We start from the raw sequence: 506818 nt of genomic DNA, 5'->3' as shown, positions 1-506818 counted from the left end.
TAACACACAACAGTTCAAGAAGCTCCTCGCCCCGGGAAAGATCGGCCAGACCCTCTGCCTGGGCAACTTGACGGACAAGCACACGTACGAGTATCTTCGCACCATTGCCCCGGATCTCAAGATCGTCAAGGGCCGCTTCGACGTCGAGGCCACTAGCCTGCCCCTGACCCAGGTCGTCACTCACGGCTCCCTGCGCATCGGCTTTCTCGAGGGCTTCACCCTAGTCTCAAACGAACCCGACCTGCTTCTTGCGGAGGCCAACAAGCTTGACGTCGATGTCCTCTGCTGGGGCGGCACCCACAAGTTCGACGCCTTTGAATACATGGACAAGTTCTTCGTCAATCCCGGTAGTGCCACGGGCGCCTTTACCGCGAGTTGGGGTAAAGACGGCGAGGAGCCTATCCCGAGCTTCTGTTTGATGGACGTAAGTGTACCGTTCGTTACCAAGGGGGCTTGACTGTGCATTGTGGACTAGGACTGCTTGCTGACTGTTTTACAGGTACAAGGCATCTCCCTCACTCTATACGTTTATCAACTACGGAAAGACGACAAGGGAAACGAGAACGTGGCGGTGGAAAAGGTGACATACACGAAGCCCGTGGAGCCGTCTGCGGCGCCATGAGACAAGATGAGGGAGGGGCTGCGATGAGGCGGATGCTCGCAGAGGAGAGGAGCCAGCAATCAACAGCTGGTTATCATGATTCAAGACCACACGACACAGGGCAACGAAGATCCATTATAATAATATAAGTTTCAGCCGGCCGTTTCCCGTGGCTCTATGCCCTCGTGCCTATATGCGCACAAAACCCAACAGCGTCTCCCTTGGTATCCCAACAAAACCCACCCTGAAAGCTAAACCGGAAACAAAAACAGAATCAAACAAAACGGATGGTATTGACGAAAGTGTCCAACTCCAGAAACACCAGTGTTCATCAGTCAGTCATGTGGTGGTCATTACAGCATCATGCTCCGTCTCCTCATCGAGACTTTCGACTTCTTATCTTGAAAGTCACCGCTCTCGACGCTCTCGACGCTCTCGACGCTCTCGAAGCTACTATCCTCGAGGCTTTCTGCGTCCACGCGGTTCCTCTTGGGTAGGACCATTGATGCCCTCTTCCTGGGCCCACCGGCTCTTGTCCGCTCCAGTACGTCCGTGCTGTCGGCTTTGAAATCTTCCCCCATGACAGACGAGAGGCGTCGCGAAGACTTGATATGACGCACCGGGGCGGCATTCTCCTTTGGCTCGACTCGAGAAGTGTCGCTTCCCGGGGTTGAGGTCGTGAACTCGTAGGGATCTAGGTCCCTTTCAGGCGACGGAGTAGGCTGACTACTGTCAACTTTCTCCAGACTGGTAGAGCCGCTGGAGGGTTGTTGGGGCGCCCTCTGTCCTTCGTTCTCGCTAATGGATCCCGACATCATCGAGGACGAGCGTTTCTTGCGCGGGGGCTTTGCCACGCTGAGAACCGGTTCTGGTGTGTTTGTTCCATCGGCCGGACTGTGGGGACTGTTGTCGCGCTGTATGGCCTGCCGTGAGGGTGATAAGGCTGCTGGAATTCGCCTCCAAGAGCCATCGTCGCTGGACTCGCGTTTGACCACAGGAAATCCCTCGGCAAGGAGCTGCTCCGCGTTGGCACTCCCGCTGCGCTGGAGGTATCTGGTCTGGCCGGTGACGGCGTCATATAGTTCTTTTGTAGGGCGTCGCATCTTGTCACGCAGATTGGGCTCAGCGTAACTCACAGACGCTCGTGCCCGCCTGCTTGGTCGTGATGTTTCTCCGTGAGAGGAGATATCTGTGGGTGGGGGCGTATCGCGGACACTGGGCAGGCTCATCCTGGATGTGGGTTCGGGTGATGCCGGGGACAGGAGAACGGCTTCCATAGAGACAGTCTCTGTGCTTGGTAGGACGTCGACCATGGGCGCAGGTGGCGGCGGCGATGCCAGAGGCACCTCAATAGGTTCAGGCTCGGGCTCGGCTTCCTCTCGAATCTTCTGGGCCGCCCGCTCCCTTGCTGCCCGCGGCTTGGGCTTCTCTGGAGCCTTTCCATTATCTGCTGCAGTCTTGGCACTCTTCACTGGCGAAGCCATGTCATCATTTGTGCTTTTGGCAGAGAGCGGCTTCCTTGGGTTCACTGGCGCCGACATGCGTTCCCTAGCTTCACGTCGTCTGCTGGCCAGTTCCTTCAGGGTCTGCCCGCTGGGTTGTTCGCGGGCTGTGGTAAGGCGTTCCTCGGTTTCTTTTGGTTTCGTCACGTCGGCGACTGGCTTGGTGGTCTTGCTCGCATCGTCACCCGTGCTGTATTTCCGCTTCGAGCCGACCTTGGCGTTCATATGCGGTGCGATGGGGGTATCTTTGGGGGTTTGTTTGGCCTCGACCTGGACGTTCTCACTCGTAGGAGCAGGATCGGGTCGTACAGTGATGTTCCTCTCGGGCTTGTTCGTTGTTCTAGGCGCTGATGCCGATGGCGGTGCAGGCGCCGGCAAGGGTGACACCTTCGGCGAACCGTGAGTAGCTTCAGGCAGTTCAGCTTCCAAGGGCTGACGGGGAGACCCAATACTGACGGGATCTGTATCGACATATCGTGACAGTGGTGGCGGACCAAGTTCAGGGGAATCGGTGGTATCGGCGGTGTCTGTCGTGTCTGCGGCTTCTGAGCATAGGGCAAGTATCTGCTCACGGCTGGAATCTGTTAGTATCGTGACAACGACGCAGCCTGCTCAACTTACTCAAGTGTTGCTCTGGGATATGACTTGTTCTCTGCAATGGGAGGGAGACGGCCCTCTTGCAGCGCTCGGGCCTCCGTGTCCTTAGATGACTCCCTTGGTGGCCGTCTCTGCGGAGGGCTACGAGGCGACAGACTGGCTCTGGCGATCCTTCGCCCTTGGGGGCTCGCATGTCGTTTGGTCGGAGGCTCCTGGCCAAGGGTCTCAAGAACCGACAGGCATTCTTTCAGCTGAGATTCGAGCTGTGACCTAATATCCCGGGCGTGGTCCGCTACCCGTCGGGTGTTGCTGTTTTTGAGCTCCTCCTTCAGCTCAATGATGTAGCTGTTTAGTTTGAGGTTCTCCGATAGTGATCGAGCGAAGTCCGCTTCGAGGCTCTTGATACGGGACAGGTGAGTAGCGTTGGCCTTGGCGAGTTCCCTGTTTTGGCGCAGCAGCTTTCTACGCACTTCAATGACAAGAGTTAGCCGACACGATGTACTGGGAGAGGCAAAGTAAACAAGCATACTAATGTCCATGCTATCTGCAGATACGGGGGGTTCGTTTAGTCGGGCCATGGTGCATACTGGCAGGAGGGAAATGAGGCGGCGCGGTGGAACGAAGAGCGAGGAATGGGAAGTTTAGCGAAGCGAAGCACGTCGCAGAGGTGGCTGGGACAGTGACGATGGGGTCGGGGAGAGGGAGAAAATTTACCGAAGTGTCATTTATTTACACTCGGCCGAATCAGGACTAGTGTAAACAGGAGTGCATGGAAGAGGGGTTGCTGGGCGCATCCAGATAAGCCAGTTCCCCACCGCCTGCCGCATTCTTTTGCATGTGCATCCTCACCAAGTCTTGACGCTTTCCTCAGACTTGCAATTCGCAACCAGCTACCATCACCCCGCCACCATTCCCGGTATCTCGAAAACAAGCTTTACACACAACGGCCTCTCCAACAACGAAGTCCGACAATCCCGATTCGGCCCAGTATGTCCTTCCCGACAAGGTCCCTTTCTACTCGGCTCCCGGGCGCGGGGTCACAGAACGCCTCAGCAGGCCCGTCACCCATGCTGGTAGCGCGTATTGCCGAGAAGAAGGCCGAATTGGAACATCTGAAGGAGCTGCGCGACCTCAGTGCCGCCGTTGCAGGTCAAATGGAAGCACTGGAGCAGAAACTGGCGACCCTTTCAGATGGCACGGAAGGTGAGGACGGGCAGTTTTCGTGTGTCAGTAACTGGCGACAAGACTGATGCATCATAGCTATTGCCATGGTCATTGGCAACTGGCATAACGTGCTGCGTGCCATTAACATGGCTTCCGGTACGTCAAGACAGACTGAATGCGCAAACAATAGTTTCCAGACTAACGACTTTTTGCAGCCCAACTCGCCAAGCCGCAGGGACAGGAACCGTTGGAGTCGGAAGACGCCAGCCTCCCCCTCCCTCAGACGCTGGTTCGCATTCCAACGGAGCACGCCCCGACGCTTCAGGCTCAGGCCGAAAATGTGACAGAGTCCGCAGAGAACAGCACAATCACCCCCTGATTGGATGGATCACTTAAGAATAGTCTGCGACCAAAAAGCAGCATGTCTTGTAAGACGGCGCTGACACGGTTGCGTTCACCGGCACCATCTAACAACGCTCGTCAGCAGTCGTTTGGGATTGCGGATGCGAAGAGTAGCACTCGGGCGTGGCAGGCAGTCTGGAAGCTGGCACGACGTTGGAACCCGTTATCGGAAGTTGCCAGTGCTACGCCGTCCAAGGCAATGAATGTACCAGCGTCCTGCTTCCACCCTCTTCCGGGGCGGCCTGGACGATTGGGCAGGAGTGCTCCACCCAAGTCAACAAACGGGTGCGGGGTCCAAACGGAAAGACGCGACCGAGTCAGACGCGTTACTTAGTCATCGCGTCGTTGCTGCATCGAAACGGGTAGTGCCTCATGCCATAGCCACCCGAGGCGGCATTCGACCCGATCGAGCCTGCCATGGCATGGCGGCCGTGCCTGCAGGCCGGCGTCGATTTGTGGCTCTGTTGGCGGGAACTGACATGTAGTTCCCACGAGGGGAAAGACCAGATAGAAGCCAATTGCCGCCGTCATGGTGGTATGATAAGCTAGAAAGGCATTCCGCCACGACGCGCCGTTTGTCTTGCTTCCACCATACGCATTGAGCATATTTGCCCATCATCGTCGAAGAGCTCAGTTTTGGACTACCATCAGCACTCCTCAATACTGTCTTGATCCAAATCATACGGTCTCAATACTGCATAGTGTTCCAGCCAATAATCCCGCCATATCTACACGCACCCCGGCTGCTCCCAAGCGAAATTGTCCTCAAATTCGAGACAGCCCACCGAGGCCCCCCAATACGGCCCCCCTGTCGTCCAATTTGTCTGGGTTTGGCAGTTCCCTGTCTTGAATTTAGGTCGGATCCGGAGATTGTCGAGCACAATGGGGCGCCTCTCTCGATCCATGGCTACGGCCCAGTTCCACGGAGGGTTCGGCGTTCTTGAGGACACTACCACGTCTTGCCCCGACCACAATGCTTCCACCGACGCAACCATCGCGCCCAGCTACAATTACTTTACTGTTCACAAAGACCGTGACACTAATAATGATCGAAGCACGCCTGATTTCATCGATTCGCTGACCATCAAGCTCAGAGAACTTCACATCTACAGTCCTGAAAAGAACCGTGCCGACAGATCACTACTGCCCCTCGTGCGACCCCGTTTACCTCAACTAACCATTGATACCAAGACTGTTCCAACCCTCAGTCACATCAGGGAAGACGCCCAGTACTGCACCACATCGACTACCGTGACCACATCGACGCAGGGACCACTCTCTGGCGAGCTGCCTCACGAAACCGAACCAGACGAGGGTATCCCGTCGTCGTCTGAAACAAACGCTTCCTCAACCGTTCACTTTCGCCAGGCACCTGACTTGATATTTGAAGCCAGCGAGCCCAACTTTCCTTCTCGAGGTTCGCTCGTCTGATTATTACTACTATGTGGTTGATTTACACTACTAACCAACAAAGTCTTCCGCGCAGCAGACCTCTCAAACCACTCTCTTTTCACCGATACTGACTTCCATACGTCCATCGCTCGACACAAGGCAGGTCAGTATGACTATGTGCTTTCGGTTCTGGACCCAGACAGCACGGCAAAGCGCGACAACTTGCCCAAGAGGCGGGGCGGCTTGACGATGGACTTTGGCTGCAACGTCTTGGTGCAGGCCGATCGCACGTGGGGGGGTATTTGCAATCAGAGCAAGCCAGCTAATGCCTATAAACTTCTAGCCACACCTTTGGTGACTGAAGACGTGGCTCAGGATACGTCGCAACTATCTAGAGAAACAGACGACATGGCCGTTACGGAGACGGTGGTTCGATCGGCCTCGCCGACTCCCTTCGGAGAGGCTGCAATGAACAGCCCTGCGCACTCGGCGCTAAGCGTCTCTGTTGTCGAGCGCGGCAATGACAAGGAGTCATCCCTGGACTACGTCGAAGATCCTAAGGACAGGGTCATTTCCATTTCCACGGACGGGAGCAGTGAGCCTGTTGTCGAAGCTCCCCGTACTCCCTCTCGGTCTGTCTCAAGCAGCTCGCGGTCTCGGATTGAAGACTCGGTCGAAGCTATTGACAGGCTTGAGGAGGAATTGGAGGCCGTTAACATTGCAGCACGACTAGCGACACCCAGCAAACCGAGCCGTAATCGGTCAAAGACAGACGATTCCGCGAACACGGCCACTACGGTTGCCACGAGCAGCACAACCATCAAGCGAACTGCCTCAACATTGAAGCGTACTCAATCAACTGGCGCTGGAGCAAAGCCAGCACCTCGAGGGCGTGCTGCAGAGAGGAAGACGGTGTCGACAGTGAACAGCGACGCTACAAAGGCATCACCAGGGAAAGGGCTCACTAGAAAGTCCACTGTAACTCGTCCAACCAGCTTACTGCCGCCCAAGCCACCTAGTAAATCTACAAAGGCCCCTACGAAGCCATCCTTTGAATTGCCGGGAGAGGCCGTCGCCCGCCGGATCAAGGAGCAGCGCGATGCCCGCCTTGCTCAAGAGGCCGAAAAGGCTGCGCCGCAGACCCCACAGCGAACCAGGTCACTAAAGGTGCCAACGCGACCCAACTTTGAGCTTCCCGGTGAAGCGATCTCGCAACGCAAACGGGCGGAACGAGAGGCCCGCCTCAAAGCACAAGAAGAGGAGGAGCGCAAGCGGCGTGAGTTTAAGGCGCGCCCTATCAAGGCGAAGCTTGGCTCTGTCGCATATCCTCGAGAGACCCTGACCAGTCGTGCTCGTCAGAATAAGGGATCCGAGGCGAGCATTGTTCGAGTCGAGGAGAGCCCTTCCAAACGTACGTCGATGCTCGGCATACCACACACTCTTGTGAGAGCTTCCCCAACTAGATCTCCTCAGCCCCGCGGCAGAGGCACGTTGCAGACAGCGACTGCAAACCAGGCCAGCCGTGCCACGTCGACATCCACAGGTAGCATGAGTGGCAAGCGAAGCACGCTGTCGGACGAGGAGCTGGAGCAGCAGAGACTCAAGGGTCGAGAAATATTTCAACGTGATAACTGCTACATCGAAGACAAGGAGCGAGAACGTCGTGAACGTGAGTGGAACGCCAAGATGGCTCGCGAGCAGGCCGCCGAACGCTCTAGGCAGGCTAGTAGAGAATGGGCAGAGAAGCAGAGAAGGAAGCAGCTTGCGGCCGTGGCCGCGATGGCCGGTCAGGCGGCGTGACATGGACGGAACTCGTGGTTCATTGGCATTTTCCGGCCCTGTTGTTGTTCAATATTCAGCTGATCGATAGGGTTAAGCGGGATTGCGTGGAGTTTAGGGGCTAGATATCAATTGGCCGGCCTGAGGGTCGACAACCAGGCGCACGCTACTTGGAGGTTTTTTATTCACTGGCATTCAATTTGGGTGCCCTCACTGTTTGACGTTGGTGTATGCTCCTAGGGTCAGAAAAAGATAAATCATTCACTACCTTATTGAGCCTTGAATGTTGCGCTGGTCTTTGTTTCGCACTACGGACCGCTAATCAACTCTGACAACTCATCACCGAGCGCCGGCCACACCGTGGAGAAAACGTGGGGCCACACGGCCGGCTAGCGTTCCGGCACTAGCGGAGCACGCCAACGACATCCGATTAAATGGGCCAGTCGCTAACTTCCCACCTTGCTTCGCCAGTAATCCGGGCCGATCGCATCTCGAGCTGGCAGGAATTTCCGAATACCCCGAGACGGCATTTAGTCTGCCAACCTGAACGGTGCATCAAAGCATACTTTGTTGAGAACTTCACCGGCTTATCAAAGAATGAGCCCCCCGGTGTCAAGCCCGGTCCGCGACCAGCGGCCCACGGTACGTCTGAACCAGGGGACGTACATTGGCGCGACGCTCGCCGAACCCACGTTCCCCCGCAGCGTCGATGCCTTCCTCGGTGTGCCTTACGCCACGTGTCAACGTCTTCGGCGTGCAGAGTTGCCCGGGGCTTCGCGGGATACCTTTGACGCATCAGACTACGGCCCGGCGTGCCCGACGGCTGACCCTTCGTTCCCGTCTGACGAGAATTGTCTCAATGCCAACATCTTCCGCTCGGTTACGGCAGGGCATGAAGACGATGTCCAGCAATCTGGGGCGAAGAGGGAAAAAGTGCCCGTTCTTGTCTACTGTACATCCGTTCTATGCTCCGGCACCCCGGACATACATACTGACTGATGCTAGGCCACGGGGGCGCCTTCAACTTTGGCCGCGGAGGGGACAGGAACCTGGCTGCCTTCGTTGCCTTCGCGAAGCGTGATCTCGTCGCCGTGAGCTTTAATTACCGCCTCGGACCGCTGGGTTTTCTGCCCTGCGGTCTCGCCGCCGCCGAAGGCATTGCGAACCTAGGGCTGCTGGACCAGAGGATGCTGCTGCAGTGGGTCCAGCGGAACATCGCCGCGTTTGGGGGTGATGAGAAGGACGTCACGGTCATGGGCTTCAGCGCCGGTGCGCACTCGGTTTGTTCCCCTCAAGCCCTCCCCAGCCCACCCTCCATGCAGGAAAGGAAGACACTAACACCGACCAGCTCGGCCATCATCTCCTCTCGCCGTCCTCCCGCGCCCTCTTCCGCCGCGCGATCCTCGAGTCCGGCGCGCCCACGGCTCGCTCCGTCCTTTCGTCGGCGCATCCCCGCCACGAAGCGCAGTTCACCCAGTTCCTCGCCTGCGCCTCGCTCTCCGGCGTTTCGCCCCCGGAGATCCTTCCCGCCCTGCGTGCCTTGCCCCTCCGGACCCTCCTGCACGCCTCGCTGGCGACGTGGACCGAGTGCGCGCCCTCTGTGCAGTGGCCCTTCCAGCCCTCCGTCGACGGCGATGCCACCGAGGACGGCATAATCCCAATCCCGCCCATCGAGGCCTGGGGATCCCCTTCCCTCCCTCCCCCGCCGCCCCTGATCACCGGCTTTAACACCTCCGAAGGGACAATGTTCGTCCCGGCGGCCGCGTCCTCACCCACTGCCCTAGCCGATTTCTTCTCCGTCCTGATTCCCGCTCTCACCCCGCGGGACCTCGAGCTCCTCGAGTCCCTCTACCCGCCCGCGTCCACCTACCCTCCCCCGCCGACCCCGGCCCACGGCCCTCAGTTCCGGCGGCTGGCGCAGGCGTATGGGCACTACGGCTACATCGCGCCGCTCCTCCACTCGGCGCACCTCGCCTCCCTCGCGGGCGCCCCAGTGTGGGTGTACGAGTACGCCGCTCACGCGGACCTCGCCGCCGCGAACCACGGCGACCATGTCCCCGCCGCCACGCACGACACTGACGTCCTCTCCGCCCACACGACGCCCGGCCTCCTCGCCGTCTCAGACGCCATGCATGGATACTGGTCATCCTTTGCAACGGCCGGTGCCGCCGCCGCCGCCAACAATGATGACAATGGTGACGCCGACGGGCCCAACGCACTCCCGAACACCAGCGGCGTCGCCTGGCCGCGCTTCGTAACCCCCTTTGGCGACGCAGGGGATTCGGCCCTTCCGAGCTCAGGCCCCCAAAGCGCCGACGAGACGCCGCGCGGCCGCATCCTGGTGTTTGGCGAGGGCAACGACGAGCTCATGGGAGGGAGAGGAGAGCGGCGGAGGGGTGCCGTGGCGCGCGTGCGGACGCTGACGGGGCTCGAGTTAAGGCAGTTCCGGTTCTGGTGGGATCGGGTTGGGTTGAGCGAGGGCAACGGGAGTTGCTGAGGACGTACCAGTCGGTGCTACCGCCCAGGCCCGTTGGGAGACGTGTATACTTTGCAGTGCCATATGAGTGACTGCAGCAAAAATGCCGAAGACAAAGATGGGACGCTTATTGCGCAACACGTCGCAGCCCAGCGTAATCACATCGGGACAGCGTGTGATTGACAAAGGAATATTCATTCATACGTGTCTAGAAAACCTGGCTCCGCGAAGGAGCCGACCTAGCTAGTCCTAGTTTCCTTACTTCCTAGGTAGTACTTTACTGAACCCTCAAACTTTTCTTATGCAGCACCTCCCGTGCCATCGAGACAGTCCTGTTTGCTTGTCCGACGCAGCAGCGTATTATGTCGCCTGTGCGCCTTCATAGTCTTTATGTACACCACATTAGATTGCAGCGGCACACGCTCTCTGGTAGCTTTGCCGGGAAAAGATTCCCCCAGCATGGTGTATGTATATGGCGAATAAAATCATGTGCGTCGAACTAGATTATGAGCTCCGAGGTGCCGGTGCGTCCGTTTGGAGCACGTCGATCGAGCCAGCGGAGTGGACGGTATTAAAAATAAAAAAAAGGTAGGGTTCCAGTGACGGTAAAATGTGCCGCGGTAACACATGATCCCGTGAGCCTGTAACGCCGCATTTGCATCTCGAATTCGAGACCGTTGGCCTGGTGGGGATGGTGGGTATCTTCGGAATATAACCCCAGCAGACCGATAAACAACAACACAACCTTGGGGTTGCAACGTCAGGCTCTTCTTCTAAAAGTTCTGTGAGATGCCCGCATTCTGTTGTTGGGGATAGTGGGAAGGGTTCTCGATGCGGGTGTTACGCCGGGCTGGGTTGTCGCGGATGACGGGCTGGCCGGGAAGTTCGGTGGCTCGTTGATCATAGGGGCCTTCAGAGTACGGGTTGTTGGCGTATTGGTCGTAGTAGCCGTTGCCGTTGCTGGTACCGCCACTGTAGGCCATACCGATGCCGTCAGAGGTGTCCGAGTGGTTACCGGCACTGTACGAAGACGAGGCGTTGGAGGGACCACGCTGAACACCGACGCCACGGTTCAAGGCCGCCGAAGGACCCATGGCGCCAAGAATCTCGCCATCGGGGGAGTACGAGCCGTCGTTGATCAAGGGTTCTCCTGAACGGGTGTCAGTTCCGCGACTGGGTGACGTGTCTGAGTAAGCCGCACCTGTGTTGCCCCCAGACATGGTCGTCGAGGCCTTGCGTCCGGTGGATCCGGCCAGGGTGGTAGATCCCCAACCACGGTACCCAGACGAAGCAGCATCTTCCTTCATCTCGTACGAACCGCCATCACCCATAGACGGGATTGTGGGGTCGGCATTGGGGTTGTAGGCATAATCCTCGACTTCCTTGCGACGCTCCTCCTCGGCGTCCTTGCGCTGCTTTCTCTTTCTCCAGAAGTACAAACCAGCCAGGATGAGCAGGGCGACGGCGGCGATGGGCACCACGACGGCAACAGCAATGGTGCCACCGTTGCTGAGACCTCCTTTGGAGCTGCCGCCCGCGTTGATGGCGCCGCCGGAAGAAGTGGATGAGGCAGAGGTGGTGGCGGTGGTCGGGGTTTGAGTGACGCCCTGAGTCTGGGTGATGACAGCAAAAACAGTACTCGTCTTGCCTCCTGCCTCTGTGGGCGTGATGACAATTGTGGTCGCAACGAGGGTGGTCTGTTGCTGTTGCTGTGTCGTCGGCTCCGCTTGCGTCGTTGGGGCCTGGCTCTGTTGCTGCGAGGTGGTAGGCGCTGGTGCTTGGGAGGTTGTCGGTGCTGGAGCCTGAGTAGTCGGAGCCGGGGCTTGGGTCTGCTGGGTCGTGGGAGCGGGAGCGGCAGAAGTCGTGGGGGCCGGTTGGGTGGTTTCGGCGGGCGGGGCGGTGGTGGCAGGGGGAGGCGCGCTCGTCTCGGCGGGAGGAGCGGAAGTGCCCGGAGTCGCGACGGGAGCCGTCGTCGGGTCAGTGCCCGGAGTGGTAGCGTTGGACATTGTGTTTGCCTGTCTCAGAAAGAGTTGCGGATACCGACTATGGAAAAGAGCCATGTTAGCGGCGGGCGAGGGGTAGAAACGGTTACATCGCCAGAGCGAGGGATAGGTAGATGTGAGATTCAAGGCGGGAGATGGGACGACGAATCCGACAGGCACAGGCCGAGGCAAGCAGGCAACCGCATGGTTTTGTGTGCAGCGAGCACAGCAGATGCAGCCGGTTACTCGGAAGGCGAATTGGTGATGGGTGATCGGCAGAGATGCCGTAGTGGGCTCAGCAAGAGCTGGGGAGCAAGCACAGCGTCGCACAACGTACCTACCTCGAAAGGGAGCGATTCGCTCACGCAACTTCACTCACAGAGCGGCGTTTCAATCCACGCGGATCTGCAAGCGACGAGTCGTGAATTGGAGAAGCGCAGCCGACAGGAGAGACGCCACGGTGATACACGTGGGAATGGCAGCGGAAAGAGGCCTCTATTTGCGGCTGGCGTGGATGCGTCGGGTGTCGTCTAAGGTGGTGGTGGTGGTGGTGGTGGCTCTGGTGAAAACCGTGAAGGAGTGGGTGGTGGTGGTGGTGGTGGTTGTCGTTGTCGCGGTTGGACGGTAGCAACGGCGATGGATCAGTGCGTTGGGGTGGATGGTGCTTTGGTGCTCAGACTGGACGAACGGTCGATAATTGGCGCGGGTGGCTGAGTCAGGCTCGGCGGTGCCAATGAGAGCGAGCGATGCTGAGTTCCCTGACGGACCGTCGTATCCTGACTATTTCGTGGGTCGGCGTTAGGCCGGCGGTTGGCAGTGGCTAATTCGAGTAGTGCCGCGCGAGTTTGGTCGACCCGCAGTGACGAAGTGGGATCGATCAATGGGCGACAGACGGGAAGAGGGAATAAACACAAGAGATTACAAGGGACGTAAGAGCGAGGGCGAGAGGGGAGAGAGTAGGTGAGGTGTTAATAAGAGGAGAGGAGAAGCGGGAAGAGGGGGAAAAGGAGGAGAAGGGAAGAGAGAGCAACAAGTCTCGATCCTTGGAAGGGTTACCGACTGAGACGATGATGCTGCTGCTGCTACTATGCTGCTGTTGGTAGATCGAAAGAGGAAGGACCCGGGGGGAGACGAGGGGAGGGGGGAGAGGGGAATTGAAAGAACGGACCGGGGTGTGGAAGGACGATATTGACGGGAGGCAGCGAAAGGGAGGGAGAGGAAAGGAAAGGGGAGGGATGCTCCGAAGGAGCGACAGAGGAGGGCGGGAATATGTATGTTTTGAGCAAGTGCAAAAGTGAGATGTCGCATGTGGAGCTGTCTGGTACAGTCGTCCGTCCCGAATAGCACAGCACAACATACACAACATAACACTCCGACAGTACTTAGGTACGCCCTTCCTCCCGCGGGTTCGGTTGACAGGCAGCCCGCGAAAGCCTCCTGTTCGTGTGCCATTCTCGTGTGCCCTTAGCCGGCAAGAGAAAAATGCGAGACTCTTTTGACATGCGGAATGGCTGACAGTCCACCAGGCGGGACTGGGTGGGTGGCTCGGCGGGAGTTAAGCCATAGCTTCAGTGGGAGGGTGCTGGGCTGGGCTGGGCTGGGGCCGGCTGAGTTATGCCAGGTAAGGTACATAAGTAAATGGCCTAGTCCGGGTACTTGTTCTGTGGCACAACTTGCGCCTCTGGCCATGTACCTGTGCATCCTGCCGCCGAGCGGAGGAGCTACAGTATACGAATACCGACCTAATAATGGCCTCAGCAGTTATAAGCCGACTAAGAAATGGCCGATCTGCGCTTCGCTCGATGTATGGAACGTTGCAACGAATTGTCAATTTACCTCGGAGTGCCTTGCTGAGTCGTGACTGTGTGTGTATGTGTGTATTTGCCGCAGATCCCCTACGCCCTAGAGGGTCGAGGGTTCAAGACAACGCCAGGCAGCGCTGTCATCTCCCATGTCTCAATCATCTCGCAGATGTTGCGGCACATGCCCGCTTAAATTGTGAATCGCGGCCTCTGGCCCTCGAGGACTGCAAGGGTTACAAGGGTCGCAAGCTCCTTCAGGGACCCTAGCACAAGAACAAAAGCCTAAAAGGCTTTGCAGCACTAGAGCTTGGAGCCAGCCAGGGGCAATGGTATCACTACCTACCTAGGTACGGGTATGTTCACTGTATTCGTAGGGTGCCAACACCAGACTCAGGAATGTTTGCCTTCCACTTCATGTCCTCCAGTTTTCTGCTCTGGTCCAAGGAGGGCAAGTCGCATCGCGTCTTCAGTAGACAGGACGTCTGTAGACATGCGGAATACGACACATCAAACGCGCCGCGCCAGGCAAATACGCAAGCAGCTCGAAGCATAGCATGTCCTTCAAGTTTCATCTCCTCTCAAGATTCTTCAGACGATGGGCTTCCTCCTCCTCCCACTGTCCCGCGTCGCCCGTGCCTTGCTCACTCCCTCGCTGCCCTGGTCGACATTCTACCTCATCGGTGGGATTTGCTCGCTTTGCCGGGGTCTTCAGAGGGGTATGTCCGCCGCTCTCGTATCCAGAGCGATCGATGGTCGACGGCCCCAGACGCTCATTTCCCAGCTGGCAAGCCTCTTCTTGCCCGTACATGCAGATACATAGTAGTATGTACGCTCCCACGAGCAAAAAGACGAAGAGCAACGAGAGGGACCACAGCCTGTTCGCAACCAACGTACGCAATGCCGGCAATCGAGCTCAGGAAATGCCGATGGAAACTGGCTGTAGGTCCATCCGCCGACTGCATTTCCAACGTCCCTCGGGATGCCTGCCACAAATTAGAGGAAGCCTTGTTGGGAATGCATGCCGTCTACAACACGGCCATGTCGCCCAATTTCCATGCGTGCCTCTTCGGCCCCGTCATTTCTTGGCCCTTGCCGGCCTTCAATATTTATCAACTACGGATACGGAAACACAAACAAATCCTATCCCTTCGGAATCCTTTGGCATGAGACGCATTCGGTCTCTCGCTCCATCCCATCCATCTTCCACCAACGGCAGCAAGCAGTGTGGCGTCAATTGCACGCTCCCGCCCGCCAGATCGGCATGCGTTCGACCCGCTCGGCCAGGAACCAATGCGCGAATGTGGGAAGCCTGGCCGGTCCAGTCCAGTGGCAATCAACGACCCTGTCGACGGTAGTCCCGCGTTGGATGGATGCTCGATGCAGTCGACCGCGGTTGCACAAACGATGCTTGGTATAGTGTAAACGAACTTCCCGAACACAAGCTTGGCAAATTGTCGTCACACGCGGATACTCCCTCTCTCTGTTCTCTGCCCACTGCCAGCGATTCGATGGCTAACCCAAGAAAATATCTGGGTTTTCCCGGCTGCTGGGCCACCCCGCCGAAGGCCAGTCATAAAGCCCAACATCAGACACTGTCGCTCCGCCGCCCACCTGCGAGTCGCGACCTAGAATCGCTTACTGTCTCGTGGTCTCACTTGGAGCGTTCTTGTTTTTCTCGTTGTACCCTCCTCTGCCGATAAACTCGTCAAAACGTCGCCGATGTGTCATCACGAACAGTCTGCCTCACAAACGGTGCACCTTTCCGCCGCTCGCTATAATTGCTTCGTTGGCACATATACCTCCACATGACGCCCATCGTCTCCAATCGCTTGCTAGCCGAGCACCCGCAAATAACACGTCACCAACTGGGCAACATTGCGAAGGGGAGTGGGCGAGATGGTTATACCCTCAGTTTGGCACCTCTCCCTCGAAGCGAAAGATCAGCAGCGACCCGGCCGACAGAACGTCATGTCCCCTCACGTCCCTCCACATCCCCGGAGCATTGACCAAACTTCGACGGGCCTCTCTCTCTGTCCTTGGAAAATGAGCGGCGATACCTGCCAAGGTCGATTCGTCCCTTTCATCTCAGCACTAATACCCCCAACCCGAATCCAATACCCTGCCTCTCGCACTGGAGTCTACCTTCAGATTGTAGCGATGACGGCGGCGCCGGCACATCGGGTCGTCTCCGAGCGGACGGCTCGATTTCGTGTCACCTCAAGTCGTATTGCAGTGCTCCGTCTTCAGCCGTGAACATACAGGCGGCACGACCCAAAAAGGAGCGCGACACTTGTTCGCAAAACAACAAAATGAGAAAAGACTATCCGAACTCGATATTGCCGTTCAAGTTCGTACAGAAACTAACACTCTCTGCTTGCGGCTGGACACATGTGTAATCCACTCAGCGTAAAATCCCGGACACGAAGCGCGCCTTTGCCGAATCTTTCTGTGTTCCAATCGCCCCAACGAACTTGCCTACTGCCCCCAGCTTCTTCGCGCGCTACCGTCCGTTTCCAGAAGCGCCACACACACACACACCCCCCGCTGGCTCGGGCTCGAAGCAAACGCCACCTGGCACGAGCCGGCCAAGAGTGAGCACTCCCTCCCGCTCCGCACAAGTCTCCTCATACGAGGGTGGTGCCGAACAATGTAAAAATAACTTTGCTTTTTAAGCTCTTTCGAGGATGCCTGTAAACCATGCCGATCCCAGCTGTCGTCTCGCCCGGTCGTCTCTTGGTGTTCCCCTCTGACGGGCTGCAGCAGCTTCGGCTCTGGACACGAAACCAGTCATGCGGCTGCCGAGGAGAACCATACCGTCCTTGAATCGCCGGGCGCAATGCCAACCCATTGTATATGTAGGTAGGTATCAGTAGTGTCGCACAATCCGTACGGGTCAAGGCTTGGTGTGGTTTCCCGCACCAAACAAACACCAGACCCCCCTCCACTTGCCAACCAGTTTCTCGGAAACGTCACGGACTCACCGCTGGACGGGCACGTGCCGCACCAAACGCTGCCGACGGCGGCCGGAGCGTCTGAACTTTTGAACCTCTTAACCTCCTCGAGGAGCGGCGCCGCCGTGCTGTGGCGGCGGCTGTGTCCACATGTATCGCCGCGCCTCTTACCCGTGCCCCGTCGAAGGAAGCGACAGTTTGCCACGGAAGTTCTGCCGTCAGATATCTGGTCTGTCTTATGTTTCGGAGACTGCGCCTCCTCTCTTTCCGGCTCCGTCCGCTCTGCGATGCCTACCCGGAGCATTACAACTGTGAGAGGATTTCTTGGTGTTGCTGCTGTTGCCGCTGAAGAGTTAGGCTTGCGGCAACATACCTGGGTTGCCCGAGAGAAGGAGCGAAATGAGCATGACTTGCTTAAACTTCCCTGCCAGTCGTCTGAATAACAGGGGCATCCGTGGAAGTGACAAGCCTTGTCCCTTCATCACCATGAGAGCGGACCAGCAGTCTCCCAGGGCTGAATGACACCACGGTCCGGCCATGATTATCGCGCGATCGCTGCCACACACTCGGCTCAAATTCCAATCGCAACGAAGACGGTTAACCCGCCACGGACCGAGGCTCAGTATACTTGTGTAGTATTCATCATCTAACTGTTGGTGGTCGAGGAATGGTCCAAGATGTCCCGATCCTTTTTTCTATGTGCAAAAGGCGCCCCCATCGCTAACAAAGCTGAGGGCGCAAATTTGGTTTAAAAATAAAAACTAAACAGATGTGTCGTGACCCGAATACTCCACGCAGCGAAACTCGAAAAGGGAGTTTCGTCGGAGAAAGAGAAAAAAAAGACATTAGCAGTACATCGCTACTAAATGCGAGAAGAGATAACACCGTTATGCAAATTGCAAAATGAAAACACCCCCATGGGCTGGTCCCTCTTTTTGTTTGTGCGCGCAAATTCATATACATGGATGATCCCTATGCGTGCGAATATGCTATAGTCATGAACCGTGGATTCGGCGCTGCCGTATCAATACGCGTTGGTCTAGGTAATGATATCAACGACTAGAAAGACGCCGGTACTTGATTTACGGACGCATGCCCCACTGCGGCTTGAGCTGGTCCTGGAGAGCGTTCGTCGTAAACACTGTATCGCCAGGCAAGCGGCTGACTCGGCCCGCGCCACTGCGGAGGGCCGCGTTCTGGACGGCTGAGATGCCACTGCGATTGCTACGAATGCTTCCGGCGTCGCTCATCGTGTCCGAGTCTTTGAATTTTCGGGGAGGGGCAAAGTCAAGAGCGGTAAATGTTCCGGATTTCCGCAACAAGTGCCTGTCCATTGTTAATAAACAGGCTGCGCCGAAAATAACACAAAACTATTTAACTTACGGGCTTGGCATGGCGGGCATCTCTTCAAAGCTGCTCACCAATGGGGAGTGAACCGGAATCTGGGGGGCGGCGTACGGGCGTCTCTCTCCCGCCGGGCTCTGAGACCTACCGCGAGCGCGAGCGGAAAAGGTCTCCGGGGGGGCGAAGTCGAGAGGGTTCAAGATGGAGAAGGAGTCATCCTTGAGCTTCGAGGGGTTGGGCAACGTGGTCAGGTCGGCGGGAGGGGGTCCCTTTGGTTTGGGTCGGCCACCGTTCGTTCTGTTGGAAACCGACGAGCCGGGACGGGGCGTGTACTGGCTGGACATGTCGGAGCCCGGCCGGGAGGGGCCGAGCCGGCTGGACATGGCCGAGCCGACACGGGGGGGAGGAGGCCGTCTTCCGCCAGGGCCAGGACTGGCCATACGACCACCGCCCATGGACCCATGCAAGACCCGGGGAGGAGGGGGGCCTCGGAAGCGGGAACCGTTAGGGGGCGGCGTCATGGCACGACGAGTGACGGGCTGCGCGTAGGGCATGACGAATGAGTTTGTCTCGGGATCGAAGTAGGCGTCGCCCGCGGGAGGACCACCGGCGTAGCCCGGGTCGTAGTCCTCGTAGTACTGCGGGCCGCCCTGAGGATGTCCCCTGGGAGGGCCACGAGGCATGGGCGGCGGGGGCTGCTGGTTGGCGTGGGGGTTGTCAGGATCGAAGTACTCCTTGTAGAAGGACCTGATCCTGTTGGCACGCTCTTCAGGGTCCTCCGACTCCATCACCTCATCGGGGGGCAGGGGACGGAAGCCGACAGAGAGTCTCTTGCTGTCCTGGGCAGGGACGCCAAGTGCACGGGACTGGCGGTTATCGTTGAGATCGACTGAGCGCCTCTGAGACCGGCCTCTGTCTTCAAAGTCAAAGTCGTGATAGTCCTGATGTTGATCGTAACTGTCGTAAGCATTCGTTTCCTCTGGAACAATGGCTGGGAGGGTGGAAGGAGCGGCCTCCTTTTGTGGCCGGGGGCTTGCGGGTAAAGCTCCGCCAGCAGGGGGTGAGAGGCGGTGTGAGGGAGCAGGGAAGCTCAGGTCGTCAAGGCCTAGGCCGACGGGGGCATCGGCCTGGCCGGCAGGGGTGCTGTCGGGCTCCCGGGCCTCAGGAATTGTCGGGTGGCCGGGGGACGGACGGGGGTTGCTGGGAAGTCCTCTCCGGGCGACGGGCGCAGGTTCCGGGATATCGGGAATTTGGACGTGAGAGCTCCCGTTTTTGTCATCGGGATACGGTACCGTCTCGATCTGGGGGATGATGGGCTCGGCGACTAGCGGGCTTCGGATGACCGGGGACGTGGGGGACACAATGCCGGGGGAGATTGGCGCCAGGACGGGTGAGCCAGACCTAGACTTGGGCGTTGCAAAGGGGTCGGCCGTAGCAGGAGGCGGCCTGGGAAGGGAGTCCTGTCTGGGCAGGGAGTTCTGTCGCGGGGGCAGTGTGCTGCTCTGGGTCATGTTGGTGCGGCCGGTCATGGCAGAGCCTCGTCGGCTCGTGGTCTTGGTGTAGACGGAACCGGCATCGCTGTTGGCGTACTGAGCGACAGGACGGTAGGGATCGGCCTCGTTGTGCAGGGTTCTCGCGAGCGAGTGAAGAGACTCACGTGAGCTCTGAAGGCCCGGCGGGAGGAGGTAGGGGCTGGACAGGTTCATGTCCATGGACAGCTGACGATGCTTCGTGTCGACGCCCGTGCCCCCCTTCTCGCGAAACATGAGACTCTTGCGCTTCTTGCCTCCCTTGTCGGGAGAGGTTTCGCCCATTCCGAAATCCAGGCCGCGGTTCGGGTCAGTTGCATCCTCGAGTGCCTGTCTCTTGACGTTCCTGCGGTGAAAGTAGAATAGCAGAAAAAGCGCGCCGACGATGGGGATTCTAAAAACGTCAGCCCATGGTCGATTGGTCTATGAGTCTTTCCTAGACCTACGTGATACCCAGGGTAATGGGCAGAGTCAGGCTGGAAGGGTCGACGGGCTTCTCGCACTGGCTGGCGGAGCCGGTGCACTCTGCTCTCGCTCCAATGATGCGGGAGGCGATTCGGACGGGCGAGGCCGAGGTGGGCTCGGTGTTGATAGGGTTGACGTCCCGAATGGGGATGCGGGAGCCCATCACGTAGCCATTGCCGCTGAAAGATGTCGAAGCCATCGGGAACTCCTCTTAACCACTGGACGATATGATATCCCCACAAAGCTCTCCGGTAACAGTTGCTGTTTTCTCAGCAAGGTCGACGGTTGACCTCGAGAATTTTCTCCTTCCTTCTCTGATTGGTATCACGACAATGCCACCATAGCCACGCGGAGAATGGGTTCGTGCGTCGTAAGGAGGCTTTCGACAGGACGGGGGTTGGGTGAGATGGGTTATCCAATGGGCTGGAAAGCAACCTTTCGTCGAGGTGTACGGGTCTAAAGCCGAATATCGCGAAAAGTGAATTATTCCGAGGGCCTGGGCGGAATGATGAGACAAAAGAGTGACGGGCCACCGAGGATATTCAGTCGGTGGGTTGTTTTACTGGGTTTGAATGTTATTGCTGTTGTTGTTGTTGTTGTTGTTGTTGTTGGTAAAGAACGACTTTCGAGTTGGACAATTGATCAGCTCCAATGATCCCATTCGCACAATCCAAGAGGTGCTAAAAGAGTGACGAGCCCGCTGGCAGGCGATGTGGTTTGGATTGTGGAAAGTCGGCGGATGTCACTGGCCGATGAAGGGATCAGAGTAACGACCGACGATGGGGTGGGAGGATGGAGAGAAGAACGAGGGCAAGTCCCTTTTGGGGGGGGGTGACTGGAGGCAAAAGAGAAGGCGAGAAAGACAGACACGCGAGAGAGTGTGGGAGCGAGCAAAAGGAGACGAGACAAGCCGGAGCACGACACCGGCGACGAGCAGGAGCGGGAGCAGGAGTAGGAAGCACGACCAGGAGCAGGAGGAGCAGGACCAGGCTACGAGGTCAAGCGAAGCGAAGCGAAACGAACCAACGAGCGGACGGGGAGGAGGAGATTGAGGAGCAACGGGCCAATAGGATGGCGGCAAGCGACTCCTCCTGGAGGTAAGATATCGTACCTACCTAGCCTTGACCATGCTCTGTGTTCCGTACCTAGGTATTCTACCAGTTCCGTGCTGCTGTGCCAGCTGGGCTCCTTTGCTCCCCTGTACCTACCGAGAACAAGAAGAGGGAGAGAGGGAGGGAAAGAGAACCTTGACATTGACCCATGACCCTGAGCCTGGCTGGACCTTGCCGACCGGTGTCGTACCCACGTCGCTGTCCTGTCCACCGCCGGACGCGAGAGCGAATGCAGCAATGATTGGGCCGAATGGAGTTCAATAGATAATATCCGTATTCGTAGGTCGCAAGAAAGAAGATTGGCGGTGGGAGAGCCACATCGCAAGGAGACGAGAAAGGGGTGGGTGTGCATGGATGGTACCTGTGCCAGGGTACCTCTCAGTGGTGCTTGCGCGCTTGCCTCGTTGTTGCGCCTGTCAGGTATTGGATGGCACCTGGGATTGAGCTGGAGGGTGGGGGGCCACATTTGTGGAAACCGGCGAATGAAAAGCAATTTCCCCAAATGGGCCGGATGCCGGGGGCCGGGGCTGGCGCGACTTTTCCTTCCCCTGGCTTCTCTCCTCCTCGTCCCTCCTCTTTTTTTGCCCATCCTTTTCCCCCCCTCCTGCCCAGGCGGCCGTCCGGCTTTTCTCCTAGGAGAAGACGTCCGCTGGTCTCGTCCAGTGCGTCGCCACCTACATACACATTTATCAAAGACAGTTGTCTGCTGCCACGAGGTTTTGACTTACTTCTGCAACTGCTAAGCAACCTGCGCCATCCATCCATCTCATCTTCCCAGTGCCACCCATCATCGCATCGCAGCCGCAACTCAGGAACGTACGCCCGTTGACTGGCTGACGCCGCCTGTGCCTTGCCAAAAGCGTTGCACTAAAATCGATACAAGCGCATGGCCTTGCAGGGGCTCTCCTCGTCTAGCGCAGGGATTTACTGCAGGAACGCGCCCCTCCCTTTGGCTTTAGGTGGAGATGGTTCATCCTGTTGGATGGATCATTGGACGAACGGGAGTCGGGGGACGGTGAAGTAAAGTCTGAGGTTCTGAACGGTGCCAGTCAGTCAACAGCCAGAACACACGGTGCAAGAGATGATCGCTTCTCACGGCCCATCGCTCACCCGAACAAACCTACCCGCCGACCGCCGTTGCTTCACACTGTGATCATCACAATCTTGGGAAGGCAGAGATAGAAAAGAAGAAACGCAAAATCGGCGAGCCCTTCCCTCGCGCGCGTTATTCGTCCACTCCCCCGCCCGCGTACAACATTCCATACACACCATTGATACCATATCGCACCCGCACCACCTCACAACGCTAATCTTCCCGTCAAGCTAGTGGCTTTCGGTGGCTTCTAGATCCTCGGCCGCTGTTTTTTTGGATCGAGACTGGTCTCAGTCACTGAGACACCCCCGCCATCTGTAAGACTGACCATGGCATTGGCGGCTTCTATGAATGCACGCCGCTTGTCCTTGTGCATTGAGCATCGGAGCACGATGTGCCTATGCTCCGCACAGAGTACACCGTCCAGACACACTATACCACCCAATCTATGATCTATCGAGGAGCCTTTTTGAGCCACTCCGCCGAAAGTCAAGCCCAGGCTCTCTCGCTCGCCTACGAGACGCGCCCTGACCCAACCAGGCCTCCACCGAGTTTGAAGCCGTGCGTGCCCTGGAGCTGGGTTCGTGTCCTATCCTTGAAACCTGCAACCTGGGATCTCGCCTCAAGAGAGAGGGCCTGATGGCGATGACGACGACATCTCTGCGCCGTAGACGGAGGTTCTCACAACTCGCAGGGTGACCAGCGGGCACCCCCGGGCATAACGCGAACTCCTGATAACCTCAGTGTGGGGGGGGGGGGGGGTCGCCTCGTCAGTTGCCCACCCTCCATCGCAAGTCTCGCGCACGGCTTGTAGCGATTTCTGTTTGCAACGACGGTTGACTCAGCCAAGAGCACAACAGGATGGAGGACGACGTGCACAGAGAAGCAAGTTGGCAAGAACAACAACAACTACTACTACTACTACTACTACTACTACTACTACTACTACTACTACTACTACTACTACTACTACTACTACTACTACTACTACTGCTGCTGCTGCTGCTGCTATTACAATAACAACGGCGCAGCATCTCAAGCCGTCATTTCGGCCATGGGCGGGGATGGGCAACACCAGCAGCGGTTTCAACGACGATCACTCCCTTATTTCCATGGGTTAACAACTCCGCTCGAATCAGAGGGAAACTAGGAAACAGAACCCCCCTTTCTATCCCAGGGTCTCCCGGCTTCACATCATGCTGTCGCCGCGTCGCAGGTCTTTTCCTTCACGGGGGATCCATACAGCGACAACGGAGAGCCGGGTGAAGGGGCCGGTGGTCAGAGATACGGCAGTTGTCCGGATCTAGGCTGCACCTGGTATCATTTCCTGCCGGCGGCGACAACTGAGAAGGGCTCAGGTTGCATGTCGTTGCGATGCATCGCAGTCCACTGAGTATGACTGGCCAGGTTTCCAGCATGGCCGGTGAGGGTTGGCCGGCTGTTAGTGCTGTCCAAGGAGAGGTTTCCTTGGTTTTTTTTTTATAACCCCTCTTCTCCCGTCCGAAAATGACTTTATTCGGACTTGTGGCCGATGCCAAGGCGGGCAGAAAATGTAGCGACTCGCCAGGACAGACCATCCATGGTTCCATTGAGATTCCAAAGTCCCCGTCTTTTCTACTATATATGAAGAAAGACAGTTCTCAGACGCATTCGTTCTGTCTGTGGATGTTTCCGGGTAAAAAGCATACAACGTAGGTATTGTCTCACGTGTGACGACCTTGCCCGAGATTGAGGCCGAGAACAAAGATGCCACTCCCCTACCGCCGTCGTCCCTCGTGTCATGGCTAGGGTAAGACGGTTCATCGTTGGTCATGGGCGGGCGGGTAACCAAGTGAGACGAGACCATACCTCGAAAACTCAATCCTGTTTGCTTGCTTTCTTGCTTGGCCAAAACCACTGACCAGTGACAAGGGCCAAATCGCCCATTGGCATCACCCCCGGTCGGGTGGTTAAGCTAATTTCGATGGACCCTTCAAAGCTTGTCATTGGCCGAGGCGTCTTGGGTCTGCTCCAGTCCCCCGGCCTTTACGCACCGCCACCAATCACACACTCCTCGGCCGTCTCACAAGCCTGCAACGCTCGTAAAGGCGAAATCGTGATTACGTGAGTATCGTAGATTTCATAAAAGGTTGTGCTATTCAACATATCCCCCTTTTCTTTTATTCAACCTCCCCACTGAAGGACTCCGTATGACCTGTCAAATATCAACCTCTGCTGTCAACGCCACCGTAAAGGAAGAAAAAACGATTGCACCTCCTTCGAATCTATGGATGTTGTAGCTAAAGTCCATACGATTCGGCCCTGCCTTGGTATCGCCATGTTTGCTGCAAGACGCCACCATGCCTCAAACCTCGTGGGATCATCACATCTCTGCTATGGACCGCAGTAGTGGTGGGAGCCTCTTGCTCACACCGAGACCTATTCACCCCCTTTAAGGCTCAAGACCGCCCGGTCTCATCCAACCCTTCCCCCCTTCCCCGCCAGCGTGTAGGTCAATCTCATATCGTCTCGTCTCATTGGGACACATATGCGCCCCCCTTACCCCTCCCCTCTCATGTCTCCCGTTCACCTGCCCTCTCATGACGTTTCTGCTTCAGCCTCGCGCGCTCTCGCCGACTTGTCCACGACCTGATAAAACTCTGGGGCGTACTCCACCAGCCAATTCTTGTCAATCTTGGTGACATCCCGTATGAAGATCTTTGTGCTCGTCTCCATGACCTCGTGAAAGATGACCCAGTCAGCCTTGCGGTTGAACATGAGCGAGCTCGGGTGCGCGTGCAGCGTTGTCTCTCCCGACACATTGCGGAACGTGCCGTCCGGCTGCATCCTCGCCGCATGGGCAAAGTAGCCGCTCGTAAGGCACCTCCGGATCTGTTCCGCCTTGACCATGTTGTTCTCCTGCTGTCGCTGTTGCGCCGCCGCCGCCGAGCTGAGCGACTCGTCAACAGCGACGCCGAACCGTTCGAGATATCGCTTCAGCTGCGCTCGTATGCTGACAGCGCGCGTCATGGTCTTGAAGTTGAGGTTGTGCTCCCGGCAGAACTTGGCCTCCTTCCGGCCCTTGGTCACAAACGCGTGGTAGACGTTGAGGAGCGTCAAGTGGTCGCCCTCGTCGGCGGCGAACTTGCGCCGCGACGTCTCCATTTCCTTACGCTCGCCGTCGTGGTGGAACCAGACGTTGTTCCCGCCAGCGCTCGTCATGGCCGCGATCGTGAGCATCTCGCTCAGGCACCCGAACGATGGCGCGCTCAGCAGCGTCTTACCCATCATCGGCTCAACAGCCAGCTCCGCCATGCGGTAGCCCAGCGGCTTCGTCAGCTTGGCGTACTCGTCGAGCGCGCCCAGCGAGTAGAGCAGCTCCAGCGCCTTGGCCATGAGCTCCGAGGGCGGCGGACTGAGGAAGTTGAAACGCAGCACGTTGTCGATGCCGAGGGCTTTGAGCTGCAGGACAAAGGGCGCCAGGTTAGAGCGCTGGATCTCGGGCACGTTGACCTCCGGCAGGCCAAGGTAGGCATCTTCGGTATAAAGCCGGAAGCACTTGCCCGGCCGTGTGCGTCCCGCTCGGCCGGCGCGCTGGGTCGCCGAGGCCTTGGAAATGGCTGTCGAGGTGAGGGAGTCGATACCCGTCTGCGGATTGTAGGCCCGCATCTTTGCGAAGCCGCAGTCGATTACGTAAACGATGCCATCGATTGTGATGGAGGCCTCGGCGATGTTCGTCGCGAAGACGACCTTTCTTGTGCCCTCGGGGGGTTTGTCGAAGACGTACATTTGCTGCTCTGTCGTCAACCCCGCGTAAAGGGGCAGTGCCTGTAGTGTTTGCTGGCCTTGCGGTCGCTGCGTGTCGAGGAGGCGGTCGGCGACGGCCTGGACTGCGTTGTCAATCTCCTCGCGACCTGTGAGGAAGACGAGGATGTCGCCCTCTACTTCCCGCGCGTGGATGTCAAAGACGGTCGATATGGCCTTTTCGACGTAGTTTTCCGTGGGCGAGTCGAGGTAGAGTATGTCGACTGGGAATGTCCTGCCCTCTAGGCTGATGATTGCACCCTTTTCGTCGTCAGCGCCGGCTTTGGCGTCTCCATCTTCCGGTGCTGCTACCGGCTTCTTCTTCTCGTCCCCGGGGTTCGTTGTGAAGAACCGCAGAAACTCCTCGGCCTGCAGCGTCGCGCTGCTGATGATGATGCGCAGCTCGGGCCGCTTCTTTTGAATCTTCTTTAGTAGCCCCATAAGGATGTCGGTGCCGATGGAACGCTCGTGGGCCTCGTCGACCATGATGACAGAGTAACGCGTCAAAAGGGGGTCGACCAGTGCCTCTCTGATGAGTAGACCATCGGTCATAAACTTGATGCGCGTCTGGGCCGATGTGAGGTCCTCGAAGCGGATGGCGTAACCGACCTCCTGGCCTATCTCACAGCCAACCTCCTCGGCGACGCGGAGGGCTACGGTTGTGGCTGCCACGCGCCGGGGCTGCGTGACACCAATGATCTTGCCGTCGGAGCACCATCCCGCCGCTTCGAGGAATTGCGGGATCTGCGTCGTCTTGCCAGAGCCTGTGTGGCCCACGACAATGGTGACTTGCTTCGTCTCGATAAGATACAGCAGGGCGTCTCGGTGCTTAGCGATGGGGAGAAGGGCCGCTGGCTTATGCAGAGCCGGAATGAAGGAGGCGTTCAGGTCGAAGTCGGCCATGATGGTGGATATCGGCTGTTGCTGAATGTTGTTGATATGTATATATCAGTCAAAAATATGTAAATGTTCAATTGGCAAGAGTTGACTTTGATTCGGTGCTGTGACAAAGACTATGTAGACCTTATCAGACCTCATCGGGCAACAGTCTATCTTTATACCATCTCAATACTGCAAGTTGCTCATGCTGTGATCAGTTCGGCCTCCAGATTGGCCTCACTGGCCTCACTTTGTCGTTGGATGCAAAAGCTTGGGGTGGGAGGCAGCTAGGAGCTGAGAAGACGGCCGTGGACTGCTGCCACCAGCTGGCATTTGGCATCACCCACTCGTCGTGTTCTCAAGTCCTCCATCTGACGACACCTGTGGCGAGTATTGTGGCTTAGCTTTTAAGCTCAACTGGCACCTGGAGTCCCCCCGAGTCTCCCCAAAAGGAGGCGCGGCGTCATCAGCTTCGCAACCCACTTTAATATCATCTCGCCAGCTCTCCAACCCCTCCGTCCGGGCGCGCGAATCCCAACGTCCTTGCCCGATCAATCTCGCGAAGCCAAGCAAATTACCCATCCTTGAGGAAAAAGGGACCCGAGACTCCTCCTTTCCCCGGCGATTTCAATTTTGCGACACGCCTCCCCAACAGCTCGACCGCCAAGGAAACACAAAGACAAAGACTGTAGTAGACATGTCTGCCCCAAACGAAACAGTGCGCTTGTCCCCGTCCCGAAACACCTTGAGTTCATGCCATGTTCCCTGCGACTGACACCTCATCTCTTTTGTGATTTTCCAGAACAAGACGAGCGCGCCTGAGTCACCTACCACTGTGCGCCCCTTGGATCTATCCGACGACGACGACGTTCAAGAAACGGGTGTGCTCAGCGGTGAGGCTCCCAACCAGAACTCCACCACCACCACCAACACCAACACTGCCGCCTCGTCCAACATGGCGTCGTCGACGACCGCCGCCGAAGCGGCCCCGCCGAAGCCCCCTAGGCCCTCCACCGAGACGCAGAAGACTGAGGATATCCTGAAGGAGGCGTTTCCCAGCATTGACATTTCCGTCATCAAGGCGGTCTTGAGAGCTAGCGGCGGCAAGATTGACCCGGCCTTCAATGCCCTTCTGGGTATGTCGCTTGACCATCGCGATGAGGGGTCTATACTAACCGGGTTTGCCAGAAATGACCGACCCTGATGCGGCCCAGAACGAGACGAGCGATGAGCAGCCGCCTCCGCAGCCCCCTCGCCCCCAGGGTGGCGCTCAGCTATCGCAGCTCGAGGCTGACGAGCTGTACGCGCGCCAGCTGGCGGAGCACTTTGACAACGTCGGCAGCTACGAGGCCAGGACCTCGAACCGAAGCCCCGGCGGCCGCGTGCGGCGCCAACAGACCGGCCTTGAGCCCCGACCGAACGCCGAGGACCGCGAGTCTAACTTCTTCGAGGACGAACTGCCAGTTATCCAGGAGAAACTCAGGAAGGGGTTCATCGAGACGCAGGGCAAGGTCAACAACTGGATCACGACGATGAAGAAGAGATTCGACGAGGAGTTCGCCGACGAGGACGAGAACAGCCAGCGGCCCGGCCAGGCTCAGGCCCAGGGCCAGTACGGTGCCCGGCGGCCCGGGGAGTCGAGTCGCCGAAGCGGAGACTACGAGAGATACGATGCCGATCCCCAGGTCCTCAGCGATGACTTTGCTGGTATGAAATTCGCCGCCGACGGAAGTAAGTCCGGCCCTCTAGCAATTTCCTCCTTGACCGGCAATGAGCCAGGTGCTGATGGGAGATGCAGCCCCGCTCCGTGACAACAATAGGCCGTTGTCCAACCCGGACCTCTACAAACCCCCTCCACCCTCAAAGTCGCCCAAACCCCACGACGGCCGCAAGGTTGCGTTCCGGGAAGGTGCCGAGGAGATTGATGTGTATGGCTCGTCGCCCCGGCGTTCCGCTGAAGATGTGTCCGGATCTAAGGCCAAGTCTAGCAAGTGGCAGCCCCTATCGACGGTCGATCCGAACCCCATCAGCGACAACGACCCCTTCAGCCTGGGCGACAGCGAGGACGAGCGGGAAGCCAAGGAGAAGGCGACCTCGAGCAAGGATACCAAGGACGCCAACTCGGAAGACAGCGAGAGGCTGAAAAAGGCCGCTGCTGAGGCCATGGCGGACAGTCTGGTCGAGTCAAAGGGCAGCGAGTCGGCGGGTGCCGGTGCCAAGAAGAATTGAGCGACCTCGTCGTGACCGGGAGGGAAATGGTGGCCTTGCGTTCGTTCCTACGATACTTTCATTTCAGATACCAAAATCCTCCAGGCTCGAGCCACGACGCAAGAAACGAGCCTGGCAGGCTGGGGGGTCTCCGGGAGGGCATGGGGAAGCCCTGTGATTTCGGGATCCCCCCCTTTCATTTCATAGGAAGCGTAGTCGGGACATGCAATTGATTGGTCTTTTCCACTACGTTCGTCGTCTTTGCTCGCCAGGCCCACCCAGTCGCCAACGCGGCTTTGGGCGGCGGTTTGTGGTTGGAGTGAGTGATGATGGTGATGTGGGACAGGTAGGTAAGTAAATGAATCCCTAACGTAGAGACCGCAGAGGCCGGCAGGTCGCCTCCGACTTGAATGCTTATTGCGACGGTCCGCAGACACGATCCCTGAGCTAGGCAGGGGGGCGCTGGCTCCGAATCGCGATGCGGCCAGACGCGGATGTGAACGGGGTCTCGCTCGGCCTTTGGCCTGGTGTACTACTCTTGGATCGAGCTGAGCAAGACGCAGAGTAGGTAGGTAGCATGCAGATGCTACCCCCCCCCCGCACTGCAGCCGTACCATTTCCCGAACAGCCGCATAGTGTTTCACGAACTCTATCGTGACGGGATTCACGGAGGGCTTGTAGCCAACTCACCTCGGCTCGACAGACCCTGCGGACCACCACACATGGTCCGATCGACACGCGAAGCTCGCTCTCGCACGAGCGTAGAATAGTCTCCCACAGCGACGGATTTTTACGATGTCCCAATGCGGTGGCCTTCTACGTACAGTATATGCTCCGTTTAGAACCCCCACGGCGGGCCCTCTTGTTTATTGGCTGCTATTTCCGAGCAGACGAGGACTCCCCTCATTGGCAAGTGCCAATGAAGTAGACAGTAGTACGAACATAAAACGAGCTGGTACGGTAAGCGAGGAGTGCAGCGAGAATAGTGGGCTGTTGTTCTCCATCAGCCGCCCTTCGGATCGGCCATCGCCCAACGTTTTCTGCAGCGAAAGAGCGAGATGGGGATTTGGGGGGGCCGAGCCGGACGTGGTCGCCCTCATAGGTTGCGACTGCCCCGCACCGGACGAGCGTGGTTAGATGTGGAGAGCCCTTTTTCCTCTTGTCTCTTCTGCCTGGCAGCCAACGTCTTCGGAAGGTTCCGTCTTGCTGCAGGATGCTGGAGCTGGACCAGTTGTTTCTGCAAGTCCAGGCATGGAAGGAAGCTTGCAAGATGGCTAGAGGGTCTTTCCGGGTCGACCGTTTTTCGAGTGGATGGGCCTGTGGGTTGGTCAAGGCAAAGTAGCTGGAACGTTTCCAGTGAAGAGAATCGGTGGCCACCACATGGGAGCGGCCTTTGCCCCAGCGTAGTAGTTCTCCATCGAGATGTCTCAGTAAACTCAAGAGTATGTATGCCGTGCTCTCTCAAGAAACGGGGACTATGCTGCCTAAAGGAATCATAAAAAAACATACAACACCAGGTATTCGCTGGTCGTCACCGACCCAACTACTAATCCGGCCCTCATTGGCTTATCTATGGGAGAGCGGACGGGATCCCGAGTTCTCCAATGGGTATGGTCGTATGTGTCAACATCATCGCAACAAGTGGAATATCAAGGTAACGCAACATGCGTTCCAGACCTCACCAGGGCCAAATCACTCCAAGTTGCAGATGGAGGGAAAGGGAGGGAAGAGGGTGGTGAAGAATAAGAATAAGAACACGAAGAAGAAGAAAAAGATGAAATAGAAGTTGATGATGATGATGAAGACGGGAGGATGAGAAAACGAGGGGGGCCAGGTGGAGAATCTTTGTACTTCTCCGTGGGTGTCTGTTCGACTTACATTCTACTTGTTTTAGAGAATAGGCCTGATCCCCCGTCTCTGGTGATCTTCAGAAGGGGCATAAACTGTGAGAAATAGACCAATCAGGAGGGCGAGCAGTGACGGGGTACGAAAGGGACAATTCAGTAGCAGATGAGTGGACAGATAATCTTTAGATTGTTTCCCGCGTGGCTTGCAGGCCAGGTATATTGGTACCAAGTGAGAAGTCCATGGGCAGCGATGCGAATATGGAAAAGCAATGCCGAGAATCTGAGGGTTTTTTCCTCTTCGTTTTTCATTCTGGTGGCTCAGATCGTCACATAACACACAGATTATGCTCGCTCAGTTCAGCCTCGTACTTGGCATGTCGAGGAAAAACGTGGTTCGTATGCGAGCCGTCATTGGCTGGCTGTCTGAAGACTTGGCTTTTAGGGGAAGCGAATCGAGTGCATTTGTGGCTCCATTGGGAGGGGTTTCCACGGGTATTCCTTGAGTCCAACGTAGTGTGCACGTGCTCGGCCGCTGTCACAAGAGGTACATGCGGTCTACGTACAGCCACGTTGGTGGGCAAGGTACATGCAGAGATGCCCTGTCGTGCTCATGTCTGCAGTCATCCAGGAAGACAAAAAGAAATCAAACAACAGTGATTAAAACTAATCATAAAAGGTCAAGACTCGGTCTCGGTGCCTTGCCGGGTGAAGAGATTTTGGGCGCGCAAACTGGGTCCCACGGAGAAACGGCGTGCATACGACACACACGTGGTCAACATCTTTGGTATTATAGACTCTCAGATGCAATGCGGTTGCGTTGTCAAACAGGCGACGAGACGGCGGAAAGCGGGTATATTGGACGGGCCAAGTGTCCCGATTCTTCGTGACTTCGCGGGGGGGTGTGGTGTTCCAACGCCTCGCTGTGATGTTGACCCGGACGCCTTCGTATGTTCAAGGGCAGAAGTGATGCAGCATCAAGGTAGCTTAGGCAACTTTCCAAATATGTATGGCATTACATACCTACTTACCTAGGTAGGTAGGTACAGTCTACGGAGTACCTATCTGTACGGGCAGGCTACAGTTAGTACCCCGCACCAGCCCAGCTTCGCAGTTTCGGCCACGACGGGCGGTTTACAGGGGAGGAGGAAGGGGGCTGATCGGTGCACCGTACGGGCAAGAGGCCAGAGGCGTGGGCCAAGAGCCGGCAGACGGATCCGTAATTGGCCCATCACAGGCCGACACGGGGTCCTCCCATTGGACAGACCGACACAGTGGTTGGCCAAGCCACCCCGGCCGCCGCCCATTTGCATTTCACGACTCCCATCTAGCGTTTGCATGCCCGCGCAGGCCCGTTCAAAGGTTGTCACTCAGTCGCAGTCTCAGTCTCAGTCTCAGTCCCGACTCCCATCTCATCCCACACACTCTTACTCACACCCGACCCGAGCCTCACATCCGGACCGCTGCCGTTGTTCTCACTTGCTGCCGTGTCACAGAACTCGACTCAAGGTATCTAGTCAAGACGGAGCCTTCTTCACTCTTTGCTCGGCTTCGACTTGGCTTTATTCAACTTCATCCCCCCGGTCTCTCCCACACACTCCATACAACGACACATCCCCCAACTGCATCGTCATCGGCATCAACTCTCGGTCCACGGTCGACCGTCCAAGCTCAGCAGATTCAAGCGACGCTGATCATCGCCTGAACCTTCCTTTCTGTACGGTAAGCATGACCGTTTCTCTACGTGTAGCAACCCTCGTGATCTACTCCGATTCGTTGCAGTCTGCAAGTTTCTCGGTGTCTGCCGTGCTTTCCCTCGCGTTGCGTCAGTCTCTTGTCTCGGCTCTCAGCTTCAGTCCCGACTATGCACGGCACCTGTCATCTACCACCTCCTTCAACACCCCTCCTCGGTTGTCTGCCTTTCTCCCAGGCAAGGGAGGGAGGTGGTGGTCAGGATCAACACCCCCGGACAATACCGAGCCCAGGTTCCCGACCTTGTCTCGTCCACTTTGCTTGAAACTCCCCATCCGAGCCCAGCCCATCACCGGATCTGGTTCGAGACCACATAATGCCCTGCTTGCTCGTTGGAGACAACTCCGGATAGAACAACAGACCAGCATCGCTCAAAATCAACTGGCGATGACATGGTATATTGTCATCCACTGCGAGCGGGTATGCGCGTCCATTCACCGTCCCTGTTGCCCCCACGCAGTCTCTACTTTCGATTCCTCCTAACCTGCGTACCACCCCGGTTCCAAGCATTCAACCCGGCCATGCCCATGCCACGAGAGCCGGGTGCGCTGCGACCCCTCCTCTCGATCACCAGATCCTGGTTGGCACCGAGGCACGTCCGGGATAGCTTCAGCCTACCCCCCACCTGTAACCCATTCCGCACGCTCTACGGATACACCAGAACCCATATGGATCCCACTCCAATGTTCAGGGGTCCCTCTCTTCCCGCGCCCGTTCCGAGTCCAGAGCCCCAACTACTTGATGGTTGTGTCGGCCAAGCGGCCAGCTTGCTACAGAACGGGCACCTCCCGAGGCTTGCCCAGCTTCCTGTTTCTTCTCGGGCCAACCGTTTCCTGACTCGATCAATAGCTTCGAGTATTCGACTCCCTCCTCGAGCTGGAACTACTACACTTTACTTTCCACCCTCTCTAAGCTCGATTCCCCCTGCAGGCCTCATCCACCGGATTACTTCTGCTGAAAAGGCTCACCGAAGGCCTCGGCTCCTCGAGTTTGATCACTTCCCGAGCAGCTGACGCCACCCAGGAGCCCTCCCACGTGCGACCATCCTTCATCATCCTATAGTTGTCTCAAGGCACTGCTGCTGCTGCCAGTCGACGTCACTCAGTGCATCCTTGTGCGAGTCCCTCACTTCTCTTGCCTGCCGCCGACGCATTCTCAAGCCGAAAGACCTCGACGCCATCGTACCGCTCTCGCCTCCTTCTGCAGACTTCCACTTGGACAGCTCGCCAGCACCAAAGAAATACCGCCGTTTTTGACAAGTGCTCTATTGTCTTTGGACGACGTGATTCCACGGGCGTTCGCCCACCATGTCAGTACTCCGGGCCACTTGTTTCGCCCCCTTCCCCCCTATGGATGGCCACGGGCGAACGTGCGCTAATAGTTCAGTAGGAAGTTCGGCAAGCAGATCCAGAAGCGTCAGCTTGAGGTCCCTGAGTATGCCGCGAGTTTCGTCAACTACAAGGCGCTCAAAAAGGTATGTCTATTGCCCATAGCTCACACAACTCACTGTCTCTATGCCCCATGCTGCCCCCCGTCCCATCGTTCTGTCGTTTCTCTTCCGCATTGGTAGCGGGTTCGGTGAAGAAACCCCAAAGAGACAAAGGCACCCTGCCAGAGTTTAGTCGCTTCGGTACCCGGCGCTGTCCCCTCCCCCCAGGGGTAAGGGAATGGAGCAAGCCCCCATGACATGAACCAAACATACGCGACGTTGCCACTGACACCCGCTGTTAGCTCATCAAGAAACTGTCGGCTACTCCCACGCTGAACGCACAAAATGACACTCTCCGCTCCGCAATATCTATAGATTCCCAGGCTGCTCTCCAGGCCAACAAGGCCACGTTCTTCTTCCAGCTGGTAAGTATCCCACCATGGGTCAGTGCGATGAACTTCCCACCGTACTTACTGACCGTCGAACAGGAACGAGAGCTCGAAAAAGTCAACGCCTTTTACCTTCAAAAGGAGGCCGAGGTATGTAATTATCTGTAGCTGAACGCAATGACTCGCTTGTTACTAAGCGTGGCCCCCCGCTCTGCAGCTCAAAGTCCGGTTGAAGACCCTTCTCGACAAGAAGAAGGTTCTGCAGTCTCGCAATGGGGTTTCAAGGCGGTCAGCCAAGTTCACAACCCTCGAGGAGGGCTTCCAACAGTTCGCTGGCGACCTGAACAAGCTGCAGCAGTTTGTTGAGATCAACGGAACGGCCTTTTCCAAGATCCTCAAAAAGTGGGACAAGACATCAAAGTCGAAAACAAAGGAACTCTACCTGTCAAGAGCAGTCGAGGTCCAGCCCTTCTTCAACGCTACCGTCATCAGCGAACTCTCCGACCAAGCGACGACTAGTTTGCAAGATCTAGGTGCTTGGGCTGAGGGAGACAATGTTAGCTTCGAGCCTCGCAGTGACCACATCGTGAGCAGTCAGCACCTGCTCGGGACCGACGAGGGCGATGCGGATACTCTCCTGCTCGACACGGTCATCTCGGGGAACCTGGAGGCGTTGAGGGACCTGCTGATCCGCATGAGGACCGCCGCCAGCTCATCCTCGGGCTCGGGCTCCGACGTTTCGTTGATGGAGAGGATAACCCGGACGTTCCTCGCAGCAATCCACGAGGCGCCCAAAGAGACTCTGCAGGTCCTACTCGATACTGGTCTGGTTGACATTCAGTCGGAGGACGACATCAACGAGCGGAACTGCCTGCACCAGGCCGCCATCTACGGAAACACCTTTGTTCTCGAGTACGGCCTCGCCAAGGGCGTGGCTGTCGATCGCACCGATGTCTACGGCAGAGTCCCGCTGCACTACGCCAGCATGCATGGACGCCTGGATATGCTCGATGCCCTTACCAGCGGTAAAGACCAGGTTGCTCGTTGGAACTCTGAACGGAATGCTAACGTGTTGTGAGCAGCGAACCCTCAAACGATGGATCTGATCGACCACGACAACTTCACACCACTAGTACACTCGATAATCCACGGTCACCTGCAGTGCGTTGAGCGGTTACTGGCCAAGTCCGCTCGTATTGACCCGGTGTCGGACGCAGACCATGTGCCGCTGAATCTTGCGTGCGAGCACGGGTCGCTGGCAATCGTCGAGATGCTGCTCCAGCATGGCGCACAGATCGTTCCTGACGCCGAGGGGCTCTACCCTCAACACCTTGTGGCTCGGTCCGGCCAGATGCCAGAGCTCCTGTTGCTGCTTAAGAACTTTGGCGCAGATCTCGATCAGATCGACAAGTTGTATGGATGGACGCCCCTGGTCCACGCCGCGAGCGAAGGCAACGTCCCTTGCCTCCAGGCCCTGCTGGACGTCGGAGCGGACCCGAACATCGTTGACGAGAAGGACCTCCCGGCGATGTACTACGCGGCGTGGGAGGGCCATCTAGAGTGCATGCAATTACTGGCTCCTTTCAACGCGAGGACCAAAGCAAGCCCCATGATTCTGCAGCCCGGGCTGGGGCCGATGATGGCCAGCAGCGGACCCGACCCGATGGCTCTCGATCCGGACGCCATCCCCGAGCTCGAGCTGCCGCCGCCCATAATACCGCTGCGCCGCTACGGGCACAATTTCCTCGACACCAAGACTGTCATCCAGATCAGCTTCGAGGAGAACGGAGACCAGCCCCTAGTGTTCTTCCACGACGGAAAGTACCCGGCCGCCCGCCTCACGATCTCGTCCAAGGTTTCCGACCTCATCCCGAAGAATATCATGCTGCCTTTCCAAGAAGATACCCGTATTGTTTCGTTCCAGATCGACAACCTCGAATCTTTCACTCTGGACTTTGACGTTTTCCCGACCTACGGCGCAAAGATCATCGCCAAAACGGTGGCCCTGCCCAACACGTTTAAGGCGCTGCTCAGCAGCTCCGGCAAATGCTGTCTACCCCTGTTCGACCCGAGGTTACGCGCAATCGGCCAGATAAGCTTCCACACGCAGGTCATCAAGCCCTTCAACGGCAAGCCGCTCGAGATCACGGACTTTGAGACGTATTGGAAGGCCACGAGCCAGTTCGACCGGAGCCCCAGCACGTTCGTGACGGGGTCGAGTCTGTCTGGCGACTTTGTCCGCCTCTTCGTCCAGCACACCAGCGATGGCGTGCCTGTGCTGTGGCCGAGGTGGACGATACCGTGCGGGGGAATCGACCTGCCCATTTCCCGGCTGACGATGGAGCAGTTTAACACCATCACGTGCAAGAGCCCGAGTCGCGCCGAGCTGTCGTCGTTGCGCTCGAGACCCCTGGATGACATCGCCGACGTCCATCGCGTCTTGGCGACGGCGGGTATTCCCCTCGACGAGGCGTTGGCGCTGCTTCCGCACGGCATGCACGTCAACATTCAGATTCTCTACCCGTCGCTGGAAGAGGAACGCGCCATCGGCCTCGGCCCATCACTGGACCTCAACACCTTTGTCGACTCCCTCCTGACCATTGTATTTGACCACGCCCGCGCCCAGAGGGCGCAGTCCCTCGAGTCGGTCCGCTCCGTTGTCTTCAGCTCGTACAACCCGAGCATGTGCACGGCGATCAACTGGAAGCAGCCCAACTTCCCCGTCTTCCTCTGCAACGACCTCGGCCGGGAGGATGTCATGACGCCCCCGGACGTGATCCAGAGCCACGGCCGTAGGTCTGCCTCGATCAAGGAGGTGGTCAGGATTGCGCAGGGCAACAACTTTATGGGATTGATCTGCTGTTCACGCCTACTCGTAAGTCTTTTTCTTCTTTTCCCCTCTCGCCTCTCGTTGTGTGTGCTGTGCTGACCGCATCATCACAGGACATGGTCCCCGCCCTGGTGGACGCAATCAAGTCAAACGGCCTCGCCCTTGTCACGGACAAGTCGCTGGAGCCTTCGTCGACGAATTCCCTGACGGATCCGTTCCCGCGGTTGCCCAAGGGGGTAGACGGCGTTCTAAAAAGTCACGGTGTTTTGCGCTTCAATGAATCCATAGACGTGTAGATGATTATAATTACGTGCCGCCTGTAGTAGATAGACTTGCGCACTCTCCTGAATTACATTTCGTAGCCCCCTCCTAACCATAAGAGATACCATTCAGTCCAATATCTACGCTTTCAACTGAGAATAACGTTATCATTCCGGCATAAGTCGTGTAAGCAGGCCCAACTAGAGTTTTCGTCCCCTTGGTGTACATGACGTTTTCGTTACGGAGCAACAATCGCGGTCGTCGATTCACGCGCCCTTGAAGTCGTATCTGAGCGCGGCCAGCTCCTTTTCCGGGTCCACGCTGCCCATGACCACCTTCGCGATGAGAATCACGACGTATACGATGGCCGGTAGGTTCCCCAGCCCGACGTGGCCAAGCGCGTGTCTCTCGCCGGACCGTGTTACGAGACCCGTCAGCACGAGCACGACGCAGAGCCCGAAGTTAAGGTAGGGCAGGTACGTCTCGAGCGGGGACTTGTGGTCCTCGACGAACGAGAAGGAGCTCCTCCTAGGTCTTGTCCGCATCGGTGCCCGTATCGGCTGGTACGACGATGACGAAGACGAAGACGACGCGGCCGAGACGGACGAGGTCGACGAGGCGAGCGAGGAGGAGGGGCTGGCGCGCGGCGTCTTGGGGCGGAACCAAACGTCGAGCAAGGTGATGCCAGTGATGCCCGGGGGCTGGGTGCGCAGGAGGTAGGCGGTCGAGAGGAGCGATGTGATGGAGAGCAGGGAGGTCAAAGGGGCGGACAGGCGGAGGATGGAAACGATGTAGGGGACTGTCGTGAGGAGGGGTAGGGCGAGGAGGAGGGTGTTGAACTGGGCGTTTCGGGCGGCGTTTTCGTCTGCGAGGCGTTGGATGAGGATTTCCTGTTCTGTCGAAGGTGTGAGCGTTTTGGTCCGACAGAGAGAGGTCTGCACAGCTGGGTACTGAGGGTTACCTTCTTCGTCCATGGCTTCGGGCTGAGAGTCTGCGGAGTCGTCGTCCGTGGGGTAGTGGAATGTGCGCCGCAGACGGGCAGCCGCGCCTCTGGGTTCTGCCATCTGGGCGTTGGGGTTCCTGTCGTCGTGATACGGTATTTGAGATCGCCGGAGGTTGAGAGAAGAGATCCGTATCGAATCGCAAAGTACGCGATTCTTCCTATCGTGGGGAATGCGGATGGTTGCGTTGAAGTCGGATTTTATACGTGGCTGGTTAGGCACGTACCTTAGGTAGGCAATTACCTATATTCAACAGAAGTTCGAAGAGGAGGGGGGCGTGACCGTGACAGTTCAGCCTTATGACGCGCGTGCCAGCTGGCCATGTGGAACAGGGATACGCTTGTCGAGCGACTGGAGAAGCTCAGCGAGGCTTTTAGTGGATTGCAGTGTCTCCAATGGACACAGTACCGCCTGGGCCCCGGGAACTTTTTTTGCGAGGAGCTTGGCCCGCCTGCCCGCCGAGACCGACCGACCACCGAACTTCTTCAATGGCCTGATTCGGAGCATCCCCGAGAATTTGCTAGGCCAATTCGACATCACTACCACTGCCACTGCCACTGCCACAGCGACCACTACCACCACCGTATACGACCAATTTCCTCCGGCGACGATTCAAGAGTGACGCCGACTCCCCGAGCATGCTTTCCAGAACGATCCCAAGGAGATGGGCCTCCTCGCTGCGGAGCGCCGCCGCACGACAGACGCAGCAGCAGCAGCTCAGAGCGCAGACGCAACGGAGATGGGCGACAGCCGCGCCGAAGCCCGGGTCGGGACCGCTGATGGAGCGCCGCGCCGACCGAGAACTCCCAGGTTGGTAGTCCTTCCGCCGTCCGCGTCCATCTACGCACGGGTGTCCGTTGCTGACCCCTTTCTCTCTCACCCCAGACCTCAGCCAAATCACCTTCCGCTGGTCCCGCACTCTGCCCCTCTTCGCTGCCGTCATCGCCGCCTGCAGCGTCGCCATTTTTAACTACCAAAAGTCGTCGTCCCCAGTCATCGCCTCGACGCTGTACGCGCTGCGGACGTCGCCCGCCGCGCGCGAGCTGCTGGGCGACGAGGTGCAGTTCAAGCACCAGATCCCCTGGATCTCGGGCGAGATGAACCAGTTGCACGGGCGCATCAACATCGCCTTCAGCGTCAAGGGCACGCGCGGCGAGGCGCTGATGCGCTTCGCGAGCTACCGCACCTCGCACAAGGGCCTCTTCGAGACGACCGAGTGGAGCCTCGAGACGCCCGACGGCCGCAGAATCGATCTGCTCGACGGGGCGGACCCGTTCCAGGGCATTGTGGCGGATGAGCTGGATGACGACGTGGACGAACAGGCTGCAGCGGCGGCGGCGGCGACGAGGGGGTTCAGGCAGACAACTCTTAAATAGAGGCACTCACTCCATGGGTCTAATTGACGCGGAGGGGAGATAGGGGCGAGGCGTCTGTAACACGATGCCGAACGAGGACGTTGGTTAAATGGAGCGGAGCACCTCGGAAGTTACAGCTTAAAAGCACACACATGGTGGTCATTGGGTGGTTTATGATTTGGAGGGCGAGATTGCGGCCCTAAGCTTTGCGCCTCTCGTAAGAGGGGCGATGGATGATGGTGGTAAATGTACAACATGTATAGTACACGGACTTTTTCGTGAAAAGCAACAATAACAACGGTGAGGAGGGGGAGAAAAGGGGGACATAGACGCCATGACACTATCTATACAAACGCCGGCACTTCTCTCCTCTGCTTCTTCAGCTCCAGATGCCTCTCCCTAGCCTTCTGCAACCTCGCCTCGGCGTCCTCGTTGCTCTCCAGGAGCTCCTTCAGCTTCTCCTGCCGGTAGGGCAGGGCCGGGGCCTTGCGCTTCTTGGCGTCCTGCAGCTGCACGACGCAGTTCTTGGGCCCGGCGACGGCACCCTTGACGAGCACGACACCCAGCTCGTTGTCGACCTTGAGTACCGTCAGGTTCTGCATCGTAACGCGCTCGTTGCCCATACGGCCGGGCATCTTCTTGCCGGGGAGGACTCTGGATCCGGAACCCTGCGAGGGACCCGTAGTACCGATGGTGCGGTGGTTGAGCGAGTTTCCGTGGGAGGCCTCCTGACCGGCGAAGCCGTGGCGCTTCATGCCACCGGCGAAGCCCATGCCGCGGCTGTTGGAGCGGACGTCGACGTACTGGCCCGTCTGGAACCAGTCCGGGAACAGCTGGACGCCGACGGGCAGCAGGCCGTCCTCGGAGCGGACCTTGAACTCGGCAAGATGGCGCTTGGGCGCGATGCCCTTGGCCTCGTAGTAGCCCAGCAGTGGGCGCTGGACGTTACGGGGCTCCTTGGTACCGGCGCCGACCTGGACGGCCCAGTAGCCGTTCTTGGCGCGCGTCTTGTTCGCGACGACCTGAACCTGGTCGAGCTGGAGGACGGTACAGGGTACACGCTTCTTGCCGTAGTAAACCGCAGTCATGCCCTTCTTAATGGCGAGCACGCCGGTCCTCAGGGGTGTCGTCTTCTCGCGGCGGGCGAGGGCGGCGGCGGGGCCGGTCGTGAGGGCTGGCAGGCCGGCGGTCGTCTGGTTGAATCGGGCGGGCTTGCTGCGCTTCGGGAGCGTCGACCAGCCGTACTTGACGCCGCGCTTCGCGGTGAAAGGGAGGAGGTGGAGGCGGGGACCGGCGAGGACGGACGAGGCATTGTTGGTGGCCGCGGCGGCGCAGGCATTGGTTATCGTCGAGGATCGGAGGAGCTGGAGGCAGCTCGCGGGCAGTCGGGGCGCCATGGTGGGATCGGCCGGGTTTGCGGGCGAGGCGAGGCGAGTCGAGATGGTGAGGATTGAGGAAACCGGTCGGCGTCACTGGGTTCGCTCGGTGGATGGAATTTTTTGGGATGAGGTCGGACGAGCCGTGCCTGGGGATGGAAATCTCCATATGGCCCGTGCGCTGCCCGGGATTGATCTGTACGCACGCTGAGCTCAGGAAGCTCCTGGAGAAGCAAAGGGTCGGTCGGCCTTCCTCTCAATTTCTCATGCCCGTCACATTTTACAACCGCTTACTATAATCCACCCTTGCTCATCACAGCCCGTTACACACATACGGCCTTGCATCGCATCGAATCATCCTTAAAGTCCCCTTCTTCTATGTCTTCCCTAAAGAAGATCCGTGCCTACCGGCACCTCTACCGCGAGCTCCTCCGGGCGGTCCAGTTCGCGGCGCCGTACAAGTATGTCGTGCGGGACCAGCTACGAGCGGCATTTCGGGAGAAGGGCGCCTACTGGGACCAAGAGGAGTACAAACGGACCTTGTGGTTTCTGCAGGCGGCGGCGCGCGAGGCCGGGCTCGAGCACAAGATCCTCAAGAACCTCGTCCACGTGGCGCATCAGCGCCAGAAGACTGAGCCGTGGAAAATTAGATCCCGCAAGGTCGAGGAGACGAAAGAACCTGATCTGTAAGGCTTGCTCCCGTGCCCATGGCGAGGACTCACGCTGATCGAGTCGCTTTTAGGCACAAGGCGGGCCAAGAGATAACCTCTGTGGCCTTTGATCACTATGACATGACGATAGCCATGTTGAACAAGACGATGGGCATCCGATTGAGGTGAGGTTCTGGGAGACCCTCTCCTCTTTAACGCGGTAACGTCAGTCACCGCCTACAGCCGGGATTTCGTCAACATCGAGACCCCCTCTATGCCCAAACGCTACTGCTGCGGCGTGCACGTTTGCTGTTGTTGTTTTTTCTTTCTTTCTGGAAGGCCCCATCCCGCAAGGCTGTGACATAAACATTCAAGTCACATCTGCATTGAAACCGGGCAATGAGATACGTATTTCGACTCCGGCTACGAAGAGGTCCACGTCCGCTCCTTCATGCTGGGACAAGATCTTCGACCCATACATGACGCATCGAGGTTTCTCATGGTGCCGGGAAACCAGACTGGGAAAATGGCGAGACGAAGCCGGCTGCGATAATCCCGGCCGCGGCGGGCTACACAGTGCTACGAGGCTTCCTTACCCTTCCCACAAGTATCCGAGCGGAACCTATTGGAGGAATTTGGCTTTCCCTTGGGAAAGATCGCTCGGCGACGTTTGCCAGCCGGGCGATCTGCGGATGCGTGGGGGCTAGTGAGTGTGCCAACGATTAACCTCTGGTTGGCTATCTGCGTCTGCGAACTGGCAGCAGCAGTCCATTTACAGTTGAGGGGTTTCAAGGGGGGGATGCGCGGGAGCACATCTGTCAGACCACGTTCTGTCGCCACTTTAAGGCTGGATGGAGCCGAAGTTGAGCTCAAGTAAGTACTTCGCCTGCAGGAGCCAGGTAGCCAGCCCTGACTGCGCGCAGCTTGTATCATCAGTACACGCTGGTTGCACGTGTTGTTATATCAATGTTCAATTCTCCTTACGAGCCGAATTGGTGGTTTTAAAGACATGCCAATTTTTAATCTTATGATTCCATGGAAATGGCCTTGGCTGGAGACTATATCTACACTGCACACGATTTACATTATTTACGACGCGGACTGCTCACTCCATATGTTGTGTGCTAAGTTAGACGCACTCATCGAATTCAAAACAGTCATTACGCAACACTTCAGTGTACGTATCATTAATGATCACTTGCCGCTTTGTTGGCTCATCTAGGTATGGGACCTTTTATTTGGGGACACAGACGACCGTTCTGCGTCACGTAGGAATCGATCTGGCCTGTGATGTGCCAGTCCTCGCTGCCCCCAGCGGTGGCGGCGCAGAGGACCCCCCAACGATCGTACTTCTGCTTGAGCTGCTACAGGTAGTCGTAGTTGCTGCCGTAGTAGGCCTGCTGCAAGTCCGGCTCGTTGATGTCCGGCTCGTCCAAGTACCCCCCCGCGCTGGGGCTGGCCTCGCGCCACGGCTGCAGCTGCTTGACCAACTTCTCTCTCTCGTCAGCAGAGTCTCTGTGATGGCTTCACTCACTGTACCACTCACTGGTAAGAAGGACTCAGCCACTTGGTGGTGACCTCGTCACACTAAGCCTCGTCGTGCTAAGGCCAGTCCTGGTAACACACGGCCACCGAAGGGACACCATCAACCAAAGCCAGGCTCGTCAAGAGGTCGAACAGGAACCATGTCGTAGGCGACGGCAAGCAACGATTACCGGGAATCGCGTTGCATGAGCGGGCGGCTCTCTGACCAGAAGCAGCATCCTCGTCACCAAAGTCAAAGAGACACTCGCGTCACCTAGGTTGTAGCTTGTCAAGTTGGCAGTGGCATCTTTCACAAGTTGAGACACCCCAAACTCGAAATATTCGATGCCCGACAACGCGACGCTGGTAGCGAAAGCGGAAAACGTCACCAAGCAGGATGACGAAAGACTTGCCAGCTGTTGATGTACGAAACCCTTCATCTTTATAAGTAATTAGGATTTCCCTTGGATATGGCTGAATGACACCTGTCAAGGGGGGCAAGCCTGTAGCTATCCCCTCCCTGATGTATTTCAAAAGTCCACATCACGATTCCTAATCAACCAACAGCCTGCCGGGGGCAAGAGAAATGCTAAATCGCTGAACAGAAGCATGTGGAACACCACGTGGGTCAACAGGGCTGTATACGAACGACTGATGGAACCAGCACCGTGCCAGACGCGGGGCATTTGATCAGGGTAAACGACATGGATGGACGAGGGGCTCAGGCTGAAGTACGGCGTGATACTGGGTCTTTCCCGCATGATTCGGACGAGGAGATGATGAAGGATACGGGTATCATCCCGAACACCAGCGTCACGAGCAAGGTGGCCTTCAGGAGGGATACAACCATCCAGGAAGGGAAGGTGGTGCAGAGAACGTCCAACCTTGGCTCACTCCAAAACCTGACCGGTCACAAGGCACAATGAATATAATCTTCTTAGTGAGAGATGAAACGGGGGCGCCAAATTGGTAAGGCGAAGACTTGGCAGCTCATCTCCTTGGTCTGAAAGAGCATCAAGTCATACACAAATAATAATAATAATAATAATAATAAAAGCCCGGCGATGCTTCTCATAGTACACCGGCTGACAACCACTGGAGCGAATTGGCTCTGTTGTTCTCCAATCAGCTCTGCCACGGATCGAGAGAGGCGAATGAAGAGAAGGACCGAGGATGACTTGAAGCCTCCCTGCGTATGAGTTGGTTAGTCCACAACTCGTCCGGATCGAAGGGGACGACAGCGACGACAGGCACGTCAGGGCAAGTCCAGTATATACTTTTGTTGAGCTCAGGATGGATCTATCTCTCGAATTTCGAAGAAGTCGACTTTAAACATTTTCGACTTTGTGCTAACACGGCGCTACGGGCGCTGCCTGCTTGCACAGACTGGGCGTATCTTGTAGAGAAGACAGACCTCAGTCGAGCACACGACTATGTGACGGTAGATTGCCCCCTGTTCTCCGTGTCAAACCGTCTAACCCTTGGTCCACATGTCCTACGTTGAATACCATGCAGCATCACTCATCACTCTTGTACAGTAAAAGTACAACGTTGTTGTGCTGAAGTAGGGAGTGACGTACAAGATCGTTGTGACCGAGGTACATGAAAGTCATCGTTGAGGCGAGCCCGAGATAGGGCGGCGAACACGCTAACCAAGTCCGGACAGATACACTCGCCTCATCTACGAGACAACCAAGCACGACTCACACTGGTTGATGGTTGCATAGTTGATGATGAGTCTGGTGAAGCGCTGCTGGCGCCCATTTAATGCCGATGGTTGCTGTCCATGAGCTGATGGCCGCTTCCTGGGGCGGAGTCCTGCCACGAGGCATCCGATTAAGGCATTTGTAGCACTCGACAATGAGACTTGTAACGTAAGGTTTGCATTGGAACGTGAGTCGAGGACTGCGTGTTGGGAGACAATGACGTTTTCGCACATGGAGCGGAAAATCCCCCAAAGGTTGGAGAGAGAGCCAACGGGCCTGTACAAGGGGTATGGAGAATGTCGAGAGCTGAAGATGGTCCAGGCGTATCCGCCGTGCCCGTGTCGGAGCCAAGGGTCTTTCTCGGCCGTCAGGACCGTGTCGGCAGCCCCCTTTTTTGGTCGGTGCGGACGGGATAAGCTGTTCCGTATAGATCTCGTCCTTGGAACTCCCAAAAATATCCAATTCGGAAACATCGCACGCTTCCAGCCCCGTGTAACCGACCCGCCATTGATGTGAGATTGTCGGTCGACCCCTCGTTCGAAAGACGGACAATAGATCAAAGTCAGGAGAGGGAGGGAGACAAGACAAGAGACCGCTTGGGATTCTGGCTTCCATGTGATGGTGGATTCCGACAGCCAAGGGCGACGGCCCAGTGAGGGAAGTGGGGTCAGTTTCTGTGCGGTTTTGTACGTATTCTCAGCGGTCGCTACCAGGAGAGGCGAATGAAAAGCGCACAATTGCTGGAGATCCTACCCAGGCCCTGTCCAGGCTCGCTGGACCTGCTGCTACGGCTGCTGCTACCTCCTTGCTGTGTAATCCAATCAGCGGCCGTGTTACTGGTGTTGGGCAAGGAGGGCGGCCTCCCATCTGCAGCTTTCCATCATCCATGAGCTTGCCCTGCAGTCTGGACTGATGCTTTCTGTTTGCTTGAGTAGGTACCTTGCAGCACAACTCTTGCAGTACAAGTACCTTCCCCAAGAGTAGATTGTAGTTAGGGTGGGGTGCTGTACCGACCCATGAGGTCAGACCAAAGGTAAGGTTTGGTGCTGGAATCGAACCGTAGCTGACCTGGGCCTGAGTCTGATGCGGATGTACCTTTCCACGCCGGAATTCACACTGATTGACTCCCACCACTGCGGCATTGCCGACCCCGCAATCCACCGTAGAAGTACAGAGGTAGTTCGCGTCAACCCTTCAAACAGTCAATCCCCTTCCTCCCTCTTTCAACGCAACCCGCAAATCTCTCATGGTCAGTGGGCACAACAGCGTCAATTCCCGGGGGTTCAGCTCTCGATTCCCCAGACTACCGTAAAGTCGCTTTCTGTGCCTGCCATCTCTGACCGACCACTCGACTCGTCATCGCCATCGTCCCCTTGGCCCGCCCCTCGAACCTCGCGAACCCTCGACAGACATCCATCCCCGTTCGTTGTCACAAAACAACCTCCACCTGCGGTGGTCTGGATGGACCTACCCCCAAAACAAGTACAGGGCCGTATCACGACCGCGCTGAAAGACCTTGATCTCTCTCTCGAGATCACCGTCTGAAGGTGCTGCCACATTGCCATTGCTAGAAGCATGCCAGCGACAGAAGCCGAATATCAATCAAGACACCATGTTCCGGCCCGCCAACCGACTGCGATCATGCCTCGAGCTCAGGAAGAGCGCCCGCAGAGGCTGGTCAAGCGGTACCGCACCGAGATCGCCGCAAGCACCTCGAGCATGTTTTCCACCGTCGTTGCCTTCCCTCTCGATAGCGTGAAGACGCGAATGCAGACCTACCGGTACGAGGGCTTCCTCGACTGCGTGAGGCACACGTACCGCACCGAGAAGCTGAGAGGCTTCTTTCGGGGTAAGGCACACCTCCCTGGCACCCGCGGCCCCTCACCATGGCCACAATATTGATCGCATCGCTAACCTTCTTTCGCGTCCCCCCTTCCGTAGGCGTGCTCGCCCCAATGGCCAGCATCACTCTCGTACGGACCATGTCCTTTTCGATCTACCAGCGGGCCAAGTACAGCTATTCTGGCTGGATAAAAAACGCCTTGGGGTTCGACGTCGTGCAGCACGTCAACAAGAAAGGCACCTACCCCAACCTTTACTCGATTGCCTGCTTTGGAGCGGCCGGCGCTACGGCCGGCTCGTGTATCACGCTCCTTGCCTGCCCGTTTGAGTTGACAAAACTCAGCGCGCAGGTGTCTGTTCTGCTGTCGGACCAGCAAAAGCTCAAGGAGGCTAACTGCCGCGCCACCAATGGCCACCAGGTCGCGGCCAGCTACCAGAACAAGGGTACCTTCAAAACCATGCGAAACATCATCCGCCACAGGGGTGCTTTGGGGCTCTACACTGGCTTCAACTTGCACTTGTGTAAGTCTGCCCAGGCGTACAACCCCATCAAAACCCTCAGCTGACCACTCTAGTGCGAGATACGCTGGGAACGGCCATATACTTCATGGTTTACGAGAGCGGGAAGCAACTCGGAACCACGTTTGGTGGCGACCATCCAACGACCAACAAGTTATCGGTTGTTATCTCGGGGGGTCTTTGCGGAATAGTATCCTGGGCAATGATCTGTAAGCACATGCAGTACATCATCCATGACGCCTACGGCACATGCTAACTTTGGCAGACCCCATCGACTCGGCAAAGAGCATCTACCAGCGCAACTCTCTCCTATACTCCAAGGGGCAGCAGGTTGAGCCGCCCCCCAAGATTGAATTCTTCAAACGACACATGTATCGCGGGCTCGGCGTGTCCATGGGACGCTCGTGCGCTGTGAACGCCATCTTTTTTTCGGCCTTTGAATTCATGAAGAAGCACGTCAACTCTCTGGATGATAACTAAGGAATTGTGTGATATATGAAATACTCGCCGGCGGCCATGTCGGCATCCTCAACGGCCGCATCCAGTATGTCCATTGGCGTTTTGGCTCAGGGATTAGGATGGACACCACCAAACATACCAAGATGGGAATACGGAACGAGAACACACAGACAGGACCTATTTGTAGCTTGGAATCGAGCGCAATTGATCAATCATTCAACGGCAAATCAACAGGCGCAATGGCCAGGTTTGCAGGTGACCTCGTGTTACCTTACCGCTGTACTCAACGGATACGGCGGCCCATTCACATCGCCAGTGATATGGTTATCTGGTAAATATATGTCTGGCTGAGGAGTCTAGACGAATCTTTCTTATTATAAAGTTTGTGATTGAAACATCCTCGGGTGACACCAGCTCCTTCTAGTATGCCGAAGGACTGGCTGCGAACCAACGCTTCGGTGAGCCGTACTCGGTGCACCCGCCAATAGGCAAAGCGAAACATCGGCACCTGCCTCTGCCGCCGCGGCCTAGGTAAGCTTGTGCATAAAGGCCCCGCCACTATCGTCACGTGGCGATAAGCTAGAGGCTCTAGGTTGCGACCCGACCCAGGTCGTTGGGCGGCTCTGCATCTTCTTCCAGAACCCGAACAACACACTACTCTGCCTCAACCAGCCCCGGCGTCCAGTCGTGACTTGTGACCTTGTGCTTTCAAAGCATCCAGCATCCAAGCATCGCCCGCGCGCCTTTCCCCCAAGTGCAACAAGTCCTTGCTGCACCTGTTTGACGACGAGTCGCAGATTCAGATCTCCGCCGCCGCCTGGACGTTTGAACTTTCTTTGCTGTCTACTACTACCTACCTTACACCCTGCGTGACTACTGCTTTTTTCCCTCTTCGTACGACAGCAAGAGCACACTTGCTGACGTCGTCGACGCCTTCGGGAAGAAGGTGCTACTACATCACCAGAGGCGCGCCTTTTCTGGCTTGCAGTACTTGACTTGACCACCATTCTGCGTGTTGGCTTCAGTGCAAGACATTTGCCGCCGTCATCCTCACTAACTGTCATTTATCATCCTTTTTTTTTTCCTCCAAAAGAAAAAAGGAGAGAGAACGGACAGTGTTAGAAATTCTTGCTTGGTCCTCGACCACCATGGTAAGCTGATAACAAAGGGAGTCATCAGACATGGGGAGAGAAAAACGTACACAGCCTGGCCCTCGTGGTGCGGCCAAGGATCGACACAAGAAAGCTGGCAAGGTCAGCAAGCCCATTGACCGCAGCGCGCCGCTGCCGCCAGGGCTTGTCGCCGCAAAACCAGTCAAGGCGATCACCAACACCAAGCATCAATCTTATTTCGAGTTCATCGAGAACAAAGAGAGGAAGAAGCCGTTGCTTCTCGAGGTACGCTTTCGGGGCGAGATTCTCAGCCTCTATCAACCGTCGGACTAACCATCGCCGATCAGAACACAACGAACACCGACCCGCCACCCGGCATGAGGTACATTCCCATTGGGAATCCTGAACTGACCGAACGATGCCAGGACATCTCAAGAGAGCTGGGCGCTTCGGTTTATATTGTGGTAAGGCATATTAACCACCGTGACGCACACACGCAGTGGCTCACCACGCGGGATACAGACAAAGGCCAAGAAAGATGCATCGGACTTAAGCCTCCAGATCCACCGAGTCGGGTATCACATTCGCGAAAACATCGTGGACCGGGCCTTAGCCGAGCTTGGGCTGCATGATGTCTACGTCCCCGAACTCATCGGGCAAGGAGACGGTGGGCTGGTAGAAAAAATTCCCGACGGCCAAGACGAAATCGACAAGCAGGCGGACGCCGCGTTGCGCGAGCTTTTCCCCCGGATCCCGAACACCGACCGACAACAAATCATCGATCATGCCTTCCAGAAAGTTGGTTGAACCACAAGAGTAGTAAGAGGACGACGGGGGGCGCTGACAGATCATCACAGGGGAGACATTTCAAAGGCGACCTGGTCGTAGGGTTGCAGCAGGATCTTTCTCTTTCACGGCGAGTGCAGCTTGCCGTCCTGGCGCACATTCGGCACAACCACACCAGATATGACGAGCTTCTTAGGGAGACATCCTGGCACAATGCCAGAAGAGCCACGGAGCAGCTTTGCCTGGACATCCTTGTCAAGTGGCGAGGTGACGACGAGAACGGCCGCAATCAGCTTGACGAGATTCTTCGCGAAGTCGTGGTGTTATCTGACGACTCAGATGATGAGGAATCGGGCGAGGAGCCCGACTCCGAATCATCAGAGATACTCATTGACAGGCCGCACAACACTGGCAGAGTGTCGGCGCCAGCCGCATCTCAGAATGTTGCCAGCCACCGCAAACGCTTGTCGACGGCCATTTTATCCCGTCCGGGGTCCCCAGTGCCCCATGCGACGCCCGGAACATCTAAGAGAATCGCCAAAAGGGCGCGCAAACGCGCTAATCATCGTGAGCGCAACTTCAGCCGATACGAGGCTGCCAGGGATGCCGCCTGGGATAGCGCCATGCGGAGGCAAAGAGCCCCCGATTGTCGTTCGGACCAGCCAGGTATGGCGGACAGTTCCGCAAGTCACGGCCGGCCTGCTGCACCTGTCGACAACAGAGCTCCTGTAAATGATGACGGCCATCCGTATCCGCAGGCGAGGCCTCTCCCTGGCCAGTTCGGCAACAACTTGTATGAAGACAGGCAGCATATGGACGGTGCTTATGCGGCGCGGTCCCATCCTATGCGCTCTCTGTATTTGCCATCCAGTTCCACAATGCAAAAGGTAAATGACACTAGCAACACTCTCAGCCGTGGCCTTATGAATCATGGAACCGCTCGGTCACCGGAGAGTCACCAACTGCAAGACTTCTTACATCCCTCTATTGAGCCAAAGTCCCCCGACTCTATCCGATCTCCATCACGCTATACTCGTGGCATGGTGGAGTACACGGATCGCAGGGGTGACGATCTGCAATGCCGCTTGAACTCCCCACCTCGTGGCCCAGTTGCGCGAGAAGATCGCCACTTGCACCGACCTCAGATTCAACAGAGTTATTCCGTACATGCCAGACCTTCGGCCAGAGACCAGGACCTCGTTCGAGCCCCTGAGATGTCAATTCACCGTGTGCCACATGATACCACTCGAGCGGCAGGCCATCAGCCAGTACGGGATTATGGTTCTGCTAGACCACATGGCTACATTCACAGGATTGCGCACAAGGAAGAGCATTACGGGCGACTTGACAGGGTTCTTGGCGAGAAGGCCAATCCCATTATGATTGAGGACCAGACCGTCCATCCAGGCACAGCCTACCGCACGGGCGAAAGTGCCAGGGACAGATTCGGGCCCGGTGTCGAGATACTGGCCGTTCGCCGCCCCAGACATGATGATGGTTCGGAAGTTTACCAGCCCATTCCCATGGATGAGGGCTTCATTCGTCTGCGAGAGGATCGCCCTACAGAGCAACGAAACGGGCTGGCAGAGGAGGGTTTCCTCAGACTCAGGGAATGCCCTGTCGCCCGCCCTGGGCCTTCTTTTGGTGATCATCGGGCCTATGATATGCCTCAGTTCCGGCCGGTCGACGTTCCTGGACAAGCCGTTTACGTGAGGCGTGCCGAGCGACCGCTCCCCGCTGAACTTTCATACCATGGACCTGGCCATGGTCACGGCGAGGGATTCAGACCCGAGAGGGCTGTACAGGGCGACTTTCTATCTTCTGCGAATGGTGGAGTGTAAGTTCTGGGCGTTGATGGAGGAGTAGGATTCTCAGACTGACAATGTAAACCGTGTAGGCCAATGGAACATCGTCAATACCATCCATCGCAGGGAACATATGGTATTCCTGTTCATCGACAGGCGAGGCCGATGCTACGGGGAGGGGACCCGTTCAGATTCGACCAATACCCACCATCATCACCACCTCCTGCACAGCGCTACTGGCCACGTGCAGACGACGGCGTGATTGTTCTTGAATGACGGAAAACTGGATATGCAATCCGGTTGCAACAGTTTACATACACAGCATGGGTAACGGATTAAGCATGGAGGATAGCATTTACGAGGCGTTGAGGGAATAGCATCATTTTCTGTGGAAGAACCCTTAACCTGCCTGGGCGGTAGGCATGGACTTCCCTTCTTCGTTCAGGAGACAGAGGATGCGGGGATTTTGTTAGGTTTTGATACCCAAGCTTTACGAGCAAAACTGCTCCAGTCATTGTTTAGCAGAGGAACAGCACGATTCAGTGGGTCCGCTGGATGGAATACGGCAGTGTCAACGCAATAGAGAGAATCATCAACTTGACTGAGCTGGTAAAACTCTTTCTTTCCAAAGTGGGCCGACGACTATCATCAACTACAGTTTCAAGTGTCGTCACATTGGTGAGCATCAGCTCGCATAAATCCAGCTCCTAAGGGGCGTTTCTAGTGGCCCTGAACCCAACACTCCGAAACAAACCGGGCAACGTCGGGCAACGTGGTTGGAATAATCCAGAAGAGTAAACAAATATCCAGCCCGGCACCCTGTCTATTGTCGTATTGCCGCCGCATGATGATGGGAATAGGTAACAACAGGTCGTTAAAGAAACAAGGCGTGCCCCGACCTCAACTCCTTGAAAATGCAACCAAACCTCGGGAATGCTCTCCATTGAAAATTAGAAGCGCCGCCCACGCCACCGATCGCCAAAAGCAATTGTGAAAAGTGAAAATAGCGAAGGAAGATAAAATAGAGGGGAGAGAGAAAGAGGGACAGTCAGGCTATGCCGCCAGCATGGGCTGCCTCGTCCGCACGCGCTGCTGCGCTGCCGGCTCCTCTTCTTCTGTCGCATCCGGCACCGGCAGTTCCGTGTCGGGTACCGTGGGGAGCTTGTGTTGTCTGGGTGGGTTGCGGGCAGCGTCTTCGGCGGCGACACTGGCCTCGAGAGCGGCGAGCTCGTCTTCGACCTCCTCCTCGTCCTGGACCGAGATGCGGCCGCCAAGCATGTCGCTGACTTCCTATGAGGTGGGAAGGTACTGTTAGCACCATGTCTCTCACGCAGACAAGACCTGCACCGCGCCAAGCCTTCGCATGTTCCTCCAAGAAGAGGGTTCGTTCCCGAAGGGCGAGTGGACGACCAACCTTTTGGTAAGCGATCGCATCAGCTGTCTCGCCCATGAGCTTCTCGACATGCTCGATGCCGCCCATCTCCGAGTGTATCTCCTTGAGGACTTTGGTGCCCTGTTGCAGGCCAAAGACCACGTCCTTTTGGATCATGGCGAACTCAACCGACGATGTGAGCTTCTCGAGCTGCTCGAGCTGGGCGTCGGTCTTTTGGAGGAGCGACTCCTGGTATTTCTTGCGGCGCAGGGCGAGCAGCGCGCGCGGCTTGTCGCCCTTGGCCAGCATCTGCTTGGCAACGGCCGTCTCCTTGTCCGTGAGGACGGTGATGCGGCGCTGGTACTGGTGGAGCTTATCGCGTTGGAGCTTGAGGTCGAGGATGGCCCTGGTGGGGAAGCGCTGGTCAGCAGGCGAAGGATCAAGGTGGTTGAGTAGAGTTGGGATGCGCGCATTGTTGATGCGGTGTTACGCTGGTGGTCGGAGGGCCCCAAGGAGTTGACGGGGACTTACTTGTCCTGGGCGGTGACTTTGCTCGCGTTGCCACCCATTTTGAGGGGATTCGAGGTCGGAGAAGGGAGAGGAGGGGAGGAGGCTATGCGGGCTTGGAACGGCGATTCCTCTCGTGGAGAGGGGACGAGATGTAGACTTTCGAAGTCCAAGTAGGGTCGGGTGCTGAAATGAACAAGATGTTGTGATGCAGAGTGGCCGGACGTCGTCGGCGGTCGGGCGCTGATCGGAGATCGGTGACGGAGGGACGCTGGCGGTGGTCGTGGTGGTCTCGTGCCTGAACCCGGCTCAGTTTCGAGGCGCAACGCTGCGACGGAGAGCGGGCTGGGGTGACCGCTGGGGAAGCGGCGGTTCGTCATTGTCACTCCCCACATGCGTCAGGAGGTGGGACCATGCGGTCGTTGATAAGATAACACATAAGGAAAGATACGAAGGTACTTAGAGGTTGCTAGGCCAACGCAGTTCGCAACTTCATCTCGTCAACACTTCAATACGCTGAGCCTAATGCTGTAGGTCAAGACTATTAGCCTTACAGTTTTTGTTATTTATTTCCTAATCAAAGTTAGTAGGCTAGAGATTTTACTACGTTGTTTCTGTGTATAGTAAATGTTAAAACAAATAGGTCTAGCATATCAAAAGAGTTCACCCCCCCGGTAGGGGCTACATCTCTGGTGCACATGCTGGGACATCGGTTGCCGGTTGTCTTGCGGATTGTCGTGTCGGTCGGTTGTTGTGTCGGTTGTCGTTGTCGTCTGGTCTTTGTCGTGGTTGTCGTGGTCGTGGTTGTCGGTCATCGCACGCCTGGCGGAGGCTATACTTTGTGCGGTCTCGAAAATTCGGGGTTGACGACTGCGGCGTGGTTTGAACTCTCGACCTTAGTGATTCGACGATATCACACAGTTTGACCGGAACCCTTACGCCTAAGGGCCGCCCCTGTGCTGGTGATATTCTCTAACGAATTTGGCAATTAAGTATTGCAAGGAGGGCGTTGGTGCCTCGTAGGTTGAGAACCTTGAGGGCGGTTAGCGAGGCGGGATGAGATGGGATGGGATGAAAGGCGGCAGACGAGGTGGCTAGAGCAAGTGGCTGCCTCGCTAGGAAGGCGCAAACTTATAGAATAGGGCGTGTAGGCCCCTTCGGCTAGGTAATGTATTCATAGACGAACGACATAGAACGATTCTAAGACTTCCCTCTATATTTGCTAGCAGGTTTCTACATCTTTTAATCTAACTAATGATCTGGGTATCTATCATCACGGCCTCCTTTGACTCGACACTCAGCCCCTTTCCCCCTCGATTCGGGAAGCTACAGGCTCACATAGTGGGTTCTGCAGAATATAAAACTACTTTGAACTCGTTGAATAGGGGTAGTCACCGAGTGGTCAACAACGTAGTCAAGTCTCGGTTTTAATGGGGTATACATGAATGGGACGTATTGACATGCGATCTGGGCCGTCAAACTCACGTGACGAGAGATGGTAAAGATGACACCAAATAAAAAAGTAGCTGTACCTGAACTTGCGTGATATTTTAGGTGCATACCTCTGTCGATCTAGCGAGTGAAGAGGGTAGTTGATTGCTCAAGAGGCGCAGAATCATCTACTGCCCTATGTTCGGCGACTAACTCACTAAGACCAACATGCCGCTTGGTTTGTAGATAAAATCTTTAAGTGAATGGAGCTACACTGCATGATATACTTAGGATGTGCCGGGAAATGTAATTTGAAACGAGATGTGTACTCGAATGCCCCCTATTTCTGGAATCATGCCATGCTTTAAAGTTGTCGAGTTTTGCCATTCAAGACCGATCCTATAAACGGACTGATAGATTGCAAAGCAAATGAACAAGTTTATAGAGCATCAGCAAAGTAGACCATACCAACTGATCACATCCCGCGGAGGCCACCGAAAATAAAGATCTTGCTCTTTGCAGCAAATACACTGTGCCGAACAGTAACAAGCGCAGACATATCTTTCTGTGAGATTCGAGTAGCCCTATTTGTCTACGCGTACTTGGTAGCGGAACTTACGACAGTGGTCGAGCAATATGGAAAGTGCAGGCCGATAACATCAAAAAAATATACCGCCGCTCAGGAAAGCCACCCACAAGCGCAACATGTTGATAAACTTAGAATAATGGGAAACAGCAACCAAATTGGCCATGTGTAGGACTAAACAGCTCTGATGGAAGAGGTATTGGACAATAAGAGCAATTATGAATGAGAAAAACAACGAAGGTCTCTTGGAACGAGGCCGGTATGAAGAAAAACAGGCTTCAGGATGCAGACTCTTGTTATTGATAGGGTCTGCACAGCTGGTAGTGAGAGAAGAATGTGACTTTGACTTCCTCGTCCCCGACAGCCCTTTGAGGACTAACAAACCGGTCCGTGGGAACCAGTGTCGATACAGCATGCGAATTTTGCAAACACAAGAGACCTCCAAAGATGTAGCCACAAATCGTTTGTGCAAACCAGCCACGACCGGAGTCTGCTACTTGATCACTGCCCCAAAAGATCATACCCTCCATGAGATTGGGGGCGTAGTGGATTTGATAGACGTTCATTCAAAGCATCGATACGATTTATTACTGGAATGTAAAAAATTTGGACCGGTGCGGCGGAGCCGTAGTGTACACAGACGTTGTTGATAAGACAGTCGCACCACCCATGCCACAGAACCTACTCACAGACGGGGATTCCAAAAGTCCACCACCAGATCATTCACCAAAGCGGGCCCTAAAGCCGCCACCAACTCCGCGATGCCGGCTTTCAAAGACCCGCTGGCCCCAACATCCTGACGCTGCCAGGCCACCAAATCGCCTGTCTCAAAGAGCATGCCGGAGCCGTCTATACGCAACTTGAGGTGGTCCATCTGATCGAAGGAACGGATCTCATCCAGAGACATGACACCCGGCATGCCTGTATTGAAGAGGAAAGTATCCACATCGTCGTCGTCGCTCTCGTTCATGGGGGTTTCTCCGGTAAGCTGGCTGCCTCCTATGGCCCTTTCCGCGGTTTCCTTGAAGCCATCATTTCTAGGACTATCCGGCTTCTCTTTGGACAAGCTTAGGTACTGCTTCTTGTCTAGAAGGTCCGTGACTCGTTTGTCCACTAGGTCCCAAGTCAGGGTCTCTGGGTCCAGAATGTACTGCGGTGTGTAGTCCATCTTGTAACGCATTTTGGGACACGTGTGGATATAGAAGCCGGGATACCAGTAACGATAGCCACCTTCGCGTGCCAGGGCGATCTCACGAATAGCGCCTAGCTTTCCCGGAGCATACTTGTGAATGGACTCGTGGTAGAGGAAGTACACGGCGCTGACGCAGTGAGGAAGCAGATCCAAGACGCCGATGGCCACCAATTTACCATCTAATCGGTAGCACTGATGAAAGGAGCCGAGGCGTTTCTCTTTGCCATCGGCCGTCGTAATTGTCTTGCGCTCGACGGGAGACTCGCACAGAAAACGTTGGAAGCCACGCCGGGAAATTTCTCCAGGCTGCTCCTTGTGAACGACGCGCTGATAGTTTTCGTAAACCAGATATTTTTCATCGGTGAAGTCGTCATGCTCCAGTGTGACAGTGAAGACGTGAGCAGGCTCGGGAGGTATGTGCAGCGAGTCGTACTCGGCCTCGTGAACCCTCTCGATCAGATCAAATTCGGAATCCCGCTTCCTCGCCTGCTCACGTGTCAGTGGGTGGAGACGGGCCGCCTCCTTCGTGTAAGCCTCTCCCGTTAGAAACTTGTTGAAGCGGTTGATCGTCTGACGCTGATCCCGGGTGGGCTTGAACTGGGTGGAGTCCAGCCTGAGGGTATAGTGAACACAACACGCATGGAGCTGATCCGGCCGGTAGAGGGTCGTCCCGGAGCGCCTCCAATAGTGGTCCAGCAGGGTCTGGTAGTATTCGGGTGTGAGAGATGTGGCTTTAGCATAGTAGGAGAAGCCTGCAGAGTGATGGTTCATGTCAGTAAACCGCTCGCATTCTGTTTCCTCACTGTGGCCAGCTACATATCACCGTTTGACCAGTCCACGTGCGGCCAACATGATAATGACATGCGGCAACACGCCCTGATGCGGGAGGGGATGGCATTCACGTTTTGACTGACTCTTGCCTTGACGGCCACAATAACCACAGCGGGACGAGTTAGAGTAACCTAGACAAAGAGTCAGTCGAGACGGACATCACGAGACTATAGTTTACCAAGCCATCGTTGCTTTACGAAGGTTGGTGGTGCGAGTACGAAAGCTACGAACGCTCGCTCGTTGCATCTACATAGGACTGAGGTATCCCCTCCTAGCGCATTCGGGCATGTACACCCGAACTACGAGAGTGTGGCAAGGAATATTTGGACATGACCAGTGGAAGATACAAACATGCTCTTCGTCAGGTCTGCCGAGAAGGCGGCCCAAACTTTGAAGACGGAAGGCCGAGTAAAGCATGGGTTTTCAGCCGGGCGCATCCATCGCGTACCCCACCCAACTTGGGCCGACGTCTCGGGATCCGAGATACGGAGGGCCAGTGTGACAAGGGGCTGCAGTAACATCGATCGTCGCAGGAAACGGGCAACTAAGCCAAATGTGCATGTGGCGTGAGGTCGACGGGAGCTTCCCCATAAATGCCACAAGCCAACAGCGGGTGGGCAATGCTGCACGGGGGCAGATGGTTGGAGGAGAGAACAAGACGAACGACTCACCAATTGGGGTTATATAGGACAGTGCATCACCAGGGGTCTGCATGCTTGTGTCGTCCATGAATGTCTGCTGCTACTTGGACGCTTTAAGGCACCAGGGAAGCAGCCGGTCGGCTAGCGCTGTTCAAGTTCGGAATGATGGCTGATGTCCGTTATAAAATGCTCCCAAGGCTGCTTGATGTGCAACGCCTGGCGGAGAGGGGTAGCGCGTGAAGGTCGAGGGATCGCTCGTTGTCGGACGTTGTTGATGAGTTGTCCGATTTGTGTTGCTGCGGAGTCAAGTTGCGAGTGTACTTGTGGACGGAACCCTCACCTCACACACGCTACAATGCTGGGACAAGGAGTGAGAGGTGGACTGGCGGGGCGCTGGAGCTTGAGAAGGAGGGAGGAGGGGCTGGCAAGTCGTCAAACGCGGGCAAAAGGGCGGTTCTTTTTTTCACCTTAACGACGCAGCAGCCGGTTGGGCGTGACCTTCCTTGCATGCCCTGCGCCCAGGGCAGTGAGGCAGGTTGTGATGCGAAACAGATGGGATGCGTGTGAGTCTTGCCTTCAGGAATACCAAGAGGCCTGCTAGTATCGTGGACCGGTCTATATTTGTAGTCTGTAGTGGCCAATCAACATCTAAACATGGCCTTGGAGCTCCCAGGGCGAGGAGGTATGACGACGTTGCTTTTGCCTACGTGCCCGCCTAACCTACCTCAGTTCCTGACCACTGAAAAGGCCCTGCGAGTCCAGATTGCGGCGGCCTGCCTGCCTGCCTGCCTGCCTGCCTGACTGTTGAATGGCCTAGGAGATCTGGGCTGTGCCGCTCTATCTGCTGTCTCTGCTGGTTCGTCACACGACGATGATGGAGGCACGGATATGCAGGAGCTCAGAGCCTAGAGCATGGGGAATGTGAGCTGCCACCGTTACCCCACGGCAGATGATCAGGCTCGCAATCTCGTTGGGTGCCAGGATAGGGCGCCGGCGGCTCTGTCGGATCGGAGAATGACGCGATGAATTAACTGGGAAGTTGATATGCGATAGCGTGGCAGAACGGTACTGCCTGGTCCCATGAGCTGGACGGACTGCCAGTGACAGAGGACTGTCGGGTCGGCCGTGTCCGTTGTTAGCAAGAGGTAGGAGGGACCGACGAAGAGAGAGAGTAAGAGACGCAATATCGAGCTGCACCTTGTGATGAATCCAGCAGGTGGTGAAGTTGACGAGGCTGTACCCTGTTGGACTGCTTCTAGGTGGGTAGGTCGCTGCTGCTCAAGGGGCAGCTCTGTAAGGAAAGAGCAAAACGCTACCTAAGGTTCGGGTGGACAGTGAGAAGCCAAAAGTTGTACGTACCCGTCAGAAGTCCCCCTCGGAAGGGAAGGTCTGCGTGGTAAGCTTGCTCGGCCGCCAGCTGTATTTGTACATCAATTACCTAGGTGAAGCATCCAACCATTCACCGTCGTACTCAATCACTGTGAGATGAGACGGCCGATTGCAGAGAAGGTTATAAATGTAAACCGAAGGGATTGCTAGGTTCAAAGTTGGCTCACGCTGGCATTGTGTGGAAATATGAACCCCCACAAACCAAGCACACCTGGACCAAGACAGCCTGAGTTTTCATCACCAATGAATATAGGTAGTTGGTTGTCGTGCAGTAGCAGTGTCTTACGATGCGGTGTGGGATGCTCCCCCCCCAACGTCTCAAGTCTATGGACCACGATGGATGGTTGGCTGCAGGCCCCGGAACTACGAACCGGAGCAATAGGATCGCTCTTGGAAGAGCCACGATCAAATGGACATTAGCCCTGTACTTCTACACATCTTTGCTGCTTCTGCGCTCGTGGATCATTTGCTAACGTAGGAAAACAGTGAGTGTTGCGCAGCAATGGGCTGGCCATCTTGCATCGACAGTTGCTGCTCGTCGTACCAGTGAGACTCGGTAATTGCTGCCAGTGTCAATATAATTCCATGTTGTCAGTGATGGGCTTTTGTGGTCTGTTGCTTCTGTGGTCTGTTCTGTGCTATTGATAAAATGGCTTCAGAACAGCCCCTAGCCAGCGGTCTCTCGTGATCGGTTCGCAAAACGAAGTCGAGTAATATCCACCGCCACGCTGTTCACACGTCAAATTGTGGCGCTTGAGTTGGCACTTCGTGAACACGTATTGTTTTATGGCGGAAGCCTCGCCGATTCTACAATCATGTCGGCGCTGACGAATGCCGTCCAAACTGACGCTTCGGCATTTGCTTGTTTTAGTTGGAGCGGCACAAATTCGCTTGTATTGGGCACATCTGCCAGAGAGATGCGTGTTTCTTGCGTCGGGGCCAAGACACGACGAGTTCGGTTCAGTGATGTTCCCGGCTCTGCCTACCGAATCAAGCCAGCAGAGAAACGTAGACAGCGCGTTGGGGTCGTGCCAGGTTGTGAACATAGGCGATGGACAGATGGGAGAGCCGTGCGGAGTTGCAGTAGTTTGATCGCCTAGCCTTCGTTTTTCTGGCAGGCCTGAACCTTTTTGGAACGCCGAGAGTGAGCTCAGAGGTAGGCAGGCCAAGTTACGAGCCTTGGACCTGCTCATATAGATACAATTTGGAACGTCCCAGTTCGAAAACCGCTGCTGGGTTCAAGGCTGGCTGCCTCTTGCTATGTGGCGACACGGCTGGGACTGCGAGCGACAATGCTAATGCGAACGAGTTGCACGTTCCAGGGTGGTGTTGAGATCTCCATCCTGGACGAAGTTCGTGGGGGGGGGGGACGGTGGGTGCGACTCAAGCATACGAGAGCAAAGAAGCAACAAAACGTCGAAACGGTAGACAAAGGATATGGGCGGACTAACGGAGAGAGGTAAACTGCAGATCGATGAGTTGTTGCTGACGCTCTGAAGAGGTACTGCGTGTGTACGAATACTTGGGTTCCTATCCGTCGTTCAGCAGGACGGGGACGGACTGGGCTCGAGTCGGCGGTCGCATCACGACAGGTGTAGTACACCCCACCCCTCTAACGCAGCTTTGGGAACATGCCTTGCCGCATGTGCAGTGGGTACCGAGCCTGCAGGGCATGCGGCACATTTGGCATCCAGTGCTTGAGCGTTGAAGCGAGCCGACGACGGACAAGCACTTGATGTCCAAGGAACAGCGGGGACCATCGTGAGAAAGAAAGTACTGGGAAACTGGGCCTAGATTCTGTCCCGTTTCTCGGCATAGACGGCGAAAATGGGAGCTGAACTGGCTGGCTCATCGATCGAGTTGCTGTAAAAGATTGGTGGCAGGGCTCGTCGAAAATTGCCCGGCAAGTCTTGTAGCACCGGGTCATTCGGGCTTCTTCCTCACGACGCTGAATACCTTCCAACCTCAATAGCTTCGGTTGGAGTCTGGTTGCTTGGGCCTGGCGCGTAAAGACGTTGAACAGGCGACGGAAGCAGCTGACTGACGGGGGCAACTTTGCCTGGCCTGTTTTTGTGAGGATGCCAGGGAAAATAGGTATTAGCTAGCCTCCCAACTTGCCCTGCCTTCCAGAGCACCTAGGATGTACGTCCCTGATGTTCCTCCTGGCCGGAAAGGTCAAAGGGGCTGCTCCCCCACTTTCTGCTTTTCTCGTTTCCCGACTCAGAGCCTTGGAGCTGTCCCTGCCCTGAGTCCAATAACCAACAAGGAACTTTTCCATGCATGCATGTCACTTCTCACGCCCGTCCCGTTGCCTTTGCACACCCTGTTTTGTTTTGTTTTGTTTGTCTCCTAACCCCGACTGTGGACTACCATAGTACAGTACTTTGATTTCTGTCGACGATGTTCGTGCCTAAGGTGAACCCACGCCTTGTCTTCGCTCTGCCCACCTGCCCATCCATCCTTCCCACGCGCTGCTGCCACACCTGCCTGCCCACCCACCACAACCTGGCATCATACCCTGGACTTCTTTTTTCCTTCTTTTTTCCCGACCTTCTTCCTCCCCCCTAAAGGCGGGTTTGGTCTGTACGGAGCCTGCTAGCTAGACCACATTCGTAGTCATCCCCTACCTGCTACCTGGGTGCAGTGGCCTGCTTGAGGAACAAGCTCCGTCTTCAAAGGGTTAAGTATATAAATCAACTTTAATTTCCGCTGGAGCCCGTTCCTCCCCCCCATCTGCCTCCTACCTATGGCACGAGACATGCCACGCTCTGGCTTGCACCAGAGCTCCTCTCAACAACTATTACTGCGACGGCTCCAGCAACTTCTGCCCATACGGGCTCTTCCACCTCTTGACTTCTTTCTCCTTCCACGCTGAACCTTTATTGCCCCGTGCCCATTGCGGCCAGGTCGTAAGCCAAGCAACCGTTTTTTATCCTCTCACTACCTACCTACCTAACTACCTAAGTACCTTTGGGTATTTCGTCACGAGCTAGTGCCTCAGTCATATCTACCGCTGTCTTGCTGCTGTCTCGTCCTCATCGTCCTCGCGCAACCACCCTCCGCCAACCATTGCCTCGAAACCCCCAAGGAAGACGGACGACGAGCCTCTCTACTGCCTGGTCTCTTCTCCGTCATTCGACTCCCGCCCGCTTTCCCTTCGCTCGTTGCAGTCATTGAGCAGTTCGGTTGTCAAGGTTAACCCTCTGGCCGGAAACGTGTGACTTCCAGCCCGCCCAGCACTGACTGGTCCCACTCGTTTCTCCAGCGCCGTGGTGAATTCATCCGAGCGGTCCCCCAGTCTCTCTCTTTTTCTCTCTCTTCTTTGCCGCTGCCGCTATCGCTGCCGCACCTACGCTCACACCTTGTGAGGTGTACCCTGGCCAGACCTTAAGAGGAATCTGGAAGCTCCAGCTCTCCCAACCGGTCGCATCCGAAGCTTCAACGCGCCCCAACAACCCAAGATTCACTTCTTGAGGCCGTGGGTTAGAGAAGAAAGAGACCTTCCACCACCAACCGCTTCATTATACAAACGCGACCATGTCGTCGAAAAATATTTGAGCCCGTATCAAACCCCGACGCACACCTCTCCGACTTGACAGCTTTCGACTTGTGAATCAACTGCGAGAGGGGGAAAAAAAAGTTGCCGGACCTACCGCCCACCGCAGCATCTGAGAGCAGCCCACACCACCATCTACCCTCCAACCCCATCCTACAACGAACCCTGCGACAGCCAGGCTGCCAGACATGGCCTCCTCTCACAAGGAGCGGACAATGGAATCGCGCACGGGAAGAAGCAAGCAGCGTAAGTGCGCCAACGGGACAAGAGGCGATGCCCTTTCCACCCTGAGCCTCTCACCCGACCCTGGTGCGCCTGCTCGCAGCGCGGGACCCACTAACACCTTGGTAATGCAGGTTACAACTCCAAAGGCGAGCGCTTGGTTGCTGGTGTTGTCCCCTTGACCAAGGACAAGCGCTACGTCCTCCTCATCCAGTCTACCCGCCGGAAGGGCTGGGTGCTCCCCAAGGGCGGCTGGGAGACGGATGAAGAATGCACCGAGGCGGCGGCACGTGAGGCCTGGGAAGAGGCTGGCATCACCATCCAGATCGACTATGACCTGGGAGACATCGTCGAGACACGTGCGCCGAAGCACTCGAGCAAGGACTCGGCCAAAGCCTTGTATCGCTTCTACGAGGCCACCGTCACCACGCAAGAGGATGACTGGCCCGAGAGACACAAGAGGGAGCGGAAATGGATGACATACGAACAAGCCACAGATGCTCTAGCAGCTCGGCCTGAGCTCCTCGAGGCCTTGACTAGATGCACCATGAAGAAGTCATGATACGCGTCGGGTGCTTTGGCGCCTCGGCTCTCTCATCCCACCTTCCCGCCCTTCATTACGAAAGCGAAAAACGGGTGCATCTTTGCCGCGCGCGGTATCACGAAGAACACTCCCGGCCGCCATCTGCGAGGCCGCACGTCTGCTGCTACGTTTCTTTCTTCACAAACCATCGGCTCCTGACGAAAGCTTCAATTGCCGGATTTTCTTTTCTCTACGAAAGCGCTTTCTTATCAATCCATCGTGGAAAACAAACAAACAATTGCATTATGACTCGGGCGTTGTTGGCTGGCTTGCTATAGATGACGAAGAAAACAAAAAGGGGCCGCCCACGGCTGGGCATGGCTTGGATGCATGGGAGGGTAAACTACACATACGAATTGGCGAAGCGGGAGGCATGATTGCGGCAGGTCGGCATGGGCTCGCCTATGACCGGAATGAATGCACTTCTTGGGACCTGCCGGTTTGATTTGCGGGAACAACAAATGATTCTCGGACCTATAGATAGATACACACACACACCACACACATGACACACAAAGTAGGCTGCGGAGAGCAGCAGTATCGTGACAGAAGCAACACAAAGCTAGAAAGAAGTAAGCATGCTACAGCCCTTCGAGTTCGTGTGACCCAAGCTCGTTTCTCCTGTTACCGTCTCCGCGCGACACAGAATTCTGCACCGACAAAGCCAAAAAAAAAGCCAAAAGGCCAACACATGCGAGTCAGACTGGTGACTGGCTGCCAGTACCCCTCCGCAGCATCGGGGACTGCGACTGCGACTGCCCCGCATGCATCTGAGATCATCAGAATTTTTGACGGCAGGGATTAATTAGTGCCCCGCCTTTCACGTGCCCGCCAGCCGCCGTGTGCCAACCAGCCAGCTGAACCAGCAAATGATCCATGCTCAGGAGTCCAGCTGGGGCCACCCACCCATCTGTTGCTCTGTATTGCTCGGGAAACGCAAAAACCATGCTTCCGACACTGGACTGGGCTTGCCGTCCACCACCGCTCTTTCGTCAGGCCTGAGGTGGGGACAAGGAAGGACCCACGATGATGATGGCTTGATTGAACACACCTGTGACCCATCGTTTCTCCCAAAGAAGCGAGCCCGGTGGACGAGCCAAAGCAAAGTGACGACTGGCAATTTGACTCTGATGATGCTCCCCTGCGCCACTTTATAAGCTATCCGCTGCATCTTCCTTGCCTCACGCTCTCTTGAACGAAACCGATGGACTGGGACAGGTCCGAATGCAATAACTCCAAAATACCAATGCCAACGAGATAATATGGAAAACCTCACCATCTCCGATGCCCCTCCTCAAGGGGGCCAGCCCGTTCTCGGCGGCCGCGCGCCGCCGCCTCAGCAGACCCCTCAGCTGCCGCCTCAGATGTTCACCACTGCGGCGCAGCTGCTGGACATGACCGACAGTATGGGAAAACTACAGCAGCCTTGGCCGCATCGTTGCGCGGTGCGAATAGCGACACAACGCTAACCTCCCCCGCAGAGAAGCTCATGGTCGCGCTCCGCGACGGGCGCAAACTGATAGGCGTCCTCCGCAGTTGGGACCAGTTCGGTATGTACACCATGCATGCACGATACCGCCACCCAGTCATGGGCGCGAGGCAATCTTCTTTCAGTACCAGTATCCGGACGGCTGACCAGGCGCTCTCTAGCAAACCTCGTCCTTCAGGACACCGTCGAGCGCGTCTATGCCTACCCGGACCTAGAGGCCAATCCTCCCCGCGAGGGCGGGATGTTCGCCGACATTAAGCGCGGCATCTTCCTCGTGCGCGGCGAGAACGTGCTCCTTCTAGGCGAGATCGACCTCGACAAGGACGATGACCCGCCACCAGGCTACGAGCCGGCCGACCTCAAGCTCGTGCAGGGCCTGGCGGCCGAGAGGAAGGACAAGGACAAGGCGCGTGACAAGGGACGGATCAAGAAGCTGAGCACGCTGGGCTTCGAGGGCGAGAACATGGGCGAGATCTTGCTCTGATCATTGGCCTCCTAATCCGTCGTGGTTTGCAGCACGCCACACACACACACACACACACACCACCGTACGCCCTTATTATGATGAATCTCTACGCCGAAACTTGACTACTACGCAGATTACTCCGTCGGGCTTCTGTGCCCCTTCTCATTACCTGACAAAAACGAACAGACGCCGAATGAGAGTGTATGTTTTAAACTAGAAGAGGGAAACGGAGCTCCGAGCTGCTGATGCGGAGAGAAAGAAGGCCGGTCTCATCGATCGCGAAGTGATGCAATACACACTGCCTCTCCTTGTCTTTCGACGCCGCGGTGGAAATGGCTGGTTGGATGGTTGAGCAGAATATTGTGAAATGCTCGTCACCCACGGGTCTGGTCGATACGACAGACGCCAGCAGAAGAGGAATTTAACTGTTTATATTGGGCCATTGTCTGACTTGTCTGAGCGTCTCGGCGTGCCATGCTGGCATTCGCTGATTATGTGAAAGCCTTTTAGAGCCGATAGTCTCTCAGTATTACACAGGAAGGCCACAAGTGAGAGAGTGTTAGAGCAGAGAACCATCTAGGTGGGTTGGGAATTGCATCCTAATGGAGGCCGACTTGATGCTGATTCCGGCAACTCTGGTTTGCAAATCACAGTCCAGGGGCGAAGCCTTCCACCACGACATCCCATCCCTCGGGGAAGTGCGGCCCCTCCCCACCATCCCACCCTCCAGCCATCATGGCCATCGCAAGCAGCAGGCTACTCGAGCTCGGGAAGTACGGCGTCGGCACCCTGGCACCGCCAACGGGGTAGCCTGCGTCATCAAACTGGAATGTCGGGTGCAGAAGATACTCAACCGCTCGCTGTGAGTCGCCCAGACGTAGGCTGTTCATCGCGAGCATGGGAAAATCCCAGCCAAACGACTCGTCGAGGTCCCACAGCTCCCAGATGCGCGCGGCCGTGTTCTCGAGTACCGTGCGGTTCAGCGGCGGCCCGGACGCAGGCGGCGGCAGCAGGCCGAAGATCCCTGCCATAGCCGGGTGGTCCTGCACCGTCTTCATGCTGGTCCACATGTCCGGTATGCCCTCGTAGACGGGGTACGTGGCGTTCACCACCGGCAAGGGCGCGAGGTTATCCCGCACGGTTATCCAGGACTTCGGGGCGGGCTTACCGAGGCGGAGTTTCCAGGCAATCGCGACGTCGAGTCCGAAACGCCAGTATGCGAGCTCAAAGGTCGGGTTCACAGTTGCGTTGGGGCTGGTATTCTCCGAGACGGGGTACATTGGCGGGCCAAGGTCGTAGAACCCCGTGGTCTCGTTGCGGAAGGCGTACGAGGACATGAAGTCAGCCGTGGCTGTAAGTACTTCTTCCCACCTTGTCAGGGTTTCTTGGGAAGGTTTGTGACGGTATTCGAGCTCGGCGAAGTACATGGTGTGCGGCTGCTGCCATATCAGAAGAGTGTTGATCTCGCCGGGGGCGTCGGTGGCGGAGGGGTCCGTCATCTTGCCCCAACGGGCGCCAGTGTAGCCTTGCGTCGAGGCACGAACAAGAGATGAGGGGAGGAGGCGGGTATAAGTCTGAGGGAGGGAGCGGGCGAGGAGGTCGTGGTGATTCCAGCGGGCGAACTGCAGGGTGTGCCAAAGGGTCATCTCCATCTTTTCGACTTGTTAGCAGCACGACTCCTTGCGAACAGCGAAAAAGACAGGGCAGGGTCTCACGTGGAACTTGCCAAACCATCCGTTGTTCACGAGCCCGGACTCTGTTGTTTGTCAGTTGTCTACAGCGGTTCGGCACCGAGCCCGTGTTCATGTACCTTGTGGAGGATAGTCCGACGCCGAGTTGACCGCCGCGAGATACTGAGACTGAACCGTTCGCCTGTGGAGCTCCGTCGCCCTGGGATCTGCGGCGCCTGTCATATCGATGAAAGCCCCCTTGGACCAGTAATCAGGCCACCACTCCCGCGACGCTGCAACAACATCTTCGAAGGTGGGCTGCCTCGCCGGTTTGGAGGTTGCAAATGTGGCCGTGAAGCGGAGTGTGTCCGTACTCCTGATGGATAGGACATGTCGGTGGCTCCCGTTAGTCGGCGCCTTAACCGTGCCTTTGCCGCCCGCAACGTCCCACTCGAGCCCCAGGTCATACGCCGCCGTGCTCAGATCATGATGGATATTTGCCCGGTTTTCCCCATCACCACAGGTCGATAGGAACGTCTTGTGCTTGTCCGTCTGATTGAAAGCGCCGACAAAAGGCGCGCCGAACTTGTCGTTGGTTGGGTAGGGGAAATCGAAAAAAATAGATAGCTCGCCAGAAGAGAGCAACTTCGAGTCGACGGACACGGCAACGGTGTCTGAGGCCGGGTCCACCCAAGTTTCGACCTTGACGGTAATGTTATTGTAGGTGAAGCTAGAGCGGACGACGCCCGTCCACATGTCCAGGATCTGATCCCTCTGGTCGAGCATGCCCTCCGTGACGGTTACCTTGCCTTTTTGACCGTCCTCGAATAAAAAGCCAATGTTGCACAGATTGATGCGATGGGGGTTCTCACGAAGCCAGTTGGCGATGTCGTTGTTGGAGGGATTGGCCATGTTGTACTGGACCAGCCGGCCGTGGGTCCACCATTCCGTGCCGTGGTAGTCTGCCGAGTTACGCTGTTAGCACATACTCTCTGGTCTGTAACAGTAACGGCTGCTGACCCTCGATCGAGGTTTGGCCCGGCGTTGTAGGTAGGCTGAAGTTGTGCCAGCCCCAGGTTGACATCGTCGCGAAGGGGCTGAAGGTCTGCAGGCCGGTGATATCGGCGCCAAATGCGAAGTTGCCGTTGCCTACCTGCAGCGGTGTCGTGGGGGAGCTGGCATTACGACGCGGGTTGAAGATCTGTACTATTTTCTTCCGATCTATCCTGGCTTCGACGAGACACCATAGCAGCGGGAGGAGATGTAGGACACGCATGGTTGTTACTCGTGAGTTTGCATACACTGCATGGGACTCGGGGGGGCTCTCAAAAGCAACATGGGGAGGTCACAAGGGGTCTAAGTAGCACCTTTATCCCCTGGTTACGTGCTGGGCCGGAAAACTAATTCTTTGTGGCAGATCTGCAGTGCGGTCATGAATGCGCTGAAAGTCATCACCGGAGGTCATGTGGTGAGAAGAGCTTGCGCCAACAATTCATCAGACTCGGGATGGTCTGCACCGAGGGGACCAGCGGGTTGCAGTGCGAGACGTCGATTTCCTGCTCCGAGACTCTGGCGTGGAGGAACGATGAGGGGAAGGAATAAAGTGAGTGCGGGGATCGCCCTCGTCCCCACTTTGGAATTGAGGCTATTCAAACCCCCGACCGGCAGAAGTCCTCGACAAAATTGAGTTTGGTGGTGGAAAGACCGGCAAGGATGGACAGTCATTGGCCGAGCGAGTAGCACACTGTTGTTGCATGTACCTACCTGTTGTAAAGGTTCTCCTACATATCCGAGTGAATTCCCAACACGGTCTTCGTGACACATGCACCGTCGCTACACCCCCGTTGCTGGAGAAGAATACTACCGTTGTTCCGGACCCTGGGCTCCGTCTATCCAGAACCCCGCCCGGAGTCATCCGGCAGCCCGTCATTGCGGGATACGGAGGGGCACCGTGCGTTTAAGTCCACTTCAGCCACACTTGGGTTGGGGCCGTATGTGGCTCTAATTTCCCACGCCCAGCACCTGCAGCCCAGCAACCGCACCGATTGGGCAAGCGCATAAACACCACCCACCCCATCAACGCAGTAGGGGGGTACCCTTTCACAAGCACCTTGCCTCATGTCACCCAAAACAACCAACAGCGCGCACCGTGGACCCTTTGACCTCTCGATTTGACATTTCCCTCCCCAAACATATCTTCCCAGCCCGCACACATTGGTCACCACCATCCGTCAGTACCTGCCTACCCTTTGACGCCATCAAGTTATTTGGTATGTTCTCAAATACCAATGGCATCTCTCGGCGCCTCCCCTTTGGATTTCAAGTGTTCCATTACCCCGCTAACCGTTGGAATGGGCAGCCATTGACGACAGTATTAAACAACGAACCCCTTTGCGAGCGCGTTTTGATAACAACTGCCGCACACCATGGACAGGGTCGCGGGCCTCACAGTGTCAGTATTACACCCGAGATCACCTACATGATGTCCCTTTTGCAATATCTCAGCGTACGGACGGGTCTGCTGGCAGAAATCCCATCGCTGCCGCCTCCCGTCGTACCGCCAGCAGCGCCCGACCCCCCGTGCAGTTACGAAGGCGGTCTTGTCAGCCGGGACATGACCGTCATCAATCTGTCCGAACTTCAGGTGCCCGAGCCGGTGTTGACAGCTGCTGACGACAACTGCGCCGATGACAGTAACCAGAAGGCGGCTAGGAACCAATTCCGAGCGCGCACCGTCAAGGGAGCCAACAATGGCGTCGCGTTGCGGCAGTATGCCGAGGCGACGCTTGGAGGAGGCAGCCTGCGCAAGGTGGTCAAGCTGCCAGAGGGCGAAGACGAGAACGAGTGGATGGCTGTCAATAGTAAGCCTTTCCAGGTGGGCGGGAGTGTGACTGACGGAACGAAGGGAGAATCGCGACTAACGGAATTCAACCGCAGTGGTCGACTTCTACAATCAGATCAACCTCCTATACGGCGCCATCACCGAGTTCTGCTCGCCACAGTCATGTCCCGAGATGAAGGCAACCGACGAATTCGAATACCTGTGGCAGGACAACGAGAACTATAAGAGACCTACTAAGATGGCCGCTCCGGACTACATCGAACACCTGATGGCCTGGGTGCAGAGGCACATTGACGACGAGCAGATCTTACCGAGCAGAATTGGTGCGCGCTGACTCCTCGTGGTGTAAATGGGAACGATTGCTGACGGGCTGAAACAGGTGTCCCCTTCCCCAAGTCATTCCCGTCGACCGTGCGACAGATCTTCAAGCGTATGTACCGTGTTTACGCTCACGTCTACTGCCACCACTACGCCGTCATCAGAGAGCTCGGCTTGGAACCTCATCTCAACACGAGCTTTAAGCAGTATGTGCTCTTTGTCGACGAGCACAAACTCGCCAGCGGCAAGGACTTCTACGGCCCGCTGAACGATCTCGCCGAGAAGATGATTGAGAGCGACTGAGCTTGACCGCGACCAGCTCTCGAGGTATGATTGCATGCATTGTCTGGGCGTTGGGGCAACACGGATGGCACGCCAGTTGGCGAGGTAATAGGGAAGGTATGATGAACGGCGCGTTGGGCTTTGTCACTTTCGAGCCTAAGGGAATAGGGCAGGGAAGCGGTTACTGTGATATCATTGTAGACTACACATAGGAGGGTTACGGACAATACGACTTTGGCTTGAGAATCGAGGCAGTAATGGCAATCGCTATACCCGTGTCAAGTTGATTGGAGAGTCTTTCGAAGGACATGAATGGAGGCGTTTCATCCCAACCACGACGGCATGCCAGAAAAGAGAAGTCAATTCAAGTGGAGCTTGGACCTGCAGCGCTAGACACCTACATATGGAACAATGTGCTGAGCGCTGACAACAACACCGACGAGCGACCAGCTCCGATTTCCACCGATCCGAACCCTTGGCCCGCTTACCTAAGTTGATGCCTCACATTTGCACCAGCGCCAGCAGCAAAGCCCCAAGGCATCAACATCCTAAATTGCCGAAGTTCAAACCTGAACCTCGAAAACCGAACGCAAGCTATCATCTCTGGCCCTACTCGAATCCAGCCATCCCTCCCTCCGCCCGTCTCCCATCAATTGAACTCCACCACCACCACCCACCAAACCTTCGCCCGACATGTTCTCGAGACAGGCTGTTCGTTCCCTCCGCGCGGCGGCTCCCGCGTCGCGCCTTGTCGCCTCTTCCGCCCGCGCCCCGGCCGTCCGCACCTACGCCGCCGCCGCTTCCTCGGCCTCGTCCGACAACGTCAAGCCCCCCGTCGCCGTCTTTGGCCTTGACGGCACCTACGCTACTGCCCTGGTACGCCCCATTCCCGCTGCAATAGTTCTGGGGTTTCGTTTGGATTCAATTGAGGGAGAACAAGAAGGAACTGCGGGAGATCCGTCAAGAGGGACAAGGAGAATTGCGGACGGGGAAACTAGACGAGCGAGAGAAAAGTGAAAACCGGCAAGACTAACTGCGTCAATCTCAACAGTACACCGCGGCGTCCAAGACCTCCTCGCTCGACCCCACGGCCAAGGCCCTCTCGACCCTCGAGGCCATCTTCGCCAAGGACCCCAAGCTGGCCACTATCCTGGCCGCGCCTACCCTGACCGCCGAGGACAAGGCCGCCATTGTCACCGAGCTCACCAAGCAGGCCGGCGCCGGCTCTCAGGAGACTGTCAAGAACTTCCTCTCTGCTCTTGCCGAGAACAACCGCCTCGGCCTCCTCCCCGGCATCACCCAGAAGTTCGCCGAGATCATGAGCGCCGCCCGCGGCGAGGTCGAGCTCATCGTCACCAGCGCTACGGTATGTTGGAGATCCGAGAAGGGGGCCTGTCCCATCCGATATATCCCTGTGGACGATTCGCCTCCGTGAATTGGACGTGGTGCGGAATTGCCTCATGTATCAGCAGTCGCCTTTGAGCGACCGAGCATGGCAAGAGCTGTCGCGGCATTTTCGGAGAGGGATATATGGCTCAGCGAGCGGACGCTTGAAATGCATTTACTAATATGCTCTCAGCAACTCGACAACAAGACCCTCAACCGCCTCGAGACTGCCATCTCCAAGTCGGCCTACGCCGGCGCTGGGAAGAAGCTCAAGGTCACCAACCAGGTACGCTCACCTTTTGGAGGCGACACATCCAACATCGTTGAAGGCTTCCCTCCGAGAACCCCCTCCCTGGACATGTCCGACTAACACTGTAACTCAGGTCAACCCTGACATCGTCGGAGGCCTCATCGTTGAGGTCGGCGACCGGACCATCGACCTCAGCGTCTCTGGCAAGATCGCCAAGCTCAACAAGCTCCTCACTGACACTCTGTAAAACAAATCATCCTCACCGACACAACCTAGCATGAAAGAACCCGACTAGCCGAATCCTAATCCTCCCACCAAACCTCCCTTTATTTTTTTCTCTTTGTGTGTGTGTGTGTGTCTCTTGTAAACTTGACCAGGGCGGGGTGCGAGGAAAGGGATGTGTGCTGCTGCGGGGGTGCTCCAACGTTTTGTGAGAAAAGGGCCGTCCATCGCGGTCCCCCATCCACAAACCCCGCGGATGCCGCGAAGCGCGAAGCTTGGGAGACGGTCTTTCGGCTCCCCCTCCCAATCGAGAGGGAGAAGGAGTGGGATGGGTTTGTCCAAGTCGTCCCCCTCCCCAAGGGCCGAACTGAGACGATCTGTGCATAGTCTACAATAGAAGCATTCACGGAACTCTTTTAAAACATAAAACTTGCACCACCCCATTCCCTCTCCCTGTCAAGCTCAGGCACTTTTGTTTCCCTTCGCTTGAGGACCTCCCCCATCTTTCTCTAGGAATCAACGCGCAGCACGAGGGCACAGCCGCAACCTCGCAGCGTGAGACGGCCGAGCTGCAAATAGCCCTCATTCCACTTCTAGGCCCGCGGTCCTGTGGACCGCCAGAGAGATGATCTACCAGGCGATGTTTGTTGCAGCGGGCTTCTGTCGGCGAGGCCATGGTTTGATTACCGTTCCAATGAGGAGTTTGTATACACTTAACCCACCCACCCTGCTGCGCGGTCGTGACCTCCTCCTCCTCGCCTAACTGAACGCAAATGCTTTAGCCTCGTGATGGGAATGGAAGCTCGTGTTGTTTCGGTCACGTTTCCTGGACTACCGCTCGACAGACAAGTTCAGGCACGAGTCACACGAGCCACGACATAGCGTCATGCTTTGAACCCCATTCTACGTATATTAAATCTGGGCGAGTCTACCTTTGCAGTCTAACAGTCCTGTATATGGCTCTATGTGCACTAGTGGAAGGTTTTTATCATTCAAACGCAAGGAAAACAACCCATGAATACCCTCTAGCACCACTGATTGACGTCCGCCAGGCCGTCCGCTTTGGAACAAGAGCATCAGCCTTCCCCCAGTCCGACACTGTATTTGACCATTACTGTAACGAAAATCTAGGCACCAGCCTCATACTCGTTGTCTTGCCCGTTCACATGCTCCTTATCTTCCTTGAAACGCTCGAGCTGGTCCGAGATGTATCGGTGCATGTGTGCGTCTGCATCCGACTTCTCCCTCATTCGCTGGCGAAGCTTCTCAGGATCATCCAACGTGGCCGAGTTACTAAGCGAGTCATCGCCATTGGTTTCATCAAAGTCGCTCCTCGCACCAATGGACCTTGCTGTAGAAGATCTCCGCATCCGAGGCTTGCCACCGGGGCCCGGGGTCATAGAGCCGCGACGTTCAGTGCCGCGAGCAAAGATGTCATCAAAGTAGTGCGACATTCCCGCCGAGGGAGTACGGGGTGTGTGAGGAAGACGACAGTTGATACTGAAAAAATCATTAGCAAGAGTCTTGGTAGATTGCAGCAGGTGAGGGAAGTCCTACCCGGTATCGTGGATCATTCGTGCCATCAGACCGGTCCAACCACACTGATGCGTAGCGCCAAGTCCGCGACCGCTGTCGCCGTCGAAAAACTCGTAGAACCAGAGGTAGTCCTTCCAGTAGGGGTCGAAGTCGAGCAGGTCATTGCCGGCGTTGATGCTGCGGCGGCCCTCGTCGTTGCGTGTCATCAGATGCTGCAGACGGTGCTGAATCTCCTCGGAAACGTGGCCCAGATGCATGTAATCGCCGCTTCCGGTGGGACACTCAACCTGGAACTCGTGACCGTAAAAGAGGAAGAACCTTTGAAGAGACTCGACCAGGAGGAAGTTGACACACAGCCAGATGGGGCCTCGCCAGTTGCTGTTGCCGCCAAACAGGCCGCTGTCGGAATCGCCAGGGACATAGCCGACAGAGAACGTCTGCCCGTTGACCTCCATCGAAAACGGGTTCTCCTTGTGATACTTGGACAAGGACCGAATACCATGCTCGCTGAAGAACTCCTCCTCGTCAAGCATGCGATAGAGAATCTTCTCCAGTCTGTCTTTGCTGACGATCGACAGCAGGATTCTGTTGCCCTTGCCACGCTTGGCGATGCTGGCCATGTTCCTCTCCGCCAAGTCACAGCGGTTCTCCATAAACCAGTCAACCCGCTTCTTGAACGACGGCAGCTTGTTAATTAGCTCAGGCTCAAGGGTAAGTGTTGCGTAGAGCGGAATCAAGCCGACGAGCGACCGGACCGGAAGCTGTTGAATCCAAGGACCTCCCCACGAGATGGCATCGTAGTAAAAGCCATCCTCATCGTTCCACAGAGACTTCTCGTCCTTCTGGCCTGTCCTGAAGGTCATGGCGTCGCTGATGAAGATGAAGTGCTCGAAGAACTTGGACGCGATGTCCTCGTACGTCCGTCGGTGCTTCGCGAGTTCAAGCGCAATGTTGAGCATGCTGAGGCAGTAGAAGGCCATCCAGCCAGTGCTGTCAGCCTGCTCTAAAGAGCCACCGGTAGGAAGAGGCTCAGAGCGGTTGAAGAGGCCAATGTTGTCGAGACCGAGAAATCCTCCCTCGAACACGTTCTTGCCCTCGGCGTCTTTGCGGTTAACCCACCAAGTGAAGTTCAGCAGCAGCTTCTGGAACACTCTCTCGAGGAAGTCAAGATCCTGGCGTCCGTAAAGCTTGCGCTCAATCTTGAAGACGCGAAACGTGGCCCAAGCGTGCACAGGTGGGTTCACGTCACCAAAGTTCCATTCGTATCTAACAGAAAGTCAGCGCCCGCTTCTCCATGTTGCCCGGAAGATTTTGGGGGGTTCACTCACGCTGGCAACTGGCCGTTGGGGTGGCAGTACCACTCTCTTGTGAAGAGATCGAGCTGCTTCTTCGCAAAGTCCGGGTCCATCATTGCAAGTGTGATGCAGTGGAACGCACTGTCCCACGCGGCGAAGAAGGGGTACTCCCAGGAATCGGGCATGGACAGGATGTCATCGCAGTGCATGTGCTTCCACTGGGAGTTGCGAATGTCCTTTCGACTAGGGGGCGGAGGCGGCTGCGTTGGGTCGCCATTCGCCCACTGGTCCCAGATAAAGAGGTAGTGCTGCTTCGTCCACATCATGCCGGAGAAGGCCTGGCGCTGGATATTGCGGAGGTCGTCAGCCATGGGAAGAGGGCTGAGACGGTAGTAGAAGTCGTCGGCTTCGGCAATTCTGAGGTCGATCAGGTCATCGAATTCGCCTTCGTCAAAGTAGGTCTGGTTCTTCTTGGAAAAGCGGAAACGGACAACGGCGCACTCGCCGGGAGGGACACCGCCATCTTCGTTGAAGTTGAACCAGGCGGCGCACTTGGTGCCCTTCTGCTCGGGGTTGACAGCGCCCTTCTCGCCCTCGCAGATGTGGCGGTGGAAGGCATCCTTGACGTAGGGAGTCTTGTTCTTCTGCTCGTACAACAGCTCGTAGTTGGTGTCGTTGTCAGTGAAGAGCATCTTGGGGATAACGTCCTCGCCGCTGGAACCGACGCCGGGCGAGGGCGACATAAGGAAGTACCGGTCTCCAAGTGAGTGGTGCTTGGACTTGGCCAGGCCTTCAGAGACGCTCTCAATGGATGGCTTCTTGTCCTCGGATTCGCGGCCCCAGGCCCACGTGTTGCGGAACCACATGTGCGGCACGATATGGAGCGGTGCCGGATCGGGGCCTCTGTTCCAGGCGGTGACCCGGAATAGGATCTCCTCGGGGTCGTCCGTCTCCTTTGCCGTCTCGATAAAAATATCCCAGTAGCGGTCTTCTTCAAAGATGCCTGTGTCAACAATCTGGTACTCCTTGTCCTCCTTGCCTCTCCTTGCGTTTTCGTCCAGGAGGTCCTTGTAGGGGAACTTCTTTTGCGGGTATTTGTACAGGAACTTCATGTAGGAGTGCTGTGCGCAATCCGTCAGTACGAGCCATCCGAGGCCGGCCATTGCGAGCTTACCGTCTATAGTGTCTTGTTAGCAATCGGACAGCAGATGTAAATGCGAGTTGAAGCTACTTACGGGTGTGTTGTCGACGTGGAAGTGGGCTTCCTTGATACTCTCGCCGTGGTTGCCCTGCGGGTTCGAAAGACCAAACAATCTTTCCTTAAGGAAGTCACTTTTCGCATCGTCAGCAGTTGACACACGACCAGGACTTGAAATTTGGCAGCGCGGGCCGGCTCACTCTTCCTCGTTCCAGAACGCAAAGCCAAGGTTCTGGAGGCCATGGGTGTCAGAAACGCCTGCAATTCCATCCTCACCCCATCTGTAGGCTCGGGATCGTGCGTCGTCGTGGGTAAAGTCTGGGGCTTCCTGTCAGCGGGTTGCAATTGGGGCCCTTCGTGGAGAATGGCGGGGGATCCTTACGACTCCACGCGTCTCCGTCGGGACTGTAGTCCTCTCGCACTGCGACACAGGTCTGATTAGATGGCGTTCGTTACGAGGTCGCGGTTGCAGCAGCGTAGCCGCAGCAGAGCTGCTACTCACCGGTGGCCCATTGGCGCTCAGCGACATAGGGACCCCATTTCTTCCAGTACTTCTCGCGTTTCCTGTCTTCCCTAAGGCGCTTCTCCTCCTCGGTGAGGTATTCGTGACCGTCAAAGACAACCATGATGGTGTTGGTGACGGCAGCTGCGACGGCACGGGTGGTCGAGATGGCACGCTGCGGAGAGCACAGGAGAGGTGACTGGCGGCAGCACGACCGTCACGACAAGCGCAACAAGTGAAGAAGAATTTGAGGGGGTTGCGAAGAGAGGTTTGTGGGCTGTGCCGATAAGAGAGGGCGAAGGTTCTGCTCCGTAACCAGTTGCGGGATCGGGACGGAGGTGACCTTTAGTAAGAACCACACACCCCAGCAATGCTACTGAAAACAGCTCGGCAGGGCACGTCACGTATCACGATGTCTTCCAGGCGGTCAGCTTCACACCTGTGACGTTGAGCTAGCAGCTCAGCAGTGGAGGAAGTCGGCGACGCGGAATGCAAGGTGGCGTAAGAAGGTCAAGTCAGTAGGCGGTTGGTTGTATTTGGAGAGAGGAGAGAGAGCGAGAAAGAGAGAGAGAGAGAGAGAGAAAGAAAAGAAAAGTCACAGAGGAAGAAGCATGCGGCTGCTACCAATGTGCCTCACTGTGCGATGAGCAAAAGAAACCCAGCTACTGGGAAGGACGGGCGACGACGGGAGCTCTGGTCCGCAAATGGAATGGCGGCGCCAGCTGAAGACAGTAAGTAATAGGTAGGTAGGTACCTGGCAGCAGCAAGCGCTAGCGGCCAACCAAGGAAAAAGGTAGGCAGATAGGTAGGTAGATGGATGCATAGCTGATAGGAAGAGTACCTCTCCTCTCTTAGGGGGGAAGAAGCTGTGCGGAGTCTGCGGGGGCAACAATAGCAGGTTGTTTGGCTTCTGTAAGCTGCAACACGAGTAAGAGCAGGTTGCAGCAGCACGCAGTGGCATGCAAGCACGTCGTAGAAGCCATGATTGTTAAGGGGGCGACCGCGGGGCATCCGAGCTATGCCATTCTGTTTTTGCCCATATGGCATTCCCGAGTATTTCTTCTCCGCCACCGCTTCCACTGATACTCCAAAGTGCGTAATTACTAACACTTACTGACAACCTAGTACTCATTGGGTAGGTCATTTACTACGTCCAGTCTACCGATCCTCCTCCGCCTCCACCTTTGTCCTTTCAGAACAGTAGGTAGGTGGTATGGGCAATTTACTGCGTTCGCCGCTCTGTCAACGCATTGACCCCGTATCTTGCCCAAGGCATTCCGCAAGACAAGACGCAGGAAGCCGCTGCTCCATAAAAGTTATGCCCATCACCCATCATCATTCTTTCACCACCCAGTCTACCTTGGATCCAATGCACATTCCCTCCCTACCTATCAGTAACCTACCTCTCCTCTCTCTCCTTGCTGCCCCTCTCGTTGAAACGCTAAAATCAGAGCTTTCAGAGGCATGACGTCAACCGACTCTAGCGCACATTGATCCAACCTAGCGGGGCATCTCCTCGCTGGCCACCATGTAATGCATTGGGCCGTCGCTGACCCTGGCACTGGGCTGGACCGCGCCGACCGACAAGGGGCAGGCAGAGGAGGTCCAATGGCCCGTGGATCGCCGATGAAGTGCTGTTTTTGACATGGCTGCCGCTTTTGACAGTTCCTCCAGGCACGCACTCAGACACGGTGAGAGACCGTCATCTTCCGGGGCGTCCAGCGGGCCGCTTCGGCTCAGTCTTGCGTTGAACTAGGTAGTAGTTGATATATGCATGGCGAAGGGGCAAGAACCGCCCGTGTTGCCATGACAATCATGACGCCGTCGCGTATTGTGAGGAATGACAAGGCCGTCATGGCCCCGATATCAATTGCTGAACAGGATATCTATATCGCCGGAACCGAGCCAAATCGCCTTCAAAGTTCAACCAGTCCTACAATGCTGCATGAATCCGTCTGTTTATATATACGCCTGCATGCGCCCACATTCCACGCCCGAGCTGGCCACTCATCACGAGCTGCCTCCCGCCCCTGGAGCGTTACGCCATCGGGTGCTTATGCGGTCCGATGCTATGCACCCGTTAGAGCCTCCCCCGCCGACACGCTCCGCCGGCTCGCCGACTTCTATTTGGCGAACCAGGGAAACTTCTTCTTGCTCATGTCCGCCCCGCCCCCTGCGATGCTCTCGACCTGGACGCTGCGTTGGTATATCTCCTGTGACGTTCTGGTTAGCCTAGCCTTGGCACGACCGCCGCATCCGCTCCATCACTTACTTCTTCGTCCGTCGGCATTCTGCAGTCCAAAATCAGCTCTCGCGCGGCCTCGTGCTTCGAAAGGTTTGGGTAGGCAGTCCCTTGGCTCTTCATGAGCGGCAGAAGAACTTCCCCAAGCACCTCAAACTTCTTCCAATTGACTCGGTCACCATCCGGTCCCACGAATGTCTTACTTCCCTCCTCGGCCGACACCAGGTCTCTCCGGTGCAGTGGGATGTATGGGATCCGGGGCAATGGCGAGTTCTCCCATGCCAGCCGGTAGGCAAAGTGACTCTTTTGCGTCCCCATGAGAATTCCCAGCTTGGCAAACGACTTTTGGGACTCTGGCGGCACCAGCGCCCACGTCTGAGACAGCCGGTGCACGGCGGTGCCGTTGATGCCCGCAAGGATTGCCGCGAGCCCGTTGTAGTTGTTGAGCCGCCGTAGTTTTTGCGCAATGTTCATAAATTTCTCCAGCATCTGCGCACGATGTTTTGCCTTGTCCCGCAACAAGATGAGATTCGCAACCCACTTGGCTACGTGGTTGAAGTGGTTGATCATCCGGTTGACGTTCTTGAGACTTTTGCATTTGGATCGTTGATCCAAAGACAGGCTCACGTGTCGTACAAAGTCCCTGATGCGAATGGACGAGAACATGACCCAGTCGATACGTGTCATTTCGTCGGCAATGTCGTCGTCCGAAATGTCCATGAAAATGTGGTAGCGGAACTTGTTCATGGGCAACACGTCGGTAGGCTCCATGTTCGCCGCTTCACGCTCGTACTCGTCGTACGAGTGGAAAGAGACGTGCGTTCCAACGCTGCTGGTCCTGTCCACTTGCGAAAAGTCGGAGCTGCCGGATGGTCTCTCGTCGATCGGCTTGTCGTCATCGAGGTGAAGGCTGCTGATGCCGTTGGACACTTCGGGTGTGGATGGCGTCTTGTCTTTGGACAAAACTTTGCTCCCTTCCTCGTCCGCCAATTCATCCGATTTCGCCCAGCCGGTATCGTCGTCCTCCACCACACTGTGTTCGAGGTGTCGCCGGATTTGCTGTGCTGCGATCGAGAAAATGGGCTCGGTAGAAAGGTGTGCGATGAACTCCTCTAGATTCCGCCTAGTCCCCGACCGTGCAAAATCTCCAGGGTACAAAGACACCCATTTCGCGACAACCTCTATAATTCGAAGTTGGGTCGCCGTCTTGGAGAGATAGTGTGCCGACTTGTCATCTCTGACGCGATCTAGCCGTGTGAGGATAGCCGAAAAGAGCTCGCCAGGCGCAGCAAATTTTCGGTAGAGACACAAGAAAACATCTGAGAAATTGTTGTCGGCCTTGGTCATGCGCGGGGCAATCAGGCGGTCGACCAGCTCATCGAATGCCACACCGGCCGACTTGACCGGCTTCTCCAGGAAGCTCTCGTCGCTCCGTTGCAGGATAGGAACCTCGTCCGAGTACCTGAAGGACTCGGCGTCCGACTCCTCCATGTCCAAGAACGAGTCGGTTGGTCCACGGTCGAGACGAATACCGGGCGTGCGAAGCTGGCTCGAGACGGTTTGCTGGGACTCTTCCTCGATGGTTTCCGATGTTCCGAACGAGCCCGAGCTTGAGGGCGCGCCACCAAAGTCGGCTATACGAGGACTCCTTGGGGGTGGTGGGCCGCGCAGGTGGTCGGGGATGGGAGGGGGAACACCTCGAAGGAGCGACAAATCAGAGCTCGCTCGGCTATGTTTACTCTGCTGACTTAGCGGCCGACCGTTGGAGCTGTCGTGGGCCTCGAGGTTGGCTGCCGAGGCTGCACGACGGCGGGACATACCCGATTCCGAGAGCGATTCTGGCTGATCATCAGTATTACGTTGGCTGGTGCATCTGGAACCGAGGCTCAATTTACCCTTACGATAAGCAATGGCGGCTTTCAGCGTCGCGTTCAAGCACGCTCTAGCCCGTTCTGGGCTGCTCGTCGAGAGGTTGAACACCCCGACGCACGACTTGAAGTATTCGTGGCTGGCGACGCGTTGCGAATCGACTTGTCGTTCGCTCTCGGGATGGTCGCACTTGTTGGCGACAAGGACCGCAGGGAGGCCGGACTTTGTAAGTGCAGCTGGTACCGCAGGTTAGCGTGATGCGAAGCAAAGCGATGCGATGCGGTACAATGGGATGGGGCATGTCGAGCCGAGACTCACCGATGGTCTGGGGCAGTTCCTTCATACTCTCCTTCTTCATGACATCGTAAAGAATGAGGGCGCCATCGACGCGAGGGACGATGTGGCCGTTGATCTGCTTGGGCCACTGGATAGGCTGCAACGGGTTCAGCTCGAAGTATTCGAGGTCAAGTTCGAGCAGTGTCACGCCGTAGGTGACGTTGTCGACGATCATGCGCACGCTGGAGGCATTGGTTATGGGAGGTCGAGATAAGCCAAGCACGCGCTGGACGAAGGACGATTTACCGACGCCCGACGCGCCAATGACTGCAATGTTGAGGCTTTCCATGATGGCGGAGGTTGGTGGTTGCTATGATCGTCAGCCCCTTTTTTCCACTTCCCGTCTCATCAGCTACCCCGCAGTCTGTGTCTGGTGGGGCATCATTACCCAGTACAAGGAATGCCCTATTATCAACGACTCTCTTCTTGGGGGCGGCCAGCGCTCGTTGGGCGTGTCTTCATCGCGGAATTGGAGGCTATCAAGGTCGGATCCGGCTGATTCGCCGTCTTGGTTGCCCTGGCTGTTGGCCTCGTTCTCCTCTTCGTCGTCTGCGTTTTGGTCGTCGTCGTCGCCGGGGCTGTCTAGGGTGGTGGTGGTCCAGCGCGAGTCAAACGCAAGGGCAGCCTCGATGTTGTGGTCGTCAAAGCGCAGGAAAAAGGGGTCATCAACAATGGAAACAATTGAGTCGCGGTAACTTGCTGACTGTTCTGAAGGCCGCAAGGGCTCGATTGACGACTCCCGGTGGACTGCGTAATGGGGAGTGTGTCGCTTAGGAGCAGCCGGGGCAGATCGGTGGGCAGCGTCGCGGTCGGCTCTTCGGGGGGATGAGGACGAGGAGGGAGCAGCGTCGGCGGCGGTGGATCTCTCGGCGTAGTAGTATTTCGGGGGGAAGTGGGAGCCTTCTGAACTCCTGTGAGCCTTGCGAGCTCCCATACGATCCGACGCCATGGCCACGACCGGGGGCGGGTGAGGCTATTCGGGGGAGGCAGACATACAACGATGCAGAGAAGAGATTTGGAAAAGGAAAAGAACCAGAAGAGCCAGACAAAAACAGAGAAGGCCAGCAGACGTTGAGTGAAAACCAAACTTTTGGGACAGTGGATGCACTGACTAAAAGTCGGGATTCCAGAGCCTCAAGGAAGGCATGGCAAACCCACCGGGACCGTTCTTAGTGTGGCCTGCCTCGTGCGAACCTTGCTCGATGGTGAGGGACCTTCGCGGCAGATTGGGCTAGGTACAGTGTAAGGTACGAACGGGACTGCGGCTCGTCAGGTACAGAGAGTATCCGCCAGGCACAGGCAGAACCGAACTGGACGGCACAGAACAGAACGGGATAGGTAGAGCTTCGCGCGCGGTGGTGCAATAGACCAGGGTTCGCCTTTCCCCCCTTCGCTAGGAGCTCCACTGGTGCGCAGATGTCGGGCTTCTGAGAAGTGACGGGATGGGAGCGGCGGTCGACGATGCTAGGCACAGACAAATGAGGTCAGTCGCAGATCCAGGCCAAGGGCTTCGGGCCCCTCCAAGCTCCAGGGAGGAAATTTAAGAAGGGTGGGCGTCAGGGCGCGGCAAATGCAGGGCCGGGGGCTTGGTGCGATCCTCTGGGGTGCTTCATGGTGGACGGTTTGCTCTCTCTCCCCCTCCGATTTGACCAGGGGTCAATAAACGGACAAGACCAACACCGATAGCACCTCCGTTGTTGCACGACAGCCGGCCTTTCTCCTGCTCCTTTGCCTCTTTGGGGGTCGGGGATGGGGTTGGTTACGTTGCCTACGTACCTGTATTGTAGGTCTATGGATGGCCGGTTTGAATCCTACCTATCTAGACTGCGCTGGCTCGCACCGGGCTGGTTCAAATAAGATGAGGGAAGAGAAAGGGGTAGTAGTGGAAGGGAGGAGGAATACGATGGAGGGAGGAAGAGCACGAAGACGAGGGGAGGGCTAGCGGGCGAAGCGTACCTAGCCAAGGAGGTAAGGAAGCAGTGTACCTAGCGAAAAGAAGGGGGGGGGATGGACAGAGAGACTAACGGGAGAGCGGGAAAGGGCCGCGATGATCAAGCCCCAGGGCTACTGGATACCTAATAGTGAATGGAGAGACGAATCGACGTGTACCTCGCCTCGGAGCGTCAGGCACAACCAAGAAAGCGACGGTGCGGCACGGTTGTTTTTCGTTCGTCTCAGGGATCGCAAGAAAGGAAGAAAAAGAGTATGGGTGGTGCAAAGACAAACAAGCGTGTTTGCATTGAATGGCTGACTGGCTTGCTGGTGGAAATCGCAGTAGCGGACGATGGAGGATAACGGGGTTCGCAAGATATGGAAGTGGACGGCAGCGAACTTCGAAGAGGGAAAAGCGGAGAGAGATGTACAAGGAATGTTCCCCACCGTCTCCTGTGCGCATCCACCCGAGTCCACTCCTCGCACTTGCAACCAGAAGTTCGACCACCAGAGTTGAATGGAGAGAAGGCAGAGCAGGTGCCAGGCCGTGGCAGAAGCTCGGGGTCCCGGGGCCGCACCGTGGGCCCAGAGCCGTCTGGTCCGGACTTCTGCCGCCCAATCAAGAGGTTTCAAGGGAAGGGTCTGCTATTCGTCCTCCCCGCCCCGCGACCCTCAGTGGGCTCCGGCCGCCAGCAAAATCAGGTACCTTTCCTCCGTAGAAGCCGTAGTACTTGGCAAGTATCTGCATGCCTAGGTACCTGCCCACCTTAGGCACCTCCCTTAGGTACCGAACAAAGTGTTGCTTGTTTCTCTCGACTAACGGTTGCCAGCCCTGCTCCTTAGCTAACCTGCCTGACAGTTTGCAGCGCTGCGCGTTTGCTTTGCCTTTACCGCCTAGTTATCCCCACCGAATTTCGCCAAACTCAGAGTTCGTGGCCATGTCGTTCCGGGACCGACTCCGGTTCCTGCTTCCTCACTGCGACCAACATAAATTGGCGGTCTGGAAACCTTGCCTTGCCTCACGACTCGAACCGACCCCGGACGAACATGGCCCTTTTCGCGTACACCGAACGTCGAAATCCCCCAATTGTCCCAAAGACTGATTTTTCCGTGTTTTCGCATGAAGTACACTCACCCGCCTTCCGCCACCAACATCGACTTGCCGCTGATGACGTACCCGGTGTCTTTCCCCTCCAGCTCGCCGCCGTTCTCGCCTGCAAGGTCAAAGTTATGTTCAATAAGCTCCTGTCAGACACGACGCTGGCGTGCGGATGGATACTATTCGTGTCTCAAGATGAAGCACACCGGCTGGGGCCATGATCCCACAGCGCCCATGCCATCGCCATCCACAACCTCATATGGCCGGATGGCCAGTCATGCCCCACGAGATGATCTGCATGCAAGGTTCAAGATGATTTCCGCTGCCATTGTCATGTCGTGTTCTTCGAAACGTCCAGCTGTCGCTTTCCTTCACACTCAGGGCGGTAACTTGACTTGCTTGCAACAGCTGACTGCTGCGAGAAAACATGACTCTGAGCATGCTTCTGAGTTGGTCCAGGTCCGACTCGCCTGTCTGCACAATTCACCTCGCTCATTAAACTAAGTTGAGGACGATACCTTCTGTCTTAGCACGGGTCCGAACATCTTGCTACGCAGAAATTGAGTTAAGGAAGCATCAACGGCCGGTACTCACGGATAGCGGTGGAAATAACGTCGTGTACTAGCTTCTGGCCGCGCTCTTGGCATCTCTCCACTGGAGAACCCTTGTCTACCCGAATTGTCTTGTGGCTGTAGTCATGTGGCTGCATTCCAGATGGAGGGCGCATCAAACCATGGATCAACCAACCGCCGCGGCTGGAGCCGAACATCAGCCAACATCGAAAGCACGATAGCCAGCTACTTCCGGCCAGTGTAACGCGAGGGCGGTCACCGATCAGGACGATAACTCGACGAACGGTCCGGTGTGGCATTGGCCATGTCGATAGATTAGAGCCGCCGGCCATGGGCTTGCGGGCGGCGTTCGGCTTCGAACACTCGCTATCATGTTGCACTCCTACGGACGGGTTATCCTTCCAGCAATCGGATTCCGATTCTCCTCCCCAAGCCAGCAACATTCTAGTCAATCACACACGGCGACAGCAGCAGCTCGCCGGCTACTGAGGATGTTCAAGTTACCTTCGAGATGTACAGGTGTCACGGTTGAGCTTTTGATACCCAGAGGGCAAGACGACAGAGCTGGAGAGGTGCCGAAACGGCGCAGCTACTTCCAAGCGGATACCAGAGCTTTCAACCACCAAGCTCAATTCGAAGACACGCCGTCGTGGTGTCGCAAAGCGTTCTTCTCGGCCAGCCGCTAGCGATGCAACGAGTGAAGCGGCCTGTGGGGTTCGTGCGCGGCAGTCTAGTGCCGCCTAGCAGCAGACAAAATGAGTGGTGGCTGCATCGCCAAGCCCCGTCATATGGCAAGACAGCCCTTGGTGAAGTGCATTGGGGGTTACATGGAGAGCGATACGAGGACGATACCTGCAGAACGTGCAGCAAGCTGCAGCCAAAAGCAGACGCAGACTCAGCAGTATCTCTCCCTCTCTCGCGTACAATGACACCGGGACATCCATTCGTATTGTTTTGCCTATAAACCGGGCCGGCCTCGTCGCATATACTGTGCGGCTTGTAAATTGGCGGAGAGATGATGGATCATGACAGGCAGGCAGGCAGGCAGGCAGGCAGACAGAAAAGAAAAGTAAGCGCTGCGATTACCGTTTCGAATTCACTTCCTTCGGATGGCAGGTTAAATACCTCGCTAACGACAGGAACTCCTTGCCTCGTCATCAGCCGAGACAAGTGCGTTGGCTCGGCACGCCTCGAGATGGAATGTTCCCGCCGTTCATTGAGAACAACGCCAAGCGATGAACCGCGCGCAAGGGGTGTGTTAAGAAGCTACACGCAGCGCCGTTGTGGTGTGGTCGGCAACGATGGAAACGTCTCTGGGTTGGTTGGACCGGTTACCGGTTGCGGCAAGAGAAAAAAAAAAAGAAAGAAAGAAAGAAAAAAGAAGAAGCAATCTTGAAAATCCAGAGTGGCTGGAAAGCTTGAGGGAGAGCCGGACAACCACGCCATCGATCCCATGAATTGAAGGGGCATCCCGGTTTTCATACACATCCATACATGTCCAGCATTCTGGCCGTGACAGATCAGTCGCCCTGTTACGTCGCCCTGTTAGCCGTTCCACCATAAGCGACCGCCAAGAGCAGCCGTGGTGACTCTTTTGCTTCTTAGTCGGGGGGGGGCTTACGGTGGTTCTGAGACATCGGGCGAGCCCAAAGCCAACCTCACCCTCTCCCAATGGCTGGGGGATATTGAAGCCTTCGCGACCGTGCATTTGGTGTGTTGGGGTTTGGTCATCGAGAGATCCAGCCCATTTCTGGTGCTTATTGGGGAGGGGGCGGAAGGGTTGAGGAACGTGACTCTCGCACACACTCACTCACACTCACACACGCAAACACGCAAGCTCATCCCGCAAGTCATAAGCCAAGCGCGCATAGGGGACTGTCAGGGAGCTCGGGTTGACCCTCCTCGCCCTTCGCTCCCGTGCAGACTGCCTCCAGCCGTCGTCGAGCATGTTGCCTGTATCTGACCCTGGGAGTACACCGCAGGACGTAGGCCGCCCACTTATACTTCACGATGGCGGCTCAGAATGTTGGTTGTCTGTCCGAGAATGGGCGTGCGCTTGCTTCCGTGCTATCCCCCAGCCTTGCCCCCACAGAGACAAATACACATGCGCGTGCACACACACACACACTCACAGAGGGAGGGAGGGAGGGAGAGAGAGAGAGAGGCGGGGAGGGCATGGCTTAGACGATGTCAGTGTTTCAGACCAAACAGCAATATCTGTGTACCAAAGCCAAAGGGGAAGGAAGGAACGTGAGGATGAAGATGAGGACTGATGAAGCGGTCCGCATCCCCTAAGTGCACACGCGCACAGCTAGCTGTGGGTGCTGTCGGTGGAGCGTGTAAGAGGCCGAGGACGGTGTCCCAAAACAGCATCCAACGAGCGCGGCTGGCCCCTAGCAACTCGGACGACCAACGAGGCGTCCGCTATCTCAAGCCATGCCGTGTTGGTCCGGCCGGTTCATCCCAAGGATGGATAGTTTGAAAAGGGCACCATGGCGGACGGAGAAGGGGCACGTTACCTTATTTCTCATTTCCAGGCTATATTCTTGATCGCCTTGGAATGGGCAGGCCCGTTTTGATGGTCGTCTCCCCCGCGCCAGCAACCCTCGTCTCGTCTTATCATGCGACCTGACCTTAGTCGCCCGCTTGCATACACACCATGCCGCACTTAATCAAACCACATGGACTAGCACGGAATTCGGTTCGCGGCAAAAGCTAGTCACAAGTTGAGGGTGCGTTGCACTCTTTGTACTCCTGATGATGGGGCCGCGAAGGGAAGAGCAGAGTGAGAGAGTGCTGGTAGCTTGCTAGGTGGACTGCAGGTTTGATGGTTACCTTGCTTTGCTGCTAAGTATCGCGTGTCGGCCGGATGGGAGGGTAGTGGGCTGGGGATAGGAGGGTGCTCCCCAGGATGCGCCTTCCTCATATTTGTTCGTCACCTTCGTTTCTAATAGGTAGGTACCTCAGCTAAAACCCCAACCCCCACCTGCTTTAACTCCAATTGCCAGAGGGCTCCAAGCGGAAAGGAGAAGTGGGCGTCTCCAAGTATCAAGCCATCACACTGAGATTAGCAACATGAAGAATGTACATAGAGGGAGAGAGAGAGAAAGGAGAGGGGGAGGATACACCCCCCCCCCCCCCCCCCCATCCAACCCAATCTGATATTTTACTGATTTCAGCTTAGAAGCAAAGCACATCCCAAGCCAACAAAAGTGTCTAAAAATGCACCCTATAGAACGCTCGTCCGTCAAGACATCCGTGACCACCCACCCCCTCTCCTTCTGGGTGGTTTTTAATTCTTTACCTTCCCACTCACGCTCTCTCACCTTCTCGACATTGTCTCGCCCTCTCCCTCACAGCCCAGCGGTCCCTGTCTCTTACCTCTTTCCTCTTCGTCTTGTCTTTCACTAGACAGCACTCGCATTTCTCACGATCACCGAGCGTGTTGTCTCTCCTCCTACTGCGTCGTCCGAGCTCGGCCATACCATAGCCATTCTGCTCCCTTCCCCTTGACATTGCTGGAAAACGCGCGCGTGTCTGGACGGAAACGAGTCTCGCCCGTGAGGTACATATTGTCTGGGACCCTGCGGACTAGTGACGCACACCCTCTTACCACACACCTCGGGCGACGACGACAACGACGACGACCAGCACCACCACCACCGCTGCCAACCACACCAAGGCACGCAGCGACGCAGGTCCATCGCCTTACACGTCCAACAGCCGACAGAACACTTAGGACCCTGGCTGGGAAAGGCCCTCAGCCCACATCACCTGCTTTGGCCCTGCCACTGAAGGAGTGCGTGCTGGTCGTATGACATATACAACAACAGCCCAGGCCCCAAGACCGCTCTCTTCCATACCCACGCTGGATTCCTTTCCCTCTTTTCCAGGGCACACTGCATCTCAAACCGTCGTTGACGCCAGGGAAACAAAACGCCCGTCGTCACCGTCCTTCCAGCCCATGTTACATCAACGGCCGGCCTCATACACCCCTGCACTGCCCTGCCTGCCCCCCCGTCGATAAACAACCTTAACTGCCATCCATACTTATTTTGACCATCAACCCACCCCGCTCACTCGGCTCGCCAGCTTTAGATAAGAGTGCCGCCGCCATCATCCGCATCCACTCTTCCTGCTACCTGCTCCGTGTCGCGAGCAGCTCCGGCAAGCGTATTTCACATTTGCGAGTCTCGCCGAATCACTCTAGAAAGAACGTTCAATCGCCATTCTGAGATTTGTAGTGACGGTACTTGCACTTCATTGATCGACATGTTATACAACATGAGCTACCCTCATGACCAGCCCACGGCACCGGCGCCGCAACCCGTCAAACCCGTGGCTGCCGCCCCTCGGCCGAGACCTCGATGCTCTCAGCCGATGCCTTTTGACCCGGAGGAACTATCTCAGAAGCTCGCCAAAGTCCTTGCCGAGCAGAAACTCCACGCCGAAAGGAGGAGGCGGGCCAGAGCGGAGGCCGCTGTCGCCGCCGCCACATCAGTATCTGCGGTCCCCGAGGTCCAGAACACTCGGCCGCCGCACGCAAGCCTGGCCAGGGAGTACCTTGATATGGGTTCTGTCAAGCCCGGCCACTCGACCTCTAGACCTCGCGTTCAACCGCCTGCTCTGAAGCCCAGGAAGGAGACAGCAGACTCCGGTTTCGCACGGCCAAAGTCCAAAACGTCCGATGGTGATCACCGCGACTCCCAGACGAGCGGGAAGGAGTCGTCTCGGCGAAAGGGCTCTGACAGTGAGAGGCATCACTTCGTCCCGCAATTCGCTGCGGCGCAGTTCGCGCGCACAACAACGGCTGAGAACATGTCGGATAATAAGGGCCTCGTCCGCAAGCTGTCAAGGACAGCTCTCAAGCTCGCTCAGGGCCATCGCGAAAGACACCAGGAACGTGGCAACACCCAACGCGACCGGATCCCGGAAATCGCCGAGCTGGGCAATGACCGCGCGAACTGCGACCGCAACCACCACAGGCACACAATCGAGGGATCCCTGGTTGCCGGTCGGGCCGCTGAGACCTACCGGGCCAAGACCGCCAGGCGGGTGAGCACGGGTGACCTTCTCATGACCTGGGACTCTGGCGCCACGTCCCCGCACCCGGACGACGAGGCCGAGATGCCGGAACATGATCCCTATGAGCACCGGGTGGATTGGACGCAAAGCGATGAGATGCAGCCCCGCACAAAGACCAAGCCGTCGCTGCGCAAGGCCGACTCCATCTGGGCGCTGAAGAACAAGCTCGGGGCCTTCACTAAGCACGGGCGGGAGGAGAACAGCTCCAGAGAGAACAGCCCGCCGTCTGACACGTTGAGATCGCCCAAGAGCGGGTTCTTCGCTCGCTTCAAGGTCAATCATTGAGCTTGAAAACAATTCAGGGACTCACAGGGTCCTTACCTGATTTATGACGACATGTAACCAATACCATCTATGCATACACGGTGGTTTCAGCGGACACCCTTCGAATGTGTATGGCTTATCCAACTCAATCCACCGCAAACCATTGGCGGCCCCCTCCCCCTCCCACTCCCCTTGTAATCATGCACCGCGGCTCAGCCCCGATCCTCCGTCATCAGACGCCTAATGAGCTCCGCATCTTTCTCGGCGGCCTGTTTTCGGATCACCTCCTCCGCCTCGGCGGCCGCATTCGCCTCTGACATGAGGTGGTTGATGAGCTCGATGTACTCTCGCACGCCCTCGCCATCTTCGCCCGACGCGTTTCTCGCCTTGTGCAGGGCCTTCTTGCCATTGCGGATGCCGACGTCGTGCGTCCACTGCTCTTTTTTGGGGTTCGCGGCCGCCATCGCCCGCGCCTTCATCATGTCGTTGAGACTGCCCCCCGTGGACTGCATCTCAGGCGGCGGCTCGGTGGCAGCTATGATCTCGAGCAGCCGCGCCTGCAGACCCGGATATCGCCGAAAGAGGTATCGGAGCTGGTCCGAGTCGTCAAGGACGCTGAAGGGGTTCCTGGGGTCGTGGGGCGGCTTCGACGCGCCGAACGGAGGGGGTTCAAGGGCAAGTTCACTAGCGTTGGAGGGGTTCGCGGGGGCGGCAGCGGACGGTTCTGGGTCTGGAGGGTGGTTTTCGCGGTGGATCTTATTACACGAGACGGAGCAACTTGCGGGCCACGAACATAATGTCAGTAAAGATAATGTATATGTAATGAGCGTAACGCAGAACGGGAGACGAAGAATCGAAGAAGATGGCGCCGAGTGTACTTACAACGGCAAAGCGCAGCGCGTGCACTTGTACTTTCCCTCCTTCTCGTTACACACGCCGCACATTTTGCTCCTGGGCGCTGTCCCTGTCGTCGCCGTTGTCGTCGTCGTTGTTGTCGTTTCGGGGCCGCCGTCGTGGGTTTCCTTTCTTGAGGGTTGTGATTCTGGGGCTGTTGCTACACTCTCTGGTGCGGTTTCTGTTGCGGGAGCAGCACGTTGCCCTTCCGCCGCGATATCCATCGTGCCACCCCGCGATTCCTCCTCCTCGCCCGTCAAAGAAGCATTCGCCATGGCAGCCGTCGTGGCGCGGGTCTTGGCCTCGTCATCTGAGGGGCTCGCAGCGCGAGAGCGCTTGCTGGCCGATTCGACCGGATCGTCGAGGTCGGCCTGTGAGCGTTTGGGGGATCGAGGCGGCCCGGCCGAGGTGGAAGATGTTATGGCGGCGGCGGCGGTGGTCTCGTCAGAAATCGACATTTCGGGTGATGAGAACGTGGGAGGGCTTCCTCGTCGCGGCGGCGGGCCCTTTCGTCCAGGTGCTGCCGGGTTCTCGTAATGCAGACCACGCCTGTTATCTTGAGCCGTGTGCGCTTTTGCCTGCCCTGGGCGGGCTGCTCGTGAAAAGTGCTTTGCCTGAGGGGAAGGTTCGAGGTTGGAGATCGGGCAATATTGATTCGGTGCTCTCTCGTGTACGTCGTATAGTCGTAAGCCTTGTGGTGGGGAGACAGTTCCAATGTTGTTTTCTTACCCCCTCCAGTGCGAATTGAAATGCTGGTTAGACAATGATAGCGACCAAAGATGATGATTTCAGGTGGCGGTTCCCCCGTCGGTCTCTCTTAGGTCTGGGATGTACAACCTTGAGTGCTTTCTCCTCTCTTTTCGTTTCTTTTTTCAAGTTGCTCGCTCGGGTTCCTGTGTCTCAGCAAAGGTTTCCCCTGACGATTGGCAACTATTCCCCCTCCTCTTCTCTTCCTTTCTTTTTTCTGCCGTTTTGTCGCAATTGTCCGAGCGCCGCAAGAAATATGCCCGAGAACTTTCCAGCGGGGCAATGTTCTGACCGCCTGGAAGCTGGGTGAGAGCTCCCCACTTTAGACCTCTTCTGCCCACTGGCTCGGTCAAATCGGGAATTCTACGGGCCAAAAATCTTTTTATTTTTATTTTGCGTCATCCTGACAGGGCCCCTTGCATCACCGTCCACAATCCCCGGCGACTCTTGGTCACTCCGATTGGGAAGACCGAGAAGCCGAGGAGATCCATGATTGGTAATACGACGCTTAGGAATTGAGCGGCGACAGGAGGAAAGGTGGAGTCTCGAAAAAGCCCGGCTTTCTACACCCCCCATCCAGCATTCGGGTGTAATGCCGAGGACTAGCTTAGAGACCCTGTAACATATTTGGATAATTGAATGATCAATATTTCAACATCTCCCGTACCTCGCCTCTTGAGCCTCACGAAACTTCCACTTCATCACCCTTGACGTCGAATACTACTCGCTCGATCACAACCCGACGACGACAATAAGAACGACGACGATAACTTTACACGCATACACAATGTCCTCCTACAGAGCGACGAGGACGGCCTTCCGCGCCGTCGCGCGCACATCCAATCCCGCCACCAGACCCGCGACGACACGCCTTCAACAATCGCGGACCTTTGCCAGCGTCCACTCCTCGGCCGCGGCAGGCCTCCTCCAGCAAACTAGTCTGCCCCGGAGCACGACACAACAAACTCGGCAAGCCGCCGCGCGACGGTCCCCGTTCGCCGGACGCCAGGGCGGCATCCGCACCATCTTCATCCAGACCGAGCAGACGCCCAACCCGGACGCCATCAAGTTCCTCCCGAACCACCGCATTCTGCCCGAGAACATGGCGACGCCCTTCATCGAGTACCTCAACCCGCGCTCGACCATCGCGCCGCCCTACCCCTCCCCGCTCGCCGCCCAGCTCATGAACATTGACGGCGTCACCTCAGTCTTCTACGGCGCCGACTTCATCACCGTCAGCAAGTCCGCCGACGCCAACTGGGCCCACATCCGGCCTGAGGTCTTCGCCCTCATCACCGAGGCCATTACCTCGGGGCAGACCATTGTCACCGTCTCGGAGAAGAAGGATGGCGGCGCCGTCGGCGCATCCGGAGAGCAGCAGCCGCACGGCGAGGAAGACAGCCTGGCGTACGACGAGAACGACAGCGAGGTCGTGGGCATGATCAAGGAGCTGCTCGAGACGAGGATACGGCCCGCCATCCAGGAGGACGGCGGCGACATCGAGTTCCGCGGGTTCACAGACGAAGGCGTCGTGCTGTTGAAGCTCCGCGGCGCGTGCCGGACGTGCGACTCCAGCACGGTGACGCTGAAGAACGGCATCGAGGGCATGTTGATGCACTACGTAAGTCGCGCCCGCTCCCACCTGCTTTCGCCATTCCAACCCACCCCCCTTTTTCAAGAGTTGCTCGTAACCAGTGTACTAACACCATCCCGCAGATCGAGGAGGTCAAGGGCGTCGAGCAGATCCTCGACCAAGAGGAGGAAATCGCCATCCAAGAGTTTGCCAAGTTCGAAGAGAAGCTCAAGGCCCAAAAGGGCGCCGAGGCAACCGCGGCATAAAGCCGGGTTTGGACATTGGTTGTGCTTTGCTTCAGAGGACTTTGGAATTATGAGTAGAGGGAGTTTGGGGTGCACAGTTTCCTGTAGTAACAACGCTGTACAATTATACAAATGTCACACCTGGCCTCATGCCGATGACAAAAACACAATACCCACCCACTACACTGCCCTTCGTCGCAGCCTCGTTTGTGCTCCCTTTCCCCTTCGTCCTGCCTCGCTCGGTGAGACGGGAAGAGATGGGTTGTATTGGAAAGCCGTCCGCCCAATAGACGCATCAAGCTTGTGAAAGCCTCTCGTGTTCGCTTGCGCATGACACACGCCATGCCGATGCTGACCGGTTCGCTTCAGACAAACTTACGTTCCAGGCCTGGACCGGTCCGGGCTTGCACGCGCGCCTGGAAGGCCTTCGCCAGCCCCTGCAATCCTCTCAACGGCGCCGGCCGTTTTCAAAGGGGAATACCACTGCACTAAGACACAATGCCGTCGACGACGCGGGGCAAGGGCTGCCGTCGTATGTGCGTATTCTAGACAGTCCCCGTCGGTCACGAACAGTCAGGGTTGGCGGAAGGTTTCCTCTCCGTTGGCGCTGATTGGGCTCTGGCCGCCCAAGGCTTGCTGCAGCGGACCAGGGCGGGGAAGCCGGGAGGGGAAGGATGTGCTTCGCCGCCGCCGCCGCCGTGCAGAGGAACCTCCCTCCCCGCTCAACTCCTACCAGTTTGTCAGTCTTCTCCTGGTGGTCTCCAAAGTATCTCAGTCTCCTTCAACGGCGGCCATGTCCGGCGTGTTCCCAAGCCCCCTCCCTGTCGGCCAGGAACAGAAAGCCAACCCAGCGTGAGATCGTTCGACCCTGTTTGGTCGCATAAACCCAACTTCTCCTCCGGCTTCCGCTGGTCGATCTCCTCATTGTCAGGCCAGCATGCTAGGGGGAAAGATGCGTGTCCCGTTTCCGCACAGAGCACGACTTGCAACGGGAAAGCCCCCTTGCCTTGCTGGCCTTGACCGACCTTTCACTGGAGATCGTCGCGTTGAAGCAAGCTATTTCGAGAGTATCTCACTCGCAAACCGCAAGAGACCCGCAGAGAGGCCATCTTGCGTTGCCAGGGTTGTGGAGTGTCGACGTACGTTGGGGGCCCTCGAGCATGTCAGGTGCACTAGCGCGGCGATGGGCAACGGCCATGAAGAAGACAAAAGAGCACCCTGGTCAAGGCTGTTCCTTCCATGAACCTACCCAGGTGAGGTCATTGCTGGTCGTTAAATGGCTACTGATCATTGATCTACACTTGTGCTTATGTTCGACGCCGTTGGGACGTCTTCATTGGCTTCTAGGTTCCTTGGAGAGTCCGCCACTGCAGTCGCCAAGGTTGAGTTTAATGACGAGATGAGAATCCGGGGTAAGAACCTCTGGCCGATGTTTTGACTTTCGCCCTCCATCGGCTTGGGGTCGTCGTCGTCGATCTTGACTGGGCGATGCGATGCGTTGCGTTTCGGTGCCGTCTTTGGTGGTCGCATCTGGCTGCAGCAGAAACAGCCGCTTTGTCCGTGGTGTACTTCGAGTTGTCTGGTTGCTGGCTCTGCATCGTCATTCGGGCATGTCTCTGCCCTTGTGTAACCTACTTTTGTATGTTCGACCGCCGGGAGCAACTTGCGGCTAGTTGACTACCAACGGTGATGAACCACCGACCATGACCAGAGACGGCGGTAGACGTTGATCTGCCTTTTCTCTCCAATCTGAGTGGCCCCAATCGCACTTGCACCGGCGCGTCAGCATCCAGGCGCGCAACATGGTCTATGGTTGCATTTGCCCATCTCTCGGTGCGCACGCCCGCCTGGTCCCATCGGTTGCCGGCAGTGCGTTTGTACTTACACACACAGTCGACAGCACTATCTCCTTGGATGTATCAGGCCCTTCCAAACGTGCCATATGTCGGAAGTCTGAATGGTGCCACAGTGAGGGGTAAATGATCCATGGAGGTTGCTGTCGCTTGTCACGCGCACCCATCTCGAGCTAAACCCCCTCCCCCCCTTCTCTCTCTCTTCCTCAAAAGGTTCGGTCGATCGAACTGTTTTCTCATTGACCCCTCTTGGTCTCGGAAAGGCGCCCTGGACCCGGACCTTCGACACCAAACCTCCTGCCCGCATGTGCATGCTATATGCGCATCCGCGGCGCTCCTCATCTCGACGACAGAGGTGGCGGTCCGCCTTTTTCCAGTGCCATGGCCTTTGCTTCGAGGAGAAGCTGGAAGGGGGGGTGAGGAGTTGGCCCAATGGTCGATATAGGTGACCAATGGGCTTAGTTTGCCCATCGGATTACCTGGTGTATCGACATTGCAGGGCTGTTTCTTTTCTTGTCATTGACACAGCGAAAGGTTTCTCCAACGTTCCTAGTGGGTGCCCGTTGTGAGAGCTGCTGGTGGTATCGCAACCGGTATTATTACACGGACTTCGGTGCGGGGTGTTGGATAGGAGCAGAAGAACAGCTGCAAGGCCTTTCGCAAAGTCGCCTTCCCCAACGGCAGAACCCCAAATGCTGTTTACAAGGAAGGGCCTTGAAAACCTCGACCGTGGCTCCCGCTTGCCGTCGTGGTCCGGGGCTGATTGGCGGCGTGTGCGTCATGTTGCGCGCGAGGTCACAAGCGAAAGGGATGCCGACTTTGTGCCTCGCGCATGTCCGCAGTGTTGACCTTGTACTGGTAAAGGGTGAGATCCTACAGCGCCAGCTCGGACGCTCCCATGGACGATATATCTGGGACGAAGATGACTAGGAACCAGTGGAATGCTGGTCTGGAGAGGGGGAAAGAGAGAGAGACAGTGAGAGAGGGGGGAACAGAAGTGCTGCGATGATACCTGCTGGATGTTGCGCTATGGCACCACTGACCACAGGTTTGGGCTTGGCCGGGTGTTGATCGAGGGGCAAAACACAACTAAGGTTGAAGGATCGGCGATGGACGAATGGGTGCCGCTTGTTGCAGCCGCACCTGGGTCAGATGGCTTCCCCATGATTGGAGACTGAGGGAAAGCTTACCAGAGGAAATCTGCAGTGTGGCCGGCACTGTCGGGACCATCGTGAGAAGTGTTCTCTCAGCGACACGGTCCTTAGTACTGAGTGATTTGGAGTGCTCGACTTACATAGCATACCCAACCACGAAACAGCGGCTTTTGGCCGAGAAGAATCTCGGGCAGAAACAGTCGATATTTGGCCATGTACCATGTGTGCTATACTATGTACAGGAATCGACCTCGGCGGCCGGGGTGCATGGCCACAGGACGCAGCCGTATCACGTCAACCTCTTCTCTGCAGGCGTTGCATGTCATGAGCGGGGCAAGGGGCGTTGTGAAGCTGGGGGAGTCGAGGGCATCGGAAGAATCTCATGCGAGTGTGCCACCAACTTCCTGCAGAGACGCAGACGAACAAATGGAGAATGGAGACGATGTCGCAGCCCACTTTGTTCGGGAAGCTTCCTGATCGCCGAGGCTGATCTTGATCGAAAAGGGAGCAAAGAGTACATCTCCAGTCTGCGTCGTCCGTTGACCGAGTTGTAGTCGGAATTTCTGTCAATTGGAACGGAAGATGGAGCGGGCATGGAAGCATCTTAAAAAGCAGCTGTTTTGTAGTGTCGCGAGCCAGTTCAGGTGGCTGTAGCTTAAATCGAGGTACCTGGCGGTAACTCACAAGTCGAGTGCCTAGTCAATGTCGGTAGACAGAGAGAGAGAGTCTTGAAGTGAAAACAAGATGCCGTGTCAACAGCGGAGGTAACCCAAAAGCAGGTAGCACAGACGGGATAACTAGCGTCCACACATGTGTCCTGGGGGAAGGAGCCATGGAGGCTTCTGGTTTTTCTGTCTGTGATCGTCTTGGTGGCTCATTCCCTTTCAACTGTCCGTCTTTTCTGTCCTGGCTTTATTTCCCCGCTCCTCCTCTCCTGGATCTGGAATCCAATGTGTCGAGCTCCCATGCTTCTCAGTTCCCGCCATGGCAACAAAGGAGAAGGGAGGGGGTTAGGAAACAATACAAGACGATTGGATCTCAGCACATATGCGGCCCCACTATCCACGACCCCTGCCCCTGCGCGGCCCGGCCTGGCCTGACTACCTGGCTCTGACTGGCAGTCGCATAGGTCATCAAGTGGATCTGCACCTGGAGAAAGTGTGGGGAATTGTAGAGATACCAGTCAGTACGTACCTGCGGGTGATCGATTTTGGCTAGCTCAGACCCGCTGCTCGAGATGGGAACCTTCTTGACACTGTGTGGCAGGGCGGCAGGGCGGCAGGTACCTCCTTCTTGCTGGCTCCTTCCTCGACCTCGCATAGTGCTGCTCTGAAGGTCAGAATCTCTTTCTCGACGGCATCTTGTACGGATTTCATTTATTTGTCGAATTTCGCAAAAAAAAGAAAAGAAAGAAAAAAACCCGGAATTTCCTCTTTCTCCCAACCCGACGTTGACAAAATTCCCGTTTGGACAGCAACCGCCCCTGGAGCGCCCCACGCCAGCTCTTTCATATCTTGAGGGTGGCCCTGGAAAAACAATATTTCTCACCACCACCACCCTCAAGTCAACTTTCTCTCTCGCTACAACTTCTGGATGGATTCTCTCGTCTTTTTATTTTCTGCCTCAATATCCGGGCCACTTGACTGGCTGTCCCCTGGACGATGTTTCCTTGGGTCCGTCTGTTTCGTTCCCTGTTTCACACCATTTTGCAAACATTACAACCATTTAGCATCATTCAGCAAAAAGGGGGATCATCTGGCTGGACAAAAATTAAGGTGCCCTGCCTTTACCCAGACTGCCTTTCAAACATTCTGATATTGTCTTGCAGGTGATTGGATACCTTCCCTCTCATAACTGCTTTACCACCACCACCACCACCACCACCACCACCACGCTCCTCGATACTAGTTTGGCATGGCATAAAGGATGGGCCAAAGAACAGAACCTTGCTCAATTCATTTCAGCAAGTGCTGATGTCTGTCACTTTGGTACAAGGAGAACGAGCAAATCTTATTCTCTATAACAGGACCCTTGTCTTCCTCTTCTTCTTTTTCCTTCTTCATTGTCCTGGCTTCATCGCATATACGCCTACCTAGTGGCTGGCTGGCTGGCTGTTCAGTGTTTCTGACATGCCCTTCCTCCAAGAAAACAACTGCTTTGTCAGTTATTCAGTGCCCTTACCTACTCTTGGGGGGTGGAGCGATGACTATTGCTTCAATGTCTCGGCGCCAGTTAGTATCCCTCTCAGCAGACAAAGGAACTTGCCAGTTGCAACATTGTTGTTGACCCTAGGTGTCATTACTTGCTGAGAAGATAGCAAAACCACGAACAACAACCTCATACCCCCTGTTCGATGAAGACAAACAAAGAATTTTGAAATACAGGTATCCCCGTCTAGCTTCGAGGCAAAGTGCCATACCATCCAAACCTCCTCTCATCAAATAGCTCTCCTTCCTCTTCCCGTTTCGTCAACATAATATTGCTATGTGAATGTACCGGCACGCACCCTCTTCCATACAATACGATACGATGATTCAATGGGACCTATCCACTTGTCCCCCCTCCCCACCGATAATACCTGACTTGATCCACCAGCCCGCACGCACACTCCCGTCCCTGACAATCCACCAATCCTTACAGACACAAGCTTGCCTTGCCTCCCGTGCTACCTTGGCCCCTTTAGGTCAACACCACTACGGTATATGAGCGCAAGGCACAGGTGCCTCAAGGCTAATACCTACCAGGGCATGGTCCGTTCTATAGCTTGCATACCCCAGGCATGGGGTTGGGGTTGGGGTTGGCATTGGCGCTGCTTGTGCAGTGTACAGTGTGCATGCTGCCCTTGGCTTGAAGCACACAGACAGACAGTTGCACCGAACTAACCATACCAACCAAACCAAATTCAGAACGGGATATGCACGACTGGACTGGGACCTGGAACCGGAGCTGGGAGCTGGGAGCTGGAGCTGCAACTTGGGGACGGACACTCACTGCTGCGCACACTGCACATTGCACATTGCCCTACTCCTGTTGCTACCATGCTCGACTTTGTCTTGCGTTCTCTTGTAATTATGATGGCCTGATCTAGCCTTACCGCAACTGGCCCTATTCACCTCCTCTCTCCATCTCTATTCCTAATACTTAACTTGGGTTTCCTTGTGGTGCGGAGGGAACCACTCCTGACATCTCCCTGTCGCTTCTTCACCCTCATCGTCTTCTTCCAAGCTCCAGTCCAATTGTGCCAGCTCCCTCCCCTCACCGTACATGCACCTTGCATCCATCCCCCGTCCCCCTCACTGCAGTTTGTGTTGTCGAGAAGATTGCCACCTCTCACCTCCCACCTCCATAGCCCTATTCCCCCTACCTCTTATCCTCTCAAGACTCACTGGGTACCTCACGGATACCCTGGACTGGACCCTTCCACTACCTATAGGTACGCACCAGCACCAGCACCAGCCACTTGGACAAGCTCTGGTCTCGTGTCGCAACGTCTTTCCCCTCCCCCGCTTCCGCCAACGTATTACATACAACTGTGACCTCTTTCCATTGCTTTCTCAAACCTCTCCAACACTCCCTCCGTCTGTTCCCCTTCCTCCCCCTCCTTGCTTCTCCTCATCTGTCATTCAAGCCCGTCGCACTCCCCCAAGGATCGAGGGCACCGCCCAAGACAATTTCATCTCCCCCCCTCCCTCAAGCATCCGCACCAGCATATCCACTTCCACAACTCTCAACCCGCATTCCACTTTGCGATCGTTCTCTCATCCACTACGCGACCACGATGGGATGCGCCTAACTTCTCTGTCGCACTACCATCTCCATCCCTTCCGCTAACGACATCGGACCTCGATTCTAGACAGCCGCATACAATACACACGTACAGCACACGCATAACCACTATTTGGCCACGACGACCACGGCCCCAGCTTTGCTGCGCGACCCCTCGTCATCCAAAACGTTGATTATTTTCCTTTGGGCAACTCTGGGTCTGGGTTAGACGGACTGGTTTAGACGACTTTTCGCGTTTTTCTCGGCTCCCGTTCTACGCGCGCCATAATCATCTTTGTTTCCAGGCTCTCACACTCATCACGCGCGCGCTCTCCCTCTTCCTCTCTCTCTAACTCGCTCACCCACTCACCCGCTTTCTCTCACTCCATCCACGCCGCCTTAATCCCATCACTCTCTGCCGGAACACCCTCTTTCCCTGTTCCGCCTGCGCTTGCGACTCCGCCAGATCAGCGCTTCCCCATCTGGTCTCGACCCGACTTGCCGCGCCGCGCCACGCATCCGTCGCCTCATCGTTCGTCACCTACCAGCCTCAACTTCAACCCCACGCGCGCTTTCTCACGTCAATTCCACCTCGGCTCCGACCAAACAACTCTTCAGCATTTAGAGAGATCGCGCGTTTCGACACCCTGGCGATAGATCTACCCAGCTTCCAGCAGTTCGGTACGTACCTGATTTCACTTGTCTGCAGTTACCTGTACGAAACACACATTCGTGGTCGCAAAGCTGCTGTTGCTGCTATCAGGCGGGAAATCCTCCAAAGCCAAAGCTCCACAGCTGTTCGTTGGTCCATTGCTGGGCACATCATCTGTCTGAATGGATGCCCTACGCGTGTCGCCTGCTCATCTCACCTCCTCAGCTGTCTCGAGAGGAGCCCCTCTAGATAGTCCACTGGGTCAACGCTGTCTTGTACTCGGGGGACGGGTTTGTCTTTTGTTTGGTTTTCTTCTGCATCTTCTTCCTCAACCCAGTTTCCTTTCCCCTCACCCCCCCCTCTCCTTGATGAGCGCCAGTCTTTGACCGCCTCTGGCTCGTGGCTCGGACCTTGTGGCGCCTTCCAGTTGCCCTTCGCCAGTGGCAGACAGCTTTGACCTACAGCCTAAGCCGCTGCTCGCCGTGACACCCAAGGCTGGTTGCGGCGAAACTTGTCTCTTTCATCTTGTCTCACGGCGCTTGCCTTTAACGTTTGATGACATAGCTGCTAACCCAGCGACTAGTCTCATTCGGTTTTTATCGCCTGGAACAAACCACCTGACCGATTTTCATCAGTTCATCAGCCTAAAACTCACTCTCGCCCGTTTGAACGCATTGCTTCTTGCAACATTTCGAGAGCTACCCCAGCAGCTCGCGCCTGGCAATTTCAACCCTTGACCAAGTCGCGGTTTAAAGCTGACCCATAGTCGATCCTCCACTTGAACCCAGTAGTAGGACAATGAGTTCTGGTACAGGAAGTGCCGGCACTGCCAAACCTGGCCCGCCTTCCAAACAAGGCCAGGGCGCTTTCTCCGGCGTCAGCAACCACGCCATCCTCCTCGACAAGCTCAACCGGCGATCGACGCCCGATTCTGAGGCTCTTGCGAGCTCAGACGACGAGGCCGATTCTCATCGCCAGGAGGCCTCACAACAGGCCAACCAGCCGCAGAAACCTGTCAGACGCGCCTCTTGGCTCAATGATACTACCCAGCCACTACCTCGACCCCGCAAAGGCTCGTTTGCGAGCAGCTCCATGTCTCCCACTGCGTCTCACCCAAGCACCCCCTCCGCCGAAGGAGCCGCCCCTTGGGGCACTCACACCCAATCGTCTGGCGTCATGGGCCGTGCTCCCGTGTCCGGAGGTTCCTTCACCTGGGGAACAGGTATCTGGAACAACGAGAGGAAGGACCCCCCCTCTCGCCTCAGTGAAGTTCTGCCTTCGCCCACGTCCACGATGCCGCCCGGCTCGGCTGGTGGCTCGTTTTTTGGTGCTGACGGCAACTATGGCCAGACGTCTCCTGCGCCCAGAGACTCTGGCCCCAATGCCCAAATCCCCTTTGCTATTCCTCTCCACCCGACCCCCAAGACCTACCGTTCTCAGTCATACTCCGTCGGCCAGTTAGAGCCTGACGCGCCCCCGGCTACGATGAGCAGCTCTACACTCCTGGGTCGCGGCCGTGCTCATGGACACTCTGGTCTGCAGCACCGTCCTTCTCGGCCCAGCATGCTTAGTGAGATGTCGAACGATACAGGACTGCTCGGCAAAGTCAAGGAGGTGGACGATGATGACGATGAGAGTGCGACAGAGTCCATGCAGGGGTCCATGCATCAGTCCGCCGAGGCAAAGACGATTGAGTTGCTTGCTCGAGAAAACGCCATGCTTCGTCAACAGCAGCAGCAGCAGCAGCAACAACAACAGCAGCAGCAGCAGCAGTATCAGAACAGACTTCGCCCGAGAGCCTCGACTGGTGTGGCCTACGGACTGGGCAATGGTTACGCCCTGCGCGAAGCTGTCCCCGAGGAGTCCGACTTTGCTATTGACGAGCTCGATGAGGTCAACGACGGAAACGAGATGGCGAAGAGAGCCTTGGGCCGGAGAATGAGTGAGTATGGAGCGTCTGGATTCCGCTCGCCGTACGAGAACCGGAAGCTGGAGAATGTCAAGAAGGCGTTTTGGCACAGTTCTCTTGGCTTTGGCGGCCCTGAGGGACAGCAGAGTCGAAGACACTCGTTTGCCGACATTCCGACTCGTCAGGGCTCTATCAGTTCCATTAATGAGTCTTTCAACGCGCTCGACAACCCCGTCACGGAGCAGCAGCACCCCCAGGATTTCTCCATGGGTTACTCCGAGAACCAGAACACCTATCCTCTAGGCAACACCGGTAAGTGAAGTCGAAAGCGGAGATGCCCAACGGAGGAGGCTAACCAGGACAAAACAGCTGCTTACTTCACTCCCGGTGGAGGCCTCGCAGCCCCCCCCCAGAGCATGCAATTCAACAACCCGTTCCCGTCGGCGTACACGATGCACCCCCCGTACGGAAACCGTGCACCCTCGCCCCATCGCAACGTCTACGCCATGTCGCAGCCGCGTCACAACCAGCTGTTGCACATCGTCTTGTTCAAGTGCGCTAGAGCCGATGTCTTTTACGTCCAGGAAGGCACCGGCCTCACTGTCAAGCCAGGTGACCTTGTTATTGTTGAGGCCGATCGGGGAACTGACCTCGGAACCGTTGCGAGAGACAACGTTGACTGGCAGACTGCCAAGGAGCTCAAGGAGCACTACGCCGAAGAACAGTATAAGTGGCTGATGATGTATTCCCAAAACGCCGCTGCTGCCCAGGACGGCACAGGCGCCGGTCTCATGGCGGCTGCGAATGGTCTTCAGGGCAGCGCCGTTGGTGGAATGGGCCCGCCCAATCAACACCACATGCAGGAGCCCAATGCCGGCGAGCTCAAACCGAAGCTGATCAAGCGTCTGGCCCAGAGCCACGAGATCCACGCCTTGCGGGACAAGGAGGGCAACGAGGCCAAAGCCAAGCGCGTATGCATGCAGAAGGTCAAGGAGCACGGTCTGAACATGGAAATTCTCGACGCCGAGTTCCAGATGTGAGATTTCCAATACGATAGTGCGCATGCCAAACTAGTGAGACTAACCACAATTAGGGACTGGAAGAAGTTGACGTTCTACTACTTCGCCGACTCGTACATCAACTTCAACTCGCTCGTTACGGACCTGTTCAAGATCTACAAGACAAGAATCTGGATGTCGGCCATTAACCCTGCCTCTTTCGCTAGCCCGACGTTAGGTATTCAGGCCCCTAGCGGTGTTGGGCCTGGAGCAGTCGGTGTTGGTCGTGGATCCAGCAACTCTGAGCGGCGTTCCACGCAGCAGCAACAACAGCAGCCGCCGCCGCAGCAGCAGCAGCAGCAGCAGCAGCAGGACCAGCAATCCGGAGGATTCGGAGGCACCGGTCCAGCTGGTCGTGGATTCCAGAACTCCTTCACACCACCATTTGGTGGAGAACGGCCAGGAGGCCTTGCCGGCGGCTACGGTCAACATAATTATCCCTACTCGCACATGGGCGGTATGAGTAGTGCGCCCCGGCCTGGAAACATGCCCTACGTCCCGGGTGTCGTTCCATCGCTCGACAGTTACAGCTTCCCGGGAGCTGTCGACTACCAGATGCGATCCCGGTTCACGGCGGGAACTGAAGCTGGCCCGCATGAGCCGGCCGGTGGGCCCATGAACCCTCAGAGCGACTGGGCGGCCGCGTTTCAGGGCCTCTCCTTGAACAGTCGTTAACGAAGTGTCTTGATCTCGACAGCTGACTCGCTATTATCATTCTGGATTCATCAACCGGGCGAGCTTTCGGCGAGCGTCCTACTTCTTCTTGGCCCTTCGACAAACTCCAACAAAGTGTCGCCGCAGCTGACTGACTGATCGTAAATGGATACGGTCAGCATGACTGGTATTGTAAGCATAGCTCATGGCTGTAGAGCCCGGCAACGTTTCTTTTTTCACTGGTTGGCGTTGGAAGGTTTCCATTTTTACGTTTAAATTGTTCAAAACGGCGGGACCTTTGTGCTTCTTTCGGAAGACAAAAAGAAGACATAAAGGGGTTGGGAATGGGAAGAGAACATGTTGAACCCCAAAACACTTTCACTTTTTTTCTTTTCTCCTTTTTCGAAAAAAAAATACTCAGGAACCACGGCCTTTCCCCCAAACCCCCACCACAAATCATGATTATGAGAGATAAGAGGAGATTGAGAGAGACTTTCACTACTACTCAGGGCACTACCGACATAGACAGAGAGACTTCCCTATTACTTTTTTTTTTATTACTCAACCCCCCACGAGCATGGTGTAACCTGAGATCAAAAAAGGGACTTGCGGTTCTGGCCGGTTCTGGTTAATGGCTCGGCGTTGGATTCTTGTACGAAAGATTTTGGTCTTCCATCAACTTTAGGTTTCGAGAATATGAGGATAGAAAAACCCGCATGTCTGTCCACTACCTTGTTCTGCGTGGGCAACCCGTGATATGCTCGTCTCCAACATAGCAGGCTATGTAGGAATGACTCGTCTGATTGGCGCCTCGCTGGAGGCCACGCAGGCCGCGGCTCCCCAGCAGATGGGCTTCTTCTTCCACCCTAAACCACTTAGGTAGTCGAGCACGCCTCCTCAACGAGACCAGGGAAATGATGGGAAGAATCTCCCTTATCCCCACCTTGTTGAATTGGCGCATAAGGAGGCTGCTTGGACCATGGAGGCTAGTTGCCGTTTTCCCGACAACTCCATGTGAACAAGGCACAATACGTGTCCCTGTGGTCACTTGCAGATGTTCCAGTCCCAACTCGGTGGATGGGAGAGAATACTTGTACTGTGTTGACATGCTGCCGTCGCCCCTTTGAAAGAAGATGGTGGCCTCCCCCCTTTTCTGTTCTTTGTACGCCGAGCGTCACCAAGTCACCGGGTTTTGTTTGGAAGAACTTTCGTGCGACACTTGACGCATCTCTTGACATTACACCCACTAAATCCTCGACTTATCTAGATACCAATGATCACACGATGGATAGTGTCGTGCCCTATGGCCAGCAAGGCCGTTCCTAGACAGTAACCGTCCCGCGCCGTATCAAATCAAGGAATGTGACAACTCAAACGTTACAGCAGCCAGCTCATAGTAGACAGAGTTTTATATGACGCCAAGAACAAGTCTTTTCGATGGACCACTGCCAGAACATGAAATATCTGACAACCCATGAGGGATCTGGAGGCTTTACCACGAGTGTATCACAGGTAGTTTTACAGAAGTCATAACTGCAATGGGCTTCGAGGCCCATAATGGGTTGAATTCGAAGGTATTGGTTTCCAGAGAGAGGGGGCTGAGCGGCTGAGAAAACTCTGGAGTACGAGGAGAATGATTCTATGTTAGGTAACATCAAGACATGTCGGCAGTGAGAAATTTTCAAAAGAATTCTGCAACCCACTTGCTGCTTCAGAGCACGTTAATTCAAACTCATCTCGAATGGAGAATCGCTAGTTGGTCTACGTATATGGAATCAAGACAAGGGGCAGCTCTCACCGAAAACAGGTAGACACACCGAGCGACTTACCGATCGTTCACCGTTGACAGCGACGGTTCCACAATTAGGTTCGGGGCAAACCCAATTGCGCTAGCCGTATTAGGACTAGTACATCGCTTACTGAGAATCGCACAACTCTCGTCGAATTTTCCCACCTTCCACCTTTCGATCGAACTTTCTCAATCGTCGTCGCCAATTTTTCATCATCACCACCACCAAAACCTCGGCAGCCGGATTTTACGTGAACAGCTGGTTTGTCCCCCTCTCTTCCTCGAGACATTCGCAGTCACTCCTTTTATTTCCATTTCCGTCCGTCATTTTCAAATCGGCTAACCTGACGTCGCCGCAGTCAAAATGGGTGCCCTCAAGTATGTCGAAGAGCTCCAGAAGAAGAAGCAGTCCGATGTGATGCGCTTCCTTCTGCGTGTTCGCTGCTGGGAAGTACGTTGAAACCACCCGATTCCGAACCATGTGGACGCACGACAAGTTACTCCTGGTCTCTGCCCGCTCTCCTCCTGACCCCGATTTTCGAATTGTGTCGCCCGTTTTTGAGGGGTCGATCACTTCGAAGAAAAACTCGGGTCAGATGGAGGGGGGGCGATTCGAGAGAACTTTGCGTTCCTGCTATACACTCGTTGAACATTTGCTGAGAGTGCATCAATATAGCTCCGACAGCTGAATGTCATCCACCGCGCCTCGCGTCCCTCGCGCCCCGACAAGGCTCGCCGCCTCGGTTACAAGGCCAAGCAGGGCTACGTTATCTACCGCGTCCGCGTCCGCCGCGGAGGCCGCAAGAAGCCCGTCGCCAAGGGTGCCACCTTCGGTACGTCGAAATGATCCTTCTCGACGGATGACCCTCAGCCACCGAACGATCGGATGGGGGAGGGCGTCTCCCAGTTCCAAGTAAGATGAGATTGCTAACGGGATTGGAACCACAGGCAAGCCCACCAACCAGGGTGTCAACCAGCTCAAGTACCAGCGCTCCCTCGCCTCCACCGCCGAGGAGCGTGTCGGCCGCCGCTGCGCCAACTTGCGCGTTCTCAACTCGTACTGGGTTAACCAGGATTCGACCTACAAGTACTTCGAGGTCATCCTCGTCGACCCCCAGCACAAGGCCATCCGCCAGGACCCCCGCATCAACTGGATTGTCGCCCCCGTCCACAAGCACCGCGAGTCCCGTGGCCTCACCGCCACCGGCAAGAAGTCCCGCGGCCTCAACAAGGGCCACCGCTACAACAAGACCCAGGCCGGCCGCAGAAAGACCTGGAAGCGTCACAACACCCTCTCCCTGTGGCGCTACCGGTAAACGGTTTCGCCCAGCAATGGAGGATTCCGCAGTTGACGTGGTGGTTCGCCCCATCGACAACGTCATCATCGTCTCGAAAACAACGGCGGCTGCCGGGTGTGGTGTTCACGGATTGCAAGGACACAAGGACGGCTACGGTGGATCGTCATCTTCATCATCATGGGTGGTACTCGGGATGCTGCTTCTTCGACGACAACTTGGGAAAGCACTTGATATCATGCGCTGGAGTGTTCTTCTCCCCCTGGTCTGAGACTCCAGGGGAAAAATTCAAATCGATACGAAAAATTGGAACAGACTTTCCGAGGTTCTTAAATAACGGCGGGCGTACAATGATGAATTACGTGATTTGTGATTTAAAAAAACCCATTCACTATAATACACCGTCCTCTCCTCCCATTATGCTGTGTGACATCTCGTATAACCCGCTCCCTCGGCGCTGTCCTGGCCGAATATGTTCTTGCATTCGGGCTCATACAACGCGGATCTGCCCCCCAGAACCCCCTCCGGAGGGCTGAAAAATTTCGACCAGGACTCGGAACTGGTGGAGACGGACGGGTACGGATACGGATTACCGGCTGGGATAGCTAAAGGGGCGGGGCGCTTTCCATTGCGGCCTCGCAACGATCTTGAGTATTGCAGGTATCAATTCTACCCACTGCTGCACCTACGTAGACACTGGTGACAGGGTATAGCTGGACGACCGGCCACTTCTCTAACATTCCAAATGACAGTGTCTGCACTCAAGTCTGACGAATCACAATAGAAGGCAAGGGACATTTGTTTTCCAACGAAACTTAATAATTACCGACTGTTTCTGTCATCCCAGATCGTCTGTCTGTCCTGTTCTTTGTGATATCTGGGGTTGGCTATGAGGTTGTAGAAAGATCTCCCAATTTCAAATACCTCGATGTAGACCTTGCCATTTATACCGGGTATTTTTCCACTCCAAGCCAAATAAATGTATTCCTCAAACGCCATCTCTCCTCACCGTCGGGTTTGGATACTCTGCTGTGTCGGATCCATTCGTTCTCCGTCTTGATGACCCCTCACCTTTTAGAAGCGTGTCATGCCGCTCGCCTCGCTGTATTTGGTGAAGCGGGTGTTACCAGTATTCATGGGATGCATTGCAGTCGGTGGACGATTTATATCGGGCATGATGGGGCTGCGGCGGTCCTCGTCCCAGTCCCTGTCGGAGTCGGAAACGTGACCTTGCTCGACGTCAGGGATAATGGGGCCGCTGATGTTGGGGCGGACTGAGGCGGTAGTGTTACTCTTGTTCCAGGGAGCAGGGAACTTCTGCGTGAAGCGCTTGAACTTATTCGCCTGCTTCTCATCGCGGATGGAGTTGCTCCGAACCGAGTAACCGTCGACGAACGAGTTCTTGCCCGAGGCGAGGGTGCCATCACTGCGGATATTGCGGGCATTGATACCGTTGTGGCCGTCGCGGAAGATGATGGACGAAATGACGTTGAAGAAGCCGAAAGTGATGGCAAGGATACCCGAGGCAAGGATGAGGCGCCACAGGGGCAGACCAATGGTCTCAGCGGAGAAGGTCGGGTCGGTGGTGTTTGCGAGGACTTGGCAGCCCATGACGATCATGGCGATTCCCAGCCAGCTGAGACCATGCTCGCACGAGAGGACAGGCCAGCTGCGCTCGAAGTATGTGCGGAAGATATTCAGCTCCGAGACGATGAGGAAGACGGCAACGGAAAAGGTGAAGAAGTGCGAGGCAGAGACGAAGAAGGCAAAGTGTCCTTTGAGTATGGACATGACAATCATGACCCAGGCCGAAGCGCTCACAGCCAGGAGGCCAATTATGTTAAAGGCGCGGAAGACGTTGAGGACCATGTGACCAGAGCCACGGAGGCTAGAGTTCTCGGACAGGTTGAACATTTTGCGAGACTTATTGAGGTCGCAGTTTGCGCACTTTCCGCAGCAAAGTTTTCCTGTCGGTCTGGGGTTCGTGGAGGAACAGTTCTTGCACTTCCCGCAGCAAGGCTTCGTGAGCTCTGCAGGTTTCGAGGAAGAAGTCGAAGAGGTCGGCTGAGCTGAAGATGATGCAGGGGCTGAAGAGGCAGAACGACCTGAAGAGGACGAAGAGGACGAAGACGCCGAAGATTCTGAAGACATTGTTAGCGCAGAGTCCGTTGCCGAGGAGCAATTTATCTGACAAGCGAAGGAGTGTTGTGAAAATAAGCGGCTGCTGCGATGGGGTTGGCAGCGAGTTCCTAGTCTTACCGAGTAGACCAAGAAGTCCAGCGAAGTGATGATTCGGGATTCGGTGTCGAGCGAGGAGGGTTTTTGGCTGGTTATTACGAGACAGGTGGGAAACGATGCTGGAAACCAGTCCAGGGAAGTGGTGATATAGGGAAGTGTCGACGGCCTTACGATGAAAGAGGAGAAGGATTGTAGGCGAACAGAATTAACAGATGCCCGAGAACAGAATTGGTCCGCAACTGTTCAATAGAAGGAAGGAAAGAGGGAAGCGCCTGCTAGAGGACCGGTGGGCTGGCTTGACGACAAAGGCAGGAAGGACGGGAGCTCCTTCTTCAATACGGACAAGACCCTTAGCATTAGTACCTTTTTTCTCTCTCGAGCTAAAACCAAACATGGGGTGAAAGGATAATAATGCAAAGCAGAAAACAGCGCTAATGATCCCGAGCATGTCACCTTAAAATCCATCATTTACCTTTAGAAGGCAAAAACAAACTCAGGTATGGGCTGGCCGAGGGAGCCTGCCCAGCGGCCCTCCCCATTTGTTTCGCATTGCAGCCAAAAAGTTTCGAGCAAGCCACAGCCAATCCTTTTGGCAGCGTGAAGGGGCCGTCAAGGCCGGGATGGGTCAGTGGGGGGACGCAAGGCAGGGAAGGAGGAGAAGGGAGACGATGGAGCGAGCGTTCAAGGGTTATCTCACGAACGGCCTGGACGATCTGTTGACGTCCAGGCGTTACGAGGGCTAAGCTAAGGGGGGGGGGCACGAGATAGTCGAATGACGGCGGCAGCGGCTGACGCTGTAGTTCCCGAGCTTGAGGTTCCAGACGATGCTGTGCGGCTGCCTCCAGACGCTGTTTCAACGAGAGTCCCCTGGTCGAGCACTTGCAGCCCCCTGGGTATCTAGGATATGGGTGATCTGTCAGCCATTTGCGGCTTGGCTAGGATCCAAACCGCACGGGTCGAGCCAGTGGCCTGCGGCATGTGAGTGAGCCGATTCTCGTCGTGGAGCTGCTGTCCTCTGGCTCTGGATGCTGTGTGAAATATTCCCCTGGCGTTCATCAAGAGCGAAGACGAGACGAAGTAGGGTACCTAGCCTGGGCTTGCCGTGGGCTGCTTTTCATCCAATCATGTGCTGAAAGTCGGACCGCTGCAGTGCCTGTCGAGGGGCCAGGGAAGCAAGCGCAGCTGAGGTGTCCAATGAAAGGGCGCCAAAGAGGCAGAGCAGGAGGCGAATGTTCAAGCATCGAGGCCCAGAGAATACTGTGGTACTAGTAGCAAGCGGGATCGTGGACTGCAGTCGAGAGCGTAGAGTGTGAGAAACATAGGCAGGTTCTCAGTTCGCGACCTCGACGCCAAATCGATTGGATGAGAGGCAACGACTCTTTGTTTCATGCGAGTTTAGCAAAGACAGCCGCCGGCCGACATGTCAGGCACAGAGGCCCGCTGGCAGACCCCTGTGGACGCAATAAGTACCGATTCGCTGCAGGGCGAACGGGGCCTGACTGGCAATTTCCATTGTGAGCGGCAACGCAGCGACGTGCATGCGCCTCTTTGGATCTCCCGAATGCGACTTCATTCGCGCGGGTTAGCCCCAAACCTCCGCCGGTGCTAGCGGAATCCCCATCATGATGCCGATGAAATGAAGACGTCATGAGTCAAACCATCATGTTCTAGCGAGGCCAAAGTTAACGTTGACACCATCTCGAAAGTCAACAGCAACAGAAGTAGCTTGGTGATGGCATTGCTTGCGGCAGGATGATTGGGTTGGGAGAACGCATCGGCCCGTCAACCTCACTTCTTGTCGAGCTGAACCAGCTGCATTACCATGTTCCCTGCGTCCAAACGATCTGGCAACACGCACAACGGTAGGAAGAAGAAGAAAACCCCTCCCCCAGCCTGTTCTTGGAATGTCTCGTTGGGTACCTAGATAGCTTCAAGGCTTGGCCTCGAGCCCTCCTTCATGAGATTATTGGCTGTGGCCATAGCTCTTCGTACGTCCATCTGGTTGGTCCGTCTGAGGTGGACAACTAGCGCCGCCTCCCAGTCGCCATGCTCATCTGCACACTGCATCATGATCAAATGAAACTCGGTCGTGAAACCAAGAAAGACTGGACAATCCAAGCGGCCGTGCCTCAAGTGACTTCCGGCGTATCGGACGATATTTGCTTTCGTACCCTAAGTTATTTATGAGTCAAGGGTCAGTTGGACGCTCGCCTATTAAGCGCCCGCTCACGTACCACCTTATTTCACGGTTCAACTCTAAAAGTCCTTTGGGATACGGAAAACTACCCACGCGCAAGAGGCGTAGCCGCCCGGATAGCAGCGTCGGTTATCAAAGCAAGCCTGTCCAGCTTGAGCCGCATCGACCGGCGGCATCGTCATGCGAGTTCCAGCTTCCAAATGCGACCTCTGGCGCCAGCACTGCCACGGCGGCCGTGGCGTGGCCCCGCGGCAAAACGTTGCTTTTATTTTATTTAAAGGGTGGTTATGTTTATTTTTAGGAGCGGCGTCTTGAACAAGTAGCGAGCAGATGAGTAAGCCGTCTCTGACATGATAAATAATATGTTCGCATCTCTCCTTCTTTGAGATTTCCACCGCGGGGCTTCACAGCAAGCGAACCAAAAGAATCGACAAAAGAACGAGAGACTGTGATCCAGATAAGATGATAATAGAACTAAATACCTACAGTGATGCAGTGAAAGAAATGGGCCTAAACCCCCACTCTGAACTGCCTTTTCCTGCCTGGGCTGGGCTGGCCTGTGCTCTAAGAGCACGTGAGCAGCTTTGGTAGACCCGTCTTTGACCCAGGCCTAGCAGCTTTGCCCAAGTTTGCTGTGGCTTTCTGCGCCTGCCAGCTTTCTTCAGCTCACCTCAGCACACTCAGCCGTCTAGACGACCCAACTCCAATCCCCTCTTCCACAAATTCGCTACCGATTGAAGCTTCTTTCCCTCAATCACCTCGGCATCAAACGTCGATTTTTCAACTCCCCTACGAAACCCATTTGATCCGACTCGCAACTCGCCGCATTCTATCCGCGCTCACTGATTTCTATCGTTGCGATAACCTCAATTGTGACTGCCCAACTGCAACCTCCACTTGCTCTCTGTCTTCGTCATCTTCGCCATCTTCGCGACGCTCCCATACGCCTGCCCGCATCAACGAGCCTCTCGTTGCAACCCCCAAGCGATTGCGATAGCTTTTCAACGGATGATGTCGTGACGGCGTCCTTGCTATCTGCTTGGATCTGGTTTGGCTTGTGGTGCGGAGGACTTGAGCAGGAAGAGGGTCTGGACGCGAAAATTGGAAACTGCAGACCGGCCTCTCCCAGTTTAGGTTACCAGCGACGTCTATCCTTCAAAGCAGAAGACGGGCGCGCTTCCATAATAAGGGTGGTTTTTTGTGCTTTCAATCACATACGGTGAAGGGGCTTGACCTTGGTCGAAGACGATCTGAATCTTCCCCACTGCCACTGCGTCTTCGCCCGTCCGCGATTCTTGCTCGCCGCCGCGTGCACTTGACAGACAAACATTTTTCTCGTCAGATCATCATCATTCGGTCAAGAACAATCCGCAATCATGTCATACGAATCATCCGCTGCCGAGGTCGCGGAGGACTACCGTCAAGCTCTTGAAGATTTGACTACCAACGTGCGATTCGAAATTAGCAATCTGACAATGATTGCGAGAGAGCAGACCGAGCATGCCCAGGTCATCTCCGAAGTTTTACAGGACCACATCTTGAAGGTAGGCTATACTCCCCGCTGTTCCATGGCGACGACGCGTGTCTCTTCTTCCCAGGCCACAATGACAGCAACGAAGCTCCCTCTCCACCACGACTCAACCAGTGCTGACATGCCCTACAGGCTCCAGCACACAAGAAACTGCCGGCCCTCTATGTTCTCGATTCGATCGTCAAAAATGTCGGCACTCCGTACACGCTCTTCTTTGGAGCCAAACTATACACAACGTTCATGGAGGCCTACGCAGCCGTTGACGGCCAGGTTCGCCGTAAGATGGACGAAATGCTTCGCACATGGAAGGAACCAGTTCCCGGGTCTCTTGATAAGCGGCCAGTCTTCACCCCTGAAGTCACGCAGCCGATCGAGAACGCTCTACTGAAGGCTCGCACATCTGCTCTCCAAGCCCAGCAAGGACGAGGAGGTGGCCGCGGACGACCTCCTGTTGCCCCCTATCGCGAAACCCCGACGCCGCCAGGCATGCGACCCGGATCGAGCCAACCGATGCCATACAGCCAGCCCCCGCCTATACCCCAAGCGAATGGCACCCGGCCTCCCAGCGCGCCGATTCCTCACCACCAACAGATGGCGCCCTATGCGGTATGTCTTTCGCGCTCTCTCTGTGTCTTTCTCTCTCCCCCTCCCTCTTTGACATCTCAGCAATAGATACTAACTGGGGCCGTAGCCTCCTCCACCTTCATATAGTGCTCAGCCCTCAGCGGCTCCTGGCCCTTACCAGCCCCCTCCGCAAATGCCATACGTGGCTGGACTCTCGGGTCCGCCTCATGCTGCTGGGATCAGCAAAGACTCTCTGGGCCAAGATATCCAGAAGTTGATTGATGCGTCGAAGTTGGAGTTTGCGCAGAACCCACATGATCATAGTATTCAACAAAGACTCAAGGCGTTGTTGGATGTGCAGAGCTTGCTTCAACACCAGAACTTGCCCCAGGACCAGTTGGTCCTGATTAAGAATCAAGTAGCCGATCTTGCTGTAAAAGTGAGGCCGTTTTCGGCCCAGAGCTCAACCCCTGTTGCTACACCCGTCCCCTCTCATCCACCGCCGGCTCCTGCGGCGCCCGTAATTTCGTCTGGGCCACCGCAGCAGCAAGCTGCAGTGACGCTTGATGCGCTCTTGGGCCAAGGAGCTCTTGCTGCATTACTGAGACAGTCAGCTGCACCGCAGACTGCTACTCCACCACCTCCCCCGGCCAACATAGCGATTCGATCCCCTCCACCGCAGAAGGTCGAACCGCACCGACAGCCCAGTGCGACGCCTTCAGCGGATCCCATGGCTTTACTGGCCGGCTTACGACAAGCGGGACTGCTTCCCGGACCAGCTCCGAATGCTACACCAAAGCCAGCACCTCCGGGACCGGTACCACCTCTCGGAATGCCCATGCTGCCCCCCGGCCTGTTGCCCCCCAATCTTGCAAGCTTGCTGGCATCGGGTCAACTGCCGCCGCGTCCTCCTCTCGGTGGCATGAATGGCAACCAGCTTGATGCCACAGCCCTCAAGCAGCAGTGAGTTGTAACGATGGCCTTATGAAGTTGATGAGTACTAACAGTTCGCAGGTTCCAGCCACATCTGATACCCTCTGTGTTCGAACAGCTGGGTCCTCAGTGTACTCAGTGCGGTAGGCGGTTCAAGACGGACGAGGAGGGAAGGAAGAAGAAGATGGCACACATGGATTGGCATTTCAAAGCCCATCAACGGCTTGCGGAAGCAGAAAAAAGGGGCCAGCACCGCAGCTGGTACGTCGACAATAATGTGAGATATTAAACCCAATTTGAACAAGCCCGAGTGAGATCTAACACAAGGCAGGACTGGCTCAAGTCACGAGAAGCTATCGACGTCGATCACGTCCAATCAGCGGACAACTCATCGTCCAGCCCCGGCCGGGCGAAGAAGGAAGCCAAGCCTCGGTATATCCCAGTACCGGATGCCTCGAGCGGCATCAACAGCGTGTGTCCTATCTGCCAGGAGAAGTTTGAGAACAAGTGGTTAGATACTGCTCAAGAGTGGGTGTGGTTGGATACCACACTGGTCGGCAACCGAGCATATCACTACAGCTGTCACTCGGAAGCGACACAGGCCAGGGAAAGCACGCCGGTATACTCGAGAGGAACGCCCGAGCCGGTGCTGGGCAAGCGTAAAGCGGAAGTGAGTGGATGGCGGATCATGGAATATCACGGGTGCGGACTGACGATGCCAACAGGGTGACTTGAAGTCGCTACGAGGTAGGGCCAAGAAAGACAAAGACGCAGCCAAATGGCCCAAGACGGAACTCGACTACTAGAAGTATTCTCGATGATGGGCGAAGGCCGTTTGGCAAAGTCGAGCGGCTTCGTTCAAAATCGTTGAACTGCACTGAGGAGCCCACAAGAGCCATCGCTGCGCCGTCGCGAATGAGATAAACCTCCCCGAAGCATTACGCGGTGCCAAGACAGATGTGTTGGCTTGTGACGAATCATGCGACCCCAGAGCGGTGAGACAAGGCGGAAATCTCTTGCCAGAGGAGAGAAGGAATTTTCAATGGGGTTGGTCTGAGATGGAGTCGATCGTAGGAGGGGGGTGATTGATCGGCACGCGCGGAACATGGGAGAGCAAACACCCATGGAGCGTGGTGAGGCTCCGTTAGTCGGAGTTGCCGGGCGAGTGATCGGCAAACGAGCTTCGGTATTGCAGTCGACATACATGCTTGGCAAGGCTAGATAGGTCTGGTGGGTAGGCCACACCAGCGAAAGCCTAATGTTCGTCCAACCTGCGCATTGAGGGAGAGGGAAGGCAAGGCAGGACGAAGGCATGCAGAGAGCAACCCGCAACATCACAACACCGCCCAGATGATGGCGAAGCGAGCACCAGGGGCGACCTAGTCAACTGCTCACGTGAGCACGCAGACATTTCCCCGTGCATTATTGTATGACCAAAGATATTTCTGTTAATGAAATGGGCCAACCCACACCCCTTCCAAGTCAGTGGTGAGCTCATTTGTACAGCCCAGGCAGTGGGAGCAGAAAGGAATTCCGCCTCAAACAAAGCATTGGAAACAATGGAAACCGATTTCCGCTTGTGACTTTTGCCCGAGTAAGCTCCCCACAAACGAGCTTCTTGTGTGGTGTGATGCATGTTTTCTTAGAATGTATGTGAAAGTGTTCCACCCCCACAGTCTTGACGCTGCGCTAACGTATACCTAGGTGGTAGGTAGACGGCGTGATGGGGACCGCTCATCAGCCTGAGTACCCCCGCAGACCGGTGTTCTAATCTGTCGATCCAACAGCAAGGTGGTGGTGAGTAAGGTGGCGGGCCAGAACGGTCCGGAGGGGTCCTTTTGGTCTGGGGCGGACAGGCAATGAATGGTACTTTGGTTTTCGAGATAGGAGGGAAAGAAAGAGAGAGTCCCAAAGGAATCAATGGTTGGGCAATGATAGGGTTGCATGGCGGCGAGAAAGATGGAGAAAATATGGAGAAGTCAGGTACATAGGCAAGGCGATGGCCACCATGATGATGTAAGTAGCGTGCGTACCTCCTACTGTGATAAGGCCAGTTGGGCACCGGGGAAACGGTACGGCGGGGATAGCAGGAGCGGCGTTGGCAAGTCCTGTCTGGATTTGAAGCGGCAAGATAGCCCCGGGCGAAACGGTGGACGTCGAACATGGCCCCTCTCCCGGCCACCGTTTTTCTGGCTTCCCGAAGTTCGGCCTCGGATACGCCCGTTCGTCTCTGGGTGTCTCACCGGGGCTTGGCCGGGGGGAGACCGCTTTGTTCAGCTGAAAACAATCTCATCTCCAGGGGTTTCCCCCTCAATCTTTCTTCACGTACGGTTTCGAGTTCTTGAATCGTGGTCGAGCCCCGTGTGTGCCCACGGGAAATGCGGCTGCGGCTCGGGCCCATTGAATTAAATCGGCTTGCATCAGAAAAGAAGACCCCAAGTTTGGTGAAAACTGGATCGAAAGCCGTCAGTGATGCTTGTTAACTCGTTCCCACGAACGGCAGGTCTCGTATCTCACGCTTTCCTCCGGAATCATGTGGAGAAATCATTGTCATGGTGGGGCCAGAATTCCATGTCCTTCTTCCCCACCTACACTATTTGCCCCCCTCCCCTCCCCCGGACGGCTCGGCGGCTGTGCCATTTGCCATTAACCACACATATCGATACATGTCTGAATGTACACTACGAATTACGTTTTGGGCCCTGGCCGGCCGGGGACCTCGCCAGCTTTACCACTTGCTTCCAGGCTCTCCTCTGGTCTAGGTCATCTGCCGACAATTGCGCTCCGTCATGTCGGCGATATCGGACGTAGTAGCCGGGTACTCCTGAAGCCGCCCCGCGAGACAGCTCGGACTGGTAAGTAGGGTCTGTCTGTGGTGAGTAGGGGAGATATGTATGTAGGTAGGCAGGTACCTTGGAAAGCCAGAATGATAGGCATAGTGGACGAACGGAATCACAATTGACGATTGTGTCCAAATTCGTACAGATCTACTTTGTACTACCATGGAAGCAGGTTTGCAGCTGCAAGTGCAGAGGAAAACATGCAACTAACAACAACTGATGCTCATGGCGTCTCCGGTGATATGTCAATGTGGATCTACCCCTCCCCTGCCCTCCATCCCGTCCGTCTGTGTTGCCCCCGCTGCGAGGGTGAGCCCAGGTGCCCAGCCCGGATAGCGCTTGGAACTGCACGCACTAGATGGCAGACAGTTTCCCCCTTATTTATTTTTTGCCATCCACGCGACGGGTTGGACAGCTCCTCTTGCATCATGTACATGCGGTGCAGTCAACACCAAGCAGGGTAGCTCTTGTCCCTCAGTCTTGCCCCACTCGATGGAGGTGTCCAGATCTCGGGCAGACGCCATACACTGAGGTACCGGTGCACACACACACACACACTTTCTCTCTCTCTCTCTCTCTCTCTCACTCAGCTCGGCATAGGTCCCGCTCCGCGTCACAAGAAGGGAAAAAAGAAACAGGAGGAAGCGCGTGAAGGGTGTGGCGTGTGCCGATAATCGAGGCTTTGCTGGGCTGGTTGACCAGATCTCTGGTGTGTCTCCTGCCTGCGCTCCTGTTCGTGTCGAGGTCCCTTTTTAAAGCAGAGTGCTTCCCGTCCTTTTTTTTTTTTTTTTTGGTTTTATTGATCAACAAACCTGCGTCGACCCCGAGAGCTCTACATTTTCATCTTTTTGCCTCCTTTCTATAGAATCTCTTTTCAATTACACGAGACCATACTTACTGCTCTATCTCCACTTGACTGTGTGTGTTAAAAGGAAGCTCTGTTCTCAAGTGGAAGCCCCTCGTTGCACATCGCCCATCATGGAGTAAGTAATGCTGTCAAAACGAAGCTACTTGCGACCGTGCCGTCAAGCTCCCAAGTCGCAAGAAGCATAGAGAGGTCAATTGACTGATAAATCCTCCCTAGGCCTCCTCAATCCACGGCACCACCTCAACTTCTTGTGAGTTTGGCCCAATTGGCGCTTTGCTTCGTACTCAAAAATGGAGGCGCGCAGACCATTGACTCGATGAAATCGATCAGGACCACTACGTCGGCATTGACGTCGGCACTGGATCGGCCAGAGCATGCATCATCGATGAGACGGGCGACATCAAGGGTCTCGCCAGCGAGCCCATCAAGTTGTGGCAGCCCGAAACCGGATACTATGTAAGACCCCTCCGGTACTTCCTCCGTCTTCTTTCCGCAACTGTTCCAGGACTCGGATAGTCGGGCGTTCCTGACACCCTCACCAGGAGCAATCGACTTCGGACATTTGGGCGTGCATCTGCCTCTGCGTGAAGCAGGTCCTCAGCGAATCGAAAGTCGACCCGGACAAGATCAAGGGTATCGGCTTCGACGCCACCTGTTCCCTTGCCGTCTTCAGTCACGACACGGACGAGCCCGTCGCCGTTACGGGACCCGACTTTGACAACGCCGACGGTTACGACCGCAACGTCATCCTCTGGCTCGATCACCGCCCGGTCGAGGAGACGGAAAAGATTAACGCCACTAAGCATAACCTGCTCAAGTACGTCGGCGGTACCATGAGCATCGAGATGGAGATTCCCAAGGTCCTCTGGCTCAAGAACAACATGCCCAAGGAGCTTTTTGACCGCTGCAAGTTCTACGACCTCGCAGACGCCCTCACCCACATGGCCACCGGCAATGAGACCCGGAGCTTCTGTAGCACCGTCTGCAAGCAGGGCTACGTCCCGGTCGGCGTCGACGGCAGCGTCAAAGGCTGGCAGGAGGACTTTCTGACGACCATTGGGCTCGAGGACCTTGTCAAGGACGACTTCAAGCGTCTTGGTGGCGTCAACGGGGTGGTGAGCCTATTTCATTGAGCAGCACCCTTCTTCTCTTACGCGGCGGATGGGACCGAGTGGCTGACCGAAACCAGAACGGAAAATACCAGAGCGCCGGGGAGCTTGTCGGCGTGCTCTGCAAGAAGGCTGCCAGCGATCTAGGGCTTCCCGAGGGCATCGCCGTTGGTGGTGGTGTGATCGACGCCTACGCTGGCTGGATTGGCACGGTCGGGGCCAAGGTCGAGCTACCCCCGGGGCACCTGGAGGCGGACCAGCCCAAGAACGACCTCTCGCAGGCGTTCCATAGACTCGCAGCAGTCGCCGGCACCTCGACGTGCCACTTGGCTATGTCCAGGGACGCCGTCTTTGTGCCTGGCGTCTGGGGCCCCTACCGCGACGTCCTGCTGCCCGATTTCTGGATGGCCGAGGGCGGCCAGTCTGCCACGGGCGAGCTCCTCCGACACATTCTCGAAATCCACCCTGCCTTTGTCGAGACGAACGCGCTTGCGACGGCCGAGTCGAAGAATATCTACGAGTTCCTCAACGCGCACCTGGAATACATGCGGGAGAAAAGCGGCGCGCCCTCGATCTCATACCTAGGCCGCCACTTCTTCCTATACGGCGACCTGTGGGGCAACCGGTCGCCCGTGGCAGACCCCAACATGAAGGGCGCCGTTGTCGGGCTGAGCAGCGACAAGACGACGGACAATCTGGCGATGTGGTACTACGGCACAATGGAGTTCATCGCGATGCAGACGCGGCAGATCGTCGAGGCGATGAACACGGCGGGCCACGAGCTCAACACCATCTTCATGTCCGGCAGCCAGTGCCAGAACCCCCTGCTCATGGACCTCATGGCCACCATCTGCGACATGCCGGTGCTGGTACCGCGGTACACCAACGCGGCGGTCGTCCACGGTGCGGCCATGCTGGGCGCCAAGGCGGCGACGGCGAACGAGGACGGGTCGACGGAGGACCTGTGGTCCATCATGGACCGCATGAGTAAGCCCGGCAGGCTCGTCAAGCCGGGCACGCTCAAGGGCGAGAAATTTCTGTTCGACGCCAAGTACAAGGTGTTTCTGGACCAGTGCAAAACGCAGCAGGAGTACAGGAAGCAGGTTGACGACGCTGTGGACCAGTGGCTTAAGAACTGAAGCGGGTTTCGGGCCGGGCGGGGGCTTATGATCGAAAGGGATGGACTAGACGACTGACGGCATTTTACGGGCATGTATGTATGTATGGATTATGGTTGTTACGGTGGGCAGGTTTCGTAGAAGGAGTTTACCTTGTTGGTAGGGATAATATTAATCGTCATCCTTTCACAAACAAAATGCCCCTTCTTTTCATCGACACGTAGGTCGGCCCAACTAACATGGTCGATACGACTGCCTCGGTTCTATGCGTGTTTGCGGTGAATGAGCAGGGCCAGGTCAGGTCGAACAGGGGATAGATAGCACTTGCTCGCCCCCAACCATTCCTTTCCCTCTCGTTTCCCCTTCCATAGCCATTCAGAGCCTCGCTGCCCCTGTGAAGCTACATCTGTAGCGAACGCACGTGTGTGCAGTCACAGCAGCTGATAGGGCAATTGATGCTACGCTACGCAACGGGGCAGTGGGACGTTATGGTGCTGGAACGGGAAGACTTAGTGGGGCCGCGCTCGAGAGAGAGCACTGAGCAACAAACACACGCTCGTCGGATACGAATGAGGAAAAAAATCACACGGGAAACCAACCGGTCGTTGCCTCTCTCTCCTATGATCTGTTGTTTCGTCCGCCAAGGCGTTTCTTCTTTTTCCTCTTCCCCCCATTGAATTTAACTTGCTGAGGGAGGATTCCTAAAAGGAGAAAGCGTGCAGCACCTCAGTAAATCGAGGAAGGACGAGCTTGCGTCCGAGCTTTGTTTCTGTCAATCGCGAGGCGGAGACTGGACTTGACTACCTACCTACCTTACCACCTTTGCCGACATCACTTCGTCGCAACCGAAGCTTGGTTTTCCCACTATTGTAACGACACCCACGCCCCCGCTCCTATTCAATCGAATATTTCAACCCTCTAGACCTGTCGCCGCACTACTCTCCCTCGATAAGCACAACTTTAAAGAAAACAACCCACCCGATAGACCTTGACTTCTGTCTGCGACTCCCCGATCCCATCGACCGCCCACCACCGTCGCCGCCATGCGTTTCGGAAAGACGCTGCGGCAGGTCGTCTACGCGCCATGGAAGGACAAGTACATTGACTACGCGAAGCTGAAGTCTCTGCTGCGGGAGGATAAGTACGATGACGACGACGTCGCTTGGACCGAGGACGACGAGAACCGTTTCTGCGACGAGATCTTCAACACAGAGCTCGAAAAGGTTGCCCAGTTCCAGGAGGAGACCTTCGAGGCGCTGAAAGGCCGTGTCGACGCCGCCTTTGACAATCTTAAGGAACTGGCACCGCCCAGCGAGGAGGACGACGCGGGGAACGCCCAGCCCAAGAAGCCCGACGCCGCGACGGCCCAGAAGCTCAAGGATATTGAGGCGGAGCTCGACAAGATCACGACCGAGATCTCGGAGCTGAAGAAATACAGCAATATCAACTACACGGGCTTCCTTAAGATCGTTAAAAAGCATGACCGCAAGAGAGGCGACAGGTACAAGGTCCGGCCCATGATGCAGCTGAGCCTGTCGCAGCGGCCCTTCAACTCGGAGCAGGGGTATTCGCCTCTGCTCAACAAGCTGTCCATCATGTACTACGCCATTCGCCAGCAGCTGGATGAGGGCGCTGCCGACCAGCAGCCGCTGGATTTGGAGAGTCAGGGCGAGACCCGTCACGGCGAGCGGTACACGGCCCACAAGTTCTGGGTCCACCCGGACAACCTGTTGGAGGTGAAGACGTACATTATGAGACGCCTCCCGGCCCTTATCTATAGCGAACAGTCGGCCAAGGAGCTGGACGGAAGCAACGACCCAACCATCACCTCGCTCTACTTCGACAGCCCTAAATTCGACCTGTACGGGAAGAAGGTGGAGCGCAAGTCAGAGGCCTCTTCGCTGCGCGTGCGGTGGTACGGCCAGCTGAGCTCTAAGCCCGAGCTGTCCCTCGAACAAAAGATTGTCGGCGAGCACGGCTCGAGCGAGGAGCGCAAGTTCACCATCAAGGACAAATACGTCAAGCCCTTCATCGATGGCACCTACAAGATGGAGAAGGCGGTGCAGAAGATGGAGCGCCAAGGCCAGCAGGTCGAGGAGATTGAGAACTTCAAGAACACGGTCAAGTCTATCCAGGACTTCGTTCATGAGAACAAGTTGCAGCCTGTTCTGCGCGCCAACTACGTTCGCACGGCTTTCCAGAAGCCCGCGGACGATCGCGTGCGTATTTCCATCGACACCGAGGTCGCCTTCATCCGCGAGGACACGTTGGACAGGGATAGGCCGTGCCGCGACCCGGCCGAGTGGCACCGTCTCGACATTGACAGCCGAAACCTGTCTTACCCCTTCAAGGACATCAATCAGAGCGAGGTCTCCCGCTTTCCCTACGCCATTCTCGAAATCAAGCTGAAGGAGGACCCTAACCGCAAGCGCCCCGCGTGGGTTTCGGACCTAATGGGATCTCATCTGGTGCATCCGGCTCCTCGCTTCTCCAAGTTCGTCCACGGTGTCGCCTCGCTCTTTGAGGACTACGTCAACAGCCTGCCCTTCTGGCTGAGCGACCTGGAGGCGGACATCCGCAAGGACCCACAAAAGGCGTTCGAGGCAGAGGAGCAGCGCAAGGCCCAGAGGGCCGAGGACGAGCAGGCTGTGGGCAGCTTCTTGGGCAATAAGGCTAGCTCGTACAAGGTTTCCAAGAGCTCGCCTGCCGGCAAGTCGTACCTCGCAGACAGGATGGCCGCCGAGTCCAGCTCCCGGTCGAGACCCGCCAACGAAGCCCGGCAGCCGTCGACCCAGCAGACCGACGATGGCCCGTCCGGTCAGCTGCAGAGGAGCTACGGCACGCTTTCGTCCGTTCTCCCCGGTTTCTCCCTGTCCAAGTACTCCAAGGCCAGGCGGGCGCAGAGGAACCAGCAGCAGCTGCCCGAGGGCGTTGTCGAGCCGACGGAGTGGATCAAGAACTCGGGCGAGCTCAAGATCGAGCCAAAGGTATGGCTGGCCAACGAGCGCACGTTCCTCAAGTGGCAGCACATCTGCATCCTGCTGGGTGCGCTCGCCGTCTCGCTGTACACGGCTGCTGGAGAGAACTTCTTGGCCGAGGTCATGGGTATCGTGTACATTGTCATCGCTGTGTTTGCGGGCGTGTGGGGCTATGGCATGATGCGCCTGCGGAGGAAGATGATTATGAGCCGCAGTGGCAAGGATTTCGACAATCTCATCGGTCCGCTGATTATCAGCATCGCATTGATGGTTGCGCTGGTATTGAACTTTGCGTTTGCTGTAAGTTCGCGTTCCAGTCTCATTTATTACTGAGTTTAGTGCTGACTTCGCGTCACAGTACCGCGCTGCTGTCGAGAAGATGGTGGCCAAGCAGATGCCTAGTGGTGGCAACGTCACCGGTGAGCCGATCCGTCAGGAACTCATCTAACACCCGGCATGATCGATTGTGGGAAGCTGAAGCGACCGTTAGTAAGATGTCTCTCTTTGCGCAGCTGTACTGTTGTACTTGGCCTTGCTCTGGTGTATCGCAGTCGGTCCGGTGCTTTTGCTCTTTTGGTATTTATTGTAATACCTCGTCATAGTAAAGAACCTTTTCCGTGTAGGAAATGGTATTCATAGCGTGAGAGCGGGCAGTGACATCAAAAGCAAATGGGATGTGGAATCAACCTGTGGTATGTCTGTGTTAAAGAGTGGGAGTGGTTATCGCGGATGCGCCGCCGAGGCAATTTTCTTCGATACGTCGTTTCCCCAGGTCTTCTCAAGTCAACCAAGACACCAATACCCCAGGGCCTCCTCCAGGATGGAAATGAATATAAAGTATAGGGAATCTTGAGTAGCGTCAGTAGTTCAGTTTTCCCTAGCAGTGATTGGCCCCGGAGCGGCGTCAATTCAAAGGCGAACGTCGTAAAGCACTGTTGATGCAGTGGAAGTAGGCCCTGGTGTTTTATGGCCTCGAAGAACAACTCGGTTGCCAAGGTCAGATGGCAGGCTTGGTCCGGCGCCTTGCTTATAGAGCAATGCCTTGAATTCCTTTCAAGGCCACGCTCCAGGGGAGATGTGTAGTGGGGCAATTGTTGGCTCTATTGGTATCCTAGATGGAAGAAGGTTCTACAAGAGGCAGGGATTTTGGGGGTTTGCAGGAACGGTCTCGGTAGCTCGTCTATCACGCCGTAGGATGGTCAAAAACAGTCGAGAAGTGTTGTGGTGTATCTGAGGTAGGCAGATGTGAAAGGACTCATCCCACGGCCCAGACAGAGGCCGTCTACATATTTCATTAAATAAAACCGTTTGCGTCATGGGCATTATCTAGAAGATGATGAATCTATGACAGAGGTTCTCCCAGATATGTCATACCCCCAAACTAAACACCTCAGGCGAACACATATCACATAGGTGAAAAACACTTGCTCGGAGACGAAAAACTGCACCATTTCCGAGTCACATCTTGCTCCTTCCTCTGAGTTGCGAAAGCTGCCCATGGCATAAGGCCACACAGGACGTTAAACACATCTTGAACACCCTTTTTCCAGGGTAGAAGTGAGTGGGTTCCTCGACTCACAGTCTATAGTTTCCTTTCAGATAGATGTTGAGGGTCCTCAACATGTAATAATAGAGTTCTTGACATATCGCAGTCTTGGCATGATGGCAACATATGTACCTAAGAGAATATTCACCGATAAGGGATCCCGAGGGTCTGAATATACACCTTGCTGGCACTGAGAAGCTGATAGAGAACAATCACAGGCCACGCGTGCTGCCATGGGGTTTCACTCCTCTCTTGGTCGGGCTGTCTCGTCGATGCGGCCAATGTGCACTTCCTCGTGTTCCTCATTCAAATTCTCATCACGATTTTCTTCGAAACTTCTGGAACCCTGGACGTTTTGCGGGCTCATGTAATTGACTACAGCGGCCTACTACCAAATAGTCCAGCATCGACGACATTGGTATATCAACGTGGCAAGGAGGCGGCCGCCCCGGCCTGGGGGATACTGACAACTATCAGGAAACTGCGGCATTCCTTTCGACATCGCACGGCAACAGTTTATGGAGGTATGAGTAGTGCCGTCGACTTCTCGTGCGATTCTCTTCGAAGTGTGGTCGTGGTTCGCTGATAGACTCATCACCACCATCATCCACGGAAGACAAAAGGGCAACCGGGGCACGAGTCATCTATGCCGATCAGCAAGCGGAGGGAACGTCTAAATTCACGCTTGCAGGCTCAAAGCCATTACAGAACTCGAAATAACCCCGCATGCTTCTCGAAGCACTCAAACTCTCGTCGCGTTAGCGGGCGAGCCTGCCGGCGTGGTCGCCACACGAGGCCCAGCCGGCATCTCGTATCCGTGGAGGGCAAAATTAACAACTCACCTGAAGCATCGATGGTATCGCTCGCCCACATTTGCTGGGTGTCACAAATTGCTCGAGCGCCTGTAGTTGATATTAACTGCCTGTCATATGCTATAGTGTGCATGTTCCCAGTGCATGAAGTTGGCGGCCAGGTGGTCACCCTGGCGGGCCCGGAGCGGACCACACTCCGGGCGAACTCCGAAACTCACAGAAGGAATAGACTATCGTCGGCAAGGGAATGAATTTGTGAGTTCCAAGAACAGGCTTGGAACACATGCGAATGTCGCAATCACGACGAGCTCTACTTCGGGCACTGCAGAGGGCTATGTGCAAAGTTAAATTAAGCTCCGGGCAGACTCTTAGACCCTGAAGTTTCGTCCAGGAATGGAAGGTTGAGCTGATGTCTGACCAATATGCTGCCTCGGGGAAGGCAGCTGCCGCCGTCCCCCGACTGTTCGTTCTGTTGGTAGACTTTTGGTGTGAGCCGTATCATCAAACGCAAACCCAGCTAATCGCGTTGGTTCCCCTTCTCTATGGTCGGAGATCGGAGTCCCGAAGACTTACTGTATTTGGGGAACATGACCAGAACATGCGAGAAGTCTCCCACGGCGGTAGAGAGCCCCGGGCGCCGTGATGACCTTTATGTGGATGGACATGTCGAGGTGTGTACAAGGTCTTTGATATGGATTGAGAGGAGCAATTTCCGGGACGCTTTTAGCCCTGGACCCGGGCGTCACACCACTTGGGTGACAGGTCGAAACACCAGATCCAGAGTTACACCAGGAAGATCCCTTAGATCTATGAACATGTCAGACCATGGCGGGGGGAGTGACATGGCGGAACAGTTGGACCACGTTAGGTTGAAAAGGGCGAAAGACAATCGACGCGTGGATTAGTCGGGAAAACTAGCACCGAAAGATGTGCTGTCGATGACGTGCAGCAGCGAGTTCATGAAATGGGCCGCGGCATGCCGCACCCGTGAGGCGGACGGGCCGGGCGATGGAAGTGCCGGATATTGGTTCCTGTACGTGCCACCATCGTCGACTGGTGGCGGGCAGACGGGTCTATTAGACCCAGAGTCGGAGAACCACGACTGATGAAGAAAGACTCTACTAAGACTCTAAGCGAAGGTTTCGACCGCGCCCTACGGGTGCTGTCGAATCAGCCATTGGGAATTCTCAGTGTCGTTTGAGGCTCCAGACACAGGCAGGAACCAGTTCCGAAAGCAAATGTAGCAGATTGATTGGGATTGGATCGCTGGGCAACAGGCATCTCGAGGGTCCGATCTCGATCAAAGAATCATCGAACGGGCGTCGGACTCGTTGCGTGGCCATCGGACGGTGGATTCGGGTTGTTGACACGCATGGTCGAGGGCGGTAATGAATGGGTTCGCCGTTGCTGTCCACGGGGACGAGGGAGGGACAGGTGGTTTGTTATTGGCGGTCATGCTGGACTTTGCCAGGGTTAGGGTTCCTTCGGTCTGAGAGTGCTGCTATAGAGGCGGCGTATAAGAAGCAGCGAAGAAGAGTGAGGCAGACGAGGGACGAGGAAGCTTGGGCAGACAAATGGCCCTGGCCGGAGTTGGTGCTAGGCGAGTCAGCGTGCGTGGAGGGAGCGGGATGACACACGACGTGGCAGGTTTGCATTTCTCGCATGGCCGGCGACCGAGACTGGGTTGTTCCCTTCATCGACACCGCGCATGCAGGCCCATTCGCTGTTGTGCACTCGGCCGTTGCGGCGGCTTGGCCTATCACGACGAGCCTCGTCTGCAGTTGCGCAGTTGACTTTTCCCCCTCACAGCCAGCCACCTGATCTTGATGCCACTGGAGACATGGCATGCTATTTTGTACAGGACCCTAGTGAACGAGGACAGGTTTGTTCCTCTTATTCATATTCTACAATACCTACCTGTACGTGCGCCCAGGCCTTGAAAGGCGGCCAAAGTTGAACCCACTCACTGCCGCTTACATGCTGAGCAAGCAACCCCCCCACCGCCACACACACGGACACCACCAACACAGGGCCAAGTGATACTCACTAGGTAAGCAAGATAGCGTCGCTGGGCCACCTCGTACTCCAACCGAGGAGCCCTTCTTCTAAGTAGGTATTCAGGCGGTGGGATAGAATGCATGGGATGACCTGCCTGAAGCAAGGAACCGGCGACTAATGTGGGAGATGAGGATTGTCGAGACGTTCCGCAGCAACTGGAGCAACTGCAGCCCTGCGTTACATAGAAGTGACAGGAGAATAAGAGAAGAAAAGGGCCTGCCAGCTGCAAAAGGACACGGAAGCTGCAGTGTACCCATGCAGTCGTCCATCCGCTTCCCACTGTTGTGCTGTTTGATGCTTGTTGCTTGCTGCTTCATCCTCACCTCTCACTCTCACTGGCCTGTCTCTCTTTCTCTCACCTCTCACCTCAGTCAACGCGCCTTCCCGTCCAGTCTCTTCCTCTCGGTGCCCACTCGCTTTCACGCCCACTCACCTCTCAGGCTCACTCTCAGGTTCACTCTCACTCTCACTCTCACCCGCCCAAACCCAAAAACCCCAAGCGACCCGCTGCCGCCGCCGCCGCCGCCGCCGCCCGGACTCACTCCGTCATCTCATACTTTCTGCGACACGTGAACCACCACGTCGACTTTGAGTGCGTGTCACAACTGGACACGCCGTTTTTACTTCCATAATTTGACTTTTCCCATCGTTGCTGGAGTGCGGGCGGACCGCTGCGTTGACGACCGTGAACAACCAACTGGGACGGGTACAGCTACACTTGCTTCGCATTGCGCCTACCTACCACCAAGTACCTCCCTTGCCGACAACCCCAACTTGAGATGCACTCTTGATCTCTTTCGGATCATCGCACACAGACATTCACCACACAGACATCTATTTGCTTTCCCAGACCTTCAACGACAACCAAGCGGACAACAGCAGCGCCCTCATCCGGCGGGTTTCCTTTCGTATAAGGCGATGCGTCAATCGCCACTGTGATTGTGAGAGAAGAATAAGAAAAGAAGAGAAAAACGACAGCCGCCGACACCTTGGTTGCTGAACGACACTCGAGCCGATGCTGGACGCCTTAGTCTACCTGCGACAGGCGCATTCCTCGTGACGCGCATGGTGCGCAGCCACCACGACTGACGAACCTCACTTGCGCCCGTTCTCACCCGGGCTTTACTCAACCTAGCAAACAATCGTTTGTTTGTTTTCCGCATCGCATCGAAACATCGACCTCGAGCGCCAGGCACGCTCCCGAGGACTCTCATTTATAATTTACTAATGAGACATGGCCGACGTCAAGGATGAGGGAGACCGAGAGGGCCGAAGTGAGAAGAAGAGCTTCTGGGGCAGTATTTTCCGGAACCGGAGCCTCGCGAAGAAAGGGAGACTGGTTCGGCTCCCCAAAACTTTGCGTTTTCATAGACACGCACGCTGCATCTCACCGACCTGGTGCTGATTTTTATCTACAGGATACCCCGGAATCGCGCAGAGCCAGTGATGGAGATGTCCTCCCTCGCAGGCGCCGCTCACTCACCGATATGCCCAAGGCCTCGAGAACAGTCGAGTCGCCAAATGGTCACCCTGATCACCCGGGCTACCATCGCTCCCGCCGGCGGCCTAGGAGGCCAGATCCCGCCCGAGCCAAAGGAAAAGGCCGCGCGCATCCCAATGGTGTCATCTTCGAACACGGGCCGCTGACCGAATGGCCGCCGTCCGGAATGTCAAGCCAAGAGGAGCTTACCCTCGGCCTTGCCATGGAACTCGTCTCGCGGGGTGTCCCGGCTCACAAGGGCCACAAGCGCCCCGTCCCGCACGCCTCCGATCACTACTATGCGCTGTACACCACCTCCGCGGGAAACCAATCCGAGGACTCGGACGTCGTCAACCTGCACGACTCCATGACCCAGCTCATGACCCTTCGTATCCAGGGTAGCGGTGTGGCCGTCTACCCATGGGAGACGCTCGAACAGCCCAGCTTTGCCTTCTTCTACGGACAGCAGCCGGGCACTATCACGTTGAATCAGTGGGCTTCGCTATCCAGCATCATGCCCCCTACGATCGCCCTAAGGGATTCTGGCGTAACGGCTCGAGAGGTCGATCTGGCCCGTATTTTCGAGCGCCTCAAAGAGTTGGAGTCCGGCCTGGAGGATGACGACGAGGAATGGATGTACAAAAGCTTATATCGCCGCTTTCTCCGCGACCCCGACAAGTTGATGAACCCGCACAAAGGACTCGATAGGCAGATTACCGATCTGATCATGGTGTTGTCCCGACCGGACTGGATCGACTTTACAAACCCCAAGAACCAAGTCGTCACTCGCTTCATCTTCGACCCGGGACATGCTAGCCAACAGCAGTACATCAAGTTCTGCCACCAACTGGTGCTCAGCATGGAGTTGGACCTCCGCATCAACTCGCGACTGCATGGCGAATGGGCCAAGGAGAAATTACTGCCTCAGCTGCCGCCCACTATCCAGTGGGATCTTGCACTAGCGAGGCGTTGGCGGGAGCATGTTAGAGTCGAGGGCTACGGGAAGACGGTGGAGCAAAGTAAGCGATCAAGCCCCTTCCCCTCCCCCCTCTGACAGGATGACCAGTACTGACATACCACAGTCAACTTGCGTTTCAGACTCAAGAAGCGGCAGATCAAGATGCTGCGGCGCTTTGCCCAGATGATGAAATGGCCGAACCTGGGTCAAACTCTTGACAAGATGAAACAGAGGGATATGGAGGCGACTCTCGACATAATCAGCTCTGACGCCTTGGCATTCTTCAGCGGCCTTGTACTCCCAGGTGTAAGTGATATCTGGCATCGATCAAGTCTTTCTGACCTTGGCTAACAGCAGACAAGTCCACGTTCCCATTCCTCATCATGAATACCCTTATCGACATTGACCCTGACAAGGCTACGGACTCGCTTGCCATGATGACGCACCTCCATCCTCATTGTGGGTTTCAGTATAGGAACAGTTACACCTACTGGACCGCCGCCTCCATTGTTGGAAAGGTCCTCGCACCAACCTGTCGATCTTTGGCAGGATGGGTCGGGCCAGCCCGTCCGACAGCCGACCTCGGTCGATCCCAGATCGCGCGCATCCGGTCCCGCCGTCCTCGCCAGCGCATGACGCCCGAAGATGTCCAGTCGATGAGCGAGCGGTCTGACCCCCTTGGACCCCCGGCAGAGGTTTTCCCCGTCAAGGAGTACAAGCTTGTGGCCCCCGACGCAGACGACATTGTTGATACTGTACGCATCGAGCTGCTCAGCTTCAAGACCGTCCCCGACCGATTCCAGGAGCCGCCCCCAATGCCAAAAGTGTATGATGCCACGGTCCAGTTCGCCGTCGACGGTGTTTCCTGGCCCATGCGCCTGACGTACGATGTTTCGTTCATCTCAGCATGGCCGTGTTCAGGAGGACCGCACCCTCTCTTCTTCGATTATGTCTTCCAGACTATCAAGGCAGACGAGATCATGAATGTCAAAGACTGGGGCGGGCTCTATGGGCAGTTTCCGAGCGCGCGGAGCTCGAGGACGAGCTCCAATGCAGGGCCGCACACCGCAAACAGTCAGGAGCAGATCGACGAGGAGCAGGTGTTGGTGGTGGAGGCGTTTGGAGTCAGAGACAATGAGGTCCTGACTCGCGCTTGGTGTTCACACTGGGGTCTGAGTGCCGTGGTCGCAGACATTCGAAATACATGGTGAGTCTCATTTGAAACAGATGCGTCTACGGACGGGAAAGGACTCGGCTGACGACGTCGCACAGCATGGCATGCGCTATCCGCGAGGCGTACGCGGCAACACTGACAGTTGTGATTCTGGTGGATGATCAAGGATACAACACAGACGACTAGCCGACGACTCATGACATTGCATGAATATCTCTTTTCTTTTCCCCTCTCTCCACCTCTCTCGGTTCTCTTTATGATGATGAATCGTCGGGATCAAGGAACAGGAGGTTCCAGGAGAAGGACATGGTCATTTCAGCTCGTTTTTCTCTTTGCTTTGTTGAGATGTAAAAGATACCACAGCGCGTATTGTTTGTCCCAGGTACACTTCCTGGGCCATGGGAATGGCAGAGAAATGCATCAAGAGGGATGGTGTCTTTGCAGAAAGGCCGATTCGAAGGCTCAGGGGAGAGAATTGCGAAAGGAGCATGGAATACCCAGGACAGGAACAGAGTGCATCTCTAGGGCGTTGCGTTGCGGATTTACGGAGGGGACGACGTCTTCTCCGTCTGAATAGACTATTACCGGGTATTTCTTACACCTCATGACCTCATTCGTGTTTTTGCCCAGCCTAGACTCCCTCCGGATCGCCGAGGACTGACTTGAAGGCCGCCAAGCTCTCCTTCCAAACCTCTGCCCCGTCGCCTTCGGACCAGGCGGCCACCTTTTCCACGCCTTCGAGATCCTCCTTCATGCGCGCCTCGTTCGTCGTCCCATTCAACACACTGACCCCCCTCAGTCCCAGCACGAGCCCGTACATGGCAACCTCGTTGCTGACGCCGGCGCCGGCGGCGACCCTGGCGACGACGTGGCCTTTGACGAGCTGCGGGTTTGCCGTCAGGGTCCAGAAGGACTGAAAGTTGATGCCGGCGTCGCGGCAGAAGACGCGGACGGGGGTGTTGTAGGCCTCCTTGGGGTTCAGGCGGTTCTGGACGACGACGGGCTTGACAGCGGCGTCGGCGCAGAGGGCGCGCAGCTCGTCGAGGTCGACGTTGGAGATGCCGAGGGTGCGGATGCGCGAGGGGACGTAGGATTCCAGGGCGCGCCAGGCGAGGAGGGTGTCGGCGTATGAGGGGTAGGGGGCGTGGAGGAGGACGCAATCGAGGTAGAAATTGCCGTCATCGTCGTCGGCGGCAGCAGCAGCGTCGGTGTCCTCCGTGGCGAACTGGTCCCCGGGCACGGCGAGGTTCTTGAAGGACGCGGCGACGCAGCGGTGAACCTGGTCCGGGATTGGAAGCGTCGAGGGCGAAGGGGAGAACTTTGTCTGGATGTAAAGCCCCGAGCGGGGAACGCCATGGGCCGGATTGCGGGCGAGCCAGGCGCGGAGGCCGGCGCCGACACCCTCTTCGGAGTAATGGTGGGAGGCGGCGGTGTCGAGGGCACGGAAGCCGGCGGACAGGGCGGAGGCGACGAGGGGCGCCGTCTGGGATTTTTTCCAGGCTGTGCCGTAGATCAGGCGGGGGATGGGGGCGACTGTGTTGGTCATATTGGCCTGAGTGTGGCTTCTTCTCTTTCTGTCAAAGTGTCCGAGTTCGGTTGTGGGCGCTGTATGACACAATCATTGGAGGTGAATGGTTTGACATCGGCAGGTATGACACGGTGGAGGAAGCGAAGGGAGATGAGGCGGGGTTTCTCACAGGACGAGTATGAAGCCTAGGTAGATACGAAGCCGTGCCAGTCAGCTCGCATTACTACCTAATCTAGACCGTTTTACAAGCCTCAGTCGAGATACGTAGCCAAAGCGGACCTCGAGCCTTGACAGCTTCTCTTTTTTTTTTTGAATGCATTGTAGCCGACAACCACCCGACTCATCTATTAGTAAGTTGTCTGATCGTTAATTTATTCGAGTCGATTTCGGCAGGCAGGTAGGTATGTTGATAGGTAGGTACCTACCTACATTGATAGCTTCCATCGATGACGTCTTATCGCCGGCATGGAACCCCGCCGCGGGGTGCGGACCGACCTCCCACGACGACCCCTCATTGCCTAGTGCCCAAGGTACCTAAAAGGAACCTCGCTCAACATTCTCCAAATCAGCCCAAAAGGGAAAGTAGAAGAGTCGACTAAAGACACCCAGAGAGTGGAGCTCCATAGTCGCTCTCCATCGTCAGGCTCCCGGGCCGACAAGTTGTCGCGGAGTGTCGGGGTTTTGCCGCAGTGTTCCAGCCGAGCACGCTCAATTTACCCGCGTGTGGGAGCTGGGCGGCGGGATCGCGTTGAATCGTCACATATCCTGCTGTAACCAGGGGGGTTTTTCGTGGGGCAATCCCTGTCTTACCTGTGCTACTGGTAGGTAGCTTGACATGTACCTACCAATGCTGTTCTGGTACCCCGCAGCAGCTCCCTCCGAGGATTTCAACAGTGGAGGGGGGCGCGTGTTGATGCGGGATTCAAAAGGGAAAAGGCACCCTCGCCGGTTCGAACTTGGTTTGGGCCATCTACTCCTCCTTCTCTCTCTCCCTCTCCCTCTCAGTTTCGGTTGCTTGCACATCTACCTAGCCGTTGGCATTCTCGTCGAACCAATTCCTGTTTCCAAGTTTCCAATCTTCACTTCCTCGATCGCAGTACCACCCAGACAAGACTTCCAAAGATGGCGCCACACACAGTCAACTGGGGCATCATGGCCACCGGCTGGATCGCCGAGAGTAAGCCCTCTCCTACCACTTTATCTTCGACCACATCTATGACTCTACAATACGTCTGGGTAGGTCACGTCGGCTAACATCTCACAGCCTTCTGCAAAGACCTCCTCACCAACCCGGCCTCCCGCGACGTGACCGACGTTGCCCATCGCATCGCCGCCGTCTCCTCATCCCGCGATGCCCAAAAGGCGCGAGACTTTGTCAAGAAGATTGACGCTCCCGCCGAAACGACCGTCTACGGCTCCTACGCCGAGCTCGTCCGCGACCCGAACGTCGACATCATCTACGTCGCCACCCCGCACTCGCACCACTTCCAGAACGCTATGCTCGCCCTCGACGCCGGCAAGCACGTCCTCTGCGAAAAGGCCCTGACCGTCACATCCGAGCAGACGCGCATCCTCGTCGAGACGGCCCGCGCCAAGAAGCTCTTCTTCATGGAGGCCGTCTGGACCCGCTACTTCCCTCTCAGCATCAAGGTGCGCGAGCTCATCTCCAGCGGCGCCATCGGCAAGGTCTACCGCACCACCGCCGACCTGTCCTTTAACAACTGCACCGATGGCTCCGACAAGCTCTCGTTTGCCGACTCGCACCGCATGGTCAACCCTGAGCTCGCCGGCGGCGCGCTCCTCGACCTGGGCATATACTCCCTGACCTGGCTGTTCCAGACGCTGTACCACCTGCAGCCCGAGAAGGAGTCCCCCGAGGTCCTGGCCTCGGTGCAGAAGTATGCCGCCACCGGCGCCGACGAGTCGACCACCATGATCCTCAACTTCCCCAAGAACCAGCAGACGGGCATCGCCACGACGTCGCTGCGCGTCGACACGGCACCCGACGGCAAGGGTAATACGGCGCCCGCCATCCGCATCCAGGGCTCTAAGGGCGAGATCCAGGTCGCCCACCCTGCGTTCCGTCCGCTCTCGTACAAGGTCGTCAAGAAGGGCGTCGACGAGGTCGAGGTCGTTGACTGCCCGATCCCCACGGACGAGGCCCGCCAGTGGGGCCACGGCATGTTCTGGGAGGCTGACGAATGTGCTCGGTGCCTGCGCGACGGGAAGCTCGAGAGCGCCTCGCTGCCGCTGTCTGAGAGTCTCGTCATCATGGAGACGATGGACAGCGCCATCAAGCAGGGTGGCATCCAGTACCCGGAGCTCATCACCTCCCACGAGTTTGACGCCAAGAGCCCGCTGAACCTGGGCAATGCTTGATGCAGTAGGTCGTGAGGAAGAAATACCAAGGGAATTGACTTGTGAGGAAAGTACATAGGAGCTTGTATACATGTAATAAGCGGAAAGCAGACATGTATATAAATACCTGTGTATATCTGTATGTAAGGGAACCCCGACCATAAATGGAGAGGGGGCCGCACGGTGACCCACTTCCGGGAGCCAGCTATGGCCGGCCCGAGACGGCGGTTCGGGACGGGACGGCGTTGGGCGACGAGTACAACAAGCTAAGCGATTTACGGTCCGCGACCGTTTCACGTCAATGTCTCTCTTTCTGTGCAAGACATGTGCTCGAGGCTGACAGATTAACAGCCTTCCCTCACTGCTGTTTGTTCTGTCCACCCCCCCTCCCCAAGTACTACCCCGGGGCGGCCTTGGTGTGTTGGAAAACAAAATTGATTAGTGTGTGTGCCTAGGTAGGTCGAGTGCCACGCGGAAACAGGCGTGTTCTGTTGACCGACGTCCCACAAATGGCTTCGACGGTTGCCAGCCTCCCAAAGATAGTGGTGATCGGTTTTGTCATACATGGGTCATAATCCCACACGTGGCCACGGAAGACGGGATGAGTTTCGCCAAGAAAGCGACCCTCGTCCTCGGAACGGCCACGTGCTGGAATGCAGAAGAAAAACAATTGCACCGAAAGCAAACTTGCACAAATACCTGCAGCATAACCCTGCCATACACAACCTCCCCCCCAGCACGAATTTGTTCCCGTCGATCGGAGATTAAATCTAAGGTGTGTGTGTGTGTGTGTGCGTGGCGTGTGTCTGGTCACACACAAACAGCGGGTCACCTGAATCTGACATCCATCACACAATGGACGGTATGGGGGGGTTGATTACATGGTGAGAGAGGAGGTACTTAATTAAGGTGCTTGGCCAAGTGTACCGATGAAATTCAGGATGCAATGACCCGCGGTTCACCTAACCGAAGCAAACATATGCACGACTCCTTGATTTCGGCGTCCCCATTTGGCCAACGATTATGAGCAACATGCTCTCCTCTGGGCATCGATGGCTGGCTGACCGATGTCAAAGGTCATGAAGACAAGGGGGGGGAGAGGAGGGCTGGCCGGAATCGACAAGCTGGAACCGAATGAAAGGACTCGGTATCCCTGGCGGCAATCACGCGAGCAATCAGCCCAAGGATCACCTCCATCCGTTCGTACCGAGTGCTCGGGATTCCAAATTTCGTTTGCGCCCCAGTCGGGAACGTGCCGTCCCTCCCCTTATTGTTATTTTCCCCTTTCAGTCTGGCTTCTGCTTTTGTCTTGTCTCGCCCTTCTCCCGTTTGCCGGTGCTTTGGTTTGGTCTGCCTGAACAAGGGAGATTTGGGACCAGGGCTGGACATGGATCACCATCTGCAAACGCCATGGGTTGAAAATGAAGGGTTCGTCCACTCAGGCGTAACGTTGATGATAAATGCATGGCGAACGGCAGAAGATGGCGCTAGAGCGGGACTCGACTCGGACCTCACCGACTCGGACAAGCCCTCCCCCCTCCCCTCCAATGCCGGAACGTAACCCGGTTCGAGGTTGCCAGCACTAAATCGCGCCGCACCGTACCGCGGGATTGCCCTCAGCCCTCAATCTTCACAGGGGAGGGAAAAAAAGGGACGATGGGATCCACTCCCCCCTCCCCGATCCCGTTCTATTTCCCAACCACACCTCATCAGTCAGCACACTCCCCCCCTTCCCCTCCTAGAAAGCCAAGCCTCAGCGGCGCAAACTGGCGGGGGATGGAGCGGAGAGCCACAACGCCAACGCACGCTCAGACACTCGTCATTTTTCCGTCGGGGGGGGGGGGGGGGGGGGGGGGGGGGGCTCTCTTCTCTGTCTCTTTCGCTCCTTCTGGACGGCCCTCAACGGCTTTTTCCCCTTTTCTCCTTGCCCTCTGCAACCACACCCACCGCCACCCACGCGCCGCGTGCTGTCCGCATCTGTAGCGCACAAACCTCAACTGGTCTGCAACTGGCATTTTCCGGCTCAATTTCTCTCCCTTCCCGCAAACCACTCTCTTCCTTGCACACCTAGAAAGGGAAGGATAAACGGGGGGTGTGGGTGCCTAAGTACCTAGGTGGGTAGCAGTTGTACAGGCAATCTATCGCCATACCCAGGGAGACACAGACGGGCTACTGCGCCAACGGAATTCGCTCCCAGCGGGCGCTAGCTACTCCAACGTCTCGACGCGCATCCAACCTTAACGGGACCGCAAACCAGGGGCCTGGTTGCCGACGCCAACGTCAACACCCCTCGTATCTTACCTCTCTCCAGCGCACCCCCTTTTCTCCCGACCGGCCTGGGCAGTCTGTAGAACGGTAAGCATACCTCGCACGAAACAACACTCAGCGGGGCGAAGGAAAAGCTTTTTGCCGCCTACAAGAAAGCCAGGGGTTGTTTTTCCCTTCCAATTTCAAAAAACCCTGGGGGAAAAACGTGAAACTAGCCTGCTACGGTCGGTTAGCCAATCCCACATCATTTCACGCCGCCCATCACCGGCGGACTAAGCTCCATATGACCGTCTCATCCGGCCCCCAACACGGCGCCGGCCACCCGGCCGTGCCCGCCGCTGTAGACGATACGACGACGGCGGACTTGACGAGTCCTCGACAACCAGCAAAGGAGAAGTGTGAGGGGGAGGAGGAGGAGGAGGAAGACGCAGCCGCCTACGAGTCGCGCCATGTCCATACCGTCTACGAGGCCATCGCCCCGCACTTCTCATCCACCCGCTACAAGCCTTGGCCTCTCGTTGCCTCCTTCCTACTCTCGCTGGCCCCTGGCTCCGTCGGCCTTGACGCTGGCTGCGGCAACGGCAAGTACATTGGCGTCAATCCGGCCCTCTACATCGTCGCCTCGGACCGGAGCGCCAACCTGGTTTCGCTGGCTCGCAGCTACCAGCCGCCGCACTTTGACGCCGAAGCTTCTGCCGCCGCCGCCGCCGCTGTCTCCAAGAAGAAGAACAAGAAGAACAAGAACGCCGCCGCGACATCCGGGCCTGCGGCGGACGCGGCACAGACACCACCACTACCACCTCCGCCGCCCCCGGCCCGGGCTCCGAACAACCAGGTCTTGGTAGCCGACTCCCTGGCTCTGCCGTACCGGGCCTCGGCTTTCGATTTTGCCATTTCCATCGCCGTCATCCACCACATGTCGACGCGCGAACGCCGCCGGGCCGCCGTCGCCGCCCTGCTCGACGCCGTCCGCCCCGGCACCGGAAAGGTCCTCGTCATGGTATGGGCGCTGGAGCAGGGCAGCAGCCGCCGCGGCTGGGACGCCGGCGCCGCGCAGGACCAGCTCGTGTCATGGGTCACCAAGGGCAAGAAGGAGCAGGACCGGCCGGCCCAGGACGAGACGTTCCAGAGGTACTATCACCTCTACCGCGAGGGAGAGCTCGAGGAGGACGTGGTCGAGGTGGGAGGCAGGGTCCTCGAGCGTGGCTACGAGAGGGACAACTGGTGGGCCGTCTTTTGCCGGGACGCTTGACGAACATCAACCGACTCTCGAGGGAAGCAAAAGTAGTACCGCATGCATGCATGGAACCGGGGGGAGATGGCAGGGGGAAGGGAGAGAGGGTTTAAAAAGAAGAAGGGGTGATCTAGGGACCCGAAATTCTATCATGACCGTTTCCCATCTCTTCATCAAGTGACACATAGTTCGTTTGCTCCTTGCTTCCTTCTCCCTACGCTCTTCGCTCTGGTCGTCCCTTCCAAGAAACAATACATACAGGTGAAGCAGCACACGCACGCTCGCGCACACACAAACACACGCACGCACGCGCGTCTCTCTCTCTCTCTCCCTCCCTCCCTCCCTCTTCATCTCCCCTCCCCTCCCCCTCCACCTCACATTCCTCACCCCCTCTCGACCATCTCAACCACCGCGATTTTGTCATCCGTGAAGAAGGCGAAGGAATACAGAAATGGTCTCTTTTCTCCCCTCCCATCTCCCACCTGCCGGGTACCGTGAAAACCCAACGGCAATCAGAATTTTGATGTTTTGTCGCCTCATGCGTAAGCGCGCGCCCACCCACCCACCCACTCATCCACTCATCCATCCATCCATCCATGCATAGATCCCCACACAAATCGTGCCGCCGTCCGGCTGAGAGATGACGTGAACACCAAAAGAAGAAAATAAAGAAAACGTCAGGGAAAAGTAAAATGACACGAAGATAAAGGGGAGGAGGAGGAGAAGGAGGAAGACGTCCTGAAGAGGAGAATCTGCTTTCCAACACGGGAGAGCCCACTCAGATGACAATGAGTTGTAAGTATGGGGGGGGGAGAAAAAAGAGACAAAATCTTGCTCCAATCCCGATGCAACATGCCGTGTTCCCGTTTCGTGCTCTCACTCGCGAGTCGTTTTTGTCCCCGACTCCAAGTTCGTCTGCGCCGCCTTTCGCCCTCCAGGATTGCCCACGCTCTGCCGTACAGTCATGCAACGCGCCGCCGATCCATCTCCTCCTGCCGGGGGTCCATGTGTCGTCGCCGACTCGTTTCCCTTGAGCCCATCATCTCTGTGCCCGGACTAGCTCGTCGCTTGGCACCAGCCGACTCGTGGGGTGGCGGGTAATGGAGGGCGGGAAGCAGCGGTCCTGGGCTCGCTCTGGCACTCGGCACCGGGCTCGCCGTGGGCATGCCTCCCATTGCGTATGCGGGGGTGCTGTACGGGCTCACGCCCGTCGTGAGTTCGGCCACACCCGGAAGCAGCCCGGATCCTCGGCCCGGCGGGAGCCCCTGGATCGGTGCTAGCCCAGGGCCGCCTTGTCCCATACCCGTCATCTCGTTCGGTTCCGGGCCCATCTGCGGTCTTCCTGGAACGCTCTCGCGTCGGGCGGCGATGGCTCGTCCACCAGGGATTGGCGATATCCCCGGTGGCGGTCGGCCGTATCGTGGAGAGGGACCGCCCATGTCCCGGGGCAGACTGCCCTGCGACTGAGAGTGCATGTGACCGCGGGAAGGGGAGTGCCGATGACCACCGGCACCGGGTTGGTCGACGTTGACTGCGGTCAGAGAAAACGGCACAACGCCAGCCCGCCGAGCCATGTCAGCTTCGCCGAGCTGCCAGTGCATGGCCTCTGCGGCTCGCCAAGGAACGGCCATCTCTTCCGCAACCTTTGCCCACATTTCGGGTTTGAACCTGACTCGGACGTTAGCTCCTCTTCTGCTACTTCTACTGATACTTTCTCTTCTTTTTCTGTCTAACGATGGGACACGGGGCTTCATCGTCGTCTGCGACGTTGCTGCGCCAGTATCGTACCTCTCGTACAGCCGTGCAAGCTTGTTTTTACGCTCCTCATCCCACTCGCTCCGCCTCTCGAGGTAGTTCTGGTAGTGAAGTCGACAACTGATGGCGCTTCGTCCCGGAAGACGCTTGGATATGTCTTCCCACTTCATGCCGCTCCCCCGGAGTTCGATGATCAAGGCATCTTCCTCCGGCGACCACTTGCTCTGCTTTTTGGCCGGGGATTCGGCCACGTGCGGCGGCATGGCACGTTTGCCGCTCGCGGCCAGGCCCTGTGCTACGGATGGCGGGCCATACGGAGGCAGCCCGCTGACAGGCACCGTGGCCGCCGTGGTTGCGGTCGTGGAGGGGTCTGACGAAGAACGGGTATGCTGAGGCGGAGCAGTGGAGGACTCATCTGAGTCGGGAGCCTTCAAGAGAGACGCGATATCCACGGTGACGGTTTTGCCGCCTAGGTAGGTTGGATACGGTCTTGTGTCATGGGCGCGATAGACGCGCGCCAGCTTTTCGGTTTGCGTGACACCACCCAAAATGGGCAGCTGTAAAGGTGGAGGAGCTGTGTGATTGATGGTTGGTTAGATTGTCCCAAAGTTGGCAACTGGGACCGTTGTTCGATGTTTGTCTAGGGTGATCTTCTGCGTCGCAAGTAAAGTCACAGGCAGTCGAGCTCGTGGCGGGGGGGCGTATGTTGTTGACGGTGGAGAAAGAGTAGCGAAAACGAGCTTGTTGCCGGGCGTGGCGAGACAACGAGTTCTCTCGTGAGTCTAGTTCGCTAAGCAATGGGCAATGGTGACCTGGGAGTTGGCAAGTTGACAAGATGTTTCCGTGTAATTCTGGCGAGTAAGGAAAGGAAATGGGTGGGGTTCTGAAGATCCGAGAGAGGAGATGGGGATCCAAGTTTAGATCAAGATGGCGGCGGAGCTGACGGTTTTGAAAGAAGTCATCAACATGATTGGGCCAGTTCGCAAGGCCGGCAATCAATGATGGGAAATTGAGCTTGCTCGATGTTGAAGCAGGCAGGCAGGCGGGTGGGCGGTCGGACGGGCGGACAGGAAGGGCGGCGGCGGCGGCGGCGGCGGCGGCGGAGGAGGAGGTATACGTCAGTCAAACCAGGCTGCTAGATGTCTTCATCAAAAAGCGAAGCTTTGCCAGAGTCATCCTTCTCCTATGGAAAGTCGGTAGAGGCCAACGAAACAAGGTACAAGCCGGTCCACGTCGGGAACTTGCGGTGATGCAGTTTGTGAATGGAAGAGAAAAGAATTAAAATGGACCAAAGAAAGTCATAGTTGGAGGGACGGTGATGGGTTGAAGAGGTGGAGGAGGAGGTGGGGGAAGGAAACTGGGGTCTGGTTAACAAAGTGACAGCCAGGCCCAAAAGACTCTTGAACTGAAGAGAGGAAAGTCACCGAATAAGAAACAGGAGGGTACGGATGCTTGGGCAGGAGAAGCCAGGGAGGGGCGTGCCAGGGGGGCAAGGGTGTGTGTGTAAAGAATCCGAAAACCAGCACGATAGTGAGCTGTGAGAGTGAGATAGTGAGAGAAACAGAGGGCGAGAGACATCTGCCGCTGTGGAGCAGAAAGAGACGACGAGAAGGCAGGCGGTTTGGGTACGCATGGGATGTGTGTATGTGTGCAAAGAGCGAGAGGGTGTGGATGGGGGAAGCCTGTGTGCGTGTGTGTGTGTGTGTGTGTGTGTGTGTGTGTGTGTATGTGGATGCGGATGTGAATGTGGATGTGGATGTATGTGTGTGTGTGTGTGTGTGTGTGTGTTTGGCAAGGGCACAAGGTTAATTGGCTCGAGTTTCCTTATCCTTTTTTATTTTTACCATTTTTAATTTTCCTCCATCATTTCTTTCGCAAACCGGCACCACCGCCGCGCGCATCAGTGAGCGTAGCAATAGGGCAGAGAGGCCATATATACCTGGCTCGCATATAGGTAGGGAATCAATGACCAACGGTAGCGGATGGCCTCTTGTTGACGCTGCCCGTCCCTTGCCTTCGTCTGGGCCAGTCCACCTGTTGCCCTGCCCTCATTGAAGAATGCGTACTTAGCGGTGGAGGTATTGGCCGAATAGGGCTCATGAAGGAAGGACTGCTTTGCTCAGGCGTGGTTTGGGAACCGACATGGATGGGCGAGTTGAGCATATGTTTGGAAAACACACGCCCCCCCTTCCCGCCGCACACACAGACACCACCAGCTAGGTGGCTGCCATGCTCTCTTTTCTTTTCCAACGCACACCCCTCTTTCTCCCTCCCTCACAGCATGTTATTGCCCAGTCTAGCGTCTGGCCTGGGGCTGGTGTTCTCCCGTATGTCGACACCCTCCGATTAAGAAGGGGGTCCTAGTCGTAGTGCAATGTGGTGCAGTGTAGTGTATCTGTACTGTAGCATAGCGTAGTGTGCAGAACAGAGCAGAGTATGTGCCTTGTAGCAACACCAGATAGAGGAGGGAGAAGAACAAAAAAAGCATCGAAACTCGAGGGCGGCATCGAGAGGCCACTACCGGGCTGGGTGCTAAATTAGCATGGCCACGAATTCATGCATCGTCATTGTGGTTCAAGCAGACCCGTCCACGACCCGTGGTACGCCTGGCTCGGCGCCTTCAATGCCGTGTCATAGCCGAGAGTCAACGAAGCAAGCGAGCTGGACGATAGCTTTTCCGATAGACGGGATCCAAGGGGGAGGAGGAGACCGGCCGTTGGACAATGGTTGGTACACGGTAAGGAAGGGTTCGTGTCCATGTATCATGACCACGACCGCGCATGGTCACAGCTCCCCCGCGGAGCCCCGATTCTAACGAGAGGGCAGGAAATTCGCGAGGTGGTCGAGTGTGCATGGCCCATAATCCTAATCCCAGGGTCCCCGAACAAAGAGCGCGCGTGCTTAGGGCAAGACAACGAGCGGCGTGGGGAGGGGCGGAATGTGGTGGGCAACAGTTTGTCACGAAACCGCATACGGGCGCTGTGTGGAGCCCCCATGTTGAAACCTGCCGTTGCTGACGCAGTGAAGAGTCGAGAGTGGTCATTGCACATTGCACATGCGCATGGCAGCGGCGGCTGAGGTATGGGCCTCCATGGGATACTCCTCGTCCAGGGTGACGATCTGCTGTCTGTCAGGCAGCTGGATGAGGAGACAGATGGCCGGCCTCGCAAGCTGGGACGGCTGCTTGACGTGAGTCCCGGAGGCAGCGGGTAGCTTCGTAGTCGTGGCCTCGTGGTTGGCTGGCGTCCTGGTTCCGGCAGTCGACCGAAGAAGTCAAACGGGAAAGTATGACGGCTCGCATAGTTAAGCAACAAGAAGGCGAGAAGTTAGGAAACGTCTGGAGAATCCGAGACTGGAACGCCAAAAGGTGAAGCCAGGTTGAAAAGGATGGATGGGGTCGGCCCAGGGGGGGACGAACGAGGATCCGATTCTTGGCCAGACGGACACACACTCGCAGGAGCGCTGCTCACTCAATTGTGCCAGCTATGCCATGCACCATGCCATGCCAAAGGTCATGGCCCATAAGCCATGCTCTGCTGTCTTCTTGCCCTTCTCCACCCTGGTCTGGATTGGGGGCGCCTCCGCCACTGCCTATGCGTGCCTTCTGGCAGTTTGCTGGCTTGTGCTTATGCTGTTCGCCGATCCTGGCGGATTCCATGGCGTCTGCTCTGCTCGATCAAGCAACCAGGCTGCATGTGTGTCTCATTATGTCTTGGGCGGCTCTCTTCCGCGGCTAGTGGCTAGTGCCAGCGACTAGTCAACGAGCAGAGCAGTCTGATTTTCTCCATCTCTCTAAGAGAAAAAAACAAAGAAACCAAGAACATGGGCCGGTAGAGGTAGCGCAAGTACTGTGCTCTGCATATGGCAGCGGCAACGGTAACGGCAGCGGGAGAACAGTCGACGAAGAACAGTCGGCCGCATCGAGCCCCAACGTCTGTGCGGTCGACACAATGGGCGTTGGAAGAGGCTTTGTCTCGACGAGGCTGCATGGCAAACGGCGACAACGATAACGGCGACTATGCGCCACTACCGAACGACTCGTTGTCGTCGAAAAGGGCGCTTGACTAGCCACAGGGACGGGCTGGTTGCCGGGTGCTGGGTGCCGGGTTGACTTGAGAAACATTTGATCAATGCATTTCATGCCCGCCCAGGAGCCGTCCTTGACCAAACCTGTATTTTGTCTCGTGTCGTGGTAGTCTCTCTTGCCGTCTTGTCGGCCTCCCTCGCCTCGCGTTGCCCTGCCTCGTTGATGCTGGTGGTGCTCTCACCGTGGCCACTGCTTGGTCTGATGATGAACTGGCGGTCAGATATGCAGCACCGCACAGCGCAGCGCAGCTTGCAGCGTCTGTCCAGTGAAAGCCTCCTAGGACCAGGGTGGTAATCTGTGTACGTTATAGCCTGGCTTGCCCAGGCGCGGGCAGGTGTGAGCTTGGAGTCCATAGGTCCGACTGCATCAACTTGCCATGAACCATGATCGCCATGCAAACTTGGGACATGCTTGCTCACTGCTTCGCTGGCTAGCGGCTTTCGAGCGGCTATTTTTCTGGCCGTCGTATTCGCGGTCCCTCTTCTTATGCTGTTGTGTTCTCTCGAGTTCTCTTTTCTTCGTTTTCTTCTTGTTTTTTGTTTTGTTTCAGCGGCTGTACCGAAGCCATCGGTGTTGTGGTGTTGTCACACCCCCCCACATGCCCACCCACACTATCGTCAGCAAAGGTGGCCACACGACGCCCACGTCGTCTCGTTCATCTTTTGCTTTTGGTCAAGCCACAGAAGGCTTGGGATCCGGCTGGCTCCTGATTGTTTGTTTGTCTGTTGTCTCCCGGGTGTCTCGAACTGTGCCAGCCTCCACAGCATCGGTGCCTGACATGACGACAGGGCTGTACATATGGGAGCGACCCTAATGACCAGAGGCAGGGGAAAAGAAGCAATACCGGAGCGCAATCGGAGTGGAAGGCTGGGCGCGTATGAGAGGAGATGGCGTAGTAGTACAAAGATTGACCGCAGAAGGAGGCGTGGAGCAACTTGGAACGGCATCCATCGTTGGGCATTGTATGTGCGCGTGCGCGTGCGCGTGCTTGTGGCCATGTGCGTGGTGCGAGTGGTGTGAGATTGAGAGAGATGCTGAGAAAAGAAGCACATGTTGTGCGCTGTCAGTCGATGATGATCCTGCCGCCTGCCTCCACCTGCCAGACGCCATGTTTCCCGGTTGGTGTTTGTATTGTTGTTTGTCATTTTCATCTCCCATGAGCCGCTTCTTTCGGTTTCCGAACTACAGATGGCTCTTGCCCCGTGTGGGAGTGAGCAACAGCGAGTGAGATTGGGTGGGAGTGAGCTTGTGTGTATGAGAGTGAGTGAAGAAACAGAGAATTGCGAATATGCCGCCCGGGTACGTACCGCGCCGCAAAGCCTAATGCCATCTCTCTGTTTTGTTTCTGTTGGCACCATATCGCCCATCATGCTGCGACTCTCAGATGCTCTTTCTCTTCTTCCGCACCCCTTGAGCGCAGGTTTTCTTTCCTTCTTCCGGACGTTCCATTGCTATTGACGGCCTGAAAAGGCAATTGCGCTAGGGCATTTTCTTCGCAATCTCACACGCTTGTACTGACTAGCTAGGTACCTTTGGGCTGGTCGGCTTGGGACGAGGACCGTGTGACGGGCAGCAATTACAGAGCACGATCAGAGTACGAGGCCCGACAACTACACGTGGAATGCCTACCACCTGATAGTTCCCGGCCACGCCTTCGCGTATCATCTCTCGGAGCCACCATGCCAATCCGGCCTACCTACCTAGGTCCAATCGACTTTCCTTACATCTATCTGCGGGGACTTAAGGGATGTAAGTCACGGTAGGGCGGCAGTGCGCCCCAAAGTACTGCTTACCTCCCACTGACTGCATGGCCGTGACATTTGCAGCTTTTCGGGTCATTACAGCTAGACGTTCTTGCGCTATTCCGTTAGTCAAGTAGGTAGGTAGGTAGGTACCTTGGGTAGTTTGCCAGCTCGCCAGCTCGCCGGCCTACGTAAAGTCTTGTGCTAAAGAACTGCAAACCCGCCGGAGTGCGTGGACGACCAACGTGAGTACGTGTCGGTCACCTGGCTGCGTCTTGGGCAGAAGTGAATATCCGGGGGTTTGGTGCTCTGGAAGGGCTACCCTACCTAGTGATGCCTTCCTCCCACACCACACCGTACCACCACTGACCGACTGCACCTTCCCCAAGGCGAGCCGCCGTTTGGGGGACCGTCAAACCAACACGAGTAAGACACCTCACCGCCGCTTACATCTGGCATTGACTTTTACACGCCCTTGACTCGGACGAGGCTGCCTGGACATCTCGCCCTCACACTCCCCCAATAACATTGTCAATCGCCCCAGTGAAGGACTTGTTGCTCGGGGTAGGCATGCATCAGGGTGCCCTTGGACTTCCAGCGATCCTGGATTTTCCCGCCTGCCGCTTCGGCCCTTACGTATCGCTCGGTAGATGACATACATACGGCTGCCGCCTGGGGTCAGGACGAGGGGGGAGGGGCTGCCCATCAACCAAGGACCGGGGCTCTAACACATCACGCATGTGGAGGAGCCTAGAAGCTGGCCCAGATGCTGATGGCCATCCCGCCGGTCGGACCGGCATGTTTGTCATGTCGGTGCCCGGAACCTCAAGGCAAGAGGCGAGGGGGGGGGGGGGGGGGGGGGGGGGGGGACGACGTCGGTAGGTGGTGCGCCTGTCATCGTCTCTCAAATCGGTTGTTGCGGAGCACACCTGGTCAGATCTTATCGTCACAATCCCATTCTCATCCATGTTCGATCCGCCCCGGGTTGCGAAGCAGCCGCTCCGGGCCATTGTCTACTAGACGCCAAGATTGGGGTTATGGCAACATAGCACCTGTCGCTGTTCTTTCTTATTCTGCTTTGTGTCGCTAGCGACGTAGGCTGGTCAAGTGAGCTGAAGTATAGATGTACGTCCACTCTCACCCCCGTGGTCCTTCGGGTATCGAGAGCCTACCAAACGCCTCCCGCTGTGATTAGTAGCCGTCTGCCCGCCCACCAGGCACCGCTTCGTTGGGGTTGCATTCCGTCTTGGGGCTGACGTTCAAAAGGAACACTTCCATTGGATTTGCTCTGCAAATTTTCTCCTTGTCCTCGCCGCACCCCTTGGAAGCAATCTCCATTCGTTTGCTGGCTTTGCATCGCAGCTTTTGCGTTGCTTGCTCACTCGTCCTCTCATCGCAACCCATCGTATTCCGGGGCGAGTCACCACAATCAAGGACGCAGGACGGCACGCCACCTTCCCAGAGCTAGCAACAGTAGCCCGACAATGGATTGGAAACACGGACAAGGGTGAGATGGCAGCGTGCGGCAAGAGGACTGCCGTCTTCGCTGTCGATAGGGTTTCCTGTCACCTTAGCTGGGCGTGTTATAGCCCAAATGCGCTGTGCTGGCTATGCACCTGCCCAAATCCCAACCCCTGTCCCGGAGCTACTTCACCACTTGTTCCCGTGCCATGACTAACGCCGACGTCATGGGGCGATCTGCGAGGAGGGATGGACGGATCCTAGAGCTTGTCCGAAAATGAAGACAAAAGATGGGCGGGTAGCTCCCCATACATTGTCGACCGTTAGGGTTGGCCAGCGTTTGGTGAAGCTCGAGCAAGGAGGGAGGGCAGAAAAGCTGCTCATCTGATGCATGCACTCCCGCCGTCCTTGTCTTCGTCCAGTGGCCGTCGTAGTTGAACATGGTTGACTAGAAACAAAATCGTGTTGCCTTGCACCATTTGCCCCAGCGCCAGCGTTCCTTGCCTGGTCGACAAAGGTGTGAAAGACGATCAGATCCGTCCTATTCAACCAGAACAACCAATTGTCGGTGACACAATGAAAACCCAACGTGGCGGTGAACGGCAGCCAGCATTGCAGAACCGGATCTCTCTTGGGCATAACCGGATCTCTCTTGGGCATAGCGGCAGCCCACTGGCGGATCGGGTGGCAGGGGTAGATCTGGCACGCGGTGGAGATGGTTTGTCGTTGACGGCTCCGACGCCGAACACCATCCCGGGACCAAGTCATCAAAATCACTTGGGGGCGTGGCTCAGCTCTCGCCTCGCAAGCTCATGACCAATGATTGCCAAACCAAAGTCGTTCTTCTTGGGCTCTTTCTTCCTCTCCCGTAGCTGAGGATCCTAACAGTCTGTCTTTAATGAAATATTGAGTAGTTTGATAGGTTCTCGTCGAGTTCGGACGCGAAACCTGAGTTGTGACGGAGACGCATAGACAATTGGGAAAGACGAGTCCTGGCTCCATAAGAAAGGTCAGGGGTTGTTCTGGAAAGGAAAACGCTTCACGTCAATGGGCTTGTCCATCCCGAGTTGAATGGCGAACAGGCTTGTTGCCATGATCTGTCGACGGGTGCGCGCGAGCGACTGCCCCATGCCCGCCCCCAGCTAACTACATTGGAGCGTGGGATGGAAGGTGTGTACACTATGTGCGCAGGTGTGGGTCGGTTGTCATGATTCTGCAACGAACATGATGATGAATGTTTCATCTTGTCCGTGTGCGTTGTCCGCCCTTCGATTGCCAGATCCTCGTAGTGCTTGTAGCCCTGCGCCCAAAGGGGTGCACCTCGGAGGTACCAAAGTGTGGATGGGCAAATATGCACCGTCGGCCGGTTGCACACATACAATAGAAGGGTCGGGAGAGAGGGGCCATACATTGTGTCGCGATGCCTGCGATATGCCTTGGACCGAACGCACACCCTGCTACTCATTCCCGTGGCCCAAGCAGAGGCGCGCATCGAATCCATTTGTCGCGCGATGCTGGCTGATGTGGTGCGTGGTGTTCTGATAAACAAGACAAGCAGAGTTGGGCGGTGGGTCAGACCGGAGCGGCGCGGACAAGACGGGGTTTGCATGCGCGAAATCTGACGTTTGACTGCATCGATGCCGCTGTTGCCATGTTGTGCTTCCCGTACAAACGGTTCCCGTCATGTAGGACATGTAAACGGGGACTCGCCAATCATGATCAAAAGGCATTGTTCCCACCGGCCAAAGGTTAAACTTGTCTGAAGCGGCCTCGGACGGCTGCACCTGATTCTGTGCAGCCATGCCACAAAGAAAGAGCCTTATTTTCGCCGCAAGGTTTGGCCGCGAAGGGAGAGACCCAGGTGGGTCTGTTTCGGTCTCGGTGTGTCGTTGTGTCGTGCGTGGCTCACCCCGTGATGTTTGGTTCGGACCGCTGCCGCCCTGCTGGTCGTCCGTCGGGCGTGCTTGGAAATAAGTGCCTGGTCATGGCTAACGATGATGCGGCTTGCGTGTCTAGGAATCCTGTTTCGTTCTTCGCCTTGCCGTGTTCACTGATGTAGCGGTGAGCAATCGGGAATATGGATTGGGGAGGAGAGCGAAGACCAAAGGACGAAGTGGATGGTTCGACAAGTCATCACCAAGAATGTGAGCATTGGGTAGCTACAAATGATCCTTCCCTTTCTCTCGGTTCGATTGGGGGCGGAAGGGACCCACCTAAGTATCTGTGGTACCTAAATACCTAGATATCCGTACATACCTATCGTCAAGACCAGATGTACGTACCGGTCGTGGCTGGAGCAGTGCGCTTGAGCTGTAGGTGGGTAGAGTTGGGATTGAAGACTGTGTGGCTACAACAACAACCTCGTGCCTGCCAGCCCAACGTACTAAACACACGCCCCCCCCATTTCCCAAATTCTGGGTGTCCATAGTAGGTAGTCAGGTGTGTGAGGCTTGAATTGCCGCCTCCACGTTTGCTCACATTCCCCAATTTCGCCCACATCACACTCAAGCACCCGACAGCGACGAGAGTAAACTTTCTGGACAACTGCAACCTCAGTCTTTGTGGCCCGATCCACTACTAGGAGCACGCTTCTTACAATATCGCTCGACGTCACCGGATCGTTTAGACCACGCACCACTTCCCATTACCTACTGCACCCAAGCAGAAAGGTACGTGGCGACGGCGGAACAGCCCAATGACCTGAACCTCTCTGGGCTGTGCATCTAACTTGCATTCAACGGGTCTTTCCAGCCCTACAGCGCAATTTTCTCCCCAGCCAGCAGGATATTGCTCGGTTAGCACCTTTACCTAGGTAAACCGTTTAGTTCCTGAACCCTACCGCTTCCGTCCTTCCGGCAGCCTCTCGGTCTGCCAAACATCTCAGTCCCATCTTCCTCGAGACCAGAAGCCCAACAACCTCCGTGGGACCCCACGTGTTCTTCTCAGACTAGGTACCTGGGCAACGCCCTTTTCTTTCCCCTCGGTTGCCGGACGCAGCCCAACTCGCCAGCCATGGCCGACGTTCCTCTGCAAGTTATTTCCGAAAACTCTTCGTCAGAGCGCCGCATAACCCCATCATGGACCATCAGCCAGCTGAGAACCAAGCTGGAGCCCATCACTGGTATCCCACCCTCATCCCAGAGAATCAGCCTTAAAACGGCTTCGGGCAGCCTTCCGATCGAAGCATCCGACGAGGACAGCGCACAATTGACGGGTTTCCCTTTGGCACCCTATGCCGAGCTACACGTAAGTCCTACATTTCTCTGGCCAAGATGGTAGTATCTTTTCAGTGTGTATCGGTCTTATTTCGTGCCCCCCTCTGTGCCCGGTAGCAGGAGCAAGGCGGCCTCTTCGCCCTTTGGGTTTTCTAGTCAGATTAATACACCGCCCAAGACGGTGGCCTCTCGGGCAACTCACTACCCATTCTCTTGTCTGCTCCCAGATTTCTTACAGCTGACAATTCTCCCATCAAGGTGGCCGATACTCGTCCAGCCGGCGCACGCCCTAACTTCACCGATACCTCGGGTGTCGAGAAGTATGTCATGCCGGAGGAAGAGTATGCCAAAAAGAGCGACTCCGTCCTAGCTTGGAAGAAGGCCCAAAAACTTGGTCGTTTTGACCCCGACGCGCCAAGCCACGAGCAGGCCAAGATTGCCGCTCTCCAGCAGGAGATTGAGCAAAAGGGTATCCAGGTTGGCAAGCGATGCCGTGTCGGTGGCGAGGATTCGCGAAGAGGCACAGTCAAATATGTCGGGGATGTCAAGGAAATTCCTGGTAGCCTGGGTCCATGGATCGGAGTCCACCTCGATGAGCCCGTCGGGAAGAACGACGGCAGCATCGCTGGAACGCGGTACTGGGGTGAAGAGTCGCCGTTGAAGCACGGAGTCTTTGTGAGGCCCGAGCGGGTTGAGGTTGGCGACTGGCCGGTCCTGGACGATTTGGAAGATATGGAAGAGATCTGATGAGAGCGGGGCGCCTTTTCGGCGCGGTCGTTGCCGCGCTTGGAGTTCTCACTCGTCGATAATCTAGTCAGATGATCCCGTGGCTGGGAGGAGAACGAAAAGGCCGGGTTCTTCTAGCATTCCCCAGCTCAGCCTCAACACATACATATCGGACGAATTTCAGATTGAAAATTCGACGAGCCGTTGATTGAATATTTCAACTTCTTTTAATGGTAGATCGAAGACGAGGACTCATCAGTAAACTCGGAGCCGGGGCGTTGACGCAGTAACATGAACCTTCGATGCTTTCTTCTCTTTTGAGTACAGCGCCCTGTGTGCGAAACCGCCGACTTGGCAGTGTTGTCAAGGACCAGACCAAATGTGTGTCATCGACATCGGATGGTGTCCAAGTTCTCGTTATCCCTTTAGACCTCGTTGCTTTCTCCTGCTTTCGGCACATGTTTAGATGAACCTCTTTAGGTGGACAGGTTTGTTTCTCCCCGTCGGAAACCGAAACTGGATTATGCTTTCCAAGAAGGGTCTGCCATTTCCCGCCCAACTTCCATATCAGTCTCCGAATCAGCCCCGATAGCATGAAAATGGCTCGCTCTTTGAGGGGCCGGCTTCCAAAGTCAGGTCGTTTGTTGCTCGCAATATTCCTTCCCTGGCGTCAACGTCCGAAACCATATGGATTTAGGCGAACCCCACTCCGTTCCAGGATTCAACGAACACTGGGGTCGGATGAGCTGTGTGGCATGTACCACAGGTCCCAACCAAGGACGCCCTATATGAGCATCCGGGCTGCAAAGAAGGGCACTCTCTGGATTCACCGGACATTTGGGAAGGCACACGGACATCCTGGTGCCGAGGGTGATCCCGGGTCCGCACAACAGCAAGACGTCACTGGTATCCTGATCAGCTTCCTCTGGTCCCTCTCCCACAAGATATGACAGTACCATTTGTGTCCCTGATCTCATCGCGCAGGGTTCGTTCTCGTCAGGTGGCGCGATCGTGGCGAGAATCGATAAGATCGTTCTCGGCGTCTGAACTTTTAACGGCAGGACAAAGGTAGATGGCTAGGCGGCGGTAAAACAAGAGAGAGGGGGGGGGGGGGAGGAGGGAACAGAGACAGAAAAGGGGAGGGTTTTGCGGGGTATAGGAGAAACGACAGCAGAAAGCTTGCGCGTAGGAATGGCATGAACGAAGACAGACTCGTGTCGCCGACGTTGAGCGGGAGGCGAGCGCCCATTAGGCCAGTGCCGGTCTGTGCTGCAGCTGGTTTTCAAGTCTCGACATGTGGAAGGTCGGTAGGCCATGGTTCGGTCTGAGGAAGCTACCGCGCCCTGGGGTCCTAGCCGACAGTCACGGATCCGGGACGAACAAATCACCTCCAAAGCACAAGATGCGCGTTTGAGCCGGAGCCACGACCACATGCCATGGCCCAAGTAGGTTTGCACGGAAGGCATGAGTGTGGCTGGCGGTCGACAGGCAACACCCTTTCTCTTTTCCCATACAAATTCCCCATCCTCCATATCGCATTTCCAATCCTCATATCGCACCAACGATTGAGAGAAGGCGGATGTTAATAGGGGAGGGGGGTCCTTAGTCCTACACGGTCATATCTGCTTCGAGCCTGGCGGGCTTGGTCAACCAAATTCAGTATCGGCTGCCCGAGGTGTGACATCGAGTAAGGCCGCATGTGGGAAAGAGAGTTCTGGAGGGAAAGGAGGCTCGAGAGATCTGGAGATGGTGCACATGGTGTTTCCCGCCACGCCGGATGGGTTGATAAGAAAACGACGGCCTGACACGCACTACGATGTACTGGCGCCCGTCGATCGAGAAGAGAGAGAGAAAGTTCCGGCGCAGCCGAGTGGGTGGGGAGTGAACCATAAACAATGTTTGCATTGGCATGGTGTTCGCCAGGTTGACCAGAAAAGAACGAGTAAATGGGGCCATCGGAGACGGGCGCGGGATCAATGCATGCAATGCATCGTCGAAGGCTATATAGGAAAGTTGGGACCAAAGACGTCGTACATCACCCCCACCCGGAGTAATCCAGCGTTCGTCTATGGAAATGACGGAGGAAGCTTGAAGTTTGACGTTGTTTGTGTATGTGCGTGTGCGTGCCGGACGGCGTGGCGGAAAAGGGCCGCGGGGCCGGCCGGATTGATGAGGAGGGTTTGCGAGTATCTGAGATGCCCCCGGTTGCCCAGCCTAACACAGGAGGCCGAAAGAGGAGACCGGCCTCGGACGTGGTGTATGGAGAAGGGCTGGCCCTCTATGGGTTTTCCACTCATCTCTCGAGGGACTGGGGCCTTGCTATAATGTCTAGAACGTCTCCTTCACGAAGAATATACGAGTAGCCAGGGGCCGTCCGTACTCTGGGTGAGAGGACGAGCCTCACGTGGTTGTGAGTGCCCTAGGGGGTTTCTGCCGATTATACGAGCCCAAACTGGAAGAGCGGCACGTCAGTGATCGCCAGACGCCCCTTAGACTCGTTAACTTTCTGGCTTGACTAGACTGGCGAAACAGATGCCGCACAAGTGCTTGAGGTTTTGGAGGTTAACCTCTAGGAGGCTGTGTTCCCTGTGGATGACGTGCAAGGCATCGATTCGGAGGGTAGAGGAGCGACTAATTTAGCACCATGGTGATTTCAGTAGTTCTTAGATGAGAAACCCTCAGGCTGCTGCTTAAATGCGACTCAGGCCCTTATTTCATCCCTCCTGCGTAAACCATAGAGGACACTCCTATCATGGCTCATTTATACGTTACGACTTTGTGGTATTTTAGCAAGGTGTTGCAGCAGACAGTAAATGCTGGTTAAGTTTTGTGAAACAAGGGTGGTTCCTTCGCCAAAGAGTCAGTCCGTTGGGGCCCATGAAGGTCAAGCGATGCCGCACAAGTGAAGTGAACGCCCATGTCTGCGGCGAGGTGTTCAGAGCATTATCCCGAATGGCAATAAGCTTCTCGCACGGCGATGAAGCTTCTGCGAAGAAGCAAAAGAAGAAGAAGAAAGGAGGAGAATGTAGCAGAAGACGAAAAGCCACGTGGGAAGAACGGAAGGAAAGGACGAGTAGGACATCGGCGGGTTGCTTCCTTGCCTGCAAGCAAACTGGAGGTCGTTGCGCGCGAGTGTGTGTGTAGGTGTGTGTGTCCAAGTGGCCCGGAAGACCATTGTCACCAACAGGATAGTCGGGTTTGCTACGTATGGGATTGTACCGGATAGCCTCTGAAACCCGACAAGCAAGGGAAGGGGAGGAGTCATCGGTTTAGGCCTCACGAGCCAGTTCTCAGACGTAAAAAAGTTCGTATGATGAATGCCGGACTGCCGAGGGATGGTCCGCAAAGTTTGTGAATTGGCCCATGGTTCCAGCCGATCCGACTAGGGATTACTCTGCTTACTCGATAGCAAGCTGCCGTGGCGGGTAGCAGGGCTACTGCCGCGATGAGGTAATCCACGAGCATCGGCCTGAGTAACAGTGGTGTGTCTGGAATTGATAAAGACCGGGGGCGCGAAAGAGAGGAAGAGTGAGAGAGTTGTGCTGCCAGGGTTGTTGGTCTAGATGCCTGGCGTGATAGGGCTGCCCTGAGACGGAGGAGTTGGAGATGGATCGGAGCGATGCGAACTGCCGGGAAAGCGGGAACGAAGCCATGCTGCGACTTTGACGGGCGATGGGCGTAAAGGAAAGGAATTGGACAGGGTGGGCGATATAGCATTGAGCTCTATCGGGTTTGAGTTGCGCTCAAACGACGCTCACCGTCTCAGCGTGGTCGGAGGTTTTCCCCAGCCTTTTTGATGGGGTGCGCCGGTGGCTTTTGCTGAAACGGTTCTCACTGGTGGCCCAGAGGGCGAATGGGGCCATGCCGGAGTTTTGGCGAAAACGGGATAGCCGGGGCCGGAAGGCAGGGATCTCGGCTAAAAGGGAGGTGCCCCCCCGCTACGAAGGATCTGATTGGGGGAGGGGGAAGAAGAAGAAGAAGAAGAAGAAGAAGAAGAAAAAAAGAAACCGTAAGGCTAAGTAGAGTATCTGTACAGAGGGCGGATTCCACTGTTAGGTGACCTGCTCCCATGAGGCGTCACAGGGCGGTCTCGAAGCGCCGCCAAGACCAGGTCCGGCGGCTGCTTCAGATATCAGATGCGTCGGCGATCTGTGCAGACAAGCAGAGCAGTCATAGATAGACTCATGGCATTGCCGCCGAGTTATCTCCCCGTTGCGCTGCATCAGACACTTGCCCCAGCCTTGGAGCGGCTCTCCTTTAGATGTCCTATCATGCCAGCTCCGCCATCGTGGTTTCGAAGCATCCGGCCACCTCGGCGTTGCGGAAGCTGAGGCTTCTTGTTTTTTCTTTCCTCTTTCATTTTCTTTTTTCGACACGTCTCATGTCGGTGTCCGGGAGCCGGGGACAGGTTGAGGTCCCGGCGGGCCGGCTCGGGTTTCGTGGTTGTGTTGGAATTTTTCATTGTGTTACTGCAGAGCAGTGGCTGTCTTACCTAGGTGGGTAGGCATACGCGACGGGTTGGTCGTCACGCAATGCAATTCCGATAACTGCAGTGGGTTGTGCAATGGTTTTCCCTATTCCTTTTGTTCTTTTGTTTTTATTTTATCGTCATCGCCATAGGCCTAACGAGATCTATCTAAAAGATGGGAGGACGTTGGCCGGAGCCCGAGTCAGTTCCATTGCCCAACCAAACGCCCAGGCTTGGCTGTGTCTCTTGGTCGAGGGGAGCGGGTTGGGCCAGTGAAAACGCGCCAAATGTTGCCGTTTTGTTCGGCAACCTCTTGCCGGATCTCACGCGGGAGATGTTCATCAACTCTCCTCTCTCAAACTCAATCCTCAATCAGGCAGGTAGGGTTGTTTTCATTATGCCAATGGCAAGCGACTCCCTCGTGTTATTTGTCCCGGCCAGATTGTTGCGAAGGGAGGGGGGGGGGGGGGGGGGGGGGGCAAAAGAAGTACCCTCGATCTAATAGGCACTGCCTATCTACACAATAATGACACCCGACGGGCAGGAGGGTGAAGGATAAAAGACTGCATATATATAAATGGCGGAAAAGGTTGAGAGAATGAAGCGCTGGGTAAGTAAGTTTATCTCGTCAAGTCAAAGCCGGAGGAATCCCAAGAGTGTCAGGGCCCGCTCGGCTGCCTTTTGATACCATGTTAGGGAAGTAGCTCTCCACCCGGTTTTAGGTGCGGGTACATTTTTCTACATGGGCTCCAAGTCTCCAAGTCTCCAAGTCTCCAAGTCTCCAGGTCTCCGAGTTCCCCTTGCTTGGATTCTTTCCGCGGACAAAAAGAAAACTGGCCATTTCCAGGACAAGTCGGCGACAAGACGAGACTAATAAACCCATTGGCATTCTTGGTGTGGCCTGCTTTTAGCCTCGTGGTGCCGTGGCATGTCTAGAATCAGATCAGGTTCATCTCAGGTTGTCTGTCGCTGGCTTCAGCGCTTTTCTCGCCGTGTATCGATGCGCCCGCCCTGTGAAGCAACCGGACCATGCGCATCTTGCGTATGCCATCTGCTTGTTGCCGCGCCATATTTTGCCCTGCCATAATGCATACTGTTGCCGTACGGATCCTGCACTTTAGTTCTGCTGTGCCTCAATTGCGGCTCTGTCCACCGTCGTCGGGCCCAATCCCGTCCCGTTCCCCCCCATATATCTATTGTTACACGGAGAAACTGTGGCTTGTCTTATCAGCAGCAGCGCCTGGTTGCAATCGTCTTATCCTGTCCCATGTCTGCTACAGCTGACCAACCCCGGGGCCCGGGCTGGCCTGTGTCGCTGTGACTGAGACCGACCTCCGCTGTTCCCCTCTCCACATTCGTCTTGGCGCTCGTGAATTCTCCATTTGGGTGGATCGGGTACTTCTTCCTCCCGGCCTTCCATCACCAAGGCCACAAGTACCGCTGTGCCGCCATCGGCTCACCTGCCGTACTTCTGGCTGGCCCGCCACTGCGTTCCCATCCCTTCCGGAGCCTTTGTCTCTTCCCTCTCCCTCAACCATATCACAACCCACTACCACCGACCGCCGCCGCCGCCATTGTCGTCAACGATTGTGCCAACCTCCCACCCGCATCTCACCGCACAAGACAACCAACCAGAAGATCACGACAAGGACGAAACCCGCACATTTCCCCCTCGCCAACTCAGCTGAAGGCTCATTTCCCGCGGCCATCTTCCGTTTGACACCCGACGATCAAATCTTGGAGGGAGCATATCCATCTGATATTCACGATTCTGGGGAAATGTGACACGCCAATCCCCCTCTTCCTCCAACAACGGCCTGCCAGCGAGCGAGCCCGAACACTCCGACCTGTCCTGCAATCGACCGCATCGCACTGCCTGCTCGTTGTGTTCCCTCTCTCGTCATACACCTAGTTACCGCATTTGCCCGTCGCCGACGCTTCTTTCTACTTCCACACTCGCCCGTCATCCGAAACCCCGTTCCTCTCCTCCCAATTCCGCGGCCAGCGACGTTGACCGTCGTGAGAACCTGACAAGAAGGAGTGGACAGAGGAATTAAGATGGCGTCTATGCTGCTACGGAGTTTGGCGTACGCCGCTGTCGTCGCCGTGTCCCATGCCGTCACCATCACTCCCGAAAACGAAATCCCTTCGTGGAGCCAGAGGTCGGCCATGCAGATGTCGCTGTCGACAACCGTCGGGGCCCTGCCACTGACCTTTATTGTCATGCCGTCCACTGAGAGCCTGGGTCTGAATCAGACCGACAGGGCCCGCGGGGTACGATTGCAACCATCATCGTCTTGACGGACCTTCATTTGTCCGTCTGTGCAAACCCGCTCCTCTGCTAACATGCACCCCAGGCAATCCACATCGATGGCGCCATCATTCCTACTACTTCTTCGAACTACAATTCGGTCGATGGGGGCGAGGTGGCTTATCTATCCTGCGACACACCTGATGGAGGGGGCTTCATTAGCCCGAGTATGATGTTGGCCACCCTGATGGAAAACAGGCCAAAAGCAATCGTCCTGTACACCACCGTCGGAAACTGGTGCGCGCTGTCATCAAGCACGGAACTACCCTATTACTCGATATTTACGATGGCGGACGGTGCGGATTCCCAGCAGGCCCTGCGCATTCTGAACAGTACGACAGAGAATGAACGGATGAGGGTCATCATCACTGGCAATGCGACAGGAAACACGGGCGAAGGAGGGAACGGCGGAGGCGGTAACAACTCGGCTGTCGCCATGAGCATTCTGTACAGCATTACGGGTTTGATAACGCTGCTCTTCCTGATCATCATCGCAACAGGCGCCGTGAGGGCTCACCGATACCCGGAGAGGTATGGGCCGAGGAGTGGATTCAATGGTCGCCCTCGTCAGAGTCGTGCGAAAGGCCTCGCTCGCGCCGTTCTTGACACTTTGCCCATTGTCAAGTTTGGCGAACGGCAGGAGGCCATGAAGCCGGACCCCAACATGGAATTGGAGAGCGCAACAAACGTCCCCACGAATGACCGAAGCGTCGAGAGCCGAGGCGAAGACGCAGAGCCGGGCACCGTTCCGGTCAACGTCAAGAACGCGGAGGCGACAACGACGACCACTACAATGGGTCATACGGGGATGGGCGATGCGACAAAAACCACAGCTGGTGCCGTGGCCGCTACTACTACTGACGCGGCCGGTTCCAGTAACCCTGAATGTAACCCTGAATCCGGTTGGCAGGAGGACGAGAACCTTGGTTGCTCCATCTGCACAGAAGACTTCACTGTTGGCGAAGACGTGCGGGTGTTACCCTGCAACCACAAGTTCCACCCCAACTGCGTTGATCCGTGGCTGGTTAACGTGTCGGGCACATGCCCCCTGTGGTGAGTGACCGGCATTCATTTTGTGCTGACCTATATACGCCGATGCTTTGATAACACCTCTCGGATTAACGGTTGGGCGTTGAGCTAACGTAAATCTCCAGCCGTCTCGATCTTCGTCCCCAGGGCGAGACTGAAAACACCAGTGGTGAGCTCCCGCCGCCACTTGAGTTAGATGGGCATGAGAGCGATGGGTCGTCTACCTCGCAAAGGCGGAGGACGCGACTATTCGACCTCAATAGACTGAGGAACGCATCGCCGGAGGAGCGCATCCAGGCCCTTCGACAGTACCGCACGCAACACCAAGTTCACGGCGTCCCGGCGGGCTCGGCTGAGTTTGAGCATGATGACAGAAACGATAGAAGTCGTAGAGCCAGATTAGCCGACAAGCTGCGCGACAAGTTCCGTATCCGAACGGGACCGCAGTCCTGAGCCGTCGCTACACAGTAATGTGTGCTATTGAAGAGCGTATGGCCTGGCGGGTAAAGCCGTCGAAAGCTTGGAGGAAGAACGAATGGAACGAAACAACGAGCGAAACAGCATATCATCACGGATATCGATGACTGAGGAGAGACCTGGGCCACAGGCATCAAACCAGGCCAGGGTGGGTCTCTTGAGATTTTCACTTCGATTCTTGTCGAATAGACATTGGCGTTCATGGGCACCAAACCATATTGGGCCGGATACATCGGGCAGCATTGCAAGGCGTTAGGCGGGGAATGAGAGCACAGCGAATCCGTGTCGCCGGCAAGTGCTGGCCTTTTCAGCCGTGAGCGAAGGCGACTGAGACTGCTGGCCAAACACTGGGAATGAACGGGACTGCCTTGGCATGTTGGTCATAGGCCAGATTCGTCACAAAGGCGGCTTCCTCAACGGTACGCGATGGCAGTGAACAAAGGCGTCAACACACAACCATCATTATCAACATCCACAGCATTTTGAATCGAGGAACCATGGCGTTTTCATCCAACGAAGGGGGGGGTTCATGGCATTCGGGTCTAGGGCAAGTATCACGTAGCATAGACAATAGTTGAATGACGATCTGAGTTTTACCTGGCTCGATGAGCGACCTGTGTTTTACACATTTCGCACTATCACACAGGGCTTGGTTTGATTCACCCCAAGAGTCAGAGGTTTGCCCAAGTAGGTGATGATTAAGAGGACTAGGGGACCAGCAAACGCCAACGAGGGTGGAACCCATGCGGTGGGTACTGTAGCTTGGAGGAGGGAGCTTCCAGAGCCCGGCAGAGTCGAGCGTCAACGGGAAAATGCTGCGTAGAGGTGAAAAGGAGCTGGGCCACCACGCGAGCCTGCGAGATGGCCTAGTGGCCAGTGGGAGTCGGCGTTTCCTTCGTTACCTCCGCGCCGACGCTAGCGACGGAGCAGATGGAGGAGAAGAAACGCATAAAATCTCACGTTGCTTCGATCTGCAAAGGGAATCAACTTTCTGCCAGCGGACGTCTGAAGATCCGAGCCGCTGGTCAGGTGGGAGGGTGTTGTGGTTCCCACGCCGTGGCGGATGACGAGATCGCCTTGTTGGGCAGACGCCCAATCCTGTCTTGTTCGGGGGAAAAAGACACACCGCCGGCGGTCCCATCTGAGAAGACCGAAAATGGCATCGATATTGGTTAATATGAGGTGAAAGGAGGGAGGTACATCGATGTTTGGCGACGCTTAAAGCCATTGTAGGCAATTGAGATTCTGCGGCTCGGCGGGTTCAGCCTGAAGTGTTTCTGGTAAGTGGACTTTGTTGCAGCATTGAAATGAAGTCATCGTGGTCGATTGGGGGATTCGCGGCTGGATAGCGGCCAGCTGGCCGGTGACGAACCCCACCTGGCTCGCCGAGAGATGGACTATGTGGCCTCAAGGCGGTACTGCCATTAAATGAAACCGACGACGGGCCAAAATATCGCGGGCCTCGTGACGGTAATATCCATCCGGTTCCTAAACCTGGGCCTCTCTGTCTTGTCCGCTAATGAGAAGACGCGGGTGTATCTTTAGTCTGAGGCAAGCATGGACGCCCAGCACCGGACTACGTGGCGGCGGCGGCGACTCGTGGCCGGATGGGTTAAGAATGATTCTCGGTTGTTCTCGAGGACATGGGGGGTGGATGGGCGAGCCGGGTCGTCGCTCGCGCTGCCGGACGGGGGACTGGGCGCCACGGAAGCACTGATGTCTGCGGGACCCCCGGGAGACAAAGGAGGGAGCGCCTCAGGATCTTGGGACCTCTGGCGCTAGAGAGCAATCGCGAAAGAATGATTTCCGGTGTGCTGGGATTCCTCGGTGGGGGAGCTAACAAAGCCACCGCAGTAGGATCTGACAGGGTCGGCTCCGGCTGAGGGTACATATGGTCAGAACGGCCAACGACATTCGCTCAGTGACTTCATGAATGGAAGTGCCCGTACACTTACAACAGATTGGGGGCGATTCCTTCGGCGTCCAGATTCTGCGAGTCCCCGAGGAATCTTTATGTCTTTGGTGTTGGGGAGGGAGAAGCCGGATCATCCCTTTGCAAAGCAGCCGAAGTGTCTGTTCCGTCCGTCAGCCCCTTTCGGGTCGACTTTATCAAAGACGGCAACGTGGCACGTGAGGGCGTTTACTGTGGAGCGTCGGGAGGTGGCGAGCAGAAGCATCGAGAACTTTTGGGACGGAGAGGACCTCGCCCACGTGCGGATTTGCCCATTCATGGGGCGGACCGAAAAGGGACAAACAAGATCGTATGCTCGTCCGGACCGCCGATCTTGGCTTTCGACTAGAGACCTGCCCTGCCAGAGTGCGGTTGTGCACACCACAAAGGGGCTTCGATTGGCATTCGTACGCAATGTGCCAAAGGGCCACCAAGCTGACGTTGAGGGCTACGTCGTGGTCAAGGTTGCAAGTAGTATGGCGTTTGTAGATGGATGGATGGCATCGTAGTTTCTCGCAGGCCAGCATCGCGCCTCTGACCTCACGACAATTGCAACGTACATGGGTTTACTAGGTACCTCCTACCTGTGTACACTACCTATGAATACACACTATGAATACAGGCCGTCGTTCCATCGCTGGTGGTCGCCCTGCGCTTCTTGGCCTGGGGAAACGATAGGACACGGACCCCCCGTGTTCACTCCGCGGCGAGCGGGAAATAACCGGGGCCCTATTTCGTTTCCCATTCCGTGGACTAGGCCGCGGGTGCCGCATTTGGGACCGCGCCCGGACCTCTGACGGGGTGGTCCATTCTATTGGGGATGTCTCATTGGTTCACTCGCATTGTGGAGAAGACATTGATCCAACGGCGAGCAATAGAAGGGAGGTAGTAATTGCCCAATCGGCCACTATCCTTACTTCCCTAGGCTCACAGCTGCCTTGTCTGTCCTCTCTCAGTCTTTCAGCATCTCCTCGATACCTGCGGCTTGATACATTGGACTCGGGACACAACGCATCCCACCACCTCTGTGAGCTACGCAGCGTACATCTGCGTGTTTCCTCGCCGTTTGGCAACTGCAGCCACATCTATTCGCTCCGGGTTGAGCACGTCGGATTGCACACGGGATTTGCGTCGCCTTCTGTGCAGCATGGCATTCACTCGACTGCGGCCCTCAGCTCGGGCCCCCTTGCCCTTGGGGACATGCCCAATTTTACTTGTTTAATACCCCCCGTCCGAATTGCAGCAGCAAGCCCGTGTTTCCCGCTACACTGCACAACACACACGTCCCAAACACTCCGCTGCCGCCTCGAGACGTACACGACGCCTCGTGATTTCCTGGAGTTGGGAAAACTCCAAGCTGGCCGACGTAAAGGGACCGCTGCCGCGACCTGCAGCAAGGACCCCTAGCGACGGCTGTGCTGTTGTCGGTGCTAAACTTGCGCGAGCGCTTCGTGTCTCATCACGTCCCGGCCGGCAACCACATCTCAGCCATCAGACCGAGCCAGTCTATACCTTCCCCGGCCTTGATCGATACTTGAGTGGTTAAACAGCGCCGGAAGGTGTCTCCGCCGTTTTCAATCACTCGGCTCCCGCCCGGGTCTTTTTTCTTTCTTTTTTTTTCGCACGTCCTTTTTGGCATGGAGCGGCCACCCTGATGCCACGAGACCGCTCGACCGCTCGACCGCCACGGCGGGCAGGAACTCTTGGCGCCTCGACCTAGCGCCTTCGCATGACCATCAATGACACCCAGCCGGCCGGCAAGCGTGGGCAGCCAAAGCAAGAAGTTCGTAATTGGCACGAACAATTGGGTCGGAGGGTGCCGGATGTCATACATACAGCTCAAACAATCGACAGAACTCTAGTCGGCGAGATGATGCACGATGCACGATGCCCGCCCTCTGCCCGGGCTCCAACCGAAGCAAAATCTGGGCAATTGAACTTGGTCGTCATTATGACACATGGTGAGCCAACGGGCTATCACATATCCGACCTTCCGTTTGTTCCTCCCACGCTCTTTTCTGGCTATTTTGCCCTCTTGACCGTCCCATAGTATGAGCCGAACTGTAACTCTTCCGGGCCCTCTGAGAAGGAGGGAGGGGAGCGCATTTGCCGTTTTCTCCAACTGACCTATCGGCGCGGCGAACTCGGCAGCAAAACTCAGCAGTCGGCCACTAGGCCGTGGTGGCCGTGGTGGCCAAGCGGCTACAACAAGCTCGTGGAAACCAGATAAACCAAACCGGTCCCACTCCGGCTCTATATTTACCGGGAAAGCAAGCATCAGGACCTGGCGAGTGGCACTAGGGACAGAAGCGGGTGTTCCACTCCCAGCTCCGTGTTTGACGATGGACTTGGCCTGGAGGCTTCGTTTTCTCCTCGGCCCAAGACTTCTTTTGTCGGAGTGTACAGCACTCTTTTCCCTCCTGCTTCCGGGACATGGAAATGACGACAGCGGGAACTGTCATTGAGATACAGAGTACATGCCGGCCTTTTCCATTGACTAGGTAGTTGGCATGCATGTGCACGGTCTCTCGCAACGAGGACGTGCTCAGCGGGCAAGATGTACGTCGCTTGTCAGAGGCGTGCAGGGAATTTCGAGGAAAGGGCCCATGCTACATATCTTCTTGCAAGCGGTAAGCACTGGAGACGAGACTGGCAAACTTGCAGAGCTTGCGGAGGTAGCATAAGGTATGTGATGAATGCTGGGTAAATCCCCTTAATACGCCTGGTGGACGGGGTGATTTAGGCCCAAAAGGTTCGTGCACGTACGGAGCTGGTTGGTTCAAGGGCCTGATCGGCAGCCAGATTCGACCATGGAACCCCCTGTCCCGTTGCGGAGTGCCAGCCAGAGTCGCACTTTTGGCACCATCTTGGAAGGCAGAGGAGAGCCTAATCCCCCTTCAGGCCAGGCGACTACCAACCTAACCTACTTACCAACTAGGACGACCGTGCCTCCGCGGGCTTTCATTGGCGTATAGGCTTTCCTCTCATCTTCCACCACCAATTACCACCCACCGGACGCTCGGTCAACCGCTCTTCTTGTCTCGGATTTTGCTGACTATGGCAGGCAAAAGTAAAATACAGGCCCAAGGCAAGGCCCAGCGTATGGCAGGGAGAGAGGGAGCGCGCGAGAGAGGAGGACACTTCGGCTTAGAGTTTCCTCCTCGGAACAGTTATGCCCCTCCACCTCGACTCAGTCGTCTCGGGGTTCCGTCCCGTCCAGTCGCCGTGGCATGCGCTTGACGACGAAACATTTCTTTCTTCGTGCTACCGTTTCCTGCAGTCACCTGTGTCTGGGAGCGTTACCCGTCCCCCAACAAGACTTTACAACCGTCGTGGGCTTTACCTCTCCGTTTTACTACCCGTCGATGCTTGGTGGGTGAGCTTGTTCTTGCTTGGGCATGTCTCTCCGCCCCAAATCCTTCACCTCCCCCCTTGCCTCCAACCGACCGCACACTTACATCTCCTTACACACATGCGCGCTCACGCTCGAGAGTACGGCACCGTTTCTTCCACAAACATACGTACTATTTTATTCCAGCTCCCTTCCTTGGTGGCTTGCGTCAGAGGGAGAGAAACTGGGGCGGGACTCACTAATAACCCGAGCTTACCTTGTCGTACCTACATGAAGACTCGCTTCTCAGTGTAAGTTGACGTTTGTTGGTACTTTTCCAGCGCCGTCGCCTTCACCACTTTTCGATTTCTGTAATAGCCAACGCCTGGCTCGTGGCTTTTCCCCCGAGTCAACAAGCTGCGGCCGGAATCCGTACGGCGGCTTCCACCCCGCCAGGAGGAAACCAAATAACGGGAACGCCCTTGAAATCATGCCAAGTGAGCCCGAATCTTATGTCGATGTCAACCGCCCAGTTGGAAGACTCCATTGAAGGGCGTAGCGTACTAAACCCGAGAAGGGCATAGAGGAAGAACAAGAAGCAAGAAAGGACAGGCGGATGAGTCTGCCTTTCCCCCTTACATCTAGCGTGTCGATTCTCCCTCCATCAATGCAGCAGCAGCACTGGCTTGCTGTATGTACCTTGCCCCCCCCCCCCCCCCTTCTCCCGTCTTCCTGCACGCACCCTTCCATCACCTGTTGGACGAAACTTTAAGACGATTGTCCAACGCCCCCTCATCCCAGACGTTGCGAGACATGAGGTAGCTCGGACACCAGTCCCGTCGACTTCTCTCTCTCTCTCTTTTTCTCTCTCTCGCCCTGTTCTAGCTTTACTGGGGTTCGTCTTGGTATATAGTTCTCCTTCTCCCCTTGACACCCCCGTCACTCTGGACCCCTTCTCATGTCAGAAGATCGTGACCGCAAATCCTCATCGACCAAGCGATCCCTCGGTCCTGGGAAATCATGGCTCCAACTGTAGAAGTGATTCCACGGGCAGACCCCGCTGGTCTGCACGCGACGGAGCCCTTGGGGGGCACGATTATGAGCGTCATCATCTGTCTCCTTTCCATCAGCATCATCTCCGCCTTCTTGGGTAGGTGACCACGATCATGGGTTGGGAAAGCGACTCGGTTGGGGGCGCAGAAATAATGTACTGACGAAAAACGAATAGCCCAGAGGAGTGCGGCGCTGAAGAACTGGAGGAGGATACCATTCGTGGTGTGGCGTAAGCGTTTACCTGCTCGATACCTTTGGCACACCCCACGATGCTAACAAGGAAGCAGTCGTGCTCGCCGTCTATGTCGACTCGTATCTCTTCGTCTTCGTAACGGCGATACTCCAGTTCGCCCTCGGCGTCAACACCAACATCCAGATCTGCGATGGCGCCATTCTCCTATGCCTGGTCTGCTACATCACGACAAAAGTGTTGATCTACCTGTTTCTGGTCGAGAAGGCGGTGCGTGTTTCCATCTCTACGCCATGGCAATATTGGGGCAGCCGAGCTAACAAACATCACGGTAGCACATCATCCGAGGAGCGACGAAATCGCGGCTCAAGTCGAAGCTCTACATCTTCAACTCGTTTGGCATGTTGGGTGTCTACACCGTCATAGCCATCTTCAACTTTATCTTGTAGGCCAACTCGAATGCTACCCCTTTCCTGGAAGCCGTGACAGCTGACGACGGCGAAGCCGCATCACACGTATCGACGACGGACAATGCTACATCGGAATGCAGAAGGTGTCAATGATTCCTCTCATCTCTTTTGATGCTGTCGTCAACATCTATCTTACCATTTTGTTTCTCATCCCCCTCAAGAGTAAGGCCGGCCTGTTACCACAAGATGACACTCAGCGAAGCTTACCTTTTCGCAGGTCTTTACTCATTCAAACACTTCCCCAAAACCCCTGCAAACATTCGACTTAGGACAGTCGCGCTCCGTACCTTTATTGGTGCCCTGTGTACTCTCACCAGCAGCATTGTGTGAGTCCGGGGATGGCCTTACCAAGTTTAAGCTCAAAGTTTCTGACTCGCCCTAGTAACCTGACCGTACTGATGGTCCTCAACGGCGAACCCGGCTGGGTTTGCCTCATGTGCTGTAATAGCGATAGTCTGTCAACCATCGTACCCCCACATCCCTGCTCGCATAGCTAACTGTTCCTGCAGTCCTCTTCTCGGCCATAGTCGTCCAATGGGTGACTAACAAGGACAATGTTGCGACCCAGGGCTCGTCGGGGGCCGGTTCCCGCAACGAGCTATTCACCGAGGACTTCCGTCGCCCGGATGGGAATCCTCCGTATTCACCACACCTCGCGTCGAGCCAAAAGCACGTTATGGACGATATGGGCGAGATCTCCCTAAGCAACTCGACACCCTCCGATTTTCCCAACAGCGACAAGACCTCATCCGAAGCAGAAGGTGCGCGGCGAACGTCTTCGACCGGCTCGGTGGCGGGGAGCGGCGTTGTGGTCACGACAACGATTAAACGAGAATCGAAGCCTACACCAGCCATTTTCGAAGAGATGATCATCGAGGACGGCTACGCAGATTCGGACGGATCCCGGCGGATGAGCGAGCGCCAGACCGACTTTGACCGTTACGTCAGGGGCTCGCGGACGAAAATAACGGCCGGCGATCGGAATTGAGGTTCCAAGAAAGGAAATCTCGATAGGTAACGGCATCATATCTCAGAGAGTCGGCACTCTCTCCTGGCGCAAAACGGAGTAGGGGAAGGACAACATCACATACAATCGTGGCGCAATAACGGTCTGCTTTTTCAGGGGGGACGGGCAGGGATTTCGGACTGCCCTTACGGGGGTTCTAGGACGAAAAGGAACTGGCATATTTTCTTCTTCTCTTTTTCACTGTGATATCACACACCACGATGGACTCCATCGGGAAGGCAAGCTTGGAGAGTTGGAGTTTTCTCATCATTACTATTATTGTCACCATCCATACACATGGGTCAAGGTAAAAACGACGGATCTACACACACATTTGACGGACTGGCTTTGGCGGCTTAGAACCACGGGAAATCCTCTTGACGGGGGACATCATCAACGGGACCTCTTACATCAACGGGGGAAACTTTCACGAGTAGTATTTCTGCACAGAGACAGCAGCAGGCTTGTTCGGGAGGATGGTATATCCGAAATGTCAATCTCGGCTTCTTGTTTTCCTTTCTTTTTTTTTTCTGCATAAGAAAGAGACCGGGGGTAACATCATAGGAGTACGTACCTAGGAATAGGTAGTAGGCCAAATTCACAGCAGTCGTTGCTGAATCACGGAGACCAAGCCCATGTCACACATTAACGACGATCGCATTGTTCTGCGCGGACTGCAGCTAGAGAGTTACAAACCACACATGATGCATGGCTAAACTTTCGGAGCAACTGGGTTTACTGAGTAGTGCACAGTTGGACCCGTGAAGTCCACGTCGCCCGCGCGACCCCTCGCCGCGATCTCGATCGGATAGCCCAGTCCCATCTCCGGACGACTGGGTTTTGTCCTCGCGGCGTGGATTTACCGGACGGTTGGGACACGAGAAGCCGAGAAGTCGAGAAGCCGGGTGAAAAGGCCACGGCAGACTGACGGTTCTCGATGATGGGATCCATCAACCCAAGAGTAGGGCATCTACGATGTATATGAGGCAGTATGCTCTGCAGACCTCGCCACCGTTTCTTCCAAGAAACCATTGACACGGGTGGCCACGCTCCACATCCCGTGCCGAGCCTCGAGCGCTGCCCTGTATCTTGTGTGTACTGCAAACTGTTTCGCCCTTCCTGGACCGGGACTCTCGTCGCCCCCCACCACCACCACCACCCCCCCTTCCTCCCGTCCGCGACCGAACGGCCTTCCACGGCCGTTCTAGCACGGAACGTCTCACTCTCGCGGTCTCGCCTGTCGGCTTCCTACGTGCTCGAGTGGGGGATTTGAACGTGTGCGCGCATTCATGTTCGTGTGCTTGTGCAGTGTCTTGGTGGGGGTTTTTGACGTGTGTTTTGCGTCACACAACGTGGCGGGAGAGGCATGACGATTCCAAAGCGCGCGGGCTTTCGCACATTGCCGTTGATTTATCTCTCTTTCTCCCTCCCTCTCTCCCTCTTCATGTCTCTCTTTCTCGCGTTCCCACGTGGGCTTCTTCCCTGACATGTCCTGTGCCCTCGCCCCCCTCGGGCTTGCCACGTCCATGGCGACGAGAGACATGGCATTGTGGGTTGAACTGCCGACCAGGGAGAAAGGGGAACATCTAGTTTTCCCTCTTATGCGTGTTTGCTTCTGGTCTCGACACGTGTATCTCGGCCGTTCCTATGGCGCGATCTTCCCGTCCTTTGAACTTTGACGTCTTTGGACTGTGCGAGCTCAGGCTCGGTCGGACCTTACCTTGGAACACGGAAGGGCACCTCGTGTTTCCTTCGACGTTGCCCCTTCATTGAACTTCTCGTGAAAGAAAGCTGTTTGTTATTTCCCACGTCCCGTTGTCGAGACTGGGCCCTGCTTCCACAACCGGCCCCACCCCCCACAAAGCATGTTAAACCCACGGATCCCTTACCGCATTCCGGGAGTCCGGGAAGCCTTGTTGGTTTTCCCTGTCTTAGCTCTCCCCGCCGCTTATCCACCTCGGATATGTGCTCCGCTGCGGATGTCGTTTCCCGTGGGGCTAATGTGATGTGGTGTGTGTGTTTTGTGTGCAGAAAGGGGACCAGCGGGCCTTGAAGAGGCATAACCCATGAAGAAGGACCTGAATAGAGTTGGCAGAGGTACATCGTAGAGAGGCAACAAGGGTAACCGACCTGCTTGTACCTGTAGAAGAGCTTGCAAGGTCTCCGAGTCAGAGAAGCTCGACTGGGATTTGGTTCTTGACTCTGGCTGATACAGTACGTAAGTATAATGGGATTCTTCCGAATTCCAATCGACCTCCCTCCCTTAGTCTCCCTGGTCTTCCTCTTATCCCCTCCTCCGTGCCGCAGCGCAAGAGACACTTTGTGGCTATCGCGGTTGCGCAGGATTTTGTGATGATTTAAGCTCGCGCCAATGCTTTGACGCTTCCATCCTCCCCAACCCACAACTTGTACCTTCGGGATTTGCCCTTACCTCCATATCCTCAGAACCGTGCGGTACTCGGGCTTTGCAAGTTTCTTAGCGAAGCACAACCCTTTCCCACCGTACCCGCCGTTTTGTACAGACACCCATATTTCACGTTTCGCGGTCTTGGCAGGAGGTCTCTTTGTATCCCCCACATCCCCCAACACAAGAGGGGAAAGGAAGAGGAAAGACGGGACGTGCTGTGTCTGTGTGACGTGGGTGACACTGACAGAATTGAACGCATTGGCGTCTCATTGGGAGGGGCGCTGAGCCGTTTCCAACATGGCGCGCACGAATCCTCCCTCCCCTTTGGCGTTTCCTTCGGTCCTTCTGCTGCCGTGCCCGCAAATGCTGATCTGTCTTCATTCAGAGCCCTGGCGTGTGTGTTGCAACCATACTTGGGGCGGTTTCTTGGTCAAAATGTCGAGAGGTCGAGGTTCTGCCCTTCCGTGACCGCCTCTCACAAGGGGTTTCGGGTCAGAAATACAATTATCACAATGGAGAACCCAAGATCCCCCTCTGGCCCCGTCTCTCGTCTTCTGTTCATGTTATTGCCGTAGTGCGACTACTGTAGCGGAGTCAGCTATATATGGACCACTTGAACACGACGGCTGTACCGAGAAACGAAAGACCCAAGGACGGGAGTATGGGTTGGGAGCCGCAATGAATGGCGCGGAGCAGGTGCCCTGTTCTTTGTGTATGTACTTTACACATGCAGTATCACGAAGAAGGTAACCCAGACGAGGTAAACACAGGGAACATCACGCGGAAAATGGTCGGACTTGACGAGACAAACTTCCAGGATAAGTATTATTGAAGCATGGATGTAAGCGGCTAGGATGGTCGACGAAGCTCTGCGCCGCCATCAGTTGTAATACAACTCACATGCCGTGGTGCTGAACACATACTTGCATGCGGCTAGTTGGAAATTTCTATAGACAGACACCTGACGATGCACGATCGTGCTTCCTAGCCGAAGCAGGAGGAGGGGTAGGGCTGGAAGAAAGCAAGCCCGCCCAATGAGCCCGGCAAACAACTATGTGAAGCTTGGGAACTTTTGCCTCCGCAATCGTTCTAGCACATCGGTCCGGATATGCACAGAAGAAGGGCAATGGAGACGCCGGGCGTTGGTTAGGAAAGTAGACAAGAAGTAAAGTACATCGTAGATAGGTCGAGTTGCAGTTGCGGTGGCAAGCATAAGCCAGCCCACAAAAGGAGACAGCGGTACGTCAGGTCAGCGCACTATGACATATCCAAAAGTAACATCTCGACACGGTCGGACGCCTCTCACACGGCGTATGAATGAGGTAACACCTCAAAAGGACCATGCGTACCTTCCTCCCGCCCCTTGGGCATTCCCCTATGCCAACAACATCGCAGAGAACATGGGGCAGGACTCTTGCTTGTGCATCTATTGTCGCTGTCTTATAACATGACCTCTTTCCCCTCTTTGCTCTGTTCCTGATAAGTTGATAACGGTAGAATGCAGGCCATGTTGCCAGATACAATACACATGGTCCTTGGAAGAGGCTCCGCTCCGCCCCACCTGGGATATCCATCCCTCGTGGGACAGTGAAGACCGGGGACGTACGATGTATGTCTGTCACGGTAACTTCCATGCAACCACCCATTATCCGGTTCAGTTCACCTGTTCCGCCTCTCTAGGTCTCTCGTTCCCCTCCTCTACTCCTCTACTAACCCCCGCAAGAATCACCACAGACGGGGCTAACGCTTTGCCCGTCGTGTGGCAGGTATTTACTTCTACATACATACTCCTGTTCGTAGGTAGGTACTTATATATCGACCCGAGTGTAAAGTTTTGCTCCCGACCTCTTCGAGAAACAAGCCGATGGAGCAAATGTTGAAGAAACGCTCATTCATGCCCTTGACTCGTGATCACTTTCACTTTTCACCACAACAAGCTCTTGACTATATCCCCCCTCTTCTGAGCCGCTACTTGATCTCCTCAACGTTTCCCGAACCGACCGACCCCATCGGCCCAGCAAAGTTCAGAATGTCCCCCTCTTCATCGTCGAAACGCTCTCAAGACGCTTGTCGCCCTTGTCCCCCTGTTCCCCCGAACTAATTTCGACATCACATTTAGCCCAACGTTTATTTCTCTCGCAGGTGGAAGTCTAATGAATTTCCCGCTCAATCTTCCATCTGATAATCGGTTCGCCAATGGCCTCGGAGGTGTCTCCGAGAAACTTAAGGCCAGTATGAAAAGCTGTGAGGCGGGCGAGCAGCATTTCTCCCTCAAGAACGTTTCGAAAACACCGTCCGCCAATCCTTTTACTTTTGACTCGGACGTTTGCATCACTTGTCTTTTTTGCCATGTTACTAATCATTCGACCCAGCTTCTCGCACGAGACTCCGCCATACTGTCCCGTCTTCCCTTCCTGTTCAACATGCCATCCGTCCCACCAACCCTCCTGCATTGGCAGCTCGTCGTTGGTCCAAGTAGCTTCACCACCACGGAGTCCAGAAACTCTCTTAGCCTACGTAATCTGTCCATCTTCCTGCACACCACTTCTCTGTCTGTCTTCCACTCGGTCGCACACACCCACACACTCCGTCTCTCCGTGTGTGTGTCTTTTTCTCATACACACATACATAGTATGCATGCAACCACCGCCACTCTCGGCCGAGTAAAACAAAATCGGAGGGGAAAACAGAGGAGATGTCGTCTTCTCCTCCATTCGTGCTACAGTTCGTCGGCACCCTCTCGTCTGTTCTCACAGTTTCGGCACCAGTTCATCGGTGATGAAAGTTCCCTCGCGAGCAATTGGATTATCATAGCATCTTCATTGGCCAGATTTTGACAAAGACCGGACGTTTGGAAGAGAAAGAAGAAGGGAAAGTGCCATTCCTCGGGCATGGCAAAGTCGAGGCACATCGCAGCAGGTCTTACTCTCTCTTCCTTTCGTGTGCCTGCCATACCATCCTACCGTGCCACCTCACACGTACAGCTTTCCACTCACGGTACCCTCGCAACTGTGTGCTGCCAAGACGATTCTTTCTTTTCTTTTCTCCTCGCCCTCGGATGATCGCGTGTACCAAACAAGCCAAGAACTGAAACGTTTGCGACTGCGGAGGGATGATTCCCTTTCCTTATATCCTCGTGCCGCCAACCGCACCTCACGTTGACATGGATAAAGTCGCCGGCCGCATTGAAGGATGTCAACCACGTATACGGCACCTACACGCCCCAAGCTCGAAGTCCCAAAATGGCGGTGTAAGACGGTGACTTCCATCCGTGAGGACGCCTCCGTCTCCATGTCCACTACCTGCCACCACGCACAACAGCCCGCGTTGTTTGCAGCCATGTTGACAGGCCACGGTCAAACCGGAGCTAATTCCGAAACGAGACGAGATGCCCCCGAGTCCCGTCCGCTCGGTTGCTAGGCGCTTTCCGAGTGCCATGACAACGGGGTCGACGCACTTCCGTGACACAAAAGCTTGTGAGAAATATCTCGAGGTCGACGCAAACTGCCCAGGTGCGAGACGAGCTTCCGCCCTGATCCAAGTATCGATACTACCGTCTCCCAGCATCCTCCTGCGAGCTCATGACTCTGTATAGCAATCGCCCGAGAGCATCCCTCCCATCCACTAGGTAGGTTTGCCCGCCACGAAAGCTTTTCGGGCGGACATGCCACCTTGAGCTGCCCAGCAAGCGCATCATACCGTCGATCGATAAACCCCCCCTTCTCTCTCTCTTTCCATCTGATTCTGATGGGCGCAAACGATCATCCCAAGGGACGCAAACAATTGCTGCCTTGGGCGGCGTCTCGTTTGCATTACATTGCATCACCGTCCGGTTTCATCGAGATCGCGACGCGCAGACATAATGAACTGTGCTCTTCCAAAACTCGATGATGCAGCTTCTGCACAATCATGCGCATCGCTCCCAATGCGTGTGTTTCTTTTTCAGCCAGGGGACCAGCTCTCAGGGCACGAAACAGCACCACCAGCCCCTCTCGCCTAGCAAGGCCGTCGCTGCAAACTAGTCGACCTACGTACATCGTAAGACGACTGGAAGGGATAAAACGCAACACCTTTGAGAAGCACAAGACCGGGCCAGGACCTCGAGACGGCCCGGTCGGCCGCACAGGGCTCGTGATATCCGGCGGAACCTTGCGACCCGCCATGCCCACAACGTCTCGTACCACGGCGTACGATTCGTTCAACCTTCATCGGTCCGGGGACCACACGCTGGTGGCACCGCCATGAATCGGTGCGGAGAAACAGGCGTCGGCCCGAGAGTGGGGGGAAGAGGGCTTCGGCTGGTTGAAGAAAGGCTTCCTAGATGGGTGGCGGCCGCACGGGGTTGTCAACATCGACCCGCTCCTCGGCCGGAGCCGCCTTCCGTTCCATTGTCTCCGGGCCACACCCCAAGTTGCCGACCAGTCCCGCCTTCAGCAAGCCGCGGACCAGCAACACGAAACAGGGGCCAACATCACAGTCTGTTTTGGCAAAGCCAGCCTCCGGGGCAAGTTGTAATGGTGATTTTGGTTAGTGTGTCAATACACACACTGTTTGTTGTCCCTTTAAGACACTTCGCCGGCAAAGCATTGTGAACACCGCAGGGAACAGGTTCAAGGGTAGGGACACTAAAGTTATATAATGTGATAGCAGGCCTCAGCAGCCTGGTATTCCATTGCGTGTTCATTCGTAGCTCGTGAGTCTATCCTTTTGGATCTCGTTTGGATCGTCCTTGAGCCCTATTTTCCCTGTTTCTAAAAGTCCGCAAACACCATTGCTTGTGTCGGGTATCCCTTGAGCCAAACCCGACTCGAAAAAAAAAGAAGAAACCATCCATTTGGGAGAGAGATTCAGCGAGTGACCACCCCTGAATGCGAAAAGCGAGAGTCCTGAAGAAAAAAGAGTAACTGTATGTACAGCAGAAGAAAAACAAAAGAAAGTGTTCATCCACTTTCAGAGAGGCATATCCACCCCAAAAGCCCGATGGCCTCGAAATAAACATGGTTGCTCGCCCATGAAATAGAACGTGTGCCAGAATCGAAACTTGACCATCATTGCTTCAGCCGACTTACGCCGAGGCATAGGCCTGGCCAAGAGCGCTAAGGCCGGAGCCCGAGTTGAGAACGCCGTCGCTGGCCATGAAGTAGGAGTAGCGCTCAAGATACTCGAGGCTGTCCAGCTTGGGGATGTTGGTCTGGACGAAGCTGGTGATCTGCTCGGTGGTGCCAAAGGGGGCGAACTCGGTGAGCCAGACGGGCTTGCCATTGCAGATCTCGTGGACCGACTTGATGTGGTCGAAGAGGGTGGAGGCGGCGTCGGAAGGGGAGTACCAGTGGGTGACGCAGAAGTCGTAGGAGCAACCGGCGGTGTCGCAAGCAGACACCCACGACTTGAGCCAGTCGAGACCCTGGCCGGCAATGTTGCTGTTGGTGATGGCGGGGGCGCCGATCTTGACCTTGCCGGCATAGGGGTTAACGTATTTGATGTGAGCGGCGGCAGCGGAACCGGCGTCAAGGTTGCACTGGGAGGGCATGTCGCACTCGTTGAAGCTCAGGATATGAGTAGAGCCCTTGGCGATGGAGGCGTCGGCGTTCTGGGTCCAGCGGGCAGTGTGGATGTCGATAGGGCCCCAGAGCATGGGAACGAAGTCAACGCCCGAGGCGGAGAGGCCGTTGTCGCTCGAGTCCCAGTTGTAGGCCCAGGAGCACTCTTTGCAAGAGCCGGAGAAGAAGGGGTTGACCTTGGTGGCATCGTTGTAGGCGACACCGCGCTTGCCACCGGTAGTGGAGCTGACACTGGCAGCAACGACCTTGGCCTGCTCGACAACGGGAGGCTGAGAAGAGGAGGCCTGGGGGGCAACCGAAGTGAGGAGGGTGGTGCTGGGGGCAGCAATGATGGGAGTTGGGGTCGGGACCACGACAATGGAGGTGGAAGTGGTGGTCGGGGTGTACTGGACCTCGGGGACCTCGGGCTGGGGAGCAGGAGTGGGAGTGGGAGTGCTGGCAGGCACCGACTGGCCCTCGATTACAGTGACAGTGACCCAGTGGGTGACAATGTCAACCTTCATGTCGCGCTTGTCTGCATGCATGTGGCGATGAGCGTTGAAGCCCAGGGCCTGCTTGGCGAGGGCAAGCGAGGCGACGACAGAAACAGCCTTCTTGGTGTACATCTTGGCGGTTGTTGATAGATGATGGGTGGTACCAAACGTTAATGCGTTGCGGTGAGTTTGATAGGGCAAGTTGCTTGTGAATGGGAGAGCTGTTGGTGGTTCCTTTCTTGAAAAGAGTCGAAGAGGGCTGGAGAGATGAGGTTCCGGGCCTTGGAAGGAGGGTGAGTGGATATCGTTGGATACACACGGAAGGAGTGATGGGTTTGCTGGTTGTTCGGTCTGTCAAAGACGCGAAAAAGGAAAGTGATGCAGTTGTTGTTGGTGGGATTGGATGAACAACAGCTGGGTTTGTACGCGAGGTCGAAGCTGGCGACCGTTGGTGAAGAAGGAGTGTGTTTTGTTGACCGAAGAAGGGACAGGCAAGCCGGTTGATTTGAACAAGGAGAAACAGCTGGATAGAAAGAGTGTGGGGGAAGGAGACAGTATAAGAAGGGAAAGCAACTGGGTACTGCCGGCGGGAGGAAACAAAATCAACCAGGGACGTGGAACAAAACAATATGGAAGAGGTGGGAAGGTGAGGTCGACCGGGAGGAAGGAGCAACCTCAGATGCAGGTGCGGTTGGCAGTTGCCGGATTGGACGCGGGACAAGGTGCGGACTGTGGGTCCGTAATGGGTCGGGGCTGCAGACACTGGAGCCAACGGGGCTGATTTGCGATTCACCACGAGGAAGGAACGACGGTGGCCCCCCTCCGTACCTGCCCATCTTCGCGCACTAGGAGAAGCAGGGGGTAAGCGGGCCGGACGTACGAGGTATCGCGCTTTCCAGGAAAGGAAATGTCGTGGTGGCGGCTGCTTCTGCTGCTCCTGCTCCTGCTCCTGCCAGTACAAGTCACAACGACGATAGGTGGAGCGGGTCCTTCCACCTTCCAGACGTGTCGACACGTTCCCTTCTTCAGGTACGGATCCCTTCCTACCGTCACTGTCACTGTCGTGGTCGTCAGGCTAATCGATGGATTGTTCGTGCCAAACGGTTTGTCGCTTGGGGATTTGATCGCAGCTGGCAGGGTGGTGGTAACTGGCTGGTCTGAGTGGGAACCATCACCTCCTTGGCAGTTCATCGCAGCTTCCCCCTTCCTTCGTCCGATTCTTTATTTTCAAGGTTTTTTTTTTTCGTCCTTTCTTTTTTCCCTTTCTTTTTCCGGGGCGATCAGCGCTTCACAGGCCATGCTTTTTCTCTGCTAATCCCGGTCTTTTTCTTTTTTGTGGTACCCTCCTATCGCCCTGGGAGGGTCTGGACACTATGGATCTTCTTAACCCTGACTCTTTGGCAAGCGGCCAAGCGCTCGCTTAGTGGGCCAGAGGGGGAGGGGACGAGCGACGACACAGGAGACGCACTCCCCATGACGGGGATGGTGTGCTGGCGTTGCGTCCTGATGACAGACGATTACCTAGGGCTTCCTCGACTCTTCCGACTCAGACCCTCAGACTTGCTGCCCGGAGCGGAGGATCCAGGCGACTGCCAGCTTGTCGCAGTGTATCCGTATCTGTATCAGAAACACCCACAATGACATAGCACGCCTCAATCGCGTCCGCAGTCAACCTGCCAAGGGGGGGCAACCAGTCCGTTTCCTTTTCCCCAGCCATTTGGCTCTACACTGTTCCTCTCATACAGGGAGTCTCGGCTTACTTGGCTCTCGGTCATCGGCCACACAATATTGGTCATACCATTTCAATAGCCGTTTGACTGGTGCCAAACGAGGGAGAAACAAACAGTCGCAGCTGGATCATTATGGGTTGCCGCCCACCCACACCTCAACAGCAACAACAACAACTCCTTAGCGTTCGCTTGCAGCCCTTCGCCCTTTTCGCCTCTCTATCCGCCGGCGCCGGCCTGGCCCTTGCGGCCAAGAAGAGGGGAAAGGGGGGACTGCTACTTGGTTTGCTTGGAAGTCACCAACTGGTGGCGGATGGAGCAAGAAAGCGCCATTTTCGACCCCTGGTTTATGCAGGTACGGGGGCAAAAACGCTGCAGGAACCGGCACCACGGCGCAACCTTGGAAACACCGGGCAGACACCGGGCGCCAAGGATACATTACTGGATACGTTGCTGGAAATCGCGATACGACATTGTCACGTACCCTTTGGGTGTCATCGCTGCGAAAAGATACGCCGCCAAGAAAGTATCGTTCCTTGCTTATCCCCTCAACCGCGGGCCTCATCCGATCCAGCCAGCGGTTGCAAGACGATGCTGTACGCACTGGCTGGCTGTATGCACACGAACAGCACAGGTGGCAGTCGTTGGTAGGCAAGTCGATACTACATGCAAGTACACCGCTTCGGTAACGGTAACAGCGGTTGGTTGGCGCATTGCAGGAAACAACGAGAATGAGGTTGATACCTAGTGGCCTCCCGACTCGTGGTGTCGTCGTCCTTTAACCGTTGGGTTTTAGTTCAGCTCACTCACTAGGCTCGTTGCTGAGTGCAATTCGAGCCTCGACGCGGATCTTGACTTGACTTGACTTGACGCTTGGCCACATATAGAAGAGACGGGGGGAAACCTGCTAGAAACCTTAACCCCCTCTGTCTACTGGAGGCCAGTGCCTCCACCAATCGTCTTAGTTGCGGTGCTATCGATGGTAACTCTTCTGCAGAAAATCCCTCTGTTTTCAAGTCACTGCCCGAAACTCGTCAACATTGCCTTAGCTCCCGTCCTCACCCCCTCATCAGTGACAAGAGAGCGCTACTGTACACACACACACACACACACACACACACACACACACACACACACACACACACACACACACACACACGCACAGTCAGCCATCACCACGGAGACGTAACACAATCATCATCGACGCCCGAGACAGATCCGTCGCCGGACATTACCGCTCGGCAAAGCCCCTTCGTCTCTTCAACCGCCCTTGCGCAGCCCCCCTTAGTAAAGCCCTATCGCCAGTCAACGAGTCACTTTCCCTGAGTGCCGTTCTCTCTCACTCACTTGACCTAAGTAACAACGCCCTTGGGTTGGGCAAACAGTCCCAGCTGGCCATGAGGCGTCAGTCAAGGGTGGCAGGCAGAGCGGGCCCAGTTTTGACTTTTTGTACCACGTCCCACAGCGCCAGCATCAGACGAACAAAGAGTCGACGGCAGACTTGGGATGGCAGCCGCCCCGCGCTTGGGGCAGTCCGAGGGACATTGATGCCATTGTCATGGGAGAACGGGTCCAATGCGAGCTCGTTTTGAGCACGACAAGGCCCGCCCACCAAGACCCGTTTCACCACTTTAGGTATGCGGCCCACGTTATCGTCGTCGCTGTCGACTTGCTCATCCTTCCTTGCGTCCATGCCCCTTTCCGCTTAGCGGGTTACGTGGAGCCGGATGGATCGCCTGGACGAATCGACCTGGCACACAGTCCAGACTCTCCCAGGTCCTAGCCCGGCCCAGGCCAACTCGGGAGTCGGAGACTGGGGGGACGAGTCGGTCGATTCAAGAGAGAGAAAGCCCGCGGCGGTTCGACAGCGTCAGACCCAGCAGGGCCTGCAATCCGAACCCCAGGGCGCGCCGGCTGTGAAACCCTAAGCGAAATGAGCATCCGCCGCCACGGGGCAGACGTCCAGCAAATCCCGTCCATCATCCTAGAAGATGACGCCCATTATGGCACTTCACTTCCACTTGTCTGGCCCGTTTCTGACAGCGCCGCCCACATCCCTCGCCCAGTCCGTCCCGTCGCTTCCCTGCCCGCCGAACTACCCAGCTGCCCTAAACGAAAAGCCGAACGAGGCCAGCCCTCCGGATCACCCAAAGTAAAGCTTGTTGATCGAACAGGAAGCCATGTGCTAGGATGCGACAACCAGGGCAACGCAAGACTGCGCCACGCCGAAGCGAGAACCTCGGAATGTCACCCGGCTCCATCACCCGGGACTGCCACGCCGGCCGCTGTTCTCGATCAGGGCAGCCAGTACCTGTTCTGGGCGCTCAGATCATTCTGGTCCATTAGCTCTTCGAGTGTTCGCAGAGGCTGAAGCCGACACCCGCGGCACACGACTCAGAGCCCCTGGGCCGCGCAAGACGAACCAGTATCAGGACGCGGGGCTTTGCTTCGCTCTGGAAGAGGTAGGTATTCATACGGTGTAACCGGACCCTTACTGTAGTGCGATTCATCACGACGTACGTAATCCTTTCGGAACCGCCAGTCGCTTAGCGTCGTTCCCCGCCGAATCCGCCTGATTGTTGTTTAAATGCTGGACACGGATAGTATTGCGCCCACGACCCGAACGACCGGACCTCGAGGTTCAACAATGATCAAGGCAAACCAATGCATAAACCCTTGATCTGAACTCGGGGTTAAGGTTGTGTTTTATGCGTAACGACAATGGCACAGAGAAACGCGCCCGCCCCCTGCGTAACTGTCTCTCATAACATTTGGCATTACTTGCGTTGCTTTACGGCTTTACGGTTGCCGGCGCTGCATTGATAAAACTTTCCATGGGCTGCTGACGGTTACATGCCATTTCACCATTTTTGCCCCGACTCGAAATAACTCAGCATTGTCCCCGCGCCGACATGCTCTTTCTGGTACTCCCACATGGAACAGCACTCGAGGTCAGCTGCAGCCGCCGTCATCCATCCGAGCCCTTCCCTGAGGGGTCACTTGGATCCATGTATGTTATGTCGCTTTGAGGCACCCTGACTTGAACAGAGTGAGGGCGGGTGATTTGACAAGTATTCTTTGTCTGACTCCGGACCGAGGCTGTGGATGCGTAACGGGCTCATTCGGTATGTAAATATGACAGAAGACGTTGGTGACCGTGACACGGTGTTCCTCTCAGATCTAAGAGCGTAAGAAGAGGGAAAAGTCTGGTTTGCCATGCACCGGGCCTGTCATCTGAATTTGGGAGCTTTGGAGCCTGTCGTATGGTAAAGAACGTCCAGATACCTTGCAACGGAAGACATGCGATATGTACTGAGGGCCAAATTATAGCCCAAAGACAGTTGCTTGTTGCCGAAGTTCTCGTTAATCTCATTGGCTGCACCTCCCATCCCCATCAACCGACTAGGTGACGCGTCCGTATCCTTCATTTACCACCGGTATTGGGGGAGTCCCAAGTCTCATTTCTGACTTCAAAACGGGGGTTGTTACTGCAAAAGCTTCGGCATTCGGTTGTAACGGGAGGGAGGGGAGGGGTCATCCACGCATCCGGAGACCAAGCGCCCGGAAGGGATCCACGCCCGGCATCGCCAACCTCATTTGCGGGCAAACCCGATTCTCCCCGTTCATTGCATCAATCCCCTCGCAGACGCCGTTCGGTGAGCAGAGACTGGTGCCTGCAAAACTCACACTCAGAGAGCCTTGGAGCGCGCAGCCTCCACCAAGCCAACAAACAACTGCGGCTGAGGATGCCAAGCGGCCAATGACGTCCCGGCTTGGCTGGATTTGAGACCTGTAGCGGACCATCAATCGCCCGACGCCCTGCGACGATGACAATCATTGATGGCGTTACACGTGACTGTGCTGCCTTGGGCATGGCGTGCCCACATCGAGCTGAAGGCGACGTCAGGTTTGATCTAGCCTGGCCGTTGAAGCTATTGTGTCAAGCTTCAAGACGCTCCTGTAGCTCCAGTTGGTGCACAATTTTCATGTCACGTTGACGAGGGATATCATCATATTGTAAATCTTGGAAAGCTTCTTAAAGCCTACAGCACCATGAATTCTGCTCAACCATTGCTTCCCCTTCTCGCGGCCGCGCCGGATCATAACGACTTTGATTACGGGGTATTCTTTCAGGGTGATGAGCTGCTTCTCGGAGACGAGAACGCCTATTCGAGCGAAACGCTCTCAGATTCCCCCCCAAATGGGGTATCTGCATCTCTACATGGAAACCATGGCGGAGAGAATCCATCACAGAATGCCACCGCCCAGAAGCAACGACTCGAGAGGAGGGGACACACGAAAAGTAGAAGAGGGTGTTTCAACTGCAAGCGACGGCGAATCAAGGTGAGACGCCGAGCTGATGAGATCTACTGCTAGACTAAGACTGCTCGCAGTGCCAAGAGACACATCCGTCCTGCGGTCATTGTGTCAAGTCGGGACTGAAATGCGAATATCCAAATGCCCCAGCTATCGTACACCAGGTATGTCAAGACGATCGTACTTTGGGTCACTCGTCTAAGTCGAAGTCGTGGCCTCTAGCCTCATCATCAAGTGCCACTGTTCAGCCTGCAAGACATGCGGTTCTTTCAGCACTTCATGCTGCAGTGTTATCCACATCACCCCCTGGGGAACGAGAACATCTGGACGCACGAGGTTCCATGCTTGTCCCAAAGTGTAAGTTCTATCCTTTGCTCTTGACGGTATTTTGCTCAGGTTTTATCTCCAACAAGCACGAGTTTCTCATGCACGCCATCCTCGGAATGGCCGCCTGCGATCTGATGAGCACCGACCCGAGCCTTTTGAGCTTTGCCATGGCACACCGCGTCAAGGCCATAAAGGCCATCAAGAAGTCCCTCGCCGAGTTGCCCCGTCAGAAGGGCACGACGTCGGAGCACGCCAACGCGCTGGTGGCGACTTGCTTCGCGCTGACGTTCCAGTCGGTGACGTTCGAGGATGGCATGGCCGAGTACATGACTTTCATCCGCGGCATCCTCATCATCGGCACGCAGATGTGGATCAAAGGCATCAAACCCATCTTCGTGAACCTCGTCGGCGACGATTCGCACGCCGTGCTGGAGCCCAAGATGGAGGGCCTGCCGCTGATCCAGAAAGAATGGGCCGATGGCGCGGTCGAGGCCATCGGCGGACTGCGAGGGCTTTGCCGGGATGTGGTGGAGATTGAGTATTTCGAGATTATCATGGACATGGCGACCAAGCTGCATTCGTCGTCGTGGGAAGGTAAGTCGCTTTCACATACCAGCATCTGCTGCGTTTTATGGCATGGGATATGGCAATACTGATGGATGATGGCGATGCTGCATCAGCGTATCAAGCCCTATCGAAGCACTACGGATGGTGGATTCAGCTCCCGCACGAGAAGTTCCAGCGCGTCATCGACATGGGGAACCAGACCATGATCCTCCTGGCGAGCCACTGGATCGCCTTGAAGCAGATCATGGCCTTCATCACCAACGTAGAGCACGAGTGCCGCGAGAAGGCGCCGTCACAAGGGAGCACGGTCGATCTGGGCATTATTCGCTGGCTGGGGTATCTCAACAAGCAGGTTGACCACGAGCACCTCATCTACAACCAGTGGCCGTTGTGGGTGGAGAGCCAGCTGAGCCGGGATTTGGAATTCTTTGGGAAGAGATTCTGAGGTTGTGAGTGCGTGTCCGGGTCTGTTGTGTCATCCCAGCGGTTTATTTGTTCGAGTCCTCGGCGACGGACGCGGGGATGGTTTCTAGCCTTTCGAACAGTTGCTGTGCTTTGTTTTGTAGCGATCTAAATCGAGGAAGAGGAAAGTCGGCACGTTGGTCAATCTCCATGCCAGCTATCATTTTGCTCCGCATTGTACCTACGAATCCCCAACGAGACATGCGTTCGGAGGGCGGGGGAGTGGGTTCCGCCTTGGTCCAGCCCTACGCAGATTGATCAACGCGAGTAGTTTCCACCAGGCCGTCCGTGTCATTTCCGGCGAAAGGGAGACGAGAAGACAAGCATTTCGGCTCCCATCCAACGATCGCTGGACGAGACCTCGCCGATCCTCATCTCAAATAGCGGATGATCTCTGTGCCAACGCGGGGGCGGGACTTCTCGACCCTTTTGGGTGCCTTGCTGCGAGACCGAGTGCGGTGTGCTCACTCCATCCATCCTCCGAGCCGGCCACCCGCCCCTCCCCGTTACCACAGCGCACCGCCTCTCCGTGGTCGGCGCATTTGATTGGCCGGGATGGGCAAAACGAGGAATACGGCGGCCGAGTGTGGGGCCGTCGACCAATGGGGCCATCGGGGCGGACACCCGTATCATACCTGCCAAAATGGCGTTCCTCCTCCACACTCTACACCCCTTCCCGCCCCCCTCCCCCCCCCGGTTTCCCTGGCGAACCTGTTTGCGTACTAAATCGCTGGTGAAGCAAAGACATGCGAGGAATACGGTGCGGAACCTGGGCGGAGCATGGGGGTCTTTGCGGGGAGGGCAATGGATGAGACTGAACGTACCATTTTCCTCTCCCAAAAGCTGCTGCTGCCTTCGAACCAGCCCACGGGCCTGATGTCAAGCTTACTGCGCCTCTGACGTCCTTGAGTTGTGGTGCTCTCGATTGAATGGACGGCACTCGTCAGAACCAGGAGGACGAAATACCGAATGGCGAGGATGTGCGAAGCGGCGTCAGACGAGGTGCAGCCGCTTTTTGTCTTGCTCCGTACGTGGCATTCCTCGCATTCGCAGCTTGTGAAGGGGCTGTGTCTTCTCCCTCATCCATCCTCTTGCTTCAACCTTCACCCGTCGACTTTTCCGCCATCGAACTCAGCTTGCGTCGAGGCAAAATATACATCTATATAAAGCCCGCATTTGCTCCGTCGGTCAAGATAGTTGAGTTGCGACGGCACCAAACAACTTTGGCATTACCTACCATACATTTCATTTGGAAGGTTCAACACCATTCCCTTTCTAGCTTTGACGAACCCCCACTCGGCCAAGATCAAGCTGTGGTCGGCGACGCTGCAACACCAGCAACGGGCACATCGAACAACCTCCCTCGAAACAGCAGTCGACGTCTGCGTGATTAGCACAGCTGCCCCATCACTCCATCATGCCGGTCCTCGCAGAAAAACTCCACAACATCCCCAGTACGTCGTCCCTTCCTACGTACTCGTCCGTGACAGAGGTCGAGCTCGCCGAACTCTCGCCTTCGACATCATCTTCCAGCCTCCCGCCAACATATGACGACGCGACTGCCACGGCTACCGCCGCCACGGTCTGGGCCTCGACAGGCAGAAGAGATGTAACCGCCAGCAGCTCGAGCGAGCCATCATTGGCAGCCTTCGCCCCCACGGCGCACTTCCAAATCGAAGCCCTGGGGAAGCAATGGCTGTCGCTGCCCGTCGGCACGCGCCCGGACCCGATCCCGGTCCACCGCGTCGAAGCGGGGTCCTGGGACCCCGGGTCCCTCCCGGCGTACGTCTCCCTCCGTTTCTCCCGCAGCGACAACAGCTGCCACCTCGTGCGGGGCGACGACGCATCCCAGACCCCCGTGTGCACTACACTCTACCGCTTTGGGCCCGGCAGGCCGCCCGTCTTCCGCCTTCCACAGTCGCTCGTCTCCCCTCACGGGCCCCCAGCAACCCCGGCAAGAGAATCAATGCAGGTGGACGACAACGACGACGACGACGACGACGACAGAGTTAGGGCTAACGATGGGGAACTGGACCTCCCCATCGTGTCCAATTCACTCACCACGAGGGCACAGCGGCTCAAGACGCCCCTGGGGACCTTCCAGTGGCGCTACGCCTCGAGCCGGGAACGCGCCACCGCCGTCGAGGGCGCTGACAACCTCCTCGTCTGCGAGCTCGTGCGGAGCGTCGCGGTGGCGGGCGGGAAGAAGACCCAGGAGGAAGCCGCGGCGACGGTCGCGCAGTTTGTGCGCGGGCCTGGGACGAGGACCAAGGGGTCCGGTCGCAGCACGGCGGGGAACGGGGGCAGGCTGATGGTTGATTTGACGCGGTGGACGGATCGGAAGGACGGCGCGAGGGATGCGGTCGAGGTACTCGTTGTCGCGAGCTGTGTGTGCATGTTGAAGAAGGAGGTGGACCGCAGGAGGATCCAGCAGGTGATGATCATGGCCGGAGGAGCGAGCGGCGGCTGAGGTTGGTCTCGATCGTCTCCATTATGTGGCCCTGATTGTGCGGATTACGTCTGATGCTTTGCCACCTATGGTCGTAGATGTTGTGCTGCTGCAAGACGCTTGTTCAAATTCTATCTCTCACCATTCCGGAAAGTGCACGCTGTCTCTCTTCATCATTGTATATTGCTCGGTGTTCTCGGCCAATAAAATCCCACGTCATCTAATTGCAGGAAGTACGTTCTCAGACTGCGTATGCCAAGTTGGTAGTAGCTATTGCGTTCTGTAAAACTCTTCCGAGAGCAAAGACATGCAATGCTCTGATGGACGGGCCCGTGGATATGGTGCGAACGGTAGTGGTGCTGGTGGTGTCTATGAGGTGTGTGAGGTGGTGAGAACTCTGGGCGGCCTGCAGTCCGGCCACGCCCTGCTAGAGATATGTCATTTTTCATTACATAGATACACCGGTCGACCTAGACGCAAATCTTTCGTCATGGATCTTCTCCATTGTGTTATTGTCGGTCCTTCTAGAGATGCAACACCATCATCCCTCTTGCAGTAGACGTAGCCCCTTCTCACCATAGGACACAGGCGCCAGGACACGAAGTGGTGTAGAAGAGCGTTGATGGGTCTTGGATGAGTTGGATGAAGGGTATCCTCGCAATTGCATGCTGTAGCACTTCTTCCAGAGTCTTTTTTGCCAAGGCGGATTTGGTTGACGGCGGGGAGTGCGGTCCTCGTCGTCGTAGACGTGCCGATGCATAGATGGACTTAGAAATGGAACAGTATCCAACCGCGGCGGCCACGATCGGTGAGGCATATCTCCGGAGTTCGGACCTCGAGATTCGAGACATACACTCACTCTTTCAAGACATGTGTTCCTCGTCCATGGGGAAACCATCGCGAACCACGTGCTCAAGGCCCGAGGGGGTTCTAGATGGTCTCCGTTCCGCGAGTAGTCAACGAGCAGATCACACAAACCCAAGCCCAATCACGAAGGGAAACGGAGCGCGTCGCGTCGGCAGGCTAGACTTTATATTGTTCGTGTCGTTCGAGGCCAGTAGCAGTACCTTGCTGGGTCTCCATCTCCGACTAGAATCTCACTCAGTCAACCCACACGCCCATTCCGCGTTCCCACCGTCTCTCGATGTAAGCAACCATCTTCTCGCCCAGAGACCCCGATTCCGTTGAACCCTCCGGAATGGGGGCGAAGAAAGAAAACTCCAACACGCAGACACGACAATTCAACCAGCCAACCCCTACTGACACATCTAGGTCAATGAAGCTGCACATGCCACCCAGGCTCTCTTCGAGAGCAGTAACGGACAGAGCAAATGACAGGAAAAGGACATCCGTGTTCTTCGTCCACCCACGTCGCAACCACAGAGATGCCACGAGTGGGACGAGAACCGCAAATGTCCACTACATACATGAAAGAAAAGGAAGAAAAAAAGAGGAGAACAAGCTTCCTCAACAAGAAGACGTGAAATCGTCAGAGAAGCACAGGCCCGGTCGTGTAGGGCCCCTTTGCCGTTCTCTCATACCACCTCCTCCGTTCTTTTTTCTGTTTCCACATCATTGATCGTCTTTTCCGAGTCCATCATCCAACACTCGCGCCCGTTCTTTAAGGTTACTGACACCGATAGGCTTCCCCCGTCCAATCACTGGGTGAGCAGTGCCGCGGACGGGGAAGCCGCGTCGTCTGCTCCTCCTTAAGTCGGGCTCGTTGTGAGGAAATAAAACAAAGTCGTACTGCGGGGTCGATGCTGAATTCTCAAAAGAAAAAAGGAGGTCATTTCAAGTCGTCAAAAATCGTGAGCTCGTCCAGGAATACGTTGTACTACAATCAACAACGCCAGATCTCTCCAGCCCGGCAGGCCACATATGTGTGATGGAAAAACGTATGGTGTCGGCCCGCCAGGACAAGTCCCACCAAGGGCGGCAAACACTTCGCTTGCCCTTAAGTGAACCGCATACCCCTCCAACGGCCAGGCAGCTCGCGCTCTTGCACGGCGACGGCGACGTGATTCTCCCCTTCGCAGCCGAAACCGCGGTTCTTAAACTGCTCGGGTCCGCACTGCATTACCGCGCCGTGGTTCGAGTTGGGTCTCAGACCTAGCGGCTCGGCCGCCTTGCGCGCGGCACGCGAGGTCCACGCACGAGCAGCCTCAGCAAAGGACCGCCGGGAGTCGTTGGAGGCGATGCTGCTGTGGGTGCTAGCCGCGTACATCGGGTTTGGGGGCGTGAGGTCGGTGTCTATGGGAACAGGGCCAAGAGAAGACGAGGGCGCGTGCTTGGCCAGTTTATTGGTGGCCCGGGTCGAGTTACTAAACGACCGGCGGATAAAGACAATGCCACCACCGACGGCTCGAGGGGGCGGAGGCGGGGGCATATAGCTGGGAGGAGGCGGCGGGGGAGGCATGGACTCTGAGGCAGAATGCGCATGGGACCGTGGCTTGCGTAGGCCGGGAATGGAGAGGTCGGCGGACATGCGTGATGCCGTTTTGCGTAACTTCTTGGCGGCCGACAAGTCCTCTTCGTCGTCGAAGCCGCGCTTTCTATTCCCGTCGCGGGAGTCCGGCAGCGGTTGGACCTCTTCCGTCGGCGGAAGAGGCCATTGACCCGAGACGCGCTCGGCGAAGGACTTCTTGTCCGCGGGAGGCCTGGTCGAGTAGATAGTCTTAGCCGGGTTGATCGACGGCGGGGGTGGCTGGCGAGTGGAGCGGATGGCATGCGCATCGAAGAAGCCGTCTCTCATCAGCTGCTGGTAGCTGGCCATGATCTCCTCTCTGCTGGGCATGCCGGCGCCGTTGTTTGCCGTAGCCGCGGCGGCCGACGCGCCAATGCCACCGTTGTTGCCACTGCCGAAACCTCCAGCTCCACCTCCTTGGGCGAGAAGCTTGCCGTCCAGGCTGAGAGGGCGCTTAGCCCCCTTGTCCCTGACGAAGCTCAGCTTCTCACGCAGGCCGCCCCAGAAGCCCTTCTTGCCCACATGGCTGCTGGCCGAGCTGGCGGGTCTCTTAACTTCGCCGTAGGTGACTGTCGGTTGTTGCAGGAGTGGCTGAGATTGCTGATGCAGCGGCTGGTGGTACTGCTGCTGCTGCTGTTGTGGTTGATGATGAGGCTTCTGCGGTGAGAAGACCCCGGCGTTGGGTGCCTCGACGTAAAAGTCCATGTGGAAACGGCGCGCAATCTCGGAGGAGTCCTCTGGGCCGAGAAAATCGATGGGTGGCGCAGCTGAGGCGCGGTCGTTCATGGAACCCTCGACGAAGCGAGAGTTGGCGCGCTGTGCCGAGTTTGCGCGTTTCGCTGTAGGCCGCTGGCCATTGGAGGTGCATGTGGTATTTGCTGTTGAGCCCATGATCGGGTGGGAGGTCAGCGGACCCAGGGCGGGCGAATCCTCCATGTGCATTGTCGATGTGTTTCGCGATACTCTGTGTGTGTGTGTTTGTGTGTTTGTGTGTGCCGACGTATAGAGAGATTTGTTTGTGATGGCGATGATGGTGTTGGCGGTTCGTCAACTCAGAAGCCCGACGTCCTACTTTCGATTTGTATTAGGGGAGAGGCGCGACGTGGCGTCAGACCCTGATGAGCGAGTAGTCGAGAAGAAGGTTGCGACGCCGGCGTGATGCTGCAGGAGCGTCCGGAGAGGTTTTGTTTACTTTTCCGCCGTCACATCTGCCACAGGCTCCGCAACCCGTGCATTTACAACAACCTCTGTCGTCGCAGGCTTCTTCCCTGCACAGCTGCACGACTGCAGAAAGAGGGGAGAAGACGATGTGCAACGAAACACGGCGATGAAAGAAGAAAAAGGATGTGGAGTGGGGTGGGATGTAGGAATATATGGGATATAGTGAAGAAGAAGTTGGATGGAAAACGTGAAGTAGTGGTGGTGGTGGTGACGAGCTGGAGGCGTGTTGATCTTGTTGGACTAAACGGATTGGAAGGGCAACGATGGAACGGGGAGGGGGCCAGGGATTGGTTGATTGGTGGCTGTTGGCCGCTGGGAGCTACTATTGCTTGTTGCCGTTGCCGCCACTGTTCTAGGTAGGAACCTCCTCCAAGAGGCACGAACTGGTTGCTCGGGCAAACAAAACGCGTCCACAATTGTCCTGTCCCCCTGGGTACCTACGCTCCCTATCTAGAGTAGGTACCTGGACGCGATTCTCCCTTGTCAGTCCCACTTGGCGTGCTACTCTTCGCCAAGGCACCCTCACCTTAAAAACTGGCCTGAGCTTTGGCCATGTAAGGTATAGACCTCTTTTCCTCCTTCCTTCCTTCCATCATCACATTGCATTCTCACCTCACCTCCATCCCATCCATCCATGAACACTATCGTTCCATTGCGTTCGAGAGCCTCGCCGTATAGTTTTGGGGGGGGGGGGGGGGGGTCGGATCTGCTGCGTCTCCGACGCCGTGCTACAGGCTCCACACGCCGCGTTGCGATATCCCCGGTTGAGTACAACCACCCTCACAGAAGCACTTGTGTGCATCTAGCCAAGCTTCGTGGAATCTGACGATCAGCACGGTGCATCTCCATCACCACCATGGCCGCTGGTTAGTCACAATGTTCTTCGCAAACATTCGCCTCTCTCTCAGCTTACACTCATCTTGATCCAAGCAAATCTTAAGTGCTGGACGTCTCCATTTTTCTACGCAGAAGCAGCAAGAAATAAATACATGTGAAGCTAGCCCAAGTCCCACGTCCCTTTGCCCTTGTTACTCATTGGCCGACTAACAGTTGCGATTTGACGCACATCTTCATGGGCCTGACATTCCTTTCGTTTTAGAGGCCAATCTGAATAGTGCCAAGGCCCCAGCAACAAAGGCCGTCCTGCCGAAATGGAATGATAAATAACACATGGGAAGAAAGAAGTCCGATCGCTCGTGGCTAAAAAAAAAAAAACCAGCCGTAATGATCAGGTAGTGTCGAAATGTTAATGTGCGCAGATCAAATATAAGAAAATGCGCGAGGTACGCCGCCGATGATTTAAAAGTTCAGTAGGCAATTGACCCTTCCGTCCGTACACCTCGTTGCCCCGGAACGCCTGATGCCGGATATATCCCTTTCCAAAGAATAAGAAAAAAATACCCAAAGAGAAGCTACCAGAACGCGAAAAGTGCCACACCTGCTCAAGGCAAATACGAGTTGTTTTGCCTAAGCTTGCATGAGCCATCAGCACGCTTGTACTCCATGTTTTCTGTCGGTAAGAAGCGTTGATTATAAAGAGCGCTGGCGTGGTGGACGTCTTGTTGGCGTTGTCTGTCAAACAGAGGACGCGTGTCCTCGACGAACGTATCTCCGTAGCCACGCTTAGCGCCTGCACGGGCAACCTCCGGCAACTGGTCGTACATCGAAACAGGAGCGGCCTCAATGGGCTCAGTACGGCCTGTCAAGTGAGAGGGCACCGACGTAAGCCTCTCGATAGAGGGAAGCATGGGCGGAAGCTTGGTGCCCATCTGTGAGGGGGCCTCTGACACAGGGGCCAGCTGCCGAGGGGGCAACGAGTCTCTCCTGTAGTCGGGCTCACGCCTGGCCATGTCCATGTCCTTGGGGCCGTGAGCAGAGCCATAGACGGAAGGAGATGGCGGCATTACCGTGGCAGATGGACGTCGGTCGTAGGCATCGCGTGGTGTTGGCGGCGGGTTGCTCGCTGCGTACTGAGAGCTGGGCCGACTGGAGTAGACGTAACCGGAGTTTGGGTGATACGGTGAAGGCTGGCTCGACTGGTAGGAAGCCGTGGTCGGTGAAATGGGCGGCGGCTGGACTGCAGGTTGTCCGTACTGGTGAGGGGGGTACGGGGCAATGGAGGCATCGGATCCAAATCGCAGATGAACGTTGGTTGATGGTGCCGGGCCATACGACATGGGCGGCGGCGGTGGTGGCGGGGCCTGGAACGTCTCAACAATGGAAGGCCTCCGCTCAGGGACCGGCGGGTATGCAGCGCGGTGTTCGCTGCTGTTGCTAGACGATCGAGCTCGGTATTGTTCGGCGTTGCTTCGTATCTCGGGGGTTTGCGTCCTCCTGCCGTTCCTGTACTCATTCTCGGGGTTGTTCTCGAATTCGTTTCCGGTGGGTTTGCCGTCACGCCTCCTCATGCGAACGTCGCGACGGATTCTTACACGGCAGCCCTGCTCAGATATGGTCTTGCTCAGGCTCGTGCTCTCCGTAAGACCTGGGAACTTCTTGGCGCTAAAGACACTGAAAGGCACAGACTTGACGGCCATTCTGTACAGAAAGCTCGGATTGATGGCCTCGTCGGATGAATCACCTTCGAGATCGCGGTCCTCATCTTGCTTGATATCCTCGTAGAGATGAAAGACCAGGACGTAGCGTCCCTCATGACGAACTGACAGGTCGGGGAACAAAAAGTAGCCAGCTTCGGTAGGTCGGTCCAGGTAGGCCATCCCGGACACAGGCATACCCGTCAACACAGGAGCCAGGGCCGCAGCGGGGGTATTGACGCGCCCATGAGCCATGGGGCGAGCAGGGCAGAGTTCGGCGAACAGAAAGAAGTTTGCCTTGTAGCTGAAAGTGATGTCTCGCGCTTCTTCTCTCGTGGGGCCCTCGTAAACATGCAGCTGTACAACGGGAGGTGGGTCGACAGGACGACGGTCGGCGGCAGCTTAATATCGATGTCAGAAGGCTCATAGAGCACACAATGGGCACATCAAGGTTTCTTACACTTCAGGCCAGAACCACATGCTCGCGCACGCTCGGGTTGTTGCAGAACCTTCAGTTCATAAAACTTCCTCGGGCCACCTCTCGTCGGCCTGTCGGTATAGGACTCCGACTCGGCTACGGCCTCGAGCGGAGGGCGGTGGGCAATTAAAGGTGACATCGCAACCTAGTGGTGAGGGGACTCGTTCGATAGTGGTAGATGATGGATTCGTTCCCGTAAATGGGGTTGGGTAATCTGTAGCCGTGCACCAGCCTGGTCGAGCGTTAGAAACTGGGTGGACGTTGAGGTGGCTCATGCGCCATATGAAGTAGACCTCAATGATGTATGCGGTGTCCTCAATTCAAAAAGAGTCCGACAAGCTGGGCGCTGCCCCGGCAGTATGGAACGCAGGGTGCGAGGCCGTTTTCCTATCAACAGTGAACGACTTACCAGCACGCAGCAGCACGGTACGGTGGCGCTTCTGAGAGAGAGCAAATCCTTCACTTCCTTCCAAAAAAACCAATCAGTCGAGGTTCAAGTCTGGAAGAGTAGGGTCAGCGATGTCGATGGTGATGACAGCGACAGCGAGGTAGGTAGGTTGTCATTAATCACAGTCGACTCGGTGCGGTTGGTGAGCAGGAGGAGAAGAGGAAAGAGCGACGGGTGGGAATGGGGGTTTGATGAGGGAGAGCGATGGGAGAGTGGGACAGGGTGGGTACAAAAGAGTGGGAAGCGAAGGAACGCAATTGGCTTTGGGGTGTCTGATGGCTGGGAACTTGGCTGGACCGGGGTGAGAGAGAACTGGCTCGGCTCGACTTGGAGGGATGAGGGGAGAAGTACAGACACATCACTTAGGTACCTGCGTGGCCTGGTACCTAGATACCTACCCAGATAGGCAAGTATGAGACGGTGGACAGTGTGGATAGCTTGAGGGCTTGGGAGCACTGAACAAGGGACCGCCGAGGGGGCTACAGGACCAGCCAGAATTGGCTCAGCCTACCGAGGGCGGATGAGAGTGGACAGCGACTAGCAAACCGAAAGCGCACATGGTATAGACGGTAGTTATGGACAACCGACACTGTAAGCCAGCACTGGGTGTGAAAGAGGAGTCTGGACAGTGGAGAGGGACCCAACGCCTCGGACTGGGGCCCCAGCTGACTCGGCGGTAATTGTAAGGGATCGGATGACAATCATGGCTGCTCCATGGCCTAAACTCAGAACAGCCGCTTGACTCTTGGTTTGAATGCAGAGAACCCGACCGAGGTGCTCTGCTGAGTCAACCATGTGCTGTCTCGGTCGCCCCTGAGAACCTGCTTTGTTCTGTGTTCGCACAGTCTCTGTACGCCCACAAGCTCGCTCGACCTGGCTCTATTAGGTGGATGGCGCCGTTCCTCCCATGCATCTCACGCCAACCCACCGAGGTAGCGGGCGTTGTGTCTGCTCAACTGGACTGAAGGGGGGGGGGGGGGGGGGGGGGGGCACGGCGAACGCTAGTCTCAGATCTAGTCCCTATCCGTCAAGCACTTCGTCGCCCGCACATGGGGCGATGCGTGTTACGATGCTTAGCGAAGCACTGGCTTGGGGTTCTTTTGCAGGGCGGTTGGCCGTCGGCCGCTTCGAAACCGCCAAAGAGTGACGGGGTGTGTCTAAATGTGACCGCATCACAGCCTTTGACTAGGCAGTTACAGAGTACGGATATACCTCGTGCAATGCGTGGGAAGGTTTGGCTGATTCCCGAGCGCATTGGGCCATCACGATTCACTAGTCATCATGACTGGCCCTTCTTTCCCAGCCTGGTGGTTCAGGGCCTGTCTGTCGTCAGTCACTCGCTCCCAAGTTTTACGACCGTCCAGTGGCAGGCCAGACAGATACGATACTTTTGCTTAAACCTTTTGTCCCCTTCTTTTTTTTTCTTTTTTTTACTCTGCCCAACGTAAAGAGCTGGAGTCTCAGGGTCGCTCTCGAAAGCAAATCTGTTTGTTTGCTGCCAGTCTGTGAGTTGGGTACACTACGCTTCGAGTCTCGAGGAGTATCGAGGCGCACTCTCAAGTTCCGAGATGCGAGATGCATCCGGTCCGCGGATCTCGTGCACACACTAGATTTATGCCTCAGCCACTCACCATCAGATTTCCCGAATAGTTCGACGAGACTGACTGGTGGTTGGCTTGCTGCATACGATGTAGCTTGTTAGCCAAGCCAAGCCAGGGCAGAGACAGAAATACTTCCGCAGACGAGGAAAAGAAAAGAGAAGAAAAGCAAAAGGACAATGTAAAAATCAAATCCAAAGGGGTGATTGGGCGAGCTTCCGTTCTCTTTCCTTTCCTAGCTACCCGAGCCCGCCCATACAATCCAGGGATCTCTTGTCCATCTTGCTGCATCTGCATTTCCATCTGCTGAGGCGCTGGTTCGCTGCAGCTCGCAATCGTGTGTGCAGACCGCAGATGTACTGTTACGACCTCGAAACAGCCACGCAGCCCTTCCTGGCCCATTGTGTCGTTCCTCAACCCTCTCACATATACCAGTCGTTATTCCCATCCCCGGTGGTATCCATTCGGGGCCAGGCAGGCCAATCCCACGCCATTTCTCGTCCCAGCCCTTACCCACCACCCTTGCTTGCCACAATGCAGGCTCAAGTTCAAGCCCAAACTGGAGATGCTGGGGTCTCGAAAACGCTGCCAATAAGAGACGCTCGTCCGTGAGGGTAGCCTGTCACTTGGGTTGCAGTTACAGTACGGGAGGACAGCGGGTGACGGGCCTGATGTGATTGCTTGCTTGCTCCCCTCTTTGGTGTGATGTAGTTCGTCGCGGCGGTCGTGGCCGAGGCCAACATGCTGCTGCGAAAGGCGCCCGCCAGGGTGAGACATTCTTTCTGCGTGCTGCGAGACCTGCTTTTGCATTGGCATGGAACTTAGAAGCGAGCGTTTTGCTCCGTGTGTCCATGTCGGCAGGACTTGGTATTATCCTCAGCGACATCACCATCTCGTCCGGTCTGTCAGTCAAGTCGTTGGCGGAGCTCAGGCTTCGGAGACGCTGAAGTATCCGTCGCGATCCGGATCCCACCGCGTATATCCGTACACCGCGCGCATGAAGCACTCTGTCTTCATTAAAAAAAAAAAATGCCAAACCCACCCCATTTCAAGCCACTTTTTGGGGTTCATTCGCTCACACTGCGAGGCGAGCACACACCGAGAGACGTGCTTACGCTTCGAACTGGGTTGAACAGTGTCGGACGACGGCGTTTGCAGCGGGCGTTCTGTGCTGAATGGAGTGCCGGCCCCTCGGATACCAGTTGGTCATTTGCTCCACCCCCAGCCAGTACGTGCCAATGCTGAAATCGGATCATAGCTCGTGGCTGTATTGGCCTGTCCTATCGACGCTGTCCCCCGAAAAGCCAAACCTCCATCTCATCTCTTTGTGTAGTGTATGCCTCAGATTGAGCTTGGGTCAGGTCTGAGTCGGCCAAAGTTTGGAAACAGCTTTACCGGTCCCAATGGTGGGCCGTAGCACCCGAGGAGCCGTTCCCGGTTTTCGCGCATCCGATGTGTGTTTGTCCAGCTGGTAACGAGTAGTGAGTGTCGGTGGGCTGCGAAGTCCGTCATGGGCAGGGAGGCGTCCTATGGGTAGAGGGCACGATTCATGACCCCTGACGAACGAGGTAAAGTGAGCGCGACCAAGAACATGCCGTTCGCCACCAGCGTTATTTTCGATGACGTATTTTGCGGTGCTGCTCCAAGGGATGTCATGCCGAGTACATCGTATCGACATCGTGGAGAAGCAAGAGACAAAGGCGTAAAACACAACAAAAAGCATAGAAGGAGCTGAGTAGCCATCTGGCATCCGAGGTAGACTGAATCAGTCGAAGCGCTAGCCAAGGGCTCCTCCGTGTGATCAGCATCTACCGAGTTCCCTAGGTCCCGCTAAGGAGATTTAATCACATTGGCATTGGCGGAGGAAGAGTCGAAATGAGAATGATCAGGGTCAAGGCATACGGGGGACTGTGGGCACTGCGGGATGGACTCGAAGGTAGAAGGATAGGTACAGAAAATATGTCTGTTCGGATACTTACGTACATGCTATACGTAGGTACATACGGTGCCAAATTGATACGCCGACAGGTTGTTGCGTACGCAGGCGCCCCCGATTCTTGCAGCCAAACGACAAAAACAAAACAAAAAAAGCAAAAGGGCGGGGCCGATCTTTCCCCTGCCCCCCTGGTCGAGTCCTCGAATGAAATGGGGCCAAGGCGCAAAGCCGCCAACCGGCCGAGGCGACGGATAAGGAATGACTGGTCTTGCTGATGAAGATGATGGCACCCGGTACGTGTGGCAGTTGTTGATGAAGCAGTAGGAAGTATATCCGTACGGTATTCGTACTGGCAGAAGAGAAGAGACTGAGAACTAGGAACAAAACCGACTTGGTTTTGCGAACGGGGACACGGTGGATTCGTCGGGACCGAGTGTGTTGACCGGGCTGGATTGCCAAGCCAAGATGACGGATTCATCCCGTCTTTTTCGGGCAGCAACCAGGCAGCACTTGGAAGAAAAAAAGGCTGAGATGAAATGCATTAGAGCGACGCCGCAGATCCTGTAGTCAGCGTTCCCGACACCATTAACGCCGGGTGTTTGTTTGGTGGTACCTGGCATGGAGATGAAGCTACCGCGTTTTTGGGTATGTGAGAGGTTATCGGGTCGTGGGCCAAGCACCAGCAGACGACTATCGGACCAGGAAAAACGAAGCACAAATTGCATTGCATTGGGACAGAAGATTCTCTCTGTAGTCGAGGTGTATGGGTGAAAGGCCGGTGAGGGCTAGGCGGCGCTCAGAAGAACAGGAGGCTAGAATTGCTTTGCCACTTCCAGTGCCATAGACATGGAATTTTTTCAAGGAGGGGGAAGGGGATGGGGGGGAGGGGGGGCCGCTTTGTCCACCATGTCCAGGACCATAGCTTCGGGAGCTGAGTGAGATGAGGTGAGTGGTCAGAGAAGAGGGAAAAGTGTGTCGGGTCTTGGGTCCGCTTAGGGTGGGTTATGCAATCCGCAGCATCGGGTAACTGCCATCCCAAGGCGTCATCTCCTATTGGCGAGGCGGATGCGCGACACGATGTGCGTTGCGGCGCTGACGTTTGAGCCAGAGCGCGAGCCTGAGATGTGGGTGGGTGGTCTCCCTCCAGGCCCCCCCCCCCCCCCCGCACACTAGAGCTTTTCGAGCAGGATCCGTAGCGTTTAGCCGTCCGTCCCCGCCAGCGCTATTAAGCCTGGCTCGCCTGACAAGGTATGCGCAAGGTGTTGGCCATGGATTTGGGAGCCCTGCATTGGCTTGAGCGCGCAAACCTCCCTGGAAACTCCTCACCAGCCCCCGGCTCCTGTCTTGTTTTACTGTGCGTATTGTACTTGTACGCGGTTTCTTTCCCTTACTTGGGACACAGCTTTGTTGCTCGGTTATCGTCAGTGGTCACAGTCTCTCTCTCTCTCTCTCTCTCTCTCTCTCTCTCTGTTTCTGATAGAGTGGGGATTCAGTCAGACCTGACTGGGCGGGGGAGCCCGGGAGACGGATACGCTACGGGAAACGTCGCTCACCCGGAGGCCTGAGCACCCTCGAGAGACTTAGCCGGCCCGCAGACGGCGGGGAGCCCACAGCCAGCACGACCTCCCTTCTGAAGACCGCGTACAGTGGGACTGCAAACCTCCTTCACGCGCGTAGTATTAAGATGGAGAGGAAACAGCCATCAACCGCCTCAGCGATTGCGCAACGTTCAAAATCTATGCCACAAATCCCTGCCCTTGCCTCTTTCCTCTTGCCCAGCGCCGAGCGCCGGCAGCGACAAAGGATGAAGGGTAGACAGCAGCCGCAAACTCTGGTGATGGTTGTGACTTTTCTATTTAACCCAAACTGCCCCTGACCTTGCTTGGCCTTGATCATGTCCTCGGCGACCTTTGGTACCTAGGCCGTAGGTATCTAGGTACTTGATCGCCAGGTAGCACGGTGTCTAATGCTGCGGCTCCATATGGGATCCATCTGTCACCGGCCCCTGACCCTCGTTGGGCCTTCCTGCCGCCAATCAGAAAGGCCTCTTGTGTCAGTCACTCCTCCTGCTCTTTCCTTGATGGGTTTTGCCAGCGTCTAGCCGAGAATACAGTGCAGACAACATACCGTCCCGTCCCCCCTTGCGACCCTCTTTACCAATCGCCCACACCAAATGTGACCTCCCCCTCAAAGCGAAGGTAATCTGGCTCCACTCCATGATTCGATTCGCAATCCCCAGCTGCAATTCGCTCGCGGGATTCATACAAAGTCTTCCGGACCACATCCGGCGGCCGCCCAATATTCTGTGTGGTGTCGAGGCTTCACCTCAAATGCGACTTGTTCATTGTTACCAACTGTGCAGTATCCGTGTATACTGGTATTTTCGTATTCGGCGGCCATGCCAGCATTTCTCCCCTCTCCGGTTCCGAGAGACAGAATCGTGCCTATCGAACAGCCGCTAACCGACGAGGCTGGAAAGCCCGCATCTTTCCATCTACGGTGTGAAAGCCTTTCCATCCCGGACAAACATGTCAAAAAATAAACATGTACCAATCGACCGGGGCTTCACGCGAAGTCCGAGGCAAAATGCTCAACGTCCTCAGGCGCCACCGCATCGACAACCTCAATAGTATCGACCCCATTTGCGGCATGGCAAACACGCTAGGGTTTTCCAGAACTCATTTGCCATCCTGGCAAGCCCGAGAAAGCAAACACCAAGTACCACCCGCATCAGTCTGTAATCTGCAATCTGTGAGACTGGTGAGGCCAAGATCGACCCCAAGAGGCCCTGTCGACGCCCGCTATTGTCCCCCTACATGCGCCCACGGGCGCCTCCTGACTGATTGATCACATTTCCAGCCTGGCCTCGGGAACGCAAGGCTGGCCCCATCTTGAGTCCGAGCCACGAAGCCTGCCTGGGCCCTGGCTGAATGCCACCCGCCTGAGGTTCTGTTTCAACGACATTGCAACGTGTGGTCACCAAGTAGGAGTCTACGCTCCGTCCCTCCCAAGTGTGAGACATGGCACGCAAGGGAAAGAAATCAACCGCCCATGCCCAAGAGAGCATAAATCTTCTCGTGCCGGGCACATGCACAATTGTTCGCTTGGCCCAGTCGCCAGAAGGACGACGGCAAGTCACACCATCAGACCAGATAAGATCAGGAATCCACCCTCGCTGCATTTCTCGGCAACGCCATCTCAATTGTCTGTAGTCTTTTGTCACCTTTGGGCTTCGCGCTCCCACCGAGACGACCATGTCGCGTAACACGGTCTTGCAGCTGATCTTCTGGGCGAGGGAGCTGTTGGGTTGGCTCGTATCTTGAAGTGCTGTCTCCCGTCGGACGGCATGACCCATATCAACCCCCGCCGCCTCTCCTCCAACCATTGCCCAACCTGATGCGTTCCGAGCATTTGACCGTCCTGCCTCATCGAAGCCTCAGATTGTCTTGTCACGGTGGCACAGCATGGCGCACAAGCACCACATCCCCCCGGTCAAGATATCCATACGCGAAGCAAGCAAACAATGACACACGCTGCCCATGTGCGCGATATTGATGCCTCGAGAATATCAACCTCTCTCCGCATGATATGTTGTACGTGTATCCTGTTGTGTGATTTAGAATCTCATTCCTGTGTTGGAAAGAGGGATATCCATACCCCGCGGTAGGGAGACGTGAATGGCGCTTACTCTTGGAGCTTTTCGCCATCGTCCCGTTGACTGCGGTTTTCACGGTCTTCTTTTTCTATTGGCAGTCAAGGAGTATTTGGGAAACGTTCTAACCAGTGCGTTGCCAGCGATATGCGGTCACCGCCACAATGGGGCAGCTGTTGTGCGAGCCCATCCACTGGACAGGGACTCCCCGCGACGCAGTTGAACCGGTATTGCGCCGTCCCTGGGCCCCGTTTTCTCTTTGAAACCGATCAAGGTCGTTCATTCTTGACCATCGGCCTTTTACTTGTGTCCGAATCAGAAATACACTCAAAGTCTGAAGCTACAGGATACAGCTAGAAACATGTTTTTTGCGTGGTCTTCGACCGGACATGATGCCGGAGTTAACTATCTGGGCGCGTGGTTTGTGTTTTTACTTTCGCAGTGCCGAACCGGGGACTTTTCACAAAGGAAAGTTAATGTGTTGTTGAAATCAGTCGGTTTCTCGGACAGTAGTACCATGGCTGGCCCAAGAGACCGTGGTCCACAGAAGAGGGAGAGAAAGGGGCTGGTGGGTGACGCTGTCTCAACCCACCCCCTCCTTCTCTTCCTCTTCCTCTTGTTCTTCTTCTTCTTCTTCTTCAAGAGAAGGGGGACTTTTTAAAAGTCGTACCAAACAGTTGTTGAGGCATTCTCTCATCCCATATATCTCAGCAGCAGTTGGTCCCTTTTCCCCGTGCTCCCTTGATTGATTGAAACAGAAAGCTCTTGACCAGAACCGGGCACTTGCCTATCGGATCAAGTCACAAACGTTCGGCCGCACTTCTAAAGCGCGAAACGGCGAAGGGGGGGCAGGCTTGACCTCGCGATGGCGTGTGTGCGTGCGTCCCTACTTGTCTGTTCTGTCTCGAATTCTGCATGCAACAAATTGAGACACAGAGAAGAAGCTCAGACTGTTTTGAAATGCCCAAGGCTTACCAATCACTTATTCAACCCTTTGTCACTCTCGGCTGTCGTATGGTGACACTTGTGGTTTTTCTCTCATATGACGGTATTCTCACTCGGCGGAGTGCAGCGCGGCTGGTCGTACGAAAAGCGAGAGAGGGAACGAGAGAGAGAGGCACACTACATGACCATTTGCCGCACTGTATGCGCTGCCAACGCATGAGACGCCTGGGCTCTGGACTCTGGAATCTCGCGGCGAAATGCCTGTCAACGCGTATCGTATCTGTCTGTCGGGCTTCATATGCGTGTTCCCAACATTTGACTAAAGTTTCCATGTTGGAGGGATATAGAGAGGCAATTTGAAGTCTACAGATACAGACACACACACGCGCGCGCGGGGGGGGCACCAAGAAAGGTCCTGGGATTTGAGCATCTGAATGGTTGTGGACCGTGACTGTTCCAGAGTCGCAGTTGAGAGATGTCTCTGCTGCCGTCTTCCCTCCCCCCCATCCGTGCAGTGGTCTGGTAAGAGGGGACGGGGGTCGGATCCCAGCAGAGCGAGACGTGTGACGGTTGAGTCGACGTCGCGTAGTGAGTTTCGGGGGTTTTGTATGCCGAGTGAAAGTCGTTTTTATGGGAAAGATCGCACGGGATGGTGATGGCGACGTCGTCTCGAGCGGCCCCGGTCCAGTCTTGACATTGATCTCGATTTAGGCAGCGGGCTCCTTGCCTTTTTTCTTTTTCCCTTTTCCATGAGGAAGATTTCTGGCTTGGGTCTATAGGCTGAGGGCCGAGGGACATGATGATAGGTCCATGTATATCTTCCTCCGGGGACTCAGTTGGCCGCACACGATGGACGAGTTCTTCTGTGGAAAAGACTGGCTTTGGGCGAGGGTCTGCCCGCAATGCGTTGAGCGAACACGTGGTCGTGGCTGGAAGAGGATAGCCGACGGGTCACTCGGGCGACTTACACGGGATGTCAGAGACTGGTTACGGTGTGCAATTAAGAGAGTGGCAGAAGAAGCGAGTCAATGGGGAGGTTTGTATCGCTTCGTGCCGTCCGAAATAACTGGTCCATTAACTCCATTGAAGCTGTCTCTTATCAAGTTTGTCAGAGTGTTTCCTTCAAGTCGGCGAGCTAATACAATTCGTTCTGCACTCTGCCATCCTCGGGAGGTGGTTCGTTCTCATGGTTGATATCTTTGTCAAGCGAACATCGACTCAAAAGAATAAGCCGATAGCAAAATAGCCAGTCTTGCGCTGTTGTTGGGGACCAATGCTTGGGCGAGCACAGGGGCGAACACGAGGATTGTGTATTTCCGTGGTCGAATTTGGTCGAGCTAAAATCAGCCATTCCTAGTTGTCATTCGTGATGGCTCCAAAGTCTGTCAGTTGATTCAATGTTGCTGAAATCGATTCCGCTCGTCCCAGGCATATTTACTATGGGAATCTCTTGTGACATGCCGTTCAAACTTGGCTCCTTCTCCGGGGGCCTGTTTCCCCTCACCAATGAGCACATTCGCAAATGATGCGTGGGACTGGTGTCGGCAGGTGATGTTGGTATTGATAACATTTATTTGTAGCTTCACCCGCTTCCAGCAGCCTCGCCACATATGAAGATGCAGCGGGCTTCATCATCACCGTACAGGAACGGTGGCCAGACCGGAGGCCTATTGGGTTAGGTTTCAGCGTTGCTGGCTCACGGCAGCGCACTTGTGTACATTCACGGAAATCCTCATCGAAAAGAGGAGGCTAATCGGTATGTTTTTTCGGCGTCCAAGCCAGAATCGTCGATCAGCACTTGATAAGCTATGACGAGGTTTTCGCAAACCAGAAGTGGTTTGTTTTTCACCCGGCTGACAAGTACTAACTTGAGTCTTCACTAATGACTGGGAATCAGCACGCAAATGGCAAAATGGAGATACGTGCCTCTTATGGTGGTCAACAGCGGCTGCTTACTACTTGACGGCCAGTGATGGATACCGTAATGGTTTGGAGTTAAAGTTGAAGTGGAAGTTGTATGAAGATTGCAAGGAGCTCCGGACAGATATGAAGTCGACCCAGAGATACCGTAGCTCCGTCCAAGGGTTTCTTCCCTGTCTTTCGAGTCTTGAACGCCATGATATAACTAGAAGAGGAGTGTTTCGGCGTGGCGGGAGTCCACTCCCAGGAAGTGTTTGATGTTCACTCGTCCGGAATTCTACTCGGCATGGCACTCATGATGACCTGGGTATGGGTCGGGAACGAGCCCCATTCCTGTACTGTCTCATACAATAAGTAGCGTCAAGCGCCTCTTCACTTGTTGTCGACTGAACATTTGGAACCGCAATACCCGTGCCCCCAAGCACCTCTGAAGACACTCTTGCTCCCTCAATGCCCAAAGCGAAGCTGTGTATCTCTCGTTCGTTCAGTCTTTCGAGCATACCGTCAGTGTGTCGCCATGTTTATAGGCGAAACCACGACATAGCCTAGAAGCCTTACTGTTGCAATAAAGGTACTAGAAATGGTGTTTCTATCTCTGCTGGTGTCCATGAACTGCTTAGCATCGGCCATTGATGTGTTGAATTGTAGGGGGCACTGGTTTCCAGAAACATCAATTATCACAACGGATAGGTAGGCCATCCTCAAATCGCCCTTCCAATTACATATTACCGGGTCCTATTGCCCATCAAGCAGATATCGTTCGCAAGCATTAGGGAATATCGAACAAAACAACAACAACAAGGGTATTTCCGCTCCATACTCCGTCCGGTCTACACACCACAACGCGACGACAGTCACTTTTCCAGAGCCCATGCCGAAACTAGTGGGCATATTTCTTGATATGCGGTAGCTTGCGGGTATCATGAAAGAGTTGAACCCGTTACCTTGAGGAGAATCTTTCAAAACGTGCTAAAATTACGGTGCTTCGTCCTAGGATGATGATTAGACTTGCTGGTTTCCAGAAGGATTCGCCGTCGGGGCAGGGGCAGCTGCCGACTTCTCAGGGAAATGTCCGCCCTGAGGAACCCGGCCGTACTGAGTGAAGTAAAGATTCAAAGCGTTATAGTCCCACTTTCTGGAGAGCGTCATGAAGATGACAGCACCGAAGGGGATCATCAAAACATCCAGGATACCGAAGAATATGAAGTGAGGTGTGACGCCGATGGTGTTGCCACCCTCAGAAACGCCAAACGCAATGGGGTAGAGAAGCCACAGCAGGTTGAAGTAGCCGGCAAGGATCCAGTAGTCTCCTTGGGTCCCGACGCGCTTGGCCCCAATCCTCCCTTCGCCGAATATCGAAGCGGCCATGACAAGATAGGCGACGGTGCCGAAGACGAAGAACCCCCACTTGTAGACGGTGGGGGTGAAGGCGGAGACCAGGTAGCTAATGACCCAAACCCAGGAAAGGAAGACGTGCCAGGCAATTGTGGCCCATGACGAGTTGGCGACGAGGCCGAGGAGGATGCATACAATAGGAAAGACCACGACCCAGTTGATGTACTTGTTGAAGAAGATCTGTCGCGAGGTATCTCTGTCCTGGGGAATAACAGACCAGCCGAGATTGGAAGCATTGGCGAAGTAAGTGATGGCCCCGACGAGCAGAGCGATGTTGAGGAGATAGTGGAATATCTTTTCATTGCCTTTGGGCTTGTGTGAGAGGGCGAAGGCGTCGAGCTGCTATGTGTTAGTAGAGCCATTCGAGGGAACCAAGAGGGACGAAGAGAGCGACATACGAAGAAGAACGAGTAGATCGCAACACAGGCCCACAGCCAGTTTGAACCATTGACACTGAGTTCCTCCTCAACACGAGGAAGAGGGTTGATGTCGAGTGCCTCGTTAGCGCGCCGGAGAATCAGACCCATGGTGGTGACTGTTCAAATCGAGCGTTGGTAATGCTGTGGGTCTCGAAAGAATCGTTGGTCAAGTGAAAGGAGAGCTGTGTCTATATCTTCGAAGGCGCGGACGCGTGCCAGTAACTACACTGGGGTTTGATGCTCGCGATGCTGTGATGAAGAGGAGACAAGCCGGAGTGGGAGGAGTGGGAGGGTCTTATACTCCTTAGAAGACGATTGCCCTTGGCCTAATACATGACATGATGCGAGCGTTGATTCCAGAATGGGCTGGCACATGTTCCTTTGCTGCAGGTTCGATGCCGCCTCCGAGCTCAAGCACGCTTGGGACTACCACTAGCCGGCATGGAACCTTGCCATTAGATGATGAGGAGACCAACCCTTGTCCATCTCTCCCAAGAGGCACGGCCATGGACAAGGACGGATGAGACGGAGAGGAAAGCAGGGTGGATTGCAGACCGTGGCGTCCGTCTCGGAAATCCGGAAGAACATCCTGCTACCAAAGTCTTCAAGTCAGGAGATCTTGTCTGAAGTCAGCCAAGTCGAGGCAAGGTTGGTCTGGATGTAACTGTCTGTACCAGAGACCGCGAAAGGTCTGCTACAAGGACTGTTGGGGAGTACCCTAGGTAGATAGTGCGCTTTGTTTTTGGTCCCTACCGAAGCGATGGATGAGGCGAAGACCACGGGACGACCAGGGTTCTGCGGAGAAGGGATGATTCGAGAATGGGGCCAGAAGGAGCTGAGGTTATGTGAGCGAAAGCGCTGCTTACACCGGAAGGTATCTTGGTACACGTTCGCAGCTCTACCTGAGCAGGCGTCAGAGATGGTCTTGATGCCTGGTAAGGAAGAAGATGATTTATCCATTTTATTCTCATCTTGTAGAGCAACTTACCATCATCTCCAATCAATCTCATTGAGCAGAAGGCAAGCTGCCCAACCTTTGGCTCTAGCCATGCACATAATGTAAACGCAAACATGACCGAAATGTCCCAGAACCTCGCTCCTTGCTGACTGCAATGCCGCTTACATGCGCGCAGATGCCATTCGTAACTTTCCGGGAGATCAAACGAAGCTTGCTTCCCCGTAGCAGCCAATGCCGGCAACCGAACGTCAACACGGAACCGGCCAGAAACATGCACAGATGGGCCGTTCGCTGTTATCAACTCACGACTCAACGAGATCTTCCTTGTGGATGCTACAATGTGACGACACGGGCGATGATGGCCAGAAGGGGCACCCTTGCTCCGTGAACCCGTAGGAGGCGGCAATGTTAATGCCCAAAGATCAACCTGCCGACAGCGAGTAGGACAAAGGAAAGAAAAGGGGGCGGGTTGGCGTAATGACTGCGAACACATGGCAGGCTTGACACCATGTGAAGTGCTTTGAAGCCCCTTCCGGACCCGCTCCGGGCTCCCCGGTCGGGGCCAGCCGGCGGACGCTCGGGACCGTCGGATCTGTTTCCACAACCTTACCCGCCCGATGACTAAACAGGACCTTGTCCAAACAGGTGCCATCATCTCAGCGTCGGAAAGCGATGTGTTGAGTCTCCAACACACTACGAGCGGACGGAATCACGCGCCAGGTGAACCGAATCCAACGCCATCGGGATGGAGGGTTGACGTTCCCTTTGACCACGAAACTTGGTCCGATTACACCGCTTACAGCCAACCATCGTCTCGTGTTCCAGCACCCATCTATGCCTGCCCCTTTCTCTCTCTCTCTCTCTCTCTCTCTCTCTCTCTCTCTCTCTCTTTTTCTCTTGGAGTTCGTGAGCTGGCGCACAAGCTCACCGATGAAAGTTACACATGAGAGGGGATACTCCACCATCATAGACCGGAAGGGGAAAGGAGAAGCATTACATTGTGTCTTTTACTCCTTCATAGCCGGCAAGTCATAGTAGTCATTGCCCACCAAGACCCAGCTGGTTACTTTCTTGAGGTCGTCGGTCACAATGCACTCTTTCCACGTAGTGGCCACCCCCTTCGGACTTTCAGCGCGTCATGTTACCAGACCGCCTGTGTTGAGCGACCATAGCCGTCGATCGTGGCCCGATTTGGATCCCTGTCCACCCGTCGTAGCGCCAAATGCTCGGAGAACCAACAGTGGACCGACCTCCATAGCCCCCTGCCCGTTCTGGGCACGAGAAGCCAACTCTATTCTCCCCTCTTTGCCAATCCCAGAGCTTTCTCTTCCTCTCATGATCATCGAATCACATGAGGGACGAACCCATCCGTTGCTTCCGGAAGACATATGGACCCACCTGAGGAGACGAAGCACCGGGTTACAGTGATGGGACGGTGCGAGGAGTTTGCAATATCCGGAAACCAACCCTTTTTTACTTTCAAGCATGGTCAGCAATACAGGTCCTATTCCCAAGACTTATATAAAGATTACATAGTATCGTATTCGAGGCGTCCAGTGTCCGGCATTTATCCCCGAAAGAGGAGAGCAACCAAGTCGTCCCGCTGCGTTGGACGGACGACTACCAGCATAATGGTATGGGCTGCGACAGTCATTGGCAAATCCGATAGAATGAGTTGTCTGTCATGTACCCGTGTCGTAGAAGCAAACCCATCTTGGCTGCTGGCATGGTCCCATAAGACTCGATGTCTTTTGCTATTGCCAGGCTTCCACTAGGATGTACAGCTTCGCACTCACGTGACTACTCATTGCCGCAACTCGACGACACCGCGCAGCTGCACCTCGGGTCCATCACTTGAAGATAACGAGGGACCTTACGCCAGCGCCATAAGACCTCCTCTATGAACTACGTAGCTAGTCCAAGCAAACTACCTACGTAGTGCTTAGCCCCCTCGTTTACGAATGTAGACGACGTAGTTCAAGACTTTGTCGCTTCTCACGTTCCTACTACACACTAACAAGCCTTAAGGCTCATCGCGGGCATTTCCATGCTTTTGCTTCATTCATCATGTACTGTTATACCGTATACAGTATTCCCTACAGCAGGAACTCCATGCACATCTATATCGTACATGCATGTAATCTCTGGAAACCAACGAACCTCCAGCGAAACTACCGTCTAGTAACTGTTGTTCTGCTTCATCTGACACACTGCGCCCTTGGCCCGCTCGCGCACATCTAGTTCGCAATCGTCTTCTAACCCTTCCAACTTGGTCAGGAAACCCAACTTCTTCAGTTCGTATACCCGCTGGGCGCTTGTTCGTGAACCGTCTCCAGGACATGTGAGGTTGGTTATCAAGTGGCAGAGGGCTACCCGCACCTCCTTGTCCTTGCTATTGAAGTGATTCGCCAACAGCTTGAGTAGGTCAGTCTGCGCAACCACCAGTTGCTTGTGACGCGGGACACTGGCCGCCATGTGGACGAGGACGTATACCACAGCCTGGATGATCTTGGCCTGTGGGTAGAGCACCCGGGTTTCGCGCCCAGGCCCAGTGGACCGTCTCGACGTTGGGTGGAGGACCTTGGCCTGCAACTTCCTGGCCAGGATATCGAAGAATCTGTCCTGTCCCAGCTCGCTGAAGAGATAGTCAATCATCTCCGCGGTTTTTGTCTCGTTGTCATCCTCCTTGCTGGTCGTTCCTATCATGTTCCGGATGAAGTCAAGACCTTGTTCCTGGATGGCAAGATCGTCGTTCCGTGCTTTTCGTAGTGGATTGATCTCAGCTTCGCGAAGGGCGGCAAGCTTGGCCTCTGCTTGCCGTAGTTTTGCTGATGACCTCCCGTCAGCGTCCTGTGGCGGCATCGTCGAACTTATCCACGATCTAGACAACGGGTCCGCTTGGTCCATTTCGATGTCGCCGTCCAAGTCGTTCCCAGTTTCCACTGCAGTGTGCTTGTCCATCTTGGATCTCGCGAGGAAAAGCGCATCATCCTCTGTGTCGTCACAGATCAGCTGGACCAGCCAACCGGACTCAAGCTCCTCCAAACAATGCTTCTTGGTCTCGGGGTCAACGTCATGGACGTAATGCTTCAGTGCCCAGAGCGCATTGAGGCGTAGCGCGGGGTTGAGGGAGTGGGCGTGCTCGCACAGAATCTTCATAACACCCCTATCGGCCAGAACCTGCGATGATCAGCGTAATTCAGGTTTTCCGGGTCGCGTCTCAAGATTGATTGTACTCACCTCTCTCATGGAGCTGACACTAGTGACCAAATTGCAGATCGCTGCAGTGGCGGCGATTTGGACATCTACGCTGGGGTGCCTGAGAAACCGGAATAGGGGGACGGCCACGGCATAGTCCACCAAGGATGTTCTGAGAATGCTCACAGACCGTGACAGCATTCTGACCGCGTGGCACCCTGCAATCAACACCGACAGCGGGTTACTACCATACCCAGAGTTGTGGTCAGGTGAGGATCCATCACGAACAGGCCCATCCGGCTCGGTGGGTTTACTGCGATCCTTGGGATTCGAAGGCTTGCCAGGTGTAGGCGAGAGTGACTGCACAATGTGGGCGACAACATCCTGTTCAACAAAAGCCTTACGATACTCATCCTTGCCTGCTGCCAGTGCTCCTATTGCCTTCAAGGCGCTTTCGCGCATCCTTACTCTGTGAGCCAGGAGTGGTGGCTGCCCTCCTGGACCTAGAGCACACGAAGGAGATGTGTTTCCCATCTCCATGTTTGCGTCAACCTGAGGCGACCAGACCTTGGCGTATGCCGACGATGGGATGGGCTCGTACGCATCCTTGAGGAGCTTGCTGTAGCATTTGACGGCCCCGCAATCAAAAGCAGCCTTCTGGAGCGGCTCGCTGTCCGTTATCATTCGAGCGAGAATGGCTGGCGTCCTTTCCAGAATCGTCCACTTCAATGCTGTGTCCGCGTCGATAAGGGGCGACTTGACAACCGGCGGTGCCGCCTGGAGCTGATCCAGCATTGCCATCAACACAGGGACGACCAACAGCCCAAGACTCGTCTCTCTCAAACACTTGGTACCGAATCCAGACCGGAAGAGCGAAGTGAGGAGATTGGCGGCCATCAAGCGTTCCAAGTTTTGCCTTGATCTGACCATAACAATCAACCAAGGGATGAGGGGGCTCTCCTGTTCCTCATCAGGCTCCCCCTCGTTACCAAAAAGCTCAAAGCGGGAAGCCTCCCAAACGGATGCCGTAGAACTGTACTTGCTCGCAGCTGAGCGAGCCCGCTCACGTGCCTCAGAGGAGCCCAAAGCGGGGAAGTGTGATTGTTGCGAACCAGAGACCCGACCCTGTTGGATGGGAACGGCAGGAAGTAGATAGTCTATGGCGCTGAGACTTTGCTGCCGCGCAAAACCTAGACCACTGACCTCGAGAGAATTCCAGGGAGCTCTGACCTCCTTTGAGGGTGTGAACTTCATGGCGGGGAAAATGGCCATGATTGCAGGAGAACACAGCAGCATGCAAGCCCTGAACCGAGAGTCTGAGATGATGGTAGCCAATGCCTCCAGGACCGGGGCCAAGATAGAGCTCGACGGTGCCGGTTCCGGGATGAAGTCCGACATGTGGTCCACACGGCCAAGTATTTCGGCGTAAGGAACCACGTGCCCTTCGGCGACGGCGATGCTCGCCAGCCGCGTTGCGAGCGAATCGAGGACGCCTTGGCTTGCCATGGCGAGTTGATGCCTCTCGTCCCGACATAGCTGGCTGATTATGTTGGCTACCAACGTGACTTGTGTTTGATGCTCGGGCACGGTGGGTGTGCTGCATAATATGCTGTTGAAGGACTCGATGTGTTCGGAAGCAAAGACGGCGTCGGCCAAAGCCTGCGTATCGACTGGCGAGGTCGGTTGTGACAAGGCGGCGGCCTCGATGATGTTAAGCACGACGCGGAGTGCGGCTGTAACGAGCAAGGGGGCATTCGAAATCGGGCAAATGTTGTGCAACACAGCTGGCAGGGCACCGGCAACGAGAAGGGGTTCGACGAAGGCGGTGCCACCTTGAAGAGCAAGTGGTCAGCACGGGGTCTGGAGGCGGCGGCAGCAAGATGGAGACATACCGTTGGCAAAGCTCGCTAGAAGCTGGAGTGCCTGGAGCCTCAGAGTCTCCTCCTCGCTCAACCACCTAGAACTGGCGCTGGGCCGAGTGTCCTTGCCGTTGACCTTGACTGGCGACCGGGCAGCATTGAGAATCTCAACAACGGGGTCTAGGGCGCCCAAGCCAGCCCACATCTCCTTCTTCTGCGCATGCCCGACGACATCGTTCTTGAGGGCCCGCAGCGCACTCGTCTGCTCTGCAAAACCCCTTGCACTCAACAGTTGTGAAAGGATCGGGGGGTTCGACAGGCGCGCCATCGCTGAGTATCGGATGCTTGAATCGATGTGAGGTGTATAGGTGAAAACGCGATCGTCTGCTGCCGTCCTCGGCCAAGGCGTCACGTACTTGCTTGCAAGGATGAAGTGGCGTGGCTGCGGCGACGGATCTTGCGTCAGAGGCCAAGGTCCATGCAGCCGGTCAACAGGAAGGAAAACGCGGCCTGTGCTGCTTCGCAGAAGTGCGTGACCAGGCGCTTCCAAGGTAGTACGTGTAGAAATGAATACCTGACAATGGCGGCTCGTGAGTGATATCCAAGGATGTTGAGGGTGTGGATTGAGGGTCGTTTCTCCAGGAACTGATCAAGCCGGGTTGCCGTCCACGGGATGGATCGCGGTTGATCACATCGCTGGCCACTGGTCTGGGTCTGGGCGACTGGGCGACGACCATCGACTCTGGAAACCCGGGGTGAGGCACGTGCATTTCCCATATCGCAACCAGCCGGTTTCAGGATTCTCACATGCTAGCTGAAGCTTGGGGCAACACGTACTTAGTGGCCCGTCAATGCCAGTGCCAGTGCCGGCGAAACAAAAAAAACACTACTTTCTTCTTCTTTTTTCTTCAAATCTGAAGACAAGGTCGGTTCGTCTGAATGTGAGACACATTCGACGACCACCTCATATACCATTAGTATGGAAAAACACCTCGAATCGTGCCGGAACTCCACTGTCTTGCGAGAGCTTTCCTTCTGCGTCATAGTTCACTGCGCTGCGGGGAGCAATCAGTCACTTGGGAATGGAGAGTGCTGCTGCCCCCTTGCTTCTCCGTGTGGTTGCTTCAGCCATGTTGTCTCTTCCCGCCACGTCGACGCCCCACATGTTGTGGCTTACACAAGGTGCACTTCTTGAAACGGAAGTTTCCCCACGATACCTAGCCAACGTGGCGTGGTGGTGCTGTTCAGCTTCAGTCCACACTGTCAGCTCCCTGGATACACAGCAACTCAGAAACGACTGCCATGTATATCGATACAATTGAATCAGTACCAATGGTTCAGTGGAGACATCGAAACCACCGGAAGAGATCGAAATCTAATACTCGCAGATCATTGAACCTGTCGTGCCCAGCATGCCCGCGAGAAAGGCAATGGGCAACGTCTAAAGGGACGGACTCATCAACGGCAGTCCAGCCGCGATATCAGCCTCATTCTTTCTCCACTACTCCTGAAGTCGTGCGTACCTCGACCGATCACATTGAACTATTGACATATTGGGTAAGACAAAAATGCCAGAGACAATTCTTCACTAAGTCTTTGAGGGTAGTGAAGAGGAACAGCCCACTTGAATGGCCGGGAGACCTCTACCTCAGGGTGTCTTGAGTGTGGATAACTTCAACTGTTCAAACCATGCATGCACCGGGCAGTCACACTTCCAAGCGACAGTGGAGCCGCCTCTTATGATGGAGTCACTGCAAACAATACGGCAAAAATGTACCTTAAACAGCAAAATCATCTCTCCCGATGCGAGGGTCGAACTCGCAGCCTTCGGATAGCTATAGCCAAGCCCAACCTGAGCTCTGGGCTAAAAGTCCGACGCTCTGACCAATTGAGCTAACCGGGAAACTAAAATTCGATGCATTCATCGCTGTTCCCAGTCTCTCAAAGCGTAGACGACGCCATCAGTTGGGCATCGCCACATTTATGCTCGATAACTCCAAGGCTCGACTCCAAGCAAAAGCCGTAGGTACACACACACAGTGCCGGTGCGGTGCCGATGCAGGGTTAAGGAAAAGGGCAACAGAAGCAACGCTCAAATCAATCGAAACCACTCTAGCTCGTTAATGGCCATCAGCACATAGGCTGTATTATAGTGTTCTTGTGCGATCCCAAGAGGGGAACGAACGCCTTGGCTACGTGTCTCGTCTCCGTCAACATAGATAAATACGCCGCGAGGAGGGGTCTATCAGTGTCACAATGTCACGATTGCGAAGCGTCGAGGGGTCTCTGGCGTGAGATGAGTGACATCTAATCACTGGTCCACCATGCTGGGAACCAACACCGAGGGAGGGGGTCCACGATAAGCAGAAGACGGAAATTATCTCAGCAGCTGACAGACGGCACGTGTATCGATGAGAACCCCCTATACGATGATACGTCAAATCTACCTTCCGTCCACAGCCGCTAAGCCAGGCCGGCGAATAACCAGACTCAGCAGATGGGTTCTCAACTTTCTGAAAGAGCAGGCTGGATCCCTCCACGGGATCCTTCCAGATGCACGGCGCCAAGTCCCACTCTCCGCGCTCCGAGGAGCGTCATTAGTTCGCCTTGAACTCGTACGGCGCAAGAAACCATACAGAGGACATGAACAGGAAGCAAAAACATGAGCCGCCCTGAACAGCGGCACCTCCGGCCCCAAACAGGCGTCGCAAACAGCCAAGACCTTGTCAGTACCTACTCTATCACCTGTTGAAGGGTAGCAGTGCCAGGCTCCGCGCAACGTTAGCGGCATTACCTTCGGTGTCCCAATCGAGAACAGCGGCCCACCCCTTCTAGATTTTTGGATGTTTGGATTGGGAGGGGTACCTGGGTATGGTGCAATCAGGCCCCCTGCCCCTAAGGAAAATGAAGAAAGAAAGGAGAAGAAAAAGAGGGTCAGTGCTACCTCTGATAACGACATCTGGACAGCACGCATTTTTTGCTGTTGTACGGATACCATGCCCAACGTCACAGTGTGCCGTAAGAACTGGAGCAACCACGGTATCTGTGAAATACCTTCCCCACTAACCCACAGCAGGCGACTGGCTGGCAGTCGCAAGCGTAATGCTTGGCTCGGTGCCGAGACCGCAAGAAAATCAGATTCGCGCCCCTCCACGTTCCATCCCATTGGCATTTGGCTGACGTCCAGCAGTCCTACTGAGCACCTACTCCGAGGCGAGAATGTGCGGCGACGGATTGCTCCCATTCTTTCTGATTCCCATTGCCGCACACTCTCACACTGCCTCCCCAAGGTCACCACCATAGACGCCCGCAGACTCATTCCGAGTACTCGCTCCGGTCCACTTTTTTTGCCCTTTTATGTTTTTTTTCTGACAGCCTCGTGCTGCTTTGCTTTGCCAGTCCGCTCTGGTACTGTTGCCGATCTGCCGTCTGGACTTCTGTCAGTACCGGTATCTCTCTCTGCCCTACCGAGGGAAAGGGGTGACTTGCCAATATCAAGGGCCTAGTAGCGTCACTCTGGTCATTCTGGTCACTCTCCAGACCATCCCACGTCCACGTCCACCACATCCAGTTCGTCGGCAAAAACAAAATAAAAAAAGGGCCCCTCCTCCCTTCCCGTATTTCCGACCTTGTGCGTGCGCCTGGTTTGCTTCTTCAATGTCAAGCTCTTCGGACAATCTGCAAATCTGAACCTACCAACCGCTGAACCCTCGGCCAGCCAGCACCGCCGCATTACAGGTACACCACACTACACCGCGTACACTGCACATTACCACCCACCGACCGCATCTTATCCTGTCTGTTAGACCGCCAGCTTTCCCTGGAGGACACAACTCGACCGATCCGCTCGTTCTACCCTCCGCAAACACACGATGCGCCCGGGACCATGTTGACAACATCTCCCATCGTCGCCAGCTCCGCCAATGCCTCGCCCAACAGCTTCCACTATGCCCCTACGCGATCCTCCCCGCACTCGTCTCCTGCCCGGCTTTCGGCCCCTCTGCCGCGGCGGCACTCTGCATCCAAGTCCTCCCCATCCGCCACAATGACCTCACCCTCCTCCCAACCACGCCCGCGACAATATGTAGCTGTCGACGCCGGCACCCAATATTCCCCCATGGAGTCCTCGACCCAACAGCAGGCACAAGATGCCGCCGTTGATGTCGCCAACGCTCCGCGCGCCTCGGTGCCCGCGACGCTTGTCGAACCCCCACAAACGCCGCGTCCCCAGCTGTTAGACCCGTCCGCACCGCACTCGCCGCCGGCAACGCAATCACAACCGCACCCGCAACCCCAGGGCGTCGTGGCCCCCGTCATCCGCGATGCCTCGGCTATCATTGCATCACCTGGCAAGCGGCGAAACTCCCAAGACCCGGCTGTCGCGCAGGCGGCGAGCGCGTCCGTCGCAGGCGAGTCGTCGTCGAGCGCCGCCAAGCGCCCGAAGCCCACGGCTGGCCCGCCGAAAATCCTGCCGCAGCGCTATGAGTTTTGCGGCGTCGAGGACATGGTTGTTCTGATATCGCACATGCTCTCTGAGCTGATTGAGACCAACGACGCTCTCGCCCTTCGCTCCGGGAGCCTGACTCGGTTTCATTCGAGGTGAGTAAAAGTTCTTCCCTTTTTTGCCTCCCCCCTCCCTTTCTTGATGTAGCGCTCACCAGCCTTTTCGACCAGAACCGCACCAAGCATCTCGGTCCTTGAATACCTCAATAGATTAGCCAAGCATGCGACGCTGACGCCGCCTCTACTGCTATCTATGGTTTACTACATCGACCGTCTATGTGCATTATATCCAGAATTCACAATTAACACACTTACCGTTCATCGTTTCTTGATAACGGCTGCCACGGTTGCGGCCAAAGGCCTGTCAGATCTATTTTGGAACAACACGACGTACGCGCGGGTAGGGGGAGTGAGGGTCGCCGAGCTCAAGTTGCTGGAGCTTGAGTTTCTTTACAGAGTAGATTGGAAAATTGTCCCAAACCCTGAGGTCCTTGTGGCATATTATCGCGGCCTCGTCGAGCGCTGCCCTGGCTACGCGCTACAAGAGGAGGAGGCAGTAGACTCGGACGAAGATTTTGATGCTGTTGATGACGATGGGTCGACGGAAATTTCAGATGGCGTCGGTGACGACAGTGGAGACTCGCCGGAGGAGGAGAGCCCGGCCAAGTCTGCACATGGCGAAGACGCAGTAGGGCCGTCGCAGGCTGCGTAACCAGGTCTTCACGAAGAAGGCGTATTTCACTGGTCATTTCTGTTTTAAAATGGGTGGGCATCACTGCTGCCTCTAGAGGCATGGCAAAGCGGCGTTTGGTCGGATGGGATGTTTTAAATGTTTATGAGTGATAGCGGTAATGAAATACCACACTTTTTTGAATCCCCAATAAGGTATGGGATTTGATTCCACTTGGAGCGTTGGGTTATTTGTGCTTTAGATAAAATGGTTCTCTCTGCTGTAGGTAGCGACATTTCAAAACCAGCTCGGTTTCTGAGGCGTGGCACACTGGGCAATCAACTGGACATTCAGCCGAGCAAATCCCGACCAACAGCACAGGGCCCGTCCCCATCGATCCTCCCCTCCGCATTCCATCATTATTCTCTTCAGCATCTCTTACGCAAACATACGCCTACACCCCTCGAATACCAAGGCGCTGGCTCCGGAGCGCATCCACAAACACACATATACATAATCAGGCCACGCATTAAAGAGAAACGTCTCGTAACCATGCGCGCGACAACCCTCCTCTCGGCGTTCTTCGCCGCGACCCTCGCCGCTGCGGAAACCCGCCTTGCAAAGGTCTACATCGAGCCTGTCTCGCCTACGCCGCAGACACCCGCCCTCCTCGCTGAGATCGAGTACGATGCCAAACGTCCCGCCGACGCGAGCGTCACCTCCTACGAAGCCCCCGACCTCTCCGCCGGCGCCAATGACGGCCCGGTCCCGAAGCTCGTCCGAATCGGCATCTTCGACCCGTCGACATCGGAGTGGACCTCGTCAGTGTCCGTGGCCTCGACGGAGAACTTTGACAAGGGGTACGCGCCCAACATCATCCTCAGCGTGGACGGCGTTTCCGAAGAGGTCGTGGGCGCCGGGCTCAAAGGCGTGAGGATCGATGCAGGCGCGACGAGGGATTTCGGCCCCCAGGCTGTTATGCGAGTCAGCGTGCAGGGAAAGACGCCTGAGTTGAATAAGCCGGTTATTCTGAGCCCCGAGGGTAGGAAGGTCGTGCAGGAGGAGAAGCCGTTTTGGCTCAAGTACGTTGCCCTTATCTTCGAGGTGCCCGAGAACCGGGGGTTGGGAGAGGAGTTGCTAACGTTTGCGCAGGTACTGGTGGGTGATTGCGATCATCGTGTTAATGACCGTCACGGGTGGAGGAGACGGAAAGTAGAGGATGGCTACGAAGGATACCCAACAATCGATGCTTTGCGTTCTTCACTCGTGCATTGCGAGTCTCTCTCGTAAAGAATTGAAACCCCGACAGACAAACTCGATTGTGCCTCATTTGGCGGAACTGGTGACATTTCCAAGAGAGCGACTTGATCCGACTTCACATGCAAGGTCCTATATCATAGTATCGTACCCGGCGAGCCCCCTTGCGTTGTTTCCATGCCCAACGTAGTTCGGCAGTCCGGCACTATCACGCAGTCGCTGTTTGGCGGAGAGTCCACGTTGGGGAACGATGTCTACTTTTTATCATACCTAGGAGAGGAAACTACTTTTAGCGGCGGATTTTCACTATTTCAATGTGACCTTTTTTCCACTTCAAGGTGTCAGAAGCACCTAGCCGGTTCCTTTTCCGAGCAGCGGGGCGGTTCATGCCTAGACTCACCTCGATACCTCTCAACGATGAAGCTCCCACAATGTTGGAGCTGCTCGAGGGGTCTGCGGCACAGGAAAGGACGGAAATGGTACGTGCACTACGGCCTTAAGCGCTAGTCCATTACTAGACTAGCGGCGCTGCCTAGAAGACACCCACGCGCCTGAGTGGCATGCACACCACACCACGCACGAATGGCCTGCGCAGTCTTAAAAAGCTAGGACCTGCCTGGACCGGGGAAGGTACGATCGGGACTGATAAATCCATCGCTTGCCTGCGCGGCCTGAACCTCCACTTTCCATTCTCAACCTTTGTTCACACACCCACCTTCTTCTCCCACCTACACCCACCAGCAATACAATCAACCGCCTTTGCAATAGCGTGTTGCCTCGATCAGTTTTCGCGCAAACTCAACCACACAAACCAAATCATACCCGACGAATTTCGACACAATGGCCGCCGAGAACGAGAACATCGCGGCTGCCGTCCCTGAGGAGACCAAGGGCAAGGGTAAGGCTGTCGCCGCCGAGGAGCCCGTTGAGAAGAGCGACGCCATGGAGGAAGATGAGGAGTCCAGCGATGAGGAAGAGAACAACGAGGTACCTTGATACATCCGTTGTCCTTATATGTCACTCTACGCCGAAGCTAACACAATCACGACAGGTTGCCGAGGCTGGTAAGACAAACTTGTTGACGTGAACTGTACTGCAATCGTGTGACTGACGTACGGGAATTGCAGTCGAGGAGGAGGACGGCATGGAGGAGATTGACCTGAACAACATTGTCGAAGGCGGTCGTCGCACCCGCGGCCGTGTCATCGACTTCGCAAAGGCCGCCGAGGAGAACCCTGCCGAGGACGACGAGGATGACGAGGACGACGACTTCCAGGCACCCGACGACTCCCGGATGGATGAGGACTAGATCAGCGAGAATTTCTCGTTTCTCTGCTCGTCACCTCTTCTTCTTCCAGCCGTGCTTCACTTTCACGCATAGGAAAACGGCTTATCATCATGACGGTTATGGTGGAAACGACAAATACGCACTCACGAGCGCATGCAAAAGCAAAAATGGAAAACGGGGTTTACATAAAAGTTTTCGAAACCCAGGGCTTTGATATCATCTTGCATGCCCCGCATCATCGACGACAAGGACTTGGTGGTGGTTGGACATGTGGTTTGAGCCGGTGGAATTCTTGCTTTTGATCGGCATTGGGACGAGTTGGTGCTCTACCGTCTGGGACCGCCCTGTCTTTGATTGGTTGGGAGGTCTACTCACTCTACCGAGCCGCTCAGTCCGTGATGTCACTACCTTGCCTACGAGTGCCATGGAAATGAAGATTATGCGATACTGAAAGAGCCCCGGTGATTATGTATTTGCTGTGGTACGTTGATATCGCGGCGTGGGGCATCGCGGATGTAGAGAAGTGGCGCTGCGGTCCTATCTGAAGTGCCTGTGTGCTTGTGTGGGAGGAAAAAAGAAACAGGGGCTTTCTCAATTCACGTCAGCTCGACGGCCCGGAGAGCTATGAACCTGGTCATTATCAGTGGGATCGCTAATTGTCGAAGAAAATTAAGAAGTATGTTAGGTGTAAGCGAACAAGCTCTGCCTTGGCAATGCTGTCTATGTACTCTCTCCCTCGGGGATTTGCGTGCTGCAACTTTGCAGCACGCAAATAAGACGAACAGGAACCGCGTCTCTCGCGCAGGGTCTCGGCCGGTAAGATACATACCCCAGGTACCTAAGCCAAGGTGAAACCGAGACAGTGATGTCTATAGAAGACTGCCAGCTCCGTTCTTGGCCAGCGCCGGACCCAGTGACATGCATCCGCGCTTACATCCCCATCCGACAATGTGTCTCTATCGCAAACCGACTTTTTAGGTTCGTCACCGTTTTCGATTGGATGGTGAGACGACACATTACCTAAGTTAATACACGTACGTAGGTACACACATACATGCAAATAGATATTCAAGGAGATGGCCGTGGCGAGGGACCAGCATGGGGACGCTCCGATACGCTTTTCTCGTCTCCTGTAAATTGGACCTTTCTCGGTTCTCCCTACATAGGTAGGTAACCAGGCACTTTACGCGATAACCTTTTTCAATCCACGCTACGCGCTTCACTTCCCAACGACTCGTCTCACAAGAGACTCTTGTCGACGACACTCAGTCCTCCCCTTTCCCACGCATGAATTACAGCCCGGCTTGTTTTCTGCTACCCACCGCCGATCCCGTCCCCTAATACAAGAGACAGGGGCTGAACGGACCAAGCAAAACGTCAAAAAAAAAAAAGTCAAAGGGGACCGGCCGCTAAAAAGACAAACCAAAGATCGCCCAGCCGAGACTCGACATTTACAGTTGACCTTAGCTTAGAGTCTTAGCCACTGGCATCTCTCGGCGAACCCACCCTGGTCTGCAGCAGCACAGCCGACCTCGAATGACAAGCCAAACCAACCAGGGGGTGAACAGAAGACACAAAATAAAAAGTTACCGTTCGAACGCTCGACAACCAGCGACCCCCTTTTCAGGCTCCTGGTAGCTGCTCCGTCCGCCCCGAGACACCACGGACGCCGGGTTTCATCATTCGAGGCCGAAGGAGACAGTCACACAGTTTGCACGCCATTTCTGGCGACGTTTTCAGGGAGCTTCGTTGCTGAAGCTGCTGCTGCGCGCACGACGCGACGATCCGGACACCATGTCTTCAAGGTGCGTAGTGGTGCATGGACTCTGACGCGGGCATGCGACGCCTGTTCCCCATGCCTCAGGAGCTGCATTCTTACGTTGGCAACGGGGGACACGATCGCGGATGACTCAGGACGGTTATGTGAGCCACGGAATCCGAGTCGGCGCATGGGGGAGACTCTGAAGGCGACGATGACGTCTCCATATCGTGACCTCGCCCACAACCTTCCCCGCCCCTGAACGCCCAGCGACGACTTTCCCCCTTTGCGCGAATGATCGCACATTGAAACAGACGCACGAAGCTGACCTTGATCTCCCGCCATGCACAGATTCGGCGCCTCCTCTCTGCACCAGCGCGACTCCCGCAGCGCCCTCTTCGAGGGCTACACCGGCGACAACGGCCGGCGACCCGTCAGCGCCTCGCCCTCGGGGCTTGGTGGTGGATACGGCTACGGATACGCGGGAGGCAGCTCGCCGCCCGCGCCATCCGTGGGCGGGAGCCATCTCGGCGTCGACGGGGGCCGGGGGTTCCGGCCTGCGACGCCGAATAAACGGTACGGACACCCTACGCCCGGGAGTGGAGGTGGCATGGCAGCTGTAGCAGCGATGAGGGATAGAGAGAGAGAGAGAGAGAGAGAGAGAGACATGGTTCACGGCGACAATATGCTGACGGGTGTCGATATGTAGGGGCCAGTATAGCGACGCCGTGCTGAACGAGCTCGAGAGTCAGAATGACGCGCAGGTCGAGGGCATCATGGGCAAGGTCAAGATCTTGAAGAGCGTACGTCTCCCCCTCATCCCCCCACCCACCCTGGAGGGATGGTTGTCCATCCCAGACGAGCTCTTGTCTTGGAAACTGACAAGCGCCCCGACTGACACCTCGCTCCGCAGATGACGGTAGCCATCGGGGACGAGATCCGCGAGTCCTCGGCGCTCGCCGAGAAGATGAACGACACCTTCGACTCGACGCGCCTGCGCATCCGCGGCACCATGAACCGCATGCTGCTCATGGCCGAGCGCACTGGCGTTGGCTGGAAGGTCTGGCTCGGCTTCTTCGCCGCCGTATGCTTCATCTTCATGTACGTGTGGCTATTCTAAGAAGGCGAGAAAAGCACGGGTGGGGACAGAGGAAGAAGAGAAGAAGAATTTTACAAAGAGAAAATCTCAAACGCAACCCGGTGTCTTCGAACAAAGAAACGCCGAGGAGAGGTGTATCAGAAACAACTTGCTATGGGAAGGGTGATACACGAGAACCGTATCGAGGCTCACGGGACTGCCGCCCATGGTTCCAATATATAGTAGGGCGGCGGTATGCTACCTATATGCGCGGGATTCCTACTTGCAACACTTACCGGGAAGAGGTGAAGCATCCATCTCGAAGAAGTACCAGCGACGGCATGCGGCGGGCTTGGTATCGGTTCGAGGTCCGAGAAGGGGGGCTCAGCTCTGCGTGTGAGGCGTCTCGAGGCGTCTCCATGTCAAGTCGTCCAACCTAGCTTCACCCACCCCACGTCCTGGGATCCGTATGCCAATCGCAAGCGGGAGATCATGAGAGAACGAATGGCAGGGACGACGATCACGAGAAGGGCGTTCCCGCACGCATCGAAAGGGGAGCTGGGATCATGGTGTGGTTTGCCCATCAAGAGAAAGGGTTAGGGTTATGCAAGCTTGGCATCAAGTGGGAGAAGAGAGGTGTCTGTGGTTGTGGATTGGTTTCTTGTTCACTGACGGTACTGGGAAGAGGAAGGCGAGAAATCTACTCATTTCCCGTTCCTTTCTTCTTTTCCCTTTCTCTTCTTCGTAATAACGTGTATGCTGTTTAATGATGTACTTTCTTGGCTTCCAAGGCATAAGACTTCACTGTCCTGGTATGGGCCGCTTCGTAATTCGCGGTGCATGCTATACAGTAACATGAAATAAAAACAAAAGAAACAAAGGGAGGGTATCATGATTCATCCCACTCAGCATTTCCCTCTCTCCCTCTCGCTCACTCGCCCTCGGTACTGAACGTCACCAGTCATCAACGCCTGTAGGCCCTTACGTTCGGACTACTATCCATCATGCTGCTCCCATCCGCGGACAGCAACCCGCTGAGGTCCAGACTGCTCCTCGGCGCCGCCGCGAGGCGTAGCCCCCGCCCGCGGTCCCCCGTTGGACTCAGCGGCGCCCTCAGCGGCGCTGCCCTCGGCGCGAAGCTGATGTCCCCTACATCATCGTCGTCCTCCTCCTCGTCGGAGGTCGCCCCGCGTGCATCGCTGCTGCTGACCATGCTCAACTCGGCTTCCGAGTCTGTGTGCTCGTACACCCCGCTTAGATCTCTGGCCTCAGGGATCTCGTCGTCCAGGTCGGCGTCCATGTCCATACCCAAGTCGTCGTCGGCGCCGACGCCTTGGCCGGGGGCGAGGAGGTCCTCCTCGTCGAGCATGTCGCCCTGGCCCGAGGCCTCGAGCTCCTCTTCTGCGCCGTACATGTCGTCGCCGTCGACGTCGCCCCGGGCCATGGCCTGTCGGAAGGCGTCGTCGGCCATGCGCATCCTCGCAGCGACCAGCACGTCGCGTCTCTCGCCCTCATCCTCATCGACGGCCGTCGCATCGTCATCGTCATCGTCATCATCATCAACCTCGTCATCGTCGTCGCTGCTGTTGCTGCCGCCGCCGCCACCACCGTTATCAATGATACCGCCCTCACTACTCGACAGCTCATCCGCCATACTGTCCTCTCCGCCATCGAACCCGAAACTTTCCTCGGCGTCCGGGATCTCGTCGTCCAGGTCCCGCGGCTCTTCTCCCTCCTCGCCCTCGACAATATCCTCGAGCCCGTCTTGCCCCGCGGCCTCGGCGTCGGCGAGCTCCTGCGCGAGCTGCTCCCGCCTCATGGCCTCGGCATGCTCCTGCTGCTCGCGCAGCTCCTCCCGAATCTGATGTAGGCTCTTGGGCACGCCAGGGGGCTTCAGCCACGTGCTGCCAAAGTTCTGGACGTGCAGCCGGCGACGGTCCATCTGCTGCTCGTCGATCCGAAGCCGTGCGAGCGCTGATCGTTCTATGAGCAGCTGACCGGCGCGGCGCGAGGACGAGCTGTGTTGTTGCTGCTGTTGTTGGGAGGGGCCGCCATGATTGTTGTTGTTGTTATTGTTGTTTTCGCGCTGGTCGTGGGCTTCGAGGAGGGCGGCTTGGGTTACGGGGTTGCGGGAGGAGGTATACCAGATCGAGTGCGACTGTTTGTTTGCGACGGAGTCAGCCGGATGTTGTGACGACAGGGACGTAGCGGTGGGGGGAGTATTGCGGATGAGCTTACGTCTCGTGGCGTCAAGTCTGGGAGAAGGCCGAACATGGCTGTCTACCTGTCCATGCCAGAATTGAGCAGCGCGATGGATTGGCGTGCGGTTCTTGTGGCGTATGTGTACGGTGAATTGACGTCTCCTCGATTGAATTGGCGACGATCGGTAGCTGTTGAGAGCTCTGTTGCGATCAAAAGAATCCCCGCTGTAGATGCCTGTTGCGAGGTTGCACGAGTAAACATTTCGTCGAAGTACGTACTTGCCGGGGCGGGCAAGGGTCTACCCCACATTGGCAGACGCGTCGCGCCTAGCGCGCTTAATCCCTGCTGCCAAAAGGTCACGATGCTTCATTGCGGGCGCCAGAAATGTGGTCAACTGCCATCTAATTCAACGACACCTCTTGGACACTGCAAAACGACATTCACGATGCCCTCGTCGCAGTATGAGGTGTGGATGGCCTGGAGCTCTCCACCTCCGTGGGAGTAGGTAGGCCAACTAGGACCGAATCTGGCCGCCCCGCGCTAGTCGGCCGAATTGACTGACTCTTCCCCCTCTCCATCTCTCCGTCTGCGGCTTCTTCCACCGCCACGATTGCTGCCTCACCTTATTCTCTGACCACAAAACCAGCCTTGAGCTGGCGGCACCTCTCTGGCTGCTGCCAGGTTCCATCCAACCTACGTGGGGTCCAAGGCGGTTACGTCTCCTCGGTTCCAGTGTTAGTATTTCTGTGAGGTAATGGCAATACATGGGTCTCCAAGTGCTTCCGTGTTTCCGCCTCCTTTTCCCTTTTCCCTTTTCCCCTTCGCCTCTTCCTCTCCTTCTCTGCGCTTGTGCGACTCTGCGTCGTTGATTCGCAGCGACGGGGAAATGAGGGAGGGACCAGCGCGCCATTTGCCCCGCGCCGCTCTGGTAAGTCTTTTGTCGGGAAAAGTCGGAATAGCGCTGACATCGGAGTTGTTGGCATTGGCTGTGCTGTTGCTGGTGGAGGTTTCAGATGCATATTTCTGCATTGTGGGAATTCCTTACGATCCCATGGTATGACTCGACTCACTCGGGTGGGCTCGCTGTTTTACTGCCCGTTGTTTCTGCCCTCTGCCATGTCCCCGCCCCCTGCACGCGGTCTGGATAGGGGGTGTGGGCGTGGCCCCTCCGATATAGGGCCCAAGACGCCGCCAGGGGTTACACCCGCCCGGCCCTAGCTGGAGGGGAACGGCCGAGCCGACTTCGGGGGGGCTTGGTTAGCGCGATGGGGTATGTATGGCAGATGCCATGCCGGACACAGGCTCGCTTCGGGTTTGTCATGGGACGAGAACCTCCACAGAGACATGCGCAATGGATCAAGGACACCCCGTTCCCAGCGCCGGCAGAGACATTTTCGATTCCTGTCAGTCAAGTCGCTGGCCAGAAACCCGCTAAACATGCTATGGGCGACGGGGCCGGCATACTGGGTATGACCGTCGACCTGTGTTTGATTTGCGACTTCATTCACAGACTTGTTCATTCGTCGGTGTCTTCGTCCGTACCAGCAGCATGTACGGGCCCGTCAATCCAGAATTGGACACACAGTGTTCTCGCTGTGATGGGGCGCGCCGTTGCGCTCGGATGCTGAAAGGGCAAAGATGGTCAACCGCTGGCACCTTTCCCTTTTTTCTTCTTTTTTTGTTTTTTGCAGCATGCGTCCATCCACCAGGCTGTCTGATAGCTGCCAATGATCAAGATAGTACAGACATGTGCTGGCACATGACTGAGCTGCGAAAACTGCGAAAGCTGCGAAAACCCTAACTCCTGGCACTTACTCCTGGCAGTATTATGTACACATTCTTCACAAAAGCCAAACCAGCCTAGAAAGTCTTTGCACCGACTAGTGTGTGTTTGTGACAGGCTGCCTCATGCACCCTGACGGTGTCTGTGACGTAGGGGATCCGTGGCTCCGTGGCTCTCCAGCGCGGTCTATCCCCGAGCGCGGGCATGTCTCTCTTTTTTCTGGTCACAGCCGCTCCGGCAGGCCATATGGACGTGGGAATTCCTCCAGAGACCCCTCCTCTCCGCCCCCTCCAGCCCTCCAACCTTCCAGCTCTGAAAAGCCAAGAGACCATAAACGTCTGTGCGGCCACACCACAAGGGTAGTGCTGAGCAAGGAACCGAGATCTCGAACTCTTCCGGTCGGCGGGGTCGCATTGGGCATGGGGGGACGCCTCGCTGGCTGGCTGGCTGGCTGAAGGTGGAATGCAAATGCAGCAATCGACCGCCGTGGTTGGTTCAAGATAAGACGGTTGAAGATGCGGCTTCCGTCATGATTGGCCGGCTTCTTGAGTTTCACGTTGTCGATTTTTTGACAGCAACCCTTTCGGCGTTGGGCAACAACTCCTGACGCTGCAATGCTGCCAGTACTGCCTATCGCCCGCCTCGCCCGTCGATGTGCCGCGTGTGAAGGGTGACTTGTTTCCTTTTTCGATTGTCATTCTGTGCGGCAACGGAATGTCGACTGGCTTCCGCCCATCCGCCGTCCTCGAGATGCATGTGCTCGGTGCTGCCCGCCATTGGCCAGCCTTTCCCAAAACCCGTATTGCTTGCGGCTATGGCAAGCGTCTCATCGGGAGCCTCGCTCTGCTGTCTCTGCAGGCCAGACACGAGCAACGTGTTTAATGCCGAGCGGGTTCCTGTCTTGGGGCATTGTTTACCCGCCTCTCCGTCCATCGGCATCCGATAGCAACGACGCCTCGGGCGCTTGAGCAAAAAGCAGCGCACCCCCGGTTTGCCGTCGGCCGCCAGTCGTCCAGTGCTCAACGCCATAACTTCCGGGGATCGGAGGGTTGATAGGCAGACAAGAGATGTGCCACCCGCTCCTAGTCGGTATCGCACCTCGGAAACAACTCGGAGCATGCGCCTCGTCGACTCCATGACGCAAGCTGGTCGAAGATCTAGTGTAACGGGCCCTAGACATCTACTCATGCTGTCTCTGGCGATCCAAGTCTGACGGGTGCTGGTTTGACGCACTAACACAGTGTCACTGTCGACGCCTCTCAGTAGCATGTGCAAGCGGCGCAGCTTCGAGGAAGAAACGGGTGTTCACGGCCCCTTCCCCTCCCCTCCCCTCCCCCAACTTCCTCCCCAATCACCCGCATGGCTCGTAATGCCCTTGTCCTCGAAGGGTCCAGGTCCAGTTCCTTGGAGGGCTTCCTGAGGCCTGTCAGGGGCCCCCAAAGCACCGAGGCGACATCGGCCAAGGGCTTCTTTGAAATGCAACTCGCTGATTGGTGCAAGCTCAAAGCTTGCTCGTCAATGACATTAACCTTTCAGCCACTCCGTTTCGCGAGACGCAAAAAACGACGGGGTAGCCCCTGCTTGGTCTGCATCGAGTGTGTGGGGTGCGTCTCTACCGCTGGATTTGGCCGAAGTGCTGGGTTTTGGTATCGAAATACTCTTACACAAGCGGTTGTCGAAACCCGCGCCGGGCTGGAAAAGAATTCGCCTGATTGATGCGTGCTCGAATGCTGGCAAACAAGAGCGGGCCACGCACAGGCTCTTCAATGTTGCCGCCGGCGCTGCGTGGGAGAGTACAGAGTACAGGATTAAAACTTGGGCGGTCTGGTGTCCGTAATTTGCGAAGCAGACATAAGCCAAGCAAGCGGCCGGTGAGGATACATCCGCGGAAGACGCAGGCAAATGCGTCCGCCTCGGGCCTCATCGGTGCATGTTAGAGATCTGAAATGCTTGCCGATCTGAATTCGGGTCACCGCCATTGGCCAAGAACTTTATGGTGGGATGTGGGAAATGACTCCCGAATCCCGTGGCATACCATTCTCCAGCGCGCAAAACAAATTTTGGTGCAGGACGGAATGAGTATGCTGCCTCAGACAAGGCGATAATGGGTCATACTACGTACGGCAAGCTGACAGTTCGCGCGACCACACCCACGGTCATTCAACAGGTGAGCAAAGGGGGGAGCTAGGTCGGGTTTCTCGAGAGCGTGCGGCGCATATAGACTCATATCGAAGGTATGTATCACCTATGGTGGGAGCTGGAGGCGACGGTATAACAACAATTTGTGTAGCATAGCATTGCATAGCGTAGTTCGGAGAGTGGTGGTGAGTGGGCGGTTGCTGGGGACGACTCTTCTGTTGTCGTGCAGGAGGTCGAGAAGAGGACAGGACAGCACTGGCAAGGCCCCTTCGCCATATACAACGCAGAAGTCGAGACCACATATGATCTGAGGTCGAGGTGGTGCTGGATGGCGGCTGTCAGAAGGTGCATCAGATAGACGTTAATGGTGTCCTGATGTGGCCGAAGTGAGTGAGTGAGTGAGGTGTTTTCTGGCATGTGGTTTTGAAGGCTTCGGCTTTCATTGCCTTTTTCCCAGAGGACAAGGGCCCTCCCCTCGTCGGCGTCAGCAGTATCGGGGTTGTGAAAGTCGTACGCTGGATCGATCGGTCCACTTCCAGGCCATCGCCGGCCATGGACAGGCCACTCGAGGAAGGGCACTTCCAAGATTTGGTGCAGGGCACCAGTGCAGCAGCGCTTGGTTTCCTAGGTGCGTCGTGGTGGGCACGAAGGCTAGCAGGGTGGTGGCATGGTGGTCAAGGTAACATACAGAGTAGTTTGAGATGACAAGGGTAGGGATGAGAAATAGTCCACTGAAGAGAGATGGATCATGGACCGAAAAACGGAGCAACTAGGGAAGGCGACGCAGCCATCGACCGGAGGCGGGGTGGAGAGGAGCCCCCGACATGGGGTGAAGATGTGTGTAGCATCCAGGACAAGAGTCAAATATTCGGAGGAGACGAAAGGGGAGAAGTTCGTTCAGGCTTGGTTCATACACGGCCAATGGCAGAAGGGTGCGTTGGATTGGAGTGGGCAGTGATTGGTCGTTGCGCCGTAGTCTTGGTCTCTGCTCCAAGTTAGACCCCACCAAGTCCTCTATTTTATTTTTACGGTAGCGTAATATTTGGAGACGTACGAGAGAAAAAGACTGATGGAGGAGGTGGAGGGGGGAAGCGAAGTGCTGTAGAAAGAAAGGCCGACTAGCCCGAGAGAAAGGCACAGCGCTGCCTACGCACGGACTCCAGCCCGCCGCCCACGGAGGCTTCCTCACCGACGTACCCCCCGCTTTCCAACTCATACCGTCCCATCTCAGTCAATTCCGCAGCACCACACTTGCGCTTGCAGCCGGTACGTATCACTCTCCCATCCCACTTCGCCTGCTGTAAACCCCCACTGCCAGTTTGGCCCCTCTCAAGCGGAAGAGAGAGGTGGGGGAAAAGTGAGAGGGGACAAAAAAAAGTAGGCGGCAACATTGGAGACGAGACTGCTGTTCGTATGCATCTCGCAAATTACCTCCAGGAGAAGGGCCGCACTTACAGATGCCGCTGGCCAGCATGAAGTGGACCAGGAATTGCACGCGTAATAGCTGCTGGTTGGTTGGTTGGTTGGTTCGACTGTCGGCTCTGGCCGTATTGTCAGAGCCCATTGAGTTTCCTCCCCGTTTTCTCGGTCTCTCGCTCAATTCCCAGAGTAGGTAGGTAAGTAGTCTGCCGTCTTATTGTCGTGCGTATCTTGCAGAGGATTGCCTCTTGAAAACCATTCAGACCAGGTACTTACAATACAAGCTCATTGTCTCCATACCCAAATGTCCTGTTCACCCAAATCATGTTAGCTTCTTGTGACTTGTGGTTTTCCTGAAGTTTCGTTCGGGTGGCCCGCCGGTGACTGCTTTCCTCTCCTCCTCCTCTACTCCTCTCCCCCCCCTCCGACCACCCCCCTCTATCCTCGTCTTGGACCCAGCGCCGACTCAGGACCGACTCCTCCTCCTTCTCCTCCCGTTGCTCCTCACACACACATACACACACACACTTGGACCAGCACCAGACCTTTCATAAAAGGTTGCTCGTCTCCCACTTCCCACCATTTTTCCTTTTTCTCTCTTTCTTCCGCCCTCCCACTCTTCTCGCGCGGTGCTACGACGGTAGTAAAAGAAACCCTCTCGATCCCACTGCGCAACAACCTTGACCACATACGGTCCTTCACAATACCCAACGTTCGTCGGTAAGTCATTTTGTGCTCACATATAGACGCAGACTTCGACACCAGTCTTGGTGTCTGAGACTACTGCAACACCCCCCGCCTCACACCTACCTGCCTGCCTTACACACACTATCCCTTCGACCGTCCAAATTTCCCCGGAAAATGGGTGCACACACACACATGCGAGAAAAGAGAGAGAGAGAGAGTCAGAGACAGAAACAGAGACAAAATTTGGAGCGCAGACCGAGAGACAGAGAAAGCGAAACGCCCGCAGACACGAGCACCGCAACCTGGAGACCGAGGATGCAGGAATACCTACCCAAAGACAGAGAGACGGCCTGAGACGAAAACGGCCATTTCGGCTCATCCTTATCTCTACACGACGCCAATGGCCTTGATCGAGATAAGCAACGGCAGCAGCACAAACAACGCGGAGTAGCGCATTCTGGCAGCATGTCATTGCAATCAGTTTTGACATCTCCGGCCTCCGTCGCTGGTCTTTATCGGGGACAGACGCACATTCTTTTCTGCGCAGCGCTACCTACGCATGCAGTTTTCCTGCGCCTACGGACTGCAGTCAACCCCACATGCACACGCACACGCACACCCCCCCGGGTCTAGGTGACAGATCCTGGCCGCAATCCCTGTGGGAGTGATGTAAGGTCGCGGCAGGAATGGAGCGTGCAATCGCCAATCAGTCAGAGCCAAAACGACCACCAACGCACGAAAAAAAAAAAAAAAAGGAGAAGAGAAAGCTTGGAGGGGGCCGTCGGCCGGTGGCGGCCTAGCGTCGGCGGGATTGGTGTATGCGACCATGTGCTTGTCCCACCATCTATCTCTATCAGATAGTGGTGTAGGCGTGCTACTGGCGTCCACACCCACCCCCCCAAGCCGCCGCATGTTTTGCCAACAGCCTGTCACTCATTGGCCCGCGAACCCTAGGGAAAGACAAGGCAGCGCTGGGCATGGTCATGGCTACGGCACTACGTTCTGCACCGTCTTGCAAGCTGCAATCAATCATCCCGCCTTTCCCCAGCTGCAGTCGGCGACAGCGGATGATGGCCTGGCTGGTTCAGCTTGTTCTCTGCTACGCTCTGCTACCGACTCTCGTTGTTTGAGGTACATTGGGAACCGGGGGGGACTGCTTATTGTGGCTTGTCTTGCTCTGTGTTAGCCGGCTCCTCCTCCAACCCGGTCCCGGTTGCTTGTCGACGTTTTCCTTGCGCATGCTACAGGTGCTGGTGCCAACATTGGCATTGCCACAATCGCTTGTCGCATGCGTGCGTTGCTTGCTGTTTGCTGCCTTTCCAAGTCGTAACTGACGGGGGCGCGGGCTGGGAACAACATCACAACACCGCCAAACTCACTCGCTCCATTCCCCCTTGGCCTGCTGCTCTCTCGCCGCGGTCCGGCGTTGCAATCTGGTGCGAAAGTAGAGTTTTGTGCCGCTCTGGGAAATCCTACTCCGTGCGTCTCTGGTCCAGCTCCGAGCTCAACTCAAAGACATCGCCCCCCGCAGTCCAGAAGGAAAAAGGAGCCTATTCCGCCAACCACCACGTCTCTCTATTGCTCCTGCTCTCTCTCTCCCTCTTTCCCTCTCTCTGCGTCTCTGTCTCTCTGGCCTTACCATTTAACTTGTCTCGACTTCTCGTCTTATCCGTCTGTCTCTCGGTGGCCATTCTCGCCGGCGCAAGATCGCTCGCGTGCTCTGTGCGACTCTTCCTCTAGCCGCTGGACCATCATCACAACCCCTCATCTACACCTCACGCTGATAACACTTTGACGGACACATCTGCGTTGCTCCTCAGCTCAAACCACTAACAACTCCCCCCTTCTTTGGGCTTCGCAGATTAGTACCAGAGCAACTGCTCCTACCGATCGACTGCCGCCGACTGGAATAGTCACTCCTTCGTCGACCTATACCACCCCCCTCACCAATATCCAGGCTCGAATCCTCGCCTAGCATGGGCCTGCACGAGGATTTCGACGACCGACAAACCCAAATTGAATCTGAGAAAGAGCAATACACTCCCTATGAGTACCAGACGGACAACAACTCCTCTTGGGCGGGTGCTCTGCCGGTGAAGCAGTACGTCTGCCCGACTCGCTGGGAAGCCTAAACGGTGCTTGGTGCTGACGATCAATTTTCAGAGGATTGTACGATCCCAGCTTGGAGAAAGATGCATGCGGTGTCGGCTTTGCTTGGTATGCTCAGTCCCCCCGATTCTCACCTCGCTTCGCATCATCGAGACAGACCGCTGACATTTCGTAGCCACATCAAGGGCAAGCCCAGCCACAAGATTGTCAGCGATGGTAAGTTCAACAGCCTTTCCGACTGATCAGTTCCTGGACGTCCCAGCTAATAATCACCTCCCACAACAGCGCGCAACCTCCTTTGCAACATGACCCACAGAGGTGCTGTGGGATCTGATGCACGAGACGGTGATGGCGCTGGCGTCATGACTTCGATCCCCCACAGGTTCTTTGTCAAGAACTTTGAAAAGGAGGAGGGCATTGTGCTGCCCCCTCTGGGACAATATGCCACGGGAAACCTGTTCTTTAAGCCAGACGAGGAGACTCTGCAAGAGTCCAAGAGGCAGTTGGAAGACATTGCCGAATCGTTAGGCCTGCGTGTCTTGGGATGGCGAAGGCCTCCCGTTGACTCGACTTTGCTTGGCCCTGCCGCCAAGTCTCGTGAACCCATCATCATGCAGCCCTTCGTCGTGTTGATCTCGGCCTACGGCCAAGGCAACGCCCCCGAGAACGTCGACCCCGAGCAATTTGATGACAGACTTTTCGAAAGACAGCTGTATGTCCTCAGAAAGCGCGCCACCCACACCATCGGTCTTCACAACTGGTTCTACCTCTGCTCCCTCTCCAACAAGAACATTGTATACAAGGGACAGCTGGCCCCCGTCCAGGTCTACCAGTACTACTACGATCTGGTCAATGCCGACTACGAGGCTCATTTCGCCCTTGTTCACTCTCGTTTCTCGACCAACACCTTCCCCTCCTGGGACCGTGCTCAGCCTCTAAGATGGGCCGCCCACAACGGTGAGATCAACACTCTCCGCGGAAACAAGAACTGGATGAGGGCCCGAGAGGGTGTCATGCAGTCCGACATCTTTAAGGAGGAGCTCGAGGGCCTTTACCCCATCGTCGAAGATGGCGGTTCCGACTCGGCCGCTTTCGACAACGTCCTGGAGCTGCTCACCATCAACGGCGTCTTGTCTCTGCCCGAGGCCGTCATGCTCATGGTCCCCGAGGCCTGGCAAGGCAACACTCACATGGACCCCAAGAAGGCCGCTTTCTACGAGTGGGCCGCTTGCCAGATGGAGCCCTGGGACGGTCCCGCCCTCTTCACCTTCGCTGATGGACGCTACTGCGGTGCCAACCTGGACCGTAACGGTCTCCGTCCCTGCCGCTTCTACGTCATGGACGACGACCGCATCATCTGCGCCTCTGAGGTCGGCACCATCCCCGTCGAGCCCGAGAAGGTCATCCAGAAGGGCCGCCTCCAGCCCGGTCGCATGTTGCTCGTCGACACGCTCGCCGGCCGCATCATTGACGACAAGGAGCTGAAGGAGGCCGTTTCCAGCCGCCAGGATTTCCGCTCATGGCTCGACCAGGAGCTCATCACTCTGCCCAAGGTTCTCGAGACCGTTGGCAAGACTGTCGATGTCGCCGCCAAGCCCGACGCCTCCCGCCTCCAGGAGGACCCCCTCCTGCTGTCGTTCGGCTACACCCACGAGCAGGTGAGCTTGCTTCTGGCCCCCATGGCCTCGGACGAGAAGGAAGCCCTCGGTTCCATGGGTAACGATGCTCCCTTGGCTTGCTTGTCCCAGGCGCCTCGCCTCCTGTACGAGTACTTCCGCCAGCTCTTCGCCCAGGTCACCAACCCTCCCATCGACCCCATCCGCGAGTCGATCGTCATGTCGCTCGAGTGTTACGTCGGTCCTCAGGGCAACCTGCTCGAGATGGACAGCTCCCAGTGCGGCCGTCTCCTGCTGCCCAGCCCTATCCTCTCGATCCCCGAGTTTAACGCCATCAAGAACATGTCCAGCATCCACCCGGAGTGGACTGTCAAGGTCATCGACCTGACCTTCCCCAAGAGTGAGGGCACTGACGGCTACCTTCGCCACCTCGACTACATCTGCAACGAGACCACCGCCGCCATCGAGAACAAGGACCGCATCATTGTCCTGTCTGACCGCAAGACCTCCAAGGACCGCGTACCTGTTTCCGCCCTGCTCGCGTCCGGTATGGTTCATCACCACCTGGTCAGCAACAAGTGGCGTTCTCTGGCCGCCATTGTCGTCGAGACTGCCGAGGCCCGCGAGGTTCACCACATGTGTGTCCTCCTCGGTTACGGTGCCGATGCCATCAACCCCTACCTCTCCATGGAGTGCATTCTGAAGCTGAACCGCGAGAAGCTCATCAAGAAGAAGCTTTCTGATGATGCTCTGATTCACAACTACAAGCACTCTTGCGACGGTGGCATCCTCAAGGTCATGAGCAAGATGGGTATCTCTACTCTTGCTTCCTACAAGGGTGCCCAGATTTTCGAAGCTCTCGGCCTCGATGAGACTGTCATCGAGCGTTGCTTCAGGGGTACCGCCTCTCGTATCCAGGGCGCCACCTTCGAGGCCATTGCTGAGGACGGCTTCCGCTTCCACGAGCGTGGCTTCCCCTCCCGCTACACCGTTGGTGTCAGCGGCCTGCCCGAATCCGGCGAGTACCACTGGCGTGATGGTGGCGAGGCTCACATGAACGACCCTACCTGCATTGCCAACATCCAGGACGCCGTCCGCACCAAGAATGACAAGTCGTACGAGGCTTACTCCCGCTCCCAGTACGAGCAGATCAAGGCTTGCACGCTCCGCGGTATGCTCGACTTTAAGTTTGAGGACTGCACCCCTGTCCCCATTGAGCAGGTCGAGCCCTGGACCGAGATCGTCCGCCGCTTTTGCACTGGTGCCATGTCCTACGGCTCTATCTCCATGGAGTCTCACTCCACCCTGGCCGTTGCCATGAACAGACTTGGCGGCAAGTCCAACACCGGTGAAGGTGGCGAGGACCCTGAGCGCTCCCAGCGTCTGCCCAATGGCGACACCATGAGGTCCGCCATCAAGCAGGTCGCCTCCGGCCGCTTCGGTGTCACGTCGGCCTACCTGGCCGATTCCGATGAGCTCCAGATCAAGATGGCTCAGGGAGCCAAGCCCGGCGAGGGTGGTGAGCTCCCCGGCCACAAGGTTTCCAAGTCGATTGCTCGCACCCGCCACTCCACCCCTGGTGTCGGTCTTATCTCGCCCCCTCCTCACCACGACATTTACTCCATTGAGGACTTGAAGCAGTTGATTTACGACCTGAAGTGCTCCAGCCCCCGCTCTCGCGTCTCCGTCAAGCTGGTATCTGAGGTCGGCGTCGGCATTGTCGCTTCCGGTGTCGCTAAGGCTAAGGCCGACCACATCCTGATCTCCGGCCACGACGGAGGTACTGGTGCCTCCCGCTGGACCGGTATCAAGTACGCTGGTCTTCCCTGGGAGCTCGGTCTTGCCGAGACCCACCAGACGCTGGTCCTGAACGACCTCCGTGGCCGTGTCGTTGTCCAAACTGACGGTCAACTCCGCACCGGTCGTGATGTCGCCATGGCCTGTCTGCTAGGTGCCGAGGAATGGGGCTTCGCCACCACTCCTCTCATCGCCATGGGCTGTATCTTCATGCGCAAGTGCCACCTCAATTCATGCCCTGTCGGTATCGCCACCCAGGACCCTGAGCTTCGCAAGAAGTTCACAGGTACCCCCGAGCACGTCATCAACTTCTTCTACTATGTCGCCAACGAGCTCCGTGCCATCATGGCCAAGCTTGGTTTCCGCACCATCAACGAGATGGTTGGCCACGTCGAGGTTCTCAGAGTCCGCGACGACCTTCGCACCAACAAGACCGCCAACATCGACCTCTCCCTCCTCCTGACTCCTGCTCACAAGCTCCGCCCCGGTGTTGCTACCTTTAACGTCCGCAAGCAGGACCACAAGCTTCACGTCCGACTGGACAACAAGCTCATCTCTGAGGCCGAGTTGACCTTGGACAAGGGCCTGCCTTCCCGGATCGAGTGCGACATTGTCAACACCGACCGTGCCATGGGTACCTCGCTCTCCTACCACATCTCCAAGCGCTTTGGTGAAGATGGTCTGCCTCTGGACACTGTCCACGTCAATATCAAGGGTTCCGCTGGCCAGTCCTTCGGTGCTTTCCTCGCCCCTGGTGTTACCCTGGAGCTCGAGGGTGACGCGAACGACTACGTCGGCAAGGGTCTGTCGGGTGGTCGCCTGATCGTCTATCCTCCCCGTTCCTCCGTGTTCAAGGCCGAGGACAACATCATTGTCGGTAACGTCTGTCTGTACGGTGCCACCAAGGGTACAGTGTTCTTCCGCGGTGTTGCTGCCGAGCGATTCGCCGTCCGTAACTCGGGTGCCACGGCTGTCGTCGAGGGCGTCGGTGACCACGGCTGCGAGTACATGACTGGCGGTCGTGTCATCATTTTGGGCAGCACTGGTCGCAACTTCGCTGCCGGTATGTCTGGTGGTATTGCCTACGTCCTCGATATCCACAAGGACTTCCTGTCCAAGCTCAATACCGAGATGGTCGAGGCCGAAGCCGTAGAGGAGCCCACCGAGATCGCCTACCTCCGTGGTATCATCGAGGACCACCACCACTACACCGGCTCAGAGCTTGCTGCTCGCATCCTGGTGGACTTCAACCGGGCCCTGCCTCGTTTCGTCAAGGTCATGCCTGTCGACTACAAGCGTGTCCTCGCGGAGGAGGCCGCCAAGGCTGCCGAGGCCAAGCGTGCCGAGTACAACCTGCCTATCGTCTCTGGTGTCCACGCCAAGAAGGAGGAGAAGGCCGCCAAGCTCCAGGACATTGAGGAGACCATCGGCGACAGCGCCGTCGAGAAGAAGCGCGCCCTCGTCCTGGACAAGACCAAGGGCTTCATGAAGTACCAGCGCCGTGCCGAGAAGTACAGAAGCCCCAAGACGCGTACCAAGGACTGGGCCGAGCTGTCTTCCCGTCTCGACGAGGATGAGCTCAAGTACCAGTCTGCTCGTTGCATGGACTGCGGTGTTCCTTTCTGCCAGTCTGAGACGGGTTGCCCCATCTCCAACATCATTCCTAAGTGGAATGAGTTGGTGTTCCAAAACCAGTGGCGCGACGCTCTCAACCGTCTGCTCATGACCAACAATTTCCCCGAGTTCACCGGCCGCGTCTGTCCCGCCCCTTGCGAGGGTGCCTGTGTTCTCGGCATCAACGAGGACCCCGTCGGCATCAAGTCCATCGAGTGTGCCATCATCGACCGCGGTTTCGAGCAGGGATGGATGGTCCCCACCCCTCCCGAGGTCCGCACTGGCAAGAAGGTCGCCATCATTGGCTCCGGTCCTGCCGGTCTGGCTGCCGCTGACCAGCTCAACCGCGCCGGACATACCGTCACCGTCTACGAGCGCGCCGACCGCCCCGGTGGTCTTCTCATGTACGGCATCCCCAACATGAAGCTCGACAAGCGCATCGTCAAGCGCCGTACCGACTTCATGGCCGCCGAGGGCATCAACTTCAAGTGCGGCGTTGCAGTCGGCGAGGACATCCAGCTCTTGGACCTAAAGGCCGAGAACGACGCCGTCGTCATCGCCACCGGTGCCACCGTCGCCCGTGACCTCCCCATCAAAGGTCGCGAGCTCGAGGGTATCCACTACGCCATGGAGTTCTTGCACAAGAACACCAAGTCCCTCCTCGACTCCGAGCTCGAGGACGGCTCCTACATCTCGGCCAAGGGCAAGGACGTCATCGTCATCGGCGGTGGTGATACCGGTAACGACTGCATCGGTACCTCGGTCCGCCACGGTGCCAAGTCGGTCATCAACTTTGAACTTCTGCCCCAGCCCCCGCCGGAGCGTGCCCGCGATAACCCTTGGCCGCAGTGGCCTCGTATCTACCGTGTGGACTACGGCCACACCGAGGTCAAGCAGCACATGGGCAAGGACCCCCGCGAATTCTGCATCATGTCTGAGGAGTTCGTCGATGACGGTACCGGCAAGGTCAAGGGCATCAACACCATCCGCGTCGAGTGGACCCGCTCCGCCACGGGCGGTTGGGACATGAAGAAGATCGACGGTTCGCAGCAGTTCTTCCCTGCAGACCTCGTCCTTCTGTCTATGGGTTTCCTCGGCCCTGAGACCCGCATCTTCGGCGACGACATCGAGAAGGATGCCCGCAAGAACGTCAAGACCCCGGCGGGCAAGTACAGCACCAACATCCCCGGCATCTTTGCCGCCGGTGACTGCCGCCGCGGCCAGTCCCTTATTGTTTGGTAGGCTCCCTCTCCCCATCGTCCTTGCATCAACCGGTTTGATTTGATCTTATACTAACTATTCCGCCAGGGGTATCAACGAAGGCAGACAGGCCGCCCGCGAGATCGACCTGTACCTCGAGCAGTGCACCAGCCTACCCGTCACCGGCGGTATCGTCAAGCGCACCGCCCAGGAGATCTTCAGCCAGATCCAGCCCGCTCAGGCATAGGAATTCCGTATAATCAAAAATCACAAGCACGGGACGACGAAAAATTAAGCGAGAGACGACATTTTCATGACCGCGAGGTCCGGGAAGAGCGGGGAAAAGAGATGCGGCAAAAAACCAAGGCGTGGGAGAAGATGATTTGGAGCCCTGGAATACCCACACTTTGGCACAAAATGGTGTCTTTATGATACCCTCAAAACGCAAACCATATTCCTATGCACTTGTAAGGCCTGTTTGTTTGCTTCGGTCATTGAGGGTACGAGTAGCATTTTGATTTTTACCTCTTATACCAAGTAGTCTGTAAATATGTGAGACGATAGCAAATGTGTTCATATGAGTCTCTGGCCCAGGTCTTCGCGTTTATGTTTGGCATCCAATTTTGGAAACAAGACGCTTATAACCCCTCGGTTCTTCCGGTTCTCTCAGTCAGTCGAGGCTCTCCCGTTGTTGCAGGTAAAGAGAGCGCCATTTGGACACCATCCATAAAATGTTGCCTATGGTCTAGAGAGGCCATTCTCCAACCAAGAGCCAGGCTGGCGTCGCCCGAAGTAACAAGACGTAACCCAGGGGTACGGCTCACCCCAAAAGGAAAGGCCGATAAAAAGGGGGCCCAGTCACGCACGCCATGTTCAGATCATCAACCGCTGGGCATGCATGATCCTGGCACAACCCAGACGCCGTATCGAACGCGATGGACACAAGCAAGTCAAAGGCTGCCGGCAAGGTAATGAATGTATCTCGGTGTCGCCATTATTTGGCCTGGACTAATAACGTCTGCCTCTATGTAAAACGGTTGTGGAAAGAGCACTCCGCGCTAATATATACTCGATACAACCTGCTGCTTCTTGTCGGCCCGCAAGACCAAGTGTGCCCGCCTTTCTTGGCTGGGCTACATGTAGTCGACACTCCTTTGCGATACCCCCGACGAACTAAAAACAGAACCAAAAATGGACGAATCGAAGGAAAGATGAAGAATAAGATGCCCAGTGAGGTGACTTACTGGTTCCGTGAAGATTTTCTTCTTTCCGTGCCGGCGGCGCTCCGCAATATCGACGTCCCTTAACCATTGACCCAAGACGGCACGACGTCCCTCTGCCGTACCCGTCATCTCTTTTAACCCAGCGAGTTTGCTATAAACAGAGGATGAACTCTGCTCCACACGTTCCCCGTAGACACCAACTCCATTCCCCCCTTGTAGATCCGAAAAAACAACGAGCAAGATGTGGTGGCGTGTGCCCCAAACGCGTCAGGTGGTTTGATTGAAAAAGGTCGAATCGATTCAGAGGACCTCAACCACACGGTCCTGGACGTTCCTCACAATATCAGGGACTTGCTCGACTCTCGCGATAGACTGAAGCATTGACCAAGCCATGGCAAAGTAGTGAGGAAAACGGCTGTACAACATGGCAGCCAGTATACATGTGAGAAGGGGAATCTGGAACCGCGTTAGTGTGTGAAACTGTTACACGTCTACAAGAAAAAAACTCACCCAAATGAACCACAGGTTCTTGTCGCTCCGCATTCCCTTGAACTTGGCCTCGTGAGCTCTGAGAAAATTTTGCTGTTGTTCTTTCGTGATGGCGCTCTTGCGCCCAATCCGAAGTATGCTTGGGACGGGGGCTGTACTTGAGGAGGCCTCCCCCGTCTCGGCGGTCTGGGTATCGTAGAGCGCGGCACATTTCATGTCGGCAGCAGCCTCAGCAGCGGCCCCAACGGCAGCAGCTTGTTTCTTGTCAAGCTCCTCCTGGGGGAAGATCTCGTCGTATGCCGGCGGCGGCGCCGAGTTGTTGTTGCTGTTCCGGAACGACGAAAGGTCCCACCACTTTCCATCCATCTGCCTGGGAGTCTCGTCGTCTGCCGAACCCGGCCGCGAGCCAGACATGCCAGGCATGAGCGAGGTAACCCTGCCCATGAGAGGGTTTTGTTGTAGGTAGGCATGATAATCTGGAAGCATCGGCATTCTGGGGAGGGCGGGCATTTGAGGCAGGTTAGGGAAATGCATTGCCATGGCCTGCTGGAACTGCTGAATCTGGGCGGAGAACTGATCCCTGACAGCAGAAGCGATCGCATTCGTCGGCGACGCAAGTCCTGGTTGCACTTCATCCCGGCCTCGTGAGAGTAGCTGTCTGTCTGGGCGTGGCGTAAATGCATGGTTGCTGGATCGACGGCGCATATCAAGCCACGAGTCTTCTTCCTCCTGTTCGTCGTCCTCGTAATCGCCAGACGAGTACTCGGGGCTCTCCTCGCCATCGTCTGCTGACTCTTCACTAGACATGGTCAAGGGGTCCCAAAGCGACCTCAGCGACGCGGCACTGCTGGCTCTGCTGTGCAGGGAACCACCGCTTCGAGAGCGGATGTGACGCTCGCAGCGGCGGATGTGCCCGATGACCTTGCGAGACCGAGCGACGTCGGCCGGGCGAAGTCCCGAAAGGCTTCGAATCGTGGGATCGGCACCCGCCTGCATCAGCCTGCGCACGATAGACTCGTGGTCGTTGACTGCTGCCAAGTGCATCGGGGTGAAGCCGCCCTTGTCGCGCAAGTCTGGGTTGGCACCCCGTGCTAACAGCCCAGCAACGAATCGGTGGTATCCCAGGGCGCAGCCCATGTGTAGCATCGTCTGGCCCGTAGACCTTCTCAAGTCGAGCCTAGACATCCTAGGGTTGTCGTCGAGGTCGATCAGCTCCAGACATTTCAGCAGCTGCGACTCTGTGCTCATCGTGAATGTGCTGCCGCCGAAGCCAGTGTTGCCCGACGGACCCGATCCCCAGCTGGAATCTCCTTGGCCAATGATGCGTTGGGCAAGTTCCTTGACATCAACCATCTGACCAGACATCTTGTGGCCCAAGATCGAAAGCGCCGTACGGATGAGCTTCTCCTCGTCGTCATCTACATACTTGAACATCTGGTTCTGTTTGGAGAGCGCGGGAAACGGTGGTCCGGCTTGGGTCTGACTTTGCTTGAAAGTGACCAACACGGGACCAGATACCGGCGATGGCGGCAGGAGGCAGACGAGAGAAGACTCGCCCCAGAATGTGGTTGTAGTGGCCTTTTGATCGCCGAACAACACTTCCAGCCCCTGGTAGAAGCTGGCACCGAGGATCGTAACCTCAATGCCGCCGGATTTCGGACCTTCGTTAGGGATGATCTTGTGGATTGTCGGTTGCGGCCGAGCTGGAGCAACAGCATTCGTTGGCATGTATGACATCGCGTTGAACTGGTTTTGTGACACAGCGTTGACCCCGTTCCGCAGCCCACTAGGGCTCGCTGCACGGCTCTGGTGTGCCGACGCCGGAGCCGAAAACATCGGAACCGCCACGTTGTCCATGCTGGCGGAGCGGTTCGCGTTGGTGAACATGGTTTGGTCGTTGCTATTGGGCGTAGGGGGCCCAGTAGCGTATGCTTGCGACATGATCGGCGCGGTACCGTTCTGGACAAAAACGGTCTCGGGAGGGGTGTGGAAGCTGGTGAGGTTGGGCGTAAACGGCGAAGTTGACGCAGAGGCGGGTGCAGGTGCCGGGTTTCCGGGCATTTGAGAAGGCGGCGGCGTTGTGTCCAGACGTGTCATTGCCATCCCTATCGGTACTCGCGACCCAGTGCTAGCCTTCCGCTTCTTGGTCTGCGGCCCACCATGTGCATTGGGAGACTGAGGTCGCGATAGTGATCGGGTCGCCGTGGTTGAGGGGGCGGCGGGAACCGGCGGTTTGGCCGTCGGGTTCGGAGCTGAGAATTGAGGAGCGGAGTTACGGTGCATGTTTTGGAGATCGGAGCTCGAGTGGGAAAGTCGGAAAGGTGCACCGCCCGAGCTGAGCGGGCTGGTTTCCATCGGGGCGTTCATCATGGGTACGAGGTTGGTGCTTTCGGAGGCTTGCGTCGCAGGGGGGTTGAGATGCTGGGGAATAGGATGCGTCTTGTGATCGTCGGTGATCATAATGGACTGGGACATCTCCTGCGCAACAACCCGATCTTGCCAGTCCTTGATGGTAAAGATGACCTGGAAACCCAACTTCTCGGCGTGGTGGCGGCAATAGCAAGCGATCCGCATTGGCGCATCAACCTGCATAGCACCGGGTGGTGCTACAGGCTCCGGGCGGCCGGTTACCGTCGAGTCGGAGACGACCCCGTTGGGAGTTTGCCATTCCTTGACCTCTTGGGTGTTGAAAACAATCACGCGTCTGGTCTCGTCCCGATTCCACATCTCCTCCTCCTCGACTTTCTTGATCTTCTTCCTCGCTGCCCGCTTACGCTCGCGGGTGATACAGCCAGCACAGATGCGCACCTCACCTCCGTTCTGAGGCTTGTTTTCCTCGTCGTCCTCATCGCTGACGGACCGGGCGTTCATGACAGGATTGTGAGTGGCGGCTGCGGCGCGCTGAAAGGCTTTGCGCTTGTTGTCCTCGTTCTGCATTGCGCTAGTGCAGACTAGCATGGTGTACAATTCCAACATGTCGGGAGTCCGTTCGGCTGGTGGCTTCGCTAGCAGCTTGGGCTTTGAGATGGTGTGTACTGGGAGGTGCAAGCGCTTGATACCGGGAGGCAGCGGGAAGAGAGTCATTTTGATGGGAATCTGCGTTTCGACTCGTGATTTGGAAGGTGTAGGGTGGATCGTCAACCGACAGCCGCGAGTGAGGAAATCGAAATTCGGCTGGGTGAACATAGGCATCTGCTGGGGCATCGAGACCGGAAGACCGTCGTGTGTGTGGTATTGCGGCTGCATAGGCATGTTGGCGACCATCTGATGCGCGGCAGGATCCAGCTTGCCGGGCCAGAAGCCATTTGGGTTCATGGCACCCATTGCGGCGGCGTTGGAGAAGTCGGGCGCGCCGGGTGAGGGTGAGCTGTTGAAGAAGGCTGACGGCGACGCCTCGTGACTGGTTATCATGTTCTGGGACATTGGGGAGCACTCTCTCGAATTGGTCATCTTGAGGCCATTCATGGGTTGTGATATGGAGTACTGCTGTGCCGAATTAGCGGTTTTCCCGCCGTGTCGCGAGGGGAAAGAGACTCACCGAGTTCCGCTTGCCATGGCTTCCGGATCTAGGGTTGGTCGGGGGAATGCTTTTTTGCGGTGCGTTTGCGTGAATGGTGGGCATTTCTGGCGATTCCATGCTCATGGCACCGGCGGCGTTGGGACTGCTTGACGCACTCTCGAAGTCAAAGGATTCTTCCATGAACTTGTCATCGTTGAAGTCGAGGCCGTCGGGCAACGTCGCGTCGCCATTTCCGCTGAAAATGAAGGCGTTGTCCTCCGGACGACCGCCGAAGAGCGTGGGGTTCCAGTCGGACTTGATGTTAGCCCCATCCGTCATCATTACGTCGCCGGCGGTCAAGGCCGTCTTTCCAGAGGCGGAGCTGCCGGTCCTTTTCGAGGAGGCAGAGTCGGAGGACGAATCGCGGAACGAGTCGATGAGGGAGTCGGGTGAGCCGGCGGCGACGGTGCCGGTGGCCAGCAGAGTGGCCTGGGGCTCGAGCGATTTTACTTCGTGAAGAGACTGGGGGAAATCGGATAGGGTGAGGGTATCGTGGGCGGAAAGATCGAAATTTGTTGGCAAGGGACTCGAGTCACCAAATTGGTTGTCTTCGTATTCCAAGAACTCGTTGAACTCGCCGGCGGGGGACATTCCCGGAACGGGTGGCATAGGGCTGGCACCGATCGCGGCACCAGCAGTCGTCATACCTTGGCCAACTACAACGATGAGGGATGGAAAGTGTACGTGCGAGGCCGACGATAACGACAAGGACGACGACGGCGACGGAGAACGGAGATGGCGACGAAAAGGGAGGAGGTGAAAGCTCGGTCTGGGGATGTTGTGGGGAAAAGGGCGTCTCGTGGTAAAGTGGTGTCGCCCAGGCGGTGGAGTGGGGGCCCACTGTCAAGTCTCCCTCTAATGCGAGTCCGACCCGGTTTACGCGAGTTGCGGTTAGGAGGGTTCAAGTGACCGACGTGGTGGTGGTCGAGTATCGCACTGGGCTGGGCCGGGCCTGGGCGGGCGGGCGGCGGATACACGGTGTAACTGGGATTGCTGACCAGAGGCCGTCGGGGCAATTGGGCAGTGAGAAAGGTGGCCGGAGGTTGAGCGGCGTCGGTCGCAGTAGCAGCAGGGCCCTGCAAATCTTTCTCTGTCTGTAGGTACGGTGCGGAGCTGGTGCGTAACAGATATGGTGACCTAAGGGTACGAATACATGGTACTGTAGCGTAGCGCCGCAGAATGCGAGTGGTCTCTTGGTTTTTGCCTGTTGCACAGTGCTCGTGGTCGTCTCTGTCTCTCTCCCTCTCTCTTCGTCTTTCTCGCTCTTCTCGTGGACGGATGGAGGCTGGCTGGGTTGGAAGTCCGTGGGTTGTTTTCTTCCTTCTCTCTTCCCTTTCTCTGCGTTTCCCCGGTCTGGGAGGGGCAGTGGTAATATTGGGTTAGGTTAGGATGAGCGGAGGGAGGGGTGATATAAAATAAAATAAAACAAAGCCCTGGGCGGAAATTGTATGTTCAGATTTCTGAGTCTGGTGGGCGCGGATGTATGTACGAACAGGTACGTGTACCTACGGGACGTGCGGTGCGGGCAGGACAGTCCCAATCCCAGTCCAGTCGAGGCGGTAACAATGTCTCAAAAGCAGCCGGTCCCTTGGAGAGCGGTGACTCGAAATTGGGCTGGGCAAGTGAACAGGGATATGTGAGGGCGATGCAAATCGGGACAGAGGGACCAAACAGTCGACCCAATGCCCGTCGTTCTAGCTTTTGCGTCCAGACCAATCGAGGTTTGAGAGAAGCGCGAAGACCGTTGGAGGGAAGCGAAAAAGGAAAGGCATGGAGGATGACGACCTCGAGACGAGAGGAGACCAGAGGAGACCAGAGGAGGGGGAATAGACTGGTCGGTGGCGGCGGGTGTCGACCGGTATTGTGCGACCTTGACGAATGGGCGCCATTATTTGTCCCGGCGACCGGAGGGAGGTTTGGTATTTGGAGGCTTGGAGGCAACAACACTCGCTGGATTTGCTAGTAGATGATGTCCAAGGGTAGCAGTGCTGACTGGGTCGGGGTAAGCACCGAGCCGCAGAGAACGAATACTCACTCAATTCGCCGGACCGTGGCGACGACGGTACTCGTACACCGAGAGAGACCAGATAGGCACAGGCGTGGAAACGACGAAAAAAGCATAAACGATGGCGAGATGGAACAAAATGTGGACCGAGAGGGTTTTGATGGTTTGGTGATGTGCGCGCGCGCGCGCGTGTGTGTGTGTGTGTTATTCCATTTGTATTCCCCCCTCCGTGTGTCCAAGTCGCAGCAGCCAGCGTGTAAGGCGAGGTGTGGGTTGGATACCACAAGATGCGTTCCGTTCAATCTTGAGATCGAACGAGTACGACAAAGGGCCAGCCAGTATGATGGCCTCTATAGTCTCATTCCCCAAGAAGCACTTGCCGTACGCGTGGGCGGGAGCCCATCTCAAGTGAGGTGTGAGTTGAGAAATAGTGGCGTGTCCCATGGATTTTCCGTGCCTCTCACCCAGGTACGGAAGTTCAGGCACGCAGATCAGAATAGAACACAATGTCAATCAACAACTAGCTGCTTGCACTGGCTGCTGGTACTTCCTTCACTTTTGCAGACACCGAACGCCATGCCATGTATCCGTACCCAAGATCCAAGTCGGAGTCCAAGTCGCAGCTGGCGCTATGTTGTGGCGCCGGATGCCCAGTGCTCAAGCTTCCCGTTTGGGCATGACACTCACCAAGGTGGACGGACGCACCTTGAGCACGCTAGATTCGTATCGAACTCTCGCTGGCGTGCTGGGAGCTGGATCTGACTTACGCCCTGTGCTGTTCCCGCCCATGCGGCCGTGAGCCTTGTCGCCAACTGAGAGAGTGTGTCCATGCCCCTAGAAGCGTCAAGCGACGTCTCTCCCTCTCACTCTGTCTTAGTATCCATCCACCCCTGTGGGCATCTGCTTGCCTACCTTACCCAGACCAGGGTGCTCTCGACACTACGACAAATCTCACTACTTCTCCCGTTTTCTTTTTTTGGTATCGTTCTTCTTTCCACTCTTGCTCTTTCCTGGTATATCCGTACACTACGTCTGCCTGCATCTGCATTCCAAAAGGCCCACTATATGAGTGGGCTGGTATAGAAATCTACAAATGGAGAAGTATGGCAATATGCAATCATGAGCGAGGTGTCGAGATTGCAAGTATCCGCCGACAGTCTGCCTGCCTGCTGTGCAGGGCACCGCATTGGCTCGCGCAGGCAGGGAAGATAAAAGAGTACGTACCCCAGGGAGCACCGTACGTTTGTGACGGAACACTTACGCGAACGCACAGTGTGGCACCCACGCCACGCACCGCCAAGCTATGTGGCAGCCCCTCCCCGGTGCGCTAGATTCCACTTAAGCCACTCATGGTCTGCCCAATAGGAGTTTTGCATAGAAACCTGTCCCTTACTGGGGTCCAGGTACAGTGTGAGCCCAAATTGCAAAATCGAGACATTTCTCTCTCCATCCCACGTCGCCGCCCATCCCTTCGCTGCCATGCCCGACCGACCTCCTCCTCCCTCCCACTTCCAGACTGACTGATAAGCAGGCAAAAAAGACCACACCACTTTTACCACACACACACACGCACACTCACTCCCTCACGCCAGCAAGGCACCGCAACTAAAACACGCGTCTAGTGGCCCCCTCGGGTACCGATACCTGGTAAATTATGACATTACCCTTGCGAGATGAGTCCTCCTTCTGTCGCCCTCTCTACAAGGTATTCGCTCGACCCTTGCGCAGCAAATCTGCTTATCCACCTTCAATCCACTTCAGCCCAGAGGGCACCACACATTCCTCGGATCGCCTCCCCCATTCCACTGTTTCTCATACCGGTAAGGCCCCTTGGAGCCCTTGGTTCCTTGACCCTGTTGCAAGTTGCGATTGTTGGCTCAGCCTGCACTGATTCCCCGAGTCCCTGACGGGTGTCCAGGATGTGATATGCACCGGCGATGCAGAGTTGCAGTGCCGCTCCTTGCCTCACCTCGCGCCTCACACCTTGCCTCTCATCAACAAGCAACGTCAGTCCTCCTCATCTTGCAGCTTGATGCTGAGGCAGCGAGCCCCCTTGGCCTGCTTACGAGTCCGGAGACGATCTCGTTCTTGTTCGTACTTGAGGGTCGGGCGTTCTTGCCCACCAAGTTTCCCCCGATATCCCTCGACTTCTCCACTACGACACATTTGGCCCAGTTTCGTGATGCGCAACGAATGGCAACTCCTGGGAGACTCCTTTCTTGCTTGTCACAATACCAGGTGGTGCAGACGCTTGGTTGGGCCACGCCACTGCGTGCTCGCACGAAAATGGACGGAAGCGGCATCTTGGACTCTTCTACATAGTATTTGTACTGAAATCAAATTGCACCGAACCAACCCGTTGCCGTTGGGAAACTAACTCTCTTGAGGACTACAGTAATCATCGACCTTAACTTACAGACCGGCTCATCTTAGACGTAAACGCTTACACGTCCTCTACAGCTAAACGCAGACCGATGGCCATGTACCGGTTCCTTGACTTTATGTCTCGGGTTCCTTCCCGGTCGATTTGACGTATCAACATCGGTCGAGCGGCCCTCGGTTGCCCTTCTCATGCAGCGATACCACGCAAACTCGCTCAACAACGGATGATGCAACCTCCTTGCGACTTGCGGCGTCTTCTGAACCTAACTTCGGCCGGACCGTTTCTACACCCCAATAAAGCACTCGGCCTTCCAGAAACCCCTCCGACCTTTCTTCACCCATCCAAGACAATCTCTCCAACTTGCCTACGGTCGGGAGGCAACCCTTGGCTAGTGGCCCATCCATGTTTTCTTCTGGAGATGCAAGACAACGATTATCTGCAACACCAGCCATTGCGACCGCTGCCCACCGTTGGCCGCTTGCAGTTACGACGCAAGAACCGGCGGAAGACGGGTTGGCACGATGTAAGCCCGCCGCATTGCTTGCATCCGATGTCAATCGCCAGCCCTCTGATAGGCTGCCGCTGTTCCCAACGTCAGGAACGCGACCCGGTGGTAAATGCAACCCATCCCGCAGATGGTTGTGGAAACCTGCACCGATACAATCACCACGTCCGAGCAGGGCAACTCAACAAGCCGATCAACTTCCCTCTCGCTAGGACGATGACTGGGTTCGGGTCTGGGCCAGCCCAGCTCCAAGCCTGGCAGTCTGAGCGGGATACAACCAACTCGTACCAACCTCCCAATAACCACTACGAAATCTAGCTTACTCTTCAGCCCCGAGGTCGCTCCGAATCTCGCACAAACGCCTCGACACCACAACTCACAATTAGCCTTTGCAGGCGTGTGTCACTCACCATGTCCGGTCGTAACACACCGCGGAGCTTGCGCAGGAAACCGGGGGCTGCACAAACTCTTATGTAAATTATGGCGCCTTCCGGAGCCCTTGCATAAAGCTGCTCTCCCATCTGACCTTGATCGAAACGTCCTAGACTAATCACCTGGACTCGGAAGGCGGCGGTAACCTAGTCAAGAGCTATCGACCAAGAGCGCCAATGAGCGACATCCCAGTACTAACTAGGTGGCTCCCTAGCGGAAATCCGACAGCACGTCTGCTGCATACGACTTTCAAGAGGTGGCGTGAATGAGCGTCAATGGCAAATTGTTCAATGAAGAGCCCAATTACTCTTCAATTGTTCGTTTGATTCTTTCATGGATGTGCCCGCATTTTTTTTCTTCAGGTTTCAAGTGCAGGGAACCCGCACGGACGACGTCGCTCTACATACTACTGACCATACTGGTCTCCTTGCCCCCGTCACCCGTGAGTAGAGAAATGCTTTTGCAGAAAAGTGTGTATTGCAATGTTCCGCATCATGGTGTTTGCAATCCCCGAGGTGCGGGTGTCTCATCCGGGAAGCGGATTGTACGACTTTGGAGCTCTGGTGGCGGTGGCGCCGGTGACTGGTGTTCAGCCGCCTTTGTCTGAGCAATACCACCTCCGTGCTCGGGACCTGGATATTGACCCGGTTGGTCGGGCCGTCTTGGCTCAAGAGCAGACACGTCCGATTCTTCTGCGCCCGCCGAGCGCTGGGGGATGACTGAGCCACCAATTCTGTAAATTGGCCGACTTCCTTCGTTTTCAGACTGAGAATAAGCCCGAGACTCGGCATCAACAGATGTTGGCCCATCGGCCCCTTCGGATCGAGTCCGGCCAAATGGGAACAATACTCGACCTCGGATCCGGAATGGACCGGAGTCGTCGCCGCCGTCGCCGCTCATGAAGGACATGCCCCTGGACAGCGTACGAGGCGCGTAGTAGCCGAGCTTTCCGAGTGGAATGCTCAAGCCGTGGACAACCTAGACGAACGATTATTTCGGACCTCGATGTGTTACGTTGTGCGAGACTTACTATACTGCAAACGGCGAGAAACCAGACGATGACCCGGACGGCCTCAGCCATGTGAGCGACATCAGCGCGGGGCTCATGGCCCTCGTTCAGAGTGTGCAGGAATTCAACGGTCACGTAAAGATAAAAGACGGCCGATACTCCGATGGGACCAAAGAAGCCCACGAAGATGGCCTGCTTCGCCTGCTCGATCTGAGGTATCCAGCGGTGAATCGCGAAGACAAAAGGCAAGCGCCGGAGCAGTAGCACAAGCACGCCTAGCGCAACAAGGCGATGGATCGGGATCACATCGTTGTGGAGGAAATCGTCCCACGGAATGACAGCGCCGTACCAAATAAAGATTGTGACGTTCAGCAACATGTCGATGGTGGGCTGGAACGAGTCGTCCTCGGTTTCCAAACGGAACCAATCGTCCCATGTAAAGGCATTCCCCGCGATAAAGCATGCCAGAACGTCGTCGCTACCGATCATGCCGCATGTCCCGACGATGAAGAGCGCTAGGGAGATCGCAAAGACCAGGAAGCTTTCCCGGTCGACGTACTTGTGTCTCTCGGCCCATCGCAACAATCTCTTGGCCAGCCAGCCTACGACGGCGCCGTAGATGACGCTAAGGACGATGGTATACCCCCAAGTCTCGCCGAACCACAACCCCATCGCGAGGCCCGCGCCGCCGGGCACCTGCTCGCCGCCGTCCCCGATATACTTGATCAGGTACAGCGCGAAGAACAGGAACGGATAGCCCAGGCCGTCGTTGGCGCCCGACTCGCTGATGATGAGGTTCTGCAGCTCCGAGGGGATGTTGTGGTCGGCGAAACGTCCCTTGACGATGACATTGGACAGCACAGGGTCAGTGGGCGTCACGCAGGCGCCGATGGCCAGGGCATGCAGGAACGGCAGGCCCGGCGTCAAGGCCCAGACGAGAAGGCTTGTCGCGATCCACATGCATGTCATGACGGGCCCGACGAGCAAGGCCATAGGCTTCCACTGCGTGCGGAGGTACCTGCTCGGCAGCTGGACGCCTGCGAGAACAAGCTGGACGCCAAGGACGAGGCGCGAGAAGGCGAGCGTGACGGCCTCGACGTTGGCCGGAGTGCCTGCGTAGTCTAGCGGTCTGATGAGATTTGCCGCCGAAGGGGAGAAGGCGACGCCCGCCAAGAGGGATATCACTGCCGATTGTGTGTCAGTCGCTTTGAATCTCGGGCAGGGGAGATCGGAAAGGCAAGGGGACGTAGTGGATGGCGGGACTATTTGCACATCACATCTGTTCTAGGCCATTCACTCTTGCTGGCTGGCAAACACTTACGGGCTTCGGAGAGGTAGTATGTCTCCTTGCATAGGAATGACACCAGCCCAAACAACGAGATCCAGCCCCCCAGCAGGCCGACCACGATGTTGAAGTTTGTGAGCGCGAGGGTAGGCATGGTTGCAATTTGCCGTGATTGTGCACGAAAGAAAGCGATCGAGATTGGGGTTCAAGCTTTCGCCAAGAAGCCAAATCGGCTTGGGTCCTCCACAGGCTTTGTGATTTCACGTATTAAACCCCCGCGATCTCCTGTGACGGATGGTCCTACAAGTGACCGCGAATGTGACGGCCGTGTAGCCACCTCCCTCTCTGCCAAACACAGCAAACGCTCGCCGACTTATCGATAGCCTCTGCGTGAGGCGGAGCGGAGAGGTAATAGCTGGGAAAACAGAATACCCTATATATGAGGTATATCGTTTATGGGGGGAGTACGCGTAGAGCACACCAAGAAACCGTAGTCACTGGCTGAATCGCAGGGTTCGAAACGTCGGCGAGAGGGTATGTATGGCGCTTGCGTGGCCAACTATCATTGGAGATCGTCGTGACGATGTACCTTTCTTTTTCTTTTTCTTTTCCCCCTCCCTTCTTCTTCTTTTTCCTACGCTTGATGCGTGTGCGTCCTCCGGGCTGTCGTGTCCTCGGCCTACAGGGTTTTGGCCCCCTCTCTCTGCGGCCTTGGGACTCGAGATAGCGGTCTGCAAGTAAGTGATTGACGGAGGGGAGGACTACCCAATTGAAGGCAACGGCGTCTTCCCGATTCGGCGTGTAGATCCGGGAAACGTGTGAATGCAGATGACGGTTTTGGGGGAGGAGGGGATTGGACCCAGGAAGAAGCGCGATGTAAGGGGGAGAAGGAGAAAGAGAGTACAGGTAAAAGAAGAAACGTCAAAGTGCAAAGTGGTGGCGGGCCAGGCTGGGCTGGAGCCTGCCTGGCTGTCATCACCGCTGGTTGGGAAGGGGTCCTAGGGTGTGAGGGGCTTGTCTCTCTCTGTTTGTGCTGTTTGCCCGCACACTAATTACCTACATTGTTGAAAATGATAGGCGCATGGGGTAAGGTAGGTTGATTTAGGTTTGGCCGGGGGTCTGCATAGATGAGATGTTTCTTCCCTCTTATCAAAGTCACTACCTCGCGTGTACTAGTCAGCCTACAAGTAGACATGCTGCATTTTTGATATGTCTCAGTACCGATTCCACACGTTAAACTGTTAAGGACATACCAAGTTGACTATCCAGCTGCCCGGCCAGTCGATTTCCCTATAAAATAAAAATGAAAATCTCTCTGGGCCCCTCTTCGGCATGGGGTTCCCTCAGCTGGACATTGTCTGCCTAGCTCGCACGCTTCTCACACCGACTCACCGGCTGGCTACTTTACCGGTAGTATGCGGTCTCGTCGTAAGAGACTCGCGAAGAGCCTAGGTTTTCATCCGGGGCAGGCGAGAAATACTTTGAGGTCTGGGGCAGGGCGCGGTGACCTTGACAGGGTGGGGGAGATGGTCAAGAAGCAAAACAGACGGTGACGGTAAATCACCTTTCGCTAGGCGAGATGTTGTTGTACAGTCGCTACGGAGTAAGACAGGTTTAGACAGACCGATGAGAAGCATACACACGTACACACACTCACATACACATACATATGCCTGATGAAAAAGACCTTGTTTTCTCCCGTGAAGGAGACAGCCGCTGGTCGGTATGTACTTTGGTCAATAGTGAAGCCGAGTTGCATGAAAACTGAGGGATATCCACGGCAAGGTTTACATACAAGGACAAACAAAAATAAGCAGAATCATTGCCGAACCGAGCTCATCTGTAAGCGTTGAAATCACTGGGGGAAAAAACAAAAGACTGCTGCTCTCTCCATCATGCGGCCGTCGCCGACGATCCCGTACTGCAACGACAGCAGGGAGTCGGTCTACGAGTGATGACAATGTCAAAGAGCCAGAACGGTCTTCGACGAGAACGGGATATGACGCGCAAAACAATACAGCCGCATCCACAACAGATGAAAAGTAACGATTAGCAAACGCTGGAAAACTGCCCGCCCCATTGATACAACGATCATCGAGATGCGAACTCCTCCGAAAAGCGACCCCTCCGTAACATATGTCCACATCTGTCCTCCCTCGCAAGTGTGTAGGTAGCGTTGTCCGTGATGCTCCTCAGTTCTCTACTGCTGCAACCCGATAACAGATGGTATCGGGTGTTTATCCGAGGATCGCTGGAAGCGGTTGGTGCCGCCAGGGTCGCTGCCCGTCACCGCTTTCTGCCTCTCGACTGACTTCGTCTACCTGCAAACAAACGTGTTGTCTAGCGTCTGTGAGCTCTTCGTACGCATCGTCGTCCGGGGAACCGCTTCTCGCTGAGCAGACTTCTCCCTCACTTGAGCTTCTTTCGTCCCTTGGCCGGCAAGCCCATACTCGCCCCGGCGACGGCGAGCCCGTCCGCTGCTACGTTACCCGGGTGGCTGTTATGTCCCTTGACCCAGACGAAGTTCGTCTTCGTTCCCGCTGCATCACGCTTCGCAATCTCCTCTCGCACCGCCTGAATCAGGTCCTTGTTCTTGACCTCGTTGTTCGTCGAGGTTCGCCATTTGTTCTTCTCCCAGTTCTCGTACCACTCTGTCACGCACTTGATTGAGTATTTGCTGTCCGTCACGATCTCTATCGGTTGCGTCAACGGGCTCAACTGAAATGCCCGCAGAATGGCGGTGAGCTCCGCGCGCTGGTTCGTTTGGAGTTCGCCTTCGAGGCGCTCAGAGACGTTTCTAGACCGGCTGCGTTAGCTTCTTTCGTGTCTTGCTTTCATAGGGGCGGCAGAACGCAGGGTACAGAGGCATGCGGGATCCATTGTTTGAAGGACTAGATAGAAGAACCTACCGGGGGTCATTGGGTCCGAAATAGACGCCCACGCCTGCCACGGATCCTGCAGTGCCATTGCCCAGACTGCTTCCATCAGTGTAAACTTGCGTGTAGATCTTTGTTTCCGGCTCCACAGAGAGAATATCGTCCGACTGTTCCGAGTCATCATCCGAATCGGAGGTATCCTCTGACTTCTCGGCCTTGACGAAGGTCTTATTCGACGACGGCACCGTCATCCCGTTGCGCCGAGCCTCCTTCTCCGCGATGGCAATTGTCTGCTCATCGCCCCATTCTCGGATGAAATCCAGCGCGTCCTCGTACGTGTCAAACTTTTTGTACTTAGGCCCCTTGGTCCCCGCGATCGCCAGTGACGCTGTTCCCCAGTCCATGAAGATGCCCGTAAAGATGCCGCGCGCGACGGCATAGAAGCGCAGCGGCTTCTCTTCGCCTTCCTCGCTCGGTATCTTCTTGCCCTCCACAAACGCCTGCGCATCCTCTCGGGTTAGGAAGGATTTGTCTGCAGGGACGACCCTTACAGTCAGAAAAATTGTCTCCTGATCAGACTAGGCGAGGGGAGTGGCCCCTCGGCGGGTAAGGCCCTTGAACTTACATTGCGCTCCACGAAAGCCAGCCGTCTGCTTCTGGCACTCGGCCCAGGTCAGATAAATACCTGGACGCGCACCGGTGCGCACAGCATAGTATTTCTGCACGTCCTTGTCCGTCCTGCGCTTCTTCGAGCTCGTCGAATTCGACGACGGGGCGCCTCTCTTGTTAGCCGGCATGTCGTAAAGATCGTTCAAGATGGTGGAGAGAAGCTGCAGCGTGCGATCGCGATCGTCTGGTCTGCCTTGCCAAAATGCGGCGGCTCGTCGTCTTATAAGTATCGGAGGTAAGGGAAGGCGTCTTGTAGTCGTAGTAGCTCGAGCTCGGGGGTTGAAGAGGTCGGTAGCCTTTGTCCAAGGAGCTTGAGCTTGCAAACGCATGCGTCAGAGCCGTTGCAAAGCCACCTGGTCGGAGTCGCGTAGGTAAAGGGAGTCAAAGGAGACTCATGTTGCAGCTGTTTGCTGTAGAGTATAGAAAAATGGTGTCGAAGGCAGCGGGTTTGGGGCCTGTTTCTCAGCGGCTGCCTTTGTTCGCAGGCGCATGCCGAAACATGTAACGGGGGAAAAGAATGAAGACTTCGTTCGGCAAGGGCCGGTGACGAGGGACCACTTCAATGGGCGTGGTGGTTCCGCTCTGCGCGGTGCCGCCCCTTCCATATTTGGCCATGCCTGATAAGATAAGGCGCTTTGCTTCCCCGCAGAAAGCACGACCGCTACAGACAGATCTTACCGACCATTAGCGCTGCTCGCTCTGTCATCAGCCCAACGTCTGTTCTCTGCCGGCAAGACTGTTTCGGCGGAGGACCCGGCACTGGGATGTTCTTCCAGAATCACAATTTGTAGAAAAAAATAGTGGTAGAGACGATATTTGCATCACATAAGCCTAGTAGTAATCTTCTTTGTTCATTGCTAACGTTGCTGCCTTCTACATTTGAGACAGCATGGGTATCATGTCTGGCCACACCAACACCACCACGACCACTACGATACTCTCGAGGCTTCCCTCTACCGATATATGCCCGATTGAAGATGATAGGACTCTCTAACCCCTCCTTTGGCCCTACAAACAAAATGCCGTTGGCTAAGTGTACTAGACAGAGCCCGTAAAGGGGTGGGCGCAAAGTTCGGCGCGCTAGCGATACTGGTGAACCGAGCCTGCAATCAACTTTCATCATTGTTGGCATCTCACTCCACAAAGACTGTTCTGGCCCAGGCCGGTTTGTCGGCCATAAGCACCTAGGTATCGTCGTAAAGTCCCATGGGGACTAAGCATGGGCTCTGTGATCAACCGGCGGCAAAGGTTCCACACAGTCGCTCGATTCCCACTCCCACGCCAGCAAGCTCCAGTTGAGCTCGCGTCTCCAGAAGAGACCAAGGCCCTCTCCGCCACCGCAATTCTCCAATCCAGGGTGGCCGTGGCCTCGGTCTTCCGAGCACATGCCCCCGGTAAGCGGCATCCGCTGCGCAAAGACGACTTTGCCCATTCGCGAATGGAGGATTCCCATTGAGCACTGGACGCAAGGCTCGTGGGTCAAGTACATCTCCATACCGTGGCACAGATAGCCCTCCGCATTGGGATGGTCATCATTGTAGACGGTGAGCTCATCTTCGAGGAGCGGGAGATCTTGGAACATGTCGTACTCGAGGATGGGGGGCGAGTTAGAACGCCCAGCCGCCCGTCTCTCGTGTCGGACGAGCTTCTGCGCGACCATGCTCATAGCTCTGAGCGCGCAGTGACCCATAGGGTTGCCGGTACCGCTGCGACTGGGCTCCTGGTGCCAACGAGCATCTCCGGCAACTGCAACTAGCGTGGACTTTCCTCCCTCGCGCTGAACGATGACAGCACCCATGGGCTCACCGACACCCGCCTTCTTGGCCTGGAAAGCGACTCTGTGGGCCAGCGTCATCCACAGAGACGTCTCATCCTTGATGGCTTCAGTCGAGCGGCCAACCATGCTCGGGTGTGGTCCGAGGGGGTTGTTCTTCCTGTACACCGTGGGCCAGAACTGCGACGTCCACATGGCCGCCTGTATTTGGGAGGTAGGAGGCACTGCTGGAATGGGAATCTTGGTGAGGAAGACGTTCTCGGCCATGCCATCAATGGCAGACAGCTTGGCCATCAAGTCGTGTCGGTCAAAGTCTTTCTCTTCGCCGAGCATGATGTAGATCCAAGTCGACTTTCCGGTATGGACCTGGCGGCCCTCGGGAGAGTCGTTCATGAACTGCGTCTTGAGGTGAGCCGGCATATCGGCAGGCTTCGCGCATCGGCGCAGGTGAGGCAAGTTGTTAGCCACGCCTTCAGGTAGCATCGAGCGGATCAAGCTGGAAGCAGGTCAGCAAGGAACCACATTTATGCAGTTATCAGACTTACTTGACGACATTGTTAGTGGACGTAGATGGCGCTCGGGTGATCAAGGCCTGCACAATGGTGTGGTCTTGACGGATTTCGAGCGTCGTTTTCAACGGGATAAGCACTCCTCGCCCCAGCTGTTGCGGAACAAGCCTATCGATGAGGACATGAGGCTGTATGGCATCAGGCCCAGTATGCTCGACCTTCTCGTCAGACTGGTCGTCATGCCTCTCGGAGCCCGCCTTGGGTTGCGTAGGGCGTTCAACTGCAAGCATCGCGGCGTACAGTGCCTAGGATGGTTTGAAGATTGTACAGAAGCACAGCTTGCATGTGTTAGTAGGAGCATGTGGAAAAGCAAAGTCAAGAGTCGTCGCCGTGTCGTGACTCACTCTAACAGGAAAACAAGTTTGGTCTACCAAGTCGTCAGGCGTACGACTGCCGACAGAAGAGACAGAATTGTGTACTGCGTTGTCGGGCGTTGCCTTTGGAGATGTTTGCCTTCGAATGACTGCGGGGTTACCCTGTCGTATGCTCGAGGCAAAAACTTGTGCCGAGGGAGTGTCCGTGGCTCAGGAAGGAGTCCGATCGGAGACCAGCAACTGACGGAAATATCGCCGAAGTGCGATGTATTCTCTGATGTCGGCAAGCAAGACCAGAGTCGAAACGTCTGGCGAGCAGTCAAAGATGCCAGGCTGACGGCCAGAGCTGGCTGGGTATGGGAAATCGCAGGACTCGCTGCGGCCGGCTCGTCGGTAACAGTAATAAGACCCCGCTCCTGCTTCGTAGAAACAGAAAGTACAGGTCTCTTGGGCTTGATCCGACGCGATCCTCTTCTCTCTTGACGTTGTAGGCACGAGGTCTCAAATCGCTGCAGAAGACCCAGCAAGCGCAGTCGCCAAGAAAGCTGGGAAAATATTGGATACCAGAAGAAACGTAGTTGCCTGGTGTGTTCTTAGGCTGAGTATGGCGTCCTGTCCTCAAATCCCTACTGAAAGGCAGTCCAGGGAAACCGCTAGAGGTGACCTGGCGATGTTGGCCAACCAGGCTGGGGCAGGCTGGATCTGTTAGGTAAGGTACCTAAGGTAGGTAGTAGGATGTTGTCGAGGCAGGGCACAAAGTTGGAAGGCACCCTCACCTTCGACGACCTTTTTTCTCGCCTTTCCTCTCTGTGCACTTGCAGACCTGCAATTTCCTTCCAGTTCTTTGGCTCCTGACTTCGATTGATCAGACTGAAGGCTGACCCTCGATCAACTACCCCCTTTTCTGAAAATCGTGATTCACAAGGCCTTGTTTTATTCACGAGGTAAGCCTGCGTTTGCTCCGATATGATTGCCAAGATATCTGCAGATGCAGATATAATTAGAATCAAAGGTGGGCGGGTCTGGCAGTCTGGTATCTCAGTCGAAGAGTATCAATCTTGGTCTCGGTCTCAGTCTCAGCATCAGCATCAGCATCAGCATCAGCCTTCCATCTATGGTTGGCTCTTTTGGGCGAGGACGGATGTAACCCGGCGGCTGAAGATCAATGTCGTTCTGCCTGGTCCTAAAACGGCAGGGTCCAGTTTAAAGCCAAACAAAGAAACAATGAAGAGAGTACGAGGCCCTATCAGATCAACTGGCGTCGTTCTTCAGCGGACGATACGTCTGAGAGCCCAGCGTTTCTGAAAGCGGTCCGAACTGTGGGTGGGTATTGAGCGGATGGGAAGGGGGGTGAAGCATCAGAAAATTTCTGGCTTGATGATCCATCTAGATGCCCCCCCCCCCCCCAGCCCAGCCGCTCCAGGCACAGAAGGTCCCTGCATCGAATGGAATCGCAGAGCAGAGCCGCCGCCGGGGCATTCGGGGGCTCCAGGCCAGCCGCTACAACGTATCTTATCGATAGCAACCGCCCGCTTAAGCACCTCGGTGCAGCCAGTCCGCGTCCGCCAGTGACCGCCTACCACCATCCAGTTGCATATCAATGGCTAGTGGGGAGAGGTGAGCACTGTCCTGGTATGGATGGAACTGCACCTGGGCGATTCCGCGGCAGTCTAGGCAATTAGGTTTCTTCTTTCTGTTTTTGGGTTTCGCGCAACTCACCGGCGGGGATGGCTTGTGCGTGGACGGTTTGGGGGAGGCGGAGATGAGTGCAAGAAAACACCTCAGCAGTTGGAGAGGGAGCGGGAGGAGGGGCCAGGGGGGGAGGTACGATAGCACGAATGCTCAATGAAGCTGCTCAACTATCTAGATATTTGACAGATTCATCACTCAAAGCAAGACAAACCTCATCTCACCCAAAACTCACCCGTCGGACAAGCCTCACCCTGGAAGCAGGCTTTGGGACCTATGCATTCCTCGACTTGGTTGAGCCTGCATCCTTCATCAACAGCTTGCTTCCAGCCGTACGCGGTTGTCTCACAACAGCTCTCAAGGAGTCGATAGCAGCTTGTTGGACAGTTCCTCGTCTAGATCCCGCAATGTCTCATTGGGTGACGGCCGTTGATGGCAGTACGTATGGAACAGTCTCGCAGCCTAGACTTGTTGCCCGAAGGTGCCGCGGCTTAGAAATACAATTGTCCAACGGCAACTTGACCCCACGTGTGGAAGCCCCATCGATACTCTTCAATCTCCGATGGCGGCACACCCTCTTCCCCCGCCGGCCGCCGCGACACCTGCTCCCCCTGTGTCTGGCCGGGCATCGGCCGTATCCCTTGTTCGCCCTCTCAGGCACCGAACGACACCGTCACCTTAGCAGATCCAGCAGGCGCTCCCCATGGGCTGGCGGCCACGGCAGCTGGCCCTCTGGTTGTCACTGAAGGTAGATGGTGTGTGTTCCAGCAGGCTACGGCCAACCCTGCCGCAAACCCTCATTGGATACGGGCTCAGCAGCAGCAGAACTGGAGTCTAGGAACGCCTAATCACACTTCAATACGGGGCCTCGGCGCGAGGGCGGTGGCAATACCAAGCATGAGGAGTGTAAATGAGGTCCGCGCCGCCGGCGTCTGGAGCATTACTTTCACTCCCCACATTCAGAAATTGTGGGAGTTGGGATTCCGTTGTCCCTGATCAGTCAGTGCTGTACGTCTGCGCCCTACTCCTGCAGTGTAACGAGACCACCTATCGAGCGAATCTCGAGTGGGGGTTTCCGCGTCAAATTCTCCTTCGTCATCCCCGCCAAGTGCCTGTTTAGGAGCAGAGCATGAAGACAACCAGGCCAGTCGAGCATTGCTTTGGGCGGTGATTGGCTGGCACCTCTGGGCTACCAGGTGCCATTCCCATGGCGAAATGACAGGGCGTCGGGCGCAAGCCTCACTCGTCTCGAGGCCGATGACATGGCGCCCTCATGCTTAGGCGGGACATACGGATCAGATGTTGCTGTACAGAGGCGGGTCCACCACGGGGTTTCGTCACAGGGACGAGATCTCAACGCCCAAGAAAGGCATCTACAGTGACATCACCGCCCAGGCCCGAGAAAGAGCCGTCGTCCATCAAGAAACGCCCCAAGGAGGAAACAACGGCTGGCTGGTGCTCGGCGGTGACAGAACGCTAATAGTCACCCTCCAGGCTCTGGGTGTCTCCACATGAAGTCAACAACATGTCTGGTAGGGATTCCATGAGGGTTCACGGTTTACGGTTCACCGAAGACGCAGCAGATCCCTGTGAGGGGCGGATCTCCGGGGCGTGGAGGCTTCCCTTCCAGCCTCCGGACTTCGGGGTGGTTCCGAGGCCAGCCTAAGCGCTATTGAGTTGTTGCAACGCCAACATAATATGTAATGGCAATCAGCAGCACGTGGCCCGGGAGATGGTGTGTCAAATCATGCTGTGTATTCCACTGAATACAGTTCGTTGAGCGCCGTCGGAGATATGTTGCAGCATACATCGGCGGGGGAGCCTGAATAAAAGGACAAGGTGTTCGAAAATACTTTCAGGATGTCTCGAAGGTAATGATAAACCCCCATGAAAGACGAAGCATGAAAAAGGCACAGGGCGATCGATTTACTGTGAGGATAAGCTTTAGTTGGTCGCGAGGCGTGCCTGCGAGGCCTGATCTGACTGGTCTATTCTGGTGGCTTGGCTGTGAGCCGGAATGCTTGAAAGTTGAGATGGGCGCAGGTAACGGCCGTGGTGCCAGCACAGGTTGATACAGGAGGGGCTTGGCGGCCGACACAGGAATACTGAGTCGTGAAACATTGAGTGGGAAGGGAAGTGGGAAGCGCAGATGGATCAACGGGTATCTCCGACCAGCCCGGCGCTCACCACCACTGCATTTATCGAGAGATCAGCACTTGGCGGGGTTGTGGTGAAAGGGTTGTCAGTGAGACGCATTAACATTGCTCCTCGCCATAACTACAATACCACAACAGGAGCTCGAGGTACGGTAAGGAACATAGGAGGAGGTTGGTGGCACGGAGGGGCCACACAGACCGGAGGCCAGACAACAAGAAGAGCACGGCGCGGCCACACGGTAGGATACAACAGGGCCCAGTGGGACGGGGAGACGCAGGGCATGGGGCCGGCCGTCATGACGGGTGTTTTGGGACTTATTTTAGACTACCAACGGGTCGGGGTGATTGTTGAGGCGTTTCCGGCGGGCATGGATGCACGAAGGATTGGCCGGCTGGCATCCACCGCACTGTCAGACGTCGATTGTCAGGACCGGTTGTGGCCTTTGGGAGACGGAGGTGACATTGACACGGACATGTGAGTATGCGTGAGAAAGTGTTGGAGGGCGGACGGTGAGTAGGAGAAGAAGAAGGTGGTAGAGGAGGAGGGCATGGGCGATCATAGTCCAGGCATGGGATCAAAACACCAATAGGCTGCTTACCCGGCGAGCCTGAGCTTCTGGGGAAACAGAAACTGCGTTGACCAAAAAAGTAACCACTGTTACTTGTGCAGGGCAGAGAAACGCATCATCTCGAGCATTCCCTGCGGCCAAGCGGAAGGCTTGTTGAAATGATGCCCAGCTTTACTAGGTACTAGGTAAGATCCAGTCGTCTCCATTTGCCTCTGTTCTGTTACAGCTTGAACTCGAATCTAAAAGTAGTCCAGACACACGGCTGTACGTCGTACACCCCCCCTCCTCAGTTCGCCAATCCCCGCAAAGCGACCGACGTATCGCTCAGCACCTGGTGCTGTAAACACCAGAAATAACACATGCCATGACTTGGGTGAAGGCGGGAAACGGAATGCTGTCAATTTCGAACTGGGCCCGGGTCGTCTTTGTACCCGCTGAGCCGTTTGGATTGTGGGCAACGGGCGAGAATGGGACTGTTAGCTTATCATCATCACTTCACATTTGAAAAAGAGTTGAGGCCACTCTAGTATTTTCCCCGCAGCAGCTACTCTCGTTTGGCTGAGCGCATAAATCAACACGTACGCTACCAGTCTACCAGAGCCTACCTACCGCACTGCCGTGTTACTCGGCTTGGCCCCTGTTTCCGTGTCGTCCTGTGTTGGGGACCAAACCGTTGGAAGCTGTGTAGGCTCAGAGGCTCAGCTATGGCATCGGGTCCATCCAAACGGACGTGACAGTGCCCGTTCGCGACGTGAACGTTTGGGCGGCCGGAAGGTACCCCGCAACGAAGGGGAAGGAAAAAAGGGCAAAGGCTTCTCAAACGCCCAGCCTGTTCCGTATGAGCATGTGCAGCCGATCCAGCGGCCGGACCGGATGCGCGAACCCAATGTCTAATTCTTCATTCTAGAAATCTGAGAAAGAAAAGGAAAAAAACCCCCCAAAAAAACCTAAAACCTCAAAAAACCCAATTTCTTCAAGTAAACCCCCAAAAAGACATCCCACGCTGCTACATCAATCCTAGGATTCCCAGGGCTCCGGTGCCAGGAAAGACGCAGAACAGAAGCTCGGCGACAGGGATTCGAAGACGGACAGGGCAGGGGAGCGGACGCCAGAGGAGGGTAACCCTGCATGCAACTTGACATCCGACTTAGGCAGAAGGGAGGGGCACATCGGCGACCGGTCACCGAGCCTGCAGCACCGACCCAATTGGAGGTCACCCCACCTGAGGGAACCTCTCTCGAAGCAGCGATGTAAGTAGCGCAGCATTTTGGCAAGCCCCGAATTTCGAGGTGGTGTTGGCGTTGGTGTTGGCGTCGTGTTGGAGTCATTGGAGAACCTGGGAAGCACCCACTCAATGCCGCCCCTTCCACGCTGTTTCCCTCCTCGCCCGCTGGGCCTTTCCCTACCTACCTAGGACAGTCAGACGCTTTCCATCACTACACACGCACACACACGCGCGCGAGCTATCGCTCTTTTTCTCTCAATTTTAGTTAGTGCTGGTCCCCTACACCCAAGTACCTTGCCAAGGAACCTCTTCCTTACCCTTTCTAACCTTAGGTAGGTAGTACGACCTGTCCTGTTGAATACAGCTCCCCCATCTGCGTCCATTTCTACCACTCCCGTCTCCATATTCACACACACACCCCTCTCTTTCCTCACAGCTAGTTCAAAATAAATAAATAAAACTAAAGTAGGGAGGGCAGGGCAGGGCAAAGTTAGGCCAAACGAAGCGGACATGAGTAAAGCAGAAACAGGGCAGGATGGCGCTGTGCGGGACGAAGGGCAAGACTCAAGGCAGACGACGAGTCTCAGACAGGCTTATTCGCGTCCTCGACTCCCACCCCTAAGCCGGCCTCAGTGGCCTGGGCTGTCTACCTGTACAGTGCTTCACCCTCACCCTCACCCTCACCTCGCTCACCCCCATCCCATCCCATCCCATCCCATCCCATGCCGTCCCATACCTGCCTTCTCATTATCCGTACCATCCATCCCATAGATATTTATCGGTCCTTTCCTCCATCTCGGGGCTCCATCGCTCTGGCCCTCCCCTCTTCTTTCCATCCTCTTTAACCTGACAGACCCGTCCACCCCGTAGACATCATAATCTTCCTCTTTCTTCTCCCATTGCCTTTTGCCCGCCACAACCACCACCTCCCATCAAACGGTTTAGTTTTGTTTGTGTGTGCTTGCAACTTCCCATCACCAATACCCGCCTGCTTCACTTGACATAGACCCTTTTCTGTACCTTCGGTCTAGGTATAGGCGAGCAGGATAGAGAGATTCTTGGCCTCAAGTCCTCGACTGACCGAACGAGACCCTTTCACTTACACGCCGCCGTGTCCCTTGCCCAGCCGCCTCCCAACACTTTTTTTTCTTTCTCATTCCACCCAAGCGGCCAGGCCATAGCTGCTGCGAACCCGGCAGACCCTTGTACGCTAAGGCGCAAGCTAGTTATCCTCCACGCCACATTTCATCACCCACTTCTAGGACAGCTCAATCAGCTTCCCCGTCCTCGCACAGCGATTGGGCGCAAGTCCTCGAAGCGAACTGAGAAGAAGAGAGATTTCGCGCTCCCCCCCTCCCCCCTCCAAGACCCCAAGACCGCTCCTGCTGTATCCAGCAGAATAAAGCGGCAATCGCAGTACTCCCTGCTCTAAACGGCAGACCCAGCCAACCAAACTCGGTCTGAACACCCTGTGAGGCTGTGACTCCTTCCCTTTAGATAGCTGGAGCTGCCAACCGACCGACGGGACCGCTCCTTCTCTACTTTCTCAGATATTCACGCCCATGCCTTCCGCAGTCTTTCCTGAGCAACCAGGTCCGTACAAACCTCTCTTTTGCCTTTGTTATCTTCCACCTTCCAATCCTCGACAACATCATCCACAGTACACTCACCTCCGCCGCTATTCTTGTACTCACTCGCCTTCACCCGACGATTTCCTCTCTTGAAAGCAACATCGAGTATTGACGCAGTATTTCCCACCGAACAGACCTTGGCCTTATACAGGCCAAACAATCTGCTCTGGCGAAGCTGGCCATGAGTTCCAACAAGGATTCCCGCGCCCCTTCGTCATCGCCCCTTCTCCAATCAAACAAACCATCCGCGCCTTCGATTTCCGGCGGCGAACCCCCGCCTGCGCCCGTGTCGCATCCCCACGATGCCCTCCTCCCGCCTCCTGCGATGGCGCATGCCGTCCGCTCTATGAACGACCTGAACGGTCCCATCGCCCTTCGCGACCGATCCTTGATCGCCTCCTCCGACACCCCCCCGGCCATGCGCAGCGTCGTCTCGACCGCCCCGAATTCTCCCAGAATGTAGGTCTATACCGCGACTGGTGCCACGTCGACCGAGTCCTGCTTGCTTCCTGGCTTGGCCTTGTAAAGTCTCATAATGCAGAGCTTGGCTAACCGAATACCCAAAATAGCCCGCCTGTCAGACAGAATTCGGGAGGCACCACTCCGCGCCTTCGCCCGCACCCCGCCACACTCAATGTTCCCGGCATGACCGTGTCAAGAGTCTCGCCCGACGGAAAGATTAGCGATCGCGATGTGGCTGCGAAGCTCGTCATCATCATGGTTGGCCTTCCCGCCCGAGGAAAATCGTACATCACCAAGAAGGTCCAGCGATACCTGTCTTGGCAGCAGTACAACTCGTGCATCTTCAACGTTGGCAACCGCAGACGGGTCGCCGCCGGCTTGAGCTCGCCCATGAAGTCGGCGCACTCGCCGACCGTAATCCAGCTCGATCCCCCGGCCCAGGCTGCCTCAATCTTGCTTAATGGGCATGTGCCGCAGGGCAACACGGAGCCCGCCGAGCTGAACTTGAACAACGAGTCGATCGACGCAATGGACCAGTCAGCCAAGTTCTTCGACCCGACCAACGAGACCGCGGCCAAGCTCCGCGAGCAGGTGGCCCTGGACACGTTGGATGAGCTTTTGGATTACCTTCTGCACCAGGGCGGCTCCGTTGGAATTCTCGATGCGACGAACAGTACCATTCATCGCCGTCAGCTTCTGGTTGACCGGATCAAGGAGAGGGAGCCCAAGCTTGGAATTCTTTTCATCGAGAGCATCTGCCACGATCAGAACGTTAGTGGCCTCACTCTTCTTGTTGTCTGAATCCGTCTAATGTTTGCGCAGCTCCTCGAGGCCAACATGCGCCTGAAGCTTTCGGGTCCCGACTACAAGGATAAGGACCCCCATCAGTCCCTTGCGGATTTCAAGAGACGCGTCGCCGCGTACGAAAGCGCCTATGTGCCCATCGGAGAGTATGAGGAGGCGCATGATATGCAGTACATCCAGGTATGTCCACCGGACGATGCACTTGTCCCTCCTACTAACACGTGTTCGCAGATGATTGATGTCGGCCGAAAGCTCATCCAGCACAGACTGCGAGGCTTCCTCAGCGGAGGCATTAGCTCCTACTTGACGACATTTAACCTTGCGCCACGGCAGATATGGCTTACCCGGCACGGTCAGAGTGTCGACAACCGTCTCGGAAAGCTTGGCGGAGACTCGGAGCTGACACCTGATGGAGAGCAATACGGAAAGGCTCTTCATACCTTCGTCACCCAGAAACGCAAGGAGTGGCTCATTGAGCAGAAGGATAAGATAGCGCAGTCGTCCTTCCCGCCTAAGGCCGGCGACCACACGCCTCCCTACCCTGAGCTTAACCGCGAACTGGAGGAGAAGAACTTCTGCGTTTGGACATCAATGCTGAAGCGCAGCGTCCAAACCGCCATGGAGTTTGACAACGACGAAGATTACGATGTGAAGAACTGGGCAATGCTCAACGAGCTGAACGCTGGTCTCTTTGAAGGCTTGACGTATGAGGAGATTGCCAGAAGATTCCCTGGCGAGTATAGAAAACGCGCTGATGACAAGCTTCACTACACTTACCCGGGGGTTGGTGGAGAAGGTTATCTCCAGGTCATCGCTCGTCTGCGAGACATGGTGAGGGAAATTGAGCGCATTGAGGACCATGTTCTCATCATTGGACACCGTTCTGTCTGCCGTGTTCTCATGGCATACTTCATGGATCTCACCCGCAATGAGATTGCCGACTTGGATGTCCCCCTGGGCATGCTCTACTCCATTGAGCCTAAGCCTTATGGTTACGACTTCCACGCTTATCGCTACCACGCGGATAAGGGAACTTTCTTTGAGGTCCCTAACTACCGACCCCAGCGCACTGTTGATCGTGCCGCTTGAGATCAGAGCCAAAGAAGGCTTTGACTGTAACATATGACGACTTGTACAACACCAACACACGAATGGAATTCAGGAAGGGGAGTTTTAGGCGTTGAGACAACTCAGCCACGACTACGATTTTGCTATTTTGGAGGGGTAGGACAGAAAAGGTCTTGCACAGATGACTTTTTTCTTCTTTTTTCCCCCGAGACAGGGGCTTCTTCATCCTCAGCAGTGGGGGGGATATCGAAGCATTTGCAAGGCGTTTGGGAATCGAAGACGGCCATCTACCAGAAAGAGGTCAAAAGGATACCCCATGACGCTTAATGAAGGAAAGGGAATAGCTAGATGGCTTCCCTTGTTGCTCAACTTTGCAAGGCTTTTGTTCAGACACAACACACAAGCCATTGGCTTCTTTCTACTTGATACAAAAACAAGCAACAGAAGTGTTTTTTTTTACTTTGAACCTATTGCGTGCTGTACACACAGACCCCCTGTGACCAAGTGACTTTAATTATGACTGAACGGATTTTCCAGACATTTGGATGGCTTGACTAACGACTGACATCCTAACATGCGGCTTACCTTCTTTGGAGAATGACGGAAATAGGGGTTCTTCTAAGGTGTACTAGCAGAAGACGGCCTCGCTGGCAACGAAGGGCCCAATGCATTGTTTCTTTTGGGGGCTGTATAGTTTGTAATAGTTGGGGCATGTGACTAGGGTGGTATGATACTGGGGCGGTTGGATCGTATGTTGGGTAACTGGTCGGTCGTCTTATTTGTGTAAGAATCTGGGGTGTGATCATGGCCACTTTCTGTAATGGCCTTTGTATGGTTTTTCGGGTCGTTCTCGGCGTTGTTTCTCGTGGTAGGGCTTGGTCATCCAGGGTGGTCATGGCGATGATTGACTTGGGTTTACTTCGCTCAGTAACGAAAACACAAGACAACCGACAAACTCATATATAGACTTGAGGATGAAGGTCTTTCCTCAGATTTTGGGTAGTGCATAATGTCCAACGTGGGGATTTCTGAGAAGGCGTCTGGAGCTACGAGGGGACCAGAACGTTACGCAAACTTGCTGGCCATTATCGACCGAAAGGATTTAGTGGCTACCGTCTTAGTCTTGTCCACCATAGGTAGGCAGTCGGAACACTCCGGAAATGTGATGAAGGGAAGAGGTACGAATGCATTGAATGTATTTCACCGCATATATCCCATGGCTGAGAGACCAGGGGAAACAACCCAAATCCACAGGACAATGTTTGTGCTGAGCTATCTGCTATGTAATGCTTTCCGGATGACAAATGGAGAAAGGCAACTCATTGTAGTCATCATCGAGCAGACGTCTTGTGTCGCTGAAGAGCCTGCAGGCCTCTGACTGAACCTAAGTCGGAGAGTGCGCCGGGTTCTGGCGGTGACCGCTCAACTTGGTCTCATTCACCAAGGCAGTTCGCTCCCAGCCACGTGTTTGGATTACCCAGGGTAAATGACAGGTGAAATAATAGGACGCATAGCTGGTGCCCATAGTCTTGTTGAATCTGCAATGTAACCTAACCCTTACTTTTTCCAATATCAAGACGGCAATCTCGTAGTTCTGCGTCTTTCAAACTAATATATCGGTGGGATTTGTGGCTTATATGACCACAGCCTCAGGCCAAGCATGGTAAGGCTGTTTAAGGCAGGACACAGCACAATTTTGTGATGAATGGTGCTGACGCCACTAGGTTCTGACGATTGGTTGTTCTGCTCCGAGTACCTCAGGAATCATGGTCGAATAAAGAGAGGTACCAGGGATGGATTGATGGTGTGGCTCTAGGGTATGTTAGGAATTACAAGTTGATGATGGATCAACTAATGCCTCTGAATGCTTCAAACAAAGTCAAAGGTTCTAGTTTCGTTTGTTGCTGCGCTGCTTTTTGTTCACTTCATTGTGGTGTTGAACGCAAATTATGACTGCGTTGGAAGCAAAAGGAACAGCATTGGAGGTGTCACAGTCCATAATAAATGCAATTCTTAATACAAAGCATTGGGTTGAGAAAAATATGAGATTCAAGCTTGAGACAGATGATGAAAGCATTAGGAGGGGTTGAATCGACATTGAACTTGTCGGTGCCATTTCTTCAATCCGCTGTTGTATGTACAAGAAGTGAAGCTCACCGAGGCTGTTGTCGGTGAGCTTGGCACTTCGAAAGAGGTCAAGTATCTTGTACCCTCCTTCCAGCCACATTTAGCCGCCATGCGATGTACCTAAGACACTCCCTGGCCCCGGTTGCCTGGTCGCTCCCCGCCAATCAGTGGAGCTCTCGCTGGGAGCTCTCCCAAACCTCAAAATTTCATTCCCCCAAGCGCGCCTGGACAGCTTCGATCGCGTCACCCATCTGCATCAAATCTCGAAACCCCCTTCGGTGCAGTGTTCAATCTCGTCTCCGATTGAACGCGACCACGATTCCATCACAATATGTCGCTCTTCGGAAGCAATCCTCTGGGTAGCTTGGGCACCTCGACCAGCGGAACCCAGCAGCAGGGCAACACGGGAGGAGGTTTGTTTGGACAGCAAAACAACACGAACAACCAACAAACGAGCTCGACGCCTGCTTCGGGCGGTCTTTTCGGAAATCTGGGTCAAAACAAGCCTCAGACAGGCGGCGGATTGTTCGGCGGAGGCGCTGCTACAACGGCACAACCGGCATCAGGATCTTCGCTGTTTGGCCAGCCGCAACAGCAGGGCCAGCCGCAGCAGTCCGGAGGACTCACATTGGGAGGCTTGGGTGGACTGGGAGCATCGACGGCGCAGAAGCCATCTCTCTTCGGCGGCAATCAGCAGAACCAGAACCAGAACCAGACGACCGGCACGACCTTCGGCCAAACCAATACCAATACCCTCGGCAGCTCTCTCTTCCCTCCGCAGCAGCAAACCCAGAATGTCAACAACCAGTCACAGGCCCAGCAAGGCCAGCCGTCGGGCGCATACTTTGACAGTCTTTTTGCGAAGAGCAAGAAGCAGGGAGACGGCGAGAGTGGCATGGAAGACCTCCCCAGCCTGCAATTGGGCCTGGGCGACCTGCGCCAGCGCTTGAAGAAGCTAGGAACAAAGGCACAAGAGCGTCCGTCAGATGGAAGGGCACACTACCTTCTCGCTGCGTCGGGTGTCGACCCTGGAATGGCTGCCAAGGACCTTGGGTCCCTTGACTTGCAGACTGGCCGTGTCGAGAGACCGTCTGGATACTCCCCCGCTGAAGTCGACGTTGAGACGTACCTTGCGAATCTGCAGACGAAGACAACTATGAGCATGATCGCCGACGGTCTCGAGAGGTCTGTTCGCGACTTTGACAACTTTTTAGAGGACAACGTGACGATGGAATGGGAGGCCCAGCGCAAGCGGATTTACGAGCACTTCGGAATCAAGGCCCGGGAAGAGACTTCTTCTTTCGGACCTGCGGCATCGACGAGGGAGGCTTCCGGTGGCTTTGGCCGTTCGAGACGAAGCAAGAGCCAGGCGGCTGGAGCCCGCTCTGGCAGAGCCAGTGTGTTGGGCAAGTCTAACATGCACCGCTCTGTCATCGGCAATGCGAGCAAGATAGGTTCCCACCAACCCGAATTCTCTGATGTCGATCGTTCAGCCGACAATGGTGGTTCGTTGACCGGCCACATCAATTCCGACGACAGGTCCCTACGCGAGAAGCAGAGCAAACTTTCCGAGAAGGTTCGCAATCTCAACCAAGCTCGCCTCACCGCCCACCCGTACCCGATTCTTTCAGAGCTCGCAGACGTCGAGCACCGCTCTCTGGATCCATATGCGCCACACATTGTCGAGGCGTACCATGCGGTGCGAGAGATTGTTGGGGAAGATCCCGAAGCCGAGACTACCATCAATGGTGCCACGGCCAAGGAGCGGCAGTTCGCCAAGATGTATCTTGACGAATCCTCCAACTCTTCCAACTCGATATCGATGCGGAAGAGATTACTGGATGGCGCCAACAGATACCTGGAGAAGCAGTTCCTACAGGAGGTTGAGGGACTCATATCAAAACATCCCCACGAAGCCAATCTCGGTGGTCGTCCCGATATTGTCAGCAAGATCAGAGCCTACATCCGGTTGCGGTCCGCAAGGAAAGATCTGGTTCCTGACAACACGGAGCTTCAGCAGGTTGGTGGCGAATATGTTTGGGCTATTGTCTTCTACCTTCTGCGGTCTGGTCACGTCAGTGAGGCTGCGAAGTACGTGAATGATAACGCCAATCCCTTCCGTAGCATTGATCGCACGTTCCAGAGCTACCTCAACGGCTACGCGTCGAATGAGGACCGTCGCCTGAAGCGGACTCTGCAGGACAGGTGCAATGCCGAGTACAGTCAGCGTGTGCGCAACGCTCCTGACAACTCCATCGATCCCTTCCGGATGGCTTGTTACAAGATTATCGGTCGCTGTGACTTGAACAACCGGAGCCTGGACGGACTCAACACCGACATCAACGACTGGATCTGGCTCCAATTCAACCTGGCCAGGGAGGGCGACCGCTCTGTGGAGGTGGCTAGCGAGGCGTATGGCCTTTCTGAGCTGCAGTCGAGCATCAAGGAGATTGGGGCCAAGCACTTCCCCAAGACCTCTGCTGAGGACAACAGCGGCAGCTTCGGCATGTTCTTCTACCTTCAGGTCTTGTCAGGCATGTTCGAGGAGGCGATTGCATACCTCTACCCCTTCTCCTATGTCGACGCAGTCCACTTCGCCATCGCTCTCGAGTATTACGGTCTCCTCCGACCTTCTGACCCCTTTAGCGCTTCCAATGACCTGCGTAGCCTGAACGTCAAGGACTTGGTCCAGATCAACTTCGGCAGGATGATCGGCTACTACACTAGAGATTTCAGAGCAGCCGACGTCGTGTCCGCCGTTGACTATCTGACCCTTATTTGTTTCAACATGGACCTGTCCGGCGAGGCTGGCCGTCGCCATGCCAACCTCTGCTGGGAGGCTTTGCGCGAGCTGGTTCTCGAGACCCGTGAATTTAGCAAGCTCATCGGCGACATCCGCCCCGACGGCCAGCGGATCCGTGGCATCATTGAGGAGCGCGGCTCGCTTATTGGCCTGACGGAAGAGAACGATTTCATCAACACTGTCACCGTCCAGGCCGCTAGCTTCGCCGACGAGAACGGCCGCACCACCGACTCGGTCTTGCTCTATCACCTGGCCGGAGAGTACGATACCGTCGTCTCTATCGTCAGCCGCGCGCTCAGTGAGGCCATATCCCTCGAGATCGGCGAAGATCCCATGCGTCTCATGCCCGTCAAGCCCCGTGCCGCCGGCCAGGAGGCCGAGAGCAGCCTCAGCCTGGCGTCCATCGACGACCCCGTCGAGCTGGCCCGCACCATGATGTCCATGTATGAGCGCGATGCCATGTTCCACCGCAAGATCCAGGAGCAGAACCGGGTTGCTTGCCGTGTCCTGCTCGAGATGAGCACCATCAAGTCGCTCGTCGAAGCCGGCCAATGGGCTCAATGCCTAGATGTAAGTTAACCCCCACCCCTCTTCCCCCGACGCCACCGTCTTGCCCCAGTGCTTTATGCAAAACGAAAAAAAAAATACCAACACGCCAAAACAGAAAATCCGCGGCCTCGAAATACTCCCTCTCGATGCCAGCGGCGACCCGAGCATCATCCGCGCCTACGCCGCAAAGTTCTCCGGCCTCTCCCAGCCCGTCTCTATCAATGTGCCAAACCTGCTCATGTGGACCATCATCTGCTGCACGCGCCAACGTGATCAGCTCACGGGCGGCCAGTTCAGCGGCAACGAGGGCACTCGTCGCATGATGGTCGAGCAGATGAAGCAGATGACGCTCGACCTCACCACCTATACCTCGCAGCTGCGCTACCGCTTCCCGCCGCACCTGCACGAGGCCCTAGCCAGGGCTTCTGCCGAGTAGATCTGACCATGGGTGTCTTGCGGCTGCCTCTCCAGGCAAGAGGCGGCGGGGGCTATGCCGCTGTGTTTGGTTGGCCTGGCCAGAGAATAAGAGTTGATGTTTTTTTGTACGTTTTTATAGCAACAAGGCCAGACAGAGCCTGGGAGTGGAGGAAGGGGAAGGGGGGTCAACTGGCTCGAGGAAAGGGGCGTAAATCTTATTTCGAGTAATACTGCATGAGTGAAGAGCTGAAAACACGCCTGCCTGCCTCCCTGAGACGGTCTGTCACCCATGCTTGATGGAGGATACGCGGTGACGATTCGACAAAATACCACACCATATGTATCGACTTATGAGAGCGTCCTAGTGTCGGCAAATGCACATCTCATTCGTGCTTCTTCTTATCATCATGCTAGACTACCTCGTCCTGGGTATGGCGCTATAGAAAACAGTAAAAGCTCTTGGCGAAATCGCTAGCACAAACGCCTACCACAGATTTACTTCCGCGGACGGCGGAAACAAAAAGCCCATACTCCTACCGTGTCCCTGTACTGGGATAACCTCCTTAGTAACCTCGTCCGCGGCCGCGTCCTCTTCCTCTACCTCTACCCCGGAAAGACACTCCACCAGATATACCAAGGGACTCGCCAATGCCACTCTCGGACTCGGACGACGAAGAGATTTCGCTCTCGGATTCAGACTCGCCGAGCCTCACCACCGTGAGACCGGTCGAAGGCCTACCAGGGCGTGCAGGTGGTGGCGGCGGGCTTGCGTCTGGGATGCCCGAGTCAGAGGAAGACGCAGAGGACAGCGACGCCGCAGGCGCAGCATAATTCGATGCTTCGTCGTCCTCGTCCGATTTCCGCCAAGGCCTGCTGACTGCGCCTGGGGGTGAAGGAGTGTGATCGGGACTTGACACTCTCTGTCTGGCTCCCGGCGGGGGAGGTGTGTGATCCGAACTGAGCTCTCTCTGTTTGCCTCCCAAGGGAGATGCAGGATCCTCGCTCGGTTCTTTGTGTTCGGCTGTCGCGTTAGGAGGGGGAGGCGTAAGATCCAAACTCGGCTCTCTTGACGGTTCCCGAACAGGCTCTTCAACCGGGGCGATGTCCGGCTGTTGTTCGTTGCGTCCCCTGGACTGCCTCCCGGACTCGGACAACGCTTGTGTAGGGACTGGGGATTCCTTAGTGCTCCGATCTCGCGACTTACGCGAAGTCATCTTAAACTTCCCACCACGAGCTGCAACGCGAGCTGCCATAGACATCATCCTCGATGCACCTGCAGGAGGAGGCGGCGGAGACCTATCAGCTGGATCCGTCTCTGCAGGAGTAGCGTTGGCCGCCTTGTTCTTGGGTGGCCGACCACGGCGCTTCTTAATAGGCTGCACAGTAGCCTCCGCTGCCTTGGTTTCAATTGAAGTGATCAGTGTGTTCTGAGGTCTCTCTCTAGCAAGCTCTCTATCAAGTTCCGCCTCGAGCTCAGCTTCCGTCACGTCGTGAGCCGCGTCAAGAACGTCATCTGGCAGGCGGTCTTGACTTCGGGGATTGAAGAAACTGGCACCATCGATAGTCACGACGCGGCTTAGACCAGATCGCCGAGAGGCGCGTTCCTCGCGTTTCTTCGCCGCAAGGTCTGCGGGGGTTGACTTTGGCGCAGCCGCAGCTCTTGTAGCCGATGCCGGTGTCGAGTTTGCGCTCTTCGGCGGCCTGCCGCGCCTCTTAGGCACCTTGGGCGTTTCGGAAGCGGTATCATTTGCCCCACTGGCCTCCTGCTCGACAAGCGCACGTACGGCGTCAGTAGCAAGGTCGAGTGGGTTGGCGGTGCTGTCGCCAGCCCGCAGCTCGTCGTTCTGGATGAGGAGTCTCTGCTTGGTTGCTGGCACTATGTCATCCGGGTCATCAATCATTGGCTCCTCTGGCTCAGCGTAAGAAGCCTTAGGCCTGGCATGCCGAAGCGAAGGGACGTTTGCTGGGTATTGTGGAGCCGCGTAACCGCTTTTCTGACGCTGTCCCTCTGCCGCCTGCGCGCCCTCCCTTTCCAATTGAACCGAGGATGGATCTTCAGGAGCGACGCTAGCTTCGGCCGACCCAGCACTTCCAGCCTCCCCAGTTGCATCCGTGGTGCTGGGAGCAGCAGGGGGAGCGCCGAATAGCGCAGGATCCATGCTCGAGATATCGCTTAACTCGGGCTTCTTCTGCTTCTTCCTGTGGTGGCTCCTGGGTGCATTAAAGTCTGGATCAAATTCGTTCTCGTGCTTTGCTTTGCGCTTCTGCGCGCGCAGAGTCTTTCTGATGAACTCGGCCTCATCGTCCAAGACCATGGCGTTGGCGGAGGGCATCTGGAACGGATCAAAGAGGATTTGATCGGGCCCATCTTGCTCGTAGTAGCCCATGCCGAACATGCGTTGACCGTCCAAGGGATCGGGGTAGGCTGACTGGTCCCACCCGCCATTTGTGCCCATGTCAGAGAACGGCACAGACTGATCATGATCCATTTGGGACAAGTCTTGGTCACCGTCGAGAGCGCTCTGGTCTTGCATTTGCACGTCTTGCTCTCCGAGAACATGGTTCTGGTCGCCATATCCGTCGATACTTCTCTCCACAGACTCAGCAGGGTGGTTGACGCCGTTCGCAATGTCCTCCGCTGTGATGGCTGCCGTTTCTTGAGCTTTGGCGGTGTCGGCCTTCTCTCTCAACTCCTTCATGCGCTTGCTGTTGGTGCTACGGCCTTCTTCGCCCGCTGTCTTGAGCCAGTTCAGATTGTGACTCCGGAAATCGACGAGAGCCTCTACACTTCGATCGTCGGCAATGGCTCGCGTGTCGTGGCCAAGAAGAGTATTCTTAGGCGTATAAGGATTGGTGTCCCCCGCGCGGCGGCATGCACCACAGTTGCAGATGCCTAGACACTTCGGGCAGATCCAGTTCTCGTTCTCTTGTACTGTCTGCGGCATCATGTCGAATGCACGATAGAGCACACCGTAGCAATACCCTTCTTTGCAGTCTGGGTTGGAGCATACATGCACTTTGTATGCATAATCCTTGTGGCAGCAAGAGTGACAGCGGCGAAGCTCTCCTTTCTTCTTCTTCCGCTTGTACTTCCTCTTCTTTGGCTTGCCATTGTCGTCAACTTCTGGCTCGGGCTCGGATTCAGAAAGTTGCTTCTGCTCCTCGAGCTTCGAGATGTCCTTGAAAGGTCGCCTGCGGAGACCTTCTTGGCAGATTTCGGCGAGTGACTTCTTGCCTCGGCGGCTGCGAGCGATCTCCAGAGGCTGAGGCGAAAGCTCTATGTCGATAAAGCCATCGTTCTTGATGATCATTGACCGCCAAAGCTCGTAGTTGTCCGTCAGTTCTGACCATTGCCATTGTTCGCACCACTGAAGCCTAGAGATGCAGACGCATGACCGCCCCATGGTATAACACTCCATGCAGACATCGTAGGCGTCCTCGTCGCCGTTGACCAAAGTTCGCACGCAGGATTTGCAGGTCAGAAACCGGTTGAAGATGTTTGATCTACAGTACGAGCAAGTAACACAAGAGTCGTATTCGACGTACTCAATGTTCTTTTCCTTGGTTGCGAACATTTCGTCAACGAGAACCTCGGTGAACAGCGAGAAGAGATGGCGGAAATCCTTAGCCAGCTGCTTATATCGCGAGGAAGAGCGAAACAGTTCAGACCCGAGACCGAGAATTCCCATCTCCGCCTTTTCTTCTGCTTGAACCATCTGCTGGTAATACTTCTTGAGCGTGTAATAGATGATAGCTTTGTTCTTGTACTGTTCGTCGCGACACACAAGCCGTGCTTTGGGTAAAGCCTCGTGTAGTGCCATGTCCAGGGTCTCGACAGTTGTCCGATTCCACGCAACCTTCATGGTGCGGGTGCCCCTGTTCCAGACCTGGTGAGGAGCCAGAGGGGGGATGAGGATAAAGTCGCCAGGCTTTTGCTCAACAATGTAGACAGGGAAGGTAGCCTTCTTCCAGGCGTTGATCTGCGCAAAGTGCTTCTCGATTTCAATGTCGTGACCAAGCATCGAGATGAAATACTCGCGAACGACTTCCCGATCTTTGGTTTCCGTCATGAACCAGATGGAGCTGCCTGGCGTCTCCCCGTTCTCGCTGCCCGATGCCTCAACCATGATGTTTTGGCCAAGACTGGCGCACATTTCACGATGTGCCGGAGTAAATGTTCCCTCATGACCGATATAACACATGAGGTTCTGTGCTCGCATTTCCTCGGGTAGGCTTGACATGAGGTCGCCCGCGGGAGCCACTGTCGCTCTGTCATCAAGACCGCGGAAGACATCGTTGTTTCGTTGATCGGCAACTCCTTTCTGCGTGACGTTCTCGTTCATATAGAACAAAGTAGGAGGAATAACCTTTTGGAGATGCTCGTGCCATTCGGGGGGGCAGTCAATGTCCTTGAGGTAAAGACGTTGCCGTCTCTCGTCGCGGTAGTTATTTGGTGTCCATTGGTTTGCGAGCTGTTTCATGGCTCTTATGTAGTGGCCCGTAGTCATCGGGATTTCGGTCTGGGCCGTGATGTCGCGGACGTTCTCCTCTGTTCGATTATTAGCTACAGTTGCGGTCGCGAACCAGACAATCGCACTCACGCTTCTTGTCGTACGTTTTCTCCAACCATTCTCCGCTGAAAAGTCTTTGTGGAAGCACGTCGTTCCATTTCTCAATGACTAGCGGCTTCCCGCCTTGAATGACCTGTAACTGTACCAATTTCTCGAACTCTTGAGGGCCGAGGCCCTGGATCTGCGCAGTCGAGATTCGGAGGACCCATTCGAAGTTCGGGGTTCGATCGACAAGCGTGTGAAGATCCAAGTCCGGGGGTATTGGATCGAACTTGGCCTGGGGATGCATCGAGGTTGGCATCTTGACGATCAAGGGTTGTTGCTCATCGTGGAGGCGATGCGAATGTATTCGCCAAGAGGGGTTTCGCGGTGTGACGGGCAAAAAAGACGCACCGCAGTAACAAAAACGCCTTATGACATGTCAAAAGTGGTTGTATGCTGGGGAAGAGGCGCTAAAGAAGAGCTGTTAAGGGAAAGTGTTGCGATGGTCGCGAATGAAGGCGGCTGCAGTCGAGGCCAGGAACATCAAAAAGTGGCGTCAGGCAAGGCTGACAGTCCAAGGTTCGAAAGTGGACAAGAGATAGATAGGTAGATAACTGGAAAATTGGATATGCAGCCAATCATGCACTGGATGCATGCACGGACCAATACTGTAGTACAGAGTACCTTCTTTCCGCGCTCAGGCTCCTAATTTTCGGTTCTCTCGTTGGAAACTGGAAAAGTTGGTGGAAAGGACACCTGGATATCGGATCGTTCTGGTTTTTCTATTCTGTAAGTAAACTTCTCTGCCTTTCACAAATTGCTTGAAGCTTGCAGGACAAGGGTGAAGCCTGGACTATCTAGCTCTTGCCTTTGCTGCTTCCCACTGCATTTCGCGTAGAAGCGACGCGTTTTTCGCTGGATAAGGTTCCGAGGGAGTTTATCCTTGGCGCCACCACTCAATGTAGCGTACGAAGGCCATGCCATTATTCTCACATACCTATTCAGGTGGATGTGCCTCCGTCTCTATTACTCAGATGTTTTGATTGATTTGGTCTCAGTGCTGCATCGCTACTATTAACCACCCTACTTGACCTTCCTGTTACTGAATGGCAATATTTCTGTGACTTAGACTAACATCACGGTACCTAGTGAGGATGAGGCAAGTCAACTTACTGAGAGCCCCCTTGCGGGTGACATGCCAGTCCTCGTTACGAACGACGGCGCTTCCTTTACCATCATCTTCTCGACCAAGGCTACACCCGTACGGGAAGTCTACCGCGGCCCTCACACTTCAGAGCCCGGTCCATTGCCAGCAAATAGCTCTACACACATCGGCAAAGCGACTCACAACGGCCGTCAGCCAAGAAGCTGCCGAACCACCGGCGTCCCCCGAAGCCGTCTACTCACCACCCAAGACGGGCATCATCTCTTACCTGCCCTCATCATGGGTACCGTACGCCGAACTCATCCGCATGGATAAGCCGGCGGGAACCTACTACCTTTTCTTTCCTTGTCTCTGGTCAACTCTCATGGCCGCGCCACTGACAGCGCCTATGGCATCGCCGGGTTCAGTCATTGGCACTTCTCTGCTCTTCTTCTCGGGAGCCTTCATCATGCGCAGTGCCGGCTGCAGCATCAACGATCTTTGGGATCGCAATCTCGACCCTCACGTCACGAGAACCAAGTTCCGTCCCATCGCACGGGGCGCCCTCACCCCTTTTCAAGGACTCGCTTTCACCGGCGCCCAGTTGCTGGCCGGTCTAGGGATCCTCCTCCAATTCCCAACCTCTTGTCTCTTCTACGGCATCCCAAGTCTGCTCCTAGTCGCCTCATACCCCCTAGCCAAGCGGGTCACGTACTACCCTCAGGCCGTGCTGGGACTGACCTTCTCCTGGGGCGCGATGATGGGCTTCCCCGCCTTGGGTGTCGACCTGCTCTCTAACAGCGCGGCGCTGACGGCTGCAGCATGTCTCTACTCCTCAAATGTCGCCTGGACGATTCTGTACGACATGATCTACGCCCACATGGATATCAAGGATGATGCCAAGGCGGGCATTAAGAGCATAGCTCTGAAGCATGACGCCGAGACCAAGCAAGTTCTGACAGGGCTGGCCGCGGTTCAGCTCAGTCTTCTCAGTGCTGCTGGGTTTGCCGTGGGCGCTGGGCCGGCCTTCTTCATCGGCAGCGTAGGTGGAGCAGCAGTGACTCTTGGCGTTATGATCAAGCGCGTCAACTTGAAGAACGTCAAGGACTGTTGGTGGTGGTTTATCAACGGTTGCTGGATCACTGGCGGCGTTGTCAGCCTAGGTCTTGCGACCGATTACACTCTTAGATACGTTCAAGAGGAAAAGGAAGACATCGAAAGCCAGTAACAGTAGTAGTAGCAGACGCGATGCTCGGAGACGGCAATTGCGAAGGGAGAACAAAATTGTACCAACATCTGTATTCATAGCACATAGAATCGAAACATAATGATTCTTGTTCACGCCCGATAACCCCATTTTTGTGTAATGTGTGAAATGCCGCATGTCAGGTGACTTTCATGATGTTTTATTTCATCGACCAAAGTCTACCCGCAGTATCAGGACCATAACCCATTGATGCCAATGCAAGCGTAAAACTCCGAGTGCCGAATTTTCTTCCACTGCCTTCCCATGCTTCGCGAAGCCTCCCGTTTAGGATCTGGGCTTCTCCTTCTTCTCCTTCCACAGAGCGAGCAGACCGACACCAGAGACCTTGACGACCTTGAAGCGGACACCGGGGATATCACCCTTGGCCTTGCCCTTGCGACCGAAACCGGCCAGGAGGACCTCGTCGTTCTCGTCGACGAAGTTCAAGCAACCGTCGTTGGGGACTACAAAAAAGCCCAGTTAGCAGGTCTTGTTCTTCTCACCGTCATAATTCCACATTGGGATATGATCTCATTCTCTTCTTGGACTCCTTCGAGCCGTTGTGGGAGAGTATTCGGGGGGGGGGGGGGGGGGGGTATCGTACCGAAAGCAGTGACCTTCTTGCCGTTCTTGATCAACTGAACACGAACACACTTTCGGATGGCAGAGTTGGGCTGCTTGGCCTCAACACCGACCTTCTCGAGGACGATGCCCTTGGCGTGAGAGGAACCACCGAAGGGGGAGGACTTGAAAGCGGTGCCGAGGGCGCGCTTCTTGTATCCGAGGTCGGCCCACTTCTGGTCCTTACGGTTCATGCGCAACTTGCGCGCCGCATTGAGTCCACGAGGCATATTGGCTGATGTGAATTATCGTCAGTTGCACAGCTCCAAAGTAATCTCTCTTTTCGAGGGGGCGAGTCGGTAGGATTTCGTCTTCGAGGTCGTTGGGGGAGGAATCAAAATTCTTCGGTGATGGGCTGCGAGTGCCTGTGAGAATGGGCGTAACGTACCGGTTTGTTGGGTGGTATCGCGAGACTTGACTTGGTGGTGGTGACTGAGCCTCTCGTGCTGCGAAAGATTGACCAAGCCAGGCTTCCAGGTTGACAAACCACCACCAATTTTTTTGGAAGGGCATGAAAACCCTACGGACAGAGGAGCGAGCAAATTTGGATCACGTGATAATGGTCCGTGCTTTTTCTTCCGACCTTGCCTGCGTTAACGAGTGGAAGAAAACCGGGTCAGGAGGCTTTAGCGGGGGCTACCTTCCTACCCAACCACAGGTTTTGAGTCTTGAGTTCATTCTTCGCACGGAACATTGAACGACCCCACGTCTCTCTGAGCTCCAGCATCCGCCAGGGGTCCCCCCCTCAAAAGGTCCGCAACTTACTTGAGTCTCCAGCCAATCTGACCAGATGCCGCCTGCTTCGAGAGACGCTGTCTCAGATGCCAAGCCCATATTCAGGAATGTTCACGACGACACACAACAGCATGTAGGCATGTCTCAATCAGCCAAGAGCAAAGGAAAGCAGCGCGATCCTCCGCCGACCCTTTTCCTCCATCCGTCTCCCGCCGCTTCTCATGCTTCGCTACCCGGCATTCTCGCGCCAGGAGCGCCGGCGACGTCGTCCGCCCCGGGTGCCTCAACTCTAGCTCAGCCAGCCTTGAACCTCCAACGTAACGGATCTCTTCACACCGGCTCGGTAGTCACGCCGTCCGTTGCTCGTCCTGCACGGAATATTAAGACGGCCGGCAGCACTAGGAGCACCGACAGGACCGACGCATTATGGGCGGAGATGCAGGCGACGCTCGAGGAGGTCGAGCTGTCTGCGTCAGGTGGGACTCACGTCTTTGGCCCGGATCATGACCGCAAATTGGAAGAGCTTAGGACAGCTCAAATTGCTCTTGCGCAGGCCTGGGCACGGAGCGAGGCGGATGAGGCCATTGAGATGACTGGACAACGGTCCAACACGTCAGCAGTTGGGGACGAGGTTCGTAATCTCAAGAGCGCAGTTTTAGGAGAGACAGGCATGTCGCCAGACAGCAACGAGGTTCCACGAAGCACAGGAAGCAACAATGGCCGCCCAGGCAGCAGCGGAGGCACAGAACGTCTTGGTGCCAAGCTTGAGCAAGAGACGGAGGTGGACATCCTGCTGGCACGAAAGCGGCGCGAAGCCAACGATCGGTACTTCCAACGGGTAAACCAGAGCGTTCTTGACGTCGTCGCCAAGCTTGAGGATGTTGCTGTTGCGATGCGAGCTGTTGAACAGGAAACCAAGGACATCTGGGGCGAGAATGACAGCGCGGCAGGCAGTGCAAAGGGGTAAATGCCTCTGACGGTTACTGGGTCATTGACGACAACGTACGGTACTGGGCGTCTGCATTGAACCGAAACAGTTTCCTTGATAGTTTTGGGAGGATTGGGAGTTTGTTGTTTGTGGGTTCTGGGTTTGGCGTTGAGGATCACATGGACGCCCATGCATATAGAGAGATAGGGACACCGTCACGCAGGGTCGACGAGTTGGGGTCCATACCTATCCGCCTTCACCTTTTGCGGACACCGAAAATATCCAATAATTCTTTGAAGACTGTTTCGACTTTCTTGCTGGCAGTTGTGACGAGATCAGCATCTTTCGTGGAGCCATCGAGGATGTCCAAGCGAACATGGCTGTGGAGACTGGATGTCAAGCCGGACCCCGCGAATCCGACCATCGGTTGCGCCTGAGAACCGCTCGTTGTACACATGAGCTGGGCGATGGCAGGCAACCATCTAGTATTCGCCCGAACAGCTGTATTGATGTAACCATATTCGCTGCCTTGTGGCCGGCTCTGTACCGCGACGCTCGGAGGCACTAAACGGCCGATAGCGCCATCGAAGACCAGGTGGTTGCTTGCATCTCCAGGTTCTACACAATAACTCGGTCAAAGAGCACAAGGCGGAACGGCACAACGACCGACGAGGTCGTGAGATGAGAAAGGCTCGTCTAAGAACACCGCATCGGATCGGGGAGAATGGTGTAGCCCAATTCCGCGGGTCCTTCTAGAGAGACACGAAGGCCAAACAAACTCTGGCGGGGCCGACCGAACTGAGTACAGGGAGAGAAAGCAGCTTAGTGGGAACCTTTGCTGCGCGGTCATGACTATGGAGATGCGCCAAGACTATCGCCACCCCACCCCTCCAAGGAGAGAGTCAGACGGAAATGCTGGCCAGGAGTACCTATGCATACAAGTGGCCAGTGTCACTGTTGTCCCCCAATGACGATGCTAGACAGGTCTCCCACCAGTACCTCTACAGGGCAAGTGGTACTTCGGTAGGGAAGGTTCGGCTTCTGACTGCCAATCCCAGTTACCTGCCGCGCTGTGTCTCTGTCCATGTACCAATTAAGCGACGAGCCCATGACAAAAGGGGCCAAACATCGAGGTCCAAGGTATTAGATAGTCCGTCACCGTCCAACCTGCAACTTGCTCCTTGCATCCACCCATTCCTCACCAACCCATTTTCAGTCCTCAGCACAGAACGATTTAATATCCGCGAACTCCCCCACAGGATTCCTGGGTGCATTTATCAACATCTACCTAGTCTTCACCAAACCCTCGACGGTGATCGAACGTTATTGTATCAACGCTACACCGTCGCTAAACGCTGCCCACTGTCGCATTCGAAGCTCGCGACTGCTAAGGATCCCGAAATCCGCCCTTGTTGTCAAAGACGCCCAACTTTCTAAAACCCGTCACTATGAGGCCCTCCGCGTTCCTCGTCGCCGCGCTTGCCGTCGTTCCCGGCGTCCTCGCCGTTGACCAGATGAAGTCCGTCATCATCTGGGCCCAGTCCGACTCCATCAGCGACGATATCATCGCCAAGGCCAAGCAGTCCGTCATCGACGCCGGTGGCCAGATCACCCACACCTACTCCCTCATCAGGTGAGAGAGAGCACCGGCATGCAGGACAGGTATAACATCAAAGAAGCTGACACGGTGCCAGGGGATTCGCATGCGTCACACCCGTCAAGGTCCTCGAGTCTGTCCAGGCTTTCAGTGAAGGTCTCGTAATCGACGAAGATCACACCGTCACCGGCTCGTAAAGCAGGGCATTGTCAACCAGAACAGATGCGCCAGATTCGTCGGCAAGACTTCCGAAACATGCGGTCAGTGAAGGATACTATAATTTGTGAAAAGGACTTTGGCTGGACTAGGTCACTAGGACAGCGATATCCCACTCTCCTTTTTCAGGCACTTTGGCGGGGACAATCAAGGAGGCGCTCATTTCACCAAATTTCAACATAGACGGTTTTACCGCTACGGAGTCAGGAGTTCAAGACTGTTGATCAGTGTGTCCGACGACACTAATTTATGTAGGGTCGCGAGATGGCTCTGACCGCGAGTGGTCGAATCCTTCTCAACGCCGCAAATCAATTAAGATAAACAATACCAGCATCAAAGCTTACCTGCATTCGCCATGACTCGAGCTGTGCTGATTGATTGGGACTGCTACTTCTTCGATTAATGGAGATCTGGCGCTGTCCAACTTCCGGCTGCATAGCGGTTCGTAGCCACTGGAGGGTTGTTGTTGATTTGAATGGCAAGAGCCAAGTGCGGCAGACGATGACATCGATGACATATCCGAGGCTCATAGGAACAATTAACATTCCTAGGACCAATCCACAGGCGCTGTATGCCTGACGAGTGGAGAGGAATCATGAGTGGAAGGAAGGCCAGCCAGCCTGCAGACGTGCAGATCAAAAGCGGATTTTCGAGTATTCTAGCCTCTTCTCCACTGCAAGCCTGGGATCTTCCATCACCTTTTTTGATGAAGGATAGGATCATTCCCGGACAACGGCAATCACATTTGGACAATCCAAAGCATCGTCCTGCGACTGCAGCATTTGATCGTTGTGTAGTGCAGCGATACGGCATCATGCACGATTAGCCGGGGCGGCTCTGAACGGGACGAAAACCAGTGTTTCTGATGTTCGCGTAACGCTCCAATTGCGCTGGGCAGGACGGCTCATGGGTCATGCCGCAGACGAGTCAAAGCGCGGGCTGGAGACTTGATCCTTCAGTTTTGGGTTATCCGCTGGACCCAGTGTGCAAGCACATACGTCCTGTACATGGCCGTTGAAAAGGGACAAAGCAGCCCGGTGCAGCCCTATTTGGCAACCATCCTAACCACTTCCCAAGCGTTCGCGGACAATCCCCTTCGTATGGTCTGTCAGGATCATCTCAGATTCGGATACCGAGAGTTGCTCCGGCGGCTACGGGGAGAGCCGGAGTCGAAGGAAGCGACAAACCCCAAAGAGGATGATGTCCACGGCGCATCTGTGCTTCGCGGACAAGGCTGGTGGTGCTTTATTTGGTACGTTCTGTGTTGCTGATAGGAAACATGGACGCCTTCAACTGATGTTAGGACTCAAAGAATCGGCATTGTTCTTTAATGGGCGCGGCCCAATCAAGCAAATGATTCTCGCTAAGGAACAAGCCTTTAGTCGAGGGTAATCCTGACATGAAGAAGTTGAAGACAAAAAAAAGTCGGCAGGATCTACGGTGTATCTTATGTATGAAAGGCAGCAACCCAAACGCTCTTGATCAGCAGGCCGTTGCATCTTGTGTTTTGACGCTTCCCTATCTCAAGGTACCGACGGATATGGGCAGTATTCGTGGTGAGCTCCATCAGGGGTCCGAGACTTGGGAGTCGAGAATAGAGAGAGAGGGGAGAGGGGGAGGGGGAAACTAGGCGCTGTCAGTGGTTGCTTACAGGGCTGGGTTGGACATCAGGGCAGCTGCCCCACTGTAGCATCCTGGGCTTCCGTCCCGCTTCGCGTCACTTTCGAGTTTCGGACTTGGGGGCGGGAGGTACCTTAATAGAATGATGCATGATGGTCGGTGGGAGGCCAGTACTGCACTCACCAGCCCCCTCTTGCTGGAGGACTGAACGAGATAAACACACATAGTACATGCACCACATCGGCGGTACCTGTTGCACATTGCAGCGCGCTAAGACGGATATCCTTTAGCGGCCTCATGCCAATCGATAAGGGAGGAGCTCAAGACAGGTCATGCAAGATTGAGTGTGGATTACCTAAGTTGGTATCTACCTGGGTAGAAAGACAAAGCCCGGGGGGGGGGGGGGGGCCGTGAACAATGCTGCACCTGTCTTTAGGAGGTTCGGGACGGCAGGCAAAGCACCAACTCAAGACTCAATACTCTGTACGCACCTTGAATTTCCGGACCTTGTCTTCGACTGTGCGCGAACAAGGCTCTGTTCTGCATTCCTTTCACCGCCCTTCCCTCGGCCAACTGAAAGGCCTTCCGACTCGACCTCGACCTGAACCTTTAATATCCCTCCCCCTCCCTCCCTAACACTAAATCTGCTGGCCCCTTTTGCGATGCGAGCTTCCCGGGCCCATGGAACCACAAACCCCCCTACCGCTTTGACTTTCTATCACAACCACAAACCACCACGCGGCGCCAAACACAGTGGGACCGGATGAGAGACCATCTCGCTTTCCCACGTGCTTTTCAGGTTCCCCAAACCACCATCAACGCCTCAAGGATACATTGGCCTCGAAACATCCAACAAACACACGACACCCCAAGGACGCGCCCACGAAAGACCACGAACGCTGCGACCCAGCAGACGGGGCATCATGCCGTATTCAGAGAGCGCGCAGGCCGCGCTGGTGCAATGGGTAAGTAGGCATCTTCGAGCCTCCCTCCAGACAGCATCCCTAATTTCCCCATGACCTGTGTCATATCCTTTTCCCCAGTTTCCCGGCTCCAGACTGCTGCACTGTCACGATATGTTATGCTGACACAACACTTCTTCACAGGCCAACACATTTCCACTCGATAAAAAGGCCGACTCAATATCAGACTTTCTCGATGGCCACCTCCTGTCTCAGGTCCTCCAGGACCTGGATCCCTCTTTCGATTCCAATACCAGCGAGGGCGAGCTTTATGACGTCTACAAGGGCATCTCCAGGCTAGTTTATCGCGAGTGCCCCGGCCTCATACGCCAGACCAAGCTTGCCGACATCCGCCCCAGGGCAAGAGAAGCGCAGCCTGAAGCCATCAGCAAGGTATGCTCCCACCCGTGCCCCTGACGCCCGGGCCAGACCCGCCGTTGTCTTCAATGTCGTGAACGATCAGTATTGCTAACAGTGTGTGCTAATTAGCTTCTCGCCGTGCTGTTCGCCATCGCGATGCTTGGCAGCAACAACGCACGATACGTCACGCGCATCACCCAGGACATAACCGACAAGACGAACCTTATGCAGTTGCAGCGGGTTACGCAAGAGATGAAGGTGGCAATTGACGAGGCCGAGGCTCAGGACTTGGAGGAGGCCTCGGAGCCCGGCCATGAAAGCCATGACGCAGACCTCGCCATGGAAGCCGATAACATCCGCCTCCGCTCCGACCTTGACAAGAAGGGAAAGCTTTTGGCAGACATGGAAACGCGTTTGGGTCACCTGCAGGAGAGTTACGACGACTTGAAAGAGGAGGTTGTACGAAAGGGCAGGGAGCTGGAGGCGTTCCACAGTGCCCAAGATGGTGCGGGAAAGGAGGTCATCAGGTCGCTGGAGCTCAAGCTGCGCGAGCAGGATGAGCTCATTGCAAACCAGGAGGCCCAGGCCGAAGACGATCGTATCACCAAGGAGCGGTTGACGAGCGAGGTCTCGGCGCTCAAGGCAAAGACCCAGAAGCTTGAGATCCTGGACGACGAGGTGAAGGAGCTGCGGTTCAAGAACGAAGAGCTTTCTCGCAAAGCCAACATGGTGGAACGATACAAGCAGAAGCTGGAGGCGCAGTCCACTTTATCCAAAGAGATGGATAACCTGCTGTATGAGAAGGAGCAGATGCAGCGGGACCTCATTGAATACGAGAAGGTCTTGAAAAGGAACCAGGCGCTGGAGCAGACTAACGAGCAGTATGCCTCTAAGCTTCGGGATTATGAGCTGCAGTACGTTGAGCTCGACGCCCAGCGGAGGGCCCTTCACGACGACACCCAACAATTGAGAGCTCGTCTGGCAACTCTCGACGCTCAGCGTCTCTCTGATGAACGACTGATTGCCGATTTACAGGAGCAAATCAACTCGGGATCCCAAGCGGCCTTGTCGCCCGACGCCGGGACTGCAGGTTTCAGCCTTGAGGACGAGCTCGAGGGTGCTGGGGGCAGCACTGCTCCTAACCCTGCCCTCGAGATATCGCGCCTCAAGGCCGAGAACAACTTGCTCCGTAGTGGCATGGGCTCCGCTTCAGAGAACGCACGGTTACGACAGGAGCTCGAGGAGGAGCGCAAACAACGGGAGCGTATCCAAAAAACCTACAACGAGACTTTCGAGAAGCAACAGCTTGCGGAGGCTCAGGTTAGCGCTCTTATTGAGAGTAGCGGGGAAAAGTTAGTTGAGCTTGTCGACGAAGCAATCCGGCGAGGCTTAAATAGAGTGCTAACGCAAGACTACTACTACAGCGAAGTACTTGGCAATCTGAGGGTCCAAATTGACCAGAAGACACTTGAACTTGAAAGAGAAAGGAGACGACTGAATGAGGTTCAAGCGCAACTGGCTGACAAGGATCGCGAGCTCCTCAGCGCGAGGACAGATCTCTCCGCCGTTGCAAAGGATAGTGTCGAAGCTCTCGAGGAGCTCAAGTCTACTGATCAGCTTATCTCAGGGTCCATCCGGGAGGAACTCGATGCGGCACGCCAACAGCTCAAAAACCTTGGCACTGACCTCGAGGAGCAGCGCAGCTCGCTCATTAACGCCCTGCTCGAGAAGGATAAGCTTCGCAAGGACCTGGACGAGGCCAGGGAGGCACGACAAGACGGCACCGAGCCCGCCGAGCTTGTCCAGAAGCTCCAGGACAAGATTGAGAAACTTCGCGTCAGGCTCAAGGAGCGCACTTCGGTAAGTAAACACCGCAAACATCTTATCCCCCGACAAATCGAAGCCGGTGGAGCCAAGATGCCTGCTGTGCCTTCGAAAGTCATCGTGCACGAAGGCAACCCGGATTTTCGGAGTAGTTCCCCTCCGTGTCATTCCCACCTTAGTCTTCCTATGTTGAAAGGGCCAAAAACGAGATGGTGGAAGGTGTTGGGGCGGACCAAGTCGCCGTCTCCGTCTTCGGTTGGGCAGTGACGCGTTTTTTGACAAATAGCTTTCTATGATATTTTTGGCTCTATGCGGTTATGACTGACGGATGAATTTTCCTTTCCCTTTTTTAGCAATTGGAGAAGTCAGAACAAGACAAATACGAGTTCCAGCGGAAGCTCAAGGCCGCTGAGGGCGGAGAGGCCGCCGCGGCGCAAAAGGTATGTATCCAGCCCCCTTTAGTCTCAATGGCACCAATCCGTCATTTATTTGAATCTGTTCTCTCGCCGTGACGCTGTTGAGGGTATGGAAAACTCGGAAGCTGACAGCTGCGGAAAGGCCGCGAGCGACCAGATCATTAAGAATCTCCAGCGCGAGAACGCTCTTATCGCTACGGCGTGGTATGATCTTACTAGCCGTATCCAGAGCAACCATGTTGTGCTGCAGAGGCGGAGCGAGATGCCCAAGAGTTGGTTGGGTAAGCAGAGACAGATGGTCAACGGTAAGTTTCATTCTCTGTCTACCTTGTGCCCAGTTGCAGGCCTTGAAAGACTAACGGATGGAAACTGTAGCCACTCCCAGGAGATGAAATAACTTAAAGCTGGTTCCCTGCGTCTCTGCGTAACCAACAACGACGCACTCTTCCATTACAAATACCCGACTTCTCATCACACCGTATACTGGGTAGCAGAAAGCGCCGCGGCGTCGGTCTTTTCCTTTCGTCCCCTCTTTTTTGCCCTTCTTCTTTCCTCGTCCTGATTTCTTGTTCTCGGCGAAAAACACCGGGGTGGATGGCTTGTGGCTGGCCTGCATCTTAAGAGTGGTAAAGCATTGCATTGCACTGCGTGGTAACTTGGGCGGTATCATCTCCTTGCATTGTTTTTTTTTATGGGCGCTCTTCTCTTCACTTGTGAGGGGTTTAATTAACCTCTTGCTTCTCTTTCTTCCTGCGCTATCCTATATCTTCGTCTTGACTAGGAGTGTTTGCCAGCGTCTGGGGGTATTTGCAAGCTTTGGCCTATATCGTATAGCTTCCGTATCAATATATGCCCACCCCCTTTATTCCGGCTTCGGAACCTGCGGACCTCACGACCCGAACATTTTTTGGCTGACACAGCTTGATGTACGTGCCTGTTCTAGACAGAGGCACTGGTCTTCGATCATGTCGGAAATTATCCGGAGCCCCCCCCCCCGTAATCCACATGGTTTTCATCACTTGGCCTTCGGCTCAGGCTGACGCTGTTGATGAGCGAGCGATGGCGACGGATTTGGGTGACTCGACCTCTACACTCGGAAGACGACGGGGGCGGGCCCTGGAAACACAGTCTCCACAGCTTCGCTCTTTTGAGAAGCACCGACAGGGCCCGAGTCTATTCAGATTGAGTATTCCAGTTCCTTTGGATGTCATGCCTATCCTCAACACGTTGTCACGAAATGCTGCATAGTCAAAATGTGTGTGCGCACGCGCGCACGTATGTATCTTTTCCCCGTTGAATCGTTTGGCCATCCAACTGCAACCCGCTGGTTGTGGTTATTAATGAGACAGTAAGGTTGTGTTCTACATACAAGCGTGCAACGAAAAGAGGTTTTCTACACGGTACAACTGATCCTTGACGGGTTGGGGAGAGCGAAAATGCGAGTTTTGGCCACGTCGAACGCCAAGATGAAGCCCAGCTTGCTTCAAGTCAAGCAGCGAGAACGAGGGGGACCGACGAGAATGAACACCGTCCGATTCATGATCCATAAAAAAAAGGGTCCCGTAAAAAAAAGTTCCTCCGATTCACGCCCTCCTTCTTCCGGCCGTGGGTTCCGAAGGCGATGATGCATCACAGGAGAGACCACCCCCCAAAAATAGGACGTTACGAATAAACCTCCTCGTTTTCTTCGTGGCAATTGCGCGCAGGGTGGTGGCAGCCGGGATGACGGCGTCACGCGCGGGGATTCAGCATGGCCTGGAGAGCCCGTGCTCGTCTAGTTCTTTCCAGCAATGCGGCTAAGGATACCGGAGGAGTGGCCGCCCTTGCGCTGGGACTCGAAGATTTCGAGCATGTTCTTCCAGACTTGGCCGGGCTCTTGCGATGCGTCGAGGCCCTTCCAGATACCCGTCTGCTTGTAGTAGCCGACAACGGGAGCGGTCTGCGAGTGGTAGGTCGCCAGACGCTTCTTAAGGGCCTCGGCGTTGTCGTCGCTGCGCTGGATAAGCGGCTCGCCGGTAATGTCATCCTTCATATATTCCTTGGGGGGGTTGAAGGTGCTGTGGTAGCTGCGGCCACTGGCGGGGTGAACCAGGCGGCCGGTGATGCGGGCAACGAGCAGAGAGTCGTCGATCTGGAGCTCAACAGCGTGCTGGAGCTTCTGGTTGCGAGCCGTGAGCATAGCATCGAGGCCTTCGGCCTGAGGAACGGTACGGGGGAAGCCGTCGAGAATGAAGCTGTGGTTATCGTGGTCAGCAATGCCCTTGCTGCGTGACGTCTGGGACCCTTCAGGCCATCCGTCCGGTTCAGAGACGGGAAAAAGATGCGCCATACCCTCCCTTGCACTCCTTGTTGTTCTCCAGCTCCTCCTTGATCATGCCAATGACGATGTCATCGCTGACGAGACCGCCTTGGTCCATGATCTTCTTAGCTTCCCGGCCGAGGGGAGTCTTCTTGGCGACCTGGGATCGCAGCATGTCACCAGTGGCCTGGAAGTGAATATTGCGGTCAGAAAAACGATCTCGAGAGCGAAGACGAGAAAGACAAGGTCAATTGACTTACCAAGTGACAGCAGTTGAACTTCTCCTTGATCTTGGGAGCTTGGGTGCCCTTGCCTATGCGCAAATGTCAACATTACTATCACCGCGACGCAACCGCGTGTGCGAAAAGACACGGGATCAGAGCTACTAACCGGCACCGGGGGGGCCGATGAGGATCATGCGAACCTCCTCGGCGGTTGGCTTGCCAGAACCACCAGCGGCGCGGTCCTCCAGAGACTTGATTCTGGACTCAAGGCTCTCGACCGTGCTGGTCAGCTTCTTGACGGCTTCCTCGACGAGACTGCTCATTTTGACGGCTTGTGAAGATGTTGATATGGCCGGACCGAGGCTAACGGAAGGGGAAGGAGAAGAGGGGCAAAGAGATGCAGGAAGCAAGAGAAAGAGAGGTAGAGAGGAGAGGAGAGGGCTGAAGTCGCAGGTTAAGAGGGTTGGAAGGTCTGGGGGAGCAAATGCCAACTTGCGGGAAAAATAGAGGTTGAGAAATCGTTGCGAGGTCCCGGCAGGCCAAGTCGCCCAGGTTCCGTCTCCAGTTGTGCCAGGTACCGACTGAGGTACATACACCGTGCCGAGCTTTGCGCTTGTTGCTTCCCGACTTCCAGCACCTGCTTGCCTGTGAAAAAGTGGCTCCGTTGAGTGCAGGTGACAGGCCACTGAGCGGCCCCGGTGCCGCAAGAGGCCCCGGTGATTGGCCAGATCTGGGCCATGGGGGACGACCGCTGGGGGACCGCTGGGCTTTCTGCTGGGGAACAAGGTAGCAGGCGTTCGTTCGGCTGTTTCGCAGCATAAAAGCGCCCTCCATATTTCCGCCTTGGTGCCACTGGTTGCGCTTCCGTTACAGCGCTCGCCACATCATTGGTTACGCCCGCCGTTCCCTCTCCGCCGAGGTCCAGCGCAAATACGTACCGTCTTCATCGGGGGATAGCACCGCGAGTATTGGTCCTGCGAACTAGGTAGCTTGCGGATAAGGGACGGCGTCAGAAGCTCTTCAAAGGCGCGCCCCCGGCGCACCGGATGGTACGCCTCCTTGGTATGAGGTCACTGGGGTCAGGTTTTTCGTGGTTGGCTTCACTGTTCACAATGCCCTTGGTGTGGTTTCTCTCCTTCGGTGCGACAAGTGAGCCACTAGAGGCGGTCCCAGTCACCCGCAATTCTCCGATCGCCTTAACGACTTCATGTTCAGCTGTTACTTGTCGCTTGATTCTAGATGGAAATGGATCCCGGCATCAAGTTCTGGATCTCTATAGGTACTAAATAATGCCAGTGAGCAAGGAATGAACAAATCCAGCGCCGACGCCGGACGGCTGTCCCCAGGTCCTGTTGCCCAATGACTAAGGGTCAGAAGCATCCCTGACACAGTGGCACAGAGCCCACTGTGGCTGACATGTGTGGCTGGACCTTTGCTGACTATTAGGTGGTGATGACACGTGATCCGGCGAGGCTCGAGCTTTGCTTGCACCTAAGCCCGATTCGTAGCTAAGCTGGGTGGGAAGGCAGCCTCAGCAGTTACGACACCACCGCTATCTTACAACATCACGACAACCCAAATCCACCGCCGCCTCACCAACCTTCCTCCATCTCCGAACGAACCCGACCCAATCGACCTCACGACGCTACGACAATACCTCTATCATGCCTGCCACCACTGCAGAGACCCTGTCTCTCGTTCAGCGGAATGTCTCCGTTGCCCCTCTCGTGCTTCTTTCCGTTGTCGACCACTACAACCGCGCAGTAGTCAAGGGATCGAAACGTAGAGTGGTGGGTGTTCTTCTGGGTTCAAATGATGGCAACAACGTCCGCGTATCGAACAGTTTTGCAGGTATGCGCGCTTTGTTGGTTTGTAAATAATTTGACCATTCGCCCGTGAGGCTGACCAACCCATGCAGTGCCCTTCGAGGAAGATGACAAGGACCCGTCAGTGTGGTTCTTGGACCACAACTATGTCGAGGGAATGAACGACATGTTTAAGAAGGTCAACGCAAGGGAAAAGCTGATCGGCTGGTACCACTCTGGCCCCAAGCTGAGGGCGTCCGACCTCGAGATCAACGAGCTGTTCAAGCGCTACAACCCCAACCCTCTCCTAGTCATTATTGATGTCCAGCCGAAGGAGGCTGGCGTGCCGACGGACGCATACTTCGCTGTGGAGGAGATCAAGGATGTGAGTGTCATCGTAGTGCGCGACCGGAGCCCGGGCTGACCAACATCACTGCAGGACGGCACTACCACGTCACGAACCTTCGTCCACACCCCGTCGATCATCGAGGCCGAGGAAGCAGAGGAGATTGGTGTCGAGCACCTTCTCCGCGACATCCGCGATGTTGCAGTCGGAACTCTCTCGACGAGAATAACAAACCAGCTCCAATCCCTTCAAGGATTGCATCTCCGCCTCCGCGATATTGGCGCATACCTCCAGAAGGTTCTTGAGGGCCAGCTCCCCGTCAACCACGCTATCCTCGGCAACCTTCAAGACGTGTTCAACCTCTTGCCTAATCTGTCGACGCCAAAGGGTGACGGAAAGTCGAGCGGCGGCGAGCTGTCTCATGCCATGAGTATTAAGACCAACGACCAGCTCATGGCTATCTACCTTAGCAGTCTGATCCGCGCCATCACAGCCTTCCACGACCTTATTGAAAACAAGATCCAGAACCGGCAGCAGGCTGAAGAGAAGGAGGCCAAGAAGGACGAGGTGAACGGAAAGGACGAGAAGAAGGATGAGAAGGCTAATGGTGTTAACGGCGAGAGCAAGGAGACCTCCGACAAGGACAAGGAGGCCAAGGAGAAGAAGAAATAGACAACTACGCGGTGACGTAGCGGATGGGAGGGAACAGACACACAACGAGACTCAAACACGGGAACGGATACCCGCGATAGACATTGGGGCGTGGGCATGTCATAATATCTCGGCGTCCAGGAGGGCAGGCCGGGGGGAACAGGCATATTCGCAACAAAAGTGTGTGCCTTGTACAATGATAGCATGTTTTGGCTGATGATTCTGAGGTGTTTGTTTGAGGGAGGAGTTTGCAATTGCTCTCGTGATCACATTACATATCGGCGACCAACCCCGCCATCTCCTCCCTGCTCGTTCTCTTCTCCGCAACATACTTCCCCAACGCGTCCCCCCACTGCTCGGACAGCAGGCAAGAAAGCAAGTGCTTGCAGCAAGGCACACCGCCGCTACCCACTCCGTCTAGACTCAAACCTCCAAATTGCCATCCTCCCTCCTCGCCCTGTCTATCGGAGTCCTCGGTCACATCTGCATCCATGACCTCATCCTCGAGATCTTCCCCTGTGGCGGCAGTAGCAGCGGCGGCAGGAAACGCCTCGAAGGCAAAGTTGGCGCAAGTACAGTTCCAAGCTTCGAGCCGAACGAGGTAGGTGGTCGACGCCGAGACCGATGTCGCGAGGGCGTGGCTCCGGCGGGACATCGTCGAGGCAACGGAGCGGACCAGATGGAATGCGGCCGGGAGAGGTTGGGGACGGTTTGTGTGGTGGTATGGGGGCGCTTGAGAAGGAAAGGGTGGTGAGGACCCTTGCCCATCGGCGACGGTACCGGCCCCGTCGCAAGCGCGAGCGGGAGAGCGATGGTGGCGAACGAGTGCGGGGTCATCGGCGGGGTTGTCGTCTTCCCGCCCGTCGTCGCTGGATGCGGCGGGTTCCAGGACCACACGGGTGACGAGATTGCGGTCGAGGAGGTCCAGTGCCGGGAGGACTAGGGATGGGAAGAGGACGTGAAGGGTGACGAGGAGCGCGCGGTGGGATTGGGGGAGAGATGTGAGGGGGTTTCGCGTGTCGCCTGCGTCGGCGGATGACGGCAACGCGAGGGAGGCCGATGCGAGGGAGTTGATGAGGTTCGTGATGACGACTCGGGGCGTTGGGAGGCGGGTTGAGGGCGAAGGTCTTTGAGAGGATGACATTATTGTGGCTTGTTTGATGGAGTGAGGAGTTTGAAACCCATGTGTACGTATCAGTCAGTATGTACGGGTGGTGGAAATGATCGCAAGATGCTGTGTACTTTGCCTCGGATTTCCAATCAAAACAAACTCTCCGGGTTGTGACATGCCTCTTGTTGCTGTCGTCAGTAATATCGGATGATGCCACGGGAAATGGTCGTTATTGACCCCTTATCTCGGATCTGGTGATGGTGATACCCTAGGCTTCAACGAGGCTTTCAAGTTCGCAAACCGACCGACCGAAAAATCATGAACAGAAAAAAAAAGTCTCTTTATGAGTTTTGCCGCCTGAAGGCTTTTGTCTAATCACAATATGTCCGCCACAAAAGGCATAATAGTACAGAAAGTGTCCGCTTGAATCCGTTGCTCCATATCCAATGTTTCAACCTCCATTTCCCTCCTCTTCCGCCTTTTTATTTTTATTTTATTTATTTACCTTACACCCATTCCTTAGGCGCCTTGAGCACATCTACGAGACGCTGCTCACGGCTCTTGGGCTCAGGTTCGTGCATGTATTTCCAGCTTGCCGTCAAAGGCAAGCTCATCAGGATGCTCTCGACTCGCGAGCCGGGAGTGTTGAGGCCGAAGGCGGTGCCACGATCGTGGACCAAGTTGAACTCAACATACTTCCCGCGGCGGATTTGCTGCCACTCCTTCTCGGCCTCATTGAAAGGCATGTCCTTGCGCTTCTCAAGAATGGGAATGTAGCCCGGCAGGAAGGACTTAAGGCAGTCCTGGATAAAGGCGAAGGTGTTTTCGCGGTCCTTCTCGGTTTCGTCGAGGTCATCAAAGAAGATGCCGCCGATGCCGCGGCACTCGCCACGGTGCTTGTTATAGAAATACTCGTCGCACCACTTCTTGAAGCGCGGGTAGTAGCTCTTGTCATGTGCATCGCACGTCTCCTTGAGCGTCTTGTGGAAGTGCACGGCGTCCTCGTCAAAAAGGTAGGAGGGAGTCAGGTCGCTGCCGCCGCCGAACCACCAGGCCTGGGCGGTGCCGTCGGGGTTCGATGTCTCGAAGTAGCGATAGTTTAGGTGGACGGTTGGGGCCATGGGGTTTTTGGGGTGCAGGACCATGCTGAGGCCGGCGGCGAAGAAGGGCAGTGAGTCGACGTTATCGTCAAGGTTCTTGTGGTTCACGCGCATCTTGGCGATGGCGGGCTTGGGGAGGGTGCCGTATACGACGGACACGCCGACACCACCCTTCTCGAAGACATTGCCGTCCTGGAGCACGCAGGTGATGCCGCCGCCGCCCTCCTTGCGACTCCATTCGTCCTTGCGGAACTTTCCCCCGTCGACCTTCTCGAGCTCTTTGACGATAATCTGCTGCTGCTCCTTGATGAACTTCTCCATGCGCAGGCGCATGGGCGAGTCGACGGTGATGTCGGCCTCCCGCTTGGTCAAGGCATCGCGCTCGGCCAAAGTCGGCGGATCGAGTTGAAAGGGCTCCTGGACGGCCTTGATCGGGCAGCAGGTGTTAGCATTTCGGGAAGCTCAATGGTATGCGGAAGCGCCGGTAAGGATGTTGGCGTCGCCGAGCAAGAGGGGGGGAGGGGGCTGCAGTACCATCTTGTAGGCGAAGGGCGCTGCAGCGGCAAGGCCAATTGCTCCAATAAGAAAGCGGTTGAATGATGCGCCGGATGATTGACCCTTGAACTGGGACTTTGCGGAGGATGAGACGAGTCTGCGGCCTAATTGAAGCTGCTGTTGGTTGGCGAAGGCGAATGTGGTACGGGAGCTGCTAAGCTGTGCAAGCAATCTTTGCGCGTGCCGTGTAGAAGCCATGATGGGCGATCAATATAAATAAAAACTATAACGGTATAATGAAGGGGGAAAGGAGTGACTTGGGTGGTGACAGAAAAATCGGATGATTCTTTCTCAAGTGAGAAGCATAAGACCACTGGGTAACAATCATGGACTGACCGGAACGTCGTTCGAGCCAGTCAGGCCAGCTGTAAAGTAAATTCCGAAATCGTTCCACGTTCAATGGGCAGAACCCCCCGGTCACTGAAGCGACCGCGGCCAGAGCTGGGCCGTCTGGACCCTCCGGCCTGGGGAGGTGGGGCGAGGAGTGCAATGCCGTCGGGCGCCGGAGACGCTGCATTGTGCGTTGGAATCTCCCTGTAATCATTGCTTGCTGCATCATCCGCCTTTAATGATGTACTTCCTACCTACACTCCTTTTTTTATGACCGTTGCTGCTTCTTTCGTCTGCTTGCATATCAGCTAGCGCATTCAAATCCCTCTCTTCTCTCACGCTCGGCCTTACCAGTCGTTTAGATCAACAGAGCTATCATTCCATGGCTTTCCAGGTGTTGCATTCATTCGCTTCCCCACGGGTGGTAAGAAAACGCCAAGGGCCAAAGTCACAGCAGGCTCACTCTCCCATTGTCCAACATCCCAGGTCCGGCCTCGTCTGCAAAAGATGATCGTTCTTTCAGATGGTTTACTTCCATTTAAGCTTAACGAGAGGATGAAAAGAGCTGGTGTCCGGCGCCTTGGGTGCATCTTGCAGTAGCTCACAAGAGCTCGATTTCGGCTATCCGAGGTTCAGAGCGGGACTGTATTCATTAGGTAATCTTGCTCGATAAGCCCAGACCGTGTGTGCTGTTGAGTGTTCGAACTGTCGCAGTATTCGTACCAGTAATAAGATGTGAGTGGGCTCTAGCAGACTCCCATCTCTTACCTCTTACTGGGGACAAATGACGTCAAGACGGGGGGATGCTGAGCAAGGCATTGTGGCATCTGGTCCGCAGACGACAATGCACTTCAAGCAGCTTACGGCTTTGGAAGCACAGACAGAAAGTGGTTGCGTGCGCGTATCAGAAGGTTGCGATTCCTGCGATCTCGTGGGACTCTTTTCGTACTTCAGCTCAGTAGAAAGAAACACAAAGCGACAGAGTGTGTCAGGACCTCCTGTGACTCAGGTCGGATCCAGAAGGCGTGACAGACTGCCAGGCTGTGTCAAGTGGCTGCGTGGTCGGTCACCTGCCCTGCCCCTGGGGCCTGCACCAGCCTGGTTGGCCAAGCTGAGATGATAGTCGGTGTATTGCCCCGCTCCGAGAATCCGATAAGGATAAGAACCTACCTAGCTGGCCGCTGTCGAGATGAGAGGGGGGCGTGGGGTTCAATGTACGGCGGTGCCTATCCGTATGCTCTCCCAGGTAGCTTAGTCATTCTATTGGCCTAAAAGGTACTTCGCCCGCCAGGTCGTACCGTGAAAGGTACCTGGTGTCAGCTTTCTCGCCTTCCATTCTAGGTACCCCTCATATGCTAGGTAGAGGTCGGTACGCAAGCCAACCACCCACCCAACCAACCAACCTACCTGCCTGGCGCCTGAGCCACCCAGACACCCAGACACCTCCAGTCAGTGACCGCCCATTCCCGTGTGTCTGACCCCAAGGCACCCAAAGCATAGCAGGCGAGGCGGCAACCGATCCGTCCTTTCTTCTTCCTTCGCAAACGTGCCCCTCGTCACCTAAACTCTCCCTTCTACATACTTCGACACAACTTGTCAACGCTGTCGACGGACATCTCGCCATCTATAACTTGATCATCACCCAACTCCACAGGAGCAGACCATATCCAGAACCACAACCCACTTTCCCGTCGCCCACCCGCAATCCGTCATCATGCGATCCAAGTTCAAGGACGAGCACCCCTTCGAGAAGCGAAAGGCTGAGGCTGAGCGCATCCGCCAGAAGTACTCTGACCGTATCCCCGTATGTCGTCCCCTTTTCTGCGTTTGGTCTCTTTTCGCGGTCGTTCGTTGGGGGATGTCTGCCGTTCGGCGGCCGTCGCCGCATTCGTCAGCTTCGCGCCTTATCGGCGGTGCCCCACGTCCCCCGGCCGTCACCGCCGATCTCGTATCTACTGTCAAGGACTCTGCCACTAACCAAGGCTTTTGTAATACAGGTTATCTGCGAGAAGGTCGAGAAGTCTGATATCGCTACTATCGACAAGAAGAAGTACCTCGTCCCCGCCGACTTGACGGTCGGTCAGTTCGTCTACGTCATCCGCAAGCGCATCAAGCTCTCTCCGGAGAAGGCCATCTTCATCTTCGTCGATGAGGTGCTGCCGCCCACTGCTGCTCTGATGAGCAGCATCTATGAGGAGCACAAGGACGAGGACGGGTGAGTTGTCAACCCTCGTGACTTCGTTTTAGGCAACAGTGTGCTGACATGATGGCTAGTTTCCTCTACATCACCTACTCCGGCGAGAACACCTTTGGCGGCTTCGAAACGACTTAAGCTTCCAACCTTCTGATGGTCCAGTCACCTAACGGCTTCAGAATGTTCACGGCGTTTCGGTCTGCTATGCGCGGTTCAGCACTTTTGGAATGGGGTTTTCACACGGATATCGGTTTCCCCCGAAGCAGGGGTTTATGACGAAGAAACGCAGTCACGTTATCGCGCGGGGTCACAGGACAGGGTCAGGCGTGGCCCTCGGCCGATCGCAGAGAAACACCCGCGCGGCTTGGGAAACGCACCAAGATATGAAGGCTCGCGAGGACGATGCACGGAAACTGGCTTCATGAATTTCAAGTGGTTTCTTTAGATCGCATGGTCAGCTGCTTTCACGCATTTCTCTCATTCTCTCTCTCCCCTCTTTCGCTATGGTGACCTTGGCATTTTGTATAGCATACCATCCATTAGTGCGCATATCAGCCTGGCTTGACTCCTCTCGCACGTATTTTATTTAATACCCTGCCCCCTTCGCTCCGTTTTGAATCGGGCGTTCTTCCGTGAGGCCGAAGTACAAACATCGTGGGTGATGGCGCATGGCCCAGAGCCCAGAGCCGCAGGAGTGAAGCGACACAAAACGTGCAAGTACCTCAAGCAACATTCCCTGAAAGACAACGGTCAAAGAGTCGAGTATGAAATTAAGTCCACGGCGGAAAGGATGAGTTCTCCGAGACCCCGAAAGAGGGATTCGGTTCGCCCCGGCATCATGCATAATCTTGTTGGAAACGCACTAGCGAGTTGAGCTTGGATGCTCGGGCGAACAGATGGCACGTCTGAGAGTGAGATGACACGAGCCGACATCAGATCGCATTGGATATCGGATCGTGCGTTGGTTCTTTTTTCTTAGGTTCATTGCGGAGTGAATCTGTTCAATTTACGCCCCCTTCCCCCCCTCCCACCGTCGACATCCATTTCGCGATAATCCAGATGCTGTACAATTACATAAATCTGTCAACTACAAAATAAAAAAGGAAACCAGAAGCCATGGACTCATCCGACGCTGGGATGGCCGGTGTCAGTGACCGAGCATCTGCTGCATCGCGTTGAGGCGATAGCTCTCGCTCTTCTCCATGAGCTCCTCGTGGCGGCCCTTGGCGGCGACGCCGCCCGCCTCGACGACAAAGATAACGTCCGCCTTGCGCACCGTGTGTAGCCTGTGGGCGATGGCGATAACCGTGATGCCGCGGGCCGCACGCTCCAGCCCGTCCTGCAGCGCCCTCTCGCTCTCGGCGTCAAGGGCGCTCGTGCTCTCGTCCAGTAGTAGCAGCCGCGGCCGCCTTACAAGTGCCCTTGCAATAGCGATGCGTTGGCGCTGTCCTCCGGAAAGCTGCGACCCGTTGGGTCCGCATTCTGTGTCGTAGCCCTCTGGGAGGGCGGCGACGACGTCATGGATATTGGCGAGGCGGCAAGCCTCCTCAATCTCGGCGTCCGTCGCGTCCTGTCCAGGGCGCGCACCGAGACCAACGTTGAAACGCACGCTGCCATCAAAGAGGGCACTGTCTTGCGGGACGACGGCAATATCGTCGCGGAAGCTGGTGGTGGAGAAATTGGAGATGTCGACGCCGTCGACCTCGATTGTGCCGGCGCTGGGCGTGTACATGCGTTGGACGATGGCCATGACGGTGGATTTTCCGGCACCTGATGGCCCGACCAGTCCGCAGAACTGGCCCGGTTGGATCGTGAAGGACATATTGTCGAGAATCTGGACCTCGGGCCGAGCGGGGTACGAGAAGGAAACGCCCTTGAAAGCGACGGACACGCCGCCTCGGCCCGGGGATGGGCGTGGCCCAGGATCGGCGAGGGCCTCGACGTCCTTTTCCCTGCTCCTGGAAGACGGATCATTCTCATTGCTGACCTCGGACTTGTCGAGGTCGAGGAGACTGAAGATCCGGGACGCCGCCATGCGGGCGCGTGTCACCTCAGGCGCCAGACTGAACATCTGGCCCCAGAGCTGAGCGCCGACGAGCATTGCGACGAGGATGATGAGGAACTCGGTCTGCGTTGCGCGGCCCTCAATAATCTGCTTCGAGCCCCACCAGTACGCGAAGGCGTAGATGACGTTGCCCGTGCTGTTGGCGATGGCAAGCCAGATATTGGCGATGGCGCTGGCTGAGATGATTTCCTTCTTTGGCCCTTCGAGGGCCCGTTTGTACTGGCCGAGGACCTCGTGTTCCAGAGAAAGAGTGGCGACGGTCTTGATGGAGTTGACGGACTCCACGGTAATGCCCACGGCTTCAGCATATGCCCCCGCGTGCTTCTCCTCAAACCTTGAGAGTACCCTGATCTGCATAATGCCGGAACCGAGGAGGATAGGGATGATGACAAGACACACGATAGCGATTCGCCAGGCCAGGAAGTGGGAGTAGATGATGGCCACGATGAGATTAACGACAACGGCGAATATCGTGCCCATGATGGAGCCGCTAAAACCACCAATGGCTGCAGCATCCTTGGTAATGACTGACAGGAGCGTCGAGGGGTTGCGGTTCTCGGACTGGTGCCACTCGAGCTCCTGGCGAAAGAGGGAGCGGAACGAGCGTACGCGGATGGCGTACAGCAGCTTTTCGGCGAGGTAGCCAAAGGCGGACCAGCTGGCCAGGTTCGCGACGAGCTCGACGCAGGCGAGCATGAAGAACAGGCCGGCGAAGAAGGCCCCCCTACTCGAGATAAAGCTTGGCTCGTTGCAGGGGCTCGCGACGCCGATGGCGTGGCCGAAAATGGTGCCGGACGCGCTGTAGGTGCAGCCGACGATGAAAGCGGCGGCGACAGCCAGGAGGAGCCAAAGAAGATGGGGGCGGACCATGACGCCGATTCGCTTTGTGATCCACCAGGTCGACTTGTCAGTGTCGAGGCCGCCAGCCTGAAGTTCTTCCGCAGCGGATTTCTTCTTGTCCTTCTTGTCCTTCTTGGGTTTCTCGAGCTCCTTTTCTCCCGCTCCTGTTTCGATGGCATTGGCGAGGTCCGTGGGATCGACGCCGTGTTTCTCAATGTTGATCGAGGCAGCCGATGATTCAACGGCGGTGCTGGTGCGGGATGGAGCCTCGTCTTCTTCAACCCCGTGGATGTTTTGTAAGTTGACGAGGTTTGCGTATGCCCCGTTGCGTGCGACCAAGTCTGCGTGGGTTCCTTGCTCAACGATGTCTCCGGCGTTCATTACAATGATGTTATCTGCGTTCTTGATCGTGGAGAGCCGGTGAGCGATGGAAATCAACGTCCTGCCCTTGGAGACGTTCTCAACGGCCTTCTGAATTCGGTATTCGCTGGCAGAGTCCAGCGCCGCTGTGGCCTCGTCAAGAATAAGAATCTTTGGGTCGCGGATGAGAGCTCGCGCCAGAGCCACACGCTGTCTCTGACCGCCGCTGACGAGCTTGCCGCCGCTGCCGACGGACGTTCCAAACCCGTGCTTGAGACGATCTATGAAGATGGTTGCATCTGCCAACTCGGTCGCATGCTGCACAAGCCTGACAATCTCTACCACTTCTGGTCCGTATGCCTGGGCCGCGGTGTTGAGGTCTGCGCCGCTCATTAGGTCCTCAGCAAGCTGGCCGAGTTTGGGTCCGTAGAGCGCCCCCTTAAGCCCCTGGTGTTCCTCTCTTGGTGAGTTCACGAGACCGAGGGCGATATTTTCTAGCACGGAACGGTCGAGGAGGGATGGTTCTTGCTGGACGAGACTGATGTAACTGCGCACATTCCTCACGTTCAGTGTGCGAACATCATGACCGTCGATAAGCACTGCGCCCGCTTTGGGGTCGTAGATTCTCGTGGCCAGACCGGCAATAGTTGATTTGCCGCTTCCCGAGAGACCGACGATGGCAGTGTACTTTCCACCAGGGCACATGATAGATACGTTCTTAAGCACATCCGTGTCGGCTCGTGATGGGTAGGCGAAGGTCACGCCACGCAGCTCGACCTCGCCGGTAATGGTGGATGGTAGCTTCTCACCCTCGTCGGTCACGGAGTCGATGCTGGACTGCAAATCGATATCCGCGCGGAGCTTAAGAAATGCGGCGGCTGCCGAGCCGAAAAGGGGCAATAGGGGTGCGATGGTACCCAACATGATGCAAGCTAGCCTTGGTCAGCACAAGTGTGCAGCTTGGGGGGGGGGGGGGGATCAACGGGAAACATACCGTCGACGATGAGGAACACGACCGTGTAGATGTCGCCTACCGAAGTACCATTGCCCGTCCCGGCCACCGACGCCGCGATGGCTTTGCTGCCTTGCCAATACGCGAGGGCATTCGCAGAGTAGGCGATGAAGTATAGCAGTCCGGCCTGAGACGCAGCAGCCACGGCTTTCTTGATGCCCTCTTTCTGGGCTACCATGACATGAGACGAGAATTTGGCTTCCAAGCGGGGCCCCGCACCAAAGGCTTGAACTACTGCGACGTGGGACAGAGCCTCGGATGCGATAGATGATGCCTTCGCCATGCCGTCAGACATGGTCCCTGTCCATTTCTGGACATATCCACCGCAGACGATGGACGCGATCAGGTACGCGGGGATAAGGGATACCAGCATGCCTGCCAATGGGGCATACTTGATGAAGCCAATGACGTAGGCCGTGATGAAGAACGAAATAGTGGCGATGAAAATGCCGACTTTCTCCGACGTTCCGGTCTGGATAGTCTGGATATCAGAATTCAGGCGCGAGGACACCTCGCCTGCTTGTCTGCTCTCGAAGAAGCCAACGTCCTGTCTCAGCAGGCTCTGGAAGTATTTCTCCCGGAACCGCTGGGCGAGCCTCTGGCTCAGCACGCTCCAGCAGGTGGTGTAGCAGTATATCAAGGCGAAGCTGCCGATGCTGATGTACACGAGCTTAAGGACCTTTTCGTTAACCGCGGCTTGGTAGGCGTCCGCATCCCCGACGCCCTCGGAGCACGTTGCGCCGTTCATATCGTCAATGAGCTGACCAAAGAGGATTCCCATCAAGGGGAAGGGCACGCCGGCAGCCGCGGCGGTGATGCTGCCCACGACAAAGAGCGTGACGTCGATCCATGTTGGGTCGGCGTAGAACAGGAGCTGGAAAAAGCTGAAGACGGCCTGGAAGCGCTGGAAAGATGGCAAAGGTAAGCCTCGCGATTGGCGAACACCGGCGATGGTTACCCGAGAGCTGAACTTACCTTGGGAGTTACATTTTCTGGCGTCTGTTGCTGTTGTTGCTCTGGCAACGTCGAAACATTATGGGCAACCTGCTCGGCCGGAGCCACTCTCAAGTCTTGGTCGGGCATAATGAAGCGACCTGACATCCCAAAAACCAATAGCGTGTTGCCGGCATTTCAGCAGGAGTCAGTCGATTAAGAAGGAAGATGCATCACGAGACTCGGGCGTACAGCTGTGGCAAGGAAGATCCGGTGTGCGAAGCTAGGGGCTCTGCCGGAGTGGAGGGATGATTTTGTCACCGGCATCCACACAAAAGTTTGGCGGGTAGTTAGGGGAATCATCACGGTTGGTCATGGTCGATGACAACAGATCTCATCGAAGAGAGACTCCGCTACGGCATTGAAAGATGCCGCTCTGCCGGCAAAGTAAAGTTTCCACGACGTGAAATACGGGCGTCGGGGTTCCAAGGGGCGGCGACCGGTAGTCAACGATGGCGCTGATCCCCAAAGAGAGTCCTCGGGGCCCGTCAAGCAGCGAGAGGCCATCATCGATACTTTTGTCAGGGTTCCAGCATGTGAGTCGTCCCCGTGGCATCCTGGTAGGTTGGTACGTACGGAGTAGTGGTCTAGACAATGGAGCTCGCACGATAGCCTCGATAGCAAGTGACGATGGAGGAACTCCGAGGGCTTCCACGCCGGGGAGGGGGGGTGTGAAGAAAGTGAGAAGACGACATACTATGTACGTTGTACAGTGCAGAGTGCGGATAGGTAGGTGGGAAGACATTTCAAGTGGGGCCGATGCCGGGCTTGTGAGGCTGGATCAGATAACTTGTCTTGGCGGGAGTTGATGTCAATTTTTTCCGCATCCGGTAAGGTCGAGTTCTCTCATCCCGAATGACTGAGTGGGTCGGAAGTCTGAGACGCAAGGAAGGGGATCCTTGTTTTCCTTTTATTTATTTTTGCGGATCTACACTTGTACACACGAACTTGTTCAGTGTTCACACCTCTTCCCTTTTCTTCCCACCCTCTCTTTACGCACACGAATCAGATGGGGGGAAAAAACCAGGCGTACGAGTTGCAGGCATTGCGGCAACTCCTGGAGAAAATGGCGCATTTCTGGATGCTGCCCTCGCTTTCCTCCCCGGCCAACGCCCACCGACCGACCGACCGCCATGCCCACTCGCACACCCACTCTCATCTCGAATTTGTCAAAGAAACAGGCCTTTGAAGCACTGATGGCGGCACTACGCATACGCTACCAGGTACCTAGCTTCAACGGCCTCCATGTTCACTCAGGAAGCAAAAGAACCACGAGATGGATCAGATGGACTCCCTTGGGGCCTGAGGACTGCTACCCGCTGAAAACGAGGCGCAGGCAAGAGCGCATGTACATTTTCCCCCATTCTTCTTTTTTCTCATTTGTCCCCTTTAGGTAATGAACGGTCTAATCCCAGCGAGACTGTGCCTGAAGACCCCCCGGGCTAGGGGTGGCTTGCAGGCCTCTGGACGGATCTGATAACTTTAACTCCTCCCACCATCTGATAACTCCCGCCAAATAACCCCCTCAACGTCCAAACCACCCACCCCTCCTCCTCCTCCGCCTCCTCCTTTCATCAACCGGTGACAGGTTACAGCCAGCAATTTGAACCTGACCTCTTAGCGTCTGCCACACGTACATACACACATCATCCACACGTGCTTCCACGAGGAGTCACATTGCATCCATAGCAGCATTAGATAGTACATCGTTTCTCCATGATCCCCTCCTGTCCCTACAAATCCCCCTAGAACATCCCGCGTGTCCAAGCCCATCCAATCATGCCGTCATTTCCGCCGTTGCTTGCCCTCCCCCACCTCCAACCCGAGCCCGCCGGTCCTTCGGCCTCTCTGCCTTGAGTCCCTTCTCCTCGATCGCCATGGCCTGGTGGATCCAGATTGTCCCCCGTCCTGCCGTCTCGGCTGCAGTGCGTCTCATTCTCCGAGCCACCCCTCGGCTCAACTTGCCCTTGTCGTCGCCCTCGCCCTCGCCCTCGCTCTCATCTGCCTCTGCCTCTGCTTCTGTTGCCCCGTTCTTGAGAGGTGAGCCTGGATCCCTGTTGTTGGGAGGATTCGGTGGGATTCATCGGGCAACTTTAGCCAGTCCCTCAACCCCTCGTCCAGAGCAACTCCGTTCCGATACAGGCCCTCCGTTCGGCTTCCGGTGGGCTCTGTCTTTATGTCTACTATTGACCGCGCAACTGTTCCCGTCTGCAACTGCTTCTTCACACCTCTTGTCCGCATCTACTTGCCTTCCCCTCTCCGCCTCGTCACTAGCAGAGTCTATCAGCTTCAACCAGTCCTCTCCCCTCTTCTCACCCTCCTTGGACTTGAACTCTTCCTGCCCCCAGAATATTTTGGCACAGACAGACAAGATGGGCTCTCTTCCTGGTGCTATCCCGCCCGTCAGGGTTTTCATCGTCGGAACCTCGTACGGCGGCGTTTCTGCGGCATTGAACCTGCTCGACCTGAGCAGCGGCAAGCCCCCTCGTCTCGCCCACACGCCCTACGAGCACCACCCGGACTTCAAGAATATCCCCATCGACATCACCATCGCCGACGAGCGTGATGGCTACTGTAAGCCCAAACCCTCCTTTTTGGCTGGCCGCCGAAACGAAAAGGATGCTGCTAACCAGACCTCCCTCAAGTCCATATCATTGGCACGCCGCTCGCCTTCGCCGACTCCAAATACGCAGCAAAGTCTTGGGTCAAATTCGACGACATCCCCTCGCTTCAGCGGCCCAACGTGCGCTTCGTCCAGGGCTCTGTCTCCAAGGTCGACCCAGCCACCAAGACGGCTACTGTCCTTGACCACGTCACCAAGCAACCCCGGAACTACTCCTACGACTTCCTCATTGCAGCCTCGGGCCTGCGTCGCGTCTTCCCCGTCGTGCCTCAGTCCTTGACGCGCAAGCAGTTCCTCCTCGAGGCCGAGGAACAGATTCGCTCTGTCAAGAACGCCCCTGACGGCGTCGTCGTTGTGGGCGGCGGCGCCGTCGGCATCGAGATGGCCGCCGAGCTCAAGCTCTCCGAGCCCTCGACAAAGGTCACCCTCGTCCACTCCCGCGACAAGCTTCTCTCCTCGGAGGACCTGCCGGACGAGTGCAAGGACAAGGCGCTCGAGCTCACGCGTGAGGCCGGTGTCGAGGTGCTCATGAGCCATCGCGTCAAGGAGACGCGTGAGCTCGACACTCCTGCCGAGAACGGCCGCGCGCGCTACGAGATTGAGTTCACAAACGGCACCAAGCTGGTGGCGTCCCAGGTCATCATGGCCATTTCCCGCAGCGTCCCCTCGACCGACTACTTCCCCGCGGCGGCCAAGGACGAGCAAGGGTTCGTCAAGGTGCACCCGAACCTGGTGCTGTCGGGCGACGTGCCCAACGCCCGGGACCACTTGGCCGTTGGCGACATCGCGCTCTGGTCGGGCATCAAGCGCTGTGGCTCCGCGATGCACATGGGCCACTACGCAGCCATCAACGCGCACCAGCTCATGCTGGCCAAGCTGACGGGCCATGCCCACAAGCCCACCTTCTCGGAGCTCGGTCACGTCGAGCCCATGATCGGGCTGGCCATCGGCAAGAAGGCCGTCGCCAGCGGGCCCCTGGTGGGTACCACATGGGGCGAGGATGTCATGCACGCCTACTTCAAGGACGACCTCGGCTTTGACAGTGAGTTGCCGTTCTTTTCTTCTTCACAGCCCACTCGTCGTTGTCGTCAATAGATTAGTTACTAACCGTTGTGGCTACGCAGACTGCTGGAACCACATGAAGATGGGACAGGCTCCCGAATCTTGATTCACATGTTGTCAGAATTCTTTATTAATATTATGTTTCCTTTTTCTGCACAGGGGAAGGGAAGGAAGGATCTTTGAGGGAAAACGGTGTTCTTGGGAGTAATGGCGACGACGCAAATAAGTCCGTCGGGTAGTTTTAGACTGAAGCTGACTAGACTTGTATGCAATGTATCTATGAGAAAAGATATTCAGTAATCAAAGAGCGTCAGCATGAATTGTGCCTACCTAAGTATGCCTTAGTTAACCGGGATTTCACACTTGTGTCTTCACCCTGGAGATTGACAGGATATTCATTCAGAAACCTTGACATAATTCTACAAAAAAAAAAGAAAAAAAAAGAAAGAAACCTTCCCTGGACCCGGCTTCACATTCAGTTCGCACGCGTTCATGTACACGCAAACCCCCCACATTCCGACCGTGGTCAAAAATCTACCTTATCCACTTACACCCACTCACCCACCCACCCACTCACACATACAATCCCCCCTCCCTCATCACCATCATCACTTCCCGGTGTCAGCCTACTCTTTTACGTACGTAGCTTGGCTCACAGCTTGGGCACCAGCTGGATGCGCATGCCGCCGACGACCTTTTCGTTGTCGCCGAGCGGGCACAGCTGGAAGAAGCGCTCGCGCGAGCACCGCACAAAGGCGCTGCGCTTGTGCGGCAGGTCGACGAACTTGTCGAGGCCGAAGCCGTGCATGAAGTCGTACATGAGGACCGTGTCGTTGGTCTTCTTGGGCTCGCCGACGACCCAGCTCGTGCGCGGGTCGTCGAGGAAGAGGAAGTGTATCAGCGAGGACCACCATGCCGTCACGCGGTGCGGGCCGCGGAAGCGCACGTCGCCCACGAGCGAGTGGCGCCCGCGGTCCCAGTCCTGCGCGTCGTAGTAGCCGCCCAGCTTGTCCTCCTGCGGTCGCGAGTGTTAGTCCGATCACTTTCACCACTAAGTAGGTAGGCAGAGCAAAGGGGGAGGGGGGTCCGAGAGAGGAAAGACTAGGAGGAGGATGATGATGATGATGATTGAGATGGAGAAGAGACGCACCTTGGCCCAGTAGACCTCAAAGTAGGCAAAGAAGGTGTCCTCCCAGGCGGCGAGAATGGCGAACTGGTGCGGGTCCTCGTCGATCTTGCGCAGGTACTCGCGGTGCTGGTCGAGCGTGCCCGTCTCGTTCCACCCCTGCGACACGCGCGGGTCGTTCTGCCACTCGTGGAAGAGGCGCAGGTGCTCCGGGTTCTTGTAGTCGAGCGCGACCATGGAGAAGGTCTCGCGCAGGTGCGGGATCCAGCGGCTGTAGACGGTGGCGCCGGGCGCGGGCTTGGCCGGCCGGATCGGGTGCCAGGCCTGCTGGTAGAGGTTGGGGTTTGCCGGGTCCGAGGCCGGGACGGCGGTCATGGTGTGCTGCAGCGGCGTGAGGGGGTACGAGGACAGAGGGCGCTCGAGGCTGGCGGGGGACTCAGCGGGAAGCCAGACGGGGCGGGGGCCGAAGGGGGAGCCGGCACCCTGCCAGAAGGCGGAGCGGAGCAGGACGACGGTAGACAGCTCGGGCGTGGAGGCGGGCTTCTGCGTCTCGTCCTGGGTCGGGTGCTCGATGGCGAGCAGGACGTCGCGGAGCTGCTGGCTAAGATTGCCGGCGCCGGCGCCGCGGAGCTCGAGGCGGACGAGCTCTTCCGCCGGGCGCAGGACGAAGAGGACGTAGACGAGAAGCCATGCCTGGGCGAGCGTCGGCGCGGTCTTGCCGTCCCAGGAGAAGACGGTGCTCGGGGAGCGGCGGGAACGGGCCCACGCGCTGTTATTGGAGTCGGCGGGGAGCTCGCTGGACTTGAGGCCCGCGGGTTCTGTGAAGTAGAGGTTCTCGCTGTGAAGACGCTCAGGCAGGGCGGCCTGCTTTGTGTCCTTGGACGGGGCGAGGGGGACGAGGCGGTAGAAGTGAAGACCGCCCTCGGCCGTCTTGCCGGCGAAGGTGTCGTGGTTGAAGGCGCGTTGGACCGCGTACTCGGTGTGGTACGGATGAGGGAGCTTGACGATGCTCTCGCTAGAGGAGACGGAGGAGAGGGAGATTGGTGCCGACATGGCTGCGGTTTTCTCGTCGTCTAATGACTGACTGACAGACTGTGGACTCGCAGGATCAATCGGGTTTGGTCGTTGTTTCTGCGGGCAAGAAAACAAGCTTCGAGGAGGGAGGGTATCAAGGGATGGAAGCAAAGTCTCCTAGGCTTGGACAGGGTTGTTTGCGATGGTCTTCACAGCTTCAAGATCCTGAATATGACGGACACCTGGACAGTGAAGGTTTGAGGAAGAAAGGACGAGCTTCCTTCGATCTCGCGGAGCTTCACGGGAATCTGTCACCACCGCCTACTCTTTTGGACAGACACGCCGAACCGGCGCCATTGACTCCCCTTTGTCGGCCCTGCAACGACCCCATCCCCCCCCCCCTGGCCCCTCGAAGCAATGCCAGTTGCCCACTCGGTTCCGCTATGCCATGGTTCAGAGATTTTTCGGCCACGAGCTGCAAGACGCAACAGCTCGAAGCGAGGGACCGAAGCGAGGAACCGACTCGACCGAGGCGCCTAGCAGCTCCACGACCGGGCCATGACATCGTTTCCAGCACACCGTCACTCACGCAAGTTTTGAAGACTGGGGGTGGTGGTCAGAGGAGAGGGAGGTTGACGGCGGGGTGGGCTTGTTGTACCTTGACCCCGCGGCAGCTTTCGGGGATGGGGGAGTGAGTGTAGATGAGATTCGTGATGGGTACGCAAATGTACATACATAGTGATGGGCAGGGTGGGAGTGGGGGTAGTGCCTTTCAGGGTAACTAGGTACCTAGGTAGAAAGAGACCTCTCGGTTGCTTGGGGTTGGCCCACGCCGTTCACTCACAGAAAAAGCCAAGACCGTGTATTCGTAGTGTACATAGAGGCTGGAAGGGCTGCGAAATGCTCCGAGGGATTTTAGGCATGTCCCAGTTTTCGGACGGATCTGATAACATAGAGTTCGGTCAGGATTGCGCGGGATGGGGCTTGTCGTGGTCATCCCTCGTGGTTGTCGCAACGAAGCCAGTTGCGTGCGTGGCTTGGCTTCCGGTTTGTTTTTTTCTTTCTCTCTTATTTTCTGCAGGGAAGCCGGTGTGGCACTGGCTTGTACTCAGCGGATCTGATAACTCTATCAGAACCTAGTTCGGTCATATCTCCGACGTCCGAGTGGCGCTTGTCCACTTGGAGCGCGCGCCAGCCGGATCTGATAAGATCAAAGGCAAAATTTTCTCATGGATGGCTCCATGTCAGTGGGTACCGCTTGTAGCCTGTACCGGTACGAAGTACCCACATCGAGGGTCTTCTTCAACCTCTCGAGCCTGAGGTACCCATGCTCATGACATTTAGGTACCTGGATGATTAGGGGTGCACCTAGCAGCAGCTGGTACAGGGTCAGATTCGGGCGAAGGTGCCTATTTTGGTGCATCCGTGGGAAAATCACGCTCCTCTTGCGACCAAGGGACCTGACTCTCTTCCTCCCCACTGCGTGGGACAGGTCACAGCGCCTTTCGCTCTTCCAGAGTCGGAGGAGCAGGGATATTTGGTATTTTCTTCTTACCACAAGCTTTCAGGATTCGTCAATCCGTTGTCGAACCTCGGGCTTCTGTTCTGTATCGAACTGGAGACTGTGCCGTGGCCGGGACTGCCCGTGTGCCAAGTCTCATCTGCCGCCCGTCAATCGGCCGTCTTCGGCCTCGAGGAGTCCTAATGCTGACCGTGCCGACACTCCCTTTTTCCTTCTTCAAAATACCCTCGGCTTGGAACCATGCCATCTCACGAGTCGGGCTGAGATGCGACCCTCTCTAGAAACTTGGCAGAACATCAAGGATATCGTCGCCCCAATTGTCTCCGTTGCCCACGCAAGGTCCACGCTCACCGTCACCAGTACAACCCATCGTACGTAGTGTACTCATAGTGTAAATGGTGGTAAAAAAAAGGACCCGGCCCCACTGCGATTGATAAGTTGGAAAAACCTCGACTCATGGGCCATGGCGTCTCATTGGTGATGCCTCGATGGAGCTTAGGTGAGCTTTAGTGCTGTTGATCTGGTGTCGGTCGGCAATATCGGCGTGTAACAAGTTGATCAGCGTGTCCAGCGGAGGTGGCTGCAGCTCGTTGCAGCTCACAGCGCTAAACATGTACGGTTGTGCGCCATCCAGGTCACCCATCGCAAACTCTGGGCCATCGCCCCCTCTAACTGCACAAAGTACACCGAATGTGTACAGACCGGACATGGTTGTGGAGCTCGTTCCCCTCCTGTGATTGAGCTCTTTCCTCTTCCTCCCCAAACGTTGCAGATGGACTTGCACGCTGCGCCCTTCGTGAAACTGTTTCATTGCTGCGTCTCGTTCATCGCTCGTATTGAGATCCGATAGGGGGGGGTTCTTTTCTCTTTTTGTGCACATGGAAATTGGGTGACCACGGAATTACGGATATTGAATGAGAAACGAGACGCCGTACGACTAAGATGTTGTTGGGAAGAAAGGCTGGCACGTACATTGGGAAGGAACGTGTTTACATGTAAATGACCCAGGCCTGGATGGCTTTCTCTTGCCTTGTCTGAGATCCTTCTAAGGACGATTTGCGCAGTTTACCAAATCGGAAGGAGCGTATCAAGTGCGTACAAGGCCTAGATAGTACCAGGTCGTCGTTGCATTCCTCTTGCCTGCCCACGCTCCGGATCCATTCCCAGCACGTTCGGTGATGATGACCCAGGTACCTCGTTTGTAGACTGCTAACTTACTTGGACCATCCTAAAGATTGAATCTTGCAGCTGCGTAAGCATCCTTTACACACCCTTGGGCCCAGCCCCTATCGACATCAGTATGAGCCGCTCGAAAGAAGCAGATGCTTCGGCTTCCAGCCGGAAGAACCACTCCAGCTACTTAGACGACGATAACATTCCCCAGGACGCCCCCGCTGGCGTTCAGAAAATAGAGGCCACGACGAAGGCCTGGTCTCGGAAAACGCTCATCACCGCCTACGCCATGATGTGGCTCATTTACTTTGTCAATAATACGCAACAGGGCATGGCGTTTGCACTGACCCCCTATGTCACGGGGCGCTTCCAGAAGCATGCTTCCACAGCCACCATACATGTTATGGCTAGTCTGATCGGTGGCCTGATGAAGTTGCCGCTCGCCAAGGTGCTCGATATCTGGGGTCGTCCTCATGGCTACGCCTTCTGCGTTGCCCTCTTGACCACTGGCTTGGTCATGATGGCGTCTTGCAAGAACCTCGCCATGTACACCGCCGCACATGTCTTCTACTCGGTTGGGTAAGTCTTTCCACTCTCCACTGCTCGGCTCACCCTGAATGACCCTTGCTTGGCCGTGGGGTCCTGCAGCAATACTATGTATGTTCATGTCGATGGATATGCGGGGTGAGGGAGGGGCTCATAAGACATATACGGGGGGTGGCACGGCTTGAGATGTTCTGCTAATGCCTAGACCAGATATAGTGGTCTCTCATATACCATGAGCATCTTCATTGCAGACACTTCGGCACTCAAGAACCGAGGACTCATGCTTGCTTTTGCACTTTCACCTAACATCATCACGGCCTGGCTCGGCGGTCCAATTGGGAAAAGCATCCTCGTCGGCCCTGGATTGGCTTGGGGATTTGGCATATTTTCCATCGTCATCCCTGTCGTCACAATGCCGCTCTTCGGCATCTTTGTTTACAGCTACTACCAAGCCAAAAGGCAGGACCTCGTTGTGGTGGAAAAGAGACGCCAAGACACTTAGGAGATCATTCGGCACAACTTCGTTCAGTTCGATGTCATTGGCCTCTTCCTTGTCACTGCCGGTTTCGCCCTCTTCCTGCTGCCGTTCAACCTCTACCAGAGACAACCTGAATTGTGGAGATCACCCAAGATCATTGCAATGATGACTATCGGTGGCAGTCTCCTCGTGACTTTCGCCCTATGGGAGAGATTCTTCGCGCCTGTCAAGTACCTCCCCTGGGGCCTCTTGACCAACCGCACGATACTTGGCGCCTGCGCCCTCGCCACCGTCATATTCATTAGCCATAATCTCCGGGACTCCTATTACATTTCTTTCCTACAGGTAGTCGACGACCTCGATCTCACGACGGCAACTTATATCACCAACATCTATAGCGTTGGGTCCTGCATCTGGTGCATCCCCGTTGGTATTGCCATCCGCCTGTCTGGCCGCTTCAGGTGGCTCGCCTGGTACTTTGGCGTACCACTCACTATACTGGGCGTCGGTCTCATGATCCACTTCGAACAGCCAGGCATCAGCATTGGATACATCGTCATGTGCCAAATCATGATTGCTTTCGCCGGCGGGACGCTTGCCATTTGCGAGGAGATGGCTGTCATGGCCGTCGTGGAGCATCAGTACCTTGCGGTGGTCCTGGCCATTGGGGGAATGTTTGCCAGTATCGGCGGGGCCATTGGCGCCACAGTGGCCGCAGCCATCTGGCAAGATATCTTCCCCAAGAGGCTCATGAAGTATCTCCCCGCTGAAACCAAGGGGAACTTCACCGCGATATACGGGGCCCTTGAGGTACAAAGATCTTACCCAGTCGGATCGGCGACCCGGGATGCCATTGTCCGTGCTTACGGCGACACACAGAAAACCATGCTCATAGCCTCGACGGCTGTTTTGGCTCTTGCCATAGCCTGCGTGGGCGTTTGGAAAGACCTTCGCGTGAAGGATTTCAAGCAGACCAAAGGCAACGTCGTGTAAGGGAGGGGGGGATTCGAGGGGTGCGTTGGAAGCAGCGGTTACACAGTATCATTCTTCTCTTGCATGTCTCTAATGGGAGTCTGGCACCGGGGGCGCCGCGTACTCCGTATCCTGTCCAGGGCTGTCGGTGATGTGTTGCTGTGTGTGACCCAGAGCCCTCAGCGCTCCATGACCACCCACGCAGCATCCAACGTCTCAATCTTCTCCCCGTCCTTCTTCAAGTCGGCAACAGCAGCCTTGATCTTAGCAACACAGCCCAGAAGCTCCTCCTCGGCCTCTCCCCCCAAGCCCTCCCTAATGACCTCCTCCGCCCAGTCGGGAGCAAGCACAGAGCCGACCTCCCACTGCCCGTCCAGCATCCCCGGCGTGTCGACCGACCCCCTCTCCTTCAGCACCCAGCCGGCCTCCCGCGCCAGGGCCACCAGCTCCTCCGGGTCCAGCGCACAGCGGACATTGGCCTCACTCAGCTCGGACTTCCCCCGGGCCTCGCGGAGCGCGTGGAGCCGCGCCTGCGCCGCAACCGCCATCTCGTGCGGCTTCTGGGACGGGGTCCGGGCCTGCGGGCAGTACTCGGCGAAGCACAGCCTCCCGATGCGTCGCGACGAGTGCAGGGCGCCGAAGAGGGCGACGACGGCGGCGCGGGACGGGAAGTACCACAGCGAATGGCACAGGGTCGCCGAGTCGAAGCTCGCGGACGGGTTGGACGCGAGGTAGCTCGGCGCGTCGGACCGGTGGAAGGCGATGTGCGCGCCGTAGGGGGAGGAGGAGAGGATATGGGACTGGGCCTCGGCGAGGGTGTACGGTGCACCGTAGTCACCCGGTGCGGGGTCCAGCGCCGTGACGTGTCCGGGTGTGGGACCGGGGGTTGCTCCGGCTATGGTCCCGGTGCCGGATGCGTCGATGGCACCATCGGGGGTCGACGGGGTCACGGCGTGCGAGAGGACGAGGGCCGAGTCGCCCTGGCCGCAGCCAATGTCGAGGACTTTGGTCGAGGGCGCGATGGACCAGAGGGCTGCTAGACGGAGGCGGTGGGCCAGTTGGGGGATGATGACGCTGTGGAGGTGTGCCGGTTCATGAGGGTAGGCCTGTGCTAGTGAGAGGAGTGTCGTGGAGGGGGTGGTTGATTGAGGCATTGTTGCAGCTTGATCGGGTAAGACGTGCGTGCTAGTGGTAAATTAGCTGATATTTTCACCGAGAGTTTTCAAAATGGTCAAAGTTAAAAAATTGGTTTTGAAAGCAGCCTCTTTTCCGGTGGAGGGCGGACAGCACGGATTGACAAAGATGGGAAAGTTGCCTGTTTAAGTCAAGGTTGCTGGTGGCGATATGAGAAGGGAACCTCATGAGCGGATCGTACTTCTCTTCACGTTCTTATGCGTTACAAGTCAAAATGATACAAGACCGACGATGAGACTGGAATCCAGGTGACTCATTCACTCCGCTTTGGAAGGGGAAAAAAAAACGCTTCTCGTACGTGTTTTTTGGAGGGAAATTGAGGTTGAGAAACTCGCGACCTTCCCAAAACGGAAGAAAGGAGTCACAGCATGACTGCAGTTGAATTTGGCCTCACCTGCTGCACGTTGCAAACCTTGAAGAAATCTTTGTGCATTACTCATCACGCACTCGCGGTAGCGCCAAGACCACCAACACACACACGATTAAGCATAACCTCGGACAAGTGCGGTTTGCGACCAGGCAAACGCGTGGCATCTGCAATCCGGAGAAAGTGGGACACCGAATGCGACGGCAATAGACTTTCCACCAAGTGAGAAAAGGGTTTGCACATATTCTGGCGATCAAAAACTCTGTTCAACGACACGTCTAAACCTATGCAGCCAATTCAAAAACCAGGCAGTCGCGATTGCCACGGCGAGAAACAACAAACAACAGGAAACAAAAAACAAGAAACATCAAAAAACTTTTCGCATGGTATCGCTCTCAACACTTACACGCGCCTCGTCTCGTCTCGTATCAAACCAGGCGTGGAATCACAACTTGGCAGAGACGGTCCTGCTCTTCTTGAGGAGCTCGTCGCCGACTTTTGCCATCTCGAACTTGCGCACCTTGCCGCTGCCTGTCAGCGGCACGTTGGCTGGCACGCCATCCTCGCCGAGCCAGAAGATGTGCGCCGGGCTCTTGTGCCCGCCGAGGCGCTCGCGCACCCAGTCCTTGAGCTCCTGGAACGTCGGCTTCTCCGAGTTCTCGGCCCGCTGCACAAAGGCGCCGACTACTTCGCCGTAATGCTCGTCCTTGAGGCCGACGACGATGGCTTGCGAGATGGACGGGTGGGCCATCAAGCGCTCCTCGATCTCCAGGGGGTAGATGTTCTCACCGCCTGGGGGGAGGATATGTCAGTGGGCGAAGGGAAATCGGTGAGGGACTCTGCTCTATGGCTTACCTCGGATGATTATGTCCTTGAAACGTCCTGTGATTGAGCAGTAGCCGTCGTCGTCGAAGACGGCCTCGTCACCAGTGTGGAGCCACAAGACACCGGCGGCATCACGGACCATGACCTCGTTGGTCTTCTCCGAGTTGTTCCAGTAACCGGCTTGCAGCTGGTAGCCGGCCATGCACAGCTCGCCGCGCTGGCCCATGGGCACGATGTTGCCGTCTCTATCGACAATCTTGGCCGACGCGTGGGGCATGAGCGTACCCACAGTCGTCAGTCTCTTGCCCAGAGCGTCATCCGTGAAGGCGTTGAAGCACGTGGGCGAGGCCTCGGTGAGTCCGTAGCTGCTGGTAAACTCCCGCATGCCGAGACGGTTGACCATCAACTCCATCAAGTACCGGGGTACTGGGGCGCCGGCAACGATACCGGTGCGGATCTTTGAAGATCTAAAGTCGTCGGGCGCCGCCTGAAACAGGGAGTCAAACATGGCGGGCACGCCGTGAAGCGCTGTGCAATCCTCCTCGAGAATGGCCTTCAGCGTCGCCTTTGTGTCGAAAACCTCGGCCGGGTAGACAATCTTGGCACCGTGTGTGATGACTGACAGGAGACCGAGGACGAGGCCGAAGCAGTGGAACAGCGGAGGGGGGCAGCAGAGCACGTCCTCGGGGCTCAGGCGCATGCGGTCACCAATGAAGCGGGCGTTGTTGACGACGTTGCTAGAGCCAATGTCAGGGACATACGATCCAGCAAGTGATTTGGGCAAACTTACTGGTGAGTGAGCATGGCAGCCTTGGGACGACCAGTAGTGCCGCTGGTAAACTGAAGGTTGCAGACCTGGTGCGGAACCACCTTGCTCATGGCGAGATGAAGCTCTCTCGGGCTCTGCCTTGAGCTTGACTTGATGAGTTCGTCGTATGTCTGGTATCCGCTCGTGTCGCCCCTGATCATGATAACCTTGGGCCGGTTGACCTTATTTGCCAATTGGGTCAAGAACCTTGTGTTGTCGAGCCTGCCGATCTGCTTGGTCGTGAACAGGACCTTGCATTCTATCAACACAAAACACATTAGCTCGGGTCCTGCCTACAGCTGCAACAAAAGCCCACCTGAGAAATCAACAGCGTACATGGCCTCGCTGGGCGTGTACGTGTTGTTCAAGATGACGAGGATGGCGCCGATTCTCGCCACGGCGAAGAAGATGGCCGCGTATTGCTCGCAGTTGCCGGCCATGACGCCCACTCTGTCGCCAGACTTGATGCCCATCTTCAACAGTGCTTGGGCGAGCAGCAAGCTCTGCTGGTTCAGCTCGTTGTACGTCCATCGTGCACCGGTCCATGGAATGACCAAGCATTCCTTTGTGCCGTGCTGGTAGGTCTGGAGCTCCAGAAGCTCTCCCAGGCTGAGATCAACCAGAGGGGGGTCACGGGGGCCGTGGAGGATGGACAGTCTCTGCGCCGGGGCGAAGGGCTCAGAAGCCGGGATCGATGATGGTTCTACCGCCATTGTGTCGACAGACGAGTTTGGATACTGGCAGGACTGACAGGGAGCACGGGCTTGAAAGGGATACCAAAAACGCAGTCTGTCGGTTGTTGTCTTCGTTGTGGTTGTCTATGGCAAGTAGAATACTGTCTTCACGATCTTCGTACGACACTGCCCATCCTCTCGGGCCGCATGGCAGAAATAGCTGGCCTGGTTCCATACGGCAGAACCCCCCCCCCCCCACTCCCCATATCCCGGGTCCTGCATCTGCGTCACCGAGGAACGTCTTTCGGGGATCGTCTGGATCCAGCGAGAGGCAAGCGAGTTCTCCTCAACCCCCGGCCGGGCTGGCCTGGCTGGGCAAGCCTGCAAGCATGGTAGAATCTGGCGCTGCTGGCTCCCAAGTCGGGCGCCACACCGCGGGAAGTTGCGGACTCGGTGCACATGTACGGCGCAGAACCTTAGCAGGGTTTCTTTGGGGACCTTAGTCAAGGCATGCAGTCAGCGGCGGGCTAGACCGAACTGGCAGTTGCTTCATGCCAAGTCGAGCGAGCCGTGGACCATGTATCCGTAGAAGGGGGGGCTTTTGCGAACAATTGCAGAGCCACCCTCGTCATGGCAGGAGATTTGCACGCATCAGCCAGAGCGACTAAGTGAGTATGTTAGATAGATGGGACATAGCCATAAATCTCGTGGTCATTTGTGTCAGGGAGTGCAATACTACGTCGTGTAGCGCTGACCATGGACTAGTGTATGGTGTGGGATGTGGGAAGTAGAACGGCGATGGCGATGGCGATGGCGATGGATCGAACGCTTGGGTGGGTGGGTATCATCAAGGCATGTCGGACTTGAGGGTTCTCTTCTCTTGACATGTGTGATTGCATTGGAAGTGGACAAAGACTCGAGGAAGGTCGGTCCCCAAACTGGTCAATGGCGTTTGCAGCTCCTTCTCCCGCCCCTGTCGCCCCACCCAGTAGCCACTGAGAAAATGGAACGGCCCCGTAGGCACAGATCAAAGAACCCACCTAGACCCCCCGCTGCGTCGTCGGATAGGTTAGGGCCATTGATCTAATCAATCAAATCTCTGGATCAGATAAGATTACGGAAAGGAGCATTTTTGCTTCTTCAGCATGCAAAATTTTCTCACCTCCTTCCGACCTCCTTCCGCATTGTCTCCAGCGCACCGCTCGCTGCCATGGTTCATCGCCTTGCTTCACACCCTCCGAAGTCGCTTCTCCCCGCCGACCTTTCCCTCAATTCCGCTCCCACCCGTGGATCGACACCGTTTCGCTTTTACCAAAGACGTCAGGTTGCATTGCCCATCCCCATCAACCGAACACCTAGATACATACGCTACTGTACCTAGGTATTTTGCCAAGGGTCAACAGGCCTCCCGTACCGGTACTTCGTCCCCATTTTCTCACGCCCATCATGCCATCCGCTGGCTGCACTCACACCCACCTCCCATTTCTCTCCATGGCCCCACGAGCCCCCCTCTTTCCCTTTTAGCTCATTCCTCTCGCGTCTCTCGGCCAGCCTCCAGGACACCCTGATCTTCATGCAAGCAAGAAGCAAGGGAATGGCTGCGTTGTTGTCAAATAGTGTACATTCAAGGCCAAGAGGGAAGCCATGCAGGTGTCCAGGCACAGATGACTTTGCTTTCTTCAGACTGCCTTGCAGCTTCGCCTCACCTTGGCGCTTCCAGAATCATGGCGCCTGAAATCTTAATGCCTCTCTACCCTCTCTCTACCTTGTGGTAACAGGAATTCGTTCACACTGCCGGCTTCGCAGCCGGTCCAGCCACGCGCTCACTCGAAAGGCGGGTATCCTCGAGCACGCCACTCCTCAAAACCCAGGCCCTTGGCGGCGGATGGCATTTTCACCATCAGAGGGACTTCGACATCCTTTTCGGCGCCAACCAGCCCTGCGCGGTGCACAATCTTTTCCTTGAGCACCTCAAAACCCAGCCGCTTGTAAAGTGCGAAAGCCTCCTCGGACGACTCGAGGTAGACGGGAAGCCCCGCCAGCTCGGCCATGTCGAGACCCCATTTTGTCAAAAGAGCGCCGGCACCTCGTCTTTGGTGTTCAGGCTTCACTGCAATAATATGACAGTCTGTTCCGAGGGGGAAACGAAACACATGAGTCATCAGCGACTGGGGCACACACAAGATCCCTCGGGGCGCAAAGGGGGGGGGGGGGGGACGAGGACAGAGGTGTTCACGGGATCCACTCACAAACGTATCTTCGGCCGCCCCAAATCTTTTCTTTGGCTTCATTGAGAGGGGTGATCAACTCGTCAGCCCTGGCTCTCTGTTCACCCTGGAGCCAGACGGCGCCGGGACTCTGGTATTCTTCCGGAGTACGCTCCTTGAGGAAGACATCCCACAGGGCCATGCCGACGATCTCCCCCGTCTCGGCGTCGACGCACTTGATGGTGTATTGAGTGTTCGTCTTGTGCCAGTAGTCGACAGTGTGCTTTGTGTGCCCCTCGCGGAAGGCCTCGTCAATGCCCGTGGGAAAGAGGATGTCGAGGATCACCGACCCCTTGAAAGCCCCAAAGTAGGCATCGTATACCTTGGGGATGTCGGGGATTAAAGCGGGTAGGACGGTGAGGCCCATGGCGGCGTCTGGCGGGAGCCGAGAAGGGAAAGGCAAGAATTGGCGACGTGTCGGTTGTTGTGTGTTCTGGTCTGTATGGTCCGACTTTTGACCTGGGCGTTCTCGTGCAGAGCGCGCGTGCGTGCGGCTGTGAAATCTGAGATTGGTTCCGATGTGGAGGGTCGCTTCGGATCGGACTCTTTTTTCTCTTCTTCTTCTTCTATTCTTCTCCCTTTCTTCTTCTTTCTTTGGCAAAGGCGAATGAACGGGCTAGGTGAGAGAGAGAAAGCGTGTGCGTTGTTTTGGCAATACAAGGGCGGACGTCGGGGATTCCACAAAGTAAAACGTCGTCGACCCTCTCCAACCTCGATTTCCGATCATAGTGCGATCGCTATGGGTATTTAGCCTGGATCACGCTTGAAGACTTTTCCACCCTCAGCGGCTGGAGCGAAGCGTCCCACGACGACTCAACGAGATGGACGGACTACTAGATTGTGGACTCGAGCGCCGAGCCCTGGTTTCACCCGAAAGCCTCCAGGGTTGACGCGGCAGTTCAGAATAATACTGGGGGTTTGAGGAAATGCCGCAGTAGGAATGGCAAGAAACCAGCGCCTCTTCTTCTCCACGGTTCACGAGCGCTGACTGGATGACGCAGAACCGTTGCACCCATCTTGCAGCAAGTTGCGACTTGCGAGGAGCCGGTTCGGGGGGGGGGGGGGGGGGGGGGGCTGAAGCAAAGCAGAGCAGAGCAAACAGGAGGGACCACTGATTCCCTCCACTTTCGCATCTTCTGCCCCCCCACATCCGACCCGGAGCCATCAGTCATGTTACACTACGAATACTTGCATCTAGATACGCCAAGATATCCTTGTGCTAGTGGTCACGACAGAGGCGGCCGGTCACACGACTCGGAGGAACGGTAGGTGCGACGGTGCGTTAAAGTTATCAGATCCGCGATGTTTGATGGGCTTTTATGTCCTTTGTGTGTACCTGTATGTGTGTCTTCCAGTCACCTGTACTGTGCGAAATGGAAGGAGGGAATTTCTGTTGCAGAAGAACGGCCATGTCCGGCGTTTGCCCCCGGCCGCTCCCTCCCCCTCCCGCCGGGCTTGCCTCCGGCCCACAAGCGGACGCCCCTCCTTGGCGCCCCTAGGTAATCAGATCCGTTCTGATCCAATTCTTCGCGCCCCCCCCCCCCCCCCCCCCCCCCCCCGGTTCAGTAATGGTCAGGTACCGGTTAGTACCCTGCAGCATAGCATGTGGCCCACCACATCTTCACACGCCCCCCCCCCTACCTCTTTTCCTCCTTCTCTCTTCACTTTCACCCCCTACAAAACGTATGATGAGATGGCGCCTTAGTCCAAGGGACCAACGGACCCGTCATGAAACTCTTGCCTCATTGGTACCGCGAGGGTGTGCTCAGCTCTTTCGCATCTGACGTCCCTCTCGCTAAAGTGCCATCCATCTCTCACTCACTGACTTGCGGTAGTAGTGTATTAGATAGTATCCGTACCGGCTCTGCATGGCGACTCAGTCCTTACGTTTGTTCGCGCCGACTATTCGCACACGATCCTGCTATACCCACCCGGACGGGCTTCATGGATTAGGGGCCTTGCACCGTTGTGCCTCGCATTCGTCCTTCGTCACAGAAACGGGCCTGGCCCAAAATCCGCGCGTGTCCTTCACAAGCCTCCTCCGCTTTCCCTCCGCAGGAACATCGGCTCGGTCTGCGAGGCAGGCCGCTCGGCCGCGGCACCAGCCATGCATGGCCCATGGATGGATGGGGTTCGTCGATCTAGCAGAGTCGGGAAGTCTGTCCTGGCTGCCATGCAAGGATACGGCCCGAAAGAGCTGCAGAGTTGCAGAGTTGCACATAAGAGACTCTTGCGCTTCGCAAGACGGAGAGGCCGTCTTGCTGCACGAAAGGGTGTAGCTCTCTCCACACTGCCCGGCTGATCCTCTCGTCGGTCAAAATTCCAAACATCTTTCACATCCCAGGAACGGAGCAGAGGAAGCCATCGTCTTGTCCTGTACTGTTGGCGCGTGAAATGCTGCAAGCTCAACCTCGCCCTACATCATAACGCTCGTTACTCCTCCCCCCACCACAAGCCCTCTCAACCTCGATCGAGAGGTACACACAAAGTAAACGATGCATTTGCGGGACACCGAAGGCGGCGGAACCGCCTACCAAGAGAATGGCCATGCCGACGGCGCAGACGGCTTGACCAACGGCACCGCCGTCGACCCTTCTTCGACGAGAACCGTTGCCGTGACGCCCCGGACCGAGGCCGGTGGCGTGAGCGACTTCAAACACGAGCTGCTCCTCGCCTGGCTGCTTGTACTCTACCGCAATAACGATGACGGCCTGAGCCGCGTAAACTGGGGGTTCAGGACGCGAGGCGGCCAGCAGCCGTCGTCCGCAACTCACAATAGTCTGAGTCTAAGCGAGGCGCCCTTCAAGAACAGCGACTCCATATCCGAGGCCCTGGAGGTCATCAAGAACCTGGGCGAGAGAGAGCTCGACAGTGACGCGCAACCGGTTCCCGTAATATACTTCAACAATGGAGCACCTCCCTCTCAGGGCAAATTAGAGAAGACGCCATCCAAGAGATCTCGCGATGTACGTAGATCCAATCATAGCCCGTCCCCCAGTTGCTTCCTTTTGACGCTCTTCACTTTTTGTTCAGTATGCTGATAACCCCTTGCGCCAGTGGACATATCAGATCGAGACAACGATCAACGAAGGGCAGATACTCATCAATGCCCAGTGGGACCGCGCCGTTCTGTCGTACCGTCACGCCGCCTTTCAACTCGACTCCTTCGTCGAGATCCTCACCGCAATCCTCCAAAACCCATACCGCCAGATCTCGGACACGATCGGTCCCACCACCAAGGACCTCGAGCAGCTGTGGACGTGGAATGCCGAGCTGCCGGAGAACATGCAGAGATGCATGCAGGACATCATCGCTGAGGTGGCCAGCAACGGTCCCGACCGGCCGGCCGTCGAGTCCTGGGACGGGAACTTCACCTACGGCGACGTGGAGCGTCTGTCGACCCGCCTCGCGCGCCATCTCGTGCACCGGGGAGTCAAGGTCGGCTCCACGGTGCCCATGTGCTTCGAGAAGTCGCGGTGGACGACCGTGGCGCTCCTGGCCGTCATGAAGGCTGGCGCCGCCTTCGCGCTCACCGACCCCAGCCAGCCCGAGGCCCGTCTGCGCACCATCGTCGAGCAGACCGGCGCCACCATCATCGTGACTTCCCAGAGGCAGAGCGAGCTCGGTCGGCGCATCGCCCCCGAGGGAGTCCTCGTCGTCGCCTCCGACGAGACCCTCAACCAAGATACCCTCGAGTTCGCCCCTGAGCTGCCCTACATCCCGCCATCCTCCCCCCTTTACATCCAATTCACGTCCGGCAGCACGGGTAAGCCCAAGGGAGTTATGGTCTCCCACGAAAACTTCACCAGCGGCGCCGTCCCCCGTGGCTGGGCCGTCGGCTACCGCGCGCACTCCCGCTGCTTCGACTTCGCATCGTACGCCTTCGACGTTGCCATTGACTGCATGCTCTGCACCCTCGCCGCGGGTGGCTGCCTTTGCATCCCTTCGGACGAGGACCGCATGAACGACCTGAGCGGCGCCATCCGCAACTCCAAGTGCAACATGGCGCACATGACCCCCTCCGTCGCCCGTGTACTGGACCCGGACGTCATCCCTTCCCTGGAAGTCCTCGGCCTGGGCGGCGAGGCCGTCTCGGCGGGCGACGCCTCGACGTGGAGCAAGACGACGAGCGTCATCATTGCCTACGGCCCGTCCGAGTGCACCGTCGGCTGCACCATCAACAGCAACGTCAGCAGCACCTCGACTAACATCGGCAAGGGCTGCGGCGGTCTCACCTGGATCGTCGATCCCGATGACCACGAGCGTCTCATGCCCGTCGGAGCCGTCGGCGAGCTTCTCATCGAGGGGCCCGTCGTCGGTCTCGGGTACCTCAACGACAAGGCCAAAACCGACGAGGTCTTCATCGAGGACCCCGCCTGGCTCCTCGCCGGTGGCGGCCCCGCCCGCGGCAGACACGGCCGCCTCTACAAGACGGGGGATCTGGTCCGTTACGACCCCGACGGCACAGGGTCCATCGCCTTCGTCGGCCGCAAGGACCAGCAGGTCAAGCTCCGCGGCCAGAGAATCGAGCTGGCCGAAGTCGAGCATCACCTCAGGGGAAAGATGCCCTCTGGCGTCAAGATCGTGGCCGAGGTCATCAAGCCCGGCGGCAGCGAGCCCACCCTCGTCGCCTTCGTCGTCGAGCAAAACCCCGTCGTGAACCCCGACGCGGAAGACGATGTCACAATCTTCTCGCCCGAGTTCAGCCAGGCCATCGCCGAGATCGACATCTCCCTGGGTGCCGAGATCCCCCGCTACATGGTCCCCTCCGCCTACATCCCGCTCCGCAAGATGCCGTCCCTGGTCTCTGGCAAGATCGACCGCAAGCGCCTGCGCGAGCTCGGAGGCTCCATGTCTCGTGAACAGGTCGCCCGTCTGCGCGTGGCCCCCACCGAGAAGAACGAGCCCGAGACGGAGATGGAGAAGGCGTTGCAGCAGGTGTGGACCAAGGTTCTGGGCGGCGAGGCCAGCATCGGCCTGCACGACAGCTTCTTCGCCCTCGGCGGCGATTCCCTTCGTGCCATGAAGCTCGTCGCTGCTGCCAGAGAGGAGGGCATCGCCTTGACGGTGGCGAGCATCTTCAACTTCCCTACGCTCAAGGACATGGCCCAGAACGCGACCAAGGTATCCAAGGAGGACGAGGCCGCCGTCACCCCCTTTTCTCTCCTCGAGGATGGTTGGACCCCCGAGGAGGCGCGCGCAGAGTCGGCCAAGCTCTGCGGCATCGACGAGTCTGCGATCGAGGACATCTACCCCTGCACGCCTCTCCAGGAGGGTCTGATGGCTCTTTCTGCCAAGGTCAAGGAGGCCTACGTCGCGCAGAGAGTCGTTGACCTCGCCGACTCCGCGACAGCAGACAAGCTGCGCAACGCCTTCGATGTCGCCGCCGCAGACTGCGCCATCCTCCGCACCAGAATCGTCCAGGTCCCCGGCCGAGGTCTTGCTCAGGTCGTGGTCAAGGAGGAGATCGCCTGGCACATTGGCGACGACCTCCAGGGCTACCTTGTGAAGGACCGAGAGGAAGGCATGGATTTGGGACGACCCCTCGTCCGGTATGCCCTCGTCACCGAAAAGGAGACGGGCAAGGTGCAGTTCGTGCTAACCATGCACCACGCCCTCTACGACGGCTGGTGCATGCCCCTAATCGTCGACAAGGTCAACAAGGCCTTCGACGGCGTCAGAGTCGAGCGGGCCGCCGAGTTTAAGGACTTCATCAAATACCTCGGCAGCATTGACCGCGCCGCCGCCGAGACGTACTGGCGCGATCAGCTCCAGGGTGCCAACGGCCCTCAATTTCCGGCCCTGCCGTACGAGGGATACCAGACGCAAGCCGACTCGCTTCTGGAGGTCTACGTGCCTCTGAGCGGCCGGCCGGCGTCCAACACGACCGTCGCCACCGTCATCCGCGGTGCATGGGCGTACGTTGCGTCTCACTACTCCTCATCACCCGACGTCGTCTTTGGCGAGACTCTTACGGGACGCAATGCTCCCATCAGAGGCACCGAGGAGATTGAGGGTCCGATGATCACGACGGTGCCCTTCCGCCTCCAGGTCAACGGCGAGACTACCGTCAGCGACTACCTCCAAGACATCCAGGATCAGACCATCCAGCAGATTCCCTACGAACACACCGGTCTCCAACACATCCGTCGTCTCAGCCCCGACGCCCTCGAGGCCTGCGAGCTAAGAACCGGTCTCGTCCTTCACCCGAGCGCCGATGATTTCGACCAAGAGGAGTTCAACAAGTACCCTGCGAACCGCCTGGTTCCCGCCGGCGATGCCGAGGCCGCCGAGGAGGCTCTCAAGTTCAACACCTACGCCCTCATGCTCGTCTGCTCCACCGACCCCAAGGGATTCCTGGTCATGGCCTCGTTCGACTCCAAGACGGTCCAGAAGCCGCTGATGGAAAGGGCTCTCGCCCAGTTCTCCCAGGTAGCCCAGAAGCTCTCCCAGCTTACCGATACGCCGCTTGGCGATATTGCGTACCTGACGCAGGAGGACCAGGCCGAGGTATCTCGTTTGAGTACCGAAAGCGTGAAGTGTGTCCTTGGGGAGTACCCCGAAGCCGAGGCCGTGTGGATCGTTAACCCGACTGACCCTGGAAGCCTCGCGCCTCTGGGAGTCGTTGGCGAGCTCGTGATTGTCAGCAAGGCGGAGTTGTCTCTTTCTACTGTTGAGCAGCCTTCGTGGGCGGCGACGAGCAAAGAGGAGGTCGGCAAGTTCTACAAGACGGACCGTCTGGCCAAGTTCAACGCGGATGGATCCGTTCAGATCACCGGCAAGAAGAGCGATCTCGTTCAGAAGACCAACACGGCCAGCAAAGCTCCCGCGAAACGCATCTCTGCCACGTCCGCCAAGCAACGCCGCCTGCGGACTCTCTGGAGCCGCGTCCTCAGGCTCCCCGAGAGCGATATTGGTCTTAACGACAGCTTCTTCCGTCTCGGCGGCGACTCCATCGGTGCCATGAAGCTCGTTTCCGAGGCCCGGCTGGCCGGTCTCACACTCACCGTCAACCAAGTCTTCACCAAGAGGACGCTATACGACATGGCCAGCGTCTTGCAGGACTCGGAGCCGACGCAACAAGGCTCGCAGGACACCGCACAAGCTCTGGCGCCCTTCGAGCTCCTGGGAAACTTTGGTGCCACCCCGGCCGAAACGCTGCGGCCCCTGCTGGCCGACCCGACGTGGAACATCGTCGACGCGTTCCCCGCCAGGCCGCTGCAGGAGGTCGCCGTCAAGGGGACCATCGACATCCCGCGCTTCTCGGCACGCTACGAGGCCATGTACTTCGAGAGCGACGTCGACCGGCCCCGCCTCTTCCAGAGCTGCCAGGAGCTCGTCTCGCTCAACGAGGTGCTCCGGTCCGTCTTTGTGCAGCACGACGGCACGTGTCTCAGCGTCGTCCTCGAGGACGTCAAGACGCCCGTCACGGAGCACGAGATCGACGGCGACGTCGAGGCCTTCGTCAAAGACCTCTGCAACCTCGACGTCCAGACGCGCATGCCGCTCGGCTCCGTCTTCGTCAAGTGGTTCTTCGTGCACAGCAGCAACGGCCGGTCGGCGCTCGTGTTCCGCGTGTCGCACGCACAGTACGACGAGATCTGCCTGCCCATCATGCTGCACCAGCTCTCGGCGCTGCACGAGGGCAAGCCCGTGCCCAGGTCGCTGCCCTTCTCCTCGTTCGTCGGGCACGTCGTCAAGTCCAACGTGCCGCAGAGCGTCGAGTACTGGAGAGAGCTGCTCGAGGGGTCCTCGATCAACGTTCTGAAGCCCGACACCCCCGTGACGGAGAGGCAGCACTACGCCGTCGACCGGACGTTCGACATCTCGACCCGCTCCAAGGACGTCACCATCGCCACGCTCCCGACGGCGGCGTGGGCGCTGACCCTGGCGAGGATGCAGGGGACGCGGGACGTGACCTTTGGCGAGGTCGTCAGCGGCCGCAACATTGACTTCCCCAATGCCGACATGGTCGTCGGCCCCTGCTGGCAGTACGTGCCGGTCCGGGTCCGGTTCGAGGACGACTGGACGGTGCTGGACCTGCTCAACCTCGTGCAGAACCAGCACATCGCCAGCTCGGCGCACGAGGGCGTCGGCCTGCCCGAGATCAAGCGGCTCTGCGCCCCGCACTGGCCCGCCGAGACGGACTGGTTCGACACGGTGGTCCACCAGGACGTCGAGCACGTCGAGAGCCTCGGCTTCGAGACGGCGAGCAGCAGGATGGAGACCATCTACCCGCACCAGGAGCCGCTGCGGGAGTGGAAGATCCAGGCGTTCCCGCAGGGCGACAAGCTGACGATCGAGATCGTGACGTTCGAGTCGTGGAAGGGGCACGCCAACGACCTGCTGGACGAGATCGAGACGACGTTCAAGGTCCTCTTGGGGAACCCTCGAGCGTCGTTGTTTGAACAGTGAGGGCATCTAAAGGTAGCGAGGTTGGCTTTAGGGTCTTTGCGTGTCTGTCACCCTTGACAAGGGTGCCGTTTGGATGACGAGTGGTTCGGATTGAAAGGGAGGAACCGGACGGTTTGTAAGCTTGTTTATTGTTTGCCTGGAGTTTTGCTCGTTTGAATAAACGCAGTGACTTGGACTTCTCTGGACTTCTCACTTTTCGGCGGAACTAAGAGACATTATGACGACTGAACGCAACAAGGGGGCGACGAGACGGAGGGGAAACATGGGACGCAATCGGGTTTCAACGCTGTGGACGCTACGCAGATAACTATATGTTCTACCAGACAAGCCCACTCAAGCGATCCGTAGATTGAATAAAGAATGTCAAAATATTCGCTTCACTTTCGCAGGCTAAGCCTTAATCAAAGTGGCTGGACAAGGTCATGAATTACTTTCTTGTTATTCTACTGTTTGACTGCTGCTCATGCGAAGCCCAGTTCTTCTATTCTCATGTCTCCTAGTCTGATTGATGGTCCCATGAGAGACTGGAATGTCAGGACGACAGAAGCAGAGACGAAATGCCAATAAAACGAGGGTAAGATGAAAGGAAGCGTCGAAACTTGGGCTGTCTTCGTCCGTTCTCAGTGGTTGTTGGCCTCGGTTTGGTTGTCCTTCAGAGCTTCAAGAGCACGCACCTTCTTGGGTCGATCGACCGAGACCCTCCGCCCATCTTCATAATCGTCATCGGGTGCGTACAGCACCGGGTCAGCACCTCCAGTCAGGGCATGCATCCGGAGGACATCCCACCGAAGGCGCAGAATTTCCATATCGGGGGCTTCGGCTTGGCTTGTTGGGAAAATCCCGAGAACATGGCCGTTCTCGAGGGGCCGGCCGTCAACGTCGTGAACCACGATATTATCCTCCCAATCTTTCCACATCTTCCGCGGGTTCAACTCGGCATCGGGACCAAGGATGCTGTACATGGACTCGTGAGTGGTTCGTTTGAGCCAATGAAACCGAAGCTTAACACCTTCGATGTGCATGATCTCGCGTTCCGCATCACGTTCCTTCTTCTTCTCCATCAACCTATCCGAAGCTTTCTCCCGGAGGCCTTCTTTGGGATCGTTTTTGGCACGATTTGCCGGGGTCGATGTCTCTTTAGCAGTACCTTCCTCTCCGGTGCTTGAAGTGGTCGGGACATGCGCCGGTTTGAAGACAGGCCCGATAGGTTCAAGGGCGAGGAAATCCTCTTCCCAGAGTCGTTGAAGCTCTCCGCTGAGAGTGATCATGTTGCCGGGCTTTTCGACGGTGTTGGATTCTTTGTCGGCAAGCTTTTCTCTGAGTTCAAGGATGCGTTCCATTCCGAATACCAAAGCCAATGCCTTGAGTGAATCGTCGGCTTGGTCCTTCCGGTTCACAGCCCAAAAGGGCCAGATATGGCACACTTCAGGATTATTGTGGCCAGTCAAGACACAATGCATGCCGTCTCGTTCAAGAACCTGCCGGATCGTTAGCAACCGATATCTGGCTGTTGAGATGTCTACCAATCGCTGACATGCCGCTCGCGCCAAGCTCGCGTTCCGGTTGATCATTTCTTCGTCCCCCAACTCGAAAATCGGCCCTTTGGTGACTAGATATCGATTAATCAAAAGATAGAAAAACTGAAAGGAATTGGGAGCATGTGGTTTACAATACCAGACCATTTCTTGTACACCATCAGCAACTTCAGGAAGGCGGAACAGAGTATCTTCCTTCGCATCACCGTCCTCCTCCAAGTCACTCGCGATCTTTCGAAGTCGCGTCATGTCAATAATTAGCAGCAGCGACCATAGAGTTGCCTGGCTGAGCGTCCCACGATCTCGTTCATTGGTCTCTGTGTTCTTGGCGAGACACATTTTGCGAATTCGTCGTATGAGTCCAAGACGCTCGACTAAATTTTCTCCGAAATAATCGATATCGCGTCCCATGTTTCGTCTGACGTTAGACCTCAAGAAAAAATCGCAGAGTCTGAAAGTCTCGTTGCTGCGGTTTGGTAGTCGAATACTTCCGTTTGAGGAATCTGACCAAAAGGTCGCTGAGGGCGATAATTCCGTTCTTGCTGATAGCCGGTAGTATGGCTTTTTGACTTTAGCTGTTAGCGAGTCGGAGGTAGAATGCGGGGTCTGCTTCGGTAATGAACCAGGCTGTCAAGGTTGCAGGACAGCATGACCCCGAGATATCATCCAAGATATCATCCAAGATGCCATCTAATAAACCATCTAGGGAACTTTCTAAAGAAAATAGAAAGAACACTTACTTTACTAACTATGACTAGATCCTTTTGATAAACCTTGCCGAGGATTAGTTGAGAGATGCCGGATGGAATCAACGGCTATAGTAAGACATTAGCAATGTAGTCTCCTAAGTTGATAGCTGGTTATTTATTGTGAAGATGGGCTCTATGCTGCTATATTCCTCACTTCCTTTCCAGGGCAGACCACTTAGAATACCATGTGGGGATACATCAGTCGCTCAAGGCAACTGACTGGTGGATAGGCACCATGAGACCAAGGAGATGAAAATTGATATGTACGAGATCTATGGATGGAAAGTTTAAGGGTTACAGGACAGTAGAGATATCCTGGAGCACCCACCTGCAAGGGACTGATTATCAACCCAGAGTTGAACCCAATCCAATTCACAATCATGTGCCGAGTACAAGAAAGAGAAGCACCTGCTTGCTGTGGAACAAGTGAACAAGGCAACAAGTGTGGACGCGACGTTTACCGCGCTGTATTTGAATTGACGGGAAATTTTGTTTTTTGGTTTTTTGTGCATATAATTCGTTGGAATTGCCATCCAGTCTACACTTTCCACAAGTCTGGCTCCGCTGTAGTATTTGTAACCATCAAAGTTGGCAAATAGTATGAGGTTGGAGATTTCTGTCGTATATGCCGTTCACTTCAGACTGATATAAGTATCGCTTTATCCGTTTGTGCTTGCATTACTTCCACGGCCATGAACCGAGATGGGCCGTCTCGGCGTAGCAGACATGAACTTCTCAGTGGCCATCAAGGAGGTATCATCAGAGGCCGTGAAATGGCCGTCCCGGGAATTCAACCCATTCAACCAAAAGCCGACCCAGGTTTCCGCATCCCCACCCCACCCATCGTCGGCTGGGGCAACCTCCACATTCACCTGGAAACATCCATGTCCTGAACACCCATGTCAATCGCCTCCAGCACTCTCTCGGCGTACTCTCTCCCCGGAGCACAGAGCATCATCGGATCTTGATGAAGACCATCTCCGTCCCAGGGCAGCCTCCGCGGCGCGGGATCAGCTGGTTGTAAGTCGCCGACACGCTGCGGCATGCCCTTGTACCGTTTGCCACTGTCGTCGACCCAGGTGAGCATCTCCGTACGAGCGTCGTGTAGCGGGGCTTTGAAGTCGTCGACGGGCGAATCCCACTCGGGATCGGCGAGAATCAGTCTCGTGATATCGACCCTGTCATCCAGCAGTAAGGCCAGGCGTGGCGCGGCAAGCTCTTCGTACCAGTCCTCGCCGAGATGGCGGACGATTCCAGCGATCTCGCGGTCACCGATACCCTCTATCCACCACAGGTTCCGCGCGACTTTAATAAACATTAGGTAGTGGGCGAGAATGACCAAGGCGCGAGGCCTTTTCTGACGGCCCAGCTCGACAAAGGCCTTGGGGATGAAAGTGAACCACGTGACAACGCGAAGGGTCATGACGGGATTGAAGCCATGGACGAGCGCTGCGTAGAGTGAGCCGAGGTACTTAAGCGTGTCGTAGTACGTCGAGATGTGGTCATAATCCGGGTCGCCGGGTTGGATGGAGGAGATCATGAAGAGCAGGTTGTTGGGGATGTGCTTGGCGGCCTCGTCGAGGTTGATAGGCGGGCGCACAAAGAGGTCGGCAAGGCCCGAGTCCCAGAGGGTCTGGGGCGTGGCCATGTCGATCATGAGACCGATGCCGCGCCAGACAATCATCCAGTCGATGATGTAGAGGTCCTTGGTGCCCTCTTCGCGGAACATTTGCGAGGACAGGGCCGTCAGGAGCAACGAGGTCGCGATGAGGGCGGGGAAGGTTTCGGGCTTGCCCTCCTCGATGGCCTTGCGATAGCCCTCGAAGGCGCGGGCGCGGTAGCGGAGGGCGCGCGAGGGCGCGATGTCCTGTTTCAGATGCTGGAGCTGGAGGGCAGATGTGCCGAGCAGACAGTCCATGAGGAAGGGGCTCTCGAAGGCGTGGCTGGGAATCTTGATCTTGAGGATGTCGTCGACCCGCTTCACCTGCCCGGCCTGCGTCGCGAAGGACGCGAAGGTGTTTGTGGTGTAGAACCAAAGGAGTTTCATGTCGGTGGCGTCCCTGTCGCCGGCAGGGATGTAGAGCGGCTCTCTGAGGACGAGGGCGTTATAGTCATCGTCGATGCTGGCGTGGCTGCCTTGTGGCGTATGGGACCGCGAGCGTGAGGGTGAGACGGCACTGGCGGAGGAGCTAGATGGCGACCCCGGGCCAGGCTCGGAGTGGGAGTGGGACGGTCCGGGGAAAACACAGTCGGCCTTGCGGAGCATGCAGTTACGGCAAATCGGGCGAGACTCGTCGCATTTCACCTTACGGGCCTTGCAGTTCCGGCACCCCGTCCGGGACTTCTTGTGAGGTCGTTTTGAGTGGTATGGCTTGTCGTCGATGTGATTTGCAGCGGCAACGGCGGCGACGGCCGAGTCTGATTGTTCGGAGGAGGGGGTTAGGGTCATGGTGACATCGAAGGGCCCTGGGCGCCCTCTCTGATCTCACTGCCGAGCCAGCAGCTGCCGTAAAGCGGTGACGTGAGAACTACAAGGAAGGATGGCAATGGATGAGTGAGACGGGGTGAGGTTGCGTGAGGTGAGGTGATTAGGGTGGGTGAGATAGGTAGAAAACTCTTGGTTGTGGTAATGGCTGCGTCCGTCACTGGCGTGAGGTCGGAGGTAAGGAGGACAAGGAGACGATGCTCGGGCCTCTTTTTGTCAAGGGACGATGTACAACGGCCGGACAGGGGAAGATACGTCGTCGGGGGTTGAAACAAAGTTCTGTGAGTGGGTGACGTTGCTGACGAAATGATACGCTTGATTATCGGATGAAGCCTTTCTCTCGAGACACGTCCCCCCTTTGCTTCGCACTGAATAGGAGTGTAAGTCAGTCGAGCTTTGCTTCAGTAACCAGTTACGCCCTTGAAAAAGCTGTTGGCCTTGTGGGAAAGGTTTGAGGCCTCACGACGGTGACTCAAATCGCTATTGCATGGAAGCTGGCGTTCATGGCCGCAATGGGAGACACCCTGACGCCACATACGCTGACAAGCTCTGTCGACTGTTGTTGTTGTTGGCTAGCGGTTCCGTTGGGCCATTGGCACGAATCCTACGGGTGAAGGGTTGGTTGTAGCTCAGTGCATAAGCCGGGCAAACACTAGCAGGACATGGCAGGGCGGTAGACGGCACACAGTGACAACAGCGGCCGCAGAAGAGGCTGCTGACACAAACAAGTTCTTGCAGCCTACTCATCATTTCAATGACACAAACAAACGCTGCGCCACCCGCAGTCCTCTCTCCCTGTTTGCCGCCCAGTCCATCCTCCTGCGGGTTGTCCTGTACAGTCTTGGTGTATGTTTGTTTGAACTGGGGACTCGAGAGTCGGGTGTGTGAGAGAGATCAGCAAGTGGGCGTGGTCAGCACTCACTCAGCCCAGTGGAGTTTAACAGGCGGTGGCCCGGCGCACGCCGCAAGGGCGCTTGGGCCCCAACACGGGCCTTCGCCCGAGCTCCCCCGAATAGTGCTGCCTCCCCGCCCGTGCCTCCGCTGTCACCAGTCTCACCATGATGACCCCTGCCACACCCCCTGGGCGACACACAGTCACGGTCACATGATCGCGCGTCTTCCACTGGCTCTACCTTGGCGCAAACCACGCGACGGACCAATCCTATTCTCGGCCGACGCTGAGTTCCCTCCCGAAGGATTTGACATTAGCTTTCGCCGCTTGGGAGCGCCGAACAAGCGCAAGACGAACTCAATTAAAATGGCGTCACTCTTTCAGCTGCCAGAAGAGCTTCTTCTGTCTCCTCTGTATGAACGATTCCCCTGTCGAGAATATCAAATCCGATCTCTAGCCACCCTCCTCCATGTAAGTCAGAGCCCTTTCACCACCAAGGCCTTCCCTTGGCTGGCTTTAGGTGACCAATTTTAACTTGGATATCCAGCCTACAGCAGCGCCTTGTCGGAACCTTGTCGTCTACGGCACCGAGGCCACCGGCAAGTCCACCGTCGTCGAGGCCCTCCTGCAAACCCTCTCCAAAGCCTCCGACAAGGAGCCAGAACCCGAACCGTCTCTCAAGTTCGCTGTCATCAACTCCATACAATGCATCACAGGCCGGCACCTGTTCGAGCGGACCGTCGCCTCCGTAGTGGATGCCATACAATGGGAGGCGCCACCCAAGAAATGCGAGACTCTGGCGCAGCTGATGGTTGAGCTGTGCAAGATGCTCAAGTATACTCAACGTCCCGAGGGCTGGCGCCTTGTCCTCGTCTTTGACGCAGTCGACCGCCAGCGAGACGCTCCCCCAACCCTCCTCACTGCTCTAGCAAGACTATCCGAAGTAGTCAGTCACACATTTCCAACCCAATTCCTGCTACTGCGAACTCTTGAACGCTTACTTTCTCCTCTTCACCTAGATACCCTGCCTGACTTGCGTCTTCATCGTCACCGCCCCTCCGCCGGGCTTCCTCCGCACCTCCTTCGCGCAGCATATCCAGTTCCCAAATTACACCAAACAGGAATTCGTCAAGATTCTCTCCGCCACCCCGCCGCCGCCGACCCCGACGACCACACAGGACGACACAAACTTCCTCTGGAGCCGCTTCTGCGGCGCCGTCTGCGATGCCCTCACGACATCGGCCTCCCGTACGCTGCCCTCGTGCCGCCACAGCTGCGAGGCCCTTTGGCCGCGCTTCACCGCACCTATACTCGCGCGCACCCACGGCCCGCGCGAATTCTCCAAGCTCCTCATCGCCTCGCGCGTTCACTTCCAGGATGAGAGCCTCTTGAACCCGAGCATCGTTTTCGTCAAGCCCGGCGCGGCCTCGTCGGCGACCGCCGTTAACGGCCATGGCCCGGGGCCCGCCGGGACGCCATCGAAGCACGCGACGGCGCAGCAGGCCATGAGCACCGCCACTGCCGACCTAACGACGCTCCTGCCCACCACGACGCGACTGTTGCTACTGGCGGCGTACCTGGCGTCGCACAATGCCGCCAAGCATGATCTGGTGCTCTTCTCGACCTACCACCACGGTCGACGCAAGCGTCGCGGCGGGGGTTTCGTGGCGCCGAAACGGGGCCGCCCCAGCAAACACAAAAAGATCTCGCGCAAGTTGCTCGGCGCGCACGCTTTCGTCCTCGAGCGCATGCTCGCCATCTTCGCGGCCCTACGGTGCGAATGGGCCGCCGACGACGGGCTCGCCGTCGGGAGCGTGGTCGACGGGGACGTCGGCATGGCGATCTCGACCCTTGCGAGCTTGCGATTGCTGATGAAGGTCGGCATGGCAGGTGATCCGATGGATCGGGGCGGCAAGTGGAGGATCAATGTGGGATGGGACGTCATCAGGGGCGTAGGGAGAAGCCTCGGTATCGAGGTGGAGGAATGGCTTGTTGACTAGGGCAGGGAGCATTGGGACACAATGTGCTACGTTAGATGCTGGGCGAAGTTTCTCATGATTACATTACATGAAGAAGGTCCTAGGCGAATCAATACCCTTTCCCAACTTTCTCAACGTTTGCCTGTAGTTGATGTCCCAGAAAACCTAGTTGTGACCCATCCGATACAGTCGGTCGTGTTTTAATTACCACTAGACCATGAAGCCGAGACCCGCTTCTTTTATCCCCAACCGAATGCCCAAGTCTTTCACATCTACCTTCTCGACATTACCCCTCCACTTGTGTCTAGATATAGTGCCCGGTGGAGGGGGGCCTCTCCTTTTTCCCCTCCTTACACTACTTCTTCCATCACAGTTAGCTTAAAGACAGATGACACGCATAACAAGCAAAGACATAGGTTTCATCCATCCATAGTCGCCAAACCAGGGTGGCGCTGATCATGAATCGTACATTTGAAATCCCTACAAACCATCGCCCCCCAAAAGACAAGTTGTACATGTACCCGATTACCGATCCCCAAACCGCCATGTGTCTTCCTGCTTTGTGCCCGGTGCAAGCCAGGCAGCGTTACTCGCGCCGCGAGCTCGGCCGTTGCTAGGACCATCCGACTTTTTTGAATCTTCGCTCCTTCGAGGCGAAGGTCCGTTGCTGAAGGACTGGAACGGGCCGGCCGAGACCATGGGGCTCTCAAAGACCGGCGCATTCTGGCTTGCGCTGAATGCTTCCTTGGTGTTCAGGGGCAGGAGAGGCTCCTCCTTGATCTCCATCATCTTGGCCTTGCGATCCGCTTTGTCCCGGTCGTGAGTTCGGTCGTAGAGGTAAAGGCCAACAAAGGTCAGCAAGATGCCGACCCCCTGGAGAGGTGTCGTCTGGTTCCGGAACCAGATGATTGCGATGACAATGACGAAAACACGCTTGATCAGACTTGCAACGGAGTATGTTACTGGCGAAACCAGCGACAAGAGGACAAAGGCCAAAATGTTCTGTCCGAAATGGAAGGTGCCGTTGAATATAAACTCAATGGTCAAGCGGCCGTGGTCAAAGGATCCCGCTTTCTCATTCAGGTCGACTGCTCCATCGTGGAGGACATCGCCGATTATCCCGGTGCCCTCGCTCCAGAACCAGATGGGTACCGTCAGGATGAAGGCCATACCCGAGGAATAGCAGAGCAGGTTCAGCTTGTCGAGCTTTTGTGACCTCGCGGATTGACCTTCGGCTTCGGCCTTGGCAGCTTCGTTGAAGAGACGTTTAGAGAAGATATTCTGCGTCACGAAGATGATGGTGGCTAGAAGAGCGTACAGAATGCCCAAAAGCTCGCCGCTGTACTTGTTGTGCTTGCCGGAGCAAGCTAGCATAACCCCGAGAGTCAAGGGAACCAGCGACAAATAGGTGTTGATCGAATACCGAATGTTGAACACCAGCCGGTAGGCCAGAACCGTGAACAAGGGAGAGAGACCCTTGATTGTGTGGACGAGCGAGACGGGTATCTTTGACGTCGCTGTCGAGCTTAACAAATGGCCGAAGATCTGGAATGCGGCAAGAGGCAAAGTGGTCGTGATGACGTCGCGGGACGGGTAGCGGATACCATGCTTAAGGGCTGGTATCGTAGTCCTGAGGCTTGGGAAGATGTTGGCGAGCCAGGCGAATAGAATACAGTAAGTCGCTACGAAAGCGAACTGAATGAGGGTGAGGGTCGCGGGTTTGTCAAACGCCGTCAGGATGGATTTTGAGGAAGTGTTGGTCAGGGCAGACGAGGTGTACCACAGAACACAGAGCGCCTGCGATGCGATCGTCAGCGTCAACATAGTCACAAAGCTGCGCGCAATGCACTTACAATCAGTTTGGGAGAGACTGGAGCTCGCAGCGCATCGGCTATTTCATGAGCGTTTTGGCCAACGCTTCCACCTCTCGTCCGGATGTTGTGAATGGCATCGCCCAGACTCTTCTGCCTGCCGTGGCCGTGCCGTGTTGCCGGCGACTGGCCTGCTGCTCCTCCCCATCTTACCCCACGACCCTGAAGACTTTCCTTTCGAGGCTGCCAGCGGTCGCCGCCTGTGGTCGCGCCTGGGAGCGCATAGCCGTTCGTCTTTGCAGGGCTTGTGGCCCTTGAGCCGTTGGTGAGGTAGGAGTCGATGTGATCGGGAAACTTCTCCATGCCGCCGTTGGCAGAGAGGTTGTCGGTGTCGCTGTGCGATCTTGGTGAGTACTGCGATCGATTGACCGAAGAGGTTTGTATCGTAGAGCCGGAGGTGGTGGAGTGAGGCATGACGCGAACACCGGGGAAATTTGGCGGGGACAGATTCTGGTATCAAGATAAAGGTACTGATAATGCGTAATGGTACTGGGTAGATGGCGCAAGTTTAGTACTTTCTGCGTAGCACCTTGGACCTTTCCCCCTTGGATTGCAAACGAGTGACTTTTTGCGGCAACAATGCACGAGAAACTTAGAGCTGGATGAGGTCAAGCATTATTCAGGCTTTGTGGAAAGTCGATATCGGATGGGACCGCGCTCTGATGATGGTCATTCAGGCGTCGTCGTTCGCATAGAAAAGTCTCGAGCCAGGGCGGCATCCGTAATCTTAGACAGGTAGGGGAGCTGTCCTCTTCTCAATCAATCGGAAATCCCACGGTGCTGCATCAGCGCCTGGGAATGGCTAGTTTTCAGTGGCTGGCTGAGCGAATCCCTGCATAGCCAGGGGCAGAAACGCGGCAACGCCCCCCACGGTGCCCACATCGGCATAGGTAAACCAAGTATCTGTAAAGCCGCGGGCAACACCGGCACAATGGGCTGGCAGCTGCACGGCGCGGACGGGTGGTCTGGTGCAGCTGGCTGGATTATCCGTAGTGCCGTCCTCCGAGAGACTACAACGTGGACCGGCAGGCTAGCGTCGAGGCGGGTCCAAGCTTCCCGTACCGCAGCCACTCGCTGGTCAGGCCGGTCTCTTACAGGCTTGTAAAATCAAAGACCCATTTTAATCAGCCTCCAAAAGTTTGGCGCGGTCGTCGTCGCATCGCCAGTCGCCTCAAGGCTGCTAGCCCATCGATACACCCTCCCTCTCCCACATACAACCTGCCCATCTTATCGTGATCTGTTTCTGTCCTCCTCCGCCGTGCGCCTCGCAGGTGAATTCTTGTTTTGCGGTCCCCTCAAAGCATGCGCCCTCGCCGAGACCCGAGACGATTTATTATAAGCGGACTGATCTGCTACGTTGTTACCCAAGCCACACCAAACGCCTTCCGATCAACAGCGCATTTCGATCCAAGATGGCGGCCCCAAAGATGACGAAGAACCAAATGCGGAGGGCGAAGAAGAAGGAGCTGAAGAAGACACAGGTAGAGGTGCGTTTCTTGAGTAGTGTTTGTTGTGCGCGTGAGCGAAACTGACATTGGAGAGCAACCAGACCGCGTCGAAAACCCCCGAGCCCAATGACGAGAAGAAGCCTGAGGAGGCCGACACCCAAGAAAAGGCTGGCGAAGAGCTCGAAGTTAAGAATGACGCCAGAACAAGCGTCAATGGTGTGGCCGATGGCCCGGCCGAAGACGACGTCGACCTCGACGACGAGAGATTTGCCGCGTTCAAGGACATTTTCTCAAAGTTTGGGGTCTCATTAGACGAGGACGAAGTGGCGAAAGAGGCCAATGCCGGTAATCAGGGCGAGGTGATATGGGACGACGACGACATTCCTAGCGAGGACGAGGAGGCCACGGGACAGACCAAGCTCTCCAAGAAGAAGCGGAAGCAGCTCAACAAGCTCTCTATTGCGGAGCTCAAGGCGCTGGTCAAGATCCCCGACGTGGTCGAGTGGCAGGACACATCGTCTTCGGATCCGCGACTGCTCGTGCAGATCAAGGCTCAGAGGAACGTGGTTCCGGTTCCCGGTCACTGGCAGCTCAAGAGAGAATACCTGTCTTCGAAGCGAGGTATCGAGAAGCCGCCCTTCCGGCTACCAAAGTTCATTGCCGAGACGGGTATCACGGAAATGCGTGATGCTGTCTTGGAGAAGCAAGAACAACAGTCACTGAAGCAGAAGCAGCGCGAGCGCGTTGCCCCCAAGATGGGCAAGCTGGACATCGACTATCAGAAACTCTACGACGCATTCTTCCGTTTCCAAACCAAGCCCGAGCTGACGCGGTTCGGCGAGGTCTACTATGAGGGCAAAGAAAGCGAGGTTGATTTCCAGCACTTCAGACCAGGTGAGCTGACCGAAGCTACAAAGGAGGCTCTGGGCATGCCCCCAGGCGCCCCCCCGCCGTGGCTCATCAACCAGCAACGTTTCGGCCCCCCTCCATCATATCCCACTATGAAAATTCCCGGACTCAACGCGCCGCCGCCACCAGGCGGGTCGTGGGGATTTCACCCCGGTGGCTGGGGCAAGCCTCCCGTCGACGAGTTCAACCGACCCCTCTACGGCGGTGATGTCTTCGGTCTCACAAACCAGGCCGGCGCGCAGGTGGCGCCTCCAGTTGCCCAACCCCTGGGTACCGGTGAACCCGTGGAGAAGACGCTCTGGGGTGAGCTCCAGCCCCGCGACGAGGAGTCTGAAGAGGAGGAATCGGAAGACGAATCAGAAAATGAAGAGGAGGAAGACGCGGACGTCCCCGGCGGTCTTGCGACACCGAGCGGTATCGAGACCTCGGGCGGCATGGTCTCGTCCGTACCGACAGACTACCCCGGCCAGGGCGTCGAGACCTCCGTGGCGGGCGAGATGGACCTGCGGAAGCAGAGGCGCGGCTTCGATACAGAGGAGAGCTCGCACCCTCGCTCCGCGTACCAGGTCATCCCCGAGCGACAGCAGCGCACCGAGGGTTTCTTCGGCAGCGACAGGGTGTACGATCTCAACCAGCAAAAAGGCGCCGGCAACGTGCCGGTCCTCGGCCAGGAGGACGACAGTCGCAAGCGCAAGAAGCCCGGCGACGTCGACGTCGCGCTCGACCCGGACGCGCTGCAGAGCCACGACGGTATTAGCAAGGACGAGTTGCGACGCCGGTTCGAGGAGGGCAAGCGTGAGGAGGGCATTGGCGCCAAGTGGGCGTACGAGGAGGACCTGTCGGAAATGATTGCGCAGGAGTCGAGGAAGAGGCAAAAGGTGGACGAGAAGCGCAACGACGAGAAAAAGAAGCAGAGCAAGTACAGGTTTTAGAGACACAGCGATGGAAGCTTACCCAACCTGTCCACTCTCTTGGCTCTCTATGTAATGGTATGATTTTCTGGTGAACTGGCGAATGCTCTGAAGTCTGATGTTTTTTTTATTTTCTCTACTTCCCTACCTACCTACGCATTATGGCAGCGGCGCTAGGCTGGCATCCAAGATTTTTTTAAAAAATGTCTGCAAGTTGAGGGTTGTCTCCAAGTCTTGCATTGTTGTCTCTCCGGACGCGTCCAAATCCGCTTCGTCAGCGCTGATATAAACCTTTCAATGTGGCTGCAGTCATTCCAACATCGGTCCCAGGGCGCGTGAAGAAGACATTTATTTGTCAAGTAGTTATCATTCGCGAGTGAAGTCAATTACTAATCATGTCCAACGCCTGTAGGTATCTATACCTACTGGGCATCTCTCAGTCATCATGCTACGCCAAATGCCTAATGCAGGTAGATGCATCCGCTTGCTAGCTATCAAAGGTGGGAGCTTCCTAAAGCTCAACACCCTCCTCTTCTGAAACCACCAAACATCAAACATGTCTTATAAACAAGCGCGTTTTTGGCTCAAGGGTGTGCTTGGCCTTTGGCACTGGATCCGGCCTTGGCTTTGGTTCTTCTGCTGGTTGCTGGTTGCTGGATCTCCTAGATGTGCTCCGCAACTTGTGTTTCAAAGCACTGGTTACAAACCCAGTCAGGATCCTCGACGTTCATCTTTGCGTTATCTCTTATGCAATCCGAATGATAGAGACGCTTCGCGCAATCCTATTTTGTTCATGTTAGCGGAAGTTCCTTTACATGCCACCATTTGAGCAGTCAAAACAGAACATACAGAGTTGGCACACAGCAGCAACCTTGGTCCGAGGACGACGAGTCCACAGACCTGGCAACCACCAGCGCTCTTCCTAACGTGGGGTCCCTGCGGTGGTTCCTTAGGTGCCGCTGCGGGGTGTTTGCCGTTCTCCATGTCAAGCCTCTTCCTGCAAGCAGCAATGTGCTTGAGGGCTTCTTCGACAGTCTCATGGTCGAGGCTGCCTCGGACTAAGAGGTATGTAAGATGCTTTCCAAACTCCAGCATGCGGGAAGGAGACGAAAGCAGCCAATCCGATTTGATCTTGACGAAGCTCAGCCAGGCAGGAGAGAAATAAATGTTTGATGTGATGCGCTTCGCGAGCATGAACTTGTCCCATTCCTGCATGTACTCCATCTCGTCGGGTGGGACATCTGAGAAATCTGCAAGGGCGTCTCGATGCCACTGGATAAGCCATTCATGGCTAGCTTCTGGCTTTCTGTACTCGGTGCCTGGTTGTAACTCGGCCCTGGTAATCGGGTCATACAGCGGCTGCCCGATATCCGGAATGATCAATTTCGAAGGAGCCTAGGTATGCCATGTGAGCAGTGTCTCTCGCGAAAACCTCAGGGACAGAACAAACCTGTACGGGCTTGGTGAGCGGCTGTCTGCTAGGCCGGCCGCCCAGGGGCGGAGCTCCTGCTGTGCTCTTGTCCTCAGTCTCGAAGCGGGAAGTCACAAATGATAGGTTTCCTTCGGCAAATTGGTCCAAGTCGAACGCCTTGGTGGGTCGGCGGAGAGCGAACGGCTCAGGACCGAACGAATATGTTTCGTAACGATGCGCGACCTCGAACTCTGCGCCTTTTGTACGGGACTGCGGGCGGTATTCATACTCGTCATGTAGGCTTATGAGATGCGCGTGAAGCTGGGGAAAAGAGCCATGTGGCATGCCGCATGTGATGCAGCGGTAGGAATCCAGGCAGACTTTTTCGCTGGGCAGATAGTAGGTAACGCTGCCTTCCTCGACAGCGCTCGCGGCTCCGCGTTTCTTGCGTTTCTTGTCCTTTCCTTGAGCCTTGTCACTGAGAACTTTCAGGTTGTAGTTTTTGGTGGCGCCGCGCACTCGAAGCGACCGGTTGGGTGTGAGTTCTTCTTCGGCCTCTTCATCGCCATGGGCATCTCCATTGACATAGCTGTTGCTAAGGGCCCTGACTGGAGTTCCGGGAGGGCTCTCATACGGCGGTTCAATGATGGTATCAGTGGCCTCGTAGACCAGGGTGTCCTGCCCAGACACAGTGATGGAGGGTTCGACGCCCGATTCCACAGCCCGAATCTGACCTGCCTCGAAGGCGGTGGCCCACGAAGCGTCCACATCGATGACGTGGTCCGTTGGTGCGAGCAACTGTGGACTCTTCTTGACTTTGAGGTTCAGCAACGTCCGCCGCCTGGAAAACAGGTCGGATGAGGCTGCCGTGAGCACCCAGTGTATGGTGTCTGACTGCCGAGAAGAGGCATGCTCATCGCCGGAAGGGTTGTTGATGATGATGGGCGGCCAGAAGGTTGGGCCAGCGGCTTCCAGCTCGACGCAAAGGCGATAAGAGTCAGCTAGGTCGAAGGAGCCGTCGTCATCGCGATTGATACGCATGCTGTCTTCGGGAATGTAAAAGGGGCGCGGCAGGCCTATGCGGGCCATGCGGTATGGTCCGCCGGGATCCTTGAAAGATCTGATATCGCACAGTTGACTGTTACAGTACAACAGGACGTCGCCAGCGTTGGTCACGTGTGAAAGTGAGACCTTGCACCGTGCTTTGAGGTTGACGACATCGTCGGAAGAGGCGGCGGCGACCCTCTTCGAGGCCTTGTGAAAGATACGGTTGACTTGGACGCGCAGATTGCGCTGCAGATCGCCGACATCTCGAGCTTGGAAGATCTGGTCTGCGAGTTGGTGATCGGCGTCAAAGCAGCGGCGCTTGGTCGGGCGGCCGTCGTTGTGGCCATTGGGAACATCTCCGGAAGCGGCGGCCTTTTGAGCCGACGACTGAGTATTGCCCATGCCTTGCAAGATGTTCCTCTGAAGAAACGGGGTACTGCGCTGGCGCCGCGAAGGAAGCGTCATAGCTGGCGAAGGGGGACCATGAGAAGGTAGACAGAAGAGACAGGTCTCGTTTTGGGTTTCCGAGTAAGGCTAAAGACGATTGAATGACTTCAATCTGCCTTGGGCGCGGTAGCCCCTTGCTTCGCAAGCCCACTTGGACGGGGTGAAAAGGAGTAGGATAGTCTTTAGTGCGGGTGGCTCATTGAAGGCTTCCAGGTAAGAGCCAGAGTCTTATGACGAGGAATGAATGTGTTTTCAACCCCCGGTCATTAATCGCGTCTGAAAAGCGAAGACCCTACCTGCCCGATGACCACTGCTTCCTTTTGCCCCCCTCCCTTCTCTGGTAGAGCGTTCAAACGTGGTGTTGTGCTCACAAATTAGTTGTTGTGATGTGATGAGAGATGCGACGGGGTGGCCAGCACGAAGGTGGGACTGGGACAGACGCGACGTTGCTCTGGCTGGAGAGAGTAAGTAAGGTTAGGCCGAGATGGCTGGCTGCTGTGGCAAGCGGGAGAGAAAATAAGAAGAAAAATGAGTGAAACCAGATCCTAAACGGGCGTTCAAGGGCTAGAAAAAGTGAGTTTCAGGCTGGGGGAAAAAAGGGCGGCGCGTTCTTGACGGTTGGTAGTAGGTAGGTAGGCAAGTAGGGGGGATTGACTACCTACCTAGGAGGGAGGTGCTCTACGGGCAGCGAGACGTGGAAGCCGAGGCGCGTCGTCGTTGACGGCTCAAATAACGTGGAAACCCGGCTCCGAAACCAATTGACATGGGCCGTAGGCCTTCAAGCTTAGCTGTCACTGGTCAGCACAGCACGACAGCACTTTCCGGCTGCTGAGTTGCTGGGAAAGGAAAATCCGATTGTTACACATTCTGATTCGCTGTTGATGGAGCCGAGTGGATCCATCTCTTGTAGGCGAAGCGGAAAGCACCCGAAGGAGGAAACTGCTTGGGCAACGCCCGAATCGAGTTGGACCTGCTTTCCCGAGTTCCCTCCCTGTCTAGACTTTTCGTTGTTGTCTTCTGTCCTCTCTCGTGCCAACTTGCACTTTGACATGGCAATTTCACCATCCGCACAGAATCACGACCTTTGCCATGCAGTCGAAAGCTGGGCATTACTTTCCATTTTGCCTGCGGCAAGGCCAAATGACCACCTCGTCTCATTTCCTCTGGGTTAAAGCCGCACGCATTTGCTCCGCGCAGCCTCTTATTGTTGTTCTGCTTTCACTCTCTGCTTTGCGGGGCGGAGGAGCAATGTCAGGCTATGCCAGACAGTGAGCAAATTTTCAGAGTCGAGAGGCCGAACGGAAGAACTGCCAGAGAAGTAGAACACCATGGTACACACAGTTGTTCGAAGCGATGCACAGACCATACGTTTGCGGTGTTCCTTGACAAGTGTCCAGGCAGCCTTAAGAAGCAGCTCGCTAGTGCAAGGCTGCAAATGTACATGCTGTTGGTTCGGTCACTGCCATTGCATCTGCCCCACCAAACCCGACTCCAACGCAAAGCAACCAGAATGGAATGGTGAACCTTCTTCGACCTCGATCCTTCCCAAACCTTCTAAACCTTGATCTTTCCTCAACAGTCTGCAGTACCTCTTCCTCTTGCTCTACTTGCGCATCCGCTTTGTGCGCGCGGTTCATTACGCATGTGGTTTTCAGTCATCGTCTAGCATCTCGCGGCCTCGACGGTCCCTGTCGCAAACGTCATCGTCCGACAATCAGAAGCGCTATGCGCTAGGTCTCGCAATTACTTTGGTCGCCTCGCCGAAAACCCTGACCATTTTCTTCCTTTAGGACACAGTTTTCGCGCAACACTATATTACAGGTAAGACTGGATTGCGGACACTCATGGCTCAAGATGTTGCTTACATGCAAACCCGCAATGCAGGCTTTCCTTCAGCCTTCACACATCCTTGCGCCATGGCCCCAAAACGTCAAGCCGCGGCAACTTCGATGCCTCGCCGCAATCCAGCTCGCAACGCCGAAACCTCCTCTGCTCCAGATCAGATTCGCGTTACCAAACCTCAAATCCGATCCAACACTGTCAAACCCGCTGCAGCCTCCGCCAGCAGGACTCGAACCTCCACTCGAACCCAGAGATTGTCGTACGTTGGAATGGACTCGTCTGACGATGAGCTGTCGGCTGCGATAGATAACGAAGACGCTGCATCTCCCCAGATTTCCAAGTTGACTACACATCGGGGTGCCCGAATAGGAACTGCTGCTGCGCCCAGATCCTCTCGCACAGGCGCCAATGACGACAGTGGTCCAAAGGCTACCTCCACCAGACGCAAGCCGGCTGCCTCTACCCGCGGCTCTGGCCCAAGGAAAGGGAGAAGACAAAAGACTAAGGCCTCGCCGCGCAGAACTGGCAATCGCGACTCATCCGACGAACAAGACGAAGGCGGATCCGCGGACGCCTTTTCTTGCGCAAAAGCTACACCTAAAGCTTCTCCAGCAAAGTCGGGTCGCAGCAAGCATGCGCCCAAGGAGACAGAACCCGAGACTGATTCCACGAGTTCTGTCATTCCCAACTGGTTGAATCCCCAGATTGAGCACTCGATCTGGGTTCAAATCTTTCAATATGCCGCAGTCTCTGGCGACGAGCAGGATACCCTAGATATCAACTGGATTCTTCGTACTGCTCGAGTTTGTCGACAATTCGCAGACCCGGCCCTGACCGTTCTTTACAAGTGCCCACCTATTCGAGATGAGATCAAAGCGTTCGGGCTTGTAGAGTTGCTCGAGAAGTCGCCATCCTTGACGACTGTCAACTATCGGGCAAGGATCGAAGCGCTTCACATCGATGTGCGACTTGTGTCGCTGCAAGGGCTAACCTCTCCGCTCAAGCTGATGCAGAACTTATCACGACTTTCAGAAGTGCTGCTTGTTCATGGATACGACCAAGCCCCGTATCGGCTGCTCAAAGAATCAATCAAATGGACCTACCCTCCGGAGCTTTTCCAGGCGTTCGAGGTGTCGCCAACTGCGCATGTGGAGGCGGGAGACAAGACCACCATAACACGGCTTCGGACATGGCAGTGGAGCTCCAGACTCATGGACAAGGATTGGGAAGCCAGCCTCACGAGAATCAAGCAGGTCCATCAAATGCCCAGCTTCGCCTCTCTGCGCAAGGTGAAGTATGTCAACTACCAGATGCCGTCAATTCGACTGGACAAAGACCCAAGCTCCAATCCCGAGCTGCAGATGGAAGATGAAAGGTCTGTGGCTCTGCTAGCAGACTCCATCTCGGCCTTGGAAAACCTCGAGGACCTGATCTTCGAGTCTTCAACGATAGTCGGATCGTCTTTGTTCGCTCTGCTACCAGCAAAATTGAAGCGTCTTGAGCTGGTCAACTGCGCAGAAGTCATCGCCGATGATCTCGGCTTGTTCTTGGTCACCAAGGGACACCAACTGGAATCGCTTGTCCTGCACCACAACCGCTCGCTCAATCTGGGCTTTCTTACGGTTCTCGGTTCTGCCTGTCCGCATCTCAAAGAATTACGAATGAATCTTCAGTACTTCAGTCTATTGGAGACAATTGATGACACTCTGCCGTCGTACGATACATTGTTACTCCCCGAACAGGTGCCCAGTTGGCCGGCATCTCTGCAGTTTGTTCACTTGGAGAACCTTCGTCACTGGAGCTCCGATGCCACCGATACAAAGGCCGCCGAAGCATTCCTTCAGTCTTTCATAGACAGCGCCCGTAACCTACCGGATCTTCGACACGTTTCGATCAAGGCAATGCTGAACATTTCATGGCGGTCACGCAGCGAGTTCCGCCGATCATGGCAAGAAAAGTTCGAAAATGTCTTTCTACGACATAGCCCCGACCCAGAACCGCGCTTCAATCTGCTACGCCAGCCGCTTCCTGTCGAGTCATCGTCTTCCCTGACCGGTACGAAGCGAAGACCGAAGAAAACGCATACAGAACCCTCTCGTCGAAGCAACCGTATTGTGCCGCGTACATCAAGCACCTCTTCCCTTGCTAGCAGTGCGTCGAAGGGGCTTCGTGGTCAACAGCGGAAGCCCCAGTCGTATCTTGAGCCTGATAGCGATGAGTTTGACTCTGACGGCGACGTCGACATGGAGCTATCCGTGCAAGGCGCGCACGAAGTCGGTGCTAATGAGAACACACAAGGTTCGGCCACAGATGCTCCAGCATCCGACGGGACTTTTGTTCAGGGCATGTGCACTGTCGTCGACATTAGCATCGACAACCAGAAACCAAGGGAGCATCAATACAGCATGGACGACTTCCTCAACGATGAGAGGGACTTTGAGTCGGATGGCGACTGGAACGGTGACATGGATTTCGAGTAGGGCTAATTATCTTTTCCACTTTCCAAGCTGGAATTGGTGCTTGGCCTCGGCGTTCAGTGTCGACCGAGTCGAGGCTGTTTCGCTGCGCGAGGTTTCATCCACAACTGTAACATGATACAACTTGACTGTTCTTTTGCGCGCGCACACACACACATTTTTGGTCTGTTGTTACGAAATTCGGCGACCCGTTCAACAACTTGACCCGGCGTATATGGGAAAGGCTGAGAGGGACTCGCCTGGTTGGTCGGTTTCGGAAGGAATGATGGGAAACGGGTTATGGTTATGAAATGAGAGAGGCCTCCTGTTGATCTGGGCTACAGAACGTACTCTTTCGAGATACGATCATTGACAGTACGGTTTCTCCTTACTTAGTGTACTGAGAAAAGTTAACGATGATGGGGACTGGGTTGCGGGATAGAAAACTCGCTGCCACAATGACTGGTTATCTTCCATTGGTGAACCTAGGTCGTCTCGATGATGAAAAAGATCCACATGCACTTTTGTCAGATGCGCACAAGGGAGATGACGAATACATAATCGAGTGCCTTTGGAGGGTTTACATATCCTACCTTACCAGCCCATACACAGTTTCGTCAGTTGGAGCGCGGCGCTGCACTTCTCGCCATCGGAATATTCAAATACGTTGTTCAAGTCGATAGAATAATCTCTCCTTAGCCCAACCATGGATACACTTGGTTACTCTTGGCGATGAGCTCACATCTTACGCTTTCACTCCAATGGCCCTCTCTTGCACAAAAAGTGACCGAGTAAGTCTGTCCCAAATTGCTAGTCGATTACAACCTTTCGTTGGGGGTATCGTGAAGCTCTAACTAAGCCAACCTACAAATTACAACAACGTATTTCGTACATGCAAAACAACCCAAGTAATAGCAATAGTGGTGGCAGTGGTACATCATCGCCTTCGCCGTCCTACCGACACTCTGTCTTCGTCAAATCCCTGACTTCCGAAACAGGAGGACAAGGGGGAGCCCTCCCAATGAACCCGTCCACTCTTTAAAAGGCAGCACCGCCGACACCCTCACCGGCCAAATTGTTGAGGCTCTGCTCACTGAGGTCCACCCTAGTCTTCCATGCCTTGGACTCCATCTCGAGCTTGTCCCACATCTGGAGACTCTGCCGCAGCTTGTCCTCCTTAGTGTCCAGTTCCGCGCGTGCCTTCTCCTCTTCCGCCTTGAGCTTCTTGTAGTGCGGCTCGATGTCCCTCGTGATGCCCGTGGTCGTCGGAAGCAGAGAGGGGTCAATCTTGCCTCCGGGGATGATAGGGGGGAGTGTCGCAAGCATGCTCTGGGCCAAGGTTGGCCGAGCACCTCCAGCACCGTGCTGTGATGAAGGACCGGTGGGAGGGTTAAAGGCCTTGGATGCAGGAGGGGGGTTTGATGAGATGTTGTTAGAAGGGTTGGCGCGTGGCCCGGTTGGGATAGTAGATGGTGTGGATGAGGGTGAGGTTGTAGGGACAGGAGCTTGACGAGGCGACGGGCCTGACCACGACCCTCGTCCACCACGGGCACTGTATCCGCCACCCCTCGGCGGAGCCACGTAGCCACGAGGGCCAGCCGGGGGGATAGTGGGACTGGTGGCGTCTGCTCGCGGGGGTGGCACGCTCGGAGTCTGCGGGTGTCTAGGTGGCTGGACAGCTGGTGAGCCGGCGGGCGCAGAGAAGTTTCGGGTCGCAGCAGGACCGGTCGGAGGAGCACGTAAAGCGGCAGGGCCTCGAGGTGGCGTCTTTGCTACCGTGGGGGCCGGTTCTTGGGGGGCGGCAACGGCGGCGGCGGCGGCGGCGGCGGCAGGCTTGGGTGCTTCGCGATTCGTCGTCGTCGTAACCGTCGAGGACGATAATGCGGCAGAAGCACCGCCCGTCTGTAGAGGTGTGGGCGCCCGCTCCCGCTCTCGCTGCTGCGGCTGCGGCTGCGGCTGCGGCTGCTCCCGCTCCCTTTCGACACGCTCCCCACGCTCCCTCGATTGCGGCCGCGATCGTGCTCGGATGGAAGGAGGAGGATGCGGTGACGACTTGCCTGAAGCTGATCGAGACGTGATCGCTGACGAGATGCCAGAATCTCGGGGCGGCGACGCCCGTCTGTAAGAAGATCCTATATATCTCTCACCGCCGCGGCGGCTCGTGCTACGAGACCGTGGACGGTAGCCGCCCCGGGGTGCTGGCGCTGGCGACCTCCTGGGTGGAGGGGTTCTATCCCGAGGAGGGACCCTGTCGCGGCCATAAGGCGAACGCGACCGTCTTCTAGCAGCTAATGAGACTTGAGCCTGCGCAAAGGGGGGCAACGATCGGTACCTATCGTCCCGCCGATCAAGGTCCCTGTCTCTCTCTCTCTCACGTTCCCTGTCTCTCATGTCGCGGCGCGGCGGCGATCTGGCACGATCGCTTCTTTCGTCCCGGATAGCGGGAGATCTTCCAATAGGACTGCGTCGCCTCGACGGGCTACGTCTCGGCGAGGGCCGTCTCACAGGCGGACTCCGGGTACGATCCCGTCTGCGCCAGGTATCGCTCTGAGGGCGCGGGTCCCGATCCCTCGATCGATCACGCCGATACCGCTCAGCGCTGCGCGATCGGCGACGCGCGGGGGATCGTCCAGGAACATAGCTGTCCGATGCCAAGGGCGGTGTGCGAGCGCGCTCTCTGTCGCGGTCCCGGGAGCGTGGTCTGTCTCTATCTCTGTCCCTGATGTCCCTGATGTCTCTGATGTCTCTGATGTCTCTGATGTCTCTGATGTCTCTGATGTCTCTGGTGTCTCGATCTCGGTCTCTATCACGGTCTCTAGATCGTGGTCTTTCTCTGTCACGGTCACGGTCACGATCTCGGTCTCGTTCGCGATCTCTCAGAGGGCTTCTGGCTCGTCGAGGAGAGCGGTCTCCGCCGCCGCTACCTCCTCCGCGGGGGAAAGGCCTCCAGGATTCGCCAGCGCCATATCTAGTGACCTCGCCGTCCTCGTACCTATCCGTTTTTTCATCAGCATTTTCGCTCCCTGGCAACCTGAGCGCAAGGTGATATTGTCCAAAAACACGGAGGTAACTCTTGGCCAGCCGGCTGCGCTTTGGGGTTGACGCGCGGGGAGTGATCCAGCAAGCGTCGATCATAGCAGTTAGGGAATAGCGATCGCGGGTGAATAAGCCGTCAACTGAACGGCAGGGGATCTCCAGACACCGCTTCGTGAAGACAACCGGGGAGTGTATCCATCGATAGCGAAGGCTGGGCTCGGCCGGGACGAACAGGGTAGGGAGAGAAGGATCTGAATAGAGAGGGCGTCACTAACCTGCTTCTACGGTCGCGGTCCATGACGTACGGACTGTACCCAACTCGCGACGACTTGCTTGGTGATCGTGATAGCGCGCCGCTCGTTGGTGGTGTTGAGAAAGCCGGGAGTAGGTGCGCAGACGCCAAACGGTCCTGGATGGAGCAGGAGCAGGGTTGCTTGCAAACGGCACCAGAGATTGATTGGGCCGACCCTTGGAAGTGTATGAGGTACCCACAAAGCGGCGTTACTTCCTCGCCGGATAAGATAAGCAGACAGCGCCGCCCTGGCCAATAGCAAAGTGCATTTAGACGACACACTGAGCTTGTGGCGTCTTTTCATGACTGGAACCAATCAAAACCTGGAGGTCTGACGCATGGCCGGGGTCTAAAGTGGTTTGCCGGGGAGATTAGAACAATACACATCCACGAAGAGACGATCCCAAAGGGACAATACAGACGGTTTCTTATTCATTCATTCTCGCTTTTCACATACGAACAAACATGACTAACTAGTAGGCAGTTTTCCCCATGTTCTAGACGAGCTTTTCTAATTAACGGGACTGTTTAGTTATACATACGCATTTTAGGGCTAACAAATTTAGATGGCATGAAGAAGAATTTGAGGTCCAGATATGGCAAAAAGTAGAACCCGAGGAAAGGCTTTGCCAATCGTGGTGAGGATTTGAGCCTCACGCGGGGGTCGAACCCGCAACCTTGAGATTAAGAGTCTCACGCTCTACCGATTGAGCTAGCAAGGCGGGTTATGGATGGGTGGATCCGGAGACCCATTGTTGATGGTGGTGCTCAGATCCAGACTCTTGACGCTCGGAGACGCTTTGCAGCTGCCCGTCTGCCCAAGACCTGGAGTAAGTCGCCGTGCTAAGAGGTCTATACTATCGATAACTGGCGGTTGGGTAGTTACAGACGATATTGTCTTTCTTTGGGGGACTACATTCATGACTGCTGTCCTGCACTCACAGCCTCCTCGCAAAAAATCATTTCCCTTTTCCAGATCGTCTGTTCTTCATCGTTTGCTAGTTACCACCTTGCACCTCCCGGTCTTCCGCGCCATACGGTGCTCCGACAGCCCCCTATGTAAATCTACTGCACAGAATGTGTCGTCCCTCGTGCCAAGTCGATGCTTTGTCCCTTCTGGTGATCGATACTCCAGCGCTTACCTCCCAGCTTCCATTTATTCAAGTCATCTTGTCGTCTTCGGTGGTATCTCCGTTCTGGCGAATCGCTAGCATCTCCAACATCCATTTTTGGACCTCCCCAGCATGCGTTTGCATCATCTTCTGAACACCGTTGGCCTCACTACGGATGACCGTGCCAAATCGTCGTTTAGTCACTCTGCGCAGCGTGTCCTCGCTGTTCCAGCATGGGTGATCATGCGATACGTAAATCTGTGAATGCCCCTTGTACCACGTCGCCAGCTCGTTATCGACATCGGACTTCACTGGTCTTAACATCCCTTCAACGAAGCAGGCAACTCCGGCAACACGCGCTTTGCAATCTGTCAAAAGAGGTTAGTATGAAATTTTCGTTGTGGTGAACAACACATACCTCGACCGGTCAAAAGGGCCCTGACTCCACTGTACGACCGACCCACACCGATGAGCAGTATATCGTCGGCGTCCTCATAGAGCTGCAGGTAGTTGTCCCAAAGATAGTTCGCCAACTCTTGGAGCTCGTTCAGAAGGTCCTTATCTGCTGTTCGGGGACTGTAGGGGTCCATGTCCTCATCTCGTGATACTTTGCTGGGCACGTTGACGTCCATGACTGCAATCCCTTTTTCGACAGCCCAGTCAATGTATTGCGCAACACTATCGACAATCCAGGCGTTGTGGGATTCAACATGACTATCAATCACATCCGGTTGCGCGAGCAATGCTGGTGGGTCGTGAATGATGACAAGGATACGACGCGCACTGGGAATATCAGGAGTTACGAGGACCTGATTCTCGTAGGATTTGAACAAAAGATCCCGCTGGATGAAGAGAGGAATCATCTGGTGACGTTGTGCGAGGTTCTGCCGTTGGCCTAGCCTGATGTGATCGTGGAGTCTGGTCGCGTTGAGATCTTGGATATCAGGCACTGGAACAATGCCGGGTCTCATGCACTCCCAGTAGGGCGCCTGGTAGCTCTGGACTTTGGCAAGAACTCTGGCAGCGTCCTTGTTGAGCATGGGAATCTCCATCTTCGGTGGCGGCTCGCCCATCAACGTTCGAGCAACAGCCACGGCGGATGTCGATATAGCCTGCAAGTTGTAGCCACCTTCCAAGCACACAGCAACCTTGCCGTCCGCCAGAGACATTAGCATATGCGTCATGTGCGCGTAGCAGGTCGGTGTCACGAAGCACCCGCCGAGCTCATCTCCGGCAGCAGCGTCGAATCCGGCGGAGATAACCACTAGATCGGGGTTGAATTCTTTGGCGACGGGCATGATGATCTTTTGAAAAGCAGCCATATACTCGCCGTCTCCCATGCCTTGGTCGTGCCATCCAATGTTGATGTTCTTGCCCAGACCAGGCCCTGTACCGCAGTGCTCTAGACCGCCATCGGGTATTTCTTGGTTGTCGGGCTTGCCAGGATAAAAGATCCCATTCTGGTAAACGTGGAGGGAGACGTAGAGAACGTTGGGGTCGTCGTAGAATATGTTCTGGATGCCGTTGCCGTGGTGGACATCCCAGTCAAGGATGAGAACCTTTCGACAGTCATCCGGGTACTCTTGCTGACAGATCTTGACAGCGACGGGCACGTTGTTGAAGAAGCAGAACCCGAGCGGCTGGTCGTACTCGGCGTGGTGGCCAGGCGGTCTGATGATAGCAAAGGCATTTTTGACGTTGCCTTCCACGACATGCTTGCAGGTGTCGATGGCACCACCGCAGGATAAGAGGGCGGCAGTGAAAGTAAGACTGCCAACGTAGAGCGATGCACGGCCTTGGTCGTAATGCCGACTCGTGTCGCGCAACTCGGTGTAGTTCATCTTTGACAGGCTCTCAACCCAGTGGTAGTGCAGCGGAGTGTGTGTGGTAAGGATCTCTTCTTTCGTTGCCTCACGAGTGCCGATCCTCCACATGTACTTGGTTGGGGTATCTCTCATAACGTCGGCAATCTTACTCTCTGGGCCGGTGTAGACCAGACCGGCCCTTTTGAAGGCTTTGTAGATCTCCTCTATCCGACGAGGATCCTCCGGGTGATGAGGTGTGGTGCCGAAGTCGGCATTGACATGAAGCTTCATGCGGTCATCATAACAACATGCTGTCGGCAAAAGACCTCGTCTGCGCAGCTGGTTCATAACCTGCTGGTCTGCGTCTTCGTCCAAGTCGTCGAAGTCGTCCTCATCTTCGTCGTCGGGAGACGTCGAGTTATCGTTTTTGGGCTCTCCTCCAGCAGGCGTAGTCACACCGTTGGGAGTGGTTGTGTGATTTGACGGCCTATCGTCCCCGCCCATGACAACGTCTTGGTCGCCGCCTTCCATGGTGCAGAGGCAGGCTTCGACTCACCCGCCAAGGCTTGGGTTAGCCTGACCAGGAGATTCGCAAGTCGGAATGATATGTTTGAAACAGATGAGAGATACTCTTGTGACTTGGAAACAGAACGTAGCCCGCGCCGGCTGGTAAGTCGTAGGCTCAAGCCGGTGACAGTTTCAAAGCTCGACGAGTACTACTAGGGCTGATCAGATTAGGACTTCTTCAGATCGATGATTGGCCGAGTGCTGCTCATAAGAAGGCGATATGGGATGGCTCAGATGACTTGCTCAGAAGAGTATGAGGTCCTACTGCAGTGTCAGTAGAGTAGAGGTTCAGCGTAAGTTCTGACAAGGACGGTATATATAGGACGCCAGCTGGACCATCAAAAAACTGAGAGGCTTCCTTCAGAATAAGATGGATCAGAAATAAGGACATGTGTAGGCAAAACTTCGTAAGGGAGCTCGGGGTCTGGGGATATCTCTTTGTTGCCTGGCTCTGATAAAAGAGCAACAATCAACAATGTGAGAAGGAAGGCAGGTACGGCCAAGGATACGCCTTCCTCGTCGGTCCATTTGGTCTGGAACAGTATGCCATCGAAATGGAGTCTTGCGCATAGGGACGAAAGAACCCGAACAGCTCAGAGACCAGTTACTGACCTTGGGAGCTGAGAGAGCAAATGGCTGGTGTTCGAGATGGGATCAAAGATGAGATGGGATAAGCTGGGGTAGCTGTAGGCCTGTCTGCTCCTGGCGCAAGTCGGATTACAGCTGAGCGCTCTGAGGTCCGAGGCCAGATACCGGGTACGAGGAACGAGACGGGCAAGTCGATTACAAGAGAAGAGGAGGCTGGAGATGCGCGCAAAGACAATGCGCCGCGCTGATGGAACGAAGTCGTCGTGTAGGAAACTATTAGGCGGGTGGCCGGGTGTGAGTGAGTGAACAAGATGGCAGAGAGGCTTGGGCCACTGACAAGGCGGGAGCTGGCCACAAGCCGCCGCCTTGCAGAGCGCACCCGCCACAGGTTACCCCCTGTACGCCGCAGCCTTGCACTAAAAGACAAGTAAGTCCGCAACCCACTAATTGCCGTGTTCCCATTTAAGGCAAGTTCAGTTAGAGCTCTTCGCAGGCAGCACACCTCTTGCTTGACTTTCGTAGATATGTTATCTACCTAAGTAGGTGCCAGGTGGTCATAAAATCTCCGAATTGAGTAGCTAAGGCAGGCAGATAGCATAAGGTCCTCATCCAAGTAGCCATCGCCGCCTACAAAAGGTGCCTGAGCATCGAAATTAGTCCTGCCCGCGGTAACTTGCCAGGTCACTTTACGAACACTTCGGATGCGCCGAGGTACATCAGGGAGCCCATAGTAAACCTGACAGAATCTATGATCGCCAATTCCTAATCTATTCTATAGAATGGCCAATTAATTTGAACCTCGGCTTTCACCGCTCAAGAGTCCCGCCAGCCTTGGAAGTGACTCCGCTCCGCGAGAGCTCGACCGTCGTCCCCGGGAGGAGCCCAGTTCCCAATAGGACGCCGAAAAGCTCCTGGGGGTGGGATCGAGCCATAACGGCTGCCATCACGACTAAGCCGCTCATCAACGTCGGAAGCGTCAGGATGCACGATACCACCAGCACTGCTCAGATCGGCCATATCATATAGCCATGGTCGCTCGCCTACCGCCGCCTGGACCGCGGCCACGAGAGATTCTCGGTCTTGAGAGAAGGCGGGGTGCCTGAGGTTGACATCCGTCACCAGTCGCTTTCGAGGGAAATTAAACAAGTTCTGAAAGTAGAACATCAGGTCTCTGGGATCAAGCTTGGCATATGTGTCCACGATGCGCTCGCGGATACTGCTCTCAATCATCGTTTCAAGCGGACTGCTTTCGTCGACCTGTCCGTTGTGTCGTCAGCGTGAGAACCATATCTCGCTCTCAACGTAGCACTTACCGGCTCTAGATTCTGCTCCAGATTGGGGTAAATATAGTGTCTGACGAGGTCCTTCATTGACAGGAAGAGGTCCATCAACTCCATCAACTCGCGAGTCGGATAAAGTCTCATGTGACTGACCCGCACATCATTGACGAACGGTTCCGGCTGATCACTCCGAGGCCGGGGAAGCTCGCCGTGGAAGTAATAGGCGTATAGCCACCAACGATAGAGAGCACGGCGAAGTTTGAACCTCTCTGCTTTACTGAGTTGGCGACAATCTTCAGGGGCCGTGAACCAGTGAAGCTGAGGGAAAAGCTCTTCCCATCGTCGTACGACCAAGCAATACTTCAGCAAAGAATTTAAGTCTCTGTCGACTAGGGTGACTGACCGCCGGGGCGGCAAGGAGCTTTGCTTGGCTGGGGTTCCGCCGTCAAGGATATTGGCAAGCACCGCATGCTCGGGGGCCATGCTCTGGCTGTGCTGGATACCACCGCTAGACAAAGTTATGCCCGTCATGTCACCTGGAAACCGTCTGAAAACGACCCTTCGCGGCTGGAAAGTATCTCCGTACTGAACCATATCCCGGTCCAATGCCGTGAAGACTTGAAGCAACTCTGGAAACGGGCTGAATTCTCGCTCAAGAACGGGCAGCAGGACGACCGCCTTGTTCCTCTTCAGAAGTCCGTGGAAAAGGGTATTGACCTGAGCCATGGAGAAAATACTTTCCACGTCAAGTTGTTGGTATATGTCGAATATGATCTCGAGCGGCAAGCCTTCGAGACCGTTCAGCTTGCCCAAGTCGCAGTCTGGCGAGTCTGACTGCACGTGCGAAGCTTCAAAAAGGGAGGAGTATGTTGACGACATCGCAAAAGCAGCTAGTGACTGTCTACAATGATCTATGTTTAGGTCGCAATAAGGAGTGTCGATGAAGTGTGATTAGTACGGTGATTTGTGAGTTGAACGTCGGTGTGTAACTATCAAGGGATAGGGTGTGGGAAATGGTTGGAGCAACTGATAAGCACCAATCTTTTGAGTTGATCTTTGTTCTTTCTTCGGCGATGAATTCGGACAAACTTCGTCAAAAATGCAACAAATAGCAGTCGGTAGCGAAGATTAATTGATTTGATTCTATCCACGTATCAGACGAAGGCTGTCTCGATGATAGAATATCGTACAACTCACTAGTGCTTTCCAACATATTACTCTAGGAAGTACCCGAGGATAGTTCTTGAGTAACCAACTTATATCCTAGCTTGTTTCTCCCGTACTGTTTGATGGTTTAGGGACAGAAACTGTCCAGGCACTGGCAAGGAGGCTAGCTAATCGACTGATCGTCTAGCGTTGGTGTCGTGGAAGTGCTCTTATTTCCTAGAGAGCTGCCAGCGGTGAGCAAACAGATCAGGGTCCAGTAAGGAGACGGAACGTTGGTTTCGAATGGAAGAACACCCCTGCTGGCCTCGCGGCGGATGACAAAAGTGACCGGCGAGGTGTGCGATTGGTATGATTACTTTCTGACAACCCCGGCGCTGGGGTTATCGAGAATGGAGCAGCTGTAGACCGGCATCGTTTGCTCAAAAGGCGCGACGTTTGTCAGACTTTTCCGGCGATTGTCACAATAGACCATGCTTACTCTACAGACGGATGATGAGAAGATAGGGCGCTGTCGCATAGGGTTTGAGGCAGACACGGGAAGAAAGAGTGGACGCAATGGTGACACAGAGGACATGCATGTTGCCCCGACTGCTGACCTAATGCATACACCTAGCTAGGTACCTAGGTAGTTCAAGCGCTGAAGTCGACTTGTGAGGCAGTGGATTCCTTCCCCCAGACGACTGGCGTCAGGGGTACCAAATCGCTCGTGACTGTGGCTGGCACTGAACAGCCAATCATTGCCTAGCGCTCCATTTTCTTGAGCTCTGTCACAGGACGGGTACGCACTTCCCTATTTAGGTACCTATCAAAAGCTCCATACCTAAGGTTCCAGGTAGGTATACTTCCACATCAGCGCTGTGGCTCATGATTGATGGGGACCCCCCTCAAGCGCCCAGCCAGCAAGGGCATTCATTCCTTCTTTTTCTTTGCTTTGCGGCAGAACGATGCATGATAAGGACAGCTTATCGGAAGGCGGTGAGGTGCTGCCAGTAGAGGCATCAACAACGACTCCCTCATCCATGCACGGACGTTGCATTTCTTATCTCAATAGGTGTATATGTCATGTCCTGCGGTCTTCTCCAGCGGCCTGCTCAGGCCGTGTCAGAAAGTCGAATAGAGGAGCACCACTGAAGTTGGAAGTAGGCGTCTCTGGAGGGGGGCAAGTCCAAAACGCGCCCACCGCAGGAACTTTAGAGCACCTAGCGCGACCTAACGAAGTGAGGGAAAGAGGCTTTGTGGATCGCAGGTAAGCTGGCAGCCCACCTCAATTTTGAGTGCCCCAGCTTCACACTGACGGTCTGCGGGAGGGATCCCCAGATTGGGGGCCGAGACTTAAGTTGAAAAAGGCGCATGATTTTACTATGCTGGCCAGTGGATTTTCGAGCGGCGCAAGACAAGCCACTTTCTAGCTACTAGGGACACCTGTTGCCAAGCAGTGAACTGAGTGCACCGAGGAAAGGATACGTCAGGGAGCTAGACCTCATGAGCGGCTCCTGTGTATAGTCGCCGATGACGCGACGCAAACGTCCCGAGTAGTATCGTTCTTCTCCAAACGTGTTTGCCAACGGGTGCTCCAACAGAACATAGCGTTGCGACGTGCTGAGCGCAGTCCTCGCTCGAGACCACACCGCGCCTCTACAGGCACCTAGATCGGCGAAACAGCCCAGAAGACACTCAAGGCATTAAGATGGATTCATTCAACTACGTAAGCATGGCAGAGCGATCGTCAGAAACGTCAAATCCCAGACAAGCCGCACTGATCGTATAAAGGAGAACAAAGGAAAGGCCGAGACTGTACTCCGTCCCCTCGGAAATCACAAAAAGACTTGTTGGATTCCTAGTCATTCCTCGATGCAACAGCCCCTCCATGACCAAGTGACATACAGATCCCCGGGGGCATATTTGAGACGCCATGATATCGACCGTAGTAGCCCTCCCAAAAAGGCCGTGAAACAGGTTCGCAGAAGGGGTTGGCCGCTTAACAGCACTTGCCGCCCTTCTCTGCGCTGTCGTCCGCAGGCTTAGTGAGCGAAATGCCGGGGCCAGCCCCGATCGTGGCTTGGGGCCCGTCACCCGAGTCGAGGGCCTTGCTCGATACGATTCGGTAGATCTCTGTCGGAAACGGGCCCGGTTAGCGCGCAAGTCAAAGCCAGGGGTATCAAGGGGGTCTCGGGCTATCTGCGAGTGCTAGAGACGTAACGCACCGGTCAAGATGTTCTGGAATGCGAGTTCGACATTGCTGGCGTCGAGGGCAGACGTCTCAATGAACGAGAGGTGGTTCTCGCCTAAGAGACAGGTTAGCCAACTCGGTATCCGCTGATATTCCCCTTGCTCATTCACCGCAACGTACTAGCGAAAGCCTTGGCCTCCTCTGTAGGCACTGCTCGCAGATGGCGCAAATCGCTCTTGTTTCCGACCAGCATGATGACGATGTTGGCATCAGCGTGGTCTCGCAGTTCCTTCAGCCATCGGGTGACGTTCTCGTATGTCTGGTGCTTGCTGATATCGTAGACAAGGAGTGCACCGACAGCTCCTCTGTAGTAGGCCGAGGTGATGGCGCGGTAGCGTTCCTGGCCGGCGGTATCCCAAATCTGTGCCTTGATCGTCTTGGAGTCGACTTGAATGGATCTGGTGGCGAACTCGACGCCAATTGTCGACTTGGAGTCGAGGTTGAACTCGTTGCGGGTGAATCGACTGAGAAGGTTGGACTTTCCGACGCCCGAGTCTCCGATCAACACCACTAGAAGATCAACATGTCAGCCCGCTTCCAGCAGCTTTATGATTACGCGATAACATCACGGGGTCTGCCGGTCGTGGGCGCACCTTTAAAGAGGAACTGTGGGAGCCGTCAGGTTAGCGCAATGAGGGGGAAACAATTGGAGAGGGAGAGAGGGGCGGACTGTTCCTAGGAGAGGTGGGCGATTGCGGGCGGAGAACTCACGTCATATTCGTCGTTGGCCATGTTGTCGGCTTGGATTGAGATGCGATGTATGGTTGTCGGAGCGTGTGTTGGGTCGTGGGTGTTGCGAAACGAGGATACTGCGGCTCGATGGAGGTGTGCGCGGCCCCGAGAGATAAAGCAGTTGAGTTGAGGCGAGACAAGGTGTAAGGGTCTGGAACTGAACCAGACTGAGAGATGTGGATGGACAGTGCAGGCAAAGCCGACGCAGTGCAGTGTGTGTGTGAGGCAGCAACGACTGAGTGAGAGGTGAGGTGGTGTCGGCGCAGCTTTAGGCCCTAGGTAGGTGTTCGCTGGAGGGTCAGTACCCGAGAGAACAGTAACTAAAAAGGGGTAGTCGGGGAGGTAGGTACCTAGGCAGGTAGGCAGGTAGGTAGCCCCTGTAGGTTCTGGGCAGCGGCGAAGGGAGGGGCTGAGGGGTCACTGGGCGCTGGCGTACCTACAAGAGCAGAGGAGGTAAATAATAGGTGGTACCTTGGGGGTAAAAGGGTTTCACGACGCAGCAGCTACAGAGAACGGGCGAGGAATCGAGAGCTCCTCGCGACCACTAGACCGGGAGGGAGAAAAGAAAACCAACGTGTTGGTTCCTAAACCCCTTTCTTGAAAACATTTACATCACCACCCCTTACAACACACTAGCGCGGGAAAAGATACTTTGCTTCACTGTCAGGCTCGAAAGTACTTGGATCTCATCCAGGCTCCATCGACTGAGACTCCCTGCCCACGTCAACATCGAAGGGGTCACTCCACGTTCCGGATGTGCTGAGCCCGCTGAGCCACACCACCACAACAGGGCATGCACCAACCACGTCCGTCATGTTACTGTCTCCTCCGTCTCTGCCTTGGGGGCTGAGAAGAGGCAGGCGGCAGCTATGTTTTCTTACAGCCAGACTAAGGACGGGATCTCCGCCGTCGGTACCCGGTACTGGGACTGTCGCGTTTCACTTTCATGATCACGTGTGTCCCGGGTCGTGGGGTTGACGGTGGGCGATCAGATTCCTCGTCCCTCACTCTGTTCGATCTCATCCCGTTCGACCTCACCGCTCGCGAACGCGGACGTCCTCTGTTGCATATATGTACATGTCCGACTGCACCCGAGCGAACCTATTCGTTCTTCAACGCCGACAGTGTAACCAGGACGACTGGCGCACTAATCGCTACTTGCGTGAACTTGGTTGTGTTTGCATTAGACCATAGTTTCAATACAGGAGGGAAGAAACTGTGGCCACACTCGCCGGGTTGCCCTCTGTGTATAAAACCCAGGTCCTCTTCGCTTCCCAGCTCCGGTCTAGATGTCGGTGTATAATGTTGTCGTTGCCTCTGGTTTGTTAGTCATTTCTAGCAGCGCAGCTATGGACATTTGACCTCAAGTATCAATCTTGCAAGGTCTGAAGTCTCCGATTTGGGAGAGTTGAACCGATGGGAGGCATCGAATCTCGGGAATCATCGATACACAAAAACCATGAGATGAAAAGGCAGATTGTGGTTCGAACGCTTCTCTACAAACATAGATGGGTATATGTAAATGGGGTTGCCTGGCTTGAAAAGTGAGGTTCCGCTTTATCTGTTTCACTATTCCCAATGACGCTCTCAACGTTAAGAGAGTACTTCCTCAGCTCCTCCTGTCTGCATAGCACTCTCTTATTTTTTTTACTCTTCCACTCTAAGCGTTTGATTAGCCTCCGATCTCTCCGCCCCGAAACGCACGGACCCAACCGGCCGGCTCTTCCATACCTTAGGTCAAGGTGATGATGGTACCTAGGTACTGGAGGTGTTCGGAATTGACCCCTACCAGGTAGGTAAGCACCATCGTCGTGTGCTGTCTCGGTTTCCTTTCACACCCAGTTCACACCAGGAGCACTCGAACTCCTACCCACCCTAGGTATTTGACCATTGCCAAAGCCCCTTCGCTGTCAGCAAGTTGAACACGGAAGGAACCCCTTCTCCAGCTTGGTACTTTACCTAGGCTCATTATTCTCAGAGAAACTCGTCGCTAAACATTTCACAGGTTCACTCTTCACTGTCTTGCCATCTTAAGGAAAGCAGTTTCATCCATATCACCAACCCCAGAGCTCGCGTTCATCGTCCGACCAGCATCACATCTGAGTTTGCGATGCTTCCATGCTTCGCACACACACCGTCGGCATTACGTGCGGCTACCTCGATTTCGGTCTGGCCATTGAAGGACTCACTCCGATGATCGCCTAAGTGTGTTTTCACCCCCGGAACTTCAAGCCTTAATCAATCTCGCCTTGATCCAATCACAGGATAAACCGCCCGAGACCGTACTGCAAAGCATGGTTACCAGAGCTTGAGCCCATCATGGATGCATCAGGCCTGTTCGTGGAGGAAGATGGGGCGCCAGATGACGATGCCATCTCCATCAACTCCACCCTAGTATCCGAACATGATTCAGATGAGGAGTGGCTCGTCGAAGGTATCCGCTACCAGACTCGTGAAGGCGGAAAAGACAAATATCTGGTGGAGTGGACCGGCTATCCTATTGAAGAAGCAACATGGGAACCAGAGGAGAACGTAACGGACGAGCTGCTTCAAGAGTGGCGAGATACGGAAGCAAAGCAAGCCCGAGGCGAAGTGGAACCCTTTGACATCGTCGCCTGGCAGGAAGCCGTGGACAATCGTTACGAGGACAAATATCAGCGACACCATAAGCGCAACATTGAGCGGAAGCGACGGGGCCTGCAACTCAAATTGTGGAGAGGCGAAACCAAAGCCGACTACTACGTTAGCGACGAAGATGTCAGCGAGGACGATTACAATGCCATCATTCCGCCCCCAAAGCCTGTTGAGCGACAGACAGATACAAGTCCTATCGAGGACATTCGGCCAAAGAAGCCACTCAAGCAGGCGGCCGTGGCAAGGCCAGTCCACCGCAAGCGGACCACGATGCCAGAGAAGACAACGGATAGTACTAAGTCGCCAACGAAGAAAAAACCCTCGTCGCCCGTTTCACAGCCACGCCCGCAATCATTGTCACTCGCGTCGGCGGCAAACGGGTCCTTGGGGGCAGCGAAAAAGTCGACTGCTAGCAAGCCGGCCGCCAATGCAGCCGTTAGTCGGTTGGCTGCTCCTACGGCATCTGCATGGCCTGCACACAAGGCTAAGAAGACCGCCATCAGCTCGAGGACGATGATCAGATTACAGAACAGTGGAAGTGGCATCAACGTCTTTGCCGCCGGCAAGCAATCCAGGCAAGGTCGTCAATTGGTGCAGAACGTGGCAGACCCAACTAAAGATCCTCGCATGTTTACAAACTTTCGACTGCGGCGGAAGGCCGAGTTACAAAGCCGTGATAAGGCAGATGTGGCGTCTGGCGCTATGCCGACTAAGCTGTTCAGTATCAGCAACGGTCCTCCTGCAGGCTCAAACTCTGACACAAGCTCTGGCACTTCAAGTACCGTTCTTCGGTCTGCTTTGAAGCATTCGGCCGATGGCTTGATGGCGATATCCGCCAGCGACTCCAGTGCTACGGTTTCGGAGATAACCGATACGGCACTTCCCCCGAGCTCAGAGTCGCAGTCTACGAGGCCCATAGTCAAGAGTAGGAGGTCTGTTCAGTTTGCAGACTTACCGCTTGTCAATGAGCCGGAGTTGATGGGCGAGATGGTCACGTCGCCAATCTCTCGCCCGAAAAGACTCAAGTCACCCCCGATGCCATCAGATCCGTCTCAGCCATCTCAGCCACCTCCAAAACCCCGATCGATTCTCCGCAAACTGTCCGTAACAGAATACCAGTCGCGAAGCGCGGGCCAGAGCTTTGAGAAGGTTGTCGTCCTGGGCCCATCAGGCACCAAGGGCGTTCAGATGACGTTTGAAAACATCAGACCTGACTCCGACCCATGGCACTCACACTTCGTCAACAAAGATTCACTCCATTTCAGCAGGACTTTGAATGCCCTTACTTTTACCTCCCAAAGAGGGTCGATCGTGGGGCAGAACCTGTCACACGGGGCCGTCCGACCGACACTGGCGAGCGACCAAGAAATCATCAGCAGAGCCGCTGAACGGCTAAGATTAGGTCCTTTCGGGGTTGCCTGCTTCCACGAAGAGTTCCTCATCATCATCTACCCCGCCGACTGTGAGGATTGGAAGAAGGTGATAGCTGAAGCCGAAGTCAGCAACCCGGCAACCGTCACGTTGAGATATGCCATATTCAAACCGCAGTCAATTGCCACGAAGCCCCTGCCGGCGAAAAGGAGATGGGCTCCACAGTCAACAGAGCCACGCAGTATAATCTTTCGGGATCTGCTCCGTCTCAACTACCGTCAACTTCTATCACCTGGAATGCGAGACATACACCACAACTTCTACCTGGCGTTCCCTCCGTCCAGAAAGCTCTTGCTCGATGCTGTGAGCGAGTGGCTTCATGTGGAAGATCCCTCTTGCAGGGTGTTTTCCACCAAGACTGCTGGCGATTGGGCCGCCTTTACCAATCCGAAGATTGTCGCGCAAGGAGTCATCATTGTTCACGAGGCAGCCACTGATACTCTCCGACAGTTCCCTGGCCTGCTCAGACTACTGACTCACAGCAAGAGTGCAGCTTACGTGTTCTGGTGCATTGGGGAGTCACTTCAGCAGCACCCTTTGTATCCTTCCATCCGGTCCATGCATCACCAGACTGAACCAGGCAAAGTTGAATTGACGAGGTTTTTCCCCCATGGCAACGCGATACTGGTGACGCCCAGCTTTCTGGTGTCGGAGCCAAGACGTGCTCAACAACTCTTTGAGTGGTACAAGAAAACGCATGACAAACCTTATAACAGCCAAAAGATTGTAGCCGCTGCAAACATAGTCGACTACCTACGAGATCTCGCTTTCGAGAGGTCCAATTATCGCGATATGTTGTTGACAGAGGGTGATAAGAAGCGCCATCGGTCCGACGCAGAGCGAGAACAGGCAGTATGTAAGGCAGGCCTGAGCAAGGAAGACTGCGCGGCTCGCTTTAATACTTGGGCTATTGTTGACGGACTTCGGTTACCTGCTCAGACCAGCATTGTGCCGGACGAGCAGCTCGAACCCATCGTCCTCGCTGACCAATCCATCGATGCCAACGATGAGCAAAGCCTGGTAAATTGGTTCGGCTGCTGGTCACAAACTCGATTCGATCAGTTCCGGAAGTTCCATGTCCTAGGCACCGACGGCAGTTCCGACACCAGTCATCTCATCAAACCCTGCGACATTCCCTTTTACCCTCCGGGTGCAGGGCGCGATCCGGGAGCCGAGCCAAGGGGCGACGCTCCTCTTTTGGAACCTACTGCAAGCGACCCCGACCATCCCCGTCAACCCAACGATGGTGCAACCAAGATGCTCGGTGGATTGGCTGCTCACTTCTTTTCCACTAAGTTGATGGAGCTGGCAAAGGAGTGTGACAATGCCAGGTGGTGCCCGTTTGCGAAGCTGTACGGCTTCCCAGTTTCTTACTTCAAAGATATCGCCGATACTGCTGACTCATACGGAGATTTCCATCGGAACTTTGCCACGTTCGAGAGATGGTTGGAGTTTCCCTGGCCGTTCTTCACCCAGTTCTTGCCAGGCTTCCGACCCCCGAGCGACGCACGTGGGCCACCTGTCTTCAACACTTACTTTACCTTGTTCTACACTCCCGACGACGATTCCCAATGTAAACCACCCACCCGTCACCCGTGGCTCGCCATTTGGCGAGTTCAGGCACCTCACAGGCCGTGGGAAGGGACAGAGCTCCTCATCTGGGACATTGCAGCCAAGGACCGGTTTCCCACGGGAGACCGCTTTTACGAGTTCCAGCTCACCTCGCCCCAACAGCATCTCATCGGGATGATACGAGAAAAGGGGGCAGCCAAGCATCGAGGTCTTGATTTGAAGCAGGTCTGGATTGGAGGTTTCGATTCAGTCCCCACCGAGTACACCTCGCCGATCGATGTGACCTTGGCCAATCTGGAGGCCATGATGAGAGATGTAAAGGGATATCTTCCCGCAATCGAATATCTTCTTTCCTCGAGGGGTTTTCACAAAATCTATCCCGGTGCCGGGCCTGCCCCGAGAAGGCCCACCACGCCAGATGGGATGGACATCGATCCGATGGTCCGTCCTCAGAACCACAACAGCGATGGCAAGATCATCTTTCATCCGCCCCGCGCTTGCAGACCGATCCGGCACAGCCGGTGCGAGAACCTGTTCTACAAGTGGGTGGTGAATCTTGACAGACGGGACAAGCGTAAGGCGTACCCCTACACGTTCAAACCGACCCTAGACTGGTATCAGGAGCAGCAAGTGGCGGAGAACCGAAACTTTGAGCACATCAACGTCTCTTCTTGGAAGCGCGTCTTCGAGTTGGTACGCATTCCTCCCACCAGTGGGAAGGACAGCGAGGGGACGCGCGTGGAGAGCAAGCAGTGATATAAGGGAGGGTGTATGCTTTTCTACGAACAGACAGGATCTGTATATTGACGATGAAACGTCGAGGGTGATCGTTACGATGGGCACTCGGCTATGCACTAGTGCACTTTGGGTTCCAGTTTTGACAAAATTGCACTCTAGAAGCAGACTATCAGTATGTCGCAGTACGTGAAATGGGTGGATCGTGAAAGAGTCAATATGTCTCTGGGAGACTTTCGCCACAATGTATAACCGTGTGGAGATCCACTAAGCTTTTCGCAAGACGACCTACTGTATCACTGTATCATTGGGCACCGTGTTTACCTGCAGAGAAGCATCTCCAACGGTCATCGCGCAGGGGGAGGTCATGGTCTGCAAAGGACAGAAGAGAGAGGCAAACGGGAACTTTCCTACAATGAGAGTATCTCTTCGACCTCTTTGGACGTAGCTAGACCCTTGTCCTACCCGTCGTGGAGGGGAAAGCGGCTGCCGACAGTTCTCGGTTCTACGTGCAGATAGGTCTCTTGCTTCGTGCTTAGAAGTCCCGTCGATGTAAGAGGTGACCTCATAAAAGCATCGAGCGCATTGGTGCTTTGGGATTGCGCAAAAACCGCATTGCCGAACAAAACGAAGTCGTCGATTTCCGTCATATTCATTCATTGTATGGTACACAGTCCCCCTGATTATCATGCAGCCGTTCCCGGAGTTTCCCACGATATCCAAGCCCGGCCAAATAGACAAAACACCGCGCCTCGGCATCACCTCGCCGAGGCTGGGAAATTCCTCGTGCTGAGCAACACGCCCTTGACCCTCCGAATGTTGTCCCTCGCCTTCTTGATCTCGTCTTCGGGCTCGTTTTTGCGTGGGCCACCGTAGATTGAGTAGCCGCCGTAGTCCTGCGGGCTCGGGTACGCCAGTTGTACGAGGTCGTCCTTGAGCACGTCCATCTTGGACTTGAGGTCCGCGAGGTCATCGGCATCCGAGACTACCGTCGTCCTGAGCAAGTCCGCCGAGCTCTTGAGCCGCGTGAGCTTATCAGCATGCCTCTCGCTCGCAGACTTGTTTTTATCTTCCGCCGTCGCCGTCGTCCCGAAGCCGGGCTCGCCAAACCTGGGCGTCGAAGGGATCGACGTCTGCGTGCCGATGTCGCGGTGGAACATTTCGGTAGGGTCGTCGGCGCCGACGCTGCTCGCGTCGTCCTTGTATGCTTCCGCGTCCGTGGCGGAGGCCTTGGCGGTGGCGGGGACCTCGGAGACGGTGCCCTCGAGCTTCTCAATGATCTTGGCAAGATTCTTGGATGTGGTGCTGTGGAGATCGCAGCGCGCCTCGGTGAGGTTCTCGACCATGGGCGCCACGAGATACTTGCTCGTACCGTAGAGGAAGGTGGAGAGACCGGCGAAGGCGTAGAGGGTGTTGAAGATGCTGTTGGCCGTGATCAGCGGCGGGGGACGAGTCGGCTTCGTGAGGAACTCGGGATATGTAACGACCGGGGGTTGGTCTGTTTGGCGAGGGATGGAGACTTCGGTGTTGGGCGGTGGTGTTGGTCTTGTTTGTGGTACAGGTGTCGTTGTCGCTACTTGTGTCAAGCTTTTCGGTGCTTGCTGTTCCGTTTGGTTGGCCTGGTACTATGCTGTCAGTTATGACCAGGCGCATGTCGCGTACGGTATAGAGAGACTTACTTCCTGTGTCGGCTCAGATGCCGAGCTGCCCAACAGCTGCTCTATATCTTCAGATGATATGCCCTTGGTCTTGAGGAAAGCCTCCTTTGCTTCCCTCGGCGCGTCCCGGATCTCGTCATCTTGCAGGAACTTGCGGGCGACTTCGAGGTTGTTTTCGCTAGCGGGCTCATCTTGTTTGGCATCCTGCGAGGGCTGTTCGGGCTGCGGCTCGAGTTCGGCATCCGTTCTTTGATTGCGCTGCCATGCTGGAATGCCGGGGGTGCTCTTGTTGCCGTCGGAATCGCTCATGGTTGCGTCTGCAGTATTGAGAACCCCAGCAAGGGTCTCTTAGGGAGATTGATGGAGCTGAGAACCAAGAATTGAGAAATGTCCAGGCGGGCGCAACACATAGAGTGAGTGGCTCAGCCCGGAGGCGGGAGTTGATGGTCGGCGGTTCGGCACCTATGACCACATGCCTCGGTTGGGGGTGCGGCGCGATAACGGAGAGGCTGGACGTTCATTACGGTACTGGCCATACACAAGTAAAACGGTGCCCAACAGGCTGCAGCTTGTCACGGTACGCTACCGTTCATGAAGTGCTATGCAGTACAAGGTATGGTGGGAAGTGGGACCGCATCCGATGCACGGTGCCCATGGTGGCCAGCAGAACGGAGCCCCGTTTTCGACATCCGGCGCTTCAGCGGACTTCAGTGCCTGTTGGAAGCAGGAAAGGCTGAAAGGCGCAGTCCGACGTAGCGTCGACTTTGGATGTTGTGGTAGCATTTCATTGAGAATCGTCTCACTTGTTCGCAGTCGTCCATCTTCCCCCCTCAATTTCATACCGTTTTCACGGCCAGTCCTGTGTCGAGCAGCCGAATCCCGTCATCCACTTTGCTCCTTCGCCCGTCACCGACAATCTTTGACCGCTGGTGGCGCCTTCATCGACCCAACGCCGCTCACAAACCAAGGAAGCGACCGTAGGTGAGATCTCACGGTCCAAATCCCAGTTCTAGGTTCATGGGAAGTACGTCTTGAGTGGACTCACTAAGCAGGGGGGGACAGGACGCAGGACGAAACCACGCGCGTAACACATCGAAGGGGAGAGAGACACACACAGAGAGAGAGAGAGAGAGAGAGAGAGAGAGAGAGAGAGAGAGAGAGAGAGAGAGAGAGAGAGAGAGAGAGAGAGAGAGAGAGAGAGAGAGAGAGAGAGAGTGTGTGTGTGTGTGTGTGAGTGAGAGAGCCAAGTCTTTTGCAGAAATACGCAGGAGAGAAGCAGAGAAACGGCACGCGCAGGAGGCGACGAGGTCCAATCGTTCCCGAAGTCTCAGTTCAGGGGTCGCCTTTTTTTCCCGCCCACGCCCACGCTCGGCTTGGCTTGGCCGCAGCCACCGAACCTCCCAGTAACCTTGCGGTGCTTGGATCCAGTTGTGAGGCGATAGGCCACCAAGGAAACTATCCCATTTGCCGTTTGTTGCCTTTGCACGCGTTTCTATCGCTGCGGCTAGCCGTCGTCCATCACACCCAGAAGTATCACTCGGTAAGCTTAGATGCGACGTTCCCTTTAGCCTTTCTGTTTCTGCCTCTTGACCTTCCTCTTCCTGCCACACCTCATCATCAGCTTTCCGCCCCTCGCCGGGGTCCATTCATCGTTTATATCAGCATCACACCCGTTTTACTTCGCCGAATCAAGTGAGGCAAGCAAAGATCTGGTTTGCGGATCAACGTTTCTGGGCAGCAGGTGATTGGATCTACTCTGCACGCCCACGAATCCAGTTTGGTCTGGTTAGAGAGCGTCAAAAGCAGACCCGTGTCGAGAACCCGGACATCGGGGAGAGTCGAAAAGCGCCCGCACGTGTGTGCGATTCAGTAAAAAAAAAAAGGAAGAGGCGTAAAAACCTACCTTGGCGCGCAACTTACCATCTCGGCCAAATGCTTTGATTGCCTTACCTCATCTCCCGTATCTAGGGATCGGATTCCTTAGCAGCAGTGCCACCTCACCTTTCCCCTTCCTTGTCTATTCGGCCCCCGAACTTACCTTAATTCAACCTCCTCCCAAGTCCAATCTTGGCCTAAAAATCCCCCGCCGTCATTTAAACCAAATCCCCAAAACCTCTTCACCCAAGACATCGTCCAGCACGCCAACCGCATCCTTGGAATTGAGCCTCGCGACGTCGCTCATCTCACAATGGCTTCCCGACCTCGCCGCTCCGCGGCTAAGAAGGCCCAAGAGCAGATTACTGACTGGGCCGACAGCGAACGAAACAGCACCATGTCTGGCCGTCCCCGCCGTTCAGAGGGCCGCACCTCGGGTGTCTCCCGCGGCCCGCCGTCTTCCCCTGGAAGCGAGCATTTGAACCTTACCGTCAAAGTACCCGCCAATAAGCTTCGTGAGGCCACCAGCAGGGGGAGAAACTCGACTGAGAACAGCATCTCGGTCAACAGCCGGGCCTCTTATGGAAGTGAGATTGTCGCCGGGAGACGCAACCGCGGCCCCAAGAAGAGCTACGTTGTCGAGTCGGATAGCGACGAGGAAGAGGAAGAAGACGAGGAGATGGAGGAGCCTGATGCCGAGGGCGATGAGGACGACATGGATGTCGATGCTGAGGGTGAAGAGGAGGACGCCGATGGTGACGTCGACATGGACACCCCTGCCGCCCCCACCATCAAGATCTCGCTGCCCAAGGCTGGCAAGGTCACTCCCCGACGACCAGCGGCGGCGAGGGTTATTGAGGACGACGACGATGACGAAGAGGAGCTCAGCGAGATCGAAGTCAGTGACCCCGAGAACACGATGAACATGAGCATCGATGTGGGGGGTGCGGGCGATGACGATGACGATGAGGACGAGGACGAGGACGAAGATGAAGAGGATGCCGAGGGCGAGGAAGATGAGGCTGAAGGCGAGGAGGAGGAAATCGAAGTGGCCGACGAGACGGCACAGCCGGATGCCGAGGAGCTCGATAGTGAACTCGGCAGCCGCGAGGGTACGCCCGACCTGACTAAAATGACGAGAAGACAGCGTGCTCGCTTCGAGGACGAGCCTCAGCAGTACATGAAGCTTTCGGATGGTACGTCTCGTAATGGTTCGAATCCTTCTTTGGCAGATCACGCGCTAACGACTACGGCCACAGAGGTCCAAGCAAAGAAGGTGTTCACGGCGGAAGAGCTGTCGATGAGAAGGCTGGAAATGGCTCGTCGACGACGAAACCTGTCGGACAAGCGCAATGAAGAAGTCAAGGCAAGCGAGCAATCCCTGACATTAAAATCATCTACTGGACAAATCATACTAACAATGACGGTAGATGGAAACCATCAACAAACTGCTGAAGAAGCAAGCCCCCAAGACTAAGGGTAAGGGCGGAGGCGTGGGCGACGAGACGCCAGGCAACGAGTCTCAGAAGCCCGACGTCGCGTTTATCCGCTGGGTCAACTCAAAGAAGGGCAGCGTGGTCGCGGTGCCCGACGAGATGCTCGGAGGGCCGGCGGGCAAGGTGTTTGTGCCCGGAGGCCTGAAGTCCGGCAAGATGGTTGAGGAGGTTGCATAAGCAGGTCAGGGGGCAGAGGCCTCTTTCCGTAACCCACTGTCATTCCATCAGAAAAGGCGTGAGGCCCCGCAACAAGGAATCGGGGCAGACTCTTGAGGGGCCACTGTGGAAAAAGAAGCGCTTTTGGTGGGCTGCGCTTGGTATCGAATTGCAGAACAGCTTAAGCTGAAGTCACTCACCGGGTCTAGAGTTTACTTTAATGACATAACATGCATGTACTGTGCCGAGGGGTTCTTCGTTATTCAAAATATAAAGGTCGACTCTCGGGAGCTCTGAACAGCCCACCTACTGCTCATGGGATCAGAAACAAATGGCATGGGGCTCGGAGCCGGCCGTCCTGTCATTATTCCAGAGCTCAACGCAAGGACCTGGGTGCGTTTGTGGGGTGATGCAACCAGCGGGCGCCGGCGATCCTGACCGCATCTGCGCTCCCTGTGGGCCACGGAGCGCGTTGGAGCGGCTGGGGTTCTTATGTAATCCGGTCGGTCGTGGTGGGGACCTTGCACAGGCGAGAGGGCGTCATGTGGTCCTCCGTTCGGGGCCTTTCCCAAAGAAGTCGAAGCTTTTCCCGATGGATCGCTTTCTTTTCCGCATTGTTCTCTTGCGCAATTCACTTCGAAGGATGCTGCATATGAACCCCCCGTCTTCTGTTGGCTAATGGGGGAAGGGAGAGGAGGAGGATGACTTGGGAAGCACGAGAGAGGGGATACATCAGCCAAGAGCATTCCCACGCCGAGGCTTAGCTAAGCAGGAAACGGCTGTGGCGATCGTCCTTGCGTGCCTGCGAAGCTTTGGTGTTGCTTGGATTGCTTGGAGGGTCCGATGGACGGAGAAGCCCTGCGAGGTTTGTCATGCCCCGAAGGTTAGTTCCGATATGTGCGAGTGGTGCGTTGCCGGCATGTGGTCCAACTTCTTTAGGGGGATTCAACGCAAGACTCGGCAGGGAGTCTTGGGAAGAATCAACATATTGGTCTTTCCAGCTCGTTGTCGAACGAGCTCTTTCTCTCTCTCTCTCGGACGGAATCAACCAGCATGATCGCTTGTTTGCTTCTCCTGCCAGCATCTTACACCTAGCACAATACGGGTTCGCTGTTCGTCCCTTAGGTTCCTGAAGTGGACTGTGTATCCGTAGTTAATGCCCTCCTTCCCCGGTGGGATTCGAGCCCAGTAGCCAACCAAACCCCGGATCTGCGCCTGCAAGTAGCCGGGAAGGCGGGCGGGCAGGGAACCTAACGGATGGTAGCATGACATGTACAGTATGGAGGAATCAAGCAAAGAAAGAGAGAGATGGAGGGGAGGAGAGCGGGGAAAATAGAGATGCAAGCAAGCAAGCAAGCAGGCAGGCAGGCAGGCAACTTGGCAACCCCAGCCAAGGATGAGGCAAGCAGACAAGCAAGCAGAGTTCGGCATACTGCAGGTCGCCAGAAACGACGTGCGGCACGAGACGGCCGTCTGTCAACCACACACGTCCTCCCGCCCCCGAGCTGGGTCTTGAGCCCCCGTTGTTCCAAGTCAAAGAACTTGGGGGGTGCGAGTGTTGTTGGGCGTTGTCTGTGCAAGACGCAAGACGACCAACAAACCCCCGCAGGTAGTTGACAGGCTTCTAGCTCTCAGCTGGTCTCAAGTACAGAAGAAGCATGTTCCTTCAAACTACAAAAACCAGGATGAACCTCCGGCGGGGGCACCGAAGACGAACAGGTCTTGCCATTGAAGCATGGCATGTCAAACAATCAGGCGTAAGATCAATCATCATCATGTTGTTCAACTGACTCCTCAGAGGTGGTGTCCATTGACAGGGTATATACCCATGCGCAGCCGCCGAGAGGGCACATTCCGACTGCGAGTGACATTGGCGAACTGTGGTTTCTGGGAAGGAACCCACCCACACCCACCCATCCAGCCTTTTTTCCTTCCTCTTTTTTTTTTTTTTTTTGTTGTTGCTTTGGAGGGGGTTAATGGGCCTGGCGGCTTGAACCCGCTCTGTGCCCCAACTACAATGCTAGTGCGAGTCGCAGAAAATAGAGTCGGGATTGCCTTCGGGGTTTTTTGTCCTCGAACTTCATGCCTTGCAAGTTGCTGGATGGACCCTTGACCTCCTCATCCTCTCACATCCTCGTCGCTTTTTAGGTTGCTCGATCACCAACACCTAGGCCGCGCACGACTCGCCTCTTGTCCCCCTCATAAAGCCATGGCGTTACATTCGCCGGTTGACGCCCCCCCAGCAGTAGCATCTACGGCCATCGTTCCTGTGCTCGGCCAACAAGATCACCCTTCCCTTGCTGCTGCATCTCCTAATACCCCCGGCGACGAGGTCACCGCTCCTCCATTTGATCGAGGTGAGTCGACGAGGGGAATACAAGACGCTAAGCCGAGCTTGCTTTGTCACTTTTGCCTCCTCTCCTCCCCTAGACCTCTCTTGTCGCGCCGCCTTCCATACGTACTTCAGCCCGAGTACCAATTGCAGTCTGGCGTTTCCCTCCCCTCCCCTTCTCTCCTCCTCCATCCATACTCAATCTTTCCATTTGCTCCCAACACAGAAAGGGCAAGGAGGGGAAGGGAAAAGAAAGGTTCTGGACCGTCTTGGCCTGCCCGTCGCCGCTCCATTATACGATGCCTGGAAGTGGCACGCACTAAGACTACACAAGCATCCTCCCCCTTCTCTGTACTGTACCCATATCACCCATATCGCTCCCGACCTGGGCCCCTCCAATGCACATTGCATGACGGATGGACGTTGCGTTGCACAAAAACACCACCCAGTGCAAACCTCTTGCACGACAGGATTTAGAAACTGACAGTCCAGCCCCCTTGGAAGCTACCATCAGGCCACCCGCGGCCGCGGCCACCACCCCAGTCCCAGTCCCAATCCCAGTCACCGTCCCAGACCCAGTCCCAGATCGAGACACGGGCGCGCTCCAGCTCCATCACGTTCATCCGCACCCGCACCCGCACCCGCACCTGCCCACCCCGCACGCGACGGCCACTGCGACGCCTTCGTCTACGCCTACGCCTCCCGCTGCTACTCCAGCTTTGGCCAATACAGCCCCGGCTGCCCTGCCCGAGGCTTCAATTGCACGTCGTATAAAGACACCCACCGAGCCGCCCCCTCTCAAGTCGCCTCCCATGCCTACTCCTGCCGTTTCTCCCTCGCCTCTTGCGCCGTCGGCCAACCCCCCGCCAAAGACAATCCCACACCCCTCCCCCTCGACCTCCAAGATGCTGTTCTCAGAGATCTACAAGTCCCCACGCTCGCCGCTATCCAAGTTCCGTCTGTCAATGTCCCAGCAGCCTCTAGCCCTGGACCTGCCCGATTATGATCCTGACCTGCTCAGCAAGGACAAGGTCAAACAGAAGGAGGCTGTCAAGAAGTACCTTGCCGCCAAGGTTCGCAACGACTGGGAGTTTGTTTGGCCCCCCGTCGCCTCTCCCCCACAGAACGGCGATGCAGCGCCCGCAACCGATACGACAGCATCCCAAGCAGAAGGCGTAGAAGAGGCTCAACAACCAACCTCCGATCTCCTAGCAGAGGCGATAGTGACAGCGTCGTCACAAGATGAGGACATCGAGGCAATGGAAAGCGAAGAGGATGGAGAGGAAGAAGAAGAAGAAGAAGAAGAGGGAGACGACAGCGACGCGGAATCGGTATACAGCACTGTCTCGGAGGACCTGGCGCGCTTTAAGCCTCGACTGGAATGGGTGTCTGACTTGTCCGACGAGGACCCTCCCGTGTCACTCTCCCCGTTCCGCTTCGACAACCCCGACGCGATCGGCGCCGCCGTAAAAGCATCTGTAGCGGACAAGCGTGCGCGGAGGAGGCGGGCCGTCCGCGAGGAGATAGCATGGAATGAAGGCCTGGCCTGCTTCGAGGCAAGGCGCAATGCCTGGACAGGCGCCAGGACAGTGCGCGTGCGCACCAAGCCCGTCTCCCCTACGCAAACATTCTCCCCCCTCTCCCCTCGTCGCCTGTTCTTCCGCGGCTCATTTTCCCATCCCTCGGGCCCAGCCTCGCCATCCTCGCCTGCCCATTCCCTGCAGCAGCGGCCCAGCAACGAGGCCTCGGCCGCCGTCTCGGACACTTCCGAGCTCTCCAAGGACCCGTCCAAGGAGCTCACGGCCCAGAAGTCCAAGGAATCCCAGAAATCGGCCGCGTCTCTCACGTCGACGACATACCCCATAGAGACCATCGTCCCTATTTCCGCGCCACTCCTCCCGCCGGGCAACCCAATGCGCGCTTCCATCACTCCCTCAGTGTACATGTCGCTATACGAGAAGGTGATAGTGCACGCCCTTACGCCATCGTGCCCCGTCAACCTGTCAGATATGATACGGGCTTGCGTGGTGGGCTGGAAGCGGGACGGCGAGTGGCCTCCGAAGCCCTCGGCCGCCGAGCCCGGCATCGTGGCAGTGCGGCGGAGGAAGAAGTCGGCGGCGGAAGGCCAGGGCCAGAATGCCACTCGTAGAATGAGTCTTGGTTTCTTGGGCAGGGGCGAGAAGACAGAGAACCAAGATGAGAGTGGCGGGAAAGGCATCAGGAAGAGCCTGCAGAGAGTCCTCGGTATCGGACAACACCATCCTCCTGCCTCGGCCGCCCCGGCAAGTGGGAACAACAACACTCCAGTAAACGGGAAGGATACAGCCGTCGCCTAGGCTCGCTTGTGAACCACCATGATTACGATAAAAGGGATATAATAAGTCTTACGAAGTCTAGTAGACCGGAGGCCTCCCACCTCAGATACCTGTCAGGACGAAGGATGACAAAGGCCTATATGATGGTCTATGACCAAGAGGCTATGTAAGACGGGAAAGTTGTTGCGACACTGATACCCATGTGATGCAGTAGAGAGTATAGTCGTAATGGCGGCTTGCAATGGTAATGAAACCCAGTTCACTTGTCATGCTGCCTGCCGTTTGTGTACAGCTGTTCTAGTGATTTCACCTCTCAAATTGACTTCTTTTTACAATAGAGAGGGAGACGTGTGGTCCCATTGTGGCCACCAGAGAACATTGAACGGACTTTCTTGGTCATCTTGTGACGGCTGACTGAGGCGAGGCTCTGGGTATGATGGTTTTCTGGGCTCACTTGTGTTGTGCTAGGCGGAAGAAGTTAACTAGCAGCAAGCTGACTTCGTAGCAAAAAGGTAAATCGAGTGGCTTGATAGGGATGTTAAATGAGATATCTGGGTGTCGCCATATGCTGGAAATACCGACTTGATAACCTGTTCACTTTGGTTGCTAAGCTGAATTCTGCGATTGAGCTCGACGGGTTGGTGTGGTTTTTCTCCTCTCTCCTTTTCTTTTTGTGTTCTTTTTGTGTTGTATTACAGGCAATACAGCAATGAACAAATGAGCCTGTCATCGAGCGAAGTTCGGCCAGGGGCCAACAATACCTGAATTGTGTCGGTTCCGATGGATCTGAGATCCAGCTGCGCAGATGGGGGCTGACGTGTCCACTACTGAATATGAAAACGATCTCTAAAGGTGAAGACAACCTGACATCTGAACGGATAGCAATCAGCTATGGCTGCTAAGAACTATAAGTAACCCTCCTTCTTTTTGTCGCTCTCGCTTGCTTGCCATCATCGTTGTTAATATGCCAACGGATCAACATGGAAAGCGAAAGTGCAGAACCAGGAGAGGGTTTTTACAACGATGTAAGAAGCAACGATGCAAACAGCCTACCGCGCTGGCGTGTTCCGATAGCAATTCGTCTCAATGGCAGTCGGCCAACGGCGGTCTTTGAAATGAGCCGACAACCGAACGCACTTTGCTACAGAAGGGAGGGGCAGAGAGCTATGGCTGGTTTCCGCAAGGCTCAGGCTTCAAAGACCGAGGTGTAGCGCTCTCTAGGCGATTCCAACCCGGGATGAGGAACGCACAGGCCAGATATTAAGTCACGTGACCCTATGCCTACCCAGTCGCAGCCGGCGTATTGCAATCGAAATTCCAATCATACGATTGCCCGGAACTTCTAGGTAGCCAAAAAAACCCTCTCTTCCCTTTCGACGGCCCATTTCGAACGAACCGCAACCAACCCCCCCGACGTCACCTCAATTGAGCTCCCTCCGCTCTCTCGAACCGTCCCTTTAGCGATTTTCGACTCCCCCAGACAAAACCACGACCGAAAACCACACAATGTTGCGAACCCCGACCGTTTCCCTGGCCCGTGCCGGCCTGCGCGCCGCCCAGCAGACCACCGTCATCCGCCGCGCCGCCACCACCCACGCCATCTCTAACCCGACACTCGCCAACATCGAGAAGAGATGGGAGGGCATGCCCCTCCAGGAGCAGGCCGAGCTTTGGATGGCGTTGAGGGACCGCATGAAGGGCCCCTGGGCGGAGCTGACTCTTCAGGAGAAGAAGGCCGGTGCGTAACTTCATTTTCCGTTCGTTCGAAAGAGGGAGGTGGTCCGATGCTCCGGAAGGAGATAGGAAAGGGAGGGAGATGGGAAGGGAGGAGGTGCTTTAGGGAAGCTATCTCGAAAGCACGACGACACCTCTCTCGCTCCCACCTCGTCAATTGAGCCTTCTCAACAGCTACGGGGGATTTGGGGTCCTATATAACTAAGCTGCCATTGTTTTGGAAGCCCGACTCAGCTGGATTGCAACGCCAATTGACAGCCACCCAACCCATCCCTGGTGCATATGCATTGCATCATACCACAGAAAGCCAAAGACAGGAGATTGACGATGAAAACTAACGCAAATTGACTCAAAACAGCCTACTGGATTGCTTTTGGTCCCCACGGTCCCCGCGCCGGCACCCCCGCTGGTGAGGGTACCCGCGTCTTCTGGGGTGTTGCCGCCTCCGTCGCTGCCAGCTTGGCCATCTTCGCCACCGTCCGCCTCTTCGCCGGCCCTGCCCCCGACACCATGACCAAGGAATACCAGGAGGCTTCCAACGAGTTCCTCAAGGTATGTTGTCGGCGCACCCGCCGCTTCCGACATGCTGTGTCGGATCCATAGCTAACTTTACCCTCTCCAGAACCAAAATTCCGACCCCATCACTGGTCTCTCCTCCGAGGGCTACTCCGGCAAGGGCATGGTCCAGTCTCCTCCCAAGGCCAACTAATCGATATCCTCCTTCCCTATCGTCTCTTAGAATCACAATCACAATTCGACCATGGCAGTTTGCCCATGTATAAAAGGACTACTAGTAGAGCTGGCATGGGCTGGGGGGCTTGCGACGTGACTCGAGGACAACCATCTGCTTGGTGTAAATACTGTATTAAAAGAGCTGAATTCCAAGCATCTTTCCTTTTGTTTCTTCACTTCTACCGATGACCACCTTCGCCTGTGCCGATGTCATGTAGCATGGAACTGTGTGATGCATGATCCTTTATGCGCCCTATTGGTGACTAGTGCTGAACAGCAAGTCGTCTTCCTGCTTTGCTGTCAGGTGACCAGTGTCTTGATATGCCTACTTTGTATGCCGCGTCACAGATATCATTCAGTGTAGTGTCCGCCTTGACGGCTGCATTTATCCGAGCAGGTGATAGATCTATTGAAATTGGTTCTAAAATGACATGCTTTTTGTCATGACAGCACTTTGGAGCAGCTTGTTAAAGTGTGTCTGGTTTGCCTCCTCCTCCTCCTCCTCCTCCTCTGTGATTCTTCACAATTCTGTATCCATACAAACCCTCCACTTCCAAAATCAAGAGTGTTGAGACACGGAAGACTCTAACCCAAGGACCTACAAATTGATTAGCTTTGAAATTGGCATTAGTTATGCAGGAAAACTTACCAGGGCAGATCGGCTTGGAATGTAAACGTGAGTCCAGTTCTTCCGGTTGTTCCACTCCATGGGGGTAGTGAAGAAACGAGTGCCCTCATCAACACGGGCGTGGCCTCCAAAGTCCTTGGAGTCAGTGTTGAGGATGACCTTGTACGAACCAGGCACCTCGATGCCGATTCTGTAATCCGTAAAGCTCTCGGTGGGGTGGAAGTTGAAGATGAAGACAACACCTGCCCTCTCGAAGACGATGACCTTGTCGTTCTCATTCTTGAGCGAGATGTACGCTTGCGGCGCTGCCAGCCACCCGTACTTGGCTTCCGTGGTGTTCATGGCGCGGTCGAAGCTGTTGAGAAATTGGTAGCGAAGCAGCTTGTCGTCAGTGAGATTGAGCTGGCGACGAGCATACCAGAACGAGTTCTGGTTTCCTTCACGGGGGAAGTCGAGCCATTCCGGATGGCCAAACTCGTTGCCCTCGAAGTTGAGATATCCTTCACCGCCGAGGCTGTGGGTCAGGAGGCGGATCATCTTGTGAAGAGCCATGCCCCGGTCAATGACCGGCGTCAATGGAGTCAAGGTAGACATATTTGTGTACATCTCGGCATCGCAAAGATGGAACATGAGTGTCTTGTCGCCCACAAGCCTAATTCTGTTAGCTAGTGTTTGTTTTGCCTCGAAGGGCAAGTACTTACGCCTGGTCGTGACTTTCTGCATACGCAATGGTCTTTTCGCCATGCCTGCGGTTCGTCAGAGTGAAGCAGATATTGCCAATATCCCAGTCTTCGTCCTTCTTTTCCTTGAGGATTTTAATCCACATGTCGGGAACGGCCATGGCCAGACGGTAATCAAAACCAAGACCTCCCAGAGAGAGCGGCAGGCATAGAGCTGGCATGCCAGATACATCCTCGGCAATTGTAATGACCTCTGGGTACAGCGAGTGCAGCAACTCGTTGGCGATCATCAGATACGCAATGGCTTCTTCGTCGGCGTCGGAGCCAAAGTACTCGTGATAGCCTCCAGAAAAACCACTGTCCCCGTCAGCATCCAAGCCTGCAACGTTGCCGTAGGAGCGAGACTTACGTTCCAATACCGTGGTGCAGATACAGCATGCTTGTCACACCATCGAAACGGAAACCATCAAAGTGGTATTCGTCCATCCAGAACCGCAAGTTACTGAGCAAAAACCTCATAACTTCGTGATGGCCGTAGTTGAAGAGTCTGCTATCCCACAGCTGATGGCGACCCCGTACTCCCTCATGGAAATATTGATGGTCTGTACCATCAAACTCGTTGATACCGTCCAGTACATTCTTGGAGGCGTGACTATGAACAACATCCAGAAGCATAGTGATTCCCATGCTGTGGGCTGTATCGACCAGCTCCTTGAGGTCCTCCGGGGGTCCGTAACGACTGCTTGCAGCGAAAAAGTTGTTGATCTGGTAACCAAAGCTGGCATAGTATGCGTGCTCCATCACAGCCATAAGCTGAATGACGTTATATCCGAGGTCTCTGATTCTGGGCAGCATGTTTTTCGTAAACTCCTTGTACGTCGCAACTCGCAACTCGGGCGACGAGATTCCCACATGAGCCTCGTACACGCGGGCGCTTCGAGGCTTTTGTGGTCTCGGGTGCTTGAACTCGTACTTTTTGGACGCAGGCGGATTCCAGAAACGAGCATCGTACGCGGGTGAGACAGACAAGTCTTGCGTCACATACTTGATCCACGCGGGCAGGCGGTCGACGCGTTCGCCGCTGGGGAGTTGTAGGGAAATCTGCTTCATGGTCAACTCAAGTCTTGCCAGCGGGATCTCGGATTTGAACCTACCTTGACTTTGGAGTTATGGGGGATCGCAGCCTGACCATTGACGGCCGGGAGAGTGATCTCAAATACACCATAATTGTTCTTCTTCATTTCATGGGAGTTTCTGTCCCAGTTGTCTGTTGGAACTGTATTAGCAGGAATTCAATCGCTGCGTGGGTAGGACTAACTGAAGTCGCCAGTCAGGAAGGCTTGGGTAGCGTTGGGAGCCCATTCCCTGTAGATAATGTTGTTGTCCCGGTCGACATTGAATCCGAAGAGCGAGGTGCCCTGTCAAGGCCTGCTTAGCTTAAGATTCCGAGAGGACATCAATGATAGTCTTTATACCTTGGAGAACTTGTCGAGGCCACCCTCGGTCTCATTGATCTTCTGAATCCAATCTTGGGTGCGTGCATACCGTCTCTTGAGGGAATCCTGGAATGGCGACAGCCAAGGATCAAGCTTTACCACGCCTGGTATAAATCAGTCAATGATTCTTGCCAGGTGGGGAGGACATGGAGGAGTGTTCACCAGTGCCATCAGTAGGGAAGCCGTCTGCAGCACCACTAGGCCCATTCAGGGCGATTGAGTTGGACGATTTCTCGACAGAAGTCATGTTGGACGATGACGATTGATGATCAAGATTGTTGCAGGTTGGAGTTGAGAGTGCGGGGCAGAGCCGCAGTGGTCTGGATTGGTTTCGATCTAGAATACCTAGGGCAGACGCAGCACGTCAGGTGTCGTCCAAAGGTTATATGCAGGGTACGGTAAGGCGAGAAGTGAGGTAGAGAGAAGTGAAGAAAGAGGAGGAAAGGGAGGTGAATTGGAAGCAATGGAAGCTCCCCGCGCAAAATGTTGAGGCGAGGCAAGGTGGGAGGAGAGAGCTACGTACGTGACGGCAGAGCTACCTAGGTACCTACCTCAGCTAAACGGGGATTATACGCCTTTCCTAACGTAGATCGGTAGGGGTCTGGAGCTAAGCAAGGAATACGCAGATTGGTGGCAATCTCTTCAAGAATGGGCGAGCCTGTAAATCTCGATCAGACGTTGGATTCTTGCAAAGACAGCAAGCGGGCATCAATCAATGTGGAGGGGGAAGTTGGGAAACGAAGAGGCTCCAGAAGGCGATATCTATGTATCTCTGGCTCTGGCGTAGGTAGGCAGATATTGTAGTACAATTGCCTGATTAACCTCCCCCACTGCCCAGGATGAGCTTGGGGGTGACAGGATGGGATGGGCTTAACCTTCCCTCCACCTTATGGGACGCAAGTGATGGAAGCGGAGGGAGCGCGCAAGGTGTAATCGTGGACGGATTGCATGGTATGACGTCGTGGGGCAACACAGCTCTCGAGTTGCAGCTTGTCTCCCTCTCATTGCCAATTCATACAGCAGCTTTTCAGTGGTCTGTCAGTCCAGTCCGGCCCAGCCCCCCTCCCCTCTTGTTGGTTGGTCTGACGCGACTAATTCAACGAGAATTGCTGCAGCATCGGGACCGCCAGGGCGCTAAGGTAGGTAACGTAGGAACGTGGGAAGAAAAAAAATGTGCTGCTGCCACTGCCACCCCTCCACCTTCTTGGAAATATTACGATGCCTGCGTCTCAACAACAGATGCATCAAGCGAATCATAACAACTCAAGGGGAATGAATGATCAAACTCCATGGGCCGCCATCTCCTAAAGGTACCCTCGTGTTCTCGGGTGCTAGGTAGCCCGCTGCCGCTCACCGGCTTGCCTGCTTTTCACCATGCTACCTACGCTGAGAAAAAAATGGGTACCGAGTGCCATGTCGTACCACCAGTGAACCAGTCAGAAGAGGATTGATGAACATGGCGGGAGACCAGTCGGAGCATACAACACCGGCGTAGTGGGACCGACTTGTCGTTATCGTGGCCAAATGCCATCACAGATACGTCGTGGACCAGGTGAGATTTGCATCCCTTGCCCGACGGACGCACCGTGGTGGAGCTGTTACTGCTAACATGAACTCTGGGGGTGGATCAATACCAGCGCGTGTCAAGCACACGATGAACTGACCGATAAGTATAATTGTGCAAATCGACCTGAAGCTGGAATATGCGAGGTCCAGAAGAATCACTCGGACCGAAAACACGTTGAACTTCGAGGACGCGTCGGGGCCGTTGCAGCGGACAGAGGCCACCTTATCACGATCCTCTTTGTCTCGTGGTGTCAGTTGCCGTGCGCCTCGAGCCTCAAGCCTTGAGCCGGAAATAGCTATCATTGATGTCCAAATCTCTTGTTCCTGGTCGTTTCGGCTCTTCGCTTCCTAGTCTTAGGGGGAGGGGGGGCGCCTCGGCATATAACAAGGAAGAGCGGAAGCTATCTGGCATGAATTAGTCCGTCACGGAGCAAGCGCTGCACTAGCAGACTGTGTGACAATTTCTCAATCTCCAATCACACCAAGGGTGCTAGCTCTACAGAGTACTTTGGCCATGCAAATCAATATAGGACCGTGTGTGTAATTGGGTGCATGCCAGCTACCCTAGTTGTCTAGCTACCCAGGTAGGTAGACATGACAAGATCTGACAGACCTCCGTGCATTTGGATTGACTTTGGGACGAGTAGTCGCAGTCTGGGGAACATGGCTTGAAGGCCGAGCTGATAGCAGATGTTACAGGATAGCTTTCTCCAATCTTAGCCGCTCCTAAGCGCTGCTGCGCTGGAGCTCCAGCTTCTCAACCCCGCATCTGTCTACTCTGCCGCTGATAGCTCTGGCCAAAGTTCCTTATCCGGCCTGCTTATCGTACCAGCCACACTCTCGCGGCATCCCATCACCTCCGGTCACCGGACTACCCATCATCATTACCACCACCGTCGCTTTCCAGATCCCAGACAGACGGCACACTTTGGCTGCGGACGAGTTCGTTTCGATATCCATTTCATGCTATGGTCTCTTCGTCGGCCACCCTTCACCATGGCCCTACCCTCTAGGCCCCAGGCCTACACCTGCGCTCGCTGCTTAGTGCTCGCAAGCGCCAGGCGCACCTTCTCCGTTTCCTCCTTCGCTCGAATCCCACCGAGACAAACACAAGACTTCAACTCTGGCTTCACGAGTAGCTATGATCCCGCTTCTGATGCTGGCCGAGGTCCCATGTTCAACAAGAACAGCTTCGGCGTCCCTCAGTTTTACCCTCGGGACCTGAAGAAGCGGGTCGATGACTATGTTGTCGGGCAGGACCGAGCGAAGAAGACGATATGCTCCACAATCTTCAATCATTATCAGGGTCTGCGGAGGAGGAGGCATCAGGATCAAGAGGAGAAGGTCCAGAGGGAGAAGGCTGAGAGACAGCGATATGCCCGGGACAGAGACATCCTCGAGAGACGTGAAATCCATCCTGCCCAAGGTCAGCGAGATCGTTACTCTGCCTTCCAGCGCTTCCCAGCTGATGATGAATGGCCACAAGATGAGTTTCCTGGTCACGCTGAATCTGCACAGCACCTGGATGAGGGCTATAGTTCTTCCACCGGCTTTGACGGCTCTTACCTGTCCGAAGAACCCGCGACGCCTCCGCAGGTCAAGATTGACAAGAGTAACTTGCTACTCATCGGCCCTACCGGCGTCGGAAAGACGTACATCCTAGAGTAAGCAGATCCCAGGGAATCAGGCCAGTAAACAAGTCTAACGCTCGCCAGAACTTTGAGCAAGAAGCTCAACGTGCCGTTCACGATATCCGATTGTAACTCCTTTACACAAGCCGGTTATATCGGGCAGGATGTGGAGGCATGCGTAGAGAGGCTGTTGATCGAGTCCAACTACGACATCAAAGCAACCGAACACGGCATCATCGTTCTGGATGAGTTCGACAAGCTGGCCAAGAGGGAAAGCATGAACGGCCGGGATGTTGGCGGAGAAGGTGTCCAGCAAGCCCTACTGAAGCTCGTCGAGGGTTCCAAGGTGACCATTAACGTCAAAGACAACCGGTCTTCGCGATCAACACCGCCCATCACTACCAACTACACGTCATCGAGCTCGACGTCGGCCCCGCAGTCCACTCCGCCGCAGGGGAAGGTCGACCAATACACCATCGATACCACGAACATCCTGTTCGTCTTCTGCGGCGCCTTTGTTGGTCTCGACAAAGTTGTCGTGCGGAGAGTTTCGAAGCCGTCGATGGGCTTTGGCTCAGAACTACGAGGCAAGCAGAGCCTTTCCGGCAACCATCACGATCTACCGCGTCAGTTGTTTTCGCATCTGCCGCATGTTGACCCGGAAGCGCCCGCAACAACGTACACCCCATTGGACTTGACAACGCCGGTCGATCTCCAAGCCTTCGGGTTCATCCCTGAGTTGATTGGCCGAGTGCACAACATCTGTGCTTTGAGCCCGTTGTCCCTGAGTGATCTCTACCGGATCCTGACAGAGCCACGAAACTCGCTAGTTGCGCAGTACACCGCATTGTTCGAAACCTACCCTTCCCGCTTGCATTTTACCAAGAAAGCATTGTTTTCCATTGCCGAACGAGCTGCCAAAGCCGAGACTGGAGCTCGCGGCCTTAAGATGGAAATGGAACGTGTCCTCGCGGAGCCAATCTTTGACGCGCCTATGCCGTATGTCTTGATCACCGAGGGCTGCGTGAAAGGCATTGAGAAGGCCGGATACTGGGGCAAGGATGGCCGCTTGGAGTTGGAGCGAAAGATGGCGGACGAGGACGCTGAGCAAAGCGCTCGCATCCCCGACGTCACCTTTGAGCAGTACCGAGAGGCCGGCCAGAGCGGCGCTTGAAGACGCTTGCTTTAGTATAATGCTGCCATAACCTACTTTGTGCGCATCTACTGCTATGGTATTAACGGAGTAGGGCGTCAATGATGACACATGTTGAAATGTTAACAACCACGCTGGGCTGATGTGAAACATAATTTTTGAAGCGTATTCTTTGCTATGAATATATGATTGCAAACTCCGAGCTGACTTACAACTGCGATCGCGGAACACTTGTTTACTTGGTGTCGTCTCGAACACCCGTGAGCGACGCGCTTAAATGTCGGTCGGCGGAGGCACCTCGGCTCGGACATGGCGACTTTCGGAGAGACGGAACGGGGGACTAAGACGTGCATGCAGGCAGACTTGAAGGGGTCTCAACTCCAGTTAGGAGGCGGATTTCGTCACCCGGGGGATCGGGGACACGTAGGCACTGAGAGCACCGCCGGGGCTTCTTTTCGCCCAGCTAGCGTCTTCAATGCCTGGAAACCTGGGAAAGGCCACAAGATCCAAAGATTCACCCGCAGTCCCCACACCAAGTGGTGTCTTCTAATTATTTCAGGCATGTTTTGGCGGTTCGAGCCAGGCCAAAAAAAAAGTTTCCATTCATTTCCTGAGTGAAGCTCCCAGCCTCCAATTGAACCCGAACGTGGACCCGGTGCATCCCGGAGGGAGGAGGTCAACCGAATCGAGACTAGCGCAACGAGGTAATTTTTCCTACTCGATTTCCGATCACGTGATACCCCCGAGCAAAGCTCTAACCGACGAAGCGTAGATTCCGAGCAAAACTGCTCACTGTTCCTCCTAAGTCCTCCTCCAACTCTCAACCATCACCTCTCCACTCCCATCCGAAGTCGCCCTTATTCATCTGTCAAGATGTTCAAGAGGTTGGTACCAACTGCCTGTTGGAATTCTTGAACCGTCTTGTGTTCAATTGGGCCCAATTGAGCTAACCGACCTTTCGCAGCGGCATTTCCTCCTTCGCCCGGGCGGCTCGCCCTTCCTTCGCGGCGACCGCTTCCCGTCGCGCCATCAGACCTTCTACCTTCAGACTCCCTGCCTCCAGCAGATTCGCCAGCACTGCCGGTGTCGGTGATGGAAAGATCTACCAGGTAAGTGATGGCATCGCGCATCCCTTCCTCCCACTGGCCCGAGGCGAGGGTGAAGCCGGTAACTGACAACAACAAACCTGCAGGTCATTGGTGCCGTCGTCGACGGTTAGTAGACACCGAGAAAAAAAACCCTTCATGGGGTTCGACTTCATCGCCGGATCATCAATACTAACACATGGATACAGTCAAGTTCGACACCGCCAAGCTCCCTGCCATTCTGAACGCCCTCGAGACGACAAACAACGACCAGAAGCTGGTTCTTGAGGTCGCGGTACGTACCCGAAGTGCCACGAAAATATCAACCCGAAAAGTCTGGTTTCATCTAACATGAATCAACAGCAACACTTGGGTGAGAATGTCGTCCGCTGCATTGCCATGGACGGTTCGTACTCCCGCTAGAAAAAGTTTTTTTTTCACCCGAGCTTGTGCTCACGCCTTCCCAGGTACCGAAGGTCTCGTCCGTGGCCGCGCCGCCACCGACACTGGTGCCCCCATCACCATCCCCGTCGGTCCCGAGACTCTGGGCCGTATCATCAACGTCACTGGTGACCCCATTGACGAGCGTGGCCCTATCAAGACCGAGAAGAGACTCCCCATTCACACCGAGCCCCCCGCGTTCATCGACCAGTCCACCACCGCCGAGGTTCTGGTCACCGGTATCAAGGTCGTCGATCTGCTCGCCCCCTACGCTCGTGGTGGAAAGATTGGTCTCTTCGGTGGTGCCGGTGTCGGCAAGACCGTCTTCATTCAGGAGTTGATCAACAACATCGCCAAGGCCCACGGTGGTTACTCCGTCTTCACTGGTGTCGGTGAGCGTACCCGTGAGGGTAACGATCTGTACCACGAGATGCAGGAGACTTCCGTCATCCAGCTTGACGGCGAGTCCAAGGTCGCCTTGGTCTTCGGTCAGATGAACGAGCCCCCCGGTGCCCGTGCCCGTGTTGCTCTTACCGGGTAAGTTGTGTGGTTCCTTCCTCCAAGTTTCTTAGTCCCGTTCTTTCCCGCCACCAAAAAAAAACGGATCAACCAGCTGGCGTCGGCCCTCTAACCCAACGTCTTCGAGCTTGTTTTTCATCTGGTCTATTCTCATCACATCGTTTTCAATCCCAATTATCATCTTGAACTAACATTTGCTTCTCAAAAAGCCTCACCATAGCAGAATATTTCAGAGACGTTGAGGGCCAGGATGTGTTGCTCTTCATCGACAACATTTTCCGTTTCACGCAGGCCGGTTCCGAGGTGTCCGCTCTTTTGGGCCGTATCCCGTCCGCCGTCGGTTACCAGCCCACCCTCGCCATCGACATGGGTGGTATGCAGGAGCGCATTACCACTACCAAGAAGGGATCCATTACTTCCGTCCAGGCCGTCTACGTCCCTGCTGACGATTTGACTGACCCTGCCCCCGCCACCACCTTCGCTCACTTGGACGCCACCACTGTCTTGTCCCGTGGTATCTCCGAGTTGGGTATCTACCCCGCCGTCGACCCCCTCGACTCCAAGTCTCGCATGCTGGACCCCCGTATTGTCGGCCAGGACCACTACGATACTGCCACCCGCGTCCAGCAGATTCTTCAGGAGTACAAGTCTCTCCAGGACATCATTGCCATTCTGGGTATGGACGAACTTTCCGAGGCTGACAAGCTCACCGTCGAGCGTGCCCGTAAGATCCAGCGTTTCCTGTCCCAGCCCTTCACGGTTGCCCAGGTTTTCACTGGTATCGAGGGTAAGCTCGTTGACCTGAAGGAGACGATCAACTCCTTCAAGGCCATCCTGAGCGGTGAGGGTGACAACCTTCCCGAGGGTGCCTTCTACATGGTTGGTGACTTCGCCTCGGCCAAGGAGAAGGGTGAGAAGATTCTTGCGGATCTGGAGAAGAACTAAACGACTCGCGACGCAAATACCAAATCACGTCGAGGGGCCGGGGCGTTGAGCCTGTGTATAGAAGAGGAACGATGGAACGGGGAGGTTTCTTAGCTCAATTCAAGTCTCTTTTGTGAGCTGTGTACCAAGAAATCTACTTAATTCCTCTTGTAGTTGAGAGAATCTCCTTATTTCTTCATACCGTTTCGTCCCTTTCGCTGGTGATGTCATGCTCCTTTGCACATGTGATGTTAGCTTAGCTTTCCATACGTAGTTGACTAAGCCAAGCCTACGGCTAGCCCAAGTCCTGCGGCCCATGATGCTAGATGAGAGCCCGGGAAATGAGCTGTTTTGATTCTTACATTGCCGAGGCCCTCCTACCACACCAGGGTTGCTCGCTCGAGTCTAAGCTCCTCGTATGGTATCGATGGCAGGTGATGACCGTGTCAGGCATTGAGGAAGAACAGCGGGTTATGATTGAACAAAAAACAAGCCGCACTGCTACTATGGATAAGACTAAAGAGAGAGGTCTCCTGAGTCTGACTCGTCCCTTTGTTATCTAGACTCCCTTGCTGCTATTCTTCGGTTTCGCTAGGGCAAAGATGTCTCGAAGGGCACTTATCTTGATACAAAATGCGGGAGGCAGTTTCTCTAGAGTTGTCCTGACTTCCAACATAATGGCCAAAAACAACAATGGGCTGCGGGAATACATCGTCAGTTCCCTTTAGCCAACTTTTGAATATTTTCAGGGTGTCAAACCACGCTCCCTACATGTCGTTTGTCCGTCTCGCATAAATGCCAGCCATATCTCTGTATTAAATCCCAAAGTGAACTGGGTGTACTTCATACACCTAAGGTTAAAGACGCAAGTGGGTCTGATTCTGAAGACCTCAAGGACAGCGACCGCGCTCTTAAGAGGCCATGTCGGTCCTGACATCACGGTGCAGTTAGACCAGGCTGTGTCGTCACCAGCCGAGCGTCTGCCAAACTTTCGTCTAATCCTTTGCAAGCTCTGTACCGTCCGAAGAAATCGCATACAAATGGAGATCCTTGGATTACATATTGCAGACTCTCAGACTAATCTTTAGTTGAGTCTCAACGCGCCTTCCATCTTGCAGCACGCCTTCTGTCTGACAGTACACCTTCTGTCTGACAACACGCCTTCTATCGGACAGCACGCTTTCTATCCGACAGCACACATTCTGTCTGACAAGACGCCTTCTATCCGACAGCTCGCTTTCTGTCCGACAGCATGCCTTCTGTCTGTCAGCACACCTTGTGCATGCCGCCATGTTCGACGGGAGCTCTCGGTCTCGAGCAAAGTATCTTCAGCACCTCCAGTACAACACCAAGTCACCTGAAGCAAAGCTCTTCTTAACAGGTTCCATAACCCCAGTCTCGCATGCAGCGTTTTCCCCGGCCATCTTCTATTGGAGGCGTTCCATCCTATAGTGTATCTGCGATTGTGTCTGGATAGCTGTCGTCGCCATTTTCCTTCACTACCTTCGAAGAACCTTCGTAATGGCTTGGTAGGTGTTTCCTGATTACAATTTATTCTCCTAAATACCTCAAGTACTTCGGGAGGATCCATTCGAATCGGTGCCAGGTTCGCGCATCGTTTGGTTCGGAGGTTGCGCCTCGTTGTTTCTTGTTTCGCTGGGACGAAAGGTCTCTGGAAGTCCCTCCTTTGATTCGCGCAGTCTCTTCTGCTCTTCTAGACCGGGCTTCAAGGTATAAGTGGCTAGAAAAGTCAGCGACATCGGCATCGTGAGAAGCAACCTCTGCTCGAGTCGCAAGGTCGGAATACTGCATACAGATACCGACACCGGTCACGACAGCTATGACGATGGGTAGAATGTTCCGCAAGCTCATCTTGGAGATAGCGCACAGCCTAAAATGTCTCAAGCGATAGTAAGATGTAACCAACACTCGACACTGCTACTTAGTAGACCGCAGGTGGCAAGTGACGGTGTATAAAGCGATTGTGATGCAATCAGAGTTGGAAAATGCGAAGTTGCGTAGATGCGACTGAGCTGGAGCTCTCGGCCCGTCTCCAAAAATTCCGGGTCCGGCCGGGCCAGTGCGCACAGTATAATACTGCGCCAACCGACGTAAAGTGGCTCGCCGCCCGCTACGGGCGCGTGCCCCACCAAGACGCGTTCAGCAACTGCCCCGACGCGTTTACTTCAATAAAGGTAGGCAAACGACGCACAAGCCTCGAGGCCCTCCTGTTAGGTAGTGCGCCACGTCCTTCCGTATCAAACGACGAAGCCAAAACCTTTGGCCACCAATCCTTTTCAAAACCTTCTCCGTCATGTTTAACGATGTTTAGCTGCTTATGATGAACGGTGTATGCTATGGCAAACTGGAAAGAACTGGGCGAGGTCCCAGATTCGGACGACGAGTTCGACTTCGATAGCCAGGATTTAGAGTCGCCCCCGAACCCCAAACTTCCCTCGAACGGCTCTACCAAACCCTCGCAAACGAAAGACACTCGAGAGAGCATATGGGACGTCCCTGAGTCTTCACAAGGAACGCATGCATCCACATCTGCGAAGTATGGATCGGCAGACTGGAGACATGGCATCGCTCGGTCTTTCGACGATGAGCCGCCCTCTTCGCCGCTGTCTTCGCTGCCAGATATAGACGAGCTGGAAGACCCCTTCGACTTGGAACAGCCAGAAACTCAAGCAGCTCCTCCTCCTGCTAGGACCAGACAGGTGTATCTGACCACCGACCGCGACGACTCTCCCGATCCTTTAGCTGGTGACGATAGCATATCGACTAGCTATGTCAAGATCACAGCTCCCCAACCCGAATTCCCGGCCGAGAACGATGATAAGAGCCTTGCCCCGCTCACGAGGTCCCAGGCTGCTTCTCCAACGCAGAGCCAATCAAAGAGCCAGCAAAGCCAGCAAAAACAGCTAGCCACGCAGCGGGACGCAAGCTCTAGTCAGGAGGACGAAGTCTTAGGATTAGTTGCGCGGCACAATGTTGGCGCCATCTCTCCAGCAAGATCTTCCAACAACGCTCGTTCAGTCTTTTCCGTGGATATTCCAGTGCTGAACCGGGCGAGGGCTCAGCAGCGGCCCCCCGCACTACTGGAGACAAGCTCCAGTAGAGACGAAGAGATGGCAAGACAGGTTGCGGTGCGGTATGAACGGTCGTTCAGGCCGAGAAAGCCCATTCAAGAACACCCCTACCTTATTGAGAACGCTCAGTACAGTAAAGCCCTTAAGTCACATGGCATTCGACCAGTCAAAATGCCCACAGAGCCGGCCCCTAGACGACAGAGAACAGGCGATGATGACTCTGGGGAAAGGGACTTTGAGGACGACAGCCAGGGGATGACAGTAGATGCGCCAAACGAAACTACCGACGAGAGCCAAACCAATGGTATGGATGAGCCACCGAGCTCTGAGCCCCTGCGGGGCTTGTCACTGTCTCCATCTCCGTCCCCGTTACGGACTTCATCTCCCAAGCAGCGTGGCGGGCCGAGCAGCCAACCCAGTCAAGGAGAAACCGACAACACGAGTCTCTCCGGTAACGATGACCTGCCTTCCCTCGACGAGATCCACCGCAACCTAGTTTTGAACCGAACGGCGAAGAAACGTCGGCCTGGAAGACATGTCGCATCCAAATCGAAAGTGGTAAAGCAGACAATACCAGGCATGCAGTCACCATCGCGTCCGGCGTTCCGGCAATATGATGAGATCTATGGCTTGTTGTCTTCCCCGTCTTCGTCACCACAGATACAAGACAACACCATCAATCCACCGACAGAGCCCATAGCGTCGCCGCAGGTGAGCGACCCTCCAGACCCCTTTGCCGAAGAGGACGACAACCAGCCTACCACAAACGGCAATATGAGACCCTCGGAGAAATCCGAGAGACATCATTCCGTTGGCGCACATCCGTCAGTGTTCGACCTGACCATGGAGGATGAATCCGAAGCTGAAGAGGGTGATGACCCTGGGCACCGGGGTGTGGACATGTCCGGAAACGAGTCGGAGGCCGGTGCAGAGGTCGTCAAAAATGTCGGACGAAGAATGCGAGGAGTTCTTCCGGCATCCTGGCTCAGGCTCGATCAACAAGCAAACCGACCCAAGTCTACTCAACATCAGCGGCACGATATTTCACCCGAGAAGACACATAGACGGGGTGTTGCGGTTCGGCGAATTGGTCGTTCGGCATCAAACACAGCGGCAGCTTTCATCTTTGACGACTCGGACGACGATGATGATGATGATGCGCCGGCACCGACGCCTACGCGTCGTGCTTCTACTGTCCAAGCTCCTTTACCTTCCGAAAGCTCTGTAGCTGAAATCATCGATGCTGATGGAAGTGGGTCTGTTGTCGAAGATGACCAAGTTGACCCCATGCTTCCAAGTCGAAAGCGCCAGTTGAGTTTGAAAGACTTTCAACAACCCGACAAACGACAGAAAAGGAACTGCACGGCGCTGGGTAATCAGCCCAAGAAACTGGGAAGATCTGCCAAAACGGCCAAAAGATATTCACAAGGCTCACGTATTAATCCTTGGGCGGAGAGTCTTGGATCGACATCAGTCTACTCTCGGTCTGCTGACAATGCGAAAACACCGCCAAGGTTGAGCATCTTGGATGTTATTGAACCAGACGCGCCGAACTTTCTTAAGGTCGCAGCCCGAACGGCTCAGAACAAGCGTCACCTTGGACGAACCAGCCCTACGAACAAAACGATACGTCTTGCCACGCGAAGAGACAACGTTGATGCCGGTACGGTGCTACAAAAGTGGAAGGGAGGCAGAATACAACCTCGTCGGGGGTTGCAGAGCAAAAGCCAGACCCAATCGGTGGGGAGACGGCCGCTTATCCAGCTGCCCCCGAACGTCTTTTCTCGCGGCGCGGTGTCTTTGCCTAAGACCCGGGCTGATACGCACGCTGATCAACATCGTCGTGAGGGCTCAGCACCTTCGACAGCCTTGCCTAAAGCACGTGCCCAGGCACGCCAAATGTCACGGAGCCATTCGACTACAAGTCACCGCACTCAAGAGACAGCAAACCGACCGGCGCAGCTTGAAACAGACCTGACTGAGCAGCCGGGGAGAATCGGATTCCATGCAAAGAAACGTGCTCTTGATGTCCTTTTCCGGCGTGGTCAGACGCAGTCTCTGTCCTCAAAAAGCGCGTATGTGGACTCCTTCATGGACGATGTATGTTCGGTTGTTTCGGGGCATAGCTTTGCTACTAGAATCTCTTCCCCTGAGCCACCAGTCATCCCAAAGCCCCGTCCGAAGCGTCCCAGGAAGTCTGTTCAGCCGATCCGGATCAACGTTGCTGCTGCCCACTTCCGTCACGCAGATGACCCGCTGCCGACCACGGAGCCGTTGACCCTATTCGAGTCCCCCAAATCCGTCTCCAACGACAACCAACTTCTCGGGCTTGGTCCCTTTGGCACACACTACACACAGCACTTCGAGACATTCCCCCTTGATCGCGGGGTATTCTTTCACGAGACAACACTCATCGGCAGCGGCCGGGTCAAGTCAGCCGTGGATGACCAATTTCCAGAGAAAGTATGGCATCCTCGTCCTCGGATATCCTTCAATCTGGGCGAGCTGGTTCTTCGCTGGGACGCTTGGACCGAGCAAGTTTCTTCCGAATTTGGCATTCTGATGGACGGGATTCTTGATCAAATTCTCAAGCCGACGACATCAACAGGAGTTGGCTTCAACGCCAAAGAGGCCGCACGATTCGTTCTTGACTACGTTCAAAAAGCCATGAACTTCACTAACGATTCTGATGCGTGTTCCTTTGTCACGCGCCTCTCCGATGTAACCCAGGCGTTTCTGGTTCGCCTGGACTCGGAGAATGGTCTTGACTTGCGCCAGCGTACAGAGCTTGTCGATGTCCTATCGAAACTGGTCCTCATACTCTCATCGGCTGTTCGTCTTTGCCAGAAGACACAGTCTTTGGTGACATATAGCTTTGCCACGGAGGCCGTTCTTAGGAAAGCCACGGAAGCCACGACTCAGGTCCTGCTCGATATTGGACTGGATGATGTGACACATCTTTACGACGATCTTCAAACGTTGAGGTACCGTGAGCGTGGTATTCGCTCTGAAAAAGGCGTACCGCACGCTTGGGTACTCTTGATGAAGGTCCTAGAAGGCCTTCGGATACCAAGGATGACTTTCTGGGATGTTGCGTATTCGCGTATGCTTCAACCAAGCATCGTCCGCGGAGTCAATGCACAGGAATTCGAACGACTTTGGAAGAACATGTTTACGCTCTTGCCACTGACCGAGTTTGACCACACCGGCGTTATCGTGAGCGACAGGAGACACCAGGTCCCCATGGAAGGATGGAATCTGCCCCAGCAGATGCTGAAGCGCGTCTTTCAGCTGTATAGGGACAATTCTCGCCAACCCCCCAGCTTTAACGACTACTGCCGAGCAATGGTATCCAGATGTCATTATTTGGTTGATCAGTGGGGTTGGCAGAAGTGCAGCGGCATCATTGGCACTATCTTCGATTTTTTCGGTTCGCAGAGCTTATCCCACTTGCGCAACGAAGAAGCATTCCGCTCGGCCCGGTTCTTGGACAACCTCCACCTCAACCCATCACTCCGGGTCGAGCCTGAGGATCGATGCTTCCACATTTTCCTCAAGCTTGTAGCACTGGCCATCAAGAGGTTGAGGCAGAAGGGCCTGGTCAACGATATTCGAAACTTGGTCGCTCGTACGCTCCCGAACCATGACCGACAATACTCCAAGGAGCAGGACGTCTACCAGCATGATTTGGCCGCCCTCAGGAACCATCACGATCTTCTCTGTACGCTGTTCTGGGCAGCGCCACCTGACCTTCGCCCTGGCATCCACAACTTAGAGAAGCTGGTTATTCCTGCCAGCTCTCACAAGGAAGCTTGCCTGGTCAATTTGCGAGCGTGGAATCAGCTAGCACGATTTGTTGTGCACGAAGAGTCTGCGGCCTCGTTCACCCCATTGGCAAACTGGCAGACCAATGTCTTCAGGCAGCTTCTGGATCAGTACAACTCTGCCGCGGCGGATATTCAACAACAATTCTTGGCCTTGCCGAAGGATGCCAGTAGCAACGTCAGCGAAGAGTTGATGAACTCCATCGTGGTTACCAACAAAGCTGCCACCATGGAAATCATGCTGTTCTCCGTCAAGTCTTCAATGGACGTCGTTCAACATGCGGGCAGTTTGGAGCTGGCTAGGCTTGCTGCAAGCCCCTGTAAGTATCAAGGCCGTATTCAACATTTTCAAGCTGACTTTGCGCAGATCAACTACAGCAAGTCTTCCAGCACTTCTCTACCTTGCCAGCAGACTTCCCGTCCACACTTCTGCAGGCATCTTTGATGACTATCGGACACCTTGTTGGCCGGATTGAGTCGGTCTTCAACGAGGCGGATGATAGCCAAGACAGTATGGCATCCAGGACATTGGAGTCGGAAGATGCCATCCTCGTAGGTTAACTTCCTCCACTTTTGCCTGATAGTTGGTTTAACCGTTTCAGATGCTGGATCGCGAACTCGCCGCTGTGTTTCTCTCCACGGCACGCTGCCTATTGTCAAATCAGTCCCATGGAAACCCTGGTACCTCGTCGATGCCAAAGTCTTGCGTCGAGCAGGCTGTTGTTATTTCTGGCAGCATGGTCGGGCTGTTTGTGCGTTGTACTATGATGGCAAGTACATTGAGGTCTTGTGGGGGGAGTGCAGCATGCTAACTAATTGCAGGCGCTCTCGCAAGTCTTTAAACCTACCAAGTACGGGCTTTTTGGCAAGGTACCAAACAAGCTCAGTTGGGAACAGCGCCAGTATCTTCCCCTGTTTCTCTCTGTGGTTGCACAGAAGGGAGCGGTGATCAACCTAGAGGTGAGGGATGCAAAGCCATATGCGGCGCACCAGCATAATTAACATGAACCAGGATATTGGAACCAGTCTCTTACAGCTGTGGCTCTTGATCATCGTACAGCCAAGCCACTGCTTGAGGTTTGAAAACCAGTTCGGGCAGCAGCTACAGCGCCAGGGATATCCTTTTGTTCCCGACAAAAGTGCAGGGCTAGTTGTCAATCCAGGTTACCTGTCCAACCGTGATTCCTTCGAACGTAAGTACACCCTGTTTTTGATCGGATATGATATCACTAACACTTTCAGATGCGGTGTCCTGGATGCGACAGTCACTACAAACAGCGGATACCGCCGCCAAGAGAAACATGCGTGCCGACTTTGAGAGAGTGCTCAACGCCGTCATGAACCAAATGCGGACCGACGTCCAAGCAATGGCAACCGACTCGTCTGAGCATCCAAGCTATGTCAAGTTTGTTCGAAGTATCGTTTCTCTAATCAAAGCCCACGGCACAGACATCTGCCCTGTGCAGAAATTCTTCCTGGAAGTGAGCAAGGAGTACTCTCCGCCCATGCAGGATCCTCAACTCCAAGCGGCCCTGATCCAGTCCTATGGATTTAAGCTCGCGGAAGGCGATCGCAGAGTCCCGAGCACTCTCTTCCACTTTTTCCTTAACAACTTCAAAGGGGCTCTTCAACGAGATCGACTGCCGAACGAGGTACTCCTTCTGAAGGGGGCCTTAAAACACGACGCCATCATGTCATTCATCCTGGGGAAGATGCTCCCTGCAGTTTTGCATGCCACACTGTCCAGCCATGAGGCCTATGCAATGCTTGACGTACTGTGCGATGCTCTTAGGCTGGCATTGACCGGGTCAACTATAGCTCATCAAGTGAGCGAGGACAGCTTCGCCTGCATCCCTGCCTTGGTAACGACGATGTTGGCCTGGGCCATGGCGGTGAAGGACCCGGCACTTTGCGTTGAGCATGTTCACGTGCTCAGGAAAATTACCTGGCTTCTCAATGCCTTTCAGCCATCCATCGAGTCTTTCTCGCTGATGCCAAGAGCCGTCAAGGGATGGGACGACGTCATGGAGAGACTGCAATGGTTCAGTCTGCTTGCCGAAGGCGCTCAGGAATACATCGGTGCTGAGTTTGACAAAGGCGTCGTACCCTTCATGGCGCCCTCGAGGCTGTTCCGCTACCTGAAGGCTCACAACAAAGATTTCAGGGTCCAAGACACCACAGTACTGACCTGGTCTGAGCATATCAGCAACGACATCAGCAGGAACTGGGTCACAACAGGACCGCTCTTGACGGTGTCGGCGATCAACCGCGGCACACCCTCGACACAATCCGGGCAAGGCTCCCTCAGACCCCAGTGGACCATGCCGGGGCTGACGACAAGTTTATTTGATCAACTGAGGACTTGGCATGAGTGGTGGACAAGGGTGAAGCGGTCGCCTAATGATCGAGACTTGTTTGACTACGGAGAGGACCTGGTCTTCTGAGGAGAACATTCTCAGATAAGTGTTACTTCTCTGACCTGTGGAATTGGTGGAGGGCGCCGTCTTGTCATATAGCTCGTTATCATTGCCTGCAGGCATCAATCCAAATGAACACTTGACAGTGGACACTACTCCGAAGCCTCGTGCGAAGATTCAGTAGGTATTGTAACCGGCCGAGATAATTACCCGGAGCATGCCGAATCTTGTATTACTAGGTCTAGGGCCCACCCAGTGATATCACTGTAACTCGGTGTGGAGATCGGTGAGGCTCGGTGAAGGCTCTGCCGAGATTCCGCCGCTCTCACTAAGCAAAGCGCTTGCACAAAGAGCTTTACGGCGCGAAAGGTCACTCTTCCCATGCAAAGAAACCGCCAATTGCTGGCATTTTCCACCTTGTCCGTCCGAATGCATGCAATCGGGCCCCGGGCCCTTGCCTCAGCCTCCCGAGTCTCTGCGTCGTCAAGGTTAGCGCTATCAGTCGCCCATCGCAGCCAGTGTCGGCAATTCCACCCGTCGTATAGGTTACGGAAAAGTCCGTCCGAAGGCGCAGAGGACGGGAAACCACCAGAGAAACCGGCCAGCGAGCCGCAGGATGACGCCAGCAGCAGGAGCCGAGATGATGCTTTGAACAAGACCGAGACCAACTCGACAGATTCGGCATTCCGACGCTCGAGGGGCGGCGCCTTCGCTTCCGCGAGAGCGCGTCTTGCGAGACCACGGCCCGCTGACGAGCTCCCACCGGTTAAGCTACCGCAGAGCTTCCTTGAGACCGGCGTGTCGTTATACGATCCAGGGAACCGAATCAACACCCTCACGAACGATATCTGGCACCAACGGTACATGGGCGCCCGCTGGCACGATCTGCTGTGGAAAGATTTGGATTTGGTATTCAGCCACGCCTCCTGGAACGAATCGAAGCTGGAAAATGCGCTGCGGCAGGGAAATTTGGAGGCCATCGAGAGGAGGAATCGAATCCTGGCCGAGGCTTCACAGTGGCTGAGCCTTTCCATCGACGAGATGCGGTCCTCGAACAATCTGCAGAGCTCTCGCGAGCCGCTGCCGACGACCGAATTCGCAGACATGCTTCGTTACTCGAACAAGTTCGTCCTGTCCAACCTCTTGTCGCAACACACCCGCGAAACCATCGACGCCGATACCGTACAGGATCCTGGCCAAGACAGTGTTCTGCAGTCGCTGGTTGAGCAATACATCGAGGAGGGACAGCCGAAGCCGAGGCGCGACGGACTTAGGCTATTTGACCCTAGGATCCGCGGCGAGATCGTCACAGCGGTGCGCGCCGAGCTCTCTCTGCGGCCGGATGCAAGCGCGGCGGGGAGAGAGCTCAAGAGACCTCTTACTGTTGTCAACATCCCGAACTACACCGGCCGAAGTCACACCAAGAAGCTCATGAAACACGTTGCGTCGTGCGTCGAGGCCGACCTCATCCACCTTGATGCGCAGGAGTTGGCAGTGCTTGTAGGCGACTACATTGGACAGGATTGCGCCTACTCGCGAGGTCCCATGTCCATGTTGGGATACCGTGCGGCGGAGATGAACGGGCGACTGGCCAAGACCGAAGAGCCGTCCAAGCCTAATGAGGAGGACCTGTCCGGAGAGATCGAGGCCGCCTGGGTCAACCTTCGGGATCACGCTGTCGATGGTGGCTACAACAGCCCCATGGACAACGAGCTTCAGAAGATCAAAGAGGGTGCCAAGGACTACGTTCTTCCTTCTGTAGACCGATGGGAGAACCTCAAGATCAATGCCGTCCTCGAGGAGATTGCCCACTCGGCCTCCAAGATGACGTCGCAGCCCGACCGGAGCCTTATCATCCACGTGGACGACTTCGTTGAGCTCAACATGACGCTCGAGGGAGCGCTGCTCATCGGCAGGCTTCGCGCCATCGTCGATACGATGTGGCGCGCCGGCAAGAAGGTCACGCTCGTCGGCACATCGTCCAACGAGAACCCCTCGGACCAATATGCATCGACGCTGAAAGAAATCGCCGCCGAAGAGTGTCTTATTCCTCTGCCCCTGAACTTCCAGCGCATCACCAATGCCAGCAACACCAAGAAGATTTACGAGGCCAACGACTACCTGCAGGAGAATCTGCGGAACATCCAGCACATGCTGAAGACAATTGCCGGTCACTCGCCTGACACGAGCAAGCTGCGCATCGTCGGCGTGTCCAAGTCCTCACCTCCACAGTTCCTCCTCGACGACGCCGAGGGCTCTTACATGGAAGTCTCACTGATCCCCCGCGTCCTGGCCACCTCCATCCTCCCCCTCGCCGACGTCTATCACATCACCCGCCTCTTCTACGCCTGCCAGGGCTCCGCCGACCCCGACCAGTCGTGGCGCGTGCTCTTCGACGTCGTCGAGTCCAGCAGCTACAGCACCGCCCAGATGCACCGCCTCCAAGACCGGCCGACGCGTTCCAAGACCTCCGTTGCCGGTGGGAGCGCCGCCCCCTCCGACATGCAGAAACCCGAGCCCGAACGCCTCCGCGTGTCGGGTAACTACAACGACTACGAGAAGAAGCTCCTCAGCGGCCTCGTCAACAGCAGCGAGATCAAGACGACGTTCGACGACGTCCACGCCGACGCGGAGACCAAGAACAACCTCAAACTCCTCACGTCGCTGTCCCTCGTCCGCCCCGAGGCCTTTACCTACGGCGTCCTCGCTACGGACCGGATCCCGGGCTGCCTCCTTTACGGGCCGCCGGGCACGGGCAAGACGCTTCTCGCCAAGGCCGTCGCCAAGGAAAGCGGCGCCAACATGCTCGAGGTCAGCGGCGCCAGCATCAACGACATGTACGTGGGACAGAGCGAGAAGAACGTGCGCGCCCTCTTCTCGCTCGCCAAGAAGCTGTCGCCGCTCGTCATCTTCATCGACGAGGCCGACGCTCTCCTCGCGGCCCGCGGGCAGCGCAACCGCGCCGCGCACCGCGAGACCATCAACCAGTTCCTCCGTGAGTGGGACGGTATGTCCGACACCAAGGCCTTCATCATGGTCGCCACCAACCGACCATTCGACCTCGACGACGCCGTCCTCCGCCGCCTGCCGCGCAAGATCCTCGTCGACCTGCCGCTGAAGCCGGACCGCGCCGCCATCCTCCGCATCCTCCTCAAGGGCGAGGATCTGGACGCTTCCGTCTCCGTCGACGACATCGCGCGCAAGACGGTGCTGTACTCTGGCTCCGATCTCAAGAACCTTTGCGTCGCCGCCGCCATGACGGCCGTCCAAGAGGAGAGCGAAGAGGCCGCCAGGCACACGGGCCCGGCGCCCTACGTGTTCCCACCCAAGCGCACGCTGAGGAAGGATCACTTTGACAAGGCGCTCAAAATGATCGCCGCCAGTGTTAGCGAGGACATGGACAGCCTCAAGAGCATTCGACGGTTCGACGAGAAGTACGGCGACGTACGGGCGAAGAACAGCCAGAAGAAGAGGGGCATGGGCTTCGGCGTGCTGCCAACGTCGGCAGATGCCGAGGAGGCCCGGGTTCGTCAAGCTGTTGCGTAGGGCGAGGGGGAGAAGGAACTTTTTTGCCTGCCCTGTACTACCTCCTTCTTTACTTCTCCGACACAAATGCGTGTTCTTTTTAATGGCTAAAGTTCTAGGAAGATGGGGGGGTCCTTGACCCTTGCGCGGTCGGAGGCCTTATGCCCAGAGGAGTTTGTGCTTGTCTGTTGTACGATTTTGCTACACGGGGGGAGGGCAACGCCGCTGTAGAATGAGATGTGGTGGACTTACTGTATCAATACTCACGAGAGAGCTTCGTGCGGGATTTCAATCTCGAAGGCAGGCTACGAATGGCTTATGTCTCCTGTGTATGGGATTAGCCTTACAAAATCATAGATGACGTTTTCTTTTTGTTTGTCTCAACACTATCGAATGCCTCCAGCTTGGCGATGTGAGAATGTGATTTCCACGCTCACGTACGTGGCATGTCTGCTGAGAGGTGCCATGACCGAATATTGTCTCGCGTTATAGGAAACACGTGATGCTGATCGCCGTGCTAGTTGCTCTAATATACAATCCCGCGCCCGCCCCAATGGTGTAATCAAGTGTAGACCGGAGGATTATCTGCTGAACCTTAAGCCTCGGTGGAAAGCTGCACCCCTTCGGCAGCAAGAGCCCGCTGGTAATCCGCCTGGGCCTTTTTGAGCGCCTCGAGCGTGGGTTGCATGATGGCCAGCACGGCCTTGCGCCCGCCCTTCTCGTGCTCCGGCCGCCACCCCCTAATCTTCTTACCCGTCGCCTTGTAGTAATCCATAATTTCCTTCTTCTTGGCGCGGATGATATCGTCTCGGGCCCTCTCGGCCTCCTCAGCGACGGCGTTGATGCGCTCGGCCGAACGGCCCAGCGACTCGACAAGGTACTGCAACTCGTTGGCGCGGTCCGGGTCTCCCGAGAGGAACGCGTTCCAGAACTGGTGCAGGAACTCGACCGTGGTCGCGTGCGTCAGTGAGCACCGCTCGGCTACCTCGGCGGGGAGGCCCATGGGGCGGGACTCGTCCGTTGTTGTGTCGCCGTACTTCTCGGCGCGCCGCTGGCGGATGCCCGCCATGATGTCGTCGCCCGCAGCCTTGCGCGCGGCTCGGGAACCAACATGAATCGGCCGCTGTGCCTCCTCATCGCTGTCACTGTCGTCGAGGATGCCGATGCCCGCGCGGAGGTTCAGGCCGCCTGCGCCGTCGGTCTCGATGGTCTCAAGGTCGGTCTGAATGTCAAAGAGGACGTCCGACGGGTTCTGCTTCGCAAAGGCGAGGGAGTTGGCTGACTTGGCCTCGTCTTTCTTGGCAAAGAAGCGGTTCTGCTCCTTGATGTTAAGGATGATCTTGTTCTCCTTAGCATCGCCTCGCAGGTCTCGGAGGGCGAGCTCCTGCCACGTCGAGTCTTCAGCCTCGGGGCCAGCTTCACGGTCAGAGGGTGCCACGTTGGACAACATCCTCTCGCTGAGACTGTTGAGGGTATTGACGATGGGCACGTTCTTACGCGGCCGCATCTCAATGTCCTTTTGGTTCCCGCTCTTGAAGCCACCCTGGTTCTCCTCGTTGCCGTAGACATCGATGATATGCGGCACACTCTGCGCCATACTCCTCCGCTGAAACATAGCGGTGTTCTCGCTGGCGTCGTGGGCGTCGAACAGGGCGTCCCGCTTGATGCCCTCCTTCCTCTCGTCAGTGATCCTGTCACCCTTGAGGGTGCGGAACAGCTTGCTCAGGAAGAAGCGGGACCAGAACTCGCTCTCGGGAATCTTGGGTACGTTCTCGTCGTACAGCCTCTTAACGAGCGGGTGCTGCGCCATGATGAGCTGGACCATCTCGACCGTGATGTCGAGCTTGAGCACGTCGTTCTCCAACCGCGGCTTTATCGACGGCAGGACATTGTACGCGCCCTTTTGCTGGTTCACCTCGATGGCGTGGGCGCGCAAGAGATTCGTGCGTGTCGACCAGAACTGTGCGTTGAAGGCGGCGTCCGATATCGACTCGGGCTTCGTCGCACGCGCGTCCATGTACGTCTGGTGAAGCGTCCGGTCTTTCTTCATGAGGGACTGCTGCAGCTCGATGTCACCCTTGAGCTGCGCGTCGTCGAACCAGCGCGCACTGCTCGGCTTCGAGTTGACGGAGCTGGCGAATGCCATTGAGCCCGAGCCCGAGCCGCCGCCGGTGGCTCCATTAGATCCGTTTGCCGTTGAGTTCGGGGTTCCGCTACCCGATGGCTTGGGAACGTTGGGATCGCCGGAGCGGATGTCAGCCAGCAACCTTGAGAGCAGATCCTTAATGGCATTGGCCTCGGATCTGGCCTCGGTCGACGTGAAGTGGAAGAGATAGGGCGTCTGCTCCGCGGCTTCGGGAGGCTTCTCAAAGATCTTTAGCATCACCTTGGCCGCGCTGTCTGGTGTTTGTTGCAAATCTATCGCTAGTCTCAGTCTCGTTGCTTTCGGGAAGTTGATGAGTCTTTTGCGGCTTACTCGTGATATTGCTGATAGACAGTGAAACCGTAGGGGGGCCATCGCCAGGTGCTGGAGTCCAGATTACGAACTGCCGGTCCTGCCTCAAGGTTAAGAAGCCATCCTTCTTCTTGAATGCCGCCCGGCCGGACGGCAAAGCCATTTCTGTGTTGGTTGGATTTTCAGGAAGCGCCGTGATGCATTACGGTTGAGAGCCCTTTCGCCACCACCATTCACTCCCTCAATGCGCACTTGTCCACCTCGACTCAGGTGAGTTGGCTAGAGTCCAGGGATGAGACCCGGTACGTCAGGCGCGGCCGCACTGGCCAACGCAATCTCGTCGAACCTGCCTTTGGATTTCTGGAACGGTAAGATTTTATTGTTCGGAAGTGGAAGTCGCGTGGTGACGTGGAATGGGAATCGATCAGTGTCTTGCTTTCACTTGGATTTGAAGTCTCCAAGTTCAAAGCTTCAGCCACCAGAGCTTATGCTGCCTGAAGTGGCGCGCTCGTGCCAACCTGCCAGGTGGTGACACCTCTATAGAGCCGTCAGCGGCAGTAGACCACTCAACCAATCGTCGACTCAAAATTAACATCATCTGGTTACCACGCAGAAGTCACCAAGGTCTCGCATCACACACGACAGCCCAATCTTCTCAACGATCGTAGGGGTTTTAATTGCTACCTATTCTACAGGATGCAAATGCCTGCCAGTCATCTCCCAATGCAAGTCAGGAGCCAGTCCCGGAAAATCCATTGCCGTCCTCAAACGCCGAAATCTCAGAAAACCAGACTCTTTCCCGTGTCTATGCATGCGTGTTCCCGCGTATCTCGTCCAAGTCTCGTAAAAATGTCGTGACCCTCTCGACAACACATCCAAAGGGCAGTAAGGCTATTACTCATGGCCCATGGGCTTAGATGTGGTGTCTGAAGCGGAGCGATCGGCGACCGTGGGCTCTCTTCTTCTGCCAGACCAAGACCTCAGTCGTGCCAGACTGGCATTTGGTGCCAGGAGCCATACTCATGAGCACCGACCACTGACCAGAGGCACAACGTTGGAAATGGGAACCGGACACGCAGTTCCATTGACCCTCGGGGTTGCAAGCCTTGCCAGGGGTCATGGAGCCGTCGGCCGCATCGCCACCGGATCCAACGCCGGGAGAGGGGGCGACGGATGGCACAGCAGACGGTGCAACGGAGGGAGCAACGGAGGAGACTACTGCCGAGGTAGGAGCGGGCCCTGCGGTCGGGACTTCAAGCTCCGAGGTGCACTCTTCACTAGTCGCAGCTGGCTGGCTGACGGTCGCGAAAGTAGTTGGTTGAACGGATGAGACAGCAGGGGCATTGGAGGCCGAGACCGTTATGAAGACACCACCGGGGCTTGGAAAGGTCAGCAAGGGGGTTCATGATGAAGTTATTACGGGGACACCAACAGAGACGGCGCTCCTCCAGCAGCACGAGTGGTAGTGGCCGAGGTGCTGGGCTGAGTGGTCTGGGGAACAGACGGGACGGGGACGACGACGGAGCTCGGGCTGCTGGGAGGGTTGCCGCCGCTACCTCCACCAGAGCCACCACCGGTTCCGGGATTGGGGGCGACAACGGCACCGCAATTGCCGATAGGGGCGGCAGTTCTAGTGCCAGCCGTGGTGACATCTGGGCCAGGGTCGGGGAACATGACGTCGGATCCTTCCAGGGTGCTGCAGCCGTTGGCGATGTTGGCCTTGAAGATCTGGGGTCGGCTGCTGAATGAGGTGGCGACGTTGCCTCCAGCGCCACCACCAGTGATGGTAATGACGGCGCAGTTCATGTAGCTGTTATTGGGGTCAGCAAGACTTGCCTTCGACGCTAGCAAGAAGAAGGCATTAGGGGTAAGAAACGTACAACTCTCGGTTACCGATATTGTTGAACCAGGTCCAGGCGAAGATGGCGTCCTTGGCAGATGGAGTGTCGGCCGGCAAGGTAAACTTGAGAGATGAGGTGCCAGCGACGGGACATGCGCCGATGTAGCTGTGGATGACGGTGAAGGTCTTCCCGCTGTCAAAAGAGAGGGCGGCCTGGCAACTACCTCCATTGTGATTGGCACCACCGGCGATGGTCATGCTGTAAGCCTGGCCAGCCTGCCAAGTGGCGACGGGAGAAGCCTTCTCAGTGCCGAGGAGGTTCAAGGTTCCCTTGCAGGGGAAGTCGCTGCCGGAAGCACTCAGGGGGCTGGTGATGCTGTAGTCAATGTCGTAGCCGGCGAAGGGGTTCTCCTTGGATCGCAGAGGCGGCGGGTAGGTGATGGCCATGTGAGCGGTGGCTTGACTGGCAAGCAGCGCGAGCGCAGATACGAGAGTGGCCTTCATGTTGTCGTTGCTGGTGGTATGAGAGGCCGGTGCGAGATGGGATAGCTTGATTTTGTTTCTTCTTCCGGGAAAGAAGAACGGCGATTGGGGCTTGATGTTGTGATTTTTTTGGTTCAAAAAAGGAGGGGGGCTCAGTCAAAGAATGTGTTTGCTCCTCGTCTTGAGAAGTTCGCGCATGGGATGTTCAAGTTGTGGGATTTCGGTATGTTGTTGGTGAGTGAGAGTGAGTCGCTCAAGTCAATGTGACTGAGACGGAAGGGGGATGTCTTCAACTTGTTTTATTCTCGGAGAAGAGAACAGCAGTTGTAATCGAGCCGGCTCGAGGTACAGAGAGTCGAATGACGGACCCTTGTTTTTCTTTGAAAGGTTGAAGGAATGTGGTGAATGTGCAATAGTGAGGCTGGTCGGGAAGGGTAGTACGTAACCGTTGCGGATTCCAAAGAGGCAGGGGAAGGAAGGAACAGTGATGAGGCTACTTGCTATCCACACGTGGAAAGAGCAAGGTAAAACCGAGTTGGGCTGGATCCGTGACAGTCAAGAGCGTGTATGACGCACCGTGGTAGACGAGAGTGAGCAATGAATGAAAAATGCGCGAGGTGAAGGAAAAAGAAGAGTCCCGGAGCCCAGATCGAGCTGCTGATGAAGTCAGGTGCGGATGGAGTAAGAGGAGGTGGTTGAGGAAGGCGGGAGGCTGTCATGGGGTCTTTATCGTCGGACAGAAAAAAACCATACCACGCGCGGCCAGCCCATCCATCTCGGGCAGGAAGGTACGAACGGGGAGGGAGGGAGCAAGGGTGAATCGGCCAGTGTCTGCACCGCATCCCGTCGTCTCGTCCAGTCGCATACATGGTGCATCATGATCCATGGCCATGCGGTCTGGCTAGCGGTCGCGGGGTGCGCTTCCTCTCTCTACTGTCGTGCCGCAAGAAACCACCCCTGTCGTCTGCGCTTTCTTCTTCTTCTTGTTCTTTACCGTCATCTACTTCTACAGAGGTACATTGCTTTCTCGTCTTGGTCACGTCTGGCCGATGGGTACAGCTACCTGCCAGGCCTTGCCAACCGGATCTCGGATGCTGGCAGCTAGAAGGGCCCTTTGCCATCCCTTCGACGTAGTGTAGGTCCGACGCGGACAACGGCTGGCTTAACGTCCTCCCTTTTCTTCTCCCTCCGGATTCTTTTCCCACGGCCCAAGTCAAGGCGCAAACCTCGGCTGCTCCGTTCCCTTCCTTCCTGTCCAACGGCGCATCGACGACGAGAAACTCGAAGAAACCCAAGTTGCGCCCAGGAGCCGGCGCCGAATTCCAGGTCTTGTACGCCCACCTTTGCCTCCCTTGCGCTCCCCTTGCCCTTGCCCTTGGCTGTATCTGCGCCGAACCAGCCGCCTGCTGCCGCCTTGCCGGTCTGGGTCTCTCCGGTCTTGCATGCGATGCTAGATGCCTACTTGGCCAACATGACCACTAAGGCAAGGTACCAAATCACACAAGGACCCTTGTCCCTTCTCGGTTGCGGTACGCAGCGCACCTGGTAGGTAATGTTAGTCAGTGGGCAGTGTGGTATGGCGCGTTTGTCTCTGATGCGAGGTGCGGATGCGGGCTGGTGGCTAGGAAAAGTGGGAAAGATGGATGAACCAGGGGTCCCGAAAGAGACGGTGCTGATCCAGAACGGTCATTGGCCAAGGGACGGATGCGCGAATGGCAGGCCACAGCGGTAGTTGCGCGGTAAAGATCTGAAGCGCAAGGGGCGCAAACCGACCCTTGGAGGAGGGTGGGCGGGTGGTGTGGTGGTGTCACCGGTCACTGGTGTGTTGCGTGTCTCTGATCCTTTTTGCGTCGCTCGACGTTGCTGCTGCTTCCTTCTCTCCCAAACCCCAGACACATCCAATCAGTTAACCCGCAGGTTGTCTGAACCGTTCGTGAGATGTCCGGCTTGCTGATTGGCCCAGCCCGTTTACTCTATCACCTCACTTAAGTACATATGCTTGCTTTACCTAACAAGCTACGTGCAACTCATCTTCTGGTTGTGACACGACTATTAGATCGCATCATTAGACCAGATCGCGTTGGCAGAAACCAGACGGGGAGGGGAAGGGGGGGGGAAAGGATGAGGGAAAAAATAATAAAAAGCGAGTTTTCAAAAAAGAGATGGAACGGCTACCGCAGCGTGTTGACGATTTCCTTCTGTCCAACTGCAAAAGTGCCTCTGTGCCCGCTACCACGACAAAATCGAGCCAAGCCGCCGAGGGTTCCCCACTTGGACCTTAGGTCCACGCCCGACTGCATTCCGTCCAGTGTACTGGCGAGCCCCTCTAACCAGCGGTCATCCCCCGGGAACCGACTGTGACGTGACTTGGCGAGATGGCTAAAACAGTGTGGGAAAGTCAAAGGAAAGAAGGAAGGAAGGACTCAAGGAGTCCTGGAAGAAGGCGCTCTGAAACATGCGACATGCGCCGCCAAATGGCATGCGTCGTGCAACCGCCACGAATGGAAATGTTTCCTGCCATCCCATTACAGCCGCCAGCCAGAATACCCCTGGGGCTGCAGTCGCATCGGACCTTGGCTACTTCGCCGTGTTGCTATTTTTCCTTCGACAATCCTACCCAGGGTTACAAAGTTAGCACAAACCGAGAGGCCGCTGTCGTCGGGTCCTTTTTACCCATCGAGAAGTAGAGTAACAGCTATGACCAGACATCACGTCATCCGCACGCTGTTTTGCCCTGCTGTTCCGAGGAATGTGTCCCCTCCAGACCGTGGAAGCAGCCCTATGCAAGGCAATGACTTCAACCCGGCCACGCACTGTCATATTCCTTCCCACACAAGACCTCTCTTTTGCTGGGTAGACAGGTACCTCGTGCAGCGACGATGCTAAACCTACCGTCTGAATTATTCCCGCGACACTAGTGTTTCCTCTTGGTCTTCTCCCTTCCATCACGGCCACTCGTGCTGTCCTGATGTCCAAACTGTTGGTTGAGAACCTGATTCATGGCTCACAACAGCAAATTATCTGTTGTCAATACGCCTCATTGTCTTCGTCCACTCACACGCGCAGGACCATCTTGTTTAAAGTAATGTTTTAACATGTTCCAGCCACCTTATGATAGATGGCTCTAGCCTAAGCTACTTCTCAATTCCTACGCTTCTCATCACCAACTTTGTTCAGCTACCTGTGGCACCCGGCCTTCACATACACGTCTGGGCCATGACTGACGTTCTCACATCTCCCTTGATTCCGTATCATGGCACAACGACGTGAAGCTTGGACAACAGTCGCCCTGCTTGTGGCATCTTTGCCAGAGGCCCCTATGTCGCTGCCCTCCCAGACACGAAAACCCATGGAAGCTGGCCCCCAGCCGTCGTATTACCAATACGAAACCTTCAGCCAAGCAAGTGCATTGCCGACAGAAAGCCCAACTTTGCCTCTCTTGGCCTAGAGATTGGCTAGCTCCAGCTGACAAACCACCAAAGGTCTCCAGAGAGCAGCCTTTTTAACATCTGTCCTAGGCTTCGCGGATCAACTATGTATAGTTGACGCTAAAGGAGTATCGATGCCAAGACAGGCGAGGCGGTGTTCCCACGGCGTTATCGGTATGCCCTGGTCATCTCGTCATGCACCTCATTTGGCTTCCTCGGTGCCGTCAGGAGCACGACCGGGTCCGCTGGCAGGCACCGGGGAAACTTGTTGGGGACCATGATGCTGCCCGTGGTTGTTGAAGGGCTTGGCTGCATAGCTGTTGCTCCCACTACGATGCTGCGCTCCGTACTGATGCATTTGCGAGGGGCTTGTTCCGAAGTGTTGGGGTCCAGGGCTATTGTACCCACGGACGTTGCCAACTAAGCTAGGGTGTTAGCACTTTATTGGTATCGAGCGCCGGGTACCATCTTACCCTGACCGCCGGGTTGCTGCGGGGTGAACGCAGGCTGCTGGTACTGCACGTTGGGGCTCATGCCGTACACGGGCTGTCCCTGCTGAGACCCTTGGTGAACCATCATAGGTGCTGATGGGCGTCCGGGGCTGGGGTAGCCGTTGGCCCCGGGGATGGGTTGAGGCGGTGCGCCGTTCGGAGACATGAACTGGGTGTGGCTTCCGGCATACATGGGCATCTGTCCAGGAGCCGGAACCATCCCCTGAGGGCTCATGAACTGGGGCATCATCGGCGCTCCCATTGGACCACCAGGCTGTTGCGGCATGTATTGATGGTTGTTGGAGAAGTTCCGGTAACCACCCATCTGAGGTGTGCCCGGTCCGACAAACGGCTGCATCATCGGCTGATTGTAAGGAACCTGGCCGGCCGAGCTCATTGCCGGCGTGTAAGTGATCGGGACTTGGGTCATCCGAGGAGAGGCGAACGACTGGGCCGAATTCGAATGCATCATCCGGTGGTCATCCATGTTCTGGTACGGCGTGTGGGGAACGTGACCATGCTGATTCTGTATGGGCATGGGCGGCATGTGCGGCGACTGGCGCGGACCCATGCCGTGGGCAGGCTGCTGCAAATGGAATGGAAGCTGATGCTGGTGGGCACTCGGCACCACGTGCGTGTGGTTCGGCGTGGCGATCGACGACGCGGCGAACGACTGGCGCTCCAAGAACTCCTTGGAGGTAATGAGCATTGTAGAGTCGGGCTTCTCGTTGTCCGAAGGCGCTCTCCAGGTCGGCGGAGTGTCGTAAGAGGGTCTTAGCCCCTCGTTATCCTCCCAGTTCCGACCTTGAGGGGGCGTAAACGTCTTAACATGGGCAAGAATGTAACACTTTTTGATATCGACGGCTTTCGTCTTCCGACGAATGAGCTGTCCAGCGGAGGACGGGGTTGACGTCGCTTCAACGGCAGCGGCGGCAGCACCGGTAATAGCAGCAGCCCCGGGTCCGGCGGCAGCACCAGCGTTGTTTGTAGCAGCGGAGCGAGGGCTTGATCCGGCACTGGGATGTCCGTTGGGGTTGAACGAGGTCGCGAACGGATTCGGTCTAAATTCGTGACTGTTTGGGTTCAACTTCCCCCCCATGTGGTTTGGCACAGCGGCAGCGCGCCGGAATGCTTCAGTGTTATTATTCGCGGGCCCAGTTGGCGGCATGCGCATATCCTGGCCACCAGCATGTTGGTTAGGCGACTGCGACATCTTCTGCTGTTCCACGTTGCGCAAGCGCTGGGCCAGAGGCTGACGGCTCTGTTGAGCCATGTGTTGACCGGATCTGTCGTTCCTGTAACCTTGGTTATGGTACTGAGGACTGGCGTAAGACTGGCGCGCATTGGGATGACGGCTCGGGACGTTGGAGGGAGAAATGGTCTGTTGCGCAGGCGTTGGGCGCGCAGCGCTCCTTGTCTCGGCGGGAGCTTGTGTTGCCGGAGCATCTGGAGGAGGCTTTGATGTGCCTTCCTTTGGCGGAGTGTCCTTACCCTTGATAGTCGGCGTTGTCTTTGTGCGAGCAACTTCCTCCGCATTCTGGAGCGCCTTGGCCTGGATCTCCTTTTGTCTATCGGGATCTTTGGCGATAATGGAAATAAGGTCGGTTGGGACAGGGGTCGACAGCTTGAAGGTGTCGGCAAACTTCTTCAGCTCCGTCAATTTGACTTCCTTGTCGGCCTTTGCCTTACTGCTCCGAACCTTCTCAGCATTTTGCCGCTGTTGGCTGGCAAAAGTCTTGAAAGAGTTGAGAACGTCGCGTTCCACAGTCAAAGCCGCGCTTGGCGCGCCCTCTTTGACCTGAGGAGAAATGGTCCGGCTCGTAGCTGCAGAGGGACGGGACGCAGCGGCTGAACTGTCAGCGGCCTTGGCATCGCTGGTCTTCGCAGTGGCTGGCTTCGTCTCTGACGGCTTGACCTCGGGCTGTTTGGTCGGCTCTTGCTTCGGAGAAGACTTGGTGGAGGCAGTCGGGTCGGCGGCCTTGGTTGCCTCAGTAGACTGGGCAGAACTCCCTTTGTTGACGAGCTGGCTCAGGAGCTTGGCATCCTCCGGCTTTACGGTGGTCTGTTTCTTCGGAGGCGCTCTCAACTGCGATGAGATGATCGCAGGATCAATGGGAGCGCCAACAACCGTTGTATTCGCAGAAGGTGCTCGTTTCGCGGGAGGAGTGTACTTGTTCTCGCGGCTGGACAAGGGCGGGAAGTCTTGGCGGCGAACTCCGCTATACCTAAACACGGCTATTAGCTTAGACTGCTCTTTGTAGCTATATGGCAAGCAAGAACCTACTTGTCTTCTTCGTCACCACCACGATCATCGCCGCCGCTGCTGACAAAGTCCATCACGCGCTCCTCCGCTACGTGCGCCGTGGTGGCCAAGCTTCGCTCAATCTCGCGAGCCTTGCGATCCGCAGCGGCCATGCGCTCTCGGTATTGAGGGTGGCTTTTGTCAATGGTAGTGGTGTAGATGTTCTCGTCATAGTCCGTCTTGAGGCCGAAGAGCCGCTCATTCTCGGCGAACTGATCCCAAGTTCCTCCGCTGCTGGAGGACTTCTCCAGACTACCGTCAATGCCGTCGCCGGCGTCGGGGACCCATGGCTGAAGGGTTCGTTCGTTGCCTGGTCGATTGTTGGATATGGCGGTATCGGTTCTGAATCCAGATCGGGCGCCTCAAATACAGTTAGCATCCTTCCAAGGGGTTGATCGGATGTATGTTTTTTTTTCCAAGCGCACCGTTGGGGCCCTTTCCGTCAGGCTTACCACCCATGGCCGATTCTCTCTTGTTGTAGGGCATATTGTTCAACTTGTTGCCGTTATTCCCGATTTCACTCTGGGGTTTCTTAGGAGCGACCATTGCGCAGTCTTGAGCTGTCGAGGTGATACAAGAAAGGGAAACTTGGTCGGCAGTGACACCGTGACTACCAGTAACCTCCAGCCCCCTGCGACGAAGGGTCAGTCAATGTCCTGGTTATTTTTGGAAGCAGGAGAGTCTTGTTTTTGCTCAAATCCACAATGGAAGAGCAACGTAATAGATATTTTCGAGCAGACGGGTTCGCTCGCAGGCGGCACCGCACCATCGACGAGCAAAGGCGGAGATGTAATTCTGTGGAGCTACGCACCTTGCGACGGGAAACGGAGGATGTTTTAAATCGTCGAGCTCGAAAATTGAACAGTCGCCGTTGACTGTTGGTCGGCGGTGCAATCAGACGGCGAGGCCGCAACCGGCCCTGTATTTCCGGGCAGATTCAACTGTAGTAATGACAATGTTGACCACAGTTAGCTTCCAGGGTCGAACGGCGGGGGAGCGGCATGGAGGACAGATAGCTCGACGCAGACTCAAGGACAAGTACCGCGGCGAGAAAACAGAAATAAGGGCGTGGCAATGGTTTGACGGAGAAAAAGGAGGGAGACGATGTCGCAATGTCCGAGGACTTGGGCTCGAGGGGTAGCAGACGAGGATATGGAAGAGGCAGATGGCTGTGTGTCTCACCTGGTTGTGGTCCTGCGGAAAGGGTTCGAAGAGGCCTGTGGGAAAGGGGAGAAAAACGAAGGGCGTCCCAGGATATCTTCCAGCCGGGAAGAGAAAAAAAAAGGGACTGCACGAGCTGCGCCGCAATTGGGCGACTCGATTCGGAGGTTTTGGGGGGAGCGGGCTCAAGACACGAGCGTCGATCGTGGGCGAGAAAAGGGCGAGGACATGGAGGGAGTTGGGATTGGGTGTGGAGGTTGAGGCGATATGAGGTGAGGTGAGGCTTTGTTTTCCACTGCAGGCCAGCAGCAACTGGCGCCAGCAGTCCCCTACAGATGTGCCAGGCCTTTCTAGGCTGTGAGAGGTCGGATGCTAACCCGGGGTACTTCTCTCGCCGGTGGACCTACACTGCCGAATGGTGTACCCTGCGCCTTGTCGGTTTGGACGGGGGCTAACGAAGAGGCGTGGTGTAGGTGCGGGTACGGATAGTGCTCCCGGGGGATGGTCAGAAATGAGTTGCCCCCTTCATTGGACAAGCCCCTCGAGGCCATTGAACCACCCACTAACTTTGTGTAATCTGGATAGGTAGTCTATTAAAGGCACGAGACACCGCCCTGAGGGCTTCGGCTTGTCCACACTGTTATGTTGGAATTAGGTGGTTTGGCGGTAGGCACCTGGACTACCTACAGGCTGCCTCGGAAAGTAAGTAGTTAACAAGGCCTAGAAGCACTGGTACCGATACAATCCCCCTGATTCCTCGTTCGTCCCTTCTGAAACACGTTTTTTGTACTTTCCGTCTCTATTCTTCTCCTCTCTTGGTCGCTCATCTGTTTGTGCATGGTTCCTAGGAAAACTACCCTGCCTAACAAAATCTACCAAACACCACTTCGGCACAGAATCCAGGAGGACCGTGCTCTGTGTTGCCCTCCTTCCCCTCATGTCCCTGAAGTGTCCATGCAGAGTGTTTCGAGCAGTCATTAGCTATTGACTTGCTGTATCTGTGCCTAAGTAGCAATGCTGGCCTCGGCAACAACAGACACTGAGACTCATTTCAAGAGGTATCCTTCTCCAAGTTGTCTGCAGACCCTCATTTCTTAATGGATAAGTAGCTTGTATCTAGATAGGTATTGAGGGGCACTCACCGAAGAAGATCCAAGGCGTCCACAACAGCCCGCATCTGGCCAATCAGTGGGTTCCATGTAGACGGTCGCTTGTTAGGTGTCCCCTCAAGGTCCGCAAGGTTGTTATAGGTTTGGATGGAGAATTTGTGGGTTTCCCAAGCTCAGCTTGGCTCGGCGGTACTGTATCCTAGAGTTGAACCATAGAATCCGAGAATCCTAGAATCCTAGCAAAGAGGGGCAAAGGGAAACACAAGTAGGTATGCAACGTATTGTCCAGCCGTTTGACTCCGTTTGGATCTAGGCATTTGGTGTTCTTGCTGCGGCCATCAGGACAGCTTTCACAGGAAACAGTCAACCTTGGGACTGGATCGCACTCAGTCTCTTGCTCCAGCTGATTCCACCTTACGTACTACCTGAGGCACCGGTCATCACTGACCTATCCACTCCCCGCTAGACTGTCCGTCAGTCAACCTTCCTTACCTAAGACCGACACGCACACACACAAGCACAGGTTGTGCAAAGCTCCCCTGATAATCGTTCTAACAGCAAAAGGATTTTCCTTGAGAAGAAATTAGGCAAGCTAGGCAGACACAAGAAATTCTACTACATATGTTCACAAAGGATACATTTCCCCAATCTACCGCAAATGCTTGACTGTTGGTACACGGATTGTTCGGCCGCTACGTGGTCGGGCTATTTCCCGTCTACACCCGAAGGCCAAGCTCCTCAGCATACGGCAGAGCGTACAGGTCACCGACCGCCGCAACACTAGCCTTACCCTCCAGGATCGTCTTCGTCGCCTGCAAAGACGCTGTCAGCATTGGGATTCGGAAAATGTGCTCGGGAGATTTGTGCGCCTACCGTCTTGAGCTTCTCAGCCGTAACAGAGCCAATAGAGTTGGCGACCTCGGCAGCGTTGATGGGCTTGCCGTTGTGGACGAGGCCGGATCCGGCGAGAAGAATGCTTCCGCTGCGCTTCTCGGTGGCCTCGAGAGCGTCGAACTTGGCCTTGGCAATGGCCTTGGTCAAGTCCTCCTTGCTAATGGTACCCTCAGAGATGCTCTTCAGGGCCTTGACGGCCTCCTGAGCAGCAGTGCGGATGGCGGAGGCGGGTCCAGAAAATTGGACAGAGAGGAGGCCGGCGTCAGAGTAGCTAAGGTTGACTGTCGAGGTGGACAGGCCAGGGGCAGAGCCAACAGCCTTGTTGATCAGGCTGAAGCCCGGGGACCACTTGATGCTGGACTTGCCACCCAGAAGAGCCGCAAGTACCGCAAGCTCAGGGGAAGTCTGACCGTTAGTGGCACCGGGGAAGGCAATAACCAGGGAGTTGCCGGAGGGGCTGTAGGTGCGCTGCTCACCACCATAGTACTTGGTGGCAGCCGTGTTCAGGGCCAGCTTTCCGGAGGAAGCGGAGGGGACAGACTTGAAGAACTGCTCGGCCCACTTGCTCACGTTCGCGGCGGACGCACCGTCGGCGACAAGAGCAATGTTCGGTTTGGCGTAGGCAGCCTGGGCGAACTCAGAAACGGCAAACTCGCTCAGGTAGGGTTGGATAGGGATCGAGGGCGTCAAGTTGGCAGGGGAGCCGAGGCCGGAGTGGAAAGCGACCGAGTGGGCAGAGTCGAGAGCAAGAGCGGCAGCGCTGGTGGCGGACTGCTTCAAGCGAAGGACGGGCTGAACCTCCTCGTGGAACTCGTGCGCTACGGAACAATCAGCGGCCGTGTCACACATTGCATCGTCTTCCGTGAGTCTCACTGGTGTACTTAGTCTGCGAGACGACTTCGGCGAGAAGTTCCGTGAAGTAGGGAAGGTCATCGCGGAAAAAGCTGGCCTCGAGAACTAGGGCTTCGCGGGTGTGGTAGGCGGTCAATTGGCTGCCGAGGAGCTCGGATTCGCGAACGATGCGCAGACCAGAGCGCTTCGAAGTGTTCTACTCGTTGGAACCCATGTCAGCGCACCGTGTCTTCCCGGTTTGGTTCCAAGGGTTGTATCAGGCGTCGCATCGTACCTTGAAAGCAAAGGACTCGAGGCCAACAGCCAGTCCGGGGAGAGGCTGATATCTGGTACCGGCCTTAGCCACGATGGCCAACTTAGTCGTAGGGCCCTGCGAGTCTCTCGCAGCAACCTTGACACCGCCAACGTCGGAGGTCTCGAAGGCGCCGGAGCCAGTAGCAGCACTGGCGAACCGGCGACCCGAGATTGTGCGAGCACAGCTCGAGTGGCGGAGAGCCTGCTGCGCAGGTCTCGTGAGAGACGGTCTAGAGATCATTGCGATGATGCGGTTGCCGACAATTGGCAGATCCAGTTTCGTGACGCTCAATTCGTCGGAGCTTCAACAAGAAAGTGCCTCGTCACAATCCCGACCAATTTTCGATCCATCGAACGAGGTTAGCTACGGGTCACTGGTTCCGTCACGTGATGAAAAACTGCCTTCTCCCCGAGCCTCCAATGAACGCTCGACTGATTACTTACGACAGGGGCTGTGTACCCCACCCATCCCGTCCTTTTCCTATGCAACTGCACACAGTGACCTTAGGTAAGCGTAGTGATGAGGAGGCTATTGCCTGCGGCCTCGAGAATTGAGGCTGGTGACCGCTCGTTTTGCAATTGAATCCCGGCTCCTCCACTCACCAGCCGCAGGCCCATTCTTACCTAAGGCGAGTTCTAGCCTTCCTAGGTACGTATCAGGACAGCGCCGCAGCAGCTCCATATGACTGTGGTGACTAGGCGCTTTACATCGAGTTTGTCCCCCACCCCGCCTAAGGTGGCCCGCCGCTCAGGAAAAAAAGTTCCATAGACGCTCGACATTCATCCCAACGCGACCACTCGACTGCGACCACACCATTTTCTAGCCGAGTACCCTTCTTTCCCTACCCTACGCCGATATTGTAATCTTTCAATGACTTCGCGGTAGCTTTTGTGGCAGCTCTAGGGATATTGAGAGGGTCTCTAGAGTCGATCGATTCCTGAATCCACGTTTCGCGATGTTGGTGGTGAGTTCTACATGCCACCAACGAACTGGGACCAATAGTTCTTTTCTAACACTTCCACCAGACCAAACATGGCGCTGAGCTTTGTGCTCATCTTGTCAACGACATTTGCGGCGAGCTTCCTGCTGTAAGTTTGCCTATGCCACCGCCTTTCCCAGTTGACGTATCAAGCTGGCGCATTCTTGGCGGCGTGCATCGGTTCTCTCTCGTGCTAACGATTGCCTTTGAAGCGGATCCTAGGAGTTCTGTTCAGCAAAGGCAGGTCTACCATTGCGCAGCTCGTACAGACTACAGCCCTTACTCCACGCCAATTGCGCCATGGCCTCGCCGTCCTCGTCCAGCAGAACCTCGCATACCACCAGGCCGATTCCCAAAACACGATTGCCACATACGAGGCCAACCCAGATGGATGCTACAGCCTCATTCGAGCTGGAAAGATTATCGAGATGGTTGGCATAGAATACGGAACCGCCGAGCAGGAAGTTGTGCAGACGATCATGCAACTCGGCCATGCTAGGGTGTCGGATCTGCTACAAGCATTCGAGGGCAGAGATGGGCCGAGCATCAATGGCGACCATGCGACCAACGGTCATGTTAACGGCAACAACTCTAAACCGAGGACCAATGGGCACGCCCTGGTGCACTCGTCTCACGAGTTGCACGCCATTCTGAGCAGGTTGATTGCAGCAGAGATCGTCGACCAAGTCGGTCCCAAAACATTCAGGAACCCTGAAGATGTCTACCGCGAAATCGAGGACGAGGTCACTAAGACGGCCCCCGGTGAGCGAACGACGGCGCGGAACAAAGAACTCATGCACCAAGAGGTTGCAAAGAGATTGCGGGAAGCTCGCGATGAGAGTAAAAAGTTGAAGCGACAAGTGGGACGAGGCGGCATGTTTCCGACCAAGCGAAGAAAGCTTACGAATGGCAACGGCAAACGACAGTCCTCGGACTGGGATGACGATGTTCCAGAGCTCGAGGTGAGTTCTGATGTGCAAAGCACGGAGGGCCCGACCGGCTGACAGTAGCATAGTCGCACATTGTTCTCAGGGTTAATACCGAAAAATGTCTCGTCGAGCTGCGCAACCAACGACTTGCTCAGTATGCGGCTGATGCTTTTGGAGAAGTCACCGGCCAGGTGTACCACACCGCCTTGCGGCTCTTGACACAACAAATACCTCGCTGTCAACTAGACCCAAGAATCGACTCAGATATCAACGATGGCGACGGCCCAGGCTCGAATGTACGCCAGGTCACTGTGACCAGCATGGAAATTCTTGAAAACCTCGACGAGTCTGTCGACGTCTCCTACGGAGTGGGCAAAGCCTCGGCAGACCAGGTAGACCTCAGAAGCGCTGAGAAAATCAGAGCTACGCCGGCCCAACCAATGTACGATTCCGACGACTCTTTTGACGAAAGCCCGCCTCTACAGAGGGCTTCTGCGCGCCCTCAAGAGAATGGCGCAGGAGGCAGAGGCTCTGGTGACAGCGAGGACGACGAGCCGCGGACGGCTTCCGGGTCTCGAGAGGCAAGGGTCAAGTTCGAGGACGGACCTGCACCGGGCGCTAGTCGTATGGATCATGTGCGACAGCATCTGCTCCTCCTGGCGGAAAGCAGGCAAGGTTTCTTGCGGCATTGTGGCGGCCAGGGTCGAGGTCAATGGACCGTTGACTTCAAGCCATTGATCGACGGTTTCAAACAGACTGAGGTGGACGCCGTCATCGAGCAGTCATTCGGTCGACATGGACTCCGTCTGACTCGAATATTGCGAGAAAAGGGCAAATTGGACGAGAAGATGCTCCCTTCCCTTGCTCTCATGAAGAAGGGAGAGGTCCAAGGCAAGATGCTTGCCATGCAAATGGCAGGCTTCGTTGACGTCCAGGAGGTTCCCAGAGATGCCAGTCGAACAGCAACCCGAACCATGTTCTTTTGGTTCTTCGACATTGAGAGGACTGAAGCTCAGCTTGTTGACGATTTCTACAAGACCATGCTTCGATGTCTCCAGAACCTGGAGGTGCACCGGTATCGAGAACGCAATATCCTGTCATTCGTGGAAAGGAATGACGTGAAGGGCAAGGAGGAGGAAGTCATGACTGCGGAGCATTACAATAAGTACAGCAGATACTTGGAGTTGCAGAGTAAGCTTCTCGGTCACGTCATGAGGCTTGACGATCTAGTGGCCGTCTTCAGGGATTACTAGATGGGACCAAGCGTCGGTGGTTGACTCCTTGATATCCGCTTCATAGTATACCGCGAGTTTGCCGTGGAGTCTGTGTGTGTGTGTGTGTGTGCGCCCGCGCGCCTGAGCCGGCAGAGGAAGAGCATCGAAGAGTCGGATTTGGGAAGGAAGGGCAAATGATAGATACCCAACAAATCAAAATGAAAACGCTGTCTTCTGGTTGCAGCGTCTCAGCATTGCACCCGACCGACTACCGCGACATCCGCTACTGGTCGGTATTCACTCGACTGCTGTTCAAGTACCTGTGGTCCAGTGTACGACAGGCACCTAGTCGATATAGGTACGAGCCCCTCTCTCGTTTCTGGACATCAACAATGAGCCGTAGTCAAACCCACTCGGTCAGCGGTTGCAACGGTCGGAGCTAGCGCGCCGGTCAGTAGCTATGCTTCGGCGGACAAACCCCTGTCGTGCCCAGGCATACTCCACTTCCCGACGCTCGGCGGCACTAGAGGGCCCTGTCCCTGCAGGGCCAGCAATTAAGCTGCGAGTTCGGGCAGACGTGGTTGAGTAAAAATTTCCCAGCTGTCTGTCTCCAAAACTTTGAATCGCTCTTCTCTCCCCGTACTCATCGAGTTGCTTCGTGTGATATCCGTGCTCCCGACCCTGACGACAGACCAACCTCCGGAGCCTGCCCATTCTCTTGATCCATTGGAACCCCATTCTTCAAGCCCCTCGCCTTTCCAAACGCAAGTTTTGATTCAAGATGTCTCCGCCCGTTGCTTCTAAGCAGGAGAGGGAGTCGAACACCGCGCGACTCTTGGGTTCCGGTACGCATTTGCGCTCATGCTCTGTCGACACAAGAAGCACGGCGTGCTAACCCTCTGTAGGCTCCGCTGGTATCGCCGAGTTGGCCGTCTTTCACCCTGTGAGTCTTGCGACAAGCTGCGACAATTCGGATGTTGGGCGTGGAACTAACGTGGAGCATTAGGTCGACACCATTGCGAAGCGCTTGATGAGCAACCAGAGCAAGGTATGCTCGACCACTCTCCCCCGGACTTGGATACTTTGGCAATATGGCGTGCGTAAGAGAGCAGGCTGACATGTATCTAAACAACTCCAGATTGCCGGCATCGACCAGCTCAACCAAGTTATCTTCAAGGACAAGGCCACTGCGACCGCCGGCCGCAAGTTCTTCTCTCTCTTCCCCGGCCTGGGCTACGCCGCCGGGTACAAGGTCCTCCAGAGAATATACAAGTACGGAGGCCAGCCCGTCGCCAGAGACTTCCTTGCCAAGAACTATGGCGAGGATTTTGAGCGCGCCTTCGGCAAGAAGACTGGCAAGGCCATCATGCACTCCACCGCCGGCAGGTGAGTCAAGATCCATCGAGTAGGATAGGTGGGGCTTTGTCGCTCACCGTGCGGAATGACAGTTTGATCGGTATCGGAGAGATCGTTCTCCTTCCCTTGGACGTCCTCAAGATCAAGAGACAGACGAACCCCGAGGCCTTCCGCGGCCGCGGTGTCTTCAGGATCGTCGCCGACGAGGGCTTTGGTCTTTACAGAGGATGGGGCTGGACTGCCGCCCGTAACGCTCCTGGATCATTCGCTGTAAGATCTTTCGTCTACCCCGCTAGTAGTATCGTCATAACTGACTTTCAATGCGCAGCTGTTTGGTGGTTCCGCCTTCACGAAAGAGTATCTCTTCAAGCTGGACGACTACAACAAGGCCTCGTGGTTCCAAAACTTCATCGCCTCCATCGCTGGAGCCTCCGCCTCCCTCCTCGTCTCCGCTCCCCTCGACGTCATCAAGACCCGCATCCAGAACCGCAACTTTGAGAACCCCGAGAGCGGCTTCAGGATCATTTCCAACATGATGAAGAACGAGGGTGCCTCCGCTTTCTTCAAGGGACTTGTTCCCAAGGTAAGATTATTCTCATCTTACCCTTACCATACCTTCATTTTCAAGTGATAACTGACACGATCACCTCTCAGCTGTTGATGACCGGCCCCAAGCTGGTGTTCTCCTTCTGGCTTGCGCAGACACTCATTCCCGCGTTCGATGGTATGCTTAAATAAATTAAAAGAGCCTGGATTATGAAGGCAATGGCGTTGGGTTGATAGACGCGGAGTCTTGGGGACTGAACCTGATAGACGGTTGGGTACTGCAAAGACCCGACAAACGGGTTATAGACAAAGATAAGAAGCAAGGTGTTTCGGCTGTCACCCCAAAAGAAGGTGAGATAATGTACAACAAAGTAGGATCCGTTCTGATGAGACAAATCGCCTCTGTTTTTAATACACTCATATATACAAAGTCACTAGAGCTGTCCATAAAAGCCGAACGAGCATTGATCAGTACAGAGCAAGTCTCATATAGCTGTGCTGGCATTTGTGCTGGCATTGCTGATGATCCGCAGTCTCGAAATTTTACAGTACCTAGCTACGAAAAGCAAATGCCTGATGTTAACCTGAGAGTATGCTGGTGAGCATATTATTATAGTACGATGTGCCATCCAGAAATGATTCAAAAGTTGTCAGGTTGCACGTTTTGGTGCCCGGAGCCCACAAAGTCTCTAGAAGGGGAGCAACGCGGTCGTCGCCATTTGAGAAGTGACCCACGGGCAAGACCTTGGGTTCCCTTCGGCCACCCCAGGGACAAGACAGAAATATCTTGGACCAAACTGTGACCGTTACTCGGCCCGCGAGGCAATGACCTCCATTTACACATTCCCCTTACCCGTCGCACTTACGATAACCCTGCCGTTGCCTCGATCCAGTCCCGCCAACTATCCACAACAGACCAGACAAACCCGCACTCAGCATCAGCTACTAACTTGTCATCCTGAGTCCTATTTCCTCCCGGGGATGGATGTTACCATCACTGATATTGATGGCGCTCGAGGTTTTTGTATCAAACAACCGAATAAATCCCAGCTAGGTATCCAACCGACATTGGAGGACGGGCTTCGCCATGGTGCTAGCCAACCTCTCAGCTCTGGAGGGAACTTCTTCTCGGATCAGTCAAGCGACCGCACCCAAAGATTGCAAGCTTGACCTCGAGCGAAAGGATATCAGGCTTCTGTTGATAGGGAACCAGCGCCGGAAGCATAGGAACTGCAAGAACGGCTTGGTGCAGGGCTTCATCTAAACCCCGCAATCTCTCCGGTCACCTGCCGCTAGGCCCTTACGAGCAACTGTCTCCATCTTTTCCAAATATGCCGGCTTTGAAAGGGCACAGCTAATGAGGGCTCGTGATCAGAACAAGTCCTCCTGGCGGCCGCCGTCAAAAGCAGGCAAGGTGCCCTCCGGCCTGCTAGGCACCCTCTGTCAGTAAACACTGCTTCAATCTGCACTCTTTCGGTTCAACAGGATATCAAATTCCCACTCGTTCTTGCTTGTCCTTTCCTATCAGCTTTCTCGCTGCTTCGCTTATACCGGGCTGTAGAGGAGGTAAGTAAGCGCCCAGCTCCAGAGATGTACCTCAAATGGTTGGTAATTCGCAATGGACAAGAAATCGTAGTTCCGACACTCGGCATCAAGACTGGTACCGTTGGCCATGAGTCTGGCTTGGAGGGCCCTAGACTCTCCATAGACGAGATGCCAAGAAGTCCCAGCTCGACCCGCATGCCTTCTGCTTCTTGAGCATAATCTCGAAGTGACCTTGAAGCGATGATTGACTGTCGTACGTTCTTCTCGATGCAGGCAGAAAGTAAAAACAAATGCAAACCGCTCCATCACAAAGCCTGGGGCATTGCATCCGACCAGTTCGTGGAACTAACACTCAGGACAGTAGACCATGACAAGTTTTGGCAAGTAAAAATTCTCTCTTGTTATGCGATATCAATGATGATGGAAATCGCTGGTAGTAGAACACACAGTTCATGTACAGGCACAGTATAACAAACAACCCCCTTTAAATCAAACCACAACCAGTATCCACGACGCTTGACTCGTCAAGTCTTCGTTCTGCAACGCTTCTCTTGATCTTACTCGGAATCCTCATTTCCACGCACCTATGCCAGAACCACATCGAGGAAAGTACACTTTGTTCGCGCTCTCATCGTATGACTCTATCATCCAGCCCGGGAGGCCGACCCTGTGATACCGAGGGCAAAACAAGTCGCCTTCTATATGCAAAAATACCATCTAAGCGTGTTGAGTCTCGTGTAAGTAAGTCCCGCTTCAATCATCTTGGTTGACCGGAGCGTATCTGCCACTGCCGCTACTGCTTTGGTCCCGTGTGCGGCCGACGACTCTCGACACCCACCCACTGATGGTGCTGCTCGCCTCGCCGTCCTGGCCCTTACCGTCCGGGATATCAGGCGGATCCAGGGACAAGCCGGGGATAGCACTATTGGCAGTGAAGTTGCCGGGACGTCCCCGGTAGTCGATAGATCCAATGGGAGATCCCGCACGCATGAGCGAGTCGTTCTCGGCAGCGTGGATCGACGGCGTTCCAATGACGGTGCTGGCATCTCCAAAAAGCGAGTCCATCTCCTCGAGACGAACTCCACAAGTTTCGGGGTAGATAAAATAGACTACACATGTCAGCAAATGTGTTTGTGTTCATCACAAGCGACTCAGCCTTACCAACAACAAAACTGACGGCGCAGAAGAAAGCGTGCACGAGATACAAACGCCATTTGATCCACTCCTGCAGAATGGGCGTCATCTCTCCGACAAGCCAGTTGAACGCCCAGTTGGTCGCCGTGGACAGACTGGCACCCTTGGAGCGTACGCTCAGGGGCAGGATCTCCGGGGGATAGAGCCAGGGGATCGGTCCCCATGAGTATCCGAAAGCGGCGTTGTATATCATGACAAAGACAACGACTAGGGTCGGCGTATACTTAATGTCGAGGTAGATCCAGTACGAGATCAAGGATAGCGAAATTGTCATGATAACGGCACCACTCAGCAGGATTGGCCGGCGACCCCACCTGTCGACCAGGTACCACGGAGGGATGGTCGACAGCAGGTACGTGATTCCGTTGATGCCGGTCATGAGCACAGCATCGTGGCCAACCCAGCCGGCGGATTCGAAAACGTACGGGGCGTAGTAACTGATGACGTTGATGCCATTGAGCTGGGCAAGGCCCTGGGCCGACATAGCAATGAAGACGCGCGTCTTGTACTTGCGGAACATCTCGGCGTAGGATCGCTCGCCTTCCTGTCGCTGGAGAAGCACATTCATCTTGATCTCGCGGTACTCGTCCCTGGCCTTAGGGTTATGGATGTCACCCTTTCCGTAGAGATTGGCAATGACGACGATGCCCTCCTCGTCGTGGTCGTTATCCAACAACCATCTAGTCACAGGTCAGGAATGCTTGCACAGTTCACACACGTTTTGAGAGACAAACCTTGGAGACTCGACAATCACCAGACTGCCGAAGCCGAGAAGAGCCCCCATCACACACTGCATCAAGAGAGGAATGCGCCATGACATGTCACTTTCGATGAAGCCACAGAAGTAATCCACCCAGACCGAGGTGGCGTAGCCGATGATGTTGCCCGAAAACTCGATGCAGGCGAGCTTTCCACGGTTGTGCGGGGGGGAGATCTCGGACTGGTAGACGGGCACGATGGTGGACAAGGCACCAACGCCTAGACCAGCGATGATTCTGCCCAGCATCATCATGGGCATGCCATTGGCGAACGTCTGAAGGGCACCGCCGACGAAGAAGATCATTGAGCCGTACAGGATAGTCTTACGTCGGCCGATGATATCCCCCACCTTGCCAACAATCAGGGAGGAGATGAAGGCACCGATTTCGAGGATGGCAACCATCGTACCGACCTCGGCCTTGGAGGGCTGGTGGAAGTAGTTCCTGAAGTAAGGGCCCCTGCATGAATGCAGGCGGTTAGTGACGATGTTTTCGCGACGGAGGGATATCGGCGGCTCGCATGGCGGTGGACGTACGTGATGATGCCCGACATAACACCTTGGTCATATCCGAAGAGGAAAACACCCAACGATACGAAAATACTCGTAAAGTAACTGCGGCAAGAAAGTCAGTTAGTCAACCGGACCGGCGACAAGGGAGTAAGGTAGGGAGGGAGCGGCAGCGGAACGTACATCAGGGCGCGGCCGGTGAGGCCGTGAACAGAGGAGCCGCCCGACATGATGAGGCCGATGACTCGCTCGGCGCGAGTCGGACGGGGCTGGGTGATGTCTGGGACTTGAATAGCCTCCTTATTGACGGCTCCACGACGGCTTGGTGATGTATCGTGACGATTGGGAGAGAGTTGAATACGGACACGCTTCTTCTTGGAAGGCTTGCCGTGGGAGGGATGCCTCTTGTGGACGCCGGCTAGCAGCTCGTCATCAACGTCGCTGGCGAGCTGGATGCGGAGAGGGTCTTCCTCGTCGGCAAGCTGCTCAGCGATGTCGCCAGTGTCGGTCCAGGAATCAGACTCGGAGGCGAGAGAGTCCTCAGATGATCGGTGGCCGTGACGGTCGTCCTTGTCGCTGATGTAGTCGTGTTGGCGGTTGTGGTGACCGCGGGTGTGGGATGTGTGGTGGTGGTGGTCACGGTGGTGGTTGTGGTCGTCGGCCGGATCAGATGCGAGCAATGACGTCGCCTGCTCGTGCTGGTCTGGATGATGTGGACGGGACTGCAGGGTCCGCAAGGGGATATTGGACGGAAGTCGTCTGCCGTTTGAGGAGGGAATCTTGGGCGGTAATGGGGCTGATTAGCAGCAGCACCCTTCCGCTATAAGAGGAATTGAAAGAAGGGGTTGGGGGTGGGAAGGGTAAAAGAATGTTTAAAAGACGACGGAAGATTGGCGGAGGAGGCAACGAGTCGAGTCGAGTCGAGCGAGAGAGACGGTCGATAGGTGACGGGTCAATCAGGGTCTGGCGGCGAGCAAGCCGAATTGGCATGGGACAGGGTAGTCCTGCAGGCGGTGTTGGCGAGCGGTACTCTGTAGCAGCACTACCTAGTGTAGACAGATAGGTACCTTGGGTACCTAGGGTAGGTAGCGTGCCAGTGAATGAGTGAGAGAACCGGTGAGCTGCGGGCGGGCGGGCTGGCGTGGGACCGCTGGGGGAGGTGAGGGGGAGGAGGAGGGATGAGTTGGGGAGTATAGCGACGGTTGCTATTGGTGCTTGATGGACCGGGAGGGGAAGCCGCCTGGAAAGACGACGGCGGTGGATTAGGCCTGACCGGGCTGGGCTGGCAAAGCCTGGCGACAGTTGGGGCGTTGATGCAACTTGCTGCACAGTGACACACTGTTTCCCCCGGGGGGCCTGCGAACGAGCGTCGAGCAAGGAAACGGCTTGATTTCGGCCCACTTCACTCGCTGCAGCGCTGTGGATACGATACGCCGGCCGGTGCAAGTGCGTCAGAGACCAAAGCAGATGACCAGAATGCCAACCGCAATTCCGTTTCCTCTTCCTCGATAGAAGCAAGGTACAGCTGGCGAGGACACAGCCAGTAGGTAGGCAGTGGTAGCTACCTCGCGAGACCTTACGCAACGGTGCAGAAACTAGTCGACGGGGAAAAGAAAACAAGAGGGAGACAAAAGCGACTTTGTGAGATGCCCGTTTTCTCCCCAACGCAATGGATGGATTCCGCGGCAGGAGACAGGATGGCGCCTAACGGGCTTGATGCGGCAATGTGTCCAAGTAGTGCGGATCTACGCAGCAGTCGACACTTTTTTTTTTTTTTCTTTTTTTCTTTTTGCCTGGGGCACGCACCGGAGTCGGACAGGGAGGGGCTCGTTCTCGTCTCGACAACAATCGGCAATCGTGGCAGCGGCCGATAGCGCACGATGGGTAGGGGGTGCAAGAAGCGATGACGATGGAGGAAGGGGTTGGCTGCTAGTATCCGGAGGGCGGCGCAACGTGTGTATGTGCGCGTGTGCGTGTATCGCCTGAACGGTACAGAGGACGGTGGTCAAGATTGTGGAACAGATGATGCTGAGAAGGAGGGCAATAGCAAACAGAGCATAAAGCACGAGGATCAACGAGCCGTCATGTGGTTGAGCGGTTCGAGTCGTCGTCGTCGTCGTCGTCGCGGGTGTGTCGAGCAACGAGAGAGCGAAAGGGGAGAAAAGGAGTGTCAGGTGGTCTGCATGTGACGGATGGGTTGAAGGTGGTTGAGCTTGTGAGCCTCCTTCGATTTCCGGGAACAGCACAAGACCTCCTTTTCTTCGGCTGAATGAGATCCCTTTCGCTTTTCCCCCTTCTCTCTCCGTCCTCCAGAAATAAGGATGATCCGGGCCTGGCGCAGGGGTTTGCACCCTCCTCGCACTCTGGATGGGGATTGGGGAGCCAAGGGAAGGGATCTGGGACCTCTCACCGGAGGAGACGGCCTTTCCAATGCGGCTGCCAGATTGCCAGATTGCACATCAGCCTCTCAGCCCTCTCTTGGAGCTCCTCGAAAGCAAGTTATTACTGGACACTAAGGGGGGTTCCGAAGGGGGTGTGTGGGAGAGGTTGAGATTGGGGCCACTCAACTTCAGACCAGACGGGCCCCACGGCTTTGTGTGTGTTTCCATTTATTTTAACAAAACCCGCTCCCGGCCGCTGAGCAGACATGCTGCAGTGGTGGGAAATCTCGACGACTTACGTACGCTCTCACTGTCTGTAATCACAACATGCCCCTACCGATAAGAGTCCCAAGAAAGCGACGACGTACGTGAAACCCGAAGCTGACTCGATTTGTGGACCGAACCAAAGGATCATCGGCCATCTTCGGGCTTTCGGGCCATGTGGGACCGCCTTTCCAACATTCCAAGGAATAGCAACCCATCCGCACGACCACCATCGACGTTCCCGACCGGCGATACCGCTTCCTCTGATTCGAAATTACCCAACATCTCGGCCCGGTTACCACGGAGAGACGATCGCGGGTACCCGGCGTTGCGGCTCTCACGCAACCCTGGCTGAGCAATTACACTCATCAAGGTGAAATAGGTTGTCCCCGGCCCGCCCTCCTCGCCGTCCGTCCGTGCCGTATTCTCTCGACGTGGCGAAGCGCATAACGACACACGGCCCCGTTTTCTTGGGCGACGATACCGGGGGTAAAGAAAACGGCAGCTCCCCCAGCGCCTGAAAACCGTAGCGGAAGCGATGCCCCACAGCGGTGCGCTTTTGCTCGCCCGACGCCGCCTTAGTCGCCAATCGACGTCATCTTCCGGTTTCCACTGGAGGGGTCATCCCTAATCTTCATTCTGTATCCGTACTTGTACTCCACAACCGCCTGCGAAAGTAAGAAGGGGGCCACCCGTCAACGGGCATCGAGAGGGTTCATCCCCAGGGATACCTCTACCCCGGACCAAATGTAATCCGCCCCCCAAGCCTTCTACGCAGTAAGATACCTACATCGTACTTCGGATGCAGTCCAACATCGCAAACCTCGGATCCAGGAAAACCAAGTCCTCAAAAGCCTAACCTCATGTGACCGACCACCTGACACCTCTCTGCATGGCCGATCGACGAGTTACAACCACCGACACGCGACGCGCACCTCCACATGGACGACTGATGCGAGTTGACACTGTGCTCCAAGACCCTGAAAACCCGGTCAAACTTCCAGATCGCTGTCGTCCTGCCTGCTCGGCATCCCCAAACTCCACCACTCCCGGTCCACATGCTCTTGAAAGACGGCAACGTGCACCGTTCACGATGCCCATCGCCCAATTCTCGTGGACCCTCTATGCGCTTGCATTGGCACAGCGGGGTACCTGGAGTCCTGACAAACGAGCACACATATGTACATAAGTATCTCTCCTGAAGTCCACTTCTCTCTTGCTACTCACCCCGCATCCGGGTATTCCAAGAGTCGTTACCCGCGAAAGAGGGTCCTTTTCTCACCGTAGAAGAGAGGGAGCCCCGAGTGAGTGTTCTTAAACGCTGGGGAATGCGGACCGTTGGTGTTATCGGAAGGGTAACTTGATAACTTGTACTGTGGATGTCGTGGGGAAACCGTTATCAAACCCTTTCGTGGATGACGACAAAAAGGCAAGATAACCCGCTATTAATGATAAACTCGGGATGGCGCAATGACTTCCAGCATCGGGTTTCTGAGGTGGAATGAACGTTGTCTTCTAGACCTGTAAGCCGTCCAGTTACAACGTCTGTGGAGTCAGTAACCGGGATTGCAGCGCTGCGCCAACATTCACAAGAGTTGTTGAATAACCCCAACTGAAAACAGTAGTTGATCTATTGTGTTCTATCCGTCTACAAATGATCCTTCTAACATTTGTCTAATTGATCTAGTGCGCTCTGATAGGTGCTATGCTAATACCACAGCAGCGTCGTGGAGCCGCACAACGCAACAGCGGAGCAGGACGGTAATGACAGTAAAGGATAAAAAGCAGCAAGGGCAGTAAAAGAAACAATAGGATGCATCTCAGGCTAAGCGTGTGTGTCCATGTTCCACCGAGACAAAGTGAAGCCCAGCCGGGGGCATGGCCACATACTCAATGGGCATGTGTGCTGCGGCCTGTCACACTTCAGTTGACCATCCTGAAAAGAGGTCGCAGATGTCTTGCGGTGATCAAGGCGTGAGACTGCATCCGATGTCGGTGTTGCATCTGTCCAGGCACTTCTTGAAGACGGCGTCGGGCCCCGGGCTGAAAAAGCACTCTTTACGGCATTCGTTGCACTATATCCAAATGTCAGTCATCGTGCTCATATCAGGAGGAATTTGTAACTCGCTTACAATCGTGCTCTGGCGTGCTTCGATAGTAGAAGGAGCAGCAAGGGCAACGCCTGCGAAGAGGGCGACGATCATAGTAGAAAACTGCATGGTGTGACTGTGTAGTGGTACTTTAAGGAATGTGTAACTTTTCAGCCAGTGAAAGTCTTGATATTGACAATAACGATAGGAAAAAAGAAGGAGAGAGAGATGCTAACAACTTGGTTCAAAGAGTGTATATTCTGCGGGCTCTGTGCTACGGACTGGATGGACGGGGGAAGAGTGCGTATCCTTATATAGTTATTCAGGAACGAAACCACCCGGCACGATCGTAACTTTAAGGTTTGATTTAGGGGCTGTATTATGGTAGAGGCTGTATCATGGTAGGGGCCGTATTATGGTAGGGGCTGACTGCCTAACTCAGTTTTCTCCACCTCCGTATTCTTGATACAAAGCTGACACAGTGCCTACTGTAGTTGTAGTCGGTAGCTTTTCGAGTGAGTCAGGTAGGTTGTCAAGGGGCAGCCATACTTAACTCAGCAGCAATATGTCTGGCTATTTACACACGTAGTCTGTTCGCTTTCCAGACGTGTCGCCAGCCCGATCAGACAAGAACCGGGCTAGTCTGACCCGCAGGCAAGACTTACAGTACACCACAGTAGTCAAGGACTTGAAAAACGCCGCGGCGTCGCCTTGACTAGATCTCGAGGACGACGGCAATGCCGGGCTACCTACATTACGAGGGCGACTTTGCCAGGGCTTGGTATTGAGGCCTATCGGAACAATCCCTCCAGAGTGTCAGGAATCATGTCGTCTGCTGCTACGGGGTGAGGACTGTCATTGATTAGTAGGTATACCGACTCGGTTGAGAGATTTGATACCTACTTACCTATGACAGGTCCTGACTCACTCGCAAGTCCAAACATGCACAAACCGCACCTGTGTTCCAACGACCTCAAAACCCCCCGTGACCGGCGTCTTTCTTACCCCTGGCTCCCGTCATCTGGCCCTTCGTCGACACTTTCTCTTGTCAAAGTGAGACAGCTTCGGCCAATCCAGGTATCCCGTTGAGGGGATGGCGCGCCCCGTCTTCAGTGTCTAAGGAAGCGATATTAGTGTTCACTCCTGCCACAGCCCATTTGCCAATTTTCCGATCAAGACTCCATATTCCCGTAGAGACTTTGACGTTTCGTTACAGACAGCCCACTTCTAGAGGCAATGTTCTAATGGTTCGCGGTATTGAGACAGAAATAAGTGCCGTCACTCTTACATAGATCCCACGTCTTTTCTTCACTGGATGATACCCGAGATCGAACTAGGCCAAAGAAACATCTGCAGAAAGCCAAAGTCAAACAACGTGGATAGATACACTGCGAACCGCCGTGCTAGAACCTAACAGATGAAGGGGCCTGTGTTCGTACGAGTTTCTTCTTCAAGTCCGTCAACGCCGATACGGTCTTCCGGATGCGTTGCACGAGGACGTTGCCGAAGATTTGACTACAAGACGGAGACGGAGAGGGAGTCGCTGATCAGCTGAAAAAGAGCGTCATGACGGGGACGATGTTCGTGTTAGTCACGTCGAAGGCTGCCGTGCTGTTCGTGAGGGGCTTTGGAAGAGGTACGCGGCGGGCTTGCTGGCGAGGTTTTTGGAGCCGGCCCATCAGTCACGGGCGTGTCTATAACAAAGGTATGGAAGAGGCCAGTTCCGACCACGCTTAGGGCCGTGCCAGTGGCTAGAAATTGGAGGCACTAGTTCGTGAGGTTAAGGACGAAGCCGGGGAACATAGACACTACGCCGCTGATGAGGAAGGGGGGTAATTGACGCCCAACGCGGACGGCGGTGCTACCAGACTGTGGGAGTAAAAGGGCAGGTGGTAGATGAGGACAGCCACCTGAGTTCAAGAAGGTGGTGAGTAGATTGAGTAGTGTTCGGAACCTCTTGAGTTGCCGACATTTAACGTCGTTCAGGTTGCAGAACTCTTGCCGATCTTGGGGGTTGGGCATGGCCAGCATGATCTAGTCGAGGTTGGCTGTGAACATGCCCATGACCATGGTGAGCCTGGTAAGTGCCAGCCGGGCGTGATGGGTGACTCGACCGTCCATGATATTTTTTGGGTTGGTTCTTTTCGTTGTGGTGACGGTGGTGACGGTGGTGATGAAGATTTTGGAAGAGGAAGATGGAATGAAGGGATAAAATGAGCTCAAAGACTGTGATGAGGACACCGTGAACGAAATGGTCGTGAGTGGTATGATGAAATTGCGAGTTGCTTGTCGAAAATCGTTCTTAAGTTTCCTTAGGAACGGATTCGAGGAGCGAGGCACCACCGGACTACGTTACTTGAACCATATCACAACACGGCTCTGGAGAGTCTGGCCATCTATTGTTCCCGGCAGATTAAAACCTGAGGATGTGAGTCTTGAAATAGGCATCAATTCAGCGAATCATGCAAGGACAACGGTGCAATGGTGGAAATATGCGCAGACAAGAAACTGGGTTCCAAGGTCAATAAGGTCATTCCAGCACCATGTCGGGTGGCACGTTGCAGAGCCCGCCCAAGGAGCGGCTCGTAGCTACGGGCCGTTGCCCCACCCCGATCGCTTTCCTTTTTCGGAAGTTCGTGAGGCCTCTCCCTCGGACACATTATCCATGCTATTTTGGTGCCCTTACATGAAAAGTCTCCGACTCGACGTATATGTTTCTGAATCTACGCATGGTCTTACGTTCGAATTTCTGCATCGCCGACAAGACCCTAACATTGGCATAATTTCCTTCTACCTACCCATCTATTCACCCCTCGCATGCCCGCCCACATACTCGATTGGCGGTGCAGTCCCAGTCATAGTGGCAAGCCTTCCTGCCCTAGCTCTTCTGCCCTTCTTCCCCGATATTTATCACTGTCAAAAAGACACTCCAGTGAACATGTCCGATACCTATGCCCACAGAAACCAGGAATACTGGAAGTAAGTGCGGTCGCTGCCGCCTTGCCTGTGTGATACGGAGTCACACCTTTGTGTATAAGGGATAGAAGGTAGCTAACCGAACACTTTTACCACAAGCCGTGCAGCCGAAGAGGTATACAAGGACAAATGGGTCCATGACCTCCAATCTCAGATCTCGGACTTCCTGGAGTCGCACGTTGACTGGCTCGCTCTGCCCAAGGATATCCAAGAAAACAGACCGGCCAAGATGATGGACTACGCATGCGGCAACGGCATCGTCACACGTGTAAGAAAACCCTTTACCCTGATCTCCCTCTCTGGAACCCTTGATATGCAGTTACAGAGGAGAAGAAAAAGGCGTTCAAGAGTGCCCCTTTCTTAATCAACAAAACTTCTTCCACTGACATTCCCATATCAATGTAGTCACTCCATCGCCTGTTCTCTCAATGTATCGGTGTCGATATCACGGAGGGCATGCTGGACAAATATCGTGCTACAGCCATTGATATTGGCCTCTCCGAGTCTCAGATAGTGGCCGTTCAGGGAAACCTCCTGGGACCCTTTGTGGAGACAACCAAGCCCCCAATGGGCCAAGAGCAGCTGAGCAACTTCGACCTGGTGGCTATATGCATGGCCCTGCACCACGTCGATGATATTGACATGGCCATCAAGCGTCTGTCCGAGAGGCTTCGTCCTGGCGGCGTACTTCTCGTTGTGGATTGGGCCAAACGAGACACTGCGAGCAACAGCGCTGGCAAGGATAGCCAGTACGCCCATCACCAGCACCAGCACCAGTACCATCACCCGCAACATCAAAATCAGCCGCACCCCGCGTCACGCACTATCTCACACGATAGTTTCACGGAGGAGCAGGTGGTGGGTCTCTTCGATGGTGCTGACTGCGGTCATTCAAGCTTCGTCCTGGCGGAAAGACTGTCCGATGTCCCTGGTGCTCGCACCGGCAAGATGCAGTTGTTTTTCGCTAGGGCGACTAAGCTGTGAAGCTTAGAAAGGGGGGTCGGCGCACGCAAGATATTATGCAATATTAAACCTTGTCCGACTTGAGAGTGATGAAAAGAAACACTGTAGCAATGTTATCCATGGGAGGAAGCCCCCAGAAATCAAGAGTGTGATTTGAAATGATACATAACATGATGTTACTGACGATTGCTATGCGTTTGCGGAGGCCCCTTTCGAGGACCACGTTGAGGAGCGCTACCTGGTTAACTTTCAACACACTGTACCCTGTAAGCAGCAGAAACCAGCTTCAATAATTAAGGATGTCATAGGTATGGTGTTTCGGGATTATTTGGAACATCATGAGAATCGAAGCTGGTAATGAATGAGCCAGAGTTTACCATCAAGAAGCAACTCGTAATGACCGCTTCTGTCCAAAATCACCTCACGAACCCAACTGTTGATGTCTATATCACTACTAGATCCAATAATATTAATCTTCTTCTGGTCGGATACTAACCCCTCCTCTTGGCGATGGTGTTTGGTTATTGCTCATTGCTTGGGATGTTGATTTCATGAGTAGGCGGGTTCTTATCAGGAAAACGCGCCGGTATCTTGTGAGGAAGCTTGGTTGCCGTGAGAATATCTGCAGCGCAGAAAAGAGATCGATGTTGTTCCACCAATACTCTCGTTAACTCCTCCTCGGCAATGGACGGCCCTTGATTGTCAGACCCGTCTCCACAATAGTCTCACTCTCGCATTCGTCTCGCCGAATTACCTGGCCAACAACCTTTCTCCCTCATCACCAACACCCATTCCCCTCTTCTATCAAGCCCTCACACTGTCACCATGCCTGCCCCCAGCAACCTGATTCTTGAGCCAGTGACCCTTGAAGACGTCACCGCCCTAACAGAGGTCTGGTTCGCTGCCTTCGCGCACGACCCAGCAATCAACCGCCTCTGGCCCGACACGCCTCTCGTACGGGCGTGGTGGGACGGCGCCAACCGCAGTGACATTGTCGCCAAGCCATTCCAGCGGTTCGTCAAAGTTGTCGACCCGAACATCGCGGACGCCCGCGGGGGAGCGAGGATAGCCGCCTGGGCCAAGTGGGACACCTCCATGCCCGGGCAGAGGGGGCGTCGTTATCCTCCCTGGTGCGAGGACATGCCCGGGAAGGTCTGCGATGCTTTTATAGAGAGCGAAGAGAGGGAAAGGGGACGGTTAATGGGGGAGGAGAACCATTATTGTGAGAGACGATATCACCCTTCGTTTCAGGGGGGTTGTGTGGGTTGGGGAAGTGCTAGCTGCTAATATCAGGATAGATTTGGACACGTTGGTGACGCACCCGGATTATCAGCGACGAGGTGCCGGGTCGATGCTATTGAAATGGGGGTGTGAGCTTGCAGATGAAAACGGGGTTGGGGCCTACGTCGACTCTAGCAAGGCCGGCAGGGGGCTCTACGAAAGGTTTGGGTTCTTGGATATGAGCGAAAGTGATGCAGGCGAAGTTGCGTCGATGGTTAGGCGACGGCGTTCCCAAGACTCCTGTTGTCTACCAGCCAAGTGTTAGAAGGCTTTCTAAGTAGCTGCAAAATTTGCCAATAACCTTAAGAATCTTCAGAATTAAAGCATGGATTATATAACGTCTTTTGTTTACTAAACAGACAGCAAATGATACACAGCCTTTCTCAGCCCATTTTGTTTAAGCTAATCGGGTAGGAATTGCACTCTAGAAAATCCTCTTAAAAGCAAACATCAACTTTTTTAACATGTATCATAGACGGTCTTAAGAAGTCATTAATCTTGATATTCGTTTCTCACAGGTATTCTACATCTGAAGCCCTATAGGGGCGTGGTATCGAAAACCTTTGTAGTATGCGAGAGCTTATACCCCCACGCGGGCCAAGTCAGGTTTAGCCCAGCAAGTTCATCATTCCCACAGCGCTGCCCAAGCGCTCTTCTTGTAATCAACCCCCTCCTCGTACTCAAAGTCCCACCCTTGGTCGTAGATGGGATCATCGATGCATACCTGATCCAAGAGCAAGTCTAGCCGCGTCATCTCATCCAGCTTCTGGAGGTCTAAGTCCTTCGCTATATTTTCATTGTGCCGAGCCTCGAGGGTAGCCGAGAGCTTGTCCTGCAGGGGTCGATAGCGGGTGACCTTCAGCGATTTCCGGCGAAACATCTTTCGGTTCTCTTGCTGCTCCCCTTCGACTTTGGCTAGGAGGGGCTGGGATGGGTCGCCTTCGAAGTGAAGCTCGGAGCGGTGCAGAGCGAGGGTTTGATATGCCGGCCCCTGAACCACGCCAACCGTGGGGTTTCGGTGTCGGACCAGCTGGCCGCTTGCCAGTAGCATTCTTCCTCTCTCAACCCCCGTACGAGGCTCGCTAGTCGAATTGAGAGCTGGAGGCTCTTCATGTTCTACAATCGGCATTGGACGTCGGACTGGGCGGGTGCTTCGCGGTCCCACACCGGATGGCATGGGCGGCATGATGTACTTGGCAGGTGGCTCGTCCTCCTCATTAAGCGACAGAAGCATAACCTTTCCGCTAGCGTCGCCGACAGCCAGTCTCGAGAAACAGGGAGAGAAAGCACCGCATGATATAGCACCAGGAGCCTCCAAGATATCCCGAATCAGGGGCCGTCGTGGATTCCGTACATTCCAGACCTTGACCACACCGTCTGATCCACCCGTGTAGAAGCGGTCCGGTGTAGTTCCCCACGCGGTGAACTTTACACCTACGTCTGCCTCCTCTCGGTCGCCAGAAAACTCGTCAATAGGCGTCTTATGCCTGAGAGCATGGATCGGCTTGTCGCCACGAGCGGTATCCCACACGTAGACTTTACCATCGGTGCAGGCCGCCGTCACATAGGAGTAGATGACGCTATTGGGCTTAATGGTAAGCTCGTTGATGTCCCTGGCTGGACAATCCAAGCATTGGATCTCGCCAAATGCCGTGTCGCCTTCGGGAGTCAGACTAGGTCGGAAGATCCGAATCTGCGTCATCGTGCTGTCGTCTACCATCAACCCAGCCGGCGAAGTTGCCACAAGGAAACTGGGTAGTGTGGGGTGCCAAACAACCTCGAAAACATTCTGTGTGGATGCTGTCAAGACCTTGATTTTCTCGCCAGTCAGGCAGTTCCAGAGGCAGATTTCTCCTGTGTTTTGTTTGTCGTCCGGTATGTCGTTATCATCTCCGGTTAAGCTTCGTGGAGAATAGCCAACAAGAAGCATGTGCTGCACTTCCTTTGCCAAACCCCATCGCATTGTTGCCGGGAAATAGGCCCATTTCTGGGTTACTGTCGTCTGTTCGTCGCCCTCATTCCAGGCTCTGGCGCCGGAATAGGTCCGGTATGGGCTCGAGGAGACGTCGTTGCTGTTCACATCGTAAACACGCACAGCCTGGGTGGCTACGTCCGCAGCGGTAGCCACCATGCCAGACTCGTGCTTGGAAACGGCGACAAAGTTAACGTTGCCCTGGTGGTACCATGTGCCCAGAATTGTCATGTTGCCCCCCGTCTTGTCGACTCTCCAGGCCTTGACTGTCTTGTCGAAACTCGATGTGTACGCGCGATCGTTGGTCTGGTCGTAGTCGGAAGACACCACCGAAGAGTACAGCCAAGGACTCTGGCTTTCCCTCATCGCCTCGGTCGAGTTCTCTCCCTTCTCAACGATCGGCCGTGGAATCCTGTGATCGGGATATGCCTTCAATTGGCCCCTGGTTGCAGAGCACAACAGCAGGTTGCCTGCCTTGTTGTACTGTTGGTTATGCGAATCAGAGTGAGCCGTGGCACCGCAGATGAAATTGGTGTCCGAGGTCCAGACGATGGTCATGATGTCACCAGCGCAGCCCACCCACTCTGCCCGCATCTCCAGATCATCCTCATGAGCATTCCTAAACTCGTTCGAGAGGTTGACGTGGCGTCGCATTCTTCCAAAGCCACGGTTGCCGTCGATCTCGCGAGCGAAGAGAAGCGAAGGTAATTGACTCATACGCTGTGCCTCGCCCTGCTTATCAGAAGCGTCTACCTCCAGTGTCAACACCTTAGGCTGCCTAGCCGGCCTCTTATACCTGTCGACCAACTCGTCCAAAAGATTTCTAATCGCAACTTGGTCTCTTTGTGATAGAGCGCCTTGCAGCTCAAGCTCCGGCGGTATGATGGTTAGCAACTTCGGTTGCTTACGAAGCAATTTTCCTAATTCTCTGGCAGTGTCGCTACTCCGCTTGCTCTTGGTCTTCTTGTCGCACCGCGTCCGTATCTTCTGCCGCACAGCCTCCATCTCGTCGGGCGTGAAGTCGACGTGAAAAGGGAGACAGCCGAGTGTCGCCGCCTCTCTCGTGCGAACAAGCTTGGATGTGCCACGACGGATAGTCTCTCGCTCTTCGGTAGTAATGTATGGCCGCCGTGGCATGTTCATCCACGCAACTTTGGCCTTGCGCCTCGCTGTGGCCAGTGCTGATCGGGATAAGTGCGTTCGCCATGACTTGAATGAATTCGCTCGCGCTTTTGTCCGGTAGTTTGTCGACGAGACGGGAACGATCGGGAAGTCCGGAACATGTGGCCGAGACTCGACTCGAGGTGTGGTCACGGGGCGCGTTGAGGGTCTCGATGCAGTCAAAGGTGCGCGCACAGGGCCTTCTAATGGGCGTCTGGAAGGCGAGGCAGCTGGAGCCACGGGGAATGCGGCCAAGTTCGAGGGTGCTCGCTGGAAGGTCGGTGTTGGTGAAAGCGCCGGCGTAGCAGCGATCTGGTACTCCTGTGAAAAGTCGGTGTCAGCTCGCGCCACGGATGATTGGTATGGGGGACTTTTACGTGATGCCAGCGATAATGTTCAACAAGATCGCGTGCCTTGTCTGCCAATTCCTTCTCTAGAGCTTGCGGAAGAAAGCCGCCATGATGAGTGAACCCGAGCGAGAATTGGGACGTCAAGCCTATGTCGTTCATAACCTGCGGTCGTAGCGTAAGCAGCCGTTGCACAGCATGGTGCAAGCCACCAAGAGCTGAGGAAGATTGCTTCCACTTACTCTTATGCCAAGCTCGCGGATGTTAACCTTGTCCGCAGGAATATCCGCCAAAGAAGCATCGATATAAGGCTTGACCTGTGCCCTCAAACAGGCTGCAAGGTCGCGCGACTTTCTCGAAAGGAAGGGACCATCAGAAACGCGCTGCCGCTTTCGAGGCGGCTCGGCATCGATCCCATTCGGACGCGGACTAGCCGGAGGAGAGTCGTCGAGCGTAGTCAAGTCGATATCAACGTGGCGTTTGTCGGTCAGGTCAATGACGTTGTTCGTGGCCGGCCTGGAACGGTTGTTGGTAAAGGCGAGCATTGTTAAGACAAGCCCGCGGACGCGTCCACAAAGGTGGAGGTTGAGGCGCGTAAAATAGGTGGCCGACACGTAGGTCGTTGAATCAGAGTTACTATAAGATAAAAGGAAGCTAAGACCGTAGACAGACGGATTAAAGATGGGGCAATATTAAAGTGGGCCACTATATCATCCACAACAGTTAGTCGCGAGATTAGATAAGAAAGGGTTTAAGAGAGTAATCTAGCATTATTTAATTATAGCTTTTTTTTACAGATGACTACGATTCTATGTTATTCTAGAGATTAAATACTAGCATACATACTTATTATAGGGGCTATTAAGGCTGTTGTTATGTGTTTCTTAAAGCTAATCATGATTCTAACACATTTTGACTATAATAAATATATTTTCTAGCCTTTAGACCTTCAAGAAGCAAACGGCATTGACCTGAACTTCTTACGTTCCTCATTCCGACATGGTAAGATTACCCCTTTGCAACAGATGGCAATCGCCTATTGTGCGCGTAGTGTGGTTGAAACAAGGTACGCACGCTTAAGATGCTCTCCTAAGCGCTGATGGTCGGCTACGCTAGACGCTGCCCAGCTATCAAAAGTCCAATTACACGCATGCTTTCAAAGTGTAATCAAAGCTTCGTAACGCGATTCTAGAGGCCTGCTTAAGTGAGTGCACCGAATTCCTAAAGCACACGTCCAGAAGTCGCGCGTAGTAATGTAGTCGCAAGTGTATTAGCTCGGTTTAGTACTTCGGCGGCGTTGAATACGGCCGAAGGCTCGCAAGTTTCGGAGACCTACGGCCCCACAAGGAACTACGTCCGGCGAGCTACCTACGTCATACCGTTGCACGGTATTAAAAGCAATACCTCGGGCCACTTCTTAGTTTAAATACGACCATCCCGCATTTGAGTATTGGTAGTATTGTATTCTACTAAAGGCAGTGTAGGGTACATCCTGACGTTTGGAGTGATTCGCGCATTTGAATAGCATTTTATTTGCGGCCAGTTCCACTGGAGTTGGCACACAGTATGTTAGGTGCAAAGATCCGAGAACATGTTTCAAACGTGATCGATTCAAATTCTAGAAAGCCCATAGATCAAGTTGTATGGTACATTATACCCCCGCCCACCTATTGTGACATTACAAAAACAAACGCCAAATTCTCTAAGCTAAGGCGCCTTTAAAGCTTGGGCTTAGCTGAAGGCTCCGCGTTGATTTCGTCGTACATCTGGTCGATCTGCGCGCGGAAGGCCTTGGCGGTCTGTGGCCTCTTCATCTTAAGACTATATCCATTTTGTTAGCACAAGTTCATGAGGGGCGGGTCGATAGTCACTTACGTAGGCGTCAACAACTCGTTATCGATGGTGAAGGGGTCGACGGTGAGATAGACGTTGCGCACGCGCTCGTAGCTGTTGAACTTGTGGCCCCGACCAATCTTGTCAAGCTCTGCGAGGAAAGCCTTCTTGACCTTGGGATCGGCGCCAGCGGCCTTGATCGCAGCGATGTCGGTCTTGTCAATAGTCTTCTTCAGAACCTTGCTGGCGAATGGCGCAAAGTTTTCGGGGTCAACGCCAAAGACAGCAACGAGTGATGACTGGGACGGATCACCATGGACGTAAGCCATGGCGGCCAGGTTGCTGCTACCGAGATAGACGTTCTCGATGCGCTCGGGGGAAATATACTCTCCCTGCGATAGCTTAAGCACGTTCTTCTTGCGGTCGACGATCTTGAAGCGGCCCATATTGTCGACCTCGGCAATGTCTCCCGTGTGGAACCAGCCGTCGGCATCGAGTGCCTTCTTGGTCTCCTCCTCGTTCTTGTAGTATTCCTGGAAGATGCTGGGGCCGCGAAGGAGAATTTCACCACGCGGGTACGGCTTATCGGTGACGAAGTAGTCAAAGTCGGGAACGGATTCAAGGCAAATCTCGTTGCAGGAGGCGGGCGGTCCGATATTGCCCAAGCTGAAGTCGCCCTTGAGCTGAACAGTCGAGACAGCGTACGACTCCGTCAAGCCATATCCCTGTACGAAATGGTTTCCAAAGGCGGCCCGTAGGAACTCATGAACGTCCGGGTCCAGCTGCGCGCTACCGCTGACCATACTGTGAGCCTTCTTCAGGCCGACCGCAGCACGAACCTTGGGAGTCCAGATTCTGTCATACAAGAAGTGGGAGTTGCTCGCCTTGCCAACAGGCAGCTTCATGTTGGCCTTCTTGGTGCTGATGACCTGGCGGGACAGGGATCCCTTGACACCGTCTGCGTCGATGGTGGCGGATCGGATGGCCGAGTTGAAGCGATTGTACAACCGAGGGACGGACATGAACCCTGTTGGCTCGAGAATCTTCAAGTCGTCGACCAATCCGACAATATCACCACGGAAGAAGCCGACGGCCGCTCCCTCGGCCAAGGCGGTTTGGTCGACCATCCTTCCGTAAATGTGAGCCAAAGGCAGGTAGGAGATGTGGACGTCCTTGTAGGTGACAGTTCCGGCGGATCTCGCAGCCGCAAGACCAGCCACGGCGTTGCCATGGGTCAGAACGACACCCTTGGGCATGCCTGTGGTTCCCGAAGTGTAGTTGATGGTGACGTAGTCGGTCGAACGAGGCGGGCGCATGGGGCGGCCCGACTTCAGGCCGAGCGCCTCAACATCGGCCATGGAGTGGATTTGAATGCCATGCTGGGCAGCGATACCGTTCAGGACAGACAACTTGGAGTAGCCAGCCGGCTCGCCGGCGTCCAAGGTGTCGAGACAGACGATGAGCTTGAGGGAGGGGAGTCTTGGCGCAAGCTTCAGCAGGACTGGAATGTGCGGCAGGGACGTGACAACGCACGCCAGGCCGGCGTGATTGATGATGTACTCGGTAGTATCGGGACCGAGAGTCTCGTACAGGGAGACAGTGAAGAGAGATTGGGAGGCAGCGCCAAGGTCTGGGTCCGACCCGAGTTAGCCATGCGCTCTTGATGGATATGGAAGGCCAACGTACCGGTAATGTGCCACTCCGGGCGGTTCTGGGACCACAGGCCAACGCCGTAGTGGTCGCTGGTGATGCCGATGTTTTGGTGGACTTCTACGAGACCAGCGCCGAAGTTCTTACGACGCTCGGCAACCTCGGCATACGTGGCCCAGGTGTACTTGTTCTCCCAATCCTTGGTCGCGGGATTCCAAGCCCGGTGACCCAGGCACCTTGCGTTGGGGCGCTTCTTCGCAGCCTCCTCGAACAGGTCGTGAACGGTCTGAACGGCGGGGTCAAAGGTGGACAGCAGAGGGCCGTCGCGGAAGCGCCAATGCCGGTAGATGGCACTGCGGCCTTCCTTCTCAGAACCCGGGATAGGCAGACCGTAAGGGGAGCCTGGAGGCGGAGGGGTGGCCAGCTCCTGAATATATGCGGTGGTGTCTCGTGTGGGAGCCATGTTCGCGTCAACAGTAGGGTTCTGTAGGCGTGTATTGGCGGCCGAGGGGGGAGTATTTGCCGACTTCGATCTGCTAAGGTATCGCTGCCGATTTGTTGGGGGTGACGGGTTATGCCAAATGGCAACTGTGTGAGATGTGTCAAGGTCGGGACGAAGAGCGAAGAGACAAGATGGAAGAATCAGCAGACTAAGGGGGATGGGACAGCGAGGGGTAACCTTTCTTGTTCAAGGTTTGGGTAGGTAGTTGAGGTATGGATAGAAGAGGCAGACAAACGCCCAAGAGCTCGAGAACCGAATACCCAGTAATAGACCTGAATGTGCAGGAAATGGGGGGGAAGATCCAATGAGAGAGAGGCCGTGTTGGACCGAGGCACAGCTGCCCAGAGTGGCCAGGGATCCATCAAAGGTCCTCGGCAACCCCAGATGATGACTGCACTAAGGGGGGACATGCTACAGCGATTGGAAGGCCCTGATAGGCCTTCTTAGGTCCCGAAGGGTCCGCTAAGGGGGCGCTGGACGCAGTGGCTTGCGGGGCACTGGGGTGGTTGGCAGCGGAGGGAAGGGAAGCTGAAGCTGGGGGGCATGGTCGGAGATTCCAAAAAAACGGGGAAAGCTGCCCCCGTGGACTGTCCATGACCTCACCGTGAAGTGTCCACGTGGAAGAAGTCAGCCGGGTGTGTTGCATGCAAGTCGTAGTGCAACAAGTAGACAGTTAGCAAAACGCTGACAATTGAATGAGAGCCATAATCATTGATACTAAACACTATCCAGCATGTGAGCATTACGATCCAACCAACTGTGGCAAATGCCATCACGTCTTGTAGAGGCATAATTACCTTGCAGGGGTTATGCGAGTAAGGAACTGTTTGCTGCCTAGGTAAGTACTTTGCGAGGATAATCAACAAACGGCGATCGTTCATTAAACGGGGCTAGTCTTATTAGAAACCTCGGCAGATCTTACTTCTGCACCGCGCCCCCCTCGAATGCCATGTTCAGGACTGGAAATTTGATGATGCCGATGTCCATCCTCCTTCGTCTTTGCCGGTGAATAGGCTACCTTTAGTGAGGATCCAGACATCAAGGTCGTCACCAGTTCGACAGACGGATTAACGATGCGACAGCGACCGAGATTCGACCCCTCCAGAAAGCACCAATCGGTGGAAGCTGTCACATGTCAGGGCTGTGCTGTCGCGATCCGGGCGCAATAGCTTCTGTCTCACTCGGGGCGGAGGTTATTGGACACCGTACCCGAATGGGCCGAGTAGGTCCGGGTCCCACCTGCTACGAGTCCGCCCTGACGCCGGGCTGGCGAGACAAACCGCCTCTGCTGTGGCCCACTGCGAAGGCGGTAGGTAAGTGACGCCTCCCATAATTGAGTTGGTCTCGGGTCTGCGCTTCCTCTTCATAGGTAATCCTAGAGGGATCGGAGAAATATTCTGGCACTCGCTCACGGTCATCTCTCGGGTTTGTTACCTCTCAGTTGGTTTGGCCTTCTTCAGTCCACGGAGGCCGACATTTAAGTTATTCCCGGAAAGCCACCAATGGGTGGAGCCGAGTCCTTGTAGCAAGGCAAGCTAACGTGCAGGAAGGAAAGATGAAAATGGGCCCGAAAAAACCTGGACGACACAGTCCGTCAAACAGGTTCAAACATTCCGAATTCTCTTGTTGAACGAAAACAAATCCCTGGTCCAACTGGAGATAATTTGGGTTCTTGTATGACCGGCTGACAGCCCGTTGACAGATTTCAGCTGTGACCTCAACTGTGGGTAAGCCGCGACAGCTTTGACGTGCCAGTTGTGAGAAGTAGGCGATGAGACAGCAAACGGCGGTGATGGAACAGAGCAAACACAAAACAAGAGCCTGCGTTTTGGGTCGTGTCTGATCAGGAAGTGAATGGTACGAAACCGGATGCCCAAGTAAGACGTCCCCTCCGGATGACTCGCGAAGGCCTTTCGAAGATGACACAGCGTAGGCCAGCTGTTCTTTTTGAAACTGCCATTTCGAGGGACTCGGAAAAGCAAGAGATCCAGTGTCCCGTAACGAGAGAGGGGAGCACCGCGCAAGTAAAGACGTGGATGGAAATTATTTTGAAGCTAGCCGGGATGACAAGTCCGCGGAAGCTTTTTCGTTTCTTCGCATACGATGTACGATGTTCAGTGTTCGATCCCGACCATGTCGAAACGGGACGCCGAGACCAGGCGTCATGAGGCTCTGCCGCAGAGCCCCTTTCGGATTATCCCTCTTGTTCTTTTTTCTTTTTCTTCTTCTTCGAAGGCAATTCTCCTCTCTTTGGCGAGGCGTGACACCATCTCGGCCACCTGGGATAAACCGGCCCGAGACACACTCTCACTCACACTATCTAGGATGCGGGCAAGACTGCCGCCCGCCTCTGCAGGAGATGCGAAGACTGTGCCAGATCTGGTCGCCAAGAGCCCCAGTGCTGCGTTGAGGCTCTAGAGGCGGCAGAAGCGAATGATTCTGGCGCTGGCCAAGACTTCCTGCAGAGTGCGTCCGATCAGAGGTGACAACGTTATGGGGGAATCGACGTAAGGGATAGACGGCGGGCGGAGAGTTGGGACAGGGTCATTGGATGCCCAGGAACCCCAATCCTTCCTGGTATACGATGCAGTGTCTGGGCGAGGCGAAGCTTTTGCAGAGTAGCAGTTTCGAGGCTATCGGTAGCCAAGTCTGCAGAGGACCGCTGCCGCAGCCAGTCGTACGTAACAAGCGGGCGGCAGAGACTGGAAACAGTGAAAGAGGAGGAGAAGGTACGAAGGGTAGGATGTGTCAACAGTGGGAAAGACTCGTCACCCCAGCATCAAGAAAGGCAAACAGGGGAGCGAAGGGTCTGTCTCGGGAGGTTCCTTGAGTCTTGGCACTCTGAGTATCGGACTGAGTCTGGGAGTTGGTTGTGCGGCGTCTCACGGCTTTTTTAAGAACAGCCAACTACATGGAGGAGCGAACAGCCGTGGACCCACCACCGAATTGATACGTACCTACTGACTGTGTACTGTAGGAAAGCACACAGTAAGATCTGGGAGAAGGTATAATGATTTTCTGTAAATGTCATATTCTCAAGTTTCCACCACGGCTGTTGGCTGTTTCGAGTGTTCTGCAAAGAAACTTGGGCGGCACCCTTGGCGCTGTAACGTCCGCCGTTCCCTTTGCGCTGAAGATTGATCCTCCACGGAGAGAACAGTGGCCCATAGTTTCTCCTGCTCGCAACCAGCGGCCCCGGAGTGCCCTCTGCTTTCCCTCCCTCTTTCATAGGTAGGTTACGTAGGTACTCTATCATGGTAGGTTTTGTTCCCGTTGCGCCAGCCAAGGCTTGACAGGGGCTCAATGATGCTGGTAGCCCACAACCCGCCCGCTCATGCGTGAATCTTGAGGGGCGATGAAAAAGGGGTGGACCCGGGAGCGAGGAAACAACACACGTTCGGACATTTTCTCACCACTCGTTTTCTCCCTCAACACACTCCCCTACTCTCCCTGCCATTACGTGAGGCACCTAACACACAAATGCGTACACCGTCACAACTGACCCCGTCCTGTGGCTGCCTATGTCTTGTCCATTTACTCTAGTCCCATTTGTTTCAATGCCCACAACACGACATCGCCCCTTGTCGTCGTCGTCGTCGTCGAAAGTTCGGCGACACGCGCCTGGTGCCCAGGGTGAATAATGCTTGGCATCTTGAGACTCACTGTTCTTCAGCCTCAAACCAACCCTCCGAGCACATCTGCAAGACTCGCGTATCTCTGCGTCTGCCGGCTCACTGCGTTTCTCAATCCGAAGATCCCGCTTCACTTCAGCCCTCCACCTCGAGTTTCCCCAAACCCAAACCCAAACCCACACACACCACACTCCTTCTCTGGTGGCTTTCGCACCCTCTGCTAGCAGCTCGCAGCAAGCAGAAGCAATGCAACGTTAATTTGGCCTCCCTTCACTCTATCCCAGTACCGCCCTTTCTGCATAGCAATGCCTCTGCCTCTCACCTGCCTACAGGTGATGCCACACGATCACGCCGTGCCACTGAGGTGCCATGGGCGGCTCTGGTGTCGATTCTTGTTATCCGGCAACTACTAGTGTCGTTCTACTCCTTCAGAAAAGGACCCGTTCGTCCTCCCCTTTCGATGTGAGCCTGCCACGAGGCCACTCCCTCGCTCGCTCGCTCGATCACACACAAAACAGCCGTGAACCAACAACAATCACCCCTCGCAGGTCGTCCAACCAAGAAGTAGGACTGCGCGCAACAAACTGCTAGCGCCAAGCCGTGGTCCGGCACGAGAAGGAGGCTCTGTTGATCTTCGCTACTGGGATTGGTCCAATGGAGCCTTTGGGGACCCTGCCACACACCATCTTCTGTTCGTCTGGACGGCTGCGCATGGCCACGGCTCCAGGGGAGTCCCGTTTCAGATGCATTTCAGAGGTCTCAGGCCGTGCATTGCCCAGCACCACACAAGACCACACATCCCGACAGACCCTTGAGGTGTGTCCAGTAATGGGCCAGGTGCCGCGACCGACATGTTCCGCCTCTCAAACACTCGAGCAGGGAGAGACGAGGAAGATGGGATTGCCCATCCATACAAAAGCATAACTGATTTCCCCTCTTTCGTGCTTGCGTTGCCCTTTTCTTGCCCCTTCTCCCGCTCGACCGTTTCCGCCCATTCTCTCTTGCCAATCTTCCTTCTTCACTTCTTGAATAGCGCACTGGGGGCAGCTTAGACTCATATTGACCATACTACTTTTTTATTTATATTCTTTCCTTGTTCTCATACCCTCAACGACAGACACTACGAGTCTATCATCAACGAAACGATAACGAAAACATCCGACAAGATGGGTCTTATTCTTCCTCTCCGAATCGTCCAGGGCGTTCTGGCATTGGTGATTCTGGGTCTCTCGGCCTTTGGTACGTGACAGAAACTGTCCAAATTTTTTTTTTAAAGAAATTGGTCAACCGCGGTGGCCTGTTCTTTTTCTTGGTGGGAATCATGACAACTGACTGTGTTCGCAGTCGCAAACTGGTACAACATGGACACGATGACATCGTCCCCGTCCCAGATCAATTTCCTGGTCTTCGTCCCGCTCTGGTCCTTCATCTCGATCGCCTACCTCGAGCTGGTCCCCAGATTTGCTCCCAGAGGTGAGCCTCCTGCTTCTCTACATCATATGCGTGTATGAGATGTAAACCGTGTGCTGACCAACCCCAGCTTCCCACCCCTGGGCTGCTGTCGGCTTTGAGGCGCTCAACGTGCTCTTCTACTTCGCCGGCTTTATCGCCCTCGCCGTCTTCCTCAGCAAGCTCCTCTTCTGCCGCGGCTCCGTCTGCGCCGCCGCCCGTGCCGACACGGTCCTCGCGGCGCTCCAGTTTGCCCTCTGGTCCGGGACCGCACTGCTCATGGCCAAGGACGTCTTCAAGACGGGGTTCCGCAAGCCAACCGCCGCTGGCCCCCCTCCTCAAATGAAGGAGTCCGTGTAAACACCTACGCCGACTCCTTTAAGGCCTTTCATGCCGCCCTTGAGGAGCGCCGGCGGGAGGCGTCTGTCGAGCTCATCCGGGTCAAGCGCATGCCGTCGTGGGACCGCAAAAGCGACCGCAATAAACTCTGGGAGATCGATCAGAGGCGCATATACGGCCCGGGGTTTAGTGACGTGAACCTTGTCTAGATGACTGGTTTACACGGAATTTGTAGGGGAAGAGGAAAACCGAACATGCCAAACCTGGAAAGGACGGGGTGTTTGTATTGAGATGGATGTCATTAGGTTGGCACGAATATTGGAAAATATGTGTGGATCGGATACAATTGGGTTTTGGGTTGGTCACTTCAATAAGGACGTAGATGCTATCCGTATTATTATTACTCTGCAGACTTCGGTCTGTAGTTTTTCCTTCCCATAACCCTCGAATCTCGGTCCAGCCAGTTTTTGTTCAGATGCTCTGCCCTCGAACCAGTGCGGCAAGATTGTCGCGGCTTCCGTGGCAAGCAGTGTGTATTTGGGATTTTCGTCAATTCACGCGAGACTCATGATCGTTATTCGAAATGATGTTCCCGACGACACTATCGACGTTCGACTAGACGATATTGTGCTCGGCGCGATGGTGATACAGTTCGACTTGAACAATGACTTAGTAGACGAGCGTCCAGCGAATGCAGACAATATTAAGCGACAAATGTATTTCTCTAGTCGACACTGCCCCCACGTTCAAGTCAAGAGTTGTCTCAATAAATTGGCTGTAGAGGATCGACTGGGCCATGAGGAGGACCTGGAAGCACCTCAGAGAGATAGGTTCGGTATGTTTTATCAGAAGATACAGGGCGAGATTATGGCCTAAGTATGATAACGGCTTCATCTGGGTTATGCCAATTCTCACAGCCTTGACAAAGAAATCCGAAGTGATCGTCTGCAATCAACAAGCGACTGCAGCAGATTTCCGGTAAGCTACGTGGGCTTTTTAACGACATCGAGCTTCCTGACGACGACAAAATAGACGACCTTTGATGCGCATATACTGCATACTATATGGGTGGCAACCGCTGATGTGACAGATTCTCTGCTTTGCTATCATTTTCGGTCAATAGGACTGGCAGCTAGTCCCATACAGCTCCAACTAGTTCACGGCCCACGTAGTGGAATAGTTCGTTGTCAGTGTCTCGAGCGGGCTGGCCGAGAAGACCAAATTCGAGGGCAACAACTCCGGCAGACGGCATCTGACAAGCTTCTATGCCGAAAAGCCATGGAAACCATTGTCAAATGGCCTGGAATGATGCACCAAGGGACGTGGCCTGGGTTGTGGACTGCTCTCAGTTGAGACCAGGGGACGTATCAGAGATGTAGCCCACTGGAACTCGGGCCTGCGAGTGGTTTCCGCGACAGATCGAAGCTGGTCGGGATAGGACATGGGTAAGCGTTGACTTTTATGCTCTAAGCTCCAGGCGTCTGGGGTGGTGGAAAAAGAAGCCGGGGATGTCGAGTCGGCTCCAAGGGCTCGTTCTTGTCATGTTTGACACACGACGTGTCAGCATAGAAGGCGCTTCATCTCACCCAGCTGACACCATACACACCGCGATCGATCAGTAAAGAAGCTGAAGTCTGAGAACATGTCTTTCGGTCAGTTTTGGCCGAGCTACGGCTGCACCCCAGACCCTACCTGTGCTGCAGCGGTGAGGAGTCTGGTTAGGGGTTATCGACCCCGTCGTGCTCACTCGATTGCCGATGCCTCCTATCTTCCCTCGGGAGCACCAAGTATTTATCAGTGCGGGCTTTTTAGGATCTAACCACTGCGAAGTACCTGCAGGCGCTGAGGAAAGGGGAAAGGGGAAAGAAGGAAAGAAATATATTAGTACAGAAGCGTGATATTGTCGTTCTCTGTCGTCACCTGGCTTGAGCTCAACCCTACAACGGTGTAATCTGACCGCCATTGTTGATTCCCGCCCCCTTCCGCTGTTCAACAAAATGTCCCGATTGTTCCACTTTTGAGCTCAAGCGACAGCCGCTGTGGGCCACGGGCTGTTGTCTCTCCCGACCGACAACCGTGGCGGCATCTTAGCCGTGGGGCCCGGCCGAGGTTGTCGGCATTTATGCCCGGCCGGTCTCTACTGCAGCCGTCGTCGGGATTTGTGAAAAACGGAAAGCCTTTCGGCCCCCGAAGCCACCCACAAATCCTCCGTCCCTCGCCCGGACCAATCAATACGTATGAAGCTGGATGCCGACCCCAATAGCTCAGACAGCAAGACCTCTTCTCGTCCTATATTGGGCCTCTCGTGCTTGATTAGGGAGCAGCAAACAAGCATCTTGAACAAGGCCTCCAGGCACTCAGTGAGCTGAGCACACAGCCGGCGACGGAATTACCAGGACAAGCCAAACTTCTCCAGGTCGCGGTGTGGACTGCCCCTCCTCAAAGTTCCCCAATGGCCGCCAACGACCCCCTGTCTTGCCCCGCAAAGTGACATTTCAGCGTCGATTGCGTGCTCTGGCCAAACCCCACATCTCATGCCTGAATCGGCGCCTCTCTTCGTCGTGAGGTCGGCAGCCCCTTACACGACTTTCCGCATCAGCTTCTCACCATGCCAATGACCAGCCAGCCTTTGCCGCAGCGTCGTAAACAAGCCGTGACGAGCTCCATTAGTCGACGGTCAAGCCATTGGATCCCTCCTGTCAAAACCCCATCTGTCATGGGTGAACTAACGACGAGCAGAGGGGTCCTTGACGAGGGGTCGTCCTCCAATTGGGAAAAAGATGCGTGACCACCACCACGTCGCGGGACCCTTTTTCTTCGAAGAAAAAGGCCAAGAGGTAATTATATACATAGATGAAGACCAGCCTACCTATGGTGTGATCTCCCCTCAATGGCATCATTTTGGCTAGCTCGATTCCTTTCTGCCTCTCCTCCGCCGCCCCTCTTGCTGTTGTGCCTCCGGTTGCCGGCCGCCGTTGGGCTTTAAGCGTGTCCATCTGCTCTTCTTGTCTCACACACTCCCAGAAAGAAGAAGCTTTCTCTTTCTCTCTGTCTTCTCTCTCCCCTTCCTGCTACTTACCCCTCCCCCTCCTTCACCGAGAACTTTCCCACTTGCTCCTACCCCCCGCCCAATAGTATCTCTTCATATCTCCTGGCCACAACAAGCCGGAAAGTTACAATGGCCGAAGAACTGAGCAAGAACTTTGAGACGCTGCAGCTCCATGCAGGGTATGTACAAACATGCGCGCGCGCCTGCACGCTGCGCGAGCAAAACACGTCTCTGGGAGAACGCAACTCGAGCGCAAGAGCTGTAAAGACTGACGGGAATCGTGTGTGAAACAGCCAGCAGCCCGACCCGACTACCAACTCGCGCGCCGTCCCCATCTACGCCACCACGGTTCGTTCTGCCTGGCGCAATCACCTGAGGAGCAGAAGCGCGACAGAAACTGATAGCAGCCCAACATGTAGAGCTTTACTTTCAATGACTCAGCCCACGGCGCGAGGCTCTTTGGCCTCAAGGAGTTTGGCAACATTTACAGCCGTATCATGAACGTGCGTGTGCCCTTTCTCTTCCCCAACCTTTGACTGTAGCCGCAAGGAAGCAAAGAAGCCTGTTGACACCCGTTTCCCCGCCGCCAGCCCACGGTCGACGTCTTCGAGAAGCGCATCGCCGCGCTCGAGGGCGGCGTGGCCGCGCTGGCCACCTCCTCCGGCCAGGCCGCCCAGTTCATCGCCATCAGCGCCCTCGCCCAGGCCGGCGACAATATCGTCGCGACCTCGCTGCTCTATGGTGGTACCTACAACCAGTTCAAGGTGTTCCTGCCGCGCCTCGGCATCCAAACAAAATTCGTCGATGGCGACCGCGTCGAGGACATTGCCAACGCCATCGACGACAAGACCAAGGCCGTCTACGTCGAGAGTATCGGCAACCCCAAGTACAACGTGCCTGATCTCGAGGCCATCGCCAAGGTCGCCCACGAGAAGGGCGTGCCCGTCATTGTGAGTCTGCGTCCGCGTCTCTCCTGTCCCGAGAGACGAGGGAAACGTGAACAAGGCTAACAATGCACCGCCCGCAGGTCGACAACACCTTTGGCGCTGGCGGCTACTTCATTCGCCCCATCGACCACGGCGCCGACATCGTTGTCCACTCGGCGACCAAGTGGATTGGCGGCCACGGCACCACCATCGGCGGCGTCATCGTCGACAGCGGCAAGTTCAAGTGGGACAACGGTCGCTTCCCGCTCATGACGGAGCCCAGCGACGGCTACCACGGCCTCAAGTTCTGGGAGACGTTCGGTCCCGTCACCTTCATCATCCGCGCCCGCGTCGAGATCCTGCGTGACCTCGGCGCCAGCCTCAACCCCTTCGCCGCCCAGCAGCTCCTCATCGGTATCGAGACGCTCTCCCTCCGCGCCGAGCGCCACGCCCAGAACGCCCTCGCCCTCGCTAAGTGGCTCGAGGCCAGCGACTATGTCAGCTGGGTTTCGTACCCCGGCCTCGAGAGCCACCCGTACCACGAGACGGCCAAGAAGTACCTCAAGCGCGGCTTCGGCGGCGTCCTCAGCTTCGGCGTCAAGGGCGGCGGCTCCGCAGGCAGCCAGGTCGTCGACGGCTTCAAGCTCATCTCCAACCTCGCCAACGTCGGCGACTCCAAGACCCTTGCCATCCAGTAAGTTTTGAGAGACGACCCCTCACCAGGAGCAATCGCTCTCCGTGGTGCAAAGCGCTAACGACGTTTTTAACAAAACAGCCCCTGGACCACTACCCACGAGCAGCTGTCCGACGAAGAGAAGAAGAGCTCCGGCGTCAGTGAGGTAAGCTTTCCCCGGAAGGAGAAATCCGACCAAGCGCTTCCGGCGCGGAACCGTGACTAACAGGATCCGCAACAGGACCTCATCCGCATCTCGGTCGGCACGGAGCACATTGACGATATCATCGGCGATTTCGAGCAGTCTTTCAAGAACGCCGCGGCCGCCACGACCGCCGGCAAGGCCGCCCCCGCCGCGGAGAACAAGCACGAGGACGCGCCGCTGGCCCCGTAAAACTTTCGTCGAGATAAGACGGGACGACACGAAGAGATAGGGAACGCCCCCCTGAACCACGTTTAGGTGGACAGCGTGCAAGCGTTTTTGCCAGCGCCTGGATGATGAAATTGTTTTGGTTGCATGAGAGAACGAATACCCGTAGAAAAAGCAACGTTAAAATGTTTTGTAATGAAAAAATCCGTTTGAATGATCAAAAAGCTGAAGAGGAGGATGCAGTGCCGTCTGTCTCCCTTGTCTCGTGTGTCGTGCATCGAAAACATGCCGATCCAGCCAACGCCTGAGACAAAACCCACACCCTCCAACCATCTGGCCGCTGTCAGAGCGTGAGGGAAAACAAGGAGAGACACAGACAAAGCGGATGCCTCCTGGTCTTCGACGACGGCGGTCGCGATCCGGATGAGGCGCGGCTGCCAGTGGCAACTCGCCAGGCATGCGAGGAAATCAAAACGTGCCGACGCCACAAATTCCTAGTGGGCAGTTGAGCGGCTTTTATTTGGAGCAGCCGCCTCTGCCTTGCACCCGTAAACGTGCTAAAGTCTGTGGTGCAAATAAGGCCAGCATGGTGGTTGCTGGTTGCTGTTAGCTAGCACTCACAGCTGTGGAATGGGGTCGGCGGGCGGGTGGAGCCCGGCCCCCGGCGCGATAGACGACAATAATCCGTTCGTCGGACATGATTGGTCAACAGCGGCTGGGGCTTCAGAAACCACACGCTTTGCAGTCCACCGTTGCTCATCCAAGCTTCCCCCCGTCCAGTTCCAGGCCGCCGCCATTCATCTACACCTCCATTTCCACCTCGATTAGAACCTCTCCCGGCCTCGAGCTCTTTCCACCCACCTCCTCTCTCCCATCCCACTCGTCGTTGGTATTACAAGCATCCGGCTTCCCCTCGAGTGTCCCGCCCGTTCGAACCGCAGGCTATACAGCTCCTCAACCGTAGACCGCCCCCATCCCTCCCTCGCCCCTAAAATGCGCCTCCTCGAAGCACTCGCGGCCCTTGCGGCCTACACCACGACTTCCCTCGCCCTCGCCGCCTCCCTCACACTCTCGATTCCCTCCTCCCCGGCTCTGCCGAATCCCTATACCCTTCCGCCCTCGACGCGCGCGACCCTCTCCGCCCTGGGCGCCTCCTTCTCCGCCCCGCTGTCTGTCAAGAACACCTTCGTCTTCGCCAATGTCACCGCCCCCGGCTCGTATCTGGTCGACGTTCACTGTGCGACCCACGCCTTTGCGCCCCTGCGTCTCGACGTCGCCGCTGACGGCAGCCTGGTAGCCTGGGAGACGTACCGCGGCAACGACTGGGACAACAAGGGCGAGGTCTACGCGGCCAAGGACTTTGAGGGCGGCGGCAGGGGCTTCGAGGTGCGGGTTCTGGGAGGCAAGAACTACTTCGTCGAAAGGAGCAAGTGTAGGTTTTCCCCTCCTACATCCAACCATGTTTTCCGTATTGGGAGATAGAAACGCCTGGGACGAGCGTGGGCTGCGTCGCCCCTCCTAGGCGCATTCGATTGAACAAGAGGAGAGGCCATGATATATATGCTAACGCACCGATGATACAGTCTCGGTTCTTACCATTCTCAAGAACCCCATGATCCTCCTTGGCCTTGTCAGCATGGGCATCTTCCTCGGCATGCCCTACCTTGTTGACAACAGTATGTCGCCCTTATCTCCTTGCCCATCCAGCTCACCCCTGCTCCTCTTTAAATACCCCCTCTAAGAAAACACCCTCTACCCTCGTATCCCATTCTTCTCTCTTCCCGATATCAACTGACATCACATCCCCAGTGGACCCTGAAATGCGTGCCGAGTTCGAGGAGCGCCAGAAGAGCAACCCTATGAACAGCATCCTCGGCGGCGGCGGCGAGCCTGGCGCCAACCCTATGGGCAACTTCGACATGGCCGCTTTCTTGGCGGGTACCGGAAAGAAGGACGAAACACCGTCAGGCTCTGGGTCCCCGAACGGTGGCGGCAGTGGCGCCGGGAAGAAGGAGAAGGGCGTGCGGAGGTGAAGAGACAATGCGGCTGCTGTGCGATGTGGCGTCGAGGAAAGGAATCATGAAAACCAAAGAAAAGAAGGGAAAGCCAGAGAGGCAAGGTCTTGAATGTCGGACCTGGAAGGCCCGGTACTGCGAGAGCCGGTGATGAGTTTGCAGCTTATTTCCTAGATACATGTTCATTTATCCTTACGGCCCCAGCTCGCCCTCGCACCATCCCCTACGTTTGTGAGTGCCATGCGCTTCATGAGGTAGGGGTTCGTGGCCTCCTCCAAAAGGTAACGTTGACGCGACCCTTCGCCCACAACATACACAAGGGACCAACTAGCTGACCCGCGATGATGGAAACAAGCTGCTTGATGCAACAGCCAAGAGCGGCCCTGTTTGTCTACGACGAAAAAGCAAGCGTACAGATATTATTAGACAAATTTCACGCCCTTCACCCGCCCGTCTTTCCATATTGTGTTCCGGTCTCTTGCGTGATGCAAGACCCATCCGAGTAACTCATGTGGAATGCGTCCATCCACCAACAACCGGCCCTACCTAACCGACTAGAAGTCGCCACCAAAGTCGTCACCACCACCGCCAAAGTCGTCGCCGTCGTTACCGTCATCTAGAAAGCCCCTGTCGTCAGTATCCGCAAGTCAAGACATCATGCCAGAGTGTGCGAAAAAGGGAATCAAAAAGAAAGGGGATAGAAAAAAAATGTGACATACTGTATCCATCGGCATACGCCTCTTGCTGCTCGTCGTTAATGTGGTCCGCAATCAGCGCGCCGCCCAACAGTCCGGCACCGGCACCAAGCGCCATGCCGCCAGCCATACCCATACCGCCGCCGCCGGGCTTCCGACCCCCGCCCATGCCGCCCATTCCGCCCATGCCGCGCCCATAACCGCCATATCCGCCGCCCTGCATGCCGTAACCCCCCGGGGCGCCGTAGCCTGGCTGCTGCGGGTAACCCCCATACTGCTGCTGGGGGGGATACCCGCCATACTGTTGCTGAGGCGGGTATCCGCCGTACTGCTGCTGCTGGGGGTACCCGCCGTAGTGCGGCTGCGCGTGGCTGCTCGAGCCACCCAGGCCGCCCATGCCGCCCGTCTTGGCCTTGCCGAGCAGCTTCCCGAGGAACCCGCCGCCGCTCTTGCCCCTAGCCTCCTGCGCGCGGGGCGGGAGCTGATCGGGAAAGGGGCTTTGGGGCTGCTGGTGCTGCTGCTGGTGGAGGTTGTAGCCGGGAGGCATGGGCGAGTGCGAGCCACGAGAGCGGGCCTCTTCCTCGGCCTGGAGTTGGCGGGCGAGGCGCTCGTCCTCACTCATAGTATTGGAGCCGCCGGCGCCGTAGGGCTGGGGTGTCGAAGACTGGTTCTCGTAGGGGTTGTGCTTCTGGTCGTAGGGGTTGGTCTTTTGGTCTACAGGGGGCGTCGGCACGCCGGGGCCCGGGGCGTAGCCAGGGGGAGGGCCGCCCGGTTGGTCGTCGGCCGGGGGCGGAGGAGGGGGCACGGCGGGCTCGGTCGGCTTATCCCATTGTGACTGTTTGGTGTGGAGGTTCACGTAGAACCTTGTCAAGAGATACAAGTCAGTGTCATGGTTCGCGGTGAAGGGGTTCGCCTGGCCGGACGGTGGGGCCACGAGGGCTTACCATTCTTTGTACTGATCATTCCAGCGGGCGATCCAGCCGGGTGGGACCTCGGGGGCCTTGGGAGGCGGGGGACCCGTCGGGGGAGCGAAATCGTCGGCCATGTGTAGGATTGTGAGTTTGAATCTGGGGAGGGCAAGGTGATGCCGTCAAAAGCGATCCAACGTTTGCGCGCGCAGTGCCTTAGTATGAACGAGGGCCGTCAAATCGGGATTGACACGGGATCGATTGCTGCAGGTACTGGAGATGTGGGAGTAAGGTTGTGTCGAGGTAGGTACTAGCTAAAGGTTCCAAAGCTTTCTACAGCTACCCTTTTGGACAGGTTAGAGAAAACCAAACTTGAAATAAGGGACTGATGTTTGGAGGAGAGGGGAGAGATGGGATGGAGAAAAGTCGCCTCTTTACTTCGCTGAGGGGAGTGTTAGGCGTTGTTGTAATTGGGGAGGCGCAATAGCGTTTTGGGCGGGCGGTATGGGCATTTGGAAGGCGGAAGGCCGGGATTACGTCTTCAAGCGTTCAACGTTTCTCTCTTCCTTTCCAACACCAAAAGGTACTAGAGTACCTACGCAGGTAAGTAGCTAAGCATAAGGTGCGGGATACCTTTGAGGGGCGCGACCCAATGACATCCCGACGTTTCCGCATCTCCTTGGTCTGCCACGGTGGGAGGGAGGCGACGTGGCGTGGCGGAGGCTTCGCATAATCACTGTCGTCCAGACCAGGTGGATTTGTCGACTGACAGCATCAGGCTTGTCCTGGGACGGGAGAGACAAACAATGCGACGGCAAACGGTTCATGTTGGCATGGGTTCACGCAATCGCGGGGCGAGAGACACACGAGGTGGAGCGAGAGAGAGTCTTTGCCTTGGGTTGCGAGCTCGCCTTTTTCCATATTGCTTCTCGAAGTCTCTCTTACAGCATTCTCTATACTGCTTCTGCAATGCTGCAATGCTGCTTCATGGCTCCCGATGCTGCTTTCGCTACTGCAACAGGGCGTTGATGCAAGCTGCGAGCTGCAAAGCACAGCCCCTCCCTCTGATGCTTGCTTGACTTGGACTGACATGATGCGTATTTTGCCCCTCGCTTAATCAAGTAAAAGGTAAGGTAATGAACGGATACGCAAGCGGTCCTACTGTCCCTGCTTGCTGCTTTCCTCCGGGAACCCGGAAACCCGACCGGAGGATGGATAGTGCGTACATGTATGTTCTTCCAAAGTACCTCTTGGTGAGGAACACGGGGGAAAACACCTCGGTATACCCTCCACAAGCCACTGGAAACATCTTGCACGAGCCAGGCTCCACAGCGCAGGCACATTTTCCCCGCTTCGTATAGCTTGCCTCTCTTCATCACAATTCACCCTTCGGAAGCGAGAACATCTTCGAAGGCAATGCCATGAATACCTAGCTAATTAGTGTAAGTAGAGCACGCACAAGAGTTGTGGCTGGTGCTACTGCCATAAAATCAGTCACCGGCTTGAGTCTGTTTCGTGATTTGCTTGCCTGAGGTAGGTGAACAACAGTGACAACAAGGCGAGGCTTGTCCCCGAGACGTCGCCCGCGGGCTGTCCAGATGACAGCGTCCGGCGTGGCGGTGCAAAATCACTTTTGAATCACTATTCTCGCGCTTGATGGGATACGGCACACTCCGCCCTCCGAACCAAACCAGATAGAAATGTCTGCCCCATCTTCTACGGTCGACGGACTACTGCCCTCGGGCGCTGTTTCACGCACAATTTGATTTTTGAACGCGAAGACATCGTGGCGCAGCCGCTCGCCGGCAACTTCCACCACTTATTGCCCTTCGCTTTAACAGGCATGAAACTTGGCAAATGGCCCTCCCATCTTACGATGAACGATCAGCCTGAAAGCTTCAGTGATGAAGAAGAAGAAGAAAAATCGGACCCGCTCCAGGCGTCTATCACATCTATACATGCAAAGCCTACGCTGCACAGGGAACTCCGAAAGCCGTCAACGACTGACTATGCAATCTTTCACTCATACCCGAATACTGCAAAATCAAGATACAACAAACACGACCCCTCTCTCAAGGCAGGCCCCGTTCGTCCCGCCGCCTCTCACCGAAGAGGTAGGCCGCCTCCATGCAGTAGGCGCCGCCTCCGCTGGCCATTCGCCGCTCGCTACCGTAGCAGATGACCACCGCATCCAAGATGCCGCTGAGAATCCCCTCCATGGCTCCCATGACCGAAAACCCAATGAAACTGGCCACTATGCCAACCACATATGCGTACGCCGAACCCCGTACCCCCATCCCATCCGGCAGAGCGATCGAGAGCTGCTTCGCTGTCATGACCCATCCCGCAAACCCGAGCGCCGTGGCCATGATGAACCGTGTTGCATACAAAAGCATCTTTGCCAGTCGATAGGGAAGCAAAGGAGAGTGACTGGATCGCCTCGAGCTGAACACTTGCGGTGTCAATGTTGTCGTCGGCCGCTGCGGCGAGAGGAAGTCCATCTGGCTAAGGCCGCGCGCCGCCGTGTGCAGGTTCTGCGAGTGAATCGCCCCGTACGTGATGGTCAAAGGATTCGTGAGCGCTGCGATAGGGGTCGGAATCCACATGGCTGCGATGTGTTGGAGGATGTTGGCCACTCTCCGAGGCAGCACGAGGAGAGGCGCCCGGATGAGCAGTGCCAGCAGCGTCGACTCGCAGATGCTTCCAAAGATGGTCGTCGTCGCGTGGTTGAGCGCCGCCGTGACAATTTCCGCCGACGTCGGTGCCGGCGCCGCGTTGCGGTGAAAGTACCATTGTGACACCGTTGCCGCCGTCGTCGCGCGCTGTACTGCATTGATGACGCCGATGGTCCACATGTACATGAGGACGAACCAGATCCCAAGCCACCAGCTGGACACGCTGATGATGAACCTGGCGAGCCTCCGCGAAAAGTAGCCCCCTAAAAAGATTCTCGAGAACATCCACATCCAGATCCACGTCCAGCTCACTATTAATGCTAGACAACCGAAACCCAAGATGAGGAGAGCCGTGTTCGCCGCGAGAATCCTGGTGGAGAACTCCAGGATCTCAATTGCCTGGCGGATGGCATACCTGCCCTTGTAGGCCATGTACACCCAGACTACAGCCGAGATGGCTGGGACAAGTGCAGCCCACCGCATGGCCCGGTCCTGAAAACTGGCCCCATGCGACCGGCCCTCGTAGCTGGAAATGAAGGGATACAACGTGAAGGAAAACATGATGATGGGTACCGCAACGAGAATCACGAGCGCCAGCGGCCGTGCGAATGACCGAAGCGCCGCCAGCCAGACAAAAGACACTAGGACCGATATGAGAGTGTCGACGGCCAGCATGTGGAAGGATGCTTGTAATGTCGTGTATACAGTGTCGCCCCATCCCTTTTTAGGCGTGCCCGTGTGCAGCCAGACGAGCACAAACGTAGACACCAGACCAGCCAACGCGATGAGGAATATCCAAGCGAAGAAGGGGTCATACTTGAAAATCTCCCCTTCGGCCAGGGGAACCGTCTCAGGGAGGGCCTCGTCGTCCGAGCCCGCCTGCTGAGCCTCTTCAAAGTCGTCCTCTTGAGTGGCTTCCCTCCTCAGTGGGAATTTGCGGCGGTCCCCGGACTTGGGCCGGAACTTCTGGAATGCAGGCGGGCTAGAGTCCGTCGGCGCCTCGTTCAGCAGAGATGCAGATGGGTCATCGTCGTCGTCGTCGTCGTCGTCGTCGTCGTGACCGCCGTCGGCGTCCTGAATCTGGGAGTCCAACCCGATGTCGACCATTTTAGGGTTCGTGTCCGAATCCCGATCGGAGCCCTCACGCGGGATACCCTCTCCCTCCTCGTCTATGACATCCCTCCCGCGAGTGCGTCCGCCGAAACTCCTCGTCCCGTTCCAGCTGCTACGGATACCCCTCCGCAGGCCGCGGTCCTGGTACCTGCGCCCGGGGCCCTCGTTGCTCTGCTCCAGCGAGCCGCGACTGGCGTCTGGTTCCGTCTCAGAGCTCTCTGCCATCTTGCTCGCGGCGGCCACGCGCCGCGACATGTGAAGAGCGGCCATATCCGCGGCTTCGCGGTCCCTCTCGTCCCCCTCGTCGTCCTCCATGTACTCGTCGAGCGTGCTGTGAAAGAGCGGCGCGTCCTGGGCGGTGGAAATGCGGGAGCCGAAGCCCATCTGCCCAAAACGCGAGCTGCCCGCCTGGTAAGGATTTCCACCGTAGCCTCTGCCGAGGAAGGACCGTCCGCCATTTCGCGGAGGTCGCGATGACCAGTCGTTCGGTTGTCGTGGTCGATTTTCGTTGCCTTCGACTTGGCCTGCAAAGTTGGAGAGTCGGGATTGCGACTGCGCCAAGAACCTGGACGCATCTGGGGGGAGCGCGGTCCTGTTAGTTGACCGCCGCTTGGTGTCGCTCAGAGCGATGATAGTGGCAGGGTAGTAGACTTACATTCCGAGAACATGTTGCTGTCTGTAGCGAGGACCTCGTCCTCTTCGGAAAACTCGCGTGCTCTTCGGGGGCCTGGCCGGCACCGCGGAACGATGGGTATAGATAAAGTCGGTGGCCTATGGAAGGCGTGCGAATGACGATAACGGACAAAGAGCAACCGGCTGGAATGTTTGGGTGCCGGCAGCGGTGGACACTAATGGAGTATACGCAAACAGGAAACAAGACAAGATTGGGGCTCAAAGCAGCTACCGAGATAAGGTTCTTGGATCGGATAGAAAGTCACCCATAGACGGAAAAGAGATTTCAGATCAAGCCTGGGGTGCTCGTGAGAGGAGCATCCGCACCGAGGTGTCGGGAAAGAGATGATTCGAAGGTCATGCGGTGCAGCCCAGACGAAGAGGTGAAGGTGCCTAGTGCACGAAGGCAGGTGAATGAGTGGACCGGTAAGGGGAATGGCAGAATGGATTGCCTGCCACCTGCTGGGTGGGATGGGCGGAGAGGCTTGTTAGGCAGCGGGGATGTAGTAACAGCAGCAGCCTAAACGGTGACATAGCACACGCCCACAGGTAGCCTGGAGCACACGACACCGCCTAGGTACCACAATATAGGACCCTTTCACCTATCGCCTGGCCCCCCGGGTACCTATTTCACTAACAAATCAGCCACTCACAACGTCAGCTCCGGGGTGGCAGGGTAACGTCGGAGCCACCCACGGGGCAGCCGCCGCCGGCACTTATCGCACTTGACGAATGGCTAATCGGGCTTGACTAGTAGGCGATAAGGCGGTAAGTCGATGCGGTGCACTGTGGCATTGCAGCATTGAGGGCCCGGATTGCCTCAGACGGGGGGGCGGGGGGGGACATTACATGGCCATAGCGGCAAGGCCACTTGCTGGGGCGGGCCCCTCTTCTTCCTCCGCCTCCTTCTAGTTCCAGGTTCGCCTCGATTTGAGGCCCCAAGAACCGCGTGTGATGCAGCGGAACACCGATCCGGTCAAAAAGGTAAACTTGCGTGCATTTGAATTATGCACGAAACCCATGGACAGTTCAAGAATGGGCGAACGTTCTCCCTCTCTAGCACCTGTTTGTCCTCTTCCCGCAAACCCACGTACTTGAAGCGTTCCTCCTATCTGCATGGCTAATCTCCCTCGCTTGGTGCATGACACTGACCTGTCCCGGCGTGAGACATACAAGGAAATCGCTGGGCTCCGATCCATCCAGCCTCCCGAGTCACTTAGTCATGATTAGTCGCCATCCTGGAGGCTAGGTCAGGTCAGTCAGTCATTTTCCAGACTGTCGTCAAATGACTGACTGACTGACTGCCTCTCCGCGACCCCCATCCGGTTCGTCCTCTTTTGCGTGCCTATGGCTCTTATCAGCCCAGTACTTGCGTCACTGATAATACCATGCCCGCACTCTCCCTGGTCATCGGTCCAATTTTAACTGGGCCCTCTCTGGTTGTCTTCTGGGTCTAGTGCAGCCTGTGACAAGGGGCCACCATCTTAAACATTGACCAGCGTGATGCCTTTCGATTCGCCGTTTCCTACAAACGCATTGGATCCCGCCTCTCGCCTCCGTTGAATCGTCGGCGAAACTTTTGTCGCTATACAGACGAGGTCATCCATCTACTTTGTATAGTTTGGTGAACCCACACAGCCTTCCATCCTTCTCAAACGCAGTCTCCGGTAGTCATCCGGGAGCACCACGTCGACCGCAGACGACATCTTTCGAGTTCCAACATTCCCGCCGCCCGACCACCCCCCCCTTGTCAGACGTATTCCGAACACGTGCTCCGATAAACCACGACAGCTGTTTGAAGCTCTTCGACATCGGACCAACCGTCAACCGCCAACCACAACCACACCGCATACACAAGCCCACGCCGTCCCAATTCCATCCCTCCGAAACAACCCCATCAGCGTAGTAACGCCCTTGCCTTGCGGGTCAGCTGGAGAAGGGAAGGAGAAGAAGAAAGAAAGATAGGAAACCAACGCTTCATCCTCGGCCTTTCGAACACACCACAGACCTTCACCTCCAAGCCCGCCCACCCACCCACCCCCTCTAACCTCCAAACCCATCCCGCTCAAGGGCCATGTCGTCTCCACCATGGGACTACATCGCTAAACTCGTCTGCATCGGCGACTCGGGCTGCGGCAAGTCCAGCCTGACCATCCGTCTCTGCGAGGGCCGCTTCTCCCCTCACCACGACGTGACCATCGGCGTCGAGTTCGGCTCCCGCATCGTTCCTGTCGGCCCCCCCAACGCCCTCCCTCCCGCTCCTCACCTCCCAGCGTCCTCCAACGTCCAGAAGACCAACGAAGACGGCATCGCCGCGCCCAACGGCCTCCCCGAGCCCCCACGCCTCCCCGAACCAGCCGCAGTTGACGGGCCCCAAAAGCACATGAAGCTCTCCCTTTGGGACACGGCGGGCCAGGAGACGTACAAGTCCGTCACGCGCTCCTACTTCCGCGGCGCCAGTGGCGCCCTACTTGTCTTCGACCTCAGCCGCAAGCAGACCTTCCAGCATGTCACGGACTGGCTCAACGACCTGCGCCAGATCGCTGAGCCCGACATTGTCGTCATTCTCGTCGGCAACAAGGCCGACCTCACTCAGGACGAGAACAACAAGCGTGAAGTCACCAAAGAGGAGGCCGAGGAATGGGCCAAGAGGAACGGCGTCTTCGAGTATGTCGAGACGAGCGCCAAGAGCGGCGAGAACGTCGAGAAGGCCTTTATGAGGGTCGCCGAGAGGATATACAACAACATCCAGGCCGGCAAGTACGACCTCAATGACAGGAGATCCGGTGTCAAGGGACCTGGCGCCGGAGGCAGTAGGCAGGTGAAGATAGGGAGCGATGCCAACAAGGGATCAGGCGGCGGCTGTTGTTAGATGAGCTGCCACAGAGTGTACAAAAAAAAAGCATACACACACAAGGATAGTGATACCCAAGGCCATCAGCAAAAGGTTTTATTTGTTTTTTTAGTTCTCGTCTTCCAACATTGTACTATTACTTATAATCATAATTCACTGCTACAGTTGCTGTCTAGAAGCACGACTTAAGGTTTTGTTTTATTTTAGAAAAAAGGCTTTGTAGAAACAAGGAAACAATTCATTTTGTATTTTGTACGGATGGAACCCTCCGCCGGCTGGTCTTTCTCATCATAGCTATGAAATCCTGCTTGCCGCCCTATTTATCGCTCATATCCTTACACAGGGTTGGATGGGGAAACCCGATTCTGAGAACCAACCCCTCGAGTCCATCATTTCCGACAATAGACCGTCTGCTACTGAAAATTGGTTTGATCAACCGTACCGTAATCTAGTCGGAGATCCTCCAGCTGTCGAACCACTTCAGGTAGCTGTATTGCTTGTTGGGGCCCGTCATACCGAAGCAGATGGGACTAAAGAGGATGTAGAGACCAATGATGGTCGCGTACAGGACGCCGTAAATGGTGTACTGAACAGCCTGGTTCTTGTTACGAAGGAACCAGTCGGCCAAGAAACCAAACGTGAGGATGGCGAAGTAAAGCGCGGGATAGTAGTGGTGGACGTAGGTGACACGTGCCATGACGACGAAAGGAAGATAGTGGAGGAACCAGCCAGCCACGGGGTATAATCCCGCATAATGGATCTGGTCGATCTCCTTCGAATTCAAATCGGCGTAGCCACGCTGCCAGCGGATGACGTACCAGACGACGACGAGAGCGAAAATGCCGAGACCGGCCGTGGAGCCCCAGTATACGAGGGGGTTGCCGAGGAGAAAGTACTTGACAATGTTGTCGTCCCAACCGCACATGCGCAGACCAACATTTAGGATGGGCCACTGCCACCACTGAGATGCTAAGTCGTCTTGCTTGTCGGGATCGGGGACAAGAGCATTGTTGGATGTCATCATGGCGACGTTGAGGTGGATGAAGTCGTGGAGAAAGGGGGACTTGTAAGAACCGGGATCGCCAGGGGGTACTGCATCTCAGTTAGCGTAATGCATCTAGGACAGGCAACAGCGTGGGGAATCACTTACGCTTCTCGTTGGTGTGAGCCTCAACGTTCCAATGAGTGTAGGAATCCTTGGGGTTGTTCTTCTTGGTGCATGTGACCTCAATCTGCTTGAAACCCCATTGAGGAAGATTGACATTACCGGCGCGAAGATAGCAGCCAAGAGTCGGGTGTCTCAAACGGAAAGCGGTGGTGAGAGTGCGGATACGGCTACGGTCACGAGAAGCGACGTCGCGAACAACCTCAACCTGCCAGTGGTCCTTATCATCACCGATGGTAAGGTTGCCGTAGCAGGAAACCTCCTTGTCAGCCTTGGTCATGGGAGCAGCAATCTCGTGCGAGTGGAGATTGCGTCCGGTCTGGGCGTGGATGAGGCGGATGGTGCTGCCGTCGGCGATGAATCGGGGCTCGGCCTCAGGATCGTAGTCTTCATCATGGCGATTGGGGTAAAAGAACCAGTCGTTGTTGGCATCCTTGTGATGGTAGCAAGTGACTTGTTGCTGGGTAGAGCCCTCGGGGTAGGTCTGAACATGAGAGTGAAGCAGGCCACCGCCGTATCCCATATTCTTGATGGTGGCGCGTGAGCCGTAGGCAATCTCCAAGGGGCTGTTCCTGCCGACTTCGGTGCCCTTGAGGTTGGCCTGGAACAGGGAGCTCATCTGCGCGTCTCCGGGACCCGTTTGGTCCAGGATGGCGAAGTGAAGAGCAAAGGAGAGCATGTAGACCAGGAAGGGAACGATGATGAGACCGACAACACGAGTGACGACGTGAGCACCCAGTGTGGTGACGGGCATCTTAGTGTCGCCAAACTTGTTCCACAGATCCTCGATGGTGTACAGGCCGACGAGAGCGGTCACGAAGAGACCGACGAGCTTGACACTGCACACACAGCCGATGCTAAGGCCAGTCATGAACAGCCAGAAGAACCACTCGGGCTCAAAGGCGGAGTAGCGCTGGTTGTGGAACTTGGCCCAGCAGAGAACGGTCGCAACAGTTCCAAAGAGCAGCATCGAGTCGAGGAGAATAAAGCGGCTGATGGTGGTGTACGAGTTTTCGCAGAGGACCATCAGAGTGACGAGCCAGACGGCGGGGCGGCGCAGCTTCAGCTCGCGGGCAGTGAAGTATGCCATGGGGATGCAGAGAATGCCGAAGAGGGCGTTGAAAGCTCTCATGAAGGTGTAGTCAACATCCTCGGGGTACTTTTCGCCGGACTTGAACTCGAAAGATCCGTTGTAGCCAGCGAGAACGCCAGACAGCCCGACGAGCATCTTGCCCAAGGGGGGGTGGACGTCAAAATAGTATTCATGTTTAATGTAGTGGCTTCCGAACTTGCCAAAGTGAGCCTCGTCCCAGGTAACGATGTCGCTGAGGCCAATTCTCCACAGTCGGGTGAAGATGGCGACGGCCGTGAAGATGACGGGGGCGATGACGACCTCCCACTGGTCAAGAAAGGAGCTCTCCTAGGGGACAGAAACGCTTCGTCAGCATCAAGCAGGCTTCGCGGCAGTGGAGTATGGCTTCCAGGAAGGGCGGGAAGGATAAAGGACAAACTTACCTTCTTGGCAAGCTGCTTCTTGTCATCTACCTCGGGAGCAGCCGTTAGGGGAACTGACTGGCCCTGAGGTACGGCTCGGCGTCTAACGCCATCGCCGACGTCTGCGCCGGACGCGACAATTGGCTTGTCGGTAGCCATTGCTGTTCGTAGACAAGGTCAGCAAACGGAAGGCAGCCATGAGAAATGTCGGACAGAGGCATAGCACTGACTTTCAAGACGGGGTGGCCGAAGTCGTCGACGAACGCGGCTAAGAGGGTGTGCGGGAGAAAGTGATGGGTGGTTTGATAGTCAAGCTCTGGGAACAGGAGCTCTGAGCTCTGGGTCAAGGATCGGACGAGTCAAGACTCAAGGTGTAAATATAACGAGTTGGAGAAGTGGAAGAAAGAAAAAAGGGTTTAGGAGGAAAGATGAACCACAGAGTGTAGCCGCGAAACAAGAATCAGCGGGTTTCTCTCAAGGGACTTGGTTTCTGCGAACCGAACCGAACCAGCTCATCAAAAGCGAATGGCTGCTGGGGCTCCTGAAGATAGGTGAGCTTGAGAAGGAGGATGGGAAAAAGGGACCAGACACCCAAAGGGAATCATGCAATTAATATGGAGGTGACTGGAGACTGCCCTCTGGCCAACTGGGAATTTTCTGGTGAGGTGTAAGGTGGTCCCCCCGGTCTGCTAAATCGGGAGAGCTGGGCAAGGAGTGCCCCCTTGCGCGGGCAACGAAATAAATGCCACCTATGCACCAACAAACACGGTCATCCCCTCCCTTGGACCTTCCAATGCACTTTACGCGAATCTCGTCCCTGGGGCCAGAGTACCATTGGGGCCAGTACCGCCGACTCCATTGGCTCAGCCCCCCAAGAACTGGACGAAGTATCTCCTCTGGATGGAATGGCCTGAATGGCCCTCAAGGAGGGCCCCTCTGCTCTCCATTTGTAGGCTCTCCCCCTGCTCCCATACCTCCCTTCTCCCTGCTTGAATCGGAGTCGAGACCCCACGCAATATCGCGGCCCATGATCGTCGTCGCCTTGAGGCTCTAGCAGGTGACAGACACCATCTCACCATCATCACCTTTCCTGTCTCTGCGAATAATCTCTCCTGTCATCCGTTCTCGACGATGGAACCCATGTACCGCCATGTTGCATCATAGTCAAAAGATGACCCAACGCACTTACGGTCGGCCTGCAGCTACTACGCCCATTGTCTCCCACGAGGGCGCTGCTAGTGGCAGGCCAGGACCAAACCCCACGGGCCCTTGAGGCCCTCATCAGCACAATGTCCTGTCTTCAACTTGACAGCTGCAGTTCCTCAAGGCTCAGGCCGTGACCTCCGACCGCGCTAACCCTTCCGGGGCCGCGACATTTATGGAGCACCAGGAGCCCCTGCTTTCGGAGCTAGCCGGTGTTGCCAGCGCCTTTCTTTGACATCTTCCATTCAGTTCCCGCTGTCTTTGATGAGGGACCGCCTGGGCTACAGATCGATCTCCATCCTCGACGCCGCAGAGAGCATCGGCGTGGTGTATTCACATCAAAAGAGTGTGGATCAGGTGTGCCAGAGGTCATGACGCCGTCGCCGTGCTCTGTATGGACTGGAACCTGGCCCTCGAACAACGCCAAAAGCCAATCTCCTATTTGCATCATCTCAGAGTGCTTTTTGGTTTGGCTTCGGTGTCTTAAATAAACACGTACATATGTATCCGTATGTACTTGTTCGGCTTCTCGTCTGAGGAAGCCGTTTCCGATGCGACTTGACCTGCAGAAAGCAGTGTTTCCTCGGGCAGAGACGAAAAGGGGGAAGAGGGCGGGCCACCTCACTCACTGAGTCCAGCGCTACAAGCCTGGCTGCCTGCCTGCCACTACGATGTACAGGCGGCCCAGTTCAGTGTCACCACGTCCTTGGCTGGGCGCGGCCAATCAACCCCTGCCGAGTCAAGCCTCTACAACACCGTGGAAGCCGCATGCGGTACCTACGTGCCTAAGGTAGGTAGGTAAGGTACCCAAGTAAGGTACCTGGAGTACCAAGATAGGTAGGTAGGTGTCTCTAGGAACCTAGGTCCATCACATGTCTTTTTCCATCACATCTCTTCGTCTATCCCGTCCCGTTTCCCCTCCTAGCTGCACATAACGTTCTTAGTGTAGGCACACACAGACATTGGCTGACAACTCCTTCCACTCCGAATCCCATTGCGGTGCAGATGTCGGTACAGGTCCCAGAGACTCTTCGACGCTCTTTCTTTTCTTCTCTCTTCCCCTCCAGTTTAACACCCCCCTCCCCACTTTTGGAACCGTCTCCGCTGACGCCGTCGCCGACGCAAGAGACCGGGTTGCATTAGGGGTCTCGAACGCCTTATGTCATCGCTGCTGCATCCAATCGTCCGGTACCGTACCACATCCAAGCACCACCGACCACCACCCATTACCACCACCGGTACCAATAGCACCACTGCTCCTTTCAAATATCGTCCCGACCGCACCCCGACTAACCTTCGCCTCCCCTCCTTCCGATTCTTGTCGCCCTGGATGTAGACTGAGTTTCACCGCCGTGAATTACTTTCTACTTAGCCGGCTCGGTCCCCCGACTCACGTCCAAGAGGCATAAGACCCCCCAATGTCTTCTCTGGTCTCCGACTTCATCATCAACCCGGTCCTCCGGCAAGCTCGCCGCTTTTCTGAGATATCTAGAACCACATTCGTCTCCGATCGCGAGGCTTCGTCCGACCTCGTCACTGTCACGACCGAGCCGCTGCCTCCTGCGACCCGGTATGCACCTGATGCGCCACGCCCATCCGCTACGACACGACCTTTCAGTTCTTCAACGCTACCAACGACTGTAGACGACGAGCCCCCTCATTCCCCCGAAGCACCTGCGCCAGTCGCATCCTTTCCTATAGCCGTACCGATGCCTCCTACAACGCAAGAATCTCTACCTGCCGACGATGGAATGGGCGCGCTGCGCAGGCGTCTCATCAGCATTCAGTCCCAGGAGATTGCGGCAGAAGACAAGGCCCGACTTATGCACGAGGCCTTGATGGAAGGGTACCGCAAGTCTCGAGACACTGCGCGCAAAGACGATGTGCCAGCCAACGTGATATCCGCAGGCGAAGCGTGGGAGCAGCCGTTTCCGGCTCCCCTCGAATCCTTGAAATTCTGGCAACAATCGCCTGGAGAACCGTCCTCGCCACAAAAGTTCATCTTGACCGCAGACGACGTTCGCCCGACCTTTGCCCCCCCTAAGCTCTTGACAAGAGAAGAGCCCGAGAGCGCGTTGGTCCTCGGCTGTCAGCACTACCGGCGCAATGTCAAGCTCCAATGCTCGACTTGTCACAAGTGGTACACTTGCCGCTTCTGTCATGACGCCGTTGAGGACCACACCCTCGTCAGGAAAGAAACAAAAAACATGTTATGTATGCTCTGCATCCATCCCCAGCGAGCATCCGAGGCCTGTACAAAATGCGGAGAGACATCGGCTCGTTACTACTGCAATGTCTGCAAGCTCTGGGACGACCATCCGACTAATAACATCTACCACTGCAACGACTGTGGCATCTGCAGGCGTGGAAGAGGCATCGGCAAAGACTTCTTCCACTGCAAGGTACGTGACTCTCGCTCTTTTGATGGCCGACACCTGCCATTAACACACACTTCCAGAAATGTTGTGCATGCATCTCCGTATCTATACAGCAATCTCACAAGTGCATCGAGCGCTCAACGGACTGCGATTGCCCAATTTGCGGGGAGTACATGTTCACCTCTCCCAAGCCCGTTGTGTTCATGGGGTGTGGCCACAGCATTCACCAGAAGTGCTACGACGAACACATGCTACGTTCGTATAAATGCCCCATCTGCAACAAGAGCTTGCTCAACATGCAAAGCCAGTTCCGTCAATTAGAACTGGCCATCCTGGCTCAACCGATGCCTCCTGAATTCCGGGACACCCGGGCCACGGTTCTGTGTAACGACTGCAGCGGGAAAAGTTCGGTCCCTTACCACTGGCTCGGTCTCAAATGCGCCATCTGCACTTCGTACAACACAGTCGAGCTTCAGATCAGCAGCGGAAGAGACGGGACGCCCGCTACGCCAACGGTCGTCGCGCCAGCACAACCCGGCCCGGCAGCCGTCGAGGCTGCTGTGCCGGCCAGGATGGAGGTGCCACAGGTCGGTCGGCGAAGACACTCGTCCCACGCCGGCCCGGAGGCGCGTCATTTGATGGTGGATCGGCTCGCCAGATCAGCTTCACCAGCGCCTCCTGTCTTACCACCCAACTTGGCGAGCGGGGTGATCGAGGAAGAAGATGAGGAGTCGGAAAATGACATTCTCAATCTCTGGGGTCGGGGCCGTCATAACTCTGACGACAGCGGTTCAATGTCGACAGATACGGATGAAGAAGACTCCGAGGGCGAGGATGATGACGATGACTATGAGAACGAGATCATGCTCATCGGACATCGATAACCTCGGCAACGACGCAACTACGATTTGGGGCAAATAAGGTCTATCTGGGAGCGGGTGTACAAAGGCTGGCGCAAGGGAATGTGTAGTAGTCTCAAGGTTGGATATATGGGGTTTTCCAGTCATTGCGAGCATCTTCAAGTGGTTACGGGATTTATTCGGCGTTGTCAGGATGGGTGGTCGAATTTCAATAGCTTCGGAGGTTGGGTCTTGTTATCGTAGCCCATGGAGACTGGGTCATAAAGTTTCCATAATAGACAAACTGGAAGGTTGAACGAATCCAATAAATGCCCACAAACGCCTTGTACCCGTGGTTCCTGTCCGTCCCGTCCTGTCGTGACTTTCGTACTAAGCCCTACATCATGAGGGCGAATCTTTCCTCATATCTACCGCGAGGCGATCTGTGCGTCTACTTCCTGAGACTCTTTCCTCAGCTCCTTCACAACAGTCTACGGTGGCCAAGTCAGTCTCCTCATCAGCTCGAACGGCCAAGATGAAATGCGTACGGCGAGAGCCTCAGGGTTGACTCCATTCTCAATCATTGAAATGCATATGGAGAGTGTGCGACGATCCAAGTGGCAGTTCTTTCACACACGGTCAAGGTCAGCGCGAGTTGCGCAGCGCTGCGCATCGGGGTTCTACTCTCGGGGGCGGACTAACGAGAATGGTAGAGATCTCATGCAGAATGTCGACGGCTTGTTGGGCCGCAGCCTGTTTGCCGCTTCGGTCGTCGGCAGGCATGTCGTGTGGGCGATCTGATGGTTCAGTTTAAAGGTCTCATTGGTGTTGTGTCAGCGGGGGGTTGGGGAGAGACAATGATGCGAAGAGCCGAAGAGTTGGGTGAATGAGGTCCCTTTGAGGGTGTTTAGAGAAAAGCGGGTCTGAGTGCCTAAGTAGGTATCTTTGGTGTGCTCCTTGGGCGTGGGTCGCACCATCGAAAACGCGTCTGGCGTCGACGCGCCGGGCGAACACAGGTTGCAAATAAGCAGGGATCAAGCCTGACTGCCGGAAATGGGTGGAGGGTCCATTCTTTTTGCGGTGCAGCCGCGACTGACCGAACTTTTTTGCTTTCCAGTATCGCCTCCGGCCTCCCTCATCCGGTCCCTCACTGTCTCATATCTTGCTTTATCGTCATGAGCTCGGATTTACTTCGACTGTCGTCGGCTCTTGTTTCTTGAACGGCTGCTTTTATTGCATCAAAGACACTCAGTCTCGCCAGGCACCGACCAATCCGTCCGTCCACATGGTCCCCGACTGCCAATAGTCCGTCTCGGCTGCTCCCTCCACCCTTCCTTCGCATGATGAAGCACACGCCGTCGCTCTCTCACGACATGCTCATTTTCTCACGGACATATCGCTTGGACTTACGGGAAACTAACGGGTCTAATGGCTGACGAACGCGAAGAGACCGGCCGCTTGTACGGCCCTCCGAGAATTACCGTCGTGCCTCATGAAGGTCTCCAGGATGGACCGCCGCTGCTGCACACGAGCCGTGTTCCGGGTCAAGGTCAGCCGGCCCACTCGTAGTCGGCTTCCAAAGTACTAACATTAGGTAGCTCAAGCCCTTCGCATCGTTCAGCCTCCGGAATCACTCTTTCCCGCCTCGAGGTCCGCAGAAATAGTACCTTCCTCCACGGTTTGGGATTCTCAGCGAGTGCAGCAACGATGGCTGTTTAACGCCCACCCGGAGGCCTTCATAGGCGGCTCCGAAGCCGCAAGCTTCCTGGCCGAAGATCTCACCAGGCTCATGCGCCCCGAAGCCACGCCCACGACTCAACCATTGCTGGCCATCACTCAGATGGCGGATGTCACCAACCACACCCGGGTCGCGCCGGTCCCCGTGGTGGCCATGGCTGCCGGCGAGTCGGGCGAGCTCCTGCGCTTATCCAAAATCGACGAGATCGACTGGCGTTGGGGTGAGAACGAGAACCCGGCGCTTCAAATCTTTAGCATTGATCAACACGACCGGGAGGAATCGGTGCTGTGGTCACACGATGGTGCTCCAATTCTGCAGATCAAGGCCGCGCTGAGCTTAGTACGATTCGAGCCGACGAGATGGTTGCTGGTACAGAAACGAACTTCGACCACGATCCTCCAGCCCGAGTACCACAAGGTACCAGTTTCTGAACGCCCGCCTGGGATCGACAAGGCCATCGAACGCCCGTCTCGGATCAACCCAAAGCCCGTACTCACCATCACCTCGGAGCAGACTGGCGGCTTCGCTCACTCTGATGTATCTTTCAGCTACGGGTCTCAGAAAAAGCCACCCCAACTGGCCATCGTAGATGAGTGCGGCTACTACAGCGTCTGGGATGTCAAGGGTCGAGATATGGTGGGATCCGCCAGCATGCGACCCAAACTCCGGCATTGCGGCCACATCCAGCTAGGCGTTACGGAGCAGCTTCCTGACGAAGACTCGCCGGCTTTCCGCCCGGAGCCCCACGGCGTGCTGTGGATTGGCGCGGCAGGTCCTGGGGTCGATTTATGGGATGTGCCGACTGTTCAAGACCCTGATACAGGCAACGACCTAGCTGCTCTGACGGCACGGTCAAAGAAGCTCTTGCTGTGGAACCGCACGAAATTTGAGGTCGTCGATATCAAGAACCCGTCTTTCCGTGAGAGTTTATCGATTCTCAGACCCAACGAACCAGATCGCATTCTCGACGTGAAGTCGAACCCACTGAACCAAAGCCAGTTGTTCATACTCACGAGCTCAAATATTTTCTGGATCGAGACATCCTCCCAGGGAGGAGCCACTGCTAAATCCGACAGTCTTGCCGTCCTCCAATCTTTTTCACATCTTCGGGGCTCGGACGCAGACACTTTAAGGCTGACCGTACATCATGGTGGCCATGGGTCGGGCAATGAGACGTGTGCACTGTACCTCTACTCAGAGAAGTCGCCAGAGGTCGGAGTATACTGGCTCTCCATCCCTGAGGAAACAGGACTGCCGCAGTTCGAACATCACATAGTAAGGCTCAGTGACAACCCACCAAAGCTACAAACTGTATGGCCTGCACCAGCATTCCTGCACACCACCTCGTCCGCAGCCCCCAAGGGGCCAGGGGCAAACTACATGGATCAACAGGTCCAGTTTCAACAACTCTTCGTTCTCGGCAGAGACCTGAGCCTGAGCCGAAGCCTCCTTGCCATCTCGGCAGTCCCAGCCCTCGAAGTCGTCCCTCCAGACAACAGTCGCGAATGGTCGAGAGATGGACGGAGACAGGTACACAACAAGAGGCGAAAGCAGTTTCTGCAGCACTTTGAGGACACCTTTATTGTACCTGACGGACTGGGCGACATGGACGAGTTGGTACAGTGTCGTGCCAACCGATACCAGGAGCTCATGAAGATCGAACAAGAAAAAAACTCTCAGCAAATACAGCAACGATGGCCAAGGAGCCAAAACCTCGATTTCTTCATGTCGCGGATCACGGTTTCCATCGAATCCGTCATCATGGCATCGGAGCACGCTACTATCGAGGGGCCGTTGTCTATCTTTGAGGCCATTGAAGAGGCGGCCGCCAACTGTCTGGAGACTGATGGCGGCTACATTCCGTTGCACACCTTGTAAACCTGACTCCTACCGATACACACAGAATGCAGTAACTGACCAGTGCCAGACACGAGTACGAACCCTCATTTGAAGCACCTCCCATCAGCCACGAGGCTGTTGCCGCATGGGACTCGCGTTTTCAGGAACTACTCGGCTCCCAAACCAAACGTATCGTCGCTCAACCCATCATCAACCAGTATCTCTGCCGCGGGGATAGGCCAGCTCCGTTGGCGGATATCCGTGACCAACTTTTGGAGCTTTGGGGTCCAGCAGGCCTCCCAGAGGGAGCACGACAATCTCGCAATGTCATCCTGGCCGAGACGGCCGAGGCCATCGCCCGCTCCCTCTTTGGCGTTGCGATCCTTGACGCGAATCTTCCCACCGAGGAAAGTGAGCCTCCTACCTGGGTTCCTGAACCGCCCCCTCAACCAATAATTCAGCAGCCGAGCCAGCGATCGAGCCAGCGCTTCTCGCTGTCTCCGGCTAAGCGAAACCAGTTGTCATCGAGCCAACGACTCTCACTTTCGCCAACCAAGCTGAGCCAGCCGTTCAGCCAACGAATCTCACTCTCGCCCACCAAACGCGGCCAGGCTTTCGGGCAGCGACTCTCCTTCTCGCCCTCCAAAGGCGCCCGGTCCCAATCTCCCTACGCCCCCTCCTCCTCGATTCCCTTTCCCTTCCCCTCCTCGGGCACTTTTTCTCAATCCCTGGATGCCTCTCAGGCCGATACGCCGCCAACTGGCGCCCCATCACCGTCCGCCGCGCTCCAACGCCTCAGCATGCTCGCCGAAGACCTCGACGTCACGAACCCGCCCACCCGCCAGCACTCGGTGCTCGCGTATTGGCCCACCGCCCGCGGCGCCAGCGCCGACGACTACGTCTCCTCCGTCCTCGCCTCCTCGACGAAGCACATCGACGTCATCAATGAGCGCCGCCAGCGTGCCGAGTCCCGCCGCCGCAAGCGCAGATCGCAGCTCCTCGGATCCTCTGCCGCGGCCACCTCCTCGCAGACGTACGGGACGCAGGACGAGTGGGAGGATTCGGGGCCAGGGACGGGCCCCGAGAGCGTACCACCGCCGGCGACGCAGCCGCTGCCTAAGCTGGCCCCGCCCGTCATCGGATCGAGCCAGGTGCCGCCGGTGGTGCCGTCGTCGCAGGTCATCTTCTCGTCGCAGGTGCCACAGGTCCTATCGCAGCCCGTGTCTGGCCGGCACGCGATGCGGTCACCAGGAAAGAAGAAGAAGAGAAAGTCTGGCTTTTGAAAGATCCGGTTTTTGTTGTTTTCTCCCTTCGAGAACTCGAGGGGACTTTGCAGCCTTGTTCGATTTTGTTTTGTATTTCAACCCATGTTGTTTCTAAGTAAAGCGCTGGACTGTGTTGGAGATACCACAATACCCCCCGTTTTTTGGATGAGCTTTTCCAAACTCAATGAATAAGAATCAACCGCCGTTTTTGAACCGTCTGATCTTATCTCTTTCTCTCTCTCTCATTTCCGATGCTGTGCCCCTTTCACGAGTGAAACCCACCTCACTGGCGTCCCCCGATCCCCCCGCCGACCTCGTTTACCCCCGTCCCCTTGATTTTGTGATCACTCGGGTTCGCCGCCGCCTCGTAGAGAATGTTGGTCGGCGCGCGGCCAAGCTGCATCCACTCCCCCTTGAAGCCGAGGTAGCCGAGGCGCGTCTCGTCCTCGTCGCCGTCGCCAAAGTTGTCGACGAAGAAGAGCGTGAGGCGCTGGACGCGGCCGAAGAGGGCGCGCTTGACGGGGATTTCCTGGACCTGCGAGGTGCGCGAGAGCTCGAACTCCTGCGTGGCGTGGGCGTCTTCGGCGGAGGCGAAGTCAAGGTCGTCGCGATTGGCGAAGAGCTTGAGGGTCCGCGGGGCGGAGGGGGAGTCGGAGGTGCGGAGGAGAAGGGCGTGCAATTTCACTTGGCCCGTGAAGCTAGGTATGTTTTGTTAGCCTTTGGGTGTTGGCTTATGAATGTTAAGGACGCCGTGGGTGAGGACGGTGTTGACGAATGGTACGCAAGTGAGGTGTGCAATGATGGCAAGTTTGATGACATGCTTAAGATGAGGGGTGGCAGCCCCCTCTAAATGAGATCACAAAATGCGAGCCCCCTCAAGTGCTACCGACAGCCAAAGACACGTAACGTAGTGTGAAAAGGAGAAAGACTGGGTAAGCTCACGGGACATTGATCAGCAGCTGCTCGTCCGCGTCGCTCACGACTTCAGGCTCAGGGTCAAGCCGCTCGGCCCACGTCTTCTTGACAACGGCGCGCGCGCTGCCGATCTGCGACTCGTTGAGGGCCGTCACCTCGTCAAAGTTGACGTGGCCATAGAGCGAGTGCTGCAGGGCGGGCGTGATGTCATCCGAGTGGTCGTGCTCGTCGTGGCCTCCGTGGGGGTGGCCGTGGTGCTCATCATGGCAGTGAGACATCTTGGCGATGGTGATGATAGTGGTGGTGGTGGTGGTGGGGTTTGGAATGATATGGCGAGGGGAACCTCTTCGCGGGGTAGCTTGGGAAGAAGCTTCAGGATTGAACTCCGAATGAGCCGTCGCTTCAGAGTCCTTCTGCCCGATTGGTTTGTTTATAACTCGCAAGGAATGAGGGAGACAGCTGAGGTGAGAGCGGATGAGAGGGAGAGTCTGTTTTCGCTTCGCCGATGAGTGCTGAGCGTTTGCAGTCGAGAGCCAAGTGACAAACGGCCCCACTTTCGGCACGCCCAGAAGCTTCGGGGCCGGTCTCGTGATTGGCCGACCCTCCACCACGGCCGACGACGACCACTATCAAGACCGATATTTCCTGGCACACTTTTGTTAGCATTTAAAACGCTTCCTACGGTGTTTTGCATGACATCAGGGGGCAGATATACTTACTCGAGAGAAAGCTGCCCCGGATGGCCTTGGGATGGTGTTGGCTGCAAGTCTCTGCCTTATTTCGGCTTACACGATGTCGAAATAGACGTTGGTGGCCAGAAAGCAGGGGTTCCTAAACATACACTGGCCCCCCTTTCGTAAGCGGAGTCGATCATACTCAATTTCGAGTTCAGACCCAGGAGGCCCCCGGATCTCCGTTTCTTCTTTCAAACCCTGGTGTCCTGGCTTGTTGGTTGGGCTTGAGTAGCATTCTGGTTGGGCTTCTGCCCTTCATACAGCTTTGAAGAGGTCATGTGTGCCACAGGATCAACTATTCCACTTCATAATAGCCATGAGAATATCCCGTCACCTTTCGACGTTAATCCTTGGCCTGATCGATTTGTCTTTCACCAGGAAGCCAAACGAGTTGCAGATCCTTTGCCATTTTCTATTGCAGCAAGCAGAACAAAGATTGCATTGGCTGGAACTCTGAACCCGCAGTCCTTGGGAAAGTACGTGGTCGTCGCAGTATACTCCATTTAACAGTCCAATGACAAAGACAAGTCGATGTATGCAAGGGAGTCTGCAAGTGAGTGAAATCCTGGTAAAGTTGGTACCACAACTTGTATGGAGTACAGCACCAAATCCATCTCGTGGTTTCCTTTTTAAAATTAACGACAGTTGAGGGGTCTAGGATATGGTCTTTTTCTCAAACTCCCCTGTTGCAGATATCACGCCGTCGACAATTGCGCTGCCAAAGATACTGACTGAGTCCTTGAAGGGCGCTAGACGACTGAAGGGCAGGTAAAAGTCAAGCATATATTGCATCCAACAATCACATACAAGGAACATCATCATACGAAATTGTTATAGACCAGGTGAGTCCTTTCTATCAAGGCCAAGTTACATTACAGCCAGGTCATGAGTGAGGCAGTAGTCTACTAAGACCCAGAGTCTGGTTACCAACCCTCATGACCCAAAGTCCGGTGATATATCGTTTCTGTGGATGCCCAAAGTGAGCTCGCATCCCATTTCTCCAATGCAAGTTCAATGCTTTTGATGCGGGTATTTCCCCTTTCCAGTCCGTTTACCATTTCCGCCAAGTGAACGCCGCGTGAATGCACAGCCGTGAATCGTGCCGTGAGTCATGGCAGGCCAATCCGAAGAAGTCGAGAGGCCCAAAGACGCCAAAATACAGATCAATCCTGGTATCCGTCCTATATACAAGGGTTTAAGGACGTGAGAGAACCAAAAGAGATTTAGTTGCCCTTGGAGGCGGGGAACGCGAAGCCAGGAGGGTACGCAGGCATGCCGTTGGGCAAGGTACCGATACCAAATGGGAACTGCTGGGGAAGCGGCTGGGCGTTGGCTCCAGAGACTTTGGCATCTTTGCGGCCACTTTGCCAGTGGCCAGGGTCATCACGGCTGGCATCGCGTCCGCTACGGGTAGAACGAGGACCGTTGTTACCGCTCTTGTCCGTCTTCATGTGCTTGCTGATGGCCTTGGAAGATACGCCAGCGCCAATCTCGATGTCAGGCTCCTCGACCACCATGCCCGACGTGAGGGGCTTGCCGCCAGTGCCGCCATACTCAGCGGTGAACATCCACTTGCGGTCTGCGTCGGTGAGCACATCGATCAGGATGACACTGACGCCTTTGCCATAGTTGCAAGCATCACGAGGACCATAGCCCACGCCCCATCTGACCTGCACACTGTTTGTTAGAATGGTTCAGCGGAATGAATTGTGTTACTTACTCGGAGCGGCGGGGTACCACCACGTCTTCGCTGTTCAGCCAGTTTCTCCATGGCCGCCTTGGCACGGGCAGCGTCGGGGCGGTTTGTCATCTTCACGAAGGCATGACGTCCCTCTTTGTTAATGATGACCGTCTGAACTTGGCCGTAACGGCTGAAGATATCGCGAATCTGACGCTCTGGCATACCACTATTGTTTTGTTAGTCACTACTACCGCGAACAATACACGTGCCGAGCAGTCCTTACTTGAGACCTCCGACGAAGAGGGTTCTGCTAAGAACCTTGATATGGCCCTCAGGGAGAGATTGATCATAGTCGATCCACTTATCGCTCGAACCGTGACGAGAACTGTTGCTGCGGCCGCCATCGCGGCTCGGAGGCGGACTACGTTGACGGTAGTCGCTGCCTCGGCGGCTGTCTCTACTATTGTGACGGCCTCGGTCGGGAGAGCGACGACCATAATCAGCGCCATTCTCACGGGGGTCTCGCGAAGATCCGCGCTGGTCCCAGTGGCGGCCGGGCGATCTCGAACGAGAGCGACCCTGGAGTCGGTCCGGGGATCGCGCGCGGTCATTGTACCGATGCTGGTCAGAGTTGCCGTAGAGCTGAGCAGAGCCGCCATATCCCTGTCCCGAGGTGTAGTAGTTCTGCGCAGCAGTCACGGTTGGGGCCACAGAAACAGGAGGCGCAACGGGAGCAGCACCGCTCTGACCGCCGTTGACCGCGGCGATCATAGCGGCCAAGTGTTCAGCGCTGATACCCTGGTTGAGAAGCGTCTGAAACATCGTCATTTGATCGACTGCGGTGGGAGGGACACCAGCGAGGGACTGGGTAGTCTGGGGAATCTGCGGCATCTGCGGCATCTGCGGCATCTGCGGCCATTGAGGGATCTGCGGCAACTGAGGCATTTGAGACATCTGAGGAAGGCCCGGAAACTGCATGCCACCAGGCTGAGGCTGGAGCTGGGGGAAGGGCAGTGGAGCCGGAGCCGGAGCTAGCGCAGCAGAGATGCCGCCAGACAAGGGAGCCATGGAGTAAGAGGACTGCTGAGAGTTCATGGAAGGGACCGACGGCTGCGGCTGCGGCTGCGGCTGCGGCTGCGACTGGCCGAAAGTCGAGATTTTGGAGAGCAGCTCCTGCAGAGGAGACGGGACCTGCGAGTTGCTCTGGGCCTGGACAGGAATCTGGGGCTGGGCAAGATTATGGGGTTGGCCGTTATCATGACCCTGGCTGTTGTGGCGATTCTGACCTTCATGCTGAGGCTGCCCATAAGTCTGGTTGTGGCCGCCATCATGAGGCCGTCCATGAGTCTGATTCTGGATGCTGTTCAGACTCTGCTCTTGCGAGGCTTTCGCGAGCTTCTGTAGTTTGGCCAGGATATTGGTGGCGTCTGGCGCAGACATCTGGGCAGGGGCAGAGGGCGCAGCCACTGGTCTGTTGTAGCCCATCCGCTCGACCAGGTCTGGAGGGGGGCTACCCTCCGGCGTGTAGGACAGGACTGGGCAATCAAAGGAGTCAGTATGTGTCTGTTGAAGTTGGCAGACGAAAGGATGAAAGCCAGCACTTGAGATGTAGATAGGAGTACATACCTGGAGCAGGAACAAGCGTAATATCCAGCTTGTACTGGAATGACTCTATCATCTCAGGTGGGAAAGTGCCGCCCTTGTGCCAAATCTCCAGCAACTTATTCAGTTTGTCCTACAGAAAGCAAAGCATTGTAAGTAAATCACCTAGGTAAGTAGCATGCTAAAAATAGGTAGACAGGATATGCTTGAGTGCAGATACAGGGTTCGCTGTAGTCCTGTCTATCTTTGCGTCCCAGGTAAGACAGTGGTAAAAGATAAAAGACTGGCTAGTGGCATGAATTTGGTTGACAGTTGATGTTGTGCTGCCACAAGGAGCGCAAGGGGGAAGATTGTAACAAAGGACATTGGTAGTCCAGGATTTAATACATACCTGGTAGCCATCAGGCAAAATTCGAAGCACATCATTGATGAGGCTAGGCATAAGCGTAGTCAGTCGGTACACGCCAGCACCATAAGTGCCATCTGCAGCGTTCTCGTCGGTTGTCTGCTTATGGAACAGAGCCTGTTCACGCCACTTGCGGATCACCGAGTCGACAACATAAAGAATGCCAAGCTTGTAGGGAGGGGTTGCCATCTTGAGGTAGGTGAACAACTTCTGAATGAGGACCGACTCATACTGTGGGAGAAGAAAAATAAAGGTTAGTCTTCACCAGGCCACTTGAGATGCAATGGCGAGTCAAATATCGTATCGTACCTGAACATTTTGAACACAGATGCTGGTCATAGCAGCAATGCGAGTGCCTGTAACGCCAGGAGCCTTGTAGTCTGAGATTGCCTTGAGAGCGGCTTCAAGCTCCACGACAGGGGCAGCAGTAGCCATCTTGCAGGCCGAGGCGCAAATACGGCAATGGCGATGGCGATGGCGATGGCGGTGTGGCTTTCTTCAGATGGTGTTTTGTTGCGAAGTACGAGTGGGAGAAGAAGGTAGGAGGGGCGAGACGGTGCGCAGCAAGGAAAGCGAGAAGTGCTTTCACCTTTGCGACCTGTGGGGAAAAGAAGGACTGCGCGAGGTGCGGTTTACTGGTCGCGCAGGAGGAAGGGAGGTACGCGAGGTCCAGAAAGAGGAAGGAGTCAACGCGAGGAAGGTGCCACAGTCGGTCCCATGGGGAGGAAACAACAGACAGGTACGGCTCGGTCGGTCGCTCTTTCCCTCGATCAACAGCTGTTGCGATTTGGTTTGTTTTACGGACCGCAGGCAGGAGAATCCCGAATGTTGCAGAACAACACCTCTAAATGTACGAATAAATCGAGTCTGGGTTTTTGGATGACTCTCTACTGGGACGAACAGAGCGCGCGACGCCTTTTGACGAGTCGTCCAAGGTCACAGAGGAGATCTTTCAAATGGCAGGAGTCGTCGCCAGGACTACTACTTTTTTCCTTTTTTTCTTCTTGTGTGGCTTCACCCACGATGGAACCTGTGCGATCCTCGAAGGAGATTACGATCCTCTTCAAAGTACGATGGCAGTCTCGATGAAATGAATTATCCTGGGCTTAGGGCGGATGGTAATGCAGGCTCGCGCTGGATGTATGTCAGTTGTTCCAGACACAGGTTAAGGTAGTGAGGGAGAGTGGTGATGATGTGTGGTTGGAAAAGAAGAATTTCAGAAGTGGAGACGGGATGGGAGGCGTGACATCTTTGGACAGTGCATGGAAGCAGCTGCTGGCCCCTCCCAGAAACAGCCTCGGGCATGGCAGATGGCAGGTGGTAGTTGCGTCAGTGATTACCGCTTTATTTTCGGCACAATGGCCAATGGAAAGATGGATGTGCTTGTCACACGATCGAGCTCTCATGCCTGAGGCACTAAATCAGCTCGATGACCTTTTTCGTAGCGAGATGACGGTTCCTGGGCCGACGTTCTACCGCGACGTCGAGCAGATGCGAAAACGTGGAAATAACGGGAAATACTTCTGTGCTTAGCACTTGGATTGGTCAGAGCTCCCTTCGACAAGTTTGCGACACCGGGGCGGACATTAGCGGGTAGGCGAGTCTTCGTTGACGACGGAGCTCTCTTGTATCCGCACCGTCACAGATTGTTTACTGTCCGAAGCAGAAGGCTGTTCCCCAGCAACACAGCAACTCCCAAGTGAAAGCCCCCCGGAGTACTGCGAGAATTGCGAAGTGCTTCACGCTCCGCGCACCAAACAGAAATTTGGGACAGTATCCTACTCACCCAGCATCAGCTACTATTCGTATCGCAACATGCGATTACAACGCCGTTAAGCGATGGCCGGAAAACATCGTCAACCGCCTTGGCTGTGGACGAACGGAACACTCGCCCTGGCCAAGATGAGCATCCTCGGATGAGGCGGTCGAGCTCTGCCAGGGTTGGAAGTGTCGTCCCAGACAGGCAGGAGGGTGACAGGGTCTACTGCATCCGTGGCCTCTATTGGCTACTGTTTCTACAGTAGACCTGCGGCGGGCCGCGAAAGCTCGGAGCTGGCGGGAGACGGGCGAGGCGGGCTCGGAGGAGAGCGTTGAGTTGCTCTCAGGTCGTCAATTGACTTCTGCGATGCCCCTATGATGCTACGGAGTTCACGACATGATTGAGACAGGCACAAGCGGTGCCCTGTTCTTTACTCCAGAGGAGGGTTGAATCCGAACGCGTTGTGACCGGGCCGACATCCTAAACACGGGCGCCGTCGTCATACCCGCCATCCGGTGACCTTCCAGTCTCGCCATGAGACGCTTTTTGGCTACAAATACCTATCAGTACGCTCTCAAAGTCAAGTCTGCAATGTCGTGGTACACGAAGCAGGCATTCCGAACTTCGGACGAAGAGCGGGTACTCCGAGAGAAGCCGCCCAGACATCCATCCATCTCGGCTTTTCGCGCTCGAGAACGGGGCACTGGATACGGGAGACAAAACTGGAGACTGGAGCGAATGTTGGACTCGAGTCTCACATCGCGGCTGGACGTGATTTTTCACAGTGGGACCAAAAGATACGTATAAAAAAAAGACGGGGACATATTAAGCAAAACCAGCAGAGGTGAGATCCCAAGATTGACAGGACAGATTGACTGGAGTCGCGGTTGGGGGATGTATCTTGCACCTTTCCCGGTACGTATCTTTTTCGCGGGTTGCTCGTCTCTCCGGGCGTTTGCTTTCACCCTCGTGGCCTTTTCTATACCTACCTACCTAGTACCTCTGGGCTGAGGTATCGACGGTGAGGTAGAGAGGTTTTCCGTCCCAGCGGATCAAGACCTCCCTGCCTCAAGGGAGGTCAACGGAGTGCCGGATGGCGGCTGAGCCTCTCACTCAATTTCCGCATACCGGCGCAAATACTGCGCTATGGCGTTGAATATTCTGCAGTTTGGCCTCGACCTGCAGCCGCTGGGTTCTGGGCAAGCTGGAACTTTGGGGGAGCTCGAGGGAAAATTCCATGGTTAGACTTGAACGGGCGTTGGGGGTGCTACAGGACAACCGGGTGTGCCAGATGTACCTTTGGCGCCAGTATAGCTAGCGTGTGTACCTCACCGTAACAACCCGTATGCCCGCTGGGGTAGGTACTGTACTTTGTTGGTAGGTAGTCCCGGACACATCTGTGACGTGACCCCCGAGAGGACCCCCGGTCCAAGAGCGCCTTTGCTTCATATTTTTTCTACCATCACCTGCGGCTTTTTTCTTTCCCTCCTTTTCGACCTTCCACCTTCACCAGTATCCGAAGCCTCACGAAACTCTCACAATGTCTGTAGCGCGTCTTTCCTCCTCTGCTCTGAGGACCTCCCTCAGAGCCTCCCCTTTCAAGGTGTCTGCTTTCAACGCTGCCCGCTGCTACTCTTCCAAGAACCAGGTAAGCCAGCCGCCTTCCCGTCGTACCACCCCCGTTTGGCCGGGCACCCCAACCTCGGGTATCGCGTGAAGCTGACACGTTCGCATATAGACCTTGAAGGAGCGCTTCGCTGAGCTCCTCCCCGAGAAGATTGAGGAGGTCAAGGCTCTGAGAAAGTGAGTTGTGGTCCATTGAGCTGCCTTGTCGCAAACCTCGACATCCGCTAATCTCGCTGTCGCAGAGAGCATGGCTCCAAGGTCATCGACAAGGTCACTCTCGACCAGGTCTACGGTGGTGCCCGTGGCATCAAGTGCCTCGTCTGGGAGGGTTCCGTCCTTGACGCCGAGGAGGGTATTCGTTTCCGCGGCAAGACCATCCCTGAGTGCCAGGAGCTCCTCCCCAAGGCTCCCGGTGGCAAGGAGCCTCTTCCTGAGGGTAAGTCTGGGTTTCGCGATCTTCTTTTCCGTCATTCATTGGTGCTGACGATGATGACCAGGTCTCTTCTGGCTTCTCCTGACCGGTGAGGTCCCTACCGAGCAGCAGGTCCGCGACCTGTCCGCCGAGTGGGCCGCCCGCTCCGACATCCCCAAGTTCGTCGAGGAGCTCATCGACCACTGCCCCACCGACCTTCACCCCATGGCCCAGTTCTCGCTGGCCGTCACCGCCCTCGAGCACACCTCGTCGTTCGCCAAGGCCTACGCCAAGGGTGTCAACAAGAAGGACTACTGGGGATACACCTTTGAGGACTCCATGGACCTGATTGCCAAGCTGCCCACCATTGCCGCTCGCATCTATCAGAACGTCTTCAAGGGCGGCAAGGTCGCCCCCGTCCAGAAGGACAAGGACTACTCGTTCAACTTCGCCAACCAGCTCGGCTTCGGTAACAACACCGACTTCATTGAGCTCCTCCGTCTCTACCTGACCATCCACACGGACCACGAGGGTGGCAACGTCTCTGCCCACACCACCCACTTGGTCGGCAGTGCTCTGTCCTCCCCCTTCCTGTCCGTTGCCGCTGGTCTCAACGGTCTGGCCGGCCCTCTCCACGGCCTGGCCAACCAGGAGGTCCTCAACTGGCTCACCGAGATGAAGAAGTCCGTTGGCGATGACCTTAGCGACAAGGCCATCACCGACTACCTCTGGTCCACGCTGAACGCTGGCCGCGTCGTCCCCGGTTACGGCCACGCCGTCCTCCGCAAGACCGACCCCCGCTACTCGGCCCAGCGCAAGTTCGCTCAGGGTATGTGCCCCCCATGTCTTGATAATGAACAAAGCCGTGGAAGGAAACTGACAACCGCACAGAGAAGATGCCCAACGACCCCATGTTCCAGCTCGTCAGCCAGGTCTACAAGATCGCCCCCAAGGTCCTCACCGAGCACGGCAAGACCAAGAACCCCTTCCCCAACGTCGATGCCCACTCTGGTGTCCTCCTCCAGTACTACGGTCTCACCGAGGCCAACTACTACACCGTCCTCTTCGGTGTCTCCCGCGCCATCGGTGTCCTTCCCCAGCTCATCATCGACCGCGCCCTTGGCGCGCCCATCGAGCGCCCCAAGTCCTTCTCCACTGCCAAGTGGGCCGAGCTCGCCAAGAAGCTTTAAGTGTGTAGGCGAAGTAGGAAATTGGAGTGCGGAAAACAGGGAGCAGATGGCGGACGCGAGTAAAGTTGCGTGCGCGGAAAAGGCAGCAGGGTCGCCCGAGCGATCAACAATAGACATGGAAGGCAGTGTGTTGTTTCAGTCGGAGTGGCTAGAAAGGCTCCGGGCGATACGATGCACTGCGCTTGTACAATATCGAGAAGGGCTGCTTTTACCGGGAATTTCTGGGTTGTTTTAGTTCCCATTTGCCGAGGCAGGCTTGCGTCCGGAATACACCTTAACGAATTTGAAGTTTACATCTGAAGTTCATTCCCTTGACAACTCGGACGACGTCTGTTCGTGAAGACCACAGCGCACGGTGAAGGAGACGGAGATGCGACGAGACGCAGAGGAAACAATTGCCGATAGTGAGTTCTCGTGTTTGTCAGATCAAGAGTCATGCACACGCCACGGCCACGCTGTTTGGGCGCGGGCTACGCAAGCTTGGAGTCGGGCTGCTGCAGGCACGCGCACACCAGTAGTTCGTGTCATTTCAAAAAAAAAAAGTGTTCACAGTAACTTAGTAAGCTGGAGCCATCCATACCCACGTCATGTTAGCTTATTCGCCCTTTCGATATAGTGAGCGCAGACACCCCAATTGAAGTCCGACGGAGTGGGCAAAGAAGGCTGCGGACCTGCGGTAGAGGATGCGACTCTTCTGAAAGGAGAAACAATTACAGCGACGGGCCCGCCGAGGGATGCGCCGCATGATGCAGGGGGGGTGGTGGGTGACCTTTTAGACGGTAGCAAGCAGACACTGTAAATGTGTAAATGTGAGGCGCGAGCAAGGCGAGCAAGGTAATGCTTCAGCTAGACATGAGCAGGAGGCATAAAACAAAAACAAAACAAAAAGTAAGGGGGGGGGGTTCCAATAAGTGAGTGTTAATGAGTGGCCGATTGGGAAAGAGAGGGAAATGGAGCAGGGAGGCAGAGGATTGCTGTAGAGGGTCCGGTTGAGGCTTTGCAGTCCGGAACATCCCCACGGAATTTTGCGTTGAGCTCTCCAGATGGGGACAAGGCTGGAGCTGTTGGGGAGGGTTGAGCAGGAGCTACAGGCTGGCCGTCCTAGTGCCCGTTCTGGTGTGGTTGCGGATAGCCCACGGACCATTCAGTGATCATTGCTGGGGGGAGATGCGCGGCCAGCGGACCCTTTTTTTGTTTTTCTCAAAGCTGAGGGAGAGCTCTGTGAGCTTGGGCTGATCTCCCGGCTGAGGTGAGGAGAGATGAGAGGTGAGGGAACAGAAGGTAGCGACAGCAGACTGGTTTCTTGATAGTTCTCGTCCTTTTTTTCGGATTAGGCTGGCATCAGATTGAATTTCGGATATCGGACTGGTACGCGACAACCGTGAGCAAAGGCTGGAACTGGTCTTGGCCGACCTTTTCTCTGTCAATTACGCATTGTGTATGGCGACACTCCCGGGAAGCGAATACAGACACGCACAGGGAGAAGGAAAGGGAGTCTCGTCTTATAGATTGAAGTAATAGAGACAGTAGTGTCCATACGGACGGCGCCATCCCAAGGTCGACCGCACCGTCTCACTTGGTCACATTCCCTCGCGGCCGTCTCAACAGCCGTCCATGAAGATACAAAGTACCAAGGGTGAACCACCCCAAGCGCCCCCGGCCAAGCTTACCTACGTTGTCGCAACCATTGGGCCGGAGACTGCTTGCTTTCTGGCCTCAAAGGAAGCCAACCAACGAGGTGCAGGTAGGTATGCAATCATTGACAATCAATGCCCATGCTGTTTTGTCTATCTTCCGAGTCCAACCCCAACCCGGCTCAAGCAAGCTGCAAGGCCCGCCCTGAGACCAAACGATTGGGGAGCTACGCAGCACCGGCGGAACACCCCCCTGGCTCACTGTTCCCTTTCTCAAACCCACCCGGTTCCCCCAATTCCCACGTGCAAAAGGCGCCTTCTCCCTCGCTCGCTCGTCCACGGAGACGTCCCCTTCTGTTTCTCCTTATTCTCCGTACACTACTGCTGTCCACCCAAGAGAGCCTGCTCCCCCCGACTCAGGCCAATCCCGTCGCCTATTTCTTCGAACGAACACCTTTCCCCCTACCACAACCGTCTCCTAAGCCTCGGTCTTCCTCCGAGACATACTCGCCAATCCAGCTCGGTATCCGAGGTCATCAACCTTTATCCCGCAACCTACCGCGCATTCCCCATTCTCGAGCTCTCTCCCGGCTCCATTCCCAAGCACTCTCCCGCGGCTTACCCCGTACCCCATTAAATCAACTACACCTTGCATCCCCCCGCGAAGAAGCACCCTCTTCCCTTGGTCAGGGCCCCTTTCCGTCATCAACAAGTAGCAGAAAGCCATGGTTGCCGTCGCCACTATGCCCGCCCCCATCGGGGAGCCCCAGAGGCTGGAGAAGAAGCCCGTCAAGTTCTCCAACCTGCTTTTGGGCGCCGGTCTCAACATGTTCGAGGTCACCACTCTCGGCCAGCCGCTCGAGGTCGTCAAGACCACCATGGCTGCCAACCGTGGCGACGGTTTTGGCACTGCCCTGGGCCGCATTTGGGGACGTGGAGGTGTCCTTGGCTGTGAGTACCCATCTGCCCCTGTTCTGGAAATGATACAATCTGTCCCAATCGACGCCTCGAACTGTGAATCGGTGCGACGCCGACGAGCCATCTCCCCCGTTGGCAGATGTCCGCTCGAGATAACATTCGTCACAAACAAACGGAATCGGCTGACACTCTTCCCTTGCAGTCTACCAGGGTCTCATCCCTTGGGCCTGGATTGAAGCCTCCACCAAGGGCGCCGTCTTGCTCTTCGTCGCCTCTGAAGCCGAGTACTACGCCCGCAATGCTGGTGCCTCCGAATTCGGCGGTGGTATCATTGGTGGTATCACTGGTGGTGTCGCCCAGGCCTATGCTACCATGGGTTTCTGCACTTGCATGAAGACGGTTGAGATTACCAAGCACAAGCTGGCCTCCACGGGCGTCAAGCCCCCCAGCACCTTCGCCACTTTCATGGACATCTACCGTAAGGAGGGTATCAAGGGCATTAATAAGGGTGTCAACGCCGTTGCCATCCGTCAGATGACCAACTGGGGTTCTCGTTTCGGTCTCTCCCGTCTGGCCGAGCAGGGTATCCGTGACTTCACCGGCAAGAAGGAGGGCGAGAAGCTCGGCGCCTGGGAGAAGATCCTCGCGTCTGGTCTCGGTGGTGGTCTGTCCGCCTGGAACCAGCCCATCGAGGTCATCCGTGTCGAGATGCAGTCCAAGAAGGAGGACACCAACCGCCCGAAGAAGATGACGGTCGGCAACACTTTCCGCTACATTTACTCCACCAACGGTATCTCGGGTCTCTACCGCGGTGTTGCTCCCCGCATTGGTCTCGGCGTTTGGCAGACGATTTGCATGGTTGCTTTGGGTGATATGTGAGTCACTCCCGCCGGTCTTCCACTCATAAGTAAACGATATTAACCAAGGTGACACTATAGGGCGAAGACTTACGTCGAGAAGCTCACCGGAGACAAGGTCACGGCTAAGCATTAAACAAATGGCGTCACAACGGGTATTCTAGATCCATGCCTGGAAAAGGGGATTGGGCCGGTTGGCGAAAAAGGGTCGGAGGCGGACTCCGTATGGGGGAGCTGCTGCGGCTTCCTCAATACCACAGATGATCCCCGCCATAACCCCGTGCGAGTGAAATCCCGGGGCCTCGCGTCTGCATCTATTTATTTGATTTCTGTTCTAGAGATGTAACGCTGCAGCATGCGCCTTGCGCTCTTGGTGCTATAGACGAATGATCCATGAACCAGTTTCCAGTTGCAATTTCCTGTGACGTTTGTTGCCGTGTGACGGTGTCGCCAGATAGTGTCGACTGTGGCAATATCTGATCCGGAGCAAAAGTGGCCCCGTTGGCGTCCGGTCGATGTCAAGTAAGTGGCTCCCGGGCCGGCCGAGCGTTGAAGAGTTCGGACACGGCCGGCAATAGCTCAACGGGGCTAAACTAGCCGCGCGCTGCGCTAGGGTGGGGGTTGTTTCCCGATGAAACATATATTGGGCGGGACGTGGTTCAACGCTTGTTTGGTCAATGGGACAGGACAGGACAAATGCTCTCTGCGTTGGCGACATGTCAATCAAACGGGGCAGGAAGATTGGGGGCCATGGCAAACTATGGACCTTATACGGAGTCTTGAGTGTTTTTGTTGTGACACTGCTCCGCTTGTTCTTGGCTTTGGGTGTTTCTGTCGTAGGCAAGACCATAAATTGTTGTTGTCCTCAAACGTCAAGCTCACTTGTTCTTAATTGCGTAACATCCAGCTGTCCATCAGTGGGAAAGAACATGATTGCTGACTGAGACTATGTGAAGGGGTCTCCATAAGATTGAGATGTTGTGGGGAAAGAATTGAGGCACGTGTACGGGAGAAATGAGTGTTTTCAGTGAGATAGTCGTGGATGGCGAGTTTTGTACTTAATCAGCAGTACCTCTCCCCATGGAGAATTGGTTACAATGTAGTCGAAGACGGACTCATAAGCAGAATTCAGTGGTTGAGGTTCAATTCAAACCCAAGTCCTGGGTTAGAACTTACGGCCATGTTTGAGACAACAGAACAAAACGACGGTCAACAGAACTGTAATTTTGTACAGAAAGTTGTCTTCCTGTAGCTTGTTCGTAACCCTTTTTTTTTCGAATTGATGAAGAAGGACGAGGTCGACGAAAGCCAGACGACTCTGGATTGTGCCAAACACTCGGAGCCGGAAGGAGGTGACTACACCAAACTAATCACAGGCCATGTTTGTGCACAAGAGGTCCAATACAACCGGAGGCGCTTGAAATACTTTTCATAGCTACAACCATATCCCCTTCTAGCCAGACCTTGTGTCCGATTTGCTTATTCCTGGTCTTTCCGGCCCCACTGGCGATTTGCTGCAGCGGAACTATTTTGAAGAAGCTACCAGTTCGGCTGTTTCCCATAGAGCGGGTCATCGATTTACGTTTTTCGGTTTCACGAATACCGATAGCCGTTGCAAAATCCGTGTCTCTTTCTTATTGACTAGCCTAGGCTTGCCACGGACTATCGGAGAACCTTATACTCCTCAGCGGTGAATAATGTTGACCATTGTCAGTGTCGCTCATCCCTCCTTAGTATTCGGAATGAGAACTGATACGAGACCTTTAGAGGAAGAACAAGATCTTTTGACAAGAGTAGATCCATATAACAATAGAGATCGTTTGCGCAACACTTCCATGGCATCCTTGATGGATAGCCTTTCCCATTATACCACGCATTTGTAAACAGCACCTCGACAGCCAGCAAGTTTAATCCACAACGGATCAAACCAAACCCTTACTTTTGCCCCCATCCCCGACAACTGAAGCCAACTCAAAAGCAAAACACAGTTTGGTGAACTTAGCAGTTGATACCGCCGTATCTATTCCTGGTGGCTTCAAACCAGGCCGACTCGACGCAGCCGGGGTCGCAGAGCATCGTCAGGGTGAAGCCCCAGTTGATACGCCTCACCCCGGCCTCGGAGCTGTTGTCCTCGCACCACGGTCTGGTGATGGCGCCGCACGAGCTGAAGCGGCTGAGGTTGTGCCAGAGCCGGCCACAGAGGCGGGCGGTGTTCTCGTCGATGACGGACGTGATGTGGTAACTGTGCGTGAGGCTCGGCAGCGGGGACGAGGGCCAGCGGGTGAGGTCACACTGGGACTTTTCCCACAACTGGGGGCCCTCCAAGCCGAGCATGGGGGCCTTGTGCGGCTTTGCCTCGGTGAAGGTGCTGGCGATCAGGACGAGGAGGGCGGTGAAGGAGAACTTCATCTTCAGTTTTGGGTTCTGAGTTTTGGGGAGGAGAAAAATTGCGGGAGGGTTGGCAGAATGATAATAAATTGGGTAGGTTTGGCGTGGACGGCCTCGGGACGATAGTACTCGGAGGCTTCGTGGATGGTCTTGCGGCGAACGACGAGGCCTTGACTACGGCAGTAAACAGAAGGCAGAAGAGGACTGACTGAAACTTGGGGGATGTGCTGATAGAAATAGGCAGGCTTGCCTCTGGCCGTGAGAGGGCTGGAGAGCCGACAAGAGGCTCAACCTGCTCCATCCAGGTGTATGGTAAAAGATACCGTTGCGGCACTATCGACGTATCATGCTTGCTAAAGAGTTTGTCTGGCCAGCCCGGTGCAAAAGACCGACGGTGTAAGAACCTCTCTATCGCGAGCGCCGCAAAACGACAGCTCGGCCGGTTCGAGACAATTCGAATGACTGGTCTTTCTTCGACGCTCACGGATATGGTCCCACCAAAAGGGGGAACTATTGGGAGAAGGACGCTTCATCATGGACGGAGCAGCGACAATTTCGAATGAAATGTTTTCTCGCTGAAGTTTAAGTGTCAACAAGGCGTGAGAATCTGACGATATTGCCTTCTTTCCAGCCGATGAGAGTTTCGCCCGGCAGCAGACTGGGAAGAAGGAAGCGGCTGTCGTCGAGGTTCTTGCTCGAAAATCATCATGGAGGAAATTGCAGAGCCCACATATCTCGCCGCCAAGGTAGCTCGGTGCAGAGACCAGCCGGTACCGGACAACCATAGAGGTCGAGAATCAAGAAGCGATGTCGTGGAGGAACAGATCTGTCACATGTTTGATGACTGTTGCTTAGCGAGAACAGACATTCTCTGCTAGAAGGACTCGACGAAAAATGATGCGACAAAAGCCAATACAACCGCGAATCTTGGCTAGAGAATTGCAAAACATACATAGGGGAACGCTCCATGCCCGAGAGAGGGTTGGTTGGACTGACGCTTGAAGAACCCGACTATAGTGTGTCTATCAACGGGCGGCAGTGTCCGCTGCCCCTAAGCTTTGTTCGTCCGTTCTTCGAACTTGTCCAACGAGCCGTTGGAGACTAGAGGTACTAGATGGCTGGTTCTGAAGTGCGATTACTTCACTCTACTCGAGGTCGGCCGAGTTTCTTCCTCGATTCCGAGGCCACCGGTCTCTCCGGCGCGGAATCAGGGGCACCGGGTGGAGGAGCTTTCACGGAAAAATGCTACCTTGTGTGCAAGTCGACCAAACACATGTCTCTTGAACGACATGCCAACATCTGCCCATGTAGAACATCTTAGACACGCTTTTAATTATACCTTGTTGACAGCCTTGATACACAGTTCATGAACTCAATTTACGGCCTGGTCCTTTTGGAATCTATCAGAGTGCAACCGCCAGGTCCATAAAAGGATGGTTTCCTCGCTATCTTCCTCTTAATGCCTCTCCTGTGGACAACACACTTCTAGAACTAAGCACGGTTGACAAAACACCCCCAAATAACTGGCACTCAGCCGTCTCCGGCCTTTTCTTTTTGGAAAACAGCTCACCACAACCAAACGTTACCCCACGACCCCCTTGGAAATGCAAGATGTGATTCTCATCCCAGAGTAGCGTCCCCAGAAGACATTCCCTGTTCTCTCCCTCCAAGAGGATGTCGTCATCGGCCAGCTGTTCAAGAACGAACGCTTTCCAGCCAACATCATGAAGGTGATATCATTCTCTCACAAGGAAGAGCCAACCCACCCATTCGGGACCAAAAGGAGGCTCTGCAGAAAGCAAAACATTGAACTCAGGTTCTTCAATCGAGCCTCAACTTTGAACTTTGAGCCTTAGTTAACTACATACACTACCGTCGTCGTCGTCGTCGTCGTCATCAAACCAGCCGCAACTCCAGCCCCATGATCCATAGACCCCCCCCACAACCACTCCCTCACGCCAGCATATCACATCGCCGTCGCCTACCGTGACCAAAAATCCTTGGGCTATCCGATATCCCTTCCACAACCCTGCCTGACTGAGGCTGACTCCTCTTCCCTCCCATCTAGCAGCCTGCACAAAGCCACAAAGTCAAAAAATACGAGAGCGTCCATGCCCCCTCCGAACCTTCGTAGCCACAAGCCAATGAAGTGTAGTCAGGTGCGCCGAAAAGAACCCTTCTTTTCCCCTCCTCCAAACTGCGAGGCAGACAACCCAACAAGGTCAGACGTTGAACTCCAGGAGCCTTCAGCATTGGACGGAAGAAACGAAGACGACGCTTCGCCACTCGCTGATCGACCCCGCAGCCCATGACATCCCAACACATCCTTCATCGAGTGGCGTCCAGATCCGTCCGATTCCAAGTTCAAGCACAAAGGTAAGTGGAAGGGGAGAATAGACGGCATAACTCAGAAGCCTGCACTTACTCGACCCAGTTGTCGAGGTCGGACACAATCTGTTTTTCAATTGGCCCAGTTGGGGTTGATCTGACCTTCATGATTAATTCCTCTCATACAATAAGGGGAAAGGCTGTAAGAGGGGGGGGGATGGGAAAAGAGAAAAGAAAAAATATCACAGCCTCGAAGGGGGTATCTCGGCTCTTCGCCCAGAAAACGTGGCCAAAACAACGACAAAAAAACCCCCCATTTGAGAAAGGAAAAAAAGGCGAAGAGAGGGAAACAGGAAATGGCAAATGTAAATACAAATGCACAGACTGCTCTACGGCGGCGGATCAAACCATCAGATGAAAAAACATCTTGGTGCTGGTCCTTCTCTGCAAATTTGCACCGGGAGGCACTGTGTGTACTTACATGCCATCCCAGCTATGCCAACAACCATCTGGTGTGTACAAGAGGTCACACCCTCCCCCACCCCGCAATATCAGTGAAACTCGAAACGCGTCGGCATCAAGGAGCATATGGAAGAGCATGAATCGGGCCGTTCGCGTCGGACAGAATGCCACGCGGGCCAATGATTCAAACAGCTGCGAGAAACCTCAGAACAGACGAACGGGTCGGCTGTGCAGTTTGTTCCACTGACCTGCCAGCGCAGGGGGGGGACGGAAAGCACGTGGGGGAGCGATGTCTCTCTGCCTAGGTAGCTTTCTTTTGCTTTGAGCGCACTCGCTTGCTTGGTGGGATCAGAAGGGTTTTTTCCTTGGGCGAAGCTTGTCCAGATTATTCCTCCCACTGCATCAGCACATGCCAATGCGCCAATGTTGCCAATTTGCTGGTGGGTGGGCTTGGCCTGCTCCGTACCTACGCATTTCGAGTTGGTGGTCGGACAGGTGCGCAGCATGTATTGCAGGGAGCCCATCCTCGAACAAGAGAGGGTTGAAAGAGTGAAAAGAATGATACGACGTCGCATGACGACCCCTGTCGTATCAGTAAGTGAGACCCAAGAACGTCCTGCCGCTAGGCCCAGGTGAGGTAAGCCGGTGTCACAACAGTCAGAGATGCCTTCCACTCTTGTTGCCATGGTGAGCCGAGACAGCAGCCCACTAACACCTGTCGAGTGTACCTAAATCACGACAGAAAAACATCAACAACAACAATAACAACAACACACCCGCGCACACACATTGACCGACCGGTCGCCTCCCCTCTCTGGTGGGCACACAGACACCAGCCGGGCGGCGTCCGTCCCGTCTATGAATCAATGGCAGGATGGCAGATTGGCACTGTTGGGTGATCGCAATCGGCGACCGCAGCGGTCATCCCTCGTCCCTCTCCGCTGCCGCCGTAATCCGCCCTGAAATTTCCTTCTAGAAGCCGGGGTGGGTAAGCGAATGCGTGTCATGTACCAACCAACGGCGAGAGGGTATGTGCTGGGCTGCAGTCTGCAATGCAGCACAGTCTGTTGGCGTGCTGGCTGCATCGTGGGAGGAATGTGGAGAACGAAAACGCGACGAGTTCAACGACGCGAGAGCTCCTTCTTCTCTTTGCCCGCTAATGAGTTGGTTGTTATTGTTGTCAGTGAAGCTCCGTTAGCGTCCTGTTCTTGTTCAGTGCAAGACTGGGACACCTGCAGGATTGCCGCGGCTCAAGTCGGGAAGATGGAGACCCCCAATGGGCCCAATCTAACGCGAGCTCCATCCAGCCAAGCAGCGCCAGAATATGGTTCGGCTCCGTGTCTGGACTAGGTGCGGACTGGCAAACCAATCGCCGTCCCCTACAGATACACTTCATGGAATCCGACTGAACCCTTCCGACTGATGAACGGAGCCAGCCAGGCCTAGTGTCTTCACGATGGGGTCCTCGACACGGGAGTCAAGCCCAAGGGCAGCAACTTGGCAAGGGCACAAGGCTCAGGAAACCGCGGCATGCCGCACAGGAACCGGGCCTATTCCCGGCCGGCATTGTAGCTACTGACTCGTCCCGTTCCCCATCTTACCATGGTACCATGATCCCATGATCACATTGAGCAGCAAGAGCCATTGGCCATGGCCCATGCCGACGGACCACAGCAGGAAACGGCCCGTAATCGTTAGTCAACGGCAGCTCCACACGGCGCCGTCACGACTCACAGGGAGTTGGGGTCAAGACGAGCGAATCCTCACCGCTTGATGACGAAGTGCCGTGTGAATTGTCACGAGATATTTCCTGCCGTTGGTTTCTCGTACGACTGAAGCAAACCTGGCCCATCCCAGCCTCGTCCGGGTTGCCCTGTGTGTCGGCTCCCACCGCCCCTCAACATCCCGATCTCAATAGCCAAACAGTAAACACAATACAACTTTGTCTGCCATCGGACCTGTTTATTGACAACAAAAATTTACGTTGGCCAGAAGCAAAGCTTGCTGTCCAAGTTTCACCTTCATTGATTCGTTTCAGGCTCTCGGGAATCTGCAACCCCAACGTGCCGTCCTCGATGCGATGCTGCCATGGTCCTTGACGTCGCGTAGCCAAATTAGATAGCTGGGTGAATGTGAGATGCTGCGCGGTAGCGAGTCGGGGCGAGTCAAGTTGCACCTACTCGACGCTGCACGACGAACCGCCGACCCAGGTTGCAGGTCGCAACATTCTATGTCTTCTCCCGGAACACCTTGAGGCGCCTTGGCTCGCAGCTGCAGCTAGACGTAAACCATCAGGTACGATGCCATCCAGACGCAGTTATTCGTCGTCGATTGCTGTGCTATACTGTACAGAGCACTGCCCGCGAAGCAGCGCGTGCACTGCACTGTCGCAGTCCCCAAAAGAGCAAGTCTCCCTCCAATTCGCTCTCGGGCTGTTGGAACCCTTCTGCGTGCGACTCTGGATGACGTCTGACGTGGAGGAGGAATGCATTGAGCAATTTCAATCGGGTAGAATGAAGCGGCAAATCGGCAGACTCACAATCGACTTCAGCTCATCAACCCGAATCGAAATTTGACATGAGCTCCAGACCAAACCCTATCTGGGCGCATGCTGCTGGCCCACCCCCGTTGGTGATGGGATGGGGGGTGTAAACAAACGTGAAAGTATCCATTTCACCCACAGCTTAATGTCCGAGGATGCCAGGGTTCATGGCTATAGACGGGTCACAAATGAGTGAGCGCATGCCAGCCGTGCCCCAACTGATAGGCAGGCTTCCACCCTCCTCTAGCGATGATAAAGCCATGTTCGCCCTAGGCACTTCATTCCTGTAGGCATTTGCTGCGTCGTGTCTTGACAGAACAAGAAAGCCCCGTCACGACGAAGACCTGTAATGCCTTTCTGAACCCACTTCTATTGCCGACTGTTGTATTGTGAGGCCGTTGCACCGTCCTCTATTTCCACGTTCCCCGCCGAATGGCACATCGGATCCAGGACCCGATGAAACACCTTGTCGCCCATCCATAGCAATCGACACAAACGCTGTAAGCCGACCCTGATCCAGCTATGAATACAGGTAGACAACCTGGGAACCGGCGCCGAGGATCGGTATATATATGTGCCTTGTGCCGGCGAGAGCGGCGGTGCGTGTGACCATGTCCGATAACCTGACAGTTGGTCTGGATCTCGAGACGTAGCGCGACGAGGTTCTTTTACGCCCGGTCCCTGCGTCTCGTTACTTGCAATTGTGAACCTGCGTTGTGGAGGAGGACCGGAATCGTCTTATGTGCTGTCTAGCTCGATATGCGAATACAAGTAGTAATGCTGATCGCACTCACCAGACAGGACGTTATCTCGAACCCTCGTAAGAGGTTAGGGGACGTTCAAGGCCTCAAGAATCTGTAGGTGCTGGCCAAGACCTTGGGGTTCAATATTCCCCTCCAAGAGAGCGTCAGTGCCACACTGCCGATCCTTCAAAGTTCTGTAGCCCTTTACTCGCCCAAACCCCAGGTTCCTGACTTCTTACGGACCCCCAACATTCTCATACTTCACCAGAGTTGACTGACTCGGAAGGGGGTCATGAAGACCCCTATGGCAGCCGAACAAGGCGTCGGCAGCTTTGCATCAAATGCGGGAAAATCAGGCCCGTCAAATCCCCGCACTCTCAGGATACGGGAGCGGAGGCACAGTGCAGAGTTGAGAGAGCGCGATTCGAAGGGGACAGAAATCGGGGGAACGAGGAACCAGGAGCGTAATGGTGTGTAGTGGTGCAGCAGTGCAGGAATACCGCCAAGATGAAAGGTAACCGAGTGGCAAGCCATCCAATCCAATGGCGAGATTTGAAATGGCTCGTCTCTGCCGACTCAGCGTTGCCTCTTTGCTAACGAGAACGAGGGGACAAAGACGGTGAGCGAGTGCCGAGAGTCTCCACGAGAGCTCACGAGGACAATCGCGAGCTATGGCCAGCTAGGGCGAATTTTCTCCAGGCCTCAACCATCCAGGTTTCCCAAAGCATGTCCTTTGGGTGAGGGTCTGGCATCTGGTCCAGAAGTCATGGTAAGCCTGGGCTTCAGATGGGCCCGGGCGTCTGACGCCCATGGCAAGGTCTGGGAGGGTGGGATGGGGGAAGTAGCCGCGTCGACCGTGCTTGCATTATTCTCGGTGAGCGGTTTCAGCATCGGCGAATTCGGCAGAGCTAGGCATTTCAATTGTGTGGCTGTCAACCGAACAAGCAAACGGCCAAGCGGTTCGGACGTCCAGCGTTTTGGGGAGCTAAAATGCCCAAGTAGACCACCCCGGCCTCCATAACGGCGAGGCCGAAAGTTGACCGACACGGCCTCGATCACAAGGCGAAGGAGAATTGGGGGGGTTTTTTCATGATTTTCTTGATTCTGTTGGTGACAGGCGGTGCCTGGTACGGAGAAACCTGGTAGCGCAGATCGACCTGGGATACCCACAAAGCTTAGGCCAGCTGCAGCGGGTGGGTTGTGAAGAAGGCGTCGATTAGCCACGGTGCCACGGTCGGCGGTCGGTGCGAAAGCGGTGCGTCTGATGGTACGGATCGGCCGGAGCGGCGACCATGACTGAGTATCCGTAAGAGAAAAGTCATCGAGTGGGAAAAGCCCCAGTCGCTATGACGTAGAGGCGAGCGCTCCTTCTCGACTCGTGACAGATGAGCCGAGGAGAAGGGGTTCAGTACAGTTGGATCAGGGCAATCCCGACTCAGCACCATCTCTGGTCCGTGATTCATCAACTATTGGTAAACTACCTAGCGACGACCAGCTCAGCATGGAACGGTCCTGTCATTCGAGGACCTAGGGCCCATGTTTGTCGAGGCCGACACTGGGCGGTGGACAGAACCTCAGGCGAGCGAACGTACGGATACCGCCGTAGTGTATCCGTATAGTGGTATTTCCCGCGAACATCGGGAGACCCTCTCTGTATGCATGCGAGGTGCGGTGAACGGTGGATATCCGTCGGCAGCGCGTGCCTGGATGTCGAGAATACAACGTGGATACGCCGTCTTAGTCTGTCGAGGTTATTCTCCGCCGACCCAGATGGAGGACAACGAATCGAGAACAGCTGCGAGCGGTCATTCAACAACGTTCGAGAACGCTTTGGGGGGAGGATTTCTCACCGCAGAATCCAGACAGACTGCGCCAGCGCCGAGCATCGAAATCTCACGTTTCCCCGTCTTGGGGTAGAACCAGACCAGACGAGAGCACACCAGGCCATGGCTACCCGCGTAGAATGCAGATGCCAATACATACCGGCCAGACCAGCCAGAGTCGCAGTCTTGGCCCCGGAGAAGCCCACTGGAGCATCGGCAGCTTGGGGTCTTGGGAGCTTTGAGAATGGAGGTGGTGCATTATTGTTGTTTCTTTCATCCACAGCGGGGCCGAGTGGGGGGGGAAGGCACTTTGCCTTCTCGTTCGTCGGAATCGCCTGTAGGTGGGTCCAGCGGTAGGGAATTGTGGTGGAGTGGGACGGTAGTAAGGTACAGACACATAGACTGCAGGCGGCTCGGGCGATACTTACGGGCGGATACATACCACACGCAAGCCGGCCTAGCTGTTCTCCAAGCTGGACCACCGAGCGCAGGTAGGGGTTGAGGTTTGGGCCTAGGGACGAGGCGACAGGGCATGCTGGCTGGGCCGCTGGGCCACTGGGCGACATGCATGTCGAGCAGCAGCTCGCGATGCATGTACATCCGTCAGCGCATGCTTTATTGTTGGCTAGCGGTCCAAGGCTTACCCGGTGCCTCTTGTCCAGCAGTGCCCTTGTACTTGGTGTCTACATATATGGTTTGGGGTTGGTTGTCGCCAGTAAAGGTAGGTACCGTATCCGTTCGAGCCGGCCGGTAGCAGAGAGTGAGGTCCGGAGTGGGTGTGCAACTGTGGATGGCCCGATTTGACGGATTGACCTGTGGGAGCAACGGGAGATGTTAGCGGCGCGAGTGGTGCTACCGGCGATTTCTCTAGCGCGAAAGCAGACAAGACCCAGTCGTTGCGGATTAGCCGCCCCAGAAGCCTAATACAAATTCCCAAGAACGCTGCAGTAGGGCGGTTTGATAGTGGCGGGTAGACTGTAACGAGCTGGATGCGCTGCATGTAATGAGTCGCAGGGTGGAAAAGGTATCCTGGGTATGAAGCTGCATGTACAGCATCGTCCGGAGTATCTCAAGTGGCGTCATTTTGCTTCTTTATTCCTGTGTCTCGCCTTTTTGCGCCTCGCAGGATGATGGTCGAAAATCGGAAACGGGACGCCCGTCAGGTCTAGCGTAGGACGGGGAGTTGGCCGAGGTGCCGAATCCAGTATACGCGCCGTCTCTGGTTGGACGAGAAGGATTGGAATGCCGTCGGGCTGCTGCTTGTGCTCGCATACTGCTGGTGCTGGTAGAATCAATCATCGTCATTCCATGAGCAAAGACATGGCAATGATGACACAGCGAGCAACGACCATCTGGCCCGATCGTCCACCAGCTAACTACCCACCTACCTGGCTGCTTTGTATGTGCTCTTCGCAGTCGGGGTCGCAGTCGCAGTCGCAGGCAGAGCGACGCAGTCCCTGACTCTGACTCCGATGGAAGCCAAGGAAATTAAAAAATGGCGCTCAAACAGTGTGAGCACGGTGTCAGATAGAGACAAGGTTGGGTCGAGCTTGTCAATGGTAAAATACTATCCGTAAAAAGAG

The 506818-nt window shown here is 55.7% G+C and overlaps 151 protein-coding genes across 151 annotated transcripts in view; 82 read left to right on the top strand and 69 right to left on the bottom strand.

Moving 5' to 3' along the window:
* CDEST_06462 (uncharacterized protein) overlaps positions 1–1053 on the top strand; it is a 1624-nt gene extending 571 nt beyond the window's left edge. Inside the window, exons 2-3 of the mRNA XM_062922621.1 lie at positions 14–424; positions 500–1053. Coding sequence (XP_062778672.1) covers positions 14–424; positions 500–622 — 534 coding nt within the window. The 3' untranslated portion in view covers positions 623–1053. The remainder of the gene's footprint in view (positions 1–13; positions 425–499) is intronic.
* On the bottom strand, positions 824–3382 carry CDEST_06461 (Putative shugoshin). Its single transcript, XM_062922620.1, has 3 exons — positions 3230–3382; positions 2725–3169; positions 824–2677 (listed from the first exon to the last, which is right to left on the bottom strand). The coding sequence occupies exons 1-3, from the start codon at positions 3276–3278 to the stop codon at positions 955–957; spliced, it is 2217 nt and encodes a 738-aa protein (XP_062778671.1). The 5' UTR covers positions 3279–3382; the 3' UTR covers positions 824–954.
* Positions 3383–3554: 172 nt separating this feature from the next.
* CDEST_06460 (Putative DASH complex subunit Dad2 protein) lies at positions 3555–5121 on the top strand. Its single transcript, XM_062922619.1, has 3 exons — positions 3555–3903; positions 3961–4020; positions 4080–5121. Exons 1-3 carry the CDS (start codon positions 3690–3692, stop codon positions 4241–4243), a joined length of 438 nt encoding a protein of 145 aa, XP_062778670.1. The 5' UTR covers positions 3555–3689; the 3' UTR covers positions 4244–5121.
* A 27-nt stretch (positions 5122–5148) lies between these two features.
* Positions 5149–7702, top strand: CDEST_06459 (uncharacterized protein; the record flags this gene model as incomplete). The annotated part of the gene is made up of 2 exons (XM_062922618.1): positions 5149–5683; positions 5741–7702. The coding sequence occupies 2 exons, from the start codon at positions 5149–5151 to the stop codon at positions 7456–7458; spliced, it is 2253 nt and encodes a 750-aa protein (XP_062778669.1). The 3' UTR covers positions 7459–7702.
* Positions 7703–7922: 220 nt separating this feature from the next.
* Positions 7923–9969, top strand: CDEST_06458 (Putative carboxylesterase, type B, carboxylesterase type B, active, alpha/Beta hydrolase). Its single transcript, XM_062922617.1, has 3 exons — positions 7923–8389; positions 8443–8717; positions 8786–9969. The coding sequence occupies exons 1-3, from the start codon at positions 8035–8037 to the stop codon at positions 9932–9934; spliced, it is 1779 nt and encodes a 592-aa protein (XP_062778668.1). The 5' UTR covers positions 7923–8034; the 3' UTR covers positions 9935–9969.
* A 717-nt stretch (positions 9970–10686) lies between these two features.
* Positions 10687–11919, bottom strand: CDEST_06457 (uncharacterized protein; the record flags this gene model as incomplete). The annotated part of the gene is made up of 1 exon (XM_062922616.1): positions 10687–11919. One exon carries the CDS (start codon positions 11917–11919, stop codon positions 10687–10689), a length of 1233 nt encoding a protein of 410 aa, XP_062778667.1.
* A 5350-nt stretch (positions 11920–17269) lies between these two features.
* CDEST_06456 (uncharacterized protein) lies at positions 17270–20931 on the bottom strand. Its single transcript, XM_062922615.1, has 3 exons — positions 19968–20931; positions 18032–19915; positions 17270–17974 (listed from the first exon to the last, which is right to left on the bottom strand). The coding sequence occupies exons 1-3, from the start codon at positions 20183–20185 to the stop codon at positions 17731–17733; spliced, it is 2346 nt and encodes a 781-aa protein (XP_062778666.1). The 5' UTR covers positions 20186–20931; the 3' UTR covers positions 17270–17730.
* Positions 20932–24767: 3836 nt separating this feature from the next.
* CDEST_06455 (Putative helicase, P-loop containing nucleoside triphosphate hydrolase) lies at positions 24768–27185 on the bottom strand. Its single transcript, XM_062922614.1, has one exon. The coding sequence runs from the start codon at positions 26875–26877 to the stop codon at positions 24769–24771; it is 2109 nt and encodes a 702-aa protein (XP_062778665.1). The 5' UTR covers positions 26878–27185; the 3' UTR covers position 24768.
* Positions 27186–27294: 109 nt separating this feature from the next.
* Positions 27295–29405, top strand: CDEST_06454 (Putative ubiquitin system component CUE, UBA-like superfamily). The gene is made up of 4 exons (XM_062922613.1): positions 27295–27571; positions 27656–27989; positions 28042–28584; positions 28652–29405. The coding sequence occupies exons 1-4, from the start codon at positions 27551–27553 to the stop codon at positions 29080–29082; spliced, it is 1329 nt and encodes a 442-aa protein (XP_062778664.1). The 5' UTR covers positions 27295–27550; the 3' UTR covers positions 29083–29405.
* A 2829-nt stretch (positions 29406–32234) lies between these two features.
* CDEST_06453 (uncharacterized protein) lies at positions 32235–33618 on the top strand. The gene is made up of 2 exons (XM_062922612.1): positions 32235–32627; positions 33507–33618. The coding sequence occupies exons 1-2, from the start codon at positions 32244–32246 to the stop codon at positions 33567–33569; spliced, it is 447 nt and encodes a 148-aa protein (XP_062778663.1). The 5' UTR covers positions 32235–32243; the 3' UTR covers positions 33570–33618.
* On the top strand, positions 32235–37601 carry CDEST_06452 (Putative peptidase A2A, retrovirus, catalytic, SPX domain-containing protein; the record flags this gene model as incomplete). The annotated part of the gene is made up of 8 exons (XM_062922611.1): positions 32235–32627; positions 33507–33966; positions 34047–34131; positions 34389–34511; positions 34575–34625; positions 34693–35500; positions 35558–37350; positions 37419–37601. Coding segments are annotated over exons 2-8 (3045 nt in total). The 5' UTR covers positions 32235–32627; positions 33507–33964.
* Positions 37597–38873, bottom strand: CDEST_06451 (uncharacterized protein). The gene is made up of 2 exons (XM_062922610.1): positions 38528–38873; positions 37597–38461 (listed from the first exon to the last, which is right to left on the bottom strand). Exons 1-2 carry the CDS (start codon positions 38628–38630, stop codon positions 37833–37835), a joined length of 732 nt encoding a protein of 243 aa, XP_062778661.1. The 5' UTR covers positions 38631–38873; the 3' UTR covers positions 37597–37832.
* A 119-nt stretch (positions 38874–38992) lies between these two features.
* On the top strand, positions 38993–40202 carry CDEST_06450 (Putative cytochrome c oxidase assembly factor 1). Its single transcript, XM_062922609.1, has 2 exons — positions 38993–39377; positions 39453–40202. The coding sequence occupies exons 1-2, from the start codon at positions 39206–39208 to the stop codon at positions 39941–39943; spliced, it is 663 nt and encodes a 220-aa protein (XP_062778660.1). The 5' UTR covers positions 38993–39205; the 3' UTR covers positions 39944–40202.
* Position 40203: 1 nt separating this feature from the next.
* Positions 40204–41417, bottom strand: CDEST_06449 (Putative large ribosomal subunit protein uL3). Its single transcript, XM_062922608.1, has one exon. It carries the CDS (start codon positions 41317–41319, stop codon positions 40267–40269), a length of 1053 nt encoding a protein of 350 aa, XP_062778659.1. The 5' UTR covers positions 41320–41417; the 3' UTR covers positions 40204–40266.
* Positions 41418–41546: 129 nt separating this feature from the next.
* Positions 41547–43599, top strand: CDEST_06448 (uncharacterized protein). The gene is made up of 2 exons (XM_062922607.1): positions 41547–41984; positions 42041–43599. Exons 1-2 carry the CDS (start codon positions 41677–41679, stop codon positions 42135–42137), a joined length of 405 nt encoding a protein of 134 aa, XP_062778658.1. The 5' UTR covers positions 41547–41676; the 3' UTR covers positions 42138–43599.
* Positions 43600–44176: 577 nt separating this feature from the next.
* CDEST_06447 (uncharacterized protein) lies at positions 44177–44398 on the top strand (the record flags this gene model as incomplete). The annotated part of the gene is made up of 1 exon (XM_062922606.1): positions 44177–44398. The coding sequence occupies one exon, from the start codon at positions 44177–44179 to the stop codon at positions 44396–44398; it is 222 nt and encodes a 73-aa protein (XP_062778657.1).
* A 340-nt stretch (positions 44399–44738) lies between these two features.
* CDEST_06446 (uncharacterized protein) lies at positions 44739–45793 on the bottom strand (the record flags this gene model as incomplete). Its single annotated transcript, XM_062922605.1, has 1 exon — positions 44739–45793. The coding sequence occupies one exon, from the start codon at positions 45791–45793 to the stop codon at positions 45176–45178; it is 618 nt and encodes a 205-aa protein (XP_062778656.1). The 3' UTR covers positions 44739–45175.
* A 603-nt stretch (positions 45794–46396) lies between these two features.
* Positions 46397–48239, top strand: CDEST_06445 (Putative mitochondrial carrier domain superfamily). Its single transcript, XM_062922604.1, has 4 exons — positions 46397–47027; positions 47120–47542; positions 47596–47748; positions 47805–48239. Exons 1-4 carry the CDS (start codon positions 46754–46756, stop codon positions 48017–48019), a joined length of 1065 nt encoding a protein of 354 aa, XP_062778655.1. The 5' UTR covers positions 46397–46753; the 3' UTR covers positions 48020–48239.
* A 402-nt stretch (positions 48240–48641) lies between these two features.
* CDEST_06444 (uncharacterized protein) lies at positions 48642–52304 on the top strand. The gene is made up of 5 exons (XM_062922603.1): positions 48642–49395; positions 49458–49574; positions 49633–49908; positions 49968–51733; positions 51794–52304. The coding sequence occupies exons 1-5, from the start codon at positions 49180–49182 to the stop codon at positions 51975–51977; spliced, it is 2559 nt and encodes an 852-aa protein (XP_062778654.1). The 5' UTR covers positions 48642–49179; the 3' UTR covers positions 51978–52304.
* Position 52305: 1 nt separating this feature from the next.
* CDEST_06443 (Putative Snf7 family protein) lies at positions 52306–53960 on the bottom strand (the record flags this gene model as incomplete). Its single annotated transcript, XM_062922602.1, has 3 exons — positions 52306–52991; positions 53116–53479; positions 53605–53960. The coding sequence occupies 3 exons, from the start codon at positions 53958–53960 to the stop codon at positions 52755–52757; spliced, it is 957 nt and encodes a 318-aa protein (XP_062778653.1). The 3' UTR covers positions 52306–52754.
* A 2201-nt stretch (positions 53961–56161) lies between these two features.
* Positions 56162–58829, bottom strand: CDEST_06442 (Putative N-end aminoacyl transferase, N-end rule aminoacyl transferase, acyl-CoA N-acyltransferase). Its single transcript, XM_062922601.1, has 3 exons — positions 58292–58829; positions 57704–57751; positions 56162–57541 (listed from the first exon to the last, which is right to left on the bottom strand). The coding sequence occupies exons 1-3, from the start codon at positions 58347–58349 to the stop codon at positions 56283–56285; spliced, it is 1365 nt and encodes a 454-aa protein (XP_062778652.1). The 5' UTR covers positions 58350–58829; the 3' UTR covers positions 56162–56282.
* Positions 58830–62198: 3369 nt separating this feature from the next.
* Positions 62199–64600, top strand: CDEST_06441 (Putative NUDIX hydrolase domain-containing protein). Its single transcript, XM_062922600.1, has 2 exons — positions 62199–63452; positions 63563–64600. Exons 1-2 carry the CDS (start codon positions 63395–63397, stop codon positions 63988–63990), a joined length of 486 nt encoding a protein of 161 aa, XP_062778651.1. The 5' UTR covers positions 62199–63394; the 3' UTR covers positions 63991–64600.
* A 447-nt stretch (positions 64601–65047) lies between these two features.
* On the top strand, positions 65048–66402 carry CDEST_06440 (Putative U6 snRNA-associated Sm-like protein Lsm1/8). Its single transcript, XM_062922599.1, has 3 exons — positions 65048–65415; positions 65493–65561; positions 65662–66402. The coding sequence occupies exons 1-3, from the start codon at positions 65274–65276 to the stop codon at positions 65982–65984; spliced, it is 534 nt and encodes a 177-aa protein (XP_062778650.1). The 5' UTR covers positions 65048–65273; the 3' UTR covers positions 65985–66402.
* Positions 66403–66613: 211 nt separating this feature from the next.
* On the bottom strand, positions 66614–68912 carry CDEST_06439 (Putative six-hairpin glycosidase superfamily; the record flags this gene model as incomplete). The annotated part of the gene is made up of 4 exons (XM_062922598.1): positions 66614–67618; positions 67682–67722; positions 67777–68598; positions 68657–68912. The coding sequence occupies 4 exons, from the start codon at positions 68910–68912 to the stop codon at positions 66614–66616; spliced, it is 2124 nt and encodes a 707-aa protein (XP_062778649.1).
* A 1203-nt stretch (positions 68913–70115) lies between these two features.
* CDEST_06438 (Putative MOB kinase activator family) lies at positions 70116–71099 on the top strand (the record flags this gene model as incomplete). Its single annotated transcript, XM_062922597.1, has 3 exons — positions 70116–70497; positions 70574–70801; positions 70858–71099. 3 exons carry the CDS (start codon positions 70116–70118, stop codon positions 71097–71099), a joined length of 852 nt encoding a protein of 283 aa, XP_062778648.1.
* A 554-nt stretch (positions 71100–71653) lies between these two features.
* CDEST_06437 (Putative ATPase, OSCP/delta subunit, F1F0 ATP synthase OSCP/delta subunit domain superfamily) lies at positions 71654–73428 on the top strand. The gene is made up of 4 exons (XM_062922596.1): positions 71654–71954; positions 72130–72444; positions 72658–72750; positions 72848–73428. The coding sequence occupies exons 1-4, from the start codon at positions 71772–71774 to the stop codon at positions 72959–72961; spliced, it is 705 nt and encodes a 234-aa protein (XP_062778647.1). The 5' UTR covers positions 71654–71771; the 3' UTR covers positions 72962–73428.
* A 398-nt stretch (positions 73429–73826) lies between these two features.
* CDEST_06436 (Putative glycoside hydrolase family 63, six-hairpin glycosidase superfamily) lies at positions 73827–78323 on the bottom strand. The gene is made up of 7 exons (XM_062922595.1): positions 77468–78323; positions 77348–77386; positions 77166–77283; positions 77003–77099; positions 75801–76888; positions 74494–75738; positions 73827–74436 (listed from the first exon to the last, which is right to left on the bottom strand). Exons 1-7 carry the CDS (start codon positions 77589–77591, stop codon positions 74064–74066), a joined length of 3084 nt encoding a protein of 1027 aa, XP_062778646.1. The 5' UTR covers positions 77592–78323; the 3' UTR covers positions 73827–74063.
* A 271-nt stretch (positions 78324–78594) lies between these two features.
* Positions 78595–84312, bottom strand: CDEST_06435 (Putative ras-like guanine nucleotide exchange factor, small GTPase). Its single transcript, XM_062922594.1, has 6 exons — positions 83691–84312; positions 82303–83378; positions 81897–82224; positions 81605–81814; positions 79740–81547; positions 78595–79680 (listed from the first exon to the last, which is right to left on the bottom strand). Exons 2-6 carry the CDS (start codon positions 82861–82863, stop codon positions 79591–79593), a joined length of 2997 nt encoding a protein of 998 aa, XP_062778645.1. The 5' UTR covers positions 82864–83378; positions 83691–84312; the 3' UTR covers positions 78595–79590.
* An 862-nt stretch (positions 84313–85174) lies between these two features.
* On the top strand, positions 85175–85601 carry CDEST_06434 (uncharacterized protein). The gene has a single exon (XM_062922593.1). The coding sequence runs from the start codon at positions 85180–85182 to the stop codon at positions 85447–85449; it is 270 nt and encodes an 89-aa protein (XP_062778644.1). The 5' UTR covers positions 85175–85179; the 3' UTR covers positions 85450–85601.
* A 3081-nt stretch (positions 85602–88682) lies between these two features.
* Positions 88683–92713, bottom strand: CDEST_06432 (Putative Zinc finger, HIT-type, Zinc finger C2H2-type). Its single transcript, XM_062922591.1, has 3 exons — positions 91749–92713; positions 90924–91643; positions 88683–90859 (listed from the first exon to the last, which is right to left on the bottom strand). Exons 1-2 carry the CDS (start codon positions 92216–92218, stop codon positions 91079–91081), a joined length of 1035 nt encoding a protein of 344 aa, XP_062778642.1. The 5' UTR covers positions 92219–92713; the 3' UTR covers positions 88683–90859; positions 90924–91078.
* CDEST_06433 (uncharacterized protein) lies at positions 89790–90887 on the top strand (the record flags this gene model as incomplete). Its single annotated transcript, XM_062922592.1, has 1 exon — positions 89790–90887. The coding sequence occupies one exon, from the start codon at positions 89790–89792 to the stop codon at positions 90885–90887; it is 1098 nt and encodes a 365-aa protein (XP_062778643.1).
* Positions 92714–93124: 411 nt separating the features above from the next.
* On the top strand, positions 93125–94503 carry CDEST_06431 (Putative scaffold protein Nfu/NifU). The gene is made up of 2 exons (XM_062922590.1): positions 93125–94128; positions 94224–94503. The coding sequence occupies exons 1-2, from the start codon at positions 93295–93297 to the stop codon at positions 94344–94346; spliced, it is 957 nt and encodes a 318-aa protein (XP_062778641.1). The 5' UTR covers positions 93125–93294; the 3' UTR covers positions 94347–94503.
* A 2071-nt stretch (positions 94504–96574) lies between these two features.
* On the bottom strand, positions 96575–98098 carry CDEST_06430 (uncharacterized protein). The gene is made up of 2 exons (XM_062922589.1): positions 97191–98098; positions 96575–97122 (listed from the first exon to the last, which is right to left on the bottom strand). Exon 1 carries the CDS (start codon positions 97933–97935, stop codon positions 97627–97629), a length of 309 nt encoding a protein of 102 aa, XP_062778640.1. The 5' UTR covers positions 97936–98098; the 3' UTR covers positions 96575–97122; positions 97191–97626.
* Positions 98099–98370: 272 nt separating this feature from the next.
* Positions 98371–98652, bottom strand: CDEST_06429 (uncharacterized protein; the record flags this gene model as incomplete). Its single annotated transcript, XM_062922588.1, has 1 exon — positions 98371–98652. One exon carries the CDS (start codon positions 98650–98652, stop codon positions 98371–98373), a length of 282 nt encoding a protein of 93 aa, XP_062778639.1.
* Positions 98653–100708: 2056 nt separating this feature from the next.
* CDEST_06428 (uncharacterized protein) lies at positions 100709–106119 on the top strand. Its single transcript, XM_062922587.1, has 5 exons — positions 100709–100765; positions 101186–101778; positions 102333–103970; positions 104028–104694; positions 104752–106119. The coding sequence occupies exons 3-5, from the start codon at positions 102548–102550 to the stop codon at positions 105389–105391; spliced, it is 2730 nt and encodes a 909-aa protein (XP_062778638.1). The 5' UTR covers positions 100709–100765; positions 101186–101778; positions 102333–102547; the 3' UTR covers positions 105392–106119.
* A 642-nt stretch (positions 106120–106761) lies between these two features.
* CDEST_06427 (uncharacterized protein) lies at positions 106762–107025 on the bottom strand (the record flags this gene model as incomplete). The annotated part of the gene is made up of 1 exon (XM_062922586.1): positions 106762–107025. One exon carries the CDS (start codon positions 107023–107025, stop codon positions 106762–106764), a length of 264 nt encoding a protein of 87 aa, XP_062778637.1.
* Positions 107026–107340: 315 nt separating this feature from the next.
* CDEST_06426 (Putative large ribosomal subunit protein eL15) lies at positions 107341–108477 on the top strand. Its single transcript, XM_062922585.1, has 4 exons — positions 107341–107421; positions 107519–107610; positions 107836–107992; positions 108108–108477. The coding sequence occupies exons 2-4, from the start codon at positions 107524–107526 to the stop codon at positions 108473–108475; spliced, it is 612 nt and encodes a 203-aa protein (XP_062778636.1). The 5' UTR covers positions 107341–107421; positions 107519–107523; the 3' UTR covers positions 108476–108477.
* Positions 108478–109528: 1051 nt separating this feature from the next.
* On the bottom strand, positions 109529–110368 carry CDEST_06425 (uncharacterized protein; the record flags this gene model as incomplete). Its single annotated transcript, XM_062922584.1, has 1 exon — positions 109529–110368. One exon carries the CDS (start codon positions 110366–110368, stop codon positions 109529–109531), a length of 840 nt encoding a protein of 279 aa, XP_062778635.1.
* A 2765-nt stretch (positions 110369–113133) lies between these two features.
* Positions 113134–117380, top strand: CDEST_06424 (Putative CID domain, protein PCF11). The gene is made up of 6 exons (XM_062922583.1): positions 113134–114433; positions 114553–115026; positions 115112–115947; positions 115999–116194; positions 116249–116587; positions 116643–117380. The coding sequence occupies exons 1-6, from the start codon at positions 114266–114268 to the stop codon at positions 116721–116723; spliced, it is 2094 nt and encodes a 697-aa protein (XP_062778634.1). The 5' UTR covers positions 113134–114265; the 3' UTR covers positions 116724–117380.
* Positions 117381–119172: 1792 nt separating this feature from the next.
* CDEST_06423 (Putative FGGY carbohydrate kinase, pentulose kinase, carbohydrate kinase, FGGY) lies at positions 119173–121877 on the top strand. Its single transcript, XM_062922582.1, has 5 exons — positions 119173–119740; positions 119842–119875; positions 119956–120081; positions 120168–120740; positions 120815–121877. The coding sequence occupies exons 1-5, from the start codon at positions 119736–119738 to the stop codon at positions 121871–121873; spliced, it is 1797 nt and encodes a 598-aa protein (XP_062778633.1). The 5' UTR covers positions 119173–119735; the 3' UTR covers positions 121874–121877.
* A 512-nt stretch (positions 121878–122389) lies between these two features.
* CDEST_06422 (Putative SPX domain, VTC domain, VTC domain superfamily protein) lies at positions 122390–125449 on the top strand. The gene is made up of 2 exons (XM_062922581.1): positions 122390–125130; positions 125189–125449. Exons 1-2 carry the CDS (start codon positions 122896–122898, stop codon positions 125276–125278), a joined length of 2325 nt encoding a protein of 774 aa, XP_062778632.1. The 5' UTR covers positions 122390–122895; the 3' UTR covers positions 125279–125449.
* A 4163-nt stretch (positions 125450–129612) lies between these two features.
* Positions 129613–133412, top strand: CDEST_06421 (uncharacterized protein). Its single transcript, XM_062922580.1, has 5 exons — positions 129613–130585; positions 130665–131745; positions 131809–131990; positions 132047–132891; positions 132957–133412. The coding sequence occupies exons 1-5, from the start codon at positions 130481–130483 to the stop codon at positions 133042–133044; spliced, it is 2301 nt and encodes a 766-aa protein (XP_062778631.1). The 5' UTR covers positions 129613–130480; the 3' UTR covers positions 133045–133412.
* Positions 133413–133486: 74 nt separating this feature from the next.
* Positions 133487–134789, bottom strand: CDEST_06420 (Putative NADP-dependent oxidoreductase domain-containing protein). The gene has a single exon (XM_062922579.1). It carries the CDS (start codon positions 134402–134404, stop codon positions 133490–133492), a length of 915 nt encoding a protein of 304 aa, XP_062778630.1. The 5' UTR covers positions 134405–134789; the 3' UTR covers positions 133487–133489.
* Positions 134790–135233: 444 nt separating this feature from the next.
* CDEST_06419 (Putative gfo/Idh/MocA-like oxidoreductase, NAD(P)-binding domain superfamily) lies at positions 135234–137062 on the top strand. The gene is made up of 2 exons (XM_062922578.1): positions 135234–135563; positions 135651–137062. The coding sequence occupies exons 1-2, from the start codon at positions 135509–135511 to the stop codon at positions 136763–136765; spliced, it is 1170 nt and encodes a 389-aa protein (XP_062778629.1). The 5' UTR covers positions 135234–135508; the 3' UTR covers positions 136766–137062.
* A 1579-nt stretch (positions 137063–138641) lies between these two features.
* Positions 138642–140791, top strand: CDEST_06418 (Putative S-adenosyl-L-methionine-dependent methyltransferase superfamily). Its single transcript, XM_062922577.1, has one exon. It carries the CDS (start codon positions 139296–139298, stop codon positions 140262–140264), a length of 969 nt encoding a protein of 322 aa, XP_062778628.1. The 5' UTR covers positions 138642–139295; the 3' UTR covers positions 140265–140791.
* A 417-nt stretch (positions 140792–141208) lies between these two features.
* Positions 141209–142969, bottom strand: CDEST_06417 (Putative SANT/Myb domain, Homeobox-like domain superfamily protein; the record flags this gene model as incomplete). The annotated part of the gene is made up of 3 exons (XM_062922576.1): positions 141209–141914; positions 141981–142558; positions 142946–142969. 3 exons carry the CDS (start codon positions 142967–142969, stop codon positions 141209–141211), a joined length of 1308 nt encoding a protein of 435 aa, XP_062778627.1.
* A 3522-nt stretch (positions 142970–146491) lies between these two features.
* On the bottom strand, positions 146492–147239 carry CDEST_06416 (uncharacterized protein; the record flags this gene model as incomplete). The annotated part of the gene is made up of 1 exon (XM_062922575.1): positions 146492–147239. The coding sequence occupies one exon, from the start codon at positions 147237–147239 to the stop codon at positions 146706–146708; it is 534 nt and encodes a 177-aa protein (XP_062778626.1). The 3' UTR covers positions 146492–146705.
* A 4538-nt stretch (positions 147240–151777) lies between these two features.
* CDEST_06415 (Putative Ubiquitin-like domain, CAP Gly-rich domain, Ubiquitin-like domain superfamily) lies at positions 151778–154227 on the top strand. The gene is made up of 3 exons (XM_062922574.1): positions 151778–151960; positions 152043–152537; positions 152765–154227. Exons 2-3 carry the CDS (start codon positions 152304–152306, stop codon positions 153251–153253), a joined length of 723 nt encoding a protein of 240 aa, XP_062778625.1. The 5' UTR covers positions 151778–151960; positions 152043–152303; the 3' UTR covers positions 153254–154227.
* A 5018-nt stretch (positions 154228–159245) lies between these two features.
* CDEST_06414 (Putative Zinc finger, RING-type) lies at positions 159246–162339 on the top strand. The gene is made up of 3 exons (XM_062922573.1): positions 159246–159974; positions 160058–161064; positions 161166–162339. Exons 1-3 carry the CDS (start codon positions 159759–159761, stop codon positions 161491–161493), a joined length of 1551 nt encoding a protein of 516 aa, XP_062778624.1. The 5' UTR covers positions 159246–159758; the 3' UTR covers positions 161494–162339.
* Positions 162340–166872: 4533 nt separating this feature from the next.
* Positions 166873–170022, top strand: CDEST_06413 (uncharacterized protein). The gene is made up of 8 exons (XM_062922572.1): positions 166873–167949; positions 168028–168081; positions 168140–168312; positions 168378–168487; positions 168547–168674; positions 168730–168838; positions 168895–168965; positions 169022–170022. Exons 1-8 carry the CDS (start codon positions 167820–167822, stop codon positions 169498–169500), a joined length of 1254 nt encoding a protein of 417 aa, XP_062778623.1. The 5' UTR covers positions 166873–167819; the 3' UTR covers positions 169501–170022.
* A 2200-nt stretch (positions 170023–172222) lies between these two features.
* Positions 172223–172675, top strand: CDEST_06412 (uncharacterized protein; the record flags this gene model as incomplete). Its single annotated transcript, XM_062922571.1, has 2 exons — positions 172223–172370; positions 172422–172675. The coding sequence occupies 2 exons, from the start codon at positions 172223–172225 to the stop codon at positions 172673–172675; spliced, it is 402 nt and encodes a 133-aa protein (XP_062778622.1).
* A 1403-nt stretch (positions 172676–174078) lies between these two features.
* On the top strand, positions 174079–174762 carry CDEST_06411 (uncharacterized protein; the record flags this gene model as incomplete). The annotated part of the gene is made up of 1 exon (XM_062922570.1): positions 174079–174762. The coding sequence occupies one exon, from the start codon at positions 174079–174081 to the stop codon at positions 174760–174762; it is 684 nt and encodes a 227-aa protein (XP_062778621.1).
* Positions 174763–176534: 1772 nt separating this feature from the next.
* On the bottom strand, positions 176535–178465 carry CDEST_06410 (Putative glycoside hydrolase superfamily, asl1-like, glycosyl hydrolase catalytic). The gene has a single exon (XM_062922569.1). It carries the CDS (start codon positions 178089–178091, stop codon positions 176991–176993), a length of 1101 nt encoding a protein of 366 aa, XP_062778620.1. The 5' UTR covers positions 178092–178465; the 3' UTR covers positions 176535–176990.
* Positions 178466–181413: 2948 nt separating this feature from the next.
* On the top strand, positions 181414–181614 carry CDEST_06409 (uncharacterized protein; the record flags this gene model as incomplete). Its single annotated transcript, XM_062922568.1, has 1 exon — positions 181414–181614. The coding sequence occupies one exon, from the start codon at positions 181414–181416 to the stop codon at positions 181612–181614; it is 201 nt and encodes a 66-aa protein (XP_062778619.1).
* Positions 181615–181619: 5 nt separating this feature from the next.
* Positions 181620–182928, top strand: CDEST_06408 (uncharacterized protein; the record flags this gene model as incomplete). Its single annotated transcript, XM_062922567.1, has 1 exon — positions 181620–182928. The coding sequence occupies one exon, from the start codon at positions 181620–181622 to the stop codon at positions 182055–182057; it is 438 nt and encodes a 145-aa protein (XP_062778618.1). The 3' UTR covers positions 182058–182928.
* A 690-nt stretch (positions 182929–183618) lies between these two features.
* CDEST_06407 (Putative zn(2)Cys(6) fungal-type DNA-binding domain, fungal transcription factor) lies at positions 183619–185487 on the top strand. The gene is made up of 5 exons (XM_062922566.1): positions 183619–184030; positions 184081–184167; positions 184226–184360; positions 184417–184924; positions 185011–185487. Exons 1-5 carry the CDS (start codon positions 183740–183742, stop codon positions 185340–185342), a joined length of 1353 nt encoding a protein of 450 aa, XP_062778617.1. The 5' UTR covers positions 183619–183739; the 3' UTR covers positions 185343–185487.
* A 1289-nt stretch (positions 185488–186776) lies between these two features.
* Positions 186777–187829, top strand: CDEST_06406 (uncharacterized protein; the record flags this gene model as incomplete). The annotated part of the gene is made up of 1 exon (XM_062922565.1): positions 186777–187829. The coding sequence occupies one exon, from the start codon at positions 186777–186779 to the stop codon at positions 187827–187829; it is 1053 nt and encodes a 350-aa protein (XP_062778616.1).
* A 1635-nt stretch (positions 187830–189464) lies between these two features.
* On the bottom strand, positions 189465–191746 carry CDEST_06405 (uncharacterized protein). The gene has a single exon (XM_062922564.1). The coding sequence runs from the start codon at positions 191215–191217 to the stop codon at positions 189766–189768; it is 1452 nt and encodes a 483-aa protein (XP_062778615.1). The 5' UTR covers positions 191218–191746; the 3' UTR covers positions 189465–189765.
* A 671-nt stretch (positions 191747–192417) lies between these two features.
* On the bottom strand, positions 192418–195129 carry CDEST_06404 (Putative velvet factor). The gene is made up of 3 exons (XM_062922563.1): positions 194918–195129; positions 194491–194740; positions 192418–194431 (listed from the first exon to the last, which is right to left on the bottom strand). The coding sequence occupies exons 2-3, from the start codon at positions 194645–194647 to the stop codon at positions 192939–192941; spliced, it is 1650 nt and encodes a 549-aa protein (XP_062778614.1). The 5' UTR covers positions 194648–194740; positions 194918–195129; the 3' UTR covers positions 192418–192938.
* Positions 195130–198398: 3269 nt separating this feature from the next.
* On the bottom strand, positions 198399–199282 carry CDEST_06403 (uncharacterized protein; the record flags this gene model as incomplete). The annotated part of the gene is made up of 1 exon (XM_062922562.1): positions 198399–199282. The coding sequence occupies exon 1, from the start codon at positions 198966–198968 to the stop codon at positions 198399–198401; it is 570 nt and encodes a 189-aa protein (XP_062778613.1). The 5' UTR covers positions 198969–199282.
* Positions 199283–205607: 6325 nt separating this feature from the next.
* Positions 205608–207131, bottom strand: CDEST_06402 (Putative archaeal/bacterial/fungal rhodopsin, yro2-like, 7TM domain-containing protein). The gene is made up of 2 exons (XM_062922561.1): positions 206801–207131; positions 205608–206741 (listed from the first exon to the last, which is right to left on the bottom strand). The coding sequence occupies exons 1-2, from the start codon at positions 206927–206929 to the stop codon at positions 206010–206012; spliced, it is 861 nt and encodes a 286-aa protein (XP_062778612.1). The 5' UTR covers positions 206930–207131; the 3' UTR covers positions 205608–206009.
* A 2601-nt stretch (positions 207132–209732) lies between these two features.
* CDEST_06401 (Putative armadillo-type containing protein ARMC8/Vid28) lies at positions 209733–213563 on the bottom strand. Its single transcript, XM_062922560.1, has 3 exons — positions 212870–213563; positions 211020–212809; positions 209733–210959 (listed from the first exon to the last, which is right to left on the bottom strand). The coding sequence occupies exons 1-3, from the start codon at positions 213162–213164 to the stop codon at positions 209958–209960; spliced, it is 3087 nt and encodes a 1028-aa protein (XP_062778611.1). The 5' UTR covers positions 213165–213563; the 3' UTR covers positions 209733–209957.
* A 2548-nt stretch (positions 213564–216111) lies between these two features.
* CDEST_06400 (Putative cyclin PHO80, Cyclin-like superfamily) lies at positions 216112–218182 on the top strand. The gene is made up of 2 exons (XM_062922559.1): positions 216112–217435; positions 217511–218182. Exons 1-2 carry the CDS (start codon positions 216723–216725, stop codon positions 218049–218051), a joined length of 1254 nt encoding a protein of 417 aa, XP_062778610.1. The 5' UTR covers positions 216112–216722; the 3' UTR covers positions 218052–218182.
* Positions 218183–218561: 379 nt separating this feature from the next.
* On the top strand, positions 218562–219225 carry CDEST_06399 (uncharacterized protein; the record flags this gene model as incomplete). Its single annotated transcript, XM_062922558.1, has 2 exons — positions 218562–219091; positions 219162–219225. The coding sequence occupies 2 exons, from the start codon at positions 218562–218564 to the stop codon at positions 219223–219225; spliced, it is 594 nt and encodes a 197-aa protein (XP_062778609.1).
* Positions 219226–219916: 691 nt separating this feature from the next.
* On the top strand, positions 219917–220403 carry CDEST_06398 (uncharacterized protein). The gene is made up of 2 exons (XM_062922557.1): positions 219917–220253; positions 220318–220403. Exons 1-2 carry the CDS (start codon positions 220107–220109, stop codon positions 220351–220353), a joined length of 183 nt encoding a protein of 60 aa, XP_062778608.1. The 5' UTR covers positions 219917–220106; the 3' UTR covers positions 220354–220403.
* A 1-nt stretch (position 220404) lies between these two features.
* On the top strand, positions 220405–220638 carry CDEST_06397 (Putative histone chaperone domain CHZ). The gene has a single exon (XM_062922556.1). It carries the CDS (start codon positions 220411–220413, stop codon positions 220573–220575), a length of 165 nt encoding a protein of 54 aa, XP_062778607.1. The 5' UTR covers positions 220405–220410; the 3' UTR covers positions 220576–220638.
* A 2018-nt stretch (positions 220639–222656) lies between these two features.
* On the top strand, positions 222657–223433 carry CDEST_06396 (Putative target SNARE coiled-coil domain, BET1, SNARE domain-containing protein; the record flags this gene model as incomplete). Its single annotated transcript, XM_062922555.1, has 3 exons — positions 222657–222889; positions 223023–223116; positions 223227–223433. 3 exons carry the CDS (start codon positions 222657–222659, stop codon positions 223431–223433), a joined length of 534 nt encoding a protein of 177 aa, XP_062778606.1.
* Positions 223434–224334: 901 nt separating this feature from the next.
* On the bottom strand, positions 224335–225666 carry CDEST_06395 (Putative anaphase-promoting complex subunit 15/mnd2). Its single transcript, XM_062922554.1, has 2 exons — positions 225630–225666; positions 224335–225549 (listed from the first exon to the last, which is right to left on the bottom strand). Exons 1-2 carry the CDS (start codon positions 225663–225665, stop codon positions 224356–224358), a joined length of 1230 nt encoding a protein of 409 aa, XP_062778605.1. The 5' UTR covers position 225666; the 3' UTR covers positions 224335–224355.
* Positions 225667–231369: 5703 nt separating this feature from the next.
* On the top strand, positions 231370–240539 carry CDEST_06394 (Putative glutamate synthase, alpha subunit, glutamate synthase, NADH/NADPH, small subunit 1). The gene is made up of 6 exons (XM_062922553.1): positions 231370–231654; positions 233483–233722; positions 233785–233838; positions 233906–233946; positions 234016–239995; positions 240066–240539. The coding sequence occupies exons 2-6, from the start codon at positions 233598–233600 to the stop codon at positions 240202–240204; spliced, it is 6339 nt and encodes a 2112-aa protein (XP_062778604.1). The 5' UTR covers positions 231370–231654; positions 233483–233597; the 3' UTR covers positions 240205–240539.
* Positions 240540–240930: 391 nt separating this feature from the next.
* CDEST_06393 (Putative IPT domain, immunoglobulin-like, immunoglobulin E-set) lies at positions 240931–245873 on the bottom strand (the record flags this gene model as incomplete). The annotated part of the gene is made up of 3 exons (XM_062922552.1): positions 240931–241636; positions 241691–245155; positions 245208–245873. The coding sequence occupies 3 exons, from the start codon at positions 245871–245873 to the stop codon at positions 241481–241483; spliced, it is 4287 nt and encodes a 1428-aa protein (XP_062778603.1). The 3' UTR covers positions 240931–241480.
* A 3-nt stretch (positions 245874–245876) lies between these two features.
* On the bottom strand, positions 245877–247349 carry CDEST_06392 (uncharacterized protein; the record flags this gene model as incomplete). The annotated part of the gene is made up of 3 exons (XM_062922551.1): positions 245877–246548; positions 246718–247098; positions 247264–247349. 3 exons carry the CDS (start codon positions 247347–247349, stop codon positions 245885–245887), a joined length of 1131 nt encoding a protein of 376 aa, XP_062778602.1. The 3' UTR covers positions 245877–245884.
* Positions 247350–248807: 1458 nt separating this feature from the next.
* Positions 248808–249150, top strand: CDEST_06391 (uncharacterized protein). Its single transcript, XM_062922550.1, has one exon. The coding sequence runs from the start codon at positions 248888–248890 to the stop codon at positions 249122–249124; it is 237 nt and encodes a 78-aa protein (XP_062778601.1). The 5' UTR covers positions 248808–248887; the 3' UTR covers positions 249125–249150.
* A 1-nt stretch (position 249151) lies between these two features.
* CDEST_06390 (uncharacterized protein) lies at positions 249152–249600 on the top strand. Its single transcript, XM_062922549.1, has one exon. The coding sequence runs from the start codon at positions 249160–249162 to the stop codon at positions 249553–249555; it is 396 nt and encodes a 131-aa protein (XP_062778600.1). The 5' UTR covers positions 249152–249159; the 3' UTR covers positions 249556–249600.
* A 6-nt stretch (positions 249601–249606) lies between these two features.
* CDEST_06389 (uncharacterized protein) lies at positions 249607–250552 on the top strand. Its single transcript, XM_062922548.1, has one exon. The coding sequence runs from the start codon at positions 249840–249842 to the stop codon at positions 250437–250439; it is 600 nt and encodes a 199-aa protein (XP_062778599.1). The 5' UTR covers positions 249607–249839; the 3' UTR covers positions 250440–250552.
* Position 250553: 1 nt separating this feature from the next.
* CDEST_06388 (uncharacterized protein) lies at positions 250554–253760 on the bottom strand. The gene is made up of 3 exons (XM_062922547.1): positions 252884–253760; positions 251584–252746; positions 250554–251531 (listed from the first exon to the last, which is right to left on the bottom strand). The coding sequence occupies exons 1-3, from the start codon at positions 252999–253001 to the stop codon at positions 251046–251048; spliced, it is 1767 nt and encodes a 588-aa protein (XP_062778598.1). The 5' UTR covers positions 253002–253760; the 3' UTR covers positions 250554–251045.
* A 336-nt stretch (positions 253761–254096) lies between these two features.
* Positions 254097–256847, bottom strand: CDEST_06387 (Putative large ribosomal subunit protein bL9/RNase H1). Its single transcript, XM_062922546.1, has 3 exons — positions 256349–256847; positions 255757–256255; positions 254097–255644 (listed from the first exon to the last, which is right to left on the bottom strand). Exons 1-3 carry the CDS (start codon positions 256719–256721, stop codon positions 255257–255259), a joined length of 1260 nt encoding a protein of 419 aa, XP_062778597.1. The 5' UTR covers positions 256722–256847; the 3' UTR covers positions 254097–255256.
* Positions 256848–257215: 368 nt separating this feature from the next.
* CDEST_06386 (Putative cytidine and deoxycytidylate deaminase domain, cytidine deaminase) lies at positions 257216–260389 on the bottom strand. Its single transcript, XM_062922545.1, has 3 exons — positions 259080–260389; positions 258712–259013; positions 257216–258662 (listed from the first exon to the last, which is right to left on the bottom strand). Exons 2-3 carry the CDS (start codon positions 258963–258965, stop codon positions 257606–257608), a joined length of 1311 nt encoding a protein of 436 aa, XP_062778596.1. The 5' UTR covers positions 258966–259013; positions 259080–260389; the 3' UTR covers positions 257216–257605.
* Positions 260390–263854: 3465 nt separating this feature from the next.
* CDEST_06385 (uncharacterized protein) lies at positions 263855–264721 on the top strand (the record flags this gene model as incomplete). The annotated part of the gene is made up of 3 exons (XM_062922544.1): positions 263855–263913; positions 264054–264351; positions 264485–264721. The coding sequence occupies 3 exons, from the start codon at positions 263855–263857 to the stop codon at positions 264719–264721; spliced, it is 594 nt and encodes a 197-aa protein (XP_062778595.1).
* A 698-nt stretch (positions 264722–265419) lies between these two features.
* CDEST_06384 (Putative phosphoglycerate/bisphosphoglycerate mutase, active, 6-phosphofructo-2-kinase) lies at positions 265420–269119 on the top strand. Its single transcript, XM_062922543.1, has 4 exons — positions 265420–266778; positions 266889–267552; positions 267604–267765; positions 267817–269119. Exons 1-4 carry the CDS (start codon positions 266501–266503, stop codon positions 268672–268674), a joined length of 1962 nt encoding a protein of 653 aa, XP_062778594.1. The 5' UTR covers positions 265420–266500; the 3' UTR covers positions 268675–269119.
* Positions 269120–270992: 1873 nt separating this feature from the next.
* Positions 270993–274600, top strand: CDEST_06383 (Putative nucleoporin interacting component Nup93/Nic96). Its single transcript, XM_062922542.1, has 2 exons — positions 270993–274153; positions 274248–274600. The coding sequence occupies exons 1-2, from the start codon at positions 271112–271114 to the stop codon at positions 274566–274568; spliced, it is 3363 nt and encodes a 1120-aa protein (XP_062778593.1). The 5' UTR covers positions 270993–271111; the 3' UTR covers positions 274569–274600.
* A 1-nt stretch (position 274601) lies between these two features.
* Positions 274602–279657, bottom strand: CDEST_06382 (Putative JmjC domain, AT hook, DNA-binding, Zinc-finger domain of monoamine-oxidase A repressor R1). Its single transcript, XM_062922541.1, has 2 exons — positions 279151–279657; positions 274602–279098 (listed from the first exon to the last, which is right to left on the bottom strand). The coding sequence occupies exons 1-2, from the start codon at positions 279419–279421 to the stop codon at positions 275113–275115; spliced, it is 4257 nt and encodes a 1418-aa protein (XP_062778592.1). The 5' UTR covers positions 279422–279657; the 3' UTR covers positions 274602–275112.
* A 182-nt stretch (positions 279658–279839) lies between these two features.
* Positions 279840–281484, top strand: CDEST_06381 (Putative UbiA prenyltransferase family, 4-hydroxybenzoate polyprenyltransferase). Its single transcript, XM_062922540.1, has 2 exons — positions 279840–279891; positions 280252–281484. Exon 2 carries the CDS (start codon positions 280257–280259, stop codon positions 281472–281474), a length of 1218 nt encoding a protein of 405 aa, XP_062778591.1. The 5' UTR covers positions 279840–279891; positions 280252–280256; the 3' UTR covers positions 281475–281484.
* Position 281485: 1 nt separating this feature from the next.
* CDEST_06380 (Putative small ribosomal subunit protein uS12) lies at positions 281486–282599 on the bottom strand. Its single transcript, XM_062922539.1, has 3 exons — positions 282502–282599; positions 282097–282348; positions 281486–281956 (listed from the first exon to the last, which is right to left on the bottom strand). Exons 2-3 carry the CDS (start codon positions 282341–282343, stop codon positions 281778–281780), a joined length of 426 nt encoding a protein of 141 aa, XP_062778590.1. The 5' UTR covers positions 282344–282348; positions 282502–282599; the 3' UTR covers positions 281486–281777.
* Positions 282600–282850: 251 nt separating this feature from the next.
* Positions 282851–284071, top strand: CDEST_06379 (uncharacterized protein). Its single transcript, XM_062922538.1, has one exon. The coding sequence runs from the start codon at positions 282904–282906 to the stop codon at positions 283813–283815; it is 912 nt and encodes a 303-aa protein (XP_062778589.1). The 5' UTR covers positions 282851–282903; the 3' UTR covers positions 283816–284071.
* Positions 284072–284936: 865 nt separating this feature from the next.
* Positions 284937–285836, top strand: CDEST_06378 (Putative peptidase S8 propeptide/proteinase inhibitor I9 superfamily). Its single transcript, XM_062922537.1, has 2 exons — positions 284937–285409; positions 285471–285836. Exons 1-2 carry the CDS (start codon positions 285225–285227, stop codon positions 285568–285570), a joined length of 285 nt encoding a protein of 94 aa, XP_062778588.1. The 5' UTR covers positions 284937–285224; the 3' UTR covers positions 285571–285836.
* A 760-nt stretch (positions 285837–286596) lies between these two features.
* On the top strand, positions 286597–286860 carry CDEST_06377 (uncharacterized protein; the record flags this gene model as incomplete). Its single annotated transcript, XM_062922536.1, has 1 exon — positions 286597–286860. One exon carries the CDS (start codon positions 286597–286599, stop codon positions 286858–286860), a length of 264 nt encoding a protein of 87 aa, XP_062778587.1.
* A 794-nt stretch (positions 286861–287654) lies between these two features.
* Positions 287655–291592, top strand: CDEST_06376 (Putative CH domain superfamily protein). The gene is made up of 7 exons (XM_062922535.1): positions 287655–288174; positions 288316–288564; positions 288661–289883; positions 289956–290391; positions 290709–290795; positions 290914–291076; positions 291147–291592. The coding sequence occupies exons 1-7, from the start codon at positions 288133–288135 to the stop codon at positions 291161–291163; spliced, it is 2217 nt and encodes a 738-aa protein (XP_062778586.1). The 5' UTR covers positions 287655–288132; the 3' UTR covers positions 291164–291592.
* A 953-nt stretch (positions 291593–292545) lies between these two features.
* Positions 292546–293617, bottom strand: CDEST_06375 (Putative adenylate kinase/UMP-CMP kinase, adenylate kinase, active site lid; the record flags this gene model as incomplete). The annotated part of the gene is made up of 4 exons (XM_062922534.1): positions 292546–293005; positions 293103–293257; positions 293331–293383; positions 293461–293617. The coding sequence occupies 4 exons, from the start codon at positions 293615–293617 to the stop codon at positions 292546–292548; spliced, it is 825 nt and encodes a 274-aa protein (XP_062778585.1).
* A 1206-nt stretch (positions 293618–294823) lies between these two features.
* On the top strand, positions 294824–296320 carry CDEST_06374 (Putative 26S Proteasome non-ATPase regulatory subunit 7/8, MPN domain-containing protein). The gene is made up of 3 exons (XM_062922533.1): positions 294824–295145; positions 295213–295484; positions 295539–296320. The coding sequence occupies exons 1-3, from the start codon at positions 294959–294961 to the stop codon at positions 296115–296117; spliced, it is 1038 nt and encodes a 345-aa protein (XP_062778584.1). The 5' UTR covers positions 294824–294958; the 3' UTR covers positions 296118–296320.
* Position 296321: 1 nt separating this feature from the next.
* Positions 296322–297240, bottom strand: CDEST_06373 (uncharacterized protein; the record flags this gene model as incomplete). The annotated part of the gene is made up of 1 exon (XM_062922532.1): positions 296322–297240. One exon carries the CDS (start codon positions 297238–297240, stop codon positions 296368–296370), a length of 873 nt encoding a protein of 290 aa, XP_062778583.1. The 3' UTR covers positions 296322–296367.
* Positions 297241–297531: 291 nt separating this feature from the next.
* CDEST_06372 (Putative coproporphyrinogen III oxidase, aerobic) lies at positions 297532–300132 on the bottom strand. Its single transcript, XM_062922531.1, has 3 exons — positions 299544–300132; positions 298842–299485; positions 297532–298733 (listed from the first exon to the last, which is right to left on the bottom strand). Exons 2-3 carry the CDS (start codon positions 299058–299060, stop codon positions 297714–297716), a joined length of 1239 nt encoding a protein of 412 aa, XP_062778582.1. The 5' UTR covers positions 299061–299485; positions 299544–300132; the 3' UTR covers positions 297532–297713.
* Positions 300133–300570: 438 nt separating this feature from the next.
* On the top strand, positions 300571–301981 carry CDEST_06371 (Putative autophagy protein Atg8 ubiquitin). Its single transcript, XM_062922530.1, has 3 exons — positions 300571–300996; positions 301190–301407; positions 301467–301981. Exons 1-3 carry the CDS (start codon positions 300907–300909, stop codon positions 301522–301524), a joined length of 366 nt encoding a protein of 121 aa, XP_062778581.1. The 5' UTR covers positions 300571–300906; the 3' UTR covers positions 301525–301981.
* A 437-nt stretch (positions 301982–302418) lies between these two features.
* On the bottom strand, positions 302419–306978 carry CDEST_06370 (Putative Type 1 protein exporter). Its single transcript, XM_062922529.1, has 3 exons — positions 306639–306978; positions 305646–306567; positions 302419–305583 (listed from the first exon to the last, which is right to left on the bottom strand). The coding sequence occupies exons 1-3, from the start codon at positions 306762–306764 to the stop codon at positions 302534–302536; spliced, it is 4098 nt and encodes a 1365-aa protein (XP_062778580.1). The 5' UTR covers positions 306765–306978; the 3' UTR covers positions 302419–302533.
* A 1498-nt stretch (positions 306979–308476) lies between these two features.
* Positions 308477–310661, top strand: CDEST_06369 (Putative FAD/NAD(P)-binding domain, FAD/NAD(P)-binding domain superfamily). Its single transcript, XM_062922528.1, has 3 exons — positions 308477–309230; positions 309302–310321; positions 310404–310661. Exons 1-3 carry the CDS (start codon positions 308534–308536, stop codon positions 310445–310447), a joined length of 1761 nt encoding a protein of 586 aa, XP_062778579.1. The 5' UTR covers positions 308477–308533; the 3' UTR covers positions 310448–310661.
* Positions 310662–310945: 284 nt separating this feature from the next.
* Positions 310946–312761, bottom strand: CDEST_06368 (Putative acyl-CoA N-acyltransferase, acyltransferase MbtK/IucB-like domain-containing protein). The gene is made up of 2 exons (XM_062922527.1): positions 311492–312761; positions 310946–311356 (listed from the first exon to the last, which is right to left on the bottom strand). The coding sequence occupies exons 1-2, from the start codon at positions 312518–312520 to the stop codon at positions 310994–310996; spliced, it is 1392 nt and encodes a 463-aa protein (XP_062778578.1). The 5' UTR covers positions 312521–312761; the 3' UTR covers positions 310946–310993.
* Positions 312762–315303: 2542 nt separating this feature from the next.
* Positions 315304–317193, top strand: CDEST_06367 (Putative major facilitator superfamily, MFS transporter superfamily; the record flags this gene model as incomplete). Its single annotated transcript, XM_062922526.1, has 3 exons — positions 315304–315755; positions 315933–316194; positions 316252–317193. 3 exons carry the CDS (start codon positions 315304–315306, stop codon positions 317191–317193), a joined length of 1656 nt encoding a protein of 551 aa, XP_062778577.1.
* A 32-nt stretch (positions 317194–317225) lies between these two features.
* CDEST_06366 (Putative S-adenosyl-L-methionine-dependent methyltransferase superfamily) lies at positions 317226–318724 on the bottom strand. Its single transcript, XM_062922525.1, has one exon. The coding sequence runs from the start codon at positions 318324–318326 to the stop codon at positions 317352–317354; it is 975 nt and encodes a 324-aa protein (XP_062778576.1). The 5' UTR covers positions 318327–318724; the 3' UTR covers positions 317226–317351.
* A 264-nt stretch (positions 318725–318988) lies between these two features.
* On the bottom strand, positions 318989–321235 carry CDEST_06365 (Putative AMP-dependent synthetase/ligase domain, AMP-binding, AMP-binding enzyme domain, ANL). The gene is made up of 4 exons (XM_062922524.1): positions 320683–321235; positions 320349–320625; positions 319589–320295; positions 318989–319525 (listed from the first exon to the last, which is right to left on the bottom strand). The coding sequence occupies exons 1-4, from the start codon at positions 321077–321079 to the stop codon at positions 319179–319181; spliced, it is 1728 nt and encodes a 575-aa protein (XP_062778575.1). The 5' UTR covers positions 321080–321235; the 3' UTR covers positions 318989–319178.
* A 1326-nt stretch (positions 321236–322561) lies between these two features.
* CDEST_06364 (Putative GNAT domain, acyl-CoA N-acyltransferase) lies at positions 322562–324026 on the bottom strand. The gene is made up of 2 exons (XM_062922523.1): positions 323290–324026; positions 322562–323168 (listed from the first exon to the last, which is right to left on the bottom strand). The coding sequence occupies exons 1-2, from the start codon at positions 323672–323674 to the stop codon at positions 322864–322866; spliced, it is 690 nt and encodes a 229-aa protein (XP_062778574.1). The 5' UTR covers positions 323675–324026; the 3' UTR covers positions 322562–322863.
* A 940-nt stretch (positions 324027–324966) lies between these two features.
* Positions 324967–331722, top strand: CDEST_06363 (Putative AMP-dependent synthetase/ligase domain, Condensation domain, AMP-binding, ANL; the record flags this gene model as incomplete). Its single annotated transcript, XM_062922522.1, has 3 exons — positions 324967–325066; positions 325143–326273; positions 326365–331722. The coding sequence occupies exons 2-3, from the start codon at positions 325803–325805 to the stop codon at positions 331720–331722; spliced, it is 5829 nt and encodes a 1942-aa protein (XP_062778573.1). The 5' UTR covers positions 324967–325066; positions 325143–325802.
* A 474-nt stretch (positions 331723–332196) lies between these two features.
* On the bottom strand, positions 332197–333668 carry CDEST_06362 (Putative HNH nuclease; the record flags this gene model as incomplete). The annotated part of the gene is made up of 1 exon (XM_062922521.1): positions 332197–333668. One exon carries the CDS (start codon positions 333666–333668, stop codon positions 332343–332345), a length of 1326 nt encoding a protein of 441 aa, XP_062778572.1. The 3' UTR covers positions 332197–332342.
* Positions 333669–334665: 997 nt separating this feature from the next.
* Positions 334666–337138, bottom strand: CDEST_06361 (Putative zn(2)Cys(6) fungal-type DNA-binding domain-containing protein). Its single transcript, XM_062922520.1, has one exon. The coding sequence runs from the start codon at positions 336453–336455 to the stop codon at positions 334875–334877; it is 1581 nt and encodes a 526-aa protein (XP_062778571.1). The 5' UTR covers positions 336456–337138; the 3' UTR covers positions 334666–334874.
* Positions 337139–337596: 458 nt separating this feature from the next.
* CDEST_06360 (Putative origin recognition complex, subunit 5, P-loop containing nucleoside triphosphate hydrolase) lies at positions 337597–339386 on the top strand (the record flags this gene model as incomplete). Its single annotated transcript, XM_062922519.1, has 3 exons — positions 337597–337854; positions 337931–338329; positions 338403–339386. The coding sequence occupies 3 exons, from the start codon at positions 337597–337599 to the stop codon at positions 339381–339383; spliced, it is 1638 nt and encodes a 545-aa protein (XP_062778570.1). The 3' UTR covers positions 339384–339386.
* Position 339387: 1 nt separating this feature from the next.
* On the bottom strand, positions 339388–341982 carry CDEST_06359 (Putative sugar phosphate transporter domain-containing protein). The gene is made up of 2 exons (XM_062922518.1): positions 341216–341982; positions 339388–341159 (listed from the first exon to the last, which is right to left on the bottom strand). Exons 1-2 carry the CDS (start codon positions 341645–341647, stop codon positions 339888–339890), a joined length of 1704 nt encoding a protein of 567 aa, XP_062778569.1. The 5' UTR covers positions 341648–341982; the 3' UTR covers positions 339388–339887.
* A 417-nt stretch (positions 341983–342399) lies between these two features.
* CDEST_06358 (Putative PSP, proline-rich) lies at positions 342400–344800 on the top strand. The gene is made up of 2 exons (XM_062922517.1): positions 342400–342720; positions 342783–344800. The coding sequence occupies exons 1-2, from the start codon at positions 342646–342648 to the stop codon at positions 344520–344522; spliced, it is 1815 nt and encodes a 604-aa protein (XP_062778568.1). The 5' UTR covers positions 342400–342645; the 3' UTR covers positions 344523–344800.
* A 48-nt stretch (positions 344801–344848) lies between these two features.
* Positions 344849–348073, bottom strand: CDEST_06357 (Putative polycomb protein, VEFS-Box). Its single transcript, XM_062922516.1, has 3 exons — positions 345952–348073; positions 345351–345896; positions 344849–345283 (listed from the first exon to the last, which is right to left on the bottom strand). Exons 1-3 carry the CDS (start codon positions 347422–347424, stop codon positions 345164–345166), a joined length of 2139 nt encoding a protein of 712 aa, XP_062778567.1. The 5' UTR covers positions 347425–348073; the 3' UTR covers positions 344849–345163.
* A 333-nt stretch (positions 348074–348406) lies between these two features.
* On the top strand, positions 348407–352244 carry CDEST_06356 (Putative leucine-rich repeat domain superfamily). The gene is made up of 2 exons (XM_062922515.1): positions 348407–349227; positions 349291–352244. Exon 2 carries the CDS (start codon positions 349323–349325, stop codon positions 351726–351728), a length of 2406 nt encoding a protein of 801 aa, XP_062778566.1. The 5' UTR covers positions 348407–349227; positions 349291–349322; the 3' UTR covers positions 351729–352244.
* A 231-nt stretch (positions 352245–352475) lies between these two features.
* CDEST_06355 (uncharacterized protein) lies at positions 352476–355163 on the bottom strand. The gene is made up of 3 exons (XM_062922514.1): positions 355016–355163; positions 354037–354696; positions 352476–353985 (listed from the first exon to the last, which is right to left on the bottom strand). Exons 1-3 carry the CDS (start codon positions 355036–355038, stop codon positions 352743–352745), a joined length of 1926 nt encoding a protein of 641 aa, XP_062778565.1. The 5' UTR covers positions 355039–355163; the 3' UTR covers positions 352476–352742.
* Positions 355164–355767: 604 nt separating this feature from the next.
* Positions 355768–359412, bottom strand: CDEST_06354 (Putative histone deacetylase family, Arb2 domain, Ureohydrolase domain superfamily). Its single transcript, XM_062922513.1, has 3 exons — positions 359129–359412; positions 356563–358777; positions 355768–356512 (listed from the first exon to the last, which is right to left on the bottom strand). The coding sequence occupies exons 2-3, from the start codon at positions 358478–358480 to the stop codon at positions 356193–356195; spliced, it is 2238 nt and encodes a 745-aa protein (XP_062778564.1). The 5' UTR covers positions 358481–358777; positions 359129–359412; the 3' UTR covers positions 355768–356192.
* A 224-nt stretch (positions 359413–359636) lies between these two features.
* CDEST_06353 (Putative F-box domain-containing protein) lies at positions 359637–362120 on the bottom strand. The gene is made up of 4 exons (XM_062922512.1): positions 362030–362120; positions 361582–361969; positions 360418–361527; positions 359637–360361 (listed from the first exon to the last, which is right to left on the bottom strand). Exons 3-4 carry the CDS (start codon positions 361261–361263, stop codon positions 359918–359920), a joined length of 1290 nt encoding a protein of 429 aa, XP_062778563.1. The 5' UTR covers positions 361264–361527; positions 361582–361969; positions 362030–362120; the 3' UTR covers positions 359637–359917.
* A 431-nt stretch (positions 362121–362551) lies between these two features.
* Positions 362552–364724, bottom strand: CDEST_06352 (Putative small GTP-binding protein). Its single transcript, XM_062922511.1, has 5 exons — positions 364493–364724; positions 364375–364387; positions 363902–364291; positions 363756–363836; positions 362552–363663 (listed from the first exon to the last, which is right to left on the bottom strand). Exons 1-5 carry the CDS (start codon positions 364511–364513, stop codon positions 363530–363532), a joined length of 639 nt encoding a protein of 212 aa, XP_062778562.1. The 5' UTR covers positions 364514–364724; the 3' UTR covers positions 362552–363529.
* Positions 364725–366518: 1794 nt separating this feature from the next.
* On the top strand, positions 366519–371165 carry CDEST_06351 (Putative chromo/chromo shadow domain, Chromo-like domain superfamily protein). Its single transcript, XM_062922510.1, has one exon. The coding sequence runs from the start codon at positions 366833–366835 to the stop codon at positions 370904–370906; it is 4074 nt and encodes a 1357-aa protein (XP_062778561.1). The 5' UTR covers positions 366519–366832; the 3' UTR covers positions 370907–371165.
* A 194-nt stretch (positions 371166–371359) lies between these two features.
* Positions 371360–373274, bottom strand: CDEST_06350 (Putative peroxisomal membrane protein). Its single transcript, XM_062922509.1, has 2 exons — positions 372565–373274; positions 371360–372504 (listed from the first exon to the last, which is right to left on the bottom strand). The coding sequence occupies exons 1-2, from the start codon at positions 372850–372852 to the stop codon at positions 371644–371646; spliced, it is 1149 nt and encodes a 382-aa protein (XP_062778560.1). The 5' UTR covers positions 372853–373274; the 3' UTR covers positions 371360–371643.
* Positions 373275–374731: 1457 nt separating this feature from the next.
* On the top strand, positions 374732–376091 carry CDEST_06349 (Putative INO80 complex subunit B-like region, INO80 complex, subunit Ies2; the record flags this gene model as incomplete). Its single annotated transcript, XM_062922508.1, has 3 exons — positions 374732–375614; positions 375678–375778; positions 375849–376091. 3 exons carry the CDS (start codon positions 374732–374734, stop codon positions 376089–376091), a joined length of 1227 nt encoding a protein of 408 aa, XP_062778559.1.
* Positions 376092–377805: 1714 nt separating this feature from the next.
* On the top strand, positions 377806–378214 carry CDEST_06348 (uncharacterized protein; the record flags this gene model as incomplete). The annotated part of the gene is made up of 1 exon (XM_062922507.1): positions 377806–378214. The coding sequence occupies one exon, from the start codon at positions 377806–377808 to the stop codon at positions 378181–378183; it is 378 nt and encodes a 125-aa protein (XP_062778558.1). The 3' UTR covers positions 378184–378214.
* A 65-nt stretch (positions 378215–378279) lies between these two features.
* Positions 378280–380738, top strand: CDEST_06347 (uncharacterized protein; the record flags this gene model as incomplete). Its single annotated transcript, XM_062922506.1, has 2 exons — positions 378280–378427; positions 378907–380738. The coding sequence occupies 2 exons, from the start codon at positions 378280–378282 to the stop codon at positions 380736–380738; spliced, it is 1980 nt and encodes a 659-aa protein (XP_062778557.1).
* Positions 380739–382056: 1318 nt separating this feature from the next.
* Positions 382057–383353, top strand: CDEST_06346 (Putative cytochrome c oxidase subunit IV family). Its single transcript, XM_062922505.1, has 3 exons — positions 382057–382455; positions 382810–383003; positions 383074–383353. The coding sequence occupies exons 1-3, from the start codon at positions 382224–382226 to the stop codon at positions 383158–383160; spliced, it is 513 nt and encodes a 170-aa protein (XP_062778556.1). The 5' UTR covers positions 382057–382223; the 3' UTR covers positions 383161–383353.
* Positions 383354–383680: 327 nt separating this feature from the next.
* On the bottom strand, positions 383681–386742 carry CDEST_06345 (Putative glycoside hydrolase, family 13, glycosyl hydrolase, family 13, catalytic). Its single transcript, XM_062922504.1, has 9 exons — positions 386511–386742; positions 386150–386457; positions 385967–386091; positions 385810–385909; positions 385646–385758; positions 384901–385592; positions 384513–384848; positions 383833–384463; positions 383681–383781 (listed from the first exon to the last, which is right to left on the bottom strand). Exons 2-9 carry the CDS (start codon positions 386232–386234, stop codon positions 383743–383745), a joined length of 2121 nt encoding a protein of 706 aa, XP_062778555.1. The 5' UTR covers positions 386235–386457; positions 386511–386742; the 3' UTR covers positions 383681–383742.
* Positions 386743–388147: 1405 nt separating this feature from the next.
* Positions 388148–390397, top strand: CDEST_06344 (Putative AAA+ ATPase domain, ATPase, AAA-type, core, Clp ATPase; the record flags this gene model as incomplete). Its single annotated transcript, XM_062922503.1, has 4 exons — positions 388148–388196; positions 388386–388979; positions 389040–389217; positions 389269–390397. 4 exons carry the CDS (start codon positions 388148–388150, stop codon positions 390356–390358), a joined length of 1911 nt encoding a protein of 636 aa, XP_062778554.1. The 3' UTR covers positions 390359–390397.
* Positions 390398–390776: 379 nt separating this feature from the next.
* Positions 390777–393416, top strand: CDEST_06343 (Putative ATPase, F1/V1/A1 complex, alpha/beta subunit, nucleotide-binding domain, AAA+ ATPase). The gene is made up of 8 exons (XM_062922502.1): positions 390777–391041; positions 391110–391221; positions 391302–391446; positions 391530–391551; positions 391632–391717; positions 391786–391828; positions 391890–392400; positions 392592–393416. The coding sequence occupies exons 2-8, from the start codon at positions 391211–391213 to the stop codon at positions 393325–393327; spliced, it is 1554 nt and encodes a 517-aa protein (XP_062778553.1). The 5' UTR covers positions 390777–391041; positions 391110–391210; the 3' UTR covers positions 393328–393416.
* A 473-nt stretch (positions 393417–393889) lies between these two features.
* On the bottom strand, positions 393890–395348 carry CDEST_06342 (uncharacterized protein). Its single transcript, XM_062922501.1, has 2 exons — positions 395121–395348; positions 393890–395047 (listed from the first exon to the last, which is right to left on the bottom strand). Exons 1-2 carry the CDS (start codon positions 395176–395178, stop codon positions 394875–394877), a joined length of 231 nt encoding a protein of 76 aa, XP_062778552.1. The 5' UTR covers positions 395179–395348; the 3' UTR covers positions 393890–394874.
* Positions 395349–395552: 204 nt separating this feature from the next.
* Positions 395553–402790, top strand: CDEST_06341 (Putative E3 ubiquitin-protein ligase substrate receptor Mms22). The gene is made up of 6 exons (XM_062922500.1): positions 395553–400542; positions 400590–400774; positions 400825–400992; positions 401045–401182; positions 401235–401415; positions 401465–402790. The coding sequence occupies exons 1-6, from the start codon at positions 395664–395666 to the stop codon at positions 402664–402666; spliced, it is 6753 nt and encodes a 2250-aa protein (XP_062778551.1). The 5' UTR covers positions 395553–395663; the 3' UTR covers positions 402667–402790.
* Positions 402791–402957: 167 nt separating this feature from the next.
* On the top strand, positions 402958–406280 carry CDEST_06340 (Putative AAA+ ATPase domain, ATPase, AAA-type, core, AAA ATPase, AAA+ lid domain-containing protein). The gene has a single exon (XM_062922499.1). The coding sequence runs from the start codon at positions 403021–403023 to the stop codon at positions 406183–406185; it is 3165 nt and encodes a 1054-aa protein (XP_062778550.1). The 5' UTR covers positions 402958–403020; the 3' UTR covers positions 406186–406280.
* Position 406281: 1 nt separating this feature from the next.
* On the bottom strand, positions 406282–409067 carry CDEST_06339 (Putative BSD domain, PH-like domain superfamily, TFIIH p62 subunit, TFIIH subunit Tfb1/GTF2H1). The gene is made up of 2 exons (XM_062922498.1): positions 408641–409067; positions 406282–408582 (listed from the first exon to the last, which is right to left on the bottom strand). Exons 1-2 carry the CDS (start codon positions 408780–408782, stop codon positions 406760–406762), a joined length of 1965 nt encoding a protein of 654 aa, XP_062778549.1. The 5' UTR covers positions 408783–409067; the 3' UTR covers positions 406282–406759.
* Positions 409068–409219: 152 nt separating this feature from the next.
* On the bottom strand, positions 409220–411629 carry CDEST_06338 (uncharacterized protein). Its single transcript, XM_062922497.1, has 3 exons — positions 410500–411629; positions 410052–410429; positions 409220–409998 (listed from the first exon to the last, which is right to left on the bottom strand). Exons 1-3 carry the CDS (start codon positions 410961–410963, stop codon positions 409533–409535), a joined length of 1308 nt encoding a protein of 435 aa, XP_062778548.1. The 5' UTR covers positions 410964–411629; the 3' UTR covers positions 409220–409532.
* Positions 411630–414037: 2408 nt separating this feature from the next.
* CDEST_06337 (Putative LsmAD domain-containing protein) lies at positions 414038–418607 on the bottom strand. Its single transcript, XM_062922496.1, has 6 exons — positions 418346–418607; positions 417975–418104; positions 417589–417794; positions 417146–417524; positions 414844–417086; positions 414038–414790 (listed from the first exon to the last, which is right to left on the bottom strand). The coding sequence occupies exons 3-6, from the start codon at positions 417707–417709 to the stop codon at positions 414573–414575; spliced, it is 2961 nt and encodes a 986-aa protein (XP_062778547.1). The 5' UTR covers positions 417710–417794; positions 417975–418104; positions 418346–418607; the 3' UTR covers positions 414038–414572.
* A 1382-nt stretch (positions 418608–419989) lies between these two features.
* On the bottom strand, positions 419990–421792 carry CDEST_06336 (Putative peptidase M16, metalloenzyme, LuxS/M16 peptidase). The gene is made up of 4 exons (XM_062922495.1): positions 421454–421792; positions 421201–421375; positions 420307–421145; positions 419990–420245 (listed from the first exon to the last, which is right to left on the bottom strand). Exons 1-4 carry the CDS (start codon positions 421712–421714, stop codon positions 420150–420152), a joined length of 1371 nt encoding a protein of 456 aa, XP_062778546.1. The 5' UTR covers positions 421715–421792; the 3' UTR covers positions 419990–420149.
* Positions 421793–422257: 465 nt separating this feature from the next.
* On the top strand, positions 422258–424826 carry CDEST_06335 (Putative RNA polymerase III Rpc82, C -terminal, winged helix-like DNA-binding domain superfamily). Its single transcript, XM_062922494.1, has 4 exons — positions 422258–422438; positions 422500–422562; positions 422666–423415; positions 423469–424826. The coding sequence occupies exons 1-4, from the start codon at positions 422430–422432 to the stop codon at positions 424633–424635; spliced, it is 1989 nt and encodes a 662-aa protein (XP_062778545.1). The 5' UTR covers positions 422258–422429; the 3' UTR covers positions 424636–424826.
* Positions 424827–425200: 374 nt separating this feature from the next.
* CDEST_06334 (Putative mitochondrial carrier domain superfamily) lies at positions 425201–426925 on the top strand. The gene is made up of 7 exons (XM_062922493.1): positions 425201–425441; positions 425502–425539; positions 425603–425644; positions 425735–425982; positions 426045–426222; positions 426281–426535; positions 426607–426925. Exons 1-7 carry the CDS (start codon positions 425378–425380, stop codon positions 426688–426690), a joined length of 909 nt encoding a protein of 302 aa, XP_062778544.1. The 5' UTR covers positions 425201–425377; the 3' UTR covers positions 426691–426925.
* A 1485-nt stretch (positions 426926–428410) lies between these two features.
* On the bottom strand, positions 428411–431494 carry CDEST_06333 (Putative major facilitator, sugar transporter, major facilitator superfamily; the record flags this gene model as incomplete). Its single annotated transcript, XM_062922492.1, has 6 exons — positions 428411–429152; positions 429205–429917; positions 429972–430454; positions 430532–430609; positions 430688–431226; positions 431255–431494. 6 exons carry the CDS (start codon positions 431492–431494, stop codon positions 428797–428799), a joined length of 2409 nt encoding a protein of 802 aa, XP_062778543.1. The 3' UTR covers positions 428411–428796.
* Positions 431495–433825: 2331 nt separating this feature from the next.
* CDEST_06332 (uncharacterized protein) lies at positions 433826–435504 on the bottom strand. The gene is made up of 2 exons (XM_062922491.1): positions 435282–435504; positions 433826–435224 (listed from the first exon to the last, which is right to left on the bottom strand). Exons 1-2 carry the CDS (start codon positions 435366–435368, stop codon positions 435117–435119), a joined length of 195 nt encoding a protein of 64 aa, XP_062778542.1. The 5' UTR covers positions 435369–435504; the 3' UTR covers positions 433826–435116.
* A 2673-nt stretch (positions 435505–438177) lies between these two features.
* Positions 438178–439199, top strand: CDEST_06331 (Putative S-adenosyl-L-methionine-dependent methyltransferase superfamily; the record flags this gene model as incomplete). The annotated part of the gene is made up of 3 exons (XM_062922490.1): positions 438178–438218; positions 438315–438483; positions 438621–439199. 3 exons carry the CDS (start codon positions 438178–438180, stop codon positions 439197–439199), a joined length of 789 nt encoding a protein of 262 aa, XP_062778541.1.
* A 753-nt stretch (positions 439200–439952) lies between these two features.
* Positions 439953–440781, top strand: CDEST_06330 (Putative GNAT domain, acyl-CoA N-acyltransferase). Its single transcript, XM_062922489.1, has 2 exons — positions 439953–440400; positions 440477–440781. Exons 1-2 carry the CDS (start codon positions 440004–440006, stop codon positions 440722–440724), a joined length of 645 nt encoding a protein of 214 aa, XP_062778540.1. The 5' UTR covers positions 439953–440003; the 3' UTR covers positions 440725–440781.
* Positions 440782–440938: 157 nt separating this feature from the next.
* CDEST_06329 (Putative WD40/YVTN repeat-like-containing domain superfamily) lies at positions 440939–444560 on the bottom strand. Its single transcript, XM_062922488.1, has 3 exons — positions 444182–444560; positions 443970–444104; positions 440939–443913 (listed from the first exon to the last, which is right to left on the bottom strand). The coding sequence occupies exons 1-3, from the start codon at positions 444482–444484 to the stop codon at positions 441085–441087; spliced, it is 3267 nt and encodes a 1088-aa protein (XP_062778539.1). The 5' UTR covers positions 444485–444560; the 3' UTR covers positions 440939–441084.
* A 952-nt stretch (positions 444561–445512) lies between these two features.
* Positions 445513–448184, bottom strand: CDEST_06328 (Putative AMP-dependent synthetase/ligase domain, AMP-binding, ANL domain-containing protein). Its single transcript, XM_062922487.1, has 3 exons — positions 447459–448184; positions 445815–447402; positions 445513–445760 (listed from the first exon to the last, which is right to left on the bottom strand). The coding sequence occupies exons 1-3, from the start codon at positions 447883–447885 to the stop codon at positions 445658–445660; spliced, it is 2118 nt and encodes a 705-aa protein (XP_062778538.1). The 5' UTR covers positions 447886–448184; the 3' UTR covers positions 445513–445657.
* A 3186-nt stretch (positions 448185–451370) lies between these two features.
* Positions 451371–453785, top strand: CDEST_06327 (Putative Marvel domain-containing protein). The gene is made up of 3 exons (XM_062922486.1): positions 451371–452795; positions 452901–453029; positions 453097–453785. The coding sequence occupies exons 1-3, from the start codon at positions 452723–452725 to the stop codon at positions 453363–453365; spliced, it is 471 nt and encodes a 156-aa protein (XP_062778537.1). The 5' UTR covers positions 451371–452722; the 3' UTR covers positions 453366–453785.
* A 2133-nt stretch (positions 453786–455918) lies between these two features.
* Positions 455919–458928, top strand: CDEST_06326 (Putative cys/Met metabolism, pyridoxal phosphate-dependent enzyme). Its single transcript, XM_062922485.1, has 7 exons — positions 455919–456572; positions 456687–456741; positions 456813–456896; positions 456984–457343; positions 457421–458013; positions 458095–458158; positions 458234–458928. Exons 1-7 carry the CDS (start codon positions 456523–456525, stop codon positions 458384–458386), a joined length of 1359 nt encoding a protein of 452 aa, XP_062778536.1. The 5' UTR covers positions 455919–456522; the 3' UTR covers positions 458387–458928.
* A 205-nt stretch (positions 458929–459133) lies between these two features.
* CDEST_06325 (Putative ER membrane protein complex subunit 7) lies at positions 459134–460610 on the top strand. Its single transcript, XM_062922484.1, has 3 exons — positions 459134–459794; positions 459946–460038; positions 460172–460610. The coding sequence occupies exons 1-3, from the start codon at positions 459356–459358 to the stop codon at positions 460393–460395; spliced, it is 756 nt and encodes a 251-aa protein (XP_062778535.1). The 5' UTR covers positions 459134–459355; the 3' UTR covers positions 460396–460610.
* Positions 460611–460762: 152 nt separating this feature from the next.
* CDEST_06324 (Putative WW domain-containing protein) lies at positions 460763–462466 on the bottom strand. The gene is made up of 3 exons (XM_062922483.1): positions 462017–462466; positions 461097–461935; positions 460763–460993 (listed from the first exon to the last, which is right to left on the bottom strand). The coding sequence occupies exons 1-3, from the start codon at positions 462115–462117 to the stop codon at positions 460932–460934; spliced, it is 1002 nt and encodes a 333-aa protein (XP_062778534.1). The 5' UTR covers positions 462118–462466; the 3' UTR covers positions 460763–460931.
* A 1451-nt stretch (positions 462467–463917) lies between these two features.
* CDEST_06323 (Putative choline transporter) lies at positions 463918–466871 on the bottom strand. Its single transcript, XM_062922482.1, has 2 exons — positions 466424–466871; positions 463918–466343 (listed from the first exon to the last, which is right to left on the bottom strand). The coding sequence occupies exons 1-2, from the start codon at positions 466434–466436 to the stop codon at positions 464053–464055; spliced, it is 2304 nt and encodes a 767-aa protein (XP_062778533.1). The 5' UTR covers positions 466437–466871; the 3' UTR covers positions 463918–464052.
* A 920-nt stretch (positions 466872–467791) lies between these two features.
* On the top strand, positions 467792–469324 carry CDEST_06322 (Putative small GTP-binding protein). The gene has a single exon (XM_062922481.1). It carries the CDS (start codon positions 468515–468517, stop codon positions 469310–469312), a length of 798 nt encoding a protein of 265 aa, XP_062778532.1. The 5' UTR covers positions 467792–468514; the 3' UTR covers positions 469313–469324.
* A 1-nt stretch (position 469325) lies between these two features.
* CDEST_06321 (Putative glycosyl transferase family 39/83, glycosyltransferase 39, Mir domain superfamily) lies at positions 469326–472618 on the bottom strand. Its single transcript, XM_062922480.1, has 4 exons — positions 472184–472618; positions 471975–472114; positions 470445–471879; positions 469326–470386 (listed from the first exon to the last, which is right to left on the bottom strand). Exons 2-4 carry the CDS (start codon positions 472110–472112, stop codon positions 469743–469745), a joined length of 2217 nt encoding a protein of 738 aa, XP_062778531.1. The 5' UTR covers positions 472113–472114; positions 472184–472618; the 3' UTR covers positions 469326–469742.
* Positions 472619–473884: 1266 nt separating this feature from the next.
* Positions 473885–476796, top strand: CDEST_06320 (Putative Zinc finger, RING-type, Zinc finger, CHY-type, Zinc finger, RING/FYVE/PHD-type). The gene is made up of 2 exons (XM_062922479.1): positions 473885–475558; positions 475615–476796. Exons 1-2 carry the CDS (start codon positions 474575–474577, stop codon positions 476416–476418), a joined length of 1788 nt encoding a protein of 595 aa, XP_062778530.1. The 5' UTR covers positions 473885–474574; the 3' UTR covers positions 476419–476796.
* Position 476797: 1 nt separating this feature from the next.
* On the bottom strand, positions 476798–477241 carry CDEST_06319 (Putative mitotic-spindle organizing protein). The gene is made up of 3 exons (XM_062922478.1): positions 477076–477241; positions 476922–476999; positions 476798–476864 (listed from the first exon to the last, which is right to left on the bottom strand). The coding sequence occupies exons 1-3, from the start codon at positions 477154–477156 to the stop codon at positions 476802–476804; spliced, it is 222 nt and encodes a 73-aa protein (XP_062778529.1). The 5' UTR covers positions 477157–477241; the 3' UTR covers positions 476798–476801.
* Positions 477242–477478: 237 nt separating this feature from the next.
* On the top strand, positions 477479–481494 carry CDEST_06318 (Putative RNA polymerase I-specific transcription initiation factor RRN6). The gene is made up of 3 exons (XM_062922477.1): positions 477479–477922; positions 477972–479985; positions 480039–481494. The coding sequence occupies exons 1-3, from the start codon at positions 477802–477804 to the stop codon at positions 481231–481233; spliced, it is 3330 nt and encodes a 1109-aa protein (XP_062778528.1). The 5' UTR covers positions 477479–477801; the 3' UTR covers positions 481234–481494.
* A 1-nt stretch (position 481495) lies between these two features.
* Positions 481496–482640, bottom strand: CDEST_06317 (Putative PITH domain-containing protein). The gene is made up of 2 exons (XM_062922476.1): positions 482158–482640; positions 481496–481913 (listed from the first exon to the last, which is right to left on the bottom strand). The coding sequence occupies exons 1-2, from the start codon at positions 482406–482408 to the stop codon at positions 481499–481501; spliced, it is 666 nt and encodes a 221-aa protein (XP_062778527.1). The 5' UTR covers positions 482409–482640; the 3' UTR covers positions 481496–481498.
* A 1037-nt stretch (positions 482641–483677) lies between these two features.
* On the bottom strand, positions 483678–487878 carry CDEST_06316 (Putative RNA recognition motif domain, CID domain, RNA-binding domain superfamily). The gene is made up of 6 exons (XM_062922475.1): positions 486863–487878; positions 486539–486784; positions 486172–486280; positions 484829–486080; positions 484585–484771; positions 483678–484534 (listed from the first exon to the last, which is right to left on the bottom strand). Exons 1-6 carry the CDS (start codon positions 486986–486988, stop codon positions 484088–484090), a joined length of 2367 nt encoding a protein of 788 aa, XP_062778526.1. The 5' UTR covers positions 486989–487878; the 3' UTR covers positions 483678–484087.
* A 1899-nt stretch (positions 487879–489777) lies between these two features.
* Positions 489778–491895, top strand: CDEST_06315 (Putative citrate synthase). The gene is made up of 5 exons (XM_062922474.1): positions 489778–489960; positions 490051–490115; positions 490181–490374; positions 490436–491179; positions 491242–491895. The coding sequence occupies exons 1-5, from the start codon at positions 489853–489855 to the stop codon at positions 491538–491540; spliced, it is 1410 nt and encodes a 469-aa protein (XP_062778525.1). The 5' UTR covers positions 489778–489852; the 3' UTR covers positions 491541–491895.
* Positions 491896–493479: 1584 nt separating this feature from the next.
* Positions 493480–495364, top strand: CDEST_06314 (Putative mitochondrial carrier domain superfamily). Its single transcript, XM_062922473.1, has 3 exons — positions 493480–494125; positions 494295–494967; positions 495031–495364. Exons 1-3 carry the CDS (start codon positions 493900–493902, stop codon positions 495083–495085), a joined length of 954 nt encoding a protein of 317 aa, XP_062778524.1. The 5' UTR covers positions 493480–493899; the 3' UTR covers positions 495086–495364.
* A 1242-nt stretch (positions 495365–496606) lies between these two features.
* CDEST_06313 (uncharacterized protein) lies at positions 496607–498013 on the bottom strand. The gene has a single exon (XM_062922472.1). It carries the CDS (start codon positions 497356–497358, stop codon positions 496948–496950), a length of 411 nt encoding a protein of 136 aa, XP_062778523.1. The 5' UTR covers positions 497359–498013; the 3' UTR covers positions 496607–496947.
* Positions 498014–504889: 6876 nt separating this feature from the next.
* Positions 504890–505801, bottom strand: CDEST_06312 (uncharacterized protein; the record flags this gene model as incomplete). The annotated part of the gene is made up of 3 exons (XM_062922471.1): positions 504890–505240; positions 505263–505440; positions 505683–505801. The coding sequence occupies 3 exons, from the start codon at positions 505799–505801 to the stop codon at positions 504890–504892; spliced, it is 648 nt and encodes a 215-aa protein (XP_062778522.1).
* Positions 505802–506818: the final 1017 nt, after the last annotated feature.

This window comes from Colletotrichum destructivum, chromosome 4 (genome assembly GCF_034447905.1).
Source record: "Colletotrichum destructivum chromosome 4, complete sequence".
NCBI classification, from domain to species: Eukaryota; Fungi; Ascomycota; class Sordariomycetes; order Glomerellales; family Glomerellaceae; genus Colletotrichum; species Colletotrichum destructivum.
The sequence above is the reverse complement of the archived record's forward strand: the minus strand, read 5'-3'. Positions and strand labels throughout refer to the sequence as shown.

Bases quoted from the DNA above. Each gene is read 5' to 3' on its own strand.
- CDEST_06461 (XM_062922620.1), bottom strand. From the start codon at position 3,278: ATGGCCCGACTAAACGAACCCCCCGTATCTGCAGATAGCATGGACATT. The intron at 3,170-3,229 runs GTATGCTTGTTT...TTGTCATTGAAG, and splicing joins TGCAGATAGCATGGACATTA to TGCGTAGAAAGCTGCTGCGC. The intron at 2,678-2,724 runs GTAAGTTGAGCA...AACAGATTCCAG, and splicing joins TATCCCAGAGCAACACTTGA to CCGTGAGCAGATACTTGCCC.
- CDEST_06460 (XM_062922619.1), top strand. From the start codon at position 3,690: ATGTCCTTCCCGACAAGGTCCCTTTCTACTCGGCTCCCGGGCGCGGGG. The intron at 3,904-3,960 runs GTGAGGACGGGC...GATGCATCATAG, and splicing joins CCTTTCAGATGGCACGGAAG to CTATTGCCATGGTCATTGGC. The intron at 4,021-4,079 runs GTACGTCAAGAC...GACTTTTTGCAG, and splicing joins TGCCATTAACATGGCTTCCG to CCCAACTCGCCAAGCCGCAG.
- CDEST_06458 (XM_062922617.1), top strand. From the start codon at position 8,035: ATGAGCCCCCCGGTGTCAAGCCCGGTCCGCGACCAGCGGCCCACGGTA. The intron at 8,390-8,442 runs GTACATCCGTTC...GACTGATGCTAG, and splicing joins AGTGCCCGTTCTTGTCTACT to GCCACGGGGGCGCCTTCAAC. The intron at 8,718-8,785 runs GTTTGTTCCCCT...AACACCGACCAG, and splicing joins TCAGCGCCGGTGCGCACTCG to CTCGGCCATCATCTCCTCTC.
- CDEST_06456 (XM_062922615.1), bottom strand. From the start codon at position 20,185: ATGGCTTCGACATCTTTCAGCGGCAATGGCTACGTGATGGGCTCCCGC. The intron at 19,916-19,967 runs GTAGGTCTAGGA...TGACGTTTTTAG, and splicing joins CCCATTACCCTGGGTATCAC to AATCCCCATCGTCGGCGCGC. The intron at 17,975-18,031 runs GTAAGTTAAATA...AACAATGGACAG, and splicing joins ATGCCCGCCATGCCAAGCCC to GCACTTGTTGCGGAAATCCG.
- CDEST_06455 (XM_062922614.1), bottom strand. From the start codon at position 26,877: ATGGCCGACTTCGACCTGAACGCCTCCTTCATTCCGGCTCTGCATAAG.
- CDEST_06454 (XM_062922613.1), top strand. From the start codon at position 27,551: ATGTCTGCCCCAAACGAAACA. The intron at 27,990-28,041 runs GTATGTCGCTTG...CGGGTTTGCCAG, and splicing joins GGCCTTCAATGCCCTTCTGG to AAATGACCGACCCTGATGCG. The intron at 28,585-28,651 runs GTAAGTCCGGCC...TGGGAGATGCAG, and splicing joins GAAATTCGCCGCCGACGGAA to CCCCGCTCCGTGACAACAAT.
- CDEST_06453 (XM_062922612.1), top strand. From the start codon at position 32,244: ATGCCCGCGCAGGCCCGTTCAAAGGTTGTCACTCAGTCGCAGTCTCAG. The intron at 32,628-33,506 runs GTAAGCATGACC...CTCGATCAATAG, and splicing joins TGAACCTTCCTTTCTGTACG to CTTCGAGTATTCGACTCCCT.
- CDEST_06451 (XM_062922610.1), bottom strand. From the start codon at position 38,630: ATGGCAGAACCCAGAGGCGCGGCTGCCCGTCTGCGGCGCACATTCCAC. The intron at 38,462-38,527 runs GTAACCCTCAGT...CACCTTCGACAG, and splicing joins CGAAGCCATGGACGAAGAAG to AACAGGAAATCCTCATCCAA.
- CDEST_06450 (XM_062922609.1), top strand. From the start codon at position 39,206: ATGCTTTCCAGAACGATCCCAAGGAGATGGGCCTCCTCGCTGCGGAGC. The intron at 39,378-39,452 runs GTTGGTAGTCCT...CTCTCACCCCAG, and splicing joins CGCCGACCGAGAACTCCCAG to ACCTCAGCCAAATCACCTTC.
- CDEST_06449 (XM_062922608.1), bottom strand. From the start codon at position 41,319: ATGGCGCCCCGACTGCCCGCGAGCTGCCTCCAGCTCCTCCGATCCTCG.
- CDEST_06448 (XM_062922607.1), top strand. From the start codon at position 41,677: ATGTCTTCCCTAAAGAAGATCCGTGCCTACCGGCACCTCTACCGCGAG. The intron at 41,985-42,040 runs GTAAGGCTTGCT...AGTCGCTTTTAG, and splicing joins GAGACGAAAGAACCTGATCT to GCACAAGGCGGGCCAAGAGA.
- CDEST_06445 (XM_062922604.1), top strand. From the start codon at position 46,754: ATGCCAGCGACAGAAGCCGAATATCAATCAAGACACCATGTTCCGGCC. The intron at 47,028-47,119 runs GTAAGGCACACC...CCCCTTCCGTAG, and splicing joins GCTGAGAGGCTTCTTTCGGG to GCGTGCTCGCCCCAATGGCC. The intron at 47,749-47,804 runs GTAAGCACATGC...TAACTTTGGCAG, and splicing joins AGTATCCTGGGCAATGATCT to ACCCCATCGACTCGGCAAAG.
- CDEST_06444 (XM_062922603.1), top strand. From the start codon at position 49,180: ATGGGGAGAGAAAAACGTACACAGCCTGGCCCTCGTGGTGCGGCCAAG. The intron at 49,396-49,457 runs GTACGCTTTCGG...ATCGCCGATCAG, and splicing joins AGAAGCCGTTGCTTCTCGAG to AACACAACGAACACCGACCC. The intron at 49,909-49,967 runs GTTGGTTGAACC...AGATCATCACAG, and splicing joins TCGATCATGCCTTCCAGAAA to GGGAGACATTTCAAAGGCGA.
- CDEST_06442 (XM_062922601.1), bottom strand. From the start codon at position 58,349: ATGGACGACACAAGCATGCAGACCCCTGGTGATGCACTGTCCTATATA. The intron at 57,752-58,291 runs GTGAGTCGTTCG...CTCTTTGTCTAG, and splicing joins GTCCTATATAACCCCAATTG to GTTACTCTAACTCGTCCCGC. The intron at 57,542-57,703 runs GTCAGTCAAAAC...ATCACTCTGCAG, and splicing joins TTGTGGCCGTCAAGGCAAGA to GCTTCTCCTACTATGCTAAA.
- CDEST_06441 (XM_062922600.1), top strand. From the start codon at position 63,395: ATGGCCTCCTCTCACAAGGAGCGGACAATGGAATCGCGCACGGGAAGA. The intron at 63,453-63,562 runs GTAAGTGCGCCA...TTGGTAATGCAG, and splicing joins CACGGGAAGAAGCAAGCAGC to GTTACAACTCCAAAGGCGAG.
- CDEST_06440 (XM_062922599.1), top strand. From the start codon at position 65,274: ATGGAAAACCTCACCATCTCCGATGCCCCTCCTCAAGGGGGCCAGCCC. The intron at 65,416-65,492 runs GTATGGGAAAAC...CCTCCCCCGCAG, and splicing joins GCTGCTGGACATGACCGACA to AGAAGCTCATGGTCGCGCTC. The intron at 65,562-65,661 runs GTATGTACACCA...GGCGCTCTCTAG, and splicing joins CCGCAGTTGGGACCAGTTCG to CAAACCTCGTCCTTCAGGAC.
- CDEST_06437 (XM_062922596.1), top strand. From the start codon at position 71,772: ATGTTCTCGAGACAGGCTGTTCGTTCCCTCCGCGCGGCGGCTCCCGCG. The intron at 72,445-72,657 runs GTATGTTGGAGA...ATATGCTCTCAG, and splicing joins TCATCGTCACCAGCGCTACG to CAACTCGACAACAAGACCCT. The intron at 72,751-72,847 runs GTACGCTCACCT...ACTGTAACTCAG, and splicing joins AGCTCAAGGTCACCAACCAG to GTCAACCCTGACATCGTCGG.
- CDEST_06436 (XM_062922595.1), bottom strand. From the start codon at position 77,591: ATGGTTGTCTTTGACGGTCACGAATACCTCACCGAGGAGGAGAAGCGC. The intron at 77,387-77,467 runs GTGAGTAGCAGC...CCTGTGTCGCAG, and splicing joins TGAGCGCCAATGGGCCACCG to TGCGAGAGGACTACAGTCCC. The intron at 75,739-75,800 runs GTGAGTGAACCC...ACTTTCTGTTAG, and splicing joins CCCAACGGCCAGTTGCCAGC to ATACGAATGGAACTTTGGTG.
- CDEST_06435 (XM_062922594.1), bottom strand. From the start codon at position 82,863: ATGGCGTCGGATCGTATGGGAGCTCGCAAGGCTCACAGGAGTTCAGAA. The intron at 82,225-82,302 runs GTAATGATGCCC...TGACGATCATAG, and splicing joins TAGGGCATTCCTTGTACTGG to CAACCACCAACCTCCGCCAT. The intron at 81,548-81,604 runs GTAAATTGAGCC...ATGATCAGCCAG, and splicing joins CGCCATTGCTTATCGTAAGG to AATCGCTCTCGGAATCGGGT.
- CDEST_06434 (XM_062922593.1), top strand. From the start codon at position 85,180: ATGCCATCGCCATCCACAACCTCATATGGCCGGATGGCCAGTCATGCC.
- CDEST_06432 (XM_062922591.1), bottom strand. From the start codon at position 92,218: ATGTCGATTTCTGACGAGACCACCGCCGCCGCCGCCATAACATCTTCC. The intron at 91,644-91,748 runs GTAAGTACACTC...GTGGCCCGCAAG, and splicing joins ACGCGCTGCGCTTTGCCGTT to TTGCTCCGTCTCGTGTAATA.
- CDEST_06431 (XM_062922590.1), top strand. From the start codon at position 93,295: ATGTCCTCCTACAGAGCGACGAGGACGGCCTTCCGCGCCGTCGCGCGC. The intron at 94,129-94,223 runs GTAAGTCGCGCC...ACCATCCCGCAG, and splicing joins AGGGCATGTTGATGCACTAC to ATCGAGGAGGTCAAGGGCGT.
- CDEST_06430 (XM_062922589.1), bottom strand. From the start codon at position 97,935: ATGCTTCCATGCCCGCTCCATCTTCCGTTCCAATTGACAGAAATTCCG.
- CDEST_06428 (XM_062922587.1), top strand. From the start codon at position 102,548: ATGAGTTCTGGTACAGGAAGTGCCGGCACTGCCAAACCTGGCCCGCCT. The intron at 103,971-104,027 runs GTAAGTGAAGTC...AGGACAAAACAG, and splicing joins CTATCCTCTAGGCAACACCG to CTGCTTACTTCACTCCCGGT. The intron at 104,695-104,751 runs GTGAGATTTCCA...AACCACAATTAG, and splicing joins CTCGACGCCGAGTTCCAGAT to GGACTGGAAGAAGTTGACGT.
- CDEST_06426 (XM_062922585.1), top strand. From the start codon at position 107,524: ATGGGTGCCCTCAAGTATGTCGAAGAGCTCCAGAAGAAGAAGCAGTCC. The intron at 107,611-107,835 runs GTACGTTGAAAC...GCATCAATATAG, and splicing joins TGCGTGTTCGCTGCTGGGAA to CTCCGACAGCTGAATGTCAT. The intron at 107,993-108,107 runs GTACGTCGAAAT...TTGGAACCACAG, and splicing joins CGCCAAGGGTGCCACCTTCG to GCAAGCCCACCAACCAGGGT.
- CDEST_06424 (XM_062922583.1), top strand. From the start codon at position 114,266: ATGTCATACGAATCATCCGCTGCCGAGGTCGCGGAGGACTACCGTCAA. The intron at 114,434-114,552 runs GTAGGCTATACT...CATGCCCTACAG, and splicing joins TACAGGACCACATCTTGAAG to GCTCCAGCACACAAGAAACT. The intron at 115,027-115,111 runs GTATGTCTTTCG...CTGGGGCCGTAG, and splicing joins AACAGATGGCGCCCTATGCG to CCTCCTCCACCTTCATATAG.
- CDEST_06423 (XM_062922582.1), top strand. The intron at 120,082-120,167 runs GTAAGACCCCTC...CACCCTCACCAG, and splicing joins AGCCCGAAACCGGATACTAT to GAGCAATCGACTTCGGACAT. The intron at 120,741-120,814 runs GTGAGCCTATTT...GACCGAAACCAG, and splicing joins TTGGTGGCGTCAACGGGGTG to AACGGAAAATACCAGAGCGC.
- CDEST_06422 (XM_062922581.1), top strand. From the start codon at position 122,896: ATGCGTTTCGGAAAGACGCTGCGGCAGGTCGTCTACGCGCCATGGAAG. The intron at 125,131-125,188 runs GTAAGTTCGCGT...TTCGCGTCACAG, and splicing joins TATTGAACTTTGCGTTTGCT to TACCGCGCTGCTGTCGAGAA.
- CDEST_06421 (XM_062922580.1), top strand. From the start codon at position 130,481: ATGGCCGACGTCAAGGATGAGGGAGACCGAGAGGGCCGAAGTGAGAAG. The intron at 131,746-131,808 runs GTAAGCGATCAA...GACATACCACAG, and splicing joins CGGGAAGACGGTGGAGCAAA to TCAACTTGCGTTTCAGACTC. The intron at 131,991-132,046 runs GTAAGTGATATC...ACAGCAGACAAG, and splicing joins GCGGCCTTGTACTCCCAGGT to TCCACGTTCCCATTCCTCAT.
- CDEST_06420 (XM_062922579.1), bottom strand. From the start codon at position 134,404: ATGACCAACACAGTCGCCCCCATCCCCCGCCTGATCTACGGCACAGCC.
- CDEST_06419 (XM_062922578.1), top strand. From the start codon at position 135,509: ATGGCGCCACACACAGTCAACTGGGGCATCATGGCCACCGGCTGGATC. The intron at 135,564-135,650 runs GTAAGCCCTCTC...AACATCTCACAG, and splicing joins CACCGGCTGGATCGCCGAGA to CCTTCTGCAAAGACCTCCTC.
- CDEST_06418 (XM_062922577.1), top strand. From the start codon at position 139,296: ATGACCGTCTCATCCGGCCCCCAACACGGCGCCGGCCACCCGGCCGTG.
- CDEST_06415 (XM_062922574.1), top strand. From the start codon at position 152,304: ATGGCCGACGTTCCTCTGCAAGTTATTTCCGAAAACTCTTCGTCAGAG. The intron at 152,538-152,764 runs GTAAGTCCTACA...TCTCCCATCAAG, and splicing joins CACCCTATGCCGAGCTACAC to GTGGCCGATACTCGTCCAGC.
- CDEST_06414 (XM_062922573.1), top strand. From the start codon at position 159,759: ATGGCGTCTATGCTGCTACGGAGTTTGGCGTACGCCGCTGTCGTCGCC. The intron at 159,975-160,057 runs GTACGATTGCAA...CATGCACCCCAG, and splicing joins AGACCGACAGGGCCCGCGGG to GCAATCCACATCGATGGCGC. The intron at 161,065-161,165 runs GTGAGTGACCGG...GTAAATCTCCAG, and splicing joins TCGGGCACATGCCCCCTGTG to CCGTCTCGATCTTCGTCCCC.
- CDEST_06413 (XM_062922572.1), top strand. From the start codon at position 167,820: ATGGCTCCAACTGTAGAAGTGATTCCACGGGCAGACCCCGCTGGTCTG. The intron at 167,950-168,027 runs GTAGGTGACCAC...AAAAACGAATAG, and splicing joins CATCATCTCCGCCTTCTTGG to CCCAGAGGAGTGCGGCGCTG. The intron at 168,966-169,021 runs GTCTGTCAACCA...CTGTTCCTGCAG, and splicing joins CATGTGCTGTAATAGCGATA to TCCTCTTCTCGGCCATAGTC.
- CDEST_06410 (XM_062922569.1), bottom strand. From the start codon at position 178,091: ATGTACACCAAGAAGGCTGTTTCTGTCGTCGCCTCGCTTGCCCTCGCC.
- CDEST_06407 (XM_062922566.1), top strand. From the start codon at position 183,740: ATGAATTCTGCTCAACCATTGCTTCCCCTTCTCGCGGCCGCGCCGGAT. The intron at 184,361-184,416 runs GTAAGTTCTATC...ATCTCCAACAAG, and splicing joins TTCCATGCTTGTCCCAAAGT to CACGAGTTTCTCATGCACGC. The intron at 184,925-185,010 runs GTAAGTCGCTTT...ATGCTGCATCAG, and splicing joins GCATTCGTCGTCGTGGGAAG to CGTATCAAGCCCTATCGAAG.
- CDEST_06405 (XM_062922564.1), bottom strand. From the start codon at position 191,217: ATGCACATGGAGGATTCGCCCGCCCTGGGTCCGCTGACCTCCCACCCG.
- CDEST_06404 (XM_062922563.1), bottom strand. From the start codon at position 194,647: ATGTCACCTTTAATTGCCCACCGCCCTCCGCTCGAGGCCGTAGCCGAG. The intron at 194,432-194,490 runs GTAAGAAACCTT...ATCGATATTAAG, and splicing joins ATGTGGTTCTGGCCTGAAGT to CTGCCGCCGACCGTCGTCCT.
- CDEST_06402 (XM_062922561.1), bottom strand. From the start codon at position 206,929: ATGGGTCTGATTCTCCGGCGCGCTAACGAGGCACTCGACATCAACCCT. The intron at 206,742-206,800 runs GTATGTCGCTCT...AACACATAGCAG, and splicing joins CGATCTACTCGTTCTTCTTC to CTCGACGCCTTCGCCCTCTC.
- CDEST_06401 (XM_062922560.1), bottom strand. From the start codon at position 213,164: ATGGCGCGCCTGTCGAACCCCCCGATCCTTTCACAACTGTTGAGTGCA. The intron at 212,810-212,869 runs GTATGTCTCCAT...TTGCTCTTCAAG, and splicing joins TCTAGCGAGCTTTGCCAACG to GTGGCACCGCCTTCGTCGAA. The intron at 210,960-211,019 runs GTGAGTACAATC...TGATCATCGCAG, and splicing joins GTGTCAGCTCCATGAGAGAG to GTTCTGGCCGATAGGGGTGT.
- CDEST_06400 (XM_062922559.1), top strand. From the start codon at position 216,723: ATGTTGACAACATCTCCCATCGTCGCCAGCTCCGCCAATGCCTCGCCC. The intron at 217,436-217,510 runs GTGAGTAAAAGT...CTTTTCGACCAG, and splicing joins CTGACTCGGTTTCATTCGAG to AACCGCACCAAGCATCTCGG.
- CDEST_06398 (XM_062922557.1), top strand. From the start codon at position 220,107: ATGGCCGCCGAGAACGAGAACATCGCGGCTGCCGTCCCTGAGGAGACC. The intron at 220,254-220,317 runs GTACCTTGATAC...CAATCACGACAG, and splicing joins ATGAGGAAGAGAACAACGAG to GTTGCCGAGGCTGGTAAGAC.
- CDEST_06397 (XM_062922556.1), top strand. From the start codon at position 220,411: ATGGAGGAGATTGACCTGAACAACATTGTCGAAGGCGGTCGTCGCACC.
- CDEST_06395 (XM_062922554.1), bottom strand. From the start codon at position 225,665: ATGTTCGGCCTTCTCCCAGACTTGACGCCACGAGAC. The intron at 225,550-225,629 runs GTAAGCTCATCC...GCAAACAAACAG, and splicing joins CAGACTTGACGCCACGAGAC to TCGCACTCGATCTGGTATAC.
- CDEST_06394 (XM_062922553.1), top strand. From the start codon at position 233,598: ATGGGCCTGCACGAGGATTTCGACGACCGACAAACCCAAATTGAATCT. The intron at 233,839-233,905 runs GTATGCTCAGTC...GACATTTCGTAG, and splicing joins TGCGGTGTCGGCTTTGCTTG to CCACATCAAGGGCAAGCCCA. The intron at 239,996-240,065 runs GTAGGCTCCCTC...CTATTCCGCCAG, and splicing joins GGCCAGTCCCTTATTGTTTG to GGGTATCAACGAAGGCAGAC.
- CDEST_06391 (XM_062922550.1), top strand. From the start codon at position 248,888: ATGACATTACCCTTGCGAGATGAGTCCTCCTTCTGTCGCCCTCTCTAC.
- CDEST_06390 (XM_062922549.1), top strand. From the start codon at position 249,160: ATGCACCGGCGATGCAGAGTTGCAGTGCCGCTCCTTGCCTCACCTCGC.
- CDEST_06389 (XM_062922548.1), top strand. From the start codon at position 249,840: ATGATGCAACCTCCTTGCGACTTGCGGCGTCTTCTGAACCTAACTTCG.
- CDEST_06388 (XM_062922547.1), bottom strand. From the start codon at position 253,001: ATGCCTACCCTCGCGCTCACAAACTTCAACATCGTGGTCGGCCTGCTG. The intron at 252,747-252,883 runs GTAAGTGTTTGC...CACAATCGGCAG, and splicing joins ATACTACCTCTCCGAAGCCC to TGATATCCCTCTTGGCGGGC. The intron at 251,532-251,583 runs GTAAGTCTCGCA...TCGTTCGTCTAG, and splicing joins TTCTCGCCGTTTGCAGTATA to GTTGTCCACGGCTTGAGCAT.
- CDEST_06387 (XM_062922546.1), bottom strand. From the start codon at position 256,721: ATGCGTTTGCAAGCTCAAGCTCCTTGGACAAAGGCTACCGACCTCTTC. The intron at 256,256-256,348 runs GTAAGTTCAAGG...TCGTCCCTGCAG, and splicing joins TGGCTTTCGTGGAGCGCAAT to ACAAATCCTTCCTAACCCGA. The intron at 255,645-255,756 runs GTAGGTTCTTCT...CAGCCGGTCTAG, and splicing joins TTCGGACCCAATGACCCCCG to AAACGTCTCTGAGCGCCTCG.
- CDEST_06386 (XM_062922545.1), bottom strand. From the start codon at position 258,965: ATGCTTGCAGTTGAACGCCCTACGCAACCCAAGGCGGGCTCCGAGAGG. The intron at 258,663-258,711 runs GTAAGTCTGATA...ACCTGCTTCCAG, and splicing joins TCCACTAACAATGTCGTCAA to CTTGATCCGCTCGATGCTAC.
- CDEST_06384 (XM_062922543.1), top strand. From the start codon at position 266,501: ATGAGTTCCAACAAGGATTCCCGCGCCCCTTCGTCATCGCCCCTTCTC. The intron at 266,779-266,888 runs GTAGGTCTATAC...TACCCAAAATAG, and splicing joins GCCCCGAATTCTCCCAGAAT to CCCGCCTGTCAGACAGAATT. The intron at 267,766-267,816 runs GTATGTCCACCG...ACGTGTTCGCAG, and splicing joins ATGATATGCAGTACATCCAG to ATGATTGATGTCGGCCGAAA.
- CDEST_06383 (XM_062922542.1), top strand. From the start codon at position 271,112: ATGTCGCTCTTCGGAAGCAATCCTCTGGGTAGCTTGGGCACCTCGACC. The intron at 274,154-274,247 runs GTAAGTTAACCC...ACGCCAAAACAG, and splicing joins AATGGGCTCAATGCCTAGAT to AAAATCCGCGGCCTCGAAAT.
- CDEST_06382 (XM_062922541.1), bottom strand. From the start codon at position 279,421: ATGCCAACCTCGATGCATCCCCAGGCCAAGTTCGATCCAATACCCCCG. The intron at 279,099-279,150 runs GTGAGTGCGATT...ATAATCGAACAG, and splicing joins GAAAACGTACGACAAGAAGC to AGGAGAACGTCCGCGACATC.
- CDEST_06381 (XM_062922540.1), top strand. From the start codon at position 280,257: ATGAGGCAAGTCAACTTACTGAGAGCCCCCTTGCGGGTGACATGCCAG.
- CDEST_06380 (XM_062922539.1), bottom strand. From the start codon at position 282,343: ATGCCTCGTGGACTCAATGCGGCGCGCAAGTTGCGCATGAACCGTAAG. The intron at 281,957-282,096 runs GTACGATACCCC...GCTTTTTTGTAG, and splicing joins CAAGAAGGTCACTGCTTTCG to TCCCCAACGACGGTTGCTTG.
- CDEST_06379 (XM_062922538.1), top strand. From the start codon at position 282,904: ATGCCGCCTGCTTCGAGAGACGCTGTCTCAGATGCCAAGCCCATATTC.
- CDEST_06378 (XM_062922537.1), top strand. From the start codon at position 285,225: ATGAGGCCCTCCGCGTTCCTCGTCGCCGCGCTTGCCGTCGTTCCCGGC. The intron at 285,410-285,470 runs GTGAGAGAGAGC...ACACGGTGCCAG, and splicing joins CACACCTACTCCCTCATCAG to GGGATTCGCATGCGTCACAC.
- CDEST_06376 (XM_062922535.1), top strand. From the start codon at position 288,133: ATGCCGTATTCAGAGAGCGCGCAGGCCGCGCTGGTGCAATGG. The intron at 288,175-288,315 runs GTAAGTAGGCAT...ACTTCTTCACAG, and splicing joins AGGCCGCGCTGGTGCAATGG to GCCAACACATTTCCACTCGA. The intron at 288,565-288,660 runs GTATGCTCCCAC...TGTGCTAATTAG, and splicing joins AGCCTGAAGCCATCAGCAAG to CTTCTCGCCGTGCTGTTCGC.
- CDEST_06374 (XM_062922533.1), top strand. From the start codon at position 294,959: ATGCCTGCCACCACTGCAGAGACCCTGTCTCTCGTTCAGCGGAATGTC. The intron at 295,146-295,212 runs GTATGCGCGCTT...CAACCCATGCAG, and splicing joins CGTATCGAACAGTTTTGCAG to TGCCCTTCGAGGAAGATGAC. The intron at 295,485-295,538 runs GTGAGTGTCATC...ACATCACTGCAG, and splicing joins CTGTGGAGGAGATCAAGGAT to GACGGCACTACCACGTCACG.
- CDEST_06372 (XM_062922531.1), bottom strand. From the start codon at position 299,060: ATGGCTTCTACACGGCACGCGCAAAGATTGCTTGCACAGCTTAGCAGC. The intron at 298,734-298,841 runs GTACTGCAGCCC...TGCCCGATCAAG, and splicing joins CGCCCTTCGCCTACAAGATG to GCCGTCCAGGAGCCCTTTCA.
- CDEST_06371 (XM_062922530.1), top strand. From the start codon at position 300,907: ATGCGATCCAAGTTCAAGGACGAGCACCCCTTCGAGAAGCGAAAGGCT. The intron at 300,997-301,189 runs GTATGTCGTCCC...TTTGTAATACAG, and splicing joins AGTACTCTGACCGTATCCCC to GTTATCTGCGAGAAGGTCGA. The intron at 301,408-301,466 runs GTGAGTTGTCAA...CATGATGGCTAG, and splicing joins GAGCACAAGGACGAGGACGG to TTTCCTCTACATCACCTACT.
- CDEST_06370 (XM_062922529.1), bottom strand. From the start codon at position 306,764: ATGTCAGGTCGCTTCATTATGCCCGACCAAGACTTGAGAGTGGCTCCG. The intron at 306,568-306,638 runs GTAAGTTCAGCT...CCATCTTTCCAG, and splicing joins CAGAAAATGTAACTCCCAAG to CGCTTCCAGGCCGTCTTCAG. The intron at 305,584-305,645 runs GTATGTTTCCCG...GACCAAGGCTAG, and splicing joins CGTGTTCCTCATCGTCGACG to CTTGCATCATGTTGGGTACC.
- CDEST_06369 (XM_062922528.1), top strand. From the start codon at position 308,534: ATGGCCTGGTGGATCCAGATTGTCCCCCGTCCTGCCGTCTCGGCTGCA. The intron at 309,231-309,301 runs GTAAGCCCAAAC...ACCTCCCTCAAG, and splicing joins CGACGAGCGTGATGGCTACT to TCCATATCATTGGCACGCCG. The intron at 310,322-310,403 runs GTGAGTTGCCGT...GTGGCTACGCAG, and splicing joins GGACGACCTCGGCTTTGACA to ACTGCTGGAACCACATGAAG.
- CDEST_06368 (XM_062922527.1), bottom strand. From the start codon at position 312,520: ATGTCGGCACCAATCTCCCTCTCCTCCGTCTCCTCTAGCGAGAGCATC. The intron at 311,357-311,491 runs GTGCGTCTCTTC...TCGCGACCGCAG, and splicing joins TTGAGGTCTACTGGGCCAAG to GAGGACAAGCTGGGCGGCTA.
- CDEST_06366 (XM_062922525.1), bottom strand. From the start codon at position 318,326: ATGCCTCAATCAACCACCCCCTCCACGACACTCCTCTCACTAGCACAG.
- CDEST_06365 (XM_062922524.1), bottom strand. From the start codon at position 321,079: ATGGCGGTAGAACCATCATCGATCCCGGCTTCTGAGCCCTTCGCCCCG. The intron at 320,626-320,682 runs GTGGGCTTTTGT...TTGTGTTGATAG, and splicing joins GTACGCTGTTGATTTCTCAG to AATGCAAGGTCCTGTTCACG. The intron at 319,526-319,588 runs GTAAGCCATAGA...TCCTCCCCCCAG, and splicing joins CAAGGACATAATCATCCGAG to GCGGTGAGAACATCTACCCC.
- CDEST_06364 (XM_062922523.1), bottom strand. From the start codon at position 323,674: ATGGGCCTCACCGTCCTACCCGCTTTAATCCCCGACATCCCCAAGGTA. The intron at 323,169-323,289 runs GTGAGTGGATCC...CCCTCGGAACAG, and splicing joins GGGCGGCCGAAGATACGTTT to ACTGTCATATTATTGCAGTG.
- CDEST_06361 (XM_062922520.1), bottom strand. From the start codon at position 336,455: ATGACCCTAACCCCCTCCTCCGAACAATCAGACTCGGCCGTCGCCGCC.
- CDEST_06359 (XM_062922518.1), bottom strand. From the start codon at position 341,647: ATGCCTCACTCCACCACCTCCGGCTCTACGATACAAACCTCTTCGGTC. The intron at 341,160-341,215 runs GTAAGTGCATTG...ATCGCATCGCAG, and splicing joins CAGTCTCTCCCAAACTGATT to GCGCTCTGTGTTCTGTGGTA.
- CDEST_06358 (XM_062922517.1), top strand. From the start codon at position 342,646: ATGGCGGCCCCAAAGATGACGAAGAACCAAATGCGGAGGGCGAAGAAG. The intron at 342,721-342,782 runs GTGCGTTTCTTG...GAGAGCAACCAG, and splicing joins TGAAGAAGACACAGGTAGAG to ACCGCGTCGAAAACCCCCGA.
- CDEST_06357 (XM_062922516.1), bottom strand. From the start codon at position 347,424: ATGACGCTTCCTTCGCGGCGCCAGCGCAGTACCCCGTTTCTTCAGAGG. The intron at 345,897-345,951 runs GTTTGTTCTGTC...TGGCATACCTAG, and splicing joins CGCTCACCAAGCCCGTACAG to GCTCCTTCGAAATTGATCAT. The intron at 345,284-345,350 runs GTATGTTCTGTT...TGAACAAAATAG, and splicing joins TGCTGCTGTGTGCCAACTCT to GATTGCGCGAAGCGTCTCTA.
- CDEST_06356 (XM_062922515.1), top strand. From the start codon at position 349,323: ATGGCCCCAAAACGTCAAGCCGCGGCAACTTCGATGCCTCGCCGCAAT.
- CDEST_06355 (XM_062922514.1), bottom strand. From the start codon at position 355,038: ATGGACCGCGACCGTAGAAGCAG. The intron at 354,697-355,015 runs GTTAGTGACGCC...AAAAACGGATAG, and splicing joins GACCGCGACCGTAGAAGCAG to GTACGAGGACGGCGAGGTCA. The intron at 353,986-354,036 runs GTACCGATCGTT...ATTAGCTGCTAG, and splicing joins CTTGATCGGCGGGACGATAG to AAGACGGTCGCGTTCGCCTT.
- CDEST_06354 (XM_062922513.1), bottom strand. From the start codon at position 358,480: ATGGAAGGCGGCGACCAAGACGTTGTCATGGGCGGGGACGATAGGCCG. The intron at 356,513-356,562 runs GTATGTGTTGTT...CTCTTTTGACAG, and splicing joins GGCCCTTTTGACCGGTCGAG to ATTGCAAAGCGCGTGTTGCC.
- CDEST_06353 (XM_062922512.1), bottom strand. From the start codon at position 361,263: ATGTCGTCAACATACTCCTCCCTTTTTGAAGCTTCGCACGTGCAGTCA. The intron at 360,362-360,417 runs GTAAGTGCTACG...CACAACGGACAG, and splicing joins TGGAGCAGAATCTAGAGCCG to GTCGACGAAAGCAGTCCGCT.
- CDEST_06352 (XM_062922511.1), bottom strand. From the start codon at position 364,513: ATGGCCAACGACGAATATGAC. The intron at 363,837-363,901 runs GTACGTTGCGGT...CCTGTCTCTTAG, and splicing joins GGAGGCCAAGGCTTTCGCTA to GCGAGAACCACCTCTCGTTC. The intron at 363,664-363,755 runs GTGCGTTACGTC...CGTTTCCGACAG, and splicing joins ATTCCAGAACATCTTGACCG to AGATCTACCGAATCGTATCG.
- CDEST_06351 (XM_062922510.1), top strand. From the start codon at position 366,833: ATGGATGCATCAGGCCTGTTCGTGGAGGAAGATGGGGCGCCAGATGAC.
- CDEST_06350 (XM_062922509.1), bottom strand. From the start codon at position 372,852: ATGAGCGATTCCGACGGCAACAAGAGCACCCCCGGCATTCCAGCATGG. The intron at 372,505-372,564 runs GTAAGTCTCTCT...GCATAGTACCAG, and splicing joins CATCTGAGCCGACACAGGAA to GCCAACCAAACGGAACAGCA.
- CDEST_06346 (XM_062922505.1), top strand. From the start codon at position 382,224: ATGTTGCGAACCCCGACCGTTTCCCTGGCCCGTGCCGGCCTGCGCGCC. The intron at 382,456-382,809 runs GTGCGTAACTTC...GACTCAAAACAG, and splicing joins TCTTCAGGAGAAGAAGGCCG to CCTACTGGATTGCTTTTGGT. The intron at 383,004-383,073 runs GTATGTTGTCGG...TACCCTCTCCAG, and splicing joins CTTCCAACGAGTTCCTCAAG to AACCAAAATTCCGACCCCAT.
- CDEST_06345 (XM_062922504.1), bottom strand. From the start codon at position 386,234: ATGACTTCTGTCGAGAAATCGTCCAACTCAATCGCCCTGAATGGGCCT. The intron at 385,910-385,966 runs GTATAAAGACTA...AGGCCTTGACAG, and splicing joins GCCTCGACAAGTTCTCCAAG to GGCACCTCGCTCTTCGGATT. The intron at 385,593-385,645 runs GTAGGTTCAAAT...ACCATGAAGCAG, and splicing joins CCCATAACTCCAAAGTCAAG to ATTTCCCTACAACTCCCCAG.
- CDEST_06343 (XM_062922502.1), top strand. The intron at 391,552-391,631 runs GTTAGTAGACAC...ACATGGATACAG, and splicing joins CATTGGTGCCGTCGTCGACG to TCAAGTTCGACACCGCCAAG. The intron at 391,829-391,889 runs GTTCGTACTCCC...ACGCCTTCCCAG, and splicing joins CCGCTGCATTGCCATGGACG to GTACCGAAGGTCTCGTCCGT.
- CDEST_06342 (XM_062922501.1), bottom strand. From the start codon at position 395,178: ATGAGCTTGCGGAACATTCTACCCATCGTCATAGCTGTCGTGACCGGT. The intron at 395,048-395,120 runs GTATGCAGTATT...TGACTTTTCTAG, and splicing joins CGTGACCGGTGTCGGTATCT to CCACTTATACCTTGAAGCCC.
- CDEST_06341 (XM_062922500.1), top strand. From the start codon at position 395,664: ATGGCAAACTGGAAAGAACTGGGCGAGGTCCCAGATTCGGACGACGAG. The intron at 400,993-401,044 runs GCAAGTACATTG...AACTAATTGCAG, and splicing joins TTGTGCGTTGTACTATGATG to GCGCTCTCGCAAGTCTTTAA. The intron at 401,183-401,234 runs GTGAGGGATGCA...AACATGAACCAG, and splicing joins GAGCGGTGATCAACCTAGAG to GATATTGGAACCAGTCTCTT.
- CDEST_06340 (XM_062922499.1), top strand. From the start codon at position 403,021: ATGCAAAGAAACCGCCAATTGCTGGCATTTTCCACCTTGTCCGTCCGA.
- CDEST_06339 (XM_062922498.1), bottom strand. From the start codon at position 408,782: ATGGCTTTGCCGTCCGGCCGGGCGGCATTCAAGAAGAAGGATGGCTTC. The intron at 408,583-408,640 runs GTAAGCCGCAAA...GACTAGCGATAG, and splicing joins GTCTATCAGCAATATCACGA to ATTTGCAACAAACACCAGAC.
- CDEST_06338 (XM_062922497.1), bottom strand. From the start codon at position 410,963: ATGAAGGCCACTCTCGTATCTGCGCTCGCGCTGCTTGCCAGTCAAGCC. The intron at 410,430-410,499 runs GTACGTTTCTTA...CCCCAATAACAG, and splicing joins AATATCGGTAACCGAGAGTT to CTACATGAACTGCGCCGTCA. The intron at 409,999-410,051 runs GTTGGTGTCCCC...GACCTTTCCAAG, and splicing joins GCTGGAGGAGCGCCGTCTCT to CCCCGGTGGTGTCTTCATAA.
- CDEST_06337 (XM_062922496.1), bottom strand. From the start codon at position 417,709: ATGGTCGCTCCTAAGAAACCCCAGAGTGAAATCGGGAATAACGGCAAC. The intron at 417,525-417,588 runs GTGCGCTTGGAA...ACTGTATTTGAG, and splicing joins TGACGGAAAGGGCCCCAACG to GCGCCCGATCTGGATTCAGA. The intron at 414,791-414,843 runs GTAAGATGGTAC...ACCCTAGCTTAG, and splicing joins GCAGCAACCCGGCGGTCAGG to TTGGCAACGTCCGTGGGTAC.
- CDEST_06336 (XM_062922495.1), bottom strand. From the start codon at position 421,714: ATGATCTCTAGACCGTCTCTCACGAGACCTGCGCAGCAGGCTCTCCGC. The intron at 421,146-421,200 runs GTGAGACTCACG...ATTGTTCCGTAG, and splicing joins CTCGCAGACTAAGTACACCA to CGCACGAGTTCCACGAGGAG. The intron at 420,246-420,306 runs GTAGGCGCACAA...GCGTCTTTGCAG, and splicing joins CGGCTGAGAAGCTCAAGACG to GCGACGAAGACGATCCTGGA.
- CDEST_06335 (XM_062922494.1), top strand. The intron at 422,563-422,665 runs GTAAGTTTGCCT...TTGCCTTTGAAG, and splicing joins TTTGCGGCGAGCTTCCTGCT to CGGATCCTAGGAGTTCTGTT. The intron at 423,416-423,468 runs GTGAGTTCTGAT...ACAGTAGCATAG, and splicing joins ACGATGTTCCAGAGCTCGAG to TCGCACATTGTTCTCAGGGT.
- CDEST_06334 (XM_062922493.1), top strand. From the start codon at position 425,378: ATGTCTCCGCCCGTTGCTTCTAAGCAGGAGAGGGAGTCGAACACCGCG. The intron at 425,645-425,734 runs GTATGCTCGACC...AAACAACTCCAG, and splicing joins TGATGAGCAACCAGAGCAAG to ATTGCCGGCATCGACCAGCT. The intron at 426,223-426,280 runs GTAAGATCTTTC...TTCAATGCGCAG, and splicing joins ACGCTCCTGGATCATTCGCT to CTGTTTGGTGGTTCCGCCTT.
- CDEST_06332 (XM_062922491.1), bottom strand. From the start codon at position 435,368: ATGCAGTTTTCTACTATGATCGTCGCCCTCTTCGCAGGCGTTGCCCTT. The intron at 435,225-435,281 runs GTAAGCGAGTTA...ATTTGGATATAG, and splicing joins AAGCACGCCAGAGCACGATT to TGCAACGAATGCCGTAAAGA.
- CDEST_06330 (XM_062922489.1), top strand. From the start codon at position 440,004: ATGCCTGCCCCCAGCAACCTGATTCTTGAGCCAGTGACCCTTGAAGAC. The intron at 440,401-440,476 runs GTGAGAGACGAT...ATATCAGGATAG, and splicing joins GGGGGAGGAGAACCATTATT to ATTTGGACACGTTGGTGACG.
- CDEST_06329 (XM_062922488.1), bottom strand. From the start codon at position 444,484: ATGCTCGCCTTTACCAACAACCGTTCCAGGCCGGCCACGAACAACGTC. The intron at 444,105-444,181 runs GTAAGTGGAAGC...CTACGACCGCAG, and splicing joins TCCGCGAGCTTGGCATAAGA to GTTATGAACGACATAGGCTT. The intron at 443,914-443,969 runs GTAAAAGTCCCC...GACTTTTCACAG, and splicing joins AACATTATCGCTGGCATCAC to GAGTACCAGATCGCTGCTAC.
- CDEST_06328 (XM_062922487.1), bottom strand. From the start codon at position 447,885: ATGGCTCCCACACGAGACACCACCGCATATATTCAGGAGCTGGCCACC. The intron at 447,403-447,458 runs GTACGTTGGCCT...GGTCGGACCCAG, and splicing joins CCCGGAGTGGCACATTACCG to ACCTTGGCGCTGCCTCCCAA. The intron at 445,761-445,814 runs GTAAGTGACTAT...AAATGGATATAG, and splicing joins AACGAGTTGTTGACGCCTAC to TCTTAAGATGAAGAGGCCAC.
- CDEST_06327 (XM_062922486.1), top strand. From the start codon at position 452,723: ATGGGTCTTATTCTTCCTCTCCGAATCGTCCAGGGCGTTCTGGCATTG. The intron at 452,796-452,900 runs GTACGTGACAGA...CTGTGTTCGCAG, and splicing joins TCTGGGTCTCTCGGCCTTTG to TCGCAAACTGGTACAACATG. The intron at 453,030-453,096 runs GTGAGCCTCCTG...GACCAACCCCAG, and splicing joins CCCCAGATTTGCTCCCAGAG to CTTCCCACCCCTGGGCTGCT.
- CDEST_06326 (XM_062922485.1), top strand. From the start codon at position 456,523: ATGGCCGAAGAACTGAGCAAGAACTTTGAGACGCTGCAGCTCCATGCA. The intron at 456,573-456,686 runs GTATGTACAAAC...TGTGTGAAACAG, and splicing joins ACGCTGCAGCTCCATGCAGG to CCAGCAGCCCGACCCGACTA. The intron at 456,742-456,812 runs GTTCGTTCTGCC...CCCAACATGTAG, and splicing joins TCCCCATCTACGCCACCACG to AGCTTTACTTTCAATGACTC.
- CDEST_06325 (XM_062922484.1), top strand. From the start codon at position 459,356: ATGCGCCTCCTCGAAGCACTCGCGGCCCTTGCGGCCTACACCACGACT. The intron at 459,795-459,945 runs GTAGGTTTTCCC...CCGATGATACAG, and splicing joins CTTCGTCGAAAGGAGCAAGT to TCTCGGTTCTTACCATTCTC. The intron at 460,039-460,171 runs GTATGTCGCCCT...TCACATCCCCAG, and splicing joins GCCCTACCTTGTTGACAACA to TGGACCCTGAAATGCGTGCC.
- CDEST_06324 (XM_062922483.1), bottom strand. From the start codon at position 462,117: ATGGCCGACGATTTCGCTCCCCCGACGGGTCCCCCGCCTCCCAAGGCC. The intron at 461,936-462,016 runs GTAAGCCCTCGT...TCTCTTGACAAG, and splicing joins AATGATCAGTACAAAGAATG to GTTCTACGTGAACCTCCACA. The intron at 460,994-461,096 runs GTATGTCACATT...GGGGCTTTCTAG, and splicing joins GGCGTATGCCGATGGATACA to ATGACGGTAACGACGGCGAC.
- CDEST_06322 (XM_062922481.1), top strand. From the start codon at position 468,515: ATGTCGTCTCCACCATGGGACTACATCGCTAAACTCGTCTGCATCGGC.
- CDEST_06321 (XM_062922480.1), bottom strand. From the start codon at position 472,112: ATGGCTACCGACAAGCCAATTGTCGCGTCCGGCGCAGACGTCGGCGAT. The intron at 471,880-471,974 runs GTAAGTTTGTCC...TCTGTCCCCTAG, and splicing joins AGAAGCAGCTTGCCAAGAAG to GAGAGCTCCTTTCTTGACCA. The intron at 470,387-470,444 runs GTAAGTGATTCC...ACTGAGATGCAG, and splicing joins GGCTCACACCAACGAGAAGC to TACCCCCTGGCGATCCCGGT.
- CDEST_06320 (XM_062922479.1), top strand. From the start codon at position 474,575: ATGTCTTCTCTGGTCTCCGACTTCATCATCAACCCGGTCCTCCGGCAA. The intron at 475,559-475,614 runs GTACGTGACTCT...ACACACTTCCAG, and splicing joins AAGACTTCTTCCACTGCAAG to AAATGTTGTGCATGCATCTC.
- CDEST_06319 (XM_062922478.1), bottom strand. From the start codon at position 477,156: ATGCCTGCCGACGACCGAAGCGGCAAACAGGCTGCGGCCCAACAAGCC. The intron at 477,000-477,075 runs GTTAGTCCGCCC...CGTGTGTGAAAG, and splicing joins ATGAGATCTCTACCATTCTC to AACTGCCACTTGGATCGTCG. The intron at 476,865-476,921 runs GTACGCATTTCA...TGGCCACCGTAG, and splicing joins TCAACCCTGAGGCTCTCGCC to ACTGTTGTGAAGGAGCTGAG.
- CDEST_06318 (XM_062922477.1), top strand. From the start codon at position 477,802: ATGGCTGACGAACGCGAAGAGACCGGCCGCTTGTACGGCCCTCCGAGA. The intron at 477,923-477,971 runs GTCAGCCGGCCC...AACATTAGGTAG, and splicing joins GAGCCGTGTTCCGGGTCAAG to CTCAAGCCCTTCGCATCGTT. The intron at 479,986-480,038 runs GTAAACCTGACT...GACCAGTGCCAG, and splicing joins TACATTCCGTTGCACACCTT to ACACGAGTACGAACCCTCAT.
- CDEST_06317 (XM_062922476.1), bottom strand. From the start codon at position 482,408: ATGTCTCACTGCCATGATGAGCACCACGGCCACCCCCACGGAGGCCAC. The intron at 481,914-482,157 runs GTGAGCTTACCC...AAACATACCTAG, and splicing joins CAGCTGCTGATCAATGTCCC to CTTCACGGGCCAAGTGAAAT.
- CDEST_06316 (XM_062922475.1), bottom strand. From the start codon at position 486,988: ATGGCTACTGCTGCCCCTGTCGTGGAGCTTGAAGCCGCTCTCAAGGCA. The intron at 484,772-484,828 runs GTAAGGACTGCT...ACAAAACAATAG, and splicing joins CTCTTCGTCGGAGGTCTCAA to TGGTATGCCAGAGCGTCAGA. The intron at 484,535-484,584 runs GTAAGTAACACA...AACAGTGTGCAG, and splicing joins GTGGTACCCCGCCGCTCCGA to GTCAGATGGGGCGTGGGCTA.
- CDEST_06315 (XM_062922474.1), top strand. From the start codon at position 489,853: ATGTCTGTAGCGCGTCTTTCCTCCTCTGCTCTGAGGACCTCCCTCAGA. The intron at 490,375-490,435 runs GTAAGTCTGGGT...GATGATGACCAG, and splicing joins CAAGGAGCCTCTTCCTGAGG to GTCTCTTCTGGCTTCTCCTG. The intron at 491,180-491,241 runs GTATGTGCCCCC...ACAACCGCACAG, and splicing joins CCAGCGCAAGTTCGCTCAGG to AGAAGATGCCCAACGACCCC.
- CDEST_06314 (XM_062922473.1), top strand. From the start codon at position 493,900: ATGGTTGCCGTCGCCACTATGCCCGCCCCCATCGGGGAGCCCCAGAGG. The intron at 494,126-494,294 runs GTGAGTACCCAT...CTTCCCTTGCAG, and splicing joins ACGTGGAGGTGTCCTTGGCT to TCTACCAGGGTCTCATCCCT. The intron at 494,968-495,030 runs GTGAGTCACTCC...GTGACACTATAG, and splicing joins ATGGTTGCTTTGGGTGATAT to GGCGAAGACTTACGTCGAGA.
- CDEST_06313 (XM_062922472.1), bottom strand. From the start codon at position 497,358: ATGAAGTTCTCCTTCACCGCCCTCCTCGTCCTGATCGCCAGCACCTTC.